This window comes from Filicampus tigris, chromosome 20 (genome assembly GCF_054856515.1).
Source record: "Filicampus tigris isolate MCC_2025a chromosome 20, RoL_Ftig_1.0, whole genome shotgun sequence".
NCBI classification, from domain to species: Eukaryota; Metazoa; Chordata; class Actinopteri; order Syngnathiformes; family Syngnathidae; genus Filicampus; species Filicampus tigris.
The window spans coordinates 5,359,343-5,813,584 of record NC_141236.1 but is presented as its reverse complement, the minus strand read 5'-3'; the positions used below and the strand labels follow the sequence as shown (position 1 = coordinate 5,813,584).

At 40.6% G+C, this 454,242-nt stretch overlaps 21 protein-coding genes, 5 long non-coding RNA genes and 1 pseudogene across 70 annotated transcripts; 12 read left to right on the top strand and 15 right to left on the bottom strand.

Annotated features, from left to right (window-relative positions):
- Nucleotides 1–1,566: 1,566 nt before the first annotated feature.
- LOC147127986 (uncharacterized) lies at nt 1,567–23,472 on the bottom strand. 2 transcript variants are annotated; one of them, XM_086018189.1, is made up of 34 exons: nt 23,377–23,472; nt 23,109–23,151; nt 20,350–20,490; nt 20,060–20,169; nt 19,243–19,294; nt 18,907–19,092; nt 18,656–18,814; nt 17,307–17,333; nt 16,596–16,736; nt 16,312–16,488; nt 15,163–15,198; nt 14,378–14,518; nt 14,094–14,270; nt 12,945–12,980; nt 12,160–12,300; nt 11,876–12,052; nt 10,729–10,764; nt 9,803–9,943; nt 9,563–9,724; nt 9,411–9,437; nt 8,962–8,991; nt 8,803–8,891; nt 8,639–8,700; nt 8,098–8,222; nt 7,760–7,975; nt 7,335–7,535; nt 7,047–7,181; nt 6,763–6,947; nt 6,330–6,506; nt 4,869–6,245; nt 4,672–4,713; nt 4,408–4,473; nt 4,259–4,319; nt 1,567–4,098 (listed from the first exon to the last, which is right to left on the bottom strand). In XM_086018189.1, the coding sequence occupies exons 3-34, from the start codon at nt 20,405–20,407 to the stop codon at nt 4,049–4,051; spliced, it is 4,800 nt and encodes a 1,599-aa protein (XP_085874315.1). In that variant the 5' UTR covers nt 20,408–20,490; nt 23,109–23,151; nt 23,377–23,472; the 3' UTR covers nt 1,567–4,048. The 2 variants fall into 2 exon arrangements, with proteins under 2 accessions (XP_085874315.1, XP_085874316.1); XM_086018190.1 differs by lacking the exons at nt 23,109–23,151; nt 23,377–23,472 and having other exon boundaries at nt 20,350–20,374.
- A 492-nt stretch (nt 23,473–23,964) lies between these two features.
- On the bottom strand, nt 23,965–123,358 carry LOC147127985 (uncharacterized). The gene is given in 29 exon segments (XM_086019738.1): nt 23,965–25,071; nt 25,825–25,885; nt 25,976–26,032; nt 26,389–26,430; nt 27,405–28,772; nt 28,863–29,039; nt 29,305–29,489; nt 29,595–29,729; nt 30,076–30,276; nt 30,473–30,688; nt 30,830–30,954; nt 31,178–31,239; nt 31,342–31,430; nt 31,508–31,537; nt 32,235–32,294; nt 32,435–32,596; nt 32,848–32,994; nt 37,966–37,990; nt 38,862–38,924; nt 39,578–39,708; nt 39,818–39,953; nt 40,586–40,720; nt 41,615–41,766; nt 41,876–42,019; nt 121,648–122,144; nt 122,146–122,453; nt 122,456–122,487; nt 122,588–122,591; nt 123,302–123,358. Coding segments are annotated over 29 exon segments (4,857 nt in total). The 3' UTR covers nt 23,965–25,015.
- Nucleotides 34,737–157,075, top strand: hmbox1b (homeobox containing 1 b). Of its 11 annotated transcripts, none has more exons than XM_086018200.1 (15): nt 34,737–34,993; nt 35,368–35,509; nt 130,409–131,059; nt 133,335–133,420; nt 133,933–134,043; nt 136,759–136,912; nt 137,093–137,175; nt 137,367–137,462; nt 138,018–138,112; nt 138,299–138,382; nt 139,022–139,218; nt 152,837–152,924; nt 154,289–154,557; nt 154,714–154,798; nt 154,900–157,075. In XM_086018200.1, the coding sequence occupies exons 3-11, from the start codon at nt 130,416–130,418 to the stop codon at nt 139,163–139,165; spliced, it is 1,497 nt and encodes a 498-aa protein (XP_085874326.1). In that variant the 5' UTR covers nt 34,737–34,993; nt 35,368–35,509; nt 130,409–130,415; the 3' UTR covers nt 139,166–139,218; nt 152,837–152,924; nt 154,289–154,557; nt 154,714–154,798; nt 154,900–157,075. The 11 variants fall into 11 exon arrangements, with proteins under 11 accessions (XP_085874326.1, XP_085874324.1, XP_085874322.1 ...); XM_086018198.1 differs by having other exon boundaries at nt 130,404–131,059; XM_086018196.1 differs by lacking the exons at nt 34,737–34,993; nt 35,368–35,509 and adding an exon at nt 126,883–127,070 and having other exon boundaries at nt 130,404–131,059; nt 154,900–155,123; nt 155,428–157,075.
- Nucleotides 124,796–125,708, top strand: LOC147127984 (trace amine-associated receptor 1-like; annotated as a pseudogene).
- LOC147127982 (uncharacterized) lies at nt 154,259–157,181 on the bottom strand. 6 transcript variants are annotated; one of them, XR_015083753.1, is made up of 9 exons: nt 156,997–157,163; nt 156,341–156,385; nt 155,852–155,901; nt 155,626–155,734; nt 155,181–155,557; nt 154,897–155,110; nt 154,680–154,818; nt 154,531–154,591; nt 154,259–154,452 (listed from the first exon to the last, which is right to left on the bottom strand). XR_015083753.1 is itself a non-coding variant. In XM_086018211.1 (9 exons), the coding sequence occupies exons 6-8, from the start codon at nt 154,984–154,986 to the stop codon at nt 154,563–154,565; spliced, it is 258 nt and encodes an 85-aa protein (XP_085874337.1). In that variant the 5' UTR covers nt 154,987–155,110; nt 155,181–155,557; nt 155,711–155,734; nt 155,852–155,901; nt 156,341–156,385; nt 156,997–157,173; the 3' UTR covers nt 154,259–154,452; nt 154,531–154,562. The 6 variants fall into 6 exon arrangements, 2 of the variants coding, with proteins under 2 accessions (XP_085874337.1, XP_085874338.1); XR_015083754.1 differs by having other exon boundaries at nt 155,852–156,009; nt 156,997–157,157; XM_086018211.1 differs by having other exon boundaries at nt 155,711–155,734; nt 156,997–157,173.
- Nucleotides 157,182–159,452: 2,271 nt separating this feature from the next.
- On the bottom strand, nt 159,453–184,120 carry LOC147127981 (kinesin-like protein KIF13B). 3 transcript variants are annotated; one of them, XM_086018187.1, is made up of 43 exons: nt 183,978–184,120; nt 183,791–183,861; nt 183,472–183,554; nt 182,671–182,764; nt 178,491–178,503; nt 178,329–178,389; nt 177,867–177,959; nt 176,537–176,717; nt 176,317–176,404; nt 176,058–176,192; nt 175,294–175,406; nt 175,031–175,142; nt 174,673–174,885; nt 173,879–173,989; nt 173,657–173,791; nt 173,449–173,579; nt 172,506–172,592; nt 171,874–172,058; nt 171,471–171,693; nt 171,217–171,379; nt 170,871–171,017; nt 170,625–170,774; nt 170,366–170,479; nt 170,102–170,275; nt 169,869–170,026; nt 169,079–169,211; nt 168,851–168,991; nt 168,727–168,756; nt 168,532–168,631; nt 168,063–168,189; nt 167,929–167,984; nt 167,720–167,838; nt 167,051–167,227; nt 166,613–166,705; nt 166,348–166,500; nt 166,191–166,268; nt 166,014–166,070; nt 165,159–165,252; nt 164,995–165,080; nt 163,854–163,916; nt 163,147–163,209; nt 161,356–162,364; nt 159,453–160,189 (listed from the first exon to the last, which is right to left on the bottom strand). In XM_086018187.1, the coding sequence occupies exons 3-43, from the start codon at nt 183,539–183,541 to the stop codon at nt 159,933–159,935; spliced, it is 5,787 nt and encodes a 1,928-aa protein (XP_085874313.1). In that variant the 5' UTR covers nt 183,542–183,554; nt 183,791–183,861; nt 183,978–184,120; the 3' UTR covers nt 159,453–159,932. The 3 variants fall into 3 exon arrangements, with proteins under 3 accessions (XP_085874313.1, XP_085874312.1, XP_085874314.1); XM_086018186.1 differs by having other exon boundaries at nt 170,102–170,479; XM_086018188.1 differs by lacking the exon at nt 163,854–163,916.
- A 945-nt stretch (nt 184,121–185,065) lies between these two features.
- elp3 (elongator acetyltransferase complex subunit 3) lies at nt 185,066–199,617 on the top strand. The gene is made up of 15 exons (XM_086018194.1): nt 185,066–185,229; nt 185,581–185,680; nt 186,120–186,258; nt 186,394–186,464; nt 186,622–186,685; nt 186,856–186,924; nt 187,904–188,058; nt 191,438–191,599; nt 191,671–191,797; nt 195,215–195,408; nt 195,863–195,953; nt 196,881–196,946; nt 197,011–197,238; nt 197,314–197,395; nt 198,409–199,617. Exons 1-15 carry the CDS (start codon nt 185,208–185,210, stop codon nt 198,498–198,500), a joined length of 1,662 nt encoding a protein of 553 aa, XP_085874320.1. The 5' UTR covers nt 185,066–185,207; the 3' UTR covers nt 198,501–199,617.
- On the bottom strand, nt 189,673–230,061 carry LOC147127978 (serine/threonine-protein kinase pdik1l-B). 6 transcript variants are annotated; one of them, XR_015083750.1, is made up of 8 exons: nt 230,007–230,061; nt 228,889–229,033; nt 228,470–228,740; nt 210,727–210,883; nt 205,606–206,309; nt 205,261–205,486; nt 202,898–203,215; nt 189,673–189,806 (listed from the first exon to the last, which is right to left on the bottom strand). XR_015083750.1 is itself a non-coding variant. In XM_086018209.1 (4 exons), exons 2-4 carry the CDS (start codon nt 206,296–206,298, stop codon nt 202,977–202,979), a joined length of 1,158 nt encoding a protein of 385 aa, XP_085874335.1. In that variant the 5' UTR covers nt 206,299–206,309; nt 206,648–206,791; the 3' UTR covers nt 200,583–202,976. The 6 variants fall into 6 exon arrangements, 1 of the variants encoding a protein (XP_085874335.1); XR_015083749.1 differs by having other exon boundaries at nt 229,882–230,034; XR_015083752.1 differs by lacking the exons at nt 228,889–229,033; nt 230,007–230,061 and having other exon boundaries at nt 210,727–210,830; nt 228,470–228,513.
- On the top strand, nt 212,782–229,240 carry pnocb (prepronociceptin b). The gene is made up of 3 exons (XM_086018210.1): nt 212,782–212,889; nt 223,545–223,794; nt 228,426–229,240. The coding sequence occupies exons 2-3, from the start codon at nt 223,645–223,647 to the stop codon at nt 229,053–229,055; spliced, it is 780 nt and encodes a 259-aa protein (XP_085874336.1). The 5' UTR covers nt 212,782–212,889; nt 223,545–223,644; the 3' UTR covers nt 229,056–229,240.
- Nucleotides 230,062–230,997: 936 nt separating the features above from the next.
- On the bottom strand, nt 230,998–241,884 carry znf395b (zinc finger protein 395b). Of its 2 annotated transcripts, none has more exons than XM_086018208.1 (10): nt 241,509–241,884; nt 238,165–238,343; nt 237,162–237,337; nt 236,969–237,081; nt 235,980–236,179; nt 235,627–235,727; nt 234,987–235,272; nt 234,114–234,209; nt 233,483–233,589; nt 230,998–232,060 (listed from the first exon to the last, which is right to left on the bottom strand). In XM_086018208.1, the coding sequence occupies exons 2-10, from the start codon at nt 238,285–238,287 to the stop codon at nt 231,949–231,951; spliced, it is 1,314 nt and encodes a 437-aa protein (XP_085874334.1). In that variant the 5' UTR covers nt 238,288–238,343; nt 241,509–241,884; the 3' UTR covers nt 230,998–231,948. The 2 variants fall into 2 exon arrangements, with proteins under 2 accessions (XP_085874334.1, XP_085874333.1); XM_086018207.1 differs by having other exon boundaries at nt 234,987–235,275; nt 241,509–241,873.
- A 4,062-nt stretch (nt 241,885–245,946) lies between these two features.
- Nucleotides 245,947–255,139, bottom strand: LOC147127976 (uncharacterized). 2 transcript variants are annotated; one of them, XR_015083758.1, is made up of 5 exons: nt 254,570–255,139; nt 254,326–254,462; nt 252,056–252,098; nt 247,345–249,578; nt 245,947–247,255 (listed from the first exon to the last, which is right to left on the bottom strand). It is a non-coding gene; the product is annotated as an uncharacterized LOC147127976 (long non-coding RNA). The 2 variants fall into 2 exon arrangements; XR_015083757.1 differs by having other exon boundaries at nt 247,345–247,357; nt 254,570–254,801.
- Nucleotides 255,140–257,019: 1,880 nt separating this feature from the next.
- On the bottom strand, nt 257,020–260,249 carry paqr8 (progestin and adipoQ receptor family member VIII). The gene is made up of 2 exons (XM_086019049.1): nt 260,035–260,249; nt 257,020–258,228 (listed from the first exon to the last, which is right to left on the bottom strand). Exon 2 carries the CDS (start codon nt 258,176–258,178, stop codon nt 257,102–257,104), a length of 1,077 nt encoding a protein of 358 aa, XP_085875175.1. The 5' UTR covers nt 258,179–258,228; nt 260,035–260,249; the 3' UTR covers nt 257,020–257,101.
- Nucleotides 260,250–261,357: 1,108 nt separating this feature from the next.
- Nucleotides 261,358–268,209, top strand: mcm3 (minichromosome maintenance complex component 3). The gene is made up of 17 exons (XM_086018876.1): nt 261,358–261,560; nt 262,109–262,221; nt 262,567–262,775; nt 262,861–262,991; nt 263,079–263,317; nt 263,459–263,567; nt 263,725–263,878; nt 264,295–264,426; nt 264,499–264,707; nt 264,784–264,958; nt 265,059–265,185; nt 265,912–266,062; nt 266,194–266,334; nt 266,415–266,527; nt 266,607–266,680; nt 267,490–267,589; nt 267,668–268,209. Exons 1-17 carry the CDS (start codon nt 261,486–261,488, stop codon nt 267,864–267,866), a joined length of 2,451 nt encoding a protein of 816 aa, XP_085875002.1. The 5' UTR covers nt 261,358–261,485; the 3' UTR covers nt 267,867–268,209.
- A 1,251-nt stretch (nt 268,210–269,460) lies between these two features.
- Nucleotides 269,461–271,075, top strand: il17a/f3 (interleukin 17a/f3). Of its 2 annotated transcripts, XM_086018879.1 has the most exons (4): nt 269,461–269,531; nt 269,651–269,862; nt 270,064–270,207; nt 270,445–271,075. In XM_086018879.1, the coding sequence occupies exons 1-4, from the start codon at nt 269,523–269,525 to the stop codon at nt 270,566–270,568; spliced, it is 489 nt and encodes a 162-aa protein (XP_085875005.1). In that variant the 5' UTR covers nt 269,461–269,522; the 3' UTR covers nt 270,569–271,075. The 2 variants fall into 2 exon arrangements, with proteins under 2 accessions (XP_085875005.1, XP_085875004.1); XM_086018878.1 differs by lacking the exon at nt 269,461–269,531 and having other exon boundaries at nt 269,541–269,862.
- Nucleotides 271,076–271,087: 12 nt separating this feature from the next.
- Nucleotides 271,088–278,469, bottom strand: stmn4 (stathmin-like 4). The gene is made up of 6 exons (XM_086018877.1): nt 278,329–278,469; nt 275,199–275,258; nt 275,021–275,116; nt 274,742–274,947; nt 273,428–273,619; nt 271,088–272,438 (listed from the first exon to the last, which is right to left on the bottom strand). The coding sequence occupies exons 2-6, from the start codon at nt 275,209–275,211 to the stop codon at nt 272,379–272,381; spliced, it is 567 nt and encodes a 188-aa protein (XP_085875003.1). The 5' UTR covers nt 275,212–275,258; nt 278,329–278,469; the 3' UTR covers nt 271,088–272,378.
- Nucleotides 276,254–289,926, top strand: LOC147127971 (uncharacterized). The gene is made up of 4 exons (XR_015083874.1): nt 276,254–276,417; nt 277,062–277,203; nt 287,574–287,644; nt 289,551–289,926. It is a non-coding gene; the product is annotated as an uncharacterized LOC147127971 (long non-coding RNA).
- Nucleotides 289,927–292,538: 2,612 nt separating this feature from the next.
- On the top strand, nt 292,539–325,543 carry emilin1a (elastin microfibril interfacer 1a). 3 transcript variants are annotated; one of them, XM_086018895.1, is made up of 14 exons: nt 292,539–292,598; nt 292,830–292,889; nt 295,378–295,481; nt 312,147–312,263; nt 315,216–315,385; nt 316,414–316,513; nt 316,612–316,720; nt 316,864–317,037; nt 317,872–319,149; nt 320,368–320,782; nt 321,667–321,792; nt 321,887–321,904; nt 321,998–322,132; nt 322,809–325,543. In XM_086018895.1, the coding sequence occupies exons 4-14, from the start codon at nt 312,190–312,192 to the stop codon at nt 323,126–323,128; spliced, it is 2,919 nt and encodes a 972-aa protein (XP_085875021.1). In that variant the 5' UTR covers nt 292,539–292,598; nt 292,830–292,889; nt 295,378–295,481; nt 312,147–312,189; the 3' UTR covers nt 323,129–325,543. The 3 variants fall into 3 exon arrangements, with proteins under 3 accessions (XP_085875021.1, XP_085875020.1, XP_085875019.1); XM_086018894.1 differs by lacking the exon at nt 295,378–295,481 and having other exon boundaries at nt 292,543–292,598; XM_086018893.1 differs by lacking the exons at nt 292,539–292,598; nt 292,830–292,889; nt 295,378–295,481 and adding an exon at nt 301,251–301,553.
- Nucleotides 325,544–325,747: 204 nt separating this feature from the next.
- Nucleotides 325,748–334,015, top strand: LOC147127969 (uncharacterized). Of its 3 annotated transcripts, none has more exons than XR_015083884.1 (8): nt 325,748–325,828; nt 327,809–327,880; nt 330,049–330,136; nt 331,520–331,775; nt 331,931–332,015; nt 332,119–332,205; nt 332,382–332,491; nt 332,572–334,015. It is a non-coding gene; the product is annotated as an uncharacterized LOC147127969 (long non-coding RNA). The 3 variants fall into 3 exon arrangements; XR_015083883.1 differs by having other exon boundaries at nt 331,515–331,775; nt 332,575–334,015; XR_015083882.1 differs by having other exon boundaries at nt 331,515–331,775.
- LOC147127968 (uncharacterized) lies at nt 331,552–334,518 on the bottom strand. 5 transcript variants are annotated; one of them, XR_015083878.1, is made up of 12 exons: nt 334,370–334,498; nt 334,038–334,071; nt 333,927–333,950; nt 333,725–333,824; nt 333,606–333,650; nt 333,133–333,302; nt 332,775–332,819; nt 332,256–332,649; nt 332,116–332,187; nt 331,897–332,035; nt 331,749–331,808; nt 331,552–331,670 (listed from the first exon to the last, which is right to left on the bottom strand). It is a non-coding gene; the product is annotated as an uncharacterized LOC147127968 (long non-coding RNA). The 5 variants fall into 5 exon arrangements; XR_015083881.1 differs by having other exon boundaries at nt 331,656–331,670; nt 334,038–334,127; nt 334,370–334,518; XR_015083880.1 differs by having other exon boundaries at nt 331,656–331,670; nt 333,133–333,291; nt 333,720–333,824.
- A 798-nt stretch (nt 334,519–335,316) lies between these two features.
- LOC147127967 (uncharacterized) lies at nt 335,317–343,230 on the bottom strand. 2 transcript variants are annotated; one of them, XR_015084059.1, is made up of 5 exons: nt 342,886–343,230; nt 339,684–339,836; nt 337,967–338,140; nt 337,708–337,844; nt 335,317–335,510 (listed from the first exon to the last, which is right to left on the bottom strand). It is a non-coding gene; the product is annotated as an uncharacterized LOC147127967 (long non-coding RNA). The 2 variants fall into 2 exon arrangements; XR_015084058.1 differs by lacking the exon at nt 335,317–335,510 and having other exon boundaries at nt 337,108–337,844; nt 342,886–343,220.
- On the top strand, nt 338,936–347,755 carry ankef1a (ankyrin repeat and EF-hand domain containing 1a). 6 transcript variants are annotated; one of them, XM_086019861.1, is made up of 10 exons: nt 339,300–339,522; nt 340,977–341,187; nt 341,367–341,528; nt 343,567–343,766; nt 344,452–344,601; nt 344,718–344,841; nt 345,088–345,895; nt 346,199–346,425; nt 346,941–347,056; nt 347,145–347,755. In XM_086019861.1, the coding sequence occupies exons 1-10, from the start codon at nt 339,466–339,468 to the stop codon at nt 347,148–347,150; spliced, it is 2,061 nt and encodes a 686-aa protein (XP_085875987.1). In that variant the 5' UTR covers nt 339,300–339,465; the 3' UTR covers nt 347,151–347,755. The 6 variants fall into 6 exon arrangements, with proteins under 6 accessions (XP_085875991.1, XP_085875987.1, XP_085875986.1 ...); XM_086019865.1 differs by lacking the exons at nt 339,300–339,522; nt 347,145–347,755 and adding an exon at nt 338,936–338,958 and having other exon boundaries at nt 346,941–347,119; XM_086019860.1 differs by lacking the exon at nt 347,145–347,755 and having other exon boundaries at nt 346,941–347,119.
- A 14,842-nt stretch (nt 347,756–362,597) lies between these two features.
- Nucleotides 362,598–392,970, top strand: snap25a (synaptosome associated protein 25a). Of its 2 annotated transcripts, none has more exons than XM_086018667.1 (8): nt 362,598–362,800; nt 377,447–377,591; nt 379,735–379,776; nt 382,684–382,732; nt 384,780–384,897; nt 389,491–389,610; nt 390,135–390,279; nt 391,338–392,970. In XM_086018667.1, exons 2-8 carry the CDS (start codon nt 377,520–377,522, stop codon nt 391,404–391,406), a joined length of 615 nt encoding a protein of 204 aa, XP_085874793.1. In that variant the 5' UTR covers nt 362,598–362,800; nt 377,447–377,519; the 3' UTR covers nt 391,407–392,970. The 2 variants fall into 2 exon arrangements, with proteins under 2 accessions (XP_085874793.1, XP_085874792.1); XM_086018666.1 differs by lacking the exon at nt 384,780–384,897 and adding an exon at nt 385,165–385,282 and having other exon boundaries at nt 362,607–362,800.
- A 1,673-nt stretch (nt 392,971–394,643) lies between these two features.
- Nucleotides 394,644–401,219, bottom strand: sccpdhb (saccharopine dehydrogenase b). 4 transcript variants are annotated; one of them, XM_086019747.1, is made up of 12 exons: nt 401,096–401,219; nt 400,036–400,148; nt 399,859–399,939; nt 399,636–399,765; nt 398,421–398,470; nt 398,173–398,303; nt 397,788–397,905; nt 397,419–397,538; nt 397,251–397,307; nt 396,751–396,862; nt 395,511–395,592; nt 394,644–395,376 (listed from the first exon to the last, which is right to left on the bottom strand). In XM_086019747.1, exons 2-12 carry the CDS (start codon nt 400,144–400,146, stop codon nt 395,262–395,264), a joined length of 1,107 nt encoding a protein of 368 aa, XP_085875873.1. In that variant the 5' UTR covers nt 400,147–400,148; nt 401,096–401,219; the 3' UTR covers nt 394,644–395,261. The 4 variants fall into 4 exon arrangements, with proteins under 4 accessions (XP_085875873.1, XP_085875872.1, XP_085875870.1 ...); XM_086019746.1 differs by having other exon boundaries at nt 401,091–401,208; XM_086019744.1 differs by lacking the exon at nt 401,096–401,219 and adding an exon at nt 400,588–400,844.
- A 1,830-nt stretch (nt 401,220–403,049) lies between these two features.
- Nucleotides 403,050–415,148, bottom strand: cnstb (consortin, connexin sorting protein b). Its single transcript, XM_086018269.1, has 10 exons — nt 414,933–415,148; nt 412,658–412,979; nt 411,457–411,566; nt 410,211–410,241; nt 409,140–409,226; nt 408,963–409,071; nt 407,444–407,520; nt 406,509–406,738; nt 404,996–405,140; nt 403,050–404,644 (listed from the first exon to the last, which is right to left on the bottom strand). The coding sequence occupies exons 2-10, from the start codon at nt 412,779–412,781 to the stop codon at nt 404,436–404,438; spliced, it is 1,122 nt and encodes a 373-aa protein (XP_085874395.1). The 5' UTR covers nt 412,782–412,979; nt 414,933–415,148; the 3' UTR covers nt 403,050–404,435.
- A 1,085-nt stretch (nt 415,149–416,233) lies between these two features.
- Nucleotides 416,234–437,378, bottom strand: kif26bb (kinesin family member 26Bb). The gene is made up of 15 exons (XM_086018267.1): nt 437,328–437,378; nt 436,773–437,123; nt 433,029–433,454; nt 431,854–431,969; nt 431,579–431,750; nt 426,720–426,923; nt 426,312–426,405; nt 424,356–424,627; nt 424,087–424,267; nt 423,761–423,908; nt 423,127–423,286; nt 419,904–422,964; nt 418,874–419,026; nt 417,180–417,327; nt 416,234–417,066 (listed from the first exon to the last, which is right to left on the bottom strand). Exons 1-15 carry the CDS (start codon nt 437,376–437,378, stop codon nt 417,012–417,014), a joined length of 5,592 nt encoding a protein of 1,863 aa, XP_085874393.1. The 3' UTR covers nt 416,234–417,011.
- A 1,331-nt stretch (nt 437,379–438,709) lies between these two features.
- hnrnpub (heterogeneous nuclear ribonucleoprotein Ub) lies at nt 438,710–448,264 on the top strand. The gene is made up of 14 exons (XM_086018268.1): nt 438,710–439,380; nt 440,463–440,577; nt 442,878–442,957; nt 443,591–443,730; nt 443,864–443,963; nt 444,381–444,493; nt 444,606–444,869; nt 444,965–445,084; nt 445,557–445,685; nt 445,761–445,929; nt 446,495–446,785; nt 446,866–447,131; nt 447,218–447,349; nt 447,422–448,264. The coding sequence occupies exons 1-14, from the start codon at nt 438,858–438,860 to the stop codon at nt 447,470–447,472; spliced, it is 2,493 nt and encodes an 830-aa protein (XP_085874394.1). The 5' UTR covers nt 438,710–438,857; the 3' UTR covers nt 447,473–448,264.
- A 3,362-nt stretch (nt 448,265–451,626) lies between these two features.
- Nucleotides 451,627–453,855, bottom strand: lft1 (lefty1). Its single transcript, XM_086019209.1, has 4 exons — nt 453,576–453,855; nt 453,192–453,438; nt 452,853–453,095; nt 451,627–452,086 (listed from the first exon to the last, which is right to left on the bottom strand). Exons 1-4 carry the CDS (start codon nt 453,838–453,840, stop codon nt 451,762–451,764), a joined length of 1,080 nt encoding a protein of 359 aa, XP_085875335.1. The 5' UTR covers nt 453,841–453,855; the 3' UTR covers nt 451,627–451,761.
- Nucleotides 453,856–454,242: the final 387 nt, after the last annotated feature.

Genomic DNA, 454,242 nt, shown 5'->3' with positions numbered 1-454,242 from the left:
AAACAGGGCTGCATTCACTCAGTGATACCACAAAGTTTGAATTGAGCAGGCCGTACTCAGCTCATTGTTTGTTGACTAACATTTTTTTCCTCATGAATTTTACAATACCTTTATAATAGACATGCATCCTTATGTGCATTTACGTCAGAGTTATAACCACACTGTAGCATGCAAACAAAAAATGACTGAATAATTATACAAAGGGTTGGCCAGAAAAAAAGGATACAAAAATAATTGAGTGTACTGTTGATGAAGTAGCTTCTAAAGAACAAGATGATTCTTTTTTTTTTTTTTTTTTTTTACATTTAAAATGAATTAAAGAATAATATTTGACATTACAATTGTCACTTTTCCGTAGAGTAAATCAAAGAAGAGTAGCTACAGTTATAGTTGAGTCAAGAGCCTTATGTCAAATCATAACTTCCTCTATGAAACTCTCATGCCTGAAAAATCCATTATTTATTGAACTACCTCATGCACTACTTTGATAATCAACAACATGGACAAATTATTACTGTGTATAGCACCTTGTTTGTTTCGTCTCCTGGTTATCGAGATAATAATGGGCTATTTAAAGACAAACTTGCTTTCCTACAGATTTCCAGCACAGCAGTAGTGTTACAGATGAATATAACTGGTTTAACAGTTATATGAATGGCATCCATGGGAAAATGTTAGACAATTGAGAGGCAATTCTCACCTTTCAGCTGCAACTGGTGAAGAGAAACATACTCTGGATGCACTGCGCATCCAAATTTGATACAAATTCATGAGGGAGGGGATGCGGGGGACTCTCGATTGCCTGAATCACCATTAACAATTTGCATGTTTCATGACCAAATGGTTCGTACGGGCAAACATCTTTTAAAATATCGTTGGGCAATATTTGAAATTCTATATTTCCATTTTATTTAGTTTTCCTATTTGATGTTCATGCGCTGATTAAAAAATAAGACTCAGTACTTGGATAGTGTAAGTACTCATTACTCAAGTATTTGGGGGACAAGTCTTTACTTTTATTTTAGTTATATTTTACTTAAGTAACAGTGCTTTTTCTTGAGTGATTTTTTATACTACTTCACCCCCCTCTGGCTCCCACTAATCTGTACTAACACAGCATATTTGGTTACCTTTTGTGCTGTGACGCGATAGTGCTTTCATTCAGTCCAGTGGCCGGGCTCTGACCATCGCTTGATGACAGAGCTTCAGGCACCCTCACTTTTAAGTCGGGGGCAAAGTAACTTTTTGTGAGGGAAGTTATGTAAACATTTTACTCACAGGTATATTTTTGGAAGGCAGTGAAAAAAAGATTTACTGGGACGTTCAAATGCACACTAGAAGTATTTGTATAGTGAGTCGATTTTCCTTTATTACTCCTTTAAAGTCTGCTTTTGAATTAAGTAAAATTAAAAATTCTCGAATGAAAATTCAATGTAAAAAATACATCCAGTTTTCCCATCCTCTCTAAAATGCCACAGAAGAAGTTACTTAATCTGTGTAACCAGAAAGGTAGGACAAGGAATTTCCAAGCACAAGTCAGTGTTTCTCAACATTTTAATCACTCAATCATACACATTAATATAAACCAGAAAATGTTTCAAAACACAACAGACATAATCCAACACGCGCATAAACATTCAGTAGTCTCGAGACTCAGCTGCCATACTGTAAATTGACATTAATTTACAAATTGCTCCTAAGGGGCTGAATCCTCATATCTCCAAAACCATTACTGTATATTACATCAAATTAAAAAAAAAAAAAAAATGTATATAATTAACATTGTATTGTTAAAACAGCAAGCTATTTTCAACAATATAATAATTACTGGGACTTCTGTGTTTATTTGTGAAAAAATGTGGAATTTACCAAATTTGAACATAGGAGGTTTCCGCCCAACAGAAATGGAATACACTTCATTAGCTGCATTATTAAAGGTGGAGTATGTAGTCTTAACACACACACGCACACTATTTGTCATATACAGTACGTTAAAACCGTCTGTAGACAGTATTATTCAAATAATCTTTTGGAAAATCATCCTCTCTGGCCCCATTTTATCCCTCTAATTTAATTTTTCAATATTATTTCTTAACTTTTCACGGCGAAACAAAACTAGCCAATCGGCAAGACAAAACTAGCCAATCAGAGACTGTAATGACAAAAGTCGTGACCAAGAGTTGTGTCAGTCTTTTGCTCATATGCACAGCTGCTCACAGAGGCTCACTGTCACAAAGGAGAATTTATAGTTTCTTGGCCGGTTACGGTATTTAACTCTGGTTAGCAACAAAATATAAGAAGAAGGAATGGGAAAGTTTCCACTTTCTGCAAGAGATATAATGATGGTGTCTGAGATGCGGGCGGTTATATATATACAGAGCTCTGGAAGGTGACGTCATGCATCCCACAATCCACTACCCCAAGTGTAAACAATGACATTTTTACAAGGCGGAAAACTTTTCTCAGCCTTTGTATGATTGCAAGCTTTAATTTTTACACGTGGCGGTTGTGTTGTAAGGGACAACATTCCCATCAAAGGCAATGTTCTGACATTGAAATTCAGTCGTTGGTTCTCTTTTTTGTCAATGCCAAAATGTGTGCTATCAAAATACTGAATATTTGGGTACGAATTTTAAAAAGCTTTTTTTTTTTTTTTCTTTTCTTTTTCTTTAAACTGTCAAATGTTATTCCCAGTTCCCTTGTCATAATTATACAAAGTTGTGCACAGCCATATTCAGCTCAATCTACTAGCACCCATTGATTTTGGTTTATTTGCCGTCCACACACATGTTGGACTGTGTTGATGCCTTTGCCCCTCCTAGCTTAGTGTCGCTGGCACGCAGCTCAAAAAGGGTATTTCGTAGCTGCCTTGATTCATATCTATTGGGGGGAGTGAAGTGAGGCTACATTCAAATCTTGCTAGACCTTTAAAGACTGCACACTTCACCTTTAATGATGCATCAAATTTACTAAACCTGAACTTAACTATGGAAAAAACTGCTTCGTACTATAGTTCTGTGAACAAATATAAGTTAAATAGAAATACAAAAGATACACCGAGAAGACAAAAAAGCAAGTGTTACACAAGCATTGTCTGGAGTCAGCATATATCCACCTTTACAATTTAAAACACTTTTATACATTTAATCAGTATAGCCAGTTAAAGTATGAACATTTAAAACATAACAGACATCCAGGCCCATGAAGTTTCAGTTTCAGTATTAGTACTCCGGTAACTATGAAACAACCAACCACATCTCTCATATATTTGACTATTGGACACTGGTGATGAAGTATAATCTATCTCCAATACATGTGTGCAAGTGTATTAAACTTGTCATATATACTGTAAGTCTGTTTGTTATATTGCTGTTCCAAAGTGCATGGCTGCTTCCGGCCCTGTTGTGATCTCCTCCTCCTCCTCCTCTTCCTCATCATCATCAATTTAATTATATCAAGAATTACTCTGTAATAGTTTTGAGTATATCAATGTTGTTTTGGGATGCTGAAACTGATTACAATTTCAATGGGAATGGTTGATTTGAATTACGAGCATGGTTACGGAACAAAGTACATTCGGAAGCTGAGGTATCACAGTTAGGATCACGTAAAAGTGCTTTTTATATATAAGTGAAAGGCCATTTACCATTTACCAACAGCCGGCCGGACGCCACAGGAGGTAAGCGTCTGTCACTGTTGGCCAGCGTCGTTTTGATCTATCTAGGCCTTTATGCTACATAAGACCGCGGCGCGATTCCATACATAGTCAATGCAGTTTTCATGGTCAGGTGCTTTTGGGTGCTGGGCGACACATCTTCAATTCATATCCCACAAACGCAACAGTAATCCGAATGTTTAGGCTAGCATGGGCGCATGGAACAGATTATTCTAAGGAAAATGTAAAAACCATTTAAGAGGATAATAGGACAGTATTATTTAACTTTTTTAGCAGTAGGATGATAGCTTATCTTTCAGCATTCAAAGAATAGTCGGAGACCGTTTGTTGTTTGGTCAACTTGAGCAGAGATGCGTGCAGAGGTCATCAAGATCAGGCCGCATGAGATGATGCGCTGACATCAGATGACAGGTTGTTAGCACCTAAAAAAAAAAAAAACATCAACAAAATAGAGTCAATATGTATGACTAAAAAATCCTGAAAGGCAACCAGTCCATCATATAGTTGGCTTTTTGTAGTGCTGTTTGAACACAGGAGGTGCATTGTACCTTACATTGCACACTTATAAAAAAGTTGTCATACCTCCTCTTCGAATGTTTTTAAAAGCCTGAAATACACCTGATGAGGCCCCAGAAGTGGTGACCTAGAACAAGTGACAGAACAACACATCAGTAAATTGTTGGGGAAAGGTTTTATGAGCTGTTGCCAAAATTTGTATAAACTGTTATTACCCTTGTCCCACTTCCAGAAGAAGCTTGAGACAGTTTGATAAACGGCTTTGCGATTTCTGACCGCACCTGAAAAGATTTGTGTACAAAAATGAGCAAACTATTGTACAACCATAGGTAGATACATTTAGCTGGAAATGTAATACTTTTAACCCATTAAGGACGGGAGCGCATAACTGATTCAGGATGTATCTACACAACATGGTGCAAGTACTGTATCCCAATTCAAATTTAGTAACATTTCATTTTAGTATTAGAGGCACGTACCGATTTGACCAAGAGCGTTCCAAAAACCAATACGAAGAAACCCTTTGTCAAGACAGAGAGAAGATTTGGAAAATGAAAAATCAGAGTTTCACAGGTTACATGAGTTCAGAATTGCAAAAACCCAGGGATAAATACATTTCTGAACACCGGTAAATACATTACACATACTGTACGTACAAATTGTACCAGAAACTCACCTGCAGAGAATTAAAGAAGGCGAAGGCAATGTGGATTCCGAGATTACTTGGGTCAATTAGGGTTCCCACTCCAAGACTCCAAGTTATTCCAAAAAACGGTGTGAGGAAGGCCAAGGTCCGAGCAACTGCCCCCAAAACATGCTTCTCATTGTCTTGTACAGCGGTTTGCATTCCTCGACTCTTCAGTATTTTAATCATCACCACAATTAAGATTATAATGTTTATAAACACAATGAGGAGTGCCGGGATCACAAATGCCAGCAGCGCTTTTGACTGATTCCAATTGAGCCAACAGATCGCATTTTCTTGAGTATAAGTATTGTCCGGTGCAGTTACTGCTATCGTAATAGTTGCAATAAGCAATGGAAATCCGTAGCCAACAAAGAATCCAATGACCAACATAGATGTTTTGGACAGTCTTCCACCGAAAAGGTTGAACATGTGATAGAACAGGACCATGGCAAAGTTCAACATCCAGAAAAAGAGGGCTAAGTAGAAAAAATGGATGAAAAAGGTAGCAGCGGTGCATGCAGGTCTATTCGTTTTATCTCCTTCAGTGATACTTGCACCAATAATGAACCAAATGTTTGCAATCAGTAGAGACAGTGCAATGTTAACAACAGAAATGTTGCGCAAGTGTGATAGTTGCTCCTTTCTAACGCCTCTCCATATAAATGCCTCAATACAGAGGCATAAAACTAAGGACCCCATAGAAATACCAACGCCAATGAAGGTTATGTAACTCAAAATATCACTATTCGGGAAAAAAGGTGACATGAGCATTGAAAATGAGGTCAGGTGGTCACACTGACATGTGACTGTTTCATCATCTCTTTCAACGAGCTCGCAGCCTTCGTCGTCCCATCCTCCAAGACCATCAAAGAGGGAAAAGTTCCAGAACACACACTGAGGGTTTCCCAAGGTATCATTTACAATGTCAAATGTGAAAGTGATATTGTCGACGATGGTGTCGGACTGAACAAGTACGACTCGTCCATTGATGACCCTGCCCGTAGCGTTGTTCTCATCTCTTGGGGGAAGTACATTATCGAAGGATTCAAAGGTTATCACAGTGAGGTTTGTTGCTCCATTAGTTTCCTGTATGTCTATCTCCACCGTCGAATTAAAATCCCCATTGAAACTGTCGATGAACATAGTTTTGTTCAAGATAATCAAAGGTGTTACAATGTCAAAAGAGCTATTGACAAGTCTACTTGTTATACCCTCAAGAGAAAACAACAATAATGAGCTGAAACTCTCATTTCTGGGTGTGGCATTTCTGGTTACTTGAGTCTCTAAGACAGCTTCAATGTTAAGCGTGTTCCATGATTCTATTGCCTGATCTAGGGTAAGGACACCTGTAGTTAAAAGGACATCCTGAAGTAAAAGAGAAGAAAGACAAACAGTCAATACTTGTATTATCGTTATTTGTGTGAGATGAAACAAGAAGAGCGCACATACCTCCATAGACTCCTGACTTATCACGAAAAGAGTTGTTGTTACAAAGCCGGCTACATTGTTGAGAATTGTAACAATGGCCCCAATGTTGTTAGGAGATTCAGTCACTGGCTCATTCAGTTCAATCGAGGCATTGCTGAGTTCGTCCAGGAACTCTGGCAAAGTCGTTTCATCCAAACGCTGAAATTTCAGGGGGGAAAAAAAACTGTTCAGGGTTTTCTATACAATCAAACTCAGGCAAAGCCATCCAATCTTTGCAGATGTCTCGTCCTGATACTGTACTAAAGGCATTGTATGTCATTTGTGAGTGTACTGCCTTCACGGGAGCCCAGAAAATCCCTTATGGGGACACATCTCTCACTAGGTCTCCCATAACTCAAATCCTTGCAGTTGATATTTTGTATGATTTAAAAAAACAAACAAACAATCAACTCACCTGTGATTGATTGAGTAGTTGGGAAATCCTCTGGAGAATGCAGTTGTCTTCTCGATCTTCCCATTCTCCACTTTCCCTGCAAATGGCAGTCTTCTCTCCCACCTCGTTCATTTCACAAGAAGCTCTACCCATTTGATTTAAAAATCCATTTCCAAATTCTGGATCACCTACACATGTGAAGTCACCTGAAAATACAATAAATTTTTATCGAACTGATGGAATATGAAAATATATAGAGTAAAGTATAATATTAAATGTGTTTTCATTTCTGGCTCAATACATACCCTCAAGGACCAACATCAAAGATATGTTCCGTGCAAATTGAGAAAATTCAACCTCTTGACAAGTGAAGTTTAATTCTTGCTTATCACAGTCTTCCTGTGTGATAGTAATTACATCTTGGATTTCGGGGCCTATATCTAAATATGCACCAAAAAAAAAAAAAAAAAACAGCACTGTGAAAATGCTACTATGATTATTTACACATGTGAATATGTGGCTAGGTTAAGAATCATTTGCATAGCTTCATAAATGCAACATATCATTTGGATGCTTTTCTGTTTAAATTTTACCTGAATCTGGGATTCCGCTAAACACCACCTCGTAGGGGTCTTGGACAGAGCATTGCAGTGTCACTTGCTGCCCAACCTCACACAAGAAAGTGTTTTGGAGCGGAACAACCATGATTATGGGCGATACCACAAGACTGACTCTTTCATTAGACTCTTGCAGGTAACTTGACTCCCCATCGAACAGCCGACATTGATAGCGTCCTGAAATGAAATTGTTTTGTGAATCAAAGACTCTACCTCTAAGTAATCCAGCAAGCGGCAGGTGACAGTAAAAGAAAAATTATTTCAAATGACGAAAAGAGTTTTAGATATTGTTGCATTTTCTCAATTGGTGCCAGCAGATTACAAACGTGTACTAGACTCGTGTATACATTTTGTGTGCATTTTGAAAGTGTATAAACTCAGCCATTTCAAATGTTTGCTACCATCGTCAGTGGGGAAGTAATTTGTGATCGTAAGCGTTTCCGATCCATTAGCTTGTGAAAAGTTGTGGCGGTCATCTTCAATTATTATAACTCCATCACGTGTCCACACTGTCGAAGTGATGCTAAAGAGGAGGTTGTTTGGCGGTGGGCCACATGTCAGAGTAATGGTCTCTCCAAAAAACACCTCAGATGGTTGAGCTGCTATGTTACTGCGACCTTTGATGGGGAAAAACACAGAGTGGACAATTTATGCATTAAGATTTTTCAAGACAATTACTGGTGAGATGACATTAAAAGCTCTCATAATGTGTTCCTATGAGAAGATTAACGTTGCTTACTGTTAAACACCATAGGAAAGATGTTCCTCAGGTCATTGAATATTCCTGCTTGAAGTGCTTCAATATCTGAGTCTTGAATTGGCATATTTGCAGAAATGTTAAAGTCGGTAATGGTGCTACCAGACCTTTGTAAAACATAAAAGCATATTAAACATTATGTGGGAACTTGATAATAGCGACTTTCAAAAAGGGCTAATTTTGCTTCTATAGAGGGCTAGGAGTGACAAAAAATGTAATGAAATAAACAACAAATAGTGTCATGAATTAATTATTTCCCTCGTTTTCATTATTTCAATATTTAAGTTGTATAAGCCCGGAAAAGGGGAATAATATGGATCGATTTAATTATCCATCCATGCATTCGCCGAACCGCTTGATCAGTTTGGGGGTGGCGTGGGGTGAGCTGATGAAACTGCAGCGGTGTATACAAGAGTGAAACCCTCAATATTGATACTGACTTGGTATCAATGTCGATATTAGGATCGATCACACACCACTAATGAAAAGCTTGCCAAATTTCAGTTTAAAGAATTAAATGTACCTGAAGCCTAAAAGATCCGACGATAGTAGACCTGGGATGTGGATCCTGGATTGTGTTTCAATCTGTTTGAGACAATGAGCACACCCAACATGTGGATTCAATAAATATTTCAATACAATAATCACAAGCACTCGTTGAAGATATCATGACAAATGATAACTTACAGAATTTAAACATATCAGGAAAACATTATTATTTTCGTCATTGAATGAGTCATCAAATTCCAGATCGATGGTGAACGATAACGGCCTCTCTAAAATACAGATACAGTTTGTCAGTTCAATTTTAGTGAGATGAACACTAATTGTGTGTAACTCATTTACCGTCTATTGTCGGGGGTACTGTAGGTGGACCTGAAGAGTTAATTGGAGAGCAAAGTTGAATTAAAAGAAGTTCTCAAACATTTCATTAGTTGCTCATGTTCACAAAATGACTTTCAGGAGGACACGCCTGTACAAAAATATTGGAACAGTGAGGCCAATTCCCTTCCTATCCATCGATCCATCTCTCTATTGTTTTAGGTCAAACCCAAATGTCTTCACTCGAGCAACAATAAAGTAAATGGCATCACTGTACTTCTCAGTACAAATTAGTATTGTAATTTGGCTAGCTAAAAAAAACATTTTATTGACAGTAATTCATCACAAAATAAGACTTGAGACTTAAGAACTAAGTAGTGGTTTTGGAAAGAAAGTTCTAAAATATAGGTTGTGTAATATTTATGATTCCTATGTGATTTTGAAATGTTGCAGTCATATTTTAGATACATTACTTTCTGTTGGACATGCAGCGGCGATGCCTAAGGAGAAAAAAATTGAACTATGTTATATTCATAGTAAACATCATGCAATCACCCACATTACTAACAAATGTAGGAATTAAAAAAAAAATATTCTGAAACATCTTGAGAGTAGCTGCACTTACTTGGCACACAGAATATCCCATCTGGAGGAATTGTATTTAGGCAGTCGCAATTTTCCATGCTGTTATTGTTGCATGCACCAAAAGTTTCACAGATTCCACATGGCCATAGATAATCATCCCCACACTCACACTTCTCATCCATATTGAAGTCTGTATAGCAGACTGAAAAAAAAAAAAAGGACCGATTGACGAATAAAATACTAATAAACAGAGACCAATAAGCATTAAACACATTCTCACCTGTGGTCAGATTTACAATTGTCAGTATGAAATCCATCCTGACATTTAACGGTAAATTGGCCACAGCTTCTCTTAGTCTTTCAATAACTTCTGTCGACTCATTCATGAATGTAGTTATGTTGACAACAGTGTTGACGGAAGCTGAGGAGAAGTGCAGAAAAATGACAGCAGTTTAGATCACATGTACAGTAGTATGCATGAATTAACACCGGATTCACGATTGGCCATCTGTCTCAATAAAACAGTCTACGGCAGACAATATGTGTTCAGAACACAGTATCCCTTTCAGATTAATATACTGGAAAAGTGACTACACGGTAAATGGGAATATGGATTTTTATGTGCCAGACCGAGGAGGGCTTATTGCCAATGGACACAAAGAATACCTCATTAGGACACACTGCACTGGATTAAGTTGTTTGGAAGGTGTATACCGTATACCGTATGTCTCTTTCCATTCAATTTTATAATAGCTTAAAGACGAAGTCAACCCAAACAATTTTTTTTTTCCAGAATATGTTCTATGCAGGCCCACTTGATGAAATACGGCATTCTGATTAATATTGTGTTTGTGGAATATGAGTTTGGCAGCAAAATGCACCCACTTTTAGCCATCTCAGGGGGCGGCCATTTTGTCACTTCTGTCGACTGAAGATGATATCGAAGTTGCCCAGGGCTCAGATCACAACCAATCACGGCTCACCTGTGTTCTGAAGCTGAGCCATGATTGGTCGTTATCTGAGCCCTGAGCAACTTCGATGTCATCTTCAGTCGACAGAAGTGACAAAATGGCTGCCCCCTGAGCTAGCTAAAAAACGGATGGATTTCACATATTCCACAATATATTCTCTTCAATTGTTTTTGAAGAAGAACTTTGATGTGAAACAATGCAAACATAGTCACTCCTCTTATACACAGTACAGTACCTCTTTGCGTTGGTGACGGTAAACATGGAGAGATATCTGCGGAGCAAAAATGAAAACAAAATAGTCATTATTTTATACAAACAGGAAACCAGTGTCCTCATCAAATTCTAAAGATCAATAATCAACGTTGAACAAAACAACATGATTCAGGCAATGAAACAAGCTCCCTGAGTAGAAGCACCTATGACACCTCTGTTGGTAATCTGCCAAGGACAAGCTCTATCTATTTTTACACCTACAGAATAAATAGTACTGTATATACTGTAGGTCAGGGGAGTCAAACCCGTTTTTTGTCGCGGGCCACATCGTAGTGATGGTGTCCCTCGGAGGGCCGTTATGACTGTAGTGTGAACCCATATAAATGTATACATATATGGTTTATATGATCACACATACACAACAAATTGATGGATAGCTAGTTTTGAAATTAGAAGCGGTAGTCAATTGTTTCAATTTATTTCAAGATTGCTAACAAAAAACACATTGCAGTATCTCATATCTCAGTGTTGTTAAAAGTGACCAAGAAAGCAATTTGCAAGAAACGGGAAGTTGATGCACATTTGCCTTCACGGGCTACATAAAATGAGATTGCGGGCCGGATCTGGCCCCCGGGCCTTGAGTTTGACACCTATGCTGTAGGCAATGATACCGAAAGTTGTATCAAACATCTCTGTTGTCTGTATTTATGACGTGACATCTGCTCTATAGGGCACAAAGATATTTCACCATTGACTTATTAAAAGTTTGACATGTGTGTCAGCTCCTCTTCAATGCAATAGATGCATTCCATTGCAAGCATTCCAACATACATCCAACTGTTTCATTTATTCTATGTTGTCAACATCCTGCCGTCAAGGGTGGCTAAACCGATTGACTCCTGGAAATGCTATTTATTTGTTTCAAGTTTGACATCTCATCATACATCTGTCATTTTAAAGGTAATCATTTTACATGCTTATTATTTCTTATAATTTCATATTATCTTATCCTGTTTTGACTGCAGTGGTTGGAGAGAGGGAAGTCTGGGCATTCTTACCACTGTTGCTGGGCCCAGGAGAGCAGAAGGAAATGGAAGCATGGAAATAGGTAATGCTTGACTTTTATGAGTCTATTGTTATTTCAACAATTTCATATAAGACCCACTTACTTGAAATTGGTTCACAGTACTGCCCAAATGGAGGAATTCCATGTCTGCAGTCACACGTTGGCATTGTACTGGTATTGTTGCATACAGGAAAATTCTCACAGATGTCACATGTCCATCCAAATGAATCCTCACACTGACACTCATATTCATCAGAAGAGCTTGCATTTTGAAAGCAAACTAACAAGAAATTGATGTCAGAATGGTCATTATTAAACCATCACACATTTCTTGAATTAGGTGAGTTAGTAACATTTGTTGAGGAGACGAATGAATGAAATTCCTACCTGTGGTAAGATTCCAGTCTAGTCCGACATCATTTGTCCCTGAATCTAAGATGGAGGAAGTATTGGCCACAGCATCTCTCACTATATCAATGAACACAAATGGCTCTGATGTGTTCACCATGACGACCATGTCCACTGATGCTAAGAAGGAGCACAGGAGACGCAACAACAGGCATTAGATGACATTTTTGGGGCATTCATTTGGAGCCCAGAGTTTTCTGTTTGGGCTGCTGACTTTACTCATATGTTTGTATTTTATAAGTTAAGTTTTCATCCAAACAAGGACTTGGGAAAAAAAAAGTGGGTCCTTGGGGGGGTTTCCTAGCAAGACAGCTGTGTTTAACACCAACACATAAGAAAATCATTACAAGAAAGCCTTCTGTAGTGGCAAACAAGCGCAATGTAAAAAAGAAAAAGAGACATGCTGAAATGAAGACAAATAGTACAATTAAGATGAATCGCAGTAATGCATTATAAAAGGAAAATACATTTTGTCACTTCTGTCGACTGAAGATGATATCGAAGTTGCCCAGGGCTCAGATCACAACCAATCACGGCTCACCTGTGTTCTGAAGCTGAGCCATGATTGGTCGTTATCTGAGCCCTGAGCAACTTCGATGTCATCTTCAGTCGACAGAAGTGACAAAATGGCTGCCCCCTGAGCTAGCTAAAAAACGGATGGATTTCACATATTCCACAATATATTCTCTTCAATTGTTTTTGAAGAAGAACTTTGATGTGAAACAATGCAAACATAGTCACTCCTCTTATACACAGTACAGTACCTCTTTGCGTTGGTGACGGTAAACATGGAGAGATATCTGCGGAGCAAAAATGAAAACAAAATAGTCATTATTTTATACAAACAGGAAACCAGTGTCCTCATCAAATTCTAAAGATCAATAATCAACGTTGAACAAAACAACATGATTCAGGCAATGAAACAAGCTCCCTGAGTAGAAGCACCTATGACACCTCTGTTGGTAATCTGCCAAGGAACAAGCTCTATCTATTTTTACACCTACAGAATAAATAGTACTGTATATACTGTAGGTCAGGGGAGTCAAACCCGTTTTTTGTCGCGGGCCACATCGTAGTGATGGTGTCCCTCGGAGGGCCGTTATGACTGTAGTGTGAACCCATATAAATGTATACATATATGGTTTATATGATCACACATACACAACAAATTGATGGATAGCTAGTTTTGAAATTAGAAGCCGGTAGTCAATTGTTTCAATTTATTTCAAGATTGCTAACAAAAAACACATTGCAGTATCTCATATCTCAGTGTTGTTAAAAGTGACCAAGAAAGCAATTTGCAAGAAACGGGAAGTTGATGCACATTTGCCTTCACGGGCTACATAAAATGAGATTGCGGGCCGGATCTGGCCCCCGGGCCTTGAGTTTGACACCTATGCTGTAGGCAATGATACCGAAAGTTGTATCAAACATCTCTGTTGTCTGTATTTATGACGTGACATCTGCTCTATAGGGCACAAAGATATTTCACCATTGACTTATTAAAAGTTTGACATGTGTGTCAGCTCCTCTTCAATGCAATAGATGCATTCCATTGCAAGCATTCCAACATACATCCAACTGTTTCATTTATTCTATGTTGTCAACATCCTGCCGTCAAGGGTGGCTAAACCGATTGACTCCTGGAAATGCTATTTATTTGTTTCAAGTTTGACATCTCATCATACATCTGTCATTTTAAAGGTAATCATTTTACATGCTTATTATTTCTTATAATTTCATATTATCTTATCCTGTTTTGACTGCAGTGGTTGGAGAGAGGGAAGTCTGGGCATTCTTACCACTGTTGCTGGGCCCAGGAGAGCAGAAGGAAATGGAAGCATGGAAATAGGTAATGCTTGACTTTTATGAGTCTATTGTTATTTCAACAATTTCATATAAGACCCACTTACTTGAAATTGGTTCACAGTACTGCCCAAATGGAGGAATTCCATGTCTGCAGTCACACGTTGGCATTGTACTGGTATTGTTGCATACAGGAAAATTCTCACAGATGTCACATGTCCATCCAAATGAATCCTCACACTGACACTCATATTCATCAGAAGAGCTTGCATTTTGAAAGCAAACTAACAAGAAATTGATGTCAGAATGGTCATTATTAAACCATCACACATTTCTTGAATTAGGTGAGTTAGTAACATTTGTTGAGGAGACGAATGAATGAAATTCCTACCTGTGGTAAGATTCCAGTCTAGTCCGACATCATTTGTCCCTGAATCTAAGATGGAGGAAGTATTGGCCACAGCATCTCTCACTATATCAATGAACACAAATGGCTCTGATGTGTTCACCATGACGACCATGTCCACTGATGCTAAGAAGGAGCACAGGAGACGCAACAACAGGCATTAGATGACATTTTTGGGGCATTCATTTGGAGCCCAGAGTTTTCTGTTTGGGCTGCTGACTTTACTCATATGTTTGTATTTTATAAGTTAAGTTTTCATCCAAACAAGGACTTGGGAAAAAAAAAGTGGGTCCTTGGGGGGGTTTCCTAGCAAGACAGCTGTGTTTAACACCAACACATAAGAAAATCATTACAAGAAAGCCTTCTGTAGTGGCAAACAAGCGCAATGTAAAAAAGAAAAAGAGACATGCTGAAATGAAGACAAATAGTACAATTAAGATGAATCGCAGTAATGCATTATAAAAGGAAAATACATTTTGTCACTTCTGTCGACTGAAGATGATATCGAAGTTGCCCAGGGCTCAGATCACAACCAATCACGGCTCACCTGTGTTCTGAAGCTGAGCCATGATTGGTCGTTATCTGAGCCCTGAGCAACTTCGATGTCATCTTCAGTCGACAGAAGTGACAAAATGGCTGCCCCCTGAGCTAGCTAAAAAACGGATGGATTTCACATATTCCACAATATATTCTCTTCAATTGTTTTTGAAGAAGAACTTTGATGTGAAACAATGCAAACATAGTCACTCCTCTTATACACAGTACAGTACCTCTTTGCGTTGGTGACGGTAAACATGGAGAGATATCTGCGGAGCAAAAATGAAAACAAAATAGTCATTATTTTATACAAACAGGAAACCAGTGTCCTCATCAAATTCTAAAGATCAATAATCAACGTTGAACAAAACAACATGATTCAGGCAATGAAACAAGCTCCCTGAGTAGAAGCACCTATGACACCTCTGTTGGTAATCTGCCAAGGAACAAGCTCTATCTATTTTTACACCTACAGAATAAATAGTACTGTATATACTGTAGGTCAGGGGAGTCAAACCCGTTTTTTGTCGCGGGCCACATCGTAGTGATGGTGTCCCTCGGAGGGCCGTTATGACTGTAGTGTGAACCCATATAAATGTATACATATATGGTTTATATGATCACACATACACAACAAATTGATGGATAGCTAGTTTTGAAATTAGAAGCCGGTAGTCAATTGTTTCAATTTATTTCAAGATTGCTAACAAAAAACACATTGCAGTATCTCATATCTCAGTGTTGTTAAAAGTGACCAAGAAAGCAATTTGCAAGAAACGGGAAGTTGATGCACATTTGCCTTCACGGGCTACATAAAATGAGATTGCGGGCCGGATCTGGCCCCCGGGCCTTGAGTTTGACACCTATGCTGTAGGCAATGATACCGAAAGTTGTATCAAACATCTCTGTTGTCTGTATTTATGACGTGACATCTGCTCTATAGGGCACAAAGATATTTCACCATTGACTTATTAAAAGTTTGACATGTGTGTCAGCTCCTCTTCAATGCAATAGATGCATTCCATTGCAAGCATTCCAACATACATCCAACTGTTTCATTTATTCTATGTTGTCAACATCCTGCCGTCAAGGGTGGCTAAACCGATTGACTCCTGGAAATGCTATTTATTTGTTTCAAGTTTGACATCTCATCATACATCTGTCATTTTAAAGGTAATCATTTTACATGCTTATTATTTCTTATAATTTCATATTATCTTATCCTGTTTTGACTGCAGTGGTTGGAGAGAGGGAAGTCTGGGCATTCTTACCACTGTTGCTGGGCCCAGGAGAGCAGAAGGAAATGGAAGCATGGAAATAGGTAATGCTTGACTTTTATGAGTCTATTGTTATTTCAACAATTTCATATAAGACCCACTTACTTGAAATTGGTTCACAGTACTGCCCAAATGGAGGAATTCCATGTCTGCAGTCACACGTTGGCATTGTACTGGTATTGTTGCATACAGGAAAATTCTCACAGATGTCACATGTCCATCCAAATGAATCCTCACACTGACACTCATATTCATCAGAAGAGCTTGCATTTTGAAAGCAAACTAACAAGAAATTGATGTCAGAATGGTCATTATTAAACTATCACACATTTCTTGAATTAGGTGAGTTAGTAACATTTGTTGAGGAGACGAATGAATGAAATTCCTACCTGTGGTAAGATTCCAGTCTAGTCCGACATCATTTGTCCCTGAATCTAAGATGGAGGAAGTATTGGCCACAGCATCTCTCACTATATCAATGAACACAAATGGCTCTGATGTGTTCACCATGACGACCATGTCCACTGATGCTAAGAAGGAGCACAGGAGACGCAACAACAGGCATTAGATGACATTTTTGGGGCATTCATTTGGAGCCCAGAGTTTTCTGTTTGGGCTGCTGACTTTACTCATATGTTTGTATTTTATAAGTTAAGTTTTCATCCAAACAAGGACTTGGGAAAAAAAAAGTGGGTCCTTGGGGGGGTTTCCTAGCAAGACAGCTGTGTTTAACACCAACACATAAGAAAATCATTACAAGAAAGCCTTCTGTAGTGGCAAACAAGCACAATGTAAAAAAGAAAAAGAGACATGCTGAAATGAAGACAAATAGTACAATTAAGATGAATCGCAGTAATGCATTATAAAAGGAAAATACATTTTTACATAAACTACTTTTAATAAGTTGACAGTGTCTGTTTACAACAGTAAAGTAAATGACAGTTTACAACTGCTGCACTCTTCCAAGAGCAACAAAAAAATTAAGGAATCTAGGAACTTAAATGTCTCTCTCTGACATGAACGTTAGATCTGACATTTTGGCGTGAGTGATCAGAAAGTATTATTGAGAGGAGTAATATAATATAATATATTTATAGTACCTGATATTCGTTGTAATGTGATGATACCTGTAAACACAAACAGTTAAACATGTGAAGTAAGCACTGCCAATTCTGACTCAATTCAACTAATACGAGTACACCCATGTACCCATGTAGATAAAGTGTCGGTGCACTTTTTTAATAGAGTGTTTTACTTTATATTAATTTATGAAAGTTTGTGTGCATTGATCTCTAAATCAGCAGTAATCCACTCCGGAAGTACTGCCTTTTGTCTTTCAGAATAAGAGCATAATGGGGGAGTGCTATGTTACCTGTGTGCCTTATTCCTCAATCAGATTTTTATTATTGACACAATGTTTGGGTTCATTTACCAATCTGTATTTGGGTAGTCTTTCTATCTTGTAAAATCACACACATACAGACATGCATGATTGCGGTTCTACTTTGCTGAAGAATTTTGGCTGGCACACTGAAGCTAAAGCAGCCCCAACTAGTAACAGAGGAGAATACACAGCCTGTTATTAAATCACTCATACTTTACCGCTGTGCGTGCAATTCTGAACTTTCACTTTTGTTTTTGGAGTTCATATATTGATACTTTGCTAGCTGTTGCATTGCACTCAAATGCCACATTTACTGCAATGAGAAAAGTGTACGGTGAAAATCAGCACTGGTACACACAGAGTAAATAATTGGACGGATATAAATGTTTACTTCCATCTTCTTTGCTTGTAGTTATATTCAAATAAAACATGATCTTGTCATGAACATGAACTTCCTCCTGCTATACAGTGGTGCCTTCAGCTCCGGGTAAACCAACAAACAGGTTTTTTTTTTAAGTACAAAGTGGAGAAAATGGTTTAAAAACAGAACTGATTTGCCAACTAACTTCAGTCAAACTTAAAATATTAAAGGTTAAACTAATCTGAAACTTGGACCTAAATCTGAGTGAACCTTGATTATTTCGACTGTTTTTTTCCTGGTGCATAGTTCCATTGTTAACCCAACTCAGCGTTGTAATGGCTTCCCTTGGATGTCTTTGAGTTAAAGATAGAATATCAAATCCCCTTGGCCCACTTCCCTACACTGTGAAAGAAATAAGAATGTTGCTAGGATCGAGGACGATTATGGAACTGTCACTACTCTCTTTTTGGAGCAATTGTGGCTAGAGGAGTTGGAAGAGTCACTAAACAGAGCACAAATGTTGCTAGATTGACAATATTGTTGACACCTGTTTCAGCTCTTGTTCTGTAGTACTGTTCTACATCAAAATAAAATCCACACTTTTTTACAGACATTTTTACTTCATCTCTTTGGAACGCTTGAAGGTTTTTTGTATGCAACAAATGCTTCTGCTAGTGGAACTGTTTCATATAAACTGCACTTACTTGGTTCACAGAACTTCCCAAATGGAATTCCATTTACGCAGTTACAGGTTGGCGTTTGAGTATTGTTGCATGCGCCAAAAGTATCACAAATGTCGTCTGACCATAATAAGTCAGCCTCACAGTGACACTGTTGTCCTCCGGTAGAGTTTGCATAGCAGGCTGAAAAGAAATAGACATGGCAGCATTAGCTAATAGAGGAACTAAAGCATGAAAGTAAATTGAAGGAGCAACTTGAAGACCAAAACTCTCACCTGTGGTCAAATTTAAGTCTGCCACCAGCAATAAATCATCTATGATGTTGAATGGTAGGTTGACCTTTTCCAAAGCAATTCTCAGCAGATTAATGAACACTATTGATGTGATGTCTGGGATGGTAATTGAGATGAATATGTCCACTAATTCTGTGGAGCAATTTGCTGCAGAGCAATTTCCTATAGCTGAAACAGACATATTGCAGTTATCATACCTTTGGTCACAAATTAATACAAGAAAATTAAAAAAAAATGTTTTCGTTTAGGGCCACTTTTAACGAGCACATTGATTGACTATTGCTCCACCCTAGGTAAGTCCTCTAAGACATTACTCACCATTCCTTTTTTCTCTGCTGTGACTGTGCGTTAGTTTTCGAGGTGTAAGCTCCTGGAAAGTATGAAAACATGTTTAAAGCGTACGTCAACCCAAACAAATTTTTTTCAAGGATATGTTCCCAACAGGCCCACTAGTTGAAATACGGCATTCTGATTAATTTTGCATTCGTGGAATATAAGTTAAGCAGCAAAATGCACTCCTTTTTAGCCATCTCTGGGGGAGGCCATTTTGTCTTCTGTCGACTGAAAATGACATCACAACTGCTCACAACGACCAATCACGGCTACGATTCAGCAAACAGGTCAGCCGTGATTGAGCAGGTGTGATGTCATTTTCAGTCGGCAGAAGACAAAATGGCATATGTTTGGGTTGATTTCCGCTTTATGTCACATGAAATACAAACTTGGAGTTGTGAGTTTGGAATGGTAATTATGTTGTTGTTTTCAATAAGTGCTCTTTTTGTTCCGTTTTGTTTACCTCAGTAAGACTTAAAATGTTTCTGTTTGTCTCACTCTGTCTGCCAGCATTCTCATCTCTATTTCTTCCGCTCTTGCAATAGCTGAGTAACATTAACTGTACTACAGTGAACATGGCAAAAAAAAAAAAAAAAAATCAGGACCTATAGGCTGCAGGCTTTTGAGAACTATTCAAATATATTAGTCAAATAAGTATTTTGCAGGATGTATATATCTCTTTCGATCACAATGTACTAACTGCAGTTGAAAATGCATGCTTTTCTATTTCTATTCTATTTCTATTCATTTAAGAATAATTCGAAATGTGTTTGCTCGGCGTTGCATTGCTTTAAATTCTTACTTTAAAAAACGCGTTTGAAGACTGTGTGTGGTCCTTATTCCAGATAAAGATGTAGGCACCCAGAAGAAGCAGAAAAATGCATCTAATCGCCTTCTGTAATATCATCTCGACTGTAGAGAGAAATTGAAATCACAATCATAATACATTTATATATCTCTTGATACACCAAAAATCATCCATCCATCTATTTTCTATCGTGCTTGAAAACAAATACAAAAAATGTATTGTTTCTCCTATAGATTTCAAGTAAAATAAAGCATAACATAGAAGGGGGTAAAAGTTGTTCTCACCTTTGGTGTTCTTCTTATTGATGAAAGAATTTATTTGACCAGATGCCTTGAGAAACATGTGTGTCAGCTGCTATCCATCGGCTTTATGGAGCATGTGCCCGTGTTTGACACCAGTCTGACAGGTTGAGTTGCTACACGTAGCTGAAACAATTAGAATCATTAGGCGTTCATGTCGTGAACACTCGAATTAGAGAATTATGTTCCTTCTTCCTTGATGCTCAGGCTACTCATTGGCCACCGACCTAAAGAAATGCGTGTGACTCCCAATTCCTCCTTCTCATTTAGAAAAAGCTTTTATTCAAGAGCAAGGGAAGTTGGCATGTTTGGGTGTGTATCAGGGCCTTCTAAGCTTTATATCAATAGAGTGCTAGAGAACAGAAAAACAACCTACCAAATAGACATTTCTGTTGTTTTATGATGTTCTTATGTGCCAGTTGTTATTTTAAACACGGGTCTGTGTCCAGTGGTAGGAAGTTAAGATATCAAATACTGAAATTATGTTGTAGTTTCTATTGTGATGCGGTTACTAATCGCTGTAAATTGCTAGTGCGCATATTTATTTGCACAAGTCAGTTTGAACTCGTGTATTATTGAAGTTAGCTATGCTATACCCACCTAATGATCCTCTTGGGAAAGTGGTCTGTTTGGAATGTTTGAATAACTGACATACTCAATTGTCATTTATATAAAATGGCTTAGTGATTGTGTACACACCAGATGTGTGGTGTTGATGCTATGCACGCTATTCTCTGTCTGTTATTACAGACCACAGTAAATAGGTCAAGCCAAACAGAATACCAGTCGCACAGTTTTAAGTTCGGAGAACAGACGACAGATATTAAAAACTTAGTCACACATCTTTTACAGACTAATGCCCCTTCATATCAGTTGATGCCCCTTCATCAACAATCATCCACGGGATGGGTGTTCTTCCTTAACTCGTGATTAACGATTGATTAAACAAGGGCTAGCTGTTTCAAGCATGAGCGTGTGGAGCTCGCCTTGCAATTTAGCTCCTAAATCTGATGCCATACCGCATTGCTTCAATGACTACTGAAAAGTCATTTCAGTTACAAAACCAACTCATTTCCTCTGCCTCAGTTGGTAAGAATGCTGTCGGCTCAGCTAAATTTTTGACAAAAGTGGACCTGTTAGTAGCCCAACCGATTAATCAGACCACAGATATAATCAAAATTAATAACGCGTAATCTACTTGTGGATTCATTGTAATACTCTAATTGAAGTGGTTTAGGTGGCTACTGGGGGACTTGAAGGAGCTGGTATCCTGTTTTCTTTCATACTGTATGTTATGTCGTTCATCCATGTTGTGTTTCCGTTCAAACTTGGGTTGAGGTGAACCAAATTGCATTAGAATGGACCAAAATTTAGAAAAATGCATAGGGCACATTTGGTCTGATTCACATTGCATCCACACCAGCATTTTTAACCAGATCAGATTATGCACAATAAAAAAAACAAAAATGATATGCATAAATTCACAACCTGATTGGCCACATTTTGTGATGTTGGAAGTTGAAAACTTGTGTAGTCGCACAAATCTTCTTGTTGGGTTTTACAAGGCACTCCCAATTCAACTCATTTTGGCACACATTTACCATGGCAACACAAATCAAAGCAGTGGAGAAATGGACACTGTTGTGTTGGCAAGCCCATCCACTGTTTCGGGCCAGAGAATGTGAACTACAGATACAGTATGACAGCACGCTCAATGTGAAACCTCAGTGTGACTGCAATGTTACACTATTGCAGACTACACCTACAGCACTAAACACATTATTATACGCCTACTGTAATGCTCTGCTGGTGTCATTAATACCACTCATTGTCATTCTTTTCTGCCAGCAGGAAGAAGGTAGTGCAAAAGAAACATGCCAGTCATTTTTTTGCTATTCTTCACTGGCATTTTGACCTCACCTAACCCACTTTCATTTTCACTTGACTTTCAACAGCTTTTTTTGCAAGTTACACAAACTACGTTTTGACCTAAACACATATAATACATGATCAAATCCTAGAATTGGGATTGCGATACGTTTTCATGGTCCTTCTTAAGACTAAACATTTAAAATGCCTAAAAATTGTTTTTCATGCCTGGTTAGCTCCACACCCTGATACTTAGTGATGAAAGAGTAAATACCCTCAAGGCAGAATATTGGCCCCTTTCGCACTGCAGGAACTAATTCGGGAACTTCCCTATCTACCCTGGTAGTTTGCTCGTGTTCACACACAAAAAAGGTTCCCAGGCTGGACAGTTCCACCGGGAGCTGAGTCCCACTTAGCCACTTATTCTACATGTATCCATGTACTTTGGGCACTGTCCTAAAGGCTATTGGGTAGGTCATGTTCTGTCTCTCTCTATGTCTCCATTTGTATGTTTTCAGACAATTGCAATTGTACAGTCAGGCTAATATATTTCATATTTTTGTGTTACATATTTATTTTTGCGGCCGCACTGTGGTCGACTGGTTAGCACGTCTGAATTATTTAAGATAAATACAAATTAAAAATAAAGACAATTAAGATGATAGCACATTCTTAGATTAAACGTTGCAGCTTGTACCAGCATTCCCGATATGTTTATAAATGACGGTGCAACTTAAAATGCAGGCCTTAAAATTGTGGCCTCAACATTTCGCTGTAAATGTAAAAGTATCACATATTTTTCTGACTATCACATTGTTGAAAAGTGGCTAATCCATCATATTTTTATATCTAACAGCAGAGGAGTTTTGCCTCACCAGTCATGTCACCGCCTCACTGCACATCACTGCTTTGAAGTGGCTGTAGATGAAAGAGGAGCGATTGGAAGTCTCCTTTCACCAGTTGATCAGAGATATCATGACATGCATGACGGAAATTATCACAACATGCATGATGTAACTCACTTCTGCTAAGCCAAGTTTGAATGTAAACAAACAACTGCGGCGTCCGTTGCAAAGTAACATTAACACATCCAGAAGGAATGGCTAAATTCTCCAGTTTACAATTAGATACTTATTACTTAACTTTTCAAACGCAGACTCCTCCCCACATCTCCTCCGGGAGGGCCCCATGTTGACGACACTCCTCGCTTGGCATCCTCTGCTCCTCCAGCCATCCTTCAATCCAGCTAAACAATATTGGGCTGATGCAAAAATGCTGTCCATTTAGGTGCAAAAAAAAAATTGCCCTGTGCTGTGTCCGTAAAGCATCAATGGTCGAATAGCGCCGACATTCCCCTCAATGGAAACGGTGATGATGCAAAACATTGGCTGCTGAAATGGTGCAACCATCGAGCACCAATATTCTCCTTCAATGAATGCCATGACTGCAAATGCTGAAAACAGTCAACAACGGGTCCGCACAACATACAATAAACATTAAATGATCGTATAGGTGTAAAAATACAAATTAAATGGAAAAATTAGCATGGCTTTTGTAGCAGGCTGCATCTTTGAGCTCCTAAGTACACCTAATTAATTTAATTTAAGTATACTAAATGTGTCTAATGAATTCAGTTCAGACACTCAACACATTAAGTAAAGTGAGTTTTTCTTAAGGACAAAGGCAATTTCCAAGCATGATTTATGACTGGATTCAACATTTTAATTAGCACTTACACATTCATTTAAAATATACTTCATATCTATATTATTAATGATGTCTTGAATTGATTAAGCTTGAAGATTTAACCATGGAACACACTGCACAGCAATGTAGTTCCTATAACGCAAATATGTTAAATAACACACGACAGCGGGAAAACACATCGTGGGAAAACACAGAAACATATACCGGTACATAAGTGTTTTCCAAGTAAAGCCCTTTACTAACACTGTCAGCATATACAGTAATTGCTTCTGCGATTACTTAGGCACAAAAACTTAGGGATAATTGGATTTCGGATGAAATTTCAAGATGACCCTAAAATACCTTACATACTGTATATGCCGCTTATTTTTACATTCTCTTTTGAAACTTTTGAGTGCAAATGCCCAGTGGTTCCATGTCACAGTACTTTCTTTTCTTTGACAAAAGGCTTAATAGGAAATTTCAGAAAAGGCATTTGATCCATTCATTGAACAATTCATTATTATCATTGTCGAATTTGAATTGGTATTCAAACAGTCCGTTTAATCCCGACCTTCACAGTTGGACATTATGTTCTCAGAGGAAAGTGGCCACTGATCTGAGTTATTAATTTTTGTTTCGAATATTTGTGGATTGTCAATTTTTTTTTTTTAGGTGGGTTGAGGGGGTGGGGGGATTGTCATTGTAATGCGGCTCCAGCAAAAACATTTTTCACTGACTTTGCTTGGACAAGCCAGACAGAAGAAATGGCACTTTGCAAAATAGTTGTTACGTTTTGAGCAAAATGCTAAATGTATGTATTATGTGCACGTATTGGACAGTCTTGCAAAGTCCAATGCATATGAAGTAATGAACAGTGTTTGGAATAAATAAATCTTAATAAGTTCACCTGTTTCAAGGCAATAGTACTGCAGTTTAAAGTGCTTACATGAATGGATTGATACTGAGAAGACAACAGAATAGTAGTATTAAAGTACTTTAGCATTAGTGTGATATTTTACCGCTCGGCAATCACACCCTTTTTGGAAACAGTTCGTTGCTTGGTCAGCCTGAGCAGAGATGTTTGCAGAGGAGTTCAAGTGTTGATGGCCTGAGATGATGAAGAGGCCTCTGATGAGAGGTTGTTGCCACCTGAAAAGCACAAACAAAACAGACTCAATCCAAGAGCAAACTTGCACAAATGACATGATTTATATACAGGAGGTACCCGAGTTGTGAACTTCCAATTTATGAGCATTTGTAGATACGAACAAAAGCTGACTGATGTGCATAAATGCCACAAACATTCATAAAATGCTGTATTTTGAACTGTGCACCATATCACACTGTACAGAACTGTAGAAATGGGCGTGTCCAGCAGAATTCCTCACTCCATTGCTGTTGGCCAATCAGATACAATACAATACTCATATTTAACAAACACAATATCAATGAAAATGCCATGTTTAGACTAGTGGGGCTGCATGGATCTTATATTGTAAAGATTTTTGGGGGGTTGACTTCCTCTTTAAAAATATAAAAAAGATTTGAATAATTAAGCCAATGTAATGATTTCTACTATGATTCAGAAAGTTTGATGCATGATGTCATATTTATGAATGAAATACGATGACATCAGCCACACAATCTGTCTGCCTGCACCTTGATCAAATTCCCCCAAATTGCGTGACCCCACATGCGCCACAACTTAGACCTGTTTCCAGCAGGCATAATACTTAGTCTCCTTTAGCCACCAAACTGTGAGGTTCGTGTAAAAGAAAACGACCTTGGCCCACCAGAATGCCCAGCATGGCGCAACACGGTCGACATATTCCCAAACTTGAAGCTTGCACTGACAAAAAGAGCCCGAGAAGTATACCGTGCACTTTTTATATGATGCTATACCTCTTCTTCCAATGTTCCTCCAAATCTGCCATCCACTTGATGAATTTCCAGCACTCGAGGACTAAAAGAATTGACAAAACCACAAAAAAATTCGTTATTGGAGAAGGGATGTGCGATCTGCCAACAAATTGTGCATCGATTGTGTTCTTACCTTTGTCCCACTCGCAGAGGTTTGAGACTGTGTGAACACCGAAATCTCTGACCGAACCTGAAAGATGTAGTGCACACAAATTGGCATTTGACTCGAAGTAAATAAGTCTGCACAGAGTTATGACAAGATTTGTGACAACAAAGTCAAAACAACAAAGGAAAATCTTAGCATCTAAGGAAGTACAACAAAAGAAATCTAAGCAAAGCTAACATCAAAACTAGGACAATTGTGGGACTGCTCAGATGCAATGATTACGATTCCTACGCTCATTTTAATGATGCATAATTACAGAAAAACACCCATCAGATTCAAAGTCAATGAAGAAGCAAAATGTGGGTTGATTAAGCTCACTAGCATACCCATAAGCCTATATCGCAGTTTGTTTTTTTTTTTTTTACATTAGCGGCACATACCTTTTTGTCTAATAGTGTTCCAAATACTAGTATGAAGAAACCCTATGTAAAGATAAGAAGAGAAGCTTTAGACAAAAAAGAATATCATTCCTACATGAACAATGCAGCACATTTTAAAACATGCAACCAGACCCACATGTGCGTATGATGACTCATTATAAATATACGACCTTGCGATGGCAATTCTGAAGTGGAACTCTACACTGCTACTTGTTTTCTTTTTCTTTTCTTTTTTTGTTTTTGGTTTTATTCTATGATTGTCTTTGCACAATTTGGGAAATCTAATTGAAAATCTTCAAGTTGGTAGTCAAGTTCTGGAAAGGTAGCCAAGATGAATAAAATGAAGCCTAATTGTATATTACATAGGCATACCAGGAAAGAGAAATTCTTACTAAAGTTGCTTGAGCATACAGTCATCAGAGGAAGTCTGAGGCACTATTTCCTGCAAATCACAGGATTTACTTCCATGTAAATCAGTTAATCTTTTTAGACTTACTTATTAGTTTGGAATAGCTCTGACTATACCTCGTTGACAAGGTGGGACTGTGGCGGCTATAATTAGGTTTGCCAGTGTGGGTCAACCAATTGGTGAGAAGTGGACTCACAGAGACACACACTCACCTTTGCATTTAATAATTTACCGTGCACACTGTAAATTTAGTAAATAGAAAAATCCAAAGGATATAATACAAATGCCAGACTAACAAATGCTCACAATCAAATTCAGTTGCACTTTGTGTTTTTGTTTCACTTTATACACTAAAGGTGACTTCCATAGCCTTGTTGCCTTAATTCAACTTTTTGCCATTACCTGGATGGCTGAGAATCTATTCATATACTAAAATTGAGTTCAAGTTGAAGCTCTGATCGAGAATGTCCACCATAGATGGGTTTGGTTAAGTTCAGTAAATATAGACACAAGACTTAAGAATAATTAGAACTAAAATTTATATGAATAAAATATGAAACGATAAACATAAAATATAAATACATACAAAGCAATATCAGAAGCTCACCTGCAGAGAATTGAAGAAGGCGAAGGCAATGTGGATTCCGAAATTAGTTGGGTCAACTAAGATTCCTACTCCAAGACTCCAAGTTATTCCAAAAAAGGGTGTTAGGATGGCTAAGCTCCTAATAATGACCACCAGGACATACTTCTCATCTTGATTTGCACCGCTTGTCATCCCCCGACTCTGCAATATTTTAACTATCACCACAATTAGGATTACAGTGTTTATAAACACGATGAGCAGTGCCGGGATCACAAATGCCAGCAGTGCTTTTGACTTTTCCCAATTGAGCCAGCAGATGACATTTTCTCGAATGTAAGCATTGTTCGGTGCAGTAACAGCTATAGTAACGACTGTGATTATCAGTGGGGCCCCGTAGCCAAGAGAGTATCCAATAGCCAACATAGTGTTTTTCGAAAGTCCTCCACCAAAGACTCTGACTGAACGGTAGAATAGCAGCAGGGCAGATGACAGCATCCAGAAAAAGAGGGCTAAGTAAAAGAAATGGATGAAAAAGGTAGCTGCAGTGCATGCATCTGGATTCTTTTTATCTCCTTCAGAGATACTTGCACCAATAATGAACCAAATGTTTGCAATCAGAAGAGACAGTGCAATGTTAACAATGGAAACATGGCGCAAGTGTGATGTGTGGCTCTTTCGAACTTTCTTCCATATAACCGCCTCAATACAGAGGCATATAACTAGGGATGCCATGGAAATACCAACGCCGATATAGGTTATGAAATCCAACACACGGCTGTTTGGAACACCGGGTGACATTAGTATTGAAAATGAGGTCAGGTGGTCACACTGACATGTGACTGTTTCATCATCTCTTTCGACGAGCTCGCAGCCTTCGTCGTCCCATCCTCCAAGACCATCGAAGAGGGAAAAGTTCCAGAACACACACTGAGGGTTTCCCAGATTATCATTTACAATCTCAAATGTGAAAGTGATATTGTCGACGATGGTGTCGGACTGAACAAGTACGACTCGCCCATTGATGACCCTGCCCGTAGCGTTGTTCTCATCTCTTGGGGGAAGTACATTATCCAAGGATTCAAAGGTTATCACAGTGAGGTTTGTTGCTCCATTAGTTTCCTGTATGTCTATCTCCACCGTCGAATTAAAATCCCCATTGAAACTGTCGATGAACATAGTTTTGTTCAAGAGAATCGAAGGCGTTTCAATGCTAAAAGAGGCATTGACGAGCCTACTTGTTATACCCTCAAGAGAAAACAACAATGAGCTGGCACTCTCATTTCTGGGAGTGGCATTTCTTGTTTCTTTAGTGACAGCTTCTAGGTTAAGAGTGTCCCAAGATTCCCTTGCCTGATCTCTACTAAGGACATCAATAACGATAAGGACATCCTAAAGTAAAAAGACAAAAAGAACTACAGTCAATACATATCTTGACATCCACTGTACATGTATTTTTAGGTGAAACACGAACACACATACCTCCATAGAGTCCTGACTTATGTCGATATTAAATGTTGTTACCAAGGTGGCTACATTGGATAGAATTCTAACGATGACTTCAATGTTGTTGGGAGATTCAGCCACTTCCTCACTCAGTTGGACCGTGGCATTGCTGAGTTCTTCCAGATATTCTGGTAATGTCCTATTATTCAAAAACTGAATTTTCAGAGGGAGGGGGGGGGAGTGTTACAATCAATATGTACTTCAAGGTTTCTACACAGAACAATGGAATAATACAACTCAGACAAATGTGTTGTCTTCCACCAAACTCAAATGTGTTGTCCATGTAAAAAAAGTGTTAATCAGTTGTGGTTTTACTGCCTTCATGGAAGTCCAGACAACTCGTTATGGAGAAATAGCTCCCATTGGGTCGCCAAATTATCCTTGTAATTTTAATTGTGTGCTAAAAAATTCATCTCACCTCAGACTCAATTAATAGTTGCGCAAATAACTGATTGGTGCAGTTGTCTTCTCGATCTTCCCATTCTCCACTTTCCCCGCAAATGGCAGTCTTCTCTCCCACTTTGTTTGTTTCACAAGAAGCTCTACCCACATCATCTAAAAATCCATTTCCAAATTCAGGATCACCTACACATGTGAATGAATCTGGAAAGACAATGCATGTTTACCTAACTGATAGAGCATGGGGGGGGGGGGGGGGGAGCTTGAACTGGAAAGTACTAAATGTGTTATCACTGGCTCAATACTTACCATTTCTGACAAACTCCAATGTTATGTTCCGTGTGAATCGAGGAAATTCAGTCACTTGACAAGTAATGTTTATTTTTCTCTTATCACAGTCTTCCTCTGTGATTGTCAAAAGATGTTGGATTTCACGGCTTGGTTCTAAACATGTACAAACAAAACCCAACACTGTGAAAGTGACAACATTCTTAATATACAGTTAAGGCAAAAAATATTCAAAAACTAAATTCTGCTTTGTGAATTTTTGAAAATGCCTTATTCGGGGAAACCAACACAAAAATTTGCAAACAGAATTGTTGTGTGACTGGTCATATTAGTTTCTCATTTCCTTGAGTTCTTTCCAGCTAAAAGTTCCCTATCCAACAGATACAAATTCACTTTTACTCTCAATTTGGCTAGGTTAACAATAATTTGGGGATACACTACAGATCTGAACAATTTTACAAATGCAAAATATCGTTGTGATGCCTTTCTATTTCACCTTTACCTGTATTTGGGATGTCTGGAAACATCACCTGGTAGGGGTCCTGTACAGAGCACAGTAGTGACACTTGCTGCCCAACCTCACACACAATAGTGTTCTGGAGGGGAACAGTGTGGATTATGGGTGTTTCCAAAAGACTGAACGTTTCATTAGAGTCCTGCTTGAAACTTGAATTCTCATCAAACAGCAGACATTCATAACGCCCTGAAATCAAATTAAGCGATATGTTATGCGGTAGAAAACAGTAAAAGGATTTCAACTAGTGGAAAGGGTTAGATTGAGTTGCGTTGCTTCGATTTGCCCTGGGAAAGATTACAAGTGTGCAGTAGTTTAGTATAAACAGTTTGTGTTTATTTTGAAAAAGCATACACGCATACACAGTGCTTTAAGTGTTTCTTACCGTTGTCAGTAAAAAAGTAGTGGGTGATCGTAAGCGTTTCCCCTCTATTAGCTCGTGAAAAGGTGTGCCGAACGTCTTCAATTATTTCAACCCCATCAAGTGTCCATGTGGTCGAGGAGATATTAAACTCGAGGTCCTCTGGCGGTGGGCCACATGTCACATTCAAACTGTCGTCGAAGAACACATTCCTTGGTTGAAATGTTAAATCTCTGCTGCCTTTGATGTAGAAAGAAATAAAAGGTGGACAATTAACACTCTGCAGAAGATTTTCCAGACAAATCGGCCTAGTGGTGCAATGACATTATGTGTGACAATGTGTCTCAGGTTGTTCCTGTGAGAACATTATTAGTTACTTACTCTCAAACCTCATGGGAAATATATTCCTCAGATCATTGAATAGTGCCGCGAGAAGTGCATCAACATCTCGGTCTTGAATTGTTGTATTTGCAGTAATTCTAAAATCAGTAATGGTGCTACCAATCCTATATAAAACATTTAAAATCAGATTAAACATTGCAGGTGAACATGAAAATTTTTTTTTTTTTCAAGAGGTCATATTCTCGAGATATAAATGCGTTTGTTATTTGAGCACACAGTGGCAGAAAAGATAGCTTATAACAGAATTATGAAACAAATGCCAAAGGGCTTGCATTGTACCGTAGGAACGGTAAGGTGAGGTAAATCATTGTAAAGAATGAAATCTACCTGAAGCCCAAAAGTTCAGCTGATTGTAGACCTGGGATATGGATCTTGGATAGTGTATCAATCTATTTGAGATCGTGAGCACATCCAACATGTGAGTTCAACAATCATACCAATAACAACAATTGCAAGCATTCTTTGAAATTATCATAAAAAACATAACTTACAGACTGTGAGCTTCTCTGGTAGACAATGTTATTTTCATCGTTGTATGATTCATCAAACTCAATCTCCAGAATGAACGATAATGACCTCTCTAAAACGCAGAAGTTACTTGTCAGTACAAATTAGTACACTGTCATTTCGAAGAGTCATTATGTGAAACGTATTTACCGTAAACTGTTGGGGTTGTTGTAGGCAAACCTGAAATGTTAATGGCAGAGTAGAGTTGAATTAGAAGAAGTTCTCAAACATTCCAATATTTTTCCGATAATCTAACTCAATTTCACTCAAATGTCTTAGCGAGAGAAAATGAAAAGTTGTCAAATATTTTGTACTTGAAACCACTTGAAATGTTCAGGATATTACGACATATCAGGTGCTGAGGTAAATTGTGTGATGGTGCTGAAGAATTTAAGATTTTGAAAACTTATTTGTAGAGCAATGTCAACTGTTTCATTTTTTTTTGTTCTTTGTTTAAAGATTGTGAAACCAGTGCCATTTTGTATTGTTTCTATCTACCTTACCTTTCATGGAGTGTTACCCTTATCTTAATGTAAATGTACTTAAAGTTAACGGGGAAGTCAACCGAAAAATTATCTTTGTAATAATATATAAAGACTGCTCATCTTAAAAAAAACAGATGACCTGTGATTGGTTGTTTCCTGAGAACCGAGCAACTGTAATGTCATTTTCAGCAAGTGACAAAATGGCCCTGTGATGGCTAAAAATGGGTGAATTTTGCTGCTATATTAATCAGAATGCCGTGTGAAATCTAGTGGAGGCGCATAGAACATATCATTGTAAAGAAAATGTTTGGGTTGACTTCCACTTTAAGATCTTAGGTGAATGGATGTAAGAGTTGAGTACTGTACTGTAATGTATGTCTCAGATACTTTACTTTCTGTTGATGGTAATATTGTTGTTGTTGAATATGGTTTTGGTGAAGTGGTTTTGATATCTGTGGAGCACAATTGAAAATCTTTCTTATTCCCAGTAAACATTTATTACATGATCATTTCAGGCTATATACTAGTGGTCTAAATGTCACATTCAAATTTTTGTTTGTATCCTGACATGAGTTTGAGTAGGTGCACTTACTTGTTTCACAATGCTGCCCATTTGAAGGAATTCCATTTATGCAGTCGCAATTCTGTGTATTGGCATTGCTACATGCACCATAGGTTTCACATACATCAAATGGCCATAGATACTCATCCTCGCAAGAACACTGCTGTTGTCCATTAAAGTCAATATAGCAGGCTGGGGGAAAAAGGAATGCCACAACTTTGACCAATACAATATCGGAAAACTTGAATACTAGAGTTCTTTCAGGTAACAGAAACCAGTAAACATAAAAAATATCACCTGTGGTCAAAATCAAATTAAAGTTAAAAATTAAGCAAATTTAATGCCACAACTTTGACTAACACAAATATATATATATATATATATATATATATATATATATATATATATATATATATATATATGAAATGAAATGAAATACTCACCTGTGGTCAAAATTAAGCTTGTCAGTATTGAATCATCTGTGATGTTGAATGGTAAAGAAGTATTTTTGAAAGTATCTCTTAGGTAAGTCATGATCTTCCTTGGCTCACCGAGGAATGTATTTATGCTGAATACAGTTTCCACTGAAGCTAAGGAGAAGCACAGGTTACATGACAACAATTTACATCAAGTGTCAAATTCATGACTTCAAAGACCATAAGGAGGAGTATACAATGTAAGGTTGTCTGCCAAAAAGATATCAAAAAATGTTCAGATAAATGTAGGGTACAGATAAAAGTGAATATAATGTGTTCTGTTACTGGACTTCTGTGCTCGTCACGGATTGACCATAACAAACACCATATTCAAACATAAGGATGTGCATATGTGCACCAGGACACCCAGGCCTTTTTGGCCGGTGGGACTCCAGAGGCAGCTGACAGGCAGTGGCTGGCCAAGCAGAACACAATTTCGGCTGACACTGAGAGAAAAACTCGGGCATGGGAGGAGGAATCTGACTTCCGAACGGCTTCGAGGAATTTCTGGTTCACCATCTGGCGTTTCAGCAGAGGGGAGCAGTGCACCATTAACACTGTGTATAGAGGAGATGGGCCGCTGCTGACCTCGACTCGGGATGTTGTGAGTTAGTGGGGAGAATACTCAGAAGACCTCCTAAATTCCACCGACATGCCTTCCTTTGAGGAAGCAGAGTCTGAGGAACTCTGAGGTGGGTTTTCCTATCTCTGTGGTTGAAGTCACAGAGGTGGTTAAAAAGTTCCTCGGTGGCAAAGCCCTAGGGGTCAATGAGATCCGCCCGGAGTTCCTAAAGGCTCTGGATGTTGTGGGGCTGTCCTGGTTGACAACTCTGCAACATCCCCTTGACATCGGGGACAGTGCCTTTGGATTGACAGACCGGGGTGGTGGTCCCCCTTTTTAAGAAGAAGGACCGGAAAGTGTGGTCCAACTACCGAGGGATCACACTCCTCAGCCTCCCTGGTAAGGTCTATTGAGGGGTGCTGGAGAGGAGACGGGAAGTCGAATCTCAGATTCAGGAGGAACAGTGTGGTTTTTGTCCCAGCCATGGGACAGTGGACCAGCTTTACAATATGTCAATATGTTAAGAATCAAGGACGTTGTGACTTTGTAAAGACTTCAAAAAGTAGGCAAAAATCACCCCTCCTTTAAAATTCAAAACAATCAATGGCCTGTGACTGAGTGTCTGTGCAAAGTGGTGTGCGGCCGCATGTGTTTGGACAAGCATTTTGAGTCAAGATAAGGGGACCACTAATACTGCCATAAAAAACATCTTTGCATTGCAACCCCCGTCTGCCTGTTGTTTGTTTGGCTAAACGGGTCTGTGTAGGCAAACCTGAAATGTGAATTGTAGAGCAAAGTTGAATTAGAAGCTTTCAAACATTCCAATACTTTTCCCTAATTTAACCTGAATTTCACTTAAATGTATCAGCAAGAATAAGAGAAAGTTGTGTGATGGTGCTGAAGAACTTAAGACATTGAAAGATTTATTTTTCGAGCAATGTTTTTTTAAATTCTCGGAAATTATTTTATTTAAATATTGTGAAAGCAGCGCATTGTTTCTATCTACCTTACACTTAATGGAGTGTTAGCTCCATCTTATTTAATTGTACATGGAGTTAAGATCTTAGGTGAATGAATATAAGAGTTATATACTGTTCAGTAGTGTAGTCTCAGATACTTTACTTTCAGTTGATGGTCATGAGCAAATACGAGACGAAATTAAATACAGTATTTAATTTCGTGGCATCGATTACCGCTCTCTAGAGCAAGTTCTCGCGCGATCCAGATAAAAAAACGCTTGGTGGCGAGTTCTCGCGCGATTTACGTCAAAGTAACGCTCGGTTAGTAGGCGGCGGGCTTTTTTTTTTTTTGGGCTGATGGTCACGGGAAAATAAGACTGCGTAAAAGTGAAGCATTAATGATCATGCTTTGCACGGGGCCTCGGAGAAAGAGAAGACGTGATATATGGACACATTTTCGCTACATTGAAGCGGAGAAAAAAAATCGTTATGCTTCATTTTAGTCGAAGGGAAGGAATGTGGGCACAAGGTAGCTGGGAAAAAAACAACAAACCTGAAGATACACGTCGCAGTTCACTTCAAAGACAACGTGGTAAGCTAACAAAAAGTTGGGTTGTGGTTGTCTATAACGTAACATTAAACCAACGGCTGTAATGCTCCAACTATAACGTTAAACCGATGCTGGCTAATACTAGCTTGTAGCATGTAGCGATGGTAGCCACAGCAATGGTGACCTGTGCAGTTTATGTTTGCTACAGGTCAAGGGGCAAGGGGCAATTCCTTTTACAGCCAACAGTCAACATAAAAAAACTAAAAAACATAAATAATCCACTCACACACAAACCATATGCAAAGTATACAGTGTTATGCCATACTATTTAAAAGGGAAATGGAAACTGGTATGAATGAGTTCTTAATGTGCATACGGTATACTGATGGTCAACAAGAAATAAATGATTCTTTCAGATACCGGCAGTGACTGGAAACCAGGGGGATAAAACCAAGGAGTTTTGTGAAAGCAGACAAGGACGATGTATATCAAATCTTCGACGTGACCCCTTTTCACCATCAAAACATACAAGGACTTGCCCTGACCACTTTTTAGCAGGTAATTTTTTTCTGTTTTCATTAGATTAACCGTTGATTGTAAATTGGAGGCAGATGTGATGCTTACCTGTTTGCATACCTATGCAAGTTTTAGTTATCATTGCTATTCAAGATGAATCCGTTATGTCGGAAAATTGTCGACGTATAAAATTGTGTATGTACAATATGGAATATTATAGAATATTTTTCGTCTGTCTTGCATACATTTTTACATGATAATCACAACACTTTAAACCTCGACTTAATGTCTGCTGAGCGATGTGTTGCAAACAAGCACATCTCTTTATTAGCCGCTAGTAAACTGAGCACTAGCTTGAAAGGCTTCGACGACGTAGAACAAGGTGAGTTTATCCGGTCACATATGAATGACATTTTACACGATTAAAGTATTGATCAATGTACTTTGTCAACCAAAAGCAAGAAACCTTTGGTGTCATGAAATGAAGATGGTTGTGTTGAGTGCAGCCAACATGTTTCACCCACCCAGACACAAAGTAATCAAAATAATCCAGGCTCTTGACTAGGAGTGTGACAATATCTCGATTATGGTGATACATCACAATATTTTGTCTTCTGATCGATTATCGATACGCCTGTGCCAAGTATCGATATTTTAAATAAATATACGGCCCCTTTAAAGGCTCCTTCAATGTTAATTGCTTATAGAGCAATTACTTGGCGGTCCGCTAGGGGCGAGCTTCACAGGAATCATCACCCAGAGCTACAAGCAAGTCAACAAGCCGCCCCTGTTAGTTTGCCTCATGTCCATACCAGCGTGGGTTTTCTACCGCCAGCAAAACTCCCCTACCCTAAGGTAAGCATAATTATTTATTTATTTATTTAGCTAGCTAGCTAGCGATTTAAAGGCTCATTAATTGCATTGTTCATGTAGTAAATTAATTTTTTTAACGATTAATATCAATTTAATTATTGGTTATAACTGATAACAAAAGTAGCAATATTTCCTGGCATAGCTAAATCAGTGTACATGTTAATGTATATTTTTAATCAAGTAAACAACACAGTTTAACTTTAATAATATTAAAGTTGTGATTACATAATACAATAATTAGAAATTTGAACGAGGTGAATCGGATGAATTATGTGGAAGTAGAAGGTGCGCCAAAAAAGTGGGAGGAATAAGATTAATAATATTAATAAAGTATAGGAATAACATATTTGTGAAGGCCTTCGCCTTCACACAATTAAACACCTTGATCTCATATTTTTTTAGCTTCATAGTTCTGTCACTGTCAATCTTCCACGAAAAGTCAAAAGAGAATACAATAGTTTGTTTTCTTATGTTTTGTTTTGTCTTCTATACATATCATCATCACTTGACCCAAGATTTAAATCTCTGCTCTTTTCCTCACCTCCAGAAGTGAAAGACATGTATGCAAAACTACTGTCAAAAGCTGTAGTACTGAAGAAGTATGCACAGGGCGGTTGGGAGCAAGCACAGGGGGAGGGGGAGGAGCTGCCTCACACTAGTGACAACAACAAGGAAGGCAGCTTTGCACAGAGCCCAGAAAGGAGAACGCCTGCTCTTGTGGACCTGCTCGGACAGACTTTCAAGAACAATGCATCTACACAGACAGACTCTTATAGAAATTGCGGAAAGAGAGAGAAGGCAATACCAATATGTTCAGTCTCTTCCACTAACGGAGGATCCACTGCAGTGGTGGAAAGATCAACAGCATGTCTACCCTCTTCTGTCCAAACTGGCACAAATGCATTTGTGTATTCCTGGGACCAGTTTGGCAGCTGAAAGAGTTTTTTCAACTACAGGTGACATTATAAATGTTCATAGAAGTATTCTCACTCCCAAACATGCTGACCAGCTGCTCTTTCTGAAGAAAAACATGGGCATACCTGTGTAACATGGACATGCTTTTTCCCTTTAAATGTGCAGGTAAAGGCATTGCAGTATAATTTAAACTTTACAGCAATGTTACAAAGAAATTGTCACTGTTCATAAACAGAAAAGAAATGGGTATGTTACTGAAATGTTGCACTACATTAGTGTTTAAGATGCAAATTTGATTGCAGAAATGTTGCAATAATAAAGAGTCTCTGTTTAGAAGGCGTATTTGTTTACAAAAATTCACACTTGAATTTAATTGTTTTAAAAAATTAAATTGAAAAATCTTTTTCTCTTGAAAAGTTGTATAATATATTATCGTCGGTTGATTTCATTATTGACATATCGATAATCGCTGTATCATCATATCGTGAGATAATCATTATCATGAGCCTTTAAGGCATATCGCATCGTGAGGTACCCAGAGGTTCCCTACCAAAGACTAATAACAGTGAAATGTTAAGACATAAGTAAAAGATCGATCACTGCTGTTAACTTGACTCAGGTATTAAACCGTGCAATATCTGTTGATGCAACTTTAGTCCTTCAAACTGTTTTTCTCAAATATGACTTGTTCACTAATCTTTATACAATACCTTTTGTTGGTGGTGGACATAGGCCGATAGCTGTGGAGCAAATTAGGGGGAAACAGTTATGGAATAATCAATAAAGGGGGGAAACAATCCTATTCTGTCCATCCATCTAATATCCACTGTGTTTGTGCTCACTGGTGTCACAGATGAGTTGGAGCTTATCTCAGCTGTTTTTGGGCAAGAGGTGACACAAACCCTGGACTTTTCATCAGCCATTCACTGGTTAGAAAATGCTTATAATCTTAATGAAAAATTAGTCAAGTGATATTTAAATAAAAATATAGGTAAATGGAAAAAAAAGCCATGGCAAATCTAACCAATTCCAAAGTAATGAATACATAAAAGTCTACGTTTTTCGGACTATGTCTCACAGCTGGTCCGGAACCACCTCTGCGAAATTGGAGTGGTCGGAGACGGCAAAGTCTGGGCATCCCTTTTGAAATGCTGGTCCCTCGACCCGGATGAGCTTGAGAAAGTGGATGGATGGACACTAGCTATGCTAGACTTTATATACTTTCCTTTCAATTCTTTCCCAAGAGCTACACTTACTTGAGATTGGTTTACAGGACTCTCCAAATGGAGGGATTCCATATATGCAGTCACAGGTTTTTGCACTGGCATCGCTGCATGCACCATACGTGTCACAGATGTCACATGACCAAGTAAAGGAATCTTCACACTGACATTCAGATCCTCCAGTAGAGTTTAGATGGCAGCCTAAAAAGCGATATTAGTTACAAAGTATTAAGGACCTGTTTTAAAACATCAAATTAAAACGTCTTGTAACAATTGTCCAGGAGCCCAAACATATGACAGATCTTCTCACCTGTCGACAAATTCCAACTTTTCAGTGTTAAATCATCTGCTATCTCTAATGGTACTGCAACATCAGCTACAGCGTCCCTCAGTGCATTCATGATCTCTGATGGGTCAGTTCTGGTTGGAGTGTCCACCGCGAGGACAATATCCACTGAAGCGGAAGAGCATCAGAGGGAACAAAAGAAAATGATACACCAAATGCAGTCTACTATCCTCCTTCACATATTAAAAATAGTTCCAAAGATCTCAGATCCTAAATTAAGAAAATAAGATTCATTCAAAGCTGATCTGCGTGAACACACCCTATATAGTCAAATCACAGTGAAATGTTAAGACAAGAGTAAAGCATTGATCACTGCTGTTAACTTGATTCCGATATTAAACCGTTTAGTATCTGTCGATGCAATGTTAGTCCTTCAAACTGTTTTTCTCAAGAATGACTTTTTCATGACGCCATGGAACAGTTATCACAAATCTTTATACAATACCTTCTGTTGGTGGTGGACATGGGCCGATAGCTGTGGAGCAAATTAGGGGGAAACAGTTATGTATTAATCAATAAAAGGGGAAACAATGTCCTCATCATTCTGTCCATCCATCTAATTTCCACTTTTTGTGCTCACTGGTGTCACAGATGAGCTGGAGCTTATCTCAGCTGTTTTTCGATCAGGATGAGCTTGAGAAAGTGGATGGATGGACACTAGCTATGCTAGACTTTGTATACTTTCCTTTCAATTCTTTCCCAAGAGCTACACTTACTTGAGATTGGTTTACAGGACTCTCCAAATGGAGGGATTCCATATATGCAGTCACAGGTTTTTGCACTGGCATCGCTGCATGCACCATACGTGTCACAGATGTCACATGACCAAGTAAAGGAATCTTCACACTGACATTCAGATCCTCCAGTAGAGTTTAGATGGCAGCCTATAAAGCGATATTAGTGACAAAGTATTAAGGACCTGTTTTAAAACATCAAATTAAAACGTCTTGTAACAATTGTCCAGGAGCCCAAACATATGACAGATCTTCTCACCTGTCGACAAATTCCAACTTTTCAGTGTTAAATCATCTGCTATCTCTAATGGTAATGCAACATCAGCTACAGCGTCCCTCAGTGCATTCATGATCTCTGATGGGTCAGTTCTGGTTGGAGTGTCCACCGCGAGGACAATATCCACTGAAGCGGAAGAGCATCAGAGGGAACAAAAGAAAATGATACACCAAATGCAGTCTACTATCCTCCTTCACATATTAAAAATAGTTCCAAAGATCTCAGATCCTAAATTAAGAAAATAAGATTTATTCAAAGCTGATCTGCGTGAACACACCCTATATAGTCTAATCACAGTGAAATGTTAATACAAGAGTAAAGCATTGATCACTGCTGTTAACGTGATTCCGATATTAAACCGTTTAGTATCTGTCGATGCAACGTTAGTCCTTCAAACTGTTTTTCTCAAGAATGACTTTTTCATGACGCCATGGAACAGTTATCACAAATCTTTATACAATACCTTCTGTTGGTGGTGGACATGGGCCGATAGCTGTGGAGCAAATTAGGGGGAAACAGTTATGTATTAATCAATAAAAGGGGAAACAATGTCCTTATCATTCTGTCCATCCATCTAATTTCCACTTTTTGTGCTCACTGGTGTCACAGATGAGCTGGAGCTTATCTCAGCTGTTCTTCGACCCGGATGAGCTTGAGAAAGTGGACGGATGGACACTAGCTATGCTAGACTTTATATACTTTCCTTTCAATTCTTTCCCAAGAGCTACACTTACTTGAGATTGGTTTACAGGACTCTCCAAATGGAGGGATTCCATATATGCAGTCACAGGTTTTTGCACTGGCATCGCTGCATGCACCATACGTGTCACAGATGTCACATGACCAAGTAAAGGAATCTTCACACTGACATTCAGATCCTCCAGTAGAGTTTAGATGGCAGCCTAAAAAGCGATATTAGTGACAAAGTATTAAGGACCTGTTTTAAAACATCAAATTAAAACGTCTTGTAACAATTGTCCAGGAGCCCAAACATATGACAGATCTTCTCACCTGTCGACAAATTCCAACTTTTCAGTGTTAAATCATCTGCTATCTCTAATGGTAATGCAACATCAGCTACAGCGTCCCTCAGTGCATTCATGATCTCTGATGGGTCAGTTCTGGTTGGAGTGTCCACCGCGAGGACAATATCCACTGAAGCGGAAGAGCATCAGAGGGAACAAAAGAAAATGATACACCAAATGCAGTCTACTATCCTCCTTCACATATTAAAAATAGTTCCAAAGATCTCAGATCCTAAATTAAGAAAATAAGATTCATTCAAAGCTGATCTGCGTGAACACACCCTATATAGTCTAATCACAGTGAAATGTTAAGACAAGAGTAAAGCATTGATCACTGCTGTTAACGTGATTCCGATATTAAACCCTTTAGTATCTGTCGATGCAACGTTAGTCCTTCAAACTGTTTTTCTCAAGAATGACTTTTTCATGACGCCATGGAACAGTTATCACAAATCTTTATACAATACCTTCTGTTGGTGGTGGACATGGGCCGATAGCTGTGGAGCAAATTAGGGGGAAACAGTTATGTATTAATCAATAAAAGGGGAAACAATGTCCTCATCATTCTGTCCATGCATCTAATTTCCACTTTTTGTGCTCACTGGTGTCACAGATGAGCTGGAGCTTATCTCAGCTGTTCTTCGACCCGGATGAGCTTGAGAAAGTGGACGGATGGACACTAGCTATGCTAGACTTTATATACTTTCCTTTCAATTCTTTCCCAAGAGCTACACTTACTTGAGATTGGTTTACAGGACTCTCCAAATGGAGGGATTCCATATATGCAGTCACAGGTTTTTGCACTGGCATCGCTGCATGCACCATACGTGTCACAGATGTCACATGACCAAGTAAAGGAATCTTCACACTGACATTCAGATCCTCCAGTAGAGTTTAGATGGCAGCCTAAAAAGCGATATTAGTGACAAAGTATTAAGGACCTGTTTTAAAACATCAAATTAAAACGTCTTGTAACAATTGTCCAGGAGCCCAAACATATGACAGATCTTCTCACCTGTCGACAAATTCCAACTTTTCAGTGTTAAATCATCTGCTATCTCTAATGGTAATGCAACATCAGCTACAGCGTCCCTCAGTGCATTCATGATCTCTGATGGGTCAGTTCTGGTTGGAGTGTCCACCGCGAGGACAATATCCACTGAAGCGGAAGAGCATCAGAGGGAACAAAAGAAAATGATACACCAAATGCAGTCCACTATCCTCCTTCACATATTAAAAATAGTTCCAAAGATCTCAGATCCTAAATGAAGGAAATAAGATTTATTCAAAGCTGAACTGCGTGAACACACCCTATATAGTCTAATCACAGTGAAATGTTAAGACAAGAGTAAAGCATTGATCACTGCTGTTAACTTGATTCCGATATTGAACCGTTTAGTATCTGTCGATGCAACGTTAGTCCTTCAAACTGTTTTTCTCAAGAATGACTTTTTCGTGACACCATGGAACAGTTATCACAAATCTTTATACAATACCTTCTGTTGGTGGTGGACATGGGCCGATAGCTGTGGAGCAAATTAGGGGGAAACAGTTATGTATTAATCAACAAAAGGGGAAACAATGTCGTCATCATTTTGTCCATCCATCTAATTTCCACTTTTTGTGCTCACTGGTGTCACAGATGAGCTTGAGCTTATCTCAGCTGTTTTTCGATCATGATGAGCTTGAGAAAGTGGATGGATGGACACTATCTATGCTAGACTTTATATACTTTCCTTTCAATTCTTTCCCAAGAGCTACACTTACTTGAGATTGGTTTACAGGACTCTCCAAATGGAGGGATTCCATATATGCAGTCACAGGTTTTTGCACTGGCATCACTGCATGCACCATACGTGTCACAGATGTCACATGACCAAGTAAAGGAATCTTCACACTGACATTCAGATCCTCCAGTAGAGTTTAGATGGCAGCCTAAAAAGCGATATTAGTGACAAAGTATTAAGGACCTGTTTTAAAACATCAAATTAAAAAGTCTTGTAACAATTGTCCAGGAGCCCAAACATATGACAGATCTTCTCACCTGTCGACAAATTCCAACTTTTCAGTGTTAAATCATCTGCTATCTCTAATGGTAATGCAACATCATCTACAGCGTCCCTCAGTGCAGTCATGATCTCTGATGGGTCAGTTCTGGTTGGAGTGTCCACCGCGAGGACAATATCCACTGAAGCGGAAGAGCATCAGAGGGAACAAAAGAAAATGATACACCAAATGCAGTCTACTATCCTCCTTCACATATTAAAAATAGTTCCAAAGACCTCAGATCCTAAATTAAGAAAATATGATTTATTCAAAGCTGATCAGCGTGAACACACCCTATATAGTCTAATCACAGTGAAATGTTAAAACAAGAGTAAAGCATTGATCACTGCTGTTAACTTGATTCCGATATTAAACCGTTTAGTATCTGTCGATGCAACGTTAGTCCTTCAAACTGTTTTTCTCAAGAATGACTTTTTCATGACGCCATGGAACAGTTATCACAAATCTTTATACAATACCTTCTGTTGGTGGTGGACATGGGCCGATAGCTGTGGAGCAAATTAGTGGGAAACAGTTATGTAGTAATCAATAAAAGGGGAAACAATGTCCTCATCATTCTGTCCATCCATCTAATTTCCACTTTTTGTTTTCACTGGTGTCACAGATGAGCTGGAGCTTATCTCAGCTGTTTTTCGACCCGGATGAGCTTGAGAAAGTGGATGGATGGACACTAGCTATGCTAGACTTTGTATACTTTCCTTTTAATTCTTTCCCAAGAGCTACACTTACTTGAGATTGGTTTACAGGACTCTCCAAATGGAGGGATTCCATATATGCAGTCACAGGTTTTTGCACTGGCATCGCTGCATGCACCATACGTGTCACAGATGTCACATGACCAAGTAAAGGAATCTTCACACTGACATTCAGATCCTCCAGTAGAGTTTAGATGGCAGCCTAAAAAGCGATATTAGTGACAAAGTATTAAGGACCTGTTTTAAAACATCAAATTAAAACGTCTTGTAACAATTGTCCAGGAGCCCAAACATATGACAGATCTTCTCACCTGTCGACAAATTCCAACTTTTCAGTGTTAAATCATCTGCTATCTCTAATGGTACTGCAACATCAGCTACAGCGTCCCTCAGTGCATTCATGATCTCTGATGGGTCAGTTCTGGTTGGAGTGTCCACCGCGAGGACAATATCCACTGAAGCGGAAGAGCATCAGAGGGAACAAAAGAAAATGATACACCGAATGCAGTCTACTATCCTCCTTCACATATTAAAAATAGTTCCAAAGATCTCAGATCCTAAATTAAGAAAATAAGATTTATTCAAAGCTGATCTGCGTGAACACACCCTATATAGTCTAATCACAGTGAAATGTTAAAACAAGAGTAAAGCATTGATCACTGCTGTTAACTTGATTCCGATATTAAACCGTGCAGTATCTGTCGATGCAACGTTAGCCCTTCAAACTGTTTTTCTCAAGAATGACTTTTTCATGAAGCCATGGAACAGTTATCACAAATCTTTATACAATACCTTCTGTTGGTGGTGGACATGGGCCGATAGCTGTGGAGCAAATTAGGGGGAAACAGTTATGTAGTAATCAATAAAAGGGGAAACAATGTCCTCATCATTCTGTCCATCCATCTAATTTCCACTTTTTGTTTTCACTGGTGTCACAGATGAGCTGGAGCTTATCTCAGCTGTTTTTCGACCCGGATGAGCTTGAGAAAGTGGATGGATGGACACTAGCTATGCTAGACTTTGTATACTTTCCTTTTAATTCTTTCCCAAGAGCTACACTTACTTGAGATTGGTTTACAGGACTCTCCAAATGGAGGGATTCCATATATGCAGTCACAGGTTTTTGCACTGGCATCGCTGCATGCACCATACGTGTCACAGATGTCACATGACCAAGTAAAGGAATCTTCACACTGACATTCAGATCCTCCAGTAGAGTTTAGATGGCAGCCTAAAAAGCGATATTAGTGACAAGTATTAAGGACCTGTTTTAAAACATCAAATTAAAAAGTCTTGTAACAATTGTCCAGGAGCCCAAACATATGACAGATCTTCTCACCTGTCGACAAATTCCAACTTTTCAGTGTTAAATCATCTGCTATCTCTAATGGTACTGCAACATCAGCTACAGCGTCCCTCAGTGCATTCATGATCTCTGATGGGTCAGTTCTGGTTGGAGTGTCCACCGCGAGGACAATATCCACTGAAGCGGAAGAGCATCAGAGGGAACAAAAGAAAATGATACACCAAATGCAGTCTACTATCCTCCTTCACATATTAAAAATAGTTCCAAAGATCTCAGATCCTAAATTAAGAAAATATGATTTATTCAAAGCTGATCTGCGTGAACACACCCTATATAGTCTAATCACAGTGAAATGTTAAGACAAGAGTAAAGCATTGATCACTGCTGTTAACGTGATTCCGATATTAAACCGTTTAGTATCTGTCGATGCAACGTTAGTCCTTCAAACTGTTTTTCTCAAGAATGACTTTTTCATGACGCCATGGAACAGTTATCACAAATCTTTATACAATACCTTCTGTTGGTGGTGGACATGGGCCGATAGCTGTGGAGCAAATTAGGGGGAAACAGTTATGTATTAATCAATAAAAGGGGAAACAATGTCCTCATCATTCTGTCCATCCATCTAATTTCCACTTTTTGTGCTCACTGGTGTCACAGATGAGCTGGAGCTTATCTCAGCTGTTTTTCGACCCGGATGAGCTTGAGAAAGTGGATGGATGGACACTAGCTATGCTAGACTTTATATACTTTCCTTTCAATCCTTTCCCAAGAGCTACACTTACTTGAGATTGGTTTACAGGACTCTCCAAATGGAGGGATTCCATATATGCAGTCACAGGTTTTTGCACTGGCATCGCTGCATGCACCATACGTGTCACAGATGTCACATGACCAAGTAAAGGAATCTTCACACTGACATTCAGATCCTCCAGTAGAGTTTAGATGGCAGCCTAAAAAGCGATATTAGTTACAAAGTATTAAGGACCTGTTTTAAAACATCAAATTAAAACGTCTTGTAACAATTGTCCAGGAGCCCAAACATATGACAGATCTTCTCACCTGTCGACAAATTCCAACTTTTCAGTGTTAAATCATCTGCTATCTCTAATGGTACTGCAACATCAGCTACAGCGTCCCTCAGTGCATTCATGATCTCTGATGGGTCAGTTCTGGTTGGAGTGTCCACCGCGAGGACAATATCCACTGAAGCGGAAGAGCATCAGAGGGAACAAAAGAAAATGATACACCAAATGCAGTCTACTATCCTCCTTCACATATTAAAAATAGTTCCAAAGATCTCAGATCCTAAATTAAGAAAATAAGATTCATTCAAAGCTGATCTGCGTGAACACACCCTATATAGTCAAATCACAGTGAAATGTTAAGACAAGAGTAAAGCATTGATCACTGCTGTTAACTTGATTCCGATATTAAACCGTTTAGTATCTGTCGATGCAATGTTAGTCCTTCAAACTGTTTTTCTCAAGAATGACTTTTTCATGACGCCATGGAACAGTTATCACAAATCTTTATACAATACCTTCTGTTGGTGGTGGACATGGGCCGATAGCTGTGGAGCAAATTAGGGGGAAACAGTTATGTATTAATCAATAAAAGGGGAAACAATGTCCTCATCATTCTGTCCATCCATCTAATTTCCACTTTTTGTGCTCACTGGTGTCACAGATGAGCTGGAGCTTATCTTAGCTGTTTTTCGATCAGGATGAGCTTGAGAAAGTGGATGGATGGACACTAGCTATGCTAGACTTTGTATACTTTCCTTTCAATTCTTTCCCAAGAGCTACACTTACTTGAGATTGGTTTACAGGACTCTCCAAATGGAGGGATTCCATATATGCAGTCACAGGTTTTTGCACTGGCATCGCTGCATGCACCATACGTGTCACAGATGTCACATGACCAAGTAAAGGAATCTTCACACTGACATTCAGATCCTCCAGTAGAGTTTAGATGGCAGCCTATAAAGCGATATTAGTGACAAAGTATTAAGGACCTGTTTTAAAACATCAAATTAAAACGTCTTGTAACAATTGTCCAGGAGCCCAAACATATGACAGATCTTCTCACCTGTCGACAAATTCCAACTTTTCAGTGTTAAATCATCTGCTATCTCTAATGGTAATGCAACATCAGCTACAGCGTCCCTCAGTGCATTCATGATCTCTGATGGGTCAGTTCTGGTTGGAGTGTCCACCGCGAGGACAATATCCACTGAAGCGGAAGAGCATCAGAGGGAACAAAAGAAAATGATACACCAAATGCAGTCTACTATCCTCCTTCACATATTAAAAATAGTTCCAAAGATCTCAGATCCTAAATTAAGAAAATAAGATTTATTCAAAGCTGATCTGCGTGAACACACCCTATATAGTCTAATCACAGTGAAATGTTAATACAAGAGTAAAGCATTGATCACTGCTGTTAACGTGATTCCGATATTAAACCGTTTAGTATCTGTCGATGCAACGTTAGTCCTTCAAACTGTTTTTCTCAAGAATGACTTTTTCATGACGCCATGGAACAGTTATCACAAATCTTTATACAATACCTTCTGTTGGTGGTGGACATGGGCCGATAGCTGTGGAGCAAATTAGGGGGAAACAGTTATGTATTAATCAATAAAAGGGGAAACAATGTCCTCATCATTCTGTCCATCCATCTAATTTCCACTTTTTGTGCTCACTGGTGTCACAGATGAGCTGGAGCTTATCTTAGCTGTTTTTCGATCAGGATGAGCTTGAGAAAGTGGATGGATGGACACTAGCTATGCTAGACTTTGTATACTTTCCTTTCAATTCTTTCCCAAGAGCTACACTTACTTGAGATTGGTTTACAGGACTCTCCAAATGGAGGGATTCCATATATGCAGTCACAGGTTTTTGCACTGGCATCGCTGCATGCACCATACGTGTCACAGATGTCACATGACCAAGTAAAGGAATCTTCACACTGACATTCAGATCCTCCAGTAGAGTTTAGATGGCAGCCTATAAAGCGATGTTAGTGACAAAGTATTAAGGACCTGTTTTAAAACATCAAATTAAAACGTCTTGTAACAATTGTCCAGGAGCCCAAACATATGACAGATCTTCTCACCTGTCGACAAATTCCAACTTTTCAGTGTTAAATCATCTGCTATCTCTAATGGTAATGCAACATCAGCTACAGCGTCCCTCAGTGCATTCATGATCTCTGATGGGTCAGTTCTGGTTGGAGTGTCCACCGCGAGGACAATATCCACTGAAGCGGAAGAGCATCAGAGGGAACAAAAGAAAATGATACACCAAATGCAGTCTACTATCCTCCTTCACATATTAAAAATAGTTCCAAAGATCTCAGATCCTAAATTAAGAAAATAAGATTTATTCAAAGCTGATCTGCGTGAACACACCCTATATAGTCTAATCACAGTGAAATGTTAATACAAGAGTAAAGCATTGATCACTGCTGTTAACGTGATTCCGATATTAAACCGTTTAGTATCTGTCGATGCAACGTTAGTCCTTCAAACTGTTTTTCTCAAGAATGACTTTTTCATGACGCCATGGAACAGTTATCACAAATCTTTATACAATACCTTCTGTTGGTGGTGGACATGGGCCGATAGCTGTGGAGCAAATTAGGGGGAAACAGTTATGTATTAATCAATAAAAGGGGAAACAATGTCCTCATCATTCTGTCCATCCATCTAATTTCCACTTTTTGTGCTCACTGGTGTCACAGATGAGCTGGAGCTTATCTCAGCTGTTCTTCGACCCGGATGAGCTTGAGAAAGTGGACGGATGGACACTAGCTATGCTAGACTTTATATACTTTCCTTTCAATTCTTTCCCAAGAGCTACACTTACTTGAGATTGGTTTACAGGACTCTCCAAATGGAGGGATTCCATATATGCAGTCACAGGTTTTTGCACTGGCATCGCTGCATGCACCATACGTGTCACAGATGTCACATGACCAAGTAAAGGAATCTTCACACTGACATTCAGATCCTCCAGTAGAGTTTAGATGGCAGCCTAAAAAGCGATATTAGTGACAAAGTATTAAGGACCTGTTTTAAAACATCAAATTAAAACGTCTTGTAACAATTGTCCAGGAGCCCAAACATATGACAGATCTTCTCACCTGTCGACAAATTCCAACTTTTCAGTGTTAAATCATCTGCTATCTCTAATGGTAATGCAACATCAGCTACAGCGTCCCTCAGTGCATTCATGATCTCTGATGGGTCAGTTCTGGTTGGAGTGTCCACCGCGAGGACAATATCCACTGAAGCGGAAGAGCATCAGAGGGAACAAAAGAAAATGATACACCAAATGCAGTCTACTATCCTCCTTCACATATTAAAAATAGTTCCAAAGATCTCAGATCCTAAATTAAGAAAATAAGATTCATTCAAAGCTGATCTGCGTGAACACACCCTATATAGTCTAATCACAGTGAAATGTTAAGACAAGAGTAAAGCATTGATCACTGCTGTTAACGTGATTCCGATATTAAACCCTTTAGTATCTGTCGATGCAACGTTAGTCCTTCAAACTGTTTTTCTCAAGAATGACTTTTTCATGACGCCATGGAACAGTTATCACAAATCTTTATACAATACCTTCTGTTGGTGGTGGACATGGGCCGATAGCTGTGGAGCAAATTAGGGGGAAACAGTTATGTATTAATCAATAAAAGGGGAAACAATGTCCTCATCATTCTGTCCATGCATCTTATTTCCACTTTTTGTGCTCACTGGTGTCACAGATGAGCTGGAGCTTATCTCAGCTGTTCTTCGACCCGGATGAGCTTGAGAAAGTGGACGGATGGACACTAGCTATGCTAGACTTTATATACTTTCCTTTCAATTCTTTCCCAAGAGCTACACTTACTTGAGATTGGTTTACAGGACTCTCCAAATGGAGGGATTCCATATATGCAGTCACAGGTTTTTGCACTGGCATCGCTGCATGCACCATACGTGTCACAGATGTCACATGACCAAGTAAAGGAATCTTCACACTGACATTCAGATCCTCCAGTAGAGTTTAGATGGCAGCCTAAAAAGCGATATTAGTGACAAAGTATTAAGGACCTGTTTTAAAACATCAAATTAAAACGTCTTGTAACAATTGTCCAGGAGCCCAAACATATGACAGATCTTCTCACCTGTCGACAAATTCCAACTTTTCAGTGTTAAATCATCTGCTATCTCTAATGGTAATGCAACATCAGCTACAGCGTCCCTCAGTGCATTCATGATCTCTGATGGGTCAGTTCTGGTTGGAGTGTCCACCGCGAGGACAATATCCACTGAAGCGGAAGAGCATCAGAGGGAACAAAAGAAAATGATACACCAAATGCAGTCCACTATCCTCCTTCACATATTAAAAATAGTTCCAAAGATCTCAGATCCTAAATGAAGGAAATAAGATTTATTCAAAGCTGAACTGCGTGAACACACCCTATATAGTCTAATCACAGTGAAATGTTAAGACAAGAGTAAAGCATTGATCACTGCTGTTAACTTGATTCCGATATTGAACCGTTTAGTATCTGTCGATGCAACGTTAGTCCTTCAAACTGTTTTTCTCAAGAATGACTTTTTCGTGACACCATGGAACAGTTATCACAAATCTTTATACAATACCTTCTGTTGGTGGTGGACATGGGCCGATAGCTGTGGAGCAAATTAGGGGGAAACAGTTATGTATTAATCAACAAAAGGGGAAACAATGTCGTCATCATTTTGTCCATCCATCTAATTTCCACTTTTTGTGCTCACTGGTGTCACAGATGAGCTTGAGCTTATCTCAGCTGTTTTTCGATCATGATGAGCTTGAGAAAGTGGATGGATGGACACTATCTATGCTAGACTTTATATACTTTCCTTTCAATTCTTTCCCAAGAGCTACACTTACTTGAGATTGGTTTACAGGACTCTCCAAATGGAGGGATTCCATATATGCAGTCACAGGTTTTTGCACTGGCATCACTGCATGCACCATACGTGTCACAGATGTCACATGACCAAGTAAAGGAATCTTCACACTGACATTCAGATCCTCCAGTAGAGTTTAGATGGCAGCCTAAAAAGCGATATTAGTGACAAAGTATTAAGGACCTGTTTTAAAACATCAAATTAAAAAGTCTTGTAACAATTGTCCAGGAGCCCAAACATATGACAGATCTTCTCACCTGTCGACAAATTCCAACTTTTCAGTGTTAAATCATCTGCTATCTCTAATGGTAATGCAACATCATCTACAGCGTCCCTCAGTGCAGTCATGATCTCTGATGGGTCAGTTCTGGTTGGAGTGTCCACCGCGAGGACAATATCCACTGAAGCGGAAGAGCATCAGAGGGAACAAAAGAAAATGATACACCAAATGCAGTCTACTATCCTCCTTCACATATTAAAAATAGTTCCAAAGACCTCAGATCCTAAATTAAGAAAATATGATTTATTCAAAGCTGATCAGCGTGAACACACCCTATATAGTCTAATCACAGTGAAATGTTAAAACAAGAGTAAAGCATTGATCACTGCTGTTAACTTGATTCCGATATTAAACCGTTTAGTATCTGTCGATGCAACGTTAGTCCTTCAAACTGTTTTTCTCAAGAATGACTTTTTCATGACGCCATGGAACAGTTATCACAAATCTTTATACAATACCTTCTGTTGGTGGTGGACATGGGCCGATAGCTGTGGAGCAAATTAGTGGGAAACAGTTATGTAGTAATCAATAAAAGGGGAAACAATGTCCTCATCATTCTGTCCATCCATCTAATTTCCACTTTTTGTTTTCACTGGTGTCACAGATGAGCTGGAGCTTATCTCAGCTGTTTTTCGACCCGGATGAGCTTGAGAAAGTGGATGGATGGACACTAGCTATGCTAGACTTTGTATACTTTCCTTTTAATTCTTTCCCAAGAGCTACACTTACTTGAGATTGGTTTACAGGACTCTCCAAATGGAGGGATTCCATATATGCAGTCACAGGTTTTTGCACTGGCATCGCTGCATGCACCATACGTGTCACAGATGTCACATGACCAAGTAAAGGAATCTTCACACTGACATTCAGATCCTCCAGTAGAGTTTAGATGGCAGCCTAAAAAGCGATATTAGTGACAAAGTATTAAGGACCTGTTTTAAAACATCAAATTAAAACGTCTTGTAACAATTGTCCAGGAGCCCAAACATATGACAGATCTTCTCACCTGTCGACAAATTCCAACTTTTCAGTGTTAAATCATCTGCTATCTCTAATGGTACTGCAACATCAGCTACAGCGTCCCTCAGTGCATTCATGATCTCTAATGGGTCAGTTCTGGTTGGAGTGTCCACCGCGAGGACAATATCCACTGAAGCGGAAGAGCATCAGAGGGAACAAAAGAAAATGATACACCGAATGCAGTCTACTATCCTCCTTCACATATTAAAAATAGTTCCAAAGATCTCAGATCCTAAATTAAGAAAATAAGATTTATTCAAAGCTGATCTGCGTGAACACACCCTATATAGTCTAATCACAGTGAAATGTTAAAACAAGAGTAAAGCATTGATCACTGCTGTTAACTTGATTCCGATATTAAACCGTGCAGTATCTGTCGATGCAACGTTAGCCCTTCAAACTGTTTTTCTCAAGAATGACTTTTTCATGAAGCCATGGAACAGTTATCACAAATCTTTATACAATACCTTCTGTTGGTGGTGGACATGGGCCGATAGCTGTGGAGCAAATTAGGGGGAAACAGTTATGTAGTAATCAATAAAAGGGGAAACAATGTCCTCATCATTCTGTCCATCCATCTAATTTCCACTTTTTGTTTTCACTGGTGTCACAGATGAGCTGGAGCTTATCTCAGCTGTTTTTCGACCCGGATGAGCTTGAGAAAGTGGATGGATGGACACTAGCTATGCTAGACTTTGTATACTTTCCTTTTAATTCTTTCCCAAGAGCTACACTTACTTGAGATTGGTTTACAGGACTCTCCAAATGGAGGGATTCCATATATGCAGTCACAGGTTTTTGCACTGGCATCGCTGCATGCACCATACGTGTCACAGATGTCACATGACCAAGTAAAGGAATCTTCACACTGACATTCAGATCCTCCAGTAGAGTTTAGATGGCAGCCTAAAAAGCGATATTAGTGACAAGTATTAAGGACCTGTTTTAAAACATCAAATTAAAAAGTCTTGTAACAATTGTCCAGGAGCCCAAACATATGACAGATCTTCTCACCTGTCGACAAATTCCAACTTTTCAGTGTTAAATCATCTGCTATCTCTAATGGTACTGCAACATCAGCTACAGCGTCCCTCAGTGCATTCATGATCTCTGATGGGTCAGTTCTGGTTGGAGTGTCCACCGCGAGGACAATATCCACTGAAGCGGAAGAGCATCAGAGGGAACAAAAGAAAATGATACACCAAATGCAGTCTACTATCCTCCTTCACATATTAAAAATAGTTCCAAAGATCTCAGATCCTAAATTAAGAAAATGTGATTTATTCAAAGCTGATCTGCGTGAACACACCCTATATAGTCTAATCACAGTGAAATGTTAAGACAAGAGTAAAGCATTGATCACTGCTGTTAACGTGATTCCGATATTAAACCGTTTAGTATCTGTCGATGCAACATTAGTCCTTCAAACTGTTTTTCTCAAGAATGACTTTTTCATGACGCCATGGAACAGTTATCACAAATCTTTATACAATACCTTCTGTTGGTGGTGGACATGGGCCGATAGCTGTGGAGCAAATTAGGGGGAAACAGTTATGTATTAATCAATAAAAGGGGAAACAATGTCCTCATCATTCTGTCCATCCATCTAATTTCCACTTTTTGTGCTCACTGGTGTCACAGATGAGCTGGAGCTTATCTCAGCTGTTTTTCGACCCGGATGAGCTTGAGAAAGTGGATGGATGGACACTAGCTATGCTAGACTTTATATACTTTCCTTTCAATCCTTTCCCAAGAGCTACACTTACTTGAGATTGGTTTACAGGACTCTCCAAATGGAGGGATTCCATATATGCAGTCACAGGTTTTTGCACTGGCATCGCTGCATGCACCATACGTGTCACAGATGTCACATGACCAAGTAAAGGAATCTTCACACTGACATTCAGATCCTCCAGTAGAGTTTAGATGGCAGCCTAAAAGGCGATATTAGTGACAAAGTATTAAGGACCTGTTTTAAAACATCAAATTAAAAAGTCTTGTAACAATTGTCCAGGAGCCCAAACATATGACAGATCTTCTCACCTGTCGACAAATTCCAACTTTTCAGTGTTAAATCATCTGCTATCTCTAATGGTAATGCAACATCAGCTACAGCGTCCCTCAGTGCATTCATGATCTCTGATGGGTCAGTTCTGGTTGGAGTGTCCACCGCGAGGACAATATCCACTGAAGCGGAAGAGCATCAGAGGGAACAAGAAAATGATACACCAAATGCAGTCTACTATCTTCCTTCACATATTAAAAATAGTTCCAAAGATCTCAGATCCTAAATTAAGAAAATATGATTTATTCAAAGCTGATCAGCGTGAACACACCCTATATAGTCTAATCACAGTGAAATGTTAAAACAAGAGTAAAGCATTGATCACTGCTGTTAACTTGATTCCGATATTAAACCGTGCAGTATCTGTCGATGCAACGTTAGCCCTTCAAACTGTTTTTCTCAAGAATGACTTTTTCATGAAGCCATGGAACAGTTATCACAAATCTTTATACAATACCTTCTGTTGGTGGTGGACATGGGCCGATAGCTGTGGAGCAAATTAGGGGGAAACAGTTATGTATTAATCAATAAAAGGGGAAACAATGTCCTCATCATTCTGTCCATCCATCTAATTTCCACTTTTTGTGCTCACTGGTGTCACAGATGAGCTGGAGCTTATCTCAGCTGTTTTTCGACCCGGATGAGCTTGAGAAAGTGGACGGATGGACACTAGCTATGCTAGACTTTATATACTTTCCTTTCAATTCTTTCCCAAGAGCTACACTTACTTGAGATTGGTTTACAGGACTTTCCAAATGGAGGGATTCCATATATGCAGTCACAGGTTTTTGCACTGGCATCGCTGCATGCACCATACGTGTCACAGATGTCACATGACCAAGTAAAGGAATCTTCACACTGACATTCAGATCCTCCAGTAGAGTTTAGATGGCAGCCTAAAAAGCGATATTAGTGACAAAGTATTAAGGACCTGTTTTAAAACATCAAATTAAAAAGTCTTGTAACAATTGTCCAGGAGCCCAAACATATGACAGATCTTCTCACCTGTCGACAAATTCCAACTTTTCAGTGTTAAATCATCTGCTATCTCTAATGGTAATGCAACATCAGCTACAGCGTCCCTCAGTGCATTCATGATCTCTGATGGGTCAGTTCTGGTTGGAGTGTCCACCGCGAGGACAATATCCACTGAAGCGTAAGAGCATCAGAGGGAACAAAAGAAAATGATACACCAAATGCAGTCTACTATCCTCCTTCACATATTAAAAATAGTTCCAAAGATCTCAGATCCTAAATTAAGAAAATAAGATTTATTCAAAGCTGATCTGCGTGAACACACCCTATATAGTCTAATCACAGTGAAATGTTAAGACAAGAGTAAAGCATTGATCACTGCTGTTATCGTGATTCCGATATTAAACCGTTTAGTATCTGTCGATGCAACGTTAGTCCTTCAAACTGTTTTTCTCAAGAATGACTTTTTCATGACGCCATGGAACAGTTATCACAAATCTTTATACAATACCTTCTGTTGGTGGTGGACATGGGCCGATAGCTGTGGAGCAAATTAGGGGGAAACAGTTATGTATTAATCAACAAAAGGGGAAACAATGTCGTCATCATTTTGTCCATCCATCTAATTTCCACTTTTTGTGCTCACTGGTGTCACAGATGAGCTTGAGCTTATCTCAGCTGTTTTTCGATCATGATGAGCTTGAGAAAGTGGATGGATGGACACTAGCTATGCTAGACTTTATATACTTTCCTTTCAATTCTTTCCCAAGAGCTACACTTACTTGAGATTGGTTTACAGGACTCTCCAAATGGAGGGATTCCATATATGCAGTCACAGGTTTTTGCACTGGCATCACTGCATGCACCATACGTGTCACAGATGTCACATGACCAAGTAAAGGAATCTTCACACTGACATTCAGATCCTCCAGTAGAGTTTAGATGGCAGCCTAAAAAGCGATATTAGTGACAAAGTATTAAGGACCTGTTTTAAAACATCAAATTAAAAAGTCTTGTAACAATTGTCCACGAGCCCAAACATATGACAGATCTTCTCACCGGTCGACAAATTCCAACTTTTCAGTGTTAATTCATCTGCTATCTCTAATGGTAATGCAACATCAGCTACAGCGTCCCTCAGTGCAGTCATGATCTCTGATGGGTCAGTTCTGGTTGGAGTGTCCACCGCGAGGACAATATCCACTGAAGCGTAAGAGCATCAGAGGGAACAAAAGAAAATGATACACCAAATGCAGTCTACTATCCTCCTTCACATATTAAAAATAGTTCCAAAGATCTCAGATCCTAAATTAAGAAAATAAGATTTATTCAAAGCTGATCTGCGTGAACACACCCTATATAGTCTAAACACAGTGAAATGTTAAGACAAGAGTAAAGCATTGATCACTGCTGTTAACGTGATTCCGATATTAAACCGTTTAGTATCTGTCGATGCAACGTTAGTCCTTCAAACTGTTTTTCTCAAGAATGACTTTTTCATGAAGCCATGGAACAGTTATCACAAATCTTTATACAATACCTTCTGTTGGTGGTGGACATGGGCCGATAGCTGTGGAGCAAATTAGGGGGAAACAGTTATGTATTAATCAATAAAAGGGGAAACAATGTCCTCATCATTCTGTCCATCCATCTAATTTCCACTTTTTGTGCTCACTGGTGTCACAGATGAGCTGGAGCTTATCTCAGCTGTTTTTCGACCCGGATGAGCTTGAGAAAGTGGACGGATGGACACTAGCTATGCTAGACTTTATATACTTTCCTTTCAATTCTTTCCCAAGAGCTACACTTACTTGAGATTGGTTTACAGGACTTTCCAAATGGAGGGATTCCATATATGCAGTCACAGGTTTTTGCACTGGCATCGCTGCATGCACCATACGTGTCACAGATGTCACATGACCAAGTAAAGGAATCTTCACACTGACATTCAGATCCTCCAGTAGAGTTTAGATGGCAGCCTAAAAAGCGATATTAGTGACAAAGTATTAAGGACCTGTTTTAAAACATCAAATTAAAAAGTCTTGTAACAATTGTCCAGGAGCCCAAACATATGACAGATCTTCTCACCTGTCGACAAATTCCAACTTTTCAGTGTTAAATCATCTGCTATCTCTAATGGTAATGCAACATCAGCTACAGCGTCCCTCAGTGCATTCATGATCTCTGATGGGTCAGTTCTGGTTGGAGTGTCCACCGCGAGGACAATATCCACTGAAGCGTAAGAGCATCAGAGGGAACAAAAGAAAATGATACACCAAATGCAGTCTACTATCCTCCTTCACATATTAAAAATAGTTCCAAAGATCTCAGATCCTAAATTAAGAAAATAAGATTTATTCAAAGCTGATCTGCGTGAACACACCCTATATAGTCTAAACACAGTGAAATGTTAAGACAAGAGTAAAGCATTGATCACTGCTGTTAACGTGATTCCGATATTAAACCGTTTAGTATCTGTCGATGCAACGTTAGTCCTTCAAACTGTTTTTCTCAAGAATGACTTTTTCATGAAGCCATGGAACAGTTATCACAAATCTTTATACAATACCTTCTGTTGGTGGTGGACATGGGCCGATAGCTGTGGAGCAAATTAGGGGGAAACAGTTATGTATTAATCAATAAAAGGGGAAACAATGTCCTCATCATTCTGTCCATCCATCTAATTTCCACTTTTTGTGCTCACTGGTGTCACAGATGAGCTGGAGCTTATCTCAGCTGTTTTTCGACCCGGATGAGCTTGAGAAAGTGGACGGATGGACACTAGCTATGCTAGACTTTATATACTTTCCTTTCAATTCTTTCCCAAGAGCTACACTTACTTGAGATTGGTTTACAGGACTTTCCAAATGGAGGGATTCCATATATGCAGTCACAGGTTTTTGCACTGGCATCGCTGCATGCACCATACGTGTCACAGATGTCACATGACCAAGTAAAGGAATCTTCACACTGACATTCAGATCCTCCAGTAGAGTTTAGATGGCAGCCTAAAAAGCGATATTAGTGACAAAGTATTAAGGACCTGTTTTAAAACATCAAATTAAAAAGTCTTGTAACAATTGTCCAGGAGCCCAAACATATGACAGATCTTCTCACCTGTCGACAAATTCCAACTTTTCAGTGTTAAATCATCTGCTATCTCTAATGGTAATGCAACATCAGCTACAGCGTCCCTCAGTGCATTCATGATCTCTGATGGGTCAGTTCTGGTTGGAGTGTCCACCGCGAGGACAATATCCACTGAAGCGTAAGAGCATCAGAGGGAACAAAAGAAAATGATACACCAAATGCAGTCTACTATCCTCCTTCACATATTAAAAATAGTTCCAAAGATCTCAGATCCTAAATTAAGAAAATAAGATTTATTCAAAGCTGATCTGCGTGAACACACCCTATATAGTCTAATCACAGTGAAATGTTAAGACAAGAGTTAAGCATTGATCACTGCTGTTAACGTGATTCCGATATTAAACCGTTTAGTATCTGTCGATGCAACGTTAGTCCTTCAAACTGTTTTTCTCAAGAATGACTTTTTCATGACGCCATGGAACAGTTATCACAAATCTTTATACAATACCTTCTGTTGGTGGTGGACATGGGCCGATAGCTGTGGAGCAAATTAGGGGGAAACAGTTATGTATTAATCAACAAAAGGGGAAACAATGTCGTCATCATTTTGTCCATCCATCTAATTTCCACTTTTTGTGCTCACTGGTGTCACAGATGAGCTTGAGCTTATCTCAGCTGTTTTTCGATCATGATGAGCTTGAGAAAGTGGATGGATGGACACTAGCTATGCTAGACTTTATATACTTTCCTTTCAATTCTTTCCCAAGAGCTACACTTACTTGAGATTGGTTTACAGGACTCTCCAAATGGAGGGATTCCATATATGCAGTCACAGGTTTTTGCACTGGCATCACTGCATGCACCATACGTGTCACAGATGTCACATGACCAAGTAAAGGAATCTTCACACTGACATTCAGATCCTCCAGTAGAGTTTAGATGGCAGCCTAAAAAGCGATATTAGTGACAAAGTATTAAGGACCTGTTTTAAAACATCAAATTAAAAAGTCTTGTAACAATTGTCCACGAGCCCAAACATATGACAGATCTTCTCACCGGTCGACAAATTCCAACTTTTCAGTGTTAATTCATCTGCTATCTCTAATGGTAATGCAACATCAGCTACAGCGTCCCTCAGTGCAGTCATGATCTCTGATGGGTCAGTTCTGGTTGGAGTGTCCACCGCGAGGACAATATCCACTGAAGCGGAAGAGCATCAGAGGGAACAAAAGAAAATGATACACCAAATGCAGTCTACTATCCTCCTTCACATATTAAAAATAGTTCCAAAGACCTCAGATCCTAAATTAAGAAAATATGATTTATTCAAAGCTGATCAGCGTGAACACACCCTATATAGTCTAATCACAGTGAAATGTTAAAACAAGAGTAAAGCATTGATCACTGCTGTTAACTCAATTCCGATATTAAACCGTTTAGTATCTGTCGATGCAATGTTAGTCCTTCAAACTGTTTTTCTCAAGAATGACTTTTACATGACGCCATGGAACAGTTATCACAAATCTTTATACAATACCTTCTGTTGGTGGTGGACATGGGCCGATAGCTGTGGAGCAAATTAGGGGGAAACAGTTATGTATTAATCAATAAAAGGGGAAACAATGTCCTCATCATTCTGTCCATCCATCTAATTTCCACTTTTTGTGCTCACTGGTGTCACAGATGAGCTGGAGCTTATCTCAGCTGTTTTTCGACCCGGATGAGCTTGAGAAAGTGGATGGATGGACACTAGCTATGCTAGACTTTATATACTTTCCTTTCAATTCTTTCCCAAGAGCTACACTTACTTGAGATTGGTTTACAGGACTCTCCAAATGGAGGGATTCCATATATGCAGTCACAGGTTTTTGCACTGGCATCGCTGCATGCACCATACGTGTCACAGATGTCACATGACCAAGTAAAGGAATCTTCACACTGACATTCAGATCCTCCAGTAGAGTTTAGATGGCAGCCTAAAAAGCGATATTAGTGACAAAGTATTAAGGACCTGTTTTAAAACATCAAATTAAAAAGTCTTGTAACAATTGTCCAGGAGCCCAAACATATGACAGATCTTCTCACCTGTCGACAAATTCCAACTTTTCAGTGTTAAATCATCTGCTATCTCTAATGGTAATGCAACATCAGCTACAGCGTCCCTCAGTGCATTCATGATCTCTGATGGGTCAGTTCTGGTTGGAGTGTCCACCGCGAGGACAATATCCACTGAAGCGTAAGAGCATCAGAGGGAACAAAAGAAAATGATACACCAAATGCAGTCTACTATCCTCCTTCACATATTAAAAATAGTTCCAAAGATCTCAGATCCTAAATTAAGAAAATAAGATTTATTCAAAGCTGATCTGCGTGAACACACCCTATATAGTCTAATCACAGTGAAATGTTAAGACAAGAGTAAAGCATTGATCACTGCTGTTAACGTGATTCCGATATTAAACCGTTTAGTATCTGTCGATGCAACGTTAGTCCTTCAAACTGTTTTTCTCAAGAATGACTTTTTCATGACGCCATGGAACAGTTATCACAAATCTTTATACAATACCTTCTGTTGGTGGTGGACATGGGCCGATAGCTGTGGAGCAAATTAGGGGGAAACAGTTATGTATTAATCAACAAAAGGGGAAACAATGTCGTCATCATTTTGTCCATCCATCTAATTTCCACTTTTTGTGCTCACTGGTGTCACAGATGAGCTTGAGCTTATCTCAGCTGTTTTTCGATCATGATGAGCTTGAGAAAGTGGATGGATGGACACTAGCTATGCTAGACTTTATATACTTTCCTTTCAATTCTTTCCCAAGAGCTACACTTACTTGAGATTGGTTTACAGGACTCTCCAAATGGAGGGATTCCATATATGCAGTCACAGGTTTTTGCACTGGCATCACTGCATGCACCATACGTGTCACAGATGTCACATGACCAAGTAAAGGAATCTTCACACTGACATTCAGATCCTCCAGTAGAGTTTAGATGGCAGCCTAAAAAGCGATATTAGTGACAAAGTATTAAGGACCTGTTTTAAAACATCAAATTAAAAAGTCTTGTAACAATTGTCCACGAGCCCAAACATATGACAGATCTTCTCACCGGTCGACAAATTCCAACTTTTCAGTGTTAAATCATCTGCTATCTCTAATGGTAATGCAACATCAGCTACAGCGTCCCTCAGTGCAGTCATGATCTCTGATGGGTCAGTTCTGGTTGGAGTGTCCACCGCGAGGACAATATCCACTGAAGCGGAAGAGCATCAGAGGGAACAAAAGAAAATGATACACCAAATGCAGTCTACTATCCTCCTTCACATATTAAAAATAGTTCCAAAGACCTCAGATCCTAAATTAAGAAAATATGATTTATTCAAAGCTGATCAGCGTGAACACACCCTATATAGTCTAATCACAGTGAAATGTTAAAACAAGAGTAAAGCATTGATCACTGCTGTTAACTCAATTCCGATATTAAACCGTTTAGTATCTGTCGATGCAACGTTAGTCCTTCAAACTGTTTTTCTCAAGAATGACTTTTACATGACGCCATGGAACAGTTATCACAAATCTTTATACAATACCTTCTGTTGGTGGTGGACATGGGCCGATAGCTGTGGAGCAAATTAGGGGGAAACAGTTATGTATTAATCAATAAAAGGGGAAACAATGTCCTCATCATTCTGTCCATCCATCTAATTTCCACTTTTTGTGCTCACTGGTGTCACAGATGAGCTGGAGCTTATCTCAGCTGTTTTTCGACCCGGATGAGCTTGAGAAAGTGGATGGATGGACACTAGCTATGCTAGACTTTATATACTTTCCTTTCAATTCTTTCGCAAGAGCTACACTTACTTGAGATTGGTTTACAGGACTCTCCAAATGGAGGGATTCCATATATGCAGTCACAGGTTTTTGCACTGGCATCGCTGCATGCACCATACGTGTCACAGATGTCACATGACCAAGTAAAGGAATCTTCACACTGACATTCAGATCCCCCAGTAGAGTTTAGATGGCAGCCTAAAAAGCGATATTAGTGACAAAGTATTAAGGACCTGTTTTAAAACATCAAATTAAAACGTCTTGTAACAATTGTCCAGGAGCCCAAACATATGACAGATCTTCTCACCTGTCGACAAATTCCAACTTTTCAGTGTTAAATCATCTGCTATCTCTAATGGTAATGCAACATCAGCTACAGCGTCCCTCAGTGCATTCATGATCTCTGATGGGTCAGTTCTGGTTGGAGTGTCCACCGCGAGGACAATATCCACTGAAGCGGAAGAGCATCAGAGGGAACAAAAGAAAATGATACACCAAATGCAGTCTACTATCCTCCTTCACATATTAAAAATAGTTCCAAAGATCTCAGATCCTAAATTAAGAAAATAAGATTTATTCAAAGCTGATCTGCGTGACCACACCCTATATAGTCTAATCACAGTGAAATGTTAAGACAAGAGTAAAGCATTGATCACTGCTGTTAACGTGATTCCGATTTTAAACCGTTTAGTATCTGTCGATGCAACGTTAGTCCTTCAAACTGTTTTTCTCAAGAATGACTTTTTCATGACGCCATGGAACAGTTATCACAAATCTTTATACAATACCTTCTGTTGGTGGTGGACATGGGCCGATAGCTGTGGAGCAAATTAGGGGGAAACAGTTATGTATTAATCAATAAAAGGGGAAACAATGTCCTCATCATTCTGTCCATCCATCTAATTTCCACTTGTTGTGCTCACTGGTGTCACAGATGAGCTGGAGCTTATCTCAGCTGTTTTTCGACCCGGATGAGCTTGAGAAAGTGGATGGATGGACACTAGCTATGATAGACTTTATATACTTTCCTTTCAATCCTTTCCCAAGAGCTACACTTACTTGAGATTGGTTTACAGGACTCTCCAAATGGAGGGATTCCATATATGCAGTCACAGGTTTTTGCACTGGCATCGCTGCATGCACCATACGTGTCACAGATGTCACATGACCAAGTAAAGGAATCTTCACACTGACATTCAGATCCTCCAGTAGAGTTTAGATGGCAGCCTAAAAAGCGATATTAGTGACAAAGTATTAAGGACCTGTTTTAAAACATCAAATTAAAAAGTCTTGTAACAATTGTCCAGGAGCCCAAACATATGACAGATCTTCTCACCTGTCGACAAATTCCAACTTTTCAGTGTTAAATCATCTGCTATCTCTAATGGTAATGCAACATCAGCTACAGCGTCCCTCAGTGCATTCATGATCTCTGATGGGTCAGTTCTGGTTGGAGTGTCCACCGCGAGGACAATATCCACTGAAGCGGAAGAGCATCAGAGGGAACAAAAGAAAATGATACACCAAATGCAGTCTACTATCCTCCTTCACATATTAAAAATAGTTCCAAAGACCTCAGATCCTAAATTAAGAAAATATGATTTATTCAAAGCTGATCAGCGTGAACACACCCTATATAGTCTAATCACAGTGAAATGTTAAAACAAGAGTAAAGCATTGATCACTGCTGTTAACTTGATTCCGATATTAAACCGTGCAGTATCTGTCGATGCAACGTTAGCCCTTCAAACTGTTTTTCTCAAGAATGACTTTTTCATGAAGCCATGGAACAGTTATCACAAATCTTTATACAATACCTTCTGTTGGTGGTGGACATGGGCCGATAGCTGTGGAGCAAATTAGGGGGAAACAGTTATGTAGTAATCAATAAAAGGGGAAACAATGTCCTCATCATTCTGTCCATCCATCTAATTTCCACTTTTTGTGCTCACTGGTGTCACGGATGAGCTGGAGCTTATCTCAGCTGTTTTTCGACCCGGATGAGCTTGAGAAAGTGGATGGATGGACACTAGCTATGCTAGACTTTATATACTTTCCTTTCAATTCTTTCCCAAGAGCTACACTTACTTGAGATTGGTTTACAGGACTCTCCAAATGGAGGTATTCCATATATGCAGTCACAGGTTTTTGCACTGGCATCGCTGCATGCACCATACGTGTCACAGATGTCACATGACCAAGTAAAGGAATCTTCACACTGACATTCAGATCCTCCAGTAGAGTTTAGATGGCAGCCTAAAAAGCGATATTAGTGACAAAGTATTAAGGACCTGTTTTAAAACATCAAATTAAAATGTCTTGTAACAATTGTCCAGGAGCCCAAACATATGACAGATCTTCTCACCTGTCGACAAATTCCAACTTTTCAGTGTTAAATCATCTGCTATCTCTAATGGTACTGCAACATCAGCTACAGCGTCCCTCAGTGCATTCATGATCTCTGATGGGTCAGTTCTGGTTGGAGTGTCCACCGCGAGGACAATATCCACTGAAGCGGAAGAGCATCAGAGGGAACAAAAGAAAATGATACACCGAATGCAGTCTACTATCCTCCTTCACATATTAAAAATAGTTCCAAAGATCTCAGATCCTAAATTAAGAAAATAAGATTTATTCAAAGCTGATCTGCGTGAACACACCCTATATAGTCTAATCACAGTGAAATGTTAAGACAAGAGTAAAGCATTGATCACTGCTGTTAACGTGATTCCGATAGTAAACCGTTTAGTATCTGTCGATGCAACGTTAGTCCTTCAAACTGTTTTTCTCAAGAATGACTTTTTCATGACGCCATGGAACAGTTATCACAAATCTTTATACAATACCTTCTGTTGGTGGTGGACATGGGCCGATAGCTGTGGAGCAAATTAGGGGGAAACAGTTATGTATTAATCAATAAAAGGGGAAACAATGTCCTCATCATTCTGTCCATCCATCTAATTTCCACTTGTTGTGCTCACTGGTGTCACAGATGAGCTGGAGCTTATCTCAGCTGTTTTTCGACCCGGATGAGCTTGAGAAAGTGGATGGATGGACACTAGCTATGATAGACTTTATATACTTTCCTTTCAATCCTTTCCCAAGAGCTACACTTACTTGAGATTGGTTTACAGGACTCTCCAAATGGAGGGATTCCATATATGCAGTCACAGGTTTTTGCACTGGCATCGCTGCATGCACCATACGTGTCACAGATGTCACATGACCAAGTAAAGGAATCTTCACACTGACATTCAGATCCTCCAGTAGAGTTTAGATGGCAGCCTAAAAAGCGATATTAGTGACAAAGTATTAAGGACCTGTTTTAAAACATCAAATTAAAAAGTCTTGTAACAATTGTCCAGGAGCCCAAACATATGACAGATCTTCTCACCTGTCGACAAATTCCAACTTTTCAGTGTTAAATCATCTGCTATCTCTAATGGTAATGCAACATCAGCTACAGCGTCCCTCAGTGCATTCATGATCTCTGATGGGTCAGTTCTGGTTGGAGTGTCCACCGCGAGGACAATATCCACTGAAGCGGAAGAGCATCAGAGGGAACAAAAGAAAATGATACACCAAATGCAGTCTACTATCCTCCTTCACATATTAAAAATAGTTCCAAAGACCTCAGATCCTAAATTAAGAAAATATGATTTATTCAAAGCTGATCAGCGTGAACACACCCTATATAGTCTAATCACAGTGAAATGTTAAAACAAGAGTAAAGCATTGATCACTGCTGTTAACTTGATTCCGATATTAAACCGTGCAGTATCTGTCGATGCAACGTTAGCCCTTCAAACTGTTTTTCTCAAGAATGACTTTTTCATGAAGCCATGGAACAGTTATCACAAATCTTTATACAATACCTTCTGTTGGTGGTGGACATGGGCCGATAGCTGTGGAGCAAATTAGGGGGAAACAGTTATGTAGTAATCAATAAAAGGGGAAACAATGTCCTCATCATTCTGTCCATCCATCTAATTTCCACTTTTTGTGCTCACTGGTGTCACGGATGAGCTGGAGCTTATCTCAGCTGTTTTTCGACCCGGATGAGCTTGAGAAAGTGGATGGATGGACACTAGCTATGCTAGACTTTATATACTTTCCTTTCAATTCTTTCCCAAGAGCTACACTTACTTGAGATTGGTTTACAGGACTCTCCAAATGGAGGTATTCCATATATGCAGTCACAGGTTTTTGCACTGGCATCGCTGCATGCACCATACGTGTCACAGATGTCACATGACCAAGTAAAGGAATCTTCACACTGACATTCAGATCCTCCAGTAGAGTTTAGATGGCAGCCTAAAAAGCGATATTAGTGACAAAGTATTAAGGACCTGTTTTAAAACATCAAATTAAAATGTCTTGTAACAATTGTCCAGGAGCCCAAACATATGACAGATCTTCTCACCTGTCGACAAATTCCAACTTTTCAGTGTTAAATCATCTGCTATCTCTAATGGTACTGCAACATCAGCTACAGCGTCCCTCAGTGCATTCATGATCTCTGATGGGTCAGTTCTGGTTGGAGTGTCCACCGCGAGGACAATATCCACTGAAGCGGAAGAGCATCAGAGGGAACAAAAGAAAATGATACACCGAATGCAGTCTACTATCCTCCTTCACATATTAAAAATAGTTCCAAAGATCTCAGATCCTAAATTAAGAAAATAAGATTTATTCAAAGCTGATCTGCGTGAACACACCCTATATAGTCTAATCACAGTGAAATGTTAAGACAAGAGTAAAGCATTGATCACTGCTGTTAACGTGATTCCGATAGTAAACCGTTTAGTATCTGTCGATGCAACGTTAGTCCTTCAAACTGTTTTTCTCAAGAATGACTTTTTCATGACGCCATGGAACAGTTATCACAAATCTTTATACAATACCTTCTGTTGGTGGTGGACATGGGCCGATAGCTGTGGAGCAAATTAGGGGGAAACAGTTATGTAGTAATCAATAAAAGGGGAAACAATGTCCTCATCATTCTGTCCATCCATCTAATTTCCACTTTTTGTGCTCACTGGTGTCACAGATGAGCTGGAGCTTATCTCAGCTGTTTTTCGACCCGGATGAGCTTGAGAAAGTGGATGGATGGACACTAGCTATGCTAGACTTTGTATACTTTCCTTTCAATTCTTTCCCAAGAGCTACACTTACTTGAGATTGGTTTACAGGACTCTCCAAATGGAGGGATTCCATATATGCAGTCACAGGTTTTTGCACTGGCATCGCTGCATGCACCATACGTGTCACAGATGTCACATGACCAAGTAAAGGAATCTTCACACTGACATTCAGATCCTCCAGTAGAGTTTAGATGGCAGCCTAAAAAGCGATATTAGTGACAAAGTATTAAGAACCTGTTTTAAAACATCAAATTAAAACGTCTTGTAACAATTGTCCAGGAGCCCAAACATATGACAGATCTTCTCACCTGTCGACAAATTCCAACTTTTCAGTGTTAAATCATCTGCTATCTCTAATGGTACTGCAACATCAGCTACAGCGTCCCTCAGTGCATTCATGATCTCTGATGGGTCAGTTCTGGTTGGAGTGTCCACCGCGAGGACAATATCCACTGAAGCGGAAGAGCATCAGAGGGAACAAAAGAAAATGATACACCAAATGCAGTCTACTATCCTCCTTCACATATTAAAAATAGTTCCAAAGATCTCAGATCCTAAATTAAGAAAATAAGAATTATTCAAAGCTGATCTGCGTGAACACACCCTCTATAGTCTAATCACAGTGAAATGTTAAGACAAGAGTAAAGCATTGATCACTGCTGTTAACGTGATTCCGATATTAAACCGTTTAGTATCTGTCGATGCAACGTTAGTCCTTCAAACTGTTTTTCTCAAGAATGACTTTTTCATGACGCCATGGAACAGTTATCACAAATCTTTATACAATACCTTCTGTTGTTGGTGGACATGGGCCGATAGCTGTGGAGCAAATTAAGGGGAAACAGTTAAGTATTAATCAATAAAAGGGGAAACAATGTCCTCATTATTCTGTCCATCCATCTAATTTCCACTTTTTGTGCTCACTGGTGTCACAGATGAGCTAGAGCTTATCTCAGCTGTTTTTCGATCAGGATGAGCTTGAGAAAGTGGATGGATGGACACTAGCTATGCTAGACTTTATATACTTTCCTTTCAATTCTTTCCCAAGAGCTACACTTACTTGAGATTGGTTTACAGGACTCTCTAAATGGAGGCATTCCATATATGCAGTCACAGGTTTTTGGACTGGCATCGCTGCATGCACCATACGTTTCACAGATGTCACATGACCAAGTAAAGGAATCTTCACACTGACATTCAGATCCTCCAGTAGAGTTTAGATGGCAGCCTAAAAAGCGATATTAGTGACAAAGTATTAAGGACCTGTTTTAAAACATCAAATTAAAAAGTCTTGTAACAATTGTCCAGGAGCCCAAACATATGACAGATCTTCTCACCTGTCGACAAATTCCAACTTTTCAGTGTTAAATCATCTGCTATCTCTAATGGTAATGCAACATCAGCTACAGCGTCCCTCAGTGCATTCATGATCTCTGATGGGTCAGTTCTGGTTGGAGTGTCCACCGCGAGGACAATATCCACTGAAGCGGAAGAGGATCAGAGGGAACAAAAGAAAATGATACACCAAATGCAGTCCACTATCCTCCTTCACATATTAAAAATAGTTCCAAAGATCTCAGATCCTAAATTAAGAAAATAAGATTTATTCAAAGCTGATCTGCGTGAACACACCCTATATGGTCTAATCACAGTGAAATGTTAAGACAAGAGTAAAGCATTGATCACTGCTGTTAACTTGATTCCGATATTAAACCGTGCAGTATCTGTCGATGCAATGTTAGTCCTTCAAACTGTTTTTCTCAAGAATGACTTTTTCATGACGCCATGGAACAGTTATCACAAATCTTTATACAATACCTTCTGTTGGTGGTGGACATGGGCCGATAGCTGTGGAGCAAATTAGGGGGAAACAGTTATGTAGTAATCAATAAAAGGGGAAACAATGTCCTCATCATTCTGTCCATCCATCTAATTTCCACTTTTTGTGCTCACTGGTGTCACAGATGAGCTGGAGCTTATCTCAGCTGTTTTTCGACCCGGATGAGCTTGAGAAAGTGGATGGATGGACACTAGCTATGCTAGACTTTGTATACTTTCCTTTCAATTCTTTCCCAAGAGCTACACTTACTTGAGATTGGTTTACAGGACTCTCCAAATGGAGGGATTCCATATATGCAGTCACATTTTTTTGCACTGGCATCGCTGCATGCACCATACGTGTCACAGATGTCACATGACCAAGTAAAGGAATCTTCACACTGACATTCAGATCCTCCAGTAGAGTTTAGATGGCAGCCTATAAAGCGATATTAGTGACAAAGTATTAAGGACCTGTTTTAAAACATCAAATTAAAACGTCTTGTAACAATTGTCCAGGAGCCCAAACATATGACAGATCTTCTCACCTGTCGACAAATTCCAACTTTTCAGTGTTAAATCATCTGCTAACTCTAATGGTACTGCAACATCAGCTACAGCGTCCCTCAGTGCATTCATGATCTCTGATGGGTCAGTTCTGGTTGGAGTGTCCACCGCGAGGACAATATCCACTGAAGCGGAAGAGCATCAGAGGGAACAAAAGAAAATGATACACCAAATGCAGTCTACTATCCTCCTTCACATATTAAAAATAGTTCCAAAGATCTCAGATCCTAAATTAAGAAAATAAGAATTATTCAAAGCTGATCTGCGTGAACACACCCTATATAGTCTAATCACAGTGAAATGTTAAGACAAGAGTAAAGCATTGATCACTGCTGTTAACGTGATTCCGATATTAAAACGTCTAGTAGCTGTCGATGCAACGTTAGTCCTTCAAACTGTTTTTCTCAAGAATGACTTTTTCATGACGCCATGGAACAGTTATCACAAATCTTTATACAATACCTTCTGTTGTTGGTGGACATGGGCCGATAGCTGTGGAGCAAATTAGGGGGAAACAGTTATGTAGTAATCAATAAAAGGGGAAACAATGTCCTCATCATTCTGTCCATCCATCTAATTTCCACTTTTTGTGCTCACTGGTGTCACAGATGAGCTGGAGCTTATCTCAGCTGTTTTTCGACCCGGATGAGCTTGAGAAAGTGGATGGATGGACACTAGGTATGCTAGACTTTGTATACTTTCCTTTCAATTCTTTCCCAAGAGCTACACTTACTTGAGATTGGTTTACAGGACTCTCCAAATGGAGGGATTCCATATATGCAGTCACAGGTTTTTGCACTGGCATCGCTGCATGCACCATACGTGTCACAGATGTCACATGACCAAGTAAAGGAATCTTCACACTGACATTCAGATCCTCCAGTAGAGTTTAGATGGCAGCCTAAAAAGCGATATTAGTGACAAAGTATTAAGGACCTGTTTTAAAACATCAAATTAAAACGTCTTGTAACAATTGTCCAGGAGCCCAAACATATGACAGATCTTCTCACCTGTCGACAAATTCCAACTTTTCAGTGTTAAATCATCTGCTATCTCTAATGGTACTGCAACATCAGCTACAGCGTCCCTCAGTGCATTCATGATCTCTGATGGGTCAGTTCTGGTTGGAGTGTCCACCGCGAGGACAATATCCACTGAAGCGGAAGAGCATCAGAGGGAACAAAAGAAAATGATACACCAAATGCAGTCTACTATCCTCCTTCACATATTAAAAATAGTTCCAAAGATCTCAGATCCTAAATTAAGAAAATAAGATTTATTCAAAGCTGATCTGCGTGAACACACCCTATATAGTCTAATCACAGTGAAATGTTAAGACAAGAGTAAAGCATTGATCACTGCTGTTAACTTGATTCCGATATGAAACCGTTTAGTATCTGTCGATGCAACGTTAGTCCTTCAAACTGTTTTTCTCAAGAATGACTTTTTCATGACGCCATGGAACAGTTATCACAAATCTTTATACAATACCTTCTGTTGGTGGTGGACATGGGCCGATAGCTGTGGAGCAAATTAGGGGGAAACAGTTATGTATTAATCAACAAAAGGGGAAACAATGTCCTCATCATTTTGTCCATCCATCTAATTTCCACTTTTTGTACTCACTGGTGTCACAGATGAGCTTGAGCTTATCTCAGCTGTTTTTCGATCATGATGAGCTTGAGAAAGTGGATGGATGGACACTAGCTATGCTAGACTTTATATACTTTCCTTTCAATTCTTTCCCAAGAGCTACACTTACTTGAGATTGGTTTACAGGACTCTCCAAATGGAGGGATTCCATATATGCAGTCACAGGTTTTTGCACTGGCATCACTGCATGCACCATACGTGTCACAGATGTCACATGACCAAGTAAAGGAATCTTCACACTGACATTCAGATCCTCCAGTAGAGTTTAGATGGCAGCCTAAAAAGCGATATTAGTGACAAAGTATTAAGGACCTGTTTTAAAACATCAAATTAAAACGTCTTGTAACAATTGTCCAGGAGCCCAAACATATGACAGATCTTCTCACCTGTCGACAAATTCCACCTTTTCAGTGTTAAATCATCTGCTATCTCTAATGGTAATGCAACATCAGCTACAGCGTCCCTCAGTGCATTCATGATCTCTGATGGGTCAGTTCTGGTTGGAGTGTCCACCGCGAGGACAATATCCACTGAAGCGGAAGAGCATCAGAGGGAACAAAAGAAAATGATACACCAAATGCAGTCTACTATCCTCCTTCACATATTAAAAATAGTTCCAAAGACCTCAGATCCTAAATTAAGAAAATATGATTCATTCAAAGCTGATCAGGGTGAACACACCCTATATAGTCTAATCACAGTGAAATGTTAAGACAAGAGTAAAGCATTGATCACTGCTGTTAACTTGATTCCGATATTAAACCGTGCAGTATCTGTCGATGCAACGTTAGCCCTTCAAACTGTTTTTCTCAAGAATGACTTTTTCATGAAGCCATGGAACAGTTATCACAAATCTTTATACAATACCTTCTGTTGGTGGTGGACATGGGCCGATAGCTGTGGAGCAAATTAGGGGGAAACAGTTATGTATTAATCAACAAAAGGGGAAACAATGTCCTCATCATTTTGTCCATCCATCTAATTTCCACTTTTTGTACTCACTGGTGTCACAGATGAGCTTGAGCTTATCTCAGCTGTTTTTCGATCATGATGAGCTTGAGAAAGTGGATGGATGGACACTAGCTATGCTAGACTTTATATACTTTCCTTTCAATTCTTTCCCAAGAGCTACACTTACTTGAGATTGGTTTACAGGACTCTCCAAATGGAGGGATTCCATATATGCAGTCACAGGTTTTTGCACTGGCATCACTGCATGCACCATACGTGTCACAGATGTCACATGACCAAGTAAAGGAATCTTCACACTGACATTCAGATCCTCCAGTAGAGTTTAGATGGCAGCCTAAAAAGCGATATTAGTGACAAAGTATTAAGGACCTGTTTTAAAACATCAAATTAAAACGTCTTGTAACAATTGTCCAGGAGCCCAAACATATGACCGATCTTCTCACCTGTCGACAAATTCCAACTTTTCAGTGTTAAATCATCTGCTATCTCTAATGGTACTGCAACATCAGCTACAGCGTCCCTCAGTGCAGTCATGATCTCTGATGGGTCAGTTCTGGTTGGAGTGTCCACCGCGAGGACAATATCCACTGAAGCGGAAGAGCATCGGAGGGAACAAAAGAAAATGATACACCAAATGCAGTCTACTATCCTCCTTCACATATTAAAAATAGTTCCAAAGACCTCAGATCCTAAATTAAGAAAATATGATTTATTCAAAGCTGATCAGCGGGAACACACCCTATATAGTCTAATCACAGTGAAATGTTAAAACAAGAGTAAAGCATTGATCACTGCTGTTAACTTGATTCCGATATTAAACCGTGCAGTATCTGTCGATGCAACGTTAGCCCTTCAAACTGTTTTTCTCAAGAATGACTTTTTCATGAAGCCATGGAACAGTTATCACAAATCTTTATACAATACCTTCTGTTGGTGGTGGACATGGGCCGATAGCTGTGGAGCAAATTAGGGGGAAACAGTTATGTATTAATCAACAAAAGGGGAAACAATGTCCTCATCATTTTGTCCATCCATCTAATTTCCACTTTTTGTACTCACTGGTGTCACAGATGAGCTTGAGCTTATCTCAGCTGTTTTTCGATCATGATGAGCTTGAGAAAGTGGATGGATGGACACTAGCTATGCTAGACTTTATATACTTTCCTTTCAATTCTTTCCCAAGAGCTACACTTACTTGAGATTGGTTTACAGGACTCTCCAAATGGAGGGATTCCATATATGCAGTCACAGGTTTTTGCACTGGCATCACTGCATGCACCATACGTGTCACAGATGTCACATGACCAAGTAAAGGAATCTTCACACTGACATTCAGATCCTCCAGTAGAGTTTAGATGGCAGCCTAAAAAGCGATATTAGTGACAAAGTATTAAGGACCTGTTTTAAAACATCAAATTAAAACGTCTTGTAACAATTGTCCAGGAGCCCAAACATATGACCGATCTTCTCACCTGTCGACAAATTCCAACTTTTCAGTGTTAAATCATCTGCTATCTCTAATGGTACTGCAACATCAGCTACAGCGTCCCTCAGTGCAGTCATGATCTCTGATGGGTCAGTTCTGGTTGGAGTGTCCACCGCGAGGACAATATCCACTGAAGCGGAAGAGCATCGGAGGGAACAAAAGAAAATGATACACCAAATGCAGTCTACTATCCTCCTTCACATATTAAAAATAGTTCCAAAGACCTCAGATCCTAAATTAAGAAAATATGATTTATTCAAAGCTGATCAGCGGGAACACACCCTATATAGTCTAATCACAGTGAAATGTTAAAACAAGAGTAAAGCATTGATCACTGCTGTTAACTTGATTCCGATATTAAACCGTGCAGTATCTGTCGATGCAACGTTAGCCCTTCAAACTGTTTTTCTCAAGAATGACTTTTTCATGAAGCCATGGAACAGTTATCACAAATCTTTATACAATACCTTCTGTTGGTGGTGGACATGGGCCGATAGCTGTGGAGCAAATTAGGGGGAAACAGTTATGTATTAATCAATAAAAGGGGAAACAATGTCCTCATCATTTTGTCCATCCATCTTATTTCCACTTTTTGTGCTCACTGGTGTCACGGATGAGCTGGAGCTTATCTCAGCTGTTTTTCGATCATGATGAGCTTGAGAAAGTGGATGGATGGACACTAGCTATGCTAGACTTTATATACTTTCCTTTCAATTCTTTCCCAAGAGCTACACTTACTTGAGATTGGTTTACAGGACTCTCCAAATGGAGGGATTCCATATATGCAGTCACATTTTTTTGCACTGGCATCGCTGCATGCACCATACGTGTCACAGATGTCACATGACCAAGTAAAGGAATCTTCACACTGACATTCAGATCCTCCAGTAGAGTTTAGATGGCAGCCTATAAAGCGATATTAGTGACAAAGTATTAAGGACCTGTTTTAAAACATCAAATTAAAACGTCTTGTAACAATTGTCCAGGAGCCCAAACATATGACAGATCTTCTCACCTGTCGACAAATTCCAACTTTTCAGTGTTAAATCATCTGCTAACTCTAATGGTACTGCAACATCAGCTACAGCGTCCCTCAGTGCATTCATGATCTCTGATGGGTCAGTTCTGGTTGGAGTGTCCACCGCGAGGACAATATCCACTGAAGCGGAAGAGCATCAGAGGGAACAAAAGAAAATGATACACCAAATGCAGTCTACTATCCTCCTTCACATATTAAAAATAGTTCCAAAGATCTCAGATCCTAAATTAAGTAAATAAGAATTATTCAAAGCTGATCTGCGTGAACACACCCTATATAGTCTAATCACAGTGAAATGTTAAGACAAGAGTAAAGCATTGATCACTGCTGTTAACGTGATTCCGATATTAAAACGTTTAGTAGCTGTCGATGCAACGTTAGTCCTTCAAACTGTTTTTCTCAAGAATGACTTTTTCATGACGCCATGGAACAGTTATCACAAATCTTTATACAATACCTTCTGTTGTTGGTGGACATGGGCCGATAGCTGTGGAGCAAATTAGGGGGAAACAGTTATGTAGTAATCAATAAAAGGGGAAACAATGTCCTCATCATTCTGTCCATCCATCTAATTTCCACTTTTTGTGCTCACTGGTGTCACAGATGAGCTGGAGCTTATCTCAGCTGTTTTTCGACCCGGATGAGCTTGAGAAAGTGGATGGATGGACACTAGGTATGCTAGACTTTGTATACTTTCCTTTCAATTCTTTCCCAAGAGCTACACTTACTTGAGATTGGTTTACAGGACTCTCCAAATGGAGGGATTCCATATATGCAGTCACAGGTTTTTGCACTGGCATCGCTGCATGCACCATACGTGTCACAGATGTCACATGACCAAGTAAAGGAATCTTCACACTGACATTCAGATCCTCCAGTAGAGTTTAGATGGCAGCCTAAAAAGCGATATTAGTGACAAAGTATTAAGAACCTGTTTTAAAACATCAAATTAAAACGTCTTGTAACAATTGTCCAGGAGCCCAAACATATGACAGATCTTCTCACCTGTCGACAAATTCCAACTTTTCAGTGTTAAATCATCTGCTATCTCTAATGGTACTGCAACATCAGCTACAGCGTCCCTCAGTGCATTCATGATCTCTGATGGGTCAGTTCTGGTTGGAGTGTCCACCGCGAGGACAATATCCACTGAAGCGGAAGAGCATCAGAGGGAACAAAAGAAAATGATACACCAAATGCAGTCTACTATCCTCCTTCACATATTAAAAATAGTTCCAAAGATCTCAGATCCTAAATTAAGAAAATAAGAATTATTCAAAGCTGATCTGCGTGAACACACCCTCTATAGTCTAATCACAGTGAAATGTTAAGACAAGAGTAAAGCATTGATCACTGCTGTTAACGTGATTCCGATATTAAACCGTTTAGTATCTGTCGATGCAACGTTAGTCCTTCAAACTGTTTTTCTCAAGAATGACTTTTTCATGACGCCATGGAACAGTTATCACAAATCTTTATACAATACCTTCTGTTGTTGGTGGACATGGGCCGATAGCTGTGGAGCAAATTAAGGGGAAACAGTTAAGTATTAATCAATAAAAGGGGAAACAATGTCCTCATTATTCTGTCCATCCATCTAATTTCCACTTTTTGTGCTCACTGGTGTCACAGATGAGCTAGAGCTTATCTCAGCTGTTTTTCGATCAGGATGAGCTTGAGAAAGTGGATGGATGGACACTAGCTATGCTAGACTTTATATACTTTCCTTTCAATTCTTTCCCAAGAGCTACACTTACTTGAGATTGGTTTACAGGACTCTCTAAATGGAGGCATTCCATATATGCAGTCACAGGTTTTTGGACTGGCATCGCTGCATGCACCATACGTTTCACAGATGTCACATGACCAAGTAAAGGAATCTTCACACTGACATTCAGATCCTCCAGTAGAGTTTAGATGGCAGCCTAAAAAGCGATATTAGTGACAAAGTATTAAGGACCTGTTTTAAAACATCAAATTAAAAAGTCTTGTAACAATTGTCCAGGAGCCCAAACATATGACAGATCTTCTCACCTGTCGACAAATTCCAACTTTTCAGTGTTAAATCATCTGCTATCTCTAATGGTAATGCAACATCAGCTACAGCGTCCCTCAGTGCATTCATGATCTCTGATGGGTCAGTTCTGGTTGGAGTGTCCACCGCGAGGACAATATCCACTGAAGCGGAAGAGGATCAGAGGGAACAAAAGAAAATGATACACCAAATGCAGTCCACTATCCTCCTTCACATATTAAAAATAGTTCCAAAGATCTCAGATCCTAAATTAAGAAAATAAGATTTATTCAAAGCTGATCTGCGTGAACACACCCTATATGGTCTAATCACAGTGAAATGTTAAGACAAGAGTAAAGCATTGATCACTGCTGTTAACTTGATTCCGATATTAAACCGTTTAGTATCTGTCGATGCAATGTTAGTCCTTCAAACTGTTTTTCTCAAGAATGACTTTTTCATGACGCCATGGAACAGTTATCACAAATCTTTATACAATACCTTCTGTTGGTGGTGGACATGGGCCGATAGCTGTGGAGCAAATTAGGGGGAAACAGTTATGTAGTAATCAATAAAAGGGGAAACAATGTCCTCATCATTCTGTCCATCCATCTAATTTCCACTTTTTGTGCTCACTGGTGTCACAGATGAGCTGGAGCTTATCTCAGCTGTTTTTCGACCCGGATGAGCTTGAGAAAGTGGATGGATGGACACTAGTCATGCTAGACTTTGTATACTTTCCTTTCAATTCTTTCCCAAGAGCTACACTTACTTGAGATTGGTTTACAGGACTCTCCAAATGGAGGGATTCCATATATGCAGTCACAGGTTTTTGCACTGGCATCGCTGCATGCACCATACGTGTCACAGATGTCACATGACCAAGTGTAGGAATCTTCACACTGACATTCAGATCCTCCAGTAGAGTTTAGATGGCAGCCTAAAAAGCGATATTAGTGACAAAGTATTAAGGACCTGTTTTAAAACATCAAATTAAAACGTCTTGTAACAATTGTCCAGGAGCCCAAACATATGACAGATCTTCTCACCTGTCGACAAATTCCAACTTTTCAGTGTTAAATCATCTGCTATCTCTAATGGTACTGCAACATCAGCTACAGCGTCCCTCAGTGCATTCATGATCTCTGATGGGTCAGTTCTGGTTGGAGTGTCCACCGCGAGGACAATATCCACTGAAGCGGAAGAGCATCAGAGGGAACAAAAGAAAATGATACACCAAATGCAGTCTACTATCCTCCTTCACATATTAAAAATAGTTCCAGAGACCTCAGATCCTAAATTAAGAAAATATGATTCATTCAAAGCTGATCAGGGTGAACACACCCTATATAGTCTAATCACAGTGAAATGTTAAGACAAGAGTAAAGCATTGATCACTGCTGTTAACTTGATTCCGATATTAAACCGTGCAGTATCTGTCGATGCAACGTTAGCCCTTCAAACTGTTTTTCTCAAGAATGACTTTTTCATGAAGCCATGGAACAGTTATCACAAATCTTTATACAATACCTTCTGTTGGTGGTGGACATGGGCCGATAGCTGTGGAGCAAATTAGGGGGAAACAGTTATGTATTAATCAACAAAAGGGGAAACAATGTCCTCATCATTTTGTCCATCCATCTAATTTCCACTTTTTGTACTCACTGGTGTCACAGATGAGCTTGAGCTTATCTCAGCTGTTTTTCGATCATGATGAGCTTGAGAAAGTGGATGGATGGACACTAGCTATGCTAGACTTTATATACTTTCCTTTCAATTCTTTCCCAAGAGCTACACTTACTTGAGATTGGTTTACAGGACTCTCCAAATGGAGGGATTCCATATATGCAGTCACAGGTTTTTGCACTGGCATCACTGCATGCACCATACGTGTCACAGATGTCACATGACCAAGTAAAGGAATCTTCACACTGACATTCAGATCCTCCAGTAGAGTTTAGATGGCAGCCTAAAAAGCGATATTAGTGACAAAGTATTAAGGACCTGTTTTAAAACATCAAATTAAAACGTCTTGTAACAATTGTCCAGGAGCCCAAACATATGACAGATCTTCTCACCTGTCGACAAATTCCAACTTTTCAGTGTTAAATCATCTGCTATCTCTAATGGTACTGCAACATCAGCTACAGCGTCCCTCAGTGCAGTCATGATCTCTGATGGGTCAGTTCTGGTTGGAGTGTCCACCGCGAGGACAATATCCACTGAAGCGGAAGAGCATCGGAGGGAACAAAAGAAAATGATACACCAAATGCAGTCTACTATCCTCCTTCACATATTAAAAATAGTTCCAAAGACCTCAGATCCTAAATTAAGAAAATATGATTTATTCAAAGCTGATCAGCGGGAACACACCCTATATAGTCTAATCACAGTGAAATGTTAAGACAAGAGTAAAGCATTGATCACTGCTGTTAACTTGATTCCGATATTAAACCGTGCAGTATCTGTCGATGCAACGTTAGCCCTTCAAACTGTTTTTCTCAAGAATGACTTTTTCATGAAGCCATGGAACAGTTATCACAAATCTTTATACAATACCTTCTGTTGGTGGTGGACATGGGCCGATAGCTGTGGAGCAAATTAGGGGGAAACAGTTATGTATTAATCAATAAAAGGGGAAACAATGTCCTCATCATTTTGTCCATCCATCTTATTTCCACTTTTTGTGCTCACTGGTGTCACGGATGAGCTGGAGCTTATCTCAGCTGTTTTTCGATCATGATGAGCTTGAGAAAGTGGATGGATGGACACTAGCTATGCTAGACTTTATATACTTTCCTTTCAATTCTTTCCCAAGAGCTACACTTACTTGAGATTGGTTTACAGGACTCTCCAAATGGAGGGATTCCATATATGCAGTCACATTTTTTTGCACTGGCATCGCTGCATGCACCATACGTGTCACAGATGTCACATGACCAAGTAAAGGAATCTTCACACTGACATTCAGATCCTCCAGTAGAGTTTAGATGGCAGCCTATAAAGCGATATTAGTGACAAAGTATTAAGGACCTGTTTTAAAACATCAAATTAAAACGTCTTGTAACAATTGTCCAGGAGCCCAAACATATGACAGATCTTCTCACCTGTCGACAAATTCCAACTTTTCAGTGTTAAATCATCTGCTAACTCTAATGGTACTGCAACATCAGCTACAGCGTCCCTCAGTGCATTCATGATCTCTGATGGGTCAGTTCTGGTTGGAGTGTCCACCGCGAGGACAATATCCACTGAAGCGGAAGAGCATCAGAGGGAACAAAAGAAAATGATACACCAAATGCAGTCTACTATCCTCCTTCACATATTAAAAATAGTTCCAAAGATCTCAGATCCTAAATTAAGAAAATAAGATTCATTCAAAGCTGATCTGCGTGAACACACCCTATATAGTCAAATCACAGTGAAATGTTAAGACAAGAGTAAAGCATTGATCACTGCTGTTAACTTGATTCCGATATTAAACCGTTTAGTATCTGTCGATGCAATGTTAGTCCTTCAAACTGTTTTTCTCAAGAATGACTTTTTCATGACGCCATGGAACAGTTATCACAAATCTTTATACAATACCTTCTGTTGGTGGTGGACATGGGCCGATAGCTGTGGAGCAAATTAGGGGGAAACAGTTATGTATTAATCAACAAAAGGGGAAACAATGTCCTCATCATTTTGTCCATCCATCTAATTTCCACTTTTTGTACTCACTGGTGTCACAGATGAGCTTGAGCTTATCTCAGCTGTTTTTCGATCATGATGAGCTTGAGAAAGTGGATGGATGGACACTAGCTATGCTAGACTTTATATACTTTCCTTTCAATTCTTTCCCAAGAGCTACACTTACTTGAGATTGGTTTACAGGACTCTCCAAATGGAGGGATTCCATATATGCAGTCACAGGTTTTTGCACTGGCATCACTGCATGCACCATACGTGTCACAGATGTCACATGACCAAGTAAAGGAATCTTCACACTGACATTCAGATCCTCCAGTAGAGTTTAGATGGCAGCCTAAAAAGCGATATTAGTGACAAAGTATTAAGGACCTGTTTTAAAACATCAAATTAAAACGTCTTGTAACAATTGTCCAGGAGCCCAAACATATGACAGATCTTCTCACCTGTCGACAAATTCCACCTTTTCAGTGTTAAATCATCTGCTATCTCTAATGGTAATGCAACATCAGCTACAGCGTCCCTCAGTGCAGTCATGATCTCTGATAGGTCAGTTCTGGTTGGAGTGTCCACCGCGAGGACAATATCCACTGAAGCGGAAGAGCATCAGAGGGAACAAAAGAAAATGATACACCAAATGCAGTCTACTATCCTCCTTCACATATTAAAAATAGTTCCAAAGACCTCAGATCCTAAATTAAGAAAATATGATTTATTCAAAGCTGATCAGGGTGAACACACCCTATATAGTCTAATCACAGTGAAATGTTAAGACAAGAGTAAAGCATTGATCACTGCTGTTAACTTGATTCCGATATTAAACCGTGCAGTATCTGTCGATGCAACGTTAGCCCTTCAAACTGTTTTTCTCAAGAATGACTTTTTCATGAAGCCATGGAACAGTTATCACAAATCTTTATACAATACCTTCTGTTGGTGGTGGACATGGGCCGATAGCTGTGGAGCAAATTAGGGGGAAACAGTTATGTATTAATCAACAAAAGGGGAAACAATGTCCTCATCATTTTGTCCATCCATCTAATTTCCACTTTTTGTACTCACTGGTGTCACAGATGAGCTTGAGCTTATCTCAGCTGTTTTTCGATCATGATGAGCTTGAGAAAGTGGATGGATGGACACTAGCTATGCTAGACTTTATATACTTTCCTTTCAATTCTTTCCCAAGAGCTACACTTACTTGAGATTGGTTTACAGGACTCTCCAAATGGAGGGATTCCATATATGCAGTCACAGGTTTTTGCACTGGCATCACTGCATGCACCATACGTGTCACAGATGTCACATGACCAAGTAAAGGAATCTTCACACTGACATTCAGATCCTCCAGTAGAGTTTAGATGGCAGCCTAAAAAGCGATATTAGTGACAAAGTATTAAGGACCTGTTTTAAAACATCAAATTAAAACGTCTTGTAACAATTGTCCAGGAGCCCAAACATATGACAGATCTTCTCACCTGTCGACAAATTCCAACTTTTCAGTGTTAAATCATCTGCTATCTCTAATGGTACTGCAACATCAGCTACAGCGTCCCTCAGTGCAGTCATGATCTCTGATGGGTCAGTTCTGGTTGGAGTGTCCACCGCGAGGACAATATCCACTGAAGCGGAAGAGCATCGGAGGGAACAAAAGAAAATGATACACCAAATGCAGTCTACTATCCTCCTTCACATATTAAAAATAGTTCCAAAGACCTCAGATCCTAAATTAAGAAAATATGATTTATTCAAAGCTGATCAGCGGGAACACACCCTATATAGTCTAATCACAGTGAAATGTTAAGACAAGAGTAAAGCATTGATCACTGCTGTTAACTTGATTCCGATATTAAACCGTGCAGTATCTGTCGATGCAACGTTAGCCCTTCAAACTGTTTTTCTCAAGAATGACTTTTTCATGAAGCCATGGAACAGTTATCACAAATCTTTATACAATACCTTCTGTTGGTGGTGGACATGGGCCGATAGCTGTGGAGCAAATTAGGGGGAAACAGTTATGTATTAATCAATAAAAGGGGAAACAATGTCCTCATCATTTTGTCCATCCATCTTATTTCCACTTTTTGTGCTCACTGGTGTCACGGATGAGCTGGAGCTTATCTCAGCTGTTTTTCGATCATGATGAGCTTGAGAAAGTGGATGGATGGACACTAGCTATGCTAGACTTTATATACTTTCCTTTCAATTCTTTCCCAAGAGCTACACTTACTTGAGATTGGTTTACAGGACTCTCCAAATGGAGGGATTCCATATATGCAGTCACATTTTTTTGCACTGGCATCGCTGCATGCACCATACGTGTCACAGATGTCACATGACCAAGTAAAGGAATCTTCACACTGACATTCAGATCCTCCAGTAGAGTTTAGATGGCAGCCTATAAAGCGATATTAGTGACAAAGTATTAAGGACCTGTTTTAAAACATCAAATTAAAACGTCTTGTAACAATTGTCCAGGAGCCCAAACATATGACAGATCTTCTCACCTGTCGACAAATTCCAACTTTTCAGTGTTAAATCATCTGCTAACTCTAATGGTACTGCAACATCAGCTACAGCGTCCCTCAGTGCATTCATGATCTCTGATGGGTCAGTTCTGGTTGGAGTGTCCACCGCGAGGACAATATCCACTGAAGCGGAAGAGCATCAGAGGGAACAAAAGAAAATGATACACCAAATGCAGTCTACTATCCTCCTTCACATATTAAAAATAGTTCCAAAGATCTCAGATCCTAAATTAAGAAAATAAGATTCATTCAAAGCTGATCTGCGTGAACACACCCTATATAGTCAAATCACAGTGAAATGTTAAGACAAGAGTAAAGCATTGATCACTGCTGTTAACTTGATTCTGATATTAAACCGTTTAGTATCTGTCGATGCAATGTTAGTCCTTCAAACTGTTTTTCTCAAGAATGACTTTTTCTTGACGCCATGGAACAGTTATCACAAATCTTTATACAATACCTTCTGTTGGTGGTGGACATGGGCCGATAGCTGTGGAGCAAATTAGGGGGAAACAGTTATGTATTAATCAACAAAAGGGGAAACAATGTCCTCATCATTTTGTCCATCCATCTAATTTCCACTTTTTGTACTCACTGGTGTCACAGATGAGCTTGAGCTTATCTCAGCTGTTTTTCGATCATGATGAGCTTGAGAAAGTGGATGGATGGACACTAGCTATGCTAGACTTTATATACTTTCCTTTCAATTCTTTCCCAAGAGCTACACTTACTTGAGATTGGTTTACAGGACTCTCCAAATGGAGGGATTCCATATATGCAGTCACAGGTTTTTGCACTGGCATCACTGCATGCACCATACGTGTCACAGATCTCACATGACCAAGTAAAGGAATCTTCACACTGACATTCAGATCCTCCAGTAGAGTTTAGATGGCAGCCTAAAAAGCGATATTAGTGACAAAGTATTAAGGACCTGTTTTAAAACATCAAATTAAAACGTCTTGTAACAATTGTCCAGGAGCCCAAACATATGACAGATCTTCTCACCTGTCGACAAATTCCAACTTTTCAGTGTTAAATCATCTGCTATCTCTAATGGTACTGCAACATCAGCTACAGCGTCCCTCAGTGCAGTCATGATCTCTGATGGGTCAGTTCTGGTTGGAGTGTCCACCGCGAGGACAATATCCACTGAAGCGGAAGAGCATCGGAGGGAACAAAAGAAAATGATACACCAAATGCAGTCTACTATCCTCCTTTACATATTAAAAATAGTTCCAAAGACCTCAGATCCTAAATTAAGAAAATATGATTTATTCAAAGCTGATCAGCGTGAACACACCCTATATAGTCTAATCACAGTGAAATGTTAAAACAAGAGTAAAGCATTGATCACTGCTGTTAACTTGATTCCGATATTAAACCGTGCAGTATCTGTCGATGCAACGTTAGCCCTTCAAACTGTTTTTCTCAAGAATGACTTTTTCATGAAGCCATGGAACAGTTATAACAAATCTTTATACAATACCTTCTGTTGGTGGTGGACATGGGCCGATAGCTGTGGAGCAAATTAGGGGGAAACAGTTATGTATTAATCAATAAAAGGGGAAACAATGTCCTCATCATTTTGTCCATCCATCTTATTTCCACTTTTTGTGCTCACTGGTGTCACGGATGAGCTGGAGCTTATCTCAGCTGTTTTTCGACCCGGATGAGCTTGAGAAAGTGGATGGATGGACACTAGCTACGCTAGACTTTATATACTTTCCTTTCAATTCTTTCCCAAGAGCTACACTTACTTGAGATTGGTTTACAGGACTCTCCAAATGGAGGGATTCCATATATGCAGTCACAGGTTTTTGCACTGGCATCGCTGCATGCACCATACGTGTCACAGATGTCACATGACCAAGTAAAGGAATCTTCACACTGACATTCAGATCCTCCAGTAGAGTTTAGATGGCAGCCTAAAAAGCGATATTAGTGACAAAGTATTAAGGACCTGTTTTAAAACATCAAATTAAAACGTCTTGTAACAATTGTCCAGGAGCCCAAACATATGACAGATCTTCTCACCTGTCGACAAATTCCAACTTTTGAGTGTTAAATCATCTGCTATCTCTAATGGTACTGCAACATCAGCTACAGCGTCCCTCAGTGCATTCATGATCTCTGATGGGTCAGTTCTGGTTGGAGTGTCCACCGCGAGGACAATATCCACTGAAGCGGAAGAGCATCAGAGGGAACAAAAGAAAATGATACACCGAATGCAGTCTACTATCCTCCTTCACATATTAAAAATAGTTCCAAAGATCTCAGATCCTAAATTAAGAAAATAAGATTTATTCAAAGCTGATCTGCGTGAACACACCCTATATAGTCTAATCACAGTGAAATGTTAAGACAAGAGTAAAGCATTGATCACTGCTGTTAACGTGATTCCGATATTAAACCGTTTAGTATCTGTCGATGCAACGTTAGTCCTTCAAACTGTTTTTCTCAAGAATGACTTTTACATGACGCCATGGAACAGTTATCACAAATCTTTATACAATACCTTCTGTTGGTGGTGGACATGGGCCGATAGCTGTGGAGCAAATTAGGGGGAAACAGTTATGTATTAATCAATAAAAGGGGAAACAATGTCCTCATCATTCTGTCCATCCATCTAATTTCCACCTTTTGTGCTCACTGGTGTCACAGATGAGCTGGAGCTTATCTCAGCTGTTTTTCGACCCGGATGAGCTTGAGAAAGTGGATGGATGGACACTAGCTATGCTAGACTTTATATACTTTCCTTTCAATTCTTTCCCAAGAGCTACACTTACTTGAGATTGGTTTACAGGACTCTCCAAATGGAGGGATTCCATATATGCAGTCACAGGTTTTTGCACTGGCATCGCTGCATGCACCATACGTGTCACAGATGTCACATGACCAAGTAAAGGAATCTTCACACTGACATTCAGATCCTCCAGTAGAGTTTAGATGGCAGCCTAAAAAGCGATATTAGTGACAAAGTATTAAGGACCTGTTTTAAAACATCAAATTAAAATGTCTTGTAACAATTGTCCAGGAGCCCAAACATATGACAGATCTTCTCACCTGTCGACAAATTCCAACTTTTCAGTGTTAAATCATCTGCTATCTCTAATGGTACTGCAACATCAGCTACAGTGTCCCTCAGTGCATTCATGATCTCTGATGGGTCAGTTCTGGTTGGAGTGTCCACCGCGAGGACAATATCCACTGAAGCGGAAGAGCATCAGAGGGAACAAAAGAAAATGATACACCGAATGCAGTCTACTATCCTCCTTCACATATTAAAAATAGTTCCAAAGATCTCAGATCCTAAATTAAGAAAATAAGATTTATTCAAAGCTGATCTGCGTGAACACACCCTATATAGTCTAATCACAGTGAAATGTTAAGACAAGAGTAAAGCATTGATCACTGCTGTTAACTTGATTCCGATATTAAACCGTTTAGTATCTGTCGATGCAACGTTAGTCCTTCAAACTGTTTTTCTCAAGAATGACTTTTACATGACGCCATGGAACAGTTATCACAAATCTTTATACAATACCTTCTGTTGGTGGTGGACATGGGCCGATAGCTGTGGAGCAAATTAGGGGGAAACAGTTATGTAGTAATCAATAAAAGGGGAAACAATGTCCTCATCATTCTGTCCATCCATCTAATTTCCACTTTTTGTTTTCACTGGTGTCACAGATGAGCTGGAGCTTATCTCAGCTGTTTTTCGACCCGGATGAGCTTGAGAAAGTGGATGGATGGACACTAGGTATGCTAGACTTTGTATACTTTCCTTTCAATTCTTTCCCAAGAGCTACACTTACTTGAGATTGGTTTACAGGACTCTCCAAATGGAGGGATTCCATATATGCAGTCACAGGTTTTTGCACTGGCATCGCTGCATGCACCATACGTGTCACAGATGTCACATGACCAAGTAAAGGAATCTTCACACTGACATTCAGATCCTCCAGTAGAGTTTAGATGGCAGCCTAAAAAGCGATATTAGTGACAAAGTATTAAGGACCTGTTTTAAAACATCAAATTAAAACGTCTTGTAACAATTGTCCAGGAGCCCAAACATATGACAGATCTTCTCACCTGTCGACAAATTCCAACTTTTGAGTGTTAAATCATCTGCTATCTCTAATGGTACTGCAACATCAGCTACAGCGTCCCTCAGTGCATTCATGATCTCTGATGGGTCAGTTCTGGTTGGAGTGTCCACCGCGAGGACAATATCCACTGAAGCGGAAGAGCATCAGAGGGAACAAAAGAAAATGATACACCGAATGCAGTCTACTATCCTCCTTCACATATTAAAAATAGTTCCAAAGATCTCAGATCCTAAATTAAGAAAATAAGATTTATTCAAAGCTGATCTGCGTGAACACACCCTATATAGTCTAATCACAGTGAAATGTTAAGACAAGAGTAAAGCATTGATCACTGCTGTTAACGTGATTCCGATATTAAACCGTTTAGTATCTGTCGATGCAACGTTAGTCCTTCAAACTGTTTTTCTCAAGAATGACTTTTACATGACGCCATGGAACAGTTATCACAAATCTTTATACAATACCTTCTGTTGGTGGTGGACATGGGCCGATAGCTGTGGAGCAAATTAGGGGGAAACAGTTATGTATTAATCAATAAAAGGGGAAACAATGTCCTCATCATTCTGTCCATCCATCTAATTTCCACCTTTTGTGCTCACTGGTGTCACAGATGAGCTGGAGCTTATCTCAGCTGTTTTTCGACCCGGATGAGCTTGAGAAAGTGGATGGATGGACACTAGCTATGCTAGACTTTATATACTTTCCTTTCAATTCTTTCCCAAGAGCTACACTTACTTGAGATTGGTTTACAGGACTCTCCAAATGGAGGGATTCCATATATGCAGTCACAGGTTTTTGCACTGGCATCGCTGCATGCACCATACGTGTCACAGATGTCACATGACCAAGTAAAGGAATCTTCACACTGACATTCAGATCCTCCAGTAGAGTTTAGATGGCAGCCTAAAAAGCGATATTAGTGACAAAGTATTAAGGACCTGTTTTAAAACATCAAATTAAAATGTCTTGTAACAATTGTCCAGGAGCCCAAACATATGACAGATCTTCTCACCTGTCGACAAATTCCAACTTTTCAGTGTTAAATCATCTGCTATCTCTAATGGTACTGCAACATCAGCTACAGTGTCCCTCAGTGCATTCATGATCTCTGATGGGTCAGTTCTGGTTGGAGTGTCCACCGCGAGGACAATATCCACTGAAGCGGAAGAGCATCAGAGGGAACAAAAGAAAATGATACACCGAATGCAGTCTACTATCCTCCTTCACATATTAAAAATAGTTCCAAAGATCTCAGATCCTAAATTAAGAAAATAAGATTTATTCAAAGCTGATCTGCGTGAACACACCCTATATAGTCTAATCACAGTGAAATGTTAAGACAAGAGTAAAGCATTGATCACTGCTGTTAACTTGATTCCGATATTAAACCGTTTAGTATCTGTCGATGCAACGTTAGTCCTTCAAACTGTTTTTCTCAAGAATGACTTTTACATGACGCCATGGAACAGTTATCACAAATCTTTATACAATACCTTCTGTTGGTGGTGGACATGGGCCGATAGCTGTGGAGCAAATTAGGGGGAAACAGTTATGTATTAATCAATAAAAGGGGAAACAATGTCCTCATCATTCTGTCCATCCATCTAATTTCCACTTTTTGTGCTCACTGGTGTCACAGATGAGCTGGATCTTATCTCAGCTGTTTTTCGACCCGGATGAGCTTGAGAAAGTGGATGGATGGACACTAGCTATGCTAGACTTTATATACTTTCCTTTCAATTCTTTCCCAAGAGCTACACTTACTTGAGATTGGTTTACAGGACTCTCCAAATGGAGGGATTCCATATATGCAGTCACAGGTTTTTGCACTGGCATCGCTGCATGCACCATACGTGTCACAGATGTCACATGACCAAGTAAAGGAATCTTCACACTGACATTCAGATCCTCCAGTAGAGTTTAGATGGCAGCCTAAAAAGCGATATTAGTGACAAAGTATTAAGGACCTGTTTTAAAACATCAAATTAAAATGTCTTGTAAAAATTTGTCCAGGAGCCCAAACATATGACAGATCTTCTCACCTGTCGACAAATTCCAACTTTTGAGTGTTAAATCATCTGCTATCTCTAATGGTAATGCAACATCAGCTACAGCGTCCCTCAGTGCATTCATGATCTCTGATGGGTCAGTTCTGGTTGGAGTGTCCACCGCGAGGACAATATCCACTGAAGCGGAAGAGCATCAGAGGGAACAAAAGAAAATGATACACCAAATGCAGTCTACTATCCTCCTTCACATATTAAAAATAGTTCCAAAGATCTCAGATCCTAAATTAAGAAAATAAGATTTATTCAAAGCTGATCTGCGTGAACACACCCTATATAGTCTAATCACAGTGAAATGTTAAGACAAGAGTAAAGCATTGATCACTGCTGTTAACGTGATTCCGATATTAAACCGTTTAGTATCTGTCGATGCAACGTTAGTCCTTCAAACTGTTTTTCTCAAGAAATACTTTTACATGACGCCATGGAACAGTTATCACAAATCTTTATACAATACCTTCTGTTGGTGGTGGACATGGGCCGATAGCTGTGGAGCAAATTAGGGGGAAACAGTTATGTATTAATCAATAAAAGGGGAAACAATGTCCTCATCATTCTGTCCATCCATCTAATTTCCACTTTTTGTGCTCACTGGTGTCACAGATGAGCTGGATCTTATCTCAGCTGTTTTTCGACCCGGATGAGCTTGAGAAAGTGGATGGATGGACACTAGCTATGCTAGACTTTATATACTTTCCTTTCAATTCTTTCCCAAGAGCTACACTTACTTGAGATTGGTTTACAGGACTCTCCAAATGGAGGAATTCCATATATGCAGTCACAGGTTTTTGCACTGGCATCGCTGCATGCACCATACGTGTCACAGATGTCACATGACCAAGTAAAGGAATCTTCACACTGACATTCAGATCCTCCAGTAGAGTTTAGATGGCAGCCTAAAAAGCGATATTAGTGACAAAGTATTAAGGACCTGTTTTAAAACATCAAATTAAAATGTCTTGTAACAATTGTCCAGGAGCCCAAACATATGACAGATCTTCTCACCTGTCGACAAATTCCAACTTTTGAGTGTTAAATCATCTGCTATCTCTAATGGTAATGCAACATCAGCTACAGCGTCCCTCAGTGCATTCATGATCTCTGATGGGTCAGTTCTGGTTGGAGTGTCCACCGCGAGGACAATATCCACTGAAGCGGAAGAGCATCAGAGGGAACAAAAGAAAATGATACACCAAATGCAGTCTACTATCCTCCTTCACATATTAAAAATAGTTCCAAAGATCTCAGATCCTAAATTAAGAAAATAAGATTTATTCAAAGCTGATCTGCGTGAACACACCCTATATAGTCTAATCGCAGTGAAATGTTAAGACAAGAGTAAAGCATTGATCACTGCTGTTAACTTGATTCCGATATTAAACCGTTCAGTATCTGTCGATGCAACGTTAGTCCTTCAAACTGAATTTATCAAGAATGACTTTTTCATGACGCCATGGAACAGTTATCACAAATCTTTATACAATACCTTCTGTTGGTGGTGGACATGGGCCGATAGCTGTGGAGCAAATTAGGGGGAAACAGTTATGTATTAATCAATAAAAGGGGAAACAATGTCGTCATCATTTTGTCCATCCATCTTTTTTCCACTTTTTGTGCTCACTGGTGTCACAGATGAGCTGGAGCTTATCTCAGCTGTTTTTCGATCAGGATGAGCTTGAGAAAGTGGATGGATGGACACTAGCTATGTTAGACTTCGTATATTTTCCTTTCAATTCTTTCCCAAGAGCTACACTTACTTGAGATTGGTTTACAGGACTCTCCAAATGGAGGGATTCCATATATGCAGTCACAGGTTTTTGCACTGGCATCGCTGCATGCACCATACGTGTCACAGATGTCACATGACCAAGTAAAGGAATCTTCACACTGACATTCAGATCCTCCAGTAGAGTTTAGATGGCAGCCTAAAAAGCGATATTAGTGACAAAGTATTAAGGACCTGTTTTAAAACATCAAATTAAAACGTCTTGTAACAATTGTCCAGGAGCCCAAACATATGACAGATCTTCTCACCTGTCGACAAATTCCAACTTTTCAGTGTTAAATCATCTGCTATCTCTAACGGTAATGCAACATCAGCTACAGCGTCCCGCAGTGCATTCATGATCTCTGATGGGTCAGTTCTGGTTGGAGTGTCCACTGCGAGGACAATATCCACTGAAGCGGAAGAGCATCAGAGGGAACAAAAGAAAATGATACACCAAATGCAGTCTACTATCCTCCTTCACATATTAAAAATAGTTCCAAAGATCTCAGATCCTAAATTAAGAAAATAAGATTTATTCAAAGCTGATCTGCGTGAACACACCCTATATAGTCTAATCACAGTGAAATGTTAAGACAAGAGTAAAGCATTGATCACTGCTGTTAACTTGATTCCGATATTAAACCGTTTAGTATCTGTCGATGCAACGTTAGTCCTTCAAACTGTTTTTCTCAAGAATGACTTTTTCATGACGCCATGGAACAGTTATCACAAATCTTTATACAATACCTTCTGTTGGTGGTGGACATGGGCCGATAGCTGTGGAGCAAATTAGGGGGAAACAGTTATGTATTAATCAACAAAAGGGGAAACAATGTCCTCATCATTTTGTCCATCCATCTAATTTCCACTTTTTGTACTCACTGGTGTCACAGATGAGCTTGAGCTTATCTCAGCTGTTTTTCGATCATGATGAGCTTGAGAAAGTGGATGGATGGACACTAGCTATGCTAGACTTCATATACTTTCCTTTCAATTCTTTCCCAAGAGCTACACTTACTTGAGATTGGTTTACAGGACTCTCCAAATGGAGGGATTCCATATATGCAGTCACAGGTTTTTGCACTGGCATCACTGCATGCACCATACGTGTCACAGATGTCACATGACCAAGTAAAGGAATCTTCACACTGACATTCAGATCCTCCAGTAGAGTTTAGATGGCAGCCTAAAAAGCGATATTAGTGACAAAGTATTAAGGACCTGTTTTAAAACATCAAATTAAAACGTCTTGTAACAATTGTCCAGGAGCCCAAACATATGACAGATCTTCTCACCTGTCGACAAATTCCAACTTTTCAGTGTTAAATCATCTGCTATCTCTAATGGTACTGCAACATCAGCTACAGCGTCCCTCAGTGCAGTCATGATCTCTGATGGGTCAGTTCTGGTTGGAGTGTCCACCGCGAGGACAATATCCACTGAAGCGGAAGAGCATCGGAGGGAACAAAAGAAAATGATACACCAAATGCAGTCTACTATCCTCCTTCACATATTAAAAATAGTTCCAAAGACCTCAGATCCTAAATTAAGAAAATATGATTTATTCAAAGCTGATCAGCGGGAACACACCCTATATAGTCTAATCACAGTGAAATGTTAAAACAAGAGTAAAGCATTGATCACTGCTGTTAACTTGATTCCGATATTAAACCGTGCAGTATCTGTCGATGCAACGTTAGCCCTTCAAACTGTTTTTCTCAAGAATGACTTTTTCATGAAGCCATGGAACAGTTATCACAAATCTTTATACAATACCTTCTGTTGGTGGTGGACATGGGCCCATAGCTGTGGAGCAAATTAGGGGGAAACAGTTATGTATTAATCAATAAAAGGGGAAACAATGTCCTCATCATTCTGTCCATCCATCTTATTTCCACTTTTTGTGCTCACTGGTGTCACGGATGAGCTGGAGCTTATCTCAGCTGTTTTTCGACCCGGATGAGCTTGAGAAAGTGGATGGATGGACACTAGCTATGCTAGACTTTATATACTTTCCTTTCAATTCTTTCCCAAGAGCTACACTTACTTGAGATTGGTTTACAGGACTCTCCAAATGGAGGGATTCCATATATGCAGTCACAGGTTTTTGCACTGGCATCGCTGCATGCACCATACGTGTCACAGATGTCACATGACCAAGTAAAGGAATCTTCACACTGACATTCAGATCCTCCAGTAGAGTTTAGATGGCAGCCTAAAAAGCGATATTAGTTACAAAGTATTAAGGACCTGTTTTAAAACATCAAATTAAAACGTCTTGTAACAATTGTCCAGGAGCCCAAACATATGACAGATCTTCTCACCTGTCGACAAATTCCAACTTTTCAGTGTTAAATCATCTGCTATCTCTAATGGTAATGCAACATCAGCTACAGCGTCCCTCAGTGCATTCATGATCTCTGATGGGTCAGTTCTGGTTGGAGTGTCCACCGCGAGGACAATATCCACTGAAGCGGAAGAGCATCGGAGGGAACAAAAGAAAATGATACACCAAATGCAGTCTACTATCCTCCTTCACATATTAAAAATAGTTCCAAAGATCTCAGATCCTAAATTAAGAAAATAAGATTCATTCAAAGCTGATCTGCGTGAACACACCCTATATAGTCAAATCACAGTGAAATGTTAAGACAAGAGTAAAGCATTGATCACTGCTGTTAACTTGATTCCGATATTAAACCGTTTAGTATCTGTCGATGCAATGTTAGTCCTTCAAACTGTTTTTCTCAAGAATGACTTTTTCATGACGCCATGGAACAGTTATCACAAATCTTTATACAATACCTTCTGTTGGTGGTGGACATGGGCCGATAGCTGTGGAGCAAATTAGGGGGAAACAGTTATGTAGTAATCAATAAAAGGGGAAACAATGTCCTCATCATTCTGTCCATCCATCTAATTTCCACTTTTTGTGCTCACTGGTGTCACAGATGAGCTGGAGCTTATCTCAGCTGTTTTTCGATCAGGATGAGCTTGAGAAAGTGGATGGATGGACACTATATGTGCTAGACTTTATATACTTTCCTTTCAATTCTTTCCCAAGAGCTACACTTACTTGAGATTGGTTTACAGGACTCTCCAAATGGAGGGATTCCATATATGCAGTCACAGGTTTTTGCACTGGCATCGCTGCATGCACCATACGTGTCACAGATGTCACATGACCAAGTAAAGGAATCTTCACACTGACATTCAGATCCTCCAGTAGAGTTTAGATGGCAGCCTAAAAAGCGATATTAGTGACAAAGTATTAAGGACCTGTTTTAAAACATCAAATTAAAATGTCTTGTAAAAATTTGTCCAGGAGCCCAAACATATGACAGATCTTCTCACCTGTCGACAAATTCCAACTTTTGAGTGTTAAATCATCTGCTATCTCTAATGGTAATGCAACATCAGCTACAGCGTCCCTCAGTGCATTCATGATCTCTGATGGGTCAGTTCTGGTTGGAGTGTCCACCGCGAGGACAATATCCACTGAAGCGGAAGAGCATCAGAGGGAACAAAAGAAAATGATACACCAAATGCAGTCTACTATCCTCCTTCACATATTAAAAATAGTTCCAAAGATCTCAGATCCTAAATTAAGAAAATAAGATTTATTCAAAGCTGATCTGCGTGAACACACCCTATATAGTCTAATCACAGTGAAATGTTAAGACAAGAGTAAAGCATTGATCACTGCTGTTAACGTGATTCCGATATTAAACCGTTTAGTATCTGTCGATGCAACGTTAGTCCTTCAAACTGTTTTTCTCAAGAAATACTTTTACATGACGCCATGGAACAGTTATCACAAATCTTTATACAATACCTTCTGTTGGTGGTGGACATGGGCCGATAGCTGTGGAGCAAATTAGGGGGAAACAGTTATGTATTAATCAATAAAAGGGGAAACAATGTCCTCATCATTCTGTCCATCCATCTAATTTCCACTTTTTGTGCTCACTGGTGTCACAGATGAGCTGGATCTTATCTCAGCTGTTTTTCGACCCGGATGAGCTTGAGAAAGTGGATGGATGGACACTAGCTATGCTAGACTTTATATACTTTCCTTTCAATTCTTTCCCAAGAGCTACACTTACTTGAGATTGGTTTACAGGACTCTCCAAATGGAGGAATTCCATATATGCAGTCACAGGTTTTTGCACTGGCATCGCTGCATGCACCATACGTGTCACAGATGTCACATGACCAAGTAAAGGAATCTTCACACTGACATTCAGATCCTCCAGTAGAGTTTAGATGGCAGCCTAAAAAGCGATATTAGTGACAAAGTATTAAGGACCTGTTTTAAAACATCAAATTAAAATGTCTTGTAACAATTGTCCAGGAGCCCAAACATATGACAGATCTTCTCACCTGTCGACAAATTCCAACTTTTGAGTGTTAAATCATCTGCTATCTCTAATGGTAATGCAACATCAGCTACAGCGTCCCTCAGTGCATTCATGATCTCTGATGGGTCAGTTCTGGTTGGAGTGTCCACCGCGAGGACAATATCCACTGAAGCGGAAGAGCATCAGAGGGAACAAAAGAAAATGATACACCAAATGCAGTCTACTATCCTCCTTCACATATTAAAAATAGTTCCAAAGATCTCAGATCCTAAATTAAGAAAATAAGATTTATTCAAAGCTGATCTGCGTGAACACACCCTATATAGTCTAATCGCAGTGAAATGTTAAGACAAGAGTAAAGCATTGATCACTGCTGTTAACTTGATTCCGATATTAAACCGTTTAGTATCTGTCGATGCAATGTTAGTCCTTCAAACTGTTTTTCTCAAGAATGACTTTTTCATGACGCCATGGAACAGTTATCACAAATCTTTATACAATACCTTCTGTTGGTGGTGGACATGGGCCGATAGCTGTGGAGCAAATTAGGGGGAAACAGTTATGTAGTAATCAATAAAAGGGGAAACAATGTCCTCATCATTCTGTCCATCCATCTAATTTCCACTTTTTGTGCTCACTGGTGTCACAGATGAGCTGGAGCTTATCTCAGCTGTTTTTCGACCCGGATGAGCTTGAGAAAGTGGATGGATGGACACTAGTCATGCTAGACTTTGTATACTTTCCTTTCAATTCTTTCCCAAGAGCTACACTTACTTGAGATTGGTTTACAGGACTCTCCAAATGGAGGGATTCCATATATGCAGTCACAGGTTTTTGCACTGGCATCGCTGCATGCACCATACGTGTCACAGATGTCACATGACCAAGTGTAGGAATCTTCACACTGACATTCAGATCCTCCAGTAGAGTTTAGATGGCAGCCTAAAAAGCGATATTAGTGACAAAGTATTAAGGACCTGTTTTAAAACATCAAATTAAAACGTCTTGTAACAATTGTCCAGGAGCCCAAACATATGACAGATCTTCTCACCTGTCGACAAATTCCAACTTTTCAGTGTTAAATCATCTGCTATCTCTAATGGTACTGCAACATCAGCTACAGCGTCCCTCAGTGCATTCATGATCTCTGATGGGTCAGTTCTGGTTGGAGTGTCCACCGCGAGGACAATATCCACTGAAGCGGAAGAGCATCAGAGGGAACAAAAGAAAATGATACACCAAATGCAGTCTACTATCCTCCTTCACATATTAAAAATAGTTCCAAAGATCTCAGATCCTAAATTAAGAAAATAAGATTTATTCAAAGCTGATCTGCGTGAACACACCCTATATAGTCTAATCACAGTGAAATGTTAAGACAAGAGTAAAGCATTGATCACTGCTGTTAACGTGATTCCGATATTAAACCGTTTAGTATCTGTCGATGCAACGTTAGTCCTTCAAACTGAATTTCTCAAGAATGACTTTTTCATGACGCCATGGAACAGTTATCACAAATCTTTATACAATACCTTCTGTTGGTGGTGGACATGGGCCGATAGCTGTGGAGCAAATTAGGGGGAAACAGTTATGTATTAATCAATAAAAGGGGAAACAATGTCCTCATCATTCTGTCCATCCATCTAATTTCCACTTTTTGTGCTCACTGGTGTCACAGATGAGCTGGATCTTATCTCAGCTGTTTTTCGACCTGGATGAGCTTGAGAAAGTGGATGGATGGACACTAGCTATGCTAGACTTTATATACTTTCCTTTCAATTTTTTCCCAAGAGCTACACTTACTTGAGATTGGTTTACAGGACTCTCCAAATGGAGGGATTCCATATATGCAGTCACAGGTTTTTGCACTGGCATCGCTGCATGCACCATACGTGTCACAGATGTCACATGACCAAGTAAAGGAATCTTCACACTGACATTCAGATCCTCCAGTAGAGTTTAGATGGCAGCCTAAAAAGCGATATTAGTGACAAAGTATTAAGGACCTGTTTTAAAACATCAAATTAAAACGTCTTGTAACAATTGTCCAGGAGCCCAAACATATGACAGATCTTCTCACCTGTCGACAAATTCCAACTTTTCAGTGTTAAATCATCTGCTATCTCTAACGGTAATGCAACATCAGCTACAGCGTCCCGCAGTGCATTCATGATCTCTGATGGGTCAGTTCTGGTTGGAGTGTCCACTGCGAGGACAATATCCACTGAAGCGGAAGAGCATCAGAGGGAACAAAAGAAAATGATACACCAAATGCAGTCTACTATCCTCCTTCACATATTAAAAATAGTTCCAAAGATCTCAGATCCTAAATTAAGAAAATAAGATTTATTCAAAGCTGATCTGCGTGAACACACCCTATATAGTCTAATCACAGTGAAATGTTAAGACAAGAGTAAAGCATTGATCACTGCTGTTAACTTGATTCCGATATTAAACCGTTTAGTATCTGTCGATGCAACGTTAGTCCTTCAAACTGTTTTTCTCAAGAATGACTTTTTCATGACGCCATGGAACAGTTATCACAAATCTTTATACAATACCTTCTGTTGGTGGTGGACATGGGCCGATAGCTGTGGAGCAAATTAGGGGGAAACAGTTATGTATTAATCAACAAAAGGGGAAACAATGTCCTCATCATTTTGTCCATCCATCTAATTTCCACTTTTTGTACTCACTGGTGTCACAGATGAGCTTGAGCTTATCTCAGCTGTTTTTCGATCATGATGAGCTTGAGAAAGTGGATGGATGGACACTAGCTATGCTAGACTTCATATACTTTCCTTTCAATTCTTTCCCAAGAGCTACACTTACTTGAGATTGGTTTACAGGACTCTCCAAATGGAGGGATTCCATATATGCAGTCACAGGTTTTTGCACTGGCATCACTGCATGCACCATACGTGTCACAGATGTCACATGACCAAGTAAAGGAATCTTCACACTGACATTCAGATCCTCCAGTAGAGTTTAGATGGCAGCCTAAAAAGCGATATTAGTGACAAAGTATTAAGGACCTGTTTTAAAACATCAAATTAAAACGTCTTGTAACAATTGTCCAGGAGCCCAAACATATGACAGATCTTCTCACCTGTCGACAAATTCCAACTTTTCAGTGTTAAATCATCTGCTATCTCTAATGGTACTGCAACATCAGCTACAGCGTCCCTCAGTGCAGTCATGATCTCTGATGGGTCAGTTCTGGTTGGAGTGTCCACCGCGAGGACAATATCCACTGAAGCGGAAGAGCATCGGAGGGAACAAAAGAAAATGATACACCAAATGCAGTCTACTATCCTCCTTCACATATTAAAAATAGTTCCAAAGACCTCAGATCCTAAATTAAGAAAATATGATTTATTCAAAGCTGATCAGCGGGAACACACCCTATATAGTCTAATCACAGTGAAATGTTAAAACAAGAGTAAAGCATTGATCACTGCTGTTAACTTGATTCCGATATTAAACCGTGCAGTATCTGTCGATGCAACGTTAGCCCTTCAAACTGTTTTTCTCAAGAATGACTTTTTCATGAAGCCATGGAACAGTTATCACAAATCTTTATACAATACCTTCTGTTGGTGGTGGACATGGGCCCATAGCTGTGGAGCAAATTAGGGGGAAACAGTTATGTATTAATCAATAAAAGGGGAAACAATGTCCTCATCATTCTGTCCATCCATCTTATTTCCACTTTTTGTGCTCACTGGTGTCACGGATGAGCTGGAGCTTATCTCAGCTGTTTTTCGACCCGGATGAGCTTGAGAAAGTGGATGGATGGACACTAGCTATGCTAGACTTTATATACTTTCCTTTCAATTCTTTCCCAAGAGCTACACTTACTTGAGATTGGTTTACAGGACTCTCCAAATGGAGGGATTCCATATATGCAGTCACAGGTTTTTGCACTGGCATCGCTGCATGCACCATACGTGTCACAGATGTCACATGACCAAGTAAAGGAATCTTCACACTGACATTCAGATCCTCCAGTAGAGTTTAGATGGCAGCCTAAAAAGCGATATTAGTTACAAAGTATTAAGGACCTGTTTTAAAACATCAAATTAAAACGTCTTGTAACAATTGTCCAGGAGCCCAAACATATGACAGATCTTCTCACCTGTCGACAAATTCCAACTTTTCAGTGTTAAATCATCTGCTATCTCTAATGGTAATGCAACATCAGCTACAGCGTCCCTCAGTGCATTCATGATCTCTGATGGGTCAGTTCTGGTTGGAGTGTCCACCGCGAGGACAATATCCACTGAAGCGGAAGAGCATCGGAGGGAACAAAAGAAAATGATACACCAAATGCAGTCTACTATCCTCCTTCACATATTAAAAATAGTTCCAAAGATCTCAGATCCTAAATTAAGAAAATAAGATTCATTCAAAGCTGATCTGCGTGAACACACCCTATATAGTCAAATCACAGTGAAATGTTAAGACAAGAGTAAAGCATTGATCACTGCTGTTAACTTGATTCCGATATTAAACCGTTTAGTATCTGTCGATGCAATGTTAGTCCTTCAAACTGTTTTTCTCAAGAATGACTTTTTCATGACGCCATGGAACAGTTATCACAAATCTTTATACAATACCTTCTGTTGGTGGTGGACATGGGCCGATAGCTGTGGAGCAAATTAGGGGGAAACAGTTATGTAGTAATCAATAAAAGGGGAAACAATGTCCTCATCATTCTGTCCATCCATCTAATTTCCACTTTTTGTGCTCACTGGTGTCACAGATGAGCTGGAGCTTATCTCAGCTGTTTTTCGATCAGGATGAGCTTGAGAAAGTGGATGGATGGACACTATATGTGCTAGACTTTATATACTTTCCTTTCAATTCTTTCCCAAGAGCTACACTTACTTGAGATTGGTTTACAGGACTCTCCAAATGGAGGGATTCCATATATGCAGTCACAGGTTTTTGCACTGGCATCGCTGCATGCACCATACGTGTCACAGATGTCACATGACCAAGTAAAGGAATCTTCACACTGACATTCAGATCCTCCAGTAGAGTTTAGATGGCAGCCTATGAGGCGATATTAGTGACAAAGTATTAAGGACCTGTTTTAAAACATCAAATTAAAACGTCTTGTAACAATTGTCCAGGAGCCCAAACATATGACAGATCTTCTCACCTGTCGACAAATTCCAACTTTTCAGTGTTAAATCATCTGCTAACTCTAATGGTACTGCAACATCAGCTACAGCGTCCCTCAGTGCATTCATGATCTCTGATGGGTCAGTTGTGGTTGGAGTGTCCACCGCGAGGACAATATCCACTGAAGCGGAAGAGCATCAGAGGGAACAAAAGAAAATGATACACCAAATGCAGTCTACTATCCTCCTTCACATATTAAAAATAGTTCCAAAGATCTCAGATCCTAAATTAAGAAAATAAGAATTATTCAAAGCTGATCTGCGTGAACACACCCTATATAGTCTAATCACAGTGAAATGTTAAGACAAGAGTAAAGCATTGATCACTGCTGTTAACGTGATTCCGATATTAAACCGTTTAGTATCTGTCGATGCAACGTTAGTCCTTCAAACTGTTTTTCTCAAGAATGACTTTTTCATGACGCCATGGAACAGTTATCACAAATCTTTATACAATACCTTCTGTTGTTGGTGGACATGGGCCGATAGCTGTGGAGCAAATTAGGGGGAAACAGTTATGTAGTAATCAATAAAAGGGGAAACAATGTCCTCATCATTCTGTCCATCCATCTAATTTCCACTTTTTGTGCTCACTGGTGTCACAGATGAGCTGGAGCTTATCTCAGCTGTTTTTCGACCCGGATGAGCTTGAGAAAGTGGATGGATGGACACTAGGTATGCTAGACTTTGTATACTTTCCTTTCAATTCTTTCCCAAGAGCTACACTTACTTGAGATTGGTTTACAGGACTCTCCAAATGGAGGGATTCCATATATGCAGTCACAGGTTTTTGCACTGGCATCGCTGCATGCACCATACGTGTCACAGATGTCACATGACCAAGTAAAGGAATCTTCACACTGACATTCAGATCCTCCAGTAGAGTTTAGATGGCAGCCTAAAAAGCGATATTAGTGACAAAGTATTAAGGACCTGTTTTAAAACATCAAATTAAAACGTCTTGTAACAATTGTCCAGGAGCCCAAACATATGACAGATCTTCTCACCTGTCGACAAATTCCAACTTTTCAGTGTTAAATCATCTGCTATCTCTAATGGTACTGCAACATCAGCTACAGCGTCCCTCAGTGCATTCATGATCTCTGATGGGTCAGTTCTGGTTGGAGTGTCCACCGCGAGGACAATATCCACTGAAGCGGAAGAGCATCAGAGGGAACAAAAGAAAATGATACACCAAATGCAGTCTACTATCCTCCTTCACATATTAAAAATAGTTCCAAAGATCTCAGATCCTAAATTAAGAAAATAAGATTTATTCAAAGCTGATCTGCGTGAACACACCCTATATAGTCTAATCACAGTGAAATGTTAAGACAAGAGTAAAGCATTGATCACTGCTGTTAACTTGATTCCGATATGAAACCGTTTAGTATCTGTCGATGCAACGTTAGTCCTTCAAACTGTTTTTCTTAAGAATGACTTTTTCATGACGCCATGGAACAGTTATCACAAATCTTTATACAATACCTTCTGTTGGTGGTGGACATGGGCCGATAGCTGTGGAGCAAATTAGGGGGAAACAGTTATGTAGTAATCAATAAAAGGGGAGACAATGTCCTCATCATTCTGTCCATCCATCTAATTTCCACTTTTTGTGCTCACTGGTGTCACAGATGAGCTGGAGCTTATCTCAGCTGTTTTTCGACCCGGATGAGCTTGAGAAAGTGGATGGATGGACACTAGGTATGCTAGACTTTGTATACTTTCCTTTCAATTCTTTCCCAAGAGCTACACTTACTTGAGATTGGTTTACAGGACTCTCCAAATGGAGGGATTCCATATATGCAGTCACAGGTTTTTGCACTGGCATCGCTGCATGCACCATACGTGTCACAGATGTCACATGACCAAGTAAAGGAATCTTCACACTGACATTCAGATCCTCCAGTAGAGTTTAGATGGCAGCCTAAAAAGCGATATTAGTGACAAAGTATTAAGGACCTGTTTTAAAACATCAAATTAAAACGTCTTGTAACAATTGTCCAGGAGCCCAAACATATGACAGATCTTCTCACCTGTCGACAAATTCCAACTTTTGAGTGTTAAATCATCTGCTATCTCTAATGGTACTGCAACATCAGCTATAGCGTCCCTCAGTGCATTCATGATCTCTGATGGGTCAGTTCTGGTTGGAGTGTCCACCGCGAGGACAATATCCACTGAAGCGGAAGAGCATCGGAGGGAACAAAAGAAAATGATACACCAAATGCAGTCTACTATCCTCCTTCACATATTAAAAATAGTTCCAAAGATCTCAGATCCTAAATTAAGAAAATAAGATTCATTCAAAGCTGATCTGCGTGAACACACCCTATATAGTCAAATCACAGTGAAATGTTAAGACAAGAGTAAAGCATTGATCACTGCTGTTAACTTGATTCCGATATTAAACCGTTTAGTATCTGTCGATGCAATGTTAGTCCTTCAAACTGTTTTTCTCAAGAATGACTTTTTCATGACGCCATGGAACAGTTATCACAAATCTTTATACAATACCTTCTGTTGGTGGTGGACATGGGCCGATAGCTGTGGAGCAAATTAGGGGGAAACAGTTATGTAGTAATCAATAAAAGGGGAAACAATGTCCTCATCATTCTGTCCATCCATCTAATTTCCACTTTTTGTGCTCACTGGTGTCACAGATGAGCTGGAGCTTATCTCAGCTGTTTTTCGATCAGGATGAGCTTGAGAAAGTGGATGGATGGACACTATATGTGCTAGACTTTATATACTTTCCTTTCAATTCTTTCCCAAGAGCTACACTTACTTGAGATTGGTTTACAGGACTCTCCAAATGGAGGGATTCCATATATGCAGTCACAGGTTTTTGCACTGGCATCGCTGCATGCACCATACGTGTCACAGATGTCACATGACCAAGTAAAGGAATCTTCACACTGACATTCAGATCCTCCAGTAGAGTTTAGATGGCAGCCTATGAGGCGATATTAGTGACAAAGTATTAAGGACCTGTTTTAAAACATCAAATTAAAACGTCTTGTAACAATTGTCCAGGAGCCCAAACATATGACAGATCTTCTCACCTGTCGACAAATTCCAACTTTTCAGTGTTAAATCATCTGCTAACTCTAATGGTACTGCAACATCAGCTACAGCGTCCCTCAGTGCATTCATGATCTCTGATGGGTCAGTTGTGGTTGGAGTGTCCACCGCGAGGACAATATCCACTGAAGCGGAAGAGCATCAGAGGGAACAAAAGAAAATGATACACCAAATGCAGTCTACTATCCTCCTTCACATATTAAAAATAGTTCCAAAGATCTCAGATCCTAAATTAAGAAAATAAGAATTATTCAAAGCTGATCTGCGTGAACACACCCTATATAGTCTAATCACAGTGAAATGTTAAGACAAGAGTAAAGCATTGATCACTGCTGTTAACGTGATTCCGATATTAAACCGTTTAGTATCTGTCGATGCAACGTTAGTCCTTCAAACTGTTTTTCTCAAGAATGACTTTTTCATGACGCCATGGAACAGTTATCACAAATCTTTATACAATACCTTCTGTTGTTGGTGGACATGGGCCGATAGCTGTGGAGCAAATTAGGGGGAAACAGTTATGTAGTAATCAATAAAAGGGGAAACAATGTCCTCATCATTCTGTCCATCCATCTAATTTCCACTTTTTGTGCTCACTGGTGTCACAGATGAGCTGGAGCTTATCTCAGCTGTTTTTCGACCCGGATGAGCTTGAGAAAGTGGATGGATGGACACTAGGTATGCTAGACTTTGTATACTTTCCTTTCAATTCTTTCCCAAGAGCTACACTTACTTGAGATTGGTTTACAGGACTCTCCAAATGGAGGGATTCCATATATGCAGTCACAGGTTTTTGCACTGGCATCGCTGCATGCACCATACGTGTCACAGATGTCACATGACCAAGTAAAGGAATCTTCACACTGACATTCAGATCCTCCAGTAGAGTTTAGATGGCAGCCTAAAAAGCGATATTAGTGACAAAGTATTAAGGACCTGTTTTAAAACATCAAATTAAAACGTCTTGTAACAATTGTCCAGGAGCCCAAACATATGACAGATCTTCTCACCTGTCGACAAATTCCAACTTTTCAGTGTTAAATCATCTGCTATCTCTAATGGTACTGCAACATCAGCTACAGCGTCCCTCAGTGCATTCATGATCTCTGATGGGTCAGTTCTGGTTGGAGTGTCCACCGCGAGGACAATATCCACTGAAGCGGAAGAGCATCAGAGGGAACAAAAGAAAATGATACACCAAATGCAGTCTACTATCCTCCTTCACATATTAAAAATAGTTCCAAAGATCTCAGATCCTAAATTAAGAAAATAAGATTTATTCAAAGCTGATCTGCGTGAACACACCCTATATAGTCTAATCACAGTGAAATGTTAAGACAAGAGTAAAGCATTGATCACTGCTGTTAACTTGATTCCGATATGAAACCGTTTAGTATCTGTCGATGCAACGTTAGTCCTTCAAACTGTTTTTCTTAAGAATGACTTTTTCATGACGCCATGGAACAGTTATCACAAATCTTTATACAATACCTTCTGTTGGTGGTGGACATGGGCCGATAGCTGTGGAGCAAATTAGGGGGAAACAGTTATGTAGTAATCAATAAAAGGGGAGACAATGTCCTCATCATTCTGTCCATCCATCTAATTTCCACTTTTTGTGCTCACTGGTGTCACAGATGAGCTGGAGCTTATCTCAGCTGTTTTTCGACCCGGATGAGCTTGAGAAAGTGGATGGATGGACACTAGGTATGCTAGACTTTGTATACTTTCCTTTCAATTCTTTCCCAAGAGCTACACTTACTTGAGATTGGTTTACAGGACTCTCCAAATGGAGGGATTCCATATATGCAGTCACAGGTTTTTGCACTGGCATCGCTGCATGCACCATACGTGTCACAGATGTCACATGACCAAGTAAAGGAATCTTCACACTGACATTCAGATCCTCCAGTAGAGTTTAGATGGCAGCCTAAAAAGCGATATTAGTGACAAAGTATTAAGGACCTGTTTTAAAACATCAAATTAAAACGTCTTGTAACAATTGTCCAGGAGCCCAAACATATGACAGATCTTCTCACCTGTCGACAAATTCCAACTTTTGAGTGTTAAATCATCTGCTATCTCTAATGGTACTGCAACATCAGCTATAGCGTCCCTCAGTGCATTCATGATCTCTGATGGGTCAGTTCTGGTTGGAGTGTCCACCGCGAGGACAATATCCACTGAAGCGGAAGAGCATCAGAGGGAACAAAAGAAAATGATACACCGAATGTAGTCTACTATCCTCCTTCACATATTAAAAATAGTTCCAAAGATCTCAGATCCTAAATTAAGAAAATAAGATTTATTCAAAGCTGATCTGCGTGAACACACCCTATATAGTCTAATCACAGTGAAATGTTAAGACAAGAGTAAAGCATTGATCACTGCTGTTAACGTGATTCCGATATTAAACCGTTTAGTATCTGTCGATGCAACGTTAGTCCTTCAAACTGTTTTTCTCAAGAATGACTTTTACATGACGCCATGGAACAGTTATCACAAATCTTTATACAATACCTTCTGTTGGTGGTGGACATGGGCCGATAGCTGTGGAGCAAATTAGGGGGAAACAGTTATGTATTAATCAATAAAAGGGGAAACAATGTCCTCATCATTCTGTCCACCCATCTAATTTCCACCTTTTGTGCTCACTGGTGTCACAGATGAGCTGGAGCTTATCTCAGCTGTTTTTCGACCCGGATGAGCTTGAGAAAGTGGATGGATGGACACTAGCTATGCTAGACTTTATATACTTTCCTTTCAATTCTTTCCCAAGAGCTACACTTACTTGAGATTGGTTTACAGGACTCTCCAAATGGAGGGATTCCATATATGCAGTCACAGGTTTTTGCACTGGCATCGCTGCATGCACCATACGTGTCACAGATGTCACATGACCAAGTAAAGGAATCTTCACACTGACATTCAGATCCTCCAGTAGAGTTTAGATGGCAGCCTAAAAAGCGATATTAGTGACAAAGTATTAAGGACCTGTTTTAAAACATCAAATTAAAATGTCTTGTAACAATTGTCCAGGAGCCCAAACATATGACAGATCTTCTCACCTGTCGACAAATTCCAACTTTTCAGTGTTAAATCATCTGCTATCTCTAATGGTACTGCAACATCAGCTACAGTGTCCCTCAGTGCATTCATGATCTCTGATGGGTCAGTTCTGGTTGGAGTGTCCACCGCGAGGACAATATCCACTGAAGCGGAAGAGCATCAGAGGGAACAAAAGAAAATGATACACCGAATGCAGTCTACTATCCTCCTTCACATATTAAAAATAGTTCCAAAGATCTCAGATCCTAAATTAAGAAAATAAGATTTATTCAAAGCTGATCTGCGTGAACACACCCTATATAGTCTAATCACAGTGAAATGTTAAGACAAGAGTAGAGCATTGATCACTGCTGTTAACTTGATTCCGATATTAAACCGTTTAGTATCTGTCGATGCAACGTTAGTCCTTCAAACTGTTTTTCTCAAGAATGACTTTTACATGACGCCATGGAACAGTTATCACAAATCTTTATACAATACCTTCTGTTGGTGGTGGACATGGGCCGATAGCTGTGGAGCAAATTAGGGGGAAACAGTTATGTATTAATCAATAAAAGGGGAAACAATGTCCTCATCATTCTGTCCACCCATCTAATTTCCACCTTTTGTGCTCACTGGTGTCACAGATGAGCTGGAGCTTATCTCAGCTGTTTTTCGACCCGGATGAGCTTGAGAAAGTGGATGGATGGACACTAGCTATGCTAGACTTTATATACTTTCCTTTCAATTCTTTCCCAAGAGCTACACTTACTTGAGATTGGTTTACAGGACTCTCCAAATGGAGGGATTCCATATATGCAGTCACAGGTTTTTGCACTGGCATCGCTGCATGCACCATACGTGTCACAGATGTCACATGACCAAGTAAAGGAATCTTCACACTGACATTCAGATCCTCCAGTAGAGTTTAGATGGCAGCCTAAAAAGCGATATTAGTGACAAAGTATTAAGGACCTGTTTTAAAACATCAAATTAAAATGTCTTGTAACAATTGTCCAGGAGCCCAAACATATGACAGATCTTCTCACCTGTCGACAAATTCCAACTTTTCAGTGTTAAATCATCTGCTATCTCTAATGGTACTGCAACATCAGCTACAGTGTCCCTCAGTGCATTCATGATCTCTGATGGGTCAGTTCTGGTTGGAGTGTCCACCGCGAGGACAATATCCACTGAAGCGGAAGAGCATCAGAGGGAACAAAAGAAAATGATACACCGAATGCAGTCTACTATCCTCCTTCACATATTAAAAATAGTTCCAAAGATCTCAGATCCTAAATTAAGAAAATAAGATTTATTCAAAGCTGATCTGCGTGAACACACCCTATATAGTCTAATCACAGTGAAATGTTAAGACAAGAGTAAAGCATTGATCACTGCTGTTAACGTGATTCCGATATTAAACCGTTTAGTATCTGTCGATGCAACGTTAGTCCTTCAAACTGTTTTTCTCAAGAAATACTTTTACATGACGCCATGGAACAGTTATCACAAATCTTTATACAATACCTTCTGTTGGTGGTGGACATGGGCCGATAGCTGTGGAGCAAATTAGGGGGAAACAGTTATGTATTAATCAATAAAAGGGGAAACAATGTCCTCATCATTCTGTCCATCCATCTAATTTCCACTTTTTGTGCTCACTGGTGTCACAGATGAGCTGGATCTTATCTCAGCTGTTTTTCGACCCGGATGAGCTTGAGAAAGTGGATGGATGGACACTAGCTATGCTAGACTTTATATACTTTCCTTTCAATTCTTTCCCAAGAGCTACACTTACTTGAGATTGGTTTACAGGACTCTCCAAATGGAGGGATTCCATATATGCAGTCACAGGTTTTTGCACTGGCATCGCTGCATGCACCATACGTGTCACAGATGTCACATGACCAAGTAAAGGAATCTTCACACTGACATTCAGATCCTCCAGTAGAGTTTAGATGGCAGCCTAAAAAGCGATATTAGTGACAAAGTATTAAGGACCTGTTTTAAAACATCAAATTAAAATGTCTTGTAACAATTGCCCAGGAGCCCAAACATATGACAGATCTTCTCACCTGTCGACAAATTCCAACTTTTGAGTGTTAAATCATCTGATATCTCTAATGGTAATGCAACATCAGCTACAGCGTCCCTCAGTGCATTCATGATCTCTGATGGGTCAGTTCTGGTTGGAGTGTCCACCGCGAGGACAATATCCACTGAAGCGGAAGAGCATCAGAGGGAACAAAAGAAAATGATACACCAAATGCAGTCTACTATCCTCCTTCACATATTAAAAATAGTTCCAAAGATCTCAGATCCTAAATTAAGAAAATAAGATTTATTCAAAGCTGATCTGCGTGAACACACCCTATATAGTCTAATCACAGTGAAATGTTAAGACAAGAGTAAAGCATTGATCACTGCTGTTAACTTGATTCCGATATTAAACCGTTTAGTATCTGTCGATGCAATGTTAGTCCTTCAAACTGTTTTTCTCAAGAATGACTTTTTCATGACGCCATGGAACAGTTATCACAAATCTTTATACAATACCTTCTGTTGGTGGTGGACATGGGCCGATAGCTGTGGAGCAAATTAGGGGGAAACAGTTATGTAGTAATCAATAAAAGGGGAAACAATGTCCTCATCATTCTGTCCATCCATCTAATTTCCACTTTTTGTGCTCACTGGTGTCACAGATGAGCTGGAGCTTATCTCAGCTGTTTTTCGACCCGGATGAGCTTGAGAAAGTGGATGGATGGACACTAGGTATGCTAGACTTTGTATACTTTCCTTTCAATTCTTTCCCAAGAGCTACACTTACTTGAGATTGGTTTACAGGACTCTCCAAATGGAGGGATTCCATATATGCAGTCACAGGTTTTTGCACTGGCATCGCTGCATGCACCATACGTGTCACAGATGTCACATGACCAAGTAAAGGAATCTTCACACTGACATTCAGATCCTCCAGTAGAGTTTAGATGGCAGCCTAAAAAGCGATATTAGTGACAAAGTATTAAGGACCTGTTTTAAAACATCAAATTAAAACGTCTTGTAACAATTGTCCAGGAGCCCAAACATATGACAGATCTTCTCACCTGTCGACAAATTCCAACTTTTCAGTGTTAAATCATCTGCTATCTCTAATGGTACTGCAACATCAGCTACAGCGTCCCTCAGTGCATTCATGATCTCTGATGGGTCAGTTCTGGTTGGAGTGTCCACCGCGAGGACAATATCCACTGAAGCGGAAGAGCATCAGAGGGAACAAAAGAAAATGATACACCAAATGCAGTCTACTATCCTCCTTCACATATTAAAAATAGTTCCAAAGATCTCAGATCCTAAATTAAGAAAATAAGATTTATTCAAAGCTGATCTGCGTGAACACACCCTATATAGTCTAATCACAGTGAAATGTTAAGACAAGAGTAAAGCATTGATCACTGCTGTTAACTTGATTCCGATATGAAACCGTTTAGTATCTGTCGATGCAACGTTAGTCCTTCAAACTGTTTTTCTTAAGAATGACTTTTTCATGACGCCATGGAACAGTTATCACAAATCTTTATACAATACCTTCTGTTGGTGGTGGACATGGGCCGATAGCTGTGGAGCAAATTAGGGGGAAACAGTTATGTAGTAATCAATAAAAGGGGAGACAATGTCCTCATCATTCTGTCCATCCATCTAATTTCCACTTTTTGTGCTCACTGGTGTCACAGATGAGCTGGAGCTTATCTCAGCTGTTTTTCGACCCGGATGAGCTTGAGAAAGTGGATGGATGGACACTAGGTATGCTAGACTTTGTATACTTTCCTTTCAATTCTTTCCCAAGAGCTACACTTACTTGAGATTGGTTTACAGGACTCTCCAAATGGAGGGATTCCATATATGCAGTCACAGGTTTTTGCACTGGCATCGCTGCATGCACCATACGTGTCACAGATGTCACATGACCAAGTAAAGGAATCTTCACACTGACATTCAGATCCTCCAGTAGAGTTTAGATGGCAGCCTAAAAAGCGATATTAGTGACAAAGTATTAAGGACCTGTTTTAAAACATCAAATTAAAACGTCTTGTAACAATTGTCCAGGAGCCCAAACATATGACAGATCTTCTCACCTGTCGACAAATTCCAACTTTTGAGTGTTAAATCATCTGCTATCTCTAATGGTACTGCAACATCAGCTATAGCGTCCCTCAGTGCATTCATGATCTCTGATGGGTCAGTTCTGGTTGGAGTGTCCACCGCGAGGACAATATCCACTGAAGCGGAAGAGCATCAGAGGGAACAAAAGAAAATGATACACCGAATGTAGTCTACTATCCTCCTTCACATATTAAAAATAGTTCCAAAGATCTCAGATCCTAAATTAAGAAAATAAGATTTATTCAAAGCTGATCTGCGTGAACACACCCTATATAGTCTAATCACAGTGAAATGTTAAGACAAGAGTAAAGCATTGATCACTGCTGTTAACGTGATTCCGATATTAAACCGTTTAGTATCTGTCGATGCAACGTTAGTCCTTCAAACTGTTTTTCTCAAGAATGACTTTTACATGACGCCATGGAACAGTTATCACAAATCTTTATACAATACCTTCTGTTGGTGGTGGACATGGGCCGATAGCTGTGGAGCAAATTAGGGGGAAACAGTTATGTATTAATCAATAAAAGGGGAAACAATGTCCTCATCATTCTGTCCACCCATCTAATTTCCACCTTTTGTGCTCACTGGTGTCACAGATGAGCTGGAGCTTATCTCAGCTGTTTTTCGACCCGGATGAGCTTGAGAAAGTGGATGGATGGACACTAGCTATGCTAGACTTTATATACTTTCCTTTCAATTCTTTCCCAAGAGCTACACTTACTTGAGATTGGTTTACAGGACTCTCCAAATGGAGGGATTCCATATATGCAGTCACAGGTTTTTGCACTGGCATCGCTGCATGCACCATACGTGTCACAGATGTCACATGACCAAGTAAAGGAATCTTCACACTGACATTCAGATCCTCCAGTAGAGTTTAGATGGCAGCCTAAAAAGCGATATTAGTGACAAAGTATTAAGGACCTGTTTTAAAACATCAAATTAAAATGTCTTGTAACAATTGTCCAGGAGCCCAAACATATGACAGATCTTCTCACCTGTCGACAAATTCCAACTTTTCAGTGTTAAATCATCTGCTATCTCTAATGGTACTGCAACATCAGCTACAGTGTCCCTCAGTGCATTCATGATCTCTGATGGGTCAGTTCTGGTTGGAGTGTCCACCGCGAGGACAATATCCACTGAAGCGGAAGAGCATCAGAGGGAACAAAAGAAAATGATACACCGAATGCAGTCTACTATCCTCCTTCACATATTAAAAATAGTTCCAAAGATCTCAGATCCTAAATTAAGAAAATAAGATTTATTCAAAGCTGATCTGCGTGAACACACCCTATATAGTCTAATCACAGTGAAATGTTAAGACAAGAGTAGAGCATTGATCACTGCTGTTAACTTGATTCCGATATTAAACCGTTTAGTATCTGTCGATGCAACGTTAGTCCTTCAAACTGTTTTTCTCAAGAATGACTTTTACATGACGCCATGGAACAGTTATCACAAATCTTTATACAATACCTTCTGTTGGTGGTGGACATGGGCCGATAGCTGTGGAGCAAATTAGGGGGAAACAGTTATGTATTAATCAATAAAAGGGGAAACAATGTCCTCATCATTCTGTCCACCCATCTAATTTCCACCTTTTGTGCTCACTGGTGTCACAGATGAGCTGGAGCTTATCTCAGCTGTTTTTCGACCCGGATGAGCTTGAGAAAGTGGATGGATGGACACTAGCTATGCTAGACTTTATATACTTTCCTTTCAATTCTTTCCCAAGAGCTACACTTACTTGAGATTGGTTTACAGGACTCTCCAAATGGAGGGATTCCATATATGCAGTCACAGGTTTTTGCACTGGCATCGCTGCATGCACCATACGTGTCACAGATGTCACATGACCAAGTAAAGGAATCTTCACACTGACATTCAGATCCTCCAGTAGAGTTTAGATGGCAGCCTAAAAAGCGATATTAGTGACAAAGTATTAAGGACCTGTTTTAAAACATCAAATTAAAATGTCTTGTAACAATTGTCCAGGAGCCCAAACATATGACAGATCTTCTCACCTGTCGACAAATTCCAACTTTTCAGTGTTAAATCATCTGCTATCTCTAATGGTACTGCAACATCAGCTACAGTGTCCCTCAGTGCATTCATGATCTCTGATGGGTCAGTTCTGGTTGGAGTGTCCACCGCGAGGACAATATCCACTGAAGCGGAAGAGCATCAGAGGGAACAAAAGAAAATGATACACCGAATGCAGTCTACTATCCTCCTTCACATATTAAAAATAGTTCCAAAGATCTCAGATCCTAAATTAAGAAAATAAGATTTATTCAAAGCTGATCTGCGTGAACACACCCTATATAGTCTAATCACAGTGAAATGTTAAGACAAGAGTAAAGCATTGATCACTGCTGTTAACGTGATTCCGATATTAAACCGTTTAGTATCTGTCGATGCAACGTTAGTCCTTCAAACTGTTTTTCTCAAGAAATACTTTTACATGACGCCATGGAACAGTTATCACAAATCTTTATACAATACCTTCTGTTGGTGGTGGACATGGGCCGATAGCTGTGGAGCAAATTAGGGGGAAACAGTTATGTATTAATCAATAAAAGGGGAAACAATGTCCTCATCATTCTGTCCATCCATCTAATTTCCACTTTTTGTGCTCACTGGTGTCACAGATGAGCTGGATCTTATCTCAGCTGTTTTTCGACCCGGATGAGCTTGAGAAAGTGGATGGATGGACACTAGCTATGCTAGACTTTATATACTTTCCTTTCAATTCTTTCCCAAGAGCTACACTTACTTGAGATTGGTTTACAGGACTCTCCAAATGGAGGGATTCCATATATGCAGTCACAGGTTTTTGCACTGGCATCGCTGCATGCACCATACGTGTCACAGATGTCACATGACCAAGTAAAGGAATCTTCACACTGACATTCAGATCCTCCAGTAGAGTTTAGATGGCAGCCTAAAAAGCGATATTAGTGACAAAGTATTAAGGACCTGTTTTAAAACATCAAATTAAAATGTCTTGTAACAATTGCCCAGGAGCCCAAACATATGACAGATCTTCTCACCTGTCGACAAATTCCAACTTTTGAGTGTTAAATCATCTGATATCTCTAATGGTAATGCAACATCAGCTACAGCGTCCCTCAGTGCATTCATGATCTCTGATGGGTCAGTTCTGGTTGGAGTGTCCACCGCGAGGACAATATCCACTGAAGCGGAAGAGCATCAGAGGGAACAAAAGAAAATGATACACCAAATGCAGTCTACTATCCTCCTTCACATATTAAAAATAGTTCCAAAGATCTCAGATCCTAAATTAAGAAAATAAGATTTATTCAAAGCTGATCTGCGTGAACACACCCTATATAGTCTAATCACAGTGAAATGTTAAGACAAGAGTAAAGCATTGATCACTGCTGTTAACTTGATTCCGATATTAAACCGTTTAGTATCTGTCGATGCAATGTTAGTCCTTCAAACTGTTTTTCTCAAGAATGACTTTTTCATGACGCCATGGAACAGTTATCACAAATCTTTATACAATACCTTCTGTTGGTGGTGGACATGGGCCGATAGCTGTGGAGCAAATTAGGGGGAAACAGTTATGTAGTAATCAATAAAAGGGGAAACAATGTCCTCATCATTCTGTCCATCCATCTAATTTCCACTTTTTGTGCTCACTGGTGTCACAGATGAGCTGGAGCTTATCTCAGCTGTTTTTCGACCCGGATGAGCTTGAGAAAGTGGATGGATGGACACTAGTCATGCTAGACTTTGTATACTTTCCTTTCAATTCTTTCCCAAGAGCTACACTTACTTGAGATTGGTTTACAGGACTCTCCAAATGGAGGGATTCCATATATGCAGTCACAGGTTTTTGCACTGGCATCGCTGCATGCACCATACGTGTCACAGATGTCACATGACCAAGTGTAGGAATCTTCACACTGACATTCAGATCCTCCAGTAGAGTTTAGATGGCAGCCTAAAAAGCGATATTAGTGACAAAGTATTAAGGACCTGTTTTAAAACATCAAATTAAAACGTCTTGTAACAATTGTCCAGGAGCCCAAACATATGACAGATCTTCTCACCTGTCGACAAATTCCAACTTTTCAGTGTTAAATCATCTGCTATCTCTAATGGTACTGCAACATCAGCTACAGCGTCCCTCAGTGCATTCATGATCTCTGATGGGTCAGTTCTGGTTGGAGTGTCCACCGCGAGGACAATATCCACTGAAGCGGAAGAGCATCAGAGGGAACAAAAGAAAATGATACACCAAATGCAGTCTACTATCCTCCTTCACATATTAAAAATAGTTCCAAAGATCTCAGATCCTAAATTAAGAAAATAAGATTTATTCAAAGCTGATCTGCGTGAACACACCCTATATAGTCTAATCACAGTGAAATGTTAAGACAAGAGTAAAGCATTGATCACTGCTGTTAACGTGATTCCGATATTAAACCGTTCAGTATCTGTCGATGCAACGTTAGTCCTTCAAACTGAATTTATCAAGAATGACTTTTTCATGACGCCATGGAACAGTTATCACAAATCTTTATACAATACCTTCTGTTGGTGGTGGACATGGGCCGATAGCTGTGGAGCAAATTAGGGGGAAACAGTTATGTATTAATCAATAAAAGGGGAAACAATGTCGTCATCATTTTGTCCATCCATCTTTTTTCCACTTTTTGTGCTCACTGGTGTCACAGATGAGCTGGAGCTTATCTCAGCTGTTTTTCGATCAGGATGAGCTTGAGAAAGTGGATGGATGGACACTAGCTATGTTAGACTTCGTATATTTTCCTTTCAATTCTTTCCCAAGAGCTACACTTACTTGAGATTGGTTTACAGGACTCTCCAAATGGAGGGATTCCATATATGCAGTCACAGGTTTTTGCACTGGCATCGCTGCATGCACCATACGTGTCACAGATGTCACATGACCAAGTAAAGGAATCTTCACACTGACATTCAGATCCTCCAGTAGAGTTAAGATGGCATCCTAAAAAGCGATATTAGTGACAAAGTATTAAGGACCTTTCTAAAAACATCAAATTAAAACATCTTGTAACAATTGTCCAGGAGCCCAAACATATGACAGATCTTCTCACCTGTCGACAAATTCCAACTTTTCAGTGTTAAATCATCTGCTATCTCTAATGGTAATGCAACATCAGCTACAGCGTCCCTCAGTCCATTCATGATCTCTGATGGGTGAGTTCTGGTTGGAGTGTCCACCGCGAGGACAATATCCACTGAAGCGGAGGAGCATCAGAGGGGACAAAAGAAAATGATACACCAAATGCAGTCTACTATCCTCCTTCACATGTTAAACATAGTTCCAAAGACCTCAGATCCTAAATTAAGAAAATAAGATTTATTCAAAGCTGATCTGCGTGAACACACCCTATATAGTCTAACCACAGTGAAATGTTAAGACAAGAGTAAAGCATTGAACACTGCTGTTAACTTGACTCCGATATTAAATCATTAAGTATCTGTCGATGCAACGTTAGTCCTTCAAACTGTTTTTCTCAAGAATGACTTTTTCATGAAGCCATGGAACAGTTATCACAAATCTTTATACAATACCTTCTGTTGGTGGTGGACATGGGCCGATAGCTGTGGAGCAAATTAGGGGGAAACAGTTATGTATTAATCAATAAAAGGGGAAACAATGTCCTCATCATTCTGTCCATCCATCTAATTTCCACTTGTTGTGCTCACTGGTGTCACAGATGAGCTGGAGCTTATCTCAGCTGTTTTTCGACCCGGATAAGCTTGAGAAAGTGGATGGATGGACACTAGCTATGCTAGACTTTATATACTTTCCTTTCAATTCTTTCCCAAGAGCTACACTTACTTGAGATTGGTTTACAGGACTCTCCAAATGGAGGGATTCCATATATGCAGTCACAGGTTTTTGCATTGGCATAGCTGCATGCACCATACGTGTCACAGATGTCACATGACCAAGTAAAGGATTCTTCACACTGACATTCAGGTCCTCCAGTAGAGTTAGGATAGCAGGCTGGTAGAAATGATTATGTCAGCATTAACTAATCATTGAACTAAAACATTAACTTTAATTAAAAATGTAACTTTAAAACCAAACCTCACACCTGTGGTCAAATTTAAGCTTGCAAGCATTAAATCATCTGTGACGTTGAATGGTCCGATGAAATTTCCCACAGCATCCCTCAGTATATTTATGAACTCGGTTGACCCAGAGTCATTTGGAGTGTCCACTAAAATCCCCACTGATATTGTGGGGCAATTTACTGTTGAACAATTTGTTATGTCTATGCCACTGGTAGCTGGAACAGACATACAATAATTGTACCTTCAGTCACCATAAAACAACAGATTAAGTTTCTGGACATGCTTTTGTCACCACAATAATATATTTTCGCTCCAGTGCCACACCAGCTCCACTAAAATATGCCTCACCATTTCTTTTCTCTCTGATATGTTTATGGGATAGTTGTCTGTGTTTCACATCCTGGAAAATATGAAAATATATTTCTCACATAAAGCACCAGTATTTGTAGTCATACTGAGGTTGAAAAAGCAGACATGGCAGGAAAGAATAGGAATCGATGCCTGTGAAGATTCTTTTTCACCCACGTTGTTCCATTCTCACTGCACTGAATCGATCTGGGCTCTTCTGGTTCTCGTAGAAGACAATTCTCATAAGAGTAGGCTTCATCAGTTTCTGCAACAATATTTGGTTAGGACTGTACCAGCCTGCGTTGGTGTGGGGAAACCCAACTTCGCATTCCCCAACTATGCATGCTTTTTGGAATACAAAACGACAGTCTTTAAGTTTCTTGCAGAGAATCCTTTGTCTGTCAACAAGAGCCGTTGGGTGGAAACTCCAACATTAATATTCCTTTTAGTTGTAAAATGATAGTGGAGCTGCTTCAAAAAGTCATAAGTGAATGTGGTTTTGTTTTATAACAAGAATGCAGTGTCTTTTGACTTGTTCAGACTGTGTTTTTGTATACTGTCAAACAACCAGAACAATCCAGTTCCCATCGATTCAATGCCGTGAGAATAGGAATCAATAAATCACGAGTCTTTCCAAGTGCTGTTCATAAACATTTGACCAAAAATACTGTTGTTATCTCACTTCCCATAATATGTTCACTGCAATTACATCTCCAATGAAAACATTGCTACTAGCTTCCTATTTACCAGAGTAATTGAAAAGTTTATGGTGGAGAGAAAAACATAACTGGGGGCTTCTCAATTACTTGGAAGTCCTCATTCGATCAACATGGCCCATTTGTCATTTGTTTTTTTGCTGTAAATTCTTACTTGTAAAAACAATTCCGTAGGTTGAGTGTAGTCCTTATTCTCCCAAAAGATGTAAGCAGCCAGGAGGAGAAGGATAAATCTGACTGCCTTTGGTAATATCATCCCAACTGTAGAGAGAAATTTAAATCATTATCTAACCAAGTTGACTTTCACAGCAGAAAAAAACATTACACTAGTCTGCATAAAAAAATAAACAAGCATGACAAAAATATTTTAAATATTTTCTCAATCGTTTTTTCTCACTGGAGACAGTGGTACCATTCATTTCACCCCGTATGCTCCAGTTTTTCTGTCACACGCTGCAAGCTTTCCAGGAGTAGTTGATGTTTTTACTACCTTTCATCAAGTAATAAAGTGATCCGTTGTCTTCATTATTGTATGCCAAGTAAATTCAAGTACTCTTCTATTCCTGCCTCCACTGATTTAATATGCGTTACAACTGTACAAAAATCCGATTTTCGTCTTCGATCAATTCTCTTCTGAGAGAAAACTGGATATACATTGAAAATCAGTAAAGGCAGTAAATGTATTTGCATTCAACATTAATAAAATGCAGCTTATTTTTTCAAATCACTGCTCTTCTTAAGAGAAAAAAACGTTATAAAACAAAGGAAATATGCTGTTTCTCTCCTGTCAAGTACAATGTGCAATATACAACGTAAGAAGAAAAAAAGGGTTTATTTACCTTTTGTCTTCTTTTCATTGATAACTCCACTTATTTAACTAAATGCCTGAAGAAATGTGTGCTTGAGGTGGCCATCCATTTACTTTGCTTCCTGGAATAAGAGTGCGAGAGACGCACACCAGTCTGACAGGTTGAGTTGCTTCACAGAGATAGAACAATTACCATCATTAAGCGTTCATGTCGTAATCATTTGAATTTTCCTTCCTAGTTTATTGATGCTAAAAATCATTAAGGTGATTCTTAATGACTGGAGATGAGTGAGTGAAGGAATGGTGTTTTGCTCAAGTGTACCACGGCTGTAGCCAGGAAGCAGACCATCAACTAGTTGCCATTTTTAAATTTTTCTGCAGTGGGAATTAAACCATTACGCGATGCCATTCTTCGACTCCAAAGCTCGAGTCCTTACAGATGAGCAAAGGTGTGGTTGCCATCGGGAATTTCAGGAAAATATGTGAATTTACCCGAACGGCCGGTGTATTTCCGGACCGGTCCTGGCCATCATGGCCGTCAGCAGCCCAAATTTTTTGGTAATGGCATAACTCTATTTGCCCAAATGTCTATTCCACACTGTACAGTTAATTTAAAATCGCAAGATAATATGCTCGCTATATTTAACCACTTTTAGGATGATAAGAGTTCAAACAATAACTATTGTCAGGGTCTCAATAAATTGCACACACATATTGGCACACAACATGCCAAGGAGCAGCGTCTCTACTCTGAGCCCCTCACGAATGACCGAGCCTTCTAATCTTTTAACTTCTATGGCAAAGGGAGAACCCGGACACTCTACTAAGGAAACTCCTTTTGGCCATTTGTATGTGTAATGATGAATGATTGATGATTTTTACCTAGATCGACCTTTCAGTTCCCTGAGTGTTGTGTTCTGCCTCTCTGTATTTGAAACAATTTCAGCTTCATACCACAGCTTTTTTTTCTCAATTGCACTTCAGTCACTACTGATAAGAATTACCATTGCTTCGCATTACAGTCACTTGTGTTGTTTAAAGACTTTATTTTTGCAATAACCGAGTTGAGTTTTTCATGCTTGTTTAATTATGGCTGAACACCATAATTGTGAGCAACTAAACAGCAAATATTTTCCTGCTGGTTTAGAGGCTCCTCACAGATTCAAGATGTTTATTCAACATTTTCTAAAGTGTGAGTCATCGTTTGGATCATTAAATTGTGTACATATTCTGCTCTTAGTCCTGGAAAACAAAAAACAATGAGGCCCCTGGTTTAAGAAGTGATATGTTTGGATGAAGGAGGGGATTTTCTGTTTTCAGGTGGATGTCTGTGCATGTGGAAGCGTGTGTATGCATTTGTTTTCATAACAAAGCCAACCAATGGAACCATAGCACACCACACAGGATTCACACGTTTAATTGGAGGATGTTGCACCACAGCTAAAGGCCTAGATAGACCAAACCGACGTCGGAGGTCATGAAGCGTTGTGGCGTCAGAATGCGTCGTCTGATTGGTGTAGTGACCACCGTAGTAGTGTCGTAACTCGTCAGTAAGCGCCTTGGGGGCGTTTACACGTTGAATCGGCGTCGCCAGTCGTGACATTTGGTCACTTTGATCGGCTCTGATTGGCGCTGGGAGCACTGGGAGCACCAACGGGAAGTGACAAATGCGGATAAACAGTGAGCACGCCTTCGCCGGCTTAATCTTCTTACAAGTACAAGAGCGAGGGTTTACAATTTAAGTATTTCACAATACCGTGTCAAGAATGTGATGGTTTACTTCGCGTGGGAGTTCATTGTGAATAATATAGCTGAATGCATTGTTTACGCTTTTATAATGCGCCCCCGGCCAACAGCTTTCCGGTTGGATTTTTCTAACAATGAGAAATAATGACTACCGCCGCCAATGGTACTGAAGGGTATTACATCTTGCATACGCAGACAGGTACTTTAATGGTCAGCGTCGCTGTCTGTCATTGCGGTGTATTTTTCCAGCATGACGTGCCGACAGCTGGCCAGACGCCACGGGGTAAGCGTCTGTCACTTCTGGCCAACGTTGTTTTGGTCCATCCAGGCCTTAACAGAACACATGATTATATTGACATTAATGACAATTTGAATTTGATGTTTCATGAAAAATTACGATTGAGATAGCTTTGATTTCAAACACTGCAATGCATCATGCCAATATACAGAACAGCACAGGAAAATAGCAAAATGCTACCATCTACCATTGGGAATGCCTAATGGCATGCTTGCAACTTGGGTTTGGTGGAGGTCAGCCCTTTTATTGTCTAGTTACATCTGGTCATGATAAAAGTATGAAAGCAACAAATCTAGTGATGAGGGAATTATGAACCAACATGCAATCATTGAAAAATTAAGGAGAATGAACTAACGAGAAGAAAACTTGCAGTGTGAAAAATCCAAAGACACTCCTTGACAGACTGATACTTCAGACATATTTGGTCATTCAGAGTTCCTAAGTAATAAAGTAAGTAAAATAGTTCAATTATATATGTACTCATTTACTTCTTGCTCAACATGTGCCAAAGACGTTTTGGTGGATTCATTGCCTCAAATGCAAACCTGTTGCGACATATTATACAGACTAAGTTTTGATATGTGCTTGTTAACTTGCAGTTCAGCCCTAGTTAAACCTTAGATTCAAGTCAAGTCAAATTTATTTATATAGCCCTTAAACACAAGAAAGTCTCAAAGGGCTTCACATATGCACCAGATCATATACACGACATCCCCTGATCTTAACCCCCAGGAGGGCAAGGAAACACTCAAAAAAACATTTGGGGAAAAGTGATAAACCTTGAGAAGATGGGGGGATCCCCTTTCCAGGATGATCAGGCTGCAATGGATGCCGAGTGGCCACTGTATCAAATAAATATTTAGGATTTTTTTTATTTAGAACAATTAACCTGGAAGAGTAATTGGTTTTGGTTAAGGCGAGTGCTTCTTTGTCTATTAGTAAGCTATCACACCATGCCTGATGGAAGACCTCAAGTTTAGTCGCACGCCATTTGCACTCTAGCTTCCTACATGCTTGTTTAAGTGAAGAGTTTTCTTCAGTAAACCACGGAGTAGGCCGTTTAGGACGAGTTTTAAGTCTTAATGGTGCTACGGAGTCAAGCGCATTTAACAGAGCAGCATTAAAATCATTCGCGAGATTGTCAATCGAACCAATATAACTCGGAAACGAAGCAGTTGCCAGGGGCAGTAGCTCAGACAGCGCGGCGATAGTTGAAGAACTAATATTTCGGCTGCTAAAGCTTTGATTGTGGTCAGGACGATGGTAATGAAACCGCTTCAAATTTTATAAAGTAATGGTCCAACATAACAGTAGTATACGGTAATACCATTACATTTGAAAATGCTAAACCTCGGGTTAATACCAAATCTAAAGTATTACCATTTTTATGCGTCGCTTCGTTAATTATGTGCGTAAAATCAAAACTATCAATTATTTTCTGAAACGCCGCTGTAAGTGGTTCAGACGGGAGATTCATATGAATGTTAAAGTCACCCATAATCACTATATTATCTGCATGAGTTCCCAAATACTCCAAAAACTCAGAGAACTCATCTAAAAATCCAGCGTAACGAGCCGGGGGGGACAATAAATAACTGCGAGAAAACACGGAAATGAGGCTATAGATCACATAATGAGCACTTCAAATGTTTTAACGTTTAACGCTAGAATGCGGGCTAAGTTTGAAATCAGATTCATAAATAAGGGCTACACAGCCACCTTTCTTATGAGGGCGCGCAACATGTGAGGTCACGAAGTTTGGAGCCGAGGCCTCATTAAGCGGTAAAAAATGATCAGGTTTTAACCAGGTCTCGCAAAGCCCAAGCCTAGTCTCTGCTCACTATAAAAGCTAGCCAGCCATACCTACCGATATTGTCCTATGTTACCGATATTGTCTGATGTCATCTCATTGTTAGGCCTTTCCCCTTTTTAAAGAAGCTCTGCAAATAACCTTTTTTTTTTCCAACGTATTTTAGCTAGCTTGTGGGCTTACTTTTACCCCACATCACAAGACTTAAATGAATTCATGTACATGTTAGAAGTAGAGTAGTAGTTAGAGTAGTTTCCTTGCGCAGCGACACAGCACACAGTACACAGCATCCCCCTCAGATGAATAAACCCTCTGCATCCACCACTTGGGTTGATACCATGCGATAAAAGCGAGGGACAGAGGTGCTGTATATTTAAATTGTAATTTATTAGAATCATCATCCCTCAAAACCAAATTCAACTCAGACTCCAAGTAAAACCCGTTACCCCACATTTTCATTGTCTGTTTGCTATTATTGCCACGATCCGCCCCTTTAGTGACAACCAATCATCATCTTAACCTGCAATATTTCTCTTACACGTGCATCATGTGCATGGCCTGTGTGATAAGCAAGATTTTATTGAGGTTTGCTGGCTGCAGCATAATCTTTCTTGCAGCCTTACCGTCATCGCCATCTCAGCAATGTTGCAGCTTTGTCTCAGCAATGGGGCCTCGCCCATGTTACATGTCAGTTTGTACTTACCCCAATTCTTGCCTTAAGCCTCATTCTGGTTGATAAATAGTTTAGTTTTTAAGGGTAGGTGGCTAAGACACTTCATTTAATGTATTGTTGCCCTTTTACAAGACCCGTTAAAATTACGGTACACACACTCGGCTAACAACATATGATAAGTTAAGATAACTAAGATATGTTAACTTGTTATTATAAGACATTTGTACTTAAAGCAATTGCACTTATGACTTTGAGCGGAAGGCAGTGATATAGCTTTTATTTGAAAGGCGGAGCGGGGGGGGGGGGGCGGCAAATATTTGGCAGTGATTTTCAAACTTTGATTGGGAAACTTGCTTTTGTTAAGAGGCGGCAGCATTCTTTCCATTTTTGACTCACGCGCACACACACAGTGTTCAGCTTCCTGGATCACACGGTGCACAGTTCTTGGAAGGCAGGGTAATTTAAATCCAATGTGTTAAATAAGCAAAGTGTGCAACGCATCTGCGCATGCGTCAGTCAAGTTAAAATGCTATGGTTGTCAAACAAACAAGCGGCCACTGAAATTTTCCATTATAGTACAAAAGTGTTTGCCTAACTATACTCCAAAGCAGCATTGTTTAAAAGGCTTTAAGTAGGGATGCTCCCATCGATCGGGCTCCGATCATGATCGGCCGATTTTCGAAAAATGACGTGATCGGAATATTCGATTAAAGCCTTTTATTGCCGATGGAATACATTACGGATGTCAAAGATGGACTAAAATTGTACATTTCTTGAACACACTTATTTTTTCAATATCTTGCTTGGTAAGCATTTTCTGTTTGTTCCCAGTGCTTGTTGAGTCTCCTTTTTTTTTGCTTTAAAACTGCCTTTTGAAAATCCCCAAGTAAGTGACGCCTATGACTGGAGGCATAGTACAACCTGAACTGGTTGCCCTTTGATCACAGGGTACATACAGGTATACAGCAGACAAACAACCACTGACACTTACATTCTCACCTATGGGCAATTTAGAGTCATTCATGTTTTAGGAATGTGTGAGGAAACCCAGAGAAAACCACCGCAAGTACAAGCAGAGCATGCAAACTACACCACCCAGAGGGGCCTGTAAAAATAAACTGTAAAGTCTGTGGTCTTAAACATGTTTTGTGCCTGGCTCACAGCATATTCTAAAATTAACCTTTAACACGCTTGAATTAAACTTTTGCTTTGCCTGCACACTTACTACTTCTGACAGGTTTGACGTCACTCTGTAAAAATAACATTTGAGAAGTTCCAAACATCAAACATGAGACGAAGACATAATTACGACCGAATACATAAATACTTTTGGAGACTTGGAAACATTCTACATGGTCTGGGATAAATAAAATATTTATTTAATCGATCTACAACCGTTTAGGTGAGTTTAAAGTTATCTGACCGTAACTTTCTTGTATGCTACATGTGTGAATGTTAGCTATATGTTACTATCATAGCTCGGTGGAAATGATGTGTACTACGCGCACAATTTCTTCCAAAAATGCGACTTATACTCCAGTGTGACTTATATATGTTTATTTCTTCTGTATTATGCGTTTTATGGCTGGTGCGACTTGTACTCTGGAGCGACCTATAGTCCGAACCTACTTGTTGATCTTTTAGTTTTTCCTTTCAGTATGGCTTTCACTGTAACCACGTCTCCATCACGAGAATTGGATCTGTAAAATCTGAGACATCTTTGTCGTGTCACTGCGCACGTCATCAATTCTGAATTTATGTTGCATTTCCGTTGACAGATATTATATGCTGTGTGTCAGCCTCTAACGTATAGATAAAAAATAACCGCTCAAGTAGCTTTGACTATGATCCCCGTGTGCTGGGGTATTGCTGTTATGATTGGACTCGGCATTATAATAGGAGGGTACAGACAAGGAACATGTGAGGAAATGTGCTGTGTTACTGTCATTTTGTCAAACATTATGGGACCCATTTCGAGGTTTTACCTACCCACAATCTTTATGAGCTGCATCTACTTGAACATTTTCTTTGTAGCTCAGAGGCAGGTGAGTAGCATCCAGAACTCAAACTCTATGAGTAAGCTGGAGAGGAAAGTTACCAAAACTCTGGCCAATGTTACGGGAGTGTTTTTATTATTTATGTCTCCATACATTTTTTGTGTTGTCTTTCAGCCACTCTTCTCTCGTCCCCCGTCGATTCCTGCGATTGAAACATTGAACTGGCTCACATTATCTAATTCCATGCTGAATCCATTTATTTATGATTTCTTTTACAGCTGGTTACGGTCTGCTTTTAAAATGATTATAACAGGAAAAATATTTCAAGGTGGTTTTGGTGATTCCAATTTGATTTGGTAGCTATTTAGGGAATGTAGTTTCCACAATGCACCACATTTTATGCATACCATATATCATCATTTGTATTATTTTAACACATTAAGAACAATGTCCTTGTCCTATCTGTTTATGGGATTTCATGCCATGGCAATAATGTACTGAGTTTATAGTTTATATAATGAATTGCTTGTGAATCTACACAAGCACAATCAATAAGATACCATATGGTCACATCATTGTTGTAATTAATTCAATATCATTTTTTTTGTTAATGAATAAAAAAGCTTTTTATTTAGTCTTTATATTTTATAAACTTTTTCATAATTTATAAACGTCATTTTACTGGCCCGCTGGATGGTCAATCCAGAATGTCACTAACGTATACTGTTAGATGTTGCTGCCATCTAGTGTTCTTTCAATAGCAGTGCAACCCAACATCAACATTGATGTGACAAAAAATAAGATGCAGGTCACGATTAGATTTCAAGAGCTGTTGATAACGTTCACTCAGATTTTCTTTAATTTCTCAGTGAATAATGAATTCTTCATGACAGTTGTGTACCCATAAAAAACGTATTGAGACTGCATTAAATTGTACTTGAGGTGCTGAGGGGAAACGGAATTGGTTGCAGGGCCACAAAAAAGGCAACAGACTAAATATTGCGCACCCAAAAATCTGAAAAGTGAAGAGCTGAAAAGACAAAACTTGACAAAAGAGCTTTGATCAAGTTTCCATTATTTTATAGGGTTAACCAGACAACCTCCAACATGTTGTAAGTCACATAAAGAGACACTTATCAGAATCGAATTGTCTGTTTTCGTCACAATGTACGACTTCTTCACCTTTGTATTTAATGTATTGATAAGTATAGTATTATTGAAAAGCAAATAATGGGAATTTGTAATTCATTCTTTTCTTCTCTCTTTCCCTCTCTCTCTCTCTCTCCTTTAGATTTTAACATCAAGTTTTCATAGGTTTGTAATATACTATGAAACAGAAATCAATAATAATTTGAAAAGGAATGCGAATGCACCACTTCTAGTGCCAACTGTAGAGCTGAGCCACCAGGACCGCTCCTCCTTGTCCTTTAGGGGATTTGTAGTTTTTTCGCCCAAGAACTCCGTCGGATGTTTGTGAGTTTCTTTGAAAAGAAAACTACAATTCCCTCAGAGCTCCTTGAAAGTGCTACTTGTCAATATGGCTGTTGTCAGACAGACAAAGCGGAGAGGCAAATAATTCGCCTCTGATTAGAGATCCTTGCAAAAAGAGTCGAACGGGGTTACTGGCATCAAACTGCGTTAATACCGGGCCTCGGTTTAAGTCGAGGTGGGTTTTTGGTCATTTGTTCAAGTTAGATGGTGAAGTGGAGAATTTAAATCGAGGTAAGTCTTGTAGTTTGACAGAGACTACACTGGAAAGGTTGTTTTATTAATATCAAACCATCGCTAGCAGCAGCAGCCGCCGGCGCGTCTAACGTCAGCTAGTTATCACGCTGGCACGGCTAGCATGTAATGCTAACTACCGCAAACCGCATACATGTTGCCGAAACCGTCAGTTTGCTGTTAGTACTTATTTATGGTGCCCGTGGGCCGATCCGGTCATCAAAAATTTGGTAGGATTTTTTTCGTTTCGTGTTGGGTGGTTAAAAGGTGGCTTATTTATCGTCACATCGGAGAGTATTCCTCTGCCACAGCGACATTTGCTAACATTAGCTGTTTGGGCAAAGGGCGTGAAAACTGGCATCACCACTTGTCTTGCTTTGCCCTTAAGAGATTAAACCAATGACAAATTTGGGGTCGTTACTCTGCGACTCTAACTACAACTGAAACCCATGCTGGGTGGATAGCTACTAAGTAGAAACTAACAATTGTGAAAAACGCAGTGTAATAGGGTTATTACATTGTTATCGAATTACTGTAACCTGTCAGTCGATACGCATTGTCTCTCTGATTCTCCGACTTCGAATCTGTTCCCTCCTTTTAATAAGGGGTTTGCATAAAAATGGATTTTGTGATTAAAAACGGGATCCCCAAGTTAAAATTCACTTAGTGTCTAAACATTCTACACACGCCTGTTCAAAAGCCAGGTTTTTGTGTCTAAACCTTTCTCCATCATTAATCTGTCCTATAAATTGTAAAACTTAATGACAAAACTATTAATAAAATATATATATTTATGTATACATAAATATACAAAAAGGAGAAAATTAAAAAAATGGTACAATAACTAGGTTGATTGCATAAATATGCACATTCAAAAACTTTTTGTTTCGCACCTCTGGCTTTTATTACAGCACTCTGCCTTTTCTTTTTTGGCATTCTATCAGTGTGGTATATCTTAATGTGCCAATATTTGCCCTTTCTTTGCAAAATTTGCAAGGGCATTACATGTGCACAGAATGCTCCAGCTAACCCCACATACAGTATTTTCGACCAGCTACTGATCTGGACTATAGGCCTTGGCCTTTCCAAAACCATAATTTGTTGATTTGGAAGTGCACTTTCGGTCATTGTCATCTGAAACCTGAAGGTTCGCGCGGTTTAAACTGTTTATTATTCATTTCATTCTTGATGAAGGCTGAAGAAAAACAGCCCCAAAGCATGAAGCGTCAGTGTAAGTACAGTATGTTGTAGGTTAGTTGTGTTTGTGAGAAACATACCTTTTGGAAGTTTGGCCAACAAGTTCAATCAGGGTCCGACAAGTGGTGTTTGTGAGTGGTGGCCCTATCAGGCCACATTGTTGTGTGGTGGTAGTACTCACCATTTGCTGCATTAGCTTTGACAATCCCGGTTGTATGCCGTATTTGGACAAGTGTTACGACAGTAACGACACAGTATGAGTAATAATGTTCTCTTAAGCGTACATTTGTTGTCCCCGCATTATTGGTTTAGATAATTTGGTGATGAAGCTTCACTTTCTATCACTGCGCTTGTTCCTCACCGTGATTCTCTGCCTCCGCTGCCGGTGGCGTGAATCTATTAAGACTTGCCATGACTGGGCTAGCTGATGCTAGCAACACGAGGCCAACCCCGATTCATGCCCCTTTATCCATTCAAGATTGTGTCAGTCACAATTGTTTCTTGCATATTCACATCCTGTTTCAGCCATTGGGATTAGCCCTGAGTGGCCCGGGTGGGCTGGCGTCTGACTGTTGGTAGTGGCCTGACACAGCAGCACACTGGCCCCAGGCCACCATTAATGTTGGACCCCGTCAACCTTCGTTTCATCGCCTTTGAATAATGATATCCCTCTGATGCTGTGGAATCTCTCTGCAGACCATGTCTTGTGCTATAACTTGTGGCCACAAAATTGTCAGAAAAGTATTTGAACATCTGAACTTTATTTTGGGTTATTCAGAGGCACTTTAAATGGTGGCAGGTGTGTGCTAACTCACATTAATGGTGGAAAACGTTTTGGAATTATTTATTCCAAAATATATGTTCTTTTAGATATCACAAAAACATTGCAATTGAACATGGGTGTGTAGACTTTATATCTACTGTTAGTTGCACAGCCTCTCTGTGTTTTGTGTGCAGGGCAGCCATTTTTGTTGCCTTACATGTCTCGAATGAAATTAATTAAATGTGTTGCAGTCTGTTAATAGTCAACTGTAAATGCTTGAACAGGAGGGCTAATAGTCACTCATTTTCTGTTTGTGTTGAGGTAAGTGTCTGCAGAAAATCCAAGTGTTGACTTGTATGGTTAAAGCTGTAATTATGGCGGTATATGTTGCTGATATCATTCCCATGTGCCAGCTTTCCTCCATAACTTTACTTGGTAATCATCTACAGGTTTAGTGCAGTTTATTGCAATGTTCAGTTATAATACCAAACTACTCTATGGATTAGAGGCAATGGATGTATGCTGACCCAAAGTGACTCTACAATACTAATGCTAATTGTACTTTGCCATTTGAGAGTGTCTTATTGCAGACAAGTTGGCAATCACAATTCCCTCTGAAGTCATGTTTTTCCCACCCCTGTCTATGTTCCTTATATCGAGCTAAACATAAAGTGACAATACCTTCCTTTTAAATTTCTTCCAGAATTTCCTACTGGATCAATAAAGTATCTAGCCAACCTAAACCTAACCACGTTATCATCACTGTTATTATAGATTGTGCTGGCACAATATGTACTGCAGTCTTATTCTAGACTCATTGATTTTTGGCATAGCAAATTGCTTATGAAAAGCATTGCGCGTGGGTGGTGCGCATATACAGGAGCTGTTAAAGAATGGCGGTCAGAATGTTAAGATCGAATCAGCTGTCAAGGTGACTCTGGCACTCCGCGTGTGTTGCTCGCTGGTTCCCAAAAATAGCTGATTTTTTTTTTTTTTTTTTTTAATGCCTGGCCCCTCCCTTCCTCTTTCTTTTCACACATCTATCCCTCACTCCTCATTTTCTTATCTGCTGCTGCTTTATTTTCATCTTGCAGTTTTTGTTCTCTCACTTTCCCGACAGTTTCTCTCGACTTTCCTTTCTGTCTTGCTTCGCCACTTCCTCTCCTCTCCTGCCTCATCCTTCTCATTTTCTCTGCCCATCTGCAGCTGCGTTCTTTTACCGCCTTTCCTACTTAATCCTCTCATTTCCCTCTTGACAATCCCTTCATCTGTCTATTTCTGTCTTCTTGCAGTTCTTTGCCTCACATTCCCTTTGTATTTCCCTTTACTTCCCCGTTGTCCTCAGTCTCATAACCATTCTAATTTGTTTCCAGTTCAGCATCAGGATGTCTGACTTCAGCGAGGAGCCTCGCTTCACTATTGAGCAGATAGATCTGCTGCAGCGGCTGCGTCGCTCCGGCATGACCAAGCAGGAGATCCTCCATGCACTCGAAACTCTGGACCGGCTGGACCGGGAGCACGGCGACAAGTTTGGTCGCCGCACCTCATCCTCCTCCTCTTCCTCTTCCTCCTACATGGTAGGCGGGACAAACAGCTGCACCAACAACTCTGCCTCCAACAACACTGCCTCCGCAACCACCACCTCTTCCGCGACGTGCAACGGCGCCATCAACAATGGCGAAGACAGCGTCGGCGACCACTCGGCAACCACTGCCTCCTCTACGACCTCCAAGATATCCACCGCCACGCAGACGCAGTTTGGCAGCAATGGGGGGCTCTCGCCCTCTCTTAGTAACAGCTACGACACTTCCCCACCTCCAGCGCCGCCGCCGCCCTCCACCATCCTGCCCTCACCTGTCTCATTGGTGGCGCTGTCACAGAATGGGCGTGACAGTCTAGCTGCCACACCCAACGGAAAGCTCTCTCCTCCTCGCTACCCGGTGAACAGCGCCGCAGCAGCAAGAACCTTTGGGTTTGAGGCTATAGAAGAGGACCTTGATGTTGACGATAAAGTGGAGGAGCTGATGAGGTCAGTAGTATTAACTTTCATATTTTTATCATGAAATGTTATCAACAGCACAATGGCTGACAAATCATATGTTCTCCAATGCAACTTCTATCACAACTCTGCGTCCGTAAACCATAACCGATTATCACCCAAATGTATGTGCGCAGGTGTAGGTATGTGTTAATCATTCCCCCAAAATATTAGAATGAAACTCGCAACATTTTTGATGATAATCACGTCTTAAGGTGCCTGTCCATATTTGCCTCGTTGAAGGGTAATGTTTCATCACTTATTCAACAAAAAACGTGACAGATTGTCACCAGAATTTATGTGGACATGTATAAAAATATGATAACCATAGTCTGAATATTAGAACAAAACCCGCAGTCACAAAACTAAGCATATTAATGATCCAAAGTGAACACAAGAATTCTTTGGCAATGTATAATTAGAAATATGGCTCTTATTTTGTCCTACATTGTGATAAACCAAATGTGTGTATACTAAATATTTTGAAAGACTGGTGGAACAGTTTGTTCTCAAATCTGTTGCATACTGTGCTTTTTTAGCTTATCAGTGTGAATAACGCCTAAGGATGCAAATCTGAAAAAAAAAAACAAGTGGTGTGATCATAATCAAAGTAATGAGTTCAATTTTCACAAAAATCATTCCCCTTGCAAAGTTACAAATTCTGTAATGCTTCAAAAGAGCATGGACAGAAATAAAAGTGTTACTTAGAATGTACCTGCACTCAAAATAATTCATTATGAAGGAAAACACCACAAGATTTATGTTGGGGAGCAGAAAAGCTTTTCAGTTCCACCTCAGGCAATTTTATTGGATTGATTTTGCAAAATGTCAAATAACATTAGGGCTTGAAGTCACATGCTCAAAGTAGCAGCGCGGTAGTTACTTAGAGCCATTACAATCCATCAGTATTCTCCCGTTAGCCACCTTTTCCTCAGTCTCTAAGCACTTTACACATTAGCCCTCTTCTACCACTATAAACCTCTGAGGCCGTCTTGCTGCCCCATTTGTGCATGTCTGTACATGTCCTCAGCGCATTAACCACTGCCCCTACCCTTATTTCTGCATTCGATTCAGTGTCCACCATGTATAGCCCAAGAAGTTAAGTCGCATTCAAGCCCATTCCATGCATAGGGCCCTCCAGCGTTATGCTCCACAGGGTTGCGGGGGGGAGTGGGGTGACGCGTTGTTTCAAGCTCGTCAACTATCCCACATTACCCTTGTGATTCTTCTAAGTGCACATTTTCTGTCTCTGCAGGGGATTTGGCCCTTTTTTTGGGGGGGGGGGAGTCAATCACCTCACCTCCTCCCTCTGCTTTCCACGCTTCCTTCATCTTGTACAGAAGCTTGTGCTACATTGATTCACTGGTGTCAATACAAGCAGCTTTTTCACAACTCTAATTTTAGCTGTGCTGCAAGACACCAGTGTGGAGGATATTGAAGCTGGATGTCAAGAGTCCTGGCTCATTTTTTTTTTATTTAAGAAGTACGTTGTGCAAAAAAAAAAAAAAGTGCTCCAGGCTTCGATATACCTTTTATGTTAATGGTGCTTAGATTAAATACCTTCATCATATGCATTATGGAAATGTGCATGATCTGATCATCGCTCAGGACATTTGGATTTGGAGAGCCTTTATAGTGCTGGTGTGTGAGTCATAAAAACATGCACCAATTCTGTTAATGCGGCCTAGAATAAGACAGAGCCTTTGTTTAATGTTTTTTCAATAAGAATGTCAGCCTTGAGATTCGGCAGTCCCATTTCACCCACAGTGCATATTTTAATATCATTCTAGTGAGGCAAGTAAATTTTTGCGATAGACCCAAAATATAAACATAGACTGCCTGATTGGTAGCAGTTTATTTCCTCAGCACTACCCACAACTACAACTACATTGAGCGACCCTATGAACTTTTCTTATCAATCACATTTTCATGGACAACTTTTATACATACTGATCGATTTTGTTAACGGTGCACCCATACCACTTTTTTTCAGACAGAGTACAAGGACTTAAAGTTGAGTACTTGCCATTACTGACTATTGATACTTGATAATACTATTATATATTATAATAATGATTAACTCAAAAGTAGTTGTATTTTTCAGTACTCAACAAAGTAGTTATAATTTGGAAAGTGATGCCCAAAAACGGATGCATACATACGCATACATTCTCAAAAAAAATTGGATCATTTAAAAAAAATGAATTACTGCTGTTTAAATCAAATATAACTGTTTCCTGAATGGTCCTGTCTTTTTTTCCCCCAGGAGGGATAGCAGCATGGTGAAAGAGGAGATTAAAGCGTTCCTGGGTAACCGTAGGATCTCTCAAGCAGTGGTGGCACAAGTCACCGGCAAGTACCAACCACACACACAAAGCCGATTTAGAACATACTATGCCGTTGTTGCTCCTTCATGTTCTCTATAGAGACGTATACAGTACATGGAAGTGCAACAGTTCAGAATATACTGTATATATTTAAAAAAGGAATCATAAACAAAGGCGAATAACCCTCTAGGAATGGTTATCATAATCTGTTGATGGTTAAGTTGTCAGTTGAACAAACATTCTAAATGCAGGCATTTAGGTGTGGCCAGAATACCGCACTATTGCCTCTTGAGAGTAAACCGGGATGACATGACCAACCAACACTTTCTCCTTCACGCACATTGAAGTGAAGTTAAGTTATTTATTTAAATAACCCAACAGCACACTAGTGATGCAAGGAGCTAAATTACATAGATCACTGCATTCTTCTCTCGTCTGCTCTTTTTGTCGGTAAAATTATTTCAAGGGATTTATCTGCTAACTGTGCCAAGGCTTGATGTAAAACACTCACTAATTTGATGTCTGGCTGCCTTCCAGGCATCAGCCAGAGCAGAATCTCCCATTGGCTGCTGCAGCATGGCTCCGACCTAAGTGAGCAGAAGAAGAGGGCCTTCTATCGCTGGTACACGCTGGAGAAAACCACTCCAGGTACAGTTGAACGTCTTACTCTGCTAGAAAAAAAATCTGAGAATCTGGTGAATTTCTAGTTTTAATGAGAAACTGAAGAGTTTTACCCCCACCCCCAAAAAGCAATATGCTGCATGCAGTTTCCTCTTAGACGGTTGATGAGATACTCAAAAGTATTCAACATCTTGAATTGAGCATTCTGAAGTGATTAGTGGATTGTTGCACTTCTACAGCAGATGCATTCACAATCGTGAAATTATTTTGGTTTATGAGAGTATGATGAAATGCAAGGCCCAGATAGATGTATGTCGGTGTGGAAATACTGTATTTTTAATACCGTTAATATAATTCGCTCCGGAGTAGGGATGGGCAATAATTTACGAGCAGTATATATATTGCGATAGACACCTGGTCAATATTGATAGAAATTGCACTCAATGTAAAATATTTAAAAACAAAAAAATCTGGAAGCACATTTACTACCAGATAATTTGAATGGTATTTTCCTTTTGATGGTTGTTTCATTTAATTTTTATCTTTAATCCATTTGTTTTAAACTTTCTTTAACCCATTACATTACTTTTTTTAGTTAATCTTTAATCCATTTAATTGTTTTTCTCATTTTAAATTGGTAAAAAAAAAAAATTGTTAATAATTGTTTATTACATGCATTGTGATTTGCCCACCAAGCACATTGTTTAAAGAGATATTTAATTTTTCATAGTTGTTTGAACCTCTTAAGGTGAAATATTACATCAAACTAAAATACAATTACCTGAATTCATCCTTCTTTCTCTGGTCCTTATTTTAAAATTAAAAAAAATAAAATGACCAATATTCATCATATGTCAATTTTGACTGATATGAAATATCAAGATACGCTTTCCATTACCACTTTACACTTTCTTTTAGTAGTTGGTCAATACGTTTGATGCATTACCGCCACCCTCTAGTGATTTACAGTCGGAAGTGACTTGTGTTTTTTTTCTTCTTCATGATCCATTCAAATATGATAGGTACTTTTATTGAGTACCGAGCTGACACTAACCCCTGCCTGTGGCTCCTATATTGAGAAGATTTGTCATCACAGCACAATTGTAATATGGACATACAGTGCATGGCAAGAAATAACTTATGTGCATTAGTTCTGGACGCTGTAGTATTTCACACCGGAGTCTCCAAGAGACTCCACAGGAGTTTTCTCCTCTCTGATAAAATACATCTCCATACCGTTGCCAACAGCCACGTGACGAGAAATAAATCCAGGATACGCTCATTAAAATTGGTTAACATGTTCCCGCTGCACTATTTTGAGGTGGAAAACGGACCGCCCTAAATGGAGGTGAGGTGAAAAGCAGCATTTGTCCCCGGGCAACCTTGGTCAGATTATCTACCATCATGGACTGACCTTTCACTCCTGTGCCACTCCCATTGTCATCACAAGTCAACTGCCTGCATTTTAAATGACCTTGAGGATGTCAAACCTGCTCAAACGCCACACAGACAAACCAGAGCTCATGGTTGTGGATAGTCTTTGAACTTCTCTATAAATACCTCCACACCTTGGCCCCACCATACATCACAGTCCTCTTCCTCCATCTCTACACCCCTGCCCAGGCTGAGCTCAACTGACTCTGCCTTGCTATTCGTTCCAAAAATGAAACTCCACACGTTTGGCGACAGAGCCTCCAGTACCCCCAACTTAAGGAGCATTCTCCCTACAAAAATGGGGTGATGCTTAAAGAAAAGCCTTAACATCATTTTGAATGGGAAGGGACACAGCTGTGAATGCTTAAAGCATGTTCTTGGCCACACTTTTCAAACACACTTCAATGTGGATGCTTAAACAAGCCAGATGCTGACTGTGCATCTCCAGTGTAAATGTGCTGTATCAACCTATATAGACAGGCGGCAGACATCCCACGCCTTGTCCTCTGCGGCATGCTCCTTGGTGGAGGTCTGCCAACGCCATCAGCACTGCAAACTGCTTGTTCCTTTCGATATTTATGGCCACACTGAGCCCAGCCAAGCACCACACACACTTCCATCACTGCTGCAGAGCAAACTGATGCCCTTTAATGCTGATTGCAAGGACTATTGCAGGGTTAACCAGTCGGGTTGGGAATCTGCAAATGCGTCCCACCTTTTAAATGGATGTCACTAGTATTGTTGCAGTTAGTTTTGCTTTGTGTTCATGTTTCCTGTGTTCTTAACTTCAGAAATCAATAGTCAGCACTATTCAGATTTGGTTAGGAATGTATGCTTGACTGCCATTTTATTAAAGATTCGTCTTGCAGTCTAAGTGTGCTCAGCTCAGTGTGTATTTGACAATTTGTTCTCTGAATTGCATATTTGTGTTTTCTGTCTTTTTGCATGAAGTCAAGTAGTCCTTGAATAGTGCGTCAATAGGCAAATTTACAGCTTTACATCAGCACAGTGAACAGTAACAGCTTGCCGTTTATTCAATTATCAAGTACAGTATATGATGTATCATGAGTTTTTTTTGGGGTCTTTTTTAAAGCGGCTTCCACAGTTCAAAGTTGTGTGTCCTCGCTGACGTGCACTAAGCACTGACAACATGGTTGTGAACAGATGTAGGTTTTAAAATGTGTCGATTTTGTCAATGTAGCGATTCGGATTTGAGCTGGGTTGAGAGTAAATTGTCATGCCTGGTCTGAGCCCTGAGCAACTGTTAAGTATCAAAAGAACAGTACTCAGCCCTTCTTCTCGACACAGGTGCCACTCTGAACATGCGACCGGCGCCATTAGCTCTGGAGGAGATGGAGTGGAGGCAAACTCCTCCTCCACTGGCCACTGCCCCGGGAACTTTCCGACTTCGGCGGGGAAGCCGCTTCACTTGGAGGAAGGAGTGTCTGGCTGTGATGGAGAGGTGAGGAGACGAGAGAGTTCAAACTTGAAAGAGCAGTGGATTAATGGGAATTGTTTCAAAATATCCAAATTGATCATGACAAAGAACACTAGCTTCATTGTAGAAAGTACAAAGAGTCTACTTGGTTGTTTTTCCATGTGTAAAATAATTCATTCAGCCTGGTTCTTGTGCAATTTATAGCTACTTCAACGACAACCAGTATCCTGATGAGGCCAAAAGGGAGGAAATCGCCAACGCCTGCAACGCTGTTATTCAGAAACCAGGTAAACCGGCATCTGTCACTTTGGTGCATAAATAAAAACAAAATGAAAAACAATGATTGAGTGAGTGGAATCTGGTCAGGTAAGAGAGACGATGATGCAACCTGCTTTTAATTGATGGATGAAAGCAGAGGCAAGGTAGACTTTTTCATTGCATTGCACCAACGGAATGAGGCCTCTGTCATCTTTTTCAGGGAAGAAGCTATCTGATTTGGAGAGGGTCACTTCCCTCAAAGTTTACAACTGGTTTGCTAACCGCCGCAAAGAGATCAAGAGACGAGCTAACATTGGTAATGTATCTTTGGGAGAGAACAAAGGTTGTTTAAAGCGCTGCACACCCCCCCCCCCAATAATTTATATGAAATGAATGCCTTTTTGGACTTTTTCATAACCACAATTAAATATTCTAGCAGTTCATTTTTTCAGTCAGAAAGATATTGCAGAATAGATAAAGACAAATATAGCAGAATAGCCAACAAAGAACAGCCCCAAATTGAAAATTGTTCACTCCTCCTAAGAATGTTTGTATTTCCCTATTTGATGTTTAGTGTACAAATGTATATTTTATCATCGTGGCTTTTTTGCTGTGGTGCTAGAAAGGCTCCAACTACCGGCGACATACTCCTTGCCTTTTGGCATGCCAAATAGTGGAGTCTGACTCAACTTCAATAGTTGGATTTGCAACATCCACCAACTGCTCATTTAGTCTTGCTGCCCAACACATTTAATCCCCACTGCAGAAGGTCCCCCAAGTGGTGAACCACTGCTGCGCTACAGTTTTCACTGAGACTTGCGATTGATCAACGATCAATCATAAATGTCACACTGTGTCCTTTTCCTCCAAGAAGCCACAATCCTGGAGAGTCACGGGATAGACGTGCAGAGTCCAGGAGGACACTCCAACAGCGACGACATTGATGGGAACGATTTCACAGACCAGGCACAGCAGCTTCCTTTTCTCCAACAGATAGAACCAAATATGCCATGCAATTGAGGACATATTTTATTCTTGAAGTCTTATTGTTAGTCATTTGTTTGTTTTTAAATCTGGCAACTAGGTGATAGACAGTAGCATTTATTTATTAGTATCTCAAATTATAATATTCAGTGTTTCTTTTCCCTGTAGGCATGTGATCTGCCATATTTTGACAAGAGACCTCTCAGCCGACCATTTGGCCTTTACCGTTTGGAGCCCAGCTCCCCTACACAGGTAACTCTTCAAATTTAGTCACGTTAGTCATGACCAGATTCCCTAAGTTGGGGAAATATTATTTGCATCGTCCACAACCCTTCACGAATTAGCACAACCCTATTAAAAGTCCAGCTACTGGAGGTCATTATTCAATTCAGATCTTCATGGAAATGACAGCATACCGCAGCAATATGTGTAAGGTATTCACAGATCAGATATCGCAATCCGGTCAGAAACTGCAAAAAAATACTTTTCATACTTTTATGAATTTCATTTTCACATATTAACTGTCATTTGGAAGACAATAAGCAGTTCATGCAATTGGAACCTGGTTCTTTTGTTAAATACGCTTGAAATATGGCAACACAGCATATGGTAGCGGTTAGGCACATCTTCCTCACAAGTCCCTCCTGTGTGGATTTTGCATGTTGTCCACTGTGCTTGTGTGGGTTTTCACCAGGTAGGCTACTCCTCTACCATTGCAAGAACAGCTTAGTGTAGTTGTCCACAACCAAGCATTTCTAGTTAAGTTAGTCCTGTCAAGTCACAAAATGCCACTGCACATCAGGTTCCCAAAAACAAAACAAACTGAAAACTCTGAAATTCCATTTTCTGGACTGTACTTGGATCCCCTTCATCCCTCCCTCCTTGTCTCAGGATGACGGCGCCACTCACAGCGAGCACCAGGATCCCATCTCCTTGGCTGTGGAGATGGCCGCCGTGAATCACACCATCCTGGCCCTGTCTCGAACCGGAGGGGTCCCCAGCGACATCAAGACAGAGGTCCTGGAAGACGACTGAACAGCGAGAGGGGCGGAAGCAACAAGAGGCCAAAGGGAAGGAGGAATTAAAAGGTGCATTTCAACCGCAGGAACCTTACCTGAGAATTAGGAACTTTTGGAGGACCATTGTGTTTGAACCCCAGGAAGTATATCTAAATTAAGTTCAGTGCTGGAAGAAGACCCGACCTTGAGGGTATAACTCTCGAGAGGTATTGCATGCTTCAGATTCTTACGGAAAAGGAAGGAATGCAGGGCAACACAATTCACTTTTGTTTAATACTACCAGGAAAAGAGCATTAGTTGTGGTTCCCCGTTGCGTTCCCCAGTACCTTTGTGCCAATTGGGCTGATGATGCCGGGTGATTTAAATCGCAGTGCTTAGTTGTCTGATCAGAGTTGTTGCATAGCATTCGAGCCCCTGACACAAGGGGGGAAAAAAAGTTCCTGGGCCTCTTGAAAGTACATTTCCAGAAAAAAAAAATCCCAGGAACTGAATTTCTGAAATAGTTCCCATGGTCCAAACGTGCAATATTCCTCCAAGAGTTCATTATTCCGGGTTGTTCCTAATTCCTTCCGAGACCTTATTCCCTTCCTTCCCAAAGCGATCCATCATGACTGATCGTCTCAACTTCCTGATGTATTAACTAATCGTGCAACTAAAGACAAAGGATACAGCCTACTATCCCTAAAAACAGTCAATGGCAAAAAGATGAAGTAAAAGTCCTCGCCTTTTTTTTATCACAGCCAAAACCTGCAGGTCTTGTTGTACACTCCGTTTCCGCTCTTCCTCCTCCTCCCCACAGGACACTCTTCTCTTCTTTTCCTCTCCCCCACTCCTCCTTACCTCTGCAGCCTGGTCGTCTGAGCCAATCCTCACTCAGTCTCACGCAACCTCAGAGACGAACTCAACAAATGTGTACTGTATATAAGATATATGGTTCCTCAAGTTCTCAGTCGCCCGAGCCTGATGGTGTGCTACCTAACTACTCCCCACAACTCACCCTTGTTATTGTGCAATTAACGGCAGAAGAAGCCTCTGGACGATGTCGAATGGAGAGCGTCTCCTCCGTCAGAGCAAATCTGATTGGCAGTTCCATTACACGTCATCGCAACGTTCGGAATGTTCCCAACCCCCTGACGGAATCATTGAGGTTTTCTGCTGTTGAATGCAAACCTGAAGATGAATAGCCTTAAATTCAAACACTTCTTTTGACACTCACCACAGGACTGCTTTGCATGTCACAAATCATGAATAGTGCTTTAAAATGATTCTTTTTTTTTTTAAGTGAAAAAAAAAACAAGTTTCCATTCAACAGCAGAAAGTCTTTACAATCATTGTGATATTTAGCTCATCGATGAATTAAGCCCTTGAGGCAATGAAGAATCAGTTTATGGGTCAATGTGATAATCAAGCAAACGTAAGCTATCAACTAATGAAATCCGTGCTTTGTTTTAACGCCTTCCATGCCAAAGGAAAAGATGTGATTCGGCCGGCTCAAAGTCGGCTTTCAGCATCACGGACAGGTCTTACCACGGTTGTCATGGACATCTGAAGCCATTTCTTGGACTAGATTTGGCAAATGATGTCGTTTTCTCTTGGGCCAGTGTGACCCAAATAGGGCAAGTTGTAACGCTCGCTAACAAGAGGCTGGACGTACAGTATAATCGTGGCTTATCCGCCTCTATAATGGCCAAAAGAATGTGATCGGCAAGATCTAAAACCACACATGGAATTGTTTTGGTCTTTGCCAATGTAATTAGCTCAAAGGTTTTTCCTCTGTACGGGGCTCTCTCTAAAAAGGAAAAAAAAGTGGCGTTTCTCTGATGACACGGCAACTGTTCAGTCAAACGAGTTCTGCACTTTTTGACCAAAGGAATAGATTTACATTCTGGGGAAAATGCTTAGTTGTGTATTTTCTTTCTTTGAAACGGTTTGCATACACAACTATTATCGAAGTCAGGACATAAGTAGCTTAACTCAAATATGAGCAGAATCTATTAACCTAATCAACAAGACTTACCAAAATCATCAGCTTCACACCGATTTTACAAATGTAGGAGGCCCCCCACATGATGAGAAAAAAAAGTAGAAATAGTTGTTAAAAAAATAATAATCATGAGACTTTGTCAAGAACCTACTCAACAAGGTGAATACAGCCATTTATTTTCACCTCCTACCAAAAATGAATAATTTTTTAATGAAAAATGTAATGCTCTTACAGTCGCAATGAAAAGTGATTTCTTGCTTTTATTTTATTTTACTTTTGTTTAGAGGAATTTCTAGGAATCAAAATTGGTCTGGTCCTATGTTACTTCATGACCTGTGAAATAGAAATCTGCCAATGGACCAGGGTTATTATAGTCATGAAAAGTAACTAACAAAACGAAATAATTATTATACAATGAAAAAAATGAGGGTGCTTTAAAAAAAATAAAAAATAAATAAAAAGCTAACTAAATGACACCAGGTTTTACATTAATAAAACTATTATTATACAAAAAATGTCCTTCATCGTTGACAATTAATTTCATACAGGAATTTTAGGGGTTTATTTGAAATGTATTTATTTCTGTATTACCGTATGGCCGTACAGAAGAAGGAAGATTGAACAGAAGATTGAACAGTTGTTTGGGAATTGAAGTTTACTTTATCACACAATACCTAGTCACCTTTTATTTTTGTATCTTGCACTTGATAAATATTCCATATATTTAAAAACAATCAAATAAAATTAATAAAAACTGAACTAAAGTAAAATAATTGTCTATATCACTCTCTCTCTCTCTTTATGTATATGTACATACAAATATATACACACACACACACACACACACATATATATATATATATATTTATATATGTATATATATATATATATTTATATATGTATATATATATATATATATATATATATATATATATATATATATATGTGTGTATATATAATCTAACAGAACATCTCTAAAAATGAAATAAAACTAACCGAATTTAAAAATCAAAACAAATAAAAATTAACTATAATGAAAAATCCTAAACTATTATAACCCTGAAATGTACACAATTCAGCTTTCCCCAAGATTTTTCCACCCCACTTTTGTCGGTAAAACTTTGTCTTTGTCATTTGAGAAGCAGAATCAGAACTGCTACAATCCCATTGTCTGCATTGTTGCATTGTCCTCATAAATCACATTTTCACAAAGTGTAAAACTATTCCTTATGATGGGGCCCTTATGTAATGATTTTAACGAATACTCTATCAGGAAAAGAATATGTAATGAAATAGTAGTTATACTTTGAAACTGTTAAAATTGTTTGATTTGGACACTTCACATACTGTGGTTTTAATGAAAACATTGAGAGTGTTTATCAAAGCTCGCCTTCAATGTAACAACTTCATGCATTTCAAAAAGGATTTGAAAAAGGAATTTAGGGTAAAAAAAAAAGCGAAACTAAAGTATTTATACTCATTTTTAAGGCTAATGTACAAAGTGTTTTGAAAAGAAACATGCTTATCGTTAAATTAATCAAGCTTTTTTAAGTTCATCAGATTTTTTTTTTAATGTATTTTCTATTGTGTCATTCATTATTAGACTGAACAGCAGTCTTCCTGTTTGTGTCTGAGGTATTTTGTGAAAGACAAATGACAATGCACCTTACAAAGACATCTTAAGCTTTTTGACTTCAACTTGATGTGATCTTGTCCCTTTCCCGTGAAGCCGTAGAGCGTTTGGATATTTCCTATTTTGTGAGCATTGGCGTAGAAAAAGAAAATCATGGAAATATTAGTGAATTGTAGTTAGGTCCAGAAATATTTGGCCTTTTTTTCATTTTGCCCTGTTGGACCACACAATGGATTTGAAAAAAAAACAAAAAAACAAGATGTGATTGAAGTCTTGACTTAAAGACCCTGTAAAGTGAATTTGATAATTTGTAATTGCTGGAAAAAAGTATAAAACGTTTTTATGGAGGCTAGCACGAGTCACCCCTCCCCCACAATATAAGAAATCAAGCGCCTTCGTTTACATTAGTGGTAATCTAGCTAGCAAGCTATATCTACACCCGAAAAGCATCTAACCTTCAGATAATCCACTCGTGTGGCTGCTTTAGAGCGCCACGACGTCAGGTGTGAGTGCACGCATGACACAAGGACAAAGGCAAAACATCAGGGAGTGAGGAATTCTTATTTTATTAATTTTTTTTTAAGTCTGACTTGACAGCTAGCATGTGGAATGAGGATTCAGAGTAGCATGGCCGCTTTAGAGCGCCTCATTGTCACAGCATGGAAAAGCCCTGCGACGATCCAGTGAGATCTATTTCCTCCACAGGAGGCTTTAAGCAGATATATTTTCAATTCTCAAATATGTGGGCATAAAGTGTGACAGTTAAGCAGGGGGACGTGGTTATTAGGTGGGTGTGTCCACATGTTTGAGAGTGGAGAGAACAGATTAATTATTCACAGTTTTGGAACCTCATTTTATATGCTGATTTTTTTTTTTTTTTTTTTTTTTTTTATCATTCAGATTTAGCATTAAAAACTCCCTTCTCTGTGGTTCAAATTTATTTTCACTTTACCAGGACTTTAAGACTGAAAGTCAGTAGATATTCAGTAAAATGTACATTTACTGCACCATTTAGGAATTATTTAAGTATATTATTACAATGATTTAATTATTTTGTACAAAGCAAAATATGGTGATTGATTTGGTCATCAAGGAATATTATTATGTTTTTGCTTTTAAAAAGTCATCAGTTGCTTTCATGAATTATTTGCAATATTATGAATTTTATCCCATTTGATTGAAGAAAACATTGTTTCTTCTGTCATCAGTAACCCAACTGTGATTCCATAACATCACCTCCACTGTTTGACATCTAATACAGTTGACCTTGATTTCATCTCTCCCCAAAAAAAATCTTAATTCCAGAACATCAAATGTTTTTTTTCTCTACCATATTTCTGTGAAACGTCAAACTGAACTTAATCCAATCACATCATGTTTTTCCAATTCCATTTGTCATTAGTTTTTCAATAGAAATCAGAATGACAAATCATTACTTTTTTCCATTGTAGTCGTGTGTGCAGATCTTGGCTCACAAAAAGAATATAAAGCTCACTTTGTCTTTGCCACGCCCTCGTGCGTCTGGAGATTCTCACTTGAAGATGCTTTCAAATGATTTGTCTATATTGTTTCAGAGATTAAATAGCAGTACAAATGTCTCTACGGCAGTGTTTAACCTGAGTGTTCACGCTAAGCAGAGGCCATTTCGGGATGGAAAAATTGAGTGTTTTGGTGCTCACATAGTGAATCGGATGTATTGAATTTCCAGTAAGGTGAAGTATAGGCCGTAACCCTGACACTGGTCCAAACCTCCCTCCCCAGCATCAACATGTACTCCAGTCGTAGTGCTTCTCCTCCAGGGATGTCCTCTCGTGGTACGTCAGGGTTTCTATGTTACAAATCCCTCATCCGTAAAACACCTCATCCGAATATAGCTCAGAATAAGAGGACTGAATGCTGTTGTATCAATGTCAAAAGCTATGTTATGTTCAATTTTATTGTATTGCCCATTTTGGAATTTAGTGCCTTTTTTGGACAGTAGACTGTTCTGTAATTAAGATGTAGTATATATACATTTTTGTACAGTTTCTTTGTTCATTTTTTTAACTTGTGTTTATTTTAGTATGATATATATATAATGTACAAAAGAATAAAGCTATATCACTGAAACCTCCTTTTAAGTTACAACTTTGTGTGAATAATCACGTCTTGTCTCAAACATTTATTCATTTTTTTTTGAAAGTCCACATGTATGGAGGACCAAAATCAAAAATAAAACCAAATATAAAATTATAATTGAAATAAATAAAATTCACCTGTTGGTCGATCGATATATCTGTGCAGTTATTGAGTAAGATTGCTATCAAAAAGACATATGCTTAACAATGATTAACGATTCGTATCCGTAATAGTAATAATTTGTGTTTTAATTATTTCCATGCGAGTACAAATCAAAATTGTGACTGTTTGAATTTTTTTTCTTGTATGAATCAAAGTTGTGGGTGTGAAATGTTTTTTGTGTATAGGAATCGCAACATGCAAATTAAGATGACGTCACGCAGGCTCCCAAGGCAAGCGAGTCGAGCTGCAATTCCTCCACTCGCGCATGCGTAGAGAAGAAAACATTTGCTTTTAGCAGCCTAAAGAGTACATTTAAAATTGGATAAAACAGTTTTTGGATAACCCTACATCTATTCGGAACTTTATACCTTAAATTGGAGGTCTTAACTTTGTAATTTTGTGAATGTGTGAAAGAATGTGACGACAAGATAGAAAAAAATTCCCTTGGCTTTGTCCAATTTCCACAAACAAATGCTTTTAGCTTGGTCTTTGGTATATAAACATAAATTTTCCCCCATAAATGCTTTATCTGGAAAAACTCATATCGTATATAAGAATAGATCATTATTTTTTACGAATTGGGTTAGAAATAAAATAATTCTGGTCAGTCAATTATTCAATTGTGAAGGTTTTTTTTCTATAGACAAGATCTGTCTAACGACATCAGTTAGAAGTACCAATCGTGGTATACATTCCTTGTTTCAAAAAGACATTTTTTTCAACACCTTACTAATGGTCCTGTCCTGTCTAACCCACAGGATGCCCATCCAAGTCCGCCTAGCCTGAGCTCACTTTTGTAAGGGATGTGTCTGGATTTGAACCCAGGTACTTAAGGTCGCCAGTCCTTATCATTGACCATCAGGCCACTTAAGAAGTGAAAGTTTCTGCACCATCTGCGCTTTTGTATTTTGCAAGCTGACAACCGTCCCGTTGACATATGGACAAGGAGCAATTTTGCTTCTCAGCTCTCTGCTGGTTAAGAGGTTAGAGATGCGCCTTTGTGAGCTTGGAGGTCTGGGTTCGAATCGCGGATAAGCCGTACATGTGCTGCAAGAAACTCTCACTGCTGACTTCCCTCCAATAGATATTTGCTTGCATGGCAAACTTTTACTTGTCGTTAATTAAAAGAGTAACTCTTAACATACATCTTACTCACAGTCCTGTCCAGTCTAGCCTACAGGATGCCCATATGAGTCCACCTAGCCTGAGCTTGCTTTTTTAAGGGATGTGTCTGGATTTGAACCCAGGTACTTAAGGTCTCCAGTCCTCATCATTGACCACCAGGCCACAGGAGAAGTGAAAGTTCCTGCGCCATCTGCGCTTTTGTATTTTGCAAGCTGACAACCGTCCCGTTGACATATGGACAAGGAGCAATTTTGCTTCTCAGCTCTCTGCTGGTTAAGAGGTTAGAGATGCGCCTTTGTGAGCTTGGAGGTCTGGGTTCGAATCACGGATGAGCCATACATGTGCTGCAAGAAACTCTCACTGCTGACTTCCCTCCAATAGATATTTGCTTGCATGGCAAACTTTTACTTGTCGTTAATTAAAAGATTAACACTTAACATACATCTTACTTACAGTCCTGTCCTGTCTAGCCCGCAGGATGCCCTTCCGAGTCCACCCAGCCTGAGCTAGCTTTTTTAAGGGATGTGTCTGGATTTGAACCCAGGTACTTAAGGTCTCCAGTCCTCATCATTGACCACCAGGCCACAGGAGAAGTGAAAGTTCCTGCGCCATCTGCGCTTTTGTATTTTGCAAGCTGACAACCGTCCCATTTAAGTCATATGGACAAGGAGCAATTTTGCTTCTCAGCTCTCTGCTGGTTGAGAGGTTAGAGATGTACCTTTATGAGCTTGGAGACCTGGGTTCGAATCACGGATGTACCATACAGGTGCTGCAAAAAACTCTCACTGCTGACTTCCCTCCAATAGACGTTTGCTTGCATGATAAACTTTTAATTGTTAATTAAAAGATTAACTCTTAACATACATCTTACTCACAGTCCTGTCCAGTCTAGCCTACAGGCTGCCCATATGAGTCCACCTAGCCTGAGCTTGCTTTTGTAAGGGATGTGTCTGGATTTGAACCCAGGTACTTAAGGTGACCAGTCCGTATCATTGACCACCAGGCCACAGAAGAAGTGAAAGTTTATGCACCATCTGCGCTTTTGTCTTAGTAGTTAGCAATGAACATACTGCGCAAAACTTGTAGGTGTTGTGTCTGGATTCATACCGACAGACTTAAAGTCCACAGTCCGTATCATTGACCACCGGGCCACGGGAGAACTGAAAGTTTCTGGCCCACGTGCGTTTTTGTCTTTTCCAAGCTGACAACCGTCCTGCTGAACTCATGGACAAGGAACAATTTTGTTTTTCAGCTCTCTGCTGGTTGAGAGGATAAAATTGAGGGTTTGTGTACCTGTGGACCTGGATTTGAATCTCATACACAGATGCTTTTTTAAATTTTTGTTTTTTGGGGGGGTGGTGGGTTGGGCTTTAAAAGGACAGGGGTCGGGAGCCGATCGGAGGGACGAGGACGGAAGGGTACTCTGCTCACGGACGGAGGACGGACCTGGCAAAACAGGGTCAAGTGCCCAGCTTTGTATGTATGTATGTATGCTTTCAAGGAGGACTAAGGAAATCATAATGTATTCATTCACATTTGACTGTAAATCAGAGGATTTTGACTCTTAATTTTATTTTATTTTTTAATAAAAATGCAAACCACTCCCCGCCCCATCCCATTTCTGTTTTGTGTGCAAAAAGCTTGGTGGCAACAAAGATGTTTTACTTTTTTTGTTGTTGTTACCCTTTCTGCGATACATTGTCTTGAGACTTCTGCTTCACTGTTAAACTTCATGGCCATTGTGCACTTTAAATGCATTTTCCACTTTAAGGGAATGGTTCAGTAAGATCAGTCAGGATCAGGAGTGTTCTGAATATTTGTATTTATATGAATGAAAAAGAATTGTTTTTTAATTTGCAGACTCATTAATATACCATGGACACAAAATGCTAATGTGTGACCATAAAATAGTCACATATACAGTAATGGATGCTCAAAAACGAAACGATACGGTGTTGTTGTTGTTTGAAGAAGCGTTGCACAATTTGTCAAACATGCTTTTCTTTTCTTTCCATTCCGTAGTCATCCACATTCCTTGACCCACGGTAGATAGATAACGTCATTGCTTGCAAAATGCCTTTGCGACCTCTTGTCCAGTCGGAGGCGATATGCACCAAGGGAATGTAACCCCGCCAAAAACAAGAAGAAGAAGAAGAAGCAGCGGCAGAAAAAGAGAAAGAAGAAGAAGAATAACTGTACACATCCGGTTCCATGACCAGGTCTTCCAGTGACTGGCAGCTGTGTTTTCAGTGAGTAATTTAAACATTTTTAAACTCTGTTTTCCATTTATATACAAATGTATGTATGTACACTATTTAGGAGCATATTTACGACACAGAGGATGTCTAGTTTATTGTTACTCACTACATCACTGGAAGGTCACTAGCTATCGTAAAACAATATCAACAAAGGTGACTCGTCAGCTTGCACGCCCACAAGTCGAACTCAGCTGTCAATCAAGAAAAGCTTTAGACTTGAACATTGTTGATGTCCACAATGGAAGAGTGACGGCACAAATTTATTTCATTTAAATAACTAAATATTTATCTTTTTGAATTTAAAGATTTTTTGGGGGTGCATTTAACATGATTGATTGTGTAAATATTTTATTCTGAGTGTGAAATGTCGAATATGCGTTTGTGGATCAGCGGGCACGCCGTTTCAAGATGTCGACACACGCAGTTCTCAGGTATTTATTTACATGTGTGGAGAGGCCATCGCTACTCATTGCTGTTGGCAGTGTTGCTGTTTCCATTCAACAGGAATGCGCTATATCCCGTTTTTTGTTTAAAACTTCGAAATTGAAAAACAAAGCTGATCTTTGATGTGTTTATTTGACACAACTTGGGTAAACAAAATACGACCGTAATTTGTTTACCCCAAGCTTGTTTTGCCTTGACATGAAGACCTTCTTCTTCTTTGCCTTCTTTTTGTCCGCTGCTACAGCGGCGTCGAGTTGGCAGCAGAAGAAGAACGCCTTACTTGAACATGAAACATCCAAATCGCCTGTTATCTGTTATTTTTTTCCTTCTCCATTTGTCAATTCTGGAGCAAAATTGGAAAACGATTTGTTGTCAGTTTTGTTTCATTTTGGGTTTTGGAACGAATATTGACAAAACAAGTTTTTCTAAATGTATTTTTTACTACCCGTTTTGTTTGAAAACATTTTTAATGAATGAACAAATGATACATGGATTGTTGGAGAGACAGACATTACCCTCTAGCGGACTGAAGAGGGATGGCCTTTAAACACATATGAATGTTGACAACTGCTGTGTGTGGGATAGATGACACCGGAGTGGATTTTACTCGCGTACCATCCGATTGCCATAGGAAAAAAAACATCCCAGACCACAGTATAAAAAATACACTTAAAACAATGAATAAAAAATCCTGGCCCAACCCGTGCCGGTGAAAGCGACTTATATCCCGCCCCGCTCCCGTTCAGCATGACACCCACTCCCGTCCCGCTCCATATTTTAGAGGTCAGATAAATTAAATGAAGTTGAATTTTCCTGAGTTATTCAATAGTGTGTCGCCCCCTCCCCTCAAAGGCTCTCTAATTTCTCAACTTTTTTTCCAAATGCAGGGCTTTTGCACTTTTCAGTTGGTCGCACCAGCACTGTTATCTGCTTGCACCCTTTTTTGGTGTGGTACAGCAAGACCATATTTGCTGATGTATAGACGTCTCAGTTGGCATACTGTAGTTTCGTATATAAAGATTGACAGTGACTCGTGATGTGTTTGGAAAATATTTTACTGCAATAAGAACTTTGTTTTGCAAAAAGGTGGCTGACGAAACTGGCCAATTACTTTATGGATCGAAGCATGATATAGGCCTATGTCATTGTTTTGATTTTGTAGTTATTAACGTTTTAATGCATTGATGCACTTATTTCTGTTCGGGTGTGAAGTGCTCGACTGTATTCGACCGCACCTCGCGTCTCGGCCAAGCCCGAACGTTGTCAATGTTCAATGTGACGTTCCCGTTATGATCCGTTTGAACCAGCGATCGCTGCTAGTTAAGTTCGACGGCCGTTAACGTGACCGAGTACACACCCAGACTGGGATATTCCGAGAGGACCGATTTACCATGACGCGGGTCACACGGGCTTATTCCGCCTTGTGCGCGCAGTCCGACAGACGGACACAGTTGGAGCGACTTTGCCGTTTGCGCGATTGAAATGTCAGCCTCCAGTGTGGGAATATCTTGTAAACGGCATGACGTTGGTGTCAAAAAGAAATACGGGTGTCCGCTGAGCCACAAATGCCCATTCGACAATTCACACGCAGAGTCATGATAAATGCACACACAACGTTAAAAAACGTGAAAATCATCAATATATTTGTGCATCTGAAAAACACGTGAACATCAATGATGCATTTGTGTGACTAATTTTGTGTCAAATCTCTCCCCATGTTCACCTGCTGCTGGTCGTCTACCTGCACATCTCACCATCAACATATTCTTCAAAGGTACTGCATGCTGCTTGTTCCTTCCATTTTCTTCTGTTGTAGCATTATGCCTCTAGTGGTTCGAGAGGGTCAAAACATTAGGGACACCGGCACAGTCTAATGACACCCAATGTTGTTATTTTATAAATGTACTTTTAGTTTAAATCGTGTCTTAGACCTATTTGAAAAAATACAGAAGTACATTAAAATACACAGTATATTTTTATGTAAATATTTACTAATTTTACAATACTTTAATGTTTAAAATTAATAAATGTGATTTCTCTGTATTAAAGCTGTCATGATTTTTTTTCCCTTCAATTCAAAAGAGTTCTCAGGTGCCTAAAGGAAGGTTTTTGCGTACCTTGACAACCTGGAGCTTTGTGACTGCAGCTAGGACTGCTCAGTGTTGCTAACTTAGTATCTTTTTTGCAAAAATGTTGTGACTTTTCTTACCCCCCTTTGTTAAAAAAGCAAGTTATTATGGTTAAATAAAATTAATGAAAATCTAAAACTGAAATAAAATAAAAATACTTATATGAAAATAGCCCTCCATCTGGGTTCAGACTTCAAATGAAGCCACGACTCTGATGAGCACCCCTAAAGATTGATTGTAGAGGCAGCTTTTAAAGACAGAGCTGTCCAATTGTATGTTGTCAATAAATGTAGTGTGGTGTGACGTTGCCAGACAGAAAGAGCCTCCACCCCAACATCAACAACTGAGCCAAACCTTTGAGTATGCGGTGCACAGGTGCAGCTTCACTGAGAGGCGTCTTGAATATGTTGCTGACCAAAATGTTGTTGCTTTTTTTTATGCTGGCGATTGCAGTGAATAAGTCATTAAATAGATGTGAAAACTCAAAATAACATATCCAAATTGATCCTGAACAAAATAATAAATATTAGAGTTATTGCTGTCAAGCGATTATAATTATTGCAAAATTTAACATAAATTGTAATATTTTTTCAACAATAATTTTATACGAAGCTTGGAACAGATATTTACTTTAGCAAAACCTTGGAATAAAAAAAAATATATATATATATTTCGATTCAGAGGCTGTTCAAATGGCTTTCTTTGATCCTTGAATATGATTCTTTGAGTATGCGGGGATGGAGCCTTTTCTGTTGCTGGTCCTTCCTTCCCTTTTTAAAACCTGTTTGAATACACATTTCTAGTCTGCGACTTTTGATCCGACATGAGATTGACACTTTTCTGCTGCTTTCCGGTGTCTGCTCTATAGTGTAATTTGAGTTTTAATTTATTGCGTTCACTTGTTATGTTACTGCTATTTTGTTATTGTAATGTGAAGTGCTTTGTGAGCATTATGAAATGCGCTATATAATTAAAGTTGTATTGTATAGAATACAACTGTTGAATGATACGCCAAAGACATATTTTGGATTTCTCCAATGAGCCACTATTTAAAATAAAACTATGTAGAAGTCCATCTTTGTCTGTCTTTGTACCAGTGACTCTCCTCCTAAATTTGGCTGCAAGGTGGGGCAGAGGTCAGCTGCCACAGGAATTAAATAAAACTTTTTTTATTCATTTTTTTTTTTAATTTTGACAACCCTAATTAGAGTCCAAAATTACATTAATGGACTGTTTAATCTGCTATTTCCCCAATTAATAATTTCACATTCTAATACGAAGGATTATTTGGGCCAGGGAAAAAGAACAAACAAAACTGTGTAATCTTACATTGTCAACTTAAAAAGGTGTATACTTTTAATAAAAGTTCTGTATTTTGGAAAGTAAAGTAATACTTATCAGATAATGTAGTGTTGTAAAGTGACAAGATTAAAGTGACATTTTTACAAGGTGAGGTAAAGGAATGTTATCAAGGGGATCAGATTGCTGCCTGTTGGAGTAGTTTTAATTTTTGTGTATGTTTGAACAATATTAAACTACTCTACCTTAGCACATAGGCGGAGTATTTTCAGTTGGAGGACTTTGAGGCCCTGCTCGACCAGTTGATTGAAAGGCGCTTGAGTAGCTCATTGGATGTCAGGTGTGGAGAGAAATGCTTGCACCAACTGATTGCTCACACAGATGCATGACGTGTGTGGGCACACACTTGCAAATGTTAAGTCAAACTATACCACCTTATTTTACTCATAAGATCACTTGAATCTTGAAATAGACTATTTAGAATTTTTATGTACAGAAGAGTGTTACTTACAGTTTTTATTTTCTGCCTGACCAGATGGATGGAGGAGGCTTCGTGCTCAACGGTGCAGCCGATGGACTTGTGGGACACGCGGAAGGGAAGGCCAAGCTGCATTTGGACCGCTGTGAGTATTGAGCAATGTCGTGTGCTTGACGAGCTGATGTGTGATGTCGCATCGCACCACAAGGTGGACGTGAGTGCACTCAACTTCTGCTTCATGCACTGCCACACCATCTTCAGACACTTCTGGGCATGTTTTTGAATGACAATGATGTGGGCCAAGTTAGTTAAAAAATGATGTCACATTAAAAAAAAAAAAAGTATATTTTTGGCTAAGTTGGTTCACATCAGTGTCTTTTAAAAACATGTCCAGCAGTGTGTGATGATGGTGTTGTGCTTGTACACGTAGCTTTTGTCCCAGTGCGCTCACGTCCCACTTTGGTGCCATCACCTAAATGTGTCATTTGAAGTAAGTGACATCACACATCAGCTCGTCAAGCAGCTTTCATCGTGGATGTCTGTGTGTGCAACTTGAGTTAGTTCACACAAACATTGACTGGTGAAATGCTTTTAAATGGTCATGTTAGCTTCCCTGTCCAATAAATAGTTCAAGTTGAATTGCAGTCTTTGTGTTTTATTGGTAAATCTGCCCTCATTTGAAGCCTTTCATGCGTGTCAGTTGCTGCAGTGGAAAACTATTCCAAAGGCCGCTTGAAGTCTTGAGGTGAGAGTTGCACGTCAGTCACGACTACTGTGGACACAAGTGTCACATTACTACTCCTGTTTGTCTCCTCATGACTCAAAACTCGAGCAATCTTGAAATTCATCGAGCTTTGGGTCATGTGAGATTGAGGGGAATAGTAAAAGACTTGCGTCTCATGTAGTGACTGAAGTGCAACTTTGACCTGAAGACTCAAAAGTGCCTTCCCAAAAACTATCTGCTGCTAGGACCGCCCCTAACTCCGCCCAATTTTGGATCCACCAATCACGGTGTGGCTCGAATTTGCATAGCCAATCAGAATGCCGTAATTTGCATAACCACGCCCACTTTTGGGAATCCGACCAATCAAAGTGGTCCTAATTTGCATAACCACGCCCACTTCGGAATCCCACCAATCACGGCGCTTCTAATTTGCATAGGCCCGCCCACCTTTCAACCAATCACAGCCTTTTATCCGCATTGCTCCACCCACTTCCAGACCCATCAGCGAATCAGAAAGCTTTATTCCAGCCTTGCCACACCCACTTTCCCAGAATATTCCCCCCTCCCCCCAAAAAAAAAATTGGGGAGAAAAATATTTTTAGGAAAATATTTTTGGAAAAAAATATTTTTAGAAAAATATTTTTAGGAAAATATTTTTGGAAAAAAATTAGAAAAAATATTTTTGATTTTTTGTTTTGTTACTATGCTTTAAGCAAGTTTGTTGTGGTGTGTAAGAATGAAGTTAAGAGCTTAAGTGTCATTTGTAATCAAGCTTTATTTTGCAGAGTAGACAATCACAAACAAGTTGCAAGTTGGATGACAGTCTGCTGGTTGCTGCGTGCTCAAGTGGTCGGCCAGCAAGAAGAATGAAGACAAAGTTGCAAGTCGGATGACGGTCTGCTCGTTGCGAAGTGGTCGGCCAGCGAGAAGAACTTCGGCAAGTGTGGACCTAAGACAAGAAAAACATCTGTGAGTCAAAAATTAAGTCAACGTCTGGTGCAGAAGATGTTTGGGGCTGGAAACCTACCAGCGATCAGGACTCAAGTCTTCACAGGTGCGTTATGATGGATGATCTTGTTCCTTGCCGCCTAAAAAGGGGAAGAAAAAACGAAAGTATTGGGTCAGAAAAGTTGTCATGAGGATAGTGCAGTGAACATTTTTTTTTAAAGAGCATACCTTCAAAGTGTAAATGTCTCCCATTTCTTCTCAGGCTGCCTCCACGTTTGGCTTCAGCACCTCGTGGATGAGCAAGCAACAAGGCAAAAGTGTTGCTGCTTGTCGCTGGCTGTGAGCAGGTACTGGATCGTGCTCCACACTGGACACAAGAACAAATCATTCAACTTTGTCAAGACAACTGAACATGCTTGCTGAAATAAAATGTTCCTTTTCTTACCAGCAGAGGGCTCCTCCTCAGGCAGACGCACTTTGAGTCATGTTGCAGCTCGTAGCACTCCAGTGGCGCCATCTGCAGGACAAAAAACATGAGTAGACAATTCTATTACTAACCTCAAATGCAGTCATCTGGAACACCATGGCGACAAGTTGGATAAAATGTAAAGTCTCCTCGTTGCTGCATGGTCAAGTCGTCAGTTGGCCAGCGTGTGGACCTAAAGACAAAAGGTGAGTCAAAAGTTAGCCCAAACGCTTATGGCATCAGCAACATATGTAGTGTTTCACCTTTAATCACAACTCTTTAAAATATTTTGATTTACTGTGGACTGGAACCTTCCACTGCGGCAGCTGGTCAAGCTCCTGAAACTCTGGACTGGTGCAGAGACTTCTTCCTGACAGACAAACTTGCAAATACCGCAAACAATGGACCAGACAAGCTGCTATTTTTACTGTGTTTATTTGCATGTCGTAATACTGAAAATGTTGGCAGCTTTGAGGACCTGCCACATTTATGGAGAATTTCTTTGCCCAGCAGGTGGAAGAGTCCCTGACGGCACTCTTACTGGAAGCTGCAGTACATGCCAAGTCCAAGAAAAAGCAGGAGAGTGCTCTTTCAACAAGCAGTTTTTTGTAGCCAGTCAGCAAGTTGATCATCACGCCACCTAGAAAAAAAAAAAAAAAAAAACAGAGTACTTTGATTAATCAAGTTTGTTTTGCAACAGGTCCCAACCTTGACCAAGAGGAGCTCGACTTCGCAAGTTGATCAGGAGCTTGTTGACCAGGGTCTTCAATCCTGTTCCTTGTGGGTCACTGACCTGCCAGTTTTCCATTGCGCCCATCTGCAACAGGGAGACAAAACATTCTGGAAAGCGGCCCTCAAGGAACAGGATTGAGACCCCTGATGAGTGTCCTGACTGCAACTTTGGCAAAACTGCAGAGGAAAAAAAAATGCTCACTTGATACGCCGCCATCTTGTTTCACAGCTCTCAATGAAGTTCTGGCATGACTGCAGAAAAACAAAAAGCAGACATTTGGATGGGACATTGCTGGAAAGTCACATCAGGTCTCCTGCCCCCCCTTCGGTTTCATCCAGAATCCTGGCTGGTGCTTCTTCCTGGAGTGATACAGCAACAAACATTAAAGTTGCCATTGAGTCCATGTTCCCACCTGACTCAGCTGTCAAATCCAGGTCCAGAAAGTAAAACCCCATCCACAGTTCGGCTGTAGCCGCAGGTGCTTCCACTCAACCGGCAGGTAAACGAGCTCCCCAGAAGCTTGTTGAGTAGAAGCACCTGTGGCGCAAGTCAAACTGTGGCTGGGTTTTCACTAACTGGACCTTGATTTGACACACCTGCGCTGATTGATAAGATCACAGGAGGCCTCTTGGTCAGCACATGCTGAAATAATCAAACATTTGGACAAGTATGAAAGCGTGTGCGTTTTACCAGTGAAGAGAGCAGAGCTGGACACCTCGTCAACATCATGTTGGCCTGAAAGACAAGGGAATGTAAGCATTCGACATTAAAATACTCAGCCTGACTTGGTAGACATGTAAAAGTCTCATGACGCCATGTCCCAAAAGGTCAGGAAATAAACACACACAGTCAGATACTTGATTTAGTCTGTTTAATAATGATATCTTGTGTATACAGAACACAGAAATTGTGCCAATTTGCAGTCAACCTGGCCCTTCTGTTTTAGATGCAAGCCTGTGGACAGAAATGAGACGATTAACACGCATGCATGAAAATACACTAATTGTGAAGTGTTGTCCACTTACCTTCGGCAAAACTGCATTTGCGTCCAGATGCTGCACACGTTTTGAGCAAATGCTTCGTTAGTCATCGTCACAAAGTAGGGTTAGGGTTGGACTGTTGAATAAATCTTTAAATTACTTCGTCCGTCCATTTATCATTATGTACGTTGCTAAAACGCGATTTGGTGTAATTTAAAGTCGTGGGAAGCGTTAATTACCAACGCTACCGCAAACGCTTTAGCTTGCCGTGTTAGCAAGGCGTGAGCACGCCAAAAGTGCTACTTTAAGTTTAAAGTGAGCAAAAAGCAGTGAGTTTTAAGAGGCTATTAAAGATTGAGCACTCACCTTATAAGTTTTCGATGATCTTGTGGTGGAGCAGCAGGTGGACGAGGACGACCGGAGGCTGACAGGAGCAGAGAAAGAATTATTTGTCGCGTTTTCCCCGACTTAAATAGGTTTCCGGTGATGACGTCACTTCCATAGGAAAAAAAAAAAAACAAAAAAACTTTCATTTAACACAGAAAGCTAAATAGTCGTTCGTAAGGAAGTTGTGTTACATTGAAAACGCGGGAGCGAAATAATAGAAGCATTGTTTATAAATGCTTACTGGGTCTCGAACCCGGGATGCCTGCAACGGATGTAATGGTGTATACCACTTGACTATCACTCAGTTGCAACCACTTCCTCTCTTGTAGTATATATCACATATGGTGACACACTACGAATGCATACGAATGCATGGAACGAATACGAATGCATGGATACAACCAACCGAATTTGAACAGAAGATCCGACATGGTCGAATGGTTAGTGTCGTGACTTGGTCTACAGGCGACTCGGGTTCGATTCTTGCTCTGCTCTCCATTTATTTGCAAGTGGAGCAAAGAGTGAGGATCGAACCCGGGTCTCCGGAACACCAAGCCACTTGTTATACCACTCGGCCACCCAGATGGAGAAAATTCGAAATTTTTGGGGGTATTTATCGACAAGTGTCGCAGAGTTTTCCTCAGTTACATGAAAAAAGAAAATGTAATTGGGGAGAGGGTTGGGATCCCTTGTGAAGTGGTCACTTACACCGCTAACATTCAACGTGGACTGTGTGATGATACTCAAACTTAACAAATAGCCCCCCACCCCACCAGTGTTTACTACCGCTGAGTTCATGATGTCATCCACCGGGACAGAGTTTGCAAAGTCAACTTGGTTTGAAATTGAAGACGAACATGACAGAGACAGTGTAGTTTTGTTACTTTGTTTTATTGGTGATCGTGAATAAAGTGCTTGAATTAAACACAGACTTCCTGTCTGCTTCGGTCACAAACAGTCGCAAATGTTTAGTTTAGTTCGTGTTTTAGTTTCAAGATGCTTTGTCGATCAAGGCAACTCTGCTGAGCGGTTGAGAAGCGTCTTGAATCGTTGGTTGGGGGAGTGGGTGCGTCGTTACTGGTCCGACACGACTGAAGCCTTTAACCTGCAACATACAACGAAACATGGTGAAATCAAATGTAATAATAATAATACTATTAATACTATTGGGGAGAAAAATGGGAAGACTTTCCGAGCCCCCCCCCCCCCCCCCAAAAAAAAGTATGACGTGTCATGGGGAATATACACTACCGCTCGCCCAAACCAACCCAAATTTACCAACGTGTGTATGAAAAAGATTTACGAGAATAAACGACGACCAATCGCCACCAAAATTTATGTGCACATCTAAACCATAAATCTCTTAATATATCAAAACAAATCGCCTCAGTATCCATTTAAACGCAGATGTGTTGTCCTTCCCGTGTCCTCGTTAATAGTTATCACAGAAGAAGACACACCCTGGGCTGCTCCCTGCGTGCTGTTTCAAGGTTTATTTACCGTAATATCGGTGCAAATTTAACATTTAGCTAGCGGACGTTTGTTCTTTAATCCCTTGTTTTACACGCCAGTGTTGCATGGAACAATAGCTTGGAGTGACAATTAAACAACTTGAAGAACTTTTGCCTCTTACTTGTAGAAGTGGTTGAAAAGTGCCCTGCCCTGATTTTGAATGTAGTAGGTCGATGAGAACACCAAGTTAATTTGCCTGAATTCAGATGACTACAACCGTTTGACTATTGTACACAGATGTGTGTCTTGTACATACGTATTTGACAAGATCGATATTATACCTCGGGTCAGTAATCCAGTCTTCCTGTTGACGTTTCTAAGGATCCAAATCTGCAATCACACGCAATTTCCCGCACACTCACTCGCCTGTCTGTCTAAAGTCTAAGTGTACTTCTCCATCGCTACAAATTGTTAAAATTGACTTAAAACGTGTAGTCGCGTAAACTATCCAAATATTTACACTCACAAGCTGCATTCGCAAAGAGGAAGAACGCCCCGCCGCATGGGATATACTATTTTTAGCACCATGGTCGGAGCAAACAATTGTCAACAAAACAATACAGAATCCAATTTCATGGTTTTATTTTTATGCAAAATGGGTCTTTTTATTTATTTTTTTAAACCAGCTAGGTTTGTTGTACTGCTAAACTATTCCGAAAACATAATTTGAGCCAGAGAGTGTTAAACACTTAAGATGTTTCCTTATGATAAAAGGTAGGCCTTTATTATCCTCATGACATTTGTACTCGTGTTGAGACTAAAAAAAAACTGAACAAATTTGTTGTTTCAAGTTATGTGAATGAAGGGATGGACCACCTTCTGGCATCACTACCCAAGATGTGCTAAAGCGAACTGAGCATAATAGAAAATGTACTTACATCAGAAGCTGTAGCAGCACAAAGTCAGACGTCTGTAGTCGATGATTGTTTTGTCACAAAATGCCTCAATTTATTACTGTAAAGTCACAAAACGTAATTAAAAAAAAAAAAAAACTCCTGAGACTGTAATAGTGTTTTTCATATAATTTCTTAATGGAAGATAAAAAGCTCTGCGTAGTTCATGTGATAGCTTCTCAACAATCGTTAAGGCACACAAAACATCAGTATTAAAAAAAAAAAAAAAAAGCACATTAAAATTATTTAAAGTAATTTTATGAACACATAAAACAGTAAAATATTTGAGTGAAACCACCTTAAGATTCTAAATATGCTATCCAACTGTTAAAAAGCAAAACAAAACCTGCACTCCTTACCATGGTAAGCAAAATGTGCAATGGTTTGCATCCGCACATGTAGAAAACACACTTGACATGTTAAATCACGTTGAAAGCATCAAATATGCGATGGAGAAGATGCTTCCAACCCAAATCTGCACAGCCGAGCCTCCGCACTCTCTCCCGGCCGTCAAGAATTTTGATGGTCCTCTGCACTATTGCGGGAAGATAATGATGATGATGACGCAAAGGCAGCGTCCCCTTTGGCCAGAGCCGTGAGCGCCGCCAGGTTGGGCGCGGATCCCGAAAGGTTGGCGCTGCGGCGCTTCTGCTGCTGTCGGCGGCGTTTGGCACCGCCGCGGCTCACCCTGTCCGGCCGGACTAGGACTCCGTAACCGGGATTGCAGTGGAAGTAGTGCTTCCCGCCTACCGAGCCGTCATTCTTTCCTGGTAAATGACACAGACGTGACGGCTACAAGGTTAAGATCGGTGCTTTTGGTTTGTGAAATGTGCCTTAAATGTAAATCAAAAATGAGACCAGTGTTTCCCCAACCATAATTGTGAGCTATAGAAAAAAAAAACTCACAGCACACCACATGATACTGTCGATCATATATAGATAGATAGAGATATGGATATCAGAGATGGGGGACTCAAGTCACATAACTTGACTCGAGTTGCTATTTTTTTGGACTTGCTTGCCAAAAACAAGTGACTTGACTTGAGACTTGGTCTCTAAGTGACTCGACTTGACTTGACATGTCATCCTGTTTGTATTTTAAATCTGAATTTTGAAAGAAAAAGAGGGTTTTTGTTTCATTTACACCAACCTGGCAACCCAGTTACGTCACTCGTCGTTAGTGTGAAAGTGGCAAGTCCGCCAACCAAACACCAACGGCGTCGAGCAACTCCGAGGATCGTTAATTTGAATGAATGGATTATTTTGGTTTACAAAACGGATGGGAAAACGCATGGTTTGCACCTCACTGAATGAAAACACAACAACAACAACAACATCTAACTTCATTTGTCATTCCAAAAGCCACAGAGAAGAAAGCCAACCTTTCCGTTTAGCTAGCGATACAAACACTGGTTTGGGACCAGTAACGTAACTTAACTAGGTGCGGGATGGTTTGTGAAAACTGTTTCTGCACACTTCAGTATTTATCACCACATTAACAATGTGCCACTCATATAAAAGTTTGATTGAAAAAAAAAAAAAACATAACATGCATCCTTCTCAATAATTCAAGCGTAGACATTCATTTCATAAGTTAATCGTTTTTTCTTGTTATTTTTATAGTTGTAAATGTTGATTACATTTATAATTGTACTCTTTGTAGTAGGATCAGGGGGGGAAAAAAAAACGGTTTATTATTACTCCAACGTGTTTTACTGAGCTAGATTTTATGACTTGCTTGAAATTTGGTGGCGACTTGACCTCTGTCTGTTGTGAGGCCAAACTGGTTTTTGGAGGTGCACCAGTTGAATCAAACTAAGCAAAAGATAGCAGCAGCCGACTTTCAAGGGGATACTGAATATTTCGCTTGTCCCCCCCCCACTGGCCTTCCAAAGGGCGCAATTACTTTCTGAGGGTTTCGGGCTCCACTCACCTGCAGGTACCTCGAGTTCCACTCCCACCCACGTGCCCTCGGCAAAGTCTGCGGGTCCCACGTAGCGCACCGTGCCACTTTTATTGGCGCCGACGGTGACGAATTCCCCTTCCTTCAGCCAGTCGGGCAGGGGGACCGCAGCGGCGCCTCCCTCGCAGTCCGAGATGAGCTCCGAGGGCTCGGCCGGATTGGGGACCGCTTTTGAAGAGCTGCCGGTCTGGGTCCGAACGGGCTCCCCCTCCGGCTCGGCGAGGATGCGCCGGAAGGACTTGAGGTCCGATGACTGGACTTTCTGGATGTTGAAAGGCTTGACTGCTGCCGCGGGAGATTTGGAGGCTAGCGCGTTGCCTCCTGCCCACGTTGCTCCCGAGTGGACCGCATCGCCGGATGAGGCTGGGATGGCAGAACCGCTGGATTTTTCCTGGGAACAAGGCTGTGGGTCAGAACCCTTCAGTGGGACCGGTTCCGAGGAAATTTGGCTTAAGACAGGAGCAGGATCTTCAGAATCCATCTTCGTCTGGTCTTGTTTGGTCTTGAGTTCTTGAGGTGATTCTCTCACATTCACGAGAACACTTTCCGGGACGGAAGTCTTTGGTTTTGGATCGGCTAGCTGTTGCGCTTGTACGAAAAATGGATTTGTCAGCGGCGCTGTCGGAAAAGGGGACACGGCGCCTTCGAGTTCCCGCGCTTCGTTTGGTTTGGCCTGCGGCAGGAAAGACTCCCGAGGTTCACGTCCAGGGCCTCCGTGGGCGACTTCCTCTTTATTTTCTTCTTCGTCCGTCACGGCCGCAAAGCTGTCGGCTCCGTGGCCTGACGACAGGTCCCAGCTCAGCGTGTAGACGTCCGAAAGCGTCGCCGCGGAAACGCTGGTCGAAACGTAACCGCTCGACGCTTCGCTCATTGAGCTCAGGGCGGAGTCTTCCATCTCCGGGACGATTGTTGGAGGGAGAGGCACCGGTCCGGGGCTCTCCTGGTAGACGGCAGGAGGGCTCATTTCGTCAGTAGGAACCTAAAGGATCACCGTGACAACTTGTGAGGGATGCTCAAAGTCTGGGGAAAAAAAAGTTTCCCCAATCTGCATTCACACGTACTGGAAGTGAGTGTTTATTTTGGGAAGAATTGAAATTATTATTCAAACGATCATTTATTTTTGGGTACAAAAAAAATAAAAGGAAACGTTTAAACATAAAAAAATCTAAAGGCAAATAAATGTAAGTAAGTTCTTTTTGGACCAAACTAAATGTATAAAATTTGTTATAATTATTTTTTTTAAAGTTGCAAACGAATAGATTCACGTATGAGTTCCTTATGTAAACAAACAGTGAGTTGGGTATTAATGAATTAGTGCTGTCAAACGATACATATTAATCGCAAAATTGTCCATAGTTAATCACGATTAATCCTATTTTTCAACTACAATTTTTTTACGAAGCTTGGAACCGATATTTACTTGAGTAAAATCTTGGAATTAATGTGGGAAAAAAATTAAGGTATATTTCGATTCATAGACTGTTCGAATAGCTTTCTTTAATCCTTGAATATTTGTTCCTGTAAAACACAATACACCACCGATGTACAACTAATATGGTATTTCAATTTGGCTTTGCAAAGTGCGCAACTTCTTCCGGATTTCTCCGATGAGCTATCGGGAAACTTTTTAAAGTAAAACCACGTAAAAGTCCATCTTTGCGACAGTGATTCTCCTCCAAGTTTGGCTGCACAGTCACCAAAGATCAGCTGCTACAGGAAGTAAACAAAACTTGAGTAATTTTTTTTTTTTTTCCAACTTACTTGCCGGCGCGCGTTCATTCCCTCTTCAACGCTGGCCGACTGCACCACGATACGAGGCACATTCTGCAACACACAAGCAGTTGTAAAAGCTCGACAGGTCCCCCCTCACGCTAGCGGACTCGGATTTGCGCGCGTTCCCCAAGCGCCTCGCAACGGGCGTGCACGGGCAATTTTACGGCTGTGAAGAAATCATGCAAAAAAGGAAAACCAAAGTGGGAGAAGCTAACCGGGTCATCGGCACTTTTCATCCATGTAATGAGGTCTGCATATTCATGTCTCCCAAAGAGAAACCGCATGCGAACTGCGATTAGCAGGGAAGATGGCGACAGGAGACAAATATTTGTTTATCAGATCCCTTCAACAGACAGCCACGCTAAAACAATCGGGATAATTGCCGTGTAATTATAATTGCACGCATAATCGTTTGTCGTTATTCACTTCTCTAGTGCTGCCACTCGACATGAGCTGTTAGCTGATGAAATATTGTGCCATTTGCTTTTCATTTTTTTTCTCCCCCTCACTGAACAACAAAATACATCTCAAATCTGAAGTTGTTTTTTTTTTTCCTTTGGGCGGGGGTCTAATAATGAGTTAGACTCCGAGACGGAACACCAGCTGACATCCCAATCTGAGCGATGTGCTTCATTCTCCATGCAGCAGATGAGAACTAAGAAGGATAGTTGAGCAGAAGCAGCAGCACAACCTACATGGACGGTCGAGAGCAGGTCAAACACATCTATCCTGTGCTGCCGGGGCTCAGGACAGCCAACCTGAAAGTTGACACATGCAAGATGCCACCTTGAAATGCCGACAGTAAAACTTTCAAATGCTTGTACATGTTGGAGTTCACGTGCGACTTTCGGCTTGATTACACTTCATAAAATATTTCTTTACGTTCTCTTTTGTGATGCTGAGCTTTGACGAGACACCTCCGATTAATCGGTCGGACCCAAGTCTTGGTGAGTGCCTCAACCCCTGCGTTTCCAATGCACTCGATCGCTATGGTTGGCACATGATTTTAATTACACTTCATAAAACATCTTTATTTCTTTACATTCTCTTTTATGATGTTGATATTTGACGATACACCTCCGATTAATCGGTCCGGCCCAAGTCTCCGTGATGTGTGCCTCAACCCCTGCGTTTCCACTGCACTCGATCGCTGCGGTTGGCACATCATTTTAATTCCACTTCATAAAACATTTCTTTACGTTCTCTTTTATGATGCTGAGATTTGACGATACACCTCCGATTAATCGGTCAGGCCCAAGTCTTGGTGATGAGTGCGTTTCCACCGCACTCGATCGCCATGGTTGGCACATGATTTCCTTGATTAGATTCCCTCCGTGGGCGGTAAAGGGAAGCTTGAGGTCGTCATCAGACAACCGGAGTGCTGTCGTGCTTTCACCGCAGCCAAGAGCTTCGACTGGAGCGTCTCGATAGCGCCAGCGCGACAAGGTTCGCCTGCTCCCTAATTACCACTCTTTTTACACAGCGTGTGTGTTCCCGCCTCAGTGGGGGCTGTTTGGAACAATCTCGCCTTTCATCGCAAACGGCGCATTATGAAAGATGTTCAGCGAGTCATCAGTCATTTGCAACCTAAGTGCTGCTACTTTGCATTTCTAAAGAGGTCGCTCCAAATTACAAAACAAAGTGATACGTGACTCACATTCATAATGTACTTTTGTCAAGATACCAAGGCTCAATTATTGTGTTTTTTTTATTGATTTTTTCCCCCCCCCCACTTGCCGATATTAGGCTGTAAATGAAGAAAAAAAAAATCCATGTGTTGATAAACTTGAAATCTCCTTTTAAAGAGTCAAATAAATCCTGAGCTGAAGAGACTACCTGCTGATGAACAGTCGTCCACTCGCCGCCGCCGTCTTCTTTACCGCCGGACAGCAACGACTTGAAGGGGTTCGGCGCAGTCTTGCCTGGAGGAAGAGAAGAGAAGAGAAAGAAATGCGGTTTCGCAAGAAGCGACTGGGGAAAGGTCATTTGCCAAGTCGCACCGGAGTCGTGGGTCAGCTCGTGCCATGTGGAGCTGGGCATCGTGCGCCTGGACTGAGGACAAGCGGCCGAGAGGTCCTGGTGACTCTCCCAACCCTGGCACACAAGTCATCATTTGCCCGTCGATCAATCACATCATTGATTGGATCAGGAAAAATTGGACAATGCAGCAAACACAACTTTGTTCACTATACAGTTTGATCCCCCCCCCCCCCCCACAATATTTTTTTGGATGCATTTTTGTGTGTTTATCAGTGTTTTGGGGAGAAATCTTAAAGTGTAATTGTTATTTTTCACCAGCAATGCATTTCAGTGGGCGTCAATAATCCGCAATTTTGGGCTAAGCGTGGGCCAAAAGGCTGAAAGGTTATTGCTTGTTGTAAAGCGAAAGTCAACCCAAACGTATTTTTTCCCAGAATATGTTTTACGCAGGCCCACGAGTTGAAACAAGGAATTCTGAATCATATGGCGTGTGTGGAATATGACAGCAAAATCGAGCCATCTCAGGGGGCGGCCATTTTGTGACATCACAGTTGCTCAGGGCTCAGACAACGACCAATCAGAGCTTACCTGTTTTCTAAAGCGGAGCCGTGAGCAACTGTGATGTCATTTTCAGTGACAAAATGGCCGCCCCCGAGATGGCTAAAAACAGGTGCATTTTGTTGCGTTAACTATGAAAGAAATGTGTCCCGAGTTGACTTCCCCTTTAAACTAGCTGATCGGCCCCCAAGTCCTTGTGGTGTAAAACTTATTAAAAAAACCGTTGAAAATGACTCGGGAGAAATCCCACAGCCGAAGCGCCTGAACAACAACAACAACAAAGGCGGCAAATGAAGCAGAAGCACAACGCCGGTCACCTTGAAGTCAGCGAGTTGATGAGTTGAAGAGAACGCATCCAGATTGCCGGCGGAGAGCTGGGTGGAGAATTGCAGAAGCGGCATGTAGTCGAGAGTTGGCGACGGCAGTTGCGGCCCGAGGAACCGCTAACATGTTAGCTAGCTGCCCGGGGAGGAGTTAGCAATCTGTTCGCTCACCCGCTTGATGTTCGGCGAGCTCAGGCAGCGTCTGGGCGTTTTCCCTCTGGCGGCGAGTTGCTCCCTCACTGCCACCTCCTACGCGCGCGCGCTCGTTAAGTTAGGGCGCGTGCGGCGCGAGGGGCGGCGCGCGAACGTGCCCGCGGACGCCACAAACCTGTCGCAGTCTGTCGAGAGTGAGGACGTTCTCCACGGCCAGGACGCTGCGCAGGTATTTCTCGATGGCCGCCTCACTGTCGCCCGACTGCTCGTCATCCGCGCCGGCGGCCAGTCGGGCCAGCATCTCTCGGTCTTCCGGCCCGTGAAAATCCTGGGGGACCGAATCGGTAAAAGCGGAAGTCATAGTGTGTTGTTGATTTTTTGGGAATATTCTGGGGTCTCTATATTTAAAAAAAAAAAAAAGTTACAATCCAGAGACTTACTCCCGGTATGTTGGAGACAATTTCAAAAGTGACGCCGCATCCCGGGATGGTGCTGCGCTGGGACATCCTCCTCAGAAGGCTCTGGGCAAAACCCTTCGTCAGAGACACAAATGCTATTTTCTTGAAGTGGCAAGAACAGATCGGTCTGACGACATCACGCATTCGGGTTCGTACTCAACGCAGCAAAGCGAAATTCACCCCTAACCCATTACAAATCCAAAGCGCTGCAACTACGCCATCGACAGGGGGGGGGGGGGGGGTCACACTTGTTGACAAACTTTTTCATTTTGACAGAAGCTGCCCGTTGCGAAACGTATTTCACTGGATGCCTGCGTAGAACATGTTCTTGGAAAGAAAAATTTGGGGGTTGACTTCCCTTTTAAGTGGGAAACACAGAGAGCTAAAAAAAAAAACAACAACAAAAAAAACAAAGCTGACCTTTTTCCCAGTGACATTAACGCAGATGCGTTTCCTCAGGACCAGCTGCATGTGGGCAGGGTGGCTCAACTCAACCACGACGCGGATGGTGAGGTACACCCTCTGCTCAACAGATGCCACGCGGCTGAGCTCGGGGCACTCGTGGACCGTGGAGTCCCAGGATGCCTCCACCTTTACCTAGATCGCATCAAAGTGAGCATTTACAAGGCATGAAATATCAAATATTCATTTAGCCCCTCACGGCTCTTCAACCATATTTAGCAGGGATGTAACGATTCACTCAAGCCCCGATTCGATTTTCATTTGCCGATTTTCGATTTGATTATTTTTCTTTATTTCTTTTTTTTTTTCAGTCTGCTAGTATGGTGCTGCAGCCATCTGCAAACGCGATGATGTTTGGCGCAAGCGCACAATGTGATCGACACGTTCAAAATGTGGTATGCATCCAAAATGGAAAAACATTTAAAGACATCATTTTTTTTTTTTAGCTCTCTAGCATATTCTAATGACCTAGGTACGTTATGTCTTTTGTTAGGTGTTGCTGTTTAGGGCTCGTGAGTGCTGAGATGCCCAAGTTCGATTTGTCCCGACGAATCGGTTTGAATCGATGTTCGATTCGTCGTTGCATCCCTAGTATTTTGTTTTGCTGAACGTCACGTGCCACCTTACTTGTGAATCGTGGTGTTTGACAATGTGAAGGTCAAAGAAGTCATCTTCATACTCCCCAGCAAGATATGCATCCACGCCCCCGGCGAGAGGCGCCGAGAGGTTCGACTGGAAATCGTCGGCTACAGGCCAAAAACAGGAAGGAAGTGAATCCACCATCGATTGAGTGTTGTTGCGGAAAAAAAATAAAAAATAAATTACACACAAAATACCACTGAGATCCAGAAACAGGACAGGAACGTGGGTTTCCATCCCAGGCACAGGAACCCTGTCAGGGAAAAGCATCATTATTTGGCGGAATGAAATAAACCGCTAGATAATGAGAGAGTGGGATTGAACTCAAAACCTTTCAACGGGTGCTCCAGGAATGCCACTGCCAGCTGACGGCACCAAAACGGCGTTGCGTTCTTCCGTGAGCGTCAGGCGGCACTCGAGCAGTTGGGACTCCCGCTCCAAATCGTCCTCAGACTTATCTGTTTTGCAAGCGCGCAGGTGAAAACACTCTTTGGTAATGAAGGAGACAAGATAATGAGGGTGTTTCGAACTGTCACCGGATACGCCTTTTCAAACCATACCAACGCAATATATCAAATACAAACAAATAACAAACGTGCCTGACAAAATATTACAAATACTTTAATAGTGGCGTAACCCTTCCAAACAATCAGACATCCATCCTAGGGCTGTGCAATTAATCGAAAATTCAATGACGATTACAAAATTGGCATAATCGTAAAAAAAAAAAAAACGATGATTAATCTGCATTTATGTTGGGTAGAAATACATAGGAAACTTGAATTGCAATACATGTGTACCTGGTTTGGACACTATTTTCTGTAACTGCTGGTCCAGATACTCCTGTCGCTGAGTGAGCGTGGCCAGCCACTGTTCCCTCATTCTCTCCAAATCCACTTCCTTCGGACCAACACGCGCAAAAATAAGCTCACCGAGATACAAACACTTTCAAATACATCAACTCAACGTGACAGATCTGTCAGCGCAAAGCTTACTTGGTAGCTGTCCATTTCTTCATCCCTGGCCTGAAAATAGATCAATATTTTTGCTTGAAACGATAATCTGTGGAAGGGAACTCGGTTGGTTGGCGTATCAGTAAAGGATAGGATCTCCCCTCACCCGCAGCGAGTCCCTCCGTTCTGGTGTATTTTGGACCTTGACGTCTCCGATGGACACAGACAGGATGGAGACGGAGATCAGCGGCATGGTGCCGGAGTCCGGCACGGAGTGCAAATCCACCAGGACTCGACGAGACTGACCCTGAATTGAAAACGAGCCCGCCGTGGCTTTTTCAGACCAAATTGGACGGCAAGCGACTGCAGGCAAAGCTAGCCAAAGAAAACAAACCTGTTTGAGCTGAAAGATCCCTCCGGTGCGGACGTCCTTAGCAGGAAGAACTTCCACGGGTGTGAATTGCCCGGCATCGTTTAGCTCCATTAGCTGCACCCACAGTTCCACCCGTCGAGTCACCTCGCTCCACCTGCCGAGAACAAAAGCATTTGCAACAATCCTAACAAGGGTAATCATTAGAGCCGATTCGATTTTGAAAAATCAGATGGCCGAGAAATCAATTTAGATATGTTGAAATCAAAAAGATATGCGAAAGGTTAACATTTGTCATTTTGTTTACTGTAGGAAACTATATGGAGCCATTGTTTCAGTTTTCACGTAACTTTTGAAGACATGCTGACAACGCAGGGTGCGCCCTGAACTTTTTGTTTGAATTTTTTAAGAAAACAATTGTATATTGTCAAAAATGTATAGTAATTTTTCCTTTTTTTTTTTTTTAAATCAACATGATGCCAATCTGAAAAATTGTTCAATAAACATATGCTAAGAGTTAATTTATTTATTTATTTATTTATTTTTTTAAAAGATTTTGACGCCAATTTACATCAAATGAATCGACTCCAACTATCGGTTATCGGCCTCCTTGACCACTAATAATCGGGATGGGTATTGGCCCTGAAAATGTCATTTTGTCCTACTTGACCTATAGTCAGGCTAGCACGAGGGCAAGCTGGACTTCCGGCCTTCAATGAAGCTCACGAGCATGTTTTTCAAATCTGAGATGACCTTCCATTTCACTGCTCCGCTAAGGTTTTCCCAGCAACTGTGAAAATAATTGTCTGCAAACCTCTCTCTGAGTGAGCGCGTTTTGGCTTGGATTACACCGAGGTCCCACAGCGCCAGGTTCCGCCGATGGCTGTCCCGCTTGTGGCCGTACACTTCGATAGCCACCGCACCCTCCGACAGATACTCCAAAAAGTCCTCGGAGACCGGAACTGACAACTCCTAAGCGATACAAAGAGTTCAAAGGTCAACCAGGTCGGCATACGCTCCAATGCTGATGTCCTCATCGGGTGATACCTTGGAGCTGTCAAAAACAACCGTGCACTGGGGCTCTTTGGAAGCGGGCGGCGAGGGGGCCCGCGCCATTTCCGGAGGGATGAACACGGGCTCGGTCTGTCCGCAGAAGTCATACTGGCAGAAGACGAAGTTGGACAGGTGACCGGGAAGGCCGCTGGCCCGGAGGATTTTCACCTGAGCGGCATACGAGAGACGCGGCTTCGTTTGGTCCTTTTCGAGGAAAAGCCATCCGACCGCGTGCGCGGCGGGTCGTCGATTGCTCACCACACAGTTCAGCTGGCGCTCCTGTGCATCTCCATCTGAGTTACTTTGGAGTGAACCTTCTTCCTCGGAGCTTTCGGTTCCTCGCCAGACCTCCACGTGAAGCCGGCCCGCCACCTGAAACACAAACGCAACGCACTGCAGTAGAGGTAGACCCATATGCTTTTTTTCAGGGCCGACGACTCGTATTTCGAGCAGATATTCATTCTATATCTGCCTGGAAAATAAAACTTCGAAGAAAGTACAATCAGGACTGTCCTACCTCTCCCTTCTGGTTGATGACGGGAACTGCGTACTGTAGTTTCACGTCATACAACAGACATGCCAAGAAAACATTGGCCACCCCAATCAGACTGTGGTTCTCCTGCTCATCAAAAAAGGGGTCGGCCCGTTTCAAATAGGACCGCATCACCTGTGTGGAAAGAAGGTGTGACGCTGTGTTAACATTCCCTGAAGTGTCTCCGTTCGGACCCGCACGGCTGCATGTCCAACCACTCATCTGACTTACAGGGTTGTCTTCCTCAAAGTCCTTCCATTCTTGGTAGAGATCCCTCATGTCCACCAGCCTGTTCTCCATCTTCTCCATTGCCCAAATCTGCTTCCCTCTCCCTTTACGGCGAACCTGAATGGCCGGCTCGCTCAGCACCACGTCACGCTATTTAAAGGACACACACACACACAAAAAAAAAGTTAACGTTACTCGATGTGCACCACCATATTCCACAGCTACTTTGAATGTTCATCGTCTAGGGATGTAATGATTCCTCGAAGAATCGATTCATCGAAGAATCGATTCGAATCGAGTCAATCGTTTCATCCCTAACATCTTCCATTAAATAAGATCATGGCGGTACCTTCCTGTTGGCGTCCAAATTGGCGGCTGGTATCTGCAACGTGACCAGGTACTCCGTCCTTTTGTTGAGCTCCTCCGCAATGAAACAGGCCTCCTGGGCCAAAAGGTTGGCACGGACGATCTGCTCCTTCAGACGTCGAAGGCTTCGCGTAATCATGGCCTCTCTACGTGACAAAAAAAACCAAAATATATGTGGATTTTATTCCAAACTAAGAGGAAATCAATCGACAGATGGGGAAAAGGTGGGCATGTCACCTGTCTTCACTCCAGCGGCGCATCCGCTTGTGGGAGCCCGGCGAGGTTCCGGCGGCGGCGGCGGCGCTGTTTAAGTGGAGGAGATGGGGAGATCTCTCGGGGTTGAGCCGCAGACGAAGCTGCTGCAGCTCCTGCTCGTACATTTGCCTCTGGCGCTCCAGGGCGCAGCGTTTCTCCTCCTCGTGCTGCCTCTCGAGGGTCTGCAACACCGACTGCAAAGGGTCTGAGGAGGTGCCGCCAAAGTTGAGCAGGTGGTGGAAAACCTCACGCACGATTTGGCAGAGTCAGATAATTGCTCCAAACTGCCTTCAGCAGCTTGAATGAAATGATTTGCCGTTGCCTCGGGCCTCGGGTGTTTTCGTGCCAATTCAAATTTCAAAACGAGCCCGGCGGTGTCACTCACCGTTGTGGGCCATTCCTTTCATCATGACTTCGGCCTGAGCAAACTCAAAGCCCGCTTCACTTGAAACATCGCTGGATGCGTCAACGTCCACCTCCAGCTGCTCCGTACTTAAGCAGCTCTTCATTTTAGCGCCGCCCTCCTCCCCCTCACCCTCCATATGGACCAAATGCTTGGGCAGGTTGATCCTGTTGCCGTGCAAAGTGCGTGTGAGCGGGTAAAAAAAAGAGCAAGTAAGAAAGCATAAAAATGTCATACATGTTTGTTCAAACCCCATTTTTTTTTTTCCTTTACAGTAATATGTTCTGTGGAGCCCCACTAGTCTAAACAGAGCATTCTGATTGACCAATCACAGCTCAGCTTCATAAAAAAGGTGAGAGGTGATTGATCGTTACCTGAGCAACAAAATGTGACAAAATGGCCGCCCCCTGAGATGGATAAAAAATGTTATTTCTCATATTCCACCAGCGCAATACTAATCAGAACGCCATGTTCAGACTAGTGGAGGTGCATAGAACATATTCTTGCACAGAATATTTGGATGTTGACTTCCCCTTATATAAATAAATTCTGTTTAAACATGAATTAAAACAAATCTATATACACACACACGCATGAAATTAAGTTGGACAAACCTAAAGAAATGGTTGTTTCCCCACAGGATGCGGTCCCCGTGATGAAGGTGCACTGGACCGGTGACCACAGCGCCATTCACCCACGTCCTTCAGGGGAGAGAACATTCCCATGTTTTAATAAGGCCAAATTCTGCAAATGCGTCGTAGTTCACAGAGCGGCCGCCAGTAATTAGCAACGAGCAGAAATTTGAAGCTGATCAGAAAATCCATAAAGACTCATTGCACTGTATTCACAATATGATAATTTCACAATATTTTGGGGAGGTTGGCAATATATAAAAAGCTAACGATATTGTAATAAATTTTTTTTTTTTAAAAACAAGCTCGTATTAAAAAAAAACAACAAAAAAAACAATTATTACATATTCTTTTAGGTTTTTATATTATACAATATTCTGTTTTAAGGGGGCGGAGTTGTCACCACTATTCACATCTGGGAGTTGTGGTGGTGGTCTGGTTGACCATGTGAAGTTTTCCATATGTCCTAGGGATGTAAAGATTAATCGAAAATTGATTTAAAATTTAAACAGCTTAAAATGTTGTCGATGTAAAAAATAAAAGAATTGATATGGAAATTTGAATTATAAAAGGATTTAAAATGATAACCGTCAAACCTATTGTACATTTATTTGGTTTCCTTCTTTAGTTCTGGCACTAACAAGACAAAAATGTAGTTAAACAGTCAAAATTTTTAGTTCATTTTCATGTTAGTAGCTTTTTGTAACTTTACAAAAAAACATGTTTTGTAACAAGGACAAAATGCAGATCTTAAAATAAAACATGTTGGTAATAAAATTAGTGATTCATTTTGTTAAAAAAAAATATCTCATGGAATCAAAATCGGGAACTAAAAATTGAAAATCAGGGTTTGAGTGAATCATTACATCCTGAATATGTCTTCTCTTAAAAAAAAAAAAATCCTCCCTTGGCAGCGAGTACATACCGAGCATTGCGGTGAGGTGTGAGCACCACGCCGTCGCTTTGCGTGACGTCAATGACGCAGTGCTCGGCTTGGATGGCCATCCCACACAGCTGGATGTCCTGCAATTTCGATGAGCCCACACGCGTGTGCTCCTACACATGTGGCAAGCGCAAAATGCAGATGACGACATCAGCATGTCAGGGCTACATGTCATCAGTGCTTTAGGCACCTTTAGGTAGTAGACGAGCAGCTCATTGAGGGCGGGGTCAGCGTTCAAGTTGACCAGGAAGCACTTGTCATCCACTACTCTGATGCCGGACGACTGCAGGGAAATACCCAAACTCTCCAGCTGCCTCTGACGCTCCTGCAGAAGAAAGGATTATTTGATTGCGCTGGATTCAATTCGATTCCTTGAACAAAATTTCATGCGGGGGAATTTTTTTGGGGTTACTTGTGCAATCGACTCCGTTTTCCTGAGTTTCTCCTCCCAAGTCACGGTCATCTCTTGGATGAGTTTCTCGGACTCTTCCAGTCGCTCCTTCAGCTCGGGGGCCTTCAGGGACTGAAAGCGACATCATTTCATTTCGTTTTCGTTGTGTAGGACACAGGATCCTTCACTTTGGATGCTTCATTTTGGCATTTATAAAGCTACTCATTTGTTCTGAAGTTTTAGAACTTGTCATGCCAATATGCATTTTGGAAAATTGCAATCCCATCAATTTCAAGTTACTTCAGTTGCCAATTTGGGGGTTTTATTATTTATATGCCAACCTGTGTTTATTGCTGTCTCAATCACAAAACATTTGAGTTGCAAAAAAGTTTGTTTTCCACTTAAAGGGGAGCTCGACCCTTTTTCTTTACAATATGTTCAATGCGCCTCCACTCTGATTAATATTGCATTTGTGGAATATTGAGTTAAGCAGTAAAATCCACCCGGTTTTTGTCCATCTCAGGGGGCGGCCATTTTGTCACTTCTGTGGACTGAAAATGACATCGCAGTGGCTCAGTGCTCAGCTAACGACCAATCACGGCTCACCCGTTTTCTGGCGCTGAGCCCCGACAAAATGGCTGCCCCCTGAGATGGCTAAAAACGGGTGGATTTTACTACTTAATTCCTATTTCGCAAACGCAATATCAATCGGAACGCCGCCTTTCGTCTAGTGGGCCCGCCGCATAGAAGATATTCCCGTCACAAAGATTTCCCCGTTGACTTCCCCTTGAAACAAGCCGAACAGCATACAAAACCTCAGCCTCTGTGAGCTGCTCCCTCAGTTTCTCTACTTCCTCTCGCAGCTCTCTGATAATTCTGGCGTTGGGGTCTTCGTTGACCACGGCGTGGTTGACGATACTTTTGGCCCGGTCGGCGTACCGCAGGGTGGAAAGGGTCTCGTCGTAATTGTCCGCTGCTGGGCTGATGGTGGCCACCATGGCCGTGCGGCTGTTCCCCCCCAAGCTGTCCTGCGGTTGCAGACGCCGCGTCGTCAACAACATTTACGCCTCAAATAAGTCTAACCGAGATCCGAAACAGTTGCGGGATTGATTTTTTTCCCAGCAGAGAAGACAAAGGACAAATCTTCCATATTTGACTTTTTCCTCTTGATACCTTAAGCAGCCAGGTGAGCACAGAGTCCCTGTAGGGGACAAACTTGCTCCTGTTCTTCCCTGCACCCTGATCCGCCAAGGCCGAGATGACCAAACCCAACGTGCTGAGCGATCTGGAGGCAAGCAGACGCAGCGCAGAAGAGGAACGCGACGTCAACAGTTTTGGAGGGTGTGCCCGAAAGTTTGAATTCCAAAGCAAACGAGATCCGTCCATGCCATTTTCGATATGATTGTGTGAGGGCACTGTGGTTTGGGTTCCCTCACTTGTTGATGTTGCTGCCTTCTTTCAGTCTCTCGCCGGCTGCCCCGGTCTTGGCCGCGCGCTCACTTCCCGCCAGGTCCACCAGACTAAGCTTGCTTACCTTCTCACCAGTTGTCTAAAGTCAACACGCAACAGCGCAGGGAAAACAAAACAGTTACAGTGTACTGTTAAAATACCACTGGCGAGTCACGCATTTGAAAAAGAAAATCGAGCATTACGTACTATACCGGATAATCAGAAATGAGTAGGGATGTAACGATTCACTCAAGCCCCGATTCGATTTTCAGTTCCTGATTTTCGATTTGAAAAAAAACAAAAAAAAACACTACCATGCTTGTCTATGTGTGCTAGTGTGGTGTTCCACAAACAAAAAGATGTTTGGCGCAAGCGCATAATTTGATCTGAGTTGGATTTGTCTCGATTCGAATCAATTATTCAATGAATTGGTTTGAATCGCTTTTAATACATTTTCTATTAATCGTTACGGCCCGAAAAATGAGCATTTTGTTCGGTCCAAAAGAAACTTACATAATTAGTGGTTCAAAGAAATGTATTTGTCTTTATTTATTTTTTTGTACGGTTAAACATTTTCTTGTGTTGTACCCCAAAAATAAACGATCATTTTCATAATCATGATTTCGATTATTACCAAAATAATCCTGATGAATGTCTCTTTCATAGTGGAGCTGCCCTAACTCACGGGCTAAGTGAAACGGAGGAATAGCTGACACCCCGGCTTGCTTTTGCAGAGCGTGTGCGTCCTCACCCCTGACTGCAGGTCCGTGAGCGTGTGAGCGAGGATGATGTTAAACACAGCGTGAGACCGGCTGCTCTCTTCGTTCATGTTTGTGGAGGCCACCGTGCGAGATTTATTTCCCTCCGACATCAGCGACTCAATGTCCTGCCCGAATCCAGAGAAACAAACATGCCTTTTTAGTATGTCTTCGGAGAGACAACATTCGTCTGTGAAATGACAAAAGGGGGGGGCACGCAAACTTATACAACATCTCGAACCGCTGCCGTACCTTGTAGCTCGCCACAGCCAGACGCGACAGACCATCGACATAAGGGCCCAAAACGTTGTGCTCCCTCACCCTCAGCGTTTGACGGCTTCTGCAAATACAGACGTATAATATCACTCCAAGGATTCGCACGCACACAACTGAAAGAGAGCGGCCCCAAAAAAACATGACGTCCTTATGAAAAGATTTGCAACACTGCACACGAGTCATCGGCGTCGCGCACCCTTTAGGGTCCAGCAGGTCTCGGACCTTCTCGTTGTAAATCTCCATGTAGGAGACTTCCACGGTGAAGCTCTCTCCCTCTCGGGCTTCCTGCGTGGTCCTGGAGAACAAGGAGCTGCAGAGGCGAGGGATCAGGCCAGGCTGCTCTGCCGAGCCCATCATGGTGTAAGACTTCCCGGAGCCTGAACACGGACGGTGAGTGTCACGGTCCACATTTGGTTGGAGCCACGTGTACGCTATCGGCATGCGCCGTATGAAAAGAACTGGAGAAAGCTCTTTCGTTCGGGCCGTTTGAAGGCACTCACAATGCAATTCGCACACGAAGAAATGCTGTGTCGTATCATCGATGTGATTTGAGCCGCATCTGACGATTGTTTTAGTAAACCATGAAGCTGTCCATTATTTTGGCGATTAATCAGATTTAAAAAAAAACAAAAAAAAAAGGGTTGAATTTCCATGTCTTTATTGTAGAAATTGCACATGTATTAATTATGACTTGGTCTGCAACAGAAAGTGTTGATCATTGTTTTCCGAATGAATGAATCCGAGTAAATGTGTTATTTTGACTCAATACAAACAATCAGTCTGCTTTAATGGAGGACTACAGAAATCGGATAACATTTTTTGTTGAGCTGAAATTCCAAGCATTTGGATGAATTTTGTTCTAAAAAAAAAATCCAAACTGTTAATAGATTAACAAAAATAACCATCAATTCATTTGATAGTCGGTGCTGGCCTCTCCCAGGTCATTTTCTGGGTGTGCTGTCCCAAGTTTAAAATTCCTGGAGCGATTTATTTTCAGTAACTCAATAATATTCCACTAACACTTCCAGTTACATCACTTCCAACTTCAATTTGCGCCCTCCGAAACGTTCCGTTGTGAAAACCACCGGAGCTACATAAAGCGCAAAACCTTCTTTTAAAACGGTCTCCGCAGCTTGCACACCTCTTGTCAAAAGTTCATCATCACCTAACTTAGCTATTTGGATGTTAGTAAATTGATGAGTGTGAGTATAGCACAGCTGAGGATCGGAGCAAGTTGTCCCGTCTGACTGCGCTCTTTACACCCTGCCAATTAAAGGCCAGAAGTGCTTCAAAAACAACTCAGGAGACATATTACGCTCAAGTAAAGTCAATACCGTTGCCGACAAAACAAATGACCCGGAATCCATATTGTGTGAGGTACTTGTTGGTGTAAGCAACATAAAACCTACTCCTACTACCTGCCGACTGAAATCCTTTGCATCAACTGAGCTTTAATTGCATTTTCTTATTGTTTTTCATTCTGATTTCTAATTCAACTTTTGCTCGTGGGGTTATACAGAACTGACCTGTTTGCCCGTAAGCAAAGATGCAGGCATTGTAACCCATGAAGGCATTGTCTAGCAAACTCTCCCCAAGGCACTGGAACACCACTTCTTGACCTGTAACGGAAAATAACGGAACAAGATGCAAAAACGCTTCTGCACAATACAAACGTCACCTTCAAATTCATTTCAAAGGAAACGAGGAGGGCACTCACAACTAATGTTTAGCAATTATTTTTTCCCGGAGAATGCGGACGAATTATTATTTGTTATTTGATGATACAAAGATGGCTGAGAATAGATATTTTCTACTTTTTTTGGGGGGAGTTCACGCGTGACTACATCCGAGCAGTAAAACAGTCCATTTCTTTGCCTCACTCCATAAATAGCTCAGAGCTCAGCCAACATTCTGTGATGAGATAAGTATAAGAAATGAGTCATCAGGCGTACAAGCTAAAAACAGAACAGTCTTGATAAAAAGCAAACCTGCAAACTTGTCTTTCTGGGATTCATCCATGGACCAGAAACAGTGATCGTAGGCAAAAACCTGAGGAAAAACGAGACGTCATGGGAGGGAGTAACATTTCCAGAACTACATTGTGATTTGAAAAGAAAAGTGGATGCGACATATTTTAATTTCATACGAACCTTTGGCTGATTCCTGTGGGAAAAGGCAGAAAGGGAGATTAGTATGCAGGTTTAAAATAACTACCGGTACATTTCGATCAAACTAACTCACACAGTGCATAGGTAACAATGGTAAGAGCACGTGTAAATTATTTTTTTGCATGGCACCACAAAATACAAGTAAATACGCTTCGGCCATCCAGCCAGACGCCATTTACTGTTATTTAGGTTGTCACGTAAATGTCTTTTATCAATTGTCACAGAAAGTCAGTGGTTTTGTTTCAGAAACGCAGACACGGTCGCAAGGTACGTTTTTCCTAATTTACTTTCGCACTCCTACCGCATAATCTGAAATTTCAGTCGTCGCTTGCCACCATGCGGCTACAAACAAATTTATAACAGCAAAAAATTAGGATTTCCATACCCGCATCATTTTTTTTTTTTTTTGGGGAACAACTCGAGTCAATGGAAGCTATGTGGGAAAATGGCGCATGATTAAAGCCTTTTAAAAGTGTCACTATTATAAATCTGTCACTGCGGCTAATCTTTTCATCTCAGTGGAAGCCTGCAGTAACACAGCCTGTCAAATCTCGCAAGCCGAATTGGTTTTAGTGCATCCAGAAATCCTTTGCAGTGTTTGTCAGCAAACGCTCGACCCTTTTTGAACAGGTAGGTGGCATTAAATTACGACACGGTAGTCGTATGGGAGCAAACTGGCATCCAATAAACCTCAGCTTCCGTTTCAAAGTTCAGTATAACGCATACAACAGCAGAATCCCAATTTGGAATTTTTTTTTTTTTTTTTTTTAACTCATTCACTGCCAGACATTTTCAGACTCTCTTTTACCCTAAAGTTTGAAAAATCTGGGATTGAATGACCGGACTGTGAAAAGACAAATTTGTCTTCGGCAGTGAATATGTTAAAGAAGAAGTCAACCTAAACGTTTTTTTTTGTTTTATTTTCAAGAATATTTTCTATTCAGGCCCGCGAGTTGAAACACGGCATTTTGATCAACATTGCGTTTGTGGAATAGAAGTTAAGCAGAAAAATCCACCTGTTTTTAGCCACCTCAGGGGGCGGTCATTTTGGCACTTGCTGTCGACTGAAAATGACATCGCAGTTGCTCGGGGCTCAGATAACGACCAATCATGGCTCAGCTTCAGAAAACAGGGGAGCCGAGATTGGTCGTTACCTGAGCCCTAAGCAGTTGAGATGCAATTTTCAGTCGACAGACGTGGCAAAATGGCCGCCCCCAGAGATGGCTAAAAACGTGTGGATTAACTCTTATTCCACAAGTGCAATATTTATCAGAATGCCTTGTTTCAACTAGTGGGCCTGCATAGAACATATTTTTGGAAAAATATATATATTTGGGTTGACTTCCTCTTCAAGCAAGCAGACATCAATGTGGTGTTTGAAAAAAAAAAAGACTGCTGAAGTAGTCATGGCCACGCATTGGCTGAAACAAGGCCTCTCTGTGTGAGGTTTACTGGCCCGTGAAAGAGCAACATTAAGTCCTGTCCTCTCCTGGGCTGGCAAGGACATTCCTAAGATAACTGGCAGCGAATCCCAGCTCCAAGGAGTCGCTAGAGTGGAGGGAGGAGGAAGGTCAGGGTGGCTAAAAAATTGTAGGCCAGTGCTACATAATGATCGACTCAGCTAACCCAGATTTCTACTACCAGGAAATGCCAGGACGACAACAGACTTAAGATGCAGAGCAGCTTCCAAGTCGGGATATGATAGAATTGTGATAAAATAAACAGAGACCCCCAAAAGTCCTTCCACCAAGAGTTGTTATCAAAAGGAAACTGAGATAAGAGAGAACAATTACAGATGCACTTCTAGTACACTTGTCCTCAAGGGATGATAAACACAGCCAAACTTCAAGGGCAGCTTCCAGAATCCGGCAAAGCCATGAAAAAAAATAAAATAAACAAAAAAAAAAAGTGTTCACGAATTCACATGCCTGGTCCCTGCCATTCCTGTAGGTGGCCTCCTAAGTTATGAAAGCAGTAACAGGCGTTCATTAATCTCTCTTGTCTCGGGGATCTGACGGAACCTGCTATATTGGTGGCTAGCTGCGGGTTGCTGGAATATATTAACATCCCCCGAGGCTTACGCAGCAATTCGGCTCAAGCTGTCAGGCAGAAAGCTGACAAAGCACAAACCTTGGAAAAGTGGCTAGTCAGTGACTTGTCTTTACAACCAAAGCATCTGCTTGACACACGTTTTGCTAATAATGACAAATGAGATGCTAATGAAGTCCATTCGGTGTTTTGATTCAAATCTTGCTCTTCTGTTTCTATATGACCCTTTGTGGACGTCCGTCCCGATGTTGAAGAGAGCTGGTAAAACTTGTTCGCATCATGCCCAAAGGGGAAAACGCGTAGCTGAAGCATGTCAGGGCAGAACGGACACACTGACACACACACAAAAAATGCGTAGCATGGCTGTGTATACAAGGAGCATCTCTCTTTCAACTAAATGGGCTTTCACAGTGTTTTACGCATTTACCTGCTTTCAACAAATGAGAAACGTAGCATAAGGTCTATTTTTCTTGTTGAATGCGGTACAGGATATAGAGCACTTTTACTTACTGTATTGCAGAATAACACTTCTGCCCTTTGTCAGAAATAAAGAAAGGGTTTATTTTAAAATGGTGTGGTGGTTTTTTGGCAAGGTCCCAAATGGCAAATATGGAGTCATAAGGTGTCACCCCATTGCTATTTTTCCCAATAAAAATGTCAAATGTTTGCAACCACAATGTACAGTAGGTAGCAGATGAGCAAGCAACATTTTCTTTTCGACTACTCTTTCTTCTTTGCATTTTCCAGCAGTCTACCCTGTGTCACCATGCTGCCTCTCATAGGCCAGTCTTGGTACTACAACAGACAACTGGTTTAGGGGCGAACGACTCATGACTGTTGGCGGTAAGAAGACCCACTTGCCAGTGTGTCCTTGTGTGGGGTCTCTCAGGTAAAAATCCGTTAAGAGGTTATTAATCGGTATGGGTGTGCAGTGCTTAAGAAGCATGTTTTGGGGATGAGGTTACCAGTGTAACCTGAGAGAACCTCATGGGGAGAACGTGCTTACGCCACGAGTGCGAGTTTACATAGTAAGGGGATGCAATACTACAGAAAAGAAGACAGCTATTTAATATTACTTTGTGATCCATAGATTTTTGGTTTTAAAGTCTGAGAACAGACTTTTTTTGGGTTGTTCATTTCAAACAAGACTGCAGTAGGCGACACGCCCTTTGTAAAGAGAAGCATGATCGAGGAAGGACGTGTAGGTGGGTGATATGAGTCTCCTCCACTAAACATTGGCTGCTAACCAGACAGGCTGGTTACAGCCTGTATTAGTATATGCCGTGCTGCCGGTGTGGAGAAGACGAATTCCTTTGGTATTAACAATATATCCACACCTGAGTTGGGCACAACCAAACAACAGCTGCATAAATTCAATTAAAACAAATGTTTCAAAACCCAGGCATCCCCCCCCCCAATCATTAATTCATACATAAAATTTCATAACCACTTCTTTTTTTTTTATTATTGGAACAAGATAAGGAGCACACAGGCTCACAATTGATTAAATTATTCATGCAGGTAATAAAAATGCCTAAGCTTATGGAGTTGGCTCCAAAATCAGGAGTCAAGTTATGATATTGCATCACAACATCTATTTAGCATAAGAGACAACTAAACAAATAGTTCTCTGCTATCCAAAAAACACCAAGAAATGTTGGAAATTGCTTGAGCGTTTTTAGTAAAAGAAAAAAAAAACACGCTTCCTGTAGGCTCCTTGTACAGTAGAAATCAAATGTAAAAAACTACAAATGCATAGTTATTGACGATGCCAATGTATCCCACCAAGTACCAACAAATTGTTCAAAATACAAACAAACTGTATCATACAAATATAGCATATAATAAGAGTTTAAAAAGTAAGGTATGTGCACAAAAAGAAAGTCTATGGAATGGAATCTACAAAGAGAACAAATCCTCAAAAAGTCACAAAATTGAAGGCATATTTGGGCCACTGTTGAGTGATCCAAATAATGTGACCTGTGTTCAATATTCAAAATATTTTTTGTGCCGCACAATTACAAATCCTATGTTTAAGTGGTTATCCACAGTCTCAATATTAAATGATCCTGGATCAAAATGAATGAATTGAAATGAATTGCTTTTCACTTACCGGGAGTCTCCTTTGCTCAAAGTTGCAATGGCAGGATTCAATATTGTCTGGTTCCCTTCCATTTCTACCACACATTTTGCTGTGAGGTCTTTTTCTGGAGGGATGCATATGGAACATTTTAAAACCGTGATCTTTTGTCAGGAACGCTGTTTATAACATCAGCTGCCCACTGCACAAAGTCAAAAGTCATCATAACATTCCACAGGAGTCACAAGCACTACTTGGACTAAAGAAAAAGGTGTCCCGCAGGTATTCCTCAGGTACAGGAATGAAACCTAAATACTCTGTTTAAGTCTGCCTTCAAAAGCGCAGTAGCGCACACAAATCCTGATTGTGCTAGTCAATAATCCATCCTCTCCACTTGCATGTTGGGCAGAGGTTTTATTTAACTCAACTTATTTATAGAACACCAATGTGTTTTAGTCCTGTGATGCATATCCAAAATGTGCCACATGGGAGAAAAAAATGAGTCACTTGAACTTTACAGTGTAGAATTGGCCATATGTGTCTTGAAATATATCATTGAAATGTCCATTTGACAATTTACTACAGACCACCTGATGCACACAGGATGTGGTGTAACCCTCTACCATTCTACACTTGCCTTCATTTCCACAGTCACCCTGACAAACCTTTTTAAAAAAGCAAGAAAGCAACGAAACAAATGTCTCAATTTAAATGAACACATGGGGGGGAATAAAATGCCCACTAGAGCGGGACAGAATTATTAAAAGCCGGTCTATCTAATGGACCACTTAAACACAGTAATACATGGTGACTGGCTGTGTGAGATTTTCTCACCTCTCCTACTCATTGGTCGCACACGAACAGCGACCTTAACGTTGGAGTCGTTGAGCTTGTTGTCATCCATGGTGCTGTCTAAACTATGGGGCCAAAAAAAGTCATGTTTAATTCCAGTACAGCCAAAATTATTAACCCCCGCCGTGTTCGAAATGGGTTTGCCACCAAGCAGGTACACGCTCGCGAACTTCTCTGTACGTCAAATGGCTGAATTGCAGTTATTAGAAATAAATGCAAACGATAAATCATACCCCAGGAAGGACAAAGTTAATCAAACAAAAGTTTCACTTCTATTTTGGCCATACAACTAAAGACTTACCGTGTGGAAGTAGTGCGCAGTTCAACAGACACTCACGTCTCCTTTCAGTTAGCCAAGGACGCTAACGAGAGCTGGTTGACAGAAACAGTAACTATTTTTAAACATAATGAGTTTATTTGAACGAAGCTGACTCTGTTGTTTAATGAAACCTTTGTTTGTATTAGCACTTCTGACAAAAGTCACTTACGGTGGTCCACGGGGCATAGCGTCGTCCACCTGTTGTATTTCCTGAAAGTTGCCGTAGACGTCGGTCAAGCCATGTCACCTCGCAGCTCAAGGGATTTACTGCGGTGAGATTTAGCCAGCGAACAAGTTGCCAGTCGGCAACTGATCTATAAACCACCTGTTCAGCTGCACGGGAATCACTTCAATACCACTTGGTCGCTCCTTGTGCTGTACAAGTCTTTTAGTTACCTTCTCAGAGACGTTGAGACAGACTGTGGGAAACAAGACACTCGTCGTCACCATGTAGGCAAACGTTGTTTCATATTCACGAACTACATGGCTGAAGTGGGCACAACACAATATATCACAGCAATTTCTGTGGAAAACATGAAAAATATTATAATCAGCACTTTAATATGCTCACCAGAGTCCGTGTGTAAGAGCAGGGCGTGTAGTCACTGTACTCGTCGATGTGTTCGATTTCTTTCCATTCGGGACAGCTGGTGACATGATTGATTGATATGTACTGTATAATTTCCGGTATTCCTTTAAAGGAATACAATTAAGGAATGGCAATTAATTTTCATGTTTTTAATTACTTTTTAAATATTCTATTTCTAATGTAGCTACCACATGTTTTTACTTTGCTCAACCACTCAAATAAAATATTTTGCAAATTATGAGCGTCTTCTCGTGTGTGCGTGCGCGTGTTTGTGAAGTTAAAATCTTATGTTACATGACATAGCCGTAGTATACACCCGACGTATGTATGCGAATATGTACACATGTACAGTTTTCTGTATATGTCGACCTATTTGTAATTGCTTTTATTTTGCCACATTTTGCTAAACTGGGTATATATTATACTGCTGAAGACTGTATAGCAGAAATAAATGCTTGGATAGCTATCGGAGCTCTTCTGAGAATCCACTTTTATTTTTTGCATAAATGCACTGTGAAAAACAAATCACACTGCCATCCGAGGCATGAAAATTACGTGAAGGCAATTTCAATCTTTTTTTTAAACGTATTCACATGTTGAGGACCTGTTCAGCTTGTTGTGCAAATTGCGCATACTGGTTTCAATACGAATCTCTTTTACGCCATTTTACGACATTGTCAATCGTTAAACGATAGGCCGTGTTCCGATACAACGTGGAGTTGTTTACTATTTTGCCTACAACCGTAGTCAATGTGCATCTGTAAAGTTCTTAATCCAAATTGTATTTAGACGGATAACGGATACGGAAGAATGGGGAAGCCAAAGAAAAAGAGTGGGTTTGCCTCAAAGTGTTTGAAATAGCTCTCGGAATTGCTTTAACTTAGGCTGCCGGAGCTCATTGCTAATGCTAACGAGAAGTCTTATTTACCCATGTCTCACATACAATACAATACAATACATTTGTATTTATATGATTGAAAGCTATGTGTCAAGCACCGTTAGCAATTGTATAGTTTCACTAGCAAGTCATCAATGTTTTGTTGCCACAAGATTACATAATTTTCTGTTATTTTATTGCGTTTTGTTATCGTAAATGTGATCAGTGAGCGTATAGTGTGTTGTCGCTCCTCTCAATTTGTAAGTAGTTGGTACATTTTTACAACTGGATATTTCTTTATGACAGGTGACCTCAGTCGAGCTGAACTGATGATGATGACAATCGCCGATGTCATCAAACAGCTGGTTGAAGCACACGAAGAGGGAAAAGACATCAACCTCAACAAGTATGTAACACTTGACATTATTTTGAAGTATGAGCAAAGAGTTTGTGAAAAGGTGTACTATACATAATCACTGTATTGTAATAAATGCAGGGACATCATTAAGACAACAGTGTAGAAAAGAGGTTGCATGTTCTGGTATATAAAGTGAGGTGTAGTATGGTTCTACACCACTGCAAACCACAACAGTAATAAACTCTTTGCTGGATTTATACTTCTGAGAGTGGCAATTAAAGATGTATTATCTTTGTAATGACTGAATTAAATGTCCAAGTAGTATATAATTTTCCGTGTCAGTGTAAATTAGTACCGGAAAAATGCCTGGTAGCCAATGATCAGGAACTTTAAACTGCCCCGCCCTCCAACTGTTAAAATCAACTTTAACCTCAACTACAGAGTTATCCCCCTGTTGCAGCCCTTTACACTTCTTATTTTCTGACAGACTGAAAACAAAGACCTCCGCTAAATATGGCCTAGAGGCTCAGCCTCGTTTGGTGGATATTATAGCTGCTGTTCCTCCACAATACCGCCGTGCTCTGGTACCCAAACTAAAGGCCAAACCAATCCGCACTGCCAGTGGGGTAAGTAGATCTCTGGAGCGTAATTAACATTGTTGACATTGCTGTTGCATGATAACTATTAATTCACTTGTCCAATTTGATTCAGTGTGATCCGTAGAAAAATTAGGTGTTCTTTTTTTTTTTCTCTCTCTACAGATTGCAGTTGTCGCTGTGATGTGCAAGCCACATAGATGTCCACACATAAGCTTCACAGGCAACATTTGTGTGTAAGTGTATTTGTGTGTAAATACTTTTTCGCCGTAAATGATACTGATTGTGTGCGGAACTGATTGCAATTACAATACTTCAAAATACCCATTATTTGTCTCAAGTTTCACAGGTTTTCATAGTCATCATCATGTTCTGTCATGTTCATGTTTGTAGGTACTGCCCTGGTGGGCCGGACTCAGACTTTGAATACTCCACGCAGTCCTACACTGGTTATGAGGTAAGAAAAGGTTTTTTCAGACTGCCGTATTTCCTCTTGTTCAGTAGTGGCCTGAACTTAACATAAGATCCTCTTCAATTGTGCACATGGACCTCCTATACAACATTTGGCTTGGTGTCATTAGTCTTTGAACATATCTTTAATTGCTCTCTTGTTTTTCCTTGTCATAGCCCACCTCAATGCGAGCAATTCGAGCGCGATATGATCCCTACCTTCAGACCAGGCATCGTGTGGAGCAGGTCAGTCGTATGCTTTCAGCGTGGTGGTTGATACCACTGGCCAATGAGGGCGTGTAAATAGACACTTTAGCCATAACTTCATTGTCCCAGTATGCAAAGTACCAGCACACAACTACATGAACTTTCCTGACAACTTTTCTTCTAATGAAGCTTGTTGAGCTGTTTCCAATTCACTTAAACTACACTCCAACGATGCAGTCATGAATTTACAAAAGAGGCAGGAGTCAGGTGAACCAAACACTGGCTTACTGGCCGCTGACTTGCTTGTGACGTAACTCCGATCGGAATACATTTAAATTTCTTTGCTATGTTATATTTATTCCTCACTCTGAATTTCAACATGTATTTTTGTTAACTGATTCACTCATAATGTATTTTTCAATACGTGTTTTGTCTACAGCATTCTCTAATTTAAGCTTTTAAATAATCAATTACAAATGACTGACATCATTGTTATGTTGTCATGTTCTGTTCTTCAGCAAGCTTTCCAATGATACAAACCTTTTGAAAATAGGATTGAGATTGAGAAAGTTTTGGGGCCATCTGTCAAAACTATTATACGCACACAAGTGCGAACAAAATGAGCCGGGATGCACGTGTTGTGAATTCGCCGGTGATTTTGGAAGGGCCCTTCACACTCTTGGTTGTAATCTGCAGTCTCAATTCTTTCCCCGCATCTTTTTGGTCTCATATCAAATTCTATTTTCAATTAGGAATTATTCACTTCTTTATGTTAGGATACAATCTCATGTAAGATGGCAACAGAATGTCCAGCAGCAGCGTCCTGTAACTACTTCTCCTGACAGCAGAGGTCACTATTGCATCTACTCATCTGACCCCCCAAAAAATGCTACTATACGTGGTTTTTCTTTTCTCTTTTTGATACATTTGTTATTCTGTAGCTCCAGTAATTTGTTAATATTTTGGTATGACAAAACTGCACATCAATAACGTTTATGTATTTTTGTGTGATCTGCAGCTAAAGCAGCTGGGCCACAGTGTGGATAAGGTGGAATTCATTGTGATGGGTGGGACCTTCATGGCTCTAGCTGAAGAGTACAGGGATTACTTCATTCGCAATCTCCACGACGCTTTGTCTGGACACACTTCAAACAATGTGGCCGAGGCTGTCAGGTACCCAAAAGTTTATCACTTTGACTGACGTGAGTCACGTGACCATAAGTTAACTTCATAAAAAGATCAGAATGACGGATTTAATCATTTTTTTCTGTGCATATTCCCGTCACCATTGGTAACTCAACAATTTCATCCATCCTTTTTCCACACTGCTTGTTCTCATTTGGGTCAAGGGTGAGCTGGAGCCTATCCTACCACCTGGCCAGTCAGTCTCACGAGTACTGTATACAATGTATTGTTTTTATTTAACACTTTAATCAAAGTGAACAATCTCAAAAAGACAATACATAGCACTGACTTGTCATTGTAGAGCTAACCCATGTCAACCCCAAAAAAATTGATATTCTGATTAATATTGTGTTTGTGGAATACGAATTAAGCAGCAAAATCCACCTATTTTTTGGGATTTTGATGGATGTGAATTTTGCTTCTGAACTCATATCTCCACAAACGCAATTGAAATCAGAATGCCGTGTTAAGACTAGTGGGGGCGCATGCAACATATTATTGTAAATACAATTTTGGGGTTAACTTCCCTAGAAGATACATATTGTGACGTGTCATCGAAGTATACGTATTTTATTTAATTTTAGATTAGTTTAATTATTCAGCTGGTAACTTTTTTTAATGTTAAAATTTGACCAAAACATTGACTGTTGAGTTATTTAATGTTACTGGAATGTATTAATCCCATTCCAATATATTTCCTTCACAAACTGTTGGCTGGTTGACCCAGCCACCGTGCTGGATAATACAGCAACGAATGAATGTAATATTCTTGTGTACACTAGAGGGAGCTGTTTCACTATCTGATCGCTTCTTGAAATAACAGAGGCAAAAATATAATACAAAATGCGGGGTGGGGAATGTATCTAAACTATGGGGCTTTTTAGGACAAGCTTGTTAGCCATTATTGTCCTCGAACAAATTGTTCCCGGAACTTGTATTCTGACCACACAATACATAAAAACTGACCCCTCGGTCTTTGACACAAACTCACCACAACAGCTACCATTCCATTAGATGAAGCTTTAATGCCCGTGCCAGCTGTCTCCATTAGATGTCTGATCCAAAATACAGGAGAAATAGGGCCATCTCTGGGAGTGTTTTGGGTCTGCTTCCATTGATTTCTCGCTTACTGAGGTGCTGAGCTTTGAATGAAATTGTGCCCTCGCCTGCTCAGAATGGATGAGTAGCAACTTTTAAGATGACTTGGAGAAGATTCAAAGTCAAAGTAGAATTACCCATTTGTTCATGAGCTGACGACGTCAGACGATTTGGACCAAATAATAGCTTTTTCACAGGACTATGTTTGTTTACTTCCCTAAAGTCTGATAAGACCAGAGAGGGCAGTTTGGTTGTGCATCATTTTCCCAGCATATGTATGTGTTTGCTGTGTGTGTGTGTGCGTGTGTGTTAGAAAAAAAATAAAAAAGCTTATCAACTATCAGCAGGCCTTGTTAAGATGCTTTGATTGCAGTAATTGCTATGGAGTTTCAGTGGTGGGCTGGGGTGTGTTTGTGTATATAGAGTGTGTGCCCATGTATGACACTCACCTCTCACCATGGCCAAGCTGCTCCAAATCTTTTCACATCAGCGAGATATGTCGAGATAATCGCCGAAGATAATAGACTTTTTTATTGATTCATTTCACACAATCTGATTGTCCTCTCGGCAGCACAAACGCCCATAATTGGTGTAGATCAAGCAGCAGACTGTAAAAGATGGATATTTACTACCGGCGCCTGCAGAATCAGAAGAAATGTGAGCTGGTATGAGGGGAGCTAATGGTCATTGGAAAATGAAAAGCAGTATGGTGTGACAACGAGATATTTCTCTTCGTCCTACTTGAAATCAACCAGATGCGCCAGATTCTTTCAGGTCCAATGTCAGTCCAACATTTCCGACCTCTCAAAAATTCCCACTGATACACTTGAAAATCTTGTAGAAAGGCTTCCCAGAAAAAGGTGACTAAATTTGCAACTTCCATTTTCAATTTATGTGCATAGCCATGGAATTAGTTTTGTTTATTTTGTATTATAATCATGATTATGAATAGCACTGTTAAAAAACGGACTAAACACAGCCGGAAGTAGATTTTGGTCCGTCTATGTAATCATCACGAACGGATTTCACAGTCCGTCATTAACGGATGCCCGTTTTGCTGACGAGAGACGGAAACGCGACCCAGACTGCATTGACTGGTGCACTGGCTGGCACAGCAGGTGCTGAGAGAATCATGAGCTATCCAGGCTGACTAATAATTAATATAGTAGCTTTGAGTACAGAGACAGTTTTACAGAGAAGTTCTTGTGGATTAGGTTTTACATTTCTATTTTTATTTTTGGAAAGAGTGGGGTTATGAGGTTGTGAACTGTATTTTGCTCCCCCACCCCCCGGATTGATGATTGACGGACCGTTGATGTTTACTGACAGAAGTGCGGTTAAAATAACATGGCAGACGATTTACAGTTTGGTTCGTCTTGAAAAATAGATGGATGATGGACGGTTACCCGGGCTGCTGACGGATGACCAATGACGGACCGGCAAACTTAAGTAAAATGCTCACCTCCGCTTATGGGATCCAATACAAGAGTTGTATCATAACCAAAAAAAAAAACCTATCTTTTATGAAAACAATCACCCATACTGTTTCAACGTGCTATTAATGTAGCAATATATTTATGAAGTGTCCAGCGAATGCATTTTTTCCAATGATGTTCTCATTGGACTATTTGTGAGGGCTGGATACCAACCACATAAAAAGAGAATGTATTTGTTAATAGTGAATTAAATACGACCTACTTAAAACAGCAGCTTTTTATGGGGTTTATTCAAGCTTTTTTTCTACTGTAGTCTGGAATGAGAGCAATTACAGCCATCATAACCGTAAAGTCAAGGGCAGTTAAACCAAAACAATGTGCTGAAAAATGTTGAGTTAGCTAATGATGCTTTCTGGGATTACTGTGTAACTATGAGAAGCACCTTTCACAGTACATATACTGTAGTCCATTCATTGTTATCGTAACCCAAAGGATGATACTGAATTTGTATTTCACAAGAGTATGTATCCATTGACTATCAAAACTTCCTCTCCATAATTTAGTTCGATTGCGTTTGACATAACGCAAATACTCATTAATATGTCATTGAGCATTTGCTTTGCAATCACATTTTTTGCTATCATATTACTTTTATTGCATCTGCATGTCCTTAACGCGAGGTTAATGTTAACTCTGCGAGTAATGAGCCTTGCACCCTCTCAGCATGTAAATTGATGTTGCTAAATTACCCCAATAATGGTGTCTCCGTCAAACTACGGTAAGTTATGTTGATTTAAATCTTTAAAAAATATATATTTATATAACATCCACAGGTACTCTGAGCGCAGTAACACCAAGTGTGTGGGAATCACTATTGAGACGCGCCCCGACTACTGCCTGAAGCGACACCTGAGTGACATGCTGGGCTACGGCTGCACAAGACTGGAGATCGGTGTCCAGAGTGTGTATGAAGATGTGGCCAGGGATACAAACAGGTCAATGCAAGAGTCTGCAACTAAGCAAGGATCTGGCCTGACCGTGTTTGTTTGTGCACACGTTCCTGCAGGGGCCACACAGTTCGAGCTGTGTGTGAGTCTTTCCACCTTGCAAAAGATGCCGGCTTCAAAGTGGTGGCCCACATGATGCCAGACCTACCCAATGTCGGCATCGAGAGAGACGTGGAGCAGTTCATTGTAAGTGTTTATTATTGTAAGGGTATATTATTAGTAGTAGTAATAGTATTTTAGTTTCAGAGAGGTGTTAATTAGAGCGATTGTGATTCATAGGGACAGTACAAGAAGTATCTTTTGTAGAGGTAGCAGTTCCCAGACAAAAAGTGCAGTATACTTAAAGTTCACTTCAATGTAGCAATTAGTTTGTTTACAAATAATTTACTATGTACTGTAATTTCCCATGATTAATACGCTAGCCCCCCCAAAAAATCTAAATTGAGCCCTTGTATTTTACAAGCGTCAATAAACTTACGAAGATGCTCACATTTAATAGCAATAAACAACAACAATAAATCGCGCTTACATTACAATAAAATAAGATGTCTGTCATTGCTGCAGACATTTCATTTTCTGTTTCCGGTTCAGTCGCACCACAAGTGTTTTATTAAAATGGTTCCATTTAAATTGCATTGAATAATTTTTTAAAAAATTGTTTTTTTTTAATCTGGGATTTTATTTTAAAGCTATATCAGAGAGCCTCACTGTGATTAGCTGAAGTGTGAAAAGAGGCGGGTCTTGGCCCTTGTAAACAATGAAGTTGCCGTTGGTTACTTTTTCCCCAATAAACCTGTTGTGTGGAGGAGACAAATCCTGACAATGACTCCAAATCGTTTTTTTGGAGCAAAATGGTCATGACGGAAAAAAGGCAAGAAATTCAGTAACACTAATAAAATAAGAGGAAATATGAATATTTACTTTGCAATTTGATTTACATTTAAATGTCCTGCTTGCAGCCCTAAAATTACAAGTTAGGGAAATCTATTAAAAAAATTAAATAAAAATATGGTGTGCCCCCTGCAACTACTAGATCACTTATTAGCCTTATTTTCCTAATGCGATTTTTAGTCCACTCTGAATTGTTATTATTGGCTATTTTCTTCAGGTTGATATCCAGTCATTAAGATGATGCATCAACTCAGTCATTAGCGTTGTTGTTCATGGCATCGTCACGTCTCGTTTTGCTCTGCCTCACCATGCGTCATTACTACTTACTGCACAGTGGTGTAGTATCTAAAAAGTCCTTCATGTAGAATCTAAAATAGCAACGCTGTCGGTCCCGACTGTGCGGTGACTCAAAAGAAGAGGCTGTCAGATGTCTCTCAACAGCGGGCTCACTCTGCAGCTCTGATTGGAAATGCAGCTTTAATGCGAACGTGACGAATCAGAACAGAGCGTGACTGTCGGATATCAGCAACTCGGTTTGATGCCTTGAACAATTTCTGCTTATTTGGTTGATTTTGTTTTGCTCATACACCAAAAATGAAGTAATTAAGAAATGCAGTGATGCAAAACAGAGACGTGTAACTCATCGGTGACTGTGAGATTGTGACACGCCCCCGCGGCTCTTATGGAAATGTGTCAGTCAGTGTCTCAGCGCTGAGGGGTTGGAACGCTTCCTCGCTGTTTACGCTGTTTAGCGTTTCTTGAACTTTTCTTCTTTCATCTCTGTGCCTAATGTGTTATACCTGCAAAGTTGTGACTCACTTCTTTGTGAAAAAGTTCAAAACCAGGAGTTCCCCTTCAGATAATAAAAACAAAAACACAGATACAATAGGCAAAAATAAAGGAATTGCTTTTAGAAGCCCCCCAAAATATTTTTTGATGTTTTTTTGGGGGGTGGGGGGTGAACACGTTTGGGAGAAATATCTTGTTTGTTCTACTGTTTGGATTTGAATAAAATTATGTGGCGATGAACAAAATGATGCACCGGGGTTTAACCAAGTTAAATTATATTAAGCAGGGTGAACAGGAGGGTTTTTTTGTCAGTTTTTGTTGTAAATCAATAGAAACAGTCTAACACTACAGACCAGAAGTTTATAGTAAAGACAAATCTGACTTATAAGTTCTCCTATGCAGGGCATTGATGTGGAATGCTGTTTGTGACACGTTGCCATTTTCTGTAAATGTTCTGAACTCCTGTTTTGACACTAATGACTCTTGTAGCCATGATAATACAACAATCCGTAGTTTGAACTTGCAACTTATACCCTAACAAACCGTCTTTACCGTGCATGTCCGTGACGTCGGTATATGTGTTTCTTTATTCCCGGAAGCTAGTAGAAGCAGAGCGAGCGAAAGACATGGCGTGAAACAACGCTAACTTTTAAAAGTAGAAATGGACGGAGCGATGATTTGTTGACATGGGAGTCGCTATGGCTTCTTCTTCAACTACTACCATTTCCGGTATATTTGGCCAATCTGCGCATGTCAAAATAATTTGTTCCACTCGAAAGTGTGATGCATGAACACGCAAGTCCTAATCGGATCAATATTTATAGTGTCCGTGAAAACGGTGCATCCGATCATAATTTTAATCCAAACTCTGACTGGATTAAAGAAATGTTGTAGCCACGGAAAGGTCCAAACCAAGATTCAGACCTCCAACGCAACCAGAACCTTTGAGTTGCGAGGCAGCAGAGCTTACTTATACGCTACGTTGCTTTCGTCTTGAAATCTGGTATTTATTTTTATCAAGTAATTGGCGAGAACAAATGAAACATTTGTGATATGACGCAAGCAATAGATGAGATTTCAGTGGAAATATTTTGAATCAATGGCGCCTCCTTGAAAATTGAATTCTAGCCTCATTGGCACAGCTCCAGTCGTGATGAGCCAGAGGAAGCCCGGATATAATTTGTGTCTCGTAATAATAATCAAATGTATTCAATTTGTTTATAATGGGATTTTATAGCGAGGCAGCCGTCAGACCGGATGACAGTCACTGCAGGCAGAAAGCGTCTGTAGCACAACTATGCATCCTCCTTGCGTCTCCCATGGTTGTCCTGATAGTGAAATTCGATTACAATTCCCCTCTAGCCTGCGATCCTCTCTCACTTATCTCTCATTTACAGATGCTCTCTGTCCAGGGAGAGACGGCCTTAACAGGGCTCCTCTCCTTTAAGCAGCAAGAGCTACGATATGAGTACGAAATAATATTGTATAGAGCTAAAAGCCACCCAAATAATCAGACACCTTTATAGGTAGGACTATAATATTATAGCAGTCTGGTTTCATATACTCCGATTAGGTTTAGTGCCTAGCCAAGTGGGAGCAGTGATGACAACCTATTTCCAAGACGCTTTTCAAACTTTCACGGTGCCGATCGTGGCAGTCAGCAGAGAGAAGTGTAAAATGACAGGAAATTATATTGATTCACTGCAGCGATCCAGATCGTTTCATCTGGTTGGTTCGACTGAATAAGTCAGGGCTGTTATTTCGTGGTCTCTTTTTTGACATCCGCATTATACAACGGCTGGCTGCTCGTAATGTTTGTGTCAGGAACTTTGCACAGGGACATGGGTCATTCTTTTATACGATTGAAATACTTTTCTCGGCATCTGAATGAATCTCTTTTGATATCCGTCTGTCTTGTTGCAGGAGTTTTTTGAGAATCCAGCATTCAGGCCGGATGGTTTAAAGCTGTACCCGACTTTGGTGATTCGGGGTACAGGCCTGTATGAGCTGTGGAAGACGGGCCGCTACAAGAGTTACACGCCCAGCACCCTGGTCGACCTAGTGGCCCGAATCCTGGCGCTGGTGCCGCCCTGGACACGGGTTTATCGTGTGCAGAGGTAAATGCATGTTTACTGCATCAGTCTGGAAGGCTGTGTGTGGGTGTATTTATGTGTATATTTGGTATATTCTTTATGTGTATATTTTCCATGTGTGTATATTTTTGGGGCTGCTCAGCAATCAGAAGGTTTGAAAAAAACGAGACTCCATCACCGATTCGATCAGAAGATGGAGGATTATATCTAGTTAATTTGTATACATACTCTACAGTTGGATATGGAACAATTGAAATATAGTACTCAGTTTTGATTGACATTACCACAGAGCCATTTATTAACAATATGTATAAAACTGTATGTTGTCATAAGTGGCATTTGAGGCATTCTAGTATTTTGGTTACTTTAATTTGGTTAATTTATTTTGGACCCTACAGTACCCAAATTGCATTTCTTATATAAAGTCTGGTCAGGACCTCGCTTTTCAGAGATAATTTACTTTGTCTCCGCCCATTAGGGACATCCCAATGCCATTGGTGAGCTCTGGAGTGGAGCACGGAAACCTGCGAGAGTTGGCACTAGCCAGGATGAAGGATATGGGCACTGAGGTGAGACGCCCCTATTAAACTAAAAGACAAAAAAAGGAGTCCAAACACTCACCGGGATCACCAAAGACCTCAGAGCATAGATCAAATTGATGCTAACTGCGGAATTTGCCTGAGCTGCTGTGGTAGGAGGACAGATTTATAAACCTGCCGAGAATAGATCAGAATCAATGGAGCATAGAATAGAAGTGAAGCACCTCCCCTGAGTTCATTCCAATTGATAACACCTGCACCATCAGACTCTCTAACCTGCTGGCAACCTCCAACATTTATCAGCCAACTTCACCTTTAATTTCATTTTCACTTCCACACAACTCATCAAACTCACATGCAAACATGAAGTGTTCTGCATTCCTTGTAAGGGAGTCTCATTGGAATCATTCGTTATTACCTCTACCAAGTGAAAGATATGCAGAAGGGATGGACCGATTATCGGCCGGGCCGATTATCGGTGTCGATATTTGGCGTTTGGATGAATATCTGCTGATTATCTTTTTTAAAAATCTGATGGCCGATAATACATCAATTTAAAACTGTGTTGAAATCAAAACAAAGATGTAAAAGTTTAACATTTCTGTCATTTTTTAATTTTGGAGAACTTAATTTACTGTAGAAAACTACACTACATCTTAGAATTTTATGACAAAGATGTGTATTGTCAAAAATTTCTTTTAATAATTTCAAAAATCCACATTATGCAAATCTGAAAAAATGTTCAATAAACATATGCTTAAAGACGTTTCGACAAAGTTAAGAGTTTTTAATTTTTTAAATATTTTCTCTGAATATTGGTTATCGGCGTTCTTGACTACTAATAATTGGTATCGGTCCTGAAAAAAGCATATCGGTCTATCTCTAGTATGCAACGCATAACCTAATTATCACGATGCGTGTATGTCCCGCTTAAGTTGAAGTTTTCCTTGTGTGCAGTGTCGAGATGTTAGAACCAGAGAAGTTGGCATTCAGGAGATTCACCACAAAGTTCGACCCTACCAGGTAGGCAAAAGCATCCTGGAGATGATCATTGCTAAAGAGTCATAATGTTATCTGGCATGTTCAGGTAGAGCTAGTGCGGAGGGACTACGTGGCCAACGGTAGCTGGGAGACCTTCCTCTCCTATGAGGATCCCGAGCAGGACATTCTAATAGGACTGCTGCGTCTGCGGCGCTGCTCCCCGCAGTCGTTCCGACCAGAGCTGAAAGGGGGCGTGTCCATTGTCCGCGAGCTGCACGTGTATGGCAGCGTGGTCCCCGTCAGCAGCCGGGACCCCAGCAAGTTCCAACATCAGGTACGCAAGTCAAAAACTGATGCGACACTCCTGTGGTTTATAGTTGAACTGATATCGTTTACCTTGGTTGATTAGGGATTCGGGATGATGTTGATGGAAGAAGCAGAGAGAATTGCTACGGAAGAACATGGCTCCTACAAAATGGCGGTCATTTCAGGTTAGAATTACAAGTATAGGATGACTTCTTTTGACCCATACGCAAACATCCACACTAGGCATGGGCCCATATTAGATTCTGATATGATAACCGTCAGTAAAATATCTCAGTATTAAAATTACAGCCCCAAAAAAAAAAAAAGGTAAATAAAACTGCTTTTTTTTTATTTTATTTTATTTTTAAATAAAATATAGAATATTTTTAGTCCATTAAGAAACTTGTACCATATTAAATTGAAATAAATAAATAAATGTTAAAAATCTGCTTTAATTTTCCTACGTTTTCACTGGTGAGCTATTTTTAGAACAGACCCATGGGCTACTCATGTTGTCCTTGGGGCTAACTAGTACACGCTGGCACCATGTTTTTTGGGGGACAAGGCAAGGACAAGACTGTGCCCTGCTTAGAAGTGCCCTCAAAAAATAGAAGAGCTCATTACCAGTGACAGAGAATACCAGCAGTTATTGAAACCTTGACTTTTTAAAACCACGGTAAACTGTCAAACCGGTAATTGTCCCATACCTAATCCACACTCATGTTTATTGCGTGGGATACATTCCAGACCCAATTTAATTTTAAATTTCTCACTTTTTTTTTTTAACCTGATTAGAGTACAAATTGTTTATAGTGACTATGCCCATACTAAATCTCTACACAGTTGAATTAAAGGAAATAAAACAAAAGACATAATATCCTATCACTTAAGATTACAGTGAAGCCCCTCATATGCGCGGTCCTGCATTCACAAATTTCCCTATCACTTTGAAAACTAACCCCCATTGTTCGCTGAAAACCTCACCTATTCACTTTGTTGTGCTCTGGCCAAAGCAGTAACTGTAGAAAACAATAAGTGAGTTGCGCAGCTTCATTTAGACGAGAGTAGTCATTTGCCGCAATCTTGTGGCACTCATAGAACATTACAAATCCTTTTAGGTGGGTGTCAGTTACTCGCAGAGTCTCACTAATAGCACCGACCTCTACAAGGTTACAGTTGTTTTTCTTCTCCTTTCCAGGTGTAGGAACAAGGAACTACTACAGGAAGATGGGCTACGAGTTGGAAGGACCTTATATGGTTAAGCTTCTATATGAACCCAGATTGAACTGAACCTGGACATTGTTTTTAAATCAGCATAAGAAGACAGCACACAGACAAGTTTATCTTACTGAATCGTTTTGGGCCATCGATTATAATTTCCCCCACTTTTTAGATTTATTTCATCAAGAATCTCTAGGTAATGCCAGGGTTTGGTTGGGTTGTTTGAATTACATTATGGCTGCATTCACACTACATGACTCAAGTGATACGAGGCCGTATTGGATATCAGCAAACGCACAGATAGGTTATACCCAAATGACGCAAATAAAGCAACTACAGCAAAAGTTTGAATTATTAAATGTGGTCTAAAATGTGCTACACATGGGTATGTCAATCATTATTACAGTAAATAAGCAGAATAATTGGAGACAGTGGAGTAATGTGGAGGTTTTTCTCATTTAAATCAAAAAGTGGGGTGGGGACAGTAAGCCCTAATGTGTTATGCATTTTTATATTATATATTTGATATTATATAGATAGATAGATACACACATACTTTTTTTCCAGTCAATAATACAGACCCTTAATTAGAATATCCTTCATTTGGCCAGGATGAGCAGCCAGGTTAGACATCACACCAAAGAGAGTCCATTACGAGCCAAGTGGCTATTAATATCAGACGGGAAGAATGACCTGACCTGCTAACTGTTGTGTAATTACACCATTTTGATTTATATTTGACTACCCGGTATTTAGGCCACATCATTCTTTTAATCCAATTTCATGAATGTACTGCATACAAATGATTTTGACGGACAGAAATGTAAACATTGTTTTGTTTTGTCACAAAGAATAAAGTGCAAAATATTGTGACGTCACTGGCGTTGTGAATTGTGAGTTTGCAGATGTTATTAGATGTGAATGTCAAAACAACCCCACTGCTCCCCAAAAAGGTCATTCGCCTCCGAGGTAATTTCCTCCCCCAATGACGAGGATGCCAACCCCTGCAGGACATCGTCAATGATTGCCCCATAAGAGTGTTTTAGTGGCTCATTTGACACAGCCTCTGCAATTACAACTCCATCCGTTTTCTGTCTATTGAAAATTGACTGAATGCTGTGTGGAGCCACATTTCTTGGAAAGCCTTTGTCATATGAGCAATAAAGCACTAATTCCTCACGCGTCACCCTACAGTCTGTCTCATATAGGTCCCGATTGAAGGGGGGGGGGGGGTTGACTGAATCGGAACAGCCGTGCGTAATTTCCTGCATGCGGCGCTCGTGTCGTGACTGGTGTTGCAGTCCTGACGCATTGAGGTTTTGGGCCACATTCACACTTTCTCTCTGCTCTCGCTCAGTGCTTATCAGCTGTGAAATGGCAAAGGACTTTCCCTCCCACCCTTCTCAGTCTTGCTGATTTTTTTTTTTTTTTTTTCCTCGTACAGGGGCCACTTTGGTTTAATCTTCTCTGCAACACTCGCAGACGTAGAGCAGGTCGTGCTACTCCAATGGTTCCCCAACCTTATTTGTCTGGCGTACCCCCCAAAGGTTTTTTGTCACACCATGAGTACCATCTCACTGATACTGTACGTGTTGCGGATTCTCCATAAGTAGAAAATAACTTTGTGTCCTAAACTCATAAGTCAACGTGAAGTACCTCTGGATGAGCGTGAAGGATTTTGACTGTGGCACATGTTCCATGTTTCCTACTACTTTGGCCCATGGCACTTTAGTCAAACATCATTAAATACCCGCGCTTATTGTGGAAAACAGATTTTAAACTCTCGCATTCTTAGGGGGGGGAAAAAAGCAGGTGGAACACAAAGTCTGCTTACGGCACCAGTGGCGTAAGAAAATACATTTGTGGCACCAAGCCAGTCACTAATTTGAGCTTCTTATCGGTAAAAACTACAATACTGTGATTCTCTGATGTGCTGAGTTTTTTTTTTTTTATTAATTCCACAGTAAAGATACCAAAAACATTTGGGTTTTTTTACATTATAAAACCGAAGCGATCCAAGCAGACCCAAAAGCCCTAAAGCCCAACGAAATAGTTGTCATTCACACAGCCAGTGACACCCACGCGGCTGTTAGAAAGGCAAACAATGGGCTGACTCAGACACACATTAAGGAAATTACTGCAAAGGATTGTGTGACGTGTTTATTTATACCCATTAATTTCGCAACCGAACTGGTGCACTATATAAATCCTAAAATATGCACTTTCAGTTGCGCAGGCAGCAGTTCATTGTGTGTATGTAGCGCACGGACCAAACACAAACACCCACCACCACGTTGACAACTTTCTATACTCATGTCCTGGCGTACGATGAGTAAGAACGTTTGGGAGAAAACTGATTTGGTTTTTTTCAGTAAAGTGAAATCGTAATTTCCCCAACTGTACTAATGATTTTTTTTTTTTTAACCAGTCCTCTGTTAACCAATGAAAAACTGACCTATTCTTTATCTGTATTCACCGTTTTTACGCCTAGGCCAAATCCCTGTCCTGAACCTTTATCTAAGGAGCTGTGATTAGTCCCAGATTTTCACAATTTGCAACAGGGCTTGGTCTGTATCCACCACAAACAGCAAGGGTACACTTTTTGTGATTAGATTTTTCTTTGATGGTGGAATTTTTTAAATGTAAAATATTTGACTTGTCTCAATAAAAGTTGGGAAACAGAGCACTACGCCGTGTGATCTACGTGTAGTATGACTTCTTTTCTCAGAAAATTATGGAAGGCTCTCTCTGATGGGATCTAATATTTTTGTTTCCCAAAAGATCTTTAAGTTCGTCAGCATAATTATTTCGTGGTCTCTCTTCTTGCGCATCTAAAATCCCAGTTTGTGTATGGTGTAAATACGGTATGTGTACTAACGCAAGGAAGACAACAATTACACATAACATTAGGGCAATTAAAGGAAAGTCTAATTTAATTAAATTTCAAAAAAAAAAAAAAAAAAAAAAAAAGAAATGCAATCAACATTGCAATCTATTGACATAAAGTAACAGCAGTAATCTCTCGGGTTTCATTATAGTCGTTTTACCTCCAACATGCTCCTTTTAATGAACGGCCGCCGGCAACAGCATGATGCTTTCATCGAACGCAACTTGAGTAAGTCCCAGAAGAGCTCAGCATGTACTCGTATGCTACATAAATGTATATGGACATGGATGTACATGAACCGGCTCAGTCGGGGTACCAATTCCATTAGACATTTCAAAGTAGAGCGTAATTCATTACTCAATTCCTGTACAACGTTCTATTTCTGATTTTATTTGTCGCGTTAAGATCCATGTTGTAGATTATATATTGGCTTCAATATTTTCCACACAGTTCTGAGGTTTCAGGTTCAAGGTTCAGATCTCTGGTCTCCTCTCACATTCCAAAAACATGCATGTTAAGGCCTAGATAAACCAAACCGACGTCGGAGTTTGTGAAGAGTCGTGGCGTCTGAATGCGCCGTCTGATTGGTGTAGCGACCAACGTCGTCGAGTCGTAACCCGTCTGTATGCGTCTCGGGGGCATTTGCGTATGTCGAATCCGCGTCGCCAGTCGTGACACTTGGTCACTCTGGTTGGCTGTTAGCTAGCAAATCAGCGCTCGGAGCACCGACGGGAAGTGACAAATACGGAGAAACAGTGAGCACGCCTTCGCTGCCTTTATCGTCATCCAACCACAAGAGCGAGGGTTGACAATTTAAGTATTTCACGATACAGTGTCAAGAACGTGATGGTTTACTTCGCGTGGGAGTTTATCGTGAACGAAGAATATAGCTGAATGCATTGTTTACGTTTTTATAATCCGCCCCCGGCCAACAGCTTTCCGGTTGGAGTTTTCTATCCATGAGAAATGGTGACTACCGCCGCCGATGGTATGGAAGGGTATTACATCTCATGCATGCGCAAAAGGTACTTTAATGGTCAGCGTTGCTGTCTGTCGTTGCGGTGTGTTTTTTACAGCGTGACGTGCCGACAGCCGGCCTGACGCCACAGGGGGTGAGCGTCTGTCACTGTTGGCCAACGTCGTTTTGTTCTATCTAGGCCTTTAGGTGAATTGAAGACGCTAAATTGGCCATAGGTGTGAATGTCTCTCACCCGTGCTCCTAATGAGATCAAGCAGTATAGAAAATAGAAAATAAAAAGGTTGCTTACGACAAAACAAAATGTTTACATTTATGCTTGAATTGACTGGTTTTCTTTGAAACTACCCTCAATTCTAAATGAATCGTAACAATTATCTTAGTCCCAAATTTGGAAATGTCCAAAGTTCTCCTGTTAAAATTCTTATGGAAATTTAAAGGCAACTTTGTCCCCTTTTTTCCAAAGGGGAGATGGACTCACATGACATGACAACTCCCAGTCTGATCAACAGCAGCATTCTTGCCGAAAAACTAAGCAGCCACAATCACCTTGAATCGTTTGAGGTGGCCTTGCTTTCCCCGCTTATCTCCGCTATTACTTACTCATGGAGGAAACGCTGCAGTCAGTTGACTCCACAGGCAATGTTTCTGCGGTGGCTGTGGCCATTAGGAGTGCTTTGCCTCAGTGGGAGTCCTCTTTCAGAGCGCCGCACACTCTGGACTCCAGCTGGTCCGCTGTGGGCCGGGCATTGGGGTTTGAGGCGAGCATGTCGAAAAGCAGGCTACACATCGCCGGTCCGGGTGGGGTGGGTAGCGGGGCTGCTCTTTTCCACTTCATGGGAATACACAGCTGGAGATCAGCGTTCTCCCACAAAGCTTCGCCCAGTGGCATCAACCAGCGACCCTTACACACATAAGCACCTAAAGAGGAAACATAAGAAAATACATTATTATCAAATTTTCTCGTCTCAGGCGGGAACTTCCGGTCCCATTATTATTATTCTTATTTTTTAAATTGAGATCCTAATAAGGATCTTTTGGGGGGGGTTCTAAAAAGCAAAAGATAAAACTGGGACAGCAGCGATAGGGAGGAACATGGATGATTGCAACCGTTTTGGAGAATCCATGGATTAATTCAAGAGAATTGTTTGTTGTCAGGTCAAAGAATGATTTGAAGCAAATGTGTCGTCTTGTGCCAGGCTTAAAAAAGCAGCAGAAGTAATGTGACGATATGATAATTTTCACAATATTTTGGAGAGGCTGGCAACATATAAAAAGCTCACGATACTGTACAAAAGCTCACAATATTGTGATAAATTTAAAAAAGCTAATTAAAAAAATAAAATAAATAATATTCTGTTTTGTATATAATAACAGAAATGTCAGGAAAATCCCACTAGAACATCTGAACTTTTTTTTTTTTGAAGGCAGCTTTGTATTGATTACACTTTACATAGGTTTGAATGGGATTGCTGTGTTCTTTACCCATTCCCAGTTATAAGATGCTGTGCACGCTTATTGTTTTCCATTTAAATACTAACTAAAGAAAGGTGGAAAGAAAGGCGTTGAAAGTCGCAACGGTGATGATGCGCAATTCTTCACAGGCGCTCGCTTTTCCCAACACAGGATCCGACTTGCCGAGCAACGAGGAAAAGGAAAGCGCCAAACACAGTAACTTTATTATCAATATCCGTGGCGACACGCTCTTTCTTTTGCAAAGTCAAATGCTGTAAACGTGTGACTGTTGAAAAAGGAAATAGTCAAGTCGTATAGCATTCCGTCCATCTGTGAAATGCCTCCAGCCGCCTCTCCCATTATCTGCCTGACAAAGTGGATTGTGATCTGCTAAATACCATTTTGCCTCTGTTCTTTTCTGGAATGCCACTGAAATCTCTCCCCCACTCCAATCCTAACCATTTTTATCCAGCCTAGTATGAGTATCACCGACCCTGGGACATTTTAAAGTAGACACTAAACTTGAGGATAATGGTTCATGTGAGCCCGCCACCAGTTTGATTCTGGATGGAAAGATTTTCTGGGAGTAAATAAATGTTTGTGTCATAATAACGCTTTCATTGTAATGTGACAGTGAAGCACTGGGTAGAAGTGGGCCCTGTGCTGTCATGTATGAAATGTCTCTTGATTATGCAGCCACTTGGGGTTCTTTTGCAAAAATAGGACATAAAATATAAAGGTCATCTTTCCTTGGGTTAAAGTGTTAGATGGGAACTTTTAATCTGCCTCAAGGCTGATTTAAAAAAAAAAAAAAAACACCAGCTCACTTGCATTTGTCATAAACATGAAGTTTCAATTAAACATCATTAATGACAATTAACATGACAAAAAGGCAGTGTTTGAATTAATGAATTTTATTACAAGTCAAATTGTTATCTGGGATTCCCACGGCAACAGCGCTTTTGGGGAAGGCGAGGCAGACACGCCGCTGTCGTCTTGTATTAAGAGGGACAGTGCCGCTTTAATCCCGTCTCCAAATTTTCAACCATCCCTCATCTTTCTGCCATTTACATTAACGATTAAGCGGCCATGCTTGACGAACACATGATGTATAGTATCTGACACTTTTAATATGTCCCAGTTAATGGAGTCAAACTCGATTCAGTGCGCCGCATCACCAACCTGTAAGATCGCACACGCGCACGCACTCAACCTTTTTGACCTCCCAGTTGGGGCTCTGCCTGGTATAGCAAGGTATGCACATACTGATTTTGTCTCTTCTGATCAAAGTCAGGCAAATGCCTCATTCTCAGATGTCTCTGAAAGATTATACTGACTGATTATCCTGCGGTGCGGGGTGTGCTAATAGTGATTTTTTTCCCTTCCGTATCATTTCGTAAAACAACCCGGGTTGACAACTGTTTAGCATGTTCAATATTTGTGATCACATTATGTGTGTAGTCAACACACAGTATCTTTAGAAGCACAATTTCTGTCCATTGTTGACTCACCAAGTTGTTCCTGTGTGGTTCCTTCCTCCAGGAAGGTGATTCTCTCCAGGACGGCCCAAAACATCACACCTAGTGAGAAGATGTCTGCCTGAGCTGTGTAGGTGAGTCCACCCCAAACCTCTGGAGCCATGTAAAAGTCTGAGCCACAAGTGGAGGAGAAGTGTTTCCTGGTCAGGTTTCCACGCACCAGACCCTCACTCATCTTGCTCAGACCAAAGTCAGCCACCTAGAGGTAGGTTTGAAAGCATAAAGTTCAAGCATGAACTCCCATCTTAAGGTAAAAGTGAGAAAAATGGATGGATGGATTGATGGATAGATATCCAATTACAGAAATGTCGGACAGACCTTAAAAACAGGGCCATTGGGTGTGACACTGACTAGCACATTGTCAGGCTTTAGGTCTCGATGGATTATACCAAGATTATGCAGAAAGGCCACGGCACTGCTGAGCTGCCGCACCACACTATGGTTTCCATGGGTGTCCGGTGGCCTGGAGAGCAGATACTGATTCAAGTCACCTCCGTCACAGTACTCCATCACGAGCCAGAGGGCAGAGCAGCGCAGGGATCCTGTCTGCTCATTCTCTCTGCGGGAGAGCCTCTTCCCGGATCTACTACGGGGCCTTTTTGGAGTTGAAAGGTGAGGGGAGTTTGATGGGAGAGTGTTGGTCCTGTCTTGAAGTCTGAACACAGAGTTAGTCCTCCTTTGAGTGTTAGACTGGGAACCTCTATCTTGACCAACATTTCCTTTTAGCACACTTTCGACTAGATATAAAGGCAGCTTCCCCTTTCTTAAGGGCTTTAAACTCCTCCACCCTGTCTGCAGGAGGCAATTGTGCAGTGCAATAACATTGACGTGGTTCTTGGCTGTGGCTCTCATGGCCCACAGTTCTTGCAAGTAGAGTTCAATGCATTCCGGGTCCTTGCAGGGCAGACGCTTGATAGCCACCTTATGTCCTGTTTTGGATATGCGACCCTCAAAGACCACACCATAGCTGCCTCGTCCTAACTCCTTTTCTAAAGTGTAGAGCTCCTCCATGTCTTACACGCCTGTTGTACAAGGATGACACAAGTAAGATACCGCATAAACATTTTAATGATATATCTTTTTATTAGGGATGCTCCGATCGATCGGAGTGTTTTTCAGAGGACAGCGACGATATTGTACTTTATTCATAAATTCAAAGAGAAGGCTGAGAGACAAAAAACTGAAACGCTGGTTAACGCATAACATTATATTATATTAACTTTGGCAGCATTCATTTGACAACTAGCTACGAGGGCTTCGAGCTAGCACAAGTCAACATAGCGACCGAATGTTTTAAACCTACACCATTAGTCAATGCGAGTCACGACACACACCAACATTGATCAAATTTCAAACTTACCCTCAAAATTGTTAAAATGACGACTGACGAAAAATTGAGAAAGTTGTAAACAACCCTCCTTGTATCATAAAATTGTAGCGCATTTCCGTGGAGGAAAAAAAACACCATAACAAAACGACGTAGGAGTACTTCCGTATTCGGACCGTCGCGCTTTGAGTGTAGGCGAATCATGATTGGCCGTATAAGTTCAGCACTGTGTTTTGATTGGCTATTTCAGAGCGGTGGCTGTAGATGATTTGAATTGCCTTCGTCCAATCACAATGGCTAAAGTCTCTGGTTCATGTGATTCGACATATATACTGTATTTGTTCATCTATTTATGCCAGCGATGTATATTGACATGCAGAAGAATTAAATGCTCCTCTATTTGATGGCAAAAGGCCCCCCCAAAAAATAAAAATGTGTATCCACCTGATGCCACTAATACAATACATTTTTATCTACATTTTTGTTTGTCCTTAAATACAGTTTATGATCATTTCATGTCTTTTTACTCTCCATTCATTCTTTGTGAAACCATGAATGCTAAAAACTACCTTTCCATGATAAGAAAAATGAAATCTGGCCAGTTACCAGTGCATAAGAAAATGTTGAAGATGTTGTTTTTATCTTATTTTTTTAATATATTTTATTGAAATTTTACATTATATATCTAACAAAAAAAACGGGAAAAAAAGAAGCAAAAGCCAACTGAATAGACAACAACTAACATTGAGCAGCCTGATTTACATAGAAAGTAATGAAAGCATAGTAAGGAGAGACAATCCCTCATATTAACTCCAAATATTCAAAGTTATACAATGTTATTTTAATTCAATATGAGTTTCTTTTACCTTTTCCTATTGTTGTTTGATAAAGGCTGAGATGATAGGTCACCATGTCCAGTTAGGAGTCTAGACTTGAGACTTATGACTTTTTCCTTTGGTATTGGTTAAAGCAGCAAGTCTAAAGCCTGCACTGCATTATTATTGAAGGTTGTTGGTGCACTGACCACAGATTGAATGTGTTGCATGTGTGTGTGTGTGTTTGTATTCCTGAGAGAATATTATAGGCAACTGAAGCCCTGAGAGACAAAACAAAAGTGTGTGCGTGTGTGTATTTGTGATCCATCGCTTCTATCAGCGATGCTAATCTTCAATAGTGCTCATTACTTGGGCAGGATGAAGTCAGTCACACTTGACTTGTTTTTATCTTGAAGCAAATGCCCTTTATTCTATTATCATATGTCACCTACTGACAGACGCAGACAGTGGCTATAATATACAGACTGCACATTCCAGTTAGGGAATGGGGAGATATTTTGTGGGGGAAACAAACCAAGGAGCCGGAATTGAATTTCCAGTAAAAAATTCAATATGACATTACAAGCTTTCTGAAAACATGTCGATTGATTCAATCGGAATTTAAACTGTAATCACCCCTGTTTTCGGACTCACTGTCTTTCTATGGGGGCTTTGTAGGCTAATTAAAGAGACCAGCTATAGGAGGGGCAACAGTAATTATTTCCTTGATTGAGGTCAACGCCCTCCCGTTTAATCCCGAAAAGGTCTATCCAGAGCTCCCCCCAACACCAAGTGAACATCAATAAACACCCTCCTACTCTGCTGTCATACATTTCACAACAGTCACCATATTAACCTGAAAATTGCCCTCAATGGGACCCAGGGTTGCAGGTTCAATGGCATCCTTCTTGCTAATACATTCCTGACGTGTTTCGTGTAAGACTGCCGGGATGCATTCCTAGTTTGAATATTTTCTATGGCAAGAAATAAAGTGTTTGTCCATCTTCAGTTGCCCTATCACTACGAGCCGGCAATGAAAATCTTTCATCTTTAATGTAAAAACACAAAGTACTGCTTTGTGCTTCCCTGAATGTCTACACTTTATTCGAGGTTTCTTTTGGTGGTTGATGCCGGTGTATTTTTGCCTGGAAAGAAAATTAAATGCCATTGTCTTTATAGGCATTAGCCTCTGCAGAGATGTTCCCTAGTCACACACCAATGGGTCTAATTGTGGAACCGGCCACCAAATCACCTCACAAGATGGAGAGCGCGAAAAAATCTCAACTTGAAATTACAGAAGATTACTACATGTTTTAGAAGCTGTGAGATGTGAATTTCACTTGCTCATTTCCAGAAGTGTGATGTTTAAAAAAAATAAATTAAAAAAACATTGCCAAATCACATTTTAATCCATCTTAACCAGTGAAAAGATAAACAAACACTATGGCCGAAGAAAAGTAATCAGAAAAGTACACAGAATGGAAATGCTTCTATCCATCCAATCTGTTTTCTCTACTGCTTATCCTCTTCGGGGCTGCAGGGAAGCTGAGTGGTGGGGTACACACTAGCTTGATCACCAGTCCATTATAGGGGTGACACACTTCAAGACATACAACCATCGACACTCTTAGTCCGATATACGATTTGTAACGATAAAGAGCTGTGACAGCCCACGCTTAAGACTCAGTATCAGTGCCATCAGTATATTTAAATTTAGAAACAGCATTCCAAGTGTCTCTGAGTCCACTTTTAAGGAATGATGATATTAATTTAGATTATATAATGATTTTTTTTTTTTTTGCTCTTATTAAATTCTCTTCTCATCTTCTACTCTCAACACACCTTGTTGACAATGGTCATTCTTTGACCATTATGTGTTGAAAAAAGCCAAAGAAAAAGCAAATCACCGACATCTGAACTAAGGTCCCATGAGCGACGATTTTATACAGTAGCCATTTTGTGTGGCACTCGACATAAAATCTCAAGTTTTGAGCAACTTTAGAAGTGTATTTTTCTTTTCCTCCTAAATGTGTGTCAAACCGTGTTCAAGAAATAAATGGACAGCCTCCTAATAATAAGCTGTAAACACATCATCCTATCATTTACTGCGCTACTTTCTAGAGCTTTAATGTGGTAACATGCCAGGCTGCAAAGCAATCACACATTTCTATTCAAGGCTATTTGTGTTTCTAATCCGTGTAGCTAATTACCGTATCATGACAGCTCTGGTTTGTAGGCAACATGTTTGGAACTGGTTGGGCTGAATGCCCAAATATATATATATATATATATATATATATATATATATATATATATATATATTTTTTTTTTTTTTTTAATCATTATTATGATTATATAAATAATTGTTGTCATTGTGTGGCTGAGATAAATGAAAAACCCGAAACAGCACTAACGAAACAGCAATGTCTTATGAAACCTCCTGCAGATTTATGTGTACAAAAAAAAAAAAAAAAAGAAAGGCATGCCTGTAACATCGCCAAGAGGCTGGACCGAGACGGCCTTAGTACGGCATAGACAGTGCTAAGTTCAGCTTCACTCTGACCGCTGTCAAGCTAATCACTTTCTTGGCCACCATGGGAAGCGTCGAGTGGCCGCGCCGTGGACACCGGCGATATCAATGGCAGGCAGACCTACAAACGGCCGCTCGCTCCTCTGTGCTCCTTATCTGAGCTGCAGTGAAGGGCTCTTGTTTATAAGCGATTCAGCCATCACTATCAACCTCCAACAGGTACACAGAGGAGCATTCACACTTTTACAGGACAATAACGTCAGCTCAAGTTAAAAATGGAGTTGACGTTTGGTGTTTTGCTAACACAACTAAAGTCAGAATTGTTGTTTCTGCGGGCAAGTTTGGATGTTGATGAGGGTGATTACAGCATTCCCCTTCAGTTACTTTACTGCAAATCGTACCACATATCGATGTAAAAGAGGCATCTGTCTGAGGGGAGCCTTTATGTGTACTCGGGGTCAGAATGACTGAAGAATTTTCATAATCGATCCTAATGTGATGAAAGCTGATTTCACGTAAAGACACCTGTTTTTTTTTTCCTGAGGGGGGTGATGTGTTTATTCGTTCCAGTCATACCTGCCAAGTCTCCTGTTTTATAAGAGACTCCTTTATTTTAATGGCCTCTCCCTATGTGCTCTCCTGCTATCACATTTCTCCCTTATCTCTCCCAAATTGGGGCGTTGCCCCTAATCTGGATTTAAAATGTATTTGCCGTTGTTATTTTCACACGTAAAGCTAGACAGTCACAAGATCCAGAAAGAACAAACCTCTTCTGATTTTGACCGCCAGATGAGAGAAGATGAGGGTGTTGAAGCGAAGGCAAGGGGCAGGCATTCCTATCGCAAGATTTGCTCTGGTTCTGTTTTATGTTCTGAAATGATGAGCAAAACATTCCATTTGCATTCTGTGATGAGATAGATTAGTCTGCAAAAAAAACATAAGAATCATAACTACATCATTGCTCAGCAGTGGAATGTCACACATAAAAATATTCATTTGATTTACATTTCCTGGTATGGTGAACAACTTTGATAGTGATTAGTGCTATTTCAAGTTGTTTCGCATGTACGATTTGTGTAAAATTAATAAGAGCAAATTATTGCAAAACATAAGCCCGAAGCCAACCTTCTGTTCTTTGTCAGATCGTCAACTTCCTCCGTCAATGCAATACTTTACAACACAATATAGTACTTTATTTACTTGGATTGTCATGGTCAGATATTAAAATGAGCTTGATTAAAAACATCCAACTGTGATGAATAAGCAAATAAAAATATCAGAACAGTCATGAGTTAATTTAATTATTATTGTAAACCATTCATTCAAATAAATAAATATTCAAATATGAAATAATAATGCACATCATTCATTCTTGGTTAAGATTCAAAATTGCGGCTATTCAATTGCCTTGATGAACAGAACATTTCATTTTAGTCGTTGAATGTTGCGCTTGATTAATTTTTTAATGCTTCTATTCAGCCAGCTCGTATTTGAGTGGCGGAGGAAGCAAACATGACACTAGAGATTGTATTTTCTTTTGTAGAGGCAGCACTTCATCATTAAATGATTACACTTGTCATTTAGCAGATACATCGGCAATCACAAATAACCCCCACCTGACCACCTCCATCAACAAGCAACCAATTATGTGCTGGCAATCAGATGCTAATCCGTGCATCCAATAACACACAAAAGTGTCTCTTTCACTGTGGAATTTCACATCACAGCCAAGTCATGCCAAGTCATGGGTGTAGAAACTCTGTTTAGGGGCGGCTATTATGTAAATTAGCTGTACTGTTATGTAACAGTGGGGCAGAAATGCAGACATTTTACGGAATTAATTTCACACTTGACGTGTGGCTGGAGATCCAACTATTTGTATAAAGGCATTTTCCATAATAAGTCCCCTTTCCAGAAAAAGAAAACAGTTCGAGTCATTTATTGTCACCTCCCATTATGCTTGAGCCATAACCAAAAGCTTCTGCCTCTCAAAGTTAAACACAATGGAAATCTAATTAATGTCATTGCTAAATGTACCTGTCCTACAATTCACCATTTTGCTATGCCCAAAATGACTGCTGTGAAAAAGGTTATGAAAGGAATTGGTGGCCTAATAGTTTGGCACATCGTTATGTCACAGCAAAGCCAATTGAGCAACATTGGGGGAAAAAGAGCATGACAGAGTTCATATCACATTATGTACCAGAGGTAACTAATATAATATGATTCTTAATAGCCTCTATTGAAAGTTCTCTTGGCAGCGCGCTTCCTTTCCTAAATGTCCTTCATGAGTCACCTGCCATCTCCAAACCCGGGCTGGCTGCATATGCTCTACCTATTGACTAAGCTCTATTAACCGCCATTCATAAAACGCACAATTGTCATACGTAGTGTGCCATAACCACCATTAAATTTGTTTCCATGTCTTGTCCAATCTCTTTATATTTTACATCTTTCTGTTGTAATGTTGTGACAATGCGTGGTGGCATTGTTTCCCTCAACCTTGATACTTTCGGGCTGGCGTCTAGGTTGTGGGTTTTATGGACACCTCGGAATATTTTAGAGTTCCATTAGTTGCTCAATGAAGACGAAACCGATGGCGTAGGCACTGCTCGCTACGTCAGCACGGGCCATGTCGGGTGTGTGTGTGTGTGTGTGTGTGTGTGCGTGTGTGTGTGAATGTGTGTGTGTTCGCCCGGTTCCTACGTAACAGATTGAGGGAATCACCCCACTCTCACTATGATGATGTTTGAGGGGGAGGAGGTTTGGTGCTGAGCCAGGAGGGAAGGGGTGTGCCTTTATAAGACGCCTCAGAGGAGGTATGTTTTCAGTTGTTGAAACCCTTAGCCTAAGGATACAAGCTGAGATTACAAACTCCCTTGTAGCCACAGAAGAAGCAGTCTGAGAATATCTCTACGTCACAGATAAAGGTAGGGACAATTTTTGTTTTGTCAGACTTTCTATAGTGCACTTTGCAACGTAAAAGTGCAACTTTTACAGCTTGGTGGCTCCTGGATGTAATTATTGTGGATAATCGATCCCAGAGGGATATTTTTATCATCACCTTGAACGTTTTCTCCTGCACTTGTGTTTTTGCTTTCTGCACCATTAGTAAAAGGTTTGTGATTTTGGATTTTGTCCTCAGAGATCGTTCTGTAAATATCCATCCACACCTGGAGGCATATCATCCTTTGCCGGAGAGTGTTGTTTTCCCCGCTACTTTATTTGTCTCCCTGTTGCACCTATGGTACCATCTTCACCCTCTGCAGCACCCACAGCACAACTGATTACTACTTAATTAACAAGATAGTCGCACGCTGTGCTGAGATAGCACTTAGCAGCACTTTGTAATGGGCTGAGGCGTAGCGGACTTAAATCCAACTGTAGTCACGGTTATACAAAGAAAGTGACCATTTTTTTAAACTAAAATCTCTATGCAGTAAGGACAGGCATTGACCAAATTTGCTTGATCGATTAAAGGAAATATTATCAATCAATTCATTATATATATATAATAAAATAATGACATATAATATTGCATCAAAGGAAAGTGTTTTTCCATTTACAAACTAGGCGAGACCAAATCAACAGCGCCTCTGCTGGTTACAGCTAAATAGTGCACTCTATCTCTATATTGCCACATTGCCTCATAATGATATTAATCGACAACCAATTCCACACTCGCAACAGAATTGTTAATGAGCAATTAATCCACACATCGATTATTTTGCTCAGCCCTAATTAGGTGTATATATGACACAAACAAAGGAATGATGAATTGAAACTACACGTTGGAAACATTTCATTTGTACTTTGTACATGTAGTACTTTCTACGATAATTCAATCCTCCTAGAGTACTGTGTTTGCAATATGTAACAGTCATAGTGATTCACGAAGGATTGTCAATGATGATGCTATAAAAGCACATTACAGAAAGTTGCGTGTTCACCTTTAAATTCACCGAGAGTATATTTAATGTAATTTAGGGATTAATGCAGTATTGCCAGTTATGGTAATATTGCGCTATATGTTGGCAACATTCCTTCACAAAGTACTTTTTACAATAACAAAGTTGAGTAGTGACACACAGAAAGTTATGAAGAAATTCCAATTATGATAATACAAAATTACATTTGGAAACATTTTTCCAGTCTGCAGTTTTTGCAATTTAAGATAAATAGCGGTCACCGGCTTAAGTCGATGCATTTTGCGTAAGCAGCTTTACTCTTTTGACTGGTGGTTCAATATTGCATGCAATATTAGACAACATAAGACAAAGGAAACCTTGAAAGAATTATGGAGGAGACTATCTCCTTCCAACATATAGGAACGAAGCCCAAGAAGGGAACCAGTCAAATGCTGTTATTATGCTAAGTGTATGCCAATGATGATTTTAATGATAATGGTAATGAATGTGCATAATCTTGAGCCATTATCAGCCAAGACGTTAGTCGCGCAGACGAGCGAGAAAATGGGTGCTTAACGTGCCATTCACAGATAAATGACTCTGCAGCGTGGAATTGTTTCATGAGGGATGAAGCATGTTTACAGGACATACTATATGTAGCAGCTTTTTGGACATGCAAGATGTATCTGTGTTTCATTGCGTGGTGCTCTACCGCCGTTGAGCTTATGCTGTGAAAATAACTCTGCTATGGGATGTTAATCACTAAAATGAGGGGAAGTTTCATTCATAGGAACAAAATATAACACACAGTAGAAAAACAACCTTATCTAATAAGCATCCAATTTCATGAAATGATATTTTTTTTACCCTGCAACCCTAAGTCTAAAACTGTCACTCCGCCAGGTCGGTATTGTAAAAGAGAACTTTTTCTCAATTGCCTTACCTGGATTTTTAAAAATTAAATTAAATAAATTGAAAAATATTGAAAAAGGTTAACTCCCCAAGTGCGTTTTGCTTTCCTTTGACTTGTTTGCTGTTTACATAAAAATGTGATGATGGCCATAGAACCGGACATAATTGCAATGTAGGAAATTGGTATGCCAGTCTCTGGCTGCTCAGTAAAACTCAGTCCACAAAAAGTCGATATAATATTAATATAATCTCCCTCTGCACATTTGTCACCTCCGTCACGCATTATTGACTTTGTTTTTGTTTTTTTCACTATGGTAACCAATTTTTTCACCTGTACGACAGTCAGGAATGTTGATGGGGACAGTTTGAATCAAATGAAACAGACCATTTTTCTAATTCTTTTCCTAGGGTAAAACTTCAAATTCCCAAAAAATTAGAGGTCAATTAGCCTGATGGAAAGTGGAAAAATGTGCGATTTGCTGATTAAGACAAGTTTTATTACAGTCTGCACCCCTCGCTCGCCCCCCACCAGTTTGCTGGACCATTTGGCAGTCCATCTTTTTCAGCCTCATTCCTCACCATTGTAAAAGTCTGAAGTGGTCGATTGCTTTCCTCTGGCTGCATGTCCAATGGATTTGTGCAAGTGTCAACGCGGCTTAAGAGCAAACGAATCAATGGTGAAACCATGTCAGCTGCCTAACGCTCTGCAGGATTTCTGCAATACTGTGTGCTGGAAAGTCACGCTGCAGACACTGGAGTATTGTCAGTGGCACATTGTCACATATTTGAAAACCTGCTTGCCTCGCCATAGCTTCATGTTTTGCACTCGACACAAGTCGGACATGAAATTAAACTCAAACAGTCTATCATAGCTTTTTGCCAATTGAATGTGACTGAAAACTGGAATGGAATTTGACAACACATCCCGAAAGAGGAAGTCAGCCCAAACATATTTTTTTCCCCCAGAATATGTTCTACAATATGTCCGGCCCACTAGTTGATGAATATTGCATTTGTGGAATATAATTTAAGCAGCAAAATGCGTCCACTTTTAGCCATCTCAGGGTTAGCTAGCTAAAAACGGATGCTAGCTAGAGCTAACTAAAAACGGGTGGATTTCAGGGTTGACTTCCTCTTTTAAACTCACTCCCCCACACACGTGTAAACTTGCAGCATCTTCAACGCGATGGTACATCGAACTATATATGACATTAATGTGTCTGCTCTTTGTTCTCTCCTGGTCACAGCATATTATTTTGAGGCCATTAACGCGGCGTCACGGCGGTTAAATGAGACGAGTGTTATTAGTGTGTGACTTCCAGTGTGCCCCCCAAGTATAAAGGACATATCTGCTGCTGGGAATGAGATGGATATCAACCAGTTAATCAGCACGGTGAAGCTATGTTCTCATTTCAGAGTACAACTGAGGGAAACAATGCTAATGATGTGCTCAAACGATCGAACGGGAGTGCTGTAGACTTAAGTCGGAATGTAAGGAATATCATATCTTCACTCCAATTTAGTGCCGTTGCGTGTGATGTTTGGGATGGGAGGAGAAGAAAAGCTGTGGTTTATTGAATTTCAGCTCAATTTGTTTCGTCTGTGATTAAAACCGAAGATAAGATAGATAAGAACGAAAGGCAATACAAGACAAGCGGTGCTGTGGCGGCCGTTACTGGGATCGTTCCTGCTGATATGGAGTCACATAAATTAAAATAGGACAACGGGAATTTAGAAGTTATCGTCTCCATTGCGTAGCATTGCACATTATCTCACATTTCTTAATAGGGGGCTATTAATAGTTTGATCATGACGCCAGCACCTTAACTCTTTATTTCTCTCATGTCATGGTCCTCATAATTTGTTAGTTCTGCCTCTGAGTGACAATAGGATGACTTGGGCGCTGCAGCAGGCCAGGTTATAAGTACAAATAATTGTGCCGGGCGCTGCTCAGCACACACGTATAAATTGGATTAAGAGCATTCTCTCAGATTAAGCATTTCAGCGTCGTTCCTGGGAGGAAGGTCAGTTACAAGTGCACCTTTTCCGCCACCGCACGCTGTTTATCTGTGGCTGCACAGGCTGGATTACAGTGCTCTGTGAGGTCATCCTGTAGTTTGCTGTGTGTCTTTTTATCTGTGTTTTTACAGGACCACGCTGTGTGTTTACTGTATGATAGTTGTTGCTATAAGTCTAAAACAACAAAATCATTTTAATGAGAAATATGTCATTGACAAAACAAAATCTCCCTTTTTTGCTCGGGCACTGTCAACACAGCACTGTCACTGTGTTCACAGGTGCTTTGAGTACTTTGAAGGTCGAAAAGAAGCAACGTATGTTTGCAATTTTACCCTTTGATGAGGAACTCGCTGAAAAACAAAACAGCAAGACTAGTATGCATTCATCAATTGGTGGAGTGTGTCAAGGATTGCATCAGTCCATTATTGAGCTTTTGTTTCAGCATGCGTGGTCACCTTGAAGAATTTAACATGGCACGCCACCTTTTTTGAGGCATTTCATGCATCACTATTGACAAGCACACACCAATATCAATTAAAAGTCTAGAAGCCAAAATCTCTCTACTGTGAAGCAGTGACTAGCCACATGCATGACACAAATAAGACTTTTTAGTTATAGAAAAATATGATTTCCTCAAGAAGGAAATCAACCCACACATATTTTTTCCAAGAAGATGTTCTCAGCAGGCCCACTAGTTGAAACACGACATTCTGATTAATTTTGCGTTTGTGGAATATAAATTAATCAGCAAAATGGACTCGTTTTTAGCCATCTCTGGGGGCGGCCATTTTGTCACTTAGGTCGACTGAAAATGACATCACAACTACTCAGGGCTCAGGTAACAACCAATCACAGCTCAGCTTCAGAAAACAGGTCAGCCAGATGGCTAAAAACGAGTGGATTAACTCTTACTCCACAAACGCAATATTTATCAGAATGCCTTGTTTCAACTAGTGGGCTTGCACAGAACATATGCTTCAAAAATATATGATATTTTGCATCAAAGACATTAGCAGAAGCTAATGCTGGTTATCAGACGCTAGTACTGCTAGCTCTGTTAGCGAATGCTATAGTCTGTGCTAATACTGCTGCTCTGCTTTCCTTTTGCCATTGACATGATAGTGTTTCGGCTGCGACTTGAAAGTGGCTCTTTTGCTCAGAAACTTAAACCAGCCTGGCTACCAGGTCATTGGCAGAGAAAATCAGTGTGGAGGTTGTTATAATAGAAATGAACCCCACTGTTGCATGCAGTGAAGTGCACAACTCACAGGCACGCTTTCAGCAACAAGCAGATAAAGAATTATTTGTATGAGGAAAACAAATGTCAATTTTCCATTACCCAGTCTTGGATGACCCCTGTCTCTAGGTGGATGGCGTAAAAATAAAAAAAAGAGTCAAAAAGAAAAGACAGCATGAGTCTGAACCCCAACTGAGCACAAAGGTTGTAATGGTAACCAACATGGCTTCCCAATCCACTATGGCCCTGTAATGAACACTCGAATGTCATCGGCCTTATGTCTCAAAACTGTCTTTGGATTTTTCACAGAAAATATCACGGCTGCTCAAATAGATAAGGTGTGATCAGATGGCAAACTGGTGGGAACTATTTTTCCTTTGAGGACAATATGTTTTGTAGCCCACAGAGGTAATAGAGCGATTTGGCACTGTGGGGCATCTCTCATGTGGTTTGCCAACAAATTTCCATTACTTTTTTTTTTTTTCAATACAACTTGTCATTGTGTTGAGGGGTGAGCTGCAGCCGACCTAGCTGACTTTGGGTGAGAAGTGGGACTGGACTGATCGCTAGTCAAACGCATGGCACATTCAGACTATTCACTCTCTCTTATACATTTATGAATAATTCAGAATTTTCAATGAGCCAAAAATGCATGATTTTTGGGGGGGGAGGAAGCCTCTGTTTACTATCTGTTATTTATATTATTAGAATTGGGGGGGTAGTGGAGGTGAGGGGAGCTGAATCAGTATTATAATCACAGTCTTTGTCTTTCTTCTTTCACACATTAAACTAATCTTTACTGGGGTACTATCTTAGATCAACACATTTTGATCAAGAGGCCACAGAATGTACGGCGATAAAACACTAATGAATCTCCTCGGGTTGTAAGGAATTAATCGAGTAACGTTTATGACCCGTGGGGTGTAATATGCAGAACGGGGAATTTTAATCATTTCCCACCCTAAAAAGTAACCACATCTTCAGAAACGGCCCGGAACCTTGGCAATATGTCAATAGGGATGAGCGATCCTGGCCATTAATTCATACGTAGGTGCAGGAATGGAGAAAGAGAAAGGAGCGGGTTAGAAATGGTGCAACATGAGCGTCTGAGTGGATGCAAACTAGAGAGCAAGAAAGTAACAAAGAAAGAGACACAGGCAGACCTCTAGGTTATCTGGGCATTAGCAGACTCCTTTGTGCCTTTCAGTTGCATGTCGGCGACTAATGGACGAGATAGAGTGAGTCACAGCACCAAGCTTTTTCTTCCCTTGTCCCCTTTTTTCCCATTCATGTCACCTTGCACACCCTCCGCCCATTCGCACCCTTCATCACAGCTGCTGATGCAAATTTTCAATCACTAATAGTTTTTATTAATAACTTGCACAGCGCTTCTCAAAACCCTACTCTTGAAAAGTTCTACGTGCAAACACATCCCATTAGGCTCTCTTTTAAAAAAGTGGTAGGGACAGACTTTGTTCCTGTGTATTTTTAAGCTTAGGTAAGGTATGTATTCAGGAAAAGCAGAGTAAAAGCACCACGCTAGTGGTCCTTGTATGAATGCTCTGATTGATTCCTGTTTTCAAAGGTAAAACAACAATTTCAGGGTCTTCGTTAACACTAATGGAAGCACAAAACAAGCCCGGTTGTTGTCGTATGCGGTTTTGAGTCTGGGTAAAAGCATTAAGGTGATGATGGAAGGACTATTTTGGAGAGCAGAAGGACATCTGCCTCTTTGCTCTGGTCCATTTTCATTATTTATTTCGGTGCCTTCCTTCATTTAGAAGGAAAAGCTTGCTTTATTACTGACTGTTGATCTTCTTTTGTAATGCAACTATGCCAGTAATGAGCTCCTAGGCTCTTGGCAAGAGGTCTTAGAGGGCATAGAGAGGAAAGCATAATATGTACAATGGATACTCTATACACACACACACACACACACATACATATATATATATATATATATATATATATATATATATATATATATATATATATATATATATATATATATATATGAAATGTTACAAGATATGGACAAGCTGTCACAGTTGTCAGATGGCCCTCAGCACAATAACAATTGAGAAAAGGGTTTGCTGATAAACACCAAGACCCAAGGTTACATCAAAAGAAATGCTGTTTTGCTGCAATTTCTGCTGCAAAATGGCTTTTGGGGAAACATCAAATGTGCAAACTTGTCATAACAACTATTATTATAAATTGCTATTTATATAAATGGGCTTGTCCAAAGTTATGCATGGAGCTTTGAGGAGTTGCAGAGCAAGCATCTTGTAAATGACACACCATGACCATTTTCGATGGTAGGAAAATGTCTTGTGATGTGAAAGGAATCACATTTGGTGACCCGACCCGGTTCAAGTGTTCAAATTGGATCCTGCACACAACGTAATACTGTCGACAAAAATAACAATGCGGTCAAAACAAAAAAATATAATTAGCTATCTTTTGGGGGATGAATAACATTTTGAAATTAATATTGTTACGAAAAGGACATTAATACAATATTTTGGAGTGTGTCTCTTCATCCAGAAGAATATTTGTCAATTCACTGATCAAGGAGGTTAGGATGTGGTTCACAATTTCTCTTGGGGTTTATCGCAAGGGTGTCTGATAGGTTTGAGGTCTGGGCTCCACACAACGCTTAGAATTCATGTTTGAATAATTAATTGATGATTGATATCCGATTTGTTTTGTCTTATGACACTAAGCATAAAATTTTCATTGGATATGCTGCGCTTGTATGGCCTTTCTCCAGGTCGTCCCTTTACATCATCCGCAAGTGGAGATCTTGCACTGCCTTCGAAATGTACTTTGCGTGCGCTGATCTCCCGCATGGACTTGTAGACTGCGCGCCTCTTTTGCACTGACTTTAAGGGGAATGAGGGGAGCCGCTTCGATTGGGTGGGAATCAATTCGGCTGCGTTGACTCCCACAACGGCGCAAGCTCCCATTTCTAACGGCGTCCGCGTGTGGAAATTCCAAAAGAAAGACAGCTCTACCCATGCGCCCAGTTATACTTCTCTTTGTGCTAGACATGCGCTGGGTATGAAAATAGGGCCCATAGTCTTCAATTCCCCGAAAATGTAACTGTAAATGAATGTAATATGGGAACATTAATATGGAACATTGGTGACAGATTTGTGTGTAAAACGCAATGAAGACGCAGTGCACGGGCTTAAGTTATTGTTAATGTGGAAGAGTGTGTAAAAGCGGTCTTTGTATTGATAGAACACATTCAAGCTCGGCATCAGCATGAATACCGTGTTGGGTCACCAATTTGCTCATTAACTGGATCAGAGAGAACCACTTAAGGGAGAACACAACAGCATAAAATGGACTTAGTCAGCAGGCAGGTGGTGATCATTCCAAACATTTCAGTCGGGCAAACAAACATCTCCCTGATGATTTCCCATGAAGCCTTGCATGTGTACTTCTAAATGGCCCACTGCTACTCACAGCCTCTTTCACATGCTATTGACTATGTGTAATGTGACTACATGGGAATGGTCACAGTGAGCTATTCTCCTCTATTTTTTTTATTTTTTTTATTTGAATATGCGCCCCAGTGAATCCATAAATATTCCACCCACTCTGTTGCTTGTCAAAGATTTTCACTCACTCTCAATATAATGTACTGAGTGCAATATTATTGAGTCATCAGTAGCTCACGTCGCTGTCTTCACATGAAGACATTTACAAATGGGAACTTAAGTACACGGCAGCCCATGTTGTAAATTATTGATTTTTGATTGATGACAAATGCGATTTGTTTTTTTGTTTTTTAAAAAGCAAGTCAACGCCCAGTCAACCCCCATTTTTTCCCAGAATATGTTCTAAGAAGGCCCCTAGTCGAAGCACAGCATTCTGATTAATATTTTTAGCTAGCTCAGGGGGCGGCCATTTTGTCACTTCTGTCGACTGAATATGACATTGAAGTTGCTCAGGGCTCAGATCATCCAATCACGGCTGGCTCAGCTTTAGAAAACAGGTGAGCCGTGATTGGTTGTTATCTGAGCCCTGAGTAACTTCGATGTCATCTTCAGTCAACAGAAATGACAAAATGGCCGCCCCTGAGATGGCTAAAAATGGGGGCATTTTGCTGCTTAACTTATATTCCACAAACACAATATTAATCAGAATGCCATATTTCAACTAGTGGGCCTGCATAGAACATATCCTAGAAAAAAAATGTTTGGGATGACTTCTGCTTTAAGGGAATTAATCCAATTCCATTAAAAAATGGTAGTTGATTTGAATGTGCTACATAATACTAAAAATTACATGGATGCTTTATAAAAGTGCTAAAGATTGTGTTTCCTCAAAATATCAACAATATGAATACGTTTCCAAATTCAAATAAAATCAATAAAAATGACAAAGCACAAAAGTTAAAACAAAAGCTGTTAACTGTCTCCTTTGCGCAAATATGGTGGACGCAGCAGACCGGCAATTATGAATTCACTATATCCCCCAATGTAAGTTGATGGGTGTGTACAAGTGCCATTTCATGAAATTGGAGAGAACAGACTTCAAAAATATTCTGAAAACACAACATAGTTAGGAAGTATACAGTTAAATATGTCACTTCCCTCAGCACTGGTGAACGATGCTTGAACATTTAGCATCTGTTTGTTGAAAAACATGCTAGTAGGCATAATAAACTGAACAACTACTGTGTTTACAGACAAAAGCACCCAAAGCTCAATATTTACTGAGCATAGCAAGCACATGTGGTTTATCTTGTTTGTGATCCATAAACCAACAAGCCAGGCAGCTGTGTATGAGCAAAAGCAATTTAGAATGATCTGAGTGGCTGTTTTTCCCCCCTGTAACCTGTCATATTAGACGATACGGGGGCCACCCACATGATAGATGGGGTCCTGACCGTCCTGGAGAGGCGGCATTGAATAGAGACCAATGTTACCGTCCTTTGATATTTTCAGGAGTGCAGCTTTTTAGTATACATCAAGCATCATCATTTTGGCTCCTCGTGTGGGAGTTCACTGCACACTCTTCAGAATGGACTCTGTATGCCTCACTATGAGAAACAAAAATCATGTGATTTCTCCCATCTGTGAAGACAAATATGATGGAAATAAAAATGTATAAATATATGATATGATGATGTACTCATTTTGGATAGCTAGCACTTATGATAATAAACATTTTCAGGGGGAGTTGGAGTCAATCCCAAGTTATTTAGGGTAGACATTGGGTCCCTTTTTTGCTGCACAAATCCACTTAAAGAAATCTCGGTGTTCTTTATGACTTCCATTCATGCGCGTTGCTTCACGTGAACTATTTTTTTTTTTTCATTCATTGCATCTGGTTGCGCTCGCCATTTATCACGCCAACACTATCCAATTCCGGCTGTTGGCTGGACAATTTCCCACCACCAACGCTTGGCCCTACCAACAACAACAAAATCAAGCTAATAATTCCGTGAAATAGGACCTGATGCAATCCCGTGTAACTGCTTTCTTTCCCTTAGGCTGGACTTCCATCCCTGACCTTATCCAACTGTTTGTCCTTCTTGACTCCCCTGCTTGTTGGGCTCCCGTTTGATCCTGCCTGCGTGGGTGTGCCGAGCCATGAAGATCCCTCTGTGGTGCCTGCTGGTTCTGCTTCCGTGTTTCTTCCCCACTGGACGCGGTGACTGCCAGGGGGAGTGTGTGGCCTGCGGTCTGCTCCTTCAGCAGCTTCAGCAGCAGCAGCAAGTGCATCAAGCCTTTGACACCATGGTATGTGTGTTTGTTTCAGTTTCACCACAATTTTTTTTTTCTTTAGAATTTTTGCAAAAAATAGGTATCAGGACTGAAACAATAGCAAAATGTGTGAGTTAGATACACCCCAAAAGTTTCCCCCCCTTATTTAGTAGTTAATTTAATAGCGCAAATGCTCATTTCTCATATCTATGTGTCTGCATGGTCCTGTGCGCGCGCGTCGGTTTTTGCCCCCCGTGAATCTGCATATCCTGATATCACAAAACTGCCGCCGGCCTCACTCACGTCTGGAGTCGGGAACAATGAATAGCTCAGGGGATTCCATCTTTGGCTCAATGAGAAGGCGGCTAACACAATGAGGAGCTGATAAAATGTGTCAGTCAGCGTTGTAAGCCCAGCCCGATGAAACTAAGCAGCAGTCAATTACATAGTTCTATTACATCTTCCATAAAGGTCCCAGCTGTCTTCCTCGGTATCATTATTGGCTAAATTAGCCATCCAGCCACAATTCAAGGTTGCCCACCGGCTGTTTTTACTCAGTGGCGTTTCTCTCTCTCTCGCTGTTTGGAAATGAGATTGTGTGCAAGGGCGACTTTAGGTTGAGTTCAGGGTGGAATTGCATTCAGTCTGTGCGAAGCACAGCTGTGCCAAAATACACTCTCAGCGTGGCTGTGGACTCGTGTGGAGGATTTGTTATAATGCAACTAAATTGCTTGGCTATTAAAAGTCAGTATTATTAACGTGCATTAAGTATCACAGCAGTTTCTTGGGTATTTTTTCCCCATGTAGTCAAGTTATGTATTTGTAATCCTCTATTGCACTAGGAACCATATCTGGTGGATGTTGAAAATGCGCCCAGCACGTCGCAATGTGAGGCTGTAGTGATTTGATCCACTCAATCAGAGACGCACAATAATGATAATAACGAAAAATAATGACGTTATAATGGCACACCATTGGAAACTTAAAGCCTCTAAGGGTCCGCATGCTCACCCTGTAGTGCTTTGTCTTTTTAATGCCGACGATGATCTTTCCACAGACACCGTTTTAGCTGACGCAATGAGGGTAAAATGGAGTGAATTTTCCTCTACCTGTACAGTCAGGATCAAATCCATTTCGGGCAAAAAGCAGAAGACGCTAGGCTAACCTATGATATGGATATATGTTTGTAGAACGGCACCGACAACCTGCGTGCTCATGTACGCCCCTATTAGTAGAGCTGCCACATCCACATGCCTGCCACAGTGTGGAGGCAGAATACTGTCCGCCTCACCTTGCGCTTTATCTGCGGTTTTATGCGATCAGCAAAACTAAATATGGAACACACAAATATTAGAATGGGTGAGGCGGCCCTTGCCAAAAGCCTCGTCTTTAGTTGTACAGTCATTTGTTCAATAGATGGCACTGTTGCGTCGTCCCCTTTCTGCTTTTTTGTGAAGGATTGGGCAATCTGAGGTGAGGCTGATGACTCACTGCTGCACTTCCTGTCTCGCCGCTGTCTTTCAACAGGAAATATGGCAATTCAGGAATTTTCATAATCAAGCCATGGATGGTATTTAATCAAAAAGAAAATTAATCAGAGAAGGCGAGGCCGTGCCTCACCGGCCTCCCGATTGCACATCTCTGCCCCATAGTAAGAAACGTTGGGCCACTTTGAACGTCCTCTTAATTAAAGTAGACGTACTATGGTGGTGGATTTCGGTAGGCGCCAGCACTCTTCACCTGCACCAGTGAATATCCGGGGAACAGATGTTGAGAGAGTCTCAACTTACAAGTACCTGGGTGTTCATCTGAACAATAAACTGGACTGGTGCGACAACACAGACGCCCTCTATAGGAAGAGTCAGAGCAGACTCTTCCTACTCAGGAGACTGAGGTCTTTTGGGGTTCAGGGGACACTCCTCAGGAACTTTTATGACTCGGTGGTTGCATCGGTCATCTTCCAGGGAGTGGTCACCTGGGCAGGCGGCGTCTCGGCCCGGGACAAGAAGCGGCTGGACAAACTGGTCAAGAGGGCCGGCTCTGTCCTGGGCTGCTCCCTGGACTCTGTGGACTCGGTGGGGGACAGGAGGATGTTGGCCAAGCTGTCATCAATGCTGGGCAACCCGGACCACCCCCTCCAGGGCACCCTAACAGCACTCCATAGCACCTTCAGTGACAGACTGTTACACCCTCGCTGTGCAAAGGAGAGATTCCGCCGTTCCTTCTTGCCTGCTGCTGTCAGACTCTTTAACAAGAACATTGTGTAGTCTCTACAAACTGGCGGTCATTAGTGCAATTGTGCAGTCCTGCACCTGAGCTCGTATCGTGCAATACCCAATATTCCCCACTACTGTAATACCGTGCAATACTCAACATTCCCCACTACTGTTAGTCTAGTTTTATTTTTATCCAATGCTGTTCCTTACATTTCACTACAGCACTGCAGCACTGTCACTTAGAGTATTTTTTCCTCTGTACTATGTACAGGCCGAAATGAGTGTTCCTCATATTTTTTATGTAGATGTAGGTTGGTGTGTATACACATGTGTATATACACGTTACTGCGTATATCTACATAGGTTTGATTCTAAATGTTTGCCGTCAATGTTATACATTAATGGCCACATTATGCCGCCGCCCCTGTGTGACCTATATCTTTGCTACTGTAACAACGAAAATTTCCCCACTGTGGGATCAATAAAGGCATTCTTATCTTCTTATCTTATCTTATCTTATGGTAAATGGCATTAGTTGACCAAATTTTAATCACGTTAAAGCAAAAGTTAAGTCCTTTTTTTTTAAGTCCATACAAACAATTGTTCGTCATTAATCATAATCAGAATTATCTTTACTGGACAAATGTGTTAAAAACACACAAATGGGAAACATGTCTCTGGTAACAAGCAACTACAACAAAATGAACATTTAGTGCGTAAAACATAAATGAGTCGTTAAGCAATATAATACCATCAGTGCAATACCACCGAACCATGACAGCAGTGCAAATTATATTGGTTACTTTGTCCCCCATTAACAGAGAGCAAAGCACACTTTTAAGATCTTATAGTGTAGGATGTCTTTAACCTTTTGGGTTTTTTTTATATCCCCTGGTCCTCACAAGATGATGAAAATATGACCAATACACACGCTGCCTCTCAGTCATAAACTCCTTTAGATTGTTTCATTGATCTCACGTGGAGATTCCCCTGGTGCGCTCATTTCATTTAGGACGGATAATTAATTTCCGTTGATAGATTCACAGCAGAACTCCCTCCGCGCTCATCCCCTTTGATGTCTGCAGGTTTCCGATAACAATTCATCTCATTTAGTCAAGATTTGACAAGTAAATGGGCTTTGCTTCTTACGTCAAACTGAAATTTTCCAGGCGAGGGGCGGCGGGACGGAAAATGTAGTGCACAAATTTCAGGAAGATGTAAGTGACTATCCTATTGACAGGAAAAGAAATGAAACCCATGTAAGTGTATAAGTCATTATCTTACTCTAGATTTTGACCATAAATTGCTCATCCTTGTCTCATAAGTCACCTTAGAGATTTTAGTCATGTAGCCAAAATGTGGTGACACTGTATAAAGGTCACTAAAATTGCACAGAGAGAGGTCTCTCTAAAAACTTGATTTCGAAAACATCATATATCAAATATTTCCTCAGGTTGAAGAGCTAAAAAAAAAAAAATGACATCCAAATAATTGGTATTTTCTGTCCATTTGCTTCTGTCAATCATTGTGCTGAAATAGATGTCGCGTTTATCACATGATGGACGTGTTCTATTAGTTCCTGACTTTTCCTATGCTGTGAACGCTGCATGAGGGAGAGCCCCATTAACTTCCTGACATGTTGGCCACCCAGACCAAGTCCCTCTCAGCTTGAGATACAGGGAAGCATTCACTTGGTGAAGATTTACAACATGAATGATGAATCATTTTGTATTAATGGCGCTGAATTTACAAATACACTTTTTTACCACCCTCTTACAGACAATAAATAAAGTGCTGTCTAAACAATATTTACCCATTAACTCAACCAGTAATGTTAGCACTGATGCTAATGCTAAAGCAACATGAGCTGTGTCCTGGCCCGGTATACTATTCTTTATATATAAAATAATTTTGAAGTTGAAGCTTTGCGTGCAATTATTGCATATTGCTGTTATTTCTTATAATGAAGAATGACTGCAGTAATTACTACAGTAGCATCGATTTGAATCCCATTTACAACATATGGCCTCTTTCAAATTTGACTGTTTAAAAACTAGCGCATTTGTTTTGTGTGCATATGATGCTTTCAATAGGTCTCTGATTTTTACATCCACTCAAATGGCTCCTGTGGCCCAACAAGCGTTAATTTGGATCAGCCTTTAAATTTTGCACCTTGTACTACATTCGGAGTCTGGAAACAAATACCTCTCATGCCTCACAGATGACAGCTTCAAATCATGTGTTAAGATGAAGGTTGAGCGGCAAAAATCACATTAACCAGGCACAATGAGTATTCTATTTGGTTATTATTTTGCCAATACAAATTCTGCATCGGTGTGCATTAGCCTAATGAGGTGCTAAAGAAAATGGATGGATGACTACTAGCTTAGCGCCATTTTCCCCCCTCATGTCAAGTATCTGCATTAACACGCAGCTTCCTTGTGTCAACAGGTGTGCGTTTTAGAGTGCAAAGGTCAGGTCTCCTCCTCGCTCACCTGGGAGTTGTGTGAGCGCACCCTGAACCTCGCCATCTACCCTCCGTTTGCCGAGGAAGGCGCCCTTCTCAAAAGCACGGCGGGAGAGCTGCAGATGACCTCTCTGGATCTGACCTCTGATAGTGAACTGCAATCGGCGGCTGCGCAACCTTACCAAGAGGGGGATGAGGACCTGGTTGAGGCGCCCTTTGAGCAGCGCCGTGTCCATTATGACTCATCGCTGCTCGAATCGTCAGAGGCAGGGGAGGACGTGCAGAGTCTGGCTCTCCACCTGAATGACGGCGAGCAGAGGGAAGGTGGGAATGTCAGCGAGCAGGATGAAAGCTCAGAGGCCGTTAGCTTATCCAAACGCTTTGGCGGATTTCAGCGGGGCCGCCACGGTTACAGGAAGTTGATTGGCTCCCCCGCGAGACACTTACAGAAGCGCTACGGAGGCTTCATAGGCGTCCGCAAATCTGCCCGGAAATGGAACAGTCAGAAACGGGTCAACCAGCTGCTCAGGCAGTACCTCGGCATGAGGAGCAGCCGCAGCGGCCGCTTCAACTTCTCCCCGGTAACAAGAGTCTGGAGGCAAAACAAACTGTAAACATGTTGCCCAAAATCCTGCTACGCATACCTCAACCAGTCATCTTTTCAACAGTCCGAACTGTGACTTCCACCATCGTCGTCGGCTCTTTGTGTCCAACAAGTAAAACAAGGAATGCTTTGACCATGATCAATATTTATCATGCCATCCTGTGAAATAAAAGAATTTAGAGAAGTGCAATTGAATATATTTTTGTGTGTCGGTGCAACCAGAGAGACAGGCCAAATGAGATTGGAAAAACAAGGTGTGACTTTTGACTGCACTTTCATGAATGGTACTTAAAAGTCATTTGCACTTTATTTTGGAAACCCTGACAGACCAGCTAGCTCTCATTAGTTGTGTTGAATTGAAATTGAATTCAATTGAAATGTCTAGACTTGGAAGTTTAAAATGCTGGTGCTCAGACGAGTGGTGCAGTCTGTAATTCAGGAGTGTTAAACTTTTTTTTTTGTAGATCAAGTTGCCCTCAGTGGGCCAGTTTTAACCATGAAACAACATTAATGAATAATCGCTAGGTTATGTAAAATTACGCAAAAAATCACTCATACCTTGATTTTAAGATCACGGTTTAATTTACATTAGGTAAAGAAACAAAATGCAAACCAAACTGTATCTATTTTGTGTTAAAAACAACAAGTAACATTTAAAACGAAATATTAATAGCTTAAATCATTTGCTAACAGTTTCAACAGCGTGAATAAAAAAAAAACACTAAATAGCATTTGTAGTTGAACTTGTGTTTTACCGTAAAACAAATGGCTAACCAGAAGATGAGCCAATCTGTGTTTTTTACGAACGAGGCCGAAGGAAGTTACAGTTCCCTTACCTAACATGTTCTGTGTGGGAATCCTAATAACGGCGCCATCGTAGTACATATTTGTTGTTTTTATGGTAAACTTTCATGTGCCTCATAAATTGACATAGAGGGTGAGAAATATCTATTTTTTGTACCTGACAATTCATCCAAACTGCATCTCTTTTCAAATTCAGACCCCCAAAATACGACTTTATGGTACCCGGAAGTATTTACAAGTGAAACAATACTGCCATCTAGTGTCTGAAAAGGATCCAGGCTATCAACAGCCTGTTTACTGCAATCACAGTGAGATTAGAAAGAACAACAAGCCATTGGCTTGGAACTCTCTTATCGGTTTAATTAGGCCCAAATTACATAGTTATCTCCTGAAACTTTTTTTCCCCCTCAGAAAATTATAACTGAAAGTTTTACCAAAATGACCTACTAATGTTTTTAGCTATTGAATTCCCCAGGGGGAAAAATATTAACTATAACAAAGTTCGCAGATTTGTCCCGACAGCTCGTAATTGCCAAACTCTCACACTGCGATGTTACAGAAATAAAGTCACGGGTCCAACTTATTGTTGTGTGGGATTCCCAAGAAAGGAGAGACTCAATTTTTATTGAGGTCAATGGAGCTGGAAATGGCCTGGGCCTGTCACTGGGTGTGTGGCACACCGTGGGAAGGCAAAGGAGTTTTAAATGACACCATCTTAATGTATATTTAAGAGCAGAGGAGAGGACTTAACAGTGCATGTCAGCCATAGTCATTATTGTGCGAAAAAAGTGTGTGGGGGGGAGGGAACATTTATTTTCCTTCACTAGAAGCCACAGTCATTGTGTTACATCTTAATAGTGTATTTGGAGATGTAATGATGTTTGTACAGTGCGTGTGCGTGCGTGCGTGCGTGTGTGTGTGTGCGTGCCTTGTGCGTGTGTCGAGCGTGTTTGAGAAACGTTGCACCAGCATGTGTGCTTGTTTCTCTGCACTCGCATCACATAATGACATTTGTGGATACAATGTACATTTTTAACATTAAATCATTGTTGTAAGACTTCATAAAAATGTGTATAGAAAATCAAGAATAAAATAGTTTGCTATTTCTTTTGTGGACTGTCATGCAGAAAAGAAAAACATGTCTCAAATTCTCAGTGTTTTTATTTATTTATTTTGTGTGACAATATACTGCATTTCCTTTTTTTTTGCGTGTGTGTGTTATTGCTTTTACAAACTCTTATTGCCGTAAACACTCCAAACAACCATCAACATTGGTTGTTTGCCAACATATGGACAGGAAGAGAATCCATTTTTATGGAATCAATATGGTTAAATTAAATCAAATGTACTGTAGCTTATTCCTGTGATTTTATATTCCACCAAAGTGCCATAAACATGAAAAAAAAGGAACACATTTATGCTTAACGAGACATTAAAAAAGTTACAAAATACTCGTACATACTGTAGCTCAAAGCACACAATATAATATACATCATAAACCACTGGAAGAGGATTGGATTAAACAAACAAGCAATCTAAAGCAGTCTAATACTGTACAGCAGGGTCACAAGGGCTGTAATTATATGACCTTTGGAGAGTATTGTAGGCCGAGTACGTCACATGATCAACGTCAGTCAACAGTTAGCACCATGGCAGACTGACAGATAAAAACATACACAAACCTTCATTACCCAAGGGAACAATAAACAGACAAATAATAAATGGCCGGAGAAATCAGAATCCTTAAATGCGACCCTGAAAAGATTAGAATGGATGCAACCATTGTAGACCTTGAATTAAAATGTTTTTTCCTTCGTTTAATAAATTTTTTGCTTTTCCTAAGCAGCTCCAATTCCGTATTTTTCCCATCTAGATATGTGGAATTCAACTGTCTTATAACAAACTGTCTGATGTCATCTTACGAAAGAGGCTGTATGTACAAAAAAAAAAAAAAAAAAACAAGATACAAAAGTAACGTAACAAACATTTTCTCAATGGTTGTTATATACACTACATACTCGTTTATGATAAAATTGTATTTTATCATCCATCCATCCATCCATCCATCTCACCATCCATCCATCCATCCATTGTGTTGTTTAGTCGGGGAACCGCTGGCAGGCTTTTTTCCAGCGACAGGCAGTGCACCACTGGTCCTTCCGCTCCACTCCGTACACCTTGCGACATTTTTTGGCCTCCCCACGACCTTTCCTGTAAATGAAATGAGGGCGTTTATATATAAGTCTTCATGTGAGTCTAATGGAAAATAGAAAGAAAAGTCAAATTAAAATGAAAAATCCAATCAGAAAGCAACATTGATGCACAGAGTAATGGTTACTGCTTAGCAGAAGATTGCATTCAATTGAATTAGTTCAAAGTCAAAACAGACAACGAAATTGATCAATAAGATGCAAAACAGAATAGAATGGAAAAAGCTGCCTTGGACAGTGAAGATATTTAAATGATTACTGATTCCCCCCTAGCGGAGACTGCCAGGTCTTAATCGAAGGTAAGGTGTTTATTTTTCTAAAATATACTATCATAAATCCTTATACACAAATAGTTATTTGTAATTAAAATAATATATAAAAATACAATAAATAATAGTACAACTAATATACATTATGAAGTATACACTACTAACCATACTAATGGGCCATATTCTCCAATGTGCTTAAAGCGGAAATCAACCCAAACGTATTTTTATCAGAAATATGTTCGCAGTCGTTTTTAGCCATCTCTGGGGGCGGCCATTTTGTCTTCTGGCGTCTGAAAATGACATCACAACAGCTCACAACGACCAATCACGGCTGACCTGTTTTCTGAATCTGAGCCGTGATTGGTCGTTATTTGTGATGTCATTTTCAGTCGAAAGAAGACAAAATGGCCGCCCCCAGAGATGGCTGAAAACGGGTGGATTAACACTTATTCCACAAACGCAATATTTATCAGAATGCCCTGTTTCAACTAGTGGGCTTTCATAGAACATATTCTTGGAAAAAAATGTTTGCGTTGACTTCCACTTTATTAAGTCTGTCATTTATGTGCATTTACGTATTTATTGCACTCATTAAAATCCAAGACAGTTCTATACCACTGCAAAGTAAAAGCACAACAATAAACATTGTTAGATGAATAACGCTCTTAAATGAGCAATATCATTGTGAAGGTGGAATATTGAATACAGCTAAGATTGTGACAATGCAAAAAATGAATCCAAATTTTAAATGAGTTTTCTGTATATCTGCCCGCCCCAAAATAAGTTGTAGACACACTTTCTGACTTTTAAACATCACAATGAATCTGAATGCAAAAGTACACAGTCTTGTAACATGTCCCCAAATAACGTGAAAAGTGCTTCAGGGCCTTTGCAGTTTGAACAGCACATCTCAAATTTGAGATTCATCGATCCTCCTCCAGAGAGATGGCCATCTCATAAACTGACTAAGTATATATCTTGCGGCTACCAAAGAGAAAATAGGTATTGACTTTTCTGTAGAGGCTATACGGCGTTATGTTGTCATTTGGCATGAGATGTATTTGGACAGCGTGAGCCTCGGTATCGTTTAAATTTCTATGGCAGGCGGGATATGTCGATGGAGCGGCGGCGGATGGAGATATGTGGCGTCTCACCTGAAGGAGCAGTGAGTGCGCGAGGGCGACGCGCTCATTGTTTGGAGCCTGTTCTGTTGCAGCCATTGCTCGCCGACGCTGACGGACCGACAGCGAGGTTTCACCGTCTAGGGGAGACAGAGGCAGAGACCGCGGCAGCTTTTTTTTAATAGATGATGAAGCAAGACCAAAGACTCGCTGTTGCATTTTTCAGGGGCAAAGAAACACAATCAAACTAATACGGATTATGGACTGTGACAATGGCTTTTTAAATTGTGGGCTACAAACCAGAAAAACTACATTAGTCTTTTAAATTGTCTGGAGAAATTGGAAGAAAAGCTCTTCTGAGTTCTCTTCAGATGCTATTTACTACATAACACAGACAGAGATCATAGTCTATTATTAACCAGGAATGGACAAGTTTAATGCTATTTTTCCATCAGCGCAACTGCGGGCCAGAAGGGCCACGCACTTCCTAACTGGATGTATGACAAAAACGTTATTTTAAATATGGACAAAATACATGCAAAATATGTGCTCTTCATTTTTCATAATAAACACAAACAAACACAAATAAAGAGATGTTCTGTTTTGAGCTCTATGACAGGATGAAAGAACAAGAGACGGACACATTGAGGATACCAAGACCCACCTGAGTATTGTTGTGGCCAGAGGCCGCGGCGGGTGCGGTCAAAGTGTGGCAACCTGGACTTCTTGGGGTCGTAGGTGCCTGGGCGGGGCTACAGGCCTATCGAGAAGACACCACATGAACGTCAACTCATTGAGATGAAATGTATTACATGGGCGCATCTCAGTTGTTGCCAGAAAAAAGCAACAATTTGACAACTAAGGCCTTCATCTACGCAGACCTCCACTTGCTACAATGATAAGATGAATGCATCCAGCGAAATATATCTTAGGACAATGAACTAAAAAGAGACTTGGTGAGCATCAACTTCTAGCTACTATTTCGCTTTATCGCTCCCTTACGAAAAAAGGAGGCAACAATCATTTAAATGATAATAAATTGAATTCTTTCATTATATGCACATAAAAAGTGGGGTTTTTAAAATAAATAATACATTTGGACAACAGTGCACTGGTGTTTAACACATCTGCCACACTTTTCTGTTATTCCAGGTATGAATCGAAGCGGCGGCCTTCCTATGTGGAGTTTGCAAGTTCTCAATATAATTCCGCCATTACGCAATACTGAAATAAATACATTTAAAACGAATCCCTGAAAGTTCACGTATGATGTTAATTGACAGACAAAATTGACGGACAATTTTAGTTCATTTTATAAAGATGGGATGGAGTTTCAACTAGTTTTCTTTTTTTTAATAATTTTCATTTTTATTGATTAATTGTGTTATTTTTTTCAGTTATTTTGTTCGTTTTCATTGACTATAACAACCTCTCGCCCGCAGTCAGCCGGGATTGGCCCCAGCTCACCCGTGGAGGTTGTATTTTTATGTATAGACTGTGCATGGGTGAATGTTTCATGTTGGTCCTTCAAAATGACCTGATAGAGATGCTCTGAGTGGATCTGCCAGAAACTGCTGGGGGCTGACTGACTGAGCGGACTGGGCCTGCTTGTGCCCAGGCCGGAGCTGGAATTGGACCTTGGCCTGTGTGCGGGCGGGATCTGAACAGCCAAACCAGTTGATGAGCTGCACGAGGCCCAGCTGAGAGGCGATGCTTGGCCCAAGGCCTGCTGGGCAGGAACGAGCGCAGTGCTGGTTTCCATCGCCTCACAGGATATCTTAGTGAAGTAGAAGTCCTCTTCTCTCTGCGACTGATCTGACCCACTGCTGTCGGGAAAAACAAACCAAAGATTCACTCTTAGCGACGACAATAAAATCCTCACCATTGTGGCCCAGATATCAAATCTCGAAGAGTTTCATCGCGTTGAATAACTAAGTCCTCCACCACTTAAAATTTTTATACCCTCCTGTTTTTTTAATGTTGTTTTCCAGCTCAGAAATAATGTTAAGGGTTCCACTGTCTGCATCAGTCTACAATTGTGAGGTTTCCACGGGATGAAGATGTACAGTTTAAGAAAATAATATACAGGATTCTTAGATCATTATTTCTATAAATCCATTATACAACAAAAATAACACAAAATACATCTTAACATGGGAAACGATTGACAAACTCACCCCAAATGCAGCACTCGGATGTGTCTTTTTATTCCGACGGAAGATGTGAGCACCTTGCCACAATTGGGCCACAGACACTTGTACAAGCCTTTGAAAGAGTTCTGTAACACGGGATGTGGAAAATGTGAAATAAAGGCACAGTATAGCATCGTATTCTTACTGTATAATGTTTTGGAGTGGCTTAGTCAAAGTCAAGACTCAAATTTGACTGAAATGCTGTGGCATCACCTTTAAAAGGCTGTTCATCAAAAACCAACTCCTTGTAACCCAAATCGCTATGGAAGACAGATAACAATGGCAACCAGTAGCACGCTCACAGAAAAAAAATATTGCGATCCTGCACAAGTGCGTACCTTTGGCTTTTTGGCATTAAGCTCCTCCCCCTGCTCCAGCTCCATATTCAGGCCTTCATCCGGGCTGCTATCCATCTCCGGGACGGATGGCGAGGGGGCCGGGCTCACATTGCCGTGATCCCAGCTCCAGTAGCCGCTGCTGCCGCTGTCGGAGAGCTCGCCGCCGCCGCACTCCATGTCAGCTGACGGCGAGGGGCCGACTAGAAGAGGAAAGAGTCACCGTTTATGCCTGCAACATGCCTGCATGTATTTGCAGCTTAATTAAAGATGCCATGCCATTAAAATCCAATGCATGGGAGGGGTAAAAGAAAACAGTGCAAAAGGTGGCCAAATCCAAAAGAAGCTATAAAATTGGGTGGTTATTCAAATTCAATGTTAATTTTAGATAGTGTTCTTGTGGAAATGCTCTCTTGCTTTCTTCTCTGCCCATCATACAGAGAACAGCAGGTGTCCCACATGGGTGCCAAGGTTGTGACGTTTTTTTTCTCTTTATCCACACAGATTTAGCATATTTTTCTCCCTTTTGTTCCCACTCCCTCCCTTGATTGTTTATATTTTATTTAGCACTTAGTCAACATCTATTCTTGCTTTGCTTGAATCTGTGAAAAGAGAAGGAAAACCTAAAAACCTACACTAAGGCAATTTTATTCAAACAGAGCAATAATTCTGCTCAGTCAGTTAGTTAAATGTGTGAACTAGCAGTAATTAGCTAACTTTACATAGTCTATAGAACTTTGCAAATGAGCTATTGTTGTCATAAAACGCGCGGAGGAGGACCCAAAAGCAGGAGGCAAAAATGAAGTGCAATAGAAAGTATTTAATTTAAAGAAAACAAAAAGGCCCATAGGTGGTTTTATGCTACTGACTGTCAACCAGTCCAGGCTGTTCTCCGCCTGTCTACTATAATAGGCTCTCGCTCACCCCCGAGGACAAGCACTATAGAACATGGATGGATGGAAATGTTCAACTCTGGAAACCATGTGACAGACCTGTTCCAGTTTCTGTCTGCAGAGGACTCTGGACCACAGGGTTGCAAGACAGACTTGTCAGGACCATGGCCGCCATGATTTCATCCATCTCCACTGACTCCGGGCTACGGAAACTGGAGACAGCAGAGCTTAGGTTGCAGTCGGACTCTTAAGACCACTCTGACTAATTCTTACAGTGCAACATATCTCTCACCTGTAGGCGGGCTCTTTAGCTGATACCACCAGTGGGTCCGTTGCAGGGGCCCTTGTTTGCAGGGGAGCGGGCCCGATGCTCCAGCCTCGCTCCGGCTCACTCTGCAGGTGGACTGCCTTGTTCTTCTGGATATTTCTGTCCACAAACGAATCTTGGATGCAGTCCTGTGCGTATATCTTCACAAGAGGTGCAAAGGTTAAATTCCAAATGAGCCATTGTTTCAATGTTGATTCACTTCAAACACTACACTTATACGCCAGCAGTGGAGCAAATAATTAAACTCGACTATGGGCTGAGCCGTACACCGGTTATTTCAGCTAAGCTGATTACATAAACCTCAGAATTGGAGTTTGTTATGGTCACAAATAAAGCTGTTGGGAAAATATTTCCTGTCCATCTGTGGTGTCCTGCCTGCAGACAATATGTCTTACAATGGAGGCAGTATGAAAAAGCAGTGAGTGCCAACCTCTGACTAGGCAGTAACAGAGCACCAAGAAAGGATGGGATCACTTCCGTTCTCCACAAGAGTTATAACTGCCGGCATACTGACATGAATAAGGAGAATATTCCAAAGCTCCAATGTTAATTCTAATATAAGCAAAACAACCAAAATATAATCTAAAAAAAAAAAAAGTCACTACATTTGGAGCTACTGTCATTCATCACAAAAACAATCATTAAAAAAAGAATAGTAATGTATTGATTAGCGACGAAGCAAGCAGCTCTCAGATTTGGCATTTAAGTGACCTTGATGCTTGCAAACTGGCTAATTGAATTTTAATTTCAGAACAGCTTGCCCAGAGACATATTTTCAAAAACAGACTGAATTGTTTTACTTGGTTGTTTAATTTCACACTTGATGGATGGGTAGGCACTCCAAAGACCCAACTATTTGTATACGACAAATAAAAAAAGTCATTTTGTGTGTGTGTGTGTGTGTGTCCCCTTTAAAATTCTTTGTCATTAACTAGAATGGGAAACTGATCTCAATCTGTCTTCTCACCACAGCGTTGTGCTGCATGTCAGGTCTGTCGATGGCCTGCATGTGGTAGACGCAAGCCTGCAGTCCTGCTGCTGGTCCGCCTGGCTCGGATTCAGCTCCGTCCTTGGATCTCATAGCTGCCATGGTGCTGCTGCTGTGCAGTGTGGGGACTCAGCAGTCAAGCACAGTGTCAAAACCCCCTGTGGGTGACACACCCGAGAAAGCGTGACATACGAAGCAAACACAATATTTATAAGTGAGCCTGCTGGAATGGGTTACATTTGGTGCAATCAAGTGCATGTCAGTTATGTGTTCCAGGGCAAAAAAACAACAACAACAATAAGTGACCATGACAGATACGGACACAAGTCATTGTTATGAAAAGCAAAAAATCTGTATTATACAAACAAGCATGTGCATTAGAGGTAGAGTGTTATTTACAAGTGAACAATGGTACTATTCATTAATCAACTTGAATTAACAGACAAAAAAGTTAACAATGAGTAATATAAGTTTGTTTTTTTTTACATAAAAAATGTGTAAATAACATGAGTGCCTGACTCCATTAATTGTGTTTGTATGTGCTACTCTAGCATACATACACAAAGATTTGAGAGCTCCATTCTTCAAATGTGTACATCCCTCAAGTTCAATCACAAAAAGGCCAGCCGCTTTTAATGGCCCTTATCTAAATTAGCACTGTGGTCAGTCATTTGGTACATGAATCTCTTTCTAGGTTGCTGATTACAGGACAGCTGATGCAACAATGAGTTCACATCAATATTAAAAGAAGAACGGAATGTACGCCACAAAGTGAGACATGAATAATCATTAAGCAGGACAACTTGCATCACCCCACCTCCCATGTGAACCACCACACGTTTTTTTTTTTGGGGGGGGGGGGTGGTTCGAGCTGAATTCTGAAATGTTACTGAAAACATTGCCTTAAACAGTTGTTAAAGTTTTTATCATGGCGGCAGTTAGACTTGTAACGGATTTAGTAAGTTCACATTTACAGCTGGTATGTGGAAACTTGTTTTGTGTTGTGAAATACTGAACAATTTAATGGTTGTCCAGCATCCTGGAATGGACCTTGCTGGACTTCAGAGGTCCTTCCTTCTCAACTGTGAGCTTGTTGTATCATTGAGAAATTATGTAAAATTGATGGCGTACTCGTTTTAACGGAGTTTATGTAACATTCTGTATTAGAACATTTGTGGAAAGACAGCCCTCTATCTTCCAAAAAATGCTCTCCAATGAATATGATTTTATTGGAAAGATGTAATAAATAATGTATTAAGTTTGGTCATACTGAAATTTATTGACCTAAACAATTGGCTGCTTTGTGGGAATTTCCAAAGCAGTCATTTCATCGCAATTTGAACTTTATTGCAGGAATCTGAACAAAAACACTTTTGAGATATCATGGCCAAATTTAATAGCTTTGAGTAGTTCTCTCCAAACGTGACAAGGCAACATGTCGAATAGATGTCATCTGATGATTCATTATGGACTGTTTGTGCAAGGGTGAAATGGGGCTAATGCTGCATTTACTGATATGGGAATAATCCGAGATAAAATGAGAGACCTCTAAAAACAGGAACTTTCTTTTCTGTTTTGGAATAGTTTATCCTTAATTCCTACGAATAATTTGGGTGCTCAAAGGCTCAATCTCTTTATTTTTATCAAATGCTGAAACTCAACATTTTTTTTGTATCTTAAAAGAACCCTTTGAATTTATTACAAAGCTTGGATGAATTGTCAAATCTGGAATTGTAGGAATATGGAAAAATAAAGTCTATTATTGTATTTTAGCATCTCTTTAATTGAGACCGGTTGCTGTCAGCACTAAAAAACCCACTGTAAAATTGTCCCGCTGAAACAAATTTGCATGGTCATTGTTTGTAGGCGAAGTTCTGCTTTGGCATAGGACATTTTCACCAAACTAGGCCTAAACATGGCGCCAACACCAGTGGAATCAGTTATCTATCTACGCCGCCGGTTTGTATTTTCATTGTGTTGATCCAGCAGTTTTGGGCCAGTAAACAAAGTACTACAAACTGCTACAACATGCAACTCAAGAGCTTTGGGCCATTGTCTATTTGCGGTCAAGCTCTGTACCTATACCCAGTTATAATATAATATAATATAATATAATATAATATAATATAATATAATATAATATAATATAATATAATATAATATAATATAATCTTTTTTCATAGAACATGCTTCATCACTACACCGATTCACTGTTGCGAAAGGATGCTGCTGAACAAAAAGTGATAAAGAATAAACAACATTAATTCCAATTCATTTCTGACCAGGTTTAAGTTATTTTATAAAAAATGGCAGTACTGTAGTCTGTTCTGGACAATGCACTGCTTCATTTTGCAGGAAACTAATAGTCTCAAAGGAATCATATGACAAAATTTGGTCAGTACTAACACAATACAACCTACGTGCGAGTGTAATGCTGAATTTTGATTCGAATTCGAATGAATAGCATGATGGAGAGGCTACTCCTGTCGTTTACTCAACTACTCTGCCGCTCTACAATTCAGTCAAATTTCCCAGCTTCTTTTGTGACCCTGAATGCAGCGTTAAACCCGACACTGCCAAGGCGTTCGACCAATCACATTCGAATATGCGTAGTAAACAAGCGCTATAAATGAGGGCGGGCGCCTACGCCGATTGGCTGACCGCTCATTTCTCGGCACACACCCCCTTTCTGACAACGTGTTGGGACACGAGTTTCGCCGGGAGGCGCTGTGCTGGACGGTGGAATAGTGCCGAAAATAACCGTGTTTTCAGGCTAATACACTCATAAAAAGGGACGCAACACATTAGATCACCAGCGTGGCAAATCACACTTCGATAAAAATGGTAAAGCAAACGAGTGTGTGTCAATATTGCGACTAGAATGGCGTGGGGAAAAAAATAACGTCATCAGCCAAAGCCCCGTTAGGCTGAGAAAGTGCGGCTAGAATCATAAATACACGAGAAGAAATCAGTTCAACTCGAATGCACTAACATTTTTATGAAAACACCTTGCATGTTTGTTTACATTCTGCGGCAAATTCGACGCACTTGCATACAAAAATTGAATCTCGAATCTGCAAGTACAAATATATGATACACCCCTTTGTTTACATGTGTTGTTTTCACGACTCGACGCCTAATCGATGACTAAATGCAATATTAAGCATTGAGCAAAGCAAAGTTGCACTACATCACCGATCTCCACCCGGCAACGCAACCCCACCCCCTCCCCCTTCGGGCACGCAGTTTAAGCAAAAACAATATTTGCATGCACTGTGTTCAACCAGTCTTATGCGGTGGAAAACAAACATTCTTGTACTTACTCGTCGATCAAGACGGTCGAACCGTCCTTTTGTTGCTGTAGCGGCGGTCGTCGCCTGTCCCGCCGCTCGCCAGCCGCCAGAGTGCCGGGGGAAGGAAAGGAAGAAGGGGGTTGGTCTGTGGTACGTGCGTCTACGTGTGTCTGTTTGCTGGAGCAATGCCGGGCTGACAGCTGGCCACGCAGCCCTCATAGCAACATACGAAGTACGGCCGTAAGGGCTTAGCTCAGAATCATTACATATCCGACCTGGTTAGGATTCAGGACCTACAAACCATAAAATACGTATTATTATTAATATTTGTATTATTATTGGTAGTAGTGGTAGTAGTAGTTGTTGTTGTTGTTGTTGTTGTTGTTGTTGTTGTTGTTATTTCCACTGTCTGATCTGGAGGCCATTAGCAGCCAGATGCATTTTTTTCCGGGGGGGGTCCTTGCATATTTTAACAATAAAAATAAATTCAATTAAAAAAGGTAATACAAGTTTAATGTTACAAGTAATCACACGTTTACATTTTTGGAAATGAAAACTTGCTAACGCAGTTAGAAAATAACCATTTGCTTATAAAACTCTGCTTTCTAATTGCCATGGTAGTATTATAATGCAAAATGACATTGCTATCACAGTCACAATTCACTCTATGAACTTAACGAATATTCAACAAGGACAAAATGATTCTTCTAATACGTGCGCTTATAGCGGCTGTCAAGATGTGACGTCACAGAAAACAGTCTATTCTGCCTTTGCAAAGACACTGTTGCTCAATTTTTTGTGACTGGGATGTATGTACAGTAACTATATGTTCATCATTACAGTTGTAGTACAGAGTTCATCGTAATGCATAAGAAGTGTTTCTGACATTTTGGTTGCCTTATTCTGTAGCGAGTATTTGAATAGAATTGGCTTTTCTTGGTCCCGTAATGGAGAAATTCAGGTTCTATAGAATCAAAGTGAAAAATAGAAGCACACAAGAATAATATCTAATTCAAAATACCGGTATCTAGGTACAAAAGTTACAGTAACAGTTGTACAAGTCATAATTGCAATGGAAGGCAGATGATTAACTATTAGTATATACAGCACTGGAATAATGATCATTGATGCACTTATACTAAGTATAAATTCTAAGCCTGTTTTGTTGAACTCAACAGGTGGACGCACAGATTATATAGTAAGTGTGCCTTCTGCCATCTAGTGGAGGAGTATTTCATTGCTCTGTCTGCCACTATACGTAACTAGTACAGATAGATGCACAAAGATACATTATTAGTAGTAAATAAATGTTGGGTTTTTTTTGGGGGGGGGTGGCAATTAAGTGAAACGGGAACATTTCCCGTGGCACAGTTGATGATCATGGCACACGAATGTACCACGGAATAGTGGTTGGGAATCAGCTGTATTAGACTGTGCAGGTGTACTTTATGTTGTGGTTCATTGATCCATCTATTTTCTATATCCTCATTAGGGTCACGGGTGAGCTGGAGCCTATCACAGCTGACTTCGGGTGAGAGGCGGGATCCACCCCGGACTGCTTGCCAGCCAATTGCATGGCGCTCACTGTATGATGTGCAGTGAATGAATTCCATAGCATGTCAGCAACTATGAGGATTATTTGTGCCTTTAAAACCAATACTAAGCTAAAACTATTTCCTATCGGCTATCATGCTGATTAATTCGAGTCATACACTTTCTATCCCCACAACCGCATATAATATGACCAAATGTACGTACTGTAAGTGAGCACACATTATATTGTCTGGCCCTTTATTCACCCCATAAAGCAAGATGAGTTGCCCACAGGGAGATCAAATGCGACTGACCTGAGTGTGCATGTGTGTGTGTGAGAGAGAGAGAGAGAGAGAGAGAGAGAGCAGATTAGTGTCGACTGTCTGCACCCTCTCCGCCAGACATGCAGTCAGCAAGGATTTTCTGGTCTGAGCACTGCCTCACAAAGAAGGAGAGGAAACCAATCCTAGTCCCAATCTCATCCCTAAACCAGACACAATTAATTTGGATCTGTGTTACCGTAATGACACCCACTAACATTAGACTTGCTTGAGAGTGATGCTATTAACGGCCATAGGAAAATAGAGTGCAACTGAAAGCTGTTTCAATCTTTTTTTAATTTTTTTTATATATAAATTAGTGGTGCTTTTATTTTTGGAATTTCCAGATACATAAATCTACAAATCCAAATCTACAAAGCATCTCGACTGGTAGGGCATACTCAGGTGCACCTTCTAGGACCCTGCTGAAAGTGTAGAGCTGGTCCACTGTTCCACTGCCAGGACAACGAAAACAAAAAATGATCTTATAGTTATCCATCCATCCATTATCGATACCGCTTCTCCTCACAAGGGTGTGCTGGAGCCTATCCCAGCTGTCTTCAGGCAGTAGGCGGACGACACCCTGAACTGGTTGCCAGCCAATTGCAGATCCTAGAGTTATGTTATTAACCAAATAAATCAGAAAGCGCAAATATGTCATGACAATATTCCAAAGGGAACATTCACTACAATGTGGCAAGCGACAAAAAATAGCTTGACACCACTGCGGTCGAGGCATGGAGGGGTTTACGATATTTATTTGTACATGTATACTTATACCTACCCGGTACCTTATTTTAAATTTATTTTAAACCGTCTAAAAATAGAGCTTCACACACTTGTGGCCTGCCCCATAACCTCCCATTTATCCTCACCGCCCATATCCTCTCCTCCCAACTTGATGTCAAAATAACGGGGACACCCCCCCCCAATATCAACGGCCGTGTGTTTATTTTCTTGTGGTTGGACTCAACATTAGCTATAAGATTGGAGAACAGATGCCGGGTTAAAATCATTCGAGGCAAATTCGTTCACTGAGTGACACATGTCCGTTCGCAGGGAATGAATCACTCGAAACAGATCATTTTCTGTGTGACATGTCATTCTTTGCAGCATACTAATCACTCAGTGCAGTCAGTGGGTGCGGTCATTCACTGACTAATACAGAACATGTCATCATTTCGCAGTAAACAAATCAAGAGTGACATTTAGTGAAGTCTCTCCCTCGCTCGTTTTTGCGTCAGTGGTTATTCGCCAAAGATTCACGATTGAATGTCCACAGCAGAAGTGCTTTTCAGCACTCCCTGTAAGGACTCTATATGGTCGGGCTGCTGTTTGGTGCAGATAGGTACAAAAGAATGGGAATCATTCTGGGATCTAGTTGATCCTCTGGACAACATTTTTTCCATTTTTGCTTTTCATACAGAACCCAGAAAAGCGTCACAGTAATGTAGAAAATATTTCTTGGACCATGACAATTGCTACAAATACAACAGGGCGGGAGATGTCAGTCTCAAGTGCCAGAAATCACACCCATATCCCGCCTTTCCGGCATTCCCTCATACGCATGGTAGACTGTTCCGCCTCTGTTACGGCTCGGGTACAACCCAACCCATTCAGAAGTTCATACCAACTAGCAACTGGAAAAATCATTTTAAAAGTAGTCCAGTCTGTTCTTTTGCTTTTTCATTTCTGCACTGGTGGCTGTGGGACAACCCCCCACCCCCTAATAAAAATATAAATAGAGAAATAAAAAAACAGGCACATGGCTCACCTTATAAAGATGGCTGGCAAACTCATCTGATGGCTACTTTTAAGAAACGGGACGTCAAAAGTGCCAAATCCACACTGTACATTGTCTCCATCCTTGCTTTGAGGGCTTTCCCTCAAAAGACAAATTGGACCAGACTTGTTTCCCCCCAAGAGCAATAACAGTGCTAAATTCACACAATGACACAAACGGCTAAACTAGCATTAGCTTGTCTGTCAAATAATTACTGTATGTGTTGTCTTTAACATGTTCCTTTTCCTAAATTGTCTTGACTGTTATTTTTTTCCCCAACCTGTCCTGTACTTGTCTGCAAGACAAGTTTGCCTTTGGAACAATAAAGTACAAGTGCATCGAACTGAATTTAACTTGTGCTCCCAAAACACTTCTACTTAGCTTTGGCCTTTGACATAAACGAACATTTCTAAGAATTTTCATTCTATTCAATTCCCGATTTGTTGGTCTACCCACGCTGGACTTCAGTCTACTGTATATGTGATGCATGTTTCTGCTGCCCCCTAACGGCCCAAAATACCATTGTAGCATTGTTCAGCATACCAATGACCTCAGGATTGTCACTTGGGTGTGTTGTATTTCGACACTAGAGCGAGAGTAGTATGTCTACCACACATGGTATGAAAACTGGCATTGCAAGAATAACAACCCCACCCTCACTTTGAATTCTCATCAAGGTAAGTTGCCACTCCCAGGTTTTTACAATTAAAACGAGGCCGTCAACTACACTTTCTAGATTTGTCTTCTTAGAGCCTGAAAAGACATAAATGAAAAAAAAAAAAAAAGATTAATTAATCAGTGTAATCTCACCATACTTTCATCACCAGACACATAAGAATATCAAATTAGAATTTATTACATTAGATAAATGATAACAAAATAATACAAATGAAAACACGTGTATCCCTTAAAAGAAAGCAAACCAGCACCAAAGGATTAAACTATCCCCTCTTAAGACAATTGAACACATCTATAACATATCCAAAAACAAATTATTTTATGGTTAGCGGTACAACAAGAAACACTCACATTAGAACTAAAAAAAAAAACTTACAGTATTGTTTTAAATGCCAGACTAGATCCCCTAAAGCACAAATCTTTCGTTAGTCATCAAATTTGAGGCACCATTTTACACAAGTAATTGTTGCGCAATCATTTTTGTGCAACACAACATCGATTAGCATACGTAGTATATTTAACATAAATGAATCACCGTGTCTGCATTCAATTTGCCTGTCTTGTGTTTTTCCACAAAAAAATGAAACTGTCAAAAATAGGAAACAAAAACAACAAGCTCTCTTCCAAAAATAGCCATGAATGAATCTTTGCAGTTTCCTGGGAGTGTATGCAGAGGAGTAACCACTGCTATAAAATGTTAATTATGCTCTTTCAAAAATATGTTTGGATTGCTTAATTGTTTAGTGTAAAATCCATTTCGCCATCAAGAATAAGGATGTAGATGACTTTGGATGGTTTCAGGATGTTTAGTGATTTTACATCTTAGCTAGCACTACCCCAATTGAGAATTATATAAAACAACTTACTCTCAGTCAAACTGCTTAAGAGCCACCACACTTCACACGAATGTCTGCTTTTCCTGCCACGCATTTTTTATTTTCCTAATTCACAAAGTGACACAAATCTATTAGTGTTGTTTGGTTTTGTTAGCCCACAACCAACTGAAGCGACAACAACATGAATATTTCCCCGCTTGGGCTCAAGCGATAGCACATTTTGCTGCAGTTTTACAATCCAAATCTGCCCACAATGTGTTTTGATGGAACATATGATTTGACGTGACATTCGATTTTAAAGTGTTTTCTGCCATTTTAAATGAAAGGCCTGACATGGTGAAGTCAGTACAGCAAGCTGAAGCTGCCCCGTAACCTGCCTCCCTCTCTGTGTCCATTTGTCCATTTGCGACAAAGCCAACAGTGGAAAACTGGATTTCATTGTAAAGGAATGTTCCGTGTTAATTTGTCCTCATTTCTGCCTCTTGAAAACCGGTGCCGATTTAAACAACGTTGGGGGTTAGTGTAAAGGAGCGTTGTAAGCAGCGGCTTAGTGGGTTGCGTGGGCCGATCTTTCCAGAGTACTTTTAGGCATGCTTTTATGGTCCCTCCATTGTGTATAGTTTGGGTCTGTAAATTGGCAAGAGAATTGAAGCAAGTTAAATACATGCGTAGGTCACCTTATGGAGGAAAAAGTTGGATTTTATGAGATAACTTACCTTTGCCATCAACCTGTTATAAAGATAAAGAAGAACAATAAATGCACAATGACTGTATTGTGTGTTACCATGCACACGGCCACGAGACCCACCTTACTAGCGAGAGCTTTGTTTGTCTACGTTCAATTACAATAGAACCGCTAAAGTCAAACAACCAAGAATGCCCCCTTGAACTTTTACTTTGATAAAAGGGCTGAAAAGTGGTTCCGAATCTTTTTTTTTTTTTTTTTTGTGCTTTATTGTTTCACGCTTCCTTAAAGTGGAAATCAACCCAAACATACTTTTTTCAAGAACATGTTCTATGCAGGCCCACTAGTTGAAACAAGGCGTTCTGATAAAAATTGCATTTGCGGAATAAGAGTTAATCCACTCGTTTGTAGCCATCTCTGGGGGCGGCCATTTTGTCTTCTGTCGACTGAAAAGGACATCACAACTACTCAGGGCTAAGGTAACGACCAATCACGACTCAGCTTTAGAAAACAGGCGAGCTGTGATTGGTCCTTCCCTGAGCCCTGGGTAGTTGTGATGTCATTTTCAGTCAACAGAAATGACAAAATGGCCGCCCCCTGAGATGGCTAAAAATGGGTGGATTTTGCTGCTTAACTCACACACAAACGCACTATTAATCAGAATGCCGTGTTTCAGCTAGTGGGCCTGCTGGGAACATATTCTTGAAAAAAATATGTTTGTGTTGATTTTCCCCTTTAACAACCTTCTAAACTATTTCCATCAACTCTTCTTCAAGTGATATTTCTGAACCAAACGTCCATTTGAAACTAACTGGCTTGTCTGGTAGCGATCTGATCTAACACACTAAGTTCAAATGGAATGCATATCATCCTGTGTCTTTGCTCAAGTCTATCAGATGCCCTTTTCTGAAACCAATCAGAAACAATGAATGTTCTTTTTTCATATCGCCACGGAAACTCCCTTTGTGTTAGCAAGCATGAAACACTGAGGAAAAAAATCTGTGTAGCCTATGCTTTAAGTATTTCCTGTTTGCACCTTTTTACTATTGTCAGTGATGCCACTGAAATAAGTAATACGGTTTTTCATTCCATCTTGAACAATGCCACCTAAAAACCACTGCGTACTCTGACTGTATGAATGTGATTCCCGGTATAGCATTGAACATGAGAAAGCGAGACTTAAGACACAAGCGGGAAGTAAGAGCAAATAAAGTTTCCAAAACAACTCTTTATCTACATGGAAATCATTTTTAGATCTCATTCCTGGACTCAGAGCGGCAGGTGGTTTTACTTCCTGCAGCAAGATGAAGATCTACGTTTTCTCAGTTGCCGTCTTCATAAAGTCCATTGCACACTGCAACGCATCCTGTTGAGCCAATTGATCTCTTGCCAGAATGGATAAAAATGACTGTTGGCTGATTTGGTTACCACCTGCTTCATAGTAACTTCACATAGTCGCGAGCTTTCATTCGGGGCATCTCCAGTATGGACTCCCTGTGTGTTGCATCACTTGACCACACACATCCACAATGATAGTCCTCATAAGGATCACACGTTTTATAGATATTGAAATGCTGATTTGCAATTTTGAGTTGAGTCTTTGTCATTGTCAGTCTGGAATGATGTTCGCAACTGGTTATGAACCAAAAGCAATGTTTGTTTCCTAAATGTTTAAACTCTGTTTTTAATCAGTTCCACGTTTCTTGTAAAGTATTTCACAGTTCGTTGTGAATTGCCACCATCTACTAAACAGCTTCTGTAACTTTTTGTTATTTACAATCTATATCATCTATTCACAAAAAAAACAGCAAACAAGGTAAAAAAAAGAAAAAAGAAAAAAGGAAAAGCCAAATAGGAGTGCTGCCAACTTATAGAAATCCACTTCCAGAACAATTTGTCTTAATTTCCACGTTCTTAACATTGTCAAGAACATTACAGGATTACTGGCAGTTCATGGCTCAGACCAGCTCATTGTAGTTCACATTTTCCTGAAGTGTATGTATGTGTGACATATTAAATTATTGCTGCGTTTGGTATTTAATTATTATGACTTCTGCTGACACCAGTAAGTAAGAAAGTTAGTCAGTACTATAATGGCCGTCTTACTTTGTCACAGATAACGGGCAATGTCGTACTTACCGCTTCGAAGTTGGAAAGTTCTGTCATTGAGGATGTCCGTGCATCTATTCCACTCATCTCTTTGAGGCTCCTAAAAGAATTCCACTTCACAGGGCTCCCTACAGGCACTACCGAAAGGATGTTCCCCTATAAAATTTAAACTATTGATATATACTGGATGTGAATCTATCATGTCAACCATTTAGGTAATGAACTAATGCACAATACAAATTGAAAGTACCTGTATCACAAGGCACCACTGTATTTTACGTGTGTTTAAATGTTGAGCATCGTATGTCACTTATCATTTTAGTACGTTTCCAGCAATTCATCTTTAATTTCTCTCAATGTAATTCAAATGAACACTAATTAATCCTAGGTCGCTGATTGAGTATTGGCCCTCCTCCGGTCTGACATCGATTCCTGCTCAGTGTCAGAATCTGAGTTTGCCCTAACCACTTTTGGTGACCAGTTCAGGGTGTAGTCGTTTTGCCCAACGTCAGCTGGGATAGACTCCAGCGTCTCCTCGCGACCGTGTACAGGATAAGCGGTGTTTTCGCATCGCAGTTTGAAAGTCAAAAGTCACATTTTGTGTCTCAATGAAAAAAATTGAAACGAACGGGCTGAGATAGGCATTCCCTCCGAGGGACGGAACGGTCGGGACAGACGTCTATTTTGGGGATGGAGGACGGAGGTCGAGGAGTTGTATTATTTTTTTGATTTTGTTTTTTTTTACACGGACTAAGCAAGGACAGAAGTGGGTTTTCGTCCGTCGCTGTAATCGTCCCTATCCGGGTCAAGTACCGAGCGACGTGTTATGTTCGGTTGTTTTAATAAGAAAGACCACTGTTCTGTTCTGCGATACCACGGAGCCGCCTTTATTCCTGCCCGCAACAACTCGCCAATGTGCGTTCCCTGCAGTAACATTGTCCTCACATAGTCTGCCCTCTAGTGGTTCAACGCCCATTTCACTGACGCCTGCCAGAAACACGACCGGCCTGTTTTGCGTGTGTAATCCGAGATAAGGTATGGGCCTTAGGAAAAGGGTGGATAGCAATTCTGTTTTGTTAACATTTATTACATACCTTATCCCTTTGTCCTTGTCTGGGACATCCCTAGAACGTAAAAACCTCTTCAAAATGTCATTCATTTTCATGCCTTGCGCTTTAAAAGGAAGAGGACAGACAGGTCGGAGGATGATTATTTTTATGAATAAGAAGGGAGGGACGATGACGGAAGGGTGCCCAGGTTGAGGACGGAGGACGGACGGGAAAGATAGGACAAAGTGCCCATCTTTGCGAATGTGAATTTATGTGGTAAAATGCAGAGCTGCCAAATGTTATGGAAATTCCTGAACGTTAACTCGTTACACGTGTGAGACGTCATGATTGTTCCAAATATTTAAACCAAAAAAAATCGTCAGAGCGGACGGCGCTTTTAGATATCCCTTTGCTCCCTCTGTGCAGGATTCGGGAGGCCGATCGATGAAGAGAGTCGGGGTTAGGGTTAAAGCTTGTCTGCGCCTAACTGAAGCACATTAACGCGCCGTATGTACTGTATAAAGTGGCGATGGTCAATGTGCTGTGCAATTGAAATCAGTCGTCACGGCTACTGCCAACCTTCTTCATCAATGCACGAGCCGCTAATCACACTGTGGCTCGTGCCAGCTGGCGACGTCACTTGCTCCGTGCAGGGCCCTAGCTAGTCTCTCGAGGCCCGAAGTAAAACAAAATTAACGTGCTCCCATTTCACCACCCTCTCCCAATGCATTTTAATTCATTTAGGCTAATATTTACCACTAAATATTTTTTAATGTTAATGTTTCTCATCAACTAAAAAGTGTGAATTTGCACATTTCCCTGATCTAGATAAAGTCCTCAAAATCGTACTTGAGGATTATTATCTGACACGTAATTCATCTCAATTTTTGTTGTAATTGTTGACAACATGAATCAATATTTTAATAGTTTAAGATTTCAACTCTTTCCTCCTATTATTATATTGCAAGCTAAAAAGCTAGTCACTCAAGTGGAGTTTAGATTTGTTTGAAATTTCTCACTGAAAATGTTTTAGACAATAACATACAGTTGCCACTGTGCACAAAGTGAATTTAATAAATAAAAACTATTGATGATATTAAAAAGGAAACCAATTTGTTGTTTGTCATTATGTGAAATATGAAAATCTAAAAAAAAAAAAAATCTGAATACAGGATTATTCTAAAGAATTTTCAGTAGGATACTTGAATGCTGAAATATTTGACAGCTGCAGCCCTATATGATGTAGATAAAGTGCATTCCCATTCACATTCAACTTTCCCGTGATATTGTCAGATTTGTGTTGTTCAATAAAACTCTTGTCCCTGGGATTAACATAGAAAAAAAAATGCTCCTAAAAATGACTAAATTGCTCCTCAAATTAAGTCATTGATTAGCCAAATAGCGCCTCAAAAGTTATTTCAAGCATGTTTTGCAGAAAATGTCATGCTTGAATTCGCATGCCAAATTAGGCCGGTTCCCAGTTGCAATTCCAGACTGACAATTTGGTCGCTTAAAGGGTGCTGCTTCATGAATGGAATTTAGAGTGACACGTGAGAGGAGGAGGAAGAACGAGTCAGTTCATACCGTTGTGGCTCCTTTGCTCACGTCGTACGCTTTGCCGGAGCCCCTGAGGATGGCGACAAACAAAGTTAGCGCTTGTTCCAAGGGTGTGACAGTATGTGTGTGTGTGCGCATGCGTGTAAGTGTACATGTGTGTCCGGGGACAAAGGTGCATGCAGTCCTCTATTTACATTGAGGTGGCTCATTCAGATTGTGTGGACACTGTCATTCAAAAAGTTAACATAATTTGTAGATCATTTTTGTCTTTCTATAATGTAACAAAACAGCAAAGTCTTAAAGAGGAAGTCAACCCAAACATATTTTTTTCAAGAATATGTTCCCAGCAGGCCCACTAGTTGAAACACGGCATTGGGATTAATTTTGCGTTTGTGGAATATAAATTAAGTAGCAAATGCACTCCTTTTTAGCCATCTCTGGGGGCGGCCATTTTGTCTTCTGTCGACTGAAAATGACATCACAACTGCTCACAATGATCACGGCTGACCTGTTTTCTGAATCTGAGTCGTGATTGGTCGTTGTGAGCAGTTGTGATGTCATTTTCAGTCGACAGAAGACAAAATGGCTGCCCCCAGAGATGGCCGAAAACGACTGGATTAACACTTATTCCACAAACAAAATATTTATCATATTTATATTTATTGGGCTCGCATAGAACATATTCTTGAAAACAAAATGTTTGCATTGACTTTCCCTTTCACTTAAATTTGAGTTAGAAGAGATGCCACTAGCCCCACTATAAGGCACTAAACCCATGAAATCTGTCAGAACCAATTGACAAAGTACATACTGTAATGTGTGTTCTGCTGGTATACATATGAATATGTGTACACATACATACATACAAATATATATATACACATACATTTTTAAAATGCTATTAAGCCTAAATGTATGAGAACCCCAAAAAGTCATTTTAGCACTGTATGAATGCACAACCTATATAGCACATGTCTATTTAAAAAAAAGTAACAAAAATAGTAATAATAATGGTAATCATTAGAAATACATCATCACTGTTGGGCAGAAACCCCCAATTTCCAAATTTGGTCAATTTCATATTTTTTGACAAATCGATATTTATCGGTCTGTCCTCACTTGTTATTTTCACAAATTTATCTGACTAAAATGTTGAAAATGGCTTGCTTTTTGCCGATGCCATGTTAACTCACTCACTGCCAGACATTTTCAGACCCTCTTGTACCCTAACGTTTGAAAGAATTTGAAAAAAATATGAATAACTTCCTGGGATTGAATGGCTGGACTGCGAAAAGTAAAATTTGCCAATGGCAGTGAATGAGTTAATGTGTCAACAAACGTGCCGTATTTTTGTTTCCTGGAGATGGAAGGATTCTACCAGAAACCAGCAATATCGTTTTCTTCTATAACTTTCTTTTCTGAATGGCTGGTTAAAGTCGCTTGCTTCTACTATTCATAGTGAGGTTTGGAACTAATCGCCTTCAGTTAAAACAATCATCTCCCAAACTATAGTACTACGTTTGTTTATTTCATACAATAATCATGGTTCCTTGTCCCGTGAAGGACTGCAAATGATATTCTCACTTTCATCAATTGTTTTTGTAATTAGTTTGTTGAACCATGAACTCTTATATATTTATCGTAATGACTCCGCCTCAGTGATGTGAAATATAATGCACATTAGTGGTCTTGTGAACAAATCAAATCTATTACCTCACAGTCATTTTTATGAATTAGCTAACAACTAAAATGATCCGCATCTATCACTCCAGTCCCATTGCGGTTTTGTTCTTTTGAGTGACAAACAACTCGAAGAATGCACCCAGCAGCGGATAAGAGTGCATTTTCATCGCCTCAGTCCGACCGGGCCTCTGTCACTGGTATGTTTGGCAGTGGTGGTGGGTGTGGCAACTCTGATGCATAGATTAGGTGTGTTCCAAAATATGTGAATACGATTGTGTCATTTGTCCACGGGTAAAGGCGTTGCTTTATTGATCCACGTTGTTTCGTTTAGCGCTTTTTATACTTAAAGACTTTTAAACCCCTAATCATGCCTGCTTCCTCCTTTTTGGAACAGGCAACACCTTTCCACAAAATTCACCAATCAAGTCTGACAAGTCTTAAGTTTTGTCACTGGAAGGAGTTGAATAGCTATGCTGGTTTCACATTTTAGAATGGAAATAATGAATCAGATGTATAGTTTCTATTTTTTGGGGTTGAAATTGTTCATACATGAAGCAACCAGCAAATATGTGGCCGTCCGTGTATGAAGGCTCACCATTGACGATTTGACTTACTTCTGACAGTCATTGCAGAGGGCGACCAGACTAATGGCGAGGATGAGGAAGATGATGAGGGAGACGATGCCCACCTCGGCAGACGAAAAAGACGACACCATATCGAACACTGGAATCGGGGCCATTTTGGAGGTGCTCTGTGATGCAACCAAACAGAAATGATCCACCACCAATTGAGAAAATGATCCGACGAGGTCAAACGTCACATAAATTAAGTGTCACATGTACGATGCATATCACTTACCAGTGCGTGCTGCTTGACTCACTGCTGTGTGTCACCAACTGCTGCCGCTCATTCAGCTCTCGTCACAATATTCTGCGCCGCGACAAACAGGTACTTGCAGGAGGGATTGATTTTCATTGGTGTCCTGCCTGCCTTGAAGGAGGTGCTCACCAGCTGATAACCAGCCTATTGTGCTCATGCTCAACCTGAGAGCAACACCTGTGCACCCGCAACATACCTGCAGCATGCGCATTCCAATCGCTGTTGTTCCACTGGCATTTAAATAGTGCGATAACTTCTGCCATTCGCATATCATTAAATATACAAGACAGAAGTATGAGTGGAAGTACTGTCTTATAGTTTACATGACTTGTACACGCAATTGCAATCAAATTCACAGTAACGCCGGAAATTGTTAGTTGATTGCGGCCGGCGTAATTATCACTCCCAACTCTCACTCAGCTATGTAGTGATACCTGTGCGTGTTCTTGTGCTGTGCGGCGTTGTTGACCTAGTATGTAGAAACGCTGTAATCATAAACTACAACAGCACACGGTAGCGCACAGACCTCCGCCAAGGCAAAATAATCCAAAGAATGTCTGTTTGATTGTGAAAGTGTGAGGCCATTCATATCCTGTAGTCGAAGTGACATCTGCTGGCTCTGGTTGGTCATTGCCATAACACCGCTAGCTAATTGAATGTAGCCTACCACTGCTAGTTAGAACAAATTGTAATCCATAACAGGTGGTTGGGATAGGGGGTGGGTCGTTTTTCAATCCCGTTATGGAAGAAACAAATTGCAGTAAATATGAGCACATTCTTAGCCGACCTTTTGGTGGCCCTAACTGCCGCCGTCGCAGTGGATAACGCTAAAGCTAGTTAACGGCCAGCCAACTACACATTCTCACTCATTTCCAGTTTGCTCTGCAGGCACGGCCCACCTTTGAAAGGCACACGCATTCAAAATCACAGATAACATTACCATGTAGAGTGTGAGGATGGCAACCCCAAGTGGACACAAAATAACGCCCACACCTCACATGCATATACTGGATGTTAGAATTACAGCTTATGCATGATGCTTTTACAATAAAATAAAATAGATTCTAACTTACTACTTCATAATCCAGTGACAAGGAAAGTTATATTGGTTCAAATGATCTCAAAAACAAATTAAATATTACATTAAAATAACTTTTCAATCCTGCTGTCCTTTTCCACCTATTTCACATAATATGCTTTGATTTATATGCCCAATAAAAACAACCAAAGACTACTTACATCAATCTTACATCAATAATGTACACATTCCTTTAGTGATGTAAGATTTGACTCCTAACCAGAATCCTCAGCATTGTTCATTTGTAATGTCATAGGATAGGATAATGAGCCTCTTATTGGTACAGACACACCCTTGCATGTTTGAGGTGCGCCAAGGTAAAGTTAGAGGAAAAGGTCAACAATGAAATGGATTCTACTTTCATGGGGTAACGTTGGCTATTTACTAAATCTGACTGGGAGATCATATTTTGGGACAGCTAGTTCGTTCATTGTTGCATTAATCTCCACGCACCAGGATGTAGACAGCAGATTAACAAATAGACAAAGTGCCCACACAGTATTAAACAGTGAAGTTTTGTTTGCTCTGACAATGACTGCGTGTGACGCTAGTTGTCAGAGCAGGCAAAATAGGCAAATGCTAAGGGCGCTGTGGCCTCCAGGGGGCACCACAAAAATCTGAAAAAATAAAATGTTTTTTATATATATATATATATATATATATATATATATATATATATATATATATATAACATTTAATTGCAGCATAGGGCAGGATAGTTGTTTTTTTTAACCAGATAAAAAGGGGTTGGAAATAAGCAGCATTAGTCATGCTGTCGTCATTTTTCCAAATGTATAGCAGTATTGTTCCCTGGCATCCCTCTCTCTAATTGACTCTGATAAAGGACAGCGAAGCCAGTTTGTCTCATCTCAATAGAGACGCCGCATTATTGAGGAGCAGTAGTCAAAAACGGACCTGAGCATTTCGGCTCGCGGGCCACATCCGGCCGCCGGTCCACAGTCTCCGATCAGCCCGTTTGGTATAAATAAAGAAGCTCAGTGCTTTCATATTTTGGACTTGATTGCCCACTCGTGGCCAAAAATGTCATATAAAACAACTTGGCAAAAACATACTAATGTTTTGTATGTGATCAACAAACGTGTTTAATAAACAGTTGAGCTGATTAATTATTTAAAATGTCCAAAATGCATGGTAATTACTTTTATAGAGCAACAAAGTTACTGACTGTTACTTGTAACTCGCTCAGCTTAGACTCCTTCAGCAGCAGCAACAGGAATGATTCATTGAGGAAAACTTTAGTGAGTGTTCTGCAACTGTGAAGTGCAACGTGCCAAATATTTCGTCCTTGAATCAGCTGTGAAATATTTTGAAAATAACTTTGACAAGTCTGTTGTAATACTTCACATTTATTTTGCATTCCATTGCCGGTTTTCTTACCAATCATTTTCTGACTCTATTTATGCACACATTTCTTAATTGTCTCTCTGTTTTTGACCCTGTAGTTGTTTCTTTTTGTGCCTCATTGCTACAAGTGCTGTCAAAATGCAAAACAGGAACAGGGCGGGGAAGGATATACAGGCACACCACAGCTGGCTCTCACCAAATGTCTTCACCACTGTATCCCTCCGCCTGACATAGTCCCGAAAGAGAGCCTCCAGCTGAAACAGTGTGCACAGGGACAAAAACAGGTGAAAGATCTGGTGACCGTGGCCCAGAAAGTCACAGCGGCCTGGGAAGAAGCGCTCAGGTATGGGGCAGGAGAAAAAGACTGCGCCCAAAAGGAAAGAAGTGATCTGTAGGGCGTGGAAGGGCAGTGAAGGCTCCTCCATCCAGGCCGCAGTTGAAAGCCGATGAAGCACAGGACTGATGTCCAGCAGATACGCGAGGGTGGCGGGGATCAGCTGACATATTTTACGACCCACGGGATACGGCCGCTGATATCTGGATTTGGCGAAACAGCTGCCAGCGCAGGAAAGCCAGCCCAAGAAAGCAGCGCCGGGCAGGAACAGAGAGCCAAAGCCGCTGTCTCTCCACACTGGCTCAGATGCATAAAAATAATGTCCAAGGGAACATCCATATTGATAAACGGCCACGCCCACATAGTCCATGAAGAACAAAAAATAGTGTGCATGCTCGGAGTGAGACTGAAAGAGATGAGCTGCCGCACTGAAGAACAAATACACCAGCGAAGACACAAAGAACAGGCATAAAGGCAGAGAGGCCGCCGTAAAGGTGTACCCCATGGCTCCTGTTTTAGCCCACCACTGTCGGAGGAGCACAAAGGCGGCCAGCAAGTGAGTCCAAACATTGAGGGTTTCGTTATGTCTCTGGAAGAGGCTGAAGAGGTAACAGTGCCACTTCTGATGGAGAGGACGGTAACCTGACAAAATGTAGGGTTCCCGAAACAGGTTGGGGACTTGGCTGGAAACGACAGTGGGGCTGGGCAGCGGCAAGGAGGATGATATTAGGTCGCAAAGTCGGGGGAGTTGGCCGATCTGCTTTGCACTTTCGATGAGAGTGCCGAGTCGCTGTAGAAACTCTCCCGACATCGCTGCGTCTTACAGATGGAAGACACTGAACTGGACACTGGTGGCTAACGCTGGAAGAAAAAAATTGAAGAATTCAATTGTGAATGAATGCTGAGCCGTTCTTCAATAATGTCAAGTCAAGTCAAATGTATCTATAATAATGCCCCCTTCCCACTGTACAATACCTATTCAAATCAGCCCAGCTTTACTAGATATTATTTTCTACGGGCGAAAGTACTGCAAAGTAAGACATCTACATACTCAGTTGTCAAGCAGATTAGAAATTGTGCTTGCATTGAGGATACACAGCAAAAATGATAATAGTAACATCTGAGCTAACTAGTTCGGTACGGGCCACGGCGTCATTATACTTCATAATTTTCATTTTGCTGCAGTGGTCCGTTTTCTTGCTGTCATCTTTCAAGACGTAAACACAGAAAAGCTGCATCCACCTCTGTTGTTCTATTTGTTGACATGACTCATTATTGAGACTGAATGCGGTCAATGCAGCTTACCAGCTAGGACGCCGCCGTAGAAACAATATTGTTCCAATGTAATGGGCCCGCATAAAAAAAAAAAGACTGCAGTTTTATATTACGTGACGTCGTCATTTCAATGCTGGTTTTGACTAAATTTAAATCCCATTCATGAATACAAATTTATTTAAAATATTCATTCACTTACTGGTCCTATGCAAGCATGTATGAAAATTAATACAGAATTTTATATAAACATTTGAATAATTGCACTGCACTGTGAGGGTATACAAATATTGTTTCACTGTTTTTGGTGGACTGTATCAAGTTATCTTGTGACATACGATGCCATTTTGAACTTTTTTTTTTTTTTGCTGAGGGACCAAACTGGATGCAACTATTTACCCTGACGAGAGTTGAACGCCAGCGGTGCTACTCACTGAGTCATCCAGCCGCGACACACACACTCGTGATCGATGTTTTAATTTATTGAATGTAATCATACATTCCGTGCGTCAATTTTGGTACAGTAGCTTGGTCCTCCATTACAACCAGGTCAGCATCAAATGAGAACCTACTCTTTACCTGGAGGTTAAATTAAAAAAATAATAATAAAAAATGATCAAAATCATGATATAGTGTGAGAAGTGACAATACTGGACATCATCTCAACCTCCATTTAATGTCACAGTTTGACATCCAAATTTCAATCTATTTTTGAGGTTACAAAGATGTGGTCTCATATTCATAGGTTGAAATCACTCACACTTGCTTTCACTTAAACCCGAAACAATATGAACTAAGATGCGTTTTTTTGTTTCACAAAGAATTTATTCATGGGATTAAAGGGCAAAGGAAAGTTGGCCAGCGAGTCCGAAGCACATGACAATTCCAAACCCAGATAAACATTTTTTTCCCCTTTTTCCAACAATTAAAACCTAAGAGAGAGACAAGGTGAGGAGAATTGCTGTGTATTTCTTCACAAATACAAAAAAGAAGATATGCATTCAAACAGTGAGTAAGTATCACGTTATCATGCACAAAATAATGTAATCTACTGCTGTCAGTAAGGTAAATATACGAGGTGGAATAGTCAGAAAGAACCCACACCCATGTCAGGGCACAAGTGCAATCCCCTCTTGGCCCTTTCTACAATTACTGGCTATTCAAACATTTGACACGCATTAGTTTAAAGTTTAAACTTTAAAGTTTACTTTAAAGTTTAAACTAATGCGTTTAAGTCTAGTTTAAACTTTAAACTCCCTATTGAACAGAGAGCTCTAGTAACACAGGTTAAGTGACTGAAAAACTATGCAGCATGAAGTAAATATGAAGCTATTCACAACAAATTCGAACCACTTGATTTTGCTACAATAAACCAAATAGATGAGCTGATCGCACCTGCGCGTGTAGATGGAAACCGTTGTCCTCCTGGAGAACGTAACGTTGCACGTCTCTGCACGAGGCAACGCAAGTTTCAACACTTGCTCGTCTCGCCTCCCTCAAATATTCCACAGCCTAAGAACATGACGACATGTGGAGGTTTTATGCTGCATTCCATGAAAATGGGAAGTCAGAGTTTTCCGACCTCCGACCAGGAAAAGAGCACTGGAACGCCACTCAAACTGGGAGGTCCAATCGCGAGTCGGGGGGGAAAAAAAATCACCGAGACTTCACCGAGGTGCTTCAATCTGACGTCACTCGATCCCCAAAGAGACACAGACCGTGAATGGTGAAGCATAATTTTTGCCATTATAAAAATATATTCATGTATCTTCATTACGTAACAACATGATTTGTAGACTGCGTTAAAATATATTACGCGATCTCCCTGCATGAAGTTATTCGGTGAAATTGATATATCTTTATTTAAATCAATTGAAATTATGAAGGCAAGTTTGCTGGAGGTCAAAACGTGTTTTGAGAAACAAAACAAAAAACAGTTCATCGCGATCGGCCATGTTTGTTGTTTACATTCATTCGCCTGGAACAGGTTGAGGTCGCAAATGGGTACAATCCAATGTATTTATTTATTTATTTATTTTATTGTTTTTTTTCACCCCAGTGTGGTCGCTAGTTGCACGTAACTGTTGTAAAAATAATGCATTTACAGTATGCTCGATTTTGCTCAATGTTATTTAACACTACCAGAGGTTTTCACCAGATGCTACGTGGTCAGTCTTGAGATGCTTGCAATAGTAAATGAGTCAAAATATCAGACACAGTTCTTACTACAGTGACGCTCTACACACCTCCTCTCAAAATACTCAATAATTAACAAATATGTGAATTAAGTGGGTTTGATGAATAATAAACTAATTGACTACATTACCCATATGCCTGCTGGAGCGGATATACATCGTGTTTCCCAACCATGCTTTGGAATGGGGATTTATAGTACAGTGGCCCGAAAGTGCGTGCATTATTTTCTTCACAGTTCACAAACAAATATTTTGAAAACGATGTAGTGCTGGCCTTATTTCAATTTCTCCCACAACGTCATAACAAAATGAGAACATATGAAGTGTCGCCATCTCCCGGACAACGCTGAAACCTGTCGAAATTATAGTTGCGCTTTTCTCGTCGGGAGTGTCTTCCGATTTTATTTTCGCGGGAGTTCTTCGAGGGGCTGGGTCACGTGAACACGCAAAATACACTCATTGGACAGATGTAATGACACTGCCAGAACGCGGAACCTTATTAACCAATCGGGTGTTACGTTCTCCTTGCGTCAGGACGCCGTGGCGCGAAAAGTCTTCATTGTGCGGACAGACTACATAAGCTGCGTATCCGTCCGGGACTGTGTAACAATTATTAGTTTTCCTTCGTAAATATACACAAACTCTTGCATTATGGCTAACGATGTTGTAGATGATCGCTTGATGAGGGAGGCGCAGAGGGATTATCTGGACTTCCTGGATGATGATGTAAGTTTCATTATACTATATTATGAAGTTACCGTGTGCCCCAATGAACACATGTGTTGCCGACCAAAAGTAATGACTCTTTTAGCCGTATTAATGCATATCTCCAACTACTGCACCACAAATATTTCGGGACCGTCTAAAACGCTTCAGGAATCGTTAAAAAAAACTTTGCTTAATGTCAGAAAAACCGCGATGTATCGTCATCAAAATGTATGTGCACATCTCTACTTGTGACCACTTCAGCAACTGCATCTATCGGAATATTCGCCGCAATATTTTGGGATTATATGGACGTTAAGCATTATCGTGAAGTGAAATCAAGCTTCTGTAGTGAGTGCCTAAGGAGAGGAAAGCTCCTATTTGAATAGAGATGTGCAAATAGATTTGGGTGACGATTGATCAAAGTTGTTTGCATATTAAACCATTTTGATATATATTGTTTTCTATTACGCGTTTTAGACTGTCCCTATATTTCATTTTTTTGACGTGATTGTATTTTTGGGGAATAATTTGTGATGAAGCTGAAATGTGCATACTTTGTATTTCAGCAAGACCAGGGCATTTACCAGAGCAAAGTCCGGGACATGATCAGCGAGAACAAGTCTCGTCTCATCGTCAACATTAACGACCTGAGGAGACGCAACGACGTGCGGGCTGCAAAGTGAGCGAACGTGTTGTTATTAGAATACGATAAACAACAAGCAGATGTGGCATCACAAAAGCAGTCTGTTGTGGTGTTTGTGTTTCTGACTCGATATGGGTTAGTTTAAACTAATCCACAAATTGCTCTGGATAGAACTTAACAAGACATTTTCAATATTTATATTAGTGTTGAACATGTAATTGAATTCTAATTGTCATCGTAGTGTAGTAGAATGCAAATTTGTAATTGCAGAGGCTGCAATTTAGAACACTCAGTAGACTTTATTTTTATGTATATATGTAGGTTCTATTTGTTTATTTACTCATATCATGTTTAGATAAATTCAGTGTTTCACACTGTCAGGTTGATGAACAACGCTTTTGAAGAGCTGATGGCCTTCCAGCTGGCCCTGAAGGACCTGGTGGCCTCTGTAGACGCCACTTACGCCAAACAGTACGAGGAGTTCAACATCGGCTTGGAGGGAAGCTTCGGCTCCAAACACGTCACCCCTAGGACGCTCACATCAAGGCTGCTCGGCAGTATGGTTTGTGTGGAGGGCATCATCACCAAGTGTGAGTTTCTATCTGATATCTGTAGAGTTTGAAGCATACCACGGACATTCCTTTTAAATATCATAATGCCTTCAATTTTCCTTAGGTTCTCTTGTGCGCCCCAAAGTGGTGCGCAGCGTCCACTACTGTCCTGCCACCAACAAGACCATGGAGAGGAAGTACACAGATATGACCTCCTTGGATGCTTTTCCTTCTAATTCCATCTACCCCACCAAGGTATCAAAACACATGCTAGCTTTAGCTGCTTCTCACACTTCGGAACACAATAGCATCAGTCTTCCCTCTTGGGTTCCTTCCTAACAGGACGAGGAGAACAATCCTCTTGAGACAGAGTTTGGTCTGTCCGTCTACAAGGACCACCAGACCATCACGGTACAGGAGATGCCAGAAAAAGCCCCCGCGGGCCAGTTGCCTCGCTCTGTGGACATCATTCTGGACAATGACTTGGTGGATGTGGTCAAACCGGGAGACAGAGTGCAGGTCATCGGGACGTACCGCTGCCTGCCTGGAAAGAAGGGAGGCTTTACTTCCGGAACATTCAGGTGAAACGTTTTAATATTCTTTGCTTACACTTTTATGTGGAACGTTTTTTTTTATGTTGACATATTTGCATGGACAACGATTGACGAGGCATTTGGTTACTCTTTAGTTCATATTCTTAATTGACTCTTTATTTCGTCCAGGACCATCATGATCGCTTGTCATATCAAACAAATGAGCAAGGAAGCGTCGCCAACCTTCAACGCTGACGACATCAGCAAAATTAGAAACTTCTGTCGCAGTCGCTCTGGAGTAAGTCAGTCACTGTCAGCTCAGTCCTGCTGTTCGCAGTTGCATCGTTTTGATAGTTTTATGAAGTGGGGAAGATTGAGCAACAAGCAAAACCATTTTTCGGGATACTCTTTTTAATGTCTTCGTTTAACATGCTCGTCTTTCTACCTTCATCTAGAATGTTTTTGATCAGCTGTCCCGCTCACTGGCCCCCAGCATCCATGGCCATGAATACATCAAGAAGGCAATTCTCTGCATGTTGCTCGGCGGTGTGGAAAAGGTGCTGGAAAACGGCTCGCGAATCAGAGGGGACATAAACATCCTGCTCATTGGTACGAGAACTAATTTTGTAACAGCGTTAGCAGATTCAGGAGCAATTTGTAGAGCGGGTTTGCTGGTTTTGAATTTTTCCTTTATTCATCTCGGGGGCGGCCATTTTGTCACTTCTGTCGACTGAAAATGACATCACAGTTGCGCAGTTAACGACCAATCATGGCTCACCTGTTTTCTGAAGCTGAGCCATGATTGGTTGGAATGCGAGCCTAAGGGAACTTAGACGTCAGTGGGCGGTGCTGCATAAAATGCCCGCCCCCTGAATGAATAAAAACAGATGGATTTTACTGCTTAACTCATATTCCACAAACACAATATTAGAGAATACTTTCAAACAGAAGAGTGGGGGCGCACCCGACAAAATTCAATTCCCCTTTCTGTAAAAGTAATACGTCTTGCATTGGTTTTCTTTCAGGTGACCCTTCCGTTGCCAAGTCTCAGCTTCTGCGTTACGTTCTCCACACTGCACCAAGAGCAATCCCCACCACTGGACGGGGCTCCTCTGGGGTGGGCTTGACCGCCGCCGTCACCACTGACCAGGAAACTGGTAGGGAAATGGTACACCATCTGATTTCCTTTCTGTCCAATCAGATTGATTAATCTTTGCGTCCACCCCAAGGGGAGCGGCGCCTGGAGGCCGGCGCCATGGTGCTGGCCGACCGCGGCGTGGTGTGCATCGATGAGTTTGACAAGATGTCCGACATGGACCGCACAGCCATCCATGAGGTCATGGAGCAGGGTCGGGTCACTATCGCCAAAGCCGGCATCCACGCCCGCCTGAATGCCCGCTGCTCGGTTCTGGCGGCAGCTAACCCCGTCTACGGCAGGGTGAGTTCCAGGAAGAAGCTCACGTCGCCTCCTGAACAGGACGTGCTCACCGTGCGCCTCTTTTTGTCCTCGTCAGTACGACCAGTACAAAACCCCCATGGAGAACATCGGACTGCAGGACTCTTTGCTGTCCCGTTTCGACCTCCTCTTCATCGTGCTGGATCAGATGGACCCCGAGCAGGACCGGGAGATCTCGGACCACGTTCTCAGGATGCACCGCTATCGTGACCCCCGTGAGCAGGAGGGTGCAGGTACTGCGGTTCGGCTTCATCCAGAAATTAAACGTTATCATTTGGATATGTCACTTATTTTTTTTTTTTTTTTTATTAATATCATGACTTTTCTATTTAGCGATGGCTCTGGGTGGCTCGGTAGACGTCTTGGCCACAGACGATCCGGATGTTGTGGCGCAGGAGCACGAAGAGCTGCAGGTCTATGAGAAACACAACAACTTGCTGCATGGAAACAAAAAAAAGAGGTAGAGTCATTTTTTGTTATAGTGACAAAAACAAATAATCGTTCCCTTGATTTGAATCAAGAAGAATGGTTTTTATTTTGATTGTACCACCGGGTGGAACAGACACAACCTGGTGGCAGGGTGTGGGGGCAACCCCAGTCTGAGCTCCCCTAAGAAAAAGGTGGGGGTGGGGAGTGTTTCGGGGGGGACATTGCAGCAATCCTGCAGTGGTCAGGGCGCCACCACATCCCTTTCTGCAGTTGCGCCACAATAGAGGAAGGGAGAGGGTTTGGGGGGAAGACAACAAAGCTGTTGATAGATATGGTTGTGTATTGCATTTATGTGATCAATTCAGTGTGTATGAGCCAGTATGTGTGCTTTGTCCCAGCGGCATGCCAGGACATCGACTTGTTGTCGGGGAGATGAGTCCATGCGTCCCAACTATGTCGAGCCAACTTAGTTTCTTCAGTTGTGATCTGTCGCTTGTTTTGGGGGAAAAAAAAAAAAAAAAATCATTGTCTTTTTATGTTGTTGTTGCCAACCAAATTTTGGGCTACAAGTTACCTTCAGATACGTCTATATAGAACAGTGTCATTTCAGTTTACCCCTTTTGAAGCCAAGTGTTTACAATACATCAATGAGTAATGAAGCTGCTCTAAGAGTAATTGATTTCTAAACTGCTCATAACCCTGCCACCAAATTAACCACCTCGGCAGATTATTATATGGCAGATTCTGAATGTTTCAGAGAGAAGATTGTGAGCAAGGAATTCATGAGAAAGTACATCCACATCGCCAAAGGACTGACGCCGGTGCTGACAGAGGAGGCAGCCAATCACATCGCAGAAGAGTACTCAAGGCTCAGGAGCCAGGAGCAGATGGGTGCTGATATTGCCAGGGTGAGCAGTAGGGCTGAAAAATATTTAAAATCGCAAAGGCTGTAATTTTTGAATAAAAAAGAAAACTACACTAAATTGTCTTTTTGGTGCTGAGCTCTGCGCCCGCATTTAACATCCCGTCTCCGCCTCAGACGTCCCCAGTGACGGCCCGAACGCTGGAGACTCTGATCCGTCTGTCCACGGCTCACGCCAAGGCCCGCATGAGCAAAGTCGTGGAGATGGAGGATTCGGAGGTTGCGGTTGAGCTCGTCCAGTTCGCCTACTTCAAGAAGGTGTGGTGCTGATCAAGCGAGCGCCGAGAGCAAGTTGGGTTGTTTGAGCAGCAAGGTGACAAACGTGTGCTTTCATGCAGGTTCTCGAGAAAGAAAAGAAGCGTTCCAGAAAGGAACATGCTTCTGGCTCGGATGAGGAGGACGATGAAGAGGCGGCATCTACTCAGCAGTCACAGAGATCTCAGAGAAAGAGGTACACAATTCCAGTATTTTCGCTCACAAGTTAAGAGTCTGTCTTTGCAGCCCCTAAAAATAACCTATGTGTCCTGAAGGGTGCGCCGTGGGTCTCAGGGCAGCGAGCCTTACAGTCCGTATGACTTCAGTGAAGAGCAGGACGTTCCTGACAGTAAGACCTTTATTACACCTTTCAGACTTTTTAACTTCCATGGCTAAGGCGGGGCCTGACTGATAGGTGGAGGTGCAGTGTGATTTTCATGACTTCATTTTGTTGAAGTTATCACGTTTTTGTTGTTGTTTTTTTTTCAATAAAAGTATTAAACACACCAAAAGCATGTTCCTACCGAAGCATGGAACTGCCAATATCGAGTAAACATGTTTGACCGGCAAACTCGTATGAATGTATTGATAAAATGTAGGCTAAATGCTAAAAACCATAGCATATTTTCCAATACTGCCACGGGGTATTGGCAAGTAAAAAAAAACAAAAAAAAAAGATGTTTTTTTTGCATTTAGCCTACATTTATACCAATAAGTCTAAAAATTAATTACATTTCCCCCCCATAATTTCTCTATCTAGATATGTATAAATATCTATCTATCACTCTATATCTATGTCTCTATCTATCGACTGTATATCCATACTTATGTCTATCTTTAGCTAGCTAGCTAGGGGGGCTGACAGATATCTGACCTGCATATAGCACCTCCTAGTCATGGTGTAGTGAGATGTATGCTTCAATTATATTTTCAATGGTTACTTCATAAACTTGCTGACTACACACACAATCTTGCTCACTCTAAATAGGGTTTAAATATTAGAAACTCATATCCGTGTGTTACAGCACAGCTGGAGACCACAACAAATTAGAAAAATGTTTACTTGGTTTATAATAGTTAAAAAAAAAAAAAAATCCTCCCCCCCAACTACACCATTTTTTTTTCTTGGAAGTCTCACATTGTTGTTGTGCTCTTCAGTTCAGGCCGCCACCGTGAAAAAAGCCAAGGCCAAGCAGGTGGAAGAGGACCAAATGGATACCTCCTCACCGGCTGCCAGCTCTGAGCTCTCTTCTGAAAGGTAGGCGCCTCATTTCCACATGTCGAAAAATATGAACTCCAACAGTTACTTATGTTACTTTTGCTTTTCTCCCGCTAGGCTGAAGGAGTTCAAGTCCTCCCTGTTTGCCGTGTTCCAGTCTGCTCACGCCCAATCGGTGAAGATGCAGGCGCTGATGGACGGCGTCAACAAAGAGTGTCGGGTGCGCTTCACTGAGGCGGAGGTCCGCGCCGCATTGACTCGCATGCAAGACGACAACCAGGTCATGGTGGCTGATGACATCATCTTCCTCATCTGAGAGTATGCCAAAGACCATCTCTCACTTCTGTTCCATGGACTTCAAAACAACATATATTCATGGGGTTTCTCCAGCTTTTCCCATACAAATTTTTCATAGTTACAGTTATTTGAAATTGTGACAGTGTTTCTGTGTCTCGAGTGCGCGATTAAGTTGTTTTGTTAATAATGGTTATAATTAGAGTTCACATTGTCATATATTCTCTGCAGTCAAATGTACTATTTTTCTCCTTCAGATGCTGTAAATAGTGGAAGCAATTAAAAAAAAAACTTGAAACGAATAAAATGGTAAGCCATGTTTATTTTTATTTTTTTGCAGTGAAATGTCATTCCAGTTTTCTGCATACAGTAGTTGCAGTTATACTGAATAGGTTTTTTGTGTGAATCAAGTTTTGAATTGCTTAACATCCATCCGTTTTCTACACCACTTAATAGTCATTTAGGGCTGTGAGCAGGAGTCTATCGCAACTGATTTTTATAATGGGGTGGGTGTTGTGGAGGGTACACGGTCGTTCAATCTATCAAAAGTCTCAATAAAATGGAAACACAAAAGTAGGAATTTATGATTGTATAATTAGACCGAAAGCTCAAAATTAACGTTCTTATTTGCAGTATGACTTCAGATACCATGATGCAATTTGTGGAAGCTAAATAACTGATGTGCAATGGACAAGTGAAGTTTATGTAGCTCTCAATCACAACACGGAACTGGTGAAGTTGGTCTTAAATTGAACTTTAAATGGAATTTAAAAGTCATAAAATCTTGAATTCAACTTGCCTTATAGGCTGTATGGGAACACAGTCCTGGTTCTATAGCATCTGAAGTTGAAGGATTGAGTGTCTGCGTGTTAACCTTGCGTGACACAACTCCTACAATTGATGTCCTTCACATGGCTGACAGCTGTGTTGTGCGCTTATCTGTGGCTCTGATCAGCCTGCAAAAGAGTATGCGCTTGTCACCATCTTCATCCAGGATGCAAGATCTCGAGTTTAGAAAGCCACAGATGATTCATATCACCCACGTTTAAAAAAAAAAATAAAAAACAAGAAAAAAAAAAGATAATTGAAAATGGAAAAGTTGCTACAGTATATTGCTCAATTCTTATATAAAAATTACAGAATGTTACAATATACTACAATAGAGCTATACTAATTTATTTTTGCATCGTCACAATACAAAGTTGAGGTGTAAGCATGCTTTTGTCGGTGACCTCCTCCGTTGGCCCTCAGTTCAGACACTCATCACATGCCTACTGTACCCGTGTCACTAATTCCACCAAATTCTCGCCGCTCTACATCGGTTACCTAAAACCTTTGAATACTTCTTGACTCAGCACTTTGATAGAAAGCGTGCCAAGGATGCAGCCTCGCCTCACAATGCAGCGCAGCCATTTTACAGCTTCCTCTTGTCTCGAGATGCGCGCTGATAATCTCACTTGGTCTTTGAACTTGTTGTGCTGATTCACAACCACAACCACGAAATATGACATTTGAGGTAGGGTGTTAGCAGTGGTGATGGAGGAAAAAAAGTTTAATCCGGTTTGCACATCAAGTGCGTGGCTTTTAAAATGGAAAAAGAAAATGAGCCAATCAGAGCAGAAAGGCACTGTAGAAGACACATCAAGAGAGCTTTTCTGTCAAGTTGGACGTCACGATAATGTTCGCAGTGAGTCAAGCCTTTCTGTTTTCTATTATCTCCTAATGTGTTCATTTTTGTAAGTATCATTATGGTGCCTCATCATGGTTTTTATGTTTTTTTTTAAATTTTTTTTATTTTTTTTGAAGTTGAGAGTTGCCTTGTTGCTGGGTTTGGCCACTGCGCTGCACGCCACCACCGGAGGCCCAGTGGACAAAGTCCAGGTGGACCGTAAAGGTGGACTTAAGAGAAGGAAAGTGAGGCTGGAGGTGGAAAATTTGTTGGACGGGTCAGCTGATCTGATGGTCACCGGTTCTGTCCCAAATATTGCCAACACGTCTCTGTCACCCTGGACATACAAGTGAGCAAGATTTACATTTACTCAATGCACTTTTATGATTATTTTTTAAAGCAGTGCTGCAAGTAAACTGTTCTAGATGAATTTGTTGGTTCTCATCATCATGTAGGTTGACTCTGACTCAGGGCAGGCCCGACTTACCAGTTTTGGTTCATGGTTATTTTCTTGTGGAATTTCTCTGACTGCCTGTTACCTTTCCTCCAGAGAGTCTTGTGTGGCATCCCGTCTCCCTCGGGTGCTCTCCAGTGCGCGCTGCCTGACTTCTGCTTGTCTCAGCCACGAAAGTGGAGAAGAGGATGCGACCTTGGAGGTCAAACCTATCAAGTACCAGGTCCTGGTTCTGCAAAGGTGGGCAACTATGTGTGTGGTACCGTCCCGAGGATATAGAATTGCACTTAAAAAAAAAAATATTACTGTATGCCGACCATGCGATGCAGTATAGACTTTTATTACTCAATACTCATTGCAAAGTAGGAGGACTACCACAAATTATGACTTTTAAAACAGTGCAGAAACTATTTTATTATTCAGGCATTTTTTGGTATTGATGATAACTTGACTGCATTTTGCTCCATCTGACTACAGAGTCCCAAACCGAAGGCCAAATAGCAACTCGAGGAAGAAGAAGAAGAGGAGTAGGAGGACGAAGTTCAGACTAAAAACACAGACGATCACAGTGGGCTGTACATGCATAAGGCGTACTGTTTGACTTATTTACATAATGCTTGCCACTTTCAATGTTACCGAACTATAGTTATTTTTCTGTACTTGCACTGACACAAACGCACATTTGTGAGTGCTGGAAGATTATTACAGTATGACCCGGTTCTCCTAAAATTTCACTTCAAATTATTTTCTCATGCAAATTTTCCTCAGAAAATTATAGCTTTAATTGTAACATTTTTTTAAATCAAAAAAAATATGCCTATATGCCACACTGCTTTTCTGTTGTATAAATCAGATTTTATTTTTTTCCCCTCATAAAAACACAGTGTTATTTTTGTGGCAAGTTTTTTTTTCTTATATGAATATGAATTTATTCTCTTAACATTACACTTTTTTCCTTAAAATAGGACTTCCATTTTTTTGTGTAAAAATAGAACTTTCCTCTTGTAACATTTTTTCGTAGCACGTTCATCATTTCAATATTTCTAAGTCACTGGCGCAGTTGTACTCCACATGTCACGTTATATAAATAGAAATAATGACAACCACAGCCACATGAGCGTTCAGTCAAGCTGTTTTTTTATACTGACCATGCCAAAAGGATACACTCAAATCAACACATTTTTCCAAATTACTGTGCAAACATTTTCAGCGTTTCAAGAAAAGCCGTATGACTCGACAACTCAAGCAAATGACATCAATCTTTTCGAATCTTTTTTTTTTTTTTTTTTTTAAATCTTTCACAATCCAACAGAGCACAGTGACACATGCCAAAGATGAATGCCAACGAACCTGTCCATCAAACCCCAACACTTGCCTACAAAATCATCATTTATGTGTTTATTTTGTCCGTCATGTATGTGCTTCTGAGTTGTGCTTGATAAAATAAGAGTGCATTTCGTGCTGCAAATGTAAGAGACTAATTCACAACTACACTACATTGATCGACCTAAAAGACCCTGAAAATTGCAAAATACCGCAGTTTGAGCTCCCGCGAGCCAACTTCTGCTCGAGATGTCCCTAACAGTGTGATAAATCCCAAATGGTGACTAAATCTAACATGAAATTAGTCATTTTCACATTAGAATCCCTGGTATGAATGCTTTTAATTTATATACAGAAGGCGCAAAAGCTGAATGTGTGTGCTAGCTAATTTCATTTACCCTGCTACTCACTAAATAGGCAGTTAGCCCCAAGCTAGGCTAATTGGTTTGCTGTATGAAAAAACTAACAATCAAACGGAGCAATTTACATAAAAAGCAAGAACAATTTTAGTACCACTTGATTTTGATCATTTTACTCTTATTCAATTATTTGATTGTTATTTTTATGTTATATTTATTTTTCCCGAATTTTCAGAAGAAAAAGACCCATAAACTATGTCAAATTTAAAGGCCGTCACTGGGTGGACTTTAATGTTAGAAAACAGCTTTAATGCCTAAAATAAGTCGCATATAGTGACATCATCATGAGGAAGTATCACTAAGATACCGATTCTTGTCAGTTCACATGAGGCAGCAAACTTGTGTATCATGTATGATCATGTGACTTCTTACAAAAAAAAATACAAACACATCCATCAATGTTTCTCCAAATCCCGCATTGCCTTGGGGAAAAAAATGATTTCATTTGTTCAACATCAAGCGTTAGTGAAGCTTTTTGTACAGCTCGTTCCGACATACATCAAAATGAAAGTCTTACTGTTCCCTTCTTTTGAGTCGCTTTATGAGTTCTTTTCTTCTCCCGGATCGCTTTGCACTCCTGATTTTGACAAAAATCAAACACAAACCATCTCTATCTGCTCTTTAGGGGCCTCTTCCTCCTCTCATCACGCTCTCTCTCTCTGCAGTCGTCTATCGGCAGGCCTCCTCCTTCAGCTCCTTGTTCTTCCTCACCTCCTCCGCATGTTTGTCCTGCCGAGCAAACAGAGGGACAATGGCGGCGCTTTAGAACCATTTGCATACATTAATACATTAACGTCAACGAGGGAGAAGCCAGCTTTTTATTATTTTATTTCATGGAAGGAACCAAGACTACGGATGATATGATAAACAATGCCTTTTCGGCCATGTTGGTTATTTGCTATGTTGTGAAAGTCATGATTTTGAGTGATGTTGACTGTAAGAATCTGATATTATTTAACAGGTTACATAAATTAGCTCAGAAAACAGGTGAGCCGTGATTGGTTGTTATCTGAGCAACTGTGATGTCAAAATGACAAAATGGCCGCACCCTGAGATGGATAAAAACATGTGGATTTTGCTTCTTAAATCATATTCCACAGATACAATATTAATCAGAATGCCGTGTTTAGACTAGTGAAGACGCATAGAACATATTATTGTAAATATATTTCCGGGGGACTTTCTCTTATTTGCCATTGATGTGGGTCAATATTAGCCATCTACCCATTTTATAAATAGGTGATGATGTTTAAAATCGCAATTGTTGTTGATATATGCTTAAATCGGAAATCAACCCAAATACATTTTTTTCAAGAATATGTTCCCAGCAGGCCCACTAGTTGAGACAAGGCATTCTGATTAATATTGCGTTTGTGGAATATGAGTTAAGCAGCAAAATCCACCCCTTTTAAGTCATCTCAGGGGGTGGCCATTTTGTCACTTCTGTCGACTGAAAATGACATCACACACCCTCAGTGAGCAGTTGTGATGTCATTTTCAGTCGACAGAAGTGACAAAATGGCCGCCCGCGGAGATGGCTAAAAACAAGTGGATTAACTCTTTTTCCACAAACGCAATATTTATCAGAATGTCTTGTTTCAACTAGAGGGTTTGCATTGAAAATACTCTTAAGACTGGACAGTGTCAGTTATGTAAAGATGCGTGGTTGATGTTCTTAGTACAAATGTTAAATGTTCAAATAATGGTGTCACCGGTACCTTCTCCTGCAGCCTCTCCAGCATGGCGGCCAACAAGGCTTCCCTGTTCTCCTTGTTTGCCTCCATCTTCTGCTCCAGCTTCTCCTTGGCATTCTTGATGAAGTTGTTGTTCTCCTCAAAGGCCTTCTGGATCACCCCTCGCTCGTGCTCCCTCTTCTCTGCCAGGTGCTTCAGCAGCTCGGCTTCCTGACACTGCAGGCACATGAACAACGAATGAGATGCGGTCAACGGGCCACGCACGTCACAATATGTCCATCCATTCATTTTGTATAACACTTGTCGTCATTTGGGTCTATCCCAGTTGACTTTGGATGAGAGTGTCACCAGCCAATCACAGGGCAGGGGGCATACTGTATGACATGCACTAACAACCTTTCACATCTATGGACAATTTATATTATTCTATTGACTTCACATACAAACTTTAGGAACGCAGGGGGAATTCGGAGCCAACACTTCGATAAAGTCTGAGACCTCTCGACATGCTAACCATGAGGTGACTGGACCGGCCCCCTATCAAATATAAAACAATTTATGCAAATCTTTTTTCCCAAATTTTTAGGGGTAGACATTTATTGAAATTAGTGAGGACCATAACACTACCCAACTACTTTTTACACCAAGTACCACCGAAAAAAAACCCCAACAAGTTAGGTTTCAAAGTACCACCATCTTGACCAACATTTAAATACAGTAGCATCGTAGGCCTAGGTGTTCATCATAAATGATATGGCTTTTATTCCGCATGCTGAGCAAAACAGAAAATTAAGCAGAAATGAATTTAATGCTACGTGACATGGAAAAAATAAACGGGACGGGGCTGTAATTTATCTCAGCTCACCTTCCCCTCTGCTCTCCTCCAGGTCCAATTTGCTCATTGAAATGAGCCACCATGTGCACCTGTGTGTGTCATTGTGTGACTGCCCTTTTTATGTCTGTCTTTTCATGCCTTCCTGTCTCCCCTTTCCTCCTTTTATTCCCATCCACCCGAGCACACCCTCCCTATTTCCTCTTATCTGTTTCCAAACGTTTCCCTTTATAAATCAGACAACACACAAAGGCCTGTCTAATGCCAAGGTTACATTTTTAGTGTTTGGGTTTGTCCATCTGGCTTTGTGAAAGCTGTGGTCACAGACAAATCCATCGCACTGTAGCCGTAGATTTCTTTCCTTATTCACTAATTGTAATTTACATTTTACTTAATAATAATCATTGAGGAAATCCAGAAAGAATCTTAAGAGATGTCCTGTACCTGTTTGAAAATTAATCAAACATTCAAAAATTGTGATTGAGGCCATGATTTTCCTTTCCCACCTTTCGCCGCTCCTCGGCGGCCTCGAGCTTCTTCTGGATCTCCTCCAGGGATGGGTCCCTGCGCTGCGGCATGGACGCGTTGAGCTCCGGTAAACCGTCGAACGACGGCGGCTTCAGGATGACCTCGAAGGCCTGACCCGATGCCCTCTTGTTTAACTCTTTGACCTCCACGTCCTTAATGGCACTCCATCCCAGATCCACTGCGTCTGAGATGTATTGATTATTGACGGTTACTTTCTTCTATATTAAATGTTGGGTGATGTTGAAGAGGTGTTTTACCTTCCGCCTTGTATGTGGCCTTCTCGACATTCTGTGGCCTAAAGCAGGCGCAAAACAGAGACACCAGGGGGAGCTCTTTCACTTTGTCTTTGTAGGCTGCAGGATGCAGAGAAACAAGCGCACTTCATTTTTACAGGGGTCGTTAGTTAGCATGATCAAATGACACTCTTCAATTTACCTGCGAGAGTCATCTCAGTGCTTATGTTGCTTTTCAAGGATGTCTGATATCCTTTTCAGTCTGCAGAAAAACAGGCATCAATGAAGCATCCCAAAGGGACGCCAGAAAAAAATGAATAAAAAAAACCAACCCAAATGAACAGAGGCGAAATCATACAAGTGCCGTCGCATTAAGGACTTCATCTAAACACTAAGAGAAAGTGAAATACAAAGGACAAGTATCGGGAGAACAGGGAGATAAATTAGTTCTCCGGCCAGGGAGCGTCTGACGGTTTAATTAAAGACAGAGAAGTCAACCGAGGAAGTGACAATGAATAATGAATTGCACACACACATACACACACACGCTTCTAATTATTGGAAAGAGAAGAGAGTGTTTTTTTTTTTAGGGGAAATGTTGAATAATCATCATTTGGGCACTCTCCACAGAAATGGCGAGAATTTTCGACATTTATATCCCAGCAGTGACGCACACCACTATCACACAGAAATCACACTTTTGACCAGATAACACAGACCAAAATGTAGCAACTTCTGACCACATGCTAAAAATCCTAAAAAAATAAATAAAAAAAACTGCATAGACCAGCGTGGATTTGTTGTGTTTTCATGCTGGTCAAGCAAAACAGCAGCAAAAGTAAAACAAATCATCCAAGATTCAAAAGGTCGAACCTTGTGACCACTGGTCAACCTGCTAGCAAGACCAACAAGCTATTGTTGTTCTGCTGCGAACTTTGAAAGGCTAAAGTGTCAGAAAACTCTTAAACCTAAAATGGATTTATACTATACTCTAAAGGATCATACTAGTCCTTGTATGCTTTTATTTTGTCTGGACTAAAGCAGGTTTTATTACTTAAATGTGTCTTTGTTTACATTCTGTTTTTGTATGAATATAAAAATTTAATGAAGAGTGTTTTTTCTGCTTTATATGTGCTTTGGCTGGTTGAATTGTGAATGTGTGAAATGTGTATGGATTTTGCGCACTTTGGTTATTGAATTTCGTCCTTTAAGAGGCACGGTACCTCCACAAGAGGGAAACCTATAAAAGTAGCCACACAGGTGTGAGTAATTAGGAAGCTGCTTTGTTTGAGTCTGAGTCACAAAAGTTTGATCTCCAGGCTCTAGCTTGATCCATGCTTCATTTGCACTCAAAAAGGGACTTTGATGTCTGCGTTCAACAACAGAAGAGAAGATCATTTATTTAACATTAAGCCTCCTTGGTGAGCACAGTTGTTGGTTTCCTTTGAAATGGTTTGAAATAATGTTTTTGTATCAGTGTTTATGGAATACTTTGAGTAAATGTAAATGAGTGTTGGTGTGATGTTTTAATTTTGATGCACAAATTATGAGGACTGTACTGTGAAGACTGTATGGTGACTTGCTTGTTTTATGTTTTGTATATCCCGGCACACAGATTTCACGGTGCTATGGTGAACCTGATGATGATTTAACTAAAATAAGACACCTTATGCATTAGTCGAGACTCTCTTTGGGGATCCAAGGGTTGCTCCATATACTATAACTATACTAAGCCAATTTCACACAACAAAGCTGCATCAAGTTGTGCTCTGAGACTTTTGCACAGTACTGCAGGCAATTTGAATATCTACAGTAATAACTAAAATAACAGTTGCTATCGCATGTAGAAATGAATCACAATACACAGCGGAGTGCATGCACGTGCACACAGCTGCTTCTGACTGATGTAAGCTCCCAGGTTTCAAATCAATGACTGGCTTCCTGGTGGACAAGAAGGCGCTATCCATCTCTTGTTTGTCAATAAGAACTAAAGGCACTTCATTAGGTACGCCTGACAATGTAATCTAGCCATCATAATCATCCATCGATTCATTATTCTTTTCAGGGCAAAAGGAATCACCAGGAGTCGGACTATGGAATCGTGTTACTGTGGCGTCAACGTCCATCCATCTGTTTACTGTACAGCATATGCTATTCAGGGTCGTGGGGTGCTGGAACAACATCCTAGCTGGCTGCATGGAAGTCAGGTAAGTGAATCACTGCACCATCAGTGACTTGTGTGCGATTTTCTTTCCTTTTGTTTTTAAATAACATTTGGCTCCTGTAATAAATTTGATGCATTGTTCAGAAGTCTGAATGTGGGACTAAAACCTGGAAAAATAAATTGATATATTGGTCTCCTCAAGTAAAACCAAATGAGCATCTTGATTGTTCGTATTTTTTTGTGTATGTCCACATAGGACATTCTTAATGCCGGACTTTTCTCTTCTTTTATGTACTTGCGTATGTTATGACATTGAATTCATGTTTTAGTCACATAGGTGCTATAAATTCTAGTGCCCGAGTTGTTATCTATACTAAAAGTTAAATGTGTAAACTGTCCCTATTAATCAAATCAATCAATAAAAATATCAATCTTTTGGTTTTTGACCAGTTACTTTTCCTTCCTCATTTCTTCATCCATATTTGCCAAAAAATTGAAATTAAATGCAGTATATTTTGTTCACAGCATCAAACAAAGAATACATTTGCTACATACTGAAAGCCTATCTTAAAAAAAAAATGTTTAGGAGTCTATTATTGTGAACAATAATTCTCGCAATGTTTTAATGATAATGTACACACGTTCTCAACATTCATTATGAACCTTTTTGAAAATACAGCTCATAACACTTATAAAATGGGACAATTTATAGTCAGTGCAGCCTTTTTTGTTATTGCATAATACGTCCCTTGTTAATTAAATATACACCCACCACTGAAGATTACATTATTTAAAGACAAGGTAAAATATCAGATGAGGATGAAGTTTTAACAGCCATTACCATAGAGACACACACACACACACACACACACACACACCCTTTTTTGCTGCATGCACATACAGTACATCACATACACCTTTGTTCGCCCTTGTACTACCTTTACTCACCCAAATCAGAAACAAAGCCGCATCCCCACATATGGATTATTAATAATAAATGGCCCCCACTTTGTGAGCACGCTGAGTTCTCATCATTCTCCCCACCCACACCCCGATTCAATCGCACGGATGAAATCACATATTTCAGTCATTATATCCAAACTTTTCAATAAACAACCTTGATGGAAATAGGGATGTCATCATTTATGGTGTAAGATTGGAGACTCACCCCCCCCACTGGCCGACAGTTCTTGCTGATGCTGGACTGGCGACTTTGGCTTCCCCCCGTCTGGCAGCACAGATTCAGGCACCGGGCAACAGCATCACTGCTGCCTTCATGACATCACTTTAGAGAAGTCTCATTGGTTAGAGACTCTGCCAGCATCCAGGGCTCCCGGCCAATAGGAGCAGAGAGTAAGGATGCATGGGGGAGGGCCCTCGGCCCTTTGTATCGTCATGCGGGGTGGGTGGCACAATCAGTGTTTTATCGTCTAGCGCAGGGTGTGTGCGTTTTTAGGGCTGCGTGGATGCAGGAGTTGGATGGCGGCCTGTTGGAAAATGTTGAAGTATGTGCGTGTGTCGGTGAGGAGCACACTAAAGATGGATACAGGATGTTTAATTATTGAACTCCTAACTGGAAGCACAGAAGCAAGTTGGAGGCGTTTGTGGCGGGAAACACATGCTACTATTTGCTACTCCCACCGTTGTTGTTCTCGCAAGAGCAAGACCATGCTACAACTTACTGCTGTACTAAAGCATCAATATAGACAAGTCCAGCATTAAAGCGGGAGTCAACCCAAACATTTTTTTTCCCCAGAATATGTTCTATGCAGGCCCAATAGTCTAAACATGGCATTCTGATTAATATTTCATCTGTGGAATATGAGAAATCCGCCCGTTTTTAGCTAGCACGGGGGCGGCCATTTTGTCACTTTTGTCAACTGAAGATGACATCGAAGTTGCTCAGGGTTCAAATAACAACCAATCATGGCTCAGCTTCAGAAAACAGATGAGCCGTGATTGGTCGTTATCTGAGCCCTTTGATGTCATCTTCAGTCGACAAGTGACAAAATGGCCGCCCCCCGAGCTAGCTAAAAATGGGCGGGTTTCTCATTTTCCACAAACACAATATTACTCAGAATGCCGTATTTCAACTACTGGGCCTGTATAGAACATAACTTGGAAAAAAATGTTTGGGTTGACTTCCCTTTTAAAATTACAGCTTTGAAACAATTCAGGAAAAAATAAAAATAAACTAGCATCTGTTAATTCCATTACCTCACATCACCTATTTTTATTTGTCATTTGCAGAGTAAAAACACAATTGTAGTAAAGTAAAGTGCCCTTTGATGCTGTAATCAGCTCACAAGTTACATGATGTCACCACACCGTGCACTGACATCCACGATGAAAGAGCTGCATGCAAGAGGGTGAGAGAGAGGGCGAGAGAGACAGAGCGAGTGAGAGAAAGAGAGGCACCAGGTCACATCAGGGTGTGTCCTGTCGCCGCCTCCCTTCTCTCCTCTCCCCCTCGCGAGTCGCCGTCACTGATGGGAAGTGCACGTGTGACATTGGCCAATGTGCATGTCCTGGAAATGAGCTCACCGCCAATGAGAGAGAGAGTGAATACTGAGGGACAGGAGAGAGTAGAATGCAGGGTGGGAGGGGGGGGGGGGGGGAGTAAAATCAGAAAGATTGTCTCAGAGATCTGTAGTGAGCAGGGATGAAAGAGAAAGGAGGGGAGACCCAGTGAATTCAGGGAACACCCAGGAGACAAAAGATGCTCGGGGGTGGGGGAGGGACCACAAAAAAAAAAAAAGAAAAAAGCCCTGGAGATGCAGAATGAAAAATCACACACTCTACATAAAATGCAAGGAGATGAATTGTGAAATGAAGAAAAAAGCTAAACCAAAGCCTCGAGGAGCAAAGCAAAGATTTCGATTGAGACGATGCAGAAAGAAAAACAAAAAAACGAACATGTTCCCGCGCACACTTCGGCGTTGAAAGCCCTCCTGGCTTTTAAACACAGAAACACAGTTACAGTAGCAAAAGTCCTAATCTAAAGTCTGACATCACCGCTCTGTGTGTCAGGATGAGATCATCTCTGTAAATTACACAGTCGTTACTTCAAGTGTGTGCGTGCATGCATTAAGTGTGTGCTTATTTTTCTTGTGCTCTGTCAAGTGAATCCGCTGTAGTTGATTCGAAATAAATTAGCAGTGGTTTGCACAAGGTTCATGTTAAGGTTATACTGATTTAAAATGCCGTCGTCAATGTGATGCACTCTAAAGTTTATACGAGTGTCGAGGCGCTAGCAGTCAAGTCAGATTATTGGTTAAATACTGGCGTGATTTAATTGAAACTGAAAGGCTTTTTGCCAGAATTGATTTGGAGAGTCAGGTTCTGGTGTCTAGTTCACCGGCATCTACTCAAGTCGACGTTATTTTGGATCCTTCTTTTGTTGATCCTTCTTCTCCCCCCCCCAAACCTTTTTCTGCCTGAATGTATTTCCAGTAGTTATCATCATTCTCAATAAGAGAAAGAGCACACGATGTTTGTACGTTTGCACGTTATTAATTCAAGTCAAATGTCAAGAGTGCAAAATCATTGCCTATGACGTTGCTCCTGCGCCACTTTTAACGTCCAATATTTCATCCGACGCCAGTGCTCGCATCCCGAAAGCCAAGTTTCGTGATGGATCGTTTGACTATGAATTTCTTTTTGTACTTTGTAACTTTACGTGCATGGCCTATGTGTTTCTTATTTAACGTCTCGAAGCCTAATGTAGTGCAGATGCCACACATATACGTAAAGACAGCAAAGTGTGTGCAGCAGGTGTCAGAGGTCTTTTGCAGTGATGTGACGATAGGACAGTTACGAGTCTCCGGTGCCAAGAACAGGATGTACAGCTCAGCGACGAGGAGGCATTCTTTAAAGGCATATATACGGTTTCCTCCCTACACGACAAAGTATTGCTAGGGACTCCCACTGTGGCCACAATTGATTGCCTCCAATGCTGTTAGGTCGCGAGAGGGAGTGAATGTACACATCTTAGTGTTGGGATTGTATATGAAGTTGGCGAATATTTACCGGCTATTTCCTGCTCTTAACAATTTGATAGCCAAAATTGAAGTGCAATGTACAAAACATTGAACTCTATGTTGTATAAGACCCATCAAATATGGAGGATCATACTGTATTGTTTGAGGGTTTCGATAGTGTTTAAAAAAAAAAATATATATATATATATATATATATAATCTATTCAATAAATGTAAGGTAACAATTTGTAGCATTTAAATTGGGCACATTTTACTAATATTTTTGGGGTAAAGAGTACCTTAATTCAAAAGCTTAATTTACTCATTAAAATTGGGGTAACCATACTCATAATTTTTAGTACTACTACTACTATCAATTATTTTAAATATGAATAAAATGGTGAATGGGATCTTAGATGTTGATTGCAATTGTGTATTCATTAGGTAGATTCTATAGGTTGTTTTTTACAGTGTACGTTTATTATTTTTTAAAGTGTAAGAATGTTTTACTAAATTTTTCTAGGTAACGCTTGTTACTGATATAAAATAGGTAGTGTATATGTACAGTAAGTTACCCTTTATTTTACTACTTTATTTACTTTTTAACTTTATTCAAACTGCGTCCCTTTGTTTCACGTCATTGCATATTAATTACTATCCCGCATCAGTTTGAAAGTTGTCAATTTGCGCCACAGCTTTATTCAATAATGATTCCACCTGTTCTGAGTTAAGATGAACTCACTGTTTTTCCATTTTCCAGCCTCCTTCAGGTGTTCAGAATACAAATGCGCTCTTGACAATCTTTACCTTTCACCTTTCAGTGTTCTTCTGCAGTTTCACTGCCAACTGAGCTTTGACTACCACCGAACTACAGCCGAACTTTTATCAAATTGTGTTCCAAAGTCGCTAAGCTGCTGAGTTTCATTTGTAGGAACGCACGTCTTCATCCAAGTGCAAAGTAGGAAATACGAAGAGATCAATTCACAGCAGATGTCTGAGTCAACGGTTTGGCTGAAAGGTGACTAATATTCAATTCCTGTTTATGGCTGTGCGTCAAGAGTGTAGTTGGCTTAATACCAGCAAAGAGCTACTTTAACTTCACAGGGGCATTTTAATAAACACAGTAGGGATTAGTGGACTCAGAATACTCACACTAATATGACTGGTTACTGAATTTGCTGATGATTGACAATAAGGAACAATTTTGATTTGTATTATTGTGTTTTTATTTGATGGGTGTATTCATTAAGCGTTTGGGTTCATTTCAGTGTAAAACACAAAGATTTGATGACATGTACTTTGTGCTCAGTACGAACTGATGAAGTTAATTAAAAACAGAACCAGGTGGTGACCTACTGAACAAACAGGAGCCTAGGTAGCACCGAACTGACTTTTGACCCCTGTGGCTGCAAAGGTGAACAATTTCCCCAGGGGATGGATAAAGGCTTCCTTTTTTTTTCGGATCAACATTTGTTTGGTGGAACCGTTATGGTCCATTTAACAATATGTATCCTTCATTATGAAGGCTTCTGGTGACCTCTGTTCCAGTGGTCTTTCAGTAATGATGGAGTCAAACTATATCTCCAGGAAAAAGAAAATGCCAGATTTAGTTACGCTCAAGTTTTTTTTTTTTTTTTTTTTTTTTTTTTTGCCTCACACTCTGGGCCCTGCTCCCGCAAGTACTGGCTGCACTCGCTAGCTCAGGCTCCGCCCCCAGTTATTATGGTAATGACCGCCAGACTGGATCAGCAGTGTTCAGATGTATACAGTTGCTTACATACTGTACATTAGACAAGGCCATCCCATAAAAAAGGATTCATTTCAATAAGACAAGAAATATGGTGTGAAAAATGCACAATAATTCTTGATACTAAAGGCAGAGATGTATATCCTGGTTAATTAAATACTAGGACCCGACTGATTAGTGGATTTAATGTCGTCAATTTTTTTTTTGCGTGTGCTGATCTTTCTCTGTTGTAAAGTTAAATACTTAAGGAAAGAGTATCGTATAAATAAATATCATGTTTTGCCTTCAATTGATGTCTATTGTTGTAAGCCATAAGGGGAAAAAGCATTTTATTCATTGTATATTTATTTAATTGATCGTCAGAATCAAAATTTTATTTTGTTGCCAAATATCGGAATCAACATTGGCCTCAAGAAATCCGTATCGTTCGGGCTCTAGAAAATACCTGCTTGCTAAGCTGGCTGAGCTTTGACTCTTTCCATGATCACTGTAAAAAAAATGAAATGGTTAAGAATCCGAGGCTGAGGAAACAGCAGGCAGTAAAAGTCCTTCAAATGACATAATGGGTCCCCCAGTCATGAACGCTATGGGTAACTCGTTAACATTTTGGGTGGCTTAACGTCTTTTAATCACAAAACATGTGTTTATATTTAAAAAAGGACAACTAGATAAATACCAAAGAGAATCTTTACAAATTCAATAGTTGTGTTACTGAGCTTCTAAAATAAGAACAGCTTTCCTGCCCCAGGCATAAAGCCAGGTACATTTAACATTCTGGCATATTTATACTGAGCAGAACAGCATTTAAATCATTTGAGAATAGGGAATGTGATTATATATGTCACTGATAACAGTATTATTCCCTATGGTCCACATATAATACCTAAAGCATTCTGAAGAGAGTATTTTGCATTAGTTCGGGCCATTAACAAACACAGATGTGAGCTGGCGGAAAATAGAATTCCACCATCGGATCTTGCCGGTTGACCAACGCACTCACGCGCGCACACACAAGCATAGGCAGACTCATAAAGCGAAACCAGACTGCGAACACACCTTTGATCAGCTTGCACCTTGAAAGAGTGCTTCCCATGAATCACCGCTTTAAAGAGACGCTCAGTGATCGGGCGATGCGCTACATTCCTCACGTGCGCCATAAAAAGTCAGGACACATGCGTTGGAACTAATACATCAAAGCTGGAAATTTGTGATAATTACTTGCTGAAGATAATGTTAGGAATTAATAATATACATGCGTTTCATAATCTGGCTCAAGTGAGTAAGTAAGTATCTATGTATAGTGTATGTATGTATATATTTATCTTTAGCAAATCTTGAATGTCTTTTCACAGAAATTGGAAGATTTTTGTTTACGTTACAAAGACATTCAGAGCAAACACATTTTTGTTCAATAACATAAAGGTTTCACAGAACTGGCACAGTTTTTTTCATTTTTGTTACATGCTGGTTGGTTTCGAATGATACAGAAACCCTCAACTATATCCAGTACGCTGAGTTATATGACGGTGATTGGTGAATAGATTCACTTCCATCGCCACGAAAAATGCCATTTTTCTCTTTTCCGTCGACTGGAAATGACATCAAAACTGCTCACAAGGACCAATCACGGCTCAGATTCAGAAAACAGGTCAGCCGTGATTGGTGGTTGTGAGCAGTTGTGATGTCATTTTCAGTCGACAAAAGACAAAATGGCCGCAAGAGATGGCTAAAAACGAGTGGATTAACACTTATTCCACAAACGCAATATTTATCAGAATGCCCTGTTTCAACTAGTGGGCTTGCATAGAACATATTCTGGAAAAAAAATATGTTTGCGTTGACGTCCCACTTTAAGGAAGAACCTTGACCATGAACAGAGAAAGCCCCCTAAAAAAATGTACAAAAATTCTTCCTTTTGTATCTTACCTTCACTGCTCCCTGGTGGTTTCCCAGCGGTGCCATTTAAAGGCAGGAAGGACTGAGGCCTTCGTCCTGCCCTTGCCTTCTTCTCCTCTGGCTCTACATCACAGCAGCTGGATCTGCAGGGGGCGGCAGGGGAGATGAAATATTGCATCATGTGACAGAACTGCTCTGTGAAAACACACAGATAAATTGATGGATGCATGACGTGGAGACATATAGCTTTTACCAAAACTTCCACCCCCACGGACTCACGTGCAGGGGGAAAAGGGCAAAAGTGAGTTCTGCACACTTTCCAAATGTGTTCCACAAAATATATTTCCAGACGTATGAAGTCCGTCTGCTGTTATGTGGGCAAAAAGGTCACATCACCGATGAGGCAACAACACAGAGTTGAAATGGCGCAACTACTTCCAGTCCAGTTAAAACTGGCAAGAGAGATTTTTAGTAAATTAAAAAAAAAAAAAAAGTGGAATGAATCTGTGGGTGATAAACCACGAGTAAAAGGGGTCCTGAGTTTTATGAAGACCCCGTCTATACAAAGAGTTATTCAGACACTGAATAGTGAAGGAAATTGAAATGAAAGGTAGAATTAAAATTTTCTTAGACACAATTGTTTTGTTTTGTAATCCCGTAAAGTGGACATGCACTGAATGCTTTTCCTATAATGACCAAATTGACCGCCTCAAATGGAAAACCAAGTTCACAACTCAAGTCCTCATACAGTAAGTTTGGGTTGTACATACATAGTATGCATTTTTTCCCGCACTTTAAAACAGTTCTCAAGTGTCTTGCTTGTGCCTTGCTTAAAATATCCCACGCATCAAGAATTATACCACACTTTCCACACCCTGCTTTTGTCTTGCTGAAATTAGCCTATATTTTTTTTAGCCCATGGCGACAAGGGTCAAACCTTAAGGTGGCTCCGCTTTTAAGACCTAAATCTAAAGTAAGGTACTTTATAAAATATTTACAATTGTTATACTGGCATGGAAGAATACATTTGAAGTAAATATGTTGCAATCTTGAAAAGATGAATTTATTCAAAATTTATGTCTACTAGAAAGGGGGTGCAATGTAACACTGCAATAAAGCTCTCCCCCGTATGTCATATGAATAACCTCTTTAATTCTTTTCCATGATCTCACGTTACGCAGGGCATGTGGTAGCAAAAAAAAAAAAAACCTTTAGGTCTTGAAATATTTATTATGGAAAATTCCAGGTTTTCACCTCACAGAGCTCATGACTACCATGCCACTGTTTGTCAAAGTGTCACTATAGCAGCATCGAGGGACATCAGCAGTCATTTTTTTTTTCTCGACAGGGAGAGGTCACAGGATGACAGTTTGAAATGTGTTACAAAGTGTGTTTAGGTTTGAAGAGTGTATTCAAATGTCTGTCTGATTTGTTACTCCAGACCAGCATGATGTCAATACTGATATGTTTCGTTTCTTTTAAATTTTCTGTCCGTCCCAACACCCCAGTGCTGACCTCCACGATGAAGTGGCTCTAAGACCAGCGGGGTCCCCCTGCTGTGCACATCAGGGGAAGCTCACAAGGTCGGCGGTCGCAAGGTTTAATGGCCGGCGGGAAGAGGTCCAGCTCAGCTGTTGCTCCACATCCTCAAGTCAATTGTTAACTTGCAGAGTCTCACACTGGGATTTGCCACTGCTGGTCACCCCGAGCAACACGAGCTCATAATGGCGTGCTCTTGTTAATAACCTCGATGAGTAACTCATGGTTCTCGCATCAAAAATCAATTCTCCATCAACAGATAAGGAAGGCTTTTAAACGCGATTGTTTGATGGCGATTTGAGTCAGACTAAAAATGAGGCCTGTTACACTCATGGACATGGATAACATGGATTTTTTAATTTTTTTTCGGTGGGGCCAATTGTGGGCCACTCAGATCAAACTGGAGAACACTTGACAAGCTGTGTCAGCGTTTCTTGCTTTAGTCCAGTCAGTCAGTTTCACCAAGAAAAGCCGCCTGTGCTCAGAAATGTTATCGGTTTCCCGGAAAATGGCTGATATTATAACCTTGCTGTCAGCCATCATGAAAATTAATGTCACAAAAGATTATAGCGGAACTTCCAAAGTTGAACCCCTCCAAAATCTGTAGTTTGGAGGTCAACCAACATTTTCTGGAAAAAAATATGCTTCAGATGTCAAAGAGAACTTGGAGGTGTTGTCAACAAATGTCAAAACTGTAGGTGCAAATCAGGGGCAGCAATTTCAGTTTTGTAGCGCTCTGAGGGCAAAATGTATGACAAAATACAGCACATAGAAATTAGATTTACAATAATAGTAAAATATTGTTCTCAATAATGATTATGAAAGTTGTGTATAATCACAAGAGTTGATTTATAGTAAACACATGGCATATCAATGTTCGGTTTTAATGCAATTTCTTGTTTATCATTTTTTAAATTTTTGTTGTGCTATCTATAGATCTTGCTCTGTCTAAATATATTATGTGTGCAATGTTTGTAACAGTTTTAGAGGTTTGCTTAAAGCGGAAGCCGACTCATTTTTTTTTTTTTTAAGAATGCAGGCCCACTAGTGGCATTCTGATTAATATTGCATTTGTGGAATATGAGTTAAGCAGCAAAATCCACCCATTTTTAGCTATCTCAGGCTAAAAACTGTCAAACTCTAAACCTTCATATGTGCTGTTAAAGTGGAAACTTTTCACTTTTCATAACGTGCTGACAATTTCAATTACCGACCCGACTTGGCTTCTACAATGTTTTTTTTTTTTTGCAGGTCCCCGTGGGCAGGCAACATATTAAACAGTGTAAGCGAATCTTCAATCAATCATGGTGACCCATCCAGAGGTCAGTCTGCCTTTTAACCAAAGTCAGCTGGTGTCAGTGGTATAGAAAGTGGATGGAATCTTCAACTTGTGCATTTTATTCCTGTAAGTTACAAATTTAGGAGCAGAGGAATTTTATGAAGATAAAGTTGGAGTCACAACTGTACTGTACTCAGACAACACAACAAAGAGAGAATAATCGGACACAATCTGAAAAATGAGGGCGCCAATGAAGGCAATGCAGATTGCGTACAATGAAAGCAGGTCAGAAATCGGAAGATCTTAGCAAAACTTCACAGAGCTGCTGTATTTATTAGAAGGCAAGGGGAAGACATAACAGTGAGCGAGAGGGGGAAAAAAAAAAACAAACGAGCATGTGGTGATCCAAGCGATGTCTGGCTTGCTCGAGGTGCCTGCAGGTATCGTGACTTCAAATGCTTCACTCAAAACAAGAGCAGTCATGACATTTATGGATAGTCAAGTATACCCATGACCGTGCACAACATAATGACTACTTCCACAATGTAATGAGAAGCAGTACAAGAGCTGCAACAAATATTGGGCTTTTACAAAAAACAGCTGATAGCCATAATGTTGTGGCTGATTGGACAGTATGCACACCACATTACTTATTTTACACATTGCATCACTTAGGCAATTGCAGGCATGTTTTGTAATTAGTGGAACCCTCAGTAATAAATCTAAAATGTGAAAACAATAAAACTATACCTTAGCCTTCGTAATCAGTGATGACTTGTATGGTTATGTTGGCATCTTAATGCATTGAATCTGCTTACATTACATACAGTACATTATTTGTGTATACGTTTACATATAGATTCTTCTAACTCTCCATGTTTAGACAGACCTTCGATGGAAGATAATAGAAGCTCCAAAAGACAATAAAAATAAATAAATAAATAAAACAAGTCATGTATGACGATGTCATAAACATTAAAAGGGTAAGTCAACCCCCAAATTTTCTTTAAAAGAATAGGTGCCATTTTGCCACTTGATGTCGACTAAAAATGACATCACAGTTGCTCAGGTAATGACCAATCACGGCTCACCTGTTTTCTGAAGCCGAGCCATGATTGGTTGTTATTTGAACCCTGAGCAACTTCGATGTCATCTTCAGTTGACAGAAGTGACAAAATGGCCGCCCCCTGAGATGGTTAAAAATGACTGGATTGTGCATCTTAACTCATATTACACAAACGTAACTTTAATCAGAATGCCGTATTTAGACTAGTGAAGGCACATTGAACATATTAGTGCAAAGAATTTTGGGGGTTGACTTCCACTTTAACATTGTATTTTCAGTCTGGAACAAAAAAAAAATTGTCTGAATTTAGAAATAATCAAATATATGACACCGCCACTGCCACCTAACTATAGTGGATGTGCAATTACACTTTATTCTAGTCCGGCAAAAAAAAAAAAAAAAAAAAGGCATGTTCCCCGGGGTATGCTGGCTATGATCAGAAGAGGGGAAAATGTATCAAAATAGTGCCTCTAATAGTCCAAACATTCCACACTGTTGCCTTGTTCTTTTTTTGATCTATTACATCGGAGCTGAGTTATGGTCCACCCAACCTTGACCACAGTGGTAAGTCCTACCCGCAATACTGAGCGCTACAGTGTCAATTGGGCGTTTTAAAATTAAATTTGACCCGTGAAAGGAAGAGCTCTGGGTAAATGACGTATTGCCATTATTTTACAAACTCTGTGAAGCAGTAAGTTAAATAAGATAAATTAATGATGTATGGACTGACTTTAAAGGGGGAAGTCACATTTCATTTCAATGAAGCATTGATAAATTCACTTGCAGCAGGCAGATTTATTAGAACTGGTGTTTGATGATTCCGAGCAGGTGATGTCATCGAATGAGCACTGCCCGTGATAACTCTGACCGCTTTGTCTGCCAGTTCTCAGGGATAAAAGAAAGTCCACCTACTGCATGTGAGTCTTGTTGCTCCAGTCGATGATGACTGCTCTTCCCACACAGTTGGCGCCCACGGAGCGCACCGCTCGCCAATTTTCCCCGCACGTTCACTCATGGAAAATCCCATCGTCATGACCCATGAACAGTCTTGTTTTGTTTGTGAGACCAACAGAAGAATATCAGTTGAGATTTTTTTTTGTTTGCTCCCTTTCTCCCCCTACAATTGCGTAAATTATTTTAAGCTATAGGAAATATGAAGTATCTGCATTAGCTTTTGTTTCCTTGAAAGACATGAAAACACTTGGACAACTTGTGTGTTATAACAACACGACTTCAATAAACATTGCTGCATCATTTTAGTTTGCCAAAACATGGGAACAACAGCAATTTGGGGCCCAAAGTTGCCCTAAAGGACCACATAAATATCCCACTGGCCCACTAGCTGAAACACGGCATTCTGATTAATATTCCGTTTGTGGAATATGAGTTAAGCAGCAAAATCCACCCGTTTTTAAGCCAGGTGAGGGGGCGGCCATTTTATCATTACCGTCGACTGAAAATGACATCACAATTACTCAGGGCTCAGGTAACGACCTATCAGCTTCAGAAAACAGGTCAACCTGAGCCCTGAGTAGTTGTGATGTTATTTTTAGTCGACAGAAGTGGCAAAATGGCCGCCCCCGAGATGGCTAAAAACAAGTGGATTAACTCTTATTCTAAAAACCTAATTTATCAGAATGCGTTGTTTCAACTATTGGGTTTGCATTGAACATATTCTTGAAAAAAATATGTTTAGGTTGACTTCTCATTTAAAGACAGCACTGCCTCAGTTTTTCTTTTTTCTTTTTTTTTTACCTACATCATCTTACAATAAGTCTCCATACTCGTGTGACACTTGAGAATTTGTTGAGGAAAAAAAAAAAGAAAAAAGTAAGGGACAGTGTCAAGCCAAAACCGATTGCAAGTCTTTTCACATTTTTCTCCACAGTCTATACACATTTGTCACTTGTTATGAACTCATGGACGATACTGTAGTGGTCATTTTGCTTCTTTGGACCCATTCAGAAGGAGGTAAGTTGCGAACACTGGCGTGTTGTCTGCTAATACTAACCTTTCAGATGCTGAAAAACTGTCTAGGTGTGTTCGGAGCACTGTTCATTCAGGACTTGTGTTTCCTTTCCATGAAATATCAGTTCTATGTCGCGCTCCGTCATGTCGGCTGCTGCTCTCCATGCAGTGGGTGTTGAGGAGCTAAGGATGAATGCTGGGCTTTGTGCGCTGGCATGTGTGGGACACCATCACCTCCAGTCTCACCGGTCGAAGGGAAAAGGAAAGAACGTACTGCAAAACACAAGGAATTCCTAACATTTCCATTTATACTGTAAGCTTTTGTCAAGATCACATCCAAGAATCTGAAGGAAACTTCCTGTAATCCAACACACTGCATATGTTGTATATACAATAGCTTGGCCTTTGAGGGAAATGTAAAGGGTGGGTAGTCATCAGTGTGGATTTGAGGGGTCCTGTATCTGTTTCAGCATAACAGTTCTCCTGAGCTAGTATTAAGCAAAGAAGGGACGAACACTCACCCTAACCCTAATTCTAACTTTTTCCACCAGAACTACACACATCTGCACAGGACAGATAGTCTTTTGGGAAACAAAAATTCCACGTTTCGGGAATGCAAAGTGAATCACAAGTAGTGCGGCTTTGGATGCAGTTTCACGATTCTGGTGCGACTGCTGCGTTGATCCCACTTCTAAAAGTGCGGGGCGGGACCGGTGGCGGTTTACGGGACAGTCGGCTCCTCCCTGTTCAGCCCAGCACATTCAAATATACTTCTGTCTTTTCCTCTCTCTTTTTTTTTTTTTATTAGAAGCAGAACACACGCACAAAGGAGGTCTTTCTTCCCTAGAGCCTGTTGCTTTTTTAACTCTCATTAAAGCTGCTCCCTCCTGCCAGGATTATACGGCAGCATGAGGGAGGCTGGTGATTGGCAAGGTTGAGCAGAATGCAGTCAAGCGCAAGAAGACTCTACATTTTCAAGAGCCGAGATTCCCTTTTTGGGAATCCAGTGAAACCAGTGGTTTGGGATCACTAAGTGTGGGATTACTGGATTAACTCCTTTTAGTGACAATGAATCTGACTCTTTAATTTCTTATTTTCTCTCTTTCTCTCTCTCTCTCTCTCTCTCTCTTTTTTTTTACTTTCTTTGGCAGTGGTAGCCTTAATAAGATCAGTAATCCAGCCCAGGCTACTGTTGTTGCTGCTGGAAACATGAAACATATGACTTCCTGTGGGGATTTTTGCAGAGATGGACCTACCTGACACTATTTGGCTACAAGTGTGTCAATGTTTTTCCAAAATGGATATTGGTAGAGGTACAGATGTGTATTATCAGGCAGCAGCACACGAGCAGGCTGCTGTCAATGTATTGTTACAATAATAAAAATGCTATATCTTTTGACGCATGATATTGACAATAGTAAAAACAAATATGTATAGGTTATTGTACTTTTCAGACAACATCCTTGCTTTGACCTCAGAAGGCCAAGGTCACTGGTTTCTCACGAGCACTTGATTATGGCGTTAAAATGTATGTACTATAATTATGAGAGAATCCTAACATTTCTCTAGAAACAAGAGCCTTAATGTGCACACCCAAACTTTGTGCACCTGGGTAAGAGCCCGAACCACCAACAGACTCCAGAAAAATTTCAGATATGTGTGGAAAACACAATATTTTGGCATAATTGTGAAAGGGTAAAGCATTAGGATTAGTGCACACAATTTTCATACTCTTAAAATTCTTGAGCCTAATGCTAGTGTAACAAGTTACAGATACTATTAATTTCAGCAAAACACTTCTATTGCCACACTGTTGGGACTGAATGTATATTATTTTCATTATTTCGTTACTGTTTATACCTGTGCATGAATGAGATGGTCTGCGTGCTGCTGGGAGTAATTGCGTGGTGACGTCACGCTTGCGTGTACGAGCCCGGTCATTAACGCTGTTGATGTGGCGGAGGTAAGACGTATGCGTCGCTCTCTCCCAATAGCCGCGCTAATTGATGTCGTAGAATTCAATATTCTTACATATGGGTCGTGCGGGGGTGATTATTACATTTATTGGAGATACCCTGGGCGGTTTTGGGCGTGTGTTGTAGTCGCTGAGTGACATTTAGGGCCGTTGTCCGCTAAGCTAATGTTGCTAACGCCGATTAGCACGCACCTTATTTGCGCTGTTTGTGATCTCCAGGGGAACCAGCAAGGCTGTCGGAGTTGCACACCAGTCTCACGTGTCATTATATGTACACAGGTAGGTTTTTTTTAATTGTACATTTTGCTGTTTTTGTTTTCTATTGCACTCTCGTTTCTGATGTGCTGAAGTGGAGCCGGCAAGGCTGTCAGAGTTGCACACTAGTCTCACGTATTATATGTACACAGGTCGATAAATAAAACACCGTGCGAGACCAAGTTTGAGTCTATTTCAGTGTTTTTCAAACTCTTGCCGTGGGAAATTATTGAATTTGTGTGCCTGTGCGTTCTATTGCCTGGCAGCGTAATCATGTAGTTACTACATTGTAGTACTCTGCCTTACCAGTAGGTAGCAGCAGCAGCAGCAGGTAGCTAATTGTCTTTGTTTAGAGACAAGCGAATTAGTGACGCATGTTCATCCAAACAGGTCCATGTTTCACACTAAATTTCAATATGAAATATGAAATACTTTTTTCTTTTGTGTTTATTTGATTCCTATTCAAGACGTTATAACGTCATTCTTCAATGTTAAAAAATGCTTATATATACCAAATAAGACTTGTTAAAATAAGCTTTTTTTCACAATTTCAGGTGGTGGTGTGCCGCGGGATTTTTTTCAATGAAATAAATGTGCCTTAACTCAAAAAAGTTTGAAAAACACTGTTCTATTTGACCATCAGACAGAACACAACACAGAGAAGAATCACGCCGGTTACAAGCCTAATGCTAGGCATATAGTAGCTAGGCATAAACTCTGCAAATGAAAGCCCAATTCCAAATTGGACACAAACACATCTTCATATCTTTAGACAAACCCGTCTTTTGAATGTTTTCTAGTGTGTATGTGACATGTGAATGATGACTGTGGAAAATGTTTCGCTAAATGCACATGTTGCTTGACTAACTTGGAAAGAACAATACAATACAATTTAATTTATATAGCACATTTCATTATTTTCAATTGACTGAAAGTAGCAAAATGGCCGCCGCCTGAGATGGATAAAAACTGTCTCCATTTCACTCATGCGGGGTCACAGTGTGCACTAAAATCAAAGTGTTTTTGTCCTTGTTTTAGTGGTGCCGCGAGTCTCGATTGGCATAGCCTTTCAATTTTACTGCACGTCGGTGTGTGGCAAAAGCTTGTGTGTTTGCCCCATAAACTTGCTGCTGCAAGTCCCGCGTGGTTTCTTTATGGGTGCAGTATCTTCAAACAAAGCCCACACAACAGGCGGGTTTCATCTGAGTGACGACAGCAGTTTTGCATCATTCACTGTAAACTCAGTGCCACTAAGTGAAATTAACAAAAGAGACTTCAGAAATGAGCAACAATAAAAATGATAGGAATGCTTATTGCTTTCAACTTGGCATGTGATGCTGACAGTAAATTGGTGGCTTGCACATTTAGTTTCATTTCCATGTGCACTGCATGATGTCCAAAATAATTCCAATGCAAGTACGCTACAACATAATGCGATACGGGAAGCAGTGAGATTAAACTTGGAAGCTTCCATTCAAAAACACGAAAAGAACATAGAGAACGCTGGCCAGGCTGGGAAATACAATGATTCAAAATGGAGTGTACTAATGGAGGACTCTTGGAAAAATGTATGGTGATAAGGATAATGACTATAATGACAGAGAAATTGTTTCCCCTGTGCCCCACCCGGGATCACTGGGACATCAGCTTCAACAGAGCAGAATAGATAGAAAAAGCCAGTCTATTTATTTCCACGTGTGATAGAGAGGGTGCATTATCTTGGGGAAATAAACAGAAGTGTGCCTGTGTTTGTGTTTGAGGCTATCAGATCATGTAGGCTTTCAAAACACAGCAAAAGTTTTATTAGATTCCTCGGCTGTAAAAGAAATGACTCTAAAATGCTTCAAAGTAGCTTTGTTTTCATATTTATGTGCGGGCTTGTTTGTAATGGATGCACAGAAATGATCGCTGACATTTCCCGCTGTGATTTAGTGTTTTATTTGCCAATTGTTTCCCTTTCACTGCCTGTAACTTTACTGTTTTGAGCGAAAGCCAAAAGCCAAGCGGTGCTTCTTGGAGCAGCAGGCAGCGCATTACCTGCTCAGCAGTGAAAGGTTAGCTGCAAGCCGCCGGGCCCTATGTAAATTTCACATTCAATTCATAATTGAAATAATGTGTAAAAAATTATGTTGCATTATTAGAAACATGAGATACTGATGGACTATAATGTACGTACATAGTTCCCCTCTTTACATCACTGGTATATTTCTGCGGTGGCACCACAAAAAAACAAAAAAGCATTGTTTTCCTTGTGAGTGAATGTATCTTTGTTGTTGTTCTGAAAAGTGGCACCACTACGGCAGTGGAACTACTTCTGTAGTGCCTCGAGCCTACACAAAAATGATTCATAAGCACTGAAAGATTTTGCTTGAACTCCTTCCTGAACAATTAGAGATGTTGTACTATATCGGCACTATCTTGACGGATCGTAAACACAGTACTGCATTATTACCATGCGTACATACGTCATGTCGTATTCTCCTCTCCGTTTCTGCTTTATAAATAAATCTAGTGACAAGACGGAGGCAAATTGCTGAAGCTCAGAGATGAAGTTTCTCATAACAGGAAGATATTGACCTTGCGTTCAGGGGGAGGAGGGTCACAGCAAGATTGAAGGTATTTACACTACCCGTTTTGGAATGTTGGGCTCTCAATTTGATAATTAATACAAGTACTTTATGCCAAACTCTGATTAACACTGGCTCAGATAAAACTGTGTCATTTTACCTCATTTTGTTCTATGTCTGCCTTTTTTTTTTTTTCTTGGTAATTCCATGAGTCAAGATACGGTTTCACAATGAGTGACTCCTTCTGTGTGTGTTAAGTCTAGGAAAACACAAGAGGTCTGGGTTTGTTTAACACTACTGTATGTTTACCACACACGCATTTTACTAAGACTAATGAATGCAGGTTGTCTTCGAAGTATGCAGAGCTTCAGAAGAGCCAGCCAAATGAGTCCAAAAGCTTGACAGAAGCTTGGCTTAACAGCACTCCAAAGATACCTCCCTTGAGCCTTGAGCCTTTTTTTGAACAACAGAGCATACCACACCAGCATCGGCATTTTGAAAGTTCTTCTAAAGTGCGAAATAACAACTGGGGCCGTCCCATAATAGTTAACGCAAACAAAACGGCCTGACCTGTGCGAATGTGAAATGCGGGCCAGGCCTCAAAAGAATGTCAACACGGCAGATGCAAAGCATCGGAAACATGCGCCGGTCAAACACGACACTCGCACACAAAAGGTCGTGATAAAGGCTGCAGCGGAAGCAGTGGGAGTAGATAGAAAAGGAACGGGGTACAATGGGAACAATAGTCTTGAGATAAAATAGAAATTCTAAAAAAAAAAAAATAATAAAAGAAGAAGATAATTCTGACTGGAACACTTCCGTGAAAAGAAAAGCTGTCAACAACAAATATTGTACGGCATGGCGACTTGCTGTCTGTTTTGTTGTGTATCGCATAATCCACCTATTTATAAGCACACAGATACAGTGGTCCCCTCCCAGAGGAATGTTAATCTTCCCAAGGGGCTTTGGTCAAGAGTCCAGAAACACAGCCAATGAATACTACACTCTAAAAACAGTTGGGCTAAAAATAACACAATTTGGGTCAAAACTTGGCCAATCCACTACTTGAGTCAATTTGACCCAACGTTCCTGGTTGTTTTTGCAGAAAATGACACAAAATGGGTTGTTTTGTACTAAAAAAAAACACAAGAAGGTGGGTCACAAGTAGTTGATTGGTCCATTTTTGACCCAAAGTGGGTTATTTTTGTGTTTTTACAGTGTATGTAATTGACAGGTGGGTCCAAAACACAGCTCCTCACAATACCTCAGAATTCCGGGTCTTCTTTTTACTGCCTGTTCCTGATTGTCTTTCGCCCCAAGGGTGAAAACCATTAACTTGGGCCCTAGTGTGGAGAGCTAAATCCCCTCCCTTGTGGCCCCTTTTCACACTTTGAGGGATAATAGGCAGGAGAACCTGCATCAAGGGCAAGCTCGAGAAAGGTGTGATAACCACTTCACCGCCTGTATACAATACGATACGGTACAATATATACTATACAGTACTTTTGTGTACTTTTAGTTTGCGTACTTAGTAGTTCCTTTGGTCTAACCTGACAAGCCCTCACATTCTACCCACGTGTCATCAACTAGTCACTTTAATATACAGTATTTAGTGTTTCGGGTTCCGCCCAGTCTTGTTGGATCATCTGCTTTTACTCTTCATCTTCAAACATGCATGACATCTCATGAGTCTCAGGTTTTTTGTTGTTTTGTCTGCCCCTATTCAGGTTTCTTTTTTTTTGTTGGTTTAAATATACTTTGGTGCCACCAGCATCCAACACGCTACAGAATTTAATTTAATGTGCAAAATTGTTTTGAAACTATGGTGTGCAGTGAGTACTACATTTATGATGTTCAGGTTAGCGGACCTCAAAGTTTATATCTGTGCATGTGTCCGTTAAAATTTTTTTTTTTTTTTTAACAGTTATCTTGATCTGTGTGTGTCTTTTTAAAAACAACATTTTTTTCAACTCTGAGTTTCAGGGAATTATCTGTGTTGGGGAAGCCAATATACAGTCCTGTAGTATGTCGAAGATACAATCAAAAACATGCAAGCACAGGGCTGGGTGAACATTCATACACTACACAGAAAGTCCAGGGCCGGAGATTCAAACCCAAATATTTTGACTGTGAGGCAGAGGTGCAAACCCGAGGCAGGTGACTGACTAAACACCACCATTATGGGATTTGAGATATGATTACATCTTGCGATCCTAATTCTGATTTGTATGCCCTGATGGATGTCTTAAGTAGTTCCACTGTACTGTTCTAAAGATGAAACACTTAGACTAGGTTCACACCGCAGGCAAATGCAACCCAGATCGTTTTGTTTTTTTTCCCATATGCGACCGGTATCTGATTTTTTTAAGACAATCTGAGCGGCTCAATTCCGATTTTTTTCAAATGCAACTTGGGTCGCTTTCATATGTGGTCCTAGATCGGATACATATCCCGATTGTTTTCAATGCGGCCGCGGTCTGAAAGGCCACGTCGCATATATCTGACATTGACGTCATCCGGAGCCTAAAATGCGCTCGGTGCAGGCAGAGGGAAAGCGCTGGCAGCAGAGGATCCAATCTGCAAAATTGTTTTGACTAACACTATTGACTTTACATTTTACTTTAATTTAATCGCACTTGAAACATGAAGCATAAAGTGGACATTTATGGCGATGGTAGTAATCCAGCCATGGTTCAGATCGATTCATTTTTTGCGCACGGTTATGACATGACCTCATCGTTAGCGATGTCTCCACGAAATGGGATATTAAAGCCTCGCCTCATAATTTCTCCCAAATACTACATTTATTTCTACCTCCTACCTAACCGCTTCACTGTAGAAATGCTCCGACATGCTGGACCACATTAACTTCCGCAAACACAACGTCGGGACTTGGGAGTGACGTCGTCTCTTCTTCTGCGCATGCAGGTTACTTTGGCGATGCATGTGTTCATACAGCAGACAAGACCGAGGTCGCATTTATAATGTAGTATGAACGCTTGCACACAAAAAATTTGATTTAAAAAAAAAAAATAAATCCAAATTTAGCATCAAGACCCGCGGTGTGAACTTAGCCTTAGACCATAAGCATCAGTTGAGAATAATAACTCTCCTAAAAAGTAGAGGTCCTTAAAAGTGGATGTAAAAGAAATACTCTGTTTTGGTTTTCTTCTCTTTAAACTAGAGGTTCAAACACATAAATCTTGTTTGTCATGCATTTCACCTTTCAAGAGCTCTCATTTGTTCTCACACTTATCACTCTTACTGCAGCCTGGCCATCATCTCACAGTCATCATGGAGCAGAAGCCCATAATGGGCAAGCTGACCTTTCCCTGTTTTGGAAAATGTAAAGTGCTTCCTATCATCGAACACAGCTTAATTACACCAATTAAAATTTGGCAGGAGTTACTGAATATTCAAATATATTGATTTATTAGCGTAGATCAGGACAACCTGAGAAAACACGGGGGCGAGTTTGACATCTCCGCACTGGCTGTGTGTCTCGAACGTGAGATTTATGGAACTTAACAAGATTTGATTCAGAAGATGCCTACTGGAGTTTTAACTGGTTCTGCTTTACATCACCCATGCTACCTGCTACATGTTTGTGTAAAAGGCCCCATCCTCCTCAGTGAGCCTGGCTACACTCCGAGAGGGGAGTCATCAAGTCTGTGACAGAGCAGCTGATCTCATTAGTGGACCGACGGGAGGACTGCTGAGCCGGCCATTCCTCCTTAAACGGTAGAGGAAGAGAACTTGCAATGACTTACAAGACTGTACTGGGGGGGGGAAAAAAAAGAGAATTTAAGAGGGGAGTAAACAACCGCCTGCAAAGATTCTCACCAAAGCTAGCCATGAGGAAATGTAAGAGTTCATGGATTACTAACAGCAAAGGAAGCCAGAATGTCTTGAGTTACAGATAAAGTTCTCAGCGAAATGAACTCAATGTGACAAGGTTTAGGGTGGTGTAATTCATCTAGCAAATTGGAATGTGGTGGTGGAATGGGAAACAGCTCTGGTAAATGGACACATGAGTTTCATTTGATAAGGGGGAATAAGAACTTCGATTGGCATCTACAGTATGTATTCAATTTGGACTTAAATAATGACAGTAAAGAGTTGGACAGTGGAATGAAGTGCAGAGTCGAGGCATATAGAGTCCAACTCTCTCACGGCTTGAGCAAGGACAACAGCATCAATCACACCCGGAAAACAGCCTCCTTATCCATGAGATAAGGAGGTGCCATTACGTGCGTGTGTGTACATGTACATGTGCATGTGTCATCCAGCTTTTTTTAGACTAAAATATGGTTCAAGTGGCAGTGAAACTGTTTTATGATTGATATCTATATATATTTTTAAATAAGCAATGTAATAGAGCCGAACAAACTTAAAGCGGAAGTCAACCCAAACATATTTTTTTCAAGAATATGTTCCCAGCAGGCCCACTAGTTGAAACACGGCGTTCTGATTAATTTTGCGTTTGTGGAATATAAATTAAGCAGCAAAATGCACTCGTTTTTAGCCATCGCTGGGAGCGGCCATTTTGTCTTCTGTCGACTGAAAATGAAATCATAACTGCTCACAATGACCAATCACGGCTGACCTGTTATCTGAATCGGAGCCGTGATTGGTTGTTGTGAGCAGTTGTGATGTCATTTTCAGTTGACAGAAGACAAAATGGCCGCCCCCAGCGATGGCTAAAAACGAGTGGATTAACACTTATTCCACAAACGCAATATTTATCGGAATGTCCTGTTTCAACTAGTGGGCTTGCATAGAACATATTCTTGAAAAAAGACTGTTTGCGTTGACCTCCTTTAAATGATTTCAAAGCAGTAGTAAGGAACTGCAAAGGTTGTCCTGCATTATTTTTGAACTCTGAATCAGTTTTTTCCTCATGCAGTGCTTTGTGGCATTTTGAACTCATATCACTTTACCGTAGAAAGCATTTTCATTTCATTCATACATTTCATTTTTTATTATCCGTCCTCAGTCAGACACATAACTTCAAGTCAGCATAAGCTTCTTATAGTAGCAAATCTAAACATATAACATAGTTTTGACTGCGATTGAGCTTTCTGGTGGTGAAACTGTCTTGTAACAGTCGTTTGCTGTGTGTTTTCGATTAAATAATGTGCTATAAACTTTCATTGCTCTGTAAAAAAATAAAATAAATTGAAACGCCTTATTGTCAGTAGTGTTTTTGCAAAAACTATACAGTATCGTCTTATGGCCTGACTCTTTATCGTTTTATTACTCCCAATATCAATGTACTAAAGTGTATAAACAAATCGGCCATGAAGTCCAGGTAAATTTTTCTGTTGTAAAAATTTACAACTGAATGAACATTTTAGCTCGTTAGCAGACGTAGTGGTGATTGCAAGGTGGACTTGTGGGTCTCCCTAAAAGAAAAACAATCCAATGTCAATGTAGTATCGAAAAATACATTGCAAATACAATTAAAACAACAGTTATGGTGGATTAGTGTGGCCTAATGACTTGTAGCAGCTGGCAAGGAGCTGGGGGGGACTGGGGGTTGTTGGCTTAAAAATGATCTAAATATTTACTACAAGTGTGTGTGCAGTGTGTGTGTTCATGGTATTTGCCTTAATCATAAATGTATTATTTTTCCCATGCTGGAGTGGAGTTTATTTTGGATTCTGTTACTTTTAGTCACATTTTATATAAGGTGCTGATGCTGACAGGAGCAAAGCAAGCCACGTGACTGTGTGCGTGTGTGGGGAGGGGGTTGGGGGGGCGAGAGAGAGAGATGACGCATGAAAGTTTCCTCTAGTTTCCCGACGCTTGAAGAGTAGTCGCCGCACTAGCACATTTCCATCTATTGCGCAGCAGTCGCAAGTTAAAAAATGCACTTGACTGCCCTCAGAGGAGCTTCTCATCATATGACGCAATCGTTATCCAGCTGTCGATAACGACAGAGAGGTTTAGTTGTTGTTGGCTTTGTTGGATTAACTTTAGACTGACAGGCTGTTACACTGGACCCGAGGATGGAGACGCTGTTTTACCTGCTCGCCCTCGCCTTGGCCCGGTTGTCTTGGGGTCTCGGATACGCGGAGCCCGGGGTCCACAGTGGCCAGAGGGCGGCGAGCAGACACAGGTACGGTCACACATGCTGTGTTTGTACTCGAAAATGCTCTTGAGTTGTACTTTGGGGCGATTGAATGTGCGCGCGGTTTCACTCGCGGTTTGCCTACAAGATGAGGCCATGTGATGATTCATTCATCTTTACTCTAGTTCGTGCATCATCATCATCATCATCATGAGAAATTTCTGGTGGGCATTGTCGGAAAAATATGAATTCAACAATGTTCATGTAGTTGTGTATTGGCACAAATGCACTGATTTTGTTCCTAATCATTTGTCCCTGTCATGAAGTTGAATCAAAGTTTCCCAATGAGCCGTGGCACATACTATTTTACAATACAAAAGTCTTGGAGCACAGCATCGACAATAAGTGTCACAAAAAGAGTATGCACAGGTATACTAAAGCAATGATGATCAGGTTTCACTTTACTCAAAAAGTTACTTTCCCAGTCTGAAGTTGGAGCCTGTTTAGTCGAACGCAGCTATTCTGGTGTAATGGCAACAGGTGGATACCCAGGTTAACTGTTCCTTCTGCCATCTTGTGGAAGAGTATTTCATTGTTCTGTCTGTCACTATATGTTACTGGCATAGATATATCAACAAATAAATATTTGTAGTAAATAAATAATTTTCAGACCAATGAAGTAAAACTGGGTAAATTCCCACGGCGTACACATAGCGCATTAATGTGCTGAGGCACTGTGGTTGGGAATCATTGAACTAAATAAAAAAAAAAATTGTAACAATAATATTATTCAATTCATCCTTATGACTGTGTTAATGAAAACTTAATTCAATTATATGTTGTTGTTTTTTTTTTTAAATATAGCTCTTCAGTATACTGCGGCTTTGCAGTACAATCTGTACATACAGTATGTAATGTATTTAATTAGCTCTGGTAGGGAGGTATACAAAAATAATGCAGTCTTCTTGAAGTTTAAAGTAAATTGTATTTACTGTAGTACTGTAAATACAGTATATGCAATAATAATTATTGACTATACAGTATTTGCTTATGCAACGACACTGACCATGTTAATGATTTCTTATAAGTAAGAAACAGATAAATATCAATATGAAACACTTGATTTCGAAAACATCTCTACCACGGTTTACATTTTGAAATGATCAGTTCTACAATATTCCTAGAAAATCACAATGTCCAATGTCCCATTGGTAAGATGGTCTACTCATGTGCTTATGTGACCTTATAGGAGTGACTGCAAAAACTGATTATTAATAATATAATCTGATTTTTTTTTGTAATTTGTGATTTCATTCATAGTGTCTTTCCTCTTGTATAGCAGTTTGGTGCAGCTGCGGTTGTTAAAGTGATGTAGAAATAAAGTTGAGTTGAGTTGATGGGATTAAATGAGTTCATAGTCTTAAAACCCACCAGTCTTGTAGAAAGAATAATGGCTTCAATCCTGAGTTTCTCAGGAAATATCCATCCAGCCATCCATCCATCCATCTCTCCATCCATTGTGAATGCTCCTTATCCTGTTCAGGACTGTGGGCAAGCTGGAGTGTAACCCTGCTGATTTAAGGTGAAAGGTGGGACAGATCACAATATTACTCATTCCCAGTGCTGACTAAAACAACAACCATTTTCTATGCCACTTATCCTATTGATGATCGTGGGGATCTGGAGAGTAGTCTTCAAATTAACTTAAAATGCAAGTTTTTTTAATTTGAGTACCAAGACAGAGCAAATGCACTCAAGCAGCGGGAGGATATACCAACTCCACAACTAAAAATCCAAGGTGGAATTCAAACACAGACCCTATCAGATGGAGTGTTGCAGTACTCACCAGTCCGCCTTTGTGGCACAAATAGCCACAGTGGTGGTTAATTTTTATTTGCCCCTAATGCTCATGAGAGTCACTGATGATGTAGTGGTACATTTAACTGACTTTATTACAGGCAACATTGGTTCAATTGCCACCCGGTGACCGTTTGCATAGAAGAGTGAATAGTCCATCTTGAAATGAACCCGCTGCCTGAAGTCACCTGGGATTAGAACGAAATCCTTGCGACACTGAACAGATTAAACGGTATAGAGAATGGATGTATGGATTGATGGATGCAAAGAGGTGTATGATCCAGGGGATCCACTGGAGACGTTTTATAGGGGTCATATAACTGAAATCTGCCTCCGTTCTACGACCACATTGTTTTCAGTGGCCAGGAAAGTGCTCAACTGGCCTTTCTGCTAGAAGTTTATCATTCTGGTAAACATCAGTTTCAAGACAAGAAGAAGTTGATGTGTGTCCTCAGGGAAGGTTGATGAAATGCAGGGAGGCAGAATATATATGACCGCCTTCATAATGGAACCTCTTAAGTGCAAAGCCACTGAAGTGAATAATGTCTCGAAAGTCAAACAAAACTTTGGAGTTCAAAACGTGAGCAGAGAAGAAGCCTGTGTTGTTGTTTTTTAAACCGGTGAACTTTCGTTGAAAGGGCTGGACACATGCCGTGGTTGAGGGATTCGTTCTAGTTCCGTTTATTTTAATGGGGAAAAGTAGTTTTGGTTCACAAAGAGTTTTGTAATGAGGCTCTAATGTACTGTATTTATAACAGTTCAATTCAATGTTTATGTCAACAGTTCCAGTTTAAATTAAATAATTACAATTTTGTAATGGCGACCACATTCCCTGCTTACGGAATCATTCAGCTCACTCGTATGCCTTTTGTGTTGCTGCTGCTGCCCAGTCGTAAGTTATTAGCATGTTGTAGAGCTTATTTCCCGAGGGTGAGGATGTGCAGTTTTGGTTTGATTTGTCCATGTTGTGTGTAAATGAATGGCTTGATTGGTTTTAACTGAGGCAGTCAAGGAGTGTACTGTACTCTAAGTATAAGCACGTGTGCGTATTTGATCATAAAACGTATACATGCACCACAACAAAATGACTGACAGTTTACAGAATTACATGTGGTATACAGCTGTGTTCATGCTAACCATATGTTTGCACTTAGTGTGTGTTTACGCGCGTGTGTGTCTGCACAAGCAAAGCGCCTAGAGGTTGAGCTCCCGCAATATGAGCTTCTATTAGGTTTCTCTCTCCACATCACAGGAGTCAGCTGCTGCTGTTTTGACTCATTGAATGATGCGACATGGTTGGTGGGCCTCTTTTTTGGAACCTATGCTTGTGTGGGTTCTCTACTATACACACATATACGCACATATATATATATATATAGTATATACACACGTACAGTTGACAAGCTACTAGTTTCAACTGCGGTCTAATGATTTGGACTGAAGGTCACAATGCAAAATGTCTTACCTTTAGCATATTTCGAAAGAAAAGTCATTTCTGTGGTTTGTGTTTAGCACACGGCCAAGGAAATGGAACAGCAAAATAGAGACGCCTGAGAGATGAGCAAAGCCGAGATAAACATTGATTCTGAGTGAGTCAGAATACAGAAGTCCAAGCAGACCCAAATTGGGATGATAGGACCAAAAGAAGAGGGGGAAAATAAACTAGAAGAATGTCCGGAAAATATTTAGTAGAATCCAAGCAGGCATGATGGTGGAAAAGTTATAAAGGAAAGGAAGAGACACAGAGTAACAGAAAGGACTAGCCAGTGCCCTTGTTGTGAAGCCAGTAGGCCATGAGGGGTCTGCATGGCTGAGTCACTATGAACAAAATACACCAGTTGCAAACTAAGATGAGAGAGAAGAATGCAATGCAGGTTGACCCGCGGACATCTGTTTGAACTCAAATGATGTGTTTTGACAGATGTGTCTAGTTGGCTGTAAGTGCTTAAGGTGCTTGAATGAAGTGAAGACGTCCAGCAGGCGTCGGACAGGACAGCTTCTTGTCAGGGCCACAGTGATGAAGTGTGCGGGTGGAGCTGCGGGGTTGTTGGAATCCAGCTGTAAGAGGCCTGCTGCTCTCTTCTGGCTCATGGACTCTTACGCAAAATTAAAACAGAGCAACACTAGAGGCCAGTGAGCGGCAGCCGTATCATCCCAGACAACAAGAAGACGAATCCGTATATTGTAGATTTTCATGTTGACTAACTACACAGAAAATGGACGTATGTAACTGCACAAACATCAGGTCACTTCCTGATTGGCTATTGTTTTATTTCATCTCACAATCACAGGCCCATGACTCGGCCGGACTCGGTTTTGACCACATATGTCAGGATTCCATCCAGCTATTTTCTATGCCGCTTAAATTGTTAAAGGGTAGTCATTGCAGACATTTTTTTTCAAGAATATGTTCCATGCAAGCCCGCTAGTTGAAACAGGGCATTCTGATGAATATTGCGTTTTTGGAATAAGTGTTAATCCACTCATTTTTAGCCATCTCTGGAGGGGGTCATTTTGTCTTCTGTCGACTGAAAATGACATCACAACTGCTCACAACGACCAATCACGGCTGACCTGTTTTCTGAATCTGAGCCGTGATTGGTCCTTGTGAGCAGTTGTGATGTCATTTTCAGTCGACAGAAGACAAAATGGCCGCCCCCCGAGATGGCTTAAAACATTTGCATTTTGGCTGCTTAACTTATATCCCACAAACGCAAAATGAATCAGAATGCCCTGTTTCAACTAGTGGGCCTGCTGGCAACATATTCTTGAAAAAAAATATGTTTGGGTTGACTTCCGTCTTTAAGGGTCGTGGGTGAGCTGACGCCTATCTGTATCGATATTTAAGATTGCAATCCTGACCTTTTATCTCTCTAGCTAGCTAAAATGTACATCATAATTTTATATTAGCTACATGTTTATTGCAATTGAGAAGTTTTTTTTTTCAAGCAAGGCGTACTACCTTTCTTTTATCCGACAGTAAGAAATCTGTCTTCACTATTGTATGCGTCAGTGCTTTGATCTCTGAATCGCAACCTATAAATAGCAAAGTGCAATGTAGTGTGCTACTTTACTGACCAGGACTAGAGGGACAGCATACCAGGAGGCACCGCAATGTTACCAGGCAATTTGAGAGTAATAGGATTTTCCTGTTCTTGGCCAAACCTTGGAAAGCATCCAAATTTAGTCTCTTTGATTGTCGGCAAATTAGGTCAGTTGACAAATCTTCTTATATAAGTGAGTACAAATGTGGGAAAAAGCGTCTATTGCAGCCCCAGTTGTTGTTAATGAATTAGCGCGGCTTACAGCATTCGCTGCAATTTGGGCCTTGTCGTTTGGATTACCTTTACGTTGCATGAAAGCAGAGGTGGGAGTAAGTCAAATATGTGCTAGGCGCAAGAAAGTCTCAAGTCATAACCTTCGAGTTTAAAACTGTACTGTAGAAAAAAAGCAAAGTCAAATCGAGCTGCCACCAAATTTGAAGCAAGGTCGAGTCAAGCCATTCCTTGGTTGAAGAACGTCGAAAGTCAAGTCCTTCTCTTTTACAACTTATAGTGAAGTGCTCAAATATTTTTCATTGATCTAACCTTTACATGGGTGTTTATAGCTACTAATGAATCCGACATTGTTACTGCGGTGATAAATATTGAAATATGCTCCATGTGGGCGTAAACGTGTAATCATCATATTTAAAAACTGCATGCCTTGTTTTGGTGGCAATCTGCTGAGAAGGTACTAACTTTATGCACTTTGTAGGTTGCGGCGTTATGAAGTTCCATTAAGTTAACGTGCATTTGTTTACGTGGATCAAATATGGCGGAGTCACTCAAAGTGGAATCTGCGTATACGTCATGTCCACGTCATTTGACTCGAGTCCCCACTCCTGCGTGAAAGTGTGTCGCTTTCCAACTGTGTTAGTGTATGTTTTACCTGACAGTAATACCTTTGCCATTATTTATGTTAAGGCCCAACCAATACGAGTATTTATAAGCATGTTTGTCCATAAATGGTTACAAGTTAAAGCACTCCCACTAACCCCCCCCCCACAGATGTCCCAATGCATGTGTAGACAATGCTAAAGCAAATGGCAGGATCATGGATCGTCTCTGTATATCTTAGTGACTGCCAGGCTAAACAATCAAAGAGAAGTTTACACAGTCATGCTGTCCCTACATTTTGGAACAAGTCCAAACAGAGAATGGTCTGTGTGTGTGTGTGTGTGTGTGTGTGTGTGTGTGTGTGCTCGCTTAAACCACAGCCACGTCGGAAGAATGTGTGTTGTGCCATTATGTTCGCCCGCATGCAATCGCTCAAGCACGAGTGAGTGCATTCAAGTGTATATGTCTGTGTGTATAGGGATATACCTTTACGACGACACTGGAGGGATGCTTGACCAGGGGTCAGAGTTCAAACATAGAGGCACACCTCCTTGGGAAGGGTCCCAAAGAGCTCATTGAAGTTGTTGTCAAAGCCGTCCCTTGAGGGCAAATGAAAGGTCTCGCAACAAAAGGGACCGCTGAGTGATTTCTTTGTTTAAGTATTAAGCCTCATTGCCCCATTTTTTTTTTTCCATTTCATTTACGCTCCCACTTGCCCTCTGGGTCTCTGTCGTCACTAAAACATTCCGGCTTTACCCGCGGCTCTCCATGCAAAAGGTCTCCAAAAGAGAGACGGGTATGTGTGGGTTGAGCTGTCAGACTGTGACTGCACCATGGAGTGCTAAGCCACAGTCCTTGGCCGCTGTTTAACAAGGAGGTGGGTTTTATGGATACTGAAACAGGTGCAATTGTTTGACACATGCTGAGTTATGACCCTGGAAATAGCAAAAAGATGTTTGTCTGAGGGACATTTCACAGATCAATGTCTGCTTGAGTGGTAAATGAGCTGTTTGAATGCATAGAAGAAGAGGAGAGTTGTGTTTGAATGGATTTATGTGTCGGTATGAATAGTCTCAGTATCCATTTGAAGGCATCTGTCTTGTGAGTTCTTTTCTTTTTAATCAAAACTTATTACTTGTTATCAGAGATGGGCACTTTACCCTATTTCGCCAGTCCGTCCTCCGATCTGGGCCACCCTGCCTCATCGTCCCTCCGTCCTTATTCATAAAAATAATCGTCCTGCCACCCCATCCGTAAACGTCTGTCCCATCGCAGGAAAAAAAAAAAATCTGTATATATATATATATATATCAAAGAAAAAAAAAAATAAAGCGTCTGTGCATGACGCCGTGGGATGGATGCTCACAGCCGAGGTTTCTTAATTCAAACATTTAAAGCTCATTAGCTGGCTAATTTGTGGATTGAATTGTTTACAACTTGGTTAAGTGTCACCCAAGATAGCATTTAGCTGCCAACACAACCACCGTCGGTCACCAGACTACAGAGCTCGCAAGGGGACATCACGACAATATTTAAAATTGATTTATAATGCAATACTGTACTATTGTGTTTTCTTGCAAAACTTTTGCATTATTCCGTGTCGTAGCTTTAAGTGTACTGCACTAACATGAATGACGTTTTGGAGAGATTTTTACGCTCTAGAGGTGTCCCAGACAAGGACATACTTTGCATGCAAAGGGACAAGGTGTGTACTGAATGTTAACAGTAACCAAAACAAAATTGCTATCCACCTTTTTACTCGTCAGTGAAATAGGCGTCCTGTGGCGTAACCCATTACCATCCAATTCGTTACATGTGTTGAACCACTAGAGGGCAGACTATGCCTCTGAGTACAATGTTATTGCAGGGAATTCACATGTAAAGGGAAAAAAAGGACTCCAGTGTTGTGCAGGTAGTTAATAAAGGCGGTTCCGTTGGTATCGCAGAAGAGAACAGTGGTCTTTCTTATTAAAAGAATCCAACACAACCCATCCGTCTGTACTTGACCCGGTTAGGGACGATTACAAGGACGGACGCAAACCCACTTCCGCCCTTGCTTAGTCCGTCCTTTTTTTAAAAAAAAATTCTCGTCCTCCAGACTATGGGATGGGAATGCCGGACGTGGGAGTGCTTTCTCTCGTGAACATCAGCACATTACCCCTCTTCAGCACGCAAGGTGAAACATCATATTACAGATACGCCCCGCTAAAAACAAAATATAAATATATATATATATATTGAAATATACCCATGCGGTCCAGTACAGGCCAAGGTCCGGTGGTTGGGGACAACTGTTGTACAGTGCTTTGCAAAAGTCTTGCCACCGTTATATTTGTTATTTTAGCAATTCTATAATGGTCATATATAACTAGAATGTCACTCAGTGGAGCACACGCCTCCCCTAAGAGTGAAATGTTAACAAAGGGGGGGAAAAAATCATGGAGCACTGTGTTTATTTTCATTTGGTTGTTAGAAGGCTACTTTATGTTTCATGGAGGATGACTGACAAAAGATTAATGCCTTCATGATTATGGAGGATGAACTTTTTCTTTAATACCATATTTACTGATAATAAATAGCTCCCTGTATCTGTGCTTTTAGACAAATCTTCATCAAAATTTAATGTTTACTGCCTTAGTACATACTCCCGCCCCCCAAAAAGTAGAATGGAGATGCGCGATCCTGCGAGCAGTCTGTCCTTTTATTTAATTCAATATTACCGTCAAAGAAGTAACAAAGATCGAGGCTGCCTAAAAGTGTTGCACAGTAAGGCAGCACTGTACTTATAAACAAATACAGTATTTGCATCCTGCACATGTACACTATTTGCGGGCAATCATTTCCTGTGTGGCTGAGGCAGTAAAGGAAAACAGGGAGATTAACTGCTGAATGCGCCATTCAGTGGCGAACACACACGTACACGCCCACACTCTTTCCCTCCCCCCAATTTTTTTTTCCTCTGAGAAAAGTCCAATTCGTGTTTTATTTGAGTTTCATTTGGGACCTGCCCATCTTCAGTCCACCTTTTACCACCACTATCGCGTCGCAATTGTAGAAACCATCAATACAGTTGAAAAACACAACATACAGTAACAGTACACAATGTGGGAGGCATGGCTCATTGGTAGGGTGGTCATCTCCCAACCCAGAGGTTGTGGGTTTGATCCCCAGCCCTTGTGACCTCCAGTTGCTCCCGATTGTGACGTGCTTTGAGTGCCTTGGAGATGGAAAAGCGCAATACAAGTGAAATCCCATTTACAATTATGAATTGCGCATCATCTATTACAGTTGAGAATCCATATTTGCCTAACATCACAAAAATGTTTTTTTTGAGTCAAAGCTATAACAGGTTTTCCTCTGACCTTCCGATCAGAGGACGGAAAAATGTTGATGCTATCGAGGGCCAGCACTGTGGTCCTGTGAGGATTCATTTGAAATCTGATTCCCATTGCTAATAGTTGAAGTTGCATCGGCCACTGAGTCTGAAGACCTGAGGTAGATTATTTTATCGACTTGGCAACACATGGAGGTGGAAATCTGATTGGATAAAAAAATTCTAACGTCCAGCACTGGAAGAAGAGCAACCAAGAGAAATACTACGAAATGAAGAGAATAGACTGTTGGAAATAAATTAATACAATTTCATGGAGCAAATGCGAAAATTGAAATTGCAACTGTAAATGTGTGTAATCGGTGCTTGTGATACTTCAGGCCAGCAGAGAAGCCCTTGCTGGCTCTGACTATGCTTTCCGCTACGTTATACACTTGTGGAATAGACGCCAAGATTCTTTCAGGGACTTTCATCAGAGCGATTTCTTTCCAGCTTTTTGCATTAATGTTGCTTGACTGGATTACTGTATGGAATGCTTGACCTCACTCTGCTAAGAGTGAGAAGAAGGCCAAAGGTGTCGCCTGTTAAACAGCAAACACACACACGCAGGGCTGCACGTAAACAAACGCACTGTGCTTTCTTTCTAGCAGAGGGCATACACCAGGTGCTCTCTCACACACAAACGTAGCCAGACACGCCAGTTTAGTGCATTCGGTCATCATCTTCCAAATATAAATGCTCCTCCTGTGAATTTGATGGCGCTCAAGGGCCTTGATGGGAAGACGGAAAAATAAATGTCAGGAAAAACAACGTGCTACTGTAGACACTCCAAAGATGGAGAAACTTGTATGCCTGTGTATATAAAATGTATCTGTTAAATGGGAAAAGCAAGATGATTATTTATATGAAAGCCACTGTCTGTTCTCCATCAAATGGGATAACAGTGCGAACTTGATGCTTATCTTCCACCGCTGAGTCCGTAATACGGGATAATACATTGCTAGAGGTAGCTCACTGAATCACTATGACCAAAGCACAGCGAAAGTACAGAGGGACCAGACCGAGCACTTTAGATTTATTGCAGCTGTCTCATTTTAGATGTCCCCTGTTCCATTTGTCTGTGTTCCATTTCAACTCCTGATGGAGAAATTTCCCCTCTCCAAGAAAGTGCAAAACGCACCCAGTGAAACCAACCTCAGAATGTGATAAAGTTGAGCGGCAGCTGTGTTTGTGGTGGCTGACAAAGGCTGATTATTCCAGAAGCAAGGTGGCAGATTGCTGCCCAACCCCACACCGAGGTCAGAGCCCAGTCTTGAACCCTTAGAACACCGCTAGAGCACTGTGCTACCAAGTGCCAACACTCTTCATATTTTTTTTTTAATGGATTACTCTGCTATGGCAAGTTGTCCCAATAATTTTGTCCATATTTCAGATTTTTTTTTCTTGTTTCCTGGAAAATAAAGACTAGCCTTGTCATCAGGCCTGACTATGTGTATGGTAAATAGGGCCACTCATCATTTGTCATTTCCTTCAGCCTGTGGTTTTTTTTTTTTGTGTGTGTGTGTGGTATCATAGGAACTGGTGTGCTTATGTGGTGACCCGCACTGTTAGCTGTGTGATGGAAGATGGCGTGGAGACATATATCAAACCAGACTACCAACGCTGTACCTGGGGCCAATGTCCTCGAGTGGCGTAAGTACCTATTACTCATGTACACATTCACGCACACACACATATGCACTCACACACACAAGTCAAATAAGCAATCCATTACAGATGCCAATTTACAATACAAGAAATAATATTTTCCGTGGCCAAAACTGAAAAAAAAAAACACCTTAGAAGTAGAATTTGAACACATAGAAATTAAGAAACAATTGATTCAGTTGTAATGATAAATATTGCGTTTGTGAAATAAGTGTTAATCCGCTTGTTTTTTAGCCATCTCTGGGGGCGGCCATTTTGTCTTCTGTTGACTGAAAATGACATCAACTGCTCACAGCGACCAATCAGGGCTCAGATTCAGAAAACAGGTCAGCCGTGATTGGTCCTTGTGAGCAGTTGTGATGACATTTTCAGTCGACAGAAGAAAAAATTGCCGCCCCGAGAGATGGCTAAAAACGAGTGCATTTTGCTGCTTGGCTTATATTCCACAAATGCAAAATTAATCAGAATGCCGTGTTTCAACGAGTGGGCCTGCTGGGAACATATTCATGAAAAAAAATATGTTTGGGTTGACTTCTGCTTTAAACGGGGAGTTTGCAGCTTTTAAATTGATAAGATTTGAATGTAGCGTCACTTCACTTAACGGTGACGGTTTGTGTTCGAAGCCTGTCATACAGTTTTAACATACGACAAAAAGTGTTTGTATTTTTTATTTTTTTAAATCCTCCTTTAAATCACGTATTGGGAATTTAAAAATATAGTACTGTACTTTGGAATGAAATCTATATACTTTCAAATTAAATCAAATTTTCATGATTTTCATCTACCATCTATCTAGCATTAGCCTTGTCTCGCGCCAAATTTTGGTCCCCGCACGTCCCTGACCATGTCTACTGTTCAATCAACTTTTCTGTCAAAATCCAAATTACGGCCGGTGTTGGGTCTTCCTTCCAATCACATTACCACACATTTTACCTTCTTTTTGACTGCCAACTCACACCACCGCGGTAGAGAAGGCAAGCCAATTAGAGACGTTACATTCACCTTTCGGCGTGATTGGCGCACACGTTTGAATGGAGCATGTGTTTGAAGCAACTGCTCATTTTTCCTGAAAATTCCTACATGTGCGGCCTAAGGGGCGTTCCGCTGTATTCTCTGCACTCTCCTCATTAACTTCCTGACTTTTATTGCGCCGGCTTGTATTCTGTCTCTTGGCTCCGTCTTGCCCCTTCCTGTCTGAGGATACTCATTTCACTCAGCGTTGTTTTATTTTCTAACCATCTTTCAAGAGAGTCTGGTCAGAGAGGTGCTCGCTTGCGGTTATCCTGGTGTGTTGCCAAAATGTCGCTCTGCGCATGTTCATACCGCAAGGGTTTGATTTCAGTGATGAAGTGCCGTATTCGAACCCACGCATGAATTACTGTGTTGACCAGGGAATATCCGGTGTCCTCAGTCGAGGAACAAATTGACTATAGATGGGATGGATTTGATGAGATTCTCCAAATACGGATGTTGCGCAGTGAGAAAACATTCAGCAAACCCTCCTGTTGTTTTTGTTCTATTGAAGTAATAACCATGTTGCTGTGGACACTGGCTTGAGCTTCACCCCTTGATCCTATGACAAGAATGGAGCGGACGGGAGCTTCGTCCATTCGCCCATCACCATCTAGTCTGTGGCGCACTGGAAAACAATCTCAGTCTTGCTCACGTGTCCTTTTTGTAATTGTTCTTCCACCCGCCACCTCTCTAGCTGTTTTTTATATTTCCTCTGAGAGCACATTGTATCCCATTTTCTCACGCTCTCAGCGCAGAGAACTGGAATATGACAATCTTTTCCATGGCGTAGCAAAGGCTGCGCATATGATATTTTTGAGAGCCGCCTATGAAGAGGCATACAAAGGGAGCAACCTACTAAACAATTACAGTCGAGGCTCGTGAATGTGCCTGGAGTTGCTGCCATAAACCTTTGTTGTGACCTCCGGCCAATTCTGGGCTCATGATTGCCTCGTTATTGAGACGTGCATGACCATCAATCACAAGTCGGAATGATAAATTAATGGGGGGGGGGGGCTGGCCAAGATAAGCATTCTACTCACTCCTGCCAGCAAGACATAGAGTTGTAGTCGTGGCTAAAAATAGCTGATTTCTTGGGGAATGAAACAAGAATAGCAGGCAATGTTTACAACTCTGAAATCTGAGTGGTTCCACCTGTCATCTAATGTGTATATACAGAGAACACATCAGACTTGTACTGTTCTGCGCCAACAAAAGCCTTGCCTATTTTAATGATGTGTAACAGCAGTCATCTTATTCAAACGCAACATGCGGCACATATGGGTGGAGTGAGCTGTTATTAGCCGCAACCCAAACACTTATGGGTTTGACTTTAATATACTTTAGGACCAGTGAAATCGAAGATGAGCAAGAGGCAGATCTAATTTTTCAAAGTGATGTCATCTCCTTAAAAGCTCACATGCCCTAATCTGCACTTAGAGCGGAACTCAAGGCAAACAATTTCTTTTCAATTATCGGTACATGTTCTACTTGCCCGCATTAGTCTGCCCTCTGCTGTTGACTGAAATTTAAATGCAAAGTGCCCTCGGGGCTCGCATTGCAAACGTCACGTGACAAAACAGAGAACAGGTGAGCCGTGACATTCACAAAGCAAGCCCGAGGGATATTTCAGTCAATTCAGTCGATAGCAGAAGGCAGTGCGAGACCAAATGGCAGCGCCCTGACAATCATAAAAACGGATGGCTTAATCTGCTTGATTCTTTTTCCACAAACAATAATCAGAAGACCTACTAGAGACAATGTACAATATATTATTGCAAAAAATAAAATAAAAAAATCCTTTGAGTTTAAAGCACACTGTTAATCTACAGACTTCCACATGCAATGATTAGAAGTGCCATTTTTCATAAAAACATACTGTAAATATATTCTTATTGTTCATCAGTCAATTCCCTGAATTCTCAGGTACCGGACATACAGGAGGCCAAGGTACAAGGTGGCTTATAAGATGGTGACAGAAATGGAGTGGAAATGTTGCCATGGATACTCAGGGGAGGACTGTCACGAGGGGCCAGTCAACGGCGGGCGACCCCATGTCACACAGACAGGCCACACACAAGGCGGCGGACAGAGTGGTAATGAGCTGCATGATGTCAAACTTGCGCAAAATGGGTCATCGAAACAAATGACAGCAATCATATGTAAAAGGCACACAGCATATATTCTAAAAAAAAATGTTGTTAAACCACTGTGGCATAATCATACAGGTAGATTCATGGTCGTAGCTTGTAAAAAAAAAAACAAAGCAAGCCAAGAAAAACACCCCTCTGCTTACTAGGTTTGAGTTTAGTCCATTACTGGTTTGGTTATATTAGTACAATACTTTTTTTCCTCTAAATGGTGATATAATTTCAAAAACGTACCAAAAAAAAAAAATACTGCTTGGTTTTAAGTTTCTTAAGCTCCAACTGGAGTGAAATTTTCTTTACTATAGCATATGGTACATATGTTACATATCAAGAGTTTAGTGTTCTCTGAGAGAAGAATTAGTAATCAAACACTATAATTGTAAATTTAATGCTGCGGTTTATGACGCACCCTTGTTTTGCATAGACATGATGCAATACTTTCCATTATCTGCGGCCTATTATCAAAACCAGTGGAAAATCGTCACACAGAGCCAGGCGGCATTTGTGCAAAGCCAAAACCACACAATCGCAACTAAAGTCCAAAATAACTTCCTGGCATGTCGGAATCTTACTTACAAACACCAAACGCACTTTGTCATTTTGTTGAACAAGACCAAACCAAACAAACCCGGGGGAGTAAAAATCAGATTTGGCTGGATGAAAATTCTGAGACAAAGAATTTTTTTCAGGAAGTCTTACCACAAGCATAGAAGATCTTTTAGTGGGAAAGGAGGACCAAACAATTTTTCTGGGTGGACTCACCAAATACGTTCATCATTGAATACTTTCATGACACTTCATTTCCAGACACCAATGAGCCACACACATTTTCTTCATGTTATCTTTTCTGAAAACACTTGTCCTCCACTAGTTACTGTCAATCAATAACGAAACAGCACATGCAGAAAAAAAAGCCACTTGAGCATGATGCAAGCAGTCTTCCAAAACCTGTTTTACTTTTTCTTTGTACACAGGTGACAGTGAAAAGGTCAGACAGCTGGAGGAAACAATCAACGGCCTTACCAAAGACCTCCACAACATACAGACCTCCATTCATGATTTAAACAAGAAGTTGTATGTGAATTTTTATTTATTTTTTTTGCATTCGAGCCACGTGTAATTAACTTTGTGCCTTTTATAAGCAAAGTAATGTCAACTATTTTCGCGTATAGTTCAGTGCTCAACGGAGCTATTGTACCAGCTGATTCAGCCCAACCACACATGAAGGAAACGATCAACAATATCCACACGAAGCTCGACCATCTGTATAATAGGACGCAGGTAAAATATATGCATACGTCTTGTGTATTGCGTTCTTATACTATCCACTAATACCTGTGTTTTATCCCCTCCTAAAATAAAGGACAAAGGACACTGCATAATTAATACAAGCATAAACTTGGTGATTTGGTGCGTTTGTTCAGGTCCATGATCAGACCCTGCTCAACATTAACAACCACTTAGAGAACGGAGGGGGTAATGACCTGGATGGAGCCGCTGTAGGAGGAGGACACCGGGGGAACCAGCTGAGCACACTCAAGGAACAAATACTTACCGAGCTGGAGAGAAGGGTGACTCTGTCCTGCTCTGCCTGCCAGGTGACGCCTGATGGACTATACATAAATAAATGCCAGGATCAGATTAGCATCAGGTGTTTTTTTTTTTTTTTTAGAACCTGCTTATTTATTCAGGTGACTCTGCTGCAGTATCAGTACTCGTTCTGCTATCAGGTCGTGTAAAGTAATGTTTAGAAGTGTGATAAGATCTGCTATTATTTTCCCCAGAGGGTGACTGTATAAACCCATTTAAAGCCATAACTTTCCTCTCCATAAACAGTGAGTCACTTCTGCCCTCATTCACCTTTCATGGTTCCTCACAGAAAGGCTTATGCCTGTTAATTGCCTGTGAGTGCTCCTCACATCAGTTTACATCGGTTTCGGTATTAGAGGTAATAAAATCAGTTTGACCCCCAAAAATTTAAATGCACTTTGTATAGTCAATGTTAGGGGTGCAACAAAAAACGATTTGAACCGGAAAACCGTTGATTTAAAAGGTGTGAGTGCATCGAATCGAACCGAATGAAATGAATGGAGATGTGTATTGAATCGTCTATTATAGCGATATCTTAGAAGCAGTTAGCACATTTAGCACTGAAAATTTCAGTCAAATGTGTGTAAAATGACAACAAAAGAGTACAATTGCATCATAGTATCGTAATCCCACCGAGTCGAACCGAACCGAATCGTTCCACTTTCAACCGTCCTTGAATCCTTTCGCGCCTAACATACCGAACACCGTATCGAATCGTCTATTATAGCGATATCTTAAAAGGAATCAGCACATTTAGTGTACTGACAATACATACACCATACAGACCATGTGAGGCACTGTGACAATGGAAATAACAGTTCTTGTCATTTTCTTGTATTCAGGCTGGCGTAGAGGATCTGCGGCGGCAGCAAGTGGAGGACAGAGAAAGAGTGAAAGCCCTTGAGAAGCTGATCAGCTCTATGGACCAACATTTTAGGCAGAGCCTGCAAATCATTCGCAGTGAGACGGAACAGTCCCAGACGTGCTGCAACGCGGTCACTGAGCTGGAGAAGAGATTGTCACATCTGGATGTCCAAGTCACCTCCACTTCCAGCAAGTGCGACACCATTAAAGGGCGACTGGATAAGGAGCTGGCCGGAAGCGTGGGAGGAAAGGGGAGGGTGACGGAGGACCGGATGAACGTCAAACTGAGAGAGTTGGAGAAGAGGGTGAACACCACAGTGAGAAAAAACGAGCAAAGGTGTACCAACACTGGCAACAATCTGAAGGACAGCGTCCAAAGAGATGTCACGCAGCTACGAAACATGGTCCTGAGTCAGCTGGATGATCATAGCTTCAAAATCGGAAAGCTGGAGCTCGACGTTGCTGTTCTTGGAGACACCGTCACTGACCACAGTCGACGTTTAAGCCAGCTAGAGAACGTCACAACCTTCCTGGACCGACGTCTAATAGCGACGACAAAAATGTGCAATGACACCTGTGGGCGCAACGGAAAAGACCACGGAAGTGAAGACACTGTGAAAACCTTAGAATGGAGAGTTGTGGCTAACCAAGGGGAAATCCAGAAATTTAACACCAGATTAAACGATTTGTCTGTGTCAGGTGACTCACTGGCAGACAGGATCATTAACCTAACAGATGATGTCAAAAAGATCATTGCTGTAACGGGCAAGGACGGTGAGAACTTCAACCGGATAGTCACGGAGGTTGAAACACTAAGCCAGGATTGGGAAGATTGTTCCATTTGCAGCAACGTGGAGGAAGACTTGCGTTTGCTCGCCAACTCCACCACAACGGGCCTCAACAAGTGTCAGACCGAGCTGAACGATATGCGCAGAAAGATGGACTCGGGCGAAACAGTGTGCTCTCAGGTGTGCTCGGACCTCCAAGAAGAGGTGGGGCGACTCGGGGAGGAAGTGGAGAAGAGCAGCGAACAGTGTAAAATCAACATCAATGATATGAGGAATCGTTTGGACGGTCACACTGACCACAATGGAAGATTAGGAGGGGATCTGAAGTCCATCCAAGGAGAGCTATCTAAGGTCATGGTCACATTCCACTCCATTAATGACACTCTGAAGAACATGGATACGACCATACAGACACATGGGTACACACTCGACGATCTGACGGACACGAACGACAGGATCCATTCCGAGGTAAAATGAATTGGGAATGCTATGACGATACTTGTTCTTTGTAGCCTGAAAGCAACCGGCTGTACATTATAGCTTCAAATTAGCTTAAAGTGGAAGTCAACCCAAACATATTTTTTTCAAGAATATGTTCTATGCAAGCCGACTAGTTGAAACAAAGCATTGTGAAAAATACTGAATTTGTGGAATAAGAGTCAATCCACTCGTTTTTAGCCATCTCATTTTGTCACTTCTGCCGACTGAAAATGACATCACAACTGCTCAGGGCTCAGGTAACGGCCAATCACGGCTGACCTGTTTTCTGACGCTGAGCCGTAAATGTAAATGTATATTTGTATCGCACACCACAGAGCGAACCGTATCGTACGCATGCTAACATACAAGGAGAGATGAAACCGCACAGGGTGTAGCACTTCGTATAATGTTAGCATAGGTCATCGCTTACAACTTACAATAGGAACGGAATGTTGTCATAAATTGAGGACATCCTTTAATGTTGGACCAAAATAATTTGTCTTGTTAGCACTAGCGTAGCTCTATTTAAAGCTGTGTGCGGTGCTTGTATTAACGTCTGCACACTAAAATGATCAGGCAATTATTAAAGGCATGATGCTATAACACTGACATGTTTATGTTCATGTTTAGCTCTTTGACATCTGACCATGTCTTTTTGCTCTGTAAATGCAAGTTTACTTAAAATTTCTTACGATCTGTTTTCTGGAAATCTGCACACTGGCATTGGTGTTCACTAAAAAGCATAAAGAACTTGTCAAGTGATTATCAGTCACAGAAGAGCATAACTTGGACTTATACACATAAACCGTACCACAACTAAGACCTAATCAAAACAAAGCTAACGCAATTTGCTATTATTTAAGTTTGGACCGAAACTTAATGCCTGAGATAGCATTGCTTAAATGTTAGAAAGTCAGTCAGAGTTTGTACTGTAAGACTTAAATCGTCCCCTGATGAACCACTGTATTATTCAACTTTAAATAACCTTTGAGAATGGAACATTGGCTACCATTTATGGCAACAGCGTCATTGCTGCTAGGATGTTTTATGTGTTGTTTCATTGAAGTGTATGGACGAAAATATGCCTTTGCTTTATGGACTTAAAGATTTGTTTTGGCTTTGATATGCGTCTCTATGGAACTATAGAATAATAGACTATGCATCATCCCGAAAGCACACTCTTAGCATGTCTGTTCTCTGTTAAAGGTGGACAATTTGAAGAATGATCTGGCCGAGCATGTCGATGACTCCGGCATTCGATTCGGCAGCCTCGGCAGAGACGTTGAAGTGATCAGGAGTAACTATGTGACGGAAGTCGGGGAGTGTCGACGGGCAAGCGATGGCCTGGAACGTCGTCTCGCCAAGCTTGAGGGACTGTGCGGACGCTTCGACTCGTTTTCGGACAGTTTGCAAAGGATCAAGGAGGGCCTGAACCAACATGTGTCCGGGCTGTGGAGCTGTGTCAATGAACTCAATGTAACGGTCACATCTCAAGGACATCTGATTGATAATATCCAGAATATCCAGCTGGAGAAAGTCCACTCCAAAATACACCGGCTGAACTCCTCTCTGCTAGACTTGGCGAAGGAGTTCCATGATTTCGTACGACAGGATTTCATGGGTAAGACTCCGAGGATGCAGGGCATGGGATCTGACTTTTGGACAAGATATAAAGCCTGGTTAATGGGAGGCAGTCGGCGAATGTAAAAAATAGACCAAAGAAAGAATCTGGCCTGTCAAGCATTTACTTAAGAGCCTATAAAAATCTGCACTGTGTCAAATAGGAGTTTCAGTCAACATCAGGGTGAAATACTTAGTCACACCGGGTTAAAGCTCACAGTTTTCTTTGCATACAGCAAAAGTTGCAGGAATCTCCCTTGAGCCATCGCTTATCAGTAAAGATGCTGCGAAGTGTCTTTTTTCACTTCAAGGGGGAGTCATAGAACTTCTAGCAAGATTTGAACGTAGCCTCACTTCACTAATCCCAAAGCACTTAAAGTCTCTGACCACTCACAGGCCATTCATAAAGGTATGCGATTGTGAAAGTGCATATTTGTGATAAGTCCCACAGAATACATACCCAGCTTCAACAAAATAGCAGCGCTAACAATACTAAGCTAGCACCACAACTGTAGTTGTTAGCATGACTTATTTGTAAGGGGTTGTTTACTGCACCACTAAATGTTTTCAATTTGAAGGTTCTCAGTCAGTGTTTTTTTTTTTTTTTTCCTTCTTTCCGTGATCATCCATCCATTAATTTTCTACCATTAATCCTGTTCAGGGTCACTGGTGAGCTTGACCTGATCCTAGTTGGCTTTGTGGACTGGTTACCAGTCAATCACTCAGATTGACACCACTGGTCAATTTTGAGTCTTCGGAGAAAATTCACACGTTCAAACCGCTCACTTGACTCTTATCCAAAATTGAGCCACATAGGAGAAAAGAAATCGAAATGTTACTTCGACCATGTAGTGTGAATCTAGCCTAATTGTTCCTCTGCTCTAGGTCCGCCTGGTCTACCAGGCCCCAAAGGTGAGCGAGGGCAATCTGGACCCCAGGGGGTTATGGGACCCCAAGGAATGGTGGGACCTCAGGGTGAACAGGGCAAACAAGGACCAGCTGGACCCCCAGGTAGTACGAGAAATGATTAGCCAGTTAAATCGTTTGTCTTAATCGGAGTTTGACATACTAACTCGTTATTTTTCCCTTTAATCTCATTTTCCAGGTCTCAGAGGTGAACAGGGTTCGTGTCGTTCTAAGTAAACATTACATGAAGGTTCCCGTTATTGTTTCACGCGTTTAAACTGCCGCTTCTCGTCTCTGCCCCCACCATCAGGTCTCGCAGGGTCTGACGCCCATGTGCCACGACTTTCCTTCTCCGCGGCGCTCACCAAGCCGATGAGGGGCGTAGGAACCATTGCATTCAACAAAGTGTTTGTCAATGAAAATGGCGTCTACAACCCCGTAACAGGTTTGAATGAGCATCTTTGATTTTTTTTTTATTAGATGACTCCACTACACCCAAGTCGAATCAAATTACAAAACCTTTAACTGCCTAGAAAATGCTTTTATTTTAATCATTTTATGACTGAACATCAGAATTCATTTGATTATTGATGAATTGGTAATAATCTACTGAGCATCCCAGACCAATTGACAGTTTTCCATTCTTTTAAGGTCCACTTTGTAAAATTCGTAACACTTTGCTTGAGAAATCTGACACTTGACACTTTCTTGGCCGCACCACGAGGAAGCTCATGCACAAGCTCCCAGCCTACCCGGCGGGTCAGATTGTTCCTACCACCGTTTACTAATAATAACTGTCACATTGCATAATGGAAATTAATAGTCGTAGAAGTTATTCATAAAGCCTGTGGTGAAAGATGTGTTGTATGCTCAATTTTTTCTATAGCCAGTTATTGATGATAACAGTCAAATAACTCAAAATAAGTGAAAAGGTGAAAAGTGAGGAAAGTGTTGCTTCAACTTTTGATGAAGCAAGTAGGAATTTGTTGACCTTTCTCAAATTAAATCCATTTGTAATGCACAAAGTTATTTCACCCAGCCTGTTCATTTTTCCAATAAAATGTTGAAATGTGTTGGTTATCTTTATGTGTGATAACTAAGTCATTTCTTCTGTCCTGCAGGTTATTTCACAGCTCCAGTGAGAGGGAGGTACTTTTTCAGTGGAATCATGACCGGCCATAAGAATGTGAAGATCGAGGCGGTTTTGTCCAAATCCAACACCGGTGTGGCTCGAGTTGACTCAGCAGGATATCAGCCTGAAGGCCTGGAAAAACCCATGGCGGAAGCAAAACACATCCCCGGAGCTCTGGCGGTCTTTAACATCATCCTGCCCTTGGAGGCAGGGGACACGGTCTGTATCGACCTGGTCACCGGCAAGCTAGCTTACTCCTCGGAACCCTTGACCATCTTCAGTGGGATGTTATTGTATGAGACCATCTGATTGGATGGACGGACACTGGTGACATTTCCAGAGCATGGACTCTTTTTTTTGTCGTTTGTTTAGAGACGAAGCAATCAGGCAGTCACGGAGACCGAAATGATCCAAGAGGGTCTCCAGAGAGCATACAAGGGTTCTTTCAGGGAATTGCGTATTTTGAACTTGAGTCATCAGATGTAAATAAACACGCTTCCACTTTTAAACCAATCATTTGCGCTTGACAGCTTTAAGGATATACTTTTTCTTTTTTCCAAAAAGCCATTGAGGTCATGATATCAATTCCAAAAATCACTTCTTGGTTATCTGACAAATTCATATTTCTTGCCAAAACCTCAATATTAGTGATATCGTAGCCCTCAGGTGCCTTTTTAATGAAATGAAAGTTGGATAAAAGATTAAGCGCATGGGGGTTCTTTGAGTTTCTTTGTGTTATCCACCCACAGCCAAAAACCTCAGGCAGGTTTTTGCCATGTTCACAGACATTTTCCCCTGTAATGATTGCTACTCTTTGAGTGCTGACGTGATTTGACCACAAGCAAATTCCGAGAACCATGGAGGAAGCCAACTGTCCTAGAAAAATGCAGAGGGAAATAAGTGGGAGTGTGACACAGTTCAAACCACTCTTCTTTGCAGGAAGAGCAAAATTGAAGTCGTCCACAGTTCATGTGGTGGAGACCACAGGATGAGACAGAGGAAAGAGCAGGCCAGCTCGGGGCAAAGATGGGAATTGTTTCTGTGTTCGATTGAGGAACTTATTAAGTTGATGCAAATCAAGCATCATTAAACATCCTGAATTTTAATTAAAAGAAACTATGCCTTCATATTTTTTAGCATAAATAAGTTGGCATTATGGATAAGCTATTGTATGAGCACTACAAACATTCATTTCAATCAATGCATTATTCTGTTTCCAGTGAATATTTTCCATTGATAGAAACATCCCCCTTGTCGTTCATTGAGAATGGGATTTTTTTCCTCCCCAAAGAATTGTACACTCATGAAAGAATGTAAATATTTTCTAAACATTTTATCATGTAATGTTTGTATTTGCTACCACTTCACCTTGCAAGGTAAGGTACTGTATATGTTTTTGTATGTTTTGTCATGTGTGCCAAATACACTTTACACAGGGGTTCTTGTAGTATGAGTTTATTCGGATGTTGTCACTTTTATTGACAATTGCCTTTTGGACCTTGCGGACATGCGTGCCAAAGTATCAAATGACCTTTGAACTGCTGTCTTAGTATGTACACTGAAAAATAAATGGTTGAATTTACTCAATTTTAATTCGTCAAGTGGTTGCACTCAGATGATTTTATTTCGTGCAAGCACTTGATCAAATAAAATTGAGTAAATGATGCACAGCATTTTTTTCAGTGTGCAGCAGTAATACGAATATGTTATCAAGCAGCTCAAGTTACGTTCAGTTACCGCCGCAACTGTTTTTCATTTCCTTTATATTTATGGCCTGTGACCTTAAGTAAGGAAAATTGAATGTTGTAGTGAGTTTCGGTACTTGTCCTCTCGACGTGTCACGGTCCGTGTCTCTTTTGGTCATTGGATATTATGTTTGGAAGCAGATAGGAAAAATGGAAAAACGACATTTAATTTCCATTTTAAAATACAAACACCAAAATTGAAATGCTGTACAGCTTGATTTTCTATTTTGTTGTCTGGAACGAGTAAAGAAAAGTCTTAAAACGGTTTTATTTCCCATTTTTAATTCTAGAACGAAAATAGAATACAGCACGTGACACAATTCCAAACACAGCTGGTATATCTGTTTGCTTCCCGGAAGTTGTCGCCGAAAGCATTTTTCCTAGTGACCAGGAGATGGCGACAGCGTAGCGCCTGACGACGATATGATGAACTGTATCCTGGATTGTTGGTATCCTCTGTTAAAGAAATAATATAAGAAAACAAACACAACTTTAATTAAAACACTCATGAAATCTAAAAATAGCTTATGAATTATAGTTGAAAACAGCTTTAAACATGAGAATCATAAACTCATGAAACAGCTCCCTGGACAAAAATGGTGGTACTCTGAGAAAAGATAAGAAAATATGACCATATGGACATGTTCAACAAATGTGTCGTCGAACTAGCATCACAGATGTCTTCCAACTTGTAAGAAGTCAGTTGGCCAACATTTTCGGGCATACATACTCCACTACAACCATGGAGAAAGACTCGCCTGGTTGATGAAGGATCCAACAGTGATAACCTACACATATGCTCCACTACCCAAATAAATAAATAAACACCTTTTTATAAATAAGTATGTATGTATGTACTTTATGTATGCTTTCATGGAGGACTAAGGAAATCATATACAGTAATGTATTCATTCACTTTTGACTGTAAATCAGGATTTTTACTCTTTTTTTTAAAAAAATAAAAATGCCAAACATTTCACTTATTTGAAGAGTCGTTGCACACTTTGTCAAACACACTATTATATGGAAACTGAGCCCTTCTCATACCGCAAAGTCGTACACATTCTTTGACCTACGGTAGATAACATTGCTTGTCAAATGCCTTTGCGATCTCCTGTCCACTCGGTGGCGATAAGTACCAAGGAGATGTAATCCGCCAAAAACAAGACGACGAAGATGCAGCGGCAGAAAAAGAGGAAGACGAAAAACTGTACATATCCGGTTCTATGACCAGGTCTTCCAGTGACTGGCTGCTGTGTTTTCAGTGAGTAATTTAAACATTTTTAAACTCTCTGTTTGCCATTAATGTGTGTATGTACACTATTTAGGAGCACAATCACGATACTGAGGTCTTCTAGTTTGTTTATTCTTACTACGTCACTGTAAGGTCACTAGCTATCGTAAAACAATATCAACAAAGGTGGGTCGTCAGCTAGCACGCCCACAAGTATAACTCAGTTGTCAATCAAAAGTTAATCAATGAAAGCATTAGACTTGAATTATGTTTTGTATGTTTTCCACCCCAAAGCTGATGTCCACAATGGAAGAGTGATGGCTTCACATATGAGGAGAGATTTGTCTCAAAATTATTCACACAAATGCATGCGTGATTTTCACGTGTTTTTCCAGATCCACAAATATTTGTGATTTTCACAAATGTATTTCTCTTGAATAACTTAAATATTTATGTTTTTGAATCGAAAGATTTATTTGCACCAAAATGTGCTTTTCAGGTCCACAAATATATTCGTTATTTTCACTTAAAAAAAAAATGTTGTGTGTGCATTTATCATGACTTATCGTGTACATATTCAATTCTGCGTGTGAAATGTCAAATGTGCGTTTGTGGATCAGCAGGCACGCAGTTTCAAGATGTTCTCACACGCACACGCACAGGACCCAGATATTTACATGTGTGGAAAGGCCATCCCTTCTCATTCCGCTATGGGCAGTGTTGCTGTTTCCATTTGACGGGAATGCGCTATATCCCGTTTTTTGTTTAACACTTCGAAATTGATAAACGGAAAGCTGTTCTTTTATGTGTTTATTGGACACAACTCGGGAAACAAAGTGCAACCGTAATTTGTTTACGCCGAGCTTGTTTTGCCTTGACTTGAAGACGTTCTTCTTCGCCTTCTCTTTGTCTGCTGCTACAGCTGCGTCGAGTTGTCAGCAGAAGAACGCCTTACTTGTACATGAATCATCCAAATCGCCTGTTATCTGTTTTTTCTTTCCCATCGCCATTTGTCAATTCTGTAGCAAAATTGGAAAAAGGATTTGTCAGTTTTGTTTAGTTTTTGGAACAAATATTGACGGGACAAGTCTTTAAATTAATTTTTTTACGACCTGTTTTGTTGAGAAAAAAAAAAGCCAACTAATGAACAAATGATACACGGATTGCTGGAGACAGAGACACTGCCCTCTAGCGGAGTGAAGACGGATGCCCTTTAGAACACATGTGAATGTTGACAACTGCTGTGTGTGGGATAGATGGCACCGGAGTGGATTTTTACTCGCATACCATCCGACTAACACGGGGAAAAAAATCACAGTCCCAGATCATGGTATAAAAAATAATAATAATTATAAAAAAATTTGAAAAAACCCGTTCCGGTGAAAGCGACTTCTATACCGCCCCGTTCCCGTTCAGCATGATTCCCACTCCCGTACCGCTCCCTATTTTAGAGGTCAGATACATTAAATAATTAATAAATAAACTTGCATTTTCCTCATTTATTGAATAGTTTGTGTGAAGTGCTCGACTGTATTTGAACGCACCTCACGTCTCGGCCAGCGCGAGCGTTGTCAATGTTTAATGTGACGTTCCCGTTATGATCCGTTGGAACCAGCGATCGCTGCTAGTTAAGTTCAACGGCCGTTAACGTGGCCGAGTACACACCCAGACTCGGGTATTCCGAGAGGACCGATTTACCATGAAGCGCGTCACACGGGCTTATTCCGCCTTGTGCGCGCAGTCCGACAGACGGACACAGTTGGAGCGCCTTTGCTGTTTGCGCGATTGGAATGTCAGCCTGTGTGGGAATATCTTGGAAACGGCATGACGTTTGTGTCAAAAAGAAATACGGGTGTCCGTTGAGCCACAAATGCCCATTCGACAATTCACAAGCAGAGTCATGATAAATGCACACACAACGTTAAAAAACGCACGTGAAAATCATCAATATATTTGTGCATCTGAAAAACACGTGAACATTACTGATGCATTTGTGTGACTAATTTTCAGGCAATCTCTCCCCATGTTCACCTGCTGCTGGTCGTCTACCTGCACATCTCACCATCAACATATTCTTCAAAGGTACTGCATGCTGCTTGTTCCTTCCATTTTCTTCTGTTGTAGCATTATGCCATATAACATTAGGGAAACCGGCACAGTCTAATGACACCCAATGTTGTTATTTTATAATAATATATAATTGTTATACTTTTAGTTTAAATCGTGTCTTAGACCTATTTGAAAAAATATAGAAGTACATTAAAATATAAAATATATTTTTATCATATACATTTTTACACGCATTTTACAATACTTTAATGTTTAAAATGAATGAATATGATTTCTCTGTATTAAAGGTATCATTTTTTTTTTCAATTCAAAAGAGTTCCCAGGTTTTTTTTCTTACCTTGACAACCTGTGGCTTTGTGACTACAGCTAGGACTCAGTGTTAATAATTTTTTTGCAAAAATGTTGTGACTTTTCCAACCCCTATTTGTTAAAAAAAAACTAGTTATTATGGTTAAATAAAATTAATAAAAATCTAAAACTGAAATAAAATAAAAATACTTTTATGAAAATAGTCCCCATATCTGGGTTCAGACTGCAAATGAAGTCACCACTCTGTTGAGCACCCATAAAGATTGACTGTAGACTCGAGGCAACTTTTAAAGACAGAGCTGTCCAATTGTATGTTGTCAATAAATGCCATGTGCTGGGGCGTGAAGTTGCCAGACAGAAAGAGCCTCCACCCCAACATCAACAACTTAGCCAAACCTTTGAGTATACGGTGCACAGCTGCAGCTTCACTGAGAGGCGTCTTGAATAGGTTGCTGAGCAAAATGTTGTTGCTTTTTTTCTGCTGGCGATTGCAGTGAATAAGTTATTAAATACATAAGCCATTACAGAAATGTCAATTCTATTGTAAATAAATTAAAAACCTCAAAATAAATCCAAAGACCTTTCAATTATTAAGAATGTCATGACGTATATAAATTGGTCCTGAAAAAAAATATTAGTTAGAGCTGTCAAGTGATAAAACATTTTTAACTAATCGCTAAATTTGACATAAATTGTTATTAATCACATTTTTTCAACTATAATTTTATGCGAAGCTTGTAACAGATATTTACTTTAGCAAAATCTTGGAATTAAAAAAAAAAGAAAAGTAAAGTACCGGTATATTTCGATTCAGAGGCTGTTCAAATAGCTTTCTTTGGTCCTTGAATATGATTCTTTGAGTATGCGGGGATGGAGCCTTTTCTTTTTCTTCTTCCTTGGCTTTGGAATGACCTTCCATTCAATGTCAGGCAAGCCCCCTCTCTGTCCATTTTTAAAACCCGTTTGAAGAGACATTTCTAGTCTGTGGCTTTTGATCCAACGTGAGACTGACACTTTTCTGCTGTTTTCCAGTGTCTACTGTTGAGAGTAATTTGTGTTTTCATTTATTGCTTTTTGTTTTAATTTATTGCATACAACTGTCGAATGATACGCCAAAGACATACAAGAAATATGGTATTTGAATTTGGATTTGCAAAGTGCACAAGTTATTTTGGATTTCTCCAATGAGTAACTTTTAGAAATAAAACGACGTAAAAATCCATCTTTGTCTTTGTACCAGTGACTCTCCTTTTAAATTTGGCCACAAGGTGAAGCTGCCACAGGAATTAAATAAAACGGAGTTCTTTTTTTTTTTTTTTAACACTTTATGAAATTTAAATTAATCTCCAGAATGAAGGCTTTAATTTTGACAGCCTTATTTAGAGTCCAAAATTACATTGATGGACAGTTTAATATGTAAAGTAAAGTAATACTTATCAGATAATGTAGTGTTGTAAAGTGACAAGATTAAAGTGACATTTTTACAAGGTGAGGTAAAGGAATGTTATCAAGGGGATCAGATTGCTGCCTGTTGGAGTAGTTTTAATTTTTGTGTATGTTTGAACAATATTAAACTACTCTACCTTAGCACATAGGCGGAGTATTTTCAGTTGGAGGACTTTGAGGCCCTGCTCGACCAGTTGATTGAAAGGCGCTTGAGTAGCTCATTGGATGTCAGGTGTGGAGAGAAATGCTTGCACCAACTGATTGCTCACACGGATGCATGACGTGTGTGGGCACATTTGCAAATGTTAAGTCAAACTATACCACCTTATTTTACTCATAAGATGACTTGAATCTTGAAATAGACTATTTAGAATTTTTATGTACAGAAGAGTGTTACTTACAGTTTTTATTTTCTGCCTGACCAGATGGATGGAGGAGGCTTCGTGCTCAACGGTGCAGCCGATGGACTTGTGGGACATGCGGAAGGGAAGGCCAAGCTGCATTTGGACCGCTGTGAGTATTGAGCAATGTCGTGTGCTTGACGAGCTGATGTGTGATGTCGCATCGCACCACAAGGTGGACGTGAGTGCACTCAACTTCTGCTTCATGCACTGCCACACCATCTTCAGACACTTCTGGGCATGTTTTTGAATGACAATGATGTGGGCCAAGTTAGTTAAAAAATGATGTCACATTAAAAAAAAAAAGTCTATTTTTGGCTAAGTTGGTTCACATCAGTGTCTTTTAAAAACATGTCCAGCAGTGTGTGATGATGGTGTTGTGCTTGTACACGTAGCTTTTGTCCCAGTGCGCTCACGTCCCACTTTGGTGCCATCACCTAAATGTGTCATTTGAAGTAAGTGACATCACACATGAGCTCGTCAAGCAGCTTCCATCGTGGATGTCTGTGTGTGCAACTTGAGTTAGCTCACACAAACATTGACTGGTGAAATGCTTTTAAATGGTCATGTTAGCTTCCCTGTCCAATAAATAGTTCAAGTTGAATTGCAGTCTTTGTGTTTTATTGGTAAATCTGCCTTCATTTGAAGCCTTTCATGCGTGTCGGTTGCTGCAGTGGAAAACTATTCCAAAGGCCGCTTGAAGTCTTGAGGTGAGAGTTGCACGTCAGTCACGACTACTGTGGACACAAGTGTCACATTACTACTCCTGTTTGTCTCCTCATGACTCAAAACTGGAGCAATCTTGAAATTCATCGAGCTTTGGGTCATGTGAGATTGAGGGGAATAGTAAAAGACTTGCGTCTCATGTAGTGACTGAAGTGCAACTTTGACCTGAAGACTCAAAAGTGCCTTCCCAAAACCTATCTGCTGCTAGGACCGCCCCTAACTCCGCCCAATTTTGGATCCACCAATCACGGTGTGGCTCGAATTTGCATAGCCAATCAGAATGCAGTAATTTGCATAACCACGCCCACTTTTGGGAATCCGACCAATCACAGTGGCCCTAATTTGCATAGCCACGCCCACTTCGGAATCCCACCAATCACAGCGCTTCTAATTTGCATAGGCCCGCCCACCTTTCAACCAATCACAGCTTTTTATCAGCATTGCTCCACCCACTTCCAGACCCATCAGCGAATCAGAAAGCTTTATTCCAGCCTTGCCACACCCACTTTCCCAGAATATTCCCCCCTCCCCCCAAAAAAAAAATTGGGGAGAAAAATATTTTTAGGAAAATATTTTTGGAAAAAAATATTTTTAGAAAAATATTTTTAGGAAAATATTTTTGGAAAAAAATATTTTTAGAAAAAAATTAGAAAAAATATTTTTGATTTTTTGTTTTGTTACTATGCTTTAAGCAAGTTTGTTGTGGTGTGTAAGAATGAAGTTAAGAGCTTAAGTGTCATTTGTAATCAAGCTTTATTTTGCAGAGTAGACAATCACAAACAAGTTGCAAGTTGGATGACAGTCTGCTGGTTGCTGCGTGCTCGGCCAGCAAGAAGAATGAAGACAAAGTTGCAAGTCGGATGACGGTCTGCTCGTTGCGAAGTGGTCGGCCAGCGAGAAGAACTTCGGCAAGTGTGGACCTAAGACAAGAAAAACATCTGTGAGTCAAAAATTAAGTCAACGTCTGGTGCAGAAGATGTTTGGGGCTGGAAACCTACCAGCGATCAGGACTCAAGTCTTCACAGGTGCGTTATGGATGATGATCTTCTCCTTGCTGCCTAGAAAGGGGAAGGAAATCCAAAAGTATTGTGTCAGAAAGGTTGTGATGAAGATTGTGCAGTGAAATTTTTTTTTTAAAGAGCATACCTTCAAAGTGTAAATGTCTCCCATTTCTTCTCAGGCTGCCTCCACGTTTGGCTTCAGCACCTCGTGGATGAGCAAGCAACAAGGCAAAAGTGTTGCTGCTTGTCGCTGGCTGTGAGCAGGTACTCGATCGTGCGCCACACTGGACACAAGAACAAAATCATTCAACTTTGTCAAGACAACTGGAACATGCTCGCTGAAATTAAATGTTCCTTTTCTTACCAGCAGAGGGCTCCTCCTCAGGCAGACGCACTTTGAGTCATGTTGCAGCTCGTAGCACTCCAGTGGCGCCATCTGCAGGACAAGGAACATGTGAGTAGACAATTCTATTACTAACCTCAAATGCTGTTACGTTTTCGTACGCTTCTGCAGGAGCTCCTCATCGATGAACGCCATGGCAAGCTTCATGATGTCATCCAACTTGAATGGTGCACATGTAAAGACAGTCTCCTCGTCGCTGCACTTTAAAATATTTTCATTTACTGTAGACTGGAACCTTCCACTGCAGCAGCTGGTCGAGCGCCTGAAACTCTGGACTGGTGCAAAGACTTCTCCCGGATGGACAAACTTGCAAATACCACAAATGCTGCTATTCCTAGTACGTTTATTTACAGTCACAATATTGAAAATGTAGGCAGCTTTGAGGAACGTCCACATTTCGAGAATTTCTTTGCCCAGCAGGTGGAAGAATCCCTGACGGCACTCTTACTGGAAGCTGCAGTACATGCCAAGTCCAAGAAAAAGCAGGAGAGTGCTCTTTCAACATGCAGGGTTTTTTGTAGCCAATCAGCAAGTTGATCATCACGCCACCAAGAACAAAAAAACAAAAAAAACAATCAAGTACTTTGATTAATCAAGATTCTTTTGCAACAGGTCCCAACCTTGACCAAGAGGAGCTCGACTTCACAAGTTGATCCATGCGCCACCTGATGGACAAGAGCAGGACAAAAACATAACTTATTGACCAGGGTCTTCAATCCTGTTCCTTATCGGTCACTGTCCTGGCAGTTTTCCATTGCGCCCACCTGCAACACACCCGATTCAAATGATCAGCAAGCTTTTTAGGAGCCTGATCATTTCCAATTAGGTGTGTCACAGCACGGAGACAAAACAGTCAGGAAGCTGGCCCTCAAGGAACAGGATTGGAGACCCCTGATGAGTGTCCTGACTGCAACTTTGGCAAAACTGCAGGGGGAAAAAAAAAAAAAAAAAAAAAAAAAAAAAAAAAAAAACACTCACTTGATACACCGCCATCTTGTTTCACAGCTCTCAACAAAGCTCTGGCATGACTGCAGGAAACCAAAGAAGCAGAAATTTGGATGGGACACTGCTGGAAAGTCACATCGGGTCTCCTGCCCCTCCTTCGGTTTCATCCAGAATCCTGGCTGGTGCTTCTTCCTGGAGTGATACTGCAACAAACATTAAAGTTGCCATTGAGTCCATGTTCCCACCTGACTCAGCTGTCAAATCCAGGTCCAGAAAGTAAAACCCCATCCACAGTTCGGCTGTAGCCGCAGGTGCTTCCACTCAACCGGCAGGTAAACGAGCTCCCCAGAAGCTGCTTGAGTGGAAGCACCTGTGGCGCAATTCAAACTGTGGCTGGGTTTTCACTAACCTGGATTTGACACACATTTGCTGATTGGGAGGCCCCTTGGTCAGCACATTCTGAGATAATTAATCAAACATTTGGTGTATGAAAGTATGTGTTTTACCAGTGAGGAGAGCAGAGCTAGACACCTCTTCATCAGCATGGTGGCCTGAAAGACAAGGGAATGTAAGCATTTGACTTTAAAATACTCAGCCTGACAAGCTAGTGGCTCAGCAACCTGACATTTGGTAGACATGCAAAAGTCTCATGACGCCATGTCCCAATTAGACAGGAAGGCAGCCATTTTAAGGGTCATGTGGTCCATTCTGTTTAAGAACTCAGCCTGTAGACAGAAATAAGAATCAACACAGTCAGATACTTGATTTGCTCTGTTTAATAATGATTGTATATGAAAACACAGAAATTGTGCCATTTTGTAGTCAACCTGGTCGTTGTTTTAGATGCAAGCCTGTGGACAGAAATGAGACTGTTAATACGCATGCATGAAAATAAACTTGATTTGCTCAGTTTAAATTGTGAAGTGTTGTCTACTTACCTTCGGTAAAACGGCACTTGCGTCCAGAAAAGTGCTGCAAATGTTTTGCACAAATGCTTCGTTAGTCATAGTCACAAAGTAGCTGTTTTACTGTTGGAAAAAAAGCTAGAATAAATACTTACATTATTGCGTCCATCCATTTATCAGTATTATGTTGCTAAAACGCATTTTGGTGCAATTTAAAGTCGTGGACAGCGTTTATTACCAACGCTAGAGCAAAATGCTTTAGCTTGCCATGTTAGCGAGGCGTGAGCACGCCAAAAGTGATTCTTTAAATTCAAAGTGCGCAAAAGCAGTGAGTTTTAAGAGACTATTAAAGATTGAGCACTCACCTTTCACAGTCTTCTATTATCTTGTGGAGGAAATGTGTGCGGAGCAGCAGGTGGACGAGGACGACGGTAGGCTGACAGCAAGCTGCGAAAGAATGATTTGTCGCATTTCCCCCGACTTAAATAGGTTTCCGGTGATGACGTCACTTCCAGAGGAAAAAAAATTAAAACTTATGTTTTACACAGAGAGTTAAGTTAAAGAAGTTGTGTTACATTGAAAATGCGGGAGCGAAATAATAGACGAAATGCCATCACCGCTACCGGGGGCTCGAACCCTGGTTGTCTGCATAGACTGCTGCAGTGGTTACCACTTGACTACCACTCAATTGCAGTCGTAGTCTTTCTTAGTATTACATATCCGCTATGATATCACAGTGAATACGCGGATGTGTAAATTAGTGCATATATATAACCACCTGAAATTCCCCAGAAGATCTCATATGGTCGAATGGTTAGTGGCGTAACTTGGTCTTTGGGAGACCCGGGTTCGATTCTTGCTCATTTCTCCATCTAATTTGTAAATGGAGCAAAGAGTGAGGATCGAACCCGGATCGCCCGGACACCACGCTCCCTTTTATACCACTCGGCCAACTTGACGGAGAAAATTCGAAATTTTGTTGTGTATTTATAGGATTACAGTGAACGGTCGGACTCCTGCAGTTTTCCAAACATCAATCCAGGCATTACCCAAGCCGCTTATTCTCAGTTACATGAAAAAAGGAAATGTATCTGGGGAGATGTTTGGCATCCCTTGTGGTCACTTATACCGCTAACATTCCACGTGGATTTTGTGATGACACTCAAACCTAATAAATAGCCCAGCACCCACCAATGTTTACTACCACTAACTTCATGATGTCATCCACCGGGAAAGTCAACTTGGTTTGAAATTGAAGACGAACATGAGAAAGAGGAAGAAGTTTGTTACTTTGCTTTATTGGTGATCGTGAGTTAAGGTGCTTGAATTAAACACAGACTTCTTGTCTGCTTCAGTCACAAACAGTCACAAATGTTATCACAGTTCGTGTTTTAGTTTCAAGATGCTTTGTCGAGAAAGGCAACTCTGCTGAGAGATTGAGAAGCGTCTCAAGGTTTGGGGGGAGTGGGAGGATCGCTACTGGTCCGACAGGTCTGTAGCCTTCACCTGCAACACACAAGGATACCATAGGTGAAATCAAATTCAATAATTATTATTACTGTTGGGGAGAAAAATCGGAAGACTTTCCGAACGCTCCCGCTCCCCCCCCCCGCCCCCAAAGTATTACGTGTCATCGGGAATACAAACCACCGTTCATCCACTTCGGTATTGTACATACATATTTGACAAGATCGATATCATACCTCGGGTCAGTAATCCAGTCTTCCTGTTGACGTTTCTAAGGATCCAAATCTCCAATATCACACGCAATTACCCGCACACTCGTCTGCCTGTCTCAAGTCTAAGTGAACTTCTCCATCACTACAAATTGTTAAAATGCACTTAAAACTCGTAGTCGCGTAAAATATCCAAATATTTACAGTCACTAGCTGCATTCGCAAAGAGGAAGGACGCGTCCGCCGCATGGGATTGTGGGATATACTACTATTTTCAGCACCATGGTGGGAGAACACGATTGTTACCAAAAACAATACAGAATCCAATTTCATGGTTATATTTTTATGCAAAATAGATCTCATTTTATATATTCTTTACACCTGCTAAAATTGTTTGTTATTTTCAGGTTTGAGTTTCAAAATTGGAAATACAAAGTGGTTTATTTGACTGCATTGCTTCTAGTACATGTTGATGTTTTTATGTCCAATCAGCAGCCATGTCAATTTAATGGGCGTTCAGAATCACTGGCAGCGCTGGCCGAGCGATGTCAATTATATTAGAAGAGGGACTGTTTAAAAATTGAACCGCGATGGTCCTTTGTGATGTCAGCATTGTCCGTCCGCCAATTGGTTGGTCTGAACAAACCTCTTCCGTTCAGCAATGTTCTTTGGATACCAGTGTGAATCACACTGATGCCACGTGTATCTGGGTTCAAAGGGACGCCCCAGAAAATATGATTTGTTGAAGCCATTCTTACTTAGGCTTATTGAGAATAGCAAACATGAAAAGAACTCATTTTTGTCACAGGCCGCATGTTATAGATGCCCTCAGAAGGCCATTATGACTATGAGACCATAAAATTGTTTTAACAATTCGTTTTATTTCATATCCAGTACAAAACAAATTGATGGATCACTAGTTTTGAAAACAGAAGTCAAGTATAATATTTTGTTCAAGTTACAAAACGTAACAAATGTTTGTAACATCTCTTCTTTATTACATATGACAATTTGAAATTTGGGTGCAGATTTCAGCAAGCATTATGGAAGTTGACATGTTTGATTTGCTTTTGCGGGCCACCCAAAATGATGTGACAGGCCAGATCTGGCCCTTGAGTTTGACACTTGTGCTGTCAGGAGTCTATTTTGGGAGCAATGATGAAACTGAATCGGAATCTTGTAAATCACGTGCAATGTTTAAAAAGCTTCAAAAATAAAGAATTATAAAAAAGGTATAAATAGGAGAAACTAGAATTCTCTAGAACTCTTTGCTGTTAGCATTAATATGATGAAATTATACATAGGTATGTGTATTATGTGTGTAAGATGACGATTGGACTATTTGCATATGTGCGAGAAGGTAAGACAGTTTTTGGTTTGACTTCCCCTAGAAGGTGAGGTTGGAATATAAAACAAAAGCAATAGGCTCCAGAAGTACGTCTTTATTATCCTAAATACAACATACTTGAACATTCAACAAAATGCAACCCATCTATAATTGACAGGTAACAGGAATCAAAAGATATACCCGAAGCTAAAGTGCACCGTCATGCAAAAAGGTCAAAATAGATTCCATCCGATATGTCACCTGCACACAGAAACATGTCGGCTGCTTAGCCGCACCCATCATAATTTGGCTCATTTTTGCAAAAACTTGTTGACATATTTACTGTAAATCAATGTCACTTTTGTTGTTTCCTTGTAGTGCTAAGTTCAGGAATGCTCTGGTTAAGAATGGCGAGTGCCATTTATATTCTCCGAACAAACTACTTTTCTTCATTTTGTCTCCCATCCTCATAAAGATGGGCTGTAACAAACAACCTGAAAATCTCAAAGTTTTTCTAACGACGACGCCAAAAGGCTGACTGTTCACGATGGGTGGCTGATGGACGGAGCGCTACTAGTTGAGTGTTCTGATGACGTGTCGCTAATCACACAAATTGGGTGAAACGAAGGGAGACCCACACAAGAACCTGATAGAACAGAACCCTTCCTGCAAACAAGTCCTGCAAACAGGCTGAGTTTACCTGATAAACTGCAGCATCAAGATTACTCAATGCCAGGAAGGCCATCATGTTCTGGATTGCGTACACCACCGAGGGTACACTCAGCTTCAGCAGCCCTCTGGGGTTGCAGAGCGAGCTTTCTCGGGCTTCCGGATTCTCTGGGAAGAACACATACAGTAGTTGGGAAATTTAAAAGTAAATATACAAGTGAAGTTGTTGGGGGGCAGAGGAAAATCTCCCTCTCTCATTTGCGAACAGGTAACGAAACGCAAAGGTTTACCTTGCCAGCATCGCAGTGCTCAGTATTAGCTTGCTGACCTCGACGAGGCACACGGCGGTGGTGGAGAAGTACAAGTCTCCGGATGAGACAGTCCTCGTTAGCGTAAAGCCACCGTGTAAGTGGCCGCTACCAGGGTCATCACTGTCAGGCAGTACAGCTTGAGGCTCACGTTCTCTGAGGGACGACACCATTAACAACTCGTTATGGCACTCACTGGCTACAAATGACATTTCAACCAATTGTAACTAACGGAGAGGATGTACACATTAGCATTTTGTGTCCATGGTATATTAATAATGAGGCCACAAAAAAATAAGAAATAAATCTCAGGTACTGTTTGGATCTCCATTGATGTTAGTGGATCTATTGCTGGGAACTGTTTTTATTTTATTCTAAACGAAACAAACAATTGAGGAAATCCTGATGTGAGAAGGTGGTCCATCTCACATTCCATCCACAGCATAGCTTCTTAGAGCAAAGTGAGACACCTAAGATTTAAGCTTATTCATACCTTCGAAGATTAAAAAAAAAAAATCTATTTCTGATTTTCATTAGTTAGTTTTCAATAAAGTTTTATTTGTTTTTATTACTTTTCTTCTCATCATTATTATCATTATTTCTTTAACAGAGGATACCATTTTTTCCAGGTTACAATACAGTTCACGATATCGTCTTCAGGCGCCATGTGTCGCCGTCTGCTGGTCACTAGGAGAAATGCTTTCAGTGACAACTTCCGGGAATCGAAAACCAATATATGAGCCGTATTTAGAATTAAAAATTGAACATTAAACTGTTTTTAGACATTTTTTTACTCGTTCCATACAACAAACTAGAAAATTACTCTGTATTTCAATTTTGAGATTAAAACGAAAATGAAATAACGAGTCGTTTTTTCAATTTTTAATATCTTGTTTCAAACATAACATCCAATGACCAAAAGAGACACGGACCCTATAATTGTAGTGGAAAGAAACAAGTCACATCTTGAGCAGGTAAGTTGATCATGGAACCTGTAATTCTACCTACATTGCTTGGACATGTAAGGTGAGAGACATCATGAGAAGTGGTATTTCACTTTTAGACTGTATGTACGTTAAACGTTTTAGAATCGAACTCCGTATGTTAATAATTGTTAATAAAGAGGATTTTTTTGTCATTATGCCAAAACGACAGCAACAATTTATTTTTTAGTTTTTCCTTAAGTACAGGAGTTGAATCAGAACTTTTAATTGTACCTGTTTTTTTGTTTTTTTTTTCAAACAAGTACTTTTCCTTAAATACAATGAGTTCTTTTGCCACTTCAGTAAAATGGCCATTTGACCAACACCCGAAAGTACGTCCCACATTGCACTGCTGGGATTTAGCGCGTTTCGTTGCCTTGGAGCCGAGGTACACTTCTTCACCCGTGAAAACAAAGAGACGGTGTTTTGAAATGGAAGGATTGCCGCCTGCTTCTTATTTATTATGGAAAGAAGACATTTTATAATGGCTAAGGAAGAATGTTTTTGAAGAAATGTCCACAGTGGTCGGTTATCCACAGTGGATTCGTAGTGCAGGTCAGTGATTGAAGCTTACCTTTTCTTATGGTTAAAATTGCACGTCAATATTTATTCATTTTTGTTTTAATGTATTCCATTTGAAGATATGCATGTGCCTCAAGCAGACAAGCATGAGTAAAAGTTACTACAGTATTAGTACGGTAAACTGTTATAATTACAAGTCTGCTGCTCTGGGCTTTCTTCGTCTCGTGATGGCCGTGACGTCACGTTGCTGTTATTTACAGCTGAATCCTTTAGCGTTATAGAGGTTCATGAACATGACATCACCCTCTAATGTATCATGACCTTCCGTCGAACTCTTCGTACAACAGCTATGGAGAAAGACAGAAAACAATTCCATTAAAATGTTAACTCCACCATCCGAAATGATCCTCGTACCAACACAACGAAATACACTCATTACGCAGCAATATAAGATGAAATGACCTTTTTACTCCTATACAAGTGGATCAGTGCCACTTCAGCTGGTCGAGGTTGAGTGATACTATATACTGTAGATGTGTGCAATGCGTTTTTATATGAACTTATCATATATTGTGCATTTTTAAGAGTAGCTGACTAATCAGTAGTCATTCATTTGACAAGTTTGACGATATTATGGTGAAATACAAACTTTGTTCAGCTTTATTACTCAGAGAGGATCACATGGAATGTGATCTGATCTCACAAAAGCAGGGTACGCGTATAAAGATTTTACAATATCATTCTCAATACTCATTTTTTGAGAGTTTACACTGTTCTAACATGATTTACTTGAGATGATCAACACATACAGTAACACCTAAAAAAAAATACCTACCATAATGGCCAACATTAAAATACAGTAGCGTAGCTGGGAATGTCAGTCGAAAACAAAGAAGTTTATATTCCTAAAAAGTGTATTTGGTATTATAATCCCCCCAAAATTTACCTTCGTAAACGTTTGAAAACAAACAGTTCTAAAAAATTAAATGCAAACATATTATGCTGAAAAATTAAATATGACTGACGTATACTTAAAACTGTACCAGATTAACGAATATATATATGCCACTACAACTGCACAGTTTAAGCGTTTAATTCTTTCGTGTACCACTAGAGACGCCCACGTGCCCTTAGCGGTACTAGCACCTAACTTTTGAAAATCACTATGATACAGAGTCTTCGGCCCCAAAACAGATGTCTAATGTAGTACCAAGACTGGCCTGTTAGAGGCAGCATGGTGCCACTGGGCATCCAGACTGCTGGAATTTACAAAGAAGAAATGTAGTAGTTGTAGTCGTAGTAGTAGTAGTAGTAGTAGTAGTACTCTGACCTTTACTAATATTGATTACGGGCGACCTATTTGTCAACATGTGTAACAATGCATAACAATATGTTGTCCACTTATTTTGAGGATTACGTATTCACATCTGATTATTTTTGAAAACATGCATCTCGTCAACAGGTTTTGAGCCTCTTGTCATTTCCAGCTGTCTGTGTTCATCGCGAGCATGACTGGAAGGGAGGTAGACAACCGCCTGCAGGTGCTGCAGATCTACCGTTTGTTGCAGTACATCCATGAAAACGATGAGGCCCAGATTGAGAAAATGGTCACCCTCGGGGTGGAAAACCTCATTAATCTCACCGAGCCACAGAATGGAACCGGGGCACTTCACATGGCAGTTGCATCCAACAATCAGGGTGACCATCTCTTCCTTGCTCTGTCACATCACATTCTACTACCATACCATGTTTTCACACATTTGAGTGTTCTAATAACCCAATTTTGGAGCAATCTGAACAGATTTTTAATCTCAACTAAATCCAGTAGCTCATACTAATCTGTCAATTGATGACTTGTATCTCCAACACTTCCTCAGACCTGACCGGGTTTCTTCTCTCCCTGAGAGCGCACCCTGACGTCCAGAATAAGAGGGGCCACACGCCGGTCATGTTAGCCACTGAACTGGGTAATGATGGCATCGTGAAAATGTTGGCAGACCACGACGCTGATATGCGCCTCCAAGACAATGAAGGCCAAGGTGAGTCGTGTACTCAAACTGTGGAACCTCGATCTAATGAACTCCGGATGTAATGGGAAAAAAAATAGTCCCCTCAAAATGCCTCTTTACAGCAGCTTTCAAAGTCCCTTAATTTAAAAATTGGCCAGTAAATGTATGAATTTATATATAATGGACTTACAATTGGCTGATGGCTGAAACCAGAGGGCAGCCATCTTACGTTGCCACTGTTACTGAAACTCGACCTACGACGTTTTGACACCCGTGCCTCTTCCGCCATTTTGCCCCCAGCACCGTAGTGTTTCTCCTTAGCTACTTTGTAAAGAGTGTTACATTTTGTTATTTTAATGTATCTTAGTTTTTTTATACAAAGTATTTTGACGTTAAATTTCGACTTTAACGGTGAAATCTGATTTACACGGAAATTCAGATTACATTGCCAGCGTAGGAACGAAACTCGTTCCTAAACTGAGGATTTATGAGAGCCTTCACTGTTTACATCGACCGTTCAGATTGCGTACAGTTGACCACGAAAAACATTACTTCAATTTAACAAGTCAGCTCTATTAGTCCATTAAATGTTGAGATGATACAGATGCAGTAATACACATTTTTTTTAATTCTGTACTTCATTTCATCCATCCATTTTCTCTAATGAATCCCAGCTGACTTTGATCACTGTTACTGAATATTATACCTGTAATGCAAGTCTTTAACAACGACAGCTAATAGATTGCCCCGGGGTTACACCACTGCATTTAAATTCAAGCTTGATTGTTTTCCTAAATGGATATATTTTCCATCTTAAGTTAGATCAATAGGGTTTTTTTTCCAAGGTGCTGCCTGGTCATCCAGCTCATCAAAATGCATGGCAAGTCTCTTTAGATATTGATGAGGCTTCAGTAACCCAGACAGCTTCAATCAGACAGCCCAAAGCCCTTCTTCGGGACTAATTGTAATCTATCACACTAATTACTCAAGTGTCATTGGTGCTATTAATGACTACTGAGAATTGCACTCTCATTGAAAAGTGTCAGATTGAAGGCAAATACGGAGAAGGCAGCCAAAAGTGTAGATGTAATTACAGATCAACTTCTAACTGGTGAACCTCTCGTGTGAAACACAAAGTAACTTGATAGTCAGGCCTGTTCTCCAAGATAAATGTCTGAGTCCTCCATTTGTCTGCATCGTATTGCACTTCACTGAGACTGCATGACCATGTCCTTGACTGAGCATGCTTTTTTTTTCTTGTACAGCTGACCTGTAAAAGTTGAACAAAATCTTACACTGGAATATTAAAGTCATTTTTTACCAGGGCTGTTTGATACCAATTTTTCGGACCGATAGTAGTACGAGTATGCACTTTTTGAGTACTCACCGATACAGAGTAGCGATATCTCTTGTCAGGAAACGCGTGGAAGAGGACCCAAAAGCAGGAGGCAAAAATTAAGGTCAATATAACGTATTTAACTAAAAGAAAACAAAAACGCCACAAGGCACTGGAATGATTCCAAAATAAAAAGGATCAACAAGAAACTAAACAAACACTAACAGGACTTGCGTTAACAGACTGATGACCATTGACAAACGACAACGAACAAACCAGAAGTGAAGGAAAGCAGGGAACTACATACAGACAAGTTGACGATACAACGGAGGGTCAGAGGGAGCTGATTGGCTAACACCAGGGACCGGGGTGACAAGCGCAGGTGCACTCAATAACCTAATGAGACAGACAAAGGAACACAAGGAAAAACATGAAAAGTCAAAACTCAAAAGACAGACTATGACAATCTCTTGTACTTTTGATATGTAAAATTTCAGTTCGCACAATAACAAACAAAAAAATGTGAACAGAGTATAATTTTTTACGCAGATGATGATTTCTTCATGTGTTAAACTGTTGCAGTATAGCGCCAACTACTGCTGAGGAGGTGTTACTTGATGTCAGATTTTATTTGTATTAAGTATCAGTGGTTGGACATACAATCTAGCTATGAGTGGCGACCTAGCAAGCCCGAAAATGCTGAACCCGTTCATCTTCCTCCCACCGCTTTAGGGGTTCTCTTCTACTGCATCTACCCGACAAGGCGGCACACACGCTGCATGCAGACGGTGCTGGAGTTCCATGCAGACGTCAACAATGTGTCCTTGCAGGGGACTCATGTCTTTCAGCTGATGTGTCAACATGCCAAAGACTGCGCTCCCATGTGTCACATGATGCTGGCGAAAGGGGCCGACCCCAATGCGACAGATCAGGTTCATATTTAGATCGAGTTTAAGGCGGGGACACCCATAAGAGTTAACAGAATGTAAACGCGATTGCTGTTTATTTGTCACTTCCACTTATATTTATCATAAGGTTGACACAGAAAATTAAAAAAAAAAAGTTCAATTAAACATTGTATATTTTAACACCAACTTGTTCAACCAAACCATATTTCATCGAACAAAAGTCTGCTAGCTTAATGCTAACATAAGGAAAAACATAGAAGGGCTAATATAAATTAGCATAAATGTTACGACAATACAAACCAGCGCTTCCCAACGTTTATTGAGCCAGGGTATCTCACGGCACACCGCCAAGCAAAAATGTCGAAAAAAATACTGAAATGATCTTAACTTAACTCACAAATTGATTTAGTGTCAAATCAGGGCCCGTTTATTTGGAACACAAAGCTGATGCAAGTAAATCATGCCTTTTTCTGATATATAAATGGCAAAAGGTTTATTGTGCCTTCTACCATTGAATAGAAGCAGATTTTATCATTCTGCCTGTCACTAGAAGTCAATGGTACATATGAATACTGTCCACTGGAGATGAAATTATCCAGCAATCCATCCATTTTCTATCATTTCCTAAGCCAAATCAGATCATTTCCTTCACCGCTGAAGTTGTTGTAACTAAATTCAGTCTTGCCTGTGCGCTGTTTTCGATGTTTAGAAAACAGGTGTGACAGCATTGATGGAGGCTGCCAAAGCTGGATCCCTGGAGCTTGTCAGAGACATTTTAAAAAGGGGGGGGAATCCCAACGCCCTGGACCAGAAACGCTTGTCAGCGGTGCACTACGCTGCCATGGGAGGCTTTTTTGAGGTGAAATTCTACTTCGACCCCTGTATGGAATCATTTGGTGGAGTGTGACTCAAATCATCAATGTTTTTCCATTGCCAACTCTGCCCTTTTCTAATGTGGCGTTGCGCGTCACCCAGGTGATTGTGCTGCTGTCTGCATTCTCAGCAGATATGAGTGTGATTAACGTGGAGGAGTGCACGGCCCTCCACTTAGCCGCTGCAACGGGCGACGTCAACTGCTGCAAGTTCCTGGCTCAGAGAGGTATAGAGACATGTCACGCATTTCATACATTTTTCACACGTTCATACAGTCTAAGGTGAAGGGTTGGCAATTTTTTTTTTTTTTTTTTTACAATATGCGATTCTTGAATCCCTGTAAAATAATTGTGATTTTTTTTTTTCCACTACTAAAAACTATTTCAACTAGCGTTGTTTAATTTGTCAGACTCTCTCTTTCTCAATCTCACCTGCACACCAAACACTCCGTACTGCTGTGCTCTCCGTTCAGGTTGCAACGCCAAAGTGAAGAACCTTGACGGTTTACTCCCGCGTCAGATTGCCAAAGATGCCGGTCACAAAGCGGCTGTCAAGGAGCTGAGGAAAGCTGAGAAACAGAAGGGCAAAGAGAACACCGATGAGACGGTCCTGACAGACCTCTGGGCTCTGACGCTCCATGACTGGTCGAACGAATTTGAGCGCGATCTGCTGCAAGCCTTTGAAAGCGAAAAGGTTTCCTCTGAAAAATTTGCCTTTGTTTTAACGTCATTAAGGGCTCCGGTCAACCAAGAGCAGCTCGAGTTAGTCATCTCATTCCATGGGATTGGAAGAGATCCTACGATAAACATTAATGACTTCATCAAAGGTGTCAGCTACATCAAGAAACCGTACCTCCTCCTCTCCTATGTCCCCAAGAAGAAAAAGGGTGGGAAAGGAGGCAAGGGAAAGAAGAAGAAGCCCAAATTTGTCCTCCCTATGCCTATTTGTACCCTCCCGGCGGAGTTCAAGCCCCGACGAGAGGATGGAGGCCCACCGGAATACATGATGGAGACCTACAATACCGCAGACATCCGACAACTGGACCAACCTCTTCCATCAGAACATCCCGTAGTTGACGACACGTCGTGGTACACGGAGAAGCCAGACAAGATCTACCTCAACATCAACTACCTGGTGAAGAATGGCGATATCGAGGCTCTGGAAGTGGCTTTTAGTCAAAGGATTCCTGTGGATGTTCAGGATCCGTTTTACAAGACCCCGCTGATGGTGGCCTGCTCCATCGGAAACTACGAGGTGACTAAGTACCTCATCGAAAAGAGGTGAGGAACATCCGTCCTTCGAGCATTGGACAAACCGCTTTCATTATCATTATCAAGTGAGGGCCCTTGGGCAGCTTGTCGAGGTCAATTGAAGACTCTGAATTGAGTTATTTGTTTTTATATTTTTATATCTCTATATATGTATAAAAATATAAAAACAAATATATGTATATATATATATATATATATATATATATATATATATATATATATATATATATACGTATAAACATATATTTTGTAATTTTCAAACATGCGGTAAATGCCAATAATGAAATCATGGTACGGTTGTGTTACGAACAGTGCGATGGTGGATCTTTGTGACCAGTTCTGCTGGACGCCGCTTCACCATGCTGCTCAAGCTGGCAACGTGGATATATTGGAACTTCTGCTGGAGGCGGGAGCCAACATTGACGCTCAGACCATCACCGGGACCACGCCCCTCATGTTGGCCATCGAGAGCACTCACCTCTCCTGTGTTGAGTTCTTCTTTACGGCCGGTGCCAATGTCTTTGTGGAGAACAAGAAGGGTATGATTTATACATCAGAAATCACAATCATGAATGGCGTGAGACAAATTTGGTTTTACAAAATTAATATTATTAAACTTTTATATCAAATTAAACGAGCAACCATAGTGCAATTTGCCCCATGGTGGTGTTTCACCTCACTGTTAAAAGTTTAATTTGTCCAATGAGAAACTCGAATTATAATTCATCTGTTCTGCCCTTTTAACTTTTGCCTTCAGTCTTTAAATATTGTATGTGTAATGTTTGAAGTGCCATTTTAGCATACTGAATTGTCACATAAGGGCAAAATTAAGTTAAACTGGTAACTTGTCCACAACTTCAAATTAATAATTCCTGCAAAGTGTAATAGTACCGGAGCAAAGGTTTGATCCTGATAGATTTTTTTGAACATTCCATTTTTTTTTTTTAGATTTCTGGTACATTTGTCCTAAAAATATTGTCTGAACTGAATTTTACAACCTTTAAAGGGAAATATGCCAGTGTTAACTAAGAGAGCATTTTTCTTTCCCTTTCAGAACAAAACTGCCTTGACGTAGCCACTGCATTTGGTGACGGTGCCATATATCAGTTGGTCAAAGACAAGTTTGAATCCATGCCTAAACCAAAAAAGAAAGGAAAGGGGAAAGGAAAGGTACCCAAGTAACACCGTTGAACTCTTAACCTTACGTCTGAAGTGACAGTTAATATTTTGTTTTGTTTTGTGTCTGTTTTTGTGACAGAAATAACTCTTGGAACTTCTGTCAACCGTGTTTCCCTTTCTGATCTCTTTCTTCGTCTTGGTCCACTGCCGGCTGTGTGTTACGCAATACGTTTACTTCAGCAGAATATGTCTTTAAATAAAATAAACATACATTTTTACAGCAAATCATCTCACTCAACATCTCAGCCAATGCGTTATCTAGAATTAGAAATTAAAATGGCAGGTGATTCTGTGGACTCAACAACAGCAATGGTAGCTATTGTTAAATGAATGGTCAGGCAAAATATTGGGCTGTAGGTGGAAATTTAAAAGTAGTAAAAGTTGATTAAGATGAAATATTTACAAAGCTACAATAAAGTGCAGATAGAATAATGTTAAATTCCAACGGTGAGACAAATCAGCTTCAGAAAACACGTGAGCCGTGGTTGGTTGTTACCCTGCCGTGAGCTTCTTTGATGAAAGTGGCAAAATGGCCGCCCCCTGAGATGGACAAAAAATGGCGGATAAAAATGTTGAATGCCCATACAAAAGAAAATATTTTGAAATGTACAGTATTTGGTTTGCTTATCAGAGGTATAGGTCAGAGGTCATCTGATTGTGTTGTTTCGTCAGTAGAGGGCAGTCTAGGGACGAGTCAGACGGTACTCCTGAGTCAGTCGTCTGCGATCAACAGTACTAAACAAATACTGTACATGTATACTATATTTCTTCAAACATGCGGTCTACAGGACTTAACAAATATTCAGTCGGGACAAAGTTATATGAGTTCTCTGAATAAATGTATCTTATTTGAACCTTTTCATTAAATTCCACGCCAATTTACATGGAATATTTTTGTTGCAGAACGCACACATGCAGTGCCTGGCATGCAGGTTGAAACGGCAGTGACAGGGCGTGCAAGTGACTGAACCTTGCTCAAGGGTGCCTCAGTAGTACTCAGCAAGCAGAGTAGCGTGCCTCCAGCAACTTTCTGGGTTTATTGTCTGCATGCAATAGGTGCTGTCTTATGATCCTTCCCCCTTTGTACTATTTTTGTTCCTACTGTGATATAGGGAGTTTATTTGACTATATATTTTAAATAAAATGTTAACATATTATATGGTTATTTTTATAAATGTGATTCTGGATTGTGTGAGTGCTCATCTACTGGGCCTATTTGTGTGCAGAACACCGCACACGTGCAGTGCTTGGCCAACACTCATTTATAATTATTTTCTTAATTTAGGCGGCACGGTGGTCGACTGGTTAGCACGTCCGCCTCACAGTTCAGAGGTCGTGGGTTCGATCCCGCCTCCCTGTGTGGAGTTTGCATGTTCTCCCCGTGCCTGCATGGGTTTTCTCCGGGTACTCCGGTTTCCTCCCACATTCCAAAAACATGCATGGTAGGTTGATTGGACTCTAAATTGCCCCTAGGTGTGATTGTGAGTGCGGATGTTTATCTCTGTGTGCCCTGCGATTGGCTGGCAACCAATTCAGGGTGTCCCCCGCCTACTGCCCGAAGACAGCTGGGATAGGCTCCAGCACGCCCGCGACCCTTCTGAGGATAAGCGGTATAGATAATGGATTGATTTTCTTAATTCTTTTTATTACTACCTTTATTGCACTGCTGTGGGCTTTGAAACAATATTGCAAATTTGCAATAAATACCGATCAATATCAATACTGTGATAAAACCAAACTGGGCTTTTGATATTGTCTGATGAAAATATAATTTCAGCCCCGATAGGATTGTTCGGAAAAAAATTTGGCCCGCCACCAAACTAAGTTGCCGACCCTGTGGGCAAGCGCAGTGTGTGCAAGGGCTTGATACGTAACAGATTACATTCGGCAATCAAGGCACCAAGTGTGCATAACACGCTTTGACACAATTGACTTCGAGGGGGAAAAAAGTTGAGTAGTGTTTGCTTATCAAATGTCTAGAGGGATGGAAAAATATGTACTACGTGGAAGCTATAATGAACATTGTGAGGCATCGTATTCCTAAATCACCAACTCAAGGTCTACCGTGACTGTTTTCTCTAAGGGACTCAAATAAGCCTAAAAACATTATTTTTAATACTCATAACCATTTGCACGGGACAGCCTATAAACGACATGATTCACAAAACAATTAAAGAATAAGTACAGTTGAAAAGGAAAAAAATGGAAATGGATGTAGCAAAGGGATGGAAAAAAAATAACGTGAGTCAACATAGTTTTAAGTATGTAAAAATAACGTTAGCTGTACAGTAAGTATGATTTTTTAATATAATTGTGTGATTCATCCGTTTTAGAAACTTACGATTGCAGGGATTGATTCGCTGATTTGCTGGTGTTTGGCACTGAAAGACAGAAATGGCTGAGCAACATTGAACATGAATCTTAGATTAATAGTAATAATAATAATACAGTTGACAGCTTTTAATTAGCATGACATGATCTGGCTATTGCTTCTTTTTACTTGTTTTTTTTCTCGGACTCAACGTTTTTTTGCGGACATTTTAGTTGCCCATGTCCCTATCGGATAGCATCAGAGATAATCTGTGATACAATCTGTGATCTTTCTTTGTTAAATGCAGCATCCACACACGCTCCCATCATCACTATCGCCAGATAAAATTAGATTGCAGTGTCCTCAAGGTCCATGGGGACGCAGTTATGTAATCAAATCTAGACCGGGGGTTGGTTGGCTTTGAGGTTTGTGATACAAGCCCTCGGCTTTTTAAAAATACATCCTCATAATAACATTGATGACAGGTACGGATATTTGGGGGGTGAGAAATGACAAGAAGTGGACAGGACACGAGAGGAGGAGATGGATGTCGTGGCATGCGGGGGTGGGGGGCGATGATGGAGTAGTGGAGGGTGACTCAGAGGAAATGGGGAAGGAGAAGTGGGCGGGTGAGGGCTTTTGTAGCGCACGGGTCAGAGTGAGACTGCTGGACCCGTGGCTGGCCGTGACGCAGTGTGTCTGTCGGGGCGTGGCCTTGGACTTGGACAGTCATGCGCAGGCACGGCTGCACGTCCGTACATCCTGAGTATGTATGATCGTTCCTCCGTCAACACCAAATGTAGGCCTGCCTGATTTGGTGAAAAAAGATTCCGTGACTGCGATGTTTATCTGGACGAGTGGGCGCTCACGTTGTGTTAAAAATGAGACTGCCTCTTCCTCGCTCTCGTCTTCACCCACCCCCCCCCCCTGCTGAGTATCAGTGTGAGCGCCTATCGGTGTGTGTTGCTGCTAAAAGCACTGCAGTCTCCCAGCACTCGCCCTGCGCCGCTTACTCAGCACTCTGTCCCAAAACCACTCACTGGATCTTGTGCACAGTAACACACACGCAGTGTGTGTTATGCTATTCGTTACTTAGCTATATGTTTTGTTGCATCGTATCGGTTGCACTATAATATACTGATAACACTTATACAGATGAGCATTGACCAGGGGTGTTTACTTAGTGAACTACAAGACGGTCAGGCTTTATTTATTTGGAATAAGGCCTTGATGTGGGAGGAGGCCTTTGTTGGTACAAATCAGAATTTGAATCAGTTTCTATTCACGTGTCCAGTTATTCTTGGTTCCTATCTTATGTTTGTGCACGGTCAAATGTGATAGCTGGCATGTTTTTACACTCGAATAGTCACAGAAGAGGAAAGCAACGCAGAAATGTTCTTCATCACTAGTCTAAACACGGCATTCTGATTAATATTGCGTTTGTGGAATATGAGTTGAGCCACAAAATCCACCCGTATTTAGCTAGCGCAGCGGGAAACCATTTTGTCACTAAGCAGCAAAATCGACACATTTTTCGCTATCAGCAGGGGGCGGCCATTTTGTCGCTCGCTGTCGACTGAAAATGACATCAGAGTTGCTCAGGGCTCAGGTAACGACCAATCACGGCTCACCTGTCTTCTGAAGCCGAGCCGCGATTGGTCGTTATTTGAGCCCTGAGCAACTGCGATGTCATTTTCAGTCGACAGCGAGCGACAAAATGGCCACCCCCTGCTGATAGCGAAAAATTTGTCGATTTTGCTGCTTAATTCGTATTCCACTCACTCAATATTATTCAGAATATCAAGAACATATTCTTGACAAGAACATTTGTATTCCAATTGGTTTAAATGAAGAAAAAACATTTTTTGCCTGCACTTCAAAAAGTGACATTTACAAGATATTGTAAATAACCAGCAAGTGTACTTGCTGTCCTGTTGCTACGATGGCACACTCTTTAGGGAGCTAATGCAGTTATCAGTGTCCTGCCAAAGCACCTAAATGGAAATGCCAACCAAATCAGCTACTGAACTGAGCTGTACCACCTGGTGAAAAGGTAATTACAGCTACCTTGTAATTTTCCTGAGGGGAAGAAAAGGCATCTAATTAAAGTGTGCTCTTTATTTGTTCAAGTGAACAACACAGCTACTACTTGAGAAAACACAGGGCATATAATTCTACCTGTCACTGAGCACATTAAAGCAAGTGGACAAAAACAGATCATGACTTTTTAATTTTTATTTTTATTTTATTTTTTTTATCCCAGCACAACCCAGTTCCTTATTATGTGGAGCTTGCAAGTCCCCCCCTAGCTTTCAGGGGTTTTCTCTGGGTACGTGGTTGTTTGTCTAGGTCCGCCCAACATTTTCCACACAGCATTTTCCCCCAAAAAAATCATGAACAAAATTATGAACTTAGACAAGCTTAACTCATTCACTGCCAGGCATTTTCAGACCCTCTTTTACCCTAATGTTTGAAAACATTTGAAAAAAAAATTATAAATAAATTCCTGAGATTGAATGGCTGGACAGTGAAAAGACAAGTAAATTCGTCAATGGCAGTGAATGAGTTAAAAGGGTTTCGAAAGGACTTTCAGAAATGTCCATTCAGCCTTTTCACTGGATCTCATTTTTGTTTGCAAGTGGTCAGTGTTATATTCAAAGTGTTGGCTTGTATATATTTTCGATCCATCCGTGAGGGAGTCGTGTTTCAGCCCGACTGACTGTATGTGACGCAGCACTGCGCGCGCGTGTGTGTGTGTGTGTGTGTGAGTGTGTGTGTGTGTGTGTGTGTGTGTGTGTCTGTTTGTTTTTTGCAGTGATTCATCATTCATTAGAGCGGCCTTGGCACCCTCATAGATTTCTTTAGCTTTCCATGCCACCGACTGCAATTTGCTGCAGGTCTGAGACTTTTATTATGAGGATATCGATTTGAATTTCATAGTGAGACCAATAACACTGGGTGGTAAACACGGGCGGCTGGGTCTTGGCTCAGATGAGCAGACCAATTCCTGCGTCCAAAAACAGATGCAATAAATATTTCACTGGATACATTACAGCTCCCTGCGCTTCCTTTATAAATACTGGATTTTGGACATTTTGGCATGAATACGTTTTAGTGCCGATGTATTCGCCGCCAATGTTTTTTTTACATGTGTTCAACAACTAAACAGACATCTACAGTAATTAATCGACACTACAATATGTACTTTGCTGCAGTCTAACTGAGCTAGAGTGACGGATTTCTTTCCTCGCTCTAATTTTTCGGATGTATCGTCTTCCCTGCCCTAAAAGTGCTCATTAGTGTAGCTAGCACAGATCATGAAAACCTGGGGGATGCCATTAATCTAAAAACGCCAAACTAGTTTCTGCCTCCTTGCAAGAAACGGCAACAGAAATAGCACCGTGCATGCATGCAAAAACAGTATACATTAACATGCATAAGATTACTCTTCAGGTAACTTCTACAATGGCTTATGTGTGTATGTGTAGTCCTATCTGTCAAGTCAACACCATATCAAGAAGCTGGTTCAGAATTTCCTGTAAGAAAATCAATTTGACAAAACATTTAACTGGACAGGCAAATTTGAAGATTCAAAACACACACCAAACAGTTGTTTTCAGCCATAACTTTGATGCAGTGGCAAATGTGCAGTTCAATACCATTCTGCTAAACGCAGTATAGAGTGGATATGAAATCACAAAGTTGTTCGAGTAGGCTTTTCCTGCTACTGAAAAATGGTGGTGGCATAATCATGCTTTGGGACTGTTTTTTCTTCAGCAGGAACTAGAGCTGCAGCCAAGGTGGAGTGATTTTTAAATAGTTCCAAATGCCAATCAGTGTTAGCACAAAACCTAAGGTGACAATAAAAGGAACTTCCTTTTTTAGCATGGCAATGACATGGGACATGTTCAACCAAGGCGTGTCCATTAATTAGTACCACTATTTGAATCCATTCTTAAATGCCATCCATATCATGAATATTGTAAGTGTGATGATGTAACGTTTTAAACGTGTTCACACGAGAACGCTTTACTTCCTCTTTTTAATAGATGAGGTGTCTTTGCAATGACTGCTTTGTTCACTTGTTCCTGATGTTATCACACAAAGAGAGGAGACATAAGATGCAGGGTAATGGAGAGCCACGGTGGCTGAGGTTTTATTCCCTGGTTATTAGGGACAATGTAGTCAAAGGAGGTAATGGGCTCGTGCTTGGTTTATTATTCCAAATTGGCGAAGCTGCTGCATGGCCCGCAGCTGAGATGTTATGCTGCTACACCACTGGATTGATGTGTCGGGCCGGGGTGTGTGAGGATCAGCCGCTTGTTGCACTGCAGTCCATTTCACAATCTGACACCGACAGACCCGAATGCCTCTCTCGCTCCGTCCTGATGTCCTTCTCGCGCCCTCTCCTTGTTTGTATTTACCTTCAGGACTGTGCTGTCAGGCTGGTGGCACCAAAGCGATTCTGGCAACCTTGACAGTTGTCTCACAGAATCTTGAATCACAATCTCTACGGGTACTTTACGTCTACTTTCCCCTGACGATGAAACAAAAACAGGAAATGGGGTTTGATTGAAGTAGTACGATGGGTCAATCCAGAATTAGAGGACAATTTAGGCACCAATTTAGGTTTTTGAAAAATGGACAATGTATTTAGGAGTTTTCAAGAAAAACATGCAATATACTATCATATAATTTGATTTTAATTTCATAGTAAGGAATACGATACAGTCACAGGGTTGCAAGTCAATGCTAATGTTAGAGTTTTTGTTTGAAAGTACATGCTAGCTGTGTTCGCTGATATGCTAACTGGTCAAGAACTCTCTCCACAAACACCGTCATTACGAATATGGTAGTACATGCTAGCTGTGTCAGCAGATATGCTAACTGGTCAAGAACACGCTTCACAAACAGCGTCATTATAAATATGGTCGTACATGCTAGCTGTGTTAGCAGATATGCTAACTGGTCAAGAACATGCTTCACAAACAGGGTCATTACAAATATGGTAGTACATGCTAGGTATGTTAGCAGAAATGCTAACTGGCCAAGGACTCTCTCCACCAACATCGTCATTACAAATATTTTTATTTTTATATAGATATATAATAGTTTATATAATAGTTTACTCAGAATGTGGTCAGTCTGATGATTCATGTTCGCGGAACTTTGCGTGTGCAGCATAAATCACGCTGCTTAGTGTTCACATATGGAAAGGCTCATTAATTCCCGATTTATAGTCAGGTGTCGATATGGAGTGGCTGTGTGTGCGTGGAGCCGGGAGCAAGCGTGAGCGTGAGGCTGATAGGCGGCAGCCGGAAACAACACCAGACCAAACATGGGCACAGGTGACGCACAGAGGATCCCCAGTTTCCATAGCAACAGGCAGGTGCAATACATCGGGAGCCGCTCTAGCTTTCGATTTGCGGAGGTGAAACATTGACATGCACATCGCGGTGCGGCGTGCGCACACACACACACACAAAGGTAGGAAGGACTCTGTGATACATAGTGGAAGTACAATCTGATGAAAAGGAGGAAGACTATGATTTTATAAAAAGGGGGAGTACGAGACAAGAAAATAGGAGAGGAGGGGAAGGGGAGTTGGAGGACAGGAGTGTTGATCCATAACTTGAGGCGTGATTCATGATGGAGGAGATGTAACGGTCAGAAAGGATGAGCGGTTGAATGAAGGACAACAAAAAAATGAAGAAAAAAAAAAGGTTTGAGGTATAAGCTTTCTTTGTGATGCATTTAAATTGCACACAAGCACACTTCACTACAGTACAGTTTAAGAAGACAATCGTCAGAAGTGACAAAATGGCCGCCCCCCAGCTAGCTAAAAACAGGTGGAGTTCTCATATTCCACCAACGTAATATTAATCAGAATGCCGTGTTCAGGCTAGTGGTCCTGCGTAGAACATATTCTGTAAAAAAAAAAAAAAAAAAATACATTTGGGTTGACTTTCTATTCAACTACCAGAGTCATGCAACAGATTGCATTCGACTTCAAGCTTCGACTATCTTCCTCCTAGCATGAAAATAAACTCCACTCAATTTCTTCATGTTTACAAATTATGAGGATGCTTTATTCTAGTCATGCGGCGGGCAAATCTCAGCTGCTCACACATTCAAACAGACACATGTTTATGAACAATTTTAGCCACGCGTGTGCGCACATATGGGAGCTGGAGAGTATGCACATTTTGAGTTCAGTCAGCAGTAATGTGCCTTGGCCAGGAGGGATGTTAGATTCTGGGCCAGTGCACCGCCACAACTTCTCTTCAATCCGCCCCCACGTCCTGCCCCCCGCTGTAACACGTGGAACGAAATGAAAGCGTTACCTGTGTGTTACCAGAGTTACATGGCGCACAGCTGGTAATCAGCCCGTAGCGTCCTCAGCATCAAGTCGACGTTGCATCGTGCGGTTTCCTCACTTCTCCGCTGTGCTCGGGTGTTTACACGCAGCCGTTCTGTCCTATTTACAAAAGCTGCGGCCGAGGTTCCGAGGTTCTACTGTCGCTCTCGAGTCACTCATGTGCAAAGTGAACCAAAGAGGGAGTGAAAGCAAAAAATGGGAATGCATGCAAATGAGACAAATAGGAAAAGACAAGGAAGGAAAGGAGAGACAAAAGGAGGGATTTGAGGTGCAGCGCCGCAGGTCAACGTGGATCAGTGTTCCCCTTCTAACGACCGGCCTTATCGCGCCAACGCTTCATTCACACACTTATCAGCGTCGCAAATCAATCTCGATTTCGTGCCGCAACTATCGGCTTCAATATCCTTAGTGGGCCGCACGCTCCTCAAAGCTGTAATTCATTCATTGGTGAATGGACGGTGATGCGCACGATTGTGACAGGCGGGAGGGAGAGACACTGTGTTTGGGCTGTGTGCACACAAGCGTAGGTATTTTTCAATATTTTTTTGCTCAAACTCAGTTCTCAGCTTTCGTGGGGAAAATTGGCTCGGACACTTTATGCCGTGATTGTGCTTCTTTACGATTTTTTTTCTGAACAGAAAAAAAAAAAAAATACTTTTGGCAGCAGGACACAAAACAATTTCGTTTTGAGCAATGAGAAAGATTAGAGCGATTTTCCTCTTTATAGGCAAAGCAGCTTTATCTTGGGCAGTTCATACAGAAGGTAACTCAATGTGCTTCACAATATTGAAAGTCAAAAGAATTGAAGACATTTAAAAGCAAAGTAGGGAAATAAAAAAGGAGTTTACTACAGGTAGTAGAAGAATGTGCAGTGCATTATTCTGAAAATGGAGACCTCAAAATGCACTGCTAAGGGAGTTGCTTTTTCAAGACTTCTGATTGGCTGGACTTATGACGTGCTGTAGTCACAAGAGTTCGAAACATTTAGAAAAATATTCTCCTTTTCTCGTGACTTATATATATATATATATATATTTCAAAAATCAATTCAGTGATTAATTGATTTGCTGCAAAACCTAAATGGGCGAGAATGAAAATATTTGTTATACTTAGCATGTTTAAGATGTTTTTTGAAATCGCTCCATTTCAGCAAACCCAATGAAGTCTTTTCAACAATGTATGTGCCCTCGGATATCGTAAAGCTACTGAATTTGCCGATTTAAAATCATTGAGTCAAACATCCATACACAGCACCTACCAAAGATTGCCATTCGTCATCTTTGCTCAAATCGCGTCTTGCCATACTGTCAAGCGCGTGGATTCCATTTTCAAGTTACGAAATGTGGTTCCTTGACAGTGTGATGACAAGCTCTCTAAAGTGATGAGAAATAGGTTGAATGTGTTTTGAATGACTAAATACTGATATTGTGAGAGAGCGAGAGAGAGAGCGAGGCAAATTTTAGTGCTGAGTCACTGCAAGGCTGTTACTTCTGCGGCACCCTCCCCCACATGAACTCATGCAGCTTGGCTCCATCTCTTCTCTTTTTCCATCCACGTGTTCATCTTTAAGCCTCTACGTGCGTTTTTTGGGGTCCTGCATAGCCGTCTTTTCCGCTATTTGTCAATATCCTTGTGAAATGATTTTTGTATTCATGCTTTATGAATTAGTTCTTAATCATATCATACACGCCTTATAAATCCTTAATGAACTGCTGCACGTTTTTAGACAAGCAGCGTGACCTACTGTCTGCTGAATTATGAGCCTGGATTTATTTCTGCGACTCAACCGCTTTGTTAGTTAGTAAGTCTTGAATAATGATAATGTTAAGTGTATTGCGGTTCATCGTTCATGCCCGTGCGGTAGCTCAGATTTGGAAGCGATTGTTTTTAATGGGATTCTAACAGCATAAAATCTTGTGTTCTGTTTGTATGTTAAAACATTGTTGCATGCTAATTTCCGTTCGCCAATCTACGATGTTTCAAATTAAGCTATTGAGAGTTAAAAAAACATTTTTTTTTTTTTTTTAGGTAAAATCATGTTGGTAGAACATTTGGGCGTTTGTACAAACAAAGTCTGATTCGGTTTTGTTTCATGTGTCAGTTTTACAGGAATGATGAATAAAAAGCTTGAAGCAGGCACACTTTGCATTTTTGGTGAACTGGGTGAGCGAGTGTGAGAACAAGGATTCCATTAAAAAAGTGTGTTTTAATAAGCCTGTGTTCCGATAGATTTAAATGTGATTTCAATTTTGCTCGACTTTGCACAGGTAGACTCGGGTGTGATGGGGCGTTTGCGCCGTTGTGGGATGAAACGTAGCATTATCCCAGCCAATCGTGGCGACATCCCTCATTTGCATTCAAATCAGGGATGGCGCCAGTCTATGTGATGCTCAAAGTGCAGCACTGTACATTCTTTTACTATCTATAGTAAACGACTTTTTTATTTCCCTACTTTGCAGTGGGATCACTGTAATAACATCCATGCATCAATCCATTTAGAATACATCAAAACATGAAATTGAATCAAACATGCTGGAATGAATACAATTATCATATCAACCTATAGCAAGAAAAAAATTCGGGAAAAAAAATTAAACGGACATGTGATGTGTTATTAGAAAGCACTGGAAATTTCGTGTTATGATTCCGGCGGCATCTGGTAAGCTTCCCCCCTCCCGACTGTCTGCCCCCTCCCCTCTGAAACTGGAGTGCAGGAGGCTCCCAGGGGACCTGCAAGCACGAAAACCAAAGAGGATGCAACTGGAGCTTTTCACAGGTGTGAACCGCTGTCTTAAAGCAGTGAAGAAATGTGCATCCAATTTGGTATCAATTGTAGAGCCCAGGTACAGTTCTGTTATATTTAACATTGCCTGAGAGTACATTTGTGCATTTCATCGGCAGTGAGGCCATACTTATGGTTGAAAACCATTTCTTTCTTATTTTTGCTCAGTCACTCTTTCACAGTTCACCCCTATTCTGTTCTCCTGCGGCATCCCACCTTCCCTGTGAAGTGTAATTAAGAATGAAATAGAGTACGTCAGCAAAAAGAGAGGGAGCGAGAGAGAACGGAGTCTGCTGCAGGCTTCATAGCGAATACCGAAGCACCGCTCAAGCCCATCTCTCCGTCTTCTCACTTCCCCCCGACACCTCCCTCTCACGCGCACGCCCCTCGGTGCATATACCACTTTGACTTCAAAGGCCTACCCTGCAAAGTTGGAAATTCTCGTCAGTCTCTCCAGAAAGGGAAAACGCGGCCAGCTGTTCTCGTGGCTATTAAATGTCATTCGCGTTTTCAACATGGAAACAGAAGCTGAAATGTCGATCAATGTCTCATATTTCGATGTCACGCTATTTTCCGTTTGCATTGAAAATAAAGGAATTAGCCTTACCGTTACAAAATGGGAGAGCTTTAATGATAAACATAGCGCAAAAAGGAAGATTATTTCTATATTGTGACAATGCTTCTTGGAATAAAATGTACATAATTGGAAAGCCTGTTTACTACCTTTTCAAATGGTAAGGATCGTGTCATGCAAGGAATGCGCAGCAACGCTGAGTATTTCAGTATTAGCTACAGCTTGTTTTGTAGTCTTGTTTGGTATTTGGTGGATTGGATAAATGAAGTTTGATAAAACGAGACGTATTTAATCAAGACCTCAGGAGCCTATAATAACACCCCAAAAAAGGCATTTTGGGCTTTGCTTTAATTTGACATGTTCAAATAACTGCGCTACTGCAACCTGCTGTATAGTTTAAAAACAACTGTAACTTTAATGTAAATCCGTATGTATTTATGTCTCCCTAAACATAATTTGTCGCAATATGGTGTAACAGGGTGAATGAGCAATGGTAGTTCCTGGAGATCCATTCTCCACATACTTACACAAGCTAAACCAAGCCAATGCACTCAGACACGGTCACACGGGGCTTAGCCCTTCCTCTCATTTCTTCTGTTCTGGCTCCCCTCTCCAAATTGATTTTTTCAGGCTGTGTTATCATAACCATTAATTTGGAAGACAGGCTCACTTCAGAGCAATTGAAGACACATTTGTTATGGTGCCAAGCAGCGACAGCCGCTGGAGAGAAGAAGAGGAGAGCCGGACACGGCCTCGCTGTTGAGTCCACATTCAACGATCAATAATATGCCGATGAAATGAGCAACAACAACAACAAAAAATCTGCCAATGCAATTCTGGGTGCTTTTATTATTCACTCTTGGACATTGTTTTTCTTAACAGGTATGAAAGCAGCCACATGTTTACTGAAGGTTTATGTTGTCGCTCCACAAGTCCTTGTGCCTCAATGTGGATTTCGCCTTCCTTAGTATGTTTCTGCACAGTGGAGCGATTCTGAGTTTGAATCTGGCTACTTCAAACAAAAAACAGCATGTTAGGTTAGTTAAGGACTCTGAATCATCTATAAATGTAAATGTGGGTGTAAATGGCTATATTTCTGCATATGCCTTACAATAGGCAGGCATTCGAACTAGGATGTACACCATCTCTCGACGAATGTAAGTTGCGTTGCATGACAGGCTCCGGGGCCATGACCCTCGTGAGGAAAAGTGGTTCCGAAGGGATTTGTGAGGATAGGCGGTTCTGAGGAGATTGAGCTATCTGAAGGCAGCATGCCAGATTTGCAGCCATGGCCAAATACCTGCAGAAGGTGAGATGGATCCTGAATAGTCAGCTGAACGGCAAGAATAAGATCCTGGCCATTAACATCTATGGCCTGCCAGTAATCGGGTAGCCTGGCCTTTGCAAGATAGGCAAGCCACCGATAGATACCCAGACAAGAAAGCTCCTTACAATGCACTTTAGGGTTCCACCCCAAGTCTTGAATCCTGAGTCTGAACAGAAAGTGGAAAGAAGGGGGGCCGTGGACTAGTAAGTGTCACAGGCACTATCCAGGAAAAAACAACAGGCCTCCAATAATACATCAAGAAGATTTGACTTGCTTAGTGAATGCCCCAGGTAGCAGAAGCCCAGTAAGGAGAAGGAGCCAGATGGACTGCCATTGAAAGACAAGCCTGTGCATGGTATGTAACACCAACAAATTGAAGATGTGGCTGACATTGCGAAAACACACCAGTGGCTGGGGAAAAAAACTGGACTGAAAGACATCAGGGAGGCACTATCACGGCAGCACAAGAACAGGCCCAAACATGAGATCAAATAGAGGCTGGGGGTCTACCACACCACGCAAGACCCCAGGTGCAGGCTGTGCAAAGAAGCCCCAGAGATGATGCAGCAGATCACAGCAGGGTGTAAGATGCTGGCAGGCACGGCATACATGGAGTGACACGGAGTAACCGGGAGCAGGAGTAGTGTACCGATATGTAGCGAGTGGCCGACACCCTGTGGTACTTCCAGATCCAAACTGACAGACTGGTGTACGTGCGTGTCAACCTGTTTATAAACAGGACCATGTAAGTTTCACTCTATATCCCAACTGACTGCGTTAGAGGCTTTTGTCCACCCTGGAGTGATTATTGCTAAAACAATAAATTTAATGGTAGCCAATGACTTTGGCACAGTACTGTGTAATGCTGCATCTGCTAGATAGTTACAGTTTTATTTCGGTGGTGAACTTTTACAATTAATCACATACACTATTTGTTGTCTATGCTTTTTATACCTTTGGCATTGGATGAGTGTGAAATTTGAATGGGAAAAACAGATCGTATTGTAAGAGGAAGTATTGATATGAGGCAAAGAGAGACTTACTACAAACTACAACAACAACTGTTAAAGAATTCACACCTGTGGTCAATTTAGTTTTAATTAATCTAATAAACATACACTGAATAAAATGCTTTGTTGACGGTTTTTAAGTAGGTTTATAGATTATTTTATTTCACGCAACCACCTGAAAATACACCATTTTGTTCAGTGTTTAATAAACACCTCAATGTTTTAATCATTTTTTTAAACACAAAATTAAATATTGTGTTTGACTTTGAAAATGTATAGCTACAATAATTATATATGATATGCACACACGTCGCAATATGTGTATATAACTAACGGTTTGAAATGCAGTACATAAGTGCTTGATAAATTTACGAGGACATTGAGACGGTCTGACTCAGAAACCATCCAACGCCAAGAAGTGCTTTAATGCAGCTCTTTCACTTTTAATGAGCTCTTGAGATCTTAGCGTTTTGAAAATTTGACACTTTATGCACCTTTTTACACTCAAATTTTAGCAGAAAGTCAAGAATTAGTCAAGCATAAAATTAAATAAATGGAACTATTTTTTAAGGAATGCAAGTAAAATAGTTTCTTTGACCATCCATCAATAAATAGTAGGATTTATTTATTTAGTTTCAGTTTCAGATTGAGGGATTTTGTTTTAGAATGAGTAATGAGTCCAGAAAACAACAAGTAAAATGATCGAACAAATGAACTTAAGTAAAAATGAGTACAGAGCCCGAAATGTACAGTACAAAAGTAAATATGATGGCTATTTATTTTATTATTTTTAACTTTTCAATATCTGTTTTGATCAACAACAAAAAAATAACTTCTCTACACACAAAATAGTCGGGCAAATTGATTTGAAATATGAGTAAATTGAGTGATGACGTGGTTACCGCAGAAACCACATATTTGTATTAAGTTCTCACCACTGGTTGCATATGCAGGTGTATCTAATGAAGTGTTCCATCAGCCTATGAGAATATATCTCTTTCGCGAAGCTCAGTGAATCGACCCATTATTTTCTTGAATATTTCAAAATTCCAAAGCACCAATAAAAAGTATTTAAAAAAACAAAAACACCGCCTCTTCTTTTTTTCGATCAAACGCTGCTGCTGCTGACGTCAGAGGCTCCGCCATCTTTGCCGAGAACTGCACTGCTTCCCCTCATTGAAGAAGTGAGGAAGACTCGGCGCAGCGCCTTTGCAGCATCGCCGTCACAGCGTGAACACACATATACACACACACACACACACACACACACACAAATACAGGGAGGCGGCTGGTCCAAAAAAGCGAACGCATTTCCTCCAGTGCTGACTGCAGGCCGACGACAACAAGCTCGGGTAAGTCCGCTCCCCTTTGCTCATTTCTTCGCACCCACCGCAATTTGCGCATTGGATATATCAGTTGGTTATTATCCGCTTGTGAATGAACGGCAGTGATTGGCGTAAGACGTATTCGGGGCTAATTAGTCTTATTTTAGTTTGCGAGGAAGGAACGGTGCGTGACCTCCCAAGCGCAAACGCGCAGGGAGTTGGATGGATGCGCTGCGCAATAATGCGTCGATGAAATGTGGGCGTTTTCGCTCTTTCAGCACCTCGGATAGCGACGCATCTTTGAGAAGCGACTCGGGGACACGCCGCATGGTTGTCAAATATGCGAGAAATATTTGAGGTGCCCGTATGTTGTTAGTGGGCTACACATCATTGACAACCCGCAAGCAGGTAGACTGACGCCGCATCAAAACGGCGAATTGGGAGCTATAGGAGCCGTCGCAATCATTTTGAAAACCTTTTCTTTTCCTGTTGTTCCAAAATAAATATAGCGAGAACAGAGGCAGTGAGTGCACGCAAGGTGATTGCGGCGGATGTGCAATAAAAAAGTGCGCCATGGCGAAGTTGATGGGAGGAGGGTTGCCCGTCTAAACAGAAAGGAGGGGGAGTGGGTGGGGGGGGCACGGGTGGGTGGAGGAGCTCCGAGTGCGTGTGCGCCGCGACACCCTCGACTCTTGTCACCATCGATGAGGCCGCCGCGCGTGGTCCGTCAATCGCGAGTGTGTGTGGGAAAGAGAGGGCGGGGTGTTAATGGCTGCATGGTGGGTTGGGGGGTGGGTGGGGGGTTTCTCAATTAACGCACTCTGCGGTTGAGGTGCGTCAGGCACGAAGATAAAGAAGAGCCGCATGTACGTCACATCTCTAAGTTATGGGTCACCGGTGGGCCACCGTTGCATTATAGGGTGCGCAATAGGTGCGCCCCTACAAGGTAGATAGACAGAAACACATCTATCAAAAATTACATTAAGTTCATTTGTAGGAAGAGCTTTTATGCTCCACCTTCTGTTCTGTATTGATTGTAAGTGAGAGGTCGTGTTGTCCATCGGGTAAGCAGATGTCGTGACTGGCTAATTGAGTGTTTGACACTGTTCATGCGGTTTGCGGCCGCGGCGTAAAAACAGCGTGTTTACGTCGCACTTGCATAGCAGACCATAGACTTTTGTAGCATCAAACGTGTTGCCCTGCATTCACGCCAATGGCAGATTGAAGCTCACGCTGCGGAGAGGACGCCCTAACCGGGGGGGGGGGGGGGGGGGGGGGATTAGGATGCCGTGGTTGTCATGGCTGCTATATGCAGTTTGCGCCGTTTGAACTGCGGGGAGAGCGAGGAGGCAGAGGAAGGTGGGAGGGGTGAGGAGGGAGGAGCGTGGGCCTATTGAGCTCGTTGAAAACGGGGCTGATTACCAGATGAATGGTGACTCACTGATATCTTCACCGCGGGTTCATTTCTCAGAAACATGACTGGTACTGTTACACGCTTACTGTACTGCTGCTGGAATGAAGCCAAACAATATGATGGATGCTGGTCAATACGAGCTGGCTGCGTAGCTGCATTGCCTTTTTGGTGCAGGGTGTTGAATATTTTATGACATGCAATACAATTATATTTCCTGTTGTGGGTGGATGGATGGGTGGATGGATTGCTTAAAAATCTATCACGGAGACAAATATGTGGCATAAAATAATTGAGTAATCCATTTTTAAAAAGAGTGGTGTTAATATAAGAATACGGTGGGGGAAAAAAAAGTAAAATGCTGACAATTAGCTGCAACGCAGGAATGCGAGTTGTTCCAGTAAAAAGGTCACAACATTAGGTACACTTGCACAATCTAATGAATTCCAACATGGAAGATCCTGAGGGAGGGTTTCATTGTTACCCCCACCCAGGTCGGTTATTTTTATATTGTTCGTTTATGTGAATTCACCAAAACCATTCTGCAGATTTTGATCAAAGTTGGATGACTTGTATGAGAAAGAACCGATGAAGTAGGGCCGCTCGATTATGTAAAAAAATATTAAACTTGATTATTTGGGGAAAAATATATTTACTTTTGTGGTACGAAACAAGAAAATGTTTCAAAGTAAAGATTATAAAGACAAATCAATTTATGTACAAATGACATTTTTAAAAGTACCGTAGTTGCCATGGCACCCTAGTGTGCTTTGAGAGATCAAGAGGTGCACCATGGGAAACTCTCCAATTTCACTTCATTTTTGACCCCAAAAAAATGACATACAGTGATGGCAGTTAACAACAATAAAACAAACTTCCATTAGACAACGAAAGGTACAATAAACCTCAGCGTCCACCTGTTGTCATTCATACAACAGAATGACTCACAGCTTCCTGGAAATATCAACTAAACAGGCCCAGATTTCACACTGAGACAATTTGAAAGTAAACTGAGATCAGATCATCTCGTCAGTATTTTTCGTTGGTGATGCGCCGTGAGATTTTGATATAAAATGGGTGCCTTGCCCCGATAAAGGTTAGGAAACACTGTTCTATGCTACGTGTCCTCACCGGCGATGCCCTGGACCGTAAATGTAAACTCCACACGGGAAGCCGAGAACACTGCGCCTCAGCACTATGAGGCAGACGTGCCAACCACTAGCATACCATGCTGTCTATCGGAAAATAAATAAATAAATAAATGCTCACATACCATCGGCTGCCATTCCGGTCTATTGCTGTAAAAGCAGTTTTTGTACAGCTATCTTATTGGACGTACAATGTAAGTAAATTATTTATAATAAATGTTACTTGTGATTGATTCTTTTGCATCCCACTGGCAGGACTAAGATAGTTATTGTTTTCCTTTTTACATAATGGATAAACGTATTTAGGATGAATGAGCATTTTTTTTTTTTTTTTTTTTTACTCCTGCTGCATTGGAAAGCCGCATTCGGGTGTCTGGCTATATTGATGCCAGAGGTGAAAAGCAGACAAGGGTGTTTTAAGTGCCCTTGCGCAAATAACTTGACCACTGGCCACTTTTTTAAAGTGCCGCAGTTCAGCTTGGCAAATACAAACTGCAGCAGTTCCGTTTTTTGGATGCATGACAAAACATAATCATGCGAATGAATTCAGCATTTCTTGTACTTTCATATTATCGACCTGAATTTGTTGAATTATGCCAGTTTTAGTCTCAAACAACCATTCAGCCTTCAATGAGCCTATGCTCAATGTTTTTGGAATGTGGGAGGAAACCGGAGCGCCCCGAGAAAACCTACGCAATCACGGGGAGAACATACAACTTCACACAGGAAGGCCGGAGCCAAGATTAACTGCAATGTAAAAAATATATGTCAGGACAAGAAGAAAATTGCTTCTTTTAGATTTGCTTGGCTAATGCAAATGTTGATGTCTAAACGACAGCAAATGAAAAATACACGTAATAATCAGGGGCGGAACCGTGGGTGGGCCTGGGTGTACACATGGACAGACTGCCCACACAGTGAGATTCATGAAAACAAATATACTTTAAATTTTTTGTAAATTAGGAAATTATTTTTTAATTTATGTTTCATTTTGTTTTGTTTTATTGTATTGAATATTAAGAATGGTATAATTGTGGTTGTCTAAGGAAGATCTGAACTTCATATTATTCAGTTTGTCATTTTATTTGAATATACGATTTTTCCAGGTCCACCCATTAGCCACGTTCTGGCTCCGCCCCTGGTAATAATACGTAACATACGACACCCAGCACATGAAATTACATCTACTCATGTCAAGTTTGGTTTATGAGGACACAATTAGTAGCCATTTTGAAACTCCAATGGTACAATATTTTGTTAGCATCCCTGCTAATGTTGAGTTTGTATGCTTGGTACCCGCATGAGCTGTGAATGTGAATGGTTGGTTTGTTTACTGTACCAACTCATCAGTGAAGCATTTTGGTGGTAGTATAATGGAACTGGTGGCAATGGAACTGGTTCCCTTGTAATTTATTGTTTTATTTTTTTGGATGAGGATGTGACTACTGAGAAAAACAGCAGGCTTGGATGATGATGTAGTTTGAGGCAACATTATCCTGCTCATATTTAGCCAAATGCCTCAGAACTGATTGGACGGCGCTTCACAGTGCAGATGGACAATGACCGAAGGCATACTGTGAAAGCAACCAAAGAGTTTTATTTATTTATTTTTATTTTTTTTCAAGCAAAACTGTTATGCAATGGCCAAGTCAATCACTTGAGCTGAATCATATTGAGCAGTTTTTTTTTGTTTTTTGTTTTATGATAAGAAGTTTTGTTAGTCAGTACAGTACACGACACACATTTTAAAGTGTCATCAATCAGTTTATAAAATTTTGGGGAAAATCTGTTTTCCTTGTAAAAAGTCTTTTTGTGAGCCTAAACACTGAGAGTCTGCAAAACTGTCGTGTCAGGATGAAAGACAGTTTGAGCTTTTTTTTTTTTTTTTCCCCGTGTCCAGTCAGCCCTCCGAGGACAGCCTCTCGCTGTCTCGCAGACACGCTCGGCATGTAAACAAAAACAGAGAAACAAAATGGCTGCTCCCGAGGCACCAGAGATGCAGTACTGCGAAGACAGAAAACACATTTGCGCCTCAGCCGACAAAATTCTACTTGTCTAGAATTCTTAGAAAGGAGCTGACGAATGATGATGTAGTGATAGAATTTTTTTTTCAGTTTTTCTTTCAGTATTGAAATTACATGGTCAGACTAAGGTTATCATAGTTGACAAAACTTGACAAAATAAACTAAAATGTGCTCTATACACAATATGTAGTAAACTTTTTTCCCCATCTTTCACTCGGCAGAAATTTATATATACGTTTATTAGTGCTGTCAAACGATTACAATTTTTACTAATTCATCGAAAAATTTTCCATAATTGATCGTGATTAATCGTATTTTTCAACTACCATTTTTCACGAAGCTTGGAACCGATATTTCAGTAAAATCTTGGAATTAATGTGGAAAAAAAATAAAAGTATATTTCCATTCAAAAACTGTTCTAATCGCTTTCTTTGATCCTTGAATGCGATTCTTTTCCTGTAAAATACAACAGTTGAACAATACACCAATGACATGCAACTAATATGGTATTTGAATTGGCTTTGCAAAGAGTGTAAATTATTTTGGATTTCTCCAATGAGCCGTCAAGCAACTTTTTAAAGTAAAACTGCGAAAGAGTCCGTCCTTGCGACAGTGACTCTCCTCTTAGATTGGCTGCTGCAGGAAGTAAATAAAACTGAGTAAACTGAGTTAATTTTTTTAGTGTGTTATAAAATCTAAATTAATCTCCATAGTTAATGCTTTAACTTTGACAGCCCCAATATATACGTATACAATTTTTATCCAACATGAGAGTATGAACTGCTCCCCGTCCTTTCTCATGCACATGATCTAGTCCATATGTGCATTTAAAGACTTGACTCAGGAAAACAAAGTTGCTGCCGTATTGTGAGGAAAATATAAACCAGGTGAAGCGGAAAAGACAAGGCGAGAAGAAAACAACGATTTTGATCAAATCGGTCAAAAGTTCCATTATTCAAATTGACACCGAACGTTATTAATCGAGATCAGCGAGAGACAGTCGCTTTTGCCAGTAGCAGTAGCGCTGCTGTGACTGTCAGTGTGAGCTGGTGAGGATGCAGTAGATATGAGTGGAGAATGACGCGAGTGATGCTTTTGATCAAGGAGATGTGAGTATTAAAGCGACTGAAAGTGGTGAACTCAACAAAACCTTGATAAATATTCTAATTCACACTTCTTAGTTGATGTAAACATGAATATTCAAAATCTTTTCAGCCCCATGACTGGGTTTGCCCGGGGGATCCCAAATGACTAAATATACCCCTTTGAGGCAAATCCAGTGTGATGTCATCCATCTTAATTTCTGTCCTCATCTTAATTTCTGGCACATCCATGAAGAATGGTCGCCAAGTTGGATTCATCTCTCCGGCGCTTAACACAACATGTTTAGCTCATCAGCTACTTAGGCGAGTGGTTTCCTAGAGTTACTGGCAACTCTTCATTTTCACTAGTCACATTTTTATTTGTTGAAAAATGGTATTTATGTACAACCAACTTCATTCAATAAAATAGGCAGAAGCACTTCTTTCCAGTTTAGGTGACTGGCGGAGCCCGACAACAGGAGATCAGGACAAAGTAACTGTAGAAACATTAAACGTCGACACTGTTTTTTTGTTTTATACAAGGGACAATATTTTGGTAGGCTGGCGCCCGTGTGCTCATGGTAAAAATGGGCGTAACTTCATTTTCATGCCAGCAGTGAGCAAGTCTAGTCTAGTGTGTTTGGGGTGTGTTGCGCCTATGAGGCTGTTCCGGCTTATGTTCCCTCTGCATATGTATCATTTGCTTGATTGAATTTTCAGTATCGTAACTTAATGTCATTCACTCGTGTAGAGGCATTAAAAAAGGTAGTCGAGATGGAATTTGCTATGTTGACTGTATGTTGAATGTGCTATCGTCTGGACAGGTTTTTTTAATGTCTGTTTAATGTCTGTTTTTATGACTTCTGGAATATTTAACAGGCTCTGAAGTGGCCTGGCTACTTGAAGGTTGAGAATTAAATTGCGATATAGATCGCCCAAATTACTGATTGTGGATTATTTTTTGCTTGTCGGGATAATCCTCTTTTATCGTCTTCCCAGCTGCTCCAGAGGGGTAATAGAATGCACCAATATTAATTAGGGCATTATGGATTGATTTTTGCTAAGGCTTTGCTAAAACATCAGGAGATCTGCCAAGGCAATGCTTGGAATTAGTGTCGCTCCGATATTATTTTTTGGCCCCGGATACCGATTCCGATACCCGGCTGTGCAGTATGGGTGAAGCTTATAATTCTAATTCTTAAACTAACTGCATACTCACTTGAATGTAAAATCATTCATAGTTCATAGTTAAATCATAACTTGTGAAGTATGTGCAGTAACATAGTAAACAGCAGAGGTGGGCAGCCCGGGTGCCTATCCGTCAATGCGTCATTTTTTTCAAGCCGAAACAAACGTCATCGTCTGTCGGTTAGTTGGTCATGTTATTTTACCGTGCTTCTGTCAGTAAACGTCAAAGGTCAAATAGTCAATCGGGGAAAAAAAACAAAAGGTCCAACAGATAAAAATGTCATCCATTATCTGAACGTATTTGATTAAAATGGTAATATGGACATCGTGTCACGAAACTAGACATAAGTAGACTGATGACCGATAATACTAACATTGGATAAGGCTTCTCTTCGTGTTTTAATTTTCTGCGTGTGTGACACGGCGGAAACTAAGCATTTTGCGTAAAATGACGTCTGACATCTAAAGGGCATTTTGATACCGTATCAGGGCCCCTACCCGTCCCGGTATCGTATCGGTTCAACGCTAATTGTGTTTCAACTCGCAGATGGGTCAAAAGATACCATGTGCGCAGCGTTTTGTATTTCTCTAACTTTCATGGCATCATATAACGAGAGTGGTTGTGCTCAGTTTAAAAGAGGCTTCAGACAGAAATTGTTCAATTACCTTCTGGTCATGTGCTAATCTCAGCACATTTCGCTTGTCCACTTACACTCCAGCAGCATAAACGTCAACGTAATAGTATGCAGTGATAAGTGTACCTCAGCATGATCCTGTAAATGGGTGAATGATGCAGTGAGTAAGAGCTCTTTTGTTAGTTTTTTTTTTTTTTTCTAAACCAGAGAACTAGAACTGTGGTAGTTGGCGTCGGGATTATAATAGTTTGCGATATTTCATTATAGTTTGTTTTTATTTTATTTTGACTTGTTTTTTTTTAATTCAGTTTGTTTTATTTTGGTTTTTTTAGAGCAAGCTTGTTCGATTTTATCAATGTTTATTTTGATGAAAATGCTTCATTTTAGTTTAGCTTTTATTAGTTTTAGTGTTTTTGATTTTTGAATCGGGAATATTTGCGGAGTGCAAGATTGAAAAAAACAATTTAATTGAAATAAAGTAAATAATTCTCAAGCAAATTACTTTCCTACCTTTCCAGCTACGGCTGAACAGCAATACCAAAATAAATACATTTCAATAAAAAAAAACCAAAAAAATTAATTAATTTTAATAATTTTAAAAGAGAAAAACAAAGGGCTAGAATTATAGTTAGTCTTAGTTACTTTTATAAACCCAAGGTGAACTTTCAGTTTGTTCTCTTTTCTTTTTTTAAAGTAATTTCATTTTCATGGTTTTTTTTTTTTCAATTTTTGTTTGAGTTATTTCGTTAAGTTTTGTCAACTATAATACCATCGGGTGGGGTACATTGGCTATTTTGTTTGTTCATATGCCTCTCTTCTCTCAAGAGAGGAATTGGATCATGGGCAGGCATCTCGGTGCCAATAATGAGACTGAGATCAGCACAAATGCCCTTGAGGTCACCTTCCATCTGCCTTTTACTGGCAACCACATCATTCGCTTGAGGAGGCAATCAATTCAATGATGAGACTGTTTTCCGTCGCCCTTATCTGTCTTTTTGTTGCAAATATTTCAATTGACCCCAAAACGCCTTCCAGCGTTTCCTTCTCTACTTTGGTTCGCGAGTTGAAGACGTAAACAGCTGGTCAAAGAAACAAGATATAAACAATGAATCAGCTGACACGGTGACATGGTGACCTTTTGTTTTTGTCTATGAGCTTGTCTTGTTTGTTTTTCTGAAAAATGAGACGCTTGTGCTGGCCTGCTCAAAAACAAATAATCAATCAATCAATGATAAAGCGAGAGAAGGATGCAGACATCATTAGCCGTTTAGCCGCGACTACGTCGTAACGAGTGTGACAGTTGTTCATTTTAAGACCCAATAAGGTCGGTGATTCGAAATTGCGCAATAGTTGAACGGCAAACAACGGCTCACCCTGCGATTGGCTCACCCATAGTCACATGGGATCGGTGCCATCTTGACACAAGTGCCATAGAAAAATGATGGATTGATAACAGCTCGTCTTTACCTTGACACATATACAGAGAGAGAGAGAGAGAGAGATGAATAAGGGATGGGATTCGGGGGTTCTCGGGTCAATAATGCATGGAGGTCTCTGTCGAGCGGCCCGCTGGGATGCCGCTCCAGCACTTAATGCCATCTCTCTGGAGAAAGAGCTCGATCTGAAGTGACGCTGAAGTGTATCGTGTCACGTTACAGCACTGTTATTAGTCAGCCTTGTAAATATAACATTGGGCTAATATTAAATATTGACATAATGTCCACTAACAAATGCTTTCACTGCAAAGCACTGAGGTGAAGGATGTTACTGATGATCTAAGCCCCCATTAGATATGAATTTAGATATAATTTAATCTAGATGCAAAAGAAAAGAAAGCCGCATCCATTCATTATGAGTCTCTATTGTGATGCACACCAGATATGACCTTTACATTGAGTTAATTGAGCAGAGTAATTTACCCTAAAATTATCACAGCCTGAACTTCTGAGTACGGTATTATCATAGTCGCACTTTTCCAGAGAAAGAATTACACACGCAGAAGTCAATTCTTTTGCTTTTGTTCTGGGTCAAACTAAATCAAACTGAAACAACAACAAAACAACAAAATGGCAGCCAACTAACGCGTGCAGGCAACAGGTAATTGCAACACTGGAATTGGGTCCCCGTAGCGATAAATTGTCGAATCTGAAATTCACATTAAGTTTTTTTTTTTTTTTTACACGTTGATAGCTATGGCAAGTATTTATTTACGGAACCTCTAATCCAGGGGTCACCAAGTCCGATCCTCAAGGGCAACTATCTTGCATGTTTTCCATCTCTCCCTGCTGCAACACACCTGTTTCAAATGATCCGTATCGTTATCAGGCTTCTGAAAAGCTTGCTGGTCATTTCAATCAGGTGTGTTGCAGAGGGGAGGGATGGAAAACATGCAGGATAGATGCCCTTGAGGACCGGACTTGGTGACCCTTGGATTAGAGGTTCTGTAAATAAATATTTGCCATAGCTATAATGGTATTTGTAAAAAAATATATATATAAAAACATGTAAAAAACAAAACAAAAACAACTTAATATGAATTTCAGATGTGTCATTAGACGATTAGACAATTTATCGTTACGGGGACCCAATTCCAGTGTTGCAATTACCTGTTGCCTGCTCTAATCAGTCCTCTGCTCTCCAGTTTCACGCTTTGTGTTCTAATCGCTGTGAGATTCTTTCCTTTTAATTTATTACGTCTAATTCTGCTGAATCATGTATAGTAGCCAGCTTTACTCCGCACTCTGGCTTATAGCTGGAGGTAGCTGAAGGCGAAATCATTCCAGAGTATCACGGGCAACTGCGTGATAGAGAAAGCCAGTCGTCTACGTGTGGAATGTAATTGGACGGGCGCCGTGCGGAAATAAGGGCATTTTCAGATCTGACGTTATCGTTCCCATGGCGACCATGCTGCTCCTGGTGTTGTAAAAACACTTGATGGATGAATGGATGGATAAATGGATGTCCCTATAAACCTCATAGATGTTGTTTTGTTCTACTCTTTTTTTTTTTTTTTTCTCTCTCCCTTTTTATAGTTATAGGTAGTATTGCTGAAGACATTATTCAAAACGCCGGCGTACGGACGTGCGCGGTGCTCAGCCTTAATCCAATAATTGCCTTAAAGCGTTGAGGTCTCCACCGCACATGCCGCAAATCACTTTTAGTGGCCCTTCTTCAGTGCCATAAATTAAAGGCGGCCATCAGCAAATCAGCGAACCACACCCGGATATCCTCGTTGAGGCAACATGGCTCTAATGACGTGCGAACACGCGCGCACACACATGCTTCAACAGCGTTGTGTGTTTACAACACGGTTATGTATTTTAATAAAAGTGAGCATGGTTGATTCCCTTTAAGCGTCTCACTTTTTATTGCCTCGCTGTTGACTTGGGGTCACCTTGGTTACCATTCACTGCCGTGGATCTCATGGGATGACTCAAGGGGAGGACAGTGCGTCACCTTTTGTATGCGCGCACGCACGCACGCACGCACGCACGCACACGCGCGGGTGTCGGTTGATTGGCTACAAGTTCCTCTCCTACCTTGCGTCTCTGAGACCAGCGTTCGGATATTGGATTGTATTTTGAAATTGCTACGATGTGATTCGATAGGATATTTGATGGCTTTTTTTAGTGGCACGTTCAAAATGCGCACTGATATTCATTTCACTTATGATGATGTATCATATATATAGATATATATTTGATATATACAGATATTTGTTGAGAAATGAGGAAGTGATATTGGTTTTCTCTAACTGAAGGCGTTTTTTTTTAAACCAGATTCACTTGCCCTTGTTCTTCGTCATCAGTCCCGTAATCCTGATGCCGCTGGTATGATTGCTTTAGGACAAGGGGCGATCGGAATAGCTAAAGCTAGCGAGACTAATGGCTACCGTCATCACAACGATCTCATTTTAATACTGTCGGACCCGCGTGGACGTATGAAGCCCGTGTCGTTTTTTTGGCTGTACATTCTGCTGCTCATCAGATCGTTTTAGTCCAGTGACGGCAGCAGATGGGCGACTTGGAACTGAGTGATGGAAGACAAGATGGCAAAAATGTGACGTGAGCACATCTGTCTCACGTTCAAGAGAAGTTTGCGTTTTCACCTTGCGCATGTTTCCTCTAGGTCCCGTTTTCAAAAAAAAAACATGCATGCTCGGTTAATTGAAGACTCTAATCCCCATAACTGTAAATCTGGGTCAAATTATTGGTTGTCTCAATGTGCCTTGTGAGTGGCTGGAGTGACTGGCGGAGGCTCCAGGCCACCTGTGATCCTAATGAGGACAATTGCTGTACAAAATGAATAGAGGGATGTTTTTTTTTGCAGACATGCTTTACATTGTGTTGTGGACTGAGCTTAATGTTGGCTCATAAAAGCAAGACAATGTCAACGGTAACAGTCGGGCAGCGTGAGCCAATGAAACGTGAAAAGAGGCTTTGATATTCTCATTAGTCTGGGATGTAAACTGATTATGTAAATAAAATACATAATGAGTTAAAAAGAAAGGCTCTGAAGACTGTATGCGTTTTACTACATTTTACTTCCAGTCCTTGTGATTGATTAAATATTCTCAAACGACTCCCAGATAGGTAACCCGGCATTTTACCAGATGGGAATCTCCGAGAAAATTGTCCTTTACAAGGAAACATTATATGAACGAAAAGGGTAGCCTAGCCTTTCACACAAAGGTCATCAGTTTGATCCATGTGTGTCAATAGCTCTGTGGCTGGAGATTATTGGCATCCTCCTGCTGCCTTGATGTATGAACGGATTGTTGCTTCCCTGTGATAACAGGAAGCTTTCATCCAGCCTATTTTTTTTTTCATTAAAGTGGAAGTCAACCCCAAAATGTTCTTGACAAGAACATGTTCTATGCAGCCCCACTCATTCTGATTAATATTTGCGTTTGTGCAATATGAGTTAAGCAGTAAAATCCACCCGTTTTTAGTCATCTTGTCACTTGCTGTCGACTGAAAATGACATCACCGCTGCTCAGTTAACGGCCAATCACGGCACACCTGTTTTCTGAAGCTGAGCCATGATCGGTCGATACTTGTAGCTTGGGCAAATGTGATGTCATTTTCAGACGACAGAAGGGACAAAATGGCCGCCCCCTGAGATGGCTAAAAAGGAGTGGATGTTTTACTGCTTAACTCATATCCCACAAACGTAACATTAATCAAAACAGTGTGAGGTTTTCGGGGGCTACAACAGATGAATTGAATTGCGTTAAATTGATTCCGGACATCCTTGACAAAATTCAAAAGCTACAAATCAAGACAACAAATGCATAAACAGCCGCGAAAGAGAAGTTCCAGTGCTAGGAAAGAGATGGTGAGAAAGTCGAGAGAGCAAAATGTGACGCTTGTAATTGAGCCATAAAGTAAAAGGTCAATGTGGCCTGTTAAAAATTAATTGCTTGAATTTGGTTACATAAAGCGAGAGGGAGGCGATAATCCGTCTCCCCTCGGCAAGCGGTTCCCGAAGTCTGCTGTAAATCGTCCTTGATTTAGATGCCAAGCACTGCGGTGCGCTGTCCACTTTTGAGGTTTATGTAAGCCAACATGGCTGCTGTTGGCGAGCGATGCAGCAGTGCGAGAGAGGAAAGGCGAGAGGGAGGGAAAGAAATTAGGGCATGGGGAGAGCTGAAACAACATCAATAGTTTTACGGAGAACGTACCAAACCATCCACGGGTTTCTGAATTTATCTGTGATGTATCGGCAGGTTGGATGTCTCACCATGAAATGTGAAAAAAATCAATTCTCCATTGTGGGGGCTTTAATGAGTCACGGCCTCCTATGTTGCGATATCGATGTGTTTGTACACATGAATTTATGAGATGTAAGCGTCCCTGGACTCACAAGGTTTCCGCCAAGCAATCAGTGTGTAGACTGCGTCATGTCAACTGTATAAATTGTGTGACATCAGACCAATTGATCAAAGTAACCAATAAATCCTAAACAGTACTCTCTAAAAACAGTTGGGTGAAAAATAACCCAATTTGGGTCAAAAATGGACCAATCCACCACTTGGGTCAATTTGGCGCAACTTTCTGGGTTGTTTTTGCAGGAAACAACGCACCCCAAAAATGGGTCATTTTAAACAAAACTACCCCCCCAAAAAATGGGTGGAAGGACGAAGGTGGGTCAAATTGACCCGATTAGTGGATCGGTCGGTTTTTGACCCAAATTGGGTTATTTTTTTACCCAAAAAGTGCACAATTCTCTGTCATGCGCCACCTTCCACAAGCATACAAAATGAACCAAACCAGTGCAACTGGCACCACGACAAAGGTGTAACCAAAGTGTAATGGTTCTTTTAAATTACATAAAAATGGGAATGCAGGATAGTGTTTCTACAAATAATATGAGATGTATCAAAAAAGTTCCAGGACTGGTGTCACAAAAGAGTTCAAACACACACGATAGGTTTTTCCCTCCAATGTGGGCCGGACAATCAACCAGCATGTCTGATTCGTTCAGTGCGTGAGAAGAAGTAAACTTGCGGCAGGACAACACGAGTTAATAAAAGAATGCAATACATATCTCGATACATCTCAAAGTGGAATCATTCATCGTTTCAATAAAAAAAATAAATAACGATTTTCCAATTCCAATCATTTCTTTATTTCATTTTTATACACGTCTAATATTTGGCTGTCGCTGTTTGCTTAATTCTCCGAAATGACTGTCCGAACCAGCAACTACCTCCCCTCCCGTTGACTCGCGTCACTGAAGAATATCCTTAGTTTAAAAGCACTGTACAAGAGAAGAGCAACATATCAGACACAAGTTCGCCTAATGCATATCATCAGGCAATTAGCAATTGCAAGCACATGTCTGCACACCACAGAGTGCTCTCTGTGGCCAGTCCTTTTATTTCTGGTTAACCTCAGTACATCTGAGCAGGACACACTGTGGTAACCAAGCATAGAGACGCCATGCTCTTGACGATGAGCTAACTTTGCATTTAATGATCGCGGATAAGTGCAGAGAGCTCGGCTTTAAGTCTGTCTCCGTGTGCCCCCGGCAACTAGTCTCGGCTGTCGTCTGATTTTCACCCAAAGTCAGCTGGGATACGTGCCATCGAAATAAATGGATGGACGTATCTAGGTTAAGTTCATTTTTTGAAAAAAGGCGTTATTTGTCAGCTGTTTACAATGCAACTATTTTGTCTTTCAGGTCTTCCCGGATTCCCTCTAAGGATCTATTCGTCCCTGTTGGAGACCCTCTCCACCCCCCGCACCCAACAGCCATGGCAGATGACGCGGACATGCGCAATGAGCTGTCAGACATGCAGCAACGTGCTGACCAACTCGCCGATGAGGTGAGACCGAGCACTGGCATTTATCGATGTGCGGTGCTACCTTGACTTCGGCAGCCATTTACGAGTTTTGCGAGTCAGGAGTCGCCGCTCCGCTTTGGGATGCGGGCCAAAATTTTGGAAAGTTGGAGTGACTTTCAGATATGCTGCAATATCCACCAAGGGATAGATTCAAATGTAAAATTTAAAAAACAACAACGTTTTTCTCAGTGGGAAACGGTGAGATGTTTCTTGCCAGTAATGCTCATGAAGATTAGGGTGACTAAAATAAAAAACCGGGACCCTACAATTTCACTGAAAATCAAAAATACAATAAATTCTCACCAGGAACTAAATAAATTCAATCTCGAGTCAATCTGGTGACCGTTGGTTGTGTTATTACTTAAGCGAAGGCTAATTGCTAAACAAAAGGAAAACATTCATCAGCGTCGTGCGCATGCGTGCGCAAGCAAGCGCACCGGGCCTTGGTAGGACGTCTCGACGGGTAGGAAGGAATTTCACAACACCGGGACGTCTGGTCACCCTGATAAAGATGATAACCACCATCCACTAATGTCATTAACCTCTAAAGTAGGTCATCCAGCGTTGCCATGGCAATGCCGTATCATATTTTCCTCACCAAAAGCCAGTGTACCATCTCAATGGAACACAAAAATTGTCACATGATGTTCCTGCCTCGCCTCTTGAACTGTATTACACGACCGGACGGACTTTCTCTTTTTTCCGTGTAAGACTGAGATGAGGGATTGTTTTCCTGTTCATGGATCTGATATTCATGTATGCGCTTGACCTTGTGAGTGTCTACATGTGGGTGTTTGTTTCATCATAGCAAGAAAAGCCTCAGTGAAGGCCTGGAGCAGGTCACCACTCCCCCACTTTCACATATGACTCACGCTGACAAACATGGGCAGAATATTGAACATTCTCAAGAATAGGGCAAAATGGTGGAATCGTCACGATGATCAGTTGCAGCTTGAGTTGCTTTCGCACACACAAGAGGAAACATGTCAATTTCACATTTCGGAAAACCAAATCGACGACGTCATTCCCTTGATTTCTTGATGTTGTCACACGTCTTTTGAACTTGAGCTTGTCGTGTGGTTAACGACATCCAATTGAAATAGAACGAATTAGCTGCACCTCAAATAAGATATGAGAGCCAAAGCAGAAATTACGCGGTTGTCGTTGCAGAACTGTATTCTCCTCATACTGAGAGATGAATTCATATTTTTGCCACTTTTCCATCGCTGAATAAGTCACCAAAATTCTTAAATACTGTAATCCACAGGCAGTCTGATTTTATTTCGTAACTCTTGTTTATGAATGACTTTGCGGACTCTATTTTCACGACCGGCGCAACTCTAGTGACACACATTTTTAAATCCGCACGGACGATTATGAAAAGAAGTGCTAGCAATTTCACAAGCACGCAAGCCGGTGTTTTGAAAAAGGGGGGGGCGGCGCCGTTGTGGCCATGAACACTGCCAACTCCATTCCCCTCCAATCAAGCGGCTCCTCTGATTGCCTTTAAATGCGGCACACGCGGCCGGTGTGGCAACAGATAACGGAAGCTGTACCATAATTAAATACAGAATGAGTTACAGGTTATGACCATTGGCGACTTACTATATATACGTCCACAGACCTGATGTAGCTATCACACAGCCCCACGATTGGGAGAGTGCTGCACCCCCCAGAACTGTATGCCGGCCAATGGGATAGTTTAAAAGATATAATAATGATGATGACTACTACTACTACTACTACTACTACTACTAATAATTATTATTATTATTATAATAATAATAATAATGTGTTCAATGAACCCATTTCTACAATGATTTAGAGGATTCGATGTCATATTTATGAATGAATTGCGCCAGACATCCACGCACATGTCCGCGGAGCTCTGAATCTGTCTGCCTGCGCCTCGTTCAAAATTCACCAAAATCAAATTAGACCAACTCTAAAAAAGTTCGACATGGTCTGAGGAGGAGAAAGTTCAGACCGACTTTCGGCTGATCTGCCAAATTCCCAAACGCACAAAACTCAGGATACACCAAAAATAGAGTCCCCGTGTCTTCTGCCATGTGCCTTCCATTATAAAGTTTGACACTAACTGTAATTTTGCTTTCCCCTCCCACAGTCACTGGAGAGCACCCGTCGTATGTTGCAGCTGGTGGAAGAGGTAAAACTAGCTTTCATTTGATTTCTTTCGTTGTGATTTTACTCTTGTGCAGCAGGTTGACGATTTTCCCACACCAAAGTGTCTATGCTTGAGATACCGCAGCTTGGGGCGGCAAATCCTTAAACTGTCTTTTAATTGTTTGCTCATTATGAAAAATAAGCATATGTGCATACGGTTATTTGCTCATGCAACATTCATGGCCAGTCAATGACACTGTGGCAAATTAGGAAGAAAGGACAATGAGTTACCTAAGGCAGATGTGGATGAATAAAGAAAGAAGAGTGAAGAATTAATGAGGAGGCATAAAGGGCGTCATGGGGATCGTCGGGAAGGGAAGATCTGACACGTTGCCGACGCAGATCTCAAGGTCATTTTGATCGTCATTCTACTTCTTACCAGTCTCTGACGTATGAACCCTGAAAAGGATTCAGAAGTCGCACGATTTTCTGTTCGCATTGAATCCTTATTATTGATACACTGCGGCCGACAAAGACACCTTATTTATAAACCAACACATACAGTGACAAAAGGTATTCAAAATACGATTGTGGAAAAGACCCGGGAAGACAAGTTTCCAAATTTATCGGGATGTCACGATATCCAAATGTCACGATACGATAATGAACCTCACGATACGTTAATTATCACGATATTGTGGGGAGGTTGGCGATATATTAAAAGCTCATGATACTGTATAAAGGCTCACAATATTGTAAAAAAAAAAATAAAAAATTTAAAAAAAATTTAAAAATCACAATATTCTGTTTTTTTTGCCAAATATCAGCATTCACAAAGAAATAGATGACCTACAATGCACAAATGGAAAACAAATTGAACTTTTAAACAGATTTGCTGCTATTAATATCGTGACGCGACAACGACGATATATTGTGGCTCTTTTAATATCGCGATATCACGATACTGCTGATAGTGACACACCTAGTATTTAGTGCTTCTTTGAAGAAATGCTGATTCAGACTTTTACGTAGGCATACAGTATACAAATAACCTTTAACCTTATTTATATATGGAAATCTTGGAAATGCACCCTAACAATAAAAATAACATTTTATTGGAATGCTTGCCTTGCAGAATTCCCACAAAATTGTTCCGTGGCGAAAGGCTGATGAAGAAAGATATATTTTGATTCTACAGTATAATAATAGAAATGTAGCTTTCCAGAGCTGGGTGTTAAAATGACATTTGGGCCAGGGGCTCATTCAGTTGCAGCACAACAACATTCTAACTTCTGATTGTCAGCCCAACACAATATTAAAATCTCTGCACCAGATCTTAAAATGAGCAAGACTGTTTGAGCCATTTCTTTCCCCTGCTTGGGATCATGATTACTCCTTGTTCCCCGAGAGGCACATTTCCACGACTTTGGGATTTCTCCTGGCTGTAGACATGCTGAATTACAGAATACTTTATACGCCAGCCTTCCGTTATTGCTCCTTTCTCGCCTCGCAAACATCAACGTGGCTTTCGTTCCAAACTGCTTAGGAGGCACCTGGGGGGGGGGGGGGGTCGGTTGGGTGGCCGTTTTCATGCATGTCAGATTACTTGTGTGTGTATACACCGACACAGTATAATCGTATTCATGCCTATCGGGCCGAGCCAGGTGCGGCGTAGCAGTATGGTGTTGCGGGATTTCTAAGGAGCAGACAGAAAGCGGGATTGCATACAATCAGGTTTCAGTATCCTCCCTTCCAGCATACACAAAGCCAGGACAACCACCTTATAGTTTTATTGATGGATGCATGTGCTGGCTGGGCAGTTTGGATGCATGTCATGAAGGAGTCCGGACCAACAAGGATGAAGGAAACCTTTTTAAAGGGCTCGAAAATGCGTATAAGGAATTTCCATTTCCGTAGTCAAGACAAAAAGGCCTTATGTTGTTGGGATTCGGTATTATTATTTGCGTCATTTGTTTACATGGAGAACTATTGATAGGGTGCATTTCCTCAGACTGTCAGTGTTGTTACCCTCCAGGGAGTTTTTTTTTTAATGTTTTTGCCTAAATGACATTTCCGCCTCGCAATCAAAATGATGCGAATGATGTTGCGGGAGAAAATATTTTTACTAATTGTTAATCGAAACTAAATACTTAAAATATGGAAGATTAGAGCTAAAAGAAATCCCACAAAAATGCTGATCACTTGAAAAGGTGACACGTACACGTCACATTCACATTTGTTGTGGGTGGGTGGCTGGTCCTCAACATTGTTATTGTAATCGGTAATTGTGAAAAATAATCTTTTATCTGAAAATTACACAACAAAGGGTCAAGAGATAAGAAAAAAAAATAAAAACATTTTTTACATTTTGACAAAAATACAAACACAAAAATACAACCCTGAATAAGTGGAAGAAGAGGATCAATGAATTTTGACAAAAACTACAATGCCCAAAATTGTTCATACAGTCGTAATAAATGTTTTTGAATTCATAGTTCATGAGGATGGTCAAGACTAAGGTATGGTTAAGAGACTAATTGAATAACCAGGATATTTTTCAGCAATAAAAATAAATTCTATAGCACAGTTCCAAGGTTGTGGCTTCGACTCTCCGGCCTTCCTGTGCATGTTTGCATTTTCATCAGGTACTGCCGTCATTCTAAAATATCATTAGGTTAAATGAAGCCTCCAAATTTTATATATATATATATATATATATATATATATATATATATATATATATATATATATATATATATATATATATATATATATATATGATGGTCAAGAAGGAACAAAATTGCCAATTTCCTAGCCTATACTAAAAAGTAGCAAAGAGAAATGGTGAACTCTCCAAGGCGTCATAGCCTCATTACTGACCTCTACGCCATTTTTTTTTTTTTTCCCCTTCCTCGCACTACCTTGCTACCGGCCTGCCCTTGGGGATTAGAGCAAAGATGCCGGCATTAGGACTTTGGTCATGTTGGATGAACAAGGAGGTAAGTGTGCAAACAGGCAGATGGCAATGAACTGTTAGAATAGAAAGTATAAATAAAAATGGTAAAATTCTGTAACTATAGTCACGTACTACTCACAACTCAAGTGACATTGTTATTCATATAAAGGAAAGTATTGTTTAATTGTGCCAAAAATGGACTGTTTCTTATATGGTTGACTGATTTCTTGAAGTATAAATCTAAACTAATTTAATTTCTTCCGATTTTACATTATTTTTGCAAGGGGTTTTATTTTTGATGCTTTATTTGACATTTGTTTGCGCTAAGGAATTGTAATTGCCAGCTTCTTTTAACCTTTGTTTCTTTTTAGCAATTCTCTTTTAACGTTTTCTTTGCTCTTTGCCAGGAGCTTTTTGTTTATTTCCATTAGTCAACATAGACAGCAGCTGGACATCTTGAAAGTGCCAAAAACACTAAAACATGTTCATATGAGCCAACCACCACAGTGACAAAAACCTGTGTCTTAACATCAGCATATGTTATCCCTTCTTTGTCTAAAATCTATTTATTTGGTGGAAAGATGATTTTAAACAGGATCTCATATAAATTGACTTTACAATCTAATACAAGTACACAAATCCTTGTGGTTTTGGTGAATTGACATTCCGGATTTGGAAAAAGGACAGTTGAAGAGAAACGATCGATTTAGCTGGTAACGACAAAATATTCCGCCAATCCATTCGCTGCTTTGTAAAATCTCTGGTTACAATATATGGCATGCTTCAGCGCATGAAGAATAATTCCAGAAAGCCAATCTCTGGTGATTCCTTTTGAAAGCATCTAAAAGTATCTCTTAGCTTCCCTGAATGGCTCATAAAAAACATTTTACGTGTCCCATGAAAGACCATTAATTGCATGGACAGGGTCATGAATGCTCCGATTGGTCCTCTGACCCTCCGTGTGTCAGCATGCACCCACGGGACTCCAAAACATTTACGGCAGCTGACTGAACAGCTTTCATTTTGGCTGCCTTCAACACTCTTTAACCAGCATAACATGCTTTGTGCTGTTCCAAATCAAAACACTGAATCACTTAACAACGTCAACCGAGATTGGCCCCGGCACACCCGTGACCCTAATGAGGACAAGCAGTGAAGAAAGCGAATGAGCAGATGTACCGCATACTGTATGTCTGCGTGCCAACCAGGGATTTTACAAATCTGAATATAGTTAATTGATGGGTGAGCTCCACAATTCACATGCTGTCTTTAATCACTAGTCAGGCTGGAAAATCTTTGCTCTGAACAGTCACCAAAGCACCGTCCACATCATCATGAGCAGGGTCTTGAAATCCATAAAAGCTCTCTATAAATGCATTATGAAAGTGTCAGAGGGCGGCCATTTTGTCACTTGCTGTCGACCGAAAATGACATCACGGCTGCTCAGGTAACAACCAATCGTGGCTCGGCTTTAGAAAAGCAGGTGAGCCGTGATTGGTCGTGACCTGAGCCCTGAGTAGTTGCGATGCCATTTTCAGTCAACAGAAGTGACAAAATGGCCGCCCCCTGAGATGGCTAAAAACCGGTGGATTTTACTGCTTAACTCATATTCCACAAACGCAATACTAATCAGAAAGCCGTGTTTAGAGTAGAGAAGGCGCATAGAACATATAGCAAATAATTTTCGGGGGGATGACTTCCACTTTAAGCTAAATTCCCTTGATGCAAGTGATCTCTGATGGTTAGCTTAAGCGGTACTCCTACCAAACAACTCCGAAAATTCTGTTTAGACAATAACATTTCGCATAACACATTGACTCTTAGTAGCAAATCGCTTCATTTGTGCTCCAACCCGAAATCTAACTCTAACCAAGAAAGCGCGTCCATCTGCCCCGAAATGGAGTCCACCAATGAGAATTTCCCGACCCAAACCATACGTTCAGCACAGATATGGGTGAGCATCCCTATGACACAGCTCCACAGTACACACATGAACCCAGCTGACTCAGTTGCTGCTCATCATAAGTCATATTTGTGTCAATCAGCCAATGACATTCATTCCACTACTGTCATCCCTTTGTCCTGACCAGAGCAACTCGATCGTGTTGAAGATGGCATGAACCATATCAACCAAGACATGAAGGAAGCCGAGAAAAATTTAAAAGATTTAGGGAAATGCTGTGGGCTTTTCATATGTCCATGTAACAAGTAGGTACTGACAATGTGCCTCAAAGGTTGTCACATATGTGGTGGCGTCCAGTTTTTCCTCCTTTTTTTTTTTTTTCTTTTTCTTTTTAAATATAATTTATTTATTTATTTTTGTTCCTACTTTCTTTCGTCACAGTGAGTGTCTGAAGTTATTGTCTTCTCTCCTTTGTCCTCTATCTCTCTCGCTCTCTCTCCCTCTCTCTCTCTCTCTCTCTCTCTCTCCTCGTGCTTCGTTCTGTGGGGGATAAATGACTTGCGTTTAATCAGAACAACTGGAGCGCATCGAGGAGGGAATGGACCAAATCAATAAGGACATGAAGGACGCAGAAAAGAATTTGAACGATCTAGGGAAATTCTGTGGTCTTTGCTCCTGTCCATGTAACAAGTAGGTGCTGCTTGCCTGCCTGCCTGCCTGCCCGCCTTTACAAAAATATGAATTTCTCCATTAGGAACATTGAAAGCACTGGCATGATTCCAGCCGTCAGCCAATAGTCTGCTCTGCTCCAGCTGCAAAAAAAGGCATCAGTGCCTTCCACATCCATTCACACAGGAGGCCATGTTTGCCGTTTCAAAGACCATCTCGGACACACTCATATACTGCGATATCAATACATTCTTAAAGGCCAATTGATTTTGTACACCTGAACGATCAGGCGCAATCATCGTTGGGGTTGCAGATGATGCAAATGCAGCGGCGTCGCTTTCGAAGTGAAAATTGGGCTTTTGAACATTTTTTTTTTTTTATATTGCGAAAAGTAGGGAGGGTATTTTTTTGCACATATGTGCATATATTTGCGAACACCCATTTGTTAGCTGCCTTTCATTCAGAAGCAAGTCCCAAAGGACAAGAAACCATTTTTGGGAACTAAGTTAAAATGAATACCAGATTTTTTAAGTTAAATTCAAAAAGTCAAATTTAAGTTAAGTTCCCTTTTATTGTGTTGATGAACCAGAAGCAGTTATTCTCAAATTGAGTGCAATGTTTTATTACCATTTCAGTAACCCATTCGTCTGGGTCATGGGGAAGATGAAGCAAGGAGGCAGAGTTCCTCCATGAACTGATCAACAGTCAATTGCTGAGTTAACTTATTACATCACATATATGTCTCTGAATCCGTCACTTGGAGGCATCATTAAGAGAACCTTGAAAAGGCTCTGAAAAGACATCTTCTCGGCTTCAATTTACATTGATGAAGTGGATAATGTGTATGGAAATAGAACTGCCATCAAGCAAGAGTCCAGTCCTCCGCAAAAGCTCCCCTCCACTCAGCAAAGGTCTACCAGCAAGTGCCTCTTTCAAAACATGCTAAGCTAAGCACCCTTTCCTCTCAACTTCTACTTGGGAATCATCTCCATGCAGGTGCAGCCATTCCGAACAGTTGTCTTTATCCCTTTCAAGAAGAGGAATTCGTTTTGTCAGCACGGTTGCACAGCGATAAAAGCCCCGGCGACAGCAATTGTCGAACCATAAGGGCGGGCCTAAAGAATCTTGGTACTCAGATCATTTGAAAATGTTCGAATTCGGTGATGTTGCTACCAAATTGCCCAGGATAGCGTTTGACTATATGAAGCTTCTCCTCATCTGCATGATCTTAAACACCGCCACGCCACACTAACATTCACTAGATGCTCACCTTTTTGCAGGCAACAAAACATTTTGTTTTTTGAAATTCTTATTTACTTTGCCCTTAACACCCCCGTCCCGCCCACTACTACTAGAATGACATGGAATGACTTGCGAGCATGATCCTTGGAATGCTCATGCATGCATGGCAATGCAACTCATATTAGCATTGCTGCACGTGATGATGCTAAGGTTATGATGCCGATCATGACATTGATGTACACTATATGATGATGATGACGATAATGATGTACATGTATGTACATTTGTATTTTATATAGGATTCAAAAAGTGATACACAGCCTGGGGAGGTCGTTGATTTGAAAGGGGACACTCTATGAACAAAAATATCGCAATGCCTGACTATTACATTTACAGAGACTTGGCAGCTATATTTGCTTACACTCTACTGGAACGAGTTTAGAGGATTGTCTGTGGGAAAAGATTTGTTCATTCAACCAAAATAACAGTGAGATTAGAGATGTCGGTCAAGGGGGCCTCGCTCCAATGTACTTTTCTGATAGGCCCAAAGGTGTTTGCCGGGGTTGAAGTGGCGGTTCAAAAGTTCATTCATGCCAAACTCATCCAACCGCGTTTTGATGGAGCTAGCTTTGTGCACTGGGGAACACGCATGCCGGACCCAAAAAAAAAAAAGTTGTTGAAGAAATGGAGAAGCGTTTATCATGGTCAATAATCTTATAATCTATGCCAGACACTGAAAGCGGCACTTACATCCGTAGATTTGTGTTTGTTCTGTAAAAGCATTACATAATGCTGTTGTTTTTATAATGCCCTCGGATTCTGACTGTCGACATGTCATTGGTGATGGATTTTGATTGGTGGATAGCTCATTTTAATAGATGGAGTTTTATTTTGCCACAGTGCTAATCTAATCACCTCCGCTGATTAAGCGCCGTTTACGGCATCCATTCGACGGCGGAGAAAAGGCCGGTGCATCTTGGAATGAAATGAGACGATGAAGAAAAGCAGACAGATGGGAAACAACAAGTACAAAAAGAAAGAGAGTGTCAGGAGGTACTGGCAGCCAAGTGAAGCCTTGCCTCAGTCCAGTTCTATTAATAAAAGTCAAGTAGGAGGCTGAGTATTCGCCATCCCGCTTACTCAAAGCAATCATTTTGCAAACAGTATCACTCCACAAAAAACGGGCACTAAGGCTAAAATGATTAATATGCATAATTATTAATACTTCATTCAGAGGTGTCAAACTCATTTCTGACTTCGAATTAAACATTTGGGTATGTAATAAGTAAATGCAAGGGCAGTTGTGTGTACTTTATGTATGATGAGGTGTGTATGAGGGGATAAAATTGTAGAGGATCCTTGCATATTCGTGGTTCACGACCCGTGAATTTGCGTATTCGCAGATTTTCTATTTGTCGATTTAATTTCATTTAATGTATTTATTTAAACGTATTTATTCAATTTATTTTTTAAATGTATTTCCAATATTTTCAAATATTTTTGTTTGCTTTTTTGTCGTTTTCGTGGAAAACGCATGTCGAATGTTTCTCAGTGTTTTTTTTTTTTTTTAATTTTTAGAAATAATTTTTAATAATTAAATGTTTTTCCCCAGTGCATATCAATGAGTGTGAAATACTGTACACACAGATTTTCACTATTCAGTCACAACGGCCCTCTGGGGGAAACAACTACCATGTGGCCTGCCACCAAAATGATTTTGACACCTCTGCTTTATGTTGTTAAACAATCTTAGAAGTTTTAGCTAATATTACTGAGATGGCTATTTGTCTATTGGAAGATAAACAACCAATCGGTTAGCACGTTTTTTTTCTTTTCATGAGCACTGATGAGCTCACAAGAAGCTATTCAAAATTTTATTTCAAAACATGCCAACAACAACATCAACTGCTTCTTAAGAATGCAAAATCAATCCGACAAAATACTTTTTAAAGAACCTTTTAACAGACAAGCCTGACACAAAACAAACCAGTTAGAACGTACGCCCGGTTGTGATGTATCGTGAAAATGACAAAACCATGCTCCTACTATCACTTTCCGCTGTTTCTTTGATTGTTTAGCGGTATACTAGATCATGATTTACGAAATAGAGTGAGGCAACACTGCCAAAAGCGCTCTGATGGCACATCTTGTTAGCACAGCTCTATTTGTCAGTACACACTTCCTGTTCAGACAGACGCTGGGTGAGCATCGATATCGTTATCGCACGCCTCACCGGTAATTAGGCACAAAGCTTTTCCAAAGGTGGTAGTACAGAAAACGGTGGTGACTGATGCAAGGAGGGGGGTGTAATGGGGAGCGACCTCCAAGAATAGTACATGGAACGTCATGCGTTACTCTGTCGACCTCCTTCAGTTTATTTCTTTTTTTTTTTTGTTGTAGTTTTGATTTCTTTTCCTGGTTTGTTCTCCGCATTACTGTCGTCCCCCCTCTAATGATGTGACAGTCCCGTACACTCTATGTTGTTGTGTCTCACAGGAGCTCGTCTCCTCTCTGTTATCTGTCACATTGGGAAAATCACCTCTGGGACTCGCGGAGGGATTGTTATTTTTGCAATAACATGGAGGTGCCAATGGGACGGTTACAAGCGGTTGCTGCTGTTAAAATGCATTCCATATATTACAAAACTGCAGGTGGCACTTGATAGCATGTAAAGCACTTGCAAGAGATAGTATCACTCGCATTGCTATTGTGTAAAGAGAAAGCTTGCGCCTTCCGAACCCTACCAGTCCATGCCTGCAATGCTTTGCTTGACTTAGTCTAGTCTCCACTAATACTCATACATGTATGTGCCCAATGCATGAAATCAAGTCATTTGATATTGATTTGTAGAGAAATACACCCTCAAAGCCACGGCTCTCTGTGTTGATTAATTTGACCAACGGAAAGCCGGCCTGGTTGAGGAAAATGATGGCGCACTCCATCAGAATGTCGCGTAACTGTTCTTCTTCATCGCCTTCGCCGGCCAGAATGAAGAGCGGCGCCAGCAAGGCCTGGGGGAATAACCAGGATGGAGTGGTGGCCAGTCAGCCAGCCCGTGTTGTGGATGAGCGTGAACAGATGGCCATCAGTGGGGGTTTTATTCGCAGGTAAGGGGAAGTCACAGGAAGCTACTTATTCCAAAATTTGCCTTCTTCCGTAGTTCATATCTACTGTATGAAACTTGACAGCACGCATGTAAAAACATTTGTTTTGCATTGCGGTGGTAACTCGAAGGCGGTACAGTTCAGAATCCAGCTATGGCTATTCTTAAGATTTTTAGAGGTGGGGATTGGGGGATTGTGCTAAACTGAATTGTAACCCGCAGTCTGTCCGTCATTTAGTCCGTCGTTTAGTCCGTTGGTCTGTCAGTCGGTCTCCCCCCCCAAAAATCGGAAAAACGAACTAACGGTCCATCAGTGACTGATGACGATTACACTGACGGATGAAAACACATAGTTCGTCATTCGTTAGTCTGTCATTTTTAAAAAGGTGTCCCGTCATTCGTCAATCGTCAACAAACTGGTGTCCGTCAGTACGACACTGACGGACCGGTCTGTCAGTCTGACAGAATGCCCAAATCTGTGTGATACAAACAATTCATATATACGCCCAATTTGTTTTTTGTCCCCAGGGTAACAGATGATGCCCGGGAAAATGAGATGGACGAGAACCTGGAGCAGGTGGGTGGTATCATTGGAAACCTGCGCCACATGGCTGTGGACATGGGCAACGAGATCGACACTCAGAACCGCCAGATCGACAGGATCATGGATAAGGTAACAAAAACACACTGGAGGAAAACACATTTTTGTACATCATCAGAATTATCGATAATAATGTATCTTGACAAATTAAAATGATGCACTATTTCCCTAAATTGTCTTATCTTGACACGCCGGCTGTACTAGCAATAACATTTTAGATCAAAAGCCTAAGGCTGCATGTCATTTGGAAATACTCATTTCAAAACACTCTTTAAATTGCTATCAGATTATAATTATATGGGCAAAAACACATTTCCTAAAAGGCTCCTGTATAATCAATATATTCTGTATAATCAAAACAAATTCACCATACAATACAGACAAAAGTACACCTGCATAAGTGTAAGTGTCTTCTATGACGACTTACTGATCAGTTGTGATGAACCTGAGTTTTGGGTCTCTGTTGTGGTTTTATTCCAAAGGTGTTTGATTTGGTTTAGGCTAAGGCTCTCAAGTTCTTCCAAACCATTTAACACATACAAGTCTGCCTTTATGTATGTTGATTTGTGTACTGGGGCGCAGTCATGTTGGAGAAGAACACCTTATCATGAAGTTACAATCATCAAATGGGTCAAAATGTCTTGGAAGACGAAAGATCAAGATGCAGGGACCGGTCCGTCAATCGTCACTGACGGACGCCCCACTTTGCTGACGATTGACGAATGACGGGACGCCTTTTAGAAATGACGGAAGTGGGTTTTCATCCCTCAGTGTAATCGTCACTAATTACATCCGTCAGTGACGGATTGACGGTTACAATTCGGTTCGTCACGAAAAATGACGGACTGACGAATGAGGGACGGGTATCACGGCCGTTGACAGATGACGAATGACGGACCAGCAAAATTGAGTAAAATGCCTGAAAAAATGTGAGATGTTTCACAATCTTACTTTCAGTTTAAGATCTCACGTTAATAAAAGTCTTCCATCAGCATCCCCTCATAGGATCATGAAATAAAAAGAAGAATCATATTGCAGTGTATTAGCCCATGTCTCCTCCCCCAATGGGCTTTGTTGTGCATCGGCCAAAACCAACACAAACCCTCTCTGTGCTCTTTTTGCTCACCCAGGCTGATTCCAACAAGACCAGGATTGACGAGGCCAACCAGAGGGCCACAAAGATGCTGGGGAGTGGCTAAACACCCCGGCCCCAACGAGCATGACCCGTTCCGGTGTACGGCGCCGCACGTCATCAGACGCCGACATGCTTTTATCATGATATTGACCTTCTAGGTTTGCACACATGCACATATCACCTTCCCTCCCCATTGTAAATGTCGTTCTGTGTGTTGTTTGTCGAGCTTTTTCAAGATGATTGTCCTCGTAAAATGATGATTTCTTATACTCCGTACATCATTCTTTCCAAAGGTTGTATATAAGTGATGAGTTCATGACGCTCTGGCTCACCTGTGAAGTTTTTATTCTCTTGAATATATATATATATATATATATATATATATATATATATATATATATATATATATATATATATATATATATATATATATATATATGAGTACACTGCAATGGATGGCAAGTATATAATAGGAATGCGATACAAGCTGTTTTGTTTTGATTCTTCCCTCTTTTTCAGTATCTCCGCATCGTCGCAGTAAAACGGTTTCATGTAGGCTACTGTCACGCTCCTTATTTTAGTGTTTTGTCACAGCAATAGGGAGATGACCGATGGCGAGTCATGATTCGCCGAGTTGAAGAAGATTGCAAACAGCACTTACAATCATCAAAGGAAGTCGCTGGTCCATTTTCCACCGTTGCAATCATACTGAGTTTACTGTTTAGACAATGTGCAACTAGATTCTCTGTAGCTGTATTAGGCATTTGCATTCCAAGTGATGTGAATTGTGCGTTCTCTGCATGACAAATGGTAGATTTTAGTCTTCTAAATAAAACCTGTCTGAAAAAATATAATATAAAAAAAGGATAACACGGCAGTAGCGACTTGACAAAAACGCATGCTCAGTATTAGGACACAGTTGATCGTTCCATTCTTCCCTGCAAGTTTGCAATAGTGCCACTCTTTCTGTCTTGATATATTTACTGACTGTGACCATCTTGTTGTAAAATAATGCAAAAGGGATCAAAAAAGTGAGATGAAGATGACAAAACAAAGATTTGTGGTCGTATTGCAAAAAACAAAACAAAAAAAAAAACAAACAAAAAAAAAAAAAGACCTGTTTTCTAAACGATTATGCAGTTCCGTGATGAGGATGTTGATTAAGTGCTGAAAGAGGAGGACTGGTTGTGTACTGTAACATAGGTTTTGGATGCTCTGAAAAAACAAATAAACGTTTGCAATGTAAAGCAAAGGCGCATATTTCTGAGAGACCTTACTTTTATAAGAAGACTGTACCTGTAAGTTTATTCTCCCCGTGTGGTTTGTTATTGGTAAAAAAAAAAAAAATGACAATGTTGATGATAACTATACACTGAAACAAAAAAGAAAACATTAAGGGTTTTTGTTGCTTCTGTACTTTAGAGCTATGCATACCAAATCTCCAAAATGTCCCTTAGTTAGAGTAAGGTGATGAAATACCCAAACCTGAATGACACGATAGAGTCAACTGTGAGATTAATGTCCTCAACGCATGTTATATTAAAACAACTCCCTCTCTGTATCTTGTCCGTGTGTAAAGTGGTGGACATTTTGTAGCTAGCTGAATTGATTAAAAGTAATCAACCCTGGTTGTACCTGTCTTTTTCTTTATTGCTATCATTGAAACCCTCAATAGACAAACAACAATATCTCTAAGAAATGTTTCAAACAAATATATTGTATTATTACATGTGCCTCTCAATAAATCAGAATTTTGTGGAGAACGTCATTTGTTTCAGGAGTTCAATTCAAAAAGTGTAACTCATGCAGACAGGTTCATAAATATTGGGACATCAACACAATTCTCATTTTTAAGGCTCTAAATAAATAAAACAACTGATAATAAAACGGCTCTGATTGCTAGCCGGCGGTGACATACTTTTTCTTGTTTGAAAAACTTTCAGGGCATTGACTCAATCGCAACAACAACAAAAAATAGAAAAAATATATAAGTTCCTGCGATTGAACGGCTGGCCTGTGAAAAGACAAATAAATCCATCAATGGCAGTGAATGAGTTAAGTGATTACCTCCTTTCTAAATGCCATCCGGCTAAATTAAAGGTTTTAGGGCAATAAGTGAGATGTGATTGCAAGAGTTTGGGCTGATGAGGGAAGATTAGCGAGCTATCCAAAGTGAGAGGAGGAAATCACATGAATAGCAGCACAGCTACGACGAGGGTGGGGCTGCTCTCTGCTCCATCCTGGGGAACCACCGCAGTCTATCGCCAACACCGCAGCTCCTTATCACACAAGCGATGTGACGCAGGAAGTATACTACTGACACGTTCCGTTTTCACAACCACTGTTTGGACAGTGTTTATTGGAGTGGTGGTGACAGCTGGGGGATGGGAAGCAGATGTGACAGGGAGATGGCTCACATGGTGACTCACAACCTGAGCAAGAGACGGGAGCTGCCAAATATTTCCTTCTAATGAATGCGGCTTCAGTCGAGTGGCTGTAAAAAAAAAGGGAAAATCTCCAGAGAGCTTTCCACGGTGACCCGCTGTCACTCCACATACAGCCTCCGCATCCTCACAGGCGTTAAGTGACCTCTACTGTCATGCCAGGATGAGGAGGGTCATTGTTCATCAGGGAGGAAAAAGGGGAAATACTGACACTTATTGGCAATGCAGGTGAAGTACAACCAAAGATTGTTTTGTTTTTTTTTTAATTAAAAAAAAAGTCTCCTTCAAAAAATAAATACAAATGTCGATATATAGGTTATGACTTCTATATTTCAAATGTATAAATAAAAAGGCAGCACGGATGATGTGGACCAAATGAGGATGAGTGCTATAGAAAAATGGATGGAAGGGATATTTTCCATAGCAACAAGTTATATATTGTACATTAATATGAATAACATGTATAGTATATTCCAAAATGTTTTTTTTCTCTCTCTGAACCGAAAATTCTATATATAATGAAAAAGACCGAAATCAAAGCAGTATTCATTGGATAGCGAGAAGAGCGCCATTGTAGCACAGGCGGGGCTAGGATTTTTATCCTTAGGGAGGCCTTGGGGGCACCAAGGATATCTGAGGCGGTCTGCAAAGCAAGGAAAAAAAATACAAATGCAAAAAAATTTGCAGAAAATGCTGATAAACATTCATTATGTTTCCTATGGTGGATGGGGGAAAGGAAGACATTTTCAACACTTTAGATTGATCAATAATTATAAATAAATCAAATCTGATCAGTACTCTACATTTGTGAATAATATGAAATTGATCAAATTTGGACAGAGGACATTTTGACCCAATGGCAGTGATATGCATTTATTTATTATATTGCACTATTAAACATATCACATGAACATGATGAACATGTAAGCTAGCACATAAAAAAAGCAATTCCTCGAGATGACATGTAAAAAGGCCATTTTTGTTCTAATCTCCAAATGTTTTTCAAGAGTTGAAAAAAACCGAATAATTACAACATAATTACGATTCATAACTTGTCATGCATAACAGTGGTTTTGTTTTTGATTAAATTACTATTTACAGTTTGACAGCATAAATGCAACATTTTCCTGAATTAAAACATCAAGCCTTGTTGGACCATGCTGCATTGACTCAAAACTGAAAGTGCATTTATGCATACAAATTGTAACTGTGCAGAAATCACGACATCCAAGCGGTTTAGAACCCGGTTGCTGATCTCAGTTGTTCCATCCCTTCTCAATTTTTCCTCAAACAAATATTGGTAAATCTTGTTGTTGATTGCCAGTCTTGCATTTCTACTTAAACTGATTGAAGGAAGAGCCTGCAAAGTTTCCATGACTCTCTGGGAGCGTTTTTGTGTCACTTCCCGGATTCCGGTTTACAGGCACAATCACTTTGCAACCAGTCAAGCAGAGCACACACTAACAGCAGAGGGCTTATGCTTTAGTGGCTTCTTCGTAGTTTCTCACAGAGAACTTGAAACCGCGGTTATGAAGGCGGTCAATGAGATTGGTTTTGTAGAAGGCGCTTCCTGGTGTGTATACTCCTCCCCTGTTGAATGGAGAGATGCAGAGATGCCAAAGATTGATGAGAACATCATTATTTATTTATTTATTTATTTATTTATTTATCTATTTTAAAGTGTGCAGCTTTGTGTTGTTTTGTGTGAAGGAGACATTACTGACCTCCTGGGAAGGGAGTGTCTTTCTTTCAGCACTGTTACTGCTGCCTGTACCATAGCAATCACAGTGGCCACATAACCAGGTTCTAAAAAAAAATAACAATAAATAAATCAAGAATTTAAAAGTGAATGTTGAAACAATCAGAGGGGAGTAAAATTAGCATTAGTTTAAAATAGCAACAAACAAAACAACAAGAAAACTATCAAAATCAGCCTTTGGATTTATAATGACTAACAATTCTATATAAATATATTGGAATTAGAGACAGAACAAATTATGGGTGGATAAAGTGCTACTTTACTCTTATTATGATCCAAACAATCTGTTTCCAACATTGTTCGTCCTTCGATTTGTGAACTTCTGAAACAATTTCCCGAAAATGTCAATATGAGCTGTTGCAACCTAAAATCTTTGTGAACCAAGTATTATTAAAACTACGGATGCACAGATACCACTTTTTTCAGACCAAGTATGAGTATAAGTACTTACATTTCAGTACTCACCGTTACAGACAACCAATATCTGATAATGTCGTCGAAATTTTGATGAATAATCAAATATTGTTCAAAAACACAACCTTTCACTGAACGTGGCATCCGCTCCAATCAAATATAACATGTCGAATAATACATACGGTGAAAATTTTTTCCCAAACCAAAATCACACACTTTTTTAAAATGGAATCAATTTCACTCAACGCATGACGGGGAGGTACATGTGAGACTTTGGTTGGTGCGCCTTGGCCTCCAAGGGCACATATATATACAAACACACAGAGATATAGATTTGAAAAGGTTGGAATAACGGTGAGTGCATTGAGTTGCTTACAGCTGTTGACCTGACAACCAATATAGCATTCATCATTAGCCGAAGTAAAAACGCAACCACCGGCCACCAGATTAATGAATACACATACGATACAATTACAATGAACTACTGCACATACAGAGCTTCACAGTGCTTATAAGCCGGAGTGCCTTAAAATATTTTAAAATAGGCCCGTTCATTGTTCATTGCGCCTAATAATACGGTAATATGCATTATATTGGAATGTGGGAGAAATCCCACATAAGGACGGGGAGATCATGCAAACTCCACACAGGAACGCCTGCGCTAAGATTCAAACCCAGGAACGCTTGACTGTGAGGCAGACTTGCTAATCACTCGGCACCGTCCTGCCAAACTTGAAATGGTCAAACAGAATTCTGCCCCCATGTGTTTTATATGAGCACTGCATGCCTACCTGCTCCCATGACCTCAGTGCAGATCTTGGCGTTGGGTGGTCCCTGGGAGGGGTCTGTACCCTCTGAGTATCCCTCTCCGAAAAATGTGATGTTGAAGCAGGTGTCTTCAATCTGATTAGTGAGAGTCCAAAATGAGAGATGGACTACAAGCGACTCAACTAGATCTGTTTATAAGGCGCAAACAGCTTTAATATTTATATTACGAATACTTGAGTGCAGTCAATTCGTAGGCACAAAAGACAAAAATGGCTACTTGTTGATATGCATTCTTCAAACAATAAACATTCACCAGGACTGGTGTCAAAGATCTGCTATTTCAAACCCAAACTCCAAACTAGTGGAGTTTGCTTCGTTCATTCAGTGCGTGAGAAGAAGTGATGTATACATGTATATAGTACCAGTCAAACGTTTGGACACACAATTAACGAAGCAAACATATCAATATAGCTCCTCCAATAAACTTTGATGTAATTGAAGCATTGATCAATTAAAATCTCACCTGTTTAATGGTTGGGCCAGCCTTACTGAATAAGCCAAAGGAAAAAAACCTCGGAAACTTTGAAAAAGACAGACACCAAACATCAACATCAGAGTACCGTTAACACATTTTGAAAGGAATCAAACTGTACTGCTTGGTGAAAATGTTATAAAGGAATGATGTCTGTACCATGGTGAGAAGTTTCCTGCCCAGGCTGAATTTGACCAAGACCCAGAAGAGCAGTCCACCACAAAAGAGCTTGGCAACTGAGCAGAGACCACCGACCCCAACGTATGCACAATATTGAATCTGTCAAGGGAGGGTGGTGGGTGATTGGAAGAAGGAAAACCAAAATATGGAATATGCCCGTCCGCGTTGTTTACACACCTGTGTCTAACCTAACAATACATGAAAAAGAAAAGGGCCTAACACTACCCTCCATGCTTCAATACACACTAACAGACAAAAGACGGAGTCATACAAACAGAAATAGCACTCAAATGTTTGCAAGTCACAGCCACCAAAAACGGTGGATTACAATCGACAATCAATACTTACTGGTGACAGACATTCCTCCTGGTAAAGGAAACGCTGTGTTCTCTTGACTACAGAGCGGTCCGAACCCATGAAAGGGATGGCGTACTGCATTATCTCTTTGCTAAAAAACACAAAACCTCTAGACACACACATACAGAAAAACTGTAAACATACTGCGGTACCATTAACCAGACCATAAAATAACTTCTAAATACTTTTACGTAACTATTAAAATGTTGGGTTTGTACGTTAGGTAATGAAGAGAGGAAAAATCCATCTCTCCTGGTCTTGGGGGAAATAAATTAATCTCCATTTGGATTTAGCACGTCTAAGATTAGACTCCACTTAAGCTATAATGACTGAAAATAAGGAGAATTTACCAGAGAGTACTCGCTTATCACCTTACCTCGGGCGAACTTTGGTTCCAATCACAGGTAGCGGCTGGTGGCCAAATTTGCTCCTCAGCTGACGAAGGGAGCTACTATCTGCGAAGCCGTGCACAGCCGACTGCCAAGTGGCATCATGACCGCATGAGCCCTGCAAGAGTTAAGATGCTCAGCAAAGCTATTCCATGACAACAGAACAATTATTGCACTATTTCAAGCAAATGCAGTATTTTTCCTTCGCTAGTAAGGACAATTTCATGTAGAGTACCTCGGGCCCACTGCTTATTGTGAGGAAGCTCTCCACTGCTGTCAGCGTCCCTAAAATCACAACGGTGCACAATGATTTCCAAAATGCAATAAAGAATTTGAATATATGGCTCTATTTATATTCAATTTGATTAATAATAGTCAAGACTCTTTGAAGGGGAAATCAAGCCAAACATATTTCTTTCAAGAATATGTTCCCAGCAGGTCCACTAGTTGAAACACGGCATTCTGATTAATATTTCATTTGTGGAATAGTTTAGCAGCAAAATCCACCCCTTTTTAGGCATCTCATGGAGCGACTAAAATTTTGTCACATCTGCCAAAATGACATAATTGCTCAGGGCTCAGGTAACGACCAATCACAGCTCAGCTTCAGAAAACAGGTGAGCCGTGATTGGTCGTTACCTGATCCCTGAGCAACTGTGATGTCATTTTCAGTCGACAGAAGTGACAAAATGGCCGACCCCAGAGATGGCTAAAAACGAGTGGATTAACTCTTATTCCACAAACGCAATATTTATCAGAATGCCTTGTTTCAACAAGTGGTCTTGCATAGAACATATTCTTGAAAAAAATGTTTGGGTTGACTTCCCTTTAACATTCTAATTTTCTACTTTTTTATGTGACCTTAGTTTTACAAAATATGTGTAACTGCCTCCCATATGAAACAGAAATGGAGCTATTAATGCAAATTTTCAGTTGACTTTATAAAAGATTCTACTGACACTGGAAACATTCTGCACCTTTTTGTTTTTGTTTGCAATCAAAACAAAGGTCAGTGTAATTTGAACATTTCTGTCATTTTGAAATTTGGGAGAACTTTATTTACCCTAGAAAATATAGGGAGCTATTGTTTTCATTTAACTTTATAAGACATGCTGATCCCTGGGAGTTCCCTGAACATTATTAAGATAATAATAAAAATAAAAAATCAACACTATGCAAATCTGAAAAAAAGTTCAATAAACATATGCTTAAATATGTTTAAACAAAGTTAAGAGTTTTAATTTTTTTTTTTTTAATTTTGACACCAGCATTTTCCTTTTTACTGAAAATGAATATCGGCTCCAAATATGGGTTGTCGGCCTCCTTGACTACTAATCGGTATCGGCCCTGAAAAAAACATATTGGTCTATCTCCACTTACATTACTTTTTTTTGCACTTACAGGACATCTGAGGGTCCACTGAACCAAACTTGTCAAATAAAAGTCTTACCTTTAAAGTGGCTGTGTGTATAGAGAATTCCCAGGTCTGCTGGTATAGAGTCAAAGCCACAGCTGCCAATTACGTACACCCCTCTGTCCAAGGCCGTAGTGTGGTATTCCAGCTGCATGCACTCCAGGAACTGTCAGGACCATTTTTTTAAGGCACTGTAGCATTAGCATGAATGTTTGCCTCTCAGCATTCACATAATTAGACAAAGGAGATGTCCCTTTACCTGAGGCTCTCCACAGATGTCAATGTAATGAGCTCCATTCTCCACGCATGCAGCAACCACCGGCTTGCCATAAAACCTGTACTGGAACGTTGACACAGACAACATGGTGCATCAGTACTAAGTTCAACATGCTTTGTTTTGATTCATTCCTCAATAACAGCAGCGTTCAAAACTTACTGGACCAACACAGTTGAGAATAACTACAGCCTGTTGGCACATGGCGGCCAGAGATTCTTTGCTGGACACATCGGCTACAATGATGTCAATGTCTGTGCTCAACTCGGGCATGGCTGAAAAATAAAGACATCTTCATTATAGCGTTATCATTAATTTAAAAAAAATAAGCATCATGACAAGATGAGCATTGTTTTCCATTTGCAAAAATACATGCCCATGGAAAAACACTGGTTTGGCTTTTTTTTCAACCAGTGGTTAGGGGCCTCTGTTCTAGAAGTTGACTTTTTTTCCCCAGGAATCCTGCGGGGTTCCGACGGGATGGGAGTCAACATTAAGTTTAATCACGGGATTGGGTCGGTACAGGATAAAAAGTTCACAGGAGCAGGCGTGAGATAGCCGGTGCGACAAACTGAATTTTGCTTTTTATTTTTTTGAGTGTGCTTGGTTAAAAAAATGTGATTACAAAACGGATCAAAATAATCATGATTATCATTTTAGCCATAATCGTACAGCCCTACCACGAATGCAATATCTGACTGTATGCATACCGACCTAGCCTGTCGGCGGCCTGCTTTAACATCTCCTTCTGGCGCTGTCTGCTTCTCCCGGCCACGGCCCATGTTAGACGGTTGTCTCCGGTACTTTCTACGGCGTAGCGTGCTACTTCTTCAACTACAAACTTCCCGGTAAAGCCTGAAGCACCAAAAATTACGATGTGGTAAGGTCTGCTAGATGTCACCGCCTCCATTGTGTGCTTGTGCAAAGTCGCTCCGGGTAACGTTACTTCCGGCCGGTTCTCACAGTAGATCGGCCCCTTTACTTAAAATACAATTATTATTATTATTGTTATCATTATTTTATTTTATTTTATTTATTTATTTATTTATTTATTTTTACCAAGATGACAGTGGTTATCATTGTCCGCAATTAAAACGTACTAGTAACGCCGCAGGTTCAGATACAAAAGCATGATATATGCGGATTAATTTCAAACTATGGTGAAGATAACACATATTATGGAAATATATCTACTCAAATATAAATCTAATACCAACTTCACCATGGTGTTACAGCAGGGGTCTCCAAACTCGGTCCTCAGGGGCCGTTGTCCTGCCTGTTTTCCAGCTCTCCTTGCTGCAACACACCTGATTTCAATGATTAGCTCATCAGCAAGCTCTGAAGAAGCGTGATCACGATCATGATCTCTTGAATCAGGTGCGTTGCAGCAGGGATAGATGGATAACAGGCAGGACACCGGCTCTTGAGGACCGAGTTTGGACACCCCTGTGTTGTGTTACGGTCAAAGACGTCCAACGTACATTATAGACACCGCCTTCGAGGAGCGGGTTTACATGTTGGTATGCGTTAGCACGTCCGCCATGTTGGATGTGTTATATCTGCCACTTAAAGTAATGCAAGTCAGTGGGCTGAATTTCATTAGGCAACAACCTAACAAGTGCACAAAGTTAAATTAGGTCAATCACCTATTGACACAAACATAGAGACAAACACGCACGCACACAAACACGAACGCACACAGATGATGAGCTGATGATTATAAATATGTAAGACTCACAGTAATAGTGTTACATATAATTTTGTTGTTAAACACTCATATTAACCTTGGAAAAACACACAAGATTGTTTTTTCTCTATATTCTAGCATATAAGGGTTACAAATAACACTGGTTAATAGAACATTTTAATCAGAGATGGCTAACTTCTTAAATTGACGCTCATTCAAAGAAAATCCTTACTTTTTTCCTAGTACATCAGGTTTTTGAGATATTTTATTTTTTGTTTTTAAATTTAATTTATAAAAGGTTGTGCAATAAGGATTTTATCATGCATTATAATTCATAGCTATGACATTTGAGAAAAAAATGCCACCTGTTGCAGAACCTAACCCTTAATTCATCCATCCATCCATTATCGATTGTCGCTTATTAAGGGTCTCGGGGCGTGCTGGAGCCAATCCCAGCTGTCTTCGGGCAGTAGACAGGGGACACCCTGAATTGGTTGCCAGCCAATCGCAGGGCACACAGAGACAAACATCCGCACTCACAATCACACCTAGGGGCAATTTAGAGTGCCCAATCAACTTACCATGCATGTTTTTGGAATGTGGGAGGAAACCGGAGTACCTGGAGAAAACCCACGCAGGCACAGGGAGAACATACAAACTCCACACAGGGAGGCCTTGGCCGGGATCGAACCCACGACATCTGAACTGTGAGGCGGCCGTGCTAACCAGTCGCCCCCCTTAATTCATTATTATTATGATTATTATTATGATGATGATTATTATTATTATTATTATAAAAACCTGATGTGCTAGAGAAAAAAGATGAGGGTAGATTCGCTATCAGCGGAACAAATAATCGAGAAAAGTTTACTTGCAGCTATCTAAAAATATATTTTTGGAAAAAAAAATGTTGACCAGTGTAATTATCACATGAAAAGTTCTATACATTGTTGTTTTTATTCTGATCTGTTTCCCAGACATGTTAGTGTATATGTTTCGAAATATACTATATGCAAGCACCAAATCAATGCAAGCATTTTCATGATTAGATTTGACTTTGAATGTATAAACAGTTGGGACACGTCAAGCATCTTCATCGATGCTCCACTTTTACACATTCAATATGGCAGGGACGGGGTACATTTGATGTTTAACTGAGGCAATGTACACTGACCTCTTGCGGCATAACTCAGGAAATACACTTTGTCTGTCATACTATCATTCACAATACCGTAGAGTATTTTTCCACAGTTCACACAAAACACAATGTGTCAATTACGGCTATGCTGACTTCACCTCAACTAAACTGTGCATCTGACAAAACTCAGTGCAGCTCTGCTTAACATTTGGCTTTGGTGTACATGCAGACTAAATAAGGAATGCTGGTTGCACAAATCCATCATGAAACCAATGTACTTATTGCACTTCAATTACAAACTTCATGGGTGGTAAGTATGCCAGAGACCCAACTACAGTGTTTATACACAAATAATGAGAAGTACATGTCCCCTTTAATGCTAAATACAGTACAGTGTAATGATTCAGATCCAAAGTTCCTTGTGATTGTATTCACCCATGCAGCCAACTTTGTGGAAGAAAAAAAGAAATCTTGGCTACAATATTACCTGTAATAGTGCCAACTCCCTTATGGACATATTATGCAAACAAAATGCTGATTGTAAAATGCAACACTTGTTGGTCACCTTTATCCAAAGTGTTATTTAGTCATGTGTCAAGAAAAAAAACATTTTGTATTGCAACATCTTTGCAATTATATCAATATCAAGGATAAACTTCAAAACATTGGGGACCTATGAGTATGAGAGAGTACAAACACAATGCAAGTACCTGAGTGGGAAGTGGCTCTGAAATGAAAACATTGCATACGCAAAAATTGGAATGAGACTCGTCATAATGAACTACATAATGAACGCACTGCCGCATTCATGAAGATTGTTTTTTTACGTTATGATTTGTAGTATTTTACGTGTATGTACATTATCCCAGACTAAGGATGTAACAATTCACTCAAGCCCTGATTAGAATTTTTTTTTCGATTTTCAGTTCCCGATTTCGATTTGATTTTTAAAAAAAATCTTTTACCAAATAATTGACTCATTTCAAAACCAAAAGACGTTTTTGTTTTAATATCTGCATTTTGTCCTTGTTACAGTAACATTTTGTAATCATACAAAAAAATTGAAAATGAACTAATAATTTTGATTGTACAACTTCATTTTTGTCATCTTTTGTCAGCTTGTCTCAGTTTTGTCAGTGCCAGAATTAAAGATATTTGACTGTTTTCATTATAAATCCTTTTGTGATCAAAATATCAATATCGATTCTTTTATTTTTTTACATCGAAGCATATTTTAAGCAGTTTAAATCAATTTTAAATCGATTTTTGGTTCGTCGTCAAATCCCTTTCCCGTACAGTATTGTACTCACATATAAATCAAGTTTCATTGTATCGTGTACAAAGACTAGTGGGGGCGCATACAACATATCGTAAACAAACTGACTGACTTCACCTTTAAAAAAAAAAACAAACGTGCAATCCTAAAATTGGAAATTCCTTAATGTATCAATAGAAACACAGTGAAAAGAGATTGGAACAAGACTAAAAAAGCCACAATGGTGAAAATGAGGGAAACAAGTATTTGTTTGGACACAAGTGAAAGTTGCAAGAACCCTTCTGAGGTAAAGATTTGGTCTATAGGATAAACAATTCACACAAGCAAAAGCTTACTATCATGTTTTGATTGGAAACATTTTACATCTTGCGGTTTCCTCAAAAAGTGATAAAAAGCTAAAAAATGTTCTTCGCCGTCTGTGATTTTAAACCCAAACTGCTTCAGACTTCGCATGGTGGCTCTTATGTCCCGTGAGGCAGCCAATGTCTGAGTGAATGGAAGAAACTCCGCACGTTGGTCATGTAGAAGTCGACGTTGAGAGTGAAGTCGTTGCAAATGTTGGACGACGTGTCCACCAAGGAACAGTAGAGCGCGGTCCCGCCTATGCTGATCACCACGGTAACCAGACACAGCAGGAGCAGGATCAAGCAGGAGTCTCCGCCCACTTCGTCTGCATTGGAAACAAATGACAAATTTGTTTTGCTTTTTCACTGCCACCACATTAGTTCAGTGTACAAGTCACTGTTCAGGTTGCTCAGTAGCCGACAATATGACTAAAGTTAAAATCTACTGTTGATCATAGTAACACAAGCAAAAGTTACATCTTACACACACTGGCTTGTCAAATGTCAATAACCCCTCATTCAATTCCAGTTGATTTCAGATGGAAAACTGTTTTTAATTGAAGGTCAACCACCTTCATTATTTTCAACTATTGAACTTCCACTGCAATTTAATACTATAAAAAAAACAAAAAAACAGTCTGCTCTTTGATTGAAATTGGCGCAGTTTAGAATCCAACCTTGTTCGATGCCATCTTCCGGCTCGCTGAAGCGGACTTTGCGATTGGAGTTAATCTTGTTGTCCATGTTGCTGGGGGGCGGCAATCCATCGAGGGATGCTCTCCTCCTCTTCAGAATGGAGACCAGACCATCGGGGGACAGACTCTAAATTTGAAACACAAACAAGATCATAATGGATCTTACAGTGCAGCATAAGTGGAATTCTTTACCCGCCAACAGACAAACTAACACCTGTTGGAAAACTGCAGTTGTTTATTTACATTCAACCATCAGGCAGCAGCCAACGTCAGTTTCATACGTTACCTGTATAGGAGTATTTAATGAATGCAACATTCGCTTACAAACAGAAGTCATGTTTGAAAAGCATTTGGAATGCAATGGAGTTACATTAAATTATAATCAAGACACAAAATTGTTACAGTTCATGTTCATATGATTTGTTAGTCATCACCAGAGATTGTGTTATGTTGCTGCCCTCAGGTAACACTGGGGCTAATTTCCATTTTAAAGAGGGAAGTCCACCCAAATATGTTTTTTTTCCAATATATGTTCTATGCAGGCCCACTAGTCTAAACAAGGCATTCTGATTAATATTGCGTTGGTGGAGTATGATAAATCCACCCGTTTTTAGCTAGCTCAGGGTGCGGCCATTTTGCCACTTCTGTCGAATGATGACATCAAAGTTGCTCAGGGTTCGGATAACGATCAATCGTGGCTCAGCTTCAGAAAACAGGTGAGCCGTGGATTGGTCGTTATCTGAGCCCTGAGCAACTTCGATGTCATCTTCATTCGACAGAAGTGACAAAATGGCTGCCCCCTGAGCTAGCTAAAATTCATATTCCACAAACGCAATATTAATCAGAATGCCGTACTTCAACTAGTGGGCCTGCATAGAACATATTCTGGATAAAATATGTTTGTGTTGACCTCCCATTTTAAATCATATTTTTCTAAAGTAACCACTTGAGTACAATTTTTGGCTCCTCTATAGCCACCTCTTAATGGTTGTTTGTCCATTTTTGCCCTGCAATTGGCTAGCAGCCAGTCCCCTGTGTACCCCGCCTCTTCCTGCCTAAAGTTAGCTGGCATATGAACACATTCACTCATTCAGCTCGGTGTGTCAACAGTTGTGCGTGTGAGTACTCCGGTTCTTAAATGTTGTTCTTTGTAAGAGTTCGATTGTAATCCAGCAAGGCTACCCCCGGCCCCACCCAGGCAAAGCTCCACTAGGTTACATAACAACACTGTTCAGCCTCAGGTGCTCATTAGAAACAGCTGATGTCCGTCTTGCCCCAGCTCAGTAAAACAGCACAGTCCCAATGTGTCTCAAGATGAGAAATTGAGGATGATGTCAGTCATTGAGCAAACATCGGGTGTGTCCCAGCAAACGTTTTATGGCTGCAGGCTGTGATGTGGCTTGCAAAAAAAAAAAACCATCTAATTCCATGTATGAGTAAAGGAACAGTGGAGAGAACAGGGAGTGGATAGAAGGTGAAAAGATCTTTTTCCTACCCCGTCTACATGACAAAGTTTTGCCAGGTCAGTTTCTGACGCCTGCGGGACTCCTGCTGGCCACTCCACCTTCGTCTCGTCCTCCTCCTCCTCCTCCTCCTCCTCGTCCATCTCCTTCACTTCCTCATACGTCTCTTCGTATCTTCCATGTTTAGGATTCTTCGGATGACCTGACTTGGACTTCATTCTTCCAACTTCGTCATCTTGGTATGATGTTTCAGTGTTGCATGCTGTCAACACACAACATCAACAGTAGAGCAACTATTGGACCTATCGTTGAATATATGCTAAGGCTAATTTACTATTGTTGACTTCATTGGCTACACCTACAAAATTGAATGAGATCACAATGAGATTACAAGAATAGCGTTAAATAATTACAAGTAAAAAAGATACTCAAACAATAAAGTGATTTGTATCCCTATATAGCTCAATGTTACTTATGGGCACTCCATATTTTACGATCAAGTGATTTTATATTTGGTGATTTGTTTTTTTTTTCAGTTTATTTTATGGATATCTTTCAATGGAAATAATACAAAGCATGTGGCAAAAGGCTGGAACAGGGTCAGCCCAACTTTTGTGGTCAAGGTCTATTTTTTTTTAATCAGACAGATAGAACGAGTCATTGAGGAAAAAAGTTGTGAAATTTATTTTATTAAGCCAATAATTCATTTTCACTTTAGATAGATAGATAGATAGATAGATAGATAGATAGATAGATAGATAGCAGATTGTTTGTGACTTTCTTGTATCACTGTCTAAAAATAGCCCAATTCCTTCTCTTCATCATCTGCATTCAATAAACAAATATTCACTTGGCCTCAACTGAAATTTATCTTTCATAGCTAAGGTAGCTCAACACATTTTCATGACAATAATGGCTTCAGGTGTGTCGTACCTTTGGCAACAATGACAGACAAAGTTGGATTTACCTTTTCCCTGATGGGATGTCTCTTTCTTGCTTTGTCTTGCTCTGTCTATTAGTGTAATATCCTCACCAAGGGATGGCCTTGGTCCAACAATGAGGGGAAAACCATAAAATACAGGAAAGAAAAAGACAAGATAAATCAACATGATTTGACATAATAGAAATGTGAGCTTTTAAGGGGGGAGTTGGCGTTCTCAGCTGAAGCTGAAACAGATCCACTTGCACCCAAAGGCTGTGGGCTAGGGTCGCATACCAGAGTGTCACGGTGCATAACAGTGTCCGCTATAGTCAGTGTTTTCTGCGCGTCACAAATGTGGAACTGTTTTTCTCATTCCCACGTACCTCTGTGGCTAAAACGTTTTATAATCGTTTGTCAATTGTGGTTGTTTGTTAGCAGTGGATTACAAGCGAAGTGTTTCCGTAAAGCTACAATATTTCAAAGTTTCTACATTGCAAGACATCAGCTTCAGCTAGATGTTTGTCGCCTTGGTGACCCTGGCTGACCTACTTAAGTGGTCGGCAGTAAAACAGTGGTTCTCAAACTTTTTACATCAAGTACCACATTTTCGTATCATTTGACATTCACATTACCTTGAAAAAATAAATGGCTTACAGTAGGGCTGTGCAATTAATCGAAATTCAATTACAATTACGATTATTACACTCTACGATTACAAAATTGGTGTAAATGTGAAAACCGATTATTAATATTCATTTATATCCAACACACTGCTTGTTTACTCAAGGAAATCATAGTTGAATTTATACATTTGCACCTTTTTTCATAACTATGAATTTTGTTTGGTCCAAAGGGAACATAACTACATTTATTTGTCTTTATATTTTATTTATATTTTACGTTTAAACATTTTCTTGTTTTGTACCAAATAAATAAATGATCGTTTGAATAATCGTGATTCCAATTACCACCAAAATCATAATGATCACTATTGTTTTTCAAAATCGAGCAGCCCTAGCTTACAGATCATTTGATTTAGGGGAGGGAAAAAAAACACGCGTGTACATGCGACAACAACCCCCGTAATTATCTTCTTCTGCCTCCTAGACTAAAGTCGCGAAAATAGACGATTACATAGAAGGAAAAAAATGGGCTTAGTTCGACTATTTTTTTAAGTTTCCCATCCATCGTTTTTCACCTACAAAATGGCCGTCCGTCATTGGTGGACCGGTCCATCATTTGCACAGTATATACATTTGCAAGTAGGCAACCACTGACAATTAAGTGGAGGAACACCCATTCACATATCATGAAAGGGGAAGTCAACGCAAATATTGCGCTTGTGGAATAAGTTAGCTTATATTCTACAAACGCAAAATTAATCAGAATGTCGTGTTTCAACTAGTGGGCCTGCTGGGAACACATCCTTGGAAAAAATGTTTGGGTTGACTTCCATTTTACGGACTACACTGTGTAAAATACTCACATTTTCTCTTTAGCAGAACACAGGAGCCTAACAGTGATTATTTGAGTGATCCAGTGCGTGTACAGGCTGATGACTCACTTGAGGTGTGTCCCACAGATGTGCCTCAGCGTCTCAATATGTTTCTGACCGATGTTGTCTGTTTCGGCAGGCAAGCGCTTCTCGGCGTCTTTCTCTTTGCAGCGGCTCTCTGCAAGCACAGGAAAAAAATTGCTATTCTCACAACGTACCAAGTTTTGCAGGCAGTGTTTGCGGTACCCCAGTTCTCCTGCAGAACAGTGAGGTTGAAGAGCACACGTTCATGGTAGAGCTTCTCTAGCTGGAGAAGCTGGATGGCCAACTGGTCTGGTGACATCGGCAGTTAAAGACGCTCAACCCATTCAAGGTCTCGTCTCTTGACAGACTTAAAGCATTAAGAGACACGCGAAACGGAATCGTCTGAGCTATGAGACAAAGTATGGGGAAACGCCCACAGACACATGAACAGACCTGGAATTGTTTTGACGTGGAATGTACTCGTCCGAGCATGGCTTTATGGACTTTGTTTTGTGCACTGGGACTCAGCCATGAGAGTCAACCCAAACATATTTTTTAAGAATATGTTCTATGCAGGCCCACTAGTTGAAAAAGGCATTCTGATTAATATTGCATTTGTGGAAGAGCAGTTAAGCAGCAAAACACATCAGTTTTTAAACATCTCATGAGGTGGCCATTTTGTCACTTCTGTCGACTGGAAATGACATCACAAATGTCCAGGTCTCAGATAACGACTAATCACAGCTCACCTGTTTTCCCATGATTGGTGATTATCTAAGCCCTGAGCAACTGTGATGTCATTTCCAGTCGACAGAAATGACAAAATGGCCGCCCCCTGACATAGCTAAAACGGGTGGATTTCTCATATTCCACAAATATTAATCAGAACGCCTTGTTTCCACTAGTGAGCCTGCATACAACTTATTCTGGGAAAAAAATATGTTTGGGTTGACTTTCCCTATAACTCATTCACTGTCAGACATTTTCAGACCCTCTTTTACCCTAATGTTTGAAAAAATTTGAAAAAAAAAATACAACCTCCTGGGACTGAATGACTGGACTGTGAAAAGGCAAATTAGTACATCAATGGCAGTGAATGAGTTAAAAGCAGTTTCCCCACAAAGTTTAAAGAACATAAACAAAAAAGGCCTTCCCATGTAATTAAAATAAACCAGACTTCTAAAGTGAATTTAAGTTATTGTTGTGGCCTTACCATAAAGTGAATTTTATTTTTAGATAGACTTTTTCCCTGCATTGTATAAATCACTGATTTTTTTTCTCTTGAAAGGATACAGTCCTCTTGGAGTGAGCAGGCTTCTGCGATCTGTAACGAAACACATGTTTAACGTACGGTAAGAGAAAACCTGCAAAGGTTTTTTTTTTTTACCCTCGAGACGTTTTTAAAAAACAACTTTTAGCCCTCATGACTGAGCACAGTGGATCTTGTCAAATTAGGCTGCTCAGCCACGAGAAGGTGATTTGATGTGAAATGCACTCCATTCCTTCAAAGAGATGACGGTCACATGGTGAGACTGAGCATGCAGACGACATGAGAAAATGAAAGTCACGTGCAACTACTTATCGCATATATGGAATATCTCAATAGCACAAATTTTGCTCATTATTCTTTTACTGTTAAAATTTATATATCTATGCGGATTAACCATATAAGCAGCCCCTTGACAGAAACCATTGTACGATAAAAACACTTTTTTCACTATTGGAAGCTACAATTCTTCCTCAAAAGATGCACGAATGCTTATTTGTTGACGATATGTTGTTGGTCTTCATTTCTCTCATTTCTTGTTAGAGTATCCTAGTTTTGACAACCAAAGAAATAGAAATAGCAAAACAGAAGATCCAAGTCGATATGACCAAATAAAATCTTTGTGTGTAATGCACTGGCCAGATTTCAACAATTATGTATTTCTATTATTAGATTTATGACCACTATACTGCCCCCGGAGATGGCTAAAAAACTAGATTTGCAAAAAACTAGATTTTGCATTACGGCTAAGTTCCCTTCCTATCAAGTAGTCATTGAGTTGTGAATTAAATTTTGAAATGCGTATGTATGAATAAAAACAAAAATCAAATACTGCAATACTGTTTTTTAGAGTTTTATATTTGATCTCTTCTTGAATTATTTGAATTGGGCTGAGGAAAAATCACCAAATTCTGCCTAGCAACTAGAGGCAGAGCAAGAAAAAAAGCAATTCTGTTTATCTACATTACAGCACGTAAACTTTAACTTTAATTTGTTGGACGCTTTTCACACTTTTTGTGGAGTTAATGATGAATGATGAAACGGCTTCTCCTGGATGAGTGCAGCACAAAATAGTAGTTTACAGAAACTTTGCTTCTGCCAAACCTTGAAACCTTGAAACTCCACCTAATACCTTTGAATCTGAAACGCCAGTGTGCTGTACGCAATGTCACCCACCAGATGATTGTTTGGTCTCTCTTAGTAAAAGCATGCTCCCAAAGGATTAGAGGAGGAAAAAAAAAAACATTGCCCTCATTCCACACAAACACCCACCTGGTGCAGCGAGTGTGGCAGTAGTGTGGCGTCAACGTTTTCTCCAAGAGACTGCAGAGAGGCCAGCAGCTCGGGGCTGAGGCTCGACGCTCCATAACTGGAGACACTTCCTGGAAACATACCAGAAAACAAACAAAGCACCTATGAGACTCACCTGTTGTTTCTCATGTCCAATTCATTATGGGAAGCCTTGCATGTTTCCTCACAGAAGCATTGTCAACTGCAGGAAAATAAATGTGGTGATGACGCAGAAATGTCATCCATGATGTCAGAAGTGTGTGTTGTGCATGATGGTGCGTCTGAGCAAACATGCCCCTCATGGAAAGTGTCACAAAGTGATGATGTGTACTAATACTAAAGTGTGAGTCACAATGATGAACGCTGAACTTTAGCTGTGAGGTGAGATTAGCATGTTGATATATCTTAACTACTGTACATGCAATGTTGATTGACACTTTTTGGAGGCATTTGTTTTCATTTAATTTATGTCTAAATATATATATATATATTTTGAATTTTTTTTTATTCCTTTATTGTTAGTGTATTTTTTATTCTGGTGTCATTTCTTAGAATATCACCCGAATGGTTCACTTTTATTTATTTATTTCTAGAAAATGCACCATTTACTTGTCATAGGCATACATCAAAGAGTAATTTTCTGGGTCTTACTATCATCCTGCTCATGTTAATGCTCTGGTTGCCTGGTGTACTCTCAGAGGGGGCAGCATGTTGACGATGAGGAGGAGGAGGAGGATGATGCATTTCACTGTCTTATCATATATGCTTCACTTGAATTTTTCATAAATGAGAAACTGTCTCTGGGAGGCATTTCATGAATAAGCACTGATTTCACTACGAATGAAACTCCTCAACTCATTTCAACATAGGGCCTTGGCACTTGCCCAAGCAATACGTTTAGACAATGTTTTGGCCTGCAGAAAACTAGCAAATAACTGAGATTTTCAGGGAATAAGAGAGGATCGGTTTCCCAAAAAATCAGCAAAGAAGTGAATCTGGGAAAGTGCAGTGAAACCCTGTACAATTAAAGACAATAATAAGAGAAAAGCTTATTCAGCTCAAAGTTGTATTCATTCATATGTGCATACAAATTAGTGTTGGTATTATTTATTGTATTAAAAACAGACAGGTGTCAGGTGTTTTGTACAGAACAAATCAAAAAGTTATATCAAAAGTTTAGTACCTGTGACACTGCTGATGCACATGTCATCATCATCCTTTGGATGAGGGGCAGTATCTGGACCTTTCGGTGGCCCAGTGTTCTTGTTACCCATCACCTCGGTCACCTCGGCCAGCTTTTCTTTCATGTATTTTTCTTCAGTAATCGTCTCTGGTTCTGAGTGATTTGTATTTGAGAAACTATTAATTAATCCTTCCCAGGAAAGTATGTGCCAAGCAGTAGCCAAGCAGGGGGGAGATGTGCAGGGGGAGATGCGCAACGTCTTCTACGCTTTAATCAGAGCTTGGAGGTCGAATCAGAAAACAGCTTCCTTGTCACCGGCCAGCTATCAAAAAAAATGGTTTATTTTATTATTTTGAAAAACAGATGGCACAATGAGAAATTGAAGATTGCATCTTTGCATCACATTGCTTGTGAAATGGTACTAATGCCACTGACTCAATTAGCTGTTTTGTGTCTAAACTCAAGCAAGGCTGTAGTCAACTAAACAACTAGCATGCATTTTAATAAGGCTTTCGTACTGGGAATATGTTGTAACTTTTTTACCTTGAAGATTTTACACAAGGCCTGCTGCCATTTTACACACGAAAAGCTTGTCAACACCACCGTCACAACTTCCTGTCTCTAAGCATTAGCGTAGAATGGATAGGTCAGAGCTGTCATGGTGCCGATGAATCACATACGGGATATGCCTCATGATGCTTCGAGTCTGTGCGGCACAATGTTTGAACATTTATTCAACATTGGAATGCTGTAAATTTTTGCAACAGGGAATGAGACAGGAACACTGGGAGCAAGGAATGACTCATAATATGTGAAGAATTAAGGAGCAATCCTGTGTGTATTTCTCCCAAATTGCAAAAACATGCATGTACGGTCATTCAATCGACATAAATTAGTAAAATTAATAAACACATTTGAATTAACCAATTTAAGGGAAAAGCAGCCTAATCATGCAATATTTAAGGGAATAACAGCTAAATTCTTGGGCCGGATTAAAGAACGGAGCGGCCGTACTGCCATATTTTACGCATCCCTGCCTTAAAGTTGTACAAAGTATAAAGATAAGAGTGTAATGGGTTCAATGAGTAGTTAGGATCATTTATGCAACTGATATGTCTTTATCATTGTATACTTTTGTCTTTACCGTTATGCAAGAAGTGCGTTTTCCCTCCAGTGGGCCCCCACTATGTTTTTAATGGCAGGGGCGGAGCTAATGGCTGTGATGTTCACTCTCTGGCAACCCCCACATGTAGAGAAATATTTTGATACCTGTGACTTCCCTGCCATTTTCACATGGATGCTTTATTCTTAGATCACTTGATACTCTGCCACAATACATTTATATTAATTGCATATTTAAAGAAAAAAATGCAATCGATCTGTATGCAAACTCGATGACAATTGAAAACTGTGATTGGCTGTTAGCTAGCAAATCAGTGCATGAGATAGAAGTAAACTATGAGATACTACACAAAAGCAAAGTGACGGCAGAATAAATGGCAGTGTCTAATAAATTGTCTAAGATCAGCAAAGCGTTGCTTTCTACTGAGACTAGATCCTGCTTGTATTATGACTGTGTTGGGCAAGGGTCTTTTATTTATTTTATTTTTATTTTTATTTTATTTTATAGTTTACCTGCATCTCAGGTTTGAAATTTTTAAGTTAATTTGTGGGATTATTATTTTTTTTATAATCAATCGTTTAGAGATCTTTCATTTAAAATTGTCCAAATACTTGGAATCTAAGCCTCTCAGTAGTAAATATTCTCCCATTTTTGTAGCTGACTATTATATGTACAGTATATTGTATCAAAATGACACATTTATAACATTTGCTTTTACTTTTGAAAAACAATAACAACATTTTGCGTATTTTCTGATACGTTATGGGCCAAACCAAGAAGTGACTCATTGGCTAAATTTGACGTCAAATTGATGTAGTACAACCCAATTCTCCATTCACAGTATACCTGCATACTTTTCTTTTTAATTGGAGGCTGTCAAGTGGGTTACATTGTGCCGAGAACAAAATACAAGTATACATGTTCGCCTCTCACTAGTTTTCACGCTTGAATTATCAATAAAACGGGTTCGTTAAGCGACTTGAGTCAAATATACAGACGATACAAAGATATAATATACAAAGATACGGACTCTTCCCTTCTCCATCGTTGCCTTATATAGCGTGACATCCCTCTACTGAAAACCAAACACTGCATCTTATATAACTTCATGACACATCTGGGGAGGATGAAGACATCATGTAGGTTACTCACAGCTGTATGAAGTGTAGCGTCGTGCGTGCGCATCTTCTCCCGGAAAGAAAGCACAAGTCTCGGGCGTCTTCGCTCGTTTTTTGGATGCAGGTGCACATCAACCTTGTCGTCATGCGCCTCCAGTCTCCTACAAGCTCATCTTGTTTACCCTTACATCCGGGGAATTTGCAGCCTCGTCTCATTACCAAACGCCTGTTTTCCCTTCATGCGATTGGTATATATTTTTTTATTTTATTATTTTTTTTTTAATTTAGTCGCACATGTGGCCGAGGCTGCCATCTTCTGGCAGAGCTGGGCTCGTGTTGTGTGTCAGAGGTTACGTAAACGCTCGAAAGAGTCATATGATGACTTAATCCGGTGTAGTGCGCGTCAGATTTCCAAGAACACATCGTCAACATGTACGTAGGATTCTTGTTGCATAATTACAAGATGCAACTATTTAAATTTGGTCTCTGTATTTGATTTACTTGACCTTAATTAGTATTATCCATCCATTCATCTGGGTATAGAAAATGATTGGGCCATTACATTCCCAGGAGGCACCCGAGGCCCCAATTCATGAAGATCTGCAACTAATGTTGCATCTTATGTTATGTTATGTTATGTTATGTTATGTTATGTTATGTCTGACAGCTTTTTCGTCTTCAAGTTATTGTTAAGCATGTTGAATGTTGTCCTTGCCTTTCCGATTTACATAAATGATGCTCCCAAGGTATGTTAAGATATTTACATTTTAGTGGTTATGGGCCATGTTTCTGGGTGTGTTGTACTGGTTGTTGATACCCATTGCTTTTGGGGGGGGGGTTGTTTTTGACAAATCCTTGTAAATATAATATATGTTAATGAAATTATATCACTGATATTATGTCACATATTATAATCTAACACACAGACAGACACACACGCTTCAATATTTCACACAGATACATACTGCACATTCAGTTCAATAGCAAGTTGGGAAGTTTATATATTTTTTGCAACTTCTAGGGAATTTATCTACGTGTGCCCCATCATTGGTCAGAAGCAGATATCTGAAAAAGATGGACCGCCCTACTGTGTGAAGCCTTTTTACCTTCATCTAATGTGGGTAGAGCACGGCATCAAACGTTGATGATCAGGGTGATTATTCACCAAGGAAAAAAGGGGCTAAAACCTGTTTATCGTTGCTTGCGCCTAGAATTCATTACTATAATATTGCATATACAGTAATATTATTATTCAATATTATTGATTCTTCTCAAGCAGCACTACTTCCTCGGTGTACGGACGACCTCTTAAATTTTTATAAGCACTTTTCTACATTAGATTGAAAACATCAACAATTTTATTTCAATGTTGTTCAGTACCAAAATGTACATACAGTACAAGTGATTAAGGATTTTCCTTAAAACAGTCAATAGGAAAGTAACAGAAAAGGGCCAAACCTGTCGTTGACTCAATGACATTTTTTAAAAAGCTAACACATTTTTTCAGACTAGGGCAGAAATTAATTTCAGCTACAGTGAGTGTCGAAGTCATGTGTTTCAGTGGTTTTGTCTCTCTAAATAAGGCAAACTGGCAGACAGGCAGAAAGAAACAAAAATGTACATTCAGTGATGAAGAGCAAATGTGATATCATTTTTAAAAAAAACACGCACAAATGTGCTTAAATTAGAGGCTGAAATGACCAACTGGACCAACAACTTTCAAATATACAGTACACGATAAACCATATATACACCTATATACAGTATCTCTGGCCAAGAAATAAAACTTGAATAAGTGCTGAAAGGACAAAAAAAAAATCCTCCATTGTCATTGCATAAAAGTTCCATCATTTTGATTTCCATTTACAGGAAAATACAATATTATAGTATCTGACTACACTAAAACAAATATTAAGATGACATGTATTTAATCAATAAGTGATCATCCACAAAAACTGTGTATAACATACAGTGGCTTGTACCTGAATAATCTACCGTGTGTAATGCAGGCAGCTCTCTAGCTGTTAATAAACTGCAATTCCTTGTAGGCTGTGAAGGGCCATCCAAAAAAGCCACCATCTTCTCCCCTTTCACCAGCCCTCCAGTCATCTCCTCAAGGTCCTCCAGGAGCTCCAGAGAGTCCACCGCGAAACTCTGCCAAAGGTCGTCTGCAGAACAGTACAAGAGAAGGTATGATACCAAGATGATGGAAAGAGCTACACTATTAATAACTTTAAAATGACAAATACATTGTGACTTTCTTGAGTAAATTTTCACTCACAGTCTTGGTTCTGAATGGTGTGCTCCTGCACGAGATCCCATCCGACCTGGTCCAGATCTCTGCTCGATTTGCGGGCTTGGACTCTGACGTCTATGATCGTCTGTACGAGCTCCAAATACTGCTGCTTGCCGCTGAAGCATGTGAGTCGCTGAAAATGCAAAGATTTTCGTATTGCACATGATCTCTTCTAACACAGCGTCATTTCTATCTCGATAATGGTCACTTTACTGGTAGATTTATGAAAACAATTATTAATCTCACCTTCCTGACTCTAATATTGGCCCCTAGACCATTAAGAACTGTGTCCGTGTATAAGTAGGTCAGGAAGTCTGACCCACTCTGACACACACACTTTACACTTTACACTTAAGAACAGCAACCCCCTACACTCTCTGTCCAATAAAGACAGCAGACATGGCCCGCTGGGAACTAAAACAAGGTCTCCAGTGTCTATAAGCCAGTCAAAAAAATTAACCAAATTGTGCTTATTATGATTATGTACAACATGGGTCTTATTTTTAAGGAAATTCAAAATCCTGTATAAGATTATATTTCAGCCCTGTGCCCACAACACAAGCAAGTTCAATTCTTTGTTCTTTGCTGCACATTGACCCAATTCCCCCCGTAGACCTCCCCCCCCCCCCAATGTGGTCATTAAAATTGCATCAAGAAGCAACGTTTTGAGTGTGATGGAGGCAGGGAGCGGTCTCATGGGGGCCAGACGGCTCGTCATGGGGACATAACGTCACCATATGCAGCAGATTGTGCTTCGGAGCACGTTTCAATTCTCAAAGCAAGGTGGCCATCTTTTATTTAATATTTACTTATGCAAGGACAGTTGGAGTTTTTTCAGGGAAGTGCACATGGGATTCTGTGATATTGAAATGATCTGTCAAGCACTGTTTATAATACTGTACCACATATTCAGTGCTTCTTTCCAAATAGTTTCCCAGGATGTGTGTGTGTGTTTTGTAACATGAATGTTTTGTTTGTTTTAGTGTCCAAAATAACAGTCAGATAGATATAAGCTACAAAGTAGAGTGGGTGGGGGTGCATGCAACATTTACATTACAGTTAATGGGCATACTTCTCTTGGAAATAAAATTATAAAATATTTATTGAATGTATTTTTACATGCACCATCTATGTCGGTCTTTGTCTATGATTATGTCATTTATCTTGTTTTTCAGAATTATTTTGTTTACTTATATTTTTTAAAATATTTGATGCAATAATAGCATGATCCACATAAATACAATTGGTCTACGTGTGTTGCAAATTTCCCTATTGTGGGACTAATAAAGATGGTCTTATCTGATCTTATCTTTGATACCATTGTATAAAAATGCCTTAACTTGTCAATGGTCAACTTTTGTTGCAGCACTTGTTCAATGTAATATATTGGTTGCAATTTAAAAGCACTTGATGCTTTAAAAGTCAGACGTTTACCGGGTTACAAATTACAAGCTTTCCAATTTGATCCTTGCTGCGATTGTGTATTTGTATGTGTTAATATACAGTCAAGTGTTAATACCGCCAAAAGATCGATAGGAAATGTTCAGATATTTAACAGTATAGCAATTTTTCAAGCAAAAACAAAAGTGATCACAGATTGATTAAATGTACGGCATAAAATCATTACATTCAGAATATTTTGTTTTGAATTTTATTGTGTATAGTAACTAATCCAGCACCTTTTTTCTGCATCCGTTGCACATTGTCAATCTCGTATACTTTGATGTCGTAGTTCTCTGGGATTCCATGATCCGCCCAGCGAGATTGCAGACTGTTCGGTGATTGTCTTGTGGCGAGGGGTGTGTCATTGGAAAGATGACGGGGGTGAGTGCCTACAAACAGAAATTAATCCAGTATGAGAAATATGCTAAACTGATTTCATTCTTTTCTACCCATTTTGGAAACCTGTTCCCAACCTGATTTTGCGTTTTAATTTCCGTTACTGAGTGAGCCATTCGGTTCATATATTAATTATGTGACTTCTGGCACTGTAAGGCTTTCCTTGCCACTAAGTGTGCATGACTGTATTCCGCAGACATGTCATCTCAAATTCACGTCACCACATGGTAGGGTGGAAACATTTTTATATTAATTAATAAAAAATGTCTACAGTCTTTTAAGTTCCTTTCTAAGAAACTATTATATTTATCAATATTCGACCACCGTTAATTCTGTAGTTAGGAGCTCCATTTGTCAAAATGTGTGTCTTAAATGCAACAATAGGCAATAGAGCATTAAATAGTAGCAGAAGAATCAGCTGTTTATTTAAATCTTTTTTTTACAATTATAATGACCTATTTGGCATTCATTCAAAAATAAAATAAATATCCTGTAATTTGAAAAAAGAAAAAAAATGCTTTAAATGTGTCTCTTTATTAACAGAATGTGAGAATAAGGTCTCAATACAATAATACAATACAAATTTATTTATATATAAGAAAAACAGATGGCTCATTCTTATTTCCTCATAAAATTTGTTCTCGAAATGAATCGCAATGTTTTAATAAATTATAGGTTGTTTTTTTTTTTTAAATGAATGAAGGGTTCTATTTGTATTCCAGTGGTAGTTTTATCCCCCCCGTGCTTCTCCCCGCCACCGCCCCTTGCCGGGTGTCCCAATACAGTGAAGTTTTTATTCATTACTCCACAAGGAAGCATAAAAGTGCATCTTGCACTTTGACCGCATGAATTGTTCCCATTGTTTTGTACCTGAGTTGCCTCTCTGCCGAGATGATCTGCTACTGTAAGCCTCTCGGAGGAGGGAGCCGCTCCTGTCGCTGACAGAATCTCTGGTAGATGTGCTGCTGGCTGTGGCTTCACTGTCCCTCACCAAGCTATCATAGCCACTGCTCATTGTACTGTTCCTGTTTGAGAAATACAGCGAGGTTTTACCCATGGCCGGCGGCAAATCCCCACTGAGCACACTTGTGGTGTCGCTTGCATGTCCACTCATGTGAGGGGGTGTCCGGGGAGAGGTGACTTGGCTGTACGGAGAAGGAAAGGAGCCCATTGGGTCCAATGATGAAGTGGGGCTGGTGGGCCTTTCCTTAAGGAAGTCTGAAATGCGGCCGTTGGTGAATCCCTGAATGGCAGATTTTGTGGATGAGCATGTGGAGCTTTGACTGGGGGTCCGGCTGATGGAGTTAAAGGAGGGTGGAGGGGAAGAGGAAAGAAAGGAGGAAGTCCTCTCAAAGCTAACAGTTTTGCTGTCCGGGGAAAGACTGGCGCTGCGGTTGATGGATTGCTGCAGACCTTTACGAGGGAGACTGAGGTTCTTGATGCTGGGGGCAGACAGGCGACGCACTTTGGGACAAGCCATTTTAAGTTTCCCTACAGCAGACAGCTTTGAATGTGTCGCCCTGGATTGAATTAGAGTTTCAGAAGGGATGGAATTATGACTGTGGCTAGTCTGACGAGTCTTTCTGGAGCTTCTGCTTGCTCTCGGTATTGTACCATCCCCAACACTCTTTCCTTTGTGAGCGCCTTTGCCCGACCCGTCAGAACTTTTCTTGGAGATCCCCTTATAGCTGGGAGAGGTGCTGCTACTTCCCCTGTCAAAAGATGGAGAGTCACGTGTGTTTCTCCCAAGGGATTTGCTCGTCAACTGATCCATTTTGGCACTAAAAAGTCTGCCACTCTCCTCCAAGGGTGACATCATCCTCCCATGCATATGATCATGTTTCAGGCCTACCTTTGAGGTCTCAAACAATGATCCAACACCCCTTCTGAGAGGTCTCCTAGCCTCCTGCTTGTAGTCTGTTTCATATTTCAGCGAAGAGGCATTGTAGAGGTTGTGGTTCACCGGGGAAGACCGCTTGCCTCGCCTCCTCTCTAGGGTTACCCCGGGGCTGCTCGGAGTGGATGATGTCAACCCTCTTGGGTCTCTACAACCGTCTGCCATGTGATGGTGGCTTTCTTGGTGGTTGGCGTTGAGCCAACTTCGAGGCAGACTACCTGTAGTAAACGACTCGCCGCTTGTTTCCAGGCAACCCAAAGAAACACCTGTGACCCTACTGTTCCCAACGCGTCTGCGAGCCGATTCGTCCCCCGGGAAGGCCTTTGGAGGGTGCATGGAGTAAACATGCTCCCAGTCTCCATGGTAGTTCCCGTCTGTATTTCTGATCCTCCCACCACACATTTTGTTTTCCTCAGTGTCGTTACGAAAAGATCCATTTTCCAAAAGCATTGTGTCACAGGAAATCTGACTGCAGCTTGGGTTACAAATCTTTTCTGACATTATTATGTGAGTCTCTGAAGCAGATTCCGGGCATTTTATTGTCGTCCCAGTTCTTTGTCTTCTTTCTTTCGCATCATCCGAATCTGACTGTTCATCCGCATTTAGCAGCATGGGATTGATAAATGAAGGGAGGGATCTTTCTCTTCTTGAAGGATACTGTACTTTTTCAGTCGCCAAGCATCCTGGATGAACAAAAGTGCTCTTCTGTGCGGCATTTGTCTGACTCGCTGCAGCAGAATCCTCAGTTATATTGCTTATAATTTGGATGGGTTGCGAGCCCGCAGAGCTTTGCATGTGTGGCGTTGACTGGGCAGCATCTTTGATACAAATGATGTTCCCTCCTGCCCTTCCACTATCGAGTGTGCCGCTAATGGTCACCTCCTCCACCATCGAGAAGACGAGTTCATCCTGACCTTTCAAATCAAGCGGTTGTTGAACAGTTACAGTGATAGTTGCTGTCATTTCCTTAGCGTCCTTTTTGGGCTCATTAGTCACGATTTCCTCACGTACAGAACTGCTCGGTAAAGGTTTTGAAGAGGTGCAGGGAGGAGAAGGGGGAGATGCAGGTAAACTCTTTCCAACGGGTGAAGTCCTTTTGTCTGCTTTGAACCAGTCAGCGGCTTCATGAGTTTCTTGTCTCCCTGTTGGCTGAAGGGAAGTGTTGGTAGCCATGCCCTGAGCTTTGGCATGTACAAATTGAGACGATAGTGTTTCTGCAGACTGAATCGGTCCAGTTTTTGGTAACTGATAGCGACAAGTCACGTTCCGAGTGAGACTTTGATTCAGCGGCTCCTCGCTGGAACTGGTTGCACTGCACTCCTCGCAGTCATAAAGACCAGAGTCCTCTCTCTGGAAATTGTCCCCATGAAAGGCACCATCTGTTTGTTTTTCTCGACCCAACGTCTGACTGCAGCCGAGCCCCTGCTTCAACATCTGCGGCGCCTCCAAAGTTTCTGCAGTAGCCTGTTTCCCTGTCTCTTTCTGAGGATGTGGCTTTTGCGTGACATCGTTAATAGGAGGTCCTTTTGAGGAGGACTTCAGCAAATCTATTGTTTCCTCTCCGTCGATGCAGCCCAAGCGCTCCTGAAGCTCGGCAAACGTGTCGCATTTAAGACAGTCCCTCTCTGGCTTCTTCATTTCAGCTTTCAGCATTTCAGTCTGCCCTTGAGCGTCATCGTTCTTGTTCTCTCCGTGGAGTTTGGGAATTTTCAGCAGCTCTTGGAGCAAAGCGGTAAACTCCGGGTCTTCCATGTCAGCCTTGTTTGGATGCAAGGAGGGTATAATGGGCACGAACTCCGGTTTTGCTAATCTCGGGGGAGCTCTGGGCTGGATCAATCCATCCGAGTCTATTTGGATGACTGTATCACAGGACTGGTCACTACTGGAGTGTTCATCGAGCTCCCCGCGGAGTTGAAAATGTTGCACATCAACATCAACCTCATCTGTTGAGTGGAAAGCTCGCAGGGAAAAAGATGGAGGGCCTCTTTTTTGTCTGGTCAAACTCCTGCCACTAGGTGAGCATGAGCTGGATTGCTGTTGAGTAAGGGTACATGGGCAAGGTTAATTTCTGTATTGGATGATATTGACAAAACTGCTATGAAAACGTATACATTTTTGACACCGTACAAACAAATATGTGATCCTTGTATAGCACCTAAAAATGAGTCAAATGACTTTATTTATGACGCGTAGTACCTTTGTCCTCTTCTGAGTCCTGCGGATGCGAGAAGCCAGCTGGATGATGGAGGTGGTTTCGTGTAGCTGCGCCAGTGAATTAGCAACCTGAGCAATGACTGTGGTGTGGCAGTTAGCATGACTCAAGGACTCCCGAAGAAGCATGGTTAACTTACTTCCCCTGGACAGACACAGACATCCAACAAAATATTACTTCAGCCACATTAGGCGATTCATTTTCAATCGATACGGTCTTGTCGTACTTATTGACGATACACAGTATCACACACTTTAGTGTAGACATTTTCAGCACATATTGGAATAATTTTAAGACATTACAAATAAAGTCAAAGGAATTGATGGGTAGAATGGTGTGAATACTCTATTCATATTATGTGTACAACAAAATAGGCACAACCAATAGCCATTTTAATATACTTATAATATACTTATTTAAAACTCAACTACTATTTCGTTATCTGATTGTCACTGTTGGGTGGAAACCTCTTATGTCCAAATTTGGTCAATTTCAGATTTTTTTTTTTTTTTTTTACACACATTTGTACTATTGGTCAGTCCTCACCTAGGTCGTTGATAAAATGACACAAAGGATCAGCAACAGTTATACTGTAACAAAAATGTTCAAATTGCTTACTTTTTGGGGATGGTTTTATGTCCACTTAGTAGCGACAAAACGACAGGACCCAGGTCCGAATGCGGAGGTTTATTTCTGATGTATCCAACCCCGCCCCTCATACCACTGCAGACATCAATCATGGTCAATTTGGTTTGGCCTCGTGAACCTAAAGCAAAAAAAACAAAAAAAAACCAACTATACATAAAAATGGAAACCATGAGCACTATGTTAAATGTTAAACTGAAATAAGCAGCACGTTTGGGGTTAGCTGGAAAATAATTAGTACAGAACCATCTAATTTGCATAGTACAAGCTCCCATGGTAGTTAAATATTTTATTACAACCTTTCCCAATGGTGCTGCTTTCTTGTGTGCGAGGGGGTTGGACATGCAGAGTGAAGAACATTATAGAGCTGTGGGACAAGAACGTGGTGAAGTCATTGTGCCGGCGTGCTGCAATGGCTACATCAAGAAGGGACGCAGCCCGCTCAGCACTTGGGGCTTTGACACGATTGTGGTTCCGGAGCTGAAAAGTAACAATGAAAATCTATATTTTCACACCTATATATGTTAAGAAAAAAAAAAATTCCAAAATGACACATTTGTCTTTCTACCTGTATGCCATGGATGGGGTCCTCTTGGAGCCGAATGTGAGCTCTTGGGCTGTCCTGTACGCTGCCTAAGGAAGGGACGACCTCCCCCAGTAGATCTCTCAGCGTGTCCTCCTCTCCACAGCAGAGTTCCACGGCAGATACAGATACAGTAAGATCTGTCCAGGTCTTTTCCCGCCGCTTCTCAATGGCGCTGTACAGCCAGGAGATGGCACATGGTATCAGCCCAAGCTTGTGGTTGCTTTCAGCATTCCCTACCATGCTGGACCAGGAGCCTGTGACAGACGGTTGACGGGGATTGTGCATGCATTATAACACATAAGACATAATGCTAGAAAATAACATTTTTCATACTTACGTCATCAATTTAAGGCCAGCATTACTCATATGAAGGCAATGGAGATAAGTGATAGAAATACTTGTTTTAACGGTATCTCAATGCAACTGACTTAAAAAATGCTATCAATTTAAATCAAAGAAATACTACAAGTGAAAAGCTGGCACTGTAAAAGCGGAGTGGGGTTCAGAACGGCTCACTCATACCACTTGGTTGTTTAATTTCACACTTGATGGGTGGGCAGCTACTACTGAAATCTGTTTATATACCAGCCATTCAAAAAGTAAATTTCCTTGATATGTCTTCTTTGAAGCGAAAGTCAACCCAAACATTTTTTTTTTCAAGAATATTTTCTATGCAAGCCCACTAAATAAATATTGCGTTTGTAGAATATGAGTTAATCCACCCGTTTTTAGCCACCTCCGGGGGCGGCCATTTTGTCACTTCTGTCGACTGAAAATGACATCACAAGCGTTCAGGGCTCAGGTACCGACCAATCACGGCTGACCTGTTTTCTGAAGCTGAGCCGTGATTGGTCGTTACCTGAGTCCCCTGATATGGCTAAAAAGGGGTGGATTTTGCTACTTAACTCATATTCCACAAATGCAATATTAATCAGAATGCCATGTTTCAACTAGTGAGCCTACTGGGAACAATGATGGTCATATTAACAATTACTACATGTCACTTCTAAATACTTATGGACCAAATGGACCTACCTCTATACCTAAATCATAACATTTAACAAAACATATTTTCTGGACGCATGCCCAACTGTACCTCATCATGCACTTTTGCCCGCCATTCAGTTAAATTTACAGGCCTGTTTCGCCCATTTGTCTCATCCAAACATTAATTTAATGAGGAAAAGAGAATTGCTTTATTCCAATTAGATACCAAACTGCCTGCTATTGTCTGTTACTCAGACAAAATAGTATTCTGCGGAGGAGATTGATATCCCTCGGCTGCGGGCCATGTGTAGTCTGCTTCGGCCAACTAATTCATTTACGGAGAGTGGCTTCATGCTAAAAAGCCACTCCAAGGAGACCCTGCCCTTACCCTGCGTGTGTGTGCACGCGCAGGCGTGTGTGGACGCGTGCATTCAACAGTATCTAACACACACTCTCAGCAAGGCTAAGTGCAGGGGTCCATATCTTTAATAGCAACATTTTACAGTCCATTTTCTTTACAATCCCCTCTGCGCAAGAGCATCCCCAAAATACAATAAAAGGTGTGTTTGTGTATGCTGCATGCTTGAGTGTCTATCATTTATGGGAATCTTTAAAAAAAAAAAAAACATTCATATGATCGACTGGTGGATTTTTGAAGGTTTTTTTGAAGAGGAGTTTAAGCGGCAACACTTTGCTGTCATTAACGTGAAAAAAGACATCCAAAAAAAAGGTAAATTGGAGGAAAGAGGGCTAGAGGTGCGTTGTGAGGACGCAGACTAAAATGGAGAGGGGGTTGAATTGATAAGGGAAGGATGGATGACAACAGGAGTGGTTCCGACTAAGGTGCAAGAGTAGGGGGATGGATGAATGGCCCTTGAGCGTAGATAAAAGCATCCCACTCTCATTTTAAAATGTGAACCCCATGGCCTCACGCAGCGAGCGATTACTCACCCACATCGGCGCACCCCAATCCCAGCACACATCCGTCGCTGCCGCTCAGCACGCAGCGGATGACATCGGTCAAAACGCCTGCACACACCTCATTCTGGTCAGGAGGACAGAAGACAGAAAGCATTTTATGACTCATTTCTGTGGGGGAATAGTACATTCAATGAAAGGGATGCTTGTCTGCTCTGTGAATTCCCTTGGGCTTAAATATTGTAAGCAGAGCTCAGGCAACCTTGAAAGTAATCGAATGACGCTATCATTTTCCAAGTCATGAGACAGAGAGAAAACCATTAGCCGCATGCAGAGAAAAGCAAGACTTCCGTAAAGTTAAATCAGTATTAATCTGTTTTGGCTGGAATAATCAAAATTCCAATTGAAGTGGAACATGCTGATGAGGAAGAAGCATCAAACCTGACTGGAGTCTTGAGGGTAGACAGCATCATAATGGAAAACCTTCAGAAGATCTTTGCCATCCCTGCTGGAGGTTTTTTTAGCGCACGGTGGACTTTGGCACACAGGTTCTAATAAAATGGCTCTTTTCTTGGTCGAGTCGATGTGGAGAACTGGTGGTTGGCTATCGTTCATCGTCGGGTTCATTCGCAACACAACTTTGACCTGTAAACAAAAAGACACAAACAAACAAAAAGTATGTTTGGGTTATAATAAGAAATATAACAGGAATTCCTTGAATCCCTTCACTTCTCATCACTTTTACAATTATTACTAGCTATTTATTACTTTTTAAAATTTGCCGATTGTTTTATGATAGCAACGTTGCTGCATTATCACCATTCTAAGTTTGACCTCTGATGACAATCTTGCATTTGCTTGATTGCTGTGATGCACTGTGATATCGTATGCAAATATACGCAGCTACAATGTGTGTGGGTGCTCAAAAAAGCTGTTAGACAAATATGTGGTGTCTTGTGATACTATTTGAATTCATTCCGCGACCAAGCTAGTACGTCAAAACACTCATACCTCAAATCATCTATGATTCAATTTAATGGACATTGTACTGCTCCTTCTGGTGTACATGCTTTGGCCACCTGGAGGTAGTATAATACAGATGTAAGGAGATAATATAATATAGGAACAGTAATATTAGTCATTCTTCATAATTCTCTTTATTTGATGTTTACTTTGACACTGCACTTCAGCTGGATGTGGCTTTAAACAGCTTGGAGCCTCGTTTTGATTGAGTGTTCAATATTAGCATTTGTCATCTGCAACTTATAGTGTGAGCCTTAGACCCCTTCATCTGAAAATGATATGACAGCATTTCAAAACAAAAACCCGCTGCCGTTGCTGTCACACAATGTGCTTCTAAAATATCTTCATATTAAATTTACAAGCATTAAAAATGCATGGCTTTAGAAGACCATGAAATACTTCTATAGTGCATCTATGCTGCCAAATCTTCAGATTTGCTGCAAGGACTTTCAGATGACTGAGTTTTAATTAGATATACTTACATTAAACTAAAAAACACATCGTCTTTGACTATAACGAGATAAAGATAGTTATATTCATATATGGTGTTTCCCCACTATAGCACATATTTTTAACCATTTGTGTTTTTACAGTAGACAGGTAAGGAAAATCCTAATTTAGTGTTGTGTGTCTCCACTGTGGTGCTATTGTGACGCAACATGCCAGGCAGCATTGATGTCTACTGGCAGAGATGCAGCGTAATAAGAGCCAGGGAAAGAGGCAGAGAAGGTCCCCAACTAAACTCCTGTAATAGTCAACGTTCCCACAGAGCAGAGAGAAAAAAACGCCTACAAGAATTGTTTTATGCACTCTTTGTGTAGAATGTGTTGCTTCTCTGTGGTTTTTGAAGTAGCATTTGTTTGAAAGTTTAGAATTACTAATTATTAGCCCGTCTATGACGTTTCAAATTATGTAACAATTAAGATAGCTGACTTTTGTTTGACAAAATTACAATATGGTTTGGTTGAATATTTTGGTGTTTTAATGTACATTGCAAAATCTTTTCTTTTTTTTAATCCACGTGTCAGTTTTAAGGTAAATTTCGACTGAGAGTGATAAATAAACAGGTAGAATATATTGCCTGTGATGACTGGGGTTCACTGTATGGCAGACGCTGTAGAATAGTTTTAGAATGCTCTAATTTTGACCATTAAGTGGCTTAAATATAAAAAGAATCAATAGGAAAACACAACGTTTAAAAAAGTACTATACTGCTATTGACATGTCAAAGAGTCTTTTCTATTGATTCAGAGCAACTGCAGACTTCAGACGCACATCGTGCATCCACAAACAAGCCTTTCAGGCTGCAAAACTGATTTTGTTAGCACACATAGAGAGGATCTATGCATTCAATCACAGCCGTACATGGCGATGCAAACCGCCCACTGTTTTTCTACATGTCATGACATTAATTACTTAATGCAGTGGTCTACGGGAAGGCGCTCGGAGGTCTTAAATCTGCTTCGATCCTGAGTGACAGCCACTTAACATAGCTCACGGGACCATTCGGGGAGTAGGGCAATAGAATGCGTAGCTCAGAAAGGACAATGCGGAGAATGAAAGTAAAGTGATGTTAAACGGATGTAGGACATTCAGTCGAGTGCAGCAGTCGGCATAACGCCCCGATGACATCATCAATCATTGACTATTTGAAATCCATGCTGCCGCATGATATTTCTTTATCCTCTCTCCTCTTCATAATTTTGATAATGTATGCAGTAAGTGTCCACCGAACCGTATTGAACCTGTGTCAAACCAAATTTATGTAGAGTTCAATTATTCAAGAGACATTTTAACAACTGAGAAATGTTTTTCTTCTCTCTCGCACGCATCAAATCTAGCACGCAGAAGCCCAACGGAGCTGAGTGCTCGGGCAGCTGCGGCGGGCTCTATCTGAGCCCGTATCTGTAATTCTAGACTCAGCCCAAGAGCCTGTCTACGAGACAAGGACGAGGAGGCCGTTGTTATTGATCTAGCCCACTTTTCCCAATGGTCATGAAGGATGGGGAAGGAAAGAATAAGATGGAGGCATTAGCGCCACCTAAGTTTGCATCATGAACAAGGGGGGGGGTAGTGATACACGATCCCCTCCAAATTGACCGTGATGTCTTTTCAATTCAATATGGCTGGTAATAATGCACATATGATGGCGTTTGTGGTTTGGAATGGCGCTTGTAAAAATACACCACCGGTGCACCAATATTGCGATTTGTCTCCACACATTATATTGTGCATTGAAACCACTATATCCGCAGCCAACAATTATGATACGCACACATCCAACTCCAATGTGAAAAGGAATACATCAAAATCAGTTGTGTTCTTAACCCTTTCATGCAAAGTGGTCACTACAGTGGACAGCTATTTAGATGTTGCTTTCGCCTGTATGAATTAATCTAAAAAAATATGTTTATCTTTTAAATAATAACATTAAATCATAATTAATGCATGAAAGGGTTAAAAATATTTTTTTTAATTCAGATTAATGAATATAGGCGAAAGCAACTTTTAAATAGCTGTCCACTGTAGTGACCACTATGCATGAAAGGGTTAATGGCATATCAATACATAATGTGTGTGAACTTTTAAGTGTATTAAAACAAAACATAAATCCTCCAAAAACGGATTCATCAGCTCTGTAACAAAAGATACAACATTAATGTGGACCCAAACATATTTTTTTTCAAGAATATGTTCCCAGCAGGCCCACTAGTTGAAACACGGCATTCTGATTAATTTTGCGTTTGTGGAATATAAGTTAAGCAGCAAAATGTACTCATTTTTAGCCATCTCCGGGGGCGGCCATTTTGTCTTCTGTCGACTGAAAATGACATCACAACTGCTCACAACGACCAATCACGGCTGACCTGTTTTCTGAATCTGAACCGTGATTGGTCATTGTGAGCAGTTGTGATGTCATTTTCAGTCGAGAGAAGACAAAATGCATTTTGCTGCATTTTGATTAACACTTATTCCACAAACGCAATATTTATCAGAATGCCCTGTTTCAACTAGTGAGCTTGCATAGAACATATTCTTGAAAAAAAAAAAACGTTTGCGTTGACTTCCACTTTAAACTGCTGGGATTTTACTTGCATTAGTGTGTGTAGAATCATTTAATTAGATGTGCGACAACTTCAGCGGCAACATTTGATGTGACATAAAATGCTTGTCAAGCAACATTGTTTTCAACCCAACAAGGTGGGGGAATCCGGCATCAAGTGTAGAACATTCCACCCCTGTCACAGCCATACAGAATTTACCATTTCACTCAGCCTCTGTTATGGGTCTGATACCATATCTGGAAATGCCTCCATTTTAATCTGTTTGATGTTGCAGTAGAATGGAGCCTATCCCAGTTGACTATGGTAATAAAGCAGACTACACCCTAAACTGACAGACAACCATTCACGCTGTCACTGAGTCACTCAATGTGGGAAATGAACCCACGCTGCCCACATGGAAGACAGGTGAATGAACCACAACACCATCAGTGAAACTTACTCAATATTGGTGAGACAATTTGGTCCCTCATTTTTCGCATTTGTGCCATTTATAAGATAATCCCTTTTCCACTGGTCCGTATCTAACATTTACTCTATTTGCCTATTGCAGACAATGTAGATTTAATTGTACATTAAAATATTTACCAAATCTTTATCTAATTTGCTCAAATTTCTCTTTATCTAACGATTAAGCCATCTTGAACTAACATGACACAAAGATGAACATATCTAAATATATGCGGCTCACTTATTTGATTGAGAAATCGTGACATGGTAAGAGCAACAGTTAGCCTCCAGTCCCATAGTTCGCGCTAATATGAAATACTCTCAAAAGTGAGGATCAACTGCTACACACAACAAGCTAGCCATTGGCTCATATAATATGTCCCAATCATCTTTGGAAGAAATCATCTGAAATTTGAAAAAAAAAAAAAAAATCTATACAGAGTGCATGATAGAGTTGAACCAAGAAGGACACACGGTAACGCCAAGACATGCTCTTATGAGCATGATACTGATTTTTATTCCATGTGCCTTTGTTGCCAAGAACAAGAACCAAAAATAGAGGTTGTTTTGGCCAGCAACACTGATTGGGCACTCACTGGGTGGGTCCAACTGACGCTGATTGACTGGATCCTACCGGATGCCGATCTTTTGGGCAGAAACTATGCAACAAGGCAGTCTCTGCGATCGTTACGCCGATAGCTCTAAATCTGAGGTCCTGATGTGATTGTTACTGAGTAACCTTCAGTAAATAAGGACGTAAATTACCTTGCCAACATTGGGCGAGTCTTTGGTTCTGATAGCAGCTTGGAGCAGGCAGGAGGGGACAGGAGGAGGATTTTTCTGGATCAGATCCCGATAGCTGTTGGAGAGATGAGCAGGAGCTGCGTCGGAAGCCTGGCCTTTTCTCCTTGACGTCAGGTTGAGCTTCTCTGCTGCCCTGTAGGGAAATTGAGAAGTGTCAGTGCCAACACTCTGTAGCACAATGGCTATTTTCAATACAAATAGCCATACTTTTTCATTATTATTCCAAAGATATTTACCTGGCTAAGAAGGACATGGCAGCAGTATTTGCGATGTTCACCACCCTGGAGAGGTGAGGGATCTTGGAGCTAGTGTGTACAATATCAGTACATCTTAACACAGCGTTGTCTGAAGCCTGTCACAGAGAGAGCTGTATGTTAAAATCCAAACATGTAATTGCACTCGAGCACCCACTCCTAATGGCGCTATTATCATGACGTGTTAGTCTAAGTGGGGCACGCTGGGTTAAACGTCCTCCATTAGTCACATGACGGCCACGGAGTGCGAGGTTGCGGATCTAAATGTGCGCTGTCTGAGTTAAAGTGTGACTCAGAAGATAAAATAATGCAGTAAATTGAACATAGAGTATAAGAAGCCTAAGCATTACTGTCTATGTAAGATCTATTTTTTTTTGGAATACATTACATTGTGCAGGTGTTCCTAATGTTGCGGCTGGTAATTGTAAATCTCCTCCGCATGTCCAACCATTACTTTCTCTTCTTTTTGCATTAGCTCTCATATGGTCTCTTGCTTCCTATATTTTCCATTCTTATTTCCTCTCCACACTCCCACTTTCTCTGCATTCCTATTTTCTTGCTGCCATCCAATCCCTACACTCGGCAACTCCTCTCCTTTCACATCATTCCATCAAATCTGCTTCATAATATATTCTATTGATCTGTTCCTCCTACTCAACAGACCAGTCTGTATTTTCATGCATTTTTTTTTCAGGAAATGTGCACAGCGATATTGCTGGTGTATTGCTGTTGCGCAATTCAATTAGACAGTGTCAGTTAAGAGAAGTGTGCTGATTGCAATAAAATATGTGTTTTTGTTTTTATGGGACGATCATGATCTTAAATTATGAGTGACTTCTATCAAGCTAATGCATATTTGTATCTCACTGTTGGCTCTTTTAAATAGGACCACCTCTACTATTGATCACAAGAGCTTTTTGACTGTCTGCATTTTATGACAAAGTTAAATCATGACCCAATTCCATTCCATTAGCAGAAGTACTTATGACATCGTCTGATGCCATGCCGTCTCTATAGGATGTGAGTAGCACCAATAAATCATCCCTTTGCTGATGTTCACTCATAAAGATGTACATTATCCCTGAAGCTCATTAAAAGCGGGTTCACATGAGGGGCTGATGTCTGATTTAGTGTTAAGGAAAAGCTTTTAGGGATACCTGATTGTGGGGATAAAAAGTAACACCATCAGGAGACATACGGCGCTGTTCCTCAAACGAGCGTTCCATATCCTGGTTGGGGGGCTTGGCTACCCTCCGCCGGAGGGTCTGCGGGGTTCTCTGAGGTGTCCTGGGGCTCCGAGGTGTCCTGGGGCTTTGAGGGCAATGGTTGAGGCTATGTGGTTGTGAGGCAGATCTGTCCCCGAGTTTTGTGTTACTTTGCCCCAGCAGCGTTGCATTCCTGGCGCTGGATAACTGATGCCCCCTGTTTAGAGCCAAGTGCACTGCCTCGCGTTTGAGCTGGTTCAGCTTTGTGCCACAGGTGGCGCATTCGCCCAGCTCCCTGCCTCTGTCCCTGGACTCTGTGGTGGAGCGGCTGTGGACGCGTAGGTTGTCTTGGAGAAATGCACACAGGTCGCTTGTGTCCTATGGAATTTGACAAGGGACCGTTATTCCTTCATGGTCTTAGCTTAGCAAAAACGTGCCATACTTTAGCGGTTTATAATATCGGTGGACAAGCCAGGACATCTCTCGCGTTACTCGTGTCAGTGCTAATGTTACTTTTCACGCATGTGTCCTGTTTTGTTGCATACCAAAATTAGCAAGACCTGGTGTTGTACCACAGACACTTGTGCATTTAGCATATTGTCTTCTTTGGATTCTTTGTCTTTGTCTGTTAATAAAAGCATATTTACGACTATTCATTCATATACATCAGCATTGTCACACACATCATAATTGCATTGCCAGCCGGAGATTCCTCACACCTTCCTTGATTTGTTATCTGTACTGAAGATAATACATATTTCAGCCAATTTTACACATCATCAGACAGAGAATGCAGGTAAATTCAACTATGAGACGCTGGGCAAATTCTAAGTTCAAGTAAAAGTAAAGTTTTAATTTTTAAAGAGTAAAAAAAAGCGGCTAAAGTCTCTCAGTAAGTTGTATTTGCGATATAATGAATAGTATTTTCCTGTTTTTTTTTTTACATTTTGAAAAATATTCACGTCTCTAAATTAGGAGAGTTTTCAGGAACAATCATGTCTCAGTCAAATTTCAATCAAATTTTAAAAAAGGAGGGGTGGGGGGGACTAAAGTTGATCAGTTTGAACATGAAATATTTTGTCTTTGTGGTATCTTAAATTCAATACAGCTAGAAAAGGATTTGCAGATCATTGTATTTTACACAACATCCCAATTTCACGGCAATTAGTGTTTATACATGTACATGTTTTTCAAAATGGAGCTAATGATGCAATTCAGTTCAGAAGACCTTGTCATGGTTCTGCAATCACGTCATATAAGTAAAAAAATAAATAAATGAGTTCTCGGGCTGAACCCTGACCGTCTATTGTGTCTATTTCAATCAATCCAATGTGTCAAATGCACTGGTGTCGTTTGCTCTGCCTTTGACCGCACATAAAAAAAAAACAGAAACGCTTACAGCCACTTATCTTCCATCCTGCCCTTTGTCATCCGTCCAACCCATCCTGCGCCTGCGAGTTCACTTTGACAGTGACCCAAATTCCCTCAGTGGACAACAGATGGTGCGTATAGCTTTTTTAAATTTTATTTTATTTTGGGGGGGCCGGGCATTGGAGACTACACGTTAGGCAAATTAACATTTATTAAACTGCCCATCATGAAGAGACCATTCAACATCATAAAATTAATGCAGACTCTTTCGGTTTTATTGATTTCTTGTCACTAGATCAATTAGAAAAGGATTTGGGAAAGTCACTCTATATTCACCTTTTACACCCAAATTTGAGCCAGCCATTGTGTTGCTCTGAGCATCAGAAATTTACCAAGTATAACATTCAACCACTATAAATTATTTTCCTGTTTACAAATGCAGGTAAATAACAAAAAATGGACATCTTAATCAGTAATGCGCTTTGCTATTTTTCATTCTTTATAAAACAGTAAATGCACTTTATGCAGACTCAGTGTTTATTACAAATTTCGGCCTATCAGCAATGCACTTCATATATTGAATTCTTGCCGCCGTGTAGAGAAAGAGTGCAATGACTTTCTCAAAAACCTTGTGAAGACGTCCCACTTTAGCCAGATTACATTTCTTTAAAAAGATGATGCAACTCACAGATGCTATAGAGAAACGGGTGCTCGAATCAATAAAGCTGCTATCTGGTTTATTTGATTATTACACGTGACTTGACTTCAGCCCAGTGCCTCTAAAGTGTGTGGTCTCTGTCTAAAAACATGGCTCCTCCCACTGAGGAAGACAAAAATAAATAGCCTTTCCTCCAAGGGAGACTTTAGGACATGACACAGAGATGTTGGAATTAAATATTAATGCCCGTTTGAAGCCGCTTGCACAGGAATGGCACTTGTCTACTTTGTCAAGTATGGATGATAGATGCTGGTGGTGTGACCTAAGAATGCAGGAAAGTGGGCCTTTGTTTTGAAAGAAAACTGTTACCGCTGTGGCCACATGAACACTAACACATTTTTATTGCCACCTTCAAGTAGTTGTCCATCTGCTTTCACAGCAAAATAATGAACAGTGATTCATTCACTCGTTTTGTCTCATTTCCACATATGAGCTATACGCAACAATTACCCAAAAGGGTCAAATAGGCTGAAAGTCACTGTAACGGGTCCAGGGATTATAGGGTGCAAATGCTTGACCCACCCCTGTTGCTGATAAATGGTTGTCCAAAAAAGCTATTTCAATTTACATGGACTTTTATTCATATTTTTGTTGTCAAACTGGTTCCACACTGTGGTCGAAAACACAAATATTAGTTCTAGTTGGTGAAACAAATATATCAAAGATGGAACTTGTTAACAACAAAAACAAAAGCCCATTAAACACAATTTGCATCAGACATTAATTTAAGAAAGGGTAAACTCGTATGGTCGTAATTTTAGCTAAATTATATGGCAAAAAGAAAAAGTGTGATCTGTTACAAAACATATTGCATACAGAGTAGTTAACTTATTTTTACACCAATATGTCCTTTAAAGGGGAAGTCATGTCATAAATTTTTCTCGACAATAATATGGTCTACATCTATGCGGTCCCACTAATCTAAACACCGCAATATAATTAATATTGCATTTGCTCAGCTTCAGAAAACAGGTGAGCCGTGACTGGTTGTTACCTGAGCCCTGAGCAACTGTGATGTCAGTCGACAGCAAGTGGCAAAATGGCCACCCACCCCCCGCCCCCTTCCCAGTATAAAAATGGGTGGATTTTGCTGCTTAATTCATATTTCATAAACGCAATATCAATCAGAATACCGTTTTTAGACTAGTGGGTGCACATAGAACATTGTAAAGTGGTTACCTTATTTTTCCAGTCATACAAGTTTGGAATGTTGTGTGTACTAAAACGAACTGAAAAGACCTGTGTCTTTATTAATGGTTGGATGTAGATGCTGTTTACCTTGAAACTGATTGATTCAATTTTATTAAAAATATTCCAAAATATTTTCTATAATTGAGGAGGGGGAAATCTGCGAAAAGGTGAGTCCGCAAGTGCTGAACCGCGGGTATGCGGAGTCCACTTACAAAATTGCCACAGCGCCACCTGCGGGATTTGATTTCTCGGCCTCACTTGCCCCGGCCTGAATGAATGTTGTTGTTGTTGTTGTTATTGTTGTTGTTGTCTTATTTTTTACCAATATCCGCGTAGACTAAAATGGGTTGACTATTATTATTCCATACATACTGAATGCAGACTGAAGACATGCATCTCTGGACAATCATACTAACCTTACAGGAGAAGTGATGGTGCACAGACAGACTGAGAGCTTGTTTCTTGAGCGCAACAAGGGTGGCTGAGCATCTTTCACAGCACGCATCTTTCCTCTCAGACCTCCCGAGACCGGGATTTCTGCGCAGGGTTTCGCTCAATGACATGATGCGCTCCCCCACGGAACCAGGTAAAGTCCTGTACGACGGGACCGCCTCTGCTCTCGGATGGTACATGGTCCGATGAGTGCCGCTCCTGAATCCCCCCGCACCCTCTGGAGTGGGGCGCTCGTCGGGACGAGAGACGCAATCGTTCCCTTTAATACTTGCGCAAACTCGGGAGGACTCGCAGTGATGCTGCACTTTTAGGTCCTGAGAAATAGAACAATTATGAGAAGGATGTATGTGGGCTAGCGGCGGTAAATTAGATATCAATCGATGTTGACAACTGCAACCACACCCAAATGTTTTCTAACAGCGAAAAAATTACAGCCGCGTGTATAAACTATAAACCACGCAGGATTATTTTGGGGAAAACGCATAAAAGAATTTGTTTCGTAAGAAAATAGGACTTACCAAGCGCGTAGAGGCAGTAAATCTTTCTCTCCCTTCTGTCAGAGATGACATGTCAAGTTGTTAATATTTAAAAAGATATCTGAACAAAGACTGGATGCACTTTCGCGTGATTTTTCCACAGCTCGGTTCGTGAAAAGCGAGAATCCTCCTCCCATGTTGAATTTGACGGAGAATGAGACGGAGTAAAAGTGTGGAGGACACTGTCAGAGTCGGATGGGTGACGGTGACAGTGTCGTAGATGAAATGAGCGCACCGCGTAACACTCGTGGATTTCCACGCCGTCACTATTAAAGAATTCCTCAAGGCGGCGCTAAAGAGCCATGTTTTCAGACATCCAAGCAACAGTACTCTGATTTGCATCATGATTCTTGAGTAATTGATTTGCGTGGCTGCCATCTGAAAAGGCGCTGTCATTGATTACGTATTATTATAATTGTTTGAGAACGTTGAATGCAATGCGTATTTGATGTTCAGAAATAATAAAGACACTAAAATACAATAAAACAATAACTTAAAATAAAACATGATATACAATGGAATTTAAAAAACACATAACATGTCACAATAAGAAGAAATAATCCTTTATTGATCCCCCGAGGGGGAATTCGTGCACAACCTTGCTCAACATGTATAATACAAGCAGGAGCAAAACTAGGTTAAAAGCAATATTTAGAATTGTGAAGAATTAAGAGATTTTTTGTGTCATTGTGAGTTTTAGATATCATCTGTATGAATGAGCCATTAATCACAATTTGCAGTTTTCTTGATATTGTGTGCATTTTATTTCATGAAACACTGACTGTGGATGTTATGAGAAACAATGACTTCTCCTTTACAGAGGTGGTTGCGAGTATGCATAGGCGTGCGTACACGTACACATGTACTGTTGACTTAAATAAAGGGGTTTAAGAAATGGCAGCTCAGTGTACTCATAGTCCAATGTTGAAAAGAGAGTGCCAGCTAGAGGAGTTAAAATACTAAATATTAATTTGCTGCAGTGGTTCATGAAGCAAATTTTAAGCTTCGTTTTCCCATTATCCTACTACAGTTTAATAAATCATGTCATTGGGAGGGGTGTTCCATTCATTTCAGTGGGAAAACATGATTTGAAATACGAGTGCTTGAATTTCGGAGCGTGATTGCAGAATGATAATCGTATTCAAGGCACCACTGTAATTTAATTATTTGTAGATTCTTATTTTACACAACTGTTTTATTGAATTTCATTTGGTTGTACCAATGTACCTAATGAAATGGGTTGCATGCCTTAAACGTAGGTGCTAATTGTTGTTTTTGTAGTCTTTGCAGGTGGTGTGTTGGGTGAAGGCAATAGATGGCGCTACGTAATTTAAGATGCGCCGCGCTCTTGCCATTACGGTAATGACGTCACCCCACCCCCTCAGCTCACACGCTACTTACCAGTCGGCCAGAATTTTGGCGCAGTTTCGCATCAAGCTAAAACAAAGGACGTACGGTTATTTATTTCTTCGTTTAAATTGAAAAATATTTGCGGCATCTAAAGCGTTCACGATGAGTTCGATCAACGTCAAAAAGCTGAAAGTAAACGAACTTAAGGACGAGCTGAAAAAGCGTCGCCTCTCCGACAAGGGACTGAAGGCCGAGCTGATGGATCGCCTACAGACCGCCTTGGATGAGGAGGCCGCGGCCTGCGATGAAGCGGCTGACGAGGATGAGGAGTTAGAACAGGCCGCCGAACCGGAGTGCATGGGGGAAGAAGAAGAGGGAGAGGGTCCGGTAGTTGAAAGCATGGAGGCTAACGAGCAAGAAGCCGAGGTAGAACAAAACGGAGCAGGCGACGACGACGACGCTGCTGCTGCTGCTACCACCACCACTACTACTACTACTACTACTGCTGCTGCAGCTGCTACTACTACTACACCAACTACTGCGGCTGCTGCTGGCGAGGACGAAGAGATGGGAGACGGGGAAGACGACGACGACGACGAGATGGATCCCATGCTGAAGCCAGACGTGGACGACATGGAGAAAATAGACGAAGACGACGGTGAGCCAGAGGAACAGGCAGCTGAGGGTGAGTCTCCTGAATTGATCTCGTGGAGAGTTTTGTTTTCTCTCCTCTGCTGTAACCCACCGCGGCGGAGAGCTGGTTGGAACTGAACGCAGCATATCAGAGCGTCCATGTTTATTAGCTCGACGGCGTGACCTTAACTGGGCTAGGCGTTAGCTTCACAGTGACGCAATTTTGCGACCACGAACGTTAACACAATTGGCGTAAACATCATTTGATACCGTTAAATTCCCTTTTTAAAGTGAAACGAATAGTCGTTAGCTGCGTAAAACGTGTGCACGAAATGGTTGAATAGGCGGTCTGGTCGATTACCTTGCTTGTTAGCTCGCTCGCTAGCGTCGTTTTCTTTGTTTGGGAGAGCTCATTAGCCGGCGGGCGACTAAATTGGTTTCTGCTGTAGGAGTTGCGAATTTGACGGCCTACCATTTCTGAATGACTATTTTTGATACTTTAGCTGTAGCATTTTAGCAATCGCTCTTTCATAACTGCCGACGCTTTCGGGGTATAAAATTTCTTCAAACGCATGGACGAGTTAAGCTACCTAACTGTAAAATGTGTTGGGAAAAACGAATAAGTGCTGTAAAGTACGTTTAGTCAACGTTACGTTATCCGGGGTTCGACGAATTAGCGTTTTAAAATGTGAATTTTACAGCTCTAAGCCGCCATTTTAACTCTGCCGAAGCTATAGAGGGACTGGGGGTGTCAGGGCAGTTAGCAGGCTCACATTTCCTTGCATGGTGCATTACCTCAAGAATACAGTGTACTTGTCCCACATTAACTGTATTTTATACCATCTGTAGGGTTATTGTTCTCATTATAATACACAAAATTGTTTTCCCAGCCCCACCACCTCTGCTCTTAAATGTGCATTTTGGACCAGCTTGTATTGTAATTAGACTCTGGTCATCACATTTGTATTCTCATGATTGTACTATTGTGTAATAATATGAGGTGTTTCCAGTTCTTTAGCTTTTGATGGTCGACTATGTAACTGACTGAACGGGCTTTGTGGGCCAGAAGCCCACTGCCAGTCCGACCTCTCTCAAAGGAGCACCTCATTATATATCTTTGTTCTATTTTCAAAGGGGATGCGGACAAAGACACGAATGCTGATCAGAAGAATAAGAAGGGTGTTAAGAGACGCCGGGAGGAACATGGAAGGGGCTACTTTGAATTTATTGAAGAGAACAAATACAGCTGGTAAGGATGGGACAGAGCAAAATGGCCTTCAGCATCCCTGAAGTGCCATCATAGCTTTGTTTTGTATTGGCTTTAAGTGCCGATGCACATATACTTAGCTAGCCTTTCAAGAACATTTTATAAAGATATAACCACTTTCTCACATGTTTTGAGGGCTATCCCTGACTGCTCAGAGAACCTTACCATTATTTATCTTATTACATTGTTTTAAAATGCTCTGCAATTTAGTAGAAGGAGTGAATCTCTAAAGTCAGCTTTAAATCTGCTCCTCTTAACGCTTAACATTTTGCTAAGCCAGTTGTGTCCTCAAGGTGATTCAAGGCTGCTCACCAAGAACCCAGAGGAATGTAGCAGATGTACACAGTTCATTCAATGGAGGGGAGGGCCTGAACGGGGTGGTAGCTGAGAAAGGAGGGCAGGCACATTGTAAAAGTCTGAACGTCCACAAAGGAACTCGCTCTTGATCGTCCATCGTTTCCCTCGCAATTGTAAATAATTTTCATTGTCCCCCACTCTTTGTATGATGTCGAGATTCTATTTCTGTGTTTCTGTCTCATGGATCATGTCGTGTGTGTGTGTGCGCGCGATATCATGGTGTGAGTTGGCTGGCGTGTTACAAGATTTTTTTAAATTTTTTTTATTCCCCCCTGTGCTGATGACATTATGCATGGTATGCCTGGTCTGTACACATATACCTTCTTCGTGATCAGTGTTTTCATTGCGTTAACTTTTTAATGGCACAAAACCAAATGAGTTATATATTAAGGTAGTAATTACATCATTGGCCTCTGACAGACCTCTGAGCATATTAAAGAGTTCTATTTTTCACCTGGATGACCAAAATTATACACTGCTCCATTAGGATGATTGGATCTAGCACACGGCCTTGCTTGGACATTTTTGAGTGGCTGTCACTATATGATATTATTATTATTATTATTATTATTATTATTGAGCTGAAGAGGTTTTCCATGGCTTATTAGTTTTCCCCAGTATAGCGTCATCTTTTAAGGAGCAGTACTATCACATGAGCATGTTTTTTAGAACCCTCCTGTGATTTAGGGACCCGATCTTGTGCTACAGATTTGGTAAGTTACTGTAGCCTGTATTGCTTGACATACTTTATTCAATTACAGTGGAACCTCCAAATTAAAAAAAATGTTTTAAGTAATTTAAACATTTATCTTGGATGGATGGGTAATTCCTAATGGACCTTATGCACAGCAGCGCATGAAGCATTTCTGGTGGAAAGGTCAGGAGGCATAACAGTTTCCATTGTCCAACTGAAAAATGGGTCTTACTGAAAAATAACTAGTCGTTAAATATGTCATAACCTGGGCTTGTGTTAGGTATATTCAAATGCTCACTGCTAGTGCTTAAGCATCAACTCAGTTTTGAGTTGAAGCATGTTTCCCCCTGTTGTCACTAATGCCTTAACATGCCGACTGGAAGTTCACACGACACGTTACACCAAAGTGCTGTGAACATGGAGTCTATTTGATATACACTACAAATACGAAGAAGTAAATACTACTTACTTGCCCTACGAAGGTGACCGACAGACATAATAGAGATGGAACGTGGAGGCGCCAGCAAAGCGATAACTGTCACTGTTGTTTTATTCGTGTTGATGCTCTTTATGGTTTTCAGCAAGCAACACGAACTATTCAGTCTGTACAAGTGTGTTCAACACGGCATGCTTAGTAAAGGTTTTTATGCAATCGGTTGATTGAATTGCTCATATTTTACAATGCAGACAAACCCTATTTCAGATGCTACTGTTTGATATTTCCAGTTCTGTTTATCGTCAGTGCTTTTCTTTTTGTTGTCAACCAAAACACGTGGTGTTAATCCTTCAGATACTCGCCGAGCGGAAGTCTCATGTAACTGAATGTTGATGCAGAAAACGTTGGTAAAACATACAAGTATTTGTGGGCCATTTTGCCGTTGGAGGTTCCATTGTGACAACGTGTAATACACTTTGTCAAGCCATTTCCTACGCAATGCAACAACACTAAATAGAAAGTCATTCAAGTCCTTGCGTCTCTCTATATAGATTTACTTGTAAGGTTTGTGGCGGTGCTGTTGTCTTTCTTACGTTTAGATTTCACTGGATGCTGCAAGGTAAGTGTCTGTCCAGGATCACAATATATACTACTGCCCACGGCGGGTAGAGGCTTGCTAATGTAAACCCCCCCTTCCCCCCTCCACTTTTCAGCAAGTGGTGCCCATGCAGTTCAAATGACCTTCATCATCCAATTGAATATGTATGGTCTTTTTTTCCCCCCCACCCCCTCCAGGGCCTCATTTAAGTCACCTGTGCCCCCCTTGGAGGAAGAGGATGAAGAGTTTGATGACACCAAAGTCTGCCTGGACAACTGTAAGTCATCTAATAAGATAAATGACTGCAACGGTGGAATTAGTCTTTTGTTACTTTCGTCTGGCGCAGTTCGTGCACAAGCCAGGAGTCGCAACAAAAGCAAATGGTACCCAAGAGTTCATTGTTGGATGTCTGGAAGATGTGTAGCTTCTAAATCGATGAGGAGCACTCAGCCGAAGCACAGGCCGCTGCCAAGGCCTGATAATGATAAAGTCCTCCAATAGACTGTTGACTGTCCAATAGGTTTAATATTCCAGTTGACAATTTACTGTTGTACTTTAGGTGGGGTACATTTTTCAAAGAAAATATTTCAAAGTGTTTGGCAACTAAATAGAATATAAACGTGAGTCTGTACTAGAATAAATCCACCCTACCACATAATGAAACTTTGAATTGCCGTCAGGGTTCCTACAAATGATCGTTAATATACACTTTTTAAAAAAACAAAATGAGTAAAGGTAAGAACATGCAGTAACTAAACAATGTATTTAATTAGACTTGCTCCATCTTGTGATTAGTTATTTATTTTACTTTGTAATGGCCTCCCAAAACCACGATCTAACCATTAATTAGCTAATGAAGCTATTTTATATTGAATACAGCCGTTAACGTGTGTGGTCTTTTTCCTTTCAGACAACTGCGACCTGCATTTTAAGGTGTCGCGAGACCGCTACAGTGCCTCGTCGCTCACAATGGAGAGTTTTGCTTACCTCTGGTCCGGAGGCAAGGCCACATATGGTGTGAACAAAGGCAAAGTCTGCTTTGAAGTGAAGGTACTGCAATGATGAGAAGCGCTTTAGTCTGGATTTATTTTGTCCAAACTTCCCGGACATTTCCATTTTAGTCCCGTTCAAAAATGGGTATGTATGAATATATGTAATCAGCTTGTTCCTGTGTGCCTGACAGATCACAGAAAAGATTCCAGTGAAGCACATTTCTAGTAAGAACATGGAAATCCACGATGTGCAGGTCGGCTGGTCGTCGTCCGCTTCATCACTGCTACTCGGTGGGTTCCCTCGTTCTAGCTTCGCCCTCAGTATTTTGTGTCAGGCTTGTTATGCGCCAGCAATGTTGTTATATGTTGCACCTAGATAAGCGAATCAGGAAGTGTTGTATCCTGTTTTTGTGAGGCATGGTTTGGTTGTCGTACTTTTCGGACTTAGGTGTGATGAAGGCCAGAGTGACCAGTACAATCACTTTAGGTCGGCGTAAGCTTACTATGGTTGATTCTTTAAACAGCCAGTGCAAAACAATTCATGAATCTTTTCTAGAGTCCCTTTTACTGAACTGTTTTAACAGAACAGTCGGACTTCTAGTTGGTCTGCATGGATGTGGAGCCACACAGTGTCATGAACTCCATTGACTTGTTCACGCAGCCGTGTTTGACCTTTAAAAGGTGTGTACTCTTCGTGTTACGATTTAGGCGAAGGCAGCCATTCATACGCGTACTCGGGGAAGGGGAAGAAGACTACAAACTTTGTGATGGAGGACTTTGGTGAAACTTTTGATGAGAATGACGTCATCTGCTGTCTCACTGTAAGATCTTTTTTTTTAAATATAATTGATCTCATTAGATGGTCATATTTGATGAGAATGTATTTAAATATACAATCCCTTCATCTCAGATTATCTTTATTTCTTTGTTCAGGATTTCGACGGAGACGAGCTGGTTCTGTCCTACTCCAAGAACGGTGGGGAGCCAGCCGAAGCGTTTCGTGTGAGCAAAGACGAGCTGAACGGCCAGCATCTTTTCCCTCATGTCATGTGCCACAATTGCGCCGTGGAGTTCAACTTCGGCCAAATGGAGACCCCGTACTTCCCTGTGCCCTCTGAGTACACCTTCATGCAGCAGGTTCCTATCGACGAGCGCGTCCGCGGGCCCCGCGCGCCCCAGACTAAGGCCGACTGTGAGGTAGGCTGCTCAACGTCGTGAGGAATACAGTCCGGCGTTGTCATTGCTGTGTATGTTAACCTCTCTCTCTCTCTCTCCACTGTTGCGTGTTGTAGATCATAGTGATGGTTGGCTTGCCAGGTGCGGGCAAGACCACGTGGGTGAAGAACCATGTCAAGGAGAATCCTGGGAAGTACTACATCCTGGGAAGTGACACAATCGTGGAAAAGATGATGGTCAGTTGTGGCACACGCATACTCTGTCATAGTTGCAGGACTTAAAGGCCTCCGTCGCTAAAATGAAATTCCACCATTTGGAAAAGTTTAAGAAAAAACGGGCGTGCAACGCTTTGTCAGTGAATTTGTTCCGTTCGTTTTGCAAAAAATGTCAAGCACACATCTGCACTGTCGTTGTTGCACCTCGTCAGAATAAAGCTGTCCTGCCCGCTGGAAAATATAGGCACTTTTATTTTGTAGGTGTCGTGGGAAGTGTTAAGTGAATATTTGCAACATGTCTTCCAATCACAATATGCATGATTGGCAGGTGGAAGGGGACGAAATCATTTTAAGCATACATTTTTCAATCAAATTATTATTATTATTTTTTTTTGCTTTAACCCTGTTTTAGTATCGCTGTAGGAAGTGTAAGCAAATGGATAAGCCCAGTTTGCTATAATTTCGTTGTTCCTTCTTGAATCCTGTCATACAGATCAACACCCCAAATCGGCAGCCAAAAGAGTACAACAAACTGCTTGCCATTTCCCAGCGTGCACCTCTTTTCTTGGGAAAGTTCATTGAGATTGCCGCCCGTAAGAAAAGGAACTACATCCTGGATCACGTAAGTCACCTTAGCTTTGCTCTGCGCGTCACGTCGAATAGAAACGTTAACTCTTGGCTTGTTCTTCCCCTCCAGACTAACCTGTCTGCCCCTGGCCAGAAGAGAAAGATGTGCTTGTTTGCCGGCTTCCAACGCAAAGCCGTGGTGGTATTCCCCTCCGAGGACGATTACAAGGAAAGGGTTCAGAAGAAAGTCATGAGTGACGGCAAAGAAGTCCCCGAACATGCTCTTCTCAAGATGAAAGGTGAAAGAAGCAGCAAGGCAATCGTTTGCTGGTGGGACGTGACAAAGTACATGTAGTTACAAATCTACTTGAGTGCAGTCAAAGTACTGCACTTTGCCACTCAAAGGGTTTTTTTGTTTTGTTTTTGTGCTCAAGTCATCAAAACGTGGTTGTATCAGTTTAAAAAATATATACATTTATAGTCTTTAACGCAAGTCTTTTCAAAGAAGTATTTGTTGGAGCTTGACCATATAACAGATTTAATGGCCAATGAATTAAGAAAAATGATTATATAAAATGAATGCAAATGACTTTTTTTTTTGTCTCTTAACGCTTAACACCATATATTTATTTATTACAGGCAGAACATTTGATTGTTATACAATACAACAGGGAGAAAAATCGTTGGATTTGAAAGTAGCTAATACTGTCCGATTGAATTGGCTGTCCCGATTAATTCTGGCTCTAGGATCTGCACTTGTACTTGAGTATAATAACATGTGAATACTTTTGCCCCCCTTCTGGATTTGTTGCCAAGTAATTGCTGTCTTATTGCTAAGCATGTTGCTGTGTGCGTCTGTCACAGCCTTCTATTCTCTGCCCGTGGAGGGGGAGAGCTTCAGCGAGGTGCTCTTTGCCGAGCTGCCGAGGGACGACGCTGCCAAAGTTTTAGAAACGTACAAAGAAGAAAGCAAGAGCGCCCTGCCTGCCGAGAAGAAGCCCAACCAGGGAAGCACCACACCCAAGCGGGGCGGCGGGTCCCGCGGGGGCGGTCGCGGAGGAAAGAACCAGTTTGGCCGCAGCAGCGGGCCCGTACAAAGGGGTGGCAGCGGCGGAGGCCGTGCGGGCTTCCAGAACCGAGGCAACTTCAGAGGAGGTGAGAGGCATGTTTGACACCTGAGGTTGTTGATGAAGTATTCCCTGCGTGCCTCAGGCTGACCTTTTCTCTCTTGGCAGCCCCCAACCCTCGCGGTGGGTTCAACCGCCCCCCTCGGGGCTACATGCCACCCCCGGCTTACAGAGGCGGCTACCCCGGCCGCGGCAGCTACAACCGCAGTGGCGGTCACATGCCCAGCATGGGCGGATCCCCCAGAGGCGGAGCGATGAGGGGCAACATGGGCCCCAGAGGCGGACACATGAATAGAGGCGGCCCAATGAGCAGAGGGAACATGAGCAGAGGCGGCGGCATGAGTCGTGGCGGAAATAGAGGACATCACAACCAGGTTGGTGGATGGCCGTTAGCAGAGTCTTGTGAACGTTCAGGAACGCTTGTTCACCTTTTGTTTGTTTTTTTCGGCGTGCTTTGCAGTTTCAGCAGAGAGGCGGCGGCCGAGGCAACTTTGGCAACAAGAACGGCAATTTCAGCAGGAATAGTGGCGGTTATAGCAACAGGAACGGCATGGACAAGGCCCAGGCCTTCAACCAGAGCTGGCAACAAGGGGTCAGTGCTTTTGTCTTTCTCTGCTGTTGAAGCATTGCTATCTCTTGTGTCTAAACAAGTCTCGTTGTGCAGTTCTGGAATCAGAAGCCATGGAACCAGCAGTATCAGCCCAGCTATTACTAAGACACTTGTTGTAATGGACTAGTGGCCACACTTAAAACTACTCTAGCCACGGACCATCATCCCTCCTCCATCAACGCCATTTTTCATAGAACCTGCTTTTAAGAATCTAAAGGCCGTATCCCACTGAGGAGCAAAAGTTTGCGATGGTAGCGAATGTTGATTTCTCGTCAGGGTTCTTTCAAGGTGGCATATGTTCACCAACAGTTTTTAGAGGGATCATCAAAACTTTTAGCTAACATCTTGGCAACCTTTCACGAACCCTGACGCGAAAAAAACAACATCCGCTATCCTCATAAACGTTGGCCACTCAGTGGGCTACAGGTTTAAGACAAGCAATGTGGTCAACATTCCACTCCAGCGGGAGACCAGCCAGCGCGAGATCGACGTTCTCTGAAGATCGAGAGACGCATGTACAACATTAATTTGGTTTTCTTTTTATCTTTTGTTGTATATTTCATTTGCTTTGCACCACTTTTAAGACATGCTTTTAAAAAAGAAAAAAGTTTGTAATATCAAAAACCAGAGACTTTTTTTTTCCCCAGGGATGTGCATTTTTAGTTGTTTTTTTTCCCATTTTCTTCATTTTTGTTTTATTCTTAACTGTAAATATTAATTTTGTGTAGTTAAAAGAATTCATATTCTCATTGTGGCTTCTGAAGAATATTGTTAGTGTCCACTGTGCAGTTAACGCGAAGCCGCAGATAAATTCCAGTTTCAGTCTTTTGTTCCCACCTTCGAAAACTGTAAACCAACTTTGTAGACCTCCAATAAACACAATTTGTTTGCTTGTTTTCTCCTGGTTTATAGTTTATGTTCAAAGGTGTAAAAGACCTTTGATTAGCCTATTTGGAGAGTCATCGGCCCGCGTTGGTGTTCTATGATCTCGCCTGTTGTGATGTGCACTGAATAGTTCCGCTATTTGAATCTGAATGAACAATTTGGCTACGTTTACATGGACATTTATTCAGATTAAAATCCTGGTAATAGAATAAAAATGCTTCATGTACATACTCGGTTTGGAATATTGTAACCCGATTAAGATTTTATTCCGAACAGGAAACGTAGTTTGTCGATTGTTAGCTGATCGACGCGCATGAAAATACGTATTTCGTAACAGGCCGACTTTGCCGTGCATGTTTGTGACGTCATACACGTTTGTTATTCCTGGAAGCTAGTAGAAACAGGGCGAACGAAAGACTGAACTGGGACATTTACAGCTCCATTAAGAAGTGTTAACGCACCGTAACAGCACCAACGGGAAAAAATATGCGAAATAACGCTAACTGTTTGAAGTACAAATGGGCGGGGCGATGTTTTGTTGACACGGAAGTCGCTACGGCTTCTATTTCCGGTATATTTGGTCAATCTGCTCATGTCAAAAATGATTTGTTACGATCGAATGTGAGAAAAATGTGGCAATGTGCTGCGTAAATCCTAATCGGATCACAATGTGTCCATGTAAACGTCGCCATTAACTGTGTTGTTTTGCCTTTTATGAGTTCCTTTTCGCATTTATTTGAATAATCTCATGGCAGGCCAGCGTTTTAATGCGTCCAGCCTGAGCAAATGTGACCACTCCGCCGAGTCCACAAGTGTGCCAGTAATATGGCTATCAAGCTGATTGAAGTGCAACTGAAAACGTAGCCAACACTTTCAAATCAAAAGGAGTATTTCTCCTCCTAATTTTGATTTTTGGCTGTGCTCATAAATGCATGTCGATGGTATAGCAGAGGCAATAGCTGAGTGCACATCAGGTAGCACATCAATCACCAGCAAACAAGGGCTACACAGTGTGCATTTCAAATCTTAGATGAGCAAGCCATTTCTGTCCCGGCTATTATTTCTTTCTCCATGGCATAACATTAACACCCTGGTTCCTTCCTCGTCATTTCAGAGTCCCCGCAGACTAAATATCTTTTTGTTTTACCCAAAGGGATGTTAAACAAGCATGTAAATACTCCTAAAAAGTGTTTGTTTTGTGATGACGTGTTAGTTTGCCCCAGTACTGCTTTTCCACCCTTTTTTTTGTGAGCAGAATTTTGGTTTCAAAAGACGCTATATTTTTATTCCTTTTGTTGCAGGTTGTATATCAGGTCCTGTATTAAACCAACCATGCTACAGCTTGTCTTTTGTATCCTAACAGATTTTTTTAATGCCTCGATTCTATTAAAGTTAAATACCGTTGTGTAATTTAATGTTTGTCACTGTGCCTTATTCATAGTCCCACGATGACAGTTATTGTCGTTTTTCAAATTTAAATTCCCACATAAAACAAATAGCAATCTACTGCAACTTCACCTAGCAATCGAGTGTCAATTACAGCCTCTAGAGGGCGTATTTGCACGGTAGTGGACAAACTATAATGTATATTTCAGATTCCTTTATGACTATCAATTTGAGAGGAGATACAAACACCTTTCTGTACCCTATATATATGAATATAGTGCTAATACTTGCTTAGTATTGCCAGCGCAGCTCTTTTGTCGAACCTTGACCGCGTTCTCTTACTATCACGAACACACACACACTTTAATAATCGCATGTCTGGGTTTGCCCTGGGCCATCAAGTGACGAAATACGCCGCTGAATACTGTCCTACACCTCTGCGAACTTCAACCACACTCTGAAAGGCGAAACACATAAATCTCTTTTTTGGTGGGGTCTTAGGTTTTGCAGTTGTACCTAGCATTTTTCCCGCGTGTATATTCAAATTTAGATGTTCAAGCAACATTCCCAGCACCGGCTGCTTTCCTCTTTTGACCTCCCACCGTTGCTAGAGGGGTGAATCCACTTCCTTTGCAGACAGACAGACTGGTCCTCGTCTTCTGTTGGTGGCCTCTCAGCTTTGTTTACCTCCGCCAGCAGCATATTAGGGAATGACAAGACCCCCTACTCAGACAGCAAACAATGTATTAGGTATGTTTGGCCCTGTCTAAGCCTGACATCAGCTCACGAGGACCCCCACTCTCGGTTCATGTGAATAGCCTGCATGTTTCTCCCTATGTGGCCGTGTAGCTTGTCCCCACTGTAAATAAAGCGTTACAAGAAGCGTTGTCCAGGCGACTGTATGTAATTGCATTTGAATGTCATCATGAATCTGAATCGGGAAGATAGTAGCAGTGGACGAGCGCACAAGGATGGTGGGCAACTGGTAGGCCGCATCTGGCCCATGCCCCCACTGAGTGGCCCCCAATAAATTTTAAAACAAACCTTTTTTTTTTTTAAACACATTTTTTGTAATATTTCCCCCCCAAAAATTGGGGAGTGCGAACTTATGAACATGCTTCCTCTAATACAGCACCCACCTGCATTACTCGCAATTCGGCATCCGCGTATTCACTTATTCGTAGATTTTTTTTCCCCAGTATATTTTTCAATAATTTTTCAAAGATGAAGTAAGCCCCCCAAAGTTATTTGCAATAATATGTTCTATGCGCATTCACTAGTCTAAACATGGCATTCTGATTAATATTGCGTTTGTGGAATATGAGTTAAGCAGCAAAATCCACTTTAGCCATCTCAGGGGGTGGCCATTTTGTCACTTTTGTCAACTCAAAATGACATCACAATTGCTCAGGGATCAGGTAACGACCAATCACGGCTCACCTGTTTTCTGAAGCTGAGCCACAATTGGTAATTTTCAGTGCAGCAAGTGGCAAAATGGCCGCCCCCTGACTCATATTCCACAAACGCGTTAATAATCAGAATGCCATGTTTCGACTAGTGGGCTTGCATACATATTCTTGTAAAGAAAATGTAGTGTTGACTTTGCCTTTAAATGTTTTTGGTGTGGGGTTTTTTTGTTTTTTTTTGAGTTAACAAAACGTTTTTTTCATGTCTGCCTCACAATTCTGAGATTCTGGGTTTCAATTTCTGCTCTGGCCTTCCTTCCTGTGTGGAGGTCTTGCGTGCAGGTACTCCGGATTTCTCTCACATTCCAAAATATCTCAGGTTAATGAATTAAGGACACAAGGATGCCACATATGTGGTCAAGACATTTTCGTGAAACAAAATAGTTTATTTTACCAAACATAAATTCATTCCTATTGTATGTACACGTGAGCCAGAATTTGAATGACTGCATGCAAATTCAAACTAAAAAAATGATTTCAAACTGTACAAAATATATATAAAAAAAAGTGCTCTTTGGAGGAGTGCGTGGTAACTCCCGTGTGATTGTCCGTTTAAATAGGAAGTACTTGTTATAACTCTTTAAATATGCCACGAAGCAGTGTTATATTATTCCCATATACTGTAAGACTATTATCGCTGTTTCCATGAGGTTGTCTTCACACTATGGAGACATTGTCCATGGTGCACGCGCACCTCTCCACGATCATGTTGGGAAACTCCGCCACTTCAATCTCAGTGTAGTCACCCTTCTTCACCAGGTACATGATGGGCAAGGGGGCGCTCTCAGACACCGTGCACCTCCTCTCCCCGAAGCCGTAGTTACGCTTGGGCTGCCTGCAGCCTCCGGTGCACCTGAAGGCCTGGTACCCCGCCGGCTCGATGATCCAGTACTGCGTCCATGTGAGGGCGCGGAAGTCGACGAAGTACTGCTCCCTGCAACATGTGCCCTTACTCTGGTTGACATCACAGTCTCCGCGAGAGCTGCAATACAAAAGATAAGAGGTAGGCTATAGTTAGATGACCGCTGTTTCTCTTGATTGACTTTTCTTTGAATTTTGTTTGTTGGGTGCCTCAAATGGGCCAGGAGTTTGTTAACTACGCCCCTGTTGATTTTTTTCTGTTGAGGTGCTCAAAACAAATAAATGAACATCGTCACATCGTCAGTCACATGACCAAAATTTGTGTGCAAGTCAGACAATATCATAGTAAATATCTAGATGATATACTAATACTGTTAGTAAATATTTGTATTAAAACATTTCAAGCCCATGAATATTAAGCGATTATAATGGTAAATATTGAGTGGTGGTAACTATTCTTATTAGCTCATTGCACGCCGTTTGTTCTCCCGAAACATCATAATTACCGTAAATAGTTTATTAAAACCATTCAATTGTAAAAACTATAACGCAATCTAACGAAAAACGGTAAGTACACTTAACGACGTATTCTTACTCCGCTGTGCAAACTAGTTCTTTGCGCGCTGTTCGTAACCTAAAAAAAAAAAGTCTTGTGTGAACGTTTTCCGTGTAATGACCTTGTCATTGCTTGTTGATTTACACTAATTCAACTTGAACATGACTACTGACACCCTTTGTTCCTATGCAAGGGGTCCAAAAGGTGACAGGTAAACACCCCTCCCAATACAAAAAAAAAAGAGGGGCGGGGGGGGGGGGGTTGCTGGGGGTTCGTGGGCTAATTGTCACATCGCCACAATATCCTGTATATCAAAAGCTGGCGCCCTTACCCGTACTCTTCGAGGTTGAGTGTGTAGAGGACGAGCTCGGGTTTGCCCAAGGTGTTGTCCGTCTGCTCCTGGGTGGTAAAGCGCACACTTTTCGCCACCTCCGCCGCATAACTGCCAGGTCTCTCGCCCTCGATCCACACCTCCAGGTGCATGGGCGTCTTCTGCTGTTGAGTCTTCGACCAATAATGCACGGCCTGGGTCACATCAAAGCTCTTCCAACCGGTTTCGTGAATGGGGATCAACCTGTGAACGCGAGGCGATCGTTAATTAGATTTCCTGACCCCATTTGACATTTAATTAGATAACGAACAAAAGCGCAGACTGGATTTAACATCTAACCGTGAGTCCACGAGCGAGGTGCGGTTGGATCCGTTCGGCAGCTCCTCGACCCAGTAGATGCTGACTCGGGCGTTGCTGACGGGCCGGTGGTTCTTTCTCTCCACCGCGAGGCGCTTGTGGTACGAAGCTCTCTGGTAGAGTTTGAGCTCGGCCATGGTCACCTCGCTGTTATCCGGAATCATTGCCTTCATGTCGAACATCATTCGATGCCGAGTGGTGTCAGAGTAGACATATTCACCGGAAATGTCTACCATAAAAAATAAAACAGTTATTAACATCAAGCATTGAGGAATTGCGGGTAATTGAGATTCATGCGTAAATTACGCACCGCACTTTCGCACTTAAAATTAATTGATTTTTTTTTTTTTAATGACAAATTCTTACCAGCATTGCCGGGAATTCCTCTCAAAATGCCGGCCAGGCTTGGCAGAGATCGGCGTCTCCTGCTGTGGTGCATCTTCAGCATTGACAAGTACTTGTTTCTGACGTGAGCTGGGACAACCAAGTTCTCCAAATCCCTTTTGTGGATCTTTGGAACCTCATCCAGGCCCAGTTTGCGCAGGAGCACCTCCTTCATATCCTGATGCGTAAAAGCATTGGCCAAGCCGAGGAAGACGGTGCACAGGACCCAAGCGCGAAGGAAATCCATGAGGAAGGTCTTTAAAAAAAAAAGTGTGATAAGCAGACGCACAGTAGCACGAGTCAACCCAGAGATGCACAGTGGGCCCCTTTATACTGTCGCGGCCCTCCCAGTCGTTCACACTTTGTCTTATGGGGGCAGGGAGCCTTATCAGTACAAAGGTGCGACAATGCAAGGCCACATCCTAAACAGGATATCTAAGTGGCCGTACTTCAAACAGCAACAATTAGACTCGAGTGCCATCATTGAGTGAGCGTAATTTCTCTCCTCTGTTGCATTTGATGTCAGTCTTTTGGAGTCTACAGGTAAATCAACTCATTTTGATTCATATATATATATATATATATATATATATATATATATATATATATATATATATATATATATATATATATATATATATATATATAT

What these genes read in the sequence shown, in the direction of transcription:
- kif26bb (XM_086018267.1), bottom strand. Translation starts at nt 437,378, where the DNA reads ATGTCATCTCTGACAGAAGGGAGAGAAAGATTTACTGCCTCTACGCGC. An exon ending in ACCATCACTTCTCCTGTAAG is followed by an intron (nt 433,455 to 436,772) that starts GTTAGTATGATT and finishes CAAATTCCATAG; the next exon opens with GACACAAGCGACCTGTGTGC. An exon ending in CACCATTCAGAACCAAGACT is followed by an intron (nt 417,067 to 417,179) that starts GTGAGTGAAAAT and finishes ACTGTTCTGCAG; the next exon opens with ACGACCTTTGGCAGAGTTTC.
- elp3 (XM_086018194.1), top strand. Translation starts at nt 185,208, where the DNA reads ATGGGGAAGCCAAAGAAAAAGA. An exon ending in TGAAGGATATGGGCACTGAG is followed by an intron (nt 195,954 to 196,880) that starts GTGAGACGCCCC and finishes CCTTGTGTGCAG; the next exon opens with TGTCGAGATGTTAGAACCAG. An exon ending in CAAAATGGCGGTCATTTCAG is followed by an intron (nt 197,396 to 198,408) that starts GTTAGAATTACA and finishes TCTCCTTTCCAG; the next exon opens with GTGTAGGAACAAGGAACTAC.
- cnstb (XM_086018269.1), bottom strand. Translation starts at nt 412,781, where the DNA reads ATGAAAGAAAAGCTGGCCGAGGTGACCGAGGTGATGGGTAACAAGAAC. An exon ending in TGTTCTGCAGGAGAACTGGG is followed by an intron (nt 409,072 to 409,139) that starts GTACCGCAAACA and finishes CTGTGCTTGCAG; the next exon opens with AGAGCCGCTGCAAAGAGAAA. An exon ending in GACATCCCATCAGGGAAAAG is followed by an intron (nt 406,739 to 407,443) that starts GTAAATCCAACT and finishes GTGTGTTGACAG; the next exon opens with CATGCAACACTGAAACATCA.
- LOC147127978 (XM_086018209.1), bottom strand. Translation starts at nt 206,298, where the DNA reads ATGGAGGAGCTCTACACTTTAGAAAAGGAGTTAGGACGAGGCAGCTAT. An exon ending in CCAATGGCCCTGTTTTTAAG is followed by an intron (nt 205,487 to 205,605) that starts GTCTGTCCGACA and finishes ACCTACCTCTAG; the next exon opens with GTGGCTGACTTTGGTCTGAG. An exon ending in AACCACACAGGAACAACTTG is followed by an intron (nt 203,216 to 205,260) that starts GTGAGTCAACAA and finishes TTTCCTCTTTAG; the next exon opens with GTGCTTATGTGTGTAAGGGT.
- il17a/f3 (XM_086018878.1), top strand. Translation starts at nt 269,606, where the DNA reads ATGGTTTTTATGTTTTTTTTTAAATTTTTTTTATTTTTTTTGAAGTTG. An exon ending in CTGTCACCCTGGACATACAA is followed by an intron (nt 269,863 to 270,063) that starts GTGAGCAAGATT and finishes CCTTTCCTCCAG; the next exon opens with AGAGTCTTGTGTGGCATCCC. An exon ending in CAGGTCCTGGTTCTGCAAAG is followed by an intron (nt 270,208 to 270,444) that starts GTGGGCAACTAT and finishes ATCTGACTACAG; the next exon opens with AGTCCCAAACCGAAGGCCAA.
- emilin1a (XM_086018893.1), top strand. Translation starts at nt 301,444, where the DNA reads ATGGAGACGCTGTTTTACCTGCTCGCCCTCGCCTTGGCCCGGTTGTCT. An exon ending in ACGACAGGATCCATTCCGAG is followed by an intron (nt 319,150 to 320,367) that starts GTAAAATGAATT and finishes TCTCTGTTAAAG; the next exon opens with GTGGACAATTTGAAGAATGA. An exon ending in CGTCTACAACCCCGTAACAG is followed by an intron (nt 322,133 to 322,808) that starts GTTTGAATGAGC and finishes TCTGTCCTGCAG; the next exon opens with GTTATTTCACAGCTCCAGTG.
- snap25a (XM_086018667.1), top strand. Translation starts at nt 377,520, where the DNA reads ATGGCAGATGACGCGGACATGCGCAATGAGCTGTCAGACATGCAGCAA. An exon ending in CTGACCAACTCGCCGATGAG is followed by an intron (nt 377,592 to 379,734) that starts GTGAGACCGAGC and finishes CCCCTCCCACAG; the next exon opens with TCACTGGAGAGCACCCGTCG. An exon ending in TGTTGCAGCTGGTGGAAGAG is followed by an intron (nt 379,777 to 382,683) that starts GTAAAACTAGCT and finishes CTTGGGGATTAG; the next exon opens with AGCAAAGATGCCGGCATTAG.
- lft1 (XM_086019209.1), bottom strand. Translation starts at nt 453,840, where the DNA reads ATGGATTTCCTTCGCGCTTGGGTCCTGTGCACCGTCTTCCTCGGCTTG. An exon ending in ACCTCGCTCGTGGACTCACG is followed by an intron (nt 453,096 to 453,191) that starts GTTAGATGTTAA and finishes TCGCGTTCACAG; the next exon opens with GTTGATCCCCATTCACGAAA. An exon ending in CTCAACCTCGAAGAGTACGG is followed by an intron (nt 452,087 to 452,852) that starts GTAAGGGCGCCA and finishes TTTGTATTGCAG; the next exon opens with CTCTCGCGGAGACTGTGATG.
- pnocb (XM_086018210.1), top strand. Translation starts at nt 223,645, where the DNA reads ATGAAGATCCCTCTGTGGTGCCTGCTGGTTCTGCTTCCGTGTTTCTTC. An exon ending in ATCAAGCCTTTGACACCATG is followed by an intron (nt 223,795 to 228,425) that starts GTATGTGTGTTT and finishes TTGTGTCAACAG; the next exon opens with GTGTGCGTTTTAGAGTGCAA.
- paqr8 (XM_086019049.1), bottom strand. Translation starts at nt 258,178, where the DNA reads ATGTCGGGAGAGTTTCTACAGCGACTCGGCACTCTCATCGAAAGTGCA.
- znf395b (XM_086018207.1), bottom strand. Translation starts at nt 238,287, where the DNA reads ATGGCAGCTATGAGATCCAAGGACGGAGCTGAATCCGAGCCAGGCGGA. An exon ending in TTAATGCCAAAAAGCCAAAG is followed by an intron (nt 235,728 to 235,979) that starts GTACGCACTTGT and finishes CCCGTGTTACAG; the next exon opens with AACTCTTTCAAAGGCTTGTA. An exon ending in CTGGCCACAACAATACTCAG is followed by an intron (nt 233,590 to 234,113) that starts GTGGGTCTTGGT and finishes TGTCTCCCCTAG; the next exon opens with ACGGTGAAACCTCGCTGTCG.
- hmbox1b (XM_086018200.1), top strand. Translation starts at nt 130,416, where the DNA reads ATGTCTGACTTCAGCGAGGAGCCTCGCTTCACTATTGAGCAGATAGAT. An exon ending in GCTGGAGAAAACCACTCCAG is followed by an intron (nt 134,044 to 136,758) that starts GTACAGTTGAAC and finishes TTCTCGACACAG; the next exon opens with GTGCCACTCTGAACATGCGA. An exon ending in TGTCTGGCTGTGATGGAGAG is followed by an intron (nt 136,913 to 137,092) that starts GTGAGGAGACGA and finishes TGCAATTTATAG; the next exon opens with CTACTTCAACGACAACCAGT.
- sccpdhb (XM_086019744.1), bottom strand. Translation starts at nt 400,783, where the DNA reads ATGGAGGCGGTGACATCTAGCAGACCTTACCACATCGTAATTTTTGGT. An exon ending in CTGGCCCAACCATTAAACAG is followed by an intron (nt 396,863 to 397,250) that starts GTGAGATTTTAA and finishes CTCACTAATCAG; the next exon opens with ATTGAAGACACCTGCTTCAA. An exon ending in AGACACTCCCTTCCCAGGAG is followed by an intron (nt 395,377 to 395,510) that starts GTCAGTAATGTC and finishes TCCATTCAACAG; the next exon opens with GGGAGGAGTATACACACCAG.
- LOC147127986 (XM_086018189.1), bottom strand. Translation starts at nt 20,407, where the DNA reads ATGTTTCTCAAGGCATCTGGTCAAATAAATTCTTTCATCAATAAGAAG. An exon ending in CTTCAAACGCGTTTTTTAAA is followed by an intron (nt 19,295 to 20,059) that starts GTAAGAATTTAA and finishes CATACTTTCCAG; the next exon opens with GAGCTTACACCTCGAAAACT. An exon ending in CGCTGCATGTCCAACAGAAA is followed by an intron (nt 8,992 to 9,410) that starts GTAATGTATCTA and finishes TTAACTCTTCAG; the next exon opens with GTCCACCTACAGTACCCCCG.
- ankef1a (XM_086019860.1), top strand. Translation starts at nt 339,466, where the DNA reads ATGTTTTTGAAGAAATGTCCACAGTGGTCGGTTATCCACAGTGGATTC. An exon ending in CAAGTTCCTGGCTCAGAGAG is followed by an intron (nt 344,842 to 345,087) that starts GTATAGAGACAT and finishes CTCTCCGTTCAG; the next exon opens with GTTGCAACGCCAAAGTGAAG. An exon ending in AAGTACCTCATCGAAAAGAG is followed by an intron (nt 345,896 to 346,198) that starts GTGAGGAACATC and finishes TGTTACGAACAG; the next exon opens with TGCGATGGTGGATCTTTGTG.
- hnrnpub (XM_086018268.1), top strand. Translation starts at nt 438,858, where the DNA reads ATGAGTTCGATCAACGTCAAAAAGCTGAAAGTAAACGAACTTAAGGAC. An exon ending in AGAGGAACAGGCAGCTGAGG is followed by an intron (nt 439,381 to 440,462) that starts GTGAGTCTCCTG and finishes CTATTTTCAAAG; the next exon opens with GGGATGCGGACAAAGACACG. An exon ending in CAAAGTCTGCCTGGACAACT is followed by an intron (nt 442,958 to 443,590) that starts GTAAGTCATCTA and finishes TTTTCCTTTCAG; the next exon opens with ACAACTGCGACCTGCATTTT.
- stmn4 (XM_086018877.1), bottom strand. An exon ending in CCGCCGAGGAGCGGCGAAAG is followed by an intron (nt 273,620 to 274,741) that starts GTGGGAAAGGAA and finishes ATGTGCCTGCAG; the next exon opens with TGTCAGGAAGCCGAGCTGCT. An exon ending in TGGAGAGGCTGCAGGAGAAG is followed by an intron (nt 272,439 to 273,427) that starts GTACCGGTGACA and finishes TTTGCTCGGCAG; the next exon opens with GACAAACATGCGGAGGAGGT.
- LOC147127981 (XM_086018186.1), bottom strand. Translation starts at nt 183,541, where the DNA reads ATGGATGACAACAAGCTCAACGACTCCAACGTTAAGGTCGCTGTTCGT. An exon ending in CGCCGCTGGAGTGAAGACAG is followed by an intron (nt 171,380 to 171,470) that starts GTGACATGCCCA and finishes TTTGTCACGTAG; the next exon opens with AGAGGCCATGATTACGCGAA. An exon ending in TTGTCTCCAACATACCGGGA is followed by an intron (nt 166,501 to 166,612) that starts GTAAGTCTCTGG and finishes TCGGTCCCCCAG; the next exon opens with GATTTTCACGGGCCGGAAGA.
- mcm3 (XM_086018876.1), top strand. Translation starts at nt 261,486, where the DNA reads ATGGCTAACGATGTTGTAGATGATCGCTTGATGAGGGAGGCGCAGAGG. An exon ending in TTTACTTCCGGAACATTCAG is followed by an intron (nt 263,318 to 263,458) that starts GTGAAACGTTTT and finishes TATTTCGTCCAG; the next exon opens with GACCATCATGATCGCTTGTC. An exon ending in CATGGAAACAAAAAAAAGAG is followed by an intron (nt 265,186 to 265,911) that starts GTAGAGTCATTT and finishes TGAATGTTTCAG; the next exon opens with AGAGAAGATTGTGAGCAAGG.
- LOC147127982 (XM_086018212.1), bottom strand. Translation starts at nt 154,986, where the DNA reads ATGTTTTTTGTCCTGCAGATGGCGCCACTGGAGTGCTACGAGCTGCAA. An exon ending in TGAGGAGGAGCCCTCTGCTG is followed by an intron (nt 154,819 to 154,896) that starts GTAAGAAAAGGA and finishes TCTTGTGTCCAG; the next exon opens with TGTGGAGCACGATCCAGTAC. An exon ending in GAGACATTTACACTTTGAAG is followed by an intron (nt 154,592 to 154,679) that starts GTATGCTCTTTA and finishes TCCCCTTTTTAG; the next exon opens with GCGGCAAGGAACAAGATCAT.